The 576716-nt window shown below is 40.4% G+C and overlaps 1 protein-coding gene and 1 long non-coding RNA gene across 3 annotated transcripts; one reads left to right on the top strand and one right to left on the bottom strand.

The window, feature by feature from the left end:
* Nucleotides 1-112639: 112639 nt before the first annotated feature.
* LOC122558420 (uncharacterized) lies at nucleotides 112640-548629 on the bottom strand. Of its 2 annotated transcripts, XR_006314126.2 has the most exons (4): nucleotides 547543-548629; nucleotides 381340-381562; nucleotides 138759-138828; nucleotides 112640-113262 (listed from the first exon to the last, which is right to left on the bottom strand). It is a non-coding gene; the product is annotated as an uncharacterized LOC122558420 (long non-coding RNA). The 2 variants fall into 2 exon arrangements; XR_015759948.1 differs by lacking the exon at nucleotides 138759-138828.
* sall1a (spalt-like transcription factor 1a) lies at nucleotides 547032-562075 on the top strand. The gene is made up of 3 exons (XM_043706968.2): nucleotides 547032-547263; nucleotides 555540-558958; nucleotides 560524-562075. Exons 1-3 carry the CDS (start codon nucleotides 547101-547103, stop codon nucleotides 560962-560964), a joined length of 4023 nt encoding a protein of 1340 aa, XP_043562903.1. The 5' UTR covers nucleotides 547032-547100; the 3' UTR covers nucleotides 560965-562075.
* The last annotated feature ends 14641 nt before the right edge of the window (nucleotides 562076-576716 follow it).

The following is a 576716-nucleotide window of genomic DNA, read 5'->3' as shown; positions in this document are numbered from 1 at the left end:
CTTCCCACCCTATCTCCTGCAAAAATACCATCCCGTATTCCCAATTCCTCTGCCTCTGCCATATCTGCTCCCTGGAGGACCAGCTCCACCACAGAACACACCAGATGGCCTCCTTCTTTAGAGACTGCAATTTCCCTCCACACATGGTTAAAGATGCCCTCCAACACATCTCGTCCACATCCAGCCCCTCCGCCCTCAGAACCCACCCCTCTAACCGTAACAAGGACAGAACCCCCTTGGTGCTCACCTTCCACCCTACCAACCTGCGCATAAACCAAATCATCCGATGACATTTCTGCCACCTCCAAACGGACCCCACCCCTTTCTGCCTTCCACAAAGACCATTCCCTTCGTGACTACCTGGTCAGGTCCACACCCCCCTACAACCCACCCTCCCATCCTGGCACCTTCCCCTGCCACTGCAGGAATTGCAAAACCTGCACGCACACCTCCTCCCTCATCTCCATCCAAGGCTCCAAAGGAGCCTTCCACATCCATCAATGTTTTACCTGCACATCCACCAATATCATTTATTGTATCCGTTGCTCCCGATGCGGTCTCCTCTACATTGGGGAGACTGGGCGCCTCCTAGCAGAGTGCTTTAGGGAACATCTCTGAGACACCCACACCAATCAACCCCATCGCCCCGTGGCCCAACATTTCAATTCTCCCCTCCCACTCTGCCGAGGACATGGAGGTCCTGGGCATCCTTCACCGCTGCTCCCTCATCACCCGACACCTGGAGGAAGAACGCCTCATTTTCCGCCTCGGAACATTTCAACCCCAGGCCATCAATGTGGACTTCACCAGTTTCCACATTTCCCCTTTCCCAACCTCACCCTAGTTCCAAACTTCCAGCTCAGCACTGTCCCCATGACTTGTCCTACCTGCCTATCTTCCTTTCCACCTATCCACTCCACCCTCCTCCCTGACCTATCACCTTCATCCCCTCCCCCACTCACCTATTGTACTCTCTGCTACTTTCTCCCCACCCCCACCCTCCTCTCATTTATCTCTCCATCCTGCAGGCACTCTGCCTCTATTCCTGATGAAGGGCTTTTGCCCGAAACATCGATTTTCCTGCTCCTCGGATGCTGCCTGAACTGCTGTGCTTTTCCAGCACCACTCTAATCTAGAATCTGGTTTCCAGCATCTGCAGTCCTTGTTTTTACCTGGTATAACCCCTCCATCAGACTTACTTAGGTTAGAAATGGAAAAGGTGATAGGATTTCTACCTGCTGCCCCACTGCCCAGTTAGTGACACCCCAGTCACCACATTAGCCCTGGGCAATTGGCTTCAGTGTCCACTGTTTTCTTCTATCTGTTCTTTGCGCAAACTATTGTTTTTTTTATTCTCCAGTTTCTTAGAGTATTGGGTGGCATGGTGGCTCAGTGGTTAGCACTGCTGCCTCACAGCACCAGGGTCCCAGGTTAGATTCCTGTGACTGCCTGTGTGGAGTTTGCACATTCTCCCCGTGTCTGTGTGGGTTTGCTCCGGTTTCCTCCCACAGTCCAACGATGTGCAGTTCAGGTGAATTGGCCATGCTAAATTGCCCATAGTGTTAGGTGCATTAGTCAGAGGGAAATGGATTTGGGTGGGTTACTCTTTGGAGGGTTGGTGTGGAGTTGTTGGGCCGAAGGGCCTGTTTCCACACTGTAGGGAATCTAATCTAATCTAGTCACTTTTCTCCACATCTTGTGTGGCTGGGAATTCCACATTCCCTTTTATTAGTTCAGCCCTTGTGTGTATGTCTTGCTGTCTTGGCCTAACATCTACAATGGTTGGGGTTACAACTTCACGACTTATTATACACGGTAGGTGTGACATGTTACCATCAGCATCTCTAAGGTAAGCTAGGTAGATAAGGGGCCAACCGAAGTGAGCAGGGATAAGTATAATTTCATTAGAGATCATTTGATGCTACTGTTTTCTGGATTCAGTTCTGTAGCAGATTAGTTAACTCGAAATGGGTTAATGTTGCCAAGATAAAATGCATTTGTTGTCACACCCACTGATTCACTTGATGCTGTTCCCGAAAGTTAGAGAATCCAGAGGTACGACAGAATGTCTTTGATTAAGTCTGTGTTTTGCATTAGTGTAAACACCTACGTGTTTTCTTGCTTTATCTAACTTATCCTGATTAAGTCTCTGCCAAGAATTAAATGTGCGACTGTCAGAGCTCGGACGAATCTGGATTTGTGTTGTTTCCTACCAATAGTAACTTCAGAACCATTAATCTATCCAGAGATACAACTTAAAAAGGAACTCAACCACTCACTGTGACAGTTTCAGGCTAATGAATGAATACATGCCTGAGCATGGTGTACACCAGTGACAGAACACTTGTAAGGTGTTAAACATTGTGAGTTGTCGGCATTATTCCATGAGTGAATATTACATTGAATAAAAGCTGTGCAGAAACTGATACAAAGATACAATATATGGAATAGAACATAGAACATAGATAATTTGAGTATGCACAGCATCAAATAGCTATGTGGACAACAGATAAGTGATTGGTCATCTTATTTTCCAGCTGGAACATTGGATTTCTTAATGGGACACTGTCTGGAATTGAACTGGCTCATCAGCAATATCTCATGCTGCACAAATTCTTACTACAAATCAGATGCCGACAACTTTTCAAAGCTCTCAAAGATGTTTTGTCATTTTGTATTTGTAAGTCTGCAATGACCATGTATACACCTGTGTAAAAGTCAACTTTCTAAGAACAAATATTCAGTCAAATAGGAGCAGCGTGGCTTCTACAGGAATAAGATTTTTTGGAGAGGTTGGAAGTCCTCCACATGCCCACTGCGTCACTGTTCCAGCTGTCACATTAATGCAAACATGCCAAAAATGATGTTGTAAACGTGGATATTAGTTTCTGTACACTGAAATCCCGAAATTTATTAAAACCAACAAGAACAAAAACCATGTTGGAAAGTGATGGGGTGGGGATCGTGTTGGTGGGTGTGAGGGAAGGGGGGTAGTGGTGATGTTGGTGGAGTGGCAGGATGCTCATACCAACTGGGATAAAACATCACTGACCAGCCAACTGACCGATTAGAGCAGTTTAAATGTAATGTGGATATGCTGAACAATCTTCTAGTGGGATCCTTGCCTCCACACTGGGAGGACATTCTAGGCTCAGGAATCCTTGGACTGGTCAATCTGATTATCTGCAGCTCCAACAGTCCCACCAGTGCCAGAGCCCTGCAGTGGGAGCTAGGTTAGATTCCCTTTAGTATGGAAACAGGCCCATCAGCCCAACAAGTCCACACTAACCCTCCAAACAGCAAGTCACCCAGACCCACTGCCCCACCCTACATTTACCCCCTGACTAATGCACCTAACACTATGGGCAGTTTAACATGGCCAATTCACCTGACTTGCACATCTTTGGGTTGTGGGAGGAAACCGGAGCACCCGGAGGAAACCCACGCAGACACGGGGAGAATGTGCAAACTCTGCACAGACAGTCGCCCGAGGTGGGAATTGAACCAAGGTCCCTGGTGCTGTGCTAACCACTGAGCCACCGTGCCACCCTGAGCTGCCAGAACTGCAAGCCCGATGGACTTCGGGACCAAGTAAGTTGGTGGTGGAGAGTGTGCTTTGTGTCGGGAGGGTTTGGCAACTCAGGGAGTGGGTGGGTTTTAAAGAACTTGTGAGCTGAAATTGAGGTGTGGTGGTATCTCCTCAGTGGGTAACCCTGATGGGCATGGGCCATCATAGTTATATCACCCTCTGCCTTCCCAAAATTTTAAACAAAATCATAAATCCCACCCAATTGTTCAGACCAACCATGTGACAACATGGGTATCTTAATATTGTTCACTTGATTCCCCCGCCCCCACCTAATTGTTTATTTACATCTGGTAAGTGAACTGCTGCTTTAACATCTGCTCGCCCTCTATAACATGTGATGAGCTGGAAGTTGGGTGGAAAGGTGGTTGGCCATAATTTGCATGCCTGCCCCATCAAAAATACATCTCGCAGATGCCTGGTCCTTATTTGACAAAATTAGCCTTTCCACTGTTTTGACATGGAAGACAGCATGAGGTCATATGTGCAAAGGAGTGAAGGCCATGCCAGTTCTGTGCCATAAGTATTGTAGCCTTGTGGCTACTGTGCCTTACATGTTGATGAAGGGCAACATCAGTTTGCCACACACCTGTCCAGGTGCACAGCACTCTGTCAAAGATAGCACTGGTGCAGGGGATACCAGCCTTTCGGCAGATATCTGCTCAGTGACAAATGTGTGGCTACAGCATGTGGTAAAATGGGGCAGAAATCAAATGTCGAAGATGCCATTGTTACAGGTAGGTAAATACTGTAGTGTGCTGGATAAAATAGAATGAGAATACTCGCTAGGCTTTGTGGAGAAAATAACTCAACATTAACTTAGCCAAAATAAACTAATATTCACAAACAAATAAAAACAGAAATTGCTGGAGAAACTCACCAAGTTTGGCAGCATCTGTGGAGAGTGGGTCTGTGCTGTAAGACCCCATGGAGTTTCTCCAGTAATTTCTGTGTTTGTTTGTTTCACATCTCCAGTATTCATGGTTCTTTCATAGAATCCCTACAATGTGGAAACAGGCCCTTTGGCCCAACAAGTCCACACTAATCCTCTGAACAGAATCCCATCCAAACCCATTCCTCTACTCTATTACTCTACATTTGCACCTAACTAATGCACCTAACCTACACATCCCTGAGCACTATGAGCAATTTAGCATAGCCAATTCAACTGACCTACACATCTTTGCATTGTGGGCGGAAACCACACAGACATGGGGAGAATGTGCAAACTCCACACAGAGGCTAGAATCAAACCCAGCTCCCTGGTGCTGTGAGGCAACAGTGCTAACCACTGAGCCATCGTGCTGCCCCTTCTTTGTTTTATCTTATTTAAAAAGATTCAGCCCTGTGTTTTATTCACAATACTGCCAGCTCTTAGGCAGCCTGAGAAGTAGCCAAATGTAGTACCAGCAAAAGTTCCCAATCCCATGTGATTGTACAATGCAAATTAATTCATGACGAATCCTTCTCTTAAAGTAGACAGCTGAACATCTCACCAATGACGAATAGTTAGTTGGTTGAGAAAGCGTGACCTGGCTTAAATGGTTAAGTGATATGGAAAATTGTTTTCCTTTAAGATTTGAAGGTTGATTGGTGAGCTTGTCAAACTACTTACAGTAATAAAGGACCAAAGATGCAGTATATGTCTGGTAGTCGATTCTGGCAACATGAGCAGGTCAGAGACTAGGAATACAGTGGTGAAGAACTCACCTCCTGCTTCCTCCAAACCTGACCATCACCTACAAGGTACAAGTCAGGAGTGTGATGGAATACCCCGCACTTGCCTGGATGGTTGCAGCCCCAACAACACTCAAGACACTGTCCAGGACAAAGCAGCTCGCTTGATTGGCACCACATCCACAAGCACCCACTCCCTTCACCGCCAACGCTCAGTAGCAGCAATGTTTACTATCTGCAAGCTGCACTGCAGAGATTTACCAAAGATCCTGAGACAGCTCCTTTCAAACCCACGACCATTTCCATCCAGAATGGCAAGGGCAGCAGATCTTTTGAGTCAACTTGCCTGTCCTGGGGATGTTACTGGCTGTCTTATGCAGCACATTAGTGTGGAACTTGGATTATCAACATGCTGTAAATTTTAAAAACTTTAAGCTCTCCCCCACACCTCCACAACCACCACCACCCACTCATACACTCCAACCCCATCAGCTCCTGCTGGTTAAAATTCTGCTTCATGGGACTACTTCCTCTGACTAATAGAACAGTGGACAAGATTTAAATTAGGATCAGACCACAAAGGAGTGATATCAGGAAGCACTTTTTCACCCAAAGTATCATGGAATTTATTTCATCCAGACTTTCAAGATCAAGCAATGTGGAACAATTATATACAAGAAATCATAACATTGCTCCGAATTTCCTTTTGTGAGGTAGTGGCAAAGTGAATCTTACAAATCGAAATTGTAATTGCAAAAATGTTGCTCAGTCATTTCAGAGCAACTATGGGTTTGAGACGATTGGTGAACTGTGGTAATTTTAGAGAAGGTAACTGATTGTGACACAGATTATGGTACTTGTGGTGTGTATGCGTGTTATAGACATTTTAAATCATGCTTGAATAATCTTGTGCCTGGTCAAAGATCAGAAGATAATGCAAACTTCCATTCAATTTTATTAAACTTAAATTTCCATTCATAAGAATTGGGTATGCGAAAGGCAGAAAAGGGTATTGCTGAAAGTAAATTTCCAAATCTTAAAACAATTCTCTGCGGTAGCTAAAAGAATGCAGCAGTTAATGGAGTAATGATGCCTGATGTACATTTTCTAAGAAATAATTTCATAATTCAACACAGTTTTGGTTTAGAAATATGTTGTTATCTATTCCCAAATTCTGAGCATTAGTAATCACCACATTATATACTCCTTCAACTACACATATATGCGTGGTATGGAGCAGTTTAAATGACTGATCTATAGCTATGTTGTGCATGTTGGTCATTTCATTTCCTGCTCCCTAAAGTTTTTGGCCAATGATTCTTTAAAGTTGAAGCCATTGATGGTCAACATTCTCCTGGTATGACGACCTCCAGCATATCTGGCCCGTGCAGATACAAGGGTTGGGTCTGGTTGACCAGGATCAGTTGATCTATCCTTATGGACCAAAAGGCTCCATTAGTGGGCAGGTACCCTCTACCTTAGGTGAAGAACTAAGGAGTCCATTAAGACATATTGGGAAAGAGAGGAGGAGAGAAACAATATATGGAGGGCATTATGGTGGCACAGGGGACATGATTTTTCCCCTTTTTCATAAATGTATGGATTTCACATAGCATTGAGCTGTTCATCTCACTGTGCAGTCCTGAATGTCACTGTTACACAAATAATGTCCCATGGATGGAGGTCTGTGCTGACGGCTTGCTGCATCATTTGGAAGTAAGCAGAATGCAGTGTTTATAAGACCATAGGTACTGCTGACAACCAAGACCCAGCTTTATATAATATCTCTCTTCTTTCTCAGCCTCGTGTTCAAAGGTGTGGGTGTAAGTGAGTTGTTTACAAATGTCTATGCCAGCAAGATGCAACTCAAAGCAGAGTTTGGGGAGTAATACATTCAGATGACCAGGGAATACAGAACCCACAAGGCTGTGTCCAGTACAGTGCAACATACACAATATTGAGTGTGCAATGTTCTTTCCCTTTAATAGGGATCAGGCAAGCCCTTCCATCACAGGTTGAACCACTCATTCAAACCACTCCAAGTGTGATTGCTGCCATTTCCTCCCCCAGTGTCCACATTTGATTTCCAGGGTGATGAAAGACCTATGTGAGCTCTCCCTGACCAGTAGCTTGCACCTTCTGCCTCAGTATGTTGTTAGATTCCCAGGTAGCCTTTCCCATAAATCCCACAGGCTTCACACCTAGTTCAGGTCCCTAACCAAGCGGAGTACATGCTCCTGTCCAAATTCTCCAATTCATGTCCCCCCGCCCCAGTGACACCGGGCCTTGGCACATGAGGTACTACTTGGCCTTGGAAGCTGGGATCTCCTGAAGGTGGATGAACACACCACCCACATGATTCTCTTCCCAGCAATGCTTTATAAAACCCCATCTTGTGGATGTTGTTGCACCTCCAGAACTGTCATTTCCCCCCAAAACACCTGCTGTGGGCTCACCCACAATGGCCTTCGGGAGGGGCAGTCCAAGTGTATTACTTATGTCCCAAAAATTACAACTCAATTCAACGTTAAAAATCACAGACCACCAGGTTATAGTCCAACAGGTTTAATTGGAAGCACACTAGCTTTCGGAGCGACGTCGAGTGTGCTTCCAATTAAACCTGTTGGACTATAACCTGGTGTTGTGTGATTTTTTAACTTTGTACACCCCAGTCCAACACTGGCATCTCCGAATCAGAACTCAATTCAAGGAAGTCTGCAGGTTCTGTAAGTCGACTCCACTCTTGCAACTGCTGGACCCCTCCATGTTGGCTTATTCTGGGCATCTCCACCTGGTTCATTTAGAAATCTTCCCTTTCTTCAGTGTTCAGTCATGGACTTCTCTTTCCTTCACTTTGCAGCTAGGGAGGGAGTTGACCCCACTCACGAGTAAACCAGTTCCCAGTCCTTTTCCTGCATCCGTTCCTGCTTATGTTTATTCCTGTTCTGTGACTCAATAATGATGCTGGTTGCTGTTATGTGTTTAAACCTTTTTGGGGTGGATGTGTCTGAGCTGATGTGTCAGTGGAGTAAGCACAGTACAATGTGATACAACTGCTCCCTGGGTGACTGTTAAGTATCTCAGAAACCCTACATGTGGGACGATATCCAAGTAAACTGACATGCTACCTCATGTAAGCAATCAATTATATATTTAATGCAAAATAATAATGAACAAAAGTAAAATGAGCTCGAGAGAACTAATGTAAAATGCGATAGTTAATGACCATGTTTTAAAAAATAAACATTTTTTTGATGGATTTCAAAAGCATTTTACTGAAAAGATATATTATTGTGTCACTGGTCTCTGAGTTAATGATGATTCAGGTCATCAGGGAAAAGCAGTTGCTGAACACTAATTTTCAGAAATGCAAAACCAAATGAAGTATTCTACAATGTTCTGAAGTTATATCCTCAATGGGATTCACACTAAAATCTTATTGATTATTTCCTCACTATATGTTAAATGGCAAGTGACTAATGTGAATGTCATGGTAATAATGTAGATGATTTTTAAAGAGCTACAATTAAAGCTAGCAAATTGACTTGAAATGTTATATAACAGTTAATATTCAACATTATGGTTCAATGACTTTTCACCCTTTAATTGCTGGCCATTTAATATTTGGCTTGGAAATTAATAATCTGAAACATTTTAAACTGGTTGATAATGCTCAGCAGTTCATTATTTAGCTGGATATCAGCTGCTGAAAATTGAGTCTTCCTGTCAATGGTTACTGTCTGATGCTTGCTGACTCAAGTTTTCCTTAACAGCAGTTTTATTTTAGAACATTGAGTCCATAAGTGTACTGTAAATATAATTGTTAATAAATAAAATCCATACATTGCAAGTTTAAGTAATAGATGTAGCATTTATTATGTTTTGATCTCTTAGCTTTTCCATTGCAGTGTTGGAGTACTAAACAAATGGCCACAGATTTAACTTAAGGCTTCTTTGGTAATGTAGTGTGCATCCTCTGACCGGACAAATTTGCGCTCTTCAATTGGAATGAGTCACAGGACCCCACTGCTAGTGAAGGTTGAGGAAACAAATCAGACCAATTCTACTCAGCACTAGCAAACCTCCTGCTTTTGAACACTGTTTTGTGAACTCTTTACTCTGCTTCTAGAACTGTGGATCTATGTTTTTATTCACCCATGGGAAGTGGGTGTTGTTGGCTGGCCAGCATTTATTGCCCATCCCGAGGTGGTGGTGAACTGCCTTCTTGAACTGCTGCAGTCCATGTGCTGTAGGTAGACCCATAAAGTTGTTAGGGAGGGAATTCAAGGATTTTGACTCAATGACACTGATGGAATGGTGATATATTTCCAAGTCAGGATAGCAAATGGCTTGGAGGGGAATTTGCAGTTGATTGCTCTGGAGCTGATTTATGCATATAACAAGTGATGGCAAATTCAGAAATTAACAATTTGTTTCAGTCAATGTAGCTCTGTTGAATAATTCTTCATATATACCACAATCAGGTTTTTGGAGATGGTTGCACTGTAGGAGACAGTTCTACTTTAGTCACCAGTGGTTGGGATACTTAATCTATTAATCTTAAGAAGATTTCATGACCTGCACATTCAGGACATTCAATCAAATGAAACCAAACTCAACTGAATTAACAACTAATACTGAGTGTTCCAATGTAAAGATACTTACCTGAGAAGTTGGAAGCAGGAGGTAAGTTGGTTGGGGGAATGTAATTGGATGAGAAGTTAAAATCTGGACAGTGAGATGAACATTTGTAATTCAATTCTCTGAACATTAAAAGCAATCTAATCAGTGGGAAGCCTTTTGCCCTCATGAATGCTCTTTAAAAGACCAGCTCACCAGAATGAAATACCCAATCTCTATTGAGTTCTACAGGTTCACAACTTTATCTCAGAGGTGTGTACCAGACATGGCAGCCAACTGCCTGGACATTAGAGTCAACAGGCATTGATTTTTCCTCTTCAGAAGTGTTCATCTGTGCCAAGCAATCAATGAAAGTGTGTTTCAATCATCTAAGTTGTATGGGGAGAGTGCATGGAGGATGACAGAGACAGGGAGATTGGGGATAATAGGCAGGGGATAAGGAAGTCAGTCATGGGTAGACATCTGTCTGACCAAATGTAGAAGTGTCCTTGGGTAGGATAGAAATGTTGTGAATGCAGTGGTGCTTTTTAAAATGGATGGTAATGAGTAGTTTGCTTAAAGGGAATGTTTAGTGGTGTCAAAAATATGGTTCTCGGAATTAAAATTGAGAGTATGAGAAAGAAGCTAGAATAGTGCCCTTGATGAAGGGGAGCGGAACATAGATGAGTGAAAGTTCCAGGGTCATATGAGAAATGGATGGTCGCATACCAGGAGATTGGGGGGGTAGGGGTGCGGTGGGGGTTGGTGGTGGGGATAACATCGGCCAAACTGTTAATTATACATGGAAAATGAAGCCACCAGGTTTCAAAGACATTGTTAGTCATTTGCTAACCACACTGTGCTGTTGAATCTAATGTGAATAGTTTTGTTTAAATTGCCTGTAGTGCCTCCAGTCTATATTATATTAAATCAATTAATCTATGTTGTGTACCATACATACCTTTGTTCAAAATCCTTCTACAATATGCCTTGCAACCCTCAGAACAGTATATTCTATTAATAATCTATGCATTTGAGAAATCTGAGCTTTGACTATTCATAGATCGTGCCAGCCAATTCTCATTTGTAAAATTGTCATCCCATCCAATAGAAAATTACTGAAAAACAATTCCCTAGTGAAAGTATTGTTAGGATGTTATGTTGTGATTTCCATAATCAACTGATAGCTTCTCTGAAAAGAAAACAAAGTTTGCATTTGATAGAAAGGCACACCTGATTTCATGTTTTAAATCGTTTACTCTGATGAATCATTAGAATCCCTACAGTATGGAAGCAGGCTATTCAGCCCATCAAGTCCACACCAACCCTCTGAAGAGCAATCATTCCAATCTCATCCTCCTACCCTGCATTTCTCATGGCCAGTCCATTTAGTCTGCACATTCTTGGACACTATGGGCAATTTCCTGTGGCCAATCTACCTAACTTGCGCATCTTTGAACTGTGTGAAGAAACCGGAGCACCTGAACGAAACTCACATAGGCATGGGAAAAATGCGCAAACTCCACACAAACAATCGCCTGAAGCTGGAATCAAATCCGGGTCCTTGGCACTGTGAGGCAGCAGGCAAACCACTGAGCCACCAATGACTCAAAGTGCTATTAACAGAACAATTTTTATAGCATAACATATACTTTAAACAGACTGAAAAGTATATATTTTTTAAAAATCTCCAACAGTAATTAAAATCTGGGGAAATGAGACACCTCAGTTTTAAAGTTTGCTTTTGTTGTCAGAGAGATCATTTGTCTATAATTGAGTACACTGTAAAAAAAATTTCTTTCATTGGAATGGACAAGATTTTTTTGGTCACGTTTGGTTTCTATCAAATAAGTACAACAAATTCATGCCATTTCAATACGGAGTCATAGTGACACTAATAACATCAGAAAAATGTTGAGGAACACAGTGACAGAGAGAAATGAAAAGAACTCAAAATTACTAAGGAACTGGTATTGGGAAAATTGGTGGGGTTAAAGGCCAACAAGTTCCACCAGCCTTTATAATCTACATCTCAGAGTGGATCACTTAAGGAAGTGACTCAAGAAATAGTGGATGCATTCGAGATCATCTTTCAAGTTTCTTCAGACTCTGGAACAGTTCCTGTGGATTGGAGGGTTGCAAAAGCATCACTCCTACTTAAATTAAGAAAGGTAGTGAGAAAGAAACAAGGAATTATAGACCAGTCAGCCTGACATCACTAGGAGGGAAAATGTTAGAACCCATTATAAAATATTTAATAGCAGAGCACTGGGAAAACAGTGACAAGAATGGATAGAATCAATGTACATTTATGAAGGAAAAATCATGCTTGGCAAGCTTACTGGAATTTTTTGGGGCTGTTACTAGTGGAGAGTTGATAAGGGGCAACATGTAGATGTAGTTTACTTGCACTTTCAGAAGGAATTCAGTAAAATCTCACGTAAGAGATTAGCCCGCAAAATTAAAGCATGGGCATTGGGGGAAATGTGCTGACATGGATGGAGAAATGGTTGGCAGAGAGGAAACAAGGAATAAACAGATCTTTTTCCAAGAAGCGAACAGTGACTGGTGGAGTGCCACAGGGTATAGTACTTGGATGCCAGCTTATCATAATATATATTAACGATTTAAATGAGGGAACTAAATATAAAATCTCCAAGTTTGCAGATGACACAAAGCTGGGTGGGAGGGAGAATTGTGCGAAGGACAGAGAGATGCTTCAGTGTGATTGGACAAGTTGATTGGAAAAATGCGTGACTGATGAAGCAAAACGTGGATAAATGTGAGAGCATCCACTTTGGTAGCAAAAACAGGAAGACATTTTATTACCTGAATAATGATAGATTGGGAAAGGGGGAATTGCACTAAGACCAGGAAAAACATCTGTTTATTCCTACATCTTGTTTCCTCTCTGCCAAACAGTTCTCCATCCATGTCAGCACATTACCCCCAATGCCATGGCTTTAATTTTTCATGCTATTCTCTTACATGAGGAGTGTGTAGAGGACTGCATACTGAGATAGACTGCATACTGAGGAACTCAATCCAGGTGTTTCCCAACAGGACCCCCTGGATGAATCAGGACCTGCTAAAAACCAGGTGTGAGGCCTTCAGATCAGGAGACCCACTCAAATATAAGGAATCGAAGTATGACCTTCGTAGAGCCAATAGGACAGCCAAGGACCAGAACTGATCCAAACTAGTTACCCAGACAGACACCCGGCAACTATGGCAAGGACTGAATACATCACAGGTTCTAAAAAGACACAGTGCAAGATAGCAGACGATGACATATCCCTCCCAGATTGTCTCAATGCCTTCTATGCTCACTTTGAGCAGAATTTTGGCAGACAGGTAACGCCTATTCTGACAAGTCCTGACAAACGTATCCCAACAGACACTGCATCAGAGGTCAGATCAGTTTTCCTTCGTGTGAATCCAAGGAAAGCGATGGGACCAGATGGAGTACACGACCATGCACTCAGAGCATGCGCAGATCAACTGGCAGAGGAATTCTCAACCTCTTCCTGCAGCAGGCCACTGTCCCTGCCTGTTTCAAGAGGGCCAACATCATCCCTGTGCCAAAGAAGGCTCACGCAGCATGTCTCAATGACTACTGCCCAGTGGCCCTACCTTGGTTGGACATAAGTGCTTTGAAAGGCATTAATCAACTCCAGCCTCCCCACTACTCTTGACTCACTCCAATTTGCCTATCGGACCAACCAATCCACATCAAATGCCATATCACTTGCCTTTCACTCCTCCCTAGAATGTCTTGACACCAAGAACAGCTACGTAAGAATCCTACTCATTGACTACAGTTCAGCCTTCAGCACTATTATCCCCTCGAGACTGATTACTAAACTTAGTGATCTCGGACTAAGCCCCACTCTCTGCAACGGGATCCTCACTTTCCTGATCCACAGGCCACAATTAATGAAGACTGGGGACAATATTTCATCCTCACTAACACTCAACACTGGAGCCTCCCAGAGTTGCATACTCAGCCCCCTACTGTACTCACTCTATACCCATGTCTGCGTCACCAAATACCAGACTAATGTGATTTACAAGTTTGCTGATGACACCCATGATAGCTGGTTGAACTTCAGATGGTGACAAAACAGACTACAGATGGGAGGTGGAAGACCTGGAAAAATGGTGCACTGAGAACAACCTAGCTCTCAATGCCAGCAAAACCAAGGAACTCATTATTGACTTTCAGCAGGATGTTACTCATGCCCCCCTACACATTAACAGCACAGAGGTGGAAAGAGTGGAGAATGTCAAACTCCTGGAACTGGTCATCCACAACAAGCTTTCTTGGACTCTTCATGTGGACGCACTAGTTACAAAGGCCCAACAGCATCTCTTCTTCCTCAGGCAGCTGAGAAAATTTGGCATGACGGCGAATATCCTTGCCAAGTTTTATAGGTTCGCCATCGAGAGCATTCTGTCTAGATGTAATCACTACATGGTATGGCAACTGAACCATTCAAGATTGGAGACAGTTATAGAGCCTGGTGAACTCGGCCCGGACAATCACAAAGGCCAACCTCTCATCTGTAGAATCTATCTACCAGGCCCGCTGTCGAGGAAAGTCCGCCAGCATTCTCAAAGATCCATCCCACCTTGGCAATGTTTTTCTACAGACTCTACTGTTGGGGAGAAGGTACAGAAGCCTGAACACACGCACTAGCCGGTTTCAAAACAGTTTCTACACTACTGTTGTTAGAAATACTGAATGGACTGACAAACTCTTAACATTTGCCTGTACCTGTTTTTTTGTTTTTGTCACTGTTTACCTAATATTTACTATCTCTGGTACTTAACTCTGTGATCTGCCTGTATTGCTCGCAAGACAAAGGTTTTCACTGTGCCTCGGTACACATGACATAAAATTCAATTCAATTCAATTCAATGTCCTTGTAAATCAAGCATTGAATGTAAGCATGCAAGTTCAAGAGGCAGTGAAGAAGGCAAATGGTCTATTGGCCTTCACAGCCTGAGGACTTGAGTACAGGAGTAGGCATGCCTTGCTGCAGTTGTACAGGGCATTGACAAGACTGTGTCTGGACTATTGTGTGAAATTTGATCTCCTTATCTAAGGAAGGATATTCTGGTTATGGAGAGAATGCAATAAGGTTTTGCCAGTCTGATTCCTAGGATGGCTGGACTGATGTTTAAAGAGAGATTGGATTGATCAGGAACAAATTTGCTGGAGTTTAGATGAATGGAGGGGGTTCTCATTGAAACCTGTAAAATTCTAACAGGACTACAGAGCTTAAACACAGAAAGGATGTTCCCAATGACCGATGAGTCCAGTTCCTGAAGTGGCAGTATAAAGGTACGGGGTAGACAGCTTAGGACTGAGATGACAAGAAATTTCTTCACCCCAAGAATGGTGAGCCTGTGGAATTTCCTACCACAGGAAGTTGTTGAAGTCAAAACATTGAATGTTTTCAAGAACAAGATAGATTTGGTCCGAATGGCTAAATGGTCCTGAGCCCTGGTAATGAATGAATACAGAAGCAGAGATACCATTTAGATAAGACTGCTTTCGCCCAGGTGGGAATCTCAGACCAGACTGACCTGGTCTGTTGACCCTGGCCTCCACTGCTCACCTGGTTGAAGATGGCATTCCACCTTTGCATCACCTCATACAGTAAGAGCTCCAAATCTCTACCTGCACAGCAGGGGGTCGGTTTGCCCCCGTTGAACCAATGTCAGGACCACCAGTGTTAGACCTGGTGCATATCAGCCTGCAAAAGGTAGTGCTGCTGACAGGGATGCTGGTGAATTCTAGGATAGCCCCGCAGTCGCAAGGTGATCTGGGAATAACATGTGGTTAAATGGAGCAAGGGTTGGTCGGTATATAGTGAAGCAAGTTTAGTAAGGTGAGAGAAAACACACTACATGTCATGCCAAAATCCCCTCCAAACCTCTCTACCAAACTCACATTTATCCAAATAAATGTAAGATTCAGGCAGTACAGTTTCCTGTGTGGTGTAAATCCTTAAGAGTTTGTTCTGACTAATGTGTTTCTGCACTTATGCCAAGACCCATGCAAGTCTGCTGTGGACTCAATGTGAATAGATGACGTATCATTGCCTTCTGTTATGCCTTAGTGAAGGCTGAGAAACATAAAACATTTAGTTTTCTATTACAATGCTAAAGAAATCATGATAAATATGTACTAAATGTCAATTGATCATAATTGGAATCCTGTTTCAGAATGTTTATACTGTTGCAAATATAATTATGGTCACCTTTACCACCCTGTACAATTTCTTCCACTGTGCGTCCACTTTTACTGCTATTCCTGTAAGCATATCAACTTTTATTGCAGCTTGTGTAGTTGTTTTTATTGCTACCTGTGTGGTCAGGACCATACTTAAGGCTTTTTTTTAGGCTTGTGTGACCATGTTGCAAGCTACTCTCAGAACTGTTCAGACTCCCCATTGCTGTCAGACCCCAGAGCATAGAAGGAAAGCTTCCAATATTTATGTGTTGTAACTCTTTTCAGATGACGGTTAGCTGGAAAGTTTAATTAACTTTGGTTTATGTTAGCTGTATCTTTGGCAAGTTTGTTTTAGCTTAGTGACCAAGGGTATGCTCTGTATAACATTCCAGTGTACAGCCACGAATTATAAGAGAAACAAGCTTCGCGACTGTAGATATCTAAGTCATCCACAATACAACAGTTTTATTATAATGGTTATTTAATATCAGTCAGCATCTACTGAAAAGGTTTGCTGAGCTCTCGGATTTTATTGATAGGCATTGTTTTCCTTATGCACAGTAGGGAAGTATTGCTGAGCTGTTGCTGCGTTTTTGCACTCCTATGTTATTAGCTTCCATTCTATTGAATCCTAACCTAAGAATTGCAAGGAAAATGAGAGGCATGAGGTCAAAGTGAGGGCACAGGGTTCAGGGCAAGTTGGGGTGAATGTTAACAGTGAGAAAAACAGGACAGGAGAATGAAAAGTGAGAAGTAGAAAGAATATGGTCGAAGTGAAGGAGGAACCAGTGCTATTTTCTCTTTGGGAGAGCATAAGGTTTTCAGTGTTACTTAAGCAAATAATGTGAAAGTAAACTAAAAACATAAAAGCAAAGTATTTCCTCCAAAACTTAATGATCTTGCTACAAAAATAATATTTCTCTCTCCCCAAAAAATGTGCATCAAACTTGGTGTTCAGTCTCCTGCGACACCTAAGGCCCATGACAGGATCATAACAATCTAGATATATAAAAAACATCCTTTTTTTCCAGCACGGACTTCTCTGTGTCATCTCTCTCACTCATCACTGTCATTGATGCAAATGTACCATGACCTCAGCCTGAGCTGGTAATTCCACATCACGAAACAATCGTCCAGCCAATTGAGGAAACTGAGACATGGTGACCCTCAAGTTTAAACTCCACAAGTCATTTCTCACTATTAAGAGATCAGCCTTGTGAACCTCTGGTACTATGGCGACCATATTGCACCATTATGTTTCAAAGTCAGCTACTCTTGGGTGTACACTATTGCTAAACATTTAAAATAAATATTTCAATCTGAACCTGTGCCCTGGTTTGCTTCTAATCTCTATTTCTGCCAGTATTGCTAAGTCCAAATAAAATCTTCTAGTCTCCATCTGCATTCTCAGTGTTCTCATAAGCCAATCCCCTCTTCAAGGTATCTCATAGAACTATAGACAAGTATGGTAGAGACAGAAGCTATTTGGCCCCTTCAGTCAGTGTTGGCTCTTTTGAAGAATAATCCAGTTAGTTCAACTCCTCTGCTTTTATATTGTACATGCATTTTTGAAATTCACATGTTCATCTAATTTCCTTTCAGTGCTTACTATTAAGTTTGTGTCCCCCACTTTATCTGACATTGCATTTCAAATCCAAAACACTCATTGCATTCAACGTTTTACCTCAAGGTTTGCCAATCACTTTAAGTGACCCAAACTTTTCAGGGGTATATTGCATATACGTTGGGAAGTGATTTGGGGCTGACATTTACATAAGAAGCACAAATCCTAGGCTGAATTGACAAGTTTGGATTTTGTTTGGAAAGGGAAGACTCCAGAAGCAGTTACAGTCCCAGGGAAGAACCAACAGCTGTCATGAGGGACATGGTTAGAATATGACCCCCAGCTCTAGGTAAGGACAGTTCTAGAGACTTGAGGACTTTATGGTGACGTCTGATTGTAGAGGGGTCCCAATCCCAGGAAAGGAGACCAACATGCTGGTGGACAGGAGTTGGTGATGAAAGCAACTGTTCCCATTGATTCACTATTGCTCTATCTTTCAGAGGTTGTGAGCATTGCTGGCTAGGCCAATGTTTGTTGCTCATCCTGATTTGTCCTTGAAAATGTGGTGGTGAGCTGCCTTTTTGAACCATTGTAGTGTCAATGTTCCCATGATGTGATAGGGGAGGGAGTTCCAGGATTTTGACACAGAAACAGTGAATGAATGACAATATATTTTCGAGTGAGGATGGGATGTGGCTTGGAAACACACCTGCTGGTGGGGATGTGCCCATGTATCTGCTGGTGGTGATGTATGCATGTATCTGCTTGTATTGATGCGCCCATGTATCCTCTGGTGGTGTTGCGCCCATATACCTGCTGGTGGTGATGAGTCCAAGTATCTGCTAGTGGTGATGTGCCTATGTACCTGCTGGTGATGATGTATCCATGTACCTGCTGGAGTTGATGTATCCATGTATCTGCTGGTGGTGATGTGCCCATGTATCTGCTGGTGATGATATGTCCATGTATCCGCTGATAGTAATGTGTCCATGTACCTGCTGGTGGGGATATACCCATGTATCTGCTGGTGGTGATGTGCCCATGAACCTGCTAGTAGTGATGTGCCCATGTACGTGCTGGTGGTGACGTGCCCATGAACCTGCTAGTAGTGATGTGCCCATGTGTCTGCTGGTGGAGGTGTGCCCATGTATCTGCTGGTGGTGATATGCCCATATACCTGCTGGTGGTGATATGCCCATGTACATGGTGGTGGTGATGTGCCCATGTACCTGCTAGTAGTGATGTGCCCATGTGTCTGCTGGTGGTGATGTATCCATGTATCTGCTGGTTGTGATGTGCCCATGTACCTGCTGGTGGTGATGTGCCTATGTACCTGCTGGTGGTGATGTGTCCATATATCTGCTGGTGGTGATGTGTATATGTATTTGCAGGTTGTAATGTACCCATGTACCTGCTGGAGTTGATGTATCCATGTATCTGCTGGTGGGGATGTGCCCATGTATCTGCTGGTGGTGATGTATCCATGTACCTGCTGGAGTTGATGCATCCATGTATCTGCTGGTGGTGATGTGTCCATATATCTGCTGGTGGTGATGCGTACATGTATTTGCTGGTCGTGATGTGCCCATGTACCTGCTGGTGGTGATGTATCCATATATCTGCTGGTGGTGATGTGCCCATGTACCGAACCTGCTAGTAGTGATGTGCCCATGTGTTTGCTGGTGGTGATGTGCCCATGTATCCATTGGTGGTGATGTATCCATGTACCTGCTGGACGTGATGTGCCCATGTACCTGGTGGTGGTGATGCGCCAATGTATCTGCTGGTGGTGATGTGTCCATGTTTCTGCTGGTGGTGCTGTGCCTATGTATCTGCTGGTGGTGATGTGTCCATGTACCTGCTAGTGGTGATGTGCCCATGTATCTGCTGGTGGTGATGTGCCCATGTATCTGCTACCCTTCTCTTTCTGAGTGGTAGAGCTGCCCAAGGAATATTCTTTTAACTAAAGTTATAGCCTCACACTTCCCCACATTGTATTCCATTCTCCTCACCTGTCCAAGTCCTTCTGCAGCCTCCCCCTTCCTCAGCACACCTGTCCTTCAACCTATCTTTGTGTCATCAGTAAACTTAGCAACAGTGCCCTCCATTCCTTTGTCCAGATCATTAATATATAATGTAAATAATTGTGTTCCCAACACAGAACCCTGCGGAACTCCACTAGTCATTGGCTGGCATCCTGAAAAAAGACACTCTCTGCCTTCTGGCAGTCAGCCAAACCTCTATCCATGTCACTACCTTGGCCCCAACAAAAAGTTGGAGGAAAGGGCATTTTTTCTGTCTCATCAGGATCAGAAACAGGGTCCCAATGTTGATCAGAAGATTTGGTTCAGTATAACACCCATAGCTGCATACAAACAAAACTGAGCCCAGTAATTTTCGGCTTATACTGCAAATATTATTTTTGCCAGATTCAGTGATTTGTAATTGTTTTCTGCTTTTCATAAAGTTAGTTTGGTGTTTGAGATGCTGCAGATTTTCAGCTGGGAGTGACTTCAGATGAGTTTTTGTTTTGTTCTTTCATGTGGTATGAGCATTATGGGTAAGGTCAGAAGTTATTGCTCATCCTTTATTCCTGTACATTTTAATACATACAAACATACAAATTAAGAGCAAGATTATTCCACTCGGACCATCATGCCTGCTTCACCATTCAATAAGATTGTGGTTGATCTGATTACTCTACATTCCTGCCTATGTCTGATAACCTTTCACTCTTTGTTATCAAGAATCTAATCACCTTTCTCTTCAAATATTCAATGAGACTGCTTTCCCTCCCTTTTGAGTAAAAGGGTTCTAAAGACTCTCAACATACTATGAGAAAAAATTCTCCCTGCTGCTGCTCCTTATTTTTAAGCAGTAATTCCAAGTTTTCATTCTCTCCTAAGACCAAGAGTCCTTTCCAAGTCCATCCTTTCAGGATCCCTCAGTCAAGTTGCCTCTTAGCCTTCTAAATTCCAATGGATGCAAAACTAAACTTTTCTCATAAGATAACCTGTCCAGATATATTAGTCTAGTAAATCTTCTCTGAATTGCTTCCAACACATTTAAATTCTCCCTTAAAAAAGAAACCAATATTGTACACAGTACTCCAGATGCGGTTTCACCAATGCCCAACATAACTGAAGCATGGCTTCTTTACCTGTTTATTAACTTCCCCTTCTAATAAATGAGAATGTTCCATTAGCTTTCCTGATTGTTTGTTACACTTGCATGTTAACCTTTGCAATTTATGTGGTAGGACACTCAAATCCCTCTATATCTCAGATCACTGAAACCTCTTATCACTTAAATATGTGGTCCCTTTTTATATTTCCTTCCAAAATGGTCAGTTTCAAATTGTCCCAAATTTTTGAGAAGATTTATAACTCAGGTTGAGATTCTGGGTATAGGTTAGCTTGCTTTCAATGAAAATGAACCTTCCAGTTCAGTGAGCAAACCTACATCTTGTCCCACATTATATTCCATTTTCTAGATCTTTACCCACTCACTTATTTTGTCCAAATACTTTCAGAGCTTCCTTATGTCATATTCATAACCTACTTTTCTACCCATTGTTATGCTGGCAGCAAATTTAGCCACCATGTTTTTAATCCCTTTGTCCAAATAATTTATATAAATGTAAATAAATTGAGGTCCCAGCACCAATCCCTGTGGCACACTGCTCGTTATAATTTGCCAACAGAAAGTAATCTATTGATGCTAAAGGAGGCTTGCAAATTTGTGGAATGAAATACTTTGTGTATTGATGCACCTTATCAAATATTTCAAGGCAGTTTAATACCAAATACTGTTAGTTGTTTATTTTGGCTTTTTTATAATTGTGCCCCAAGTTGAAAATAAATTACTTTGCAAGAATGTTGAAATTATAAACTAAGCAGAAGAGTCCACAGAATCCCATAAATTACTCAACATATTTGCATATTGTGTTTATGTCAGATCTTCTTTAGACCATGACTCATTATTGTAAATAAGATAATGAAGATTGTAACATCAGACAACCTGAAAAAGAGAGAACCATTGAGTAAATCTATCCAAACCAACTGTTGATACTGGTGAGATAGGTCATAAAATGACTTAAATTCATGTGGTTTGTATTAAGTGCAGCATCAGAGGCAGTGGCAATGGTATTGATTTCATAATTGGGGATCATTTATGTGATTTAGGGGATAGGAGAAATAAAATATAAGCATGTGTCTGCAACACAGACAGCTGAGGAACTGAGTAATAAATAATAAATTAAATTGCTTAAAAGAAAAATCACCAGTCCATTTTGTTTAATGGTAGATGTTTATAGTGTATCTAAGGTTAAATTTTGCAAGTCTTCATTCTCAGTGAATCATTTTATAAAACATGCCCTTTATACGTTGTGCCAGCAACCTATAATAATTGCTTGAAATTTAAATCTTGTGTGGAAATTTTGTTTACTTTTTTGATAATTTTTCCATACATTAAGTGTTTTTTTAATTTTGATAGTCAACATAAAAACCTTGTTTCATTAAAGAGTTAAATAGCTGTAATAGGCTCACATTTTTGGAACCAAAAAAGTGCACCATCAGGAAGTAGCCATTGTAACCCATTTTAGCATTGACTTGATTCTTTTTAGTGGTTGATATCTTTTCCACATTATATCTACATCATTGTGAAGTAAGTGCACCTGGATTTTGAGTCTGTATTGTAAAGTGATTTGATATTTGTGTCCCACTCAAAATATCTATGTTTTAATTGTTTTCTCATATTTTAGTCCAAACACATCTCAGAATTAGAATTATCTGCAATTTTATTGGTCTGACAGTAATTGTCCATAATTTACCTATACTGCTCTCCTCAACCTTATTAGATAAGTGCAACATTTCCATTGCTGTCTTACATTACTGACAGTTTCAGTTGCAAGATCAAAGGGATACTGTATCGGACTTAAAGAGTAGATTCAAAGCATTTACATAGTGCTGAGAAACTAAATCAATATAAAAATACACTGTTTACTTTTAAAAGCAGGTAATTCCGATTCTAATAGGAAGTTATTTGTTTGCACTAACATGGAATGAATTAAGTAAAATATTGTGTCTTCAGTGACTATGCTGATTAAGTGATTATATGACGTGATTAATGTGATCTTCCTTGAAGCCTCATATTACGTAACTGAATTGATTTGATTACCCAGACACATGCTTGCATAGGTTTTGCATCATTGCTGTATCATAACATTTTCTTCAGCTTTCTTTCACAAAACCTCCCTTCTCCACTTATTTCCTGGAGTACTTTCAATTCCATAGTGAATTTCCCATTTGTTTTTGGTTTGAATGGTTGTTGAGAGCCATTCAATAAACTGACATGTGTTTAATGTAAAACAAAAACAGAAATAGCTGGAAAAATTGAGCAAGTCTGGCAGCATGTGTGGAGAGAAAACAGAGTTAACATTTTGGGGCCTTTTTTTGTTAAGTCTTTTCCAAACTTGTCTCAAAGCTGTTAGTTGTATTGTTAAGGGTAATACCATTGGCATACTAGTAGTACTTTTCTCACAACTAAACAACTTGCTGAGTTTTTAACACTACCTGCATTAACACTTGTGAAATTGATGCATCTGTGATCCAGTTGTTAATGCAAATAATGTATTTGGGACATTTCAGATGAACAGAATAATGTACTCAAAGTTTGTGAGAAGATTTGTAGCTCGGGTGCTCATTGCTATGGTTCTGTTCGCCGAGCTGGAAGTTTTTGTTGCAAACGTTTCGTCCCCTGTCTAGGTGACATCCTCAGTGCTTGGGAGCCTCCCGTGGAGCGCTTCTGTGGTGTTTCCTCCGGCATTTATAGTGGCCTGTCCCTGCCGCTTCCGGTTGTCAGTTTCAGCTGTCCGCTGTAGTGGCCAGTATATTGGGTCCAGGTCGATGTGTTTGTTGATGGAGTTTGTGGATGAGTGCCATGCTTCTAGGAATTCCCTGGCTGTTCTTTGTTTCGCTTGCCCTATAATGGTAGTGTTGTCCCAGTCAAATTCATGTTGCTTGTCGTCTGCGTGTGTGGCTACTAAGGATAGCTGGTCGTGTCGTTTCGTGGCTAGTTGATGTTCGTGGATGCGGATCGTTAGCTGTCTTCCTGTTTGTCCTATATAGTGTTTTGTGCAGTCCTTGCATGGGATTTTGTACACTACATTAGTTTTGCTCATGCTGGGTATCGGGTCCTTCGTTTTGGTGAGTTGTTGTCTGAGAGTGGCCACTCTCAGACAACAACTCACCAAAACGAAGGACCCGATACCCAGCATGAGCAAAACTAATGTAGTGTACAAAATCCCATGCAAGGACTGCACAAAACACTATATAGGACAAACAGGAAGACAGCTAACAATCCGCATCCACGAACATCAACTAGCCACGAAACGACACGACCAACTATCCTTAGTAGCCACACACGTAGACGACAAGCAACATGAATTTGACTGGGACAACACTACCATTATAGGGCAAGCGAAACAAAGAACAGCCAGGGAATTCCTAGAAGCATGGCACTCATCCACAAACTCCATCAACAAACACATCGACCTGGACCCAATATACCGGCCACTACAGCGGACAGCTGAAACTGACAACCGGAAGCGGCAGGGACAGGCCACTATAAATGCCGGAGGAAACACCACAGAAGCGCTTCACAGGAGGCTCCCAAGCACAGAGGATGTCACCTAGACAGGGGACGAAGCGTTTGCAACAAAAACTTCCAGCTCGGCGAACAGAACCACAGCAGAATAATGTACTGTATGGAATAAATGATTCTTCACGCAGTTTGAGGAAAAAAACATGATTTAGAAAGGTAGTTTTTGTTTTAGAAATATTCCAACTTAATAGTGTTCATCGATGAACCAATAATCAGTGTGCACCAAAAGTAATTAATTGTGGAAGTGCTTTGAGATATTTCAGCATGATCAAGCATGATATGGATGTGTTATTCATAATAGCGTAAATTAATTGCACAATTGAGACTGAACATATCTTTAAGCCATTGCCTCAAATTACTGAAAGTAGTTTAAATGGGGTATTTGATTTTACAAATAATACCTTTTGCTGTTCACGTTAGGGCATCAATGTATAAAAGATTCATTGTGGACCAAGGGTGTCTCTTTGCCAGCAGAGAAACCAGAAATTGCTACAAATTCCAGCATTAATTATATAAACATTTGAGAAAACAGGTATGTTATCAGGGAGGCCAAAATAAGGTTATGCACATTGATGTAAGTCATGAGTTCTATTAAAACCAATGTTTGAAAATAATTTTTGTCAGAAAAGAAATTTGTGGACAGAGGACACAATGTGACTTATAGTTCTGTTTCAATAGGATCAATCACTATTTCTCTTGGTAATAGTCCAGGAGACAATGAGGAAGTAACGAAATTGATTGAAATAAGGGCTGTTGCAGATTTACTGTTGAAAAGATACAATACTAATGTAGTTTTTGTATTTTTGTTCTTGATCAAATACACCTGGTAGAATTTCACAGTTTCCATCTTTTGGTAAATGTGAGGCATTTGAGAGAGTACTAGAGTACATTGATATCATTATGGTAAAAACATGCCTACCTTGAAGGAGTTTTCCTCCTCTCTCTACAAGAATCTCAGGGAGTCCCCCTCCCACTGCAACTCCCAGGTCACCTTCATCCCCTCCCCCACTCACCTATTGTACTCCATGCTACTTTTTCCCCACCCCCACCCTCCTCTCACTTATCTCTCCACCCTTCAGGCTCTCTGCCTGTATTCCTGATGAAGGACTTTTGCCCGAAACGTCGATTTTATTGCTTCTCGGATGCTGCCCGAACTGCTGTGCTTTTCCAGCACCACTCTAATCTACTATCACCTGATGAAGGAGCGTCGCTCCGAAAGCTAGTGTGCTTCCAATTAAACCTGTTGGACTATAACCTGGTGTTGTGTGATTTTTAACTTTGTACACCCCAGTCCAACATCGACATCTCCAAAGCATCACTCTAATCTAGACATTGATATCATTATGCTTATTCCAGCAGGGGCTATTTTAGCCTCACCCATCCAATGGAAAAGTGAAGTGATCAGTTGGAATACTGGTTTTATATCTCATCTAATATTACTCACGCATTGTCTTCAAACCTTGTAGCAATAAAAATGTCTTGAAGTCTAATATTGCTCAAGATAGTCCATCTCCCAGGACTTGGTTATCTTTACAATTAGTTTGATTACCAGCAATACATAATGAGATTCGCCTTCTTATATGGTGTGGTAGAGTTCAATCATAGACTCCAAATTACTATGTCAGTTTGACATGTATATGACAACTGGATGTATAGAGTCCCTCCTGCCCTTACTGCCTGCCATTGACAATATATGTGAAGGATTTACAGGTTGATTCTCAATCTGTGTGGCTCTGTTTTGAGCACACCTCCTTGGTCATTAAGTCCAGGGTGTATCTCAAGCACAGACCTTCAGGCTCAGAATCTCAGACATTATTTACTTTGACAGAAAACCTCTATTTAAAGTTATTGTTACTAGCTTCAGATTTGGTTGTTTTTGAGACAATATCATTTTCAATGTAATCTCCTCTTCAATATTCTGTAATATATCTCCTGGTAATCTCATTATAACCCATCTGCAAACTTGATGCTGAGAGTTGGTTTTCCCCTTTTACAGCTGAGCTTGGGAAAATCTAGAGCCTGAGCTCTCAACTGGATATATTTGACCCAATTCACTGCTCTATACAGTGAATCGATTGCCATTCAAATGGGTTGTTTTTTCAGTTTCTCATTATAATTTTCAATGACATTATTAATGATCTAAGCTGCATTGTACTGAAAAAAGGAATTTCTTTCAGTTTTTTTTTCTAATTTGAATAAGACTTTAGTTTCATTGTTTCTGTGGAGCACCAGACTGCTCTTTATAGCCTGAGTGTAAAAGCACAACTCCTATATTAGCACTTCAAAGAGACTGTGAGGCAGAGTGATTCTTATTACGTGTTAGGCAGTTGTGGTCCTTGAATGATTTGGACTAAATTACTCAATAAAGAAAACTCTTCAGTCATATGTGACCCAGATGGTCGTGGTGAATTTATATAATCTGCTGCTCTCATTTATTATTTGTACTTAATATTTTGAGACGTGTCTTAAGTGAATATGAAACATAAATGTTCAAGATTCCCTCTGATAAAAGCTTTGCAGAAAGGCTTATTTTATCCTTCATCAGCAGTTGAATAGATTTAGTCAGTGTTCTAAAGTATTTCATTGATTTTAATTGGATATAGCCCATGTGTCTAAACAAATTAAAGCTATGAAAAGCACTGAAGTTATTTGTGTAACAGTGAAATCATTCTGATGCATTCTTCTCTAGACACAGTGTTATTTCCTTCAGTTAATTCAGTTATGTTCACCATATTTTTTAAAGTGCTGTTTAATATTGCCCACTGACTCCTACAGCTACCTGGACTACACCTCCTCCCAGCCCCAGCTCCAGTAGCAACGCTATCCCTTACTCCCAATGCCTCCGCCGCATCTGCTCCCTAGAGAGCCAATTCCACTCCAGAACATCCCAGACTTCAAGGACCACAATTTCCCCTCCCATGTGGTCAACAATGCCCTCTAGCACATCTCATCCACTTCCTGCACCTTGAACCCCATCCCTCCAACTGCAACAAGGATAGAACCCCTCTGGTCTTCAACTTACACCCCACTAATCTCTGGATACAACGCATCATCCTCCGCCATTTCCACCACCTACAATCAGACTCCACCACCAGCGATTATATTTCCCTCTCCACCCCTATCTGCGTTCCACAGAGACCATTCACTCTACGACTCCATCGTTAGGTCCATGCCCCCCAACCAACCTATCTTCCACTTCCGGCGTCTTCTCTTGCCACCGCAAGAGATGTAAAACCTGTGCCCACACTTCCCACCTCCTCCCCCACCCCCCCCCACCTCCATCCAAGGCCCCAAAGGATCCTGCACCTCTAAACACCTCATCTACTGTGTCCGTTGTTCTTGATGTTGGGGAGACAGCACACCAATTTGCAGAACATTTCACAGAACATTTCCGGGACACACGCACCAATCAACCCCAGTACCCTGTGGCCAAACACTTCAACTCTCCCTCCTACTCTGCCAAGGACATGCACGTCCCCGGCCTCCTCCACCACCAAATTCTAGCCACCCAATACCTGGAGGAAGAACATCTCATCTCCCATCTTGGGACCCTCGGGATCAGTGTCGATTTCACCAGTTTCCAGCTCTCCCCACCCCCCAGCCTTATCCCAGATTCCAACAACTCCCCCCCCCCCCCCCACCCCATTCCTGATGAAGAGCTTTTGCTCGAAACATTGACTCTCCTGCTCCTCGGATTCTACCTGACCAGCTGTGCTTTTCCAGCACCACACATTTTGACTCTGCTTAATGTTACTGTTAACCAACAAACCCTTACTGTGTAGTTATACTGAAAATGAAAGAGGAGCAGAGAAAGTGAGAGCTGTTCAATTTCTTACGATTAATCTACCTTTCTTCCAAAATTTAAACTCCTTACCATTTGCACAATGACAACATAGTAAGCTGATTTTACTCCCTGGACTTCATCCACTAACTCAGTATTGAAGATAAGGCAGCAACAATGAATAGCTTTCAGACTAAACAAAGGTTGTTTTCATAAAAAGGTCAGCACTGAGATCTTATCATTGTAATAACAGGAAGAGGAAATGACATATTAACTGCATATCCATCTTGGTGGTCTTTGCCACTGAAGTTGGCAAGTTCTAATCTATCAGTTAATGTTACAGTAAACAAAAAATTCAATAGATTTATTCAAATCAATAAAAGAACAATGAAATAATTATAACTGCAAAAATTAACTTATTTGATATTTCTAACCAAAAGTCTGATTTGGAAAACTACACTTTTCTTTTAGATTTTAACATAATTGAAATGACAGTCTATTTTACTGCATTCCAGCATATTTCATGACCTTAATCCAACATAGAGCTATTCTGCAATCCAGGGATGCTGCAGAAATAAAATATGATTGGACATTCTTTGTCAGATGTTGAACATATAGTAATATGCTCACTGAATACAGTTGTCTCAAGATTTCTCTCTTGCATAGCTCTCCGTACTGGTTAAATTACCACACCAGATGCATTCTGCTAGTATGCTTCTGAAAAATATCTTCTCCAATGATAATAATGTTTCTGTTTGGATGATTTAAAGACCAGTGTATGACACTGTCTGGTAATGGTTCACCTGCAAAATGTCTGGAAGAAACTGATCTCACTGACAATCCAAAACATGGTTATGATTATTTGCATTAATTATACTTCAATGCTTGTTTATTTAATTTGTTTTTAATCATTTACTAACAAAGGTGGTTTATGCTTATCTTCGATCTACCTGATATTTGACAATGTAAATAAACTAAATCTGAAGGAAAGCTTTAAAGCAATTACAATCAAGCCTTCTGTTGTGATTTTTTTTAGAATTCTTCCTTTTATTTTCATTCTCTGTCTCTTCTAGGCTATTTCCTGCCTCTAGTTTCTCAGATCAGGTGCTGAATAGTGAGGCCCAGAATTTATCACAACTGGTACCTGTTAAAACTGAAAATGGTCAAGAGAAGAGGCCTCTAAAAGTAAATATTTGTTTTCTGCACCTGAATAGCTGGAACATTTCTTATTTATTGTAGCATGAAATGTAATTACACAGAAAGACCATGCAGCAGGAACAGTTTTATTTCATTGGATCAGATCATGACAAATATGAAGGAAAATTAAGGTTGGAGATAGAAGACAACAGTATTTATATGGAAGCTACCCTGTGGTTTGCATCTAGTTCATGAAATCCTTTGTCCATTTCACCCTTCTCTCCATCAGGTATCCTTCCCCCAAAGAGAAACGTGTTCTCCAGGGAGGGTCCATTTGACAGTCGTAGATGCTCTCCTCAATGACCTCCTTCAACATTGCCACCTGCTGCTGAATGTTCCATTACATTGAACAATGTTGAATCTTGTTACCTGGTCCCAACCTCTCAAATTACAGGTTTGTACATTTTGAGAAAATTGACGAGATTAGTAGCTGGGAGTCAGGTACTTCGAATACAAAATCAGATTAGGCAAACATCTTTATACCTCTCCATAAATATATTGCAAAGCTCTGTTTAAAATATTTACTTTTATAGAGGCTGGGAAAAGGGAGGTTTTGTAATTTCTTTTAGCCATCACAATTAGTGGATTATGGGTGGCATTGAATGAACGTGAGATTCCAATATCCTGTGAGCATGAAGAACTCCATTGGCTGAAATTTGAATCAGAAGCTAGTAGCATTATAGTTCAAATTGTTTAGCAACAATTCTGACAATTAACCTGTAGTTAGTGGAGTGATGGCTCAAGAAATGGGCTGACTTGCTTTTCAGTTCTACAATGGATATGGAGTAAATGTGAGAAACTAGAAGATTAACTATTTTTTTCCTGTAAGCAGTATTTACAAATCCTATCTTGTTTTGAGAAATAAATAGCTGAAACTTGTCCTTAAAAGGACAATGTCAACTTGTCCAAAAATCCATTCAAATTATGCATTTCAAAAAAGTTTCAAAAGAACTCAAATTTGTTCCAAACATTTTAGAAAAACCAACTCAGTACAATTGCTTAGTGCTTGCAAACTAATAAAAATGACTGTGTGTTGCTTTATTTGTACCTCTAGTTCATCATTTATGATCTGGTAGCTGGAGTTAAAGATTATTTGATAGCCAAGTGTATTGTTCTTTTTTCTGAAGTACACTTTAAATTGAACTTTCACTTTAAATATATAGATTCAGTACTCACTGAAGAGAAGTGGACTAAATGAGAAAAACCTGAGTTTTATAAGAGGCTTCTAATGCAAGTTTTGTAGATTGGCAGTTGCTTATAAATCTGCATTTGATGTGAGGCCTGGTTTCAAGATCATAAAAAAAATTGGGCATTGATCAGTCTTTCTGTCATATTTAAGATAACCTGATCTATAATTATCATGTTAAACACCAGAATTATATATTATTTGAGAGTATTCTTTTAAAAACTGTTGATTTTTAAGCAATCAAAATTAAACTCCTATACTTGCTTGGCTGCATTCCTATCTGTTTATGTAACTGAGTTACGGGAAAAAACAAATTGCTGAATGCAAAATGTTGACAAATATTAACAGATGTACAATTTTATTTACTTCTGGGAACATAGTAAATAAAAGTTTCTGTGGTTCATTTCATTTGAGTAAATGCTTTATGCGCTGCAATGCTTTAGAAATATGGAAGGTGTTCAGATTAGAAAATGTACTCTCTGAAAAGGGTGCATAAATACAGTTCATGAGACTTCAAAAGACAGCTGTAACTTTTCATTTTTATTAAATTATCTTTTAAAATAGGTTTCTTCACTAATTAAAGTGAATCTTGTCAGACAGAAAGTGTAGTACATTTGATTGAGACTCTTTGGCAAAGAAATTATCACATGGTGTAACTCAATAAAAAGCAGTGTGAGACCTGGAAATAAACAGGATGTTGTTTTTGAAAAGTTTAATATTTTCATATCTCAGGGGATGAATGAAATTGAAATGTTGCATTGACTATTTGAGCCCATCAAAATATTTAAGCTTAATGGCTACTGTGCAGTTTTAATAGGGATTTGAAAATAGGACTTTATTAATGAAAATCAAGAAGTATAAGGGATCTACTGGAAGTTTAGAGAAGACCTTAGAGGGCAAACACTATAAACTTATTTCTACTAGTTGTTAGTCAATAACAGGACAGATAAATTCAGAATTAAAAACTAAAAATGTTAAAAAATACTCTGGCAGCATTTGCCAAGAGAATAATAGAGCTACCATTTCTGTTCACCAGATGCTCAATGGAATAAATTTGGGAATTCTACTGGATTTAAGGTACATCTATAAAGTTAGAACATAGAATGCATTATTGAAAGCATCTGTCAAAGCCAGTTCAACCACAACATTTAAGTGGCTGAATAGACACAGATTCAAAAAGGGAAAAAATAGTTGAAGTTGTTCAGGAAGAACAGTGATTGAATTGTAGTAAGCTTGATATGCATTCAGCATCGGCACAAATATGAATGACTCTATGGGTTCCTCTGACACTGGATTTTTATGGAATTCAAGACATTGAACAAAAAACAACCTTTGTAGTTAACAACTGAAGATACTTGACTGTTTTGATTACTAATAATGTCCATTGAAGTTCGTGAATTAAGTGGTCTCCTTTTGAAAATATGCCACTGCTTTTTAACAGAAAAAATGAACTCATGTTACAATTCCAATATCAGAAAAAAGGTGAGAGTTCAGGTTCTATGACATAATTGATAATGAATCATTGAAGTATTACCATATATGGTTGTAATTCAATAATTAACATGTTATCCAATTAGTTGGAGGCATTAATTACGCATTGTATTAATACAAAATTATAAATGGCAAACTTTTTGTAATTTCGAAATTAATTTTCTTCAATGCCATATGTGCTTATATTTTTGCACATTTCAAATTATGAAAACAATATAAACCAAAATCTGTAAGGCCCCAATATTGTTCTTGCTTTTGAATTTTTTCTTTGCTGTGTAACCCTCTTTAAGGACTACCAACACTGTTTTTATTGTGATAGAAATAAGAGCTGCTTCGAAATTGTGTTGAATGGCAGACTAATCAAAAATCAATAATTCCACTTGAAAAGACCCAATATGCTATGTTGCGGATTATGTAATTTGATAATATCAATCATAATTGAGTTACATGCAATCCATCTGACTTTCAGTGCATTGAGGTCAGCGGGGGCCACAATGCCTCACTTCCCATCAATTACCACATATTAGGAGAGCTCTGGTTTCACTGAGCATTTCTACTGAATATTATTTATAGAGGCAGACTTTAAGAGGCACAGCAGAGGCAATCAATAGAGTACAGTTCTACTGTCACTGCTTTAATGGCAGCTGTTATGCTTCACAGTTTGATCAATACTCAGTCTCCTCAGACACAGACTGAAACCACAACATCCAGAGGCTGAGTAAATGACACCTTTGTTATGATTCAGGTATGACAGGGCATTTCAGACATCATGCCAGCTACTTATGACAGAAGATATTAAGGTGTATATAAAAAAAACACAAGATCTTGTGGCAATATTGCATGCAAGACAACTTCCACGTACAGTACCATCAAGCAAATATCTTGCTGGAACCTGTTTGAACTGTAGCAGATTGATCCATGAGGACATCGAATTGGGCTGAGAATCAAGTGTAGAAGCTAAAATCAATACTGTATTAGAATTACCAATAAGCCATATCAGTAGTGATTATCCTTTTTTTACTAAAAGGCACTGGTACAGTTTGAAATGAGAAGCATTGCAAATTGTATTGGACACCGCGTTTAAAAAAAATGTAAATGTATCATACACAACAGCACGTGGTTATTTTCATTTTTATAGACCTGGGCAATCTCCTTTTTGAGAAAGATCAATGTACATTGATTCTAAATCGCACAAACTTGGATTCCAAAAATTGCTGCATTCAGAAAAGATTTGGTTTATAACCCAGATAATCATTTTTCAAAAAATACCAATCATCTCAGTGATCTTAAATGAGATTTATCTGTTTTTCACATTTTATTTCACACAATGCTCACATGGTCATCGCTGGCTACGCCAGTATTTATTGCCCATCTCTAGTTGCCCTCGAGAGAATGATGATGAACTGCCTCCTTGAACTATTGCAGTATTTGGGCTGTAGGGTCACCTTTAGGACTGTTAGGGAAGCTGATCGAGGATCTTGACCCAACGACCGTGAAGGAATGGTGTAATTGTTCCAACTCAGGATGGTGTATGACTCAGGGGAATGTGCAGGTGCTGGTGTTCCCATTCATCTGCTATCTTTGTCCTTCTCAGTGATAGAGACCGTGAATTTGGAAGGTCCTGTCGAAGGAGCCTTTGAGAGCCGTTGTAACAACTTGTAGATGGAACACACTGTTCATTGGTGGTAGAGGGAATAATTGTTGAAGGTGTTAGGTAGAGTGCCAATCAAATGCATTGTTTTTTTCTGGATGGTGTCAAGTTCCATGAATGTTATTGGAGTTACACCCAGCCAGGCAGATAGACAGTATTCCACCACATTCCTGGCTCGTGCTTTAGTGATGAAAGACAGGCTTTGGGGAGTAAGAAGATGAGTTTCTCACTACAGAGCTGTGAACCTGCTCTTGGAGCCAGATTTCAGGATGTTTAAATGGCTAGTCCATCAGCTTCTGGTTAATGATACCATCCAGGATGTTGATAATGGGGACTTCAGTGATGGTAATGCCATTGAATGTCAGGGAGAGTTTGATGGATTCTCTTTTTTGGAGGTGGTCTTTGTCTAGCACTTGTGTGGCACAAGTTTTGCTTGTCGCATGTCAGTACAAACCAGGACATTTGCAAGCCTTGCTGCATGTTGAATATTGTGTGAGCATTCCTATTTCAGACCTTCTCATAGAGGAAAGGTCATTGATGAAGCAGCTGAGGTATGCTACCGTGAGGAGCACCTGCACCTGAAGCTGAGAAATTGACATCAAGATTAGATTGGTGCTGGAAAAGTACAGCAAGTCAGGCAGCATCCAAGGAGCAGGAAAATCGATGTTTCTGGCAAAAGCCCCAATTCATCATTCCTGATGAAGGGCTTTTTGCCCGAAACGTCGATTTTCCTGCTCCTCAGATACTGCCTGATTTGTTGTGCTCTTCCAGCACTACTCTAATCTTGACTCTGATCTCCAGCATCTGCAGTAGTCACTTTTGCCTTCGCTGAGAAATTGACCTCTAACAATCATTACCATTTTCCATTTGTTCGGAATGGCTCCAACCAGTGGTGATTTTCTTTTCCTTGATTTCCATCGGCTCCTGTTTTGCTCAGGCTCTGTGATGTCTGGTGAAAGCCAAACTGAATGTCAGTGAGTAGCTTATTGTTGCTGCTTAAAAGCACTGTCAATAACCCATTCCATCATTTTGTTGATGATAAAGAATAGACTGACAAAACAGATTTGGCTGGGTTAGATGTGTCTGCCTTTTGTGCCCAGGACATATCTGAGCAATTTTCCACATTTCCAGATAGATGTCAGGTTCATAGTAGTACTGGAACAACACAGCTCATTCTGGAGCAAAAATGTTCAATACTGCTGCCAGAATGTTGTTCATGCTCTTTCCTTTTGAATATCTCCAGTGTCCTCAGCCTTTTCTCACTATAAAGCGGAGTGAATAAAATTGATCGAAGACTACCATCCCTGATGCTGTGAACTTCTGCAGAAGGCTGAGATGGATCACCAAATCAACACTGCTGGCTGATGATTGCTCAAACGCTTCTGTCTTGCCTTTTGTACGAATGTGCTGATTCCCCCATAATTGAGCATGGAAAGATATGTAGAGTCTCCTCCTCCAGTGAGTTGTTTAATTGTCTACCACTATTCATAGCTGGATGTGGCAGGACTGAAGGGCCAGGTGAATTGGCCATGCTAAATTGCCCATGGTTTTAGGTACGTTAGTCAGAGGGAAATGGGACTGTGTGGGTTACTCTTTAGAGGGTCGGGATGGACTTGTTGGGCTGAAGTGCCTGTTTCCACACTGTAGGGAATCTAATCTAATCTAAAAAAAATCTGATTCATTTCATGCATGTATGCTTCGCTGTGTCTATTGCCCATTGCTTTTTTCTGTTTTGCCTATATGTAGTCCTGTGCTGTAGCATGACCAGGTTTACACTTCCCATTAGTGCATTAAGCCTTTCTATATCCAGTAATTATTTGAAGAACTTCCAATTTGAGAATGTATTATAAGTTTTTCCAACTTTATTATAACTTACCCCTATTAAGTATCAATCAAAACTTTGTCAATACTCAACTGTGTTGTTTGCTTACAATGTTGAGCAGCTACCTCTTAGAGATGAAGCCAGGAATCAATGAAATGTTACAAATTGAAAGCAGTCAGAGTTGCAAATATCTTCAAAAGTTATCACTTAATGAAATGATTTGTAACTTATTGTTTGAATAGAAATTGTGCTTTATCATCTAATATACAATATGTAAGTTTATATTTGAGAATCTACATTATAATGTATACTTTGAGTAAATGCCAACAGAAAGTTTAGTTTATGCTTTAATTCTTTGCATTTTTTTCTTTGGAAGTTCCGTTTCGGGTGTGGTAACTGAACACACATACTGCCTCAAATAAGCTGTAGGTATTATGATCCTTTAATGCTGCCAGATGTTAATGATCCCATTTAGTTTTAAATTTTCTTTATGTATTTTTAGATAACTCCATAATGTTTATGGTCCTCTCAGTTTCGCAAACAGCTACAGCAGCAACAAATGTTAGTTGGATTAATCCCTGTTGAATGCAGTAAACAATGCAATGCTTCTGAATAATTCCCAAATCTTGATTGATTATTTTAAAAGAGCTACTTGTGTAAGGATCAAAAAGATCATACTTCCCACAAGTTTATGCCAGTCTTAATAATTTTAAACACACAGCAAGTCAGATTCAGTTAACTGTCTTTCAAACTAATAATTCAGATAAAGATCAAGGCCAAATATGGCATATGTTCAAAATTTTGTGGATTGAATATTCAATATCTGAAGCTCACTTTATGACTCTTTTTTCATTCTTGAGAGTTGGGTATTCCTGGCAAGACCGTAATTCTGTACCTATCCTTAATTGCCCTTGTGCCACTACTTGACCTACTGAATGGATGTGGTGTGTATACACCCACAGCATGTGAGGGAGTTAATTTCAGGATTTTGACCCTGAAATGATGAAGGAACTGCAATATATTTCCAAGGTTCTTCAAGATAGTAGAGGTCAGAGGTTTGAAAGATGCTGTCAAAGAAACCTTGGCAAGTTCTGTAGAGCTTTTTGTAGATGGTCTGCACTACTGCTTTTACCAATGGTGGTGAAGGAAGTGAATGTTCAAGGTTTAAGACAATGTGCTGATTAAGATAGCTTTGGTCTGTATGGTGTCAGTTTTCTTGAGTAATGCTGGAACTGCACTCATCTAGACAAGTGGAGAGTATTCCACCATACTTCTGTCTTGATGGACAGGCTTTGGAGAGCAGGGAAATGAATTACCCACTACTTTTCAACCAGGCCATTCTCACTATTTTTTAATTTGGTACTTCTGCCATTCCCTTTGATTTGGTGAGCAGTTCACCCTGCTTGTGCCTTATGCATCCCATTCTACCTTTCACTAATCTTTTGCTATTAATACATTTGAAGAACATTTTGCTATTTGTTTTAATGCAGCTTGCCATTCTCGTGTTTCCTTTAACCTTAGTGTCTCTCCTGCATTTCAGAGTTTATTTCTGATTTCTATTACTGTGGTTCTGTTCGTCGAGCTGGAAGTTTTTGTTGCAAACGTTTCGTCCCCTGTCTAGGTGACATCCTCAGTGCTTGGGAGCCTCCTGTGAAGCGCTTCTGTGGTGTTTCCTCCGGCATTTATAGTGGCCTGTCCCTGCCGCTTCCGGTTGTCAGTTTCAGCTGTCCACTGTAGTGGCCGGTATATTGGGTCCAGGTCGATGTGTTTGTTGATGGAGTTTGTGGATGAGTGCCATGCTTCTAGGAATTCCCTGGCTGTTCTTTGTTTCGCTTGCCCTATAATGGTAGTGTTGTCCCAGTCAAATTCATGTTGCTTGTCGTCTACGCGTGTGGCTACTAGGGATAGCTGGTCGTGTCGTTTCGTGGCTAGTTGATGTTCGTGGATGCGGATCGTTAGCTGTCTTCCTGTTTGTCCTTTATAGTGTTTTGTGCAGTCCTTGTATAGGATTTTGTACACTACATTAGTTTTGCTCATGCTGGGTATCGGGTCCTTCGTTCTGGTGAGTTGTTGTCTGAGTGTGGCTGTTGGTTTGTGTGCTGTTATAAGTCCTAGTGGTCGCAGTAGTCTGGCTGTCATTTCAGAGATGTTCTTGATGTATGGTAGTGTGGCTAGTCCTTTGGGTTGCGGCATGTCCTCGTTCCGTTGTCAACAAAGACGGCATACTTAAACTACTGGACTTGTGCCTCACAACACACTTCACATTCAACAACCAGATATACGAACAAATCAACGGAACACCCATGGGCTCACCGATCTCGGGACTCATAGCAGAAGCAGTAATGCAAAGGTTAGAACAAACAGTCTTACCACAAATTCAACCCAAACTCTGGGTCAGATACGTTGATGACACCTTTGTGATCATTAAAAACACGGAAATAGAGAAAACACACCGGATCATCAACTCCACAATCACAGGAATCCAATTCACGAGAGAGGAAGAAAAGGACAACCAACTCCCATTCCTAGACGTGAGGGTACAGAGAACACCAAACGGAGAATTCACCACCAAGGTACACAGGAAAGCCACACACACAGTCCAAGTCCTGAACTATGAAAGCAACCACCCCAATACACACAAACGAAGTTGCATCAAGACACTATTCAAAAGGACCACAACACACTGCAGCACACCAGAACTGCAAAAAGAGGAAGAGGAACACCTATACAAGGTATTCGCCAAAAACGGATATCCTCGCAATTTCATCAACAGATGCCTAAGGGAAAGACAACGGAACGAGGACATGCCGCAACCCAAAGAACTAGCCACACTACCATACATCAAGAACATCTCTGAAATGACAGCCAGACTACTGCGACCACTAGGACTTATAACAGCACACAAACCAACAGCCACACTCACATAACAACTCACCAGAATGAAGGACCCGATACCCAGCATGAGCAAAACTAATGTAGTGTACAAAATCCCATGCAAGGACTGCACAAAACACTATATAGGACAAGCAGGAAGACAGCTAACGATCCGCATCCACGAACATCAACTAGCCACGAAACGACACGACCAGCTATCCCTAGTAGCCACACGCGTAGACGACAAGCAACATGAATTTGACTGGGACAACACTACCATTATAGGGCAAGTGAAACAAAGAACAGCCAGGGAATTCCTAGAAGCATGGCACTCATCCACAAACTCCATCAACAAACACATCAACCTGGACCCAATATACCGGCCACTACAGCGGACAGCTGAAACTGACAACCGGAAGCGGCAGGGACAGGCCACTATAAATGCCGGAGGAAACACCACAGAAGCGCTTCACGGGAGGCTCCCAAGCACTGAGGATGTCACCTAGACAGGGGACGAAACGTTTGCAACAAAAACTTCCAGCTTGGCGAACAGAACCACAGCAACGAGCACCCGAGCTACAAATCTTCTCACAAACTTTGATTTCTATTACTACTATTCTGTTATGCATCATATACCTCCTTTCTCTACCTTATTTTCATTGTAATATCCTTAGCCATCTAGAGTATTTTAGTTTTGGATATCCTGTATGTATTTCTCATGACTAACTTATGCCCTATTCATATTTCTTTTGAAATTTTCCTATCTTTCATTCAATGTTTTATCCATTAAATGAATCCCAATCAACTTGCTCCAGTTCAACTTTTAGACCCTTATAATTAGCCCATTTCCAGTCTGGAATCTTAATAATTGGCTGATTTTTATCCTTTTCTAACTTAATATTGAACTTTATGATATTATGATTACTATTTCCCAACTGGTCCTCTAATTTGATATTCTCTACTTGGGCGGCATCATTTCCGCAGACCAGGAATACAACTCCTTCCTTGGCAGGACTGAAAATGTACTGTTCCAAAAGGTTCTCCTGCACACACTCCCTTTCCATGCCCTACACTCTACCTTTTTCTCAATCTACCCTTGGGTAACTAAAATCACCAACCACTACCTGTCCTGCAGATTTCCATAATCAAGATAAGTAGGGCTATGGTGGTTGATTATTTCAGTTACCCTAGGGTAGGTCTCACAAATGCTGTCTTCTACTCCCCACTATTTGAGGGTCTACAATAAATACACAACAAGGTCCTTCTTGTTTCTCACCTCCAACCATGTAGATTCTAATTCAGGAACTGCATCCCATTCAAGTGTAATGATACTATCTTTGGCCAAAATTGCTACACCTTCTTTATTCACCCTGTTTATGGATAATTTCTATTTCCCCGACAGGTAAAACGTTGTAACCCAGGATGTTAAATATCCAATCTTGTTCTGGTGTGAGCCATGTTTCTGTCAATGTTACTGTGTCATATCTCCCGAAAGCAATTTCTGCTACCAGTTCTCTAATTGTGTTCACAAACTTCCATCTATTTACATGCATGCAATTTAACCCTGCTTTTATCTTTCTCTTGCCCATTGAAAAGCCACCATTTCTTTGATCACTATCCATATTGAAGCTTTCTCTCTTTTTTTTCTTTTGTTACCCACCTTCGCCATTTTTATTCTCTCTGGTACTTCCAAAACTAGGCACATTGTGCAATTATTAGTGAACATCTCCACTGTCATTGATATGATGTAGGACCGAAACCAGCCAATTTGGATGCATTAAGGCTCCACAAGCAGTGATGAAACGGATGACCAGATAACTTACTCCAAAGATATTAGTCAAGGAGTAAACATTGAAGAGGACACCAGGACAGTTTCACTGCTCTTCTTCCAAAATATATGGTGAGATCTCTTAAAGATCAGAAAAAGAGATCTGGGTTTAATGTTTGAACGAAAGGGCATTACCTCAACAAAGTAGGCCTCTGTCTGTACTGTGCTGAATTCATCGAGGAGAAAGTGAGGTCTGCAGATGCTGGAGATCAAAGTTGAAACTTTATTGCTGGAACAGCACAGCAGGTCAGGCAGCATCCAGGGAACAGGAGATTCGACGTTTCGGGCACAGGCCCTTCTTCAGGAATGAGCAGAGAGTGTTCAGCAGGAGAAGATAAAAGGTAGGGAGGAGGGACTTGGAGGAGGGGCGTTGGAAATGTGATAGGTGGAAAGAGGTCAAGGTGAGGGTGATAGGTCGGAGTAGGATGGAGGCGGAGAGGTCAAGAAGAAGACTGCAGGTCAGGAAGGCGGTGCCGGGCTGGAGGGATCCGGCTGAGACAAGGTGGGGGGAGGGGGGATGAAGAAACTGGTGAAGTCCAAGTTCATCCCCTGCGGTTGGAGGGTTCCCAGTCGGAAGATAAGACGCTCCTCCTCCGACCGTCGGGTTGTTGTGGTTTGGCGGTGGATGAGTCCAATGACCTGCATATCCTCGGTGGAGTGGGAGGGGGAGTTGAAATGCTGTGCTACAGGTTGGTTGGGTTGGTTCGTCCGGGTGGCCCAGAGGTGCTCTCTGAATCGCTCCGCAAGTAGGCGGCCTATCTCCCCAATATAGTGGAGGCCACACCGGCTGCAGCGGATGCAGTAGATGATGTGGGTGGAGGTGCAGGTGAATCTGTGGCGGATATGGAAGTTTCCTTTGGGGCCTTGGAGAGAAGTGAGGGGGGAGGTGTGGGCGCAAGTGTTGCACCTCCTGCGGTTGCAAGGGAAGGTGCCGGGAGTGGAGGTTGGGTTGGTGGGGGGTGTGGATCTGACAAGGGAGTCGCGGAGGGAGTGGTCTCTACGGAAAGCTGATAGGGGAGGGGAGGGAAATATATCCTTGGTGGTGGGGTCTGTTTGGAGGTGGCGGAAGTGACGGCGGATGATGCGCTGTACATGGAGATTGGTGGGGTGGTAGGTGAGGACCAGTGGGGTTCTGTCCTGGTGGCGGTTGGAGGGGCGGGGCTCAAGGGCGGAGGAGCGGGAAGTGTAGGAGATGCGGTGGAGAGCACCGTCGACCACGTCGGGGGGGAAATTGCGGTCCTTGAAGAAGGAGGCCATCTGTGTTGTACGTATTTTGAACTGGTCCTCCTGGGAGCAGATGCGGCGGAGACAAAGGAATTGGGAGAATGGGATGGCGTTTTTACAGGGGGCAGGATGGGAGGAGGTGTAGTCCAGGTAGCTGTGGGAGTCGGTTGGTTTGTAGTAGATGTCCGTGTTGATTCGGTCACCTGAGATAGAAACAGAAAGGTCTAGGAAGGGGAGGGAGGAGTCCGAGACTGTCCAGGTGAATTTGAGGTTGGGGTGGAAGGTGTTAGTGTAGTGGATGAACTGTTCAACCTCCTCGTGGGAGCACGAGGTAGCGCCAATACAGTCATCAATGTAGCGAAGGAAAAGATGGGGGGTGGGGCCAGTGTAGTTGCGGAAGATGGATTGTTCCACATACCCTACGAAGAGGCAGGCATAGCTGGGGCCCATGCGGGTGCCCATGGCTACTCCTTTTGTTTGGAGAAAGTGGGAGGATTGGAAAGAAAAGTTGTTCAGGGTGAGGACCAGTTCGGTCAGTCGAAGGAGGGTGTCGGTGGAAGGGTACTGTGTGGTACGGCGGGAAAGGAAGAAGCGGAGTGCTTTGAGTCCTTCGTGATGGGGGATGGAGGTGTACAGGGACTGGATGTCCATGGTGAAGATGAGGCGTTGGGGACCGGGGAAGCGGAAATCCTGGAGGAGGTGGAGGGCGTGGGTGGTGTCACGAACGTAGGTGGGGAGTTCTTGGACTAATGGGGACAGGACCGTGTCGAGGTATGCCGAGATGAGTTCGGTTGGGCAGGTGCAGGCTGAGACGATGGGTCGTCCGGGGCAGTCAGGTTTGTGGATTTTGGGCAGGAGGTAGAAACGGGCGGTGCGGGGTTGTGGTGAATTCAGCCTAGATTATGACCACACATCTCTAGGTGTGAATTGAAGCCTTGATATTCCAGCTTAGTGATAGAAGTGCTGTCTGAACCACAGTTGACAGCTTGTTTACTGTTCTGATTAAATGAACTAAAATCGACTGAGTCACCTAGGTCTGTTCAAGAATTCCACATGTGTCATGTCGAGGCAAATCAGTGATTGAGAAAGGAGGATTTTATTTTCTCTTTATACAATAGGGTATCATGTTGGTTTTATGACTGAGACTTTCCCACTGTTCTTAAGTGCATCTTTAGTTACTTTTATATATTTGGACCCTTCGAAAAGTGACTCCCATTAGTTTGAGCCTTCAAAATTTGGCATTCAGGCAGAAAAGTAAGCATATTTGGCAAGCATCCTAAGACTTTAGACATTTTGTTTGTTCACCTCTGAGGCATACATACAATCTCCCACCAATGTGAATAATGTGATATTTTTAAAAGATCTTTCATTCTATTTCTTTGTATACTTTCACTGTGATAATGACAGTTGGACAAAGTGCATACTTCAATGTTCTTAGAGATGTATTGATTTATGATGCAAGTTACAAAGCGGAGAAAGGATCATGGAGTTAAAATGAAGATAATGTTTCTGATATAGCCAGCTAAATTTGAATTCATTAAACCCTGAGAAGAACAAGCCCATCAAACACCTTTCTAATGGTATGCACCAAACATACTTTCATGACACCGAAAATGTAAAAGTGGCACATCTTCAAATTAACAAAGATTAAGTAAAATGAAAGGTGAAAGACAGATTTGGTAACCATCTTAGTTACAGATGGACAAAGCGTGTCTTGTACTGGATTTTTTTGCAAAGTGTACAAAAATAGAAAAGATGGCAATAAATAAACTATTTGAGATTGGAAACTGGTCAAATCATTGGGCGTTTGAGATTGGGTTTTCTTCAGATCCTGCCACAGATAGAATAAATTATACTAAAGATTAGTGGATTTTGGTTTAAGAACCTAAGTAAGTATTAGTTTTTCTTCTGGACTAATCTAATGGTTAAAATAAATAATGGAAAGAAAACAAAACTGGAAATAGCCCTTAAAGGGGTGGACATGATGAATACTGAGAGGCTGCTGCTCCTGACTGAATCAACGAGAACAAAGAACTCACAATAAGGAGTCAATTATTCAGGACTGATGAGAAGCATTTTCTTCAACGTTTTGTTAATCTTTGGAATTCTCTGCAACAGTAAGTTGGGAATACCCAGTTGGTTTGTATATTCAAATCTAGGACCTTTGGGCACTAAAGGAATGAAAAGATGATGAGATTGGATGGGAAAGTGCAAGTGACATAGCAATCAATCCTGAATTTAGTGAATGGTTGGGTAGTCTAGAGGAGCCCTACGATTCACTCCATGCTCTGTTTCTTATATTCTTCATATCAAAAATGCTGGAAACACATTGTCAAATTTGGCACCTATGAACAGGCGAGACGAGTTCATGCTTTGAACTGGGCTATTTTAATTAGAACTGGAAGGCACACACCTTTTTTTAACAGTCAAAAGAGAAAGGATTTAGAGGGGAGTAAATAAGCATGGAAAGGAAGCACCTATGGAGTGTGGTTATGCATGGATATATCTGACTATCTCAGTCAGCAAATGGAAAGAACCAGCACATGAGAAAAAAGAATTAGTCAATATTTAAGTTTGTATGAGGCACATTCTTGTAAAAGGTGACATGATGTGACTAATGGAAAACAGATCATACACATCAGATCTGCATTTGCCACTGAAAATGCTGGCAAAGAGTATGCTGTGATTATCCACCACAATACATTTAGTGTGCATTAGCAATTACAACAGGAAGGTAGAACTCCATGACTGTTATTAGCTTGAAGACCATCCTCTGCAAACATCATAAAGATATACATTTATTAAATAATGAGAAGTACATGAATGGAAAAAAGAACTTCCAATGATTACAAAGTACACTAAAATAGGCATATTTAGCCTCCAATTTGTTTTGTAGTCCATTGTACATGCTTGCCAATTTGGGCCATGAAGTGAAATTGATTTTATTGAGTCATACAGCACGGCAACAGACTCCTTGGTCCAACTTGTCTATGCTGACCAAGGTTCACCACACTAAACTAATCCCACTTGCCTGCATTTGGCTCATATCCTTCTAAACCTTTTCTGTTCAAGTACCTATTCCAAATGTCTTTTAAATGTAACTGTTCCAACATTTACCACTTCCTCTGGCAGTTTATTCCACATATGAACCACCCTCTATGAAAAAGTTGTCCCTCAGACCTTTTTAAATCTTTTTCCTCTCATCTTAAAAACATTCCCTCTAGTTTTGAACTCACCCACCCGAGGGAAGGTTTTTCACCTTCCCTTTGCCTCTTATAATGTTATAAACCATAATAAGGTCATCCCTCAACCTCCTACACTTCAGTGCAAAATGTCCTAGCTGATCCAGCCTATCATTATTAACTCAACCCCTCCAGTCCCAGCGATACCCTGGTGAATCTTTTCTTAGCCCTCTCCAACTTAATAATATCCATATTCCTATAACAGGGCAACCAGAACTGTATGCAGTATTCCAAAAGTGGCCTCACCAACTTCCAATTCAACCTCAGCATGATATCCCAACTTCTCGACGCAATAGTCTGAGTAACGAAGGCTAAACAACTTCTTAACCACTCTGTCAACTGTGATGCATCCTTCAAAGAACTATGTACCTGAACCCCCAGGTCTCTCAGTTCAACAACACTTCTGAGGGTCCTAACATTAACTGTATAAGATTTGGCCTTGCTTGTTTGTTTTACCAAAATGTTATTTGGATTCATTTTAAATGAATGAGCTGTTGAAGTATCATACACTATCCATTGCATCTCTACCTTTATCTTTGCCTACCTTTGCCTTTCTTTGCATAACCTTATAATAAACACTATTATAATAATCCATTTAAACGTATGTTTGTCTAAGCTAGCTAACCATGTGATCCTGAAGTTAGACATTGGGGAATTTGGCCAATCCTGCCCAAGAGTCACCCAATATATTTTCCACCTTGAGAACATTTTTGTACATGCAGATGTTATTACAAATTTGCTAGGTGGTCTTATTTGATGTTTCAGCAACCTTTGTCCCCTTGTTTACAGGAAGCAATGTTTATGCAGAAGTGGTAATACCAGTTGACTAGTACTCCTGAGGACCAGGCTAATGCTTTGGCAGCATGAGTTCATGTTCTACCGTAGCAGCTAGCAGAATTTGAATTGAATTAACAAATCTGGAATTGAAAGCTGGTCTCAGTGAGGGTAACTGTGAAGTCATCGTAAAAATCCATCTGATTCACGAACGTCATTCAGGGAGGGAAATCTGTCATTCTTTCCTGGTCTGGCCTACGAGTGACACCAGACCAAAGCAATGTGATTGACTTTTTATCTGCCCTCTGAAATAGCATAATATCCATTCAGTTCAAAGGTAATTAGGGGTGACCAAAGAAATGTTGGCCTAGGCAGTGACACCCAGATCCCTGAAAGAATAAAGAAAATATTACGCTAAAATAGGCACATCCATTGGCAATTTATTCAGCATCACAGCTAATTTGGCGATGTGACTTTATCAGAAATGTGTTGGCACTGAACTCTCGTACTTAAAGGTGCTTAAAACACAAGTGATCACTATTCAAGGTTTTCCAAAGCGCTACCCAAGGTGGACAATCAATGGAACATATAAATCAAAAGATTTGCTTCTGGTCTGTGTTAGCAATTATTTACAGCACAAAAGATTACGAGCCTTAAATTTAGAGTGTTTATAATATTGGCAGATAAAGTTCAAGATGCCTTGGTGCTTGGTAACACTGAACTGCTTGAATGAATAATGATGGTTTTGATCAATTGAATGAAGATAGAGGCGAGCCGATGCACATCACTGATCCTGCAGATCAACTATGCTTGACCTTTTGGTATCTGTTGGCTTAATCATATACCAAGAGTACAAGCAATAAACTTCTGGGATATAGTGCTACTCAGTTACTTTGCATCTTTACTGATCACAGTAAGTTACAAATTGTATAATATCTATTAACAAAATTGATTATTGGAATGATTAGAAGAGACATGGCAATGTATGGCTTTGCCCTGCATAATTTTTGTTGTATCGTTAGTGTCTTAATCAATACATGTTTGTACCTGCACCCTTTAATTTTTAGTTTTGGATACATTTCAAAGCCATACATAGGCCTAAAACTATATTCTTTTAGGGATAAACATCTGTTCAGTTCTACAATGTGTTTAGATTTGTTTGTGGATTCTGCTAATTGTTGAAGTAATACATAAACATTTAAATCTCATTTTGTTTAATGTCACTGTGGCAAGATAGTCACTGTGTTTTTAGCAGTGAGAGTTACTCTTGCCTGTTGTTTGAACATCTTACAAGGAGTTTAGTTAGGTTTGGCATAGAATGCTTTCTTGGTTTCTTCACTGGCATCTAGAATTGGGGTGTATACACTGTTCATGGTAACATCTTGTCTCCCTGTCAGCTTGATGTGAAGGATCAGAGAAATTCATTGATTCTGAGAGGATGCTCTTGAAGCTGGTTAACAAGTTCATTCTTGATGGCAAATCCATTCTCAATACAACTATACAGTCAGCAGAAATGAGGCCGCCTATGTTGAGGATACCTCTTCTAGCTCTTTCCTTGTAGTGTCTAAGAGGAGTACTTGAAACACCAGTGCGTACAAGGTGATGGGACAATTGCTGAAAAATAGAACTAGACAGGTAGAACATATGGATGCTTGATGACTGGCATTGGATCAAAGGGCCTTTAGCAATGCTGTAAAAGCTCTGACGTTATAAGTGGTGAGTGGATCCTAAATGGTGTAGCTCAGGCACAATTACAGCTGCGGAAGGCACACCTGCCTCATTCATCTTGCAGTGTACCAGATCATGACTAGAAGTTTCCACACACCAGAGTTCTGCTCTTTACACTGTTTGCTGATAGTCACACAGAGTCATGGAGTCACAGAGATGTACAGTGCAGAAACAGACACTTGAGTCCAACTCATACATGCTGACCAGACATCCGAAATAAATCTAGTCCCATATTCCAGCACATGGCCCATATCCCTCTAAGCCTTGCCTATTAATATATCCATCCAGGTGTCTTTTAAATGTTTTAATGTACCAGCCTCCACCACTTCTACTAGCAACTCATTCCATACAGGCACCACCCTCTGTATGAAACATTTGCCCCTTAGCTCCCTTTTAAATCATTCTCCTCTCACCCTAAACCTATGCCCTCTAGCTATTGACTCCCCACCCCAGGGAAAAGACCTTGTTCTTTTTTAACTATCCATGCCCCTTATGATTTTATAAATCTCTATAAGGTCACCACTCAGCCTCCGACACACCAGGGAAAACAGCCCTGCTTATCCAGCCTCAAATCCACCAACTCTGGCAGCATCTTTGTAAATCTTTTCTGAATCCTTTCATGGACTGGAGGAATTGCTTGGAAAGAAAAACACTTACCCGTGTGACCTGTAGCTTGGAGAAACTGTAACATATCAGCTTCCATTAATGTCTCATTGGAACAAAATCTAGATTCAAAGACAAAGGAGTCAAGATGATTGGACCATTTTATTCTGCTGTAGTCCTCATCTACCAGAGCTACCATTGAGATGTTTGTGGTTGTACATCTTCTGGCTGTTCTGTTAAAGACATGCTTGCCCCATCTGTTGAGTATTTCTCAAACTGTTAATGCATCTTTACAACTTGCAACGGGTCAGGATGTAAGAGGTCCAAGTATTATTCATTCTGTCTTCATCAAATGTTTCTGACTAATTGCCCATGTCTCATGGTTCCAAAGGTTTCCAAAATTGGCCCCCTTATTCTTCAGTTATTAACAAGTATTCAGGCAACCACTTTAAGCTAATTGACTGATTACTGCCGCGACCAGAGCGTTTCTGTTAAACTAGGCATCTTAACCAGCTTGCTGTTTTCAAGTTCTAAAGTCAGAGCCTGGTATTTTTTCCCATCTGTAATTAATCAGAGAAATCACACCTCTACCAAATCCCCAATTCAGTATGCTCTGCCTCCACTCTGTGTTTGCGCATCCCGACCTCTTTCTACCACTCATCAATGACCGGGGCATTCAAACATCTCCATTTTCAGGCCAATGAAGTTAATTGGAATGCCTCCATTGTTGCCCTGATTCAAGAAAACAATACTGAAATTTAACAGTCCGTTGGCCATAGGGGCTGGTAGTGGGGAGGCTGTAAATTGGTTGTGGGTAAATATAAGGAGAAAAAGTGGAAGGTTAATTACCTGTTGAGAGGCTACTTGAGCCGCTCAAATGGCCATTTGACATAAAGTTCCTGAATTTACATCATGAAGATGCCACCAGCCAGCGACAGTTTCCAACTAGATTCTGTTACTGCACTTCATTGCTCATGGAGAGAATTCCCTGATGGGAAGGAACCGCATACACAGCAATGGCAGTCCACTGGAACATAATGCCAGGAGCCTGCCCTGTGTTCCTAACCCCATAACCCCTCTTCAAATGTACCTTGCCATTGAATCCCCTTCTCCCTACAGCAATGGTTTTCTGGCCATTGCTGAGCTTTTAGTCCACTGATTGGGTTGGTAGATCCTGAAGTGGTCACCATCGTTTATTGGATGGTATTGCTAGTGGTGCTCATTTATTTGGCTGTTGCCTGAAAAATGCCACTAGACTGCTGGTGGAAGCTAAGTTGCCTCTCACATATAGCTTCCACCAGCATATGTCTGCCATTCCAGTAATTTTCAGTGTAAATTATTGCAGACCGGGGGTAGAATGAGGGATCTTCCTAATTCTGTTCTTACAGTGCCACCTTATGTCACGTATTTAGCAATAAGTCTTTGGAGGAGTTCCCACATAATGACATACATTTATAAAATGATCTCATTTAAGTATCATACTATGCACTCAATTCAATATAAATGTCGTATTATCCGATTATAGAAAATAGGGTAATGAGTATTGAGATATAACATAATGACACTAAAATGATAGATTGATATATCAATTTTATCAGATGGTATGAACCCTGTGTAAGGTTTTCGATTGTTCATTTAGGAAGTGGTTTCGCCAAATAGAATAATTTGCAATGGTTTTCTGGTTTTGGTCTTTTACATTTTTCCAAACTTCATGGGTAATTGGACTGCTGTGATGTTGGACTTTAGCAGGTAACACGAGTGAATAGTGTAAAATGTAAAATCAAGTTAATCTGACCTTTATAAATGCAGAAACAATGACTGATAGATCAACTACTTTATTAGTGGCATTGTTATACTGCAGACTCTAGTTAAACTGTAATCTCCAAAGACTCATTTCAGTTTATTATGTGAGAACTGTATTTCACTTGTAGTCTGACTGTGTATGCTACGCAAGTGATAGAGAGACAACGAAAATAGATTATAATGCAACAGGAAATCCTGAAGTAATAATATTCTTTAAATTTGGGCTACTGCTTCAACGTCAGTCTTTCAGCATCCTCTTTCCCATTGAATGGTTGCTAGAAGATATTCTGTGCACATGGACTAGAAAGTGCTTTGCTCAGTTATCTGATCTCGGTCTGGAGTTCTGCCATTTGATTTTAAAGTGACTCCCTGCTGAAGCATAAGTATCAAGTGAGAGAGAGAAGCTGTTATGTGTTGTCTTCAGAAACTGTCCCTGATGTAGAACTAATATTAAGAAATATTGGACAACCATTATTTTGTGGAAACATTAAAAGAAAGGAAAACGTATTTGTAAAGTTCCTTTTGCAACTTCAGGATGACCCAGAGTCCAGTCAGTGCTTTTGAATAATAGTCTCTGCTGTGATAAAGAAAACTTGTGCACAGCAAGATTTCACAAACAGCAATGTGATAAGTGACCAAATTATCTGATGTTTAGAGGTGTTCATTGAAAGGTAAATGTTGCCAGGGTCCCCCTGCTCTTCTTAGAAATACAGTTAAGAGAGAAGATAAGACCTCAGATTACTCTGCCTTCTGAAAGACAGCATTTCAAACACATTAGTGATTTCTAAGAATGCACCTTTTGAGATTTCAGGCCGGAGTCTCGGAAACACAATCATCTGACTCAAAGGTAAGAGTGCTACAAAGTGAAGACACTTTATGATCACAGTTCATGACTGTTGGAAGAAATGTTATAAAGAAATATGCAGGACCAATTTGAGGAAATAAAATAGCATGGTGCAAGCCCTTCATGGAGAATAGTGTCCTCTATCAAAATATTTAGAGCTTGAGAACTTCAATATCTTGAGTTTTACTTTCATTGCTGAAATGTTAGTAGTCCCTGATTTTGAAAGAATTGTTTCACTAAATAAGTTACAAATCGTAATGATAATACTAGGAGTGTTAAGTAGTAGTAAAACCATAATATTCTCGGTGAGTAGCTGAAAGTCCAGTAGAGAACAGAAATTGATCAGAGATTTTAAAAATACAAATTTAATAACAATTCTACAGCTAACCAGAACCAAAAATGGTTGTTACTAATAGCTCAGGTCAGGGGTTTACGTTAATGTGCTTTTGTCTAAGCCCTAAACTATGGAGCAATTTGCTGACAAATAATGTAGGCATTAATAAATCAGGGCAAGAATAGTTGCACAAAAGGAGACCTTTACAGTACATTTAATAGGAAATTTCACCATTACTCATTCAACACATTATAAATTTTAAATTTGTCTAAGTTCCAAGTAATTACTTATTCATTGCATTCTGCCCAAGTAACGTAGTCTGTGACTGGAACAAATAGGAAAGAATAACTGAAGAAGTTGAGTTTATGAATCGGTTTTAGAAATGGAACATTGCTGAGAACATTTCAGGTCACAAGAAGGTGTAATTGAATGTTATATTCCTTTTATTATTTGGAACCATTATATGTAAAATAGTGGATGGATAGGAGAAAATGTAATATAATCAGGGTTTACGATGACCCCATAAACAGCTGGCAAAATTCAAGTCCTTCATCTGAACTCTTGATTATATTACCACATTTAAGACAGCCCTACAGACCTATTATTTTTTAATAATTTATATAGCTTTGACTTTTATGAATGGAAGTTGTAAAAACCCAGCATGATATTCAGAGATGTCACAGATTATGGTGCCACACTCATTCATTGGTGAGCCATCAATGGATGTAAAATTCAGACCTATGTGACCCAAACAAATGCATGCTGTTATAAAATTGATGAAAGGGTAATAAACGGTTAATTTTATCTCTAAGGTACTAGGTGATTCATTTTCTGGTATATATTTTAACAATATGTGCTGTAAAACAATCTGAACTAATGAGATACATTTTTATTAGGAGATCAACAAATAAAACATTTCTGGAGAATAATGATATTTTCTCATTTTGCGAAAATACCTAGTTTAAAATGATATTAGGGTTCCAGAGCCATAGAGACATGAATGTGAAGATATGTTACAATCATGTAACACCTAATCAAGATATGTATTCATTTTCTCTCAGTATATTGTATATCATTTGAGGGATAGTTAAGTAAAGTTAGAGTTAAAATTGTTAGAATGGATTAGTGCAAGGCCCACCAAGTCCACGCAGATATAGAGGGCTGTGTAAAGCTTATCTTAATGAAGAAAAGAAAGAGAATATGTACTATTAGATCTGTACTGATGCTTGCCTTTGGAGGAGATGCAGAATGTGCTTGGTGCGTGCAACTCCAAGGCTGCTTGAGCTGGCTCCAATCAGTACATCAGGAAGATTACACAATGGTAAAGAGAGTGGGCCTGTTGTATTCTTGACATGCATGGCATTATAGAACTAAGTATCATTTTATGGCAAGAATGTCTGTTGAGAAACGTATTCATATTTGGCTATGTGTGAAGCGTTAGTTTGATAAATGATGGCATGCTGTTATTGTTTTGTACACCATACAGCTCAACTATCATTGAGGTCATTTTTCTGATTGCATATACATCGATTTTAACCAGCAGACCAATGTCAAAAGATAAAACTTTTTATTAGATGGTTACGATTAAAGATATTAATGTCTGTATTCCATGTGAGTAATATGGCTCCTGTTGACTTTGTAGATGGTGCATTATAGTATTCTGTTTGTCACCTCTTGCTTTAGTTCTCATCACTATTGCAAAAGGTGAGCCAATACATTGCCTCTTCAACAGCAAACCCCGTGTAATGCTTCCTCGTGGCAATTTAAGTGAGTTCAGTATCCTCCGAAACCAGGCTAAGCTCAGAGGAGGTAAGGGTACCAGGTGAATGGCAGACAGATTCGCCAGCATGTGCTTCTACCCTGGTGCTCACAAACCAGATACCAATCCATCCATTAAAATCCACACTGTTTTGTTGGTGTTTTGGGAGAGACAAAATCGAAAGGAGTAAGCCCTGACTGAAATCCCAGAGCAGCTTTCTGGCAACCTCCGAGGCAGAGCTGATATTGAACAAGACTGCTTTTACCCTTTCTTTATGCCAAGAAGTGTACCCTTCAAGTGAGAATGCGCTTAAAGAGGTCAATTCACTTATCTTCAAAAATCATTTTTTTCTAGTTCTTCTGTACTTTGTTTCCATGGTGGTGGTTTCTGCATAGAATTGAAATCTGTAATACCGTTATCATTTGTATGACTGTGATTGCCATTGCTGATATTTGCTACCACTGCCAGTATGGACCATGAGAGGTTGAGGTATTTTTTGCTATCAATCCTCCTTTTATCCAGGACCTATCCCATTGTCAAGGGGAAAGGAGAGATCACTAGTGAGTCTAAACAGAAGAGGTTCTTGTCTGAGATAACGAAATAGCTTATTGCATTATTGCAATAAGTATAGCTTACATTACTTGTCAGGCATAATTAATAAAGATGCTGGAAGTTTGTACAGAATGCATTTGCTCCCTCTGAAGGCTTGTGTATAACTCAACTGCCTCACCCAAAGACTGTGTCCATTATCGTCGGATTGGTTGGAGCTAATGGAACTTCACCATTAACTCCTCCTTCTGAACCATCACATTATACAATACTGTACTGCAACAGCCTGCCGCCTCTATGGGGCCTGGAGCTAGATAATCATCTCTCAACACATCTATGCATGAAGCAAGACACATCCAACCAAGAAGAAACCAGTTTCTTCTGTCCTGATCCTTATTAACAACCTTCTGTAGAAATTTTCTAATTAACCTGTTCAGAGAAGTTTTGATGCAATGTTGGAGCATGTGAGACTTGAACCCAGGCCTCCTGGGCCAGATCTAGGGAAACCACGACTATGCAACAACAGCCCCATTTTAACAACCACCTGCAAGGGTGATGATGCACACAAGCCAGCTGTGACTGGTAAATAATATACAAAGCTCAGTGTGAACTTTGCAGTTCTAGGGGAATCTTATTCAAAATGGCTCCCTTGAACAGAAGCATGACACATGCAGCTGAGCTAAAGCTGGTTTTACAGTTCAGTAAAATCCTATAAACAATCATTCTGCTCTACCCTCACTCCAAACCCACTGAAGACTCGGTGAGCTTTCTTATTTTTCATTTGTCGTCAGGTTCAAACTGAGCTGACCTCATGTATCAATGCCCCAGCTCTCACTTCTGCCATATAAGTTAATGGTTCTGAAGGAGTTAACGTGAAAATTGCATGAAGCTGTAACCAATCTGGTGATGTCACAAAGAATCAAGCAGTTTAAAATGAGTTTCCAATGGAAACAGACATGTCATCACTTTGGGAACAAGTTACTGTAGATGCTAGAATCTGAACTGAAAACAAAGATGTTCCCTCCAATGTAGAAAAACTAAACACAGACTGGGTGACCGCTATGCAGAACACTTCTGGACCGTGCACATGCATGAACCCCAACCTTCCTGGTTGTTGTAACAGAATTTTGGTCACACGCCCACTTGTCTATCCTTGACACGCTGTAATATTCCAGTGAATCACAGTGCAAATTAGAGGAGTCACATTTCATCTTCAAGCTAGGCAATTTACAACCTTCTGTGCTCAGTATTGAGTTCAACTCGTTCACACTGTGAACCCATTCCTTCCCTTTCATTTAGCTTTGCTTATTACATTCCCTGTCACCCTCTCTCTTCTCCCTCCCCATTATAGCATAAATGCTGCCTCAGGCACACCTTATGTCAGCTCTGATGAAGACTCATCTCATTAGCTTTCTCCCTCTCCATGGATGCTGCTTGACCCTTTGTGATCTCCAGCATTTTTCGTCATCACTGTCTCCTGATAAATATTTTTTAATTGATCTGCTCAGAGATGGTCTTACACATCTCTGGAGCCTGTGGGATTTGAATCTGGGTCACATGACAAAGATATAGAGACACTACCACTATGCCACAAGCATCCTCCTCTGGCTTCTGATAGTCTTGTAGTTTTGCCGAACTGATCGCACAGTAAACTAAATTATGATATGTAAGACAAGGACTATTTTTATTAAGAATTCCCTGTATTCCATCTCCTACCACTGACTATTAGACAGGCTGTTGGATTCAGCATGGAAACGATGATGGGGCTCATGTGGCACAGTGGCAGTGCTTGTACCTCTGAGCCTGGAGGCCTGGGTTCAAGTCCCCCCTGCTCCAGAAGTGTGTAATAACATATTTGAACAGGATGTTTAGAGAAGATATAGAAAGAGAGGTCAGTGGCAGCTGCCAGTTGTTAGTAACTCAGAACCCAATACGACAACTGCAGATATCAAGGATAAGTTACGTGGGCATGTAGTGTTGGCATTGGGTGAACTCCCAGTATGGAGAGATTGGATGTTCTTGAGGATTTCAACTCAAAGGGTGGACATGACCACCTAGTTTGGCCACCTTACGTAGTGTATCAGGGAATCTGCTGAATGAATAAAATTGTATAAAGGCTGTTTAGCTTTCCTGTTATTCTGACCTCTGACTGACAAACTGCTACTTCTAAACCAAGTCATGTCCCTGGTGACGTCTGAGATAATACCCGTTAGAACCTGCTAGATCTCATTATTATCAGACATAGCACCCTCACAATGTCCTCAACTCTCGCCGTTGTCCCAGTGTTGATTGTCACACTGAACACTTCCAGACGTCAGGAAACTATATATTACTCCATGAAGAAAGTTCAGTTTCAAATCAATACTTGCCACACAATGAAGCATGCAGAATTTCTTGATCTCCAATCGGGGCTTTTACAGACAAAAACACAAAGGCCAAAATGTGGTCGCAAAGTGGGCAACACCATCTGTAACTGTGCATTGACTGCATATGATGAAAAGAGATCAGAGGAATGTTGACTATTTATAAGTTATTGAACTGAAATGGAGCCAGTTACTACATCCAAGATGATAGCCCCTATAAACAACAATCTGGTTCCCCACCTCGCTGCCGGAAGAAGTGGTGGAGGTTGGTACAATTGCAACATTTAAAAGGCATCTGGATGGGTAATGAATAGGTAGGGTTTGGAGGGATATGGGCCGGGTGCTGGAATGAGCTGCCAGAGGATGTGGTGGAGGCTGGTACAATTGCAACATTTAAAAGGCATCTGGATGGGTGTATGAAGAGGAAGAGTTTGGAGGGATATGGGCCGGGTGCTGGCAGGTGGGACTAGATTGGGTTGGGATATCTGGATGGGTTGGACCGAAGGGTCTGTTTCCATGCTGTACATCTCTATGACTATGACTCTATAACTTACACAGGAACAGCTGAACAGCTTCCACCTCGACTGTCTCAGACAATTATTGAATATCTCCTGGGAGGACAGAGTGTCGAATATGGAAGCACACCAGTATCAGGGATCCCCAGTACGTTTGCTGTCTTGAGTCAGTAACAACTCTACCGTTGTGTTATATAAAGCCAAATGGAGAATAGCTGCCTCCCAGAAAACATGTGGTGCAATTGACAGAAGACGAACAGGTCGCTAATGTCTGCCAACCTAAACAAGGAAGCATGTGGGAATAAAGGAAGAGGGCAAAAAAAATTACCACATGGCAGAAAAGACAGTCCAACAGAAGGAGAAGAAATTGGTCAATCTCAAGCCAAACAGAAGGGTTTGCCACTTACGTTTGTTCTCTACAGCGGTCACAACAGATAACATTCAACCTAGAAGTGACATTCATCTTGGTGCAGTCAACAGACATGAATGGATGTTGATTATTAAGGTTATCACTGTGAATGTATAGGCTTAACCAAATAAATAGGTGAGTTTTGAAGTACTTGTATTACTTACGAGACTATCGACCAGCACCTGTAATTATCCTCCAGTGAGGAGATAAAATAGAAACAATTTTTTTAAAAGTACTGTTCAATCCAGTAGTGCAAGATGTCACATTAAACGGATTATAGATTACCTACACACATTATGTTAAATATCCTAAAATCAAAAGGAAAACACACCGGTTTCTCCATCTAAAAACGGCCCTGCAAAATTCTGGAACTATTCAATGAATCTGGCAGCTTCTTGGTGGAGCAAAACAGAGTTAGCATTTCAGATCTCTGACCTGATTACATTTTATTTGGTTTTTAAGCAGTGATGTTGCTTTTGGGTTTCGAAATATGAAGTCGAGAATAAATGTATGCATGCGATCTATTTGAATTGAAGAGCAATTGTTTTGTAATTTCACTTTTGTGGAAGAAATGGGATGATAGGAATGAAAAGAATGAATTGTGTTTACATAGTGTATTTCACAATCACAAAATATCCCAAAACTCTTTACAGCCAAATAAATTTTTTTGCACGTGATCATTGTTTTGTTAGAGCAAACTTGAGAACAGCAAGCTCCCTCTAATGAGATCTTTAATGACTGTGTAATCTTTTCATGTGATCTTTGCTGGGGGATAATTATTGACCAGGATACTAGGGATAACTCTTCCGCTTGTCGTTAAAATATTATCATGGGCTCTTTTTGATCTGCATCACAAGTGAGGTGCCGGAAGACTGGAGATTGGCTAAAGTAGTGGCACTGTTTACGAAGGGTGGTAAGGACAAGCCAGGGACCTATAGACCATTTACATTATTACATTACATTACAGTGTAGAAACAGGCCCTTTGGCCCAACAAGTCCACACCGACCCACCGAAGCGTAACCCACCCAATACCCTTACATTCACCCCTTACCTAATACTACGGGCAATTTAGCATGGCCAATTCACCTGACCTGCACATCTTTGGACTGTGGGAGGAAACCGGAGCACCCGGAGGAAACCCACGCAGACACGGGGAGAACGTGCAAACTCCACACAGTTAGTTGCCTGAGGCGGGAATTGAACCCGGGTCTCTGGCGCTGTGAGGCAGCAGTGCTAACCACTGTGCCACCATGCCGCCCAGTGCCACCGTGCCACCAGTGAGCCTGAACTTGGTGGTGGGCAAGTTGTTGGAGGGAATCCTGAGGGACAGGATGTGCATGTATTTGGAAAGGCAAGGACTGACTAGGGATAGTCAACATGGCTTTGTGCGTGGAAAATCATGTCTCACAAACTTGATTGCATTTTTTTGAAGATGTAACAAAGAAGATTGATGAGGGCAGAGCAGTAGATGTGATCCATATGGACTTCAATAAGGCATTCGACAAGGTTCCCCATGGGAGACTGGTTAGCAAGGTTAGATCTCATGGAATACAGGGAGAACTAGCCATTTGGATACAGAACTGGCTCAAAAGTAGAAGACAGAGGGTGGTGATGGAGGGTTTTTTCACACTGGAGGCCTGTGACCAGTAGAGAGCCACAAGGATTGGTGCTGGGTCCTCTACTTTTTGTCATTTGTATAAATGATTTGGATGTGAGCATAAGAGGTACAGTTAGTAAGTTTGCAGATGACACCAAAATTGAAGGTGTAGTGGACAGTGAAGAAGGTTACCTCAGATTACAACAGGATCTTGATCAGATGGGTCAATGGGCTGAGAAGTGGCAGATGGAGTTTAATTCAGATAAATGCGAGGTGCTGCATTTTAGGAAAGCAAATCTTAGCAGGACTTATACACTTAATGGTAAGGTCCTAGGGAGTGTTGCTGAACAAAGAGACTTTGGAGTGCAGGTTCATAGCTCCTTGAAAGTGGAGTCGCAGGTAGATAGGATAGTGAAGAAGGTGTTTGATATGCTTTCCGTTATTGGTCAGAGTATTGAGTACAGGAGTTGGGAGGTCATGTTGCGGCTGTACAGGACATTGGTTAGGCCACTGTTGAAATATTGTGTGCAATTCTGGTCTCCTTCCTATTGGAAAGATTTTGTGAAACTTGAAAGGGTTCAGAAAAGATTTACAAGGATATTGCCAGGGTTGGAGGATTTGAGCTACAGGGAGAGGCTGAACAGGCTTGGGCTGTTTTCCTTGGAGCGTCGGAGGCTGAGGGGTGACCCTCTAGAGGTTTACAAAATTATGAGGGGCATGGATAGGATAAATAGACAAAGTCTTTTCCCTGGGATGGCAGAGTCCAGGGTGTAGGGTTAGGGTGAGAGGAGAAAGATATAAAAGGGACCTAAGGGGCAACTTTTTCATGCAAAGGTGGTAGGTGTATGGAATGAGTTTCCAGAGGAACTGGTGAATGCTGGTACAATTGCAACATTTAAAAGACATTTGGATGGGTATATGAATGGGAAGGGTTTGGAGGGATATGGGCCAAGTGCTGGCAGGTGGGACTAGATTGGGTTGGAATAACTGGTCGGCATGGACGAGTTGGACCGAAGGGTCTGTATCCGTGCTGTACATTTCTATGACTATGAGGGGGCAGATTGGCCAATTGGCATACTTTTCATTTATAAAAAAGTGCAACATTTCTTCAGTACTGCATTGGAGTGGCAGCTTTTATTTCTGTGCTCAGTCCCTGAGTGGGACATAAAGCCACAATCCTCTGACTCAGGAGTGGGACGTTCTACCATCTGACCAACAGCTTGATTGAAAACTATTTTAATGTAATCAAAAATATTTCCCTGCCAAATTTAGATCAAACATTAGACATTTATGAATGCATCATATATTGTGTATTGATGAAGATTCTTGCTAAGAGCTTATAGTGTTGTCAAGTTTTCTAGTATTGCTGTTATGTCAAAAAAGCTGATCAAGAACTTCTTTTCACGGTAAGATTAGAATGCAACCAAGAGATATTTAATGACATTGACCCGAGTGAAGCAGGAGAACACTGTTTTAATGATGGGATGGTAGGCATCTCCTGTAAGAGAATTTTAAAAGTATTTGAAAATGAACTTCTCAGAGTCAGCTAAATAAATCATGTTTGATTCTGTAGCATTGGAGGATGAGGAGTGACCTTATAGAGGTTTATAAAATCACAATGGGCATGGATAGAGTACATAGACAAGGTCTTTTCCCCAAGTTGGGGAGTCCAGAACTAGAGGGCATAGGTTGGGTGAAAGACGAAAGATTTAAAAGGGACCTAAGGGGCAATTTTATCACACAAAGGGTGCTATGTGTATGGAATAAGCTGCCAGAGGAAGTGGTGGTAGCATCTGAATAGATACAGGGTTAAGAATGATACGGGTCTCATGCTGGCAAATGAGGGGCATGGATAGGATAAAGAGACTAATTCTTTTCCCTGGGGTTGCGGAGTCCAGAACTAGAGGGCATAGGTTTAGGGTGAGAGGGGAAAGATATGAAAGAAACCTAAGGGACAACTTTTTCACGTAGACGGTGGTATGTGTGTGGAATGAGCTGCCAGAGGATGTGGTGGAGGCTGGTACAATTGCAACATTTAAGAGGCATTTGGATGGGTGAACAGGAAGAGTTTGGAGGGATATGGGCCAGGTGCTGGCAGGTGGGATAGATTGGGTTGGGATATCTGGTCAGCATGGACAGGTTGGACTGAAGGGTCTGTTTTCATGCTGTACATCTCTATGACTCTATATAACAGCACTTTCTGAAATATGTGATGTTCTACTCTGCCATTTGCTTTCTTTATCTGTCTCACATTTCACACACCCAAATACAATGTAACTTTACCCACAAACCAGCAGCACAATTACCCATTAGCTTTTCTTCAAATTACTTTGAAGAAAGCCATGCACATTATGAACACTGATTTATGTGAGTAACACAATCAGGGGTGGATGTGTCCTTGTGCGGCTTTGCAAATGTCAGTGGTGCCTGCTCATGGTTCATTTGCTGATCTGAAACTGCTGGAAGTGCTTCATGGAACTGTCCATTTAATTGGCTGCTTCTCCTAGAATTGCTCATTGGTTCCCATTCATGGCATTTTCCAGGCTTCCAATCCACATTTATTGCAGATGGTGGCACCAGCACCAAGTAACAAAAATTTTGACTCCCTGTCCTGATTCCTTCTGAGCTTTCCCTATGCCTAACTCTCCCTCTAACTCTCTCCTATCACCTACCTCTTCCTCATCCTGCCCTTTTTCTCCTATTCTCTCCAACTATCCATGCTATTATTTCACTTTTGCCCAACCCCCACCTACCACAAAGATATCTCTCTGATATCCTCCACTGCGTAGTATGCCTTGAACATCCCCAACAATCTCTTTCCAGTCCCCACACCCCAATCTCTCTTGGCTCTCTGCTCACCTCCAATCCATTTTTTCTCCCTCATCTGTCCTCTCTCAAGCTGTACTAATGAAGCTTAAACTTACCTATTGCTGGCATAGGTCTGTTCCCCACCAAACAACAAATCAACTCTTTCAATCAAAATAATTGAAAGTATATGTTCACCGCAGTGTTAACACTCCACGTTTCCCCACCCAAAATCATACACCAGGAAATGTCACAATAAAATTAAAGGAAATATAAAATGTGTGTTGTAAGCTCTCTAATTAATTTGTTGAATGGGTTGTAAATGCAGAAGATGAGGGTTTATCTTCCTGTAAACATTGAATTGGTACTTACTATAACATTACCTTACTAACTACTAGAATGCTGCTGAAATTCTAAGAATCAGTGTGGATATTTGGTTGCTGATGACAGTAACAAGGGAACTCTAAACTAATGATTAATTTGGAATGCATTAATGAGTTGTAACAATACAATCAAAAGGATTTTCATGGGATTGCGTGATAAATTTGCCAGACCCCACTGGAAAATGAGAAACCTCACAAATTGAGTAAACTGACCTTTGTACTTTGTCAAACAGCTAGTATTTCCATTTTTTTTGCAGGATTTCAAACACATTGACTGATCATTCTCAGCAATCTTATTCATTATGTTCTGTATGGTATGCTAATTGGCGATCAGAGTATTAGCGTATGAACAGGCGTCATGTGTAGCAGTGAATTAAGTTCTATCCTTTTACTCCCTGGAGTTTGGCAACCAACAGTTCCTTAATGCATTTCTTTCCCAGTTTTATGATACTGTTAGGGAATGAAAATTAATTAGATGGACTACTGTGTGCTGTTGAAAATCCTTGCAGTTTAGTGGCTGTGTTGCAGTAGGGTGCAATTCTCTGCTCACAGTTCTGCACAAAACGAAAAGCATGACATTAGTGATTCTGTTAGGAAAGACATGGGGAAAGAACCTCACGGTAGGAATGAGAAAATTAACAAGGGGTAATATCTGATCTGCTCTTGGGCAATTTCTCATAACATTCCCTAAGTACAGGAGGTGTTGTAACAGGTTACCTGCAGTCCTCAATTTGAAATTGCATCCAATAGAGAGTCAAAATTCATGAAGAGAGGAATATACTCAACTGGACATGTTCACATCTTCAACTGAAGTCAGCACATTCTCCCCGTGTCTGTGTGGGTTTCTTGCCGGGTACTCTGGTTTCCTCCCACAGTCCAAAGATATCCAGGTTAGGTGGATTGGCTGTGCGACAAAGTCCTGTAGGGTCCAAGGCTGCACTGTTAAGGGGATTAGCCATAGGAAATGCTGGACTACAGGGATAGGGTGGGGACCTAGATCTGGTGGGATGCTCTTCGCAGGGTCTTGCAGACTTGATGGGCTGAATGGTCTCTTTCCGCTCTTTAGGGATTCTCTTCTATTCAATAATGTTGTTCTAATGGCCAAAACTGATATGTTCATCAGTTAACAACAGTAACAACATTTTTGGATTTTGAAGTTTATTTACAGGCTGTGGACACCATGGACTAGGCCAATGTTTATTGTTCAACCCTAATTACCCTTAAGATGCAGATAATTAATCTGCAGTGCAGATCATAATCACATTAGTCTTTGCCATTCGATGGCTAGAATAAGTCACAGGGCCTTTGAAGCCAATTAAATTGGTTCCTTTCGAATATTACTTGCACCTTCACAATGGACAGGATGCTGATCAAGAAACAATGTGTTCTGGCATTCCATTTGGACTCCTGATGATTCCTTCAATTTGACATCACTGATTAATTTTTGAAGTACTTCATGACTTACATAAAAAAGGGTGTGCTGAATAACAGAGCAGTCCTGTTGTTGCTATTCTGACTGGCTGCAAAATATAGCTCACATTCCTTAGAAATCAGACAGGAACAATAGGCATTACAACTGAGTTCCTGGTCAGTGTCTTTGGTAGTCAGATATTCACACGTCACCTTTAACATTACCAAATAAATTTGAAAATGTAATTTGAAAAAGATTAATAGAACAATTCAAAAATTCAAGGCTATATGTGCTATCGTAAGGACAGACTGACTGGCAGAGGGGGTGGAGTGGCCCTGTTGGTAAGGAATGATATTCAGTCCCTTGCGCAGGGGGACCTAGAATCAGGGGATGTAGAGTCAGTATGGATAGAGCTGAGAAATTCTCAGGGTAGAAAGACCCTAATGGAAGTTATCTACAGGCCCCCAAACAGTAGCCTGGATGTAGTGTGTAAGTTGAATAAGGAGCTGAAATTGGCATGTCGCAGAGATATTACTGCAGTTGTTATGGGGGATTTCAACATGCAGGTAGACTGGGAGAATCAGGATGGTACTGGACCCCAAGAAAGGGAGTTTGTGGAGTGCCTCCGAGATGGATTCTTAGAACAGCTTGTGCTGGAGCCTACCAGGGAGAAAGCAATTCTGGATCTGGTGTTGTGCACTGAACCGGATTTGATCAGGGAGCTCGAAGTAGAGGAGGTAGTGACCACAATACAATAAGCTTTAATCAGCAGTTTGAAAGGGAGAGGGTAGAATCGGAAGTGACAATATTTCAGTTGAATAAGGGGAACTATGGAGCTATGAGGGAGGAGCTGGCCAAAGTTCAATGGTGCAATACACTAGCAGGGATGGCAGTGGAGCAACAATGGCAGGAATTTCTGGGTATAATGCAGAAGATGCAGGATCAGTTCATTCCAAAAAGGAAGAACGATCCTAAGGGGAGGCAGGGGTAGCCGTGGCCGATGAGGGAAGTTAAGGACCATGTAAAGATAAAAGGGAAAAAGTATAACATAGCAAAGATGAGTGGGAAATCGGAGGACTGGGAAGCTTTTAAAGAACAACAGAGGATTACTAAAAAAGAAATACGCAAAGAAAAAATAAGGTATGCAGGTAAACTGGCCAAAAACATAAAGGATAGTAAAGGCTATTTTAGGTATGTGAAAAGAAAAAAAATGGTTAAGACTAAAATTGGGCCCTTGAAGACAGAAATGGGTGAATTTATTAGAGGGAACAAAGAAATGGCAGAAGAGTTAAATTGGTACTTTAGATCTGTCTTCACTGGGGAAGAGACGAGCAATCTCCCAGATGTAATAGTGGCTGAAGGACCTGAACTGAAGGGAATTTATATTAGGCAGGATATGGTGTTGGAGAGACTGTTAGGTCTGAAGGCTGATAAGGCCCCGGGACCTGATGGTTTGCATCCCAGGGTACTGAAGGAGATGGCTCTAAAAATCGTGGATGCATTGGTGATCATTTTCCAATGTTCTATAGATTCAGGATCAGTTCCTGTGGATTGGAGGGTGGCTAATGTTATCCCACTTTTTAAGAAAGGAGGGAGAGAGAAAACAGAGAATTATAGACCAGTTAGTCTGACCTCAGTCGTGGGAAAAATGCTGGAGTCAATTATAAAGGACGAAATTACGACACATTTGGATAGCAGTAACAGGATAGGTCAGAGTCAGCATGGATTTATGAAGGGGAAATCATGCTTGACTAATCTTCTGGAATTTTTTGAGGATGTAACTCTGAAGATGGACAAGGGAGATCCAGTGGATGTAGTATACCTGGACTTTCAGAAAGCCTTTGATAAAGTCCCACATAGGAGGTTAGTGAGCAAATTTAGGGCACATGATATTAGGGGCAAAATACTGACATGGATTGAATATTGGTTGGCTGACAGGAAACAAAGAGTAGTGATAAACGGCTCCCTTTTGGAATGGCAGGCGGTGACCAGTGGTGTGCCGCAGGGATCAGTGCTGGGGTCGCAGCTTTTTACAATGTACATTAATGATATAGATGAAGGTATTAAAAGTAATATTAGCAAATTTGCTGATGACACAAAGCTGGGTGGCAGGGTGAAATGTGAGGAGGATGTTAGGAGAATACAGGGTGACCTGGACAGGCTAGGTGAGTGGACAGATGCATGGCAGATGTAGTTTAATGTGAATAAATGTGTGGTTATCCACTTTGGTGGCAAGAACAGGAAGGCAGATTACTACCTAAATGGAGTCAAGTTAGGTAAAAGGGCAGTACAACGAAATCTAGGTGTTCTTGTACATCAGTTAATGAAGGTAAGCATGCAGGTACAGCAGGCAGTGAAGAAAGCTAATAGCATGCTGGCCTTCATAACAAGAGGAATTGAGTATAGGAGCAAAGAGGTCCTTCTGCAGCTGTACAGGGCCCTGGTGAGACTGCACCTGAAATGTTGTGCGCAGTTTTGGTCTCCAAATTTGAGGAAAGACATTCTGGCTATTGAGGCAGTGCAGCGTAGGTTCACGAGGTCAATTCCCGGAATGGCAGGACTATCTTACGCTGAAAGATTGGAGCAACTGGGCTTGTATACGCTTGAGTTTAGAAGGCTGAGAGGGGATCTGATTGAGACTTATAAAATTATTAAAGGATTGGACACTCTGGAGGCAGGAAGCATGTTTCCGTTGATGGGTGAGTCCCGAACCAGAAGACACAGTTTAAAAATAAGCAGTAGGCCACTTAGAACAGAGTTGAGGAGAAACTCCTTCACCCAGAGAGTGGTGGGTGTATGGAATGCTCTGCTCCAGAAGGCTGTGGAGGCCAAGTCTCTGGATACTTTCAAGAAAGAGTTGGATAGAGCTTGTAAGGATAGGGGAATCAAGGGTTATGGGGATAAGGCAGGAATAGGATATTGATTCTGGATGATCAGCCATGATCATAATGAATGGTGGTGCTGGCTCAAAGGGCAGAATGGCCTCCTCCTGCACCTATTGTCTATTGTCTACTGTCTATGTCATTCATTAGCATGTGGACCATCAGCAGTGGCATAGCTATATTCAACCACGATCTGTAACCTCATAGTCCAATATATCTCCATTCTACCATTGCCATCAAGCTGAGAAATCAACCCTGATTCAAGGATAAGTGCAGGAGGGCATGCCAGGAGCAGCACCAAGCATTCCCAAAATTGGAATGCTGGTGAAGCTGCAAGACAGGTATCTTGCATGCCAGATTGCAAAAACAGCATGCAATAGACAGGTCTAGTCAATCCCACAACTAACAGATCCGGTCTGCATTCCTGACACATTCAGTTGTGAATGTTGGTGGACAAGTAAACAACCAACAGAAGAAGGACACTGCCCAAGTATCCCCATCCTCAACAATGGGGAGTCAAGCACATCACTGCACAACAGAAGGCTGACGTATTTGCATTAATCTTCAGCCAGAAATGCAGAATAGGTAATAAACCCGGACTCGTCCAGACATCCCTAGCATCACAGATGCCTGTCTTCATGCTGTCAACATTCCAGCAACTTAAGACTTGTGCTCTAAACTAGCCACCTTCCTAGTCAAGCTGTTCCAGTATAACTAGAGCACTGGCACTACCTGGTGATGCAGAAGCTTGCCCGAGTATGTCCTATATGCATGAAGCAGGATAAATCCAACCTGACCAATTACTGCCCTATCTGTCTAATGTCCATTATCATCAAAGAGGAAGAAGGAATAATTTGCTCAGTGTCATTCAGTTTGGTTCTGCTAGGCGCTGAACTCCTGACCTCTTTGCAGCACTGCTCCAAGCATGGAAAAAAGATGATCTCCAGAGGTGAGGTGAGAGTCACAAATCTTGACATCAAGGTTGTATTTGACCTTGTTTTGCATTAAGGAGCCTAGCAAAATTGCAGTCCATAGGAATCAGGGCAATCTCACCAGTGGTTGGAGTCATACCTGACACAAAGGTTGTTGGAGGTAATTCATCTCAGCTCCAGGATGTCTCTGCAGGAGCTTTTCAGAGTGATGTCTGAGGCCCAAATATCTTCAGCTGGTTCATCAACAACTATCTGTCCATCATAAGGCCAGAAGTGAGGGATGATTGCTGGTGACTGCACGTTATTCAGCAGCATTCACAAAACCTTAGATCCTGAAGCAGTCCATGTCCACATGAAGCAAGACTTGGAAAACATCCAGGCTTGGGCTGATGTTGCAAGTAAAATTTTGCCCCCCAAAGTGCCAAGTAATGATTACCTCCAACATGACAGAATCTAATCATTGCCCCTTGATATTCACTGGCATTATCATCTATAACTCGACGCCTTCTCTGCAGCTGTAACACTGTATTCTGCACTCTGTTCTGCTACCCTGATGCACTTTGTATGGTACGATCTGTCTGTATAGCATGCAAACCAACACTTTGCACTGTACGTCAATACATGTGACAACAATAAATCAAACTCAATACTGGAGGTTACAACTAATCAGAAACTGAACTGGGACAACCATATAAGTACTGAGCAGGTCAGAGTAACTCACTTCCTATCTCCACAATACCTATTCACCATCTGCAACTCAAGTCAGCACTGTGGTAGGATACCAGGAGAAAGTGAGGACTGCAGATGCTGGAGATCAGAGTTGAGAGTGTGGTGCTGGAAAAGCACAGCAGGTCAGGCAGCATCTAAGGAGCAGGAGAATTAATGTTTCAGGCATAAGCCCTTCATCAGGAATGAGGGCTTGTGGGCTGGGGGGGGAGCTGAGAGATAAATGGGAGGGGGGTGGGGCTAGGGGGAAGGTAGCTGGGAATGCAATACATGGGTGAAGGTGGGGAAGAAGGTGATAGGTCAGAGAGGAGGGTGGGGCAGATAGATGGGAAAGATGATGGACAGGTCAAGAGTGTAGTGCTGAGTTGGAGGCTTCTGACTGGGATAAGGTGGGGGAAGGGGAAATGAGGAAACTGATGAAATCCACATTAATCCTATGGGGTTGCAGGGTCCCAAGTTGGTAAAATACTTTTCACTTATCGAGATGAGGACAGGTCAAACGGCACTCAAGAAAATAGATACCATCTGGGACAAAGCAGCCCACTTGATTAGCAATACATTTAACCCTTCAACATTGATTACTTTCAAGAAGGAGTTAGATCTAGTTCTTAAGGCTAAAAAGATCAAAGGGTTAGGGCGAAAGTGGAAACAGAGTACTGAGTTGGATGATCTGCCATGATCATTTTGAATGGTGGAGCAGGTTCAAAGGCTAAACTGCCTATTCTTGTTCCTATCTTCTATGTTTCTAACATTCACTCCCTTCATTACTAATGCACAGCGACAGCAATGTGTATTATCTATAAGTTGCAGTGCTGTGACTCACTAAGGCTCCTTCAACATTATCTTCTAAACCTCACCCTCAGCCACCTGCACAGATAAAGCCATCAGATGGATGGAAACACCACCATCTGTAACTGCCCTTCAAGAAATGTATCATTCTGACTTGGAATTATATCACCATTCTTTCACAGTTGCTAGATCAAAATCTCCCTTCTTAACAGCACTGTGAGTGTCCCTATGTCCACAAGACTGCAACGGATCATGAAGGCTGTTCAGCACCACCTTTACGAGTGTCAGGTGGATAAATGTTGGCTTGCCCTGGACACCCACTTGCCATGAACAAATAAAATAAATCTATGAACTGAACTCTTTCACCCCTTATCTGTGAAAGAAGTATGACTACACCACCTCAGCATTTTGGAAGAATCCCATCAATATCTAATAATAGCTACAGCAAGTACAATGGACCAGGCAATTATGCATCAAATTCCAATTTGCAATGTCAGATGTAGGTGTCAGAAAGACAATCGTCTTGATTAATCAAAATGAATATATTATTTTTCCTTAACTGAACCCTTGTTTTAATGATATTTGCACTGTGATCAATAAGATTCATTAAATAATTTATCCCAATTTTTTAATCGAATTACACTATATCAATTTAAATAAGAGATATGGATGTATTATGTTGGTTAAGAGTGAAAAGTAAAACTCCAGCACAAACTTGAGAGAATGAAGGATAATAAACATGTTGAGCAATTATGTTCTTAATTTTTAACTTTTTTAGTGCATTTTATTGTTAACTTTTTACTGGTGCAGAATTGTTTATTTAATTCTGTTCCACCATGCCTGACATTAGTTACAGATTTTCTTAGGTCTGCTGGCAGTTTAAGGGCTACCACAGATGCTTTCAAAAAGTTTTTTCAATAACCAATTAATATAAACACATTGTACTTATCAGGGAATTAGTGTCACAGTGGTCCATTCAAGGAGCATTTTGAATTGTTTCCTGAATAAAAATGGAAGCTTTATTCATGCCCTATTTCTGTGCATAAAACACTTACTTACTGCAGGTGGCCAATTTTATTTTTCAAAGTGCTGTATAAGAACACTTAATATAGACTATCCCTTCTTAATACAATCTCTGCACACATTGATTTTACTGCTCCCAGAATCAATTAGATTATAAAATATATCTCTAGGTAATTTGTTTACACATTACTAAATTACTGGCAGATTAAAAGTGAAATAGTGCAGTTCATATATAGCCACATAACTGCCAGAAAGGAAATTAATATGGATTCAAATGGTCCTTAGAGACACTGGAATGAAATGGCTCAAATCCATAAAGCATACTGCTTCACATTGCCAGTGCACACATTAGGAAAATCATATATTCAATATATGACTTGAAATTAGATGACTTTTTTAACTGCAGAAGAAGATGAATATAAACAGAGACATGCAGCCGGCCGTGTTTAATGGCTACATAAGATTTTGTCTAATAAATTCTTCAATTCCTATTTAGAAGGCTACATTGTCTTTTTTTTCTTTCTTCAATAGTGGTTAGTACTTATTAACTTGTATTTTATATCATTTTAGTTTCTGAAATCTGTTTGTATCATTGGCAATTATTGTGTAATTTGTGCTATTATGTTGGTATCTGTTACCTCACTCCCTGGACTTGGTGCAAGTTAGCAGCAGAGTTTTAGATCAGGCTGGAAAATATGAGGCCAACCAGAAGGGCACTAGAATAAAGCAAAGAACTGCAGATGCATGGAGATCTGAAACTGGAACAGAAATTGCCAAAGGAACTCACCAGGTCCAGCATGATCTATGGGGAGAAAACAGAGTTAATGTTTCGAGTTCGCTGACTCTGCTGAATAGTCACTGGATTCCAAACACTAACTCTGCTCTCTCGCCACAGATGCTGACAGGCCTGCTGAGTTTCCCCAGTAATTTCTGTTTTCATATTAGGGCACTGGAATAGTTTAATCAAGGCAGAACAAAAACAGGAATGAGGGATTTGCAGCAGATGAGCTGAGAAAGGTTTGGAGAAGGGATTAATCAGATACATGTGGATAGAAACTCATCTCAGAGTTAAAGAGGATTGAAAAGACTGATTCAGCCTGAGGCAGCCAATTAAAGGGTGAAGTTGATGGCTGAAGGACAGAATTTATGGCGGAGTCCATGACCAATATTTAATTGGAGGAAATTTCAACTCACCAGTATTGATATCAAGGAAGCAAACTGGAGATAATAGAATGGATGTGGTAAGGATTATGTCAGGCTGGATTTTGTTGGTGGACGTGAGCAAACTGATGTCATGTTTTGAGGATTCTGTCAATGTTCAAGAATGCAGATAAGAAGTAGGAGGAGCCAAATGACTACATTTTGGGAAGAACAATTTCACAAGAGTAGTACAAAGTGCTCTTTGTGTTTCATCCATTGTTAATCATCTGACATTCTATGTTATCTGTAATGTTATTATTCATTTAAAAGCTTTACAAATGGTCTGTTGTGTTTATTACCTGTTTATATGTGTATGTCGATGGTATTGCTCTACATGAAAACACAGGTTAGATTTTAAGCAAGAACCTTGTTAAATCAACTATGATGCGGAGTATGATGTGTAGCAAATGTTTGATAATTACCACCAAGTCTGGTTAACTTGTCTGAAAATTTACTGATAGAGATATGGTAATAATAAATGGTGGAGCGGAAGAACAAATATTAAATGAGCAGTTTTCATGAGTTGGCCTATGATACATGAGTGAGTACATCAACTTGGTGCTTATGTTTTCACCGCCACGCCTCCCACCTTACCCCCCACACACCCACCTGCCTTACTTTTCCTTGCAATCTGCAAGGTCATGCATGATTTTCTAACTGACTAAACTAGAATCTATCATCGCCATATCCAACTGGTTTGGACCCCTGTAAAAGACAGTCTAACAGTTTAACAAAAATATGTGAAGGCCATTTGTCACCAGCTACTCATCCACAGCCAATTGAACTATCACCTATGAGCACGTACCATGCATGTTCCCTTATTCATGTTTCAAAATTATAATTACAAATCCTGCTAGTAGCTCAACATGCCATTTTCCATATTTGGACAATATCCTACTCAAAATAAGCAGTTGTCCTGGCCCCTTATTCATGGACCACCTGAACATTGTGCTCAGTCATGAGCATACCAGGACTACCAAAGTTAATTTTCATCCATCCCGTTGCAATTTTCAATTTTTGAGTATTGATTCAGAGGATTGTTAGAATATTTACAGCCCAGATGACTGAAATCCTTGTCTGGATGTGCTCATTGAAGAACATGTGCAAGTGAACTGAGGATTTTGTGCACTAGTCTGGCTTCAAGTCTAGTGTGCTGTGAAGACCACAGTCAATGAACCCACCCTCCATTGACCCCTGCATTGCAGACAAATGTGCCTATGTTGCTTTGACGACTGGAAGTCAACTAACCAGCAAAGAGTCAGAGGACTCATATTCTGAGTGCTGCCAACTAACCACCATCAAAAGGAAACAAAAAAAATGGATTCCCACTAAGCTGCAGAAGCCAAGAATCCCAAAAACAATTGTTCAACTGTCAATATTCAACTATGTAATCTTCATGAAGGGCCCAGAGACATTGATCTGTGTATCTTTTAACTTTTATCTTGTTTTGGACTTGCTTCTTATATCTAATCTGTGTTCCTTTATTATTTCTTTTCATGTTTAGTAACTAATAAGCTCATTCTTTTGCTAAATCAAGAACGCCTAATTAACTTGGATCTTTTTAAAACATAAATTTTCAAACATAAGAAAATGGAGTGGAGTAGCTTTTTGTTATTTCTACCAAATACAACTGATACAGTAAAAATGAGATAATGCTCCTCCAGGACTGAGGGTGCTACATGGACAGCACAAACTACACAGTCATACGTGGCATAAAGTGCATAAGAAGGGCAAAACACACAAGTTACGCTGTAATAGAAGAATGATAAATAATAGCCATTTTTCGCGCAGCAATTCGAAGTCGTGCAAAGAATTTCAGATGGGAAAGATTCTGATTATACTGTGTTAAGGAGCCTGATGGCTTGGGGGAAGAAACTGTTGCACAGTCTGGCCGTGAGAGACTGAATGCTCTGGTATCTTCTGCCAGATGGCAGGAGGGAGAAGAGTTTGAATGAGGAGTGTGTGGAGTCTTCCACAATGCTCTTAGCCTTTTTGATGCAGCACGTGGTGTAACTGTCTGTAATGGAGGGAAGACAGACCCCAATGATCTTCTCAGCTGTCCCCACTACCCGTTGTAGGGTGTTACGGTCCGAGACGGTGCAATTCCCAAACCAGGCAGTGATGCAGCAGCTCAGGGTGCTCTCAATGAACCCTCTGTAGAATGTGGTGAGGATGGGGGCTGGGAGGTGGGCTTTCCTCAGAGACGCTGCTGAGCTTTTTCGGCTATGGAGCTGGTGTTGAGAGACCAGGTGAGATTCTCCGCCAGGTAGAGACCAAGAAATTTCGTGCTCTTCACGATCTCTGCAGAGGAGCTGTCAATGTCCAGAAGACTGGTCGCTCCATGCCCTCCTGAAGTCAACAACCATCTCTTTCTTTTGTCTTGTCCATGTTCAGAGACAGGTTGTTGGCTCTGCACCAGTACTTTAGCTGCTGCACCTCCTCTCTGTATGCTGGCTAGTCGTTCGTGCTGATGAGACCCACTACAATCGTATCATCAGCGAACTTAATGATGTGATTCGAGCATCGCTGCACAGTTGTGAATCAGCAGGGTAAACAGCAGTGGACTGAGCACACAGCCCTGGGGGCCCCCCGTGCTCAGTGTGATGGTGTTGGAGATGCTGTTCCCAATCCGGACTGACTGAGGTCTCCCAGTCAGGAAGTCCAGGATCCATTTGCAAAGGGAGGTATTTCGGCCCAGCAGACTCAGTGTTTCAACCCATATTGTTGTTAAACTTTTGTACTGTGTTTTACAGGGATCCAAACCAGTTGGATACGCAAATGATAGAGACTGGTTTATTCAGTTAGAAAGTCATGCATGACATTGCAAAATGCAAGGAAAAGTAAGGTCGGTGGTGTGGAGTGGGGGAGTAGGGTGAAAATTTATGGTTGGAAAGAAAGGCATCCATAAGGAAGGAATCCTTGATGAAGTAACAAGGACATAGAAGAATAAAGAAGGGGAAACAGTTCCTTCCTCCTTATCCAGGAGATTAATTATTTGATATATCTGAAACTAAAATAACTGAGGGAAATCCCCCAAAGTCTCGTCGTAACTCTGTGTAACTTCCTCCCTTTCGTCCCTCAGTATCTGTGGATACAGCTGGTCTGGTCCTGGTGTTTTATCAACTTTAAGCACAGACTGGCTTTCTACCATTTCCTCTTCAGCAGATCTTAGCCCATCCATTGTCTTGATTATCTCCTTTTTTCCCTATGACTTTTGCTCCATGGCAAAAAATAACCAGATGACAGTTGAAAATCATCATCTCTGGACTGTATTTTTGCAGCATCTGAATTAGTCATTGCAAGTCATTCAGGAGTGGGAACCCTGACTGTATTCATTTCAAAGCCTAACAACAATGAAAACAATTGTAACATTACAGCTAATAGCTTCCCAGGAAGTGAAGCAAGTGCTTTCAGAACTATGTGGAATTGTTTGTGAATGGTCTTTACCTACTCAGATATTGAGAAAGTCAATGCAACCACTAGTTTCTAGATTCCAATCAAAAAAGAGAGGGTCAAACCAATTTTATGTTTGTGCTGAGTTCAAAAAGCATTTATGCACAAGTGTGGAGAGGTAGATTTGGCACACAATGATTGATGCTTGCTGTGGTTCAGCAAGCAGTTAATTGAATTGTAGAAGCTTTCATACATCCCTGTCACAACATGCTTTATACTTAGCACAAATGTAACTGATCTTACAAATTTGAAAAGCAAGCCATCGTGGCAGAACTAGCCAAAGATCACTTCCTAACCTAGTAATGCTGCAATAATGCAAAGTTCTTCATCTTCTTACACCGACTGTGGAAATCTGCATAGTGTAATATTATTTATAGGTGATTAAACAATCCTCTACTACCGATAAAGGTTTTAAATCTCTTATGTTCTGCTTTAACTCATTGACAGGATATCATGAATTCCAGCTCACGCATTCATTGTTTGATATTAATGCTGCAGATATTACAACTCGTTCTGTCTGCTGGATGTTTTGAAGATAAAATGATAAATGTAATGAGATTTCTTGTTTATTTTTCACTTTGTAATTAACTGTGACCCAGGAGGCAATTGAATCCCAAGCAACTGTTGAAACCCTTCTGGAAGTGAATATGAAAAAGTATACAAGAGAAGATCAGGTTGACACCTCACTCTGCCATTCCAGATGATATTGAGAATGAAGTGTGGGCCTAAGCCCCGTATTCATGTGGCCTGCCTATGTTTACTTACCTCAATAAGAACTGCATTGTGCAACACTCTCCCTCAAGTGGTTCGTTTCAGAACTGCCAATCAGAACAATGTGAATTTGAATCTCAAGGGAAGCCTTTCAGTCTGAATAACCTGCCGGTTTGAAATTTTGGTGTTTTCAGCCAGCTGGCTAGAGGTAACACAGCCTGTTAATGAACAGAGGCAGGGATAATCTCCGTTTCACCTTGCTTGAATCTCATAGCATTTTGCTCATGAGTTAGCATAACAGTTGTAAAGGAGATTAGTGCTAATCTGTGAAGGAAACCACCATCTGAAAGGAACAAAAACAAGGAGAAACAGATTAATTAAAATGCAGTTTGTTACAAGAAATTCAATTGTTTTTTAACATTGCTATACTGATTTGTTTCCTTTACCTTTTCTGAAATAACTCCATGAAGGCCAGTATCCCGTCACCAAGTCACACTTTATTTGAATGTGTACAGTGCAAAACACTGACCCAGATAGCTCAGAGTCATCTCCTAGAATGAACAGAAGCCTTGACACTCCTGTTTGACACCCCTATCTATATCTCTGAGCCAGGATTCCCTGATTGAATGAGGTTAACAGCCCCAAATAGGGAACTTATATGCTGTGAGAGATTCATGGCTGACCTCTTTACAATCACTACATTTTCATTCCCTCACTGTAACTGCCTTTTATAGAAACTATGCAAATTGCTGGTTCTGGAGCCACACCTCTTGTGTCAGTCTTGACTCCATTGATAGCCTCTCACATGAGGCATGGTTTAACCTCAGGTTAGAGTCACCACCACTCCTCTCTGTCAAAGGAGAGATCACCCTATCATCCTCTGGATTATGCCATCTTTATTATTATTTTATTATTAGCAGAACTAGCATATGTAAATCTTACATACAGATTACTTCAGTGATGAAAATGTCATCTTCTTTTGTTAGAAGGGGCGAAGAGATTCAAAAACTATCAGATCAGTTGTGAATGCTGGTGGGCAATTAAGCAAAAAGTAGGAGTTGGAGGTTCCACAAGTATCCCTATCCTAAATGATGGGTGAGCCCAACATGTCAATGCAAAGCACATGGTTGAAGCCATAATATCCATCTTAAACCAGAAGTGTTGAGTGGATGATCCATCGCAGACTCCTCCTGAGGTCCTCAGCATCACAGATGCCAGTCTTCAACTGATTTGATTCACTCCACATGGTGTGAAGGAAAGTCTGAAGGCACAGGATTCTGCAAAGGCTACAAGTCAAGACAACATTCCAGTAATATCGCAGGACTAAAGACTTGTGTTCGCCGTAGTTGCACCCGTAACCAAGCTGTTCCAGTATAGCTACAATGCCGGCATCTGCTTGACAATGTGGAAAATTCCACAGGCATGCGATGTCCACAAATAGCAGGGCAAGTCCAACCCAAACAATTATCGACCCATTAGTCCACTCCCCTTGACAGTGTTATCAAGCTACATTTTAAAAGAAATAACCTGCTTAATGAGACTTAGTTTGTGTTTTGCTAGGGAACTCAGCTGACTCCATTACAACTTTACTCTATGGTAAAAAGACAGAAACTCTAGAGCTGAGGGAAGAGTGACTGTCCTTGATGTCACTGCAGCAATCTAGGAAGTATGGCATCAAGGAGTCAATAGAAAGCAAGGGGAAAACTCTCTTCTGATTGAACCACAGAGAAATATGGTTGTGGTTATTCGTAAAAGCAATCAAGCTGAAGCACACTACTTCAAGAATTCCTCAGGATAATGTCTTCAGCCCAACCACATTCAATTGTTTCATTTATGATGTCCCTTCCTTCTTAAGGTCAGAAGTAAGAACCTTCATAAATAGTTACACAATGTTCATCACTATTTGTGACACCCTAGATACAAATGCAGCAAACCTGAAAACCTTCTAAATTATTGCTGTTAAGTGGCAATAACTTACAGACAATGACCATCTCAAATAAAAGAGTATCGAACCATTGCCCCTTGGCATTCAATGGTGTTATCACCTCTAAATCTCACACTATCAGCATCTGGGGGTGTTACCATCAACCAGAAACTCAACCAGATTAACAACGTAAATACAATGGCTACATGTGCAGGACAGAGCCGAGAATTTTGTAGTGAGTAATTCACCTCTGATTCCACAATCCCTATCCATCAAGTCACATGGCACATTGGGAATATGATGTAAACTCTTTACTTGTCTGGATGTATGCAGCTGTAACAGCTCTCAAGAAGTTTGATACTATCCCCAGCACAAAGCAATCCATTTGATTAGCACCACAACCACCACCTTCAATGTTCACTTTGTTCACCATCAAAGCACAGTGGCAGCAATGCATGCCATCTACAAGTTGCAGTGCCTTTGATAACACCTTCGAAACTTGTGACATTTTCCATTAAAAGGATAAGGGCATCAAATGCAGAGGAGCGCAACCACCTGCAAGTTTCCCACTAAGCCACACCAATCTTCCCTGGAAACTATATTACCTTGGCTTCACTGTTACTGGATCAAAATCCCAAAATACCAGGATGTTTTCAGCCCTTAATTCCAAATTGTGTCTTTTTCTTAAGATAACTGTCATAGAGGCAAGATAGCTACATTGTAAATCTTTGTGTGGGACTGATAAGATATAACACCTAAGGACATCAAAGAAATGTCAAACAGGTTGGGCTGTGATCTCTTGTGACCACAAAGACAATGAGGAGCTGATGAACCTCTGCTCAGCAGTAACTTCCCCTTGCAGATTATGTTCCAAACTGCAGACACATTTTGTTTTTAGCCTTTGAAAAATACACAAGGATAGGGGTTAAAGGCCAATTTCAACTCAATAGGTGTTGACTTGTGGGACAGAAGACTCTTGTTTGACCCTGGCTGAGTTTGAGAATTAACATGAACGTGAAGGGCACATTTGAAGTTCTGTGTTGCAGGGAAAACTTCTCTCTCACTCTGAGTGCTACAAATCAGTTTTACAAAAAAGAATTGGGATAAAGGAATTTAAAAGGAACAAAACTGAATGTCTCCAAAATTGACCGTTTAACTATCAGTATTGGACCGAAGGGTCTGTTACCATGCTGTACATCTCTATAACTCTAAGTAGTAACCTCCACAACAATGGCTGTAAAGTTCAACTATCTACTCTTCATGCACAATTCCGAGACTGATCTGCATATCTGTTTCTTACCAAAAAATATTTTCTGATTCACCGCTTATTCTTAAATTGTGTGTCTGTGTATTACTAATTCTTTTTGCATTTAGTTGTTAATCAACTTATTCCGCTTATTAATTTAAGAAAGCCTTCTAAATTGCCTCCTTTTAAAACACAAGTACATCCAAGGTCTGAGAGCAATGTATCCACAATGGAAGAAATCCTTTCTAAATTAACCTTATTGCAAACAGCCGCGGAGTTGGGTGAATAAGGAAAGGGGACCAGGTTGTTCTTGCTCAAATGGGGGATTAACAGTTCCTATCAGGAACTGTAACAATTTGGGAACCTCACCAGGAATTTTGTTCTAATTAGGTAAAGTAATGTAATGCAGAAAACTGCTTTCATTATCTTGTAAATAGTTTTGTGGAAACAGTTCATTGAAGGATTCTTTCTATCCCAATCTCTGCTCATCTCTAGGCAACAGCAGAGGTACTTATTTCAATTTAAGTTTACCATCTCTTTGAAACCTCACATATATATATATATATATATATATATATAGGCTGAAATTTATGCTGTGTATTATTGTTATACAAAACTGAATTGTTTTCATATCAAATTGCTTTGCTCTTTTGATGGAGGTATACATTCAACTAAAATATGCACGTTCATGCAACTATTAAAATAGTGAGCAGTGAAATTTACTGCGAATATGTCAACCATTCATCTGATGATCTTGCACAGTATAATTTTCAGCTCAAGCATTGAATAATAAGCCCCTCAGTTTGAGGGTCGAGTTCAATAAATTAAATATATGGAAGTAGCAGAATGCCTGGATTGCATAATTTCAATAGAATTGTACTGACACAGCCCATTTCATATTTGCCAACATATTAAATATCCAGGAATGTGACCCACATAAGAATAATAAATTTGAACAAGAATTTGACTTTACTGAAGATTACAATATGCTTATATATTTAAATAAAGTTTCCATATGCTGGCATTACATTTCACACTGCATGAAATCTGATGAATTGTGGTCTACAGTTATGCTGTATGAATTCAAAAATTATCTTTGACTTTTAGGATTGTTTTCTTTCTTTATTAAAAGCTTTAATGGATTTTCATTTTACCGCCAGGTTTTTCACTCTCTTTAAACTTTAAAATCAATATAGATTTAACACAAATGTAAATGCATTGACTACAGATCGTGAGCATCCATGAGATCTAATCTAAGATAACTAATTGAATTCTAATCCTAAAGATCATTTTGACGTTGGTGCAAAAAAATTCAAATCTTTCCAAGATGACAACAAAACAAAAACTCAAACAACCTGGAACACAATAAATTAATATTTAAAAATCACATTCTGTCTCTAACCTTTCTTTACCTACTTGACTATGCCGTAAAAAGGTTCCTCTAGGAGTTAGTCACCTGCAACTCCCTTTTGAAAAGCACTGGTTCATGTATTTTCTGCAATTAAATCACTTCAGAGTTGTGTCTAGGGAATATTAAGAGCTTCCAAAAAGATAACAACAGCTCCCTGTGTGTCAGGCAGCCTTTCTGGATTGCCATCTCTGAGCAGCATCATACAATAGAGCTGCAAATGAATTGTCGTGAAACTGGTCATGATAGTGTGGGAACTATCTCCCAGAACTTTAATAAACCCTTCAAGTTGATCCCATTCAGCTGAAGCTTTAAGCTTTATAATAAATGGACAGCATTCAGAAATATGTGTGTGGGCACAAATACCCTATTCAACTTCACTGTGTTTATTTGCTTTTGAATGTAAGGATTTACTTTGCCATCTACAGGTTGAGCACTGTTTACACATATCTGCATTTTGATGCAGACCTTAAGGTGTGAACAAGTCTGCTTTCATTTTGGGCTGTTGATATTTTTGGCATTCCTGCACCTTCCAACAATTTGCTGCTGTTGTGTTTTGGTTGATTCAGCTCTGAAGGTACTGATTAGCCGTGTATTTCTGCCATTAACCTGGAGCCAGCAGATGGTGCTGCAGCAGTACCCCACCAACACCATCATTTTCACTCCACAGAATGATATTGCTTAAAACCTTTTTTTATATTTTTAAGTGTGAAACCAGGCAGAGGAGGAAAAATGTTTGTTTTGTTTGAAACTATCCTGGTATGACACAAAAATTCTGTCATCTTATGCAAAACAAGTGATAACAGATGTCTTTCAAGGTATCAGACGCTCAATTTATAACTGTTAAGTGAGTTATTCAGTAAGGACCTCATTGTGCCAAGGTTAGTGTACTTCCAGTAATGCATTACTCGTGGTGTCACTAAGTTTACTGTGAAAGATTTACATAGTGAAATAAATTCAAGACAGGGACGAAAGTAAAGCAGCATTTATGTAAAGTAACACACATGCACTCCTGCTTCATGTGTATGTATTACCTGGTGGCAAAATAATCTATTATTGTTGAAGTTACAGTGTCTCCATATGCACTCTGTTGTTTGCAAGAACTTCTCATGTGCATATTTGCCTTCAAAAAAATAAGGTTTATCTATTTCTAACACAATGCCAACTCCTAGGATACATTTGGACATTTGATGGTCGTTGTGGAGGAGACATCAGCCAGTATCCCTGATGTTGCTAGCCCTGATGTCATGTTGCTATTGATTCTAGTGGGAACCAAACTTAGTTTGACCAAAGTAATAGTTATTTATCAAACAACAGAATCAACAGAATTTTTTATGATAAATAGTGGACTGCATGCTTGTACCTTTGGATGCAGAATGCCTGTTTTTAGGAGTACATTTTGTTTTTCTTCCATCTGTTAAGCTTAATATTTTATTTAAGGTGGTATAACATGACAGTAATTGTATAGTATTTGTTTCCCAAATTATTGCGGTGTCCTTCAGGCTTTCAAAATCTTAAGGTGTTGTTTAAAATATTGTAGAGTACTAAACTATTTCAATGTGTGACATTGCCAATTTCTGTTTTTTAACATTTACCTTGATTTGATACATAAAGGTTTCAATGGAAAATCTACGTACACCATTGTTAGCAAGATTGAAGTGTACAATTGAACGGAGAATGCATGGTTTGATATCAGATTGTAATTGAGAATTAAGATTGAATATATCAACATCTGTATCACAAATCTGATTGAGTTTGCATGATTTATTAATGTGTACTACAGTTACTGATTAAGAGATGAGAAAATAATGAATATATACTGGCTTTATTAGAGTTTATGGAGTTATGGTGATGTGTCACTTTTTTTTCAAGACAGCTGTATTGTCTAGAAGTTATCTGATTGAGCATGTAAAATCTATGAAGCACCCCTCATATATGTAAACCAGGAGGAAGTGTACTTTTAATAAACTGTTGTAAACTGGTAGAAAGCAAACCAAATTGTCCTTGAACATGGTACATTAGTTAGATTTCTCACACTTCATCATTTAATTTGTATGGTTTCCAAATCATGGTGATTATCGCCTATTAGTACTCTTGGTGACAGAGGGCAGGGCAATGTTGAAGCAGAGTTAATAAAGCAGAAACAGAAGCCTAATTACTCCATTAGATAAGTCTGACTGGTGAAAAATACTGCACCACATACATAAAATAACATAAATGAACCTGAGTACTTATTCCAACATTGCAAATTAATATTCAACAGTGAAAAGTTGTGTCTTTTTTTTTATTTTGTTGATTATTTAATCTGCTATCATCATAAGCAATACCAGTTCTAAAAATAATAACTGAAGCCCACCCTTTTCACAGGCTACTTAATACCATACTGCCCTATCGTTTGAGTTGCAAGGTAGGATCATCTGACAATGCAACCATTATAACTGCCCCTCTGAGACGACTGACTTAAGGTGAAATGAACAAATAATGGGTCATATGTCTGGCACAAATAAGGTAAAATTATTATTGTTTCATACTCTGAACTCAACCACTTGAGGGTAGCTTGTTTAAGAAGGAGACAGGGGTAGGAATGATATATCCTGTTTGGTAGAAGAAGATATTAAGTGATGTAATTTGTTTCACATAGTAAGGATCTCGAGTATTGATCTAAAAGGGAAGGTGAGGCCTCAGTTTAGCATATCTGAGTAGATGCATCACTGATGGGGTAATATTCAAGTCTCTGGAACATGGCAATCTTTTGATTCAGAAGCAAGTGCTATGTGTGAGCCATCTTGGAAGAAATCTGGATTTCAAAACATTAGTGTGTGAATTATTGGACTGAAAATTAGAATTCTTACAGTTAAACCGGAAATACAACAATATGGACAACAGATACCCATGCCATAATCATATTTTATAATTAGTGAATTAAATCTGTCAAAATAAAAGTACACAATATGAAATATAAAATAATGTGTCTGAAACCCTCTAGGTGTCCACACTATTAGTTTCTAAATAGTGGTGCACAATTATAAACATTATATTATTATGGTCACTTTTTATCCTACTTTTTAAAAGAATGTAATCTAGGAATTTATATAGTCTGAATTTAAAATAGATTTCAATTCTTGTTTAAAAGATTTTAACTTCCCTTCAATTATTTCAATGACATTCAAATAATTTAGCAAGTTATCCTCAATTCCAGACATAGGCACGAAAGGAGCAGGATTAGTCCGTAATCTCTGACCAATCTCTGTTTATATGGAAATCAAATAGTTTTGATTGACTGAAAAGTTGAGTTCTGAATTCAGTATTACCATATCAGTAGCCGATCTTGATCTAACTTTCAATGTTAAATATAATCCAATAAAGTCATGTGGTAAAATTCTATGGCAGTTAAATGATTTACAGGCTCCAAAGCTCATGCAGTAATCATTGTCTTTTTAACAATACACTCAATTTGCTGTATTTTGAAAAACAATTTATTTTATTTTCAAAATTAATTTTTGCATGCTGTGATTTCTCTAATGAAGGCAGGTTTATACATGTAGTTTTGTTTCAAAGAATTAGAAATTCAATCTATTTGGCTTTTACTTCCATTCTAATCTGGAAATATCTGCAGATGTGCTCTACAGATACTGCTTATTGAGATTTTACTGTTTTCAGTGGATAGAAAAATGTGGGTTTTAGGTAATCCACAAGCAGTAAATCAGCCAATAGAATGAAATAGCTCTTATCCACCCTCCACTCCTCCCCCCCCCCCACCATTATCAGTTGTGAATTACAATTAGAAGATATCAAACAGCTGGAATAGTACTGGGAAGCACATGGCAGCTGTGAACAGAATAAAATTGCTGAAGAATGGGACTATACCAGCTTGGAAAGGCAATTTTAATGACTGGGGCTGTAAGGAGCTATGGAGAGAAAGCAAAGATGACATGGTACTGAAAACCACCACTCTCAGGAGCACCTGGTATATGAGACAGAAGTAAGTCACTCAAGTTAGCCATTAGCTTTGCTGATGTGGTTGACTCAGATGAGGGACCTTGAAGTGCATAGTTCAAGAATGATGGGACCAGTGGAATCCATTAATAATGCTATTAACAAAGGCTTATAATCCCCTGGTAATTCAATTTCCTAGCCCAATGAAAAACCTAATGTATATGACATCAAGTGTTTGAAATAAAGCAGAGGGAAGGAACCTGCTGCCCTCACATGTAAAACTTACATGTGACTCCTGTCCCACAGCAATATGGTTCACTCTTAACTGCCTTTAACTGGCCTAGCAAGCCCCTCAGTTTCAACTAAAAATTCTCAAAAAGAAATGAAATTGGACAGACAACCTACCATTGCCTAAAACACTGGAAACGCCAATGGCAACAAGGCCTTGATGAACCTGCAAAGTCTTCCTACTGTTATCTGGGGGTTAGTATCAAAATTGTGAGAGCTATCTCAGTCTAGTCAAATAATATCCTGCCATTGTCTAAAAGGTACAATGCCCTGAATATGTGTATATACCATGCATCACCATCATAATACCTGGGCATGTCCTGTCTCACCAGCTGGACAGACCCAGTAGCACAGTGGTACAGTAGTTTACAGTCAGAAAGCTGTCAACTGGGAAATCCTCAATATTGTCTCTGGGCTCTATGAAGTCTCAAGTCATCAAGTCAAATATGGGCAAGGAAATCTCCTGCTGATCACTATGTACTGTCTTCCCTGAGCTATTGAATCAGTGCTCCTCCATGTTGATCACCAGTTGGAGGAAGGATTGATGGTGGCAGAGAATCTACTCTGGGCAGGCACTTCAATGTCCACCACCAAGAATGGTCTAGCAGCACCATTCCTGACTGAGCTGCCAGGGTCCAAAAGCTCATTGCTGCTAGACTAGGTCTGTGGCAGGTGTGGAGAATCAGCAAGAAGGAAAAACGTACTTGACCTCATTCTCACCAACCTGCCTGCCACATATGCAGGCATGATAGTATGGGGAAGAGGGACCACGACACTGTCCTTGAGGAAATGAAGTCCCATCTTCACCTTGAGAATACCTGCTATTGTGTGTATGGTACAACCATCTACTTAACTGAAGACTGGACATTGATGAGCACTGTGGGCCATCAGCAACAGCAGAGTTGTACCCCAGCACAATCTGCAACTTCACAGCTTGGCATATTGCTACTCTCCTATTACAGTTAAATCAGGGAATCAACCCTGGTTCAATGAAGACAGCAGTAAGGCATGCCAAGAACAGCACCAGGCATATCTGCAAATGAAATTTCAACTTGGTGAAGCCACAAAACAAGATCACTTGTATGCCAAACGTTGTAAACAGCAAGTGACAGAGGGAACTAAATGATTCCCCTGGTAATGGCTTAGGTCTAAAGTCTGCAGTCCTGCCATATACAGTTATGAATGGTGGTGGACAGCTAAACAATTCACTCAAGAAGGAGGCTCTGTAAATATTCCCATTCTCAATAATGGGAGATTTCAGCATATCAGTGCAAAAGATAAGGCTGAAGAATTTGCAACAAATCTCAGTCAGAAGTATCAAGTGGATGAGCCATCTCCCCCAGATGTCCCCAGCATCATAGATGCAAGTCTTTAGTCAATTTAATTCACTCCATATGATGTCAAGTAACAACAAGTAGCATTGGATATTGCAAAGGCTATGAGTCTTGATAACATTTCAGAAATTGAAGACTGATGCTCGACAACTTGCCTTACCTCTAGCCAAACTGTTCTGGTAAAGCTACAACACTGGCACCTACCCAACAAGAGAAAAAATTAGCCAGGTACATCTTGTACACAGCAGCAATACAGATCCAAATACCACCCTATCAGTTTACTCTCAATCATCAGTAAACCTATGGAAGAGGTAATCTACAATGCTATCAAACAGCACTTGCTTAGCTACAATGTGTTCACTCATGCTCAGTCTGGGTTCTGCCAGGGTCACTCAGCAACTGACCTCATCACAGCCATTGTTCAAACATGAGGTAAGAGTCACTGGATTTGACAAACAAGCTGCATTTCACTAAATATGACTAAATGTGGCATCATGGAACACTTGTAAAACTGGAGTCAGTGGGAATCAGAGGTCAAACTCTTTGTTGGTTGGTGGCATATTTTGTATAAATGAGGATTTTGTTGGAGGCCAGTCACCTTAGCTCCAGGATAAGAGAGAATCAAACCATCATCCCTTTATATCCAATACTAATAACCCACTAACAACATCCTGGGTGTTATCATTGACCAGAAACTGAACTGGATGAGCCATATTAAGTACTGTGGCTACAAGATCAAATCAGAGGGTAGGAATTCTGCAGTAAGTAACTCACCTCTTGACTCCCAAAGATCATCCATCATCTACAAGGCACAAATCAGCAGACAGACAGAATACTCTTCATTTGCCTGATGAATGCAGCTCTAACTACAGTGAAGAAGCTTGACTCCATTCGGGAGAAAGGCAATTTGCTGAAATGGAACCCCATCCACAAACATTTGTCCCATTCGTCACCAATGCGCTCTGTATCATCTGCAAGCCATGCTGCAGAAATTCACCAAAGATCCTTAGATAGCACCTTCCAAACCCACAAACACTACCATCTAGAAAGACAAGGAGAGTGGATATATGGGCAAGCCCCCCCCTCTAAACCACTCACCGCCATGACTTGGAAAGAAATCACTATTCTGTCAGTGTTGCCAGATCAAAAGTCTGGTAATGCCTCCTCAGTGGCATCATTGATTTGTCTGCACTAGATGGACTGTAGCAATTCAAAGAGGCAGCCCTCCATTACCTCCTCAAGGTCAACAATGGATGGGCAAAAAAAAACTAACCCAGCCAGTGATGCTCGCATCCCATGAATGAATAAGAAAAGGAGGCTAAACTATGTCAGCTGATACTGACCACTTTCATATAATGCACAATGGCTCTGTACATTATTTCAGCTTTATGCTGAGTATTTATTTGTCAATGACAATAGTATTAACAGGAACCTCGCGTCAGATGATAAAAGATGGTATTTGAAACACGTGAGCATTAAAGAAAGATTAATTTGTTCACAGTTATTTTATGGAATAATTTGCTACATGCTCATTGCTACATACATCTTAAATCAGAACTGAGCAGCAACCCATTTCTTTGGCGCATTGCAGATTTACCAGTGAGTTCCTCATCATCATTGCCCTTTTGCTCTACAATGACTTCACTATCCATGTATTTGATCTCCAAGAAAACTTGATCTTGTGAGGTCAAGTTATGGAGCAAGCTATTATTCTTGAAATCTGAGGGGTTAAGAGGGTGTGAGTTAGCCATTAATTGAGTTTTCTGGAGTTGCTTCCCAGTCTGTATCAGGCTGTAAAATCTTGTCACCACATAAACTTGGTCATACATGCACTCTACTTATGGTTCGCACAAAGATCTCATGATTCATGCAAAGAGTAGCCTCAATCTTCTATACTTAGTCATAGAGTCATAGATACGTACAGCACAGAAACGGACCCTTCGATCCAACTCATCCATGCTGACCAGATATCACAACTCAATCTCGTCCCACCTGCTAGCACCTGGCCCATATCCCTCCAAACCCTTCCTATACATATACCTATTGAGATGCCTTTTAAATGTTGCAATTGTACTTGCCTCCACCACTTCCTCTGGCAGCTCATTCCATAAACGTGCACCCTCTGCATGAAAAGGTTGCCCCCAGGTCTCTTTTATATCTTTCCCCTCTCATCCTAAACCTATACCCTCTAGTTCTGGACTCCCCCACCCCAAGGAAAAGACTTTGTCTATTTACCCTATCCATGTCCCTCATGATTTTATAAACCTCTGTAAAGTCACCCCTCAGCCTCTGACGCTCCACGGAATTCAGTCTTAGCCTATTAAACCTCTCCCTATAGCTCAAATCCTCCAACCCTGGCAACAATCCTTGTAAATCTTTTCTTAACCCTTTCAAGTTTGTGGGCGGCACGGTGGCACAGTGGTTAGCACTGCTGCCTCACAGCGCCTGAGACCTGGGTTCAATTCCTGCCTCAGGCGACTGACTGTGTGGAGTTTGCACGTTCTCCCCGTGTCTGCGTGGGTTTCCTCCGGGTGCTCCGGTTTCCTCCCACAGTCCAAAGATGTGCAGGGTCAGGTGAATTGGCCATACTAAATTGCCCGTAGTGTTAGGTAAGGGGTAAATGTAGGGGTATGGGTGGGTTTCTCTTCGGCGGGTCGGTGTGGACTTGTTGGGCCGAAGGGCCTGTTTCCACACTGTAATCTAATCTAATCTAATCTAAAATCTAAAGTTTCACAACATCCTTCCAATAGGAAGGAGTCCAGAATTGCATACAATATTACAAAAGTGGTCTAACCAATGTCCTATACAGCTGCAACATGACCTCCCAAGCCCTGCACTCCATACTCTGACCAATAAGGGAAAGCATACCAAATGTCTTCTTCACTATCCTATCTACCTGTGATGCCACTTTCAAGGAGTTATGAACATGCACTCCAAGGCCTCTTTGTTCAGCAACACTCCCTAGGACCTTACCATTAAGTGTGTAAATCCTTCTAAGATTTGCTTTCCCAAAATGCAGCACCTACCATTTATCTAAATTAAACTCCATCTGCCATTCCTCAGCCCATTGGCTGATCTAATCAAGATCCCATTGGCTGATCTAATCAAGATCACAAACCTTGCAAAAATCCCATTGTAATCTGAGGTAATCTTCATTGCTGTCCACTACACCTCCAGTTTTGGTATCATTCTGCAAACTTACTAACTATGCTTCTTAAGCTTCATTCCTCTTCAGATGGGGATGGTACAGTTAAACGTAAGGAACTACAGAAGGTTTCAGGCTGGAAGATATTGGCCAGCATGGCAACACTAATGGTCTTGTATGGTTAGACATCGAGGTTTGAGCATTCTGTTTGAATCATGGAGGCAGTGGGACCTGAACAGTAACAAGGTGGAATCAACCATCGTTTCAAGTTTGGGGTAGTCACATTGCTTCAGTTGATCAATGACAAAAGAGATGCAAATGTGACCTTTAAAGTTTTTATACACATAATATGGGCATCACTGGCTAGCTAACTGAATTTTACTGACTCGTCTAGTATTAATTACCCTTGAGAAAGCAGTGGTGAGCTTGTTTCTTGAACCATGGAAAGGGCATTCCAGGATTTTGACCCAGCAATAGTGAAAGAGCACCGATAGAGTCACAAGTCAGGATGGTGTGTGGCTTATAGGAGAACTTGCAAATGCTGCTGTTCCCATGCTTCAGCTTCCCTTGTCCTTCGAGCTGATAGGTGTCATTGCTTTGGAAGGTGCTGCAGGATCCTTGGTGAGTTACTATAGTGTGTTTTCTAGATAATGCACACTGTTGCCACTGTGCAGTATTGATAGAGGAGGTGAATCTTTAATCAAGCAGGTTGCCTTGTCCTGGATAATACCGAGCTTCTTAAGCAACATGAGAGCTGCAGTCATTCAGGCAAATGGAGAGTACTTCATCACATTCCTGATTTTTGTGCTTTAAGGGTTAGGAGATGAGTTACTACCATAGAATTACCAACCTCTGAGCTGTTCCTGGCACCATAATGTTTTATATGGTTGGTCCAATCCAATTTCTGATCACTGGTAATTCCCAGAATATTGTAAGTGGGAGGTTCACCTTTTGAGTGTTGAGTACAGATGGTTAAATTTTCTCTTATTTGAGATGGTTAGTGCCTGGCACTTGAATGGCACAAAATTACTTGTTTCTTATCAGTCCTGAAATGGATGTTGCCGTGGCCATGCTGCAATTGGTCATAGGTTCCGCTCTGTATCCAAGAAATCTCATTTTGCTTCATGATGTTCAATCATCAGTGAACATCGCCATTTTTCATTATTTACTGGAAGAAAGCTTATTGGCAAACCAAGTAAATGTGATTGGACAGCCTGATGAGCTCATAGCTCAAGAATTGATGCAGGTGGAAGAGTTTTAGTTTCCTGGATCACTGAACATTTCTGGGGAAAGTGGGATTTTTACAAAATGCGATCACCTGCACCTGAACCAGAACGGGACCAACATCCTTGCCGATAGGTTTGCTAAGTACTGTTGTGAGGAATTTAAACTATGGGAGGGGACAAAGGACATTATACAAAAGGAACACAGTGTATTTTATGAGAGGAACCAAGGCAGGGGGAGTTCAGCCATATGGAGGTGTAAGAGAATAAGTCAAGCCTGAATGCCTCTATTTTACTGCTAGGAGTCTTCTACCTAACATAGATGAGTTAAATGGCATGGATTGACACAAGGAACTGACACGTTGTTGCCATCACAGAAACATGGTGGAGAGATGGGCGGGACAAGCAACTCAACATTCTGGACTTTAGGATCTTTAGACAGATCAGAGGAGGATATATCAGGGGAGGTGGTGTTGCATTATTAATTAAGGAGCCAGTTAGTGCAGTAGGGAGGGACAATATCATGGAGGTGCCTTCAAATGAAGCTTTGTAGATAGAATAAAATGGCGCAGTACACATTATTATATTTTATTAATACATGTTAAAGTGTATTTTTGACTCCCAAACAGTCAGCAGGTAATGGGGGAGCAAATTTTTAAACAATTCACTGAGGCATGTAAAAAGTAATGATGATGTAATAATAACAAAAATAAAAATAAAACTAATATTAGGGATTTCAACTTCCCCAACATTAACTGGGATGATCTAAGTTTAAAGGCATTGGGGATTGTGGGGAACATATTTCATGACATATATTCAGGAAAGCTTTCTATATCAACATGTAGAAGATCCAAGCAGGGAAGGACTTAATTACAAGGAACAAAGCCAGACAAGTGCTTGACATGGCAGTGGGAGAGCATTTTAACGATAGTGATCACAACGTCATTTGTTTTAAACACCTTGTTATGGGAAAGGAAAAAAAAAGGCCTGCAACAAAAGGGTTTTGGATTGGGGAAAGAGAGAATTTATTAAAATGAGAAAGGTTCTGGGTAAATCAGAATGGGAACAGTTACATACAGCAAACAGTGAAGGGCATTCGAAATGGAATTGGCAAGATTACAGGCCCAACTGGTTCCCATTAGGGTGAGATGCAGCAAGCCCTATGAACTCTGACATATAATAATATTCAAGATTGGATAAGAAGGAAAAGAGAACTTTTTAACAGAATTAAAGGGAACAAATCCATAGAGGCCTAGTGGAGTACAAGAAGTGCAAGGAAGAACTTAAAGCAATTAGGAAAGTAACAAGGGAGCATGAAAAACACTGGTGGTTAAGATTAGGGAGAATCTTATGATATTTTATAAGCATATAAAGGGGAAGAGGGTAACCAGGGAAAGAGTAAGGTCCATTCGGGACCAAGTGGGCAATCTGTATGTGGAGACAGAGGACACTGTTAGGATATTGAATGAATACTTCACAATTGTCTTTACTTGAGAGAAGGAGGATGTCGGTATAGATTTCAGGAAGACTGATTGTGAAGTTCTTGAGCAGCTTGATATATGGAGTAAGGCAGAATTGGAGATTTTGCCATGTTTAAAATTTGACAAATCCCCAGGACCAAGATGAGTTATATCCCAGGCTGCTGTGAGCGATGAAAGTGAAAATTATAGGTGGAGTTTAACTTAGATAGATGTGAGATGCTACATATTGGAAAGGCAAATCCAGGCAGGACTAATAAGTTAACAAAAAGACCTTTGAGTGCAAGTTTGTAATTCCTTGAAAGTGGAGTCGCAGGTAGATAGGATAGTGAAGAAGGCGTTGGTACACTTTCCTTTATTGGTCAGAGTATTGAGTATCGGAATTGGGAGTTCATGCTGCAGCTGTACAGGACATTGATAAGGCCACTTTTGGAATATTGCGTGCAATTCTGGTCTCCTTCCTATTGGAAGGATGTTGTGAAATGTTAAAGGGTTCAGAAAAGATTTACAAGGGTGTTGCCAGGGTTGGAGGGTTTGAAGGAGAGGCTTAACCGGTTTGGGCCATTTTCCCTGGAGCATTGGAGGCTGAGGAGTGACCTCATAGAGGTTATAAAATCATGAGGGGCATGAATAGGATAAATAGACAAGGTCTTTTCTTGAGGTGGGGGAGTCCAAAGCTAGCGGGCATAATTTCAGGATGACGGAAGAAAGGTATAAAAGGAACCTAAGGGTCAACCATTTTACACAGAAGGTGGTGCATGTGTGGAATGAGCTGCCAGAAGAAGTGGTGGAGGCTGGTACAATTGCAACATTTAAAAGGATTTTGGATGGGTAGATGAATAGGAAGGGGTTAAAAGGATATGGGTGAAATGCTGGTAAATGAGACTAGATTTTTTTTAGGATATCTGGTTGGCATGGATGAGTTGGACTGAAAAGTCTGTTTCTGTGCTGTTTATCTCTCTGACTCTATGGCTCCATGGCTCTGACCCAAAGTTTTAATTCCTCTCTGACTACAGTTGAGGTCCCAAAGGACAGGTGGACAACTAATGTGGTTTCAAGAAGGGAGAGATAAACTAGGGAATTACAGAGCATTGATACTCCCATCACTGTTAGGGAAACTCATGGAGAAAGTCAAGTCCTGAAGGAGAGAAATAATCTCCACTTGAAGAAGTAAGGTTTGATCCAGATAGCCAGCATGGCTTTGGCAGAGGAAGGTTATGCCTAATAAATTTGATTGAATGTTTTGAGGATATGACTTAGTGGTATAGCTCAGGGTATTGCAATTGATATAATTTATATGGCTTCCAGAAAAAGCATTTGACATGTGAGATGGATAAAGAAGATGGGATCCAGGGTAACTTAGTAAGTTAGATCCAAAATTGGTCTCATGGTAGAAGACAGAGGTCTTTAGTAGAAGGCTATTTATTTCACTGGAGACTGGTGTACAGTGGCGTACCACAGGGATCAGTGATGGGTCCCTTAATGTTTCTGATATTCGTAAATGATATAGATAAGAATGTAGGGGTTATGTTAAGTACATTTGAAGATAACATGAAGATTGGCTGGGTAGTTGTTAGTGAGGAGGAAGTGTTTAGGTTGCAGGAGGATATGGATGGATTGGTCAGATAAGCAGATCAATATCTGATGGAAGTTGACCCTGGTAAGTATGAGGTGACGCACTTTTGAAGAGGAAATAAAACAAGGATTACTCAATGAATGGCAGGACACAAGGAAGTTCATAGAAATCTTGGGCTGTTTGTCCACGGGTCCCTAAAGGCAGCAAGATAGGTTAATAGGTAAAAACAATGACTGCAGATGCTGGAAACCAGATTCTGGATTCGTGGAGCTGGAAGAGCACAGCAGTTCAGGCAGCATGACATTTTAATAGGAGAGTTAAAGAAGCATATGGGCACCCTGCCTTTATAAGTCATAAAATCATAGAATGCCTACCCAGACTCATTCCCCTACTTTATTACTCTACATTTATGCCTGACTAATGCACCTGCCCTACACCTCCCTGAACACAGTGGGCAATTTAGCATGACCAATTCACCTAACCTGCACATTTTTGTATTGTGGGAGGAAACAGGAGGACCCAGACAAAACCCACGCAGGCACGGGAGAATGTACAAACTCCACATAGACAGTTGTCCAAGGCTGGAAACGAAATGACATAAAATATAAGAGCAGAGTGGCTATGTTGTAGCTGTGCAAAACTTTGATTCCGTCACAGTTAGAGTACCTTGTACAGTTCTGATCTCACTGTAGGAAGGATGTGATTGCAGTGGAAGGGATGCAAAGGAGATTGACCAGGATGTTTCCTAGGAGGGAGCAGTTTAGCTGTGAAGAGAGGCTGGATAAACACAGGTTGTTTGGTTGAGACAGAAACGGCTGAGCGGGGACCTGATTGAGGTGTATAAAATAAAATTCACCTTGCATGGACAAAGTGAATAGAAACCAGCAGTTTCCTCCAGTCGAAGGGTCAAGAACAAAGGCACATAATTTTAAGGTGAAACTCAGGAGGTTTAGAGGGGATTTAAGGAAACTTCTGTTCACCCATAAGGTGGTGGGGGTGTGGATGGTACTGAGATGGGAAACCTCGCAACTTTTAAGAGGTACTTCGATGAGCACTTGAAATGGCAAGGAACGGGGCCAAGTGCTGGAAAGTGATATGAGCACAGATTTAGAGTAGATTCTGTCGGTTCAGACTTGATGGGCCATATGGCCTCTTCTGTACTGTATGATTCTATGTCAGTTTTAAATAGGTCTCATCACGCAACTCCATAAAGATCCAGGCTGTGCTCTCAATGTAGAACAGCAACTTTGTCACTTTGCATGAAATGTATGTACATTGTAATTTTATTATCAATGTCAAATTAATAGTCTGGCACAAACAAAACTATCACAAAACAAAAAAAAACGATATCAGTGGGCATCATGGGGCCAATGAAATGCATGTATTGAAGATTGTCAAACTGTTGAATCATTATTCAATGATGCAATGTCACATGTTATCATGTGACATGTATTGTGGGGTGAATCATCTATACTCTGAGAGCTGTTTTACACTGAGCACAGGATAACTGGCTTGGCGTCTAATGAATACATCCGCGTGCATTTACCAACATTTAGCACCATTTTCACTGGTGGCATTAGGCAAGTGGGTCTTTTTGAGTAGTGTCGCATTGTCTCATCTTCTGATAAGCAGCTTTAAATAAATGATTTGCTTTTTCAGGCCACAGGTATTTTGCATAAAGAGGATTTCATTGCAATTGAAAAAATGTAAATCTGTTCAATAATTGAATACGATTAGCCAAAATTGAAATTTTCAGCTTGAATTTTAAAATGCTGAGGAATAAAGTTCCAATTGTACAGCTTTGATATATATGCTGTAAAGACCTGTTTATTGTATTGACTTTGATGCACATTATTATTAGGTAGCATGGGTTCAGCTCAGAGGTCCTCTGTAAATCTGTTAATACGTAAGACTACAAGAAGCTTCTTATGTTGGAACCAGGTTAGACAGAAGACATCAGATTAATATTTGATCATGAAGAAGGACCCTTAATCAGATTAGTTATTTCACAGTTGAGTGTTTCTGCAATTATGATAATTGTTCTAAATATGTTGTTTATCTTTATCTGTGGCTCTGAGCATAATCTTGCCTCTCAGAGGCTTCTCAGTGACAAGAGTGCAAATACATGGGACTGGAGATTCAAACATAAACCCAATTAATATAAAGATTACTGTCTCTGATGAGTTTATGAGCAGATAGCAGCTGAATGTGCATCATACATAAATGGCAAACCACTTGAATTATCCAGATCAACTAAAGAAGGCACTAAATTCAATAAATTCCCCTCTCAAGAAAATCATGAGTCCTGTGAGATGAAGTTGAAATCAAAGTAATACATCACAAAGTGGATGTCAATTACTGGCTGCTTCTATCCTGTCTTAAAAAGCATTAGATATAGATTTGGATTTTTCTGGAAACCCTTTTCTGTTCTTGTTTTCTCTTGACTTTCTTGTGGTTTATTCATTTCCCTTTGATATGATTTGATCTTTTAAAGGAAAGGGTTTTGTCTTTACTGTCACTAATCATCAGACCTCTCTTTTAATCTTGATTGCTGTCATAAAAGCTCATCAGTCTTTAGCCAATTGGACTATAACGCTGTCTCTTTCCTGGTGGGGAGAAATTGAGTGTTCACCGAACACATTTTAATTATGTAGTTTGAAAGAGAGGATGATTGCATTTTGTCTTCACATTTATAAAATCAATAATAGTTTGTATCAAGCTTGTGAAAAATGTTAAGACAGGGAAAATTAGTAAAATACATTATTAGACAAAAAACAAGAGAAATACCAAGAAGCAATTGCAAAAATTAATTAGTTGATTTAATTGGAAGTTCTGCTGGCGATTGATTATGATTTTGCATTATAAGGTTGAATGCAGAGCCAAAGTGACCATTCTATCAATGAGTCAGCATTTGAAATACAGACAATGTTTGCATTCAGTCTGATAGCCATCAATTCCATGTCTTCCCTCATACACAGTCTATTAAATTTATCTGGAAAATAACAGAACACACTATTACCTTTATAGTACTTTGCTCCTGGATACACCTAATCACTCTCAAGAGTGGGTATAGGAGCTACATTCTCTGTGGCTTCATTTGTATTGTAGATCCAACCATTTTCACTCTTTTTGCCACAATGTATGTATCTGGTACACTATCAGCCTCCTAGCAGCACTCTCAAATTTGGGCCTCAGTTGAAGAACAAGACTAGTTAGCATTAATGTGGATGATGAAGTACACTTGCGCACACATTTAAGATATAGTTTGAATTCTATTATGTCAAAACATAGATTGACACAGACAGGTTCCACTTCTCTAATGTATGGTCCTCAAAGCGGCACTTAATCTGAGTGTGAGGATCTAAACATTTAATTTGTCAATTACCTTATTTAAATAATTGAGCAATGCTTACTGAAGCAGTCATTATTTTAAAATAAAAAATTGGTTAATAACTACAGACAATAACTCTGAGAGACAATGGAGATTTCACAACTGTTACTCAATTTTCAATATCTTAAGAAAGCTTTTTAAAACAGCATTGACAAATAAGCAGCAGATTGTTAATAAATATCCTTCCTTGATAGAATAGTTTGCCTTTCCATCACTTTTTGAAGCTTCTGCTAACTGACACTTTCTTAAATCTTTGGAGATTTATTATGTCCATTGTATACAGCTGAGTTATAAAGAAGCAAATTGTTTTGACGAATGACTTTGACAAAGTATCCTAAGGAAAGTGTCATTCAACAAAAATGGTTTTATTCAGGTATGTAATAACAGGGTTTTGGATGCTGGATGTGAAGCAAAGATAATATATCTTGTCCTGCTTGAACACTCTTCACGAGCATTTAAGGTGAACTTCAGTATCCTTTACGAAACATTTGTGTTTAAAGTTGAACTGGATGAGCTCCATTGACATGGTATGAACTTCCCTTCTATGACTAGCATAGCAATAACAAGATTGCAAAGATATTTATGCTGTCTGCGGCTTAGCGAGATAATTAAAGGATATAAATTAATCAAGTGCAATTAATTAGAAACTTTATGTTCACAGCAGTCTTTCTTTGCATGTATAATTTATATTTATTGATTTGTTGGCTTGCATTAGCCTATGAGATAACAGTGGAAATGCATTAGAGGGGAAAGTGTACAATTAGTGCAAGAATGAACCCCCGAGATAATTGATAGATCACTGTATGTTCGTGGCAAATATAAAGCTTTGTAAAGTGTCATAAGCAGATAGAATTGATGAGTGGTATTTTAGTCCATATGTTTGAACTGATTAATGAGGTTTTTAAACCAGTGCCCTTAATGAGAAGCTGATAGGTTTTCTTGAATTTACATTTTAATTTAAAAGGGTTATGATGGAGACAGTAAATTGAGAGTATTTGAGTGAGTAGTACACTTGTCATTCCACAGTAAAATAGTGTGCTTAAAAATGCACTGTTTGACTACAATTGGACACATCCTTATGAATTCCAATAAATGAATAATTGAGTTAATTATCTTCAATGAAGCAGTTTGACCGGGGAGCAGCTCCTACATGACCTTTTCCATTCTAAGTGGTGGCATTATCTTTTCTTTATTTTTAAAGTCTTTTGTTACATGTTAATTAGAGAATCTTTCTTCTAAGGTTCCACTGTAATAAGGATATTTTCTGTGTAGAGTGCATGGTAATGTATATGCAAACTGAAGTCCACAAGCTAAAAACAGTATTGCTTCATGGGTGATTAAACAGATGCAAATAGGGAAATACAGTATCCACCTATTTAATTACCTGCCATAGGACCAAACAGTATTAATGAGTTTCAGTCCACTTTTTCCTTTACACAAACACTCACTGCCAAACATTGCAGTAGTATTTGTTTTCCAGGTCCTTGGTTACATTTCTCTGTTGGAAGAATAATAAAATAATTAATTAATACACATCTTATCTCAAAGTCTGGTGCCCCTTACTGTAATGTTATCCTCAGACATGGAATAAACATTTCAGCAAAGTTGACTTCTACATGATTCTTATATATAAGGTTTCCAAAAGGAATATAAGTTGTATCAAACTTTCTCGGATTCCTGGATGAAACTTTGAGGAGAAAACTACTGCAGAGGCAAAATGAAATTAATATTGAAATTGGGCTGGATCTTTGCTTTTTTTTGACTAGTATGAATTGCATTGAGTTTGCCGGAAGGTGCTGAGTAGGATTTCTCACCATGCGTTGCCAAATGCACCTTATTAAGTACCTTCCCCACTCCTACAGCCTCCCTCATATCCAATTATTGCCCCATCTTACTCAACGATACACAGGACAACTTGTCACTCACCAATATCCAGCTAAAGTCCATTATCCTGCACCAATATGTTGTGCATCAGAAAAGCCCTGTCAGTGTTGAACTGCTCTTCACAGTTCCTGACATTTGTCGCAGACATGACAGAAAGGGGAAATTGGTATCCTGTTTTGCAGACAGTTTCCTGGAGGTCTTATTAGTTAAGCTGGTGTGGATGGAGCATCCTCTTTCACAGGACCAGTAGTGGAGGCCACAAAATGCCAACCTGGTCTGAGGTGACACCAACATTAGTGTAGTCTCAGATGTCTACAGAAAGGCCCATAAATGTAGGAGGAGGGTCAATAGCCTTCTCCACTCTGTCAGTGTAAGTGCCACCATCTTCACTTCAAGGGCAGCACGGTGGCTCAGGGGTTATCACTGCTGCCTCACAGAGCCAGGGTCCTGGGTTCGATTCCAGCCTCGGACGACTGTGTGGAGTTTGCACATTCTCCCTGTGTCTATGTGGATTTCCTCTGGTTGCTCTGGTTTCCTCCCACAATCCAAAGGTGTGTAGGCAAGGTGGATTGGCCATACTAAATTGCCTATAGTGTTCAGGGATGTGTAGGTTAGGTGCATTAGTTAGGGGAAAATGTAGAGTAATAGGGTAGGGGAATGGGTCAGTGTGGACTTGTAGGGCTGAATGGTCTGTTTCCGCACTGTAGGGATTCTATGATTTTATATCACACTCACTCTATTTCTATTACCGTTCCCATCTGTCACCAAGGCTCATGCTCCTACTACTCACTATTACCTGCAACAGCTTCCCCACTCGCTCTCATACCCCAAACCCTAACATCACTTGCATGTCCTCCACACTGCCTACTCCAAAGTTAATAGCCGTGCCGCCCACTTTCTTCCTCCTAATACCTACTTCACTTTCATTCCATAGGAAAACCAGTCCAAAATAGGGTGGAAAGAATCAAGATGGCTGTCCAACATTCGGCTTTTCATTGATTATAAGGATCACACAGACCTGAGAGAATGGCTGACTGTGTCCAAGTCTGTGAACCAGTATTGAGGTCTGTCTTTGATTTACTCAAGGTCTCCTTGAGTTGTTTGAGAACTACAAACAGCCATGATTCCTGGCTTAGTGTCTGTGCTAACAGCAGGGCAAGACAGAAGTAATATGAGTTGGTATCTCTGGCTGAAACACCTTAACTCCCCCTCCCACTCCGCCAAGGACATGCAGGTCCTTGGTCTCCTCCATCGCCAGACCCTGACCACACGACGCCTGGAGGAAGAGCGCCTCATCTTCCGCCTAGGAAACCTCCAACCACACGGGATGAATGTAGATTTCTCCAGCTTCCTCATTTCCCCTCCCCCCACCTTATCTCAGTCCCAACCTCCGGATTCAGCACCACTGTCTTGACCTGCAATCTTCTTCCCGACCTCTTCCCCCCACCCCCTCTCCGGCCTATCACCCTCACCCTCACCTCCTTCCATCTATTGTATTCCCAGCGCTCCTCCCCCAAATTCCCTCCCCCCTACCTTTTATCTCAGCCCGCTTGGCACACCAGCCTCATTCCTGAAGAAGGGCTTATGCCCGAAACATTGATTCTCCTGCTCCTCGGATGCTGCCTGACCTGCTGTGTTTTTCCAGCACATTTTTCAACCCTGGTCTCCAGCATCTGCAATCCTCACTTTCTCCTCTCTGGCTGAGGGGCAAAGTGTAAAAAAAACAAGGCATTGCAAGTCAGCAATGCTGTGTGCATCAAGGTGGAGATGAGAGACAGTGACTGCTGTGACAGCAAGCAAAGAATCCAAGATGCAGCCTGGTTTAATCTGTATGCTGGTTGTGCGTCTCCTTCCTGAAGCATTACAATGACTTGACGGTACAACCCAAGGTGCAGTATTCAACTGCAGAAGCTTTGTCTAAGTGGACTGGAGAGGGGATTCGAAGGTTCTTAGAAGAGGGAGGCATGGTGGTACAGTGGTTAGCACTGCTGCCTCTCAGCGCCAGAGACCCGGGTTCAATTCCCACCTCAGGCAGCTGTCTGTGTGGAGTTTGCACATTTTCCCCGTGTCTGCATGGGTTTCCTCCAGGTGCTCTGGTTTTCTCCCACAGTCCAAAAATATGCAGGTTAGTTGAATTGGTCATGCTAAATTGCCCGTAGTGTTAGGTAAAGGGACAAATGTAGGAGGGTGGGTTACTCTTCGGAGGGTTGGTGTGGACTTGTTGGGCTGAAGGGCCTGTTTCCACACTGTAAGTAATCTAAGCTGTCACATGGTAGATACAATGTCAATGGACGTGCGGCTGGCATGCAGGAGATGTGCCTAAAGGTATTGCTGCTTGGTGCCCAATGCGGAGGCCATTTGAAGCAAGCAGCGAGTTAACATTGCCACATTTCCCTCTGATTTCAATGTGGAGAATTCTAGCCTGTTTTTCATATTTGGTAAGATTGGAAGCTGAATATTAATGAGGTGAGTTACCGTGATAATAACTTGGTTAATAGTTTATAATCCCCCTACAATGACAACTCACCTTTGCCTATGAGAAACTCACCATAACACTTAGCAAAAGATGCAATGTGATGCTCATGACATTGAGATAGACCTCAATGGTCTTCTCATCCAGCTTTGGCCACATACCTCCTCATAGACCACATCAGTGAGACCCTTACAAGATTCTAGGTAAAAACAATGACTGCAGATGCTGGAAACCCGATACTGGATTAGTGGTGCTGGAAGAGCACAGCAGTTCAGGCAGCATCCAAGGAGCTTCGAAATCGACGTTTCGGGCAAAAGCCCTTCATCAGGAATCTGATGAAGGGCTTTTGCCCGAAACATCGATTTCGAAGCTACTTGGATGCTGCCTGAACTGCTGTGCTCTTCCAACACCACTAATCCAGAACCTTACAAGATTCTGTCCATTGCAATGATATCAGCAGCATGTAGTCTCACTAAGAGAGGTCAAGAGCATGTCAGTTTAGTCTCATTTATGGATCTAAAAGGTCCTCTAATGGGAGAATAATTGTAGTAACATGAGACATTCTTAAATTTTATTTTAAGAATGTGTGCAATTGTGTATTAACAGCTTTCCTTCAGAAAACCTGTAACTACTTTTTGAGCGTGGGAAATGTTCATGTCATCATTTAAATTGACTTCAAAGAAAGAAGTATCCCTGTCCCAAGGGATTTGGATTAGGCAGGGGGGAGGGGGTTGTTTTGAAGAAAGGAAGGATCAGAAGTTTATCTCCCATTACTGTAATAACAAAAGGCGTGAGTTACTGGCTGACTAACTTTTTCATGTCTCCAGTTTCTCAGTTCACTATCAGTGTTTCATTGTGACTTTTATTTGAAAGTCCTAGTCACCTATCTCCTGAGCAGTTCAGCAAAAGGCAACTTTAGAAATATCTATTGAACAGAAACTCTTATGCGCACAGAATCAACAAGTTGTTAAATTTCTATTCTATTAGCAAGCAATTATTTACAAACACCCTCTTGGATTTTTTTACAAATTAATCTTGTGTGTTTGTATTCAGGGCATAAAAAATATACTTGAAATAGGATTATGTGCCAGGTTATTATGACTAAAAATCTTAACTTGTCATTATGTTTGTGATATTTCTATCTTCTCAGGATATGCCAACTAAGTGTGATCTCCTTAATGTATATGACACAGGATATGCCTGTGTGACAGCAGATAAACCATTTTATCACCTTAATGCAAAATCTAATACAAAGTAATTCAGCAGTATTATATATCTGTATTATAGGCAGCAGTTTGGCCTGGCTTAATAAACGATATTTGTTTCCTTGTTTAACTTGTTATCTTGTGAATTCTTTCTTGGCAGTGATAGGTTTGCTTAAGTTAGAATTCTGAGAATGCTAAATTACAGAAACATATGACAGAATATTTAGTTAATATAAAACTGAGACTCTGTCGAACACATTGATTTTTTTGTGGTCTTATGTTACATCAAATTAACTTGTCTTTTGATTATCACCTGGTGCAGAACACTGCCTTGTGTCATATTGCACTGTTACATTTGAAGAAAAATGCATTTTTTAAGACACCAGATTGTTACCACTGCTGATTGGTTGTGCACCTGTTGAAGTCTATCATTATCTCACCTCCTCAGTGGTACGGAGTTGATTCTGAACCTGTTCACGTTAATGATTTTGGAATGTCGCATGACACATGACGTACTTTCACCATTTAAGCTGCCCTGCACCTGGCTTCTGTGAAACATTGATTTTATGTAAAGAAATGATGACACCCTCTTAAAAGCTCTCAACTTAGACACCAGATTTGCTTTTGTTCTTGTTCATGCATTCACGTCGATGCTTTGCAATATGTTGAGTCACCTTGTCAATCCAGTATTAAGTTGACTTAAACCTTAATACTTAAAACCTACTGGCATTTCTTAAATCTGATTTGAAGTAAGTTTCTGGAAATACCCATGACTAAAGCTTCTATACAGTAAGACAAGCTATTATTAGTTTATATTCTCATTATATTCATGGTCATCAAAGGGAATCTAATGGTTAATGTTGACAGGTGAAGTTTTTTTGATTAGTTAGTTGAAATATCAGAGAAACACCGGGCACTAAGTTGTTTTTAAATATTAAGTTACTTTACTTGATAACTAACTAAAATGAATCTGAACAGTTATGTCAAATAGTTGAAAATCACACAACACCAGGTTATAGTCCAACCGGTTTAATTGGAAGCACACTAGCTTTCAGAGCGATGCTCACCACCTGATGAAGGAGTGTCGCTCTGAAAGCGAGTGTGCTTCCAATTAAACCGGTTGGACTATAACCTGGTGTTGTGTGATTTTTAACTTTGTACACCCAGTCCAATACCAGCATCTCCAAATCATGTCAAATATTTGAGTTGTGTTTTGCATTCACAGCTCATAATGGGTATAATTTTGCTTTGGAGTGAAATAAGAGGTGCCAAAATTGATTACAGGGTACCAAAGAGACAGCAGACACAATGCAACCAAAATCTATAGCCACATTGCCTTTCATCAAAGACATATCAAAAATGACTTCCAGTCTACTCGGATCCCTTGGCATCATGGTAGCCCACAAACCTACCAACACACCTAAACAGCAACTAATGAACCTAAATGATCCATTAGATACCACCAGCAAAACTAACGTCATTCACAAGATACCATGCAAGAACTGTAAAAAACACTACATTGGACAAACTAGCAGGAAACGTGCCACCAGGATACATGAACATCAACCGACCACCATAACACACTATCACTAATTTCTATACATACAGACAAAGAAGGACACCACTTTGACTATGACAACACACACATCCTCGGACAGACGAAACAAAGACATTGACGAGAATTCTTAGAGGCATGGCAATCTAACCAGAACTCCATTAATAAACACATCGATTTAGACCCTATCAAAATTCCCTTGAAAAGAAAGACCGGAAACGACATCACCCACCTTAAGAAACCAAGACCTATAAATAAAGAGGCAGGACATACCACCAGTGCTTCACCAGAGACTCTCACTGATCATGTTAGCTAGTATGGTGACGGAATGTCTGAAAACAAATATTTAAGCTCAGCGAACTAACTTACAGGCTTATCAACCTGAGCTACAAATCTTCTCGAAAATCACTAAGACAGGATGTCTGGAAGAGTCAAGATCAGAATTAATTTGGATTACATTAAGAAAGAAAAGAGGCTATTTTGCACTATTGTGTGTAAGCTATAGACAATTACTAGGACAGATAAAAAAAAACAGTGAACTGCAAAGTTATAGAGTGGTGAAAATGGGAGACTTATACATCCCAATAGAGATTGGGACAGCAAGGACACAAACAGGAGGGAGGATGAAGTCATTTGGAAGTGAGTTCATGAGAATTCTATTGATCAGTATGTTTCCAGTCCAGTCTAAGGGAATGAATTGGAGCAAGTGTCAGTAAAGAAAGTTTTAGAAAATTGAAATTATGGTACCATTAGCTAGAAAGAAAAATGAGCAATCTACAGGAAAAATATCTGATTGGAAGTGGACAATTTGTAAACAAATAAGAATCAAAGATTGGCAGGCAAAGCTGTAATAGAACATAGCCTGCTTTCAAAGAAGCAATAATTTGAATATATTTGGAAGAAAAGTAGCAGAGCTCCATGATAATGAAAGAGAGGAAGATGATGCAGAAAATAGAGACTAATGACAGGTATCAGGACAATAGCAGAAGTCAGAACCAGCTGCATATAGAAGGTTTAGCACGGAGGTGTAAAGGTAACAAGAAAAGCAAAGAATTTTAGAGAAGAGACTTACAGTTTAAAAATAATGTGAAAGTCTACTGACTTCTCCACTGACACTTGATCCAATTTATTCTCATAGACAATGCTCAGCATCAAAATAGCAAACGACAAATCAGAGGATGATGGGACAGGTTGGGGACCAAAATGGAAGTCCATATCTGGAGGCAGAGGGCATGATCGAGTTACTGATGGCATGATAAGTAATTTACCAAGTCATAGTGAAAAAGAAAGTAAGCCATGAATGTTGGATGAGCATAATTGATAAAGGGGAGATGATAAAAAGGCATTTCACTTAAAAATTAATCAGTTATCCTCAGACTAGATGGATGCACGAGAGGATGCTACAGGAGGTAAGGATAAAAATTTTAGAGGCACACAAGCAATTTTTTGTTTTCAGAACCTCTTTGGAATCAAGGACTGGAGACTTGCAAATGTTATGCTCTTGTTTAACATCCTAGAAACTAGAGACTGGTCAGTTCACTGTCACTGGAGGCCCCAGTTAGCATTTCTAACAGTCATTTGGATAAGTGTGGATTACTTATGGAAATCCAGCATCAATATGTTAAAGGTAAGTCATGATTAATTGCCTTGTTTGAGTTTTTTGTTAAGGTAATAGAGAAGGTTGATGAAGGTAATGTGGCTGACATAATGTATGTGGGTTTCCAAAAGTAATTCAGTTTAATTCCTTAAAAAGGCTTGTCAGCAAAGTTAAATTTTATGAAGTGAAATGGACAGTGGCAACCTAGATGCAAATTTGATTGAATGTCAAGAAATAGAGTGTAGAAAGGTCCTTTCTTCAGCCTGGAGAAAGGTAAGTGAGCTTCATCAAGCATTGATATGAAAACCATTGCATTCTTATCTGAAACAGTGATGTGGATACGGTGGAACAGTACACCACTTCCAGATTTGCAGATAACACAAAGCATTCTGTATTTTGAAATGCGAAGAGGACAGAGATACATTTCCACAGAACACAATCTGACTGCTGGAATATTGAACAGTCCCTTTTCAGCACCTACACAGGTACTGTTCCCCAACTCTTTGGATGTTACATCGATGACTGCATCGGTGCAGCGTCCTACACCCAGGCTGGACTGGAGCAGTTCATCGACTTCACCCACAACTTCCACCCCAACCTCAAATTCACTTGGTCCATTTCAGACACCTCTCTCCCCTTTCTTGACCTCTCCATTTCCATCTCTGGCGACAGTCTCCAGACAGATGTTTACTACAAACCCACAAACTCCCATAACTACCTGGACTACACTGCCTCCACCCAGTATCCTACAAGAATTCCATCCCATTCTCCCAATTCCTCCACCTCCGCTGCATCTGCTCAGATGAGGGAACATTCCACTCGTGAGCCTCACAGACGTCCACCTATTTTGAACAACCTGCTTTTCCTCCCTCTGTCATTCACACAGCCCTCCACCACACCAGCTCCATTCCCCATTCCACTGCTCTAAACCCCCGCTCCCAATGCAATAAAGAAAGAGACCCCTTGTCCTCATCTACCACCCCACCACATCCAACACATCATCCTTCAACACTTCCGTCAACTCCAACTGGACACCAACACCAAGAACATCTTCCCCTTCCCACTCCTCTCTGACTTCCGCAAGGACTGTTCCCTTCAACAGAGTTGGTTTGCACCACTCTTCATATCAGAAATCCCCGGTACCTTCCCCTGCAACCAGAAAAGATGCAAAACCTGCCAGTGCACCACCCCCCTCACCTGCATCCAGGGCCCCAAACAGTCCTTCCAGGTGAGACAGAGGTTCAACCTGCCTCTCTACTCTGGTGAAAGTGAGTACTGCAGATGTTGGAGATTAGAGTCAAGAGTGTGGTGCTAGAAAAGCCCAGCAGGTCAGGCAGCATCCGGGGAGCAGGAAAATCAACGTTTCTGGCAAAAGCTCTTCATTAGGAATGGGGCTGGGAGCCTCGGGGGTGGAAAGATAAATTTGGGAGGAATGTGGGGCTGGGGGGTAGATAGCTGAGAGTACAATAGGTGGATTGAGGTGAGGGTAAAAGTTATAGGTTGGAGGGGAGTATGGTGCAGCTAGGTGGGAAGGAAGATGGACAGATAGGACAGATCATGAGGACAGTGCTGAGCTGGAAGGTTGGAACTGAGGTAAGGTGGGGGGAGGGGAATTGAGGAAACTCATGGAATCCGTTGATGCCATGGGGTTGGAGGGCAGAAGATGAGATGTTCTTCCTCCAGGTTTCGGATGGTAAGGGAGTGGCGATGGAGGAGGCCCAGTACCGGCATGTCCTCAGCAGAGTGGAAGGGGGAGTTGAAGTGTTCAGCCATGGGGCGGTGGGGTTGGTTGGTGCGGGTGTCCTGGAGATGTTCTCTGAAGTGCTCTGCGAGTAAGCGTTCTGTCTCCCCAATGTAGAGGAGACCGCATTGGGAGCAATGGATACAGTAATTGATGTGTGGAAGTGCAGGTGAAACTTTGATGGATATGGAAGGCTCCTTTGGTGCCTTGTTTGGAGAAGGTGGGGGGGGGGGGGATGTGTGGGTGCAGGTTTTGCAATTCCTACAGTAGCAAATGAAGCTGTCAGGAGGGGAGAGTGGGTTGTTTGGGGGGCATGCCTCTCTTCCAACTTAGTTTACTGCATCAGATGCTCCTAATGTGCTATTCCCTCCATCGAGGAGACAGAGTGTAAACTTAGGGAACGGTTCACTGAGCATCACAGCCGGGCCCGCAGGATCTGATCAGACCTCCCAATCACTGTCCATTTCAATTCCCTTAACCATTCCCTCTCTGACATGACCATCCTTGGCCTCCTCGTATGTCAAAACGAAACACAGCGCAAATTGGAGGAACAACACCTCATCTTCTGCCTGGGCAGCCTACTGCCCGGAGGAGTCAACAGTGAGTTCTCCAATTTCAAATAACCTCCCTCCCCATCCCCCAACTCCCTTCCAGCCCCTCCCCCTCCCTTCCACTGCTCCCTGCCACCAACCAGGTTCATTCCTCCCATTGACCAACCAGGTCCTACTCTCTACTTAGCTTCACCTTTCCCCACTTCCCCACCCTACCCCCACCAGCCCCTTTAGAGCAGATGCCCCACACCCACCCCCAATCCTGAAAAAGGGTTATACCCGAAACGTCGCCATCTCCACCCCCTGATGCTGCCTGGCTTGTTGTATTCTTCAAACCTCCTGCCTGTCTATGCTGAGTGGGTGAGCTGGTGTCAGTTGAAATTTACCCCAGAAAGGTTTTAATGATGATAGGAAGAGTGAGGACAGGCAATATAATATGAAATGTAAAATTCTAAAGGGGACGTAGAGACAAAAATATCTGGAGATATCTGTATACAAATCATTGAAGATGGCAGGACATGTTCAGTAAATAGTATATGGGATTCTAAACTTTGTAAATAGCAGCACAGAGCACAAAGAAAAGGGCATGCCATGAACTTTTATAAAATATTTGTTCAGCCTCAGTTAGAGTATTGTGCCCAATTCTGTGCACTACACATTAGTACGAATGTAAAAGTTTTAGAGAGGGTGTAAAAAAATGAATGGTTCTCGGGCCAGGAGACAGCGAATAGTTTGTAAATCTGGGGGAAAAGAGGCAGAGTCAAAATTAGTTGGAGGTGTTCAAACTCATGAGGGGTCTAGACAAACAGAGAAACCACTTCTATTGATGGGAGCATTGAAAACAAGCAGGTGACAATTTCAGCCGATATCAAAAAACCACCAACAATAGAAGTAAAAACCTTCATAAAGCCATGAAAGATTGGAAATGAGAATGTGCCGGAGACAAATATAAGGAGGTTCTTAGGAAGGGTCACCAGAGCCTGAAATGTTAACTCTAATTTCTCTCCACAGATGCTGCCAGACTTGCTGAGCTTTTCCAGCAATTTCTGTTTGTTTCTGATTTACAGCATCCGCAGTTCTTTGGGTTTTTACATATATAATCATGCTCTCCGAAAAAGAATTGGAGAAGCACTGGCAGAGAGGGTGCTTGCACAACTGTGAAGAAAGACAGGCAGTGTTGAGACAAGCTGAGCTGTTCTTACAGGAAGCTAACAGGGACACAATAGGTTGAATGGCCCCCTTCTGTGTTGAAATGTATAATTCTATGAAAACAAAAAATACAAGTCAAAATACCAACGTTTATAATAATTATACCTGCAATTCATTGTAATTCGTTCAGCACAAATCTCAACCTGATATTCCACTTCCATTTTATGTTTATGTCTAAACTTTTAAATATTTTTATCCCAATATTAGATTCTAAGCTACAGACACCTCATTGACAAGAGAATCTGTAGGCATCTGGTCCTCTTGCACTTATCAGTATTGCCAATGCTGACCACAAAGAAGCGCTATTGCGCAATCCTGACCTGACAGTACTTACTTGGTTTCTTCTTCCCTGGTAGAAAGCATCCAGCTGCCATGAAGATGGAGAGTTGGAAAAAACTTAGTGGGCTGAATGGACTAATCTTTCATTCAAAATATGGGATTGTAGCCCTGCATTACACTGTACTGATAGCACACTTGAATACACACAACTCTGTTTAGTACCCTCATAAATAAATGCTGCACACTGAATGTTGTGTCTAATAAAGGATCTGCAAATTGAAGTGAGTATTAATCACAGCTCAGCTGCAGGCATTCATGCCTCTGCATCAAGAAGTTGTGTCAGTTATTTCAAATCATGCTGAAGAGAATTGAACGAAAATCCATGTTGCTATTCCAGTCCAATACTGAGGGAATACTGCACTGTCAAAGATCCGTATTGGAATCAGACAGCATACCTAGGCTCTGTCTGCTTTCCCAAGTGGATGTAAAAGATCCCATGACAGTATTGCAAAGACAAGCAGGAATTATCCAGCATCTTGTCCAGTATCTAGCCCTGAACCAACATCACAAACCAGGTTTTCTAGCTATCACCACAGCGGTATCTGTGGGAGCTTAATGTGTACAATTTTGCTGGATGATTTCTCCATCACAACCATAACTAGGGTTTTAAAGGCACTTGATTGGCTATAAATCAATTTGAAATGTCCTGAGATATGAAAGGTGCTCTATAGATACAATTTATTTAAAGCAAGGAAGGAGAATTCCCATTGAATTGCTTTCAACCCTTTACTCAACTCTCCATGGAAGATCAGAAGAAATCTGATTACAGCCACTTAAACCACTTCTGCAGGAATTTCACCCACATTGTTGTGGGTGATTGGGAGAATTCCTATCACAGTTACTGGCATGCATGTATCAGCTATCAGAACAGATGAATGGTAATAAATACCAAGATCATAAAAGAAAGTCCTTCTTGTACAAAATAAAATTACATATTTAGTTATTTTCAGTTGAGTTTTTGCTTAACTCAGGTATGATATTAAAAATTATAAAATGTATTTAATTTCAAGCCAAGTTACTAGGAGCACAACGGTTCTATTTTTGCCCGCAACTTGAAAGCCATTGGAAATATGTCATTAGATCTGGGTGGAAGGAATACCTGTTGACAATGTTAAAAATGTGATACGCACACAGTTCCAATATGTTCTCTATAGTTCATTGTCACTGTGACAATTCTGATAATAGAAATACATTTTGGCAATGCATCTCATCACCAAGTGGTGACAATTCCAATTTCAATTCCCAATTCAGCAGATTGAAGAATGTCCATCCATTAACACAAGGCCTGTAAGATCATACTACTGCAAATATATTGAATATTGATGGATAATTATAACCCAATTATGGTGTACATTAGAATATTAAACTAACTACAGCTATTTTTTTCAGAAATGTTTTGATACTGCAAATTGATTAAAGGGAACCAAGAGACAGGAGAACGCAGGATACAGGAGAAACTGTTTAAACTTCTGATCAAATTATAAAAATGAAAGGCTGAAGAATAAGAAATCAATAATCATTACTCTTCATTAAGTAATATAAATATTAATTCAATTCTGTTTCATATTCTGAATCTAACATATTCATTCACAGCTGGATCACTGATCTCTGCAACCAACAATTTTTTTCACATTATTTCAACACAATTCTTCCTCCTGAAGTAATTTATATTTTAAGGAATTATCAGAGAATTATCTTGAGGAAATCAAATTTGAAACTGAAGCAACATGAATGTGAAGAAGGCCAAAATTGAACTTGTAGGTTAAAAAAGATGAATGAAGCTAGATTTTTGAGTAGCTATTGACTGTTTTAAACTTTGGCATGTTACCCAATCGGAAAATTGTTTTTGCTGAACTGATCAAAGGATCTGAATGTTCTTTACTTTCTGGTTACTGGGGTGGTAGACTGCAGAGCACCTGGGAGACCAAATCAATTTTTGCTATTTATTCCTTTGAAACCTGGCACTCCATTTCAAATGTCTTGGTCCCTTATGATTTCCTTCAGTAATGTGTTACACTTAAAGTAGTCCTCTGCTGTCCCAGCTTTGTTCTCTCTCTTTGAGATTGATGTAGTAGCATAATGAGGAATTCTTGATTTGACCAGCATTTGCTCTATTAGAAATGTGAACTAAATAGAATGATAATCACAGCATGATGAGTTGCAGAATATCACCTTATCTTACCTCAGCTGCATCTTGATCTTGGCTTTATTTGTTTTTCTTTGCTTTTTCTCCACAAGGATCTGATTTGTATTGAGGGTCATATAGGCATCAATCATTCCTCAATATGTTTATTTGATGATAGTTGGAATCACTATCAAGTCTAATGTTATGCTCAGCTGAGATCCAAATGTGAGTTGTCAGTACAGATATTGATTAGTAGAAACCCTTGCTGATTATCAGTTAACACAAACTGGTGTTCAATCTTAGCAACATCAGACAGTGCATGGTTCAGCATCACAGCACAGACCTAGCTGCACTTTGAAATATAGATTATTCCAAATGATTTCATTTTGTGTCAGATTTAACAATATATACTTGTTTACTATCATAATATCATCTCTGGATTTGGATTTCTATCTAATTTCCCAAGCTAAATTTCAAAAGCACTACAGAAAATCTCTTTTTGAGCCTTAGTCCACATTGCAAAAAGCATGAATAGCCTTCCAAATGAATGGGATCCTCTTTGAATATGCAGATCAGACTTCCATATTGTCAATGATGCCCAGCCTACAATTGTATCATGAGATCTGGAAGGGCCTGTATGGCATAGTGGCAATGCCTATATCTCTGAGACAGACCAGGGTTGAAGTCCAACCTGCTCCAGAAGAATGTTATAACATATCTGACAAGATCGATTTGAAAATGTTTATCTTAAGATCTGAGCAGAGGTGCAATATCTATCTGGCAAAGACTTATTTGAGACAGCGACTAGATCCAGAAGGTACCCCCTTAAAGTCCTCCTGGATCACAGTGAGACCTTGAAGCTCATCCTGTCTTGCACTTTCCCTAATTGTGACTCTGACCAGAAATCCCCTCCTGGAGCAGACATCGCTTGCGGGCCAGCATCTATTGCCCATTGCTAGGTGTCCTTGAGAAGCTGATAGTGAACTGCCTTCTCGCACTGCTGCTGTCCATATGCTATATGTTGACCCAAAATGCCATTTGGGAGGGAATTTCAGGATTTTGAGCCAGCAACACTGAAAGAACGGTGATATAGTTTCAAGTCGGGATGGTGAGTGGCTTGGAGGGGTATTTATAGGTCGTGGCGTTCCCATGTATCTGATGCACGTGCCCTTCTAGATGGGAATGGTCATGGGTTTGGAGCTTTGGCGCATTTCTGCAGTGCATCTTGGATATGATACACACTGTTGCAACTGAGTATTGATGGAAGGAGTGGATGCTTATGAACAATTAAGTGGGCAACTTTGTTCTGGATGGTGTCAAGCTTCTTGAATGTTGTTGGAACTACACCCATTTAGGCAAATGTATTCCATCACATGACTGACTTGTGTATTATATATGATGGACAGGGTTGGAAAACTCAGAGAGTGATTTACTCACTGCAGTATTCCTATCCACTGACCTGCTCTTTTAGCCACAGTGTTTATATAGCTATTCCAATTCAGTTTCTGGTAAACCCCAGGTTATTGATATTGAGCATTTGGTGATGCTAAAGACATTGAATATGGCGACTAGATTGTGTCTTACTGGACATGGTCATTGCCTGGTATTTATGTGGCACAAATGTTACTTGCCATTTTCCAGCCCAAGTCTGGATATGTCTAGTCCTTGCAGTATTTGGACATAGATAGTTTTAGTATCTGAGGAGTCATAAGTGATGTTGAAAAATGTAAAATTATCAATGAACATCCCCATTTCTGACATTATGATGGAGGGTCACATAACCTTGTGCTGAGGCCCTTTAACTCAGGTTGCTAGCAATAGTCTACACCCATCTGATCTTAATGATCATGCAGTTGCTTCCACTGACTTCCTGGCCATTTTTTGTCAACATTTTGACAGATTCGTGAGGCCTTGTCAATAAAAGTCAGCCAATCCTGCACAATGTCACTTCCAGACAGGCATGAAGTTCACTTCCCAATCCAACCGAATTTGCAGTGGGGTTAAGAGTAAGTCACAAGTACTCTTTTGACGTAATTAGTTTTCCAGCCATGGGGTAGTACTAAAATTGGAGTGCTCTGATTTTTAGGTGAATAAATTTCACTTTTTAAAAAGTAGCTTATTATCTGATAATTTGGATCCCTTTTCTCTTTCGTGGATTCACATAGTCCACTGATGAAACTAAACTGACTACTTTTTAATAAGTATTGTGCTCAGCAAACAATTAAAAGTGATGATTTGAAATGCTGTTTTGAAATATATTCAAACAAAACTTTATCAATTACCTTTAACCCATTTTTAAGATTACATTTAATATGTAGAATAGTTTTCAAGTTTACCTGATTCAAATCTGCATGGCCGCGATGAATTGATTTAATCTGCAATCTTAGTTATCCCCTTTTTTTGTTTGGTTGGGAACATAAGTGTCATACAGTGTACTGGTTAAGAACTTTACTGGGGTCACTGCTTTTATTATAAGCCCAAACATCTATCTGGGCTTTATTTTAATACCAAAGTCGAAACCTGGGATAATTGGCTGTGCAGGAACATAATTTCAAAGGGACCTACATTTAGAGCAACATTTCTGGTATCTTTCTGACAAAGTTTATTAATGTGCATCATCATTTCATTGAGCCATGTATAAAAGACAATTCTAGAGTTTCTGATGGTTTCTTTGATTAAAATTGCCATTTATACTTGCTATCTTATTCTTCATTACCATATTTTTACTTTTGAGTTGCCACTTTAGTAACATTATCCATGATCTTTTTATACTTGCAACCTTACATGGAATTAAAAATAACATTGAAAGCATGATAAGTGCTGAAAATGGGAATGCTTTTAAAATTACTTCAGACTTGCATTAAGATTTTAATGATGGGAATGATATAACCAGAGGTTGATTTGAAACCAGTGTGTTCTTCCCAGCTGCCTTTGCAGTATGCAGCTGTAGCTCCTATTTTTATAGCTCTCAATGTTTTCATTCAGCATGACAGGCTGAGTCCTGTTTAGCCAGAAGTACAAATGTGATAATCAAATTTTATTGTTACAGTAGTGAAAACAATTATGTAGAGTGATGAAGAAGTCCATTGTCAGCAGTTGCAGAAGGGTTAAGAGTAACAAAGAAGAAGCCATGACAAATATTACTGAGGTTAATTTTGATCAGCCCCAAAAATGGGCTTGGAGATTGGGCTGAGCGATTATCCAGTGCTCGTTGACTGCAGTCAGGCAACATGCCAACTTCATGCTGCCGGTTGTTTTAAGTGATTTCGGCTTCTGTTCAGAATTAACAGTGCTTTCGCTGGTGGGACGCTGATGGGGCCTCTATCACGGCATTAAAAGTTTGCTTGCAATTCTTGAAGAGAAGGAGCAGGAATCGAATCTGTTCCCAGAGACCTGGAAAAATGGAAGCATGTGAGGCCTACTAGAGACTTACAGGAAACTTAATACCTACTCACTAGACAGTATGGAAAATATGGAAAAAGCTTCATATTTGAGTTCAGGGGCAGGAGCCGAAGCTGCAGATATTAAACTATATCAGGAAAGGGGTGAAGATGCCTGGACCGTTTGGTCCTCTCTTTCTCCCTACACTCTTTGATCTCTTTAGCTTTAAGAGCCATATCTATCTCTTTCTTGAAAACATTCAATGTTTTGGTCTCAACTGCTGTCTGTGGCAGAGTTCCAAAAGTGCAACACTCTCTGGGTGAAGACAGTTCTCCTCATCTCAGTCTTAAAAGGCCAACCCTTTGTCTGTGTCCTTTAGTTCTGTCCTCATCCCTCACCTGCTCTGGTTATCAGGAATATCCTTCCTGCATTTATCTTGTCCGTCCTGTTAGAATTTTGTTTGTTTCTATGAGATCCCCAACACCCTCACCCCACCTCATTCTTTTGAACTCCAGTAAATATAATCCAAAGCAACCCAAGTTCTCTTCATACATCAGTCCTGACATTCCAGCAATTAGTCTGCTAAATTTTTGCTGCAGGTCTCCATCTCCTTTCCTGGATAAGGAGACCGAAACTACACATAATACCCAGGTGCAGTCTCATCAAGGCCTTGTACATTTGCAGTAAGATATCCCTGCTCCTGTACTTGAATCCTCTCTATGAAGGCCAACATACCACTTGTCTCCTTCTGGAGAATCAGTTAGCAAAAATTCTAACAAGGATGCAGGAAATGGCGAAGGAGTGTATTAAATATTTTGCTTCATTTTTTGAGGCAGATGACCCAGTAGAATTGTTTAATAGAATTCCGATAATATTAAATAATCAGGAAGCTAGAGGAGGAAATAAACACAATAACAATCAAAAGAGAAAAAGAACTAGGGAAATTAATGGGGCTAATAATTTGGTTTGATCTAGTGGGTTGCATCATATGATTTTAAAGGATGTAGCTACAAAGATAGCTAATTCATGGTTAGTAATCTTCTAGGAATCCTTATAATCTTTTCCAGAATCTGTGAAAATAGATTGACACCCTAATTCAAGGAGCAGCGCTCTGAAAGCACAAATAAACCTGTTGGTGTTGTGTTACTTTTCACTTTATATATCCTAATTCAGAAAGGGAAGGAGACAAAAAAAAGTTAACAGTTAACAATCTTCAGTCAGAAGTACTGATGGAATGATCCATCTCAACCTTGTCCAGGGGTCCCCAACATCTCAGAAGCCAGCGTTCAGACAATTCTCCTCACTCCATGTGATATCAAGAAATGGTTGAAGGCATAGGATACTGCAAAGGCTATGGACCCCGAAAACATTCTGGCAATAGTACTGAAGACTTGTGTCCCTGAATGTGCCTCACCAGTAGCCAAGCTCTTTCAGCACAACTACTACACTGACAACTACCCACCAACGTGGAAAATTGCCCAGATTTGTCCTATACACAAAAGTAAGACAAGTCCAACCCAGCGAATTACAACCTCATCAGTCTACCCTTAATCAGTAAAGTGATGGTAGGTGTCATCAAAAGTGCTATCAAGTAGCACCTGCTCAGCAATAACCTGCTCAGTGATGCCCAGTTTGTGTTTCGCCAGAGCCACTTAATTCCTGACCTCATTACAACCTTGGTTCAAACGTGGAAAAAAAGAACTGAATTCAGCGAAAGTATTGTTCAAGGCATGATGCTGATGCTAGGCCGATTCAAATGTAATTGAAACATAGGTGTAATTGCTGAGGCTGCAGATACATAAGGCTCCTTGTCAAGGTAATTAATATTTCCATTTGAATGAAAATGAAATGAGGATACCTGGAATATAGAATTCTGTTCGTCTCAAGCCATTACTCTTATGGGAGGCACTTAGTCTTAAACCTTGGTGTAAGAATGTGGCTTTTGTGCATGTTGAAGCTCAGGTACAATCACACACAGTGGATGTGTCTGGCAGTAGATCTTTCTTCATGAATAAGATGCAGAATGTAAGTTTGAATACAGAGCAATTTATGATAAAGACCTGAAATTCAGATAGGAGTAACACTCACTATGCATCTTGTCCTAATTTTCTCAATAGTGTAGCACTGTCATGAAATTGTGATGATTGAGAGATCTGATGAACTGCATAGAAAGAAGTGTCAGACCAAATGCATCACATAATCTATTATTTATTTCCTGATAATGCACTGTTGGAAAAAGCCTTGAAATAATATCAAACCAGTCAGCTAATGACATATACCTTGTAGAGTCTTTCTCAGTTCACCTGCACTGCCCTTTTCCATCTTGATCATCATACTTGATACATGACAGAAAAATTCAACAAATGCAAATTAAGCAAAATAACAGTGTAGTTGTTCATTGTGTATATCATAGACAGTAACAAGTCACTGACAGTATAACGTTAGGTTTCTGCTGAAATTCTAAAACCTATGTAAATTGCTCCCACTGTTTTTGATGTAATTGTAATTGATCCAATAACTTCTTGCCTTATGACTCCAGAATGCATACATTTTTGAGTGTAGTCGAGGACAATCTTAAGTGTTTTTGAATGTTACAAAATACTTGGGTTTCAGAATCTATGTTAAAAGGATTGTCTAAATATGTGAATTCTCAATTTGTAGTTCAGACTACTTTTGATATAGTCTCTTATTTCTAAGTCATATTTATTATTCATTTATCTATATGTGAAACACTTGGCTCTCAACTGCTTCAAACCAGAAAACTAAACATGATTTTCATGTTCATTTGCATTGTCATTCATAAAAAAACTAACATGGTGCCAGATACATTGTGACTTCAGAAATGTATGACTGAGTGATTGGAAGTGACAAAGTTATATAGCAATAAGACATGAGCATCGCCGAACTGTTGATGAGGGTCAACAAATGCACTTTTGCCAGCCCAGTACCAGAATTCAGAAAAACTGTATCTATTTGTTATTTAATCATCTACAAAACGTCTGATGATTCACCAAGGATTGACAAACTTAAGTTGATATTATGAGAAAAGGCAAATCGATAATGTAAAATCACATTAGAAATTTAAAAGTTTATAGTTGATAAGAATCCGTTATGTAGAAAACCATTTTATAAAACTAGGATTGTAACAGGTAATTGAAAGGTTTATAATTTGTCATTTACAATGACTCACTGGTCTCTTGCTGAGCTAATCCCTATGGGGAGCAGTAATTATTGGTCACCATTATGTTTGCAAGCATCTGAAGCGATTAAATTTCCACCACACATATTTTGGTGAATCCTTTCAGATCAGCTCTGCATTCTTTTCAAGTTGGTTGCCATAAGTGAGGAGTCATGATTCTGGTCGCACAGCAGTTATCATAATGCTGAAATAGTGTTCTTAATAATTTTCTGTTTTACTTCTTAAGTGGCATGCTGCATAATTAGACAACATAGCCCAGCAGGAGTCAAACAAACCATGAATATATTCTACATGAGTCACCTAATATTTTCATAAAGGCAGTGTCGTTATTGGCAGCAGTTTTAATGGATTTTTGTCCAAATTTCAAAGCCAGACAAAGCCTTGTTTGTTATAATATCAGCTTAAGATGTTTAAAGTACAAACAACTGCTGCCTTGAAGCCTCTGAGAGGTCAAAATTTGGTGCCAAAATTAAATTATTTTCCTGACCTGCGTCTTTTTATTGGAAAAGTCTGTAATGAAAACAAGTTCTCCAAATTTAATCTGTATTCAGTGTCAGCAAGTTGCTTTGGATGTTTTTTTGGGGCTTTTTTTGTGACAGTTCAGTGAGTAGTATGCAAACAATCCTAGCTAACCTTTATTCTGGGCCTCCTTAAATCAAAGACACAACCTAATTTCAGTAGCCATAAAATGTTTAATCCTATTTGTGTAACCAAAGTTCAAATATGAATCTGTTATGATCCCAGATCAGGGGATAGTGACAACTGCAGATGCTGGACAGTCAAAGTTGATAAAGTTTGGCACTGGAAAAAGCTCAGTAGGTCAGGCAGCATCCGAGGAGCAGAAGGGTTGCTGTTTTGGGCAGCATCTTTCATCAAGATTGATAAAGTGTCCTGCCTGAAACGTCGACTCTCCTGTTCCTCAGACTCAGTCTGACCTGCTGTGTTTTTTTTCCAGAGCCACACCAGATCAAATTTATATTGCAATCTACCCAAAGACTGTAAACCCTTTTCTTAAAAGATGGCAAAGTGTGTGAGAACCCAGGTATTTCCTGTGAGTATAAAGAACAATATTTCATGGTATTGATCAAGCAATAATAAACTTCACTTTACAAAGTTAGAAAAGTAAAATCTATAAAATTATATTCTAACATCCAGAATTAATGTGAAGGTGGGTATGTCGCTTGGAGAGGAACTTCCAGGTAGTGAAGTTCGCATTACATCTGATGACCTTGTCTTTCTCAACAGTACAGGTTGAAAAACATTGTCAAAGGAACCTTGATGAAATGCTACACCACATCTTGTAGATGGTACACACTGCATCAATGGTACACAGTATGAATATTTAATATAGTGAATGGGATACTGATCAACCTTGCTGCTTTGTCCTAGGTGGTGTTGAGGTTCACAAATGTATTTGGAACCACATTTATCTAGGCAAGTAGAGGGTATTCTATCATTCCTGACATGTGTGTTATCGATGGTGAACAAGTTTTAGGATGCAAGTTACTCACTTCTAATCTGCTGTTGTAGCCACAGTACTGCGATGTGTAGTCCAGTTTATTTTCTAGTCAATTGTACTTATGTGGCATGAATATTGCTTGCTACTCATCAGCCCATGGTTGAATTTTGTCCAGGTCAAGCTCCTTCTGGACACAGACTATTTCAGTATCTGAACAATAGTGATTGTTACTGAATAATGTGCAATCAGCAACAAACCTCCTCACCTCTGATGTTATGAAGAGTTGATGAAGCATCAGAAGATGGTGGTGTACCTAACACACTATGTTTAAAATTTCCTACAGTAAGTACTCCTCTACTGAGGTAGGATGGGCTGAGATTAGAAACACAAAAGGAGAGGTTACCCCATTGGGAGTTTTCTATAGGCCTCTAAATAGTTCCAGAAATGTAATAGACAATAGACAATAGATGCAGGAGTAGGTCATTCTGCCCTTTGGGCCTGCACCACCATTCAATATGATCATGGCTGATCATCCTTAATCAGTATCCTGTTCCTGCCTTATCTCCATAAGCCTTGACTCCACTATCCTTGAGAGCTCTATCCAACTCTTTCTTAAATGAATCCAGAGACTGGGCCTCCACTGCCCTCTGGGGCAGAGCATTCCACACAGCCACCACTCTCTGGGTGAAGAAGTTTCTCCTCATCTCTGTCCTAAATGGTCTACCCCGTATTTTTAAGCTGTGTCCTCTGGTTCGGCACTCACCCATCAGCAGAAACATGTTTCCTGCCTCCAGAGTGTCCAATCCTTTAATAATCTTAAATGTCTCAATCAGATCCCCTCTCAGTCTTCTAAACTCAAGGGTACACAAGCCCAGTCGCGTAAGGTAGTCCCGCCATTCCAGGAATTGACCTCGTGAACCTACGCTGCAGTCCCTCAATAGCCAGAATGTCTTTCCTCAAATTTGGAGACCAGAACTGCACGCACTACTCCAGGTGTGGTCTCACCAGGGCCCTGTACAGCTGCAGAAGAACCTCTTTGCTTCTATACTCAATCCTTCTTGTTATGAAAGCCAGCATACTATTAGCCTTCTTCACTACCTGCTGTACCTGCATGCTTACCTTCATTGACTGGTGTACAAGAACACCCAGATCTCTTTGTACTGCCCCTTTACCTAAATTGATTCCATTTAGGTAGTAATCTGCCTTCCTGTTCTTGCCACCAAAGTAGATAACCATACATTTATCCACATTAAACTGCATCTGCCATGCATCTGACCACTCACCTAACCTGTCCAGGTCACCCTGTAATCTCCTAACATCCTCCTCACATTTCACCCTGCCACCCAGCTTAGTATCATCAGCAAATTTGCTAATGTTATTACTAATACCATCTTCTATATCATTAACATATATTGTAAAAAGCTGCGGTCTCAGCACTGAACCCTGCGGTACCCCACTGGTCACTGTCTGCCATTCCGAAATGGAGCCGTATATCACTACTCTTTGTTTCCTATCAGCCAACCAACTTTCAATCCAAGTTAGTACTTTGCCCCCAATACCATGTGCCCTAATTTTGCTCACTAACCTCCTATGTGGGACTTTATCAAAAGCTTTCTGAAAGTCCAGGTACACTACATCTATTGGATCTCCCTCGTCCATCTTCAGAGTTACATTCTCAAATAATTCCAGAAGATTAGTCAAGCATGATTTCCCCTTCATAAATCCATGCTGACTCTGACCTATCCTGTTACTACTATCCAGATGTGTCGTAATTTCATCCTTTATAATAGACTCCAGCATCTTTCCCACCACTGAGGTCAGACTAACTGGTCTATAATTTCCTGCTTTCTCTCTCCCACCTTTCTTAAAAAGTGGTACAACATTAGCCACCTTCCAATCCGCAGGAACTGATCCCAAATCTATCGAACTCTGGAAAATAATCACCAACACATCCACGATTTCTCGAGCCACCTCCTTCAGTACCCTGGGATGTAGACCATCAGGCCCCAGGGACTTATCAACCTTCAGACCTAACAGTCTCTCCAACACCAATTCCTGGCAAATATAAATTCCCTTAAGTTCAGGTCCTTCAGCCACTGTTATCTCAGGGAGATTGCTTGTGTCTTCCCCAGTGAACACAGATCTGAAGTAACAATTCAATTCTTCTGTCATTTCTTTGTTCCCCATAATATATTCCCCTGTTTCTGTCTTCAAGGGCCCAGTTTTAGTCTTCATTTTTTTGCCTTTCACATACCTAAAAAAGCTTTTACTATCCTCCTTTATATTTTTGGCCAGTTTATCTTCGTACCTCATTTTTTCTCTGCGTATTTCCTTCTTAGTAATCCTCTGTTGTTCTTTAAAAGTTTCCCAGTCCTCCGTTTTCCCACTTATCTTTGCTATATTATACTTTTTCTTTTTAACTTTATATTTTTCTTAACTTCCCTCATCAGCCATAGCATCCCATGCCTCCTCCTAGGATCTTTCTTCCTTTTTGGAATGAACTGATCCTGCATCTTCTGCATTGTACACAGAAATATCCGCCATTGTTCCTCCACTGTCATCCCTGCTAAGGTATTGCACCATTGAACTTTGGCCGCTCCTCCCTCATAGCTCCATAGTTCCCTTTATTCAACAGAAATATTGTCACTTCCGTTTGTACCCTCTCCCTCTCAAATTGCAGATTGAAGCTTATTGTATTATGGTCACTACTTCCCAATGGCTCCTTCACTTCGAGGTCCCTGATCAATTCTGGTTCGTTGCACAATACCAGATCCAGAATCGTCTTCTCCCTGGTAGGCTCCAGCATCTGCTGTTCTAAGAATCCATCTCGGAGGCACTCCACAAAGTCTCTTTCTTAAGGATAGGATAGCAAAGATGATCCTCAATTGGAGCGAGAGTGGCAGAGTAGTTGTTATGGTGGACTTTAACTTTACAAATATTGACTGAGAATACTATAGTTCAAGTACTAGAGTTGCAGGTTAGCCAGGAAAGACCTAAAGAGAGAGCTAAGAAAAGCAGGAGGGGACATGAGACATCATGGTGGATAGTTGAAAATGTGTTGCTGGAAAAGCGCAGCAGGTCAGGCAGCATCCAGGGAACAGGAGAATCGACGTTTCGGGCATAAGCCCTTCTTCAGGAAGCCCTTCCTGAAGAAGGGCTTATGCCCGAAACGTCGATTCTCCTGTTCCCTGGATGCTGCCTGACCTGCTGCGCTTTTCCAGCAACACGTTTTCAGCTCTGATCTCCAGCATCTGCAGACCTCACTTTCTCATCATGGTGGATAGCATCAAGGAAAACCCTAAGGGTTTCTATAGTTATATCAGGAATAAAAGAATGACTAGAGTTAGATTAGGGCCAAACAAGCATAGTAGTGGGAAGTTGTGCGTGGAGTGAGAGCAGGGAGGGGAAGCACTAAATGAATACTTCTTGTCAATATTCACACTAGAAAAAGACAATGTGGTCAAGGAGAATACTGAGATACAGGCTATTAGATTAGATGGCGACATCAATTTCACCAGGGCTTCTTAATGTCATGCAGGTTAACTGTTACATTGATGTCAAGAACAGTCATTCTCACTTTCCCTCTGGAGTTCAGCTCTTTGGTATTTGTGTCAAGACTGTAATGACATCAGGATTCAAGTGACTCTGCCAGAACCCAAACTGAGCGTGAGTGAGCAGATTATTGTTGTGTAAATGCCATTTGATAACTCAATTAACAACATTCTTCATTGCTTTGCTGAAGATCAAGAGTCGGCTGAGGGGCATTAATTGGCCAGATGAATTTGTCTTTCTTTTTATGGGAAGGATATTTCTAAGCAACTTTCCCGTTGAGCAGATTTCAGTATGTGGCTGCATGGACACTTGGCTGGGTGTGTGGCTAGTGCTGAAGCTCAAGCGTTCAGTATTATTGCTCAAATATTGTCAGGGCTCATAACCTTTGCAGAGATGTGATGATTGATAACTGAGTAAAAAAAGGTGTGATGCATTAAGCCAAAAATAATGCTTCAGCTTGAGGAATATAGTATTTGAAAATGCATTCACTGATCTTGACCATTTGTGTGAGACTATTAAACTTCTTGAAGCACTGCATCGACATCTTCAATGCTGTTATGTTCTATCTAATGGTCAGGATGTAAGGATACCTTAATGAGTTCTCTGCATGCTGTCATCATTGTATCACAGTATGTGACCTGAGGGTATAAGGATCTCAATATCCATCTTACTCCAGGATTACTTAAAGCATACCACATTACTGGAAGCATGTTACTCAATGTTTGCTCTCTAATATTCTAATATTTGTGTTTAATAGTTAGCTGTAATAAATGTCTGTGGGATTCTTCTATATTATGATAGCCACGTTTAGTTTCTAATGCAACAGGAGATAACAGCAGCATTGCCACATCAGGTAAAATATGTAGCCGGAGGCAAAATCACATTACGGACTAAAGTGCTGGCATTGACCATGATGGTTATCTGGTTCCTCTGTCTTTGCAATGTCTGTATGGAGAGTGTCTTCCTGCAACAGCACTACAGCCCTACATTAGAGAACAATACAGTATGCTATCTCTCTTCAGGCTTAGAGGGCAGAAGGGCCTGTTCCAGGGCTGTAAACTTTCTTTATTCTTTGTTCTTTGTTCAGTTGCACTATTATTCAGTGCTCTTCCTGTATACAATCTCCTTTAACCATTTCTCTTTCATCATGTGGTTTGATGCACACAGAGAGTTTGGTCTTTAGATTAGATTAGATTCCCTACAGTGTGGAAACAGGCCCTTCAGCCCAACAAATCCACACCGACCCTCCGAAGAGCTACCCACCCAGACCCATTCCCCTACACCTAACACTATGGGCAATTTAGCATGGCCAATTCACCATGGATGTGGGAGGAAACTGGAGCACCTGGAGGAAACCCATGCAGACACAACGTGCAAACTCCACACAGACAGTTGCCCGAGGTGGGAAGAGGCAGATTGGCCGAGGAGAAGTTAAGTCAAGCACTGCATTCAGGTTTAAACTTCAAATTTATCACATATTAACATTAAATACTGCAATACATAATCGTAATGTATATGCCAGGCTCTAATTTTTGAGTTACATTAGGTGTATATAACCTATCTTCTTTGTGTGTGGAACTGAATCTTCCAGTTTCGAGTATCTAGTTAGGTTTTATTCTTCTTTGAGAATTTTCCAACTCCACCCACGCTGTGGCATGTGTACTCAGTGATATGCAGATCTGTGACCCCATTGCAAGGTTGGTCCAGGATCCTGTAGCACTTATAGAACAGCTTCAGCAGTGGTTGCATTGAGAATGTACCTTTGCTTTTTAAGGAGAGCGGCCTAGCGAGCCTCTCATAATTTTGCACCCCATACTCAAGCCTGTAGCCACTTAACAAAGCACTTAGCACTGGCTCACACTGAAATCACACAACTGAGCCAGCAGCATAAAGTTTGCCTGCTTCTTCATTGGGCAAGCTTAACCAAACCTTACTTAACGTCATGGCCAAACATTAAACTGCCACCTTACAGACATAGATATTCTACATGTTTGTTTAAAAAGGAAATATATTTGTTATCCTAAGAGCAATTACATAATTCAAAATTGGCAGTATCAAAGGCAAATTCAATGCTAATAAAAAAAAGTAGAATACTGTGAATGCTGGAAATCTGACAGAAAAACAAAATGCTGGTGAAACCCAGCAGGTCTGGCAGCATCTGTGGAAAAAGAAATTGATATAACACTTTAGGGTGGCAAATTTGCATTGCAAAATAAAAAAAGCCAAAAGAACTGCAGATACTGAAAATCAGAAAGAGAAACAGAAACTGCTGGTAAAACTCAGCAGGTCTGGCAGCATCTGTGGAGAGAAATCAGAGTCAATGTTTTGGGTCACGTGACCCTTCCTCAGAACTCATGGTAGCTTGGAAAAAGTTTTTTTTATATGCAGTTGATAGGGTGGGGTAAGAAGTCAATAATGGGTGGATATAAAGCCTAAAGAGAGAGAAGAATGGTTGAACATACAAAGGAGTGGATAACAGTCAGTGTAGGAGAATGAATAGCTGCTAATAGGGACTTAGCGGCTAACAATGGGTTGTGTGTAATAGCTGACCATGTGATAACAAGGCCTGGTGCATGGGGGTGCAGGAAAGCATCGGGAAGGTGCTTCAGTCCAAAACTGAATTCAATATTGAGTCCAGATAGCTGTAGAGTTCCCAAGGGAAAAATGAGGTGCTGTTCTTCCAGCTTGCACTGAGTTTTGCTGGAGCAATGCAGCAAGCCTAAAACAGAAATATTGGCCAGGGAACAGGGTGGTGTGTTAAAATGGCAGACAATTGGAAGCTCAGGGTCTTTTCTGTGGGCAGAACATAGATGTTCTATGAAGTGGTCACCCAGTCTATGCTTCATTTCCCCAATGTACTGGAGACCACATTCTGCGCAATGAAAGCAAGAGACGGGATTGAGTGAAGTGCAGGTAATGTGCTGCTTCGCCTGGAAGGTGTGTTTTGGACCTTTGGATATGGAGGAGGGAAACGGGCAGGAGTTACACTTTCTGCTGTTGCAGGGGAAGGTGCGAGGGGCTGTAGGGACTTGTTGGGAGTGAAGAAGCAGTGGACCAGGGTGTCCAAGAGAACGGTCCTTGCGGAATGCTGACAAGGGAGGGGAGGGGGATATGTGTCTGATGGTGGCATCCCGCTGGAGGTGTCAGAATGGCAGCTAATGATCCTTTGTATGTTGCTGTTGGTGGGATGATAGGTGAGGATAAGGAGGAATGGTATCACTGTTGTGGGAGGGGAGACAGTGGGTGAGAGTTGAAGTGCGGGAGATGGGTCAGACTGGGCGAAGGGCTCTGTCAACCACAGTGCTGGCAAATCCTTGGTTACGGCAGAAGGTTGACCTCTCGGAGTCTCCCTTGTCAAAGTTGTCAGAACAGACGCAATGGAGACAGAGAAACTGTGAGAATGGAACAGAGTCTTTCATTAGTTATTCAAATTCTCATTAAAACTGGGAATAGTTATTCATGTAAAAGACTTGAGTGAGAGTTGGATGGAACAAGGCCAAAACGCCTGTGAGATTCAGAAGACTGGAGAGATTGATTGACAAAAGTTACTCCTCCACAGCCAAGTGGAATGGTGATGGGACATGAAAGGAAACAACAAAGCAAAAGATATACCCAGAGTTGATGTGCTGCTGTTTGTGAGAAATAAACTGAAACAAAGAAAAGAAAACAAAGTGCTTACATTGAATTCAACAATTTCAAAATATAAACAATGTTGCAAATTGCTTAATTGAAAGATGAGATGATGTTTGTGAAGTTGATCTCATTGATGGTTCTGGTTTAATTGAGATGGTAGTGCTGATATTTTGAATGGCCATTTTTATTCCTTGCTTCTGGACTGATTGGATGGAAATTAAGGTTGGGTTCAATGGCTGGTTGATTGACAAGGGAGTCACAGGATAGGGGGCCAAGCAATAAAGTAAGGAGCACAATCAGATCAGCTATGATTTTAAATTTTGGAGCATGCTCAAAGTGGCCTAATTTATGTGTTCATATGGTCACCCAGAACCGACCATAAAGCATAGCATCTAGTAAGATACTAGAGGGCACTTTGCATTCTTAGCACCGCAAATCACTGCCTTCTGGGCAAAAGAAATAATAGTCAGAATGGGAGGAAATTAAATTGGTCAACATTAAATTATTACTGATTGTAATAAAGGTGAACTTGGATTATGAAATAGATAATTGAACAGCGAAATGTTTCCAGCGCTGTTGGGACTGTTACCTCTTGAACACAGCTGGTCAAAGCTAGATTGATGTCCTGTAACTTTAATTCTGTTCGACTGCAGAGAGTTTAGAAGGCTGAAAGGGGATCTGATTGAGACGTATAAGATTATTAAAGGATTGGACACTCTGGAGGCAGGAAGCATGCTTCCGGTGATGGGTGGGTCCCGAACCAGAGGACACAGTTTAAAAATAAGGGGTAGGCCACTTAGAACAGAGTTGAGGAGAAACTTCTTCACCCAGAAGGCTGTGGAGGCCAAGTCTCTGGATACTTTGAAGAAAGAGTTGGATAGAGCTCTAAAGGATAGTGGAATCATGGGTTATGGGGATAAGGCAGGAACAGGATACTGATTGTGGATGATCAGCCATGATCATAATGAATGGTGTGCTGGCTCAAAGGGCAGAATGGCCTACTCCTGCACCTATTGTCTATTGGTGTCAGTTAGTTGCCTCCACTTGGTTGAGTGGGCTGTACAGTGTGGGTTTCTTTATTCCTGTACTTGAGACTACTCAATACTTGGAAGTAGGATAGAGAGAAGTGCACACCCATAGCGAAATCCATCTGATATTCTCTAATTACCATAAATAAGTAGATAATTGAGTGGTCAGCCTTACAGCCATGCAGACTGCTTCAGCAAACCCTTCCCTTGCACATCTCCAACCCCACCTTGCTGCTTGTAATATTCTGTTGTTTTTCTCCATGCAATACATTTTGGCCATTGGATTGTCATTTTGGGTTACTTCTACCCCTTGTCTCTCTCTTTCCTAACCTCACCAAAGTTGTAGTTCAGAAATTTACGTTGTCTGCACATTTATTTTATTCTACAATATAGATGTGATGCCTTTTCAAAGTAACAGATTGTCACATAATTTGACTTAGGACATTCCTTTTAATCCATAAATATTGCAAGCAGAAATTTATTGGGGATGCTGAATGATGTGAGCTATGGTAAGATGTGATTTGAGTTGATTTATTGTAGTTGCATGTTTCTACGTACAGTAAAAAGCCTTGTTTTGCAAGCTGTGCAGGTAGATCATAACAAGCAAGGACAAACAAACCATAGGGTACTTCGACAGAGTGAGACGTATAGCTTAGGCTGCACACAAGGTGCACAAAGCAGGATCAACATTATTTGAAGTTAGAGAGGTCCATTCAGCAGTCTAATCAACAGGGAAGAAGTGGTTCTTGAACTTGGTGCATGTCTTCAAGCTTTTTATAGTCTGCCTGACAGGATAGGTTGGAAGAAAAGGAGAGGGGCTTTGATGATGTTGGCAGCCTTTCTGCAGCAACAAGAAATGTAAATGGAGTCCATGGATGAAAGGTTGGCTTCCGTGATGCTCTGGGCTGTGCATACAACTTTCTATTTGTTTCTTACTGTCCTGGACGGAACAATTGTCATACAGGTTGTTATGCACCCAAATAGAATGCTTTCCACGGTGCATCTGTAAAAGTTGGTGAGGGGCCTTATGGACGTGCTGAATTTCCAGAGCCGCCCGAGAAAAAAGAGGTGTTGTTGTGTCTTATTGACAGTCGTATCTACATGGGAGGTCCATGACAGATTCTCAGTTATTGTCACTCCTGGGAACTTGACACTCTCGACCATCTCTACCTCAGCTTTGTTAGTGTAGATGAGGACGGGTTCTCCTCCTTTCTTCCTGAAGTCAATGATCAGTCCTTTTGTTTAGCCAACATTAAGAGAGAGATTGTGATCATTGCACCAAACACTGGTTTCCTTCCTGCATTCTGAATCATCATTGTTTGATATCCATCCTGCCATGCGGTGTTGTCAGCAAACTTATAGATCATGTTCATTTGGAATTTCACCACACTGCCGTGGGTGTACAGGGAATACAGTAGGGGCTGTATGCATCTTTATGGGGCGCCAGTGTTGAGGGCTATCATGGAGGAGGTGCAGTTGTTGATCTTCACTGATTGCAGGACAATCCTATGAGAACGCAAATGAGGCCTGCCTTAATGTCGAGAGCAACTTGTTGCATTTTCTAACTCAGTTTTAGGTGCTGAGATGTGATTCTCACTAGGTAGCAGTGAGTTGTCTATTAACAGCAAGTACTGTTTGTTAACGGCCTCATGAACATGAAATCTCATCTCAGATATTTGCAACTTTCTATCCTGTGAGGAAACTAGATGATGACAATTCCCAACATTCAAGTCCAAGTGGGTATCTGGTCACTCCAGCTTGCTTCTGTGGACTGCCATCTTGTACACCTGGCAACAGAGTCTCTGGGCATGAAGCATGAGTACCAGCCACATGCACTCCTCAGTTTTGAACGCTGCAATCATGGCACCTCTTTGATCCACTTGAAGGACACTTCAGCACTTTGAAGCTACACTTGGAGCACACCAACAGTGAGCACTGGGATGAAGCGATCAGGACATTTGTGCACAGGAAGAGGCAGCCAGCTTATAGACTGGGCCAGGCTGCATCGCAGGACATTTTACTTGCTTTCTTGCCACTCACTCAGTCAGTGCCTATCTGCATGCTTACAACATCCTAGCCTTTCTTTGCTTGTCTTGCCTTGCTGTACTATGCCATTTAGAACATTAGCCTAAGGACTCTCAGTACTGCTGTATTGTTCGATGTTTATCACATACCAAGAGCCAGGCTGCTTGTGCTCTGTCCAACTGTATGCTTTATCAGGATAAAAGCAAGTTACAGCAGATGCTGGAATCTGAAACCAGAAGAGAAAATGCTGGAAAATCTCAGCAGGTCTGGCAGCATCTGTAAGGAGAGAAAAGAGCTGACGTTTCGAGTCTACCTGACCCTTTGTCAAAGCTAAGAAAAGGGAGAAATAGGGAGGTATTTATACTAGGCTGAGAGAAGGTGAGTCATGGCTCCAGAAGCAAAGGTAGCAATAAGGAGGTGATGATGACAGTGTATGTCTGTCCTTGGCCTGCTGTAATGTTCCAGTGAAGCTCAACGCAAACTGGAGGAACACCATCTCACCTTCCGACTAGGCACGTTACAGCCTGCCGGTCTCAACACTGAATTCAACAACTTCAGATGATTATCCCATCTCGACCCCTCTGTTTTCATTCTGCTCCGTAATTTTATTTCATTTATTTTTTTTTCACTGTTCTGTACTTCTTATTTCTTGATTGTCTCTCTTTCTCTCACTCCCCACTCTCCCCACTCTCTCATCACCTTTTTCCTCTCCTCTTCCCCCTTTGCTACCCTTCTCCCTTGTTTTCCATTTTGCCTCTGCTTCACCCATCCCCACATATTTTGTGGAAATAAGCAATGGAGATGTGGAGGTGGGTGGTGTTCTGTGGAAATTGGGGATAGGACTATTCCAGACTGGGGGCAAAGGTGGAGACACATCTTGAAGAGCAAACGGGGCATTGACAATGGGAAGATCGAGTTATTAGGAGGGTAAGCAGTTCAGAATGGAGGGCTTCGAAGGCAATGGGAAGGGTGGCTATTGACCACCAGACCTCTCTAGGGCAGTGTATATAACACAGCAGGCATTATTAAAGTGCGATGTTGTGGTTCAGGGGACAAGGTGAAAAGTTGGAGATGGAGCTCTGTCTGTTGTCTATCAACATGGCAGGGATTGGTAGAAATGGGCTGTCTGGGTACAGCAGAATCAAAGGGTCCATGAAAACCCGGGGGGTGGGGAGGGGACGCGGAACCATGTCCCTGGTGATCGGTCCAAGCCTGGTGCTAAGGGTGTACACTGTTTGCTGCCATCACTTGCTGTTCACTGGAGGAGATGCACAACTAGAAATCTAAAATAAAAATGGAAATAGCTGGAGAAACTCAGCAGGTCTGGCAGCATCAGAGGAGGGAAAACAGAGTAAATATTAATCAAGTGCCATTGCACCTGAACCATCAACTCTGCTTTCTCTCCACTGTTGCTGCAGACCTGCAGAGTTTCTTCAGCTATTTCCATTTTTGTTTTAGATTTCCAGGATCCACAGATTTTCTTTTCTGTTTGCTTTTTGTTTCATTTGTAATTGGATGATGCTTGGTGCAGCATTAGGGACAAGTAGGGACAAGTCAATGTCAGTTTGATAGGCAAAAGCATGGGCTCCACTTCTGCTGGACAATAGGATGCTGAAAGGGCAAGTCAGGCAATTGAAAAGTGCAGCTACATTTTCAGTGAGCAAATGAAATGTACACAGTGTGAAAGTGTTCTGGTCACAGGTAATATCCATCATTTCATTGGCCCTTACAAATTTCACATAGAGATCTCAGTGAGGGAGAGGCTATCATTTCTGCATGATCAGTGCAATTTAGAGGTTAATAGAATAATCCCAAAATACTGCTCTGTGTTAGGAAATTAGCTGGTGAAGCACCTCTACCAAGTAGTGGTTATGCCAAAGAACCATGAGTATTCTATACATGGCTGTCATTGATGGGCAGTGCCTGTCTCATTCTATGGAGGAGTGTTTGCAGTTGTTATCTGCAAGCTATGCCGGTCCTGTCTCTTCTCTGAGCTACGAATCCGTTCTGTTCCTTATATTCCCAAAATAGGACCCTGCTGGCAGCAGTCATGTATCAGCCACAGGTAGGATGCTGATCAAAGTAGTTGCCTTGTTCAGAAGGTGAAGGCAGATGCAAGAGGAACAGGGTTGACAGCAAACCCAGGAGCAGCACAAAGGCTGAAAGATACTCTGCTCAGGCAGATGTCTCAGCTGCAAGGCTCCTCACAATGCACTGGGGCTACAGGACTGCCGCCCTCAAATCCATTTCTTGTGAATGAGCAAGGTACAATATTAATGCAGGCTCCGTATGTCCTGAGACATCATAACAGAACTGTGCCGGAACTGGATGGGGAGTGAGATCTGCAGGAATTGGGAGTGGAGGGTAGCTGTGAAGGTGACAGCTATGTTAAAACACAGTCTACGTGACTGGTTCCTTTCCAGGAATGATGGGTGAAGTGTGTGGGATCTCTCTGCCATGTACTCACAAATACAGCAGGACAGTGACCAATGCTATCAGTGCAAGGTCACACCAGCTCATTTTGTTTTCCCATGACAAGTGCTACAGCCTGGGCAGTGAGATTCAGGAACATAGCTGGGCTCCCCCAGACACAAGGGACCATTGACTGCACACATATGGCGCTGAGAGGGCAGTATCCCTACACTGCGGAATTCATCAACAGGAAGGTGTTCCATTCCATAATGTTTAGTTGATCTATCATCGCCGTTCCCACTTCCTGGAGGTGTGCCCACTACCATGACATTGCCATGACTTCTACATTCTGGAGCACAGGCAAGAAGCTGTTGCGTTTGAGGGTCATGGTGCCTCATAAAGCTGGTTATAGGAAAACAAGGATACCCAGTGCACCCATGGTGGATGACACCATTACACAACTCCCTATCTGATGCAGACTGCAGATACAGTGCTGACCTAATTCAGCAGGGCCACGGTATAATACAGCAACTGAAGATGTGGCCTAACTGTTTGGACCGGAGTGGGGGGAGAAAGGGGGGCCTCCAGTATAGCCTCGATAGCATATGTCACATTGTCATCATGTGCTGTACTCTGCACAATTAAGTCAGGCAACAAGGCGATGAGCTAGATGCTGAGGAACTGAGAGCAGTCGCCCAATAAGGAAGAAGAGGAGGAGCATGACAGAGCTGAGTTGTATTAGCTACAAACTAGACATAACCTGAGTGATGTCAGCTCCAACAAATGAGAACTGGGTTCAACAGCCATCATAAAGTGTTAAATAGTCATCTGTAGCATCAGATAGGGAGTTTAAACCAGCAGAGTTCGGACGGACTACCTTTAAACCAGAGAGTTCAGACGGACCACCTTTAAACCAGCAGAGTTCAGACGGACCACCTTTAAACCAGCAGAGTTCGGACCCGAACAGGACAAACAGTACAGACTACAGATTCAAAAACACCAGCAACAGTTCTCCTTCAAGATCCTCCGCTCCACGCTTGCAACAATGCGCCAGCACCTAACCTCTCGACAGTCATCCCTGCCTCAGCTGAGAGCCACACTCTCTCAGAATTGCAAAGGACCCACTCTGTACCACATCCTCAGGAGAATTCATACTCTCAACAAACAGTATTTCAATTCCATCTCAAACATCAAAAACTGTAAGTACACCAAACTTTTATCTACCCAACTCCATAACCAGCACTCCTCAAACATTCCAGAAGATTCCCCTGGCCTCGGAAACTACTGAGACGCCATTAGCCATGCTGCTGATGCAGCTGCCACCCCCACGCTGATTGATTATGTCACTTCCTCTCCCATCACAGCCACTCCCACAACCACTTCCGCCCCTCACAATTCCTCATGCATCACACGTGACATCACTTCCCCCTCACCCACACCAGATCCCAGCTCCCAGCCCTGCCGAGTTTTTACCATCCCTCCAGACCTTCCCCTCATTGAGGACGAATGATCAGTCCTCAGCAAAGGACTCACCTTCATCCCCCTCTGTCCACATCAATGAATTTAATACATGCCGTGACGTCGAACAATTCTTCCGCCGCCTCCTCCTCAGAGCTTACTTTCACAATCAGGATTTCCGCCCACCTTCCGAGGACCCCTTCGCCCACCTCCAACACACTGCATCCACCTGGACACCCCGCGCTGGCCTATTACCTGCCCTCGACCTCTTCATTTCCAACTGCCGCCAGGACATTAACTTCCTCAACCTGTCTACCCCCTCCCCCACTCCAACCTCTCACCCTCAGAACGCGCAGCTCTCCAATCCCTCTGCTCCAATCCCAACCTCACCATCAAGCTAGCGGATAAAGGGGGTGCAGTGGTAGTCTGGCGCACTGACCTCTACACTGCTGAAGCCAAATGCCAACTTGAGGACACCTCTTCCTACCGCCCCCTCTGACCATGACCCCACCCCCCATCACCAAACCATCATCTCCCAGACCACACAGAACCTCATCACCTTAGGAGATCTCTCACCTACAGCTTCCAACCTCATAGTCGGGGAACCCCACACTGCCTGGTTCTACCTCCTTCCCAAGATCCACAAGCCTGACCACCCTGGCCGACCCATTGTCTCAGCATGCTCCTGCCCCACTGAACTCATCTCGACCTACTTCGACACTGTCCTATCCCCCCGAGTCCAGGAACTCCCCACATACATTCGAGACACCACCCGTGCCCTCCACCTCCTCCAAGACTTCCGTTTCCCTGGCCCCCAACACCTCATCTTCACCATGGATATCCAATCCCTCTACACCTCCATCCACATTGACCAGGACCTCCAAGCCCTCTGTGTTTTCCTCTCCAGACGTCCCCAACAGTACCCTTCCACCGACACTCTCATTTGTTTGGCCGAACTGGTCTTCACCCTTAACAATTTCTCCTTCGAATCCTCCCACTTCCTCCAGACCAAAGGGGTAGCCATGGGCACACATATGGGCCACAGCTATGCCTGTCTCTTTGTTGGCTACGTAGAACAGTCGATCTTCCGTAATTACACCGGCACCACTCCCCACCTATTCCTCCACTACATTGATGACTGCATTGGCACCACCTCATGCTCCCGCGAGGAGGTTGAGCAATTCATCAACTTCACCAACACATTCCACCCTGACCTTAAATTTACCTGGACCATCTCTGACACCTCCCTCCCCTTCCTGGACCTCTCCATCTCCATTAACGACGACCGATTTGACAGACATTTTTTACAAACCCACCGATTCCCACAGCTACCTGGATTACACCTCTTCCCACCCTACCTCTTGTAAAAATGCCATTCCATATTCCCAATTCCTCCGCCTCCACCGTATCTGCTCCCAGGAGGACCAGTTCCACCACAGAACACATCAGATGGCCTCCTCCTTTGGAGACCACAATTTCCCTTCCCACATGGTTAAAGATGCCCTCCAACGCATCTCATCCACATCCTGCACCTCCGCCCTCAGACCCCACCACTCCAACCGTAACAAGGACAGAACGTCCCTGGTGCTGACCTTCCACCCTACCTTCACATAAACCAAATCATCCACCGACATTTCTGCCACCTCCAAAAAGACCCCACCACCAGGGATATATTTCCCTCCCCACCCCTTTCCGCCTTCCACAAAGACCGTTCCCTCCGTGACTACCTGGTCAGGTCCACGCCCCCCTACAACCCACCCTCCCATCCTGGCACCTTCCTCTGCCACCGCAGGAACTGTAAAACCTGCGCCCACACCTCCTCCCTCACCTCTATCCAAGGCCCTAAAGGAGCCTTACAAATCCATCAAAGTTTTACCTGCACATCCACTAATATCATTTATTGTATCCGTTGCTCCCGATGCGGTCTCCTCTACATTGGGGAGACTGGGCACCTCCTAGCAGAGCGCTTTAGGGAACATCTCCGGGACACCCGCACCAATCAACCACACCGCCCCGTGGCTCAACATTTCAACTCCCCCTCCCACTCTGCCAAGGACATGGAGGTCCTGGGCCTCCTTCACCGCCGCTCCCTCACCACCAGACGCCTGGAGGAAGAACGCCTCATCTTCCGCCTCGGAACACTTCAACCCCAGGGCATCAATGTGGACTTCAACAGTTTCCACATTTCCCCTTCCCCCACCTCACCCTAGTTCCAAACCTCCAGCTCAACACTGTCCCCATGACTTGTCCAGACTTGTCCTACCTGCCTATCTCCTTTTCCACCTATCCACTCCACCCTTTCCTCCCTGACCTATCACCTTCATCCCCTCCCCCACTCACCTATTGTACTCTATGCCACTTTCTCCCCACCCCCACCCCCCCTCTAGCTTATCTCTCCACGCTTCAGGCTCTCTGCCTTTATTCCTGATGAAGGGCTTTTGCCCGAAACATCGATTTCGCTGCTCCTTAGATGCTGCCTGAACTGCTGTGCTCTTCCAGCACCACTAATCCAGTTGTGTAATGGTGTCATCCACCATGGGTGCACTGGGTATCCTTGTTCCCTAAAACCAGCTTTGTGAGGCACCATGACTCTCAAACACAACAGCTTCTTGCCTGTGCTCCAGAATGCATTTTATTTGCATTTTGGGGTGAACTATAGCCTCTACTCATTTGTTTGTGTTCATTTTTGATTACTGTAAATAAAAGCTCATCTTTTGAATTGTCCTCTAGCTTGCCTCTCTGTGACAGACCCCATTGGACAATAATAAGATACAGGTCTGCAGTTAGCATTGGGGACAGAGTAGCAGTGACTTAGTGAACAATAATTTATGACTAAGGGCAGGTAAACTGTGTGGCCCAGTGGATAGAGAGCAACTGGGACAATGAAGTGGAATTGTACGCGTGAGGCAGTGAAGCCATGCCAGCTATATGCTGTGAACTGCATGTGTTTGCAGTGGCTGCACCATGACATTACCATGAAGAACAATGCCAAAGGGCTGATGCTTGGATGATTATTCAGTCAGGGATTAAAGATGGTGAGGGCACCATGGATCCAGTGTTTTCCCAGATATCTGGTTATTGGTGAGTACCTCTAGTTTTAGTGAGTAGGATGATCGGGCTAGCACTGGATGAGATGCACACTGTAGAGGAGTAGGTAGTTAATGAGGTGGATTTGAGATGATACAGCACAAAATCTCATTGGGACTCACAGAGAGAAATCCTCCATAAAATTGATGAAATTGATACTTGGTCAATATATCAGAAGATTCGTCCCTATGACCTAATCAAATGTTTCCTTAATCAAAGTTGCTTTAGCCCTTCATCATTTTCAAGGTTTCTGTCCAGTCCTGTAGAACATGCAGCTTGTTTCAAGATGAATCATGAATAATGACCACTCCTGCATAGTTATATTGGTTACATTATTGATTGGGCTGGATAGTCATGTACATGCATTTTGATTGAGCAGGAAGGGAATAAGTCCTATTTTATAAAGAAGATATTGCAGAATTGCTAAAGAAGAAAAAATCAATGATAAAGTAAAAGCTATTAAAGGAATCCTTCATATTTAACCATTCAGATACTACCTAAGCATCTCAGCATGTAACAAACTTTTTCTTACAGGTCAGGTGTTAATATCTTCAAATGTATCTTTATGAACTGAGGTTTAAATAGTGTATGCAAATCTGAGTGGAAAATATAATCAAATTCTTGAAACAGTTCATCAACTGACTTTATTACACAAATTTTGGACTACTGAACCCCCATGGTTTCTTAATTTCTGCGGTCATACAAATTTTCTTGTATCAATATGGATTTCCTTGCAAACTCATCAGAAAAGGACTTGCCTGGACTTTGCAGCAATAATGACAGCAAAACTGTCAGGTTTCCCCTTCATTTCTCCTTTGAAACTGACAACAACTTCTGAAGACCACACATATGCTGTTAAATACAGAAAGCCAGAAGACGCTATCACTGATTCTGTGTTTCCCTCGAGGATGCTCTTGGTTGAAATCCCCCAGAGCTCAATCAAACTGAACTCTAATGAGAACTTGTACCCTTTCTTGAAAACCTTTAAAACGTTACACATTATTGAAAGAGTTAGAACTGGATTTTTAATAAAAATTACAACTAAACAGCTTCACTGGCCATCATAGTAATTTTGTACTTGTTGAAGCCAAATTTTGACATTCTAATAAGTATTATTTTTCTATTGTGCCTTAATGGCATGTGTATATCACATTTATTTTAATGGCCGAACTAATCAAAAATGAAATGTAAAGGGATTCAATGATTTTAGTTTCTGGTGTGCTATCCTGAGGATTCATCTGATTTGTTGATGACCATGTTTGATGTTGTCGTTTGATGTTACTGGATGCCTGGAGAAACCCTTGAGTTGGCACCAGATTCAAGGTGACCTTAATGAAGGAGAGGTTGGTTGCACACATTCTGTTAGGAGTTTACGGATAATTTTCTTTCAGGTCAATGGCAAATGCCATTCCTTTGTTGGTCACCACAAAATCCAGTCAATATTCTAAAGGATGTCCTTGACAACTGGCTTGTAGATTGTCGAAGTGACTGGAGCTCGCGGGTTATGAAAAACTAAAACCTTCAACTTTTGAGAAGATGATAATCATATGAGAAAGAGGAAGCATTCAGATAAAAAGAAGTTAGGATAAGAAAATGTTATGAGTCCTGTCAGGGATTTCCGAGCACAGTCGGTGGATATAGAGTCACAGAGTGCAGAAAAGGCCCTTTGGCCCATCGAGTCTGCACCAGCAATAGCTACCACTCGAGATGCGCTAATCCCAACTTTCTGCACTTGTCCCAAATCCTTTAATGTTATGTTATTTCAAGTGCTCATTCAAATATTTTTAAAGGTTATAAGGTTTTCAGCCCCCACTACCTCCATTGGAACTGCATTCCAGATTTCCACCACCCATTGAGTGAAGGCATTTTTTTAAAACCCCCTCTGAATCTCCTGCCTCTTATCTTAAAACTATGCCCTCTCATGACTGACCCCTCAACAAAGGGACATAGCTGCTCCCTGTTTCATACCCTGTGCACACCCCTCATAATCTTATTCACCTCAATCATGTCAACCCTCAGCCATCTCTGCTCGAAAGAAAATATACTGGTCTCTCCTTATAGCTCAATTTCTCCATTCCAGGCAACATCCTTGTGAGTCCCTATCTTTCCTGCAGTAAGGCACCAGAACTGCACACAGTACTCCAATTGTGGCCTAACCAATGCTCTGTGCAACTCCAATATTCTCCTTACTCTTATACTCTGCCACAACTGATGAAAGCAAGTGTCCCATATGCCTTCTTAACTATCCTATTCATGTGCTCTGAATAATTACCCCAAGATCCCTCTGTTCCTCTGAGCTACCGAGTGTCTGCCATTCATTAAATACTCCCTTGTTTCATCTTTCAAAGTGCAAAAACTCGTACTTATCAGGGTTAAATACCATCTGCCTCTGTTCTGCCAATCTGACCAACCCATCTATATCTTCCTGTAGCCTACAAGTATCTTCTTCACTATTAACCACCCTATCAATCTTGGTGTCATCTGCAAACATGCTTAACATTGCTCCCCACATTTTCACTGATATTTTTATGTATATATATATAAAACAAGCAATAAGGGTCCCAGTACTGATCCTTGTGGTACACCGGTGGACACCAGCCTCCAGTCACTCAAACAGGCTTCTTTGAGTCCTATTACTAAGTCAGTTTCTAATCCATCTTGCCAAGTTTCTCTGAATTCCAAGTGCTTTAACCTTCTCAATCAGTTTCCCATGTCAAAAGCTTATCAAAAGCTTTGTAAAATCCATATAAACTACATCAACTGAACTTCTCTCGTCCATACAGTTGATCACATTTTTCAAAAAGGTTAATAAATTTGTTAGGCTTGACCTCCCTCTGAGAAAGCCATGCTGACTATCCCTAATTTAGCCATGTTTTCCAAGTGGATATTAATTCTCTCCTTCAGAATTTTCTCCAATAGCTTCCCTACTGCCAACATGAGAGTCATTGGTCTGTAATTTCCTGGTTCATTTCTACCACATTCTGATGAAGTTGTTAGGTACTAAAGTATTACAGAAAGCTTTTTTTTGGAGTAATTTGGAGAATTCTCATGAATTTAATGAATCATTACTGTTACATTTATAAACCCGGAAAGTAATGAGTTAATCATTAATTGTTGCCAGGGATAGATCTCCAACAATACAAACTTGATCTTTTGTTTATATTCACCAACATTTATATTAAAGTTGTCTAAATTAGATATGATAGCTATTTATATTTACAATTGAATACATTATGTAGTCAGTCCTAAACTACTAAGTCATGAACCCAGTTTACACTAGTTAATTAGCTATTGATTTGGATTTCATCCATTCACAAAGACGCTGGATAACTTGGCAAAACACATTTCAATTTGGAAAACATCCAATATAAAATTCAATTCCAATTCAGATGAAGTGCAAGAAGCCCTGGGTTTCAATTGACTGACTTGAAGGATTTTCTACTTTGCAATCATTCTAAATCCAGATCATTCTAAGTTTAACAGAGAAGTTTTTTTTTTATTTCTTGACACCTCTCAATCATCCCATGTCCACAGCTGATTCCAAACTGTGCTTGAAAGCACATTGAGAACAGATAATTTTGTATAGAATTCCTCCCTCGGTGATATCATAAAATGCCTCTCCAGATGATTGAAATTGCAGCTTACGGTACTTTACCTTTGCACGTTGCTGGAGACATTTCCACTTCAACATCCACTCTCAGGCTCATTTTGAAAAAAAAAGCCACCTACAAAATTGAACGCATAAAACAAAACTAATAGTGAATTGAGAATATAAATTTTCAATAGTTGAAAAAACATGGCAATTTAATAGAAATCATTTGCCTTTAAACATAAGATATAGCACTCATGACATACATCACTGTGAATAAAGAAATGTTTATCCAAAGTTTGAATTTTCAGCCTAGAATTGTACTTTGTGTATTTTGGGAATAGAAAGAGGGCTTCTTAATTCAGGGAGTAATTTATTTTGCTTCAAGTTGACTCATTGAGCAGAAACGTGTAACAGAAATGGTCGCTGCATAAGTGCAGTTTTGTTTTAGCCAAACTACTTCAGTCTGCTCTACTAATTAAATCTGATCCTCATTTTTGTAAGCATATTCTAATTTTATTTGAATTCATATATCTTTGAAATTCTCAATAGTATATCTTGAAAATGATAAATTGCCCTCCATCATATTTCATCTGCCAGCTGTTATCAGCATGACGTATTCAACTTCAGGAAGAAAATGCCTGTTTCTGCAGCTGCTGTGGTGCCATAAAGAACAGACCAAATTTGTTACCAAAAAATTACATTTTAACTTCTCTTGGCTTCTTTAGAACTACTTCAGCATAATCCTTTAGTTTTATTTCTTTCAATTGCCTTTGAGATGTTATTAGTCTTCGAAGCTTTTGGCTATATTTCTATTCTCTGATTGAATTCAATCTGGCATTTCATTTCGGATATCTTGCTGCAGTGTCTTCTTGGTTTAAGCAAAAACAAAACTTGTTTCTCTGGTACTATACTCTACTCCTGATGCCAAATCATTTAATTTATTCCAATCCATCAGGAGCCCTTGTCTAATCCAATCCTCACAATTTGAAAATCTCATGGCAGGGTTCAGAACTCAACTTGTTCTCTTCCTCTTTTTAATGTTTCGGTTGGTTCTAAGTGCTGCTGGTTTGAAAAGAGGTTTGTTGCTTTACTCGAACTGAGTCAATAGCCTACCTTCAATTTTAGAAAAGATGCTGACTAATCTATTAAAAAAAAATTTAACATATAAATAAGAAATTACTTCTTTAGTTATGTATTGATCATCTCTCAATACATAATTTGTAAATTGCTGTGCATTCCAAATTGAGAAAGGATCCTTTTACTAAAAAAAAAATCAGCTGAAGAAGTAAACATTTCATCAAGGCAAAGGCTTTTCATCTGAAGTGTCAAAAAATGAAATAGAGCCATGTGAATGGATTCAATTGTAGTCATAGGTGAATGTCTCAATCTTGGCAGAGTCTGAACCAACATTTGTAAACCAGTTTCTGTAGATCATCACCAACCTGATGAAGGGCTTGCCAGCTCATATAAAATTGTGTTTTGCACAGAAGAAGCAGATAGGACAACAGTAGAAGCCCTATACACTATTTATTGGCCCAGTCACAATTATTTTTTCATGAAGTGTTTCATTGCAGAATTCAACAGCTTGTGCTATGTTTGTAAAGTCTCTGGTGATGATGAGAATGTTTCAAATGGTGGCCTCATGCAGCTTCATGTCATTATTTCCTAATTAGCATAATAATCAGGTACACACTTGTGCACCATCCCAAACCAGTGTGAATTGGCAGAGATTCCTAGTTTTGAAAAAAAAACCTGTGGAGTAGGCAGTGCACCAATCTTTGACAATCATGAATAAAGCCTTTTTTATGAAGTGTCCTTAGTAACAATTTCTCTCCTTCTCTGCTGTTAATCTGTTCCAAAATGGCACTTTTCCTTTCTCAATAGTTTTCTTCAATTTTTCCTGTGTCTGTTTTGAATATATCGATCCTGACATTTTGTAATGATTCTGTTGCTCTCTAACAAGACCTCTGGTGATGATCGTTAGAGCACTCGGCAAAATAGTTGAAAGCAGCTGTTTATGCCATGTCCAAATTTGTAGCAGGCAAGCAGTAGAAGTATCAATTAAGTTCAGTGCCATTGACTCTTTGCATGTTTATAGTTCTGTGCCATCTTGTCCAAGCTGCCATTCTCTACATGCATGTACAGTCAGACTAAGACTGTCGATCAGATGGAGTGGAAATGTGTAACTGTGGCTCTTTCCTTCTGTCCTCACTCCAACACCTCCCCTCCACACCTGCTCACAGACACAAGCACATGCGTGTGCATGAGCACATGGGCGCACACAAACACATACATACATTCAGAAGAGGTGCGAGTCAATGAACATTGTTACCAGCTACCAATTTTAAATTTCATCATCTGATTGATAACTAATACGATTCATGGACTGAAATAATTATGAAAAATGGACAAATGCTAACCCAGAGTGGCTGATGTGACTGTCTTTTTGTGGATTGTGGTGGGTCTAAGATACCCATTTGGACTGACTGTCTGGATAGAGTTTGCAAATTCTCCCAGTGTATGTATGGGCTTCCTCCAGGTGCTCCGGATTCCTCCCACAGTCTAAAGAGTGCTAGTTGGGTGGATTGGCCATGCTAACGTGTCCTGTAGGTTCCATGGATGTGCAGGCTAGATGGATTAACCAGGGTAAATACAGAGTTCCAGGGATAGGATGGGGAGTTGAGTCTTGGTGGGATGTTGTTCAGAGAGTCAGAGCAAACTCAATGGGCCCAGTGGTCTCTTTTCGCACTGTTGGATTCTTATGATTATATGATTGATTCTATGAATGGGGCTGACACACTGAAATTACCATTTCACCTGGGTACTTTGAGGCCATGCAGCTGGATCCGCTTCAGGAGACATGTGTACCCTGCTTTGGTTCCGACTTGCATGATGGTTTTGCATGTTGGGAAATGGATGGCTAGTCCACAGGTTTTTGAACTTTGAGGGACAGTGAGCCTGGACTCAGGAAACACAGAAAGCTCCATTTTGACAGCTGCTTTTGGGAAACAGAGCAGACAGAAAAAGCATGACTTCTTAACAGAAAAGACTGAAAGATCTTTTCTTCCTATTTAGAGTCATAGAGATGTACAGCATGGAAACAGACCCTTCGGTCCAACCTGTCCATGCTGACCAGATATCCCAACCCAATCTAGTCCCATCTGCCAGCACCCGGCTCATATCTCTCCAAACCCTTCCTATTCATATACCCATCCAAATTCCTCTGAAATGTTGCAATTGCACCAGCCTCCACCACATCCTCTGGCAGCTCATTCCATAAACGTACCACCCTCTGCGTGAAAACGTTGTCCCTTAGGTCTCTTTTATATCTTTCCCCTCTCACCCTAAACCTATGCCCTCTAGTTCTGGACTCCCCGATCCCAGGGAAAAGACTTTGTCTATTTATCCTATCCATGCCCCTCATAATTTTGTAAACCTCTATAAGGTCACCCCCAGCCTGCGACACTCCAGGGAAAACCGCCCCAGCCTGTTCAGCCTCTCCCTGTAGCTCAGATCCTGGCAACATCCTTGTAAATCTTTTCTGAACCCTTTCAAGTTTCACAACATCTTTCCGATAGGAAGGAGACCAGAATTGCACGCAATATTCCAACAGTGGCCTAACTAATGTCCTGTACAGCCACAACATGACCTCCCAACTCCTGTACTCAATACTCTGACCAATAAAGGAAAGCATACCAAATGCCTTCTTCACTATCCTATCTACCTACGACTCCACATTCAAGGAGCTATGAACCTGCACTCCAAGGTCTCTTTGTTCAGCAACACTCCCTAGGACCTTACCATTAAGTGTATAAGTTCTGTTAAGATTTGCTTTCCCAAAATGCAGCACCTCGATTTGTCTGAATTAAACTCCATCTGCCACTTCTCAGCCCATTGGCCCATCTGGTCCAGATCCTATTGTAATCTGAGGTACCCCTCTTCGCTGTCCACTACACCTCCAATTTTGGTGTCATCTGCAAACTTACTAACTGTATCTCTTATGCTCGCATCAAATCATGTGTGTAAATGACAAAAAGTAGAGGACCCAGCACTGATCCTTGTGGCACTCCACTGGTCACAGGTCTCCAGTCAGAAAAACAACCCTCCACCACCACTCTCTGTCTTTTACCTTTGAGCCAGTTCTATATCCAAATGGCTAGTTCTCCCTGTATTCCATGAGATCTAACCTTGCTAATCAGTCTCCCATGGGGAACCTTGTTGAACACCTTACTGAAGTCCATATAGATCACATTTACTGCTCTGCCCTCATCAATCTTCTTTGTTACTTCTTCAAAGAACTCAATCAAGTTTGTGAGACATGATTTCCCACGCACAAAGCCATGTTGACTATCCTGAATCAGGCCTTGCCTTTCCAAATACATGCACATCCTGTCCCTCAGGATTCCCTCCAACAACTTGCCCACCACCAACGTCAGGCTCACTGGTCCATAGTTCTCTGGCTTGTCTTTATTGCCCTTCTTAAGCAATGACACCAACCTCCAGTCTTCCGGCACCTCACCTCTGACTATCGATGATACAAATATCTCAGCAAGAGGCCCAGCAATCACTTCTCTAGCTTCCCACAAAGTTCTCAGGTCCTGGGGATTTATCCACTTTTAACTGTTTCAAGACATCCAGCACTTCCTCCTCTGTAATCTGGACATTTTGCAAGATGTCACCATCTATTCCCCTACAATCTATATCTTCCATATCCTTTTCCACAGTAAATACTGATGCAAACCATTCATTGGATTATCCAAAAACAACACCTGATGAACAAGTGAATTGGAAAAACTATTCACTGAGAACTCAAAGAAATCTGCAAATTTCACCATGGCTGGGGGTAAAAGTCAATGAGAAAGCAATGGTCGCAGGTTAAAAATCTAACACCTTATGGACTCTATCGACTTTGAACCTTGATTCTTTCCATCTATATCAGACACTTACTCTCATTTGAATTTATCACCTCTGTTTATATGTATGTTCGACATCATGTTCTTATTTTGTTTCAGAGTTAGTAGGTAATAAAATATCTCATTATTTCACTCAAGAAAATCTTGCAATTGGCTCTTTTATTTGATCTGGTTAACTGCATTTTTAATTGCTGTGACAGCTGCTTGTTAAAAAGAAATAACAAGATTTGTTATTTGTCTACTAACAGGTGGTTAAATAGAGAGGAGTCAAATCACCTTCCTTGGTCTAGTCCTACCTTTGTGCCTAGTGCTGGTGAGGTTGACTGCAGCTCAGTGAACATGTAACATACATAAGTTGTGCCACTTTCTAGATATGCTTGTTGTAGGTACTCATGGGTAAACTTTTGAACCATTGCATGAGTCAGAATGTGGTGCTAGAAAAGCACAGCCGGTCAGGTAGCAAGTGAGGAACAGGAGAGTCGACGTTTCAGTCATGAGCCTATCATCAGAATGTTGACTCTCCTGCTCTTCAGATGCTGCCTGACCGCGGCTGTATTTTTCCAGCATCACACTCTTCGACTCTGATCTCCAGCATCTTCAGTCCTCCCTTTCTCCTGAACCATTGCATGAGCCTCAAATGAACTACCCACAATATCACAGATACTTCCTTGTAGCTATTTTATTGGTTATTATTGTAATGGTTATTTTAATTAACCTATTCAGATGTTATGGTGCTTCCCTGGAGCAGATAGGATTACAATTGGGGTCTTCTGGCCTAGAGGTAGGGTCACAGTCACTGTGCCACAAAACCCCTTCGATTCCCTTGTAGGATGTTTGACCTCGATTAAAAAACATAGTATTCACGTGAGGTAATGGTCGAGCAGTATTATCGCTGGACTGTTAATCCAAAAACCTAGGTAATGTTCTGAGGACCTGGGTTTGAATCCCACCACAGCAAATGGTGGAATTTGAATTCAATTTTTAAAAAAACTGGAATTAAGAGTTTAATGATTACCATTTTCAATTGTTGAAAAAACCCAAACCGGTTCCCTAATGTGACTCCAACACACAGCAATTTCAACAATTCGGGATGGGCAATAAATGCTGACCTCACCAACAACACCCTCATCCTCTGAAAGAAAGTAACATAAATGGGCAGGTGAGGTCCAAGTTGTCTTTTCATTAGTTCATTGCAAGAGGACTCACCGCTCTGGACTCAGAGTCTAATACTAGAAATAAGTTAAAAGCAAAGAACCACAGATACTAAAGATCTAAAACAAAAACAGAAAGTGCTGGAGCAGTTCTGGCAGCATCTGCAGACGACTCCTCCATTTCTCCAGCACCTTGCTTTTATAAGAAAAACCAATAATCAGATTAGGAAAGTTCCTTCATGGGGAGCCCTTCCACTATACAGCTGGCAGAATCTTGCCAACTGTGACCAAACATCTGGACTTCAACCATCAGAATCCTGAATTACTTTAATGACTTCAACTGGAAACAATCTTTCAAAACATTACCTCTACCATCTGGAGATAACGCTCCAGATTGTGTCCCGTGCTGATTCTGGGATTGTTTACCAATGTAGGGCCTGAGAAGAAAAACTGACCAGCCTTCAATGGAGGAGTGATGAGAGGACGGACCTTTCAATATATCATCATTATGCACGATGCACAGGACATCTATCTGACCCAATGGCTGGACTCTTACTTCAGAATCAAAATGGAAAATGCAATCTTAAACCAGAGAAGAAGGAATACTACAGCCTGAATTTTCACAAAGGTGGAAAGCTTCTCCATCATTGCAAAAATGGTTCCAGAGATCTGATTCTGGAAGGCACATCCCTGAACATAGCACCTCCCATGTTCACAAGGAGGAGCAATAGAGGCAGATTCCAAATTGAACCATTCATGGTTCACAGACGCAGCTGCACGAGTTAAAATGCTTTATCTCAATCAGATTTGACTTTCACAAGTACAGTGCCCAAACCATTACTTGTGCCTCTCTGTTTATAAAGCCAAGAATCCTGTATGTTTTCAAACAGTCATTAATTTGACTTTATCAATATTCAGTTTGTTTTGGTAATCTGTTCCTTGACTTACTTTGTAGGCATGATGAAAGCTAAATCTATTATTTCTGTTCAATTCATAAAATGTTACAAAAGTTAGAAAATGCTGTTCAAGTGTATAAGAAGGAATCTACAACAGATTGAACCATAATGCAACTATAACCACGAAGCAGTCTGTTCAAGCTAACGCATAGGTTTATGCCAGTTTAAGTGTCTTTTGAGAGTGCTACTACTTGTACTGCTACGAGCAATCACTAAATGGCTTATTTTTATGTGATGAGAATAGCACAGTCTAACAATAGATTACATACTGGGAGCTCAAAGACTCATTCACATCATACTTCCACGGTTCTAATTTGTTCAGCTGCAGGGAGCCAAACGATACCCAGACTTATACATGAAACGCTACTTAGAAACTGTGAATGAATCAAGAAAATACAAAACCTCCCATCAGATTAATTGTAGTCTTTGAATCAAATAATTTTCGGAACATGATAAATGTTGTAGCTTTAGAATCCCCATTCGTGCTTAAATAGTCACCAGGCTTTAAGAAGGACAATTCCTGTCTCCAAGAAAGTACTCAATTGGCCCAATGTCTAATTAAACTGATTAAATGAGAATAGGTTCAAGGCTTCCCATGGATAATATTTCTCTATAAATGCACATCATTATGCAATTATAAAGAATGGACAATATTTTAAATCTTTGTATTAGGTGGCTTAATCTTCACTGAAAATACATAATGTGCAATGATCCCCTCTCAGCAGGTTTTGTCCTGTGTGCAGTGCACAGTTATATAAAGTGGTAAGCCCTAGACGAAAGTAATGAACAGCATGAAAATATTTCATTGAAATTAAGTTTAAGTTATGATTGCTATGCAGTGTGATGGTGAACTGTTACTGTTCACTTTCACCAGCCCCCTGAAAGTGAAGATAACTTCACTATCTAGCACAAGTACAGGTTTATGTGGAAATTTGGTGTTACAGACTTTTTGTAGTCCTACACGATCACAATAGTTCTAATTTTTAATAAAAGCCTCCTATGAAGCTAAATTGCTGTTTGTGCCTTAATGCCATCCTTGCTGTTTTATGTTATGAATACAATACAACTTTGGTGACAGAGATTTTGAAATGAAATGCGTGTAATGCGGGTCTCAAAAAATCTCAACAAAATGCTTAAGGATCATTTTTAAGCCATCAAATGTCAGTAGATTTCAAAATAAAACTAAACAGACGGGATATAATGCTATAGTGAGACCTTGTAAGTTACGTTATAATTGTTGGAGGAATTAAATGCGAAACAATCAAAGAGAGTAACTTTATCATGACTGCTCCAGGAGTAAGTTTCTATATTGGGGAGACAGGCCGCCTACTTGCGGAGCGTTTCAGAGAACACCTCTGGGACACCCAGACCAACCAACCCAACCACACTGTGGCTCAACACTTTAACTCCCCCTCCCACTCCACTAAGGATATGCAGGTCTTTGGACTCCTCCATCGCCAGACCACAACAACACGACGGTTGGAGGAAGAGCGCCTCATCTTCCGCCTAGGAACCCTCCAACCACAAGGGATGAACTCGGATTTCACCAGTTTCCTCATTTCCCCTCCCCCCACCTTGTCTCAGTCAAATCCATCGAATTCAGCACCGCCTTCCTAACCTGCAATCTTCTTTCTGACCTCTCCGCCCCCACCCCAGTCTGACCTATCACCCTCACCTTGACCTCTTTCCACCTATCACATTTCCGACACCCCTCCCCCAAGTCCCTCCTCCCTACCTTTTATCTTAGCCTGCTGGACAAACTTTTCTCATTCCTGAAGAAGGGCTTGTGCCCGAAACGTCGATTCTCCTGTTCCCTGGATGCTGCCTGACCTGCTGCGCTTTTCCAGCAACACATTTTCGGCCCAGGAGTAAGTTTATCAATGTAAGACTGTGTCAAGTTTGATAGCTTCAAAAGTTGCCCATTTCACTTCCCTTCATTTAGCTTTGTTAATAAACAGGGTGACATTCAGAAATACTGTATATACTCGGGTGTAGGTTGAATTTTGAAGATGTCATTTTAAGCTGAAATTAGGGGGTCGGCTAATGCATGAGGTTTTGTTTTCAAGGGGATGAAATTCAAGGGGATAGTATGATTTTTAAAAAATGGACAAACAAGAGCCAGATCTCTTCATAAAACAATAAACAATAAAAGGAAAAAGAGTTATGGCCATTATTGAATATTTATCTACAAAGTAACATGTCTCCATTTGGACTGCTATGGTAGATTGGTACAGTAGTACCACCCCCGTATTCACGGGGGATACGTTCCAAGACCCACCGTGGAAGCCCAAAAACGTGGATAGGTGCAAACCCATTGATTGAAATGGGAGATTTACTTTCCCAACAGCCCCTGGTCCCTGGTTCTGGAACATTCCCCGTAATATATTCAGGCTGCAGTAAATCACAGGTAACTGAAACCGCAGAAACGGACTCAACGGATACGGCAGTCGCCCTGTACTGTCATACCATTGCAGTAATTCTGAAAACCTGCAGTGGAACATAATGACTGATGGACTGGAAGACCCAGAACGGAACAGAGTAATATGACTGGAAAGCCAGAGCGGAGCACAACAGGCAGGCACACTGACTCATAAATGTTGATCTGCAACTGTGAAGAACTAGGGTCGATTTGTATATGAGACATATGGAAAATGCAAGATTGTTTGGCCAAAACTAAGGGGTTGACCGAGGCATAAGACTGACCTAGACATGAGTATATACGGTAAAATATTTCATTTGGGAAAGGTGGGTGAGAGAGTTGGCTACCTTTTCTCAAGTCTGTTTGCATTGTGCTTGCTGGTTTAAAAAGTACATTCTAGATTTTGTCATTCCTGGTTCTAACTGGATCCTTCCAAAGGTAAATGAGTGAGGAGAAAATACCGAAGAAGTGGAAAAATATGTTGGGGGCATTTTATGGTTCCCTTTCCAGCATATTAGAAGGCAGGAGTGAATGGTAAATAAAGTGGGTCGCAAGCCAACTACTTCCTCTTGCACCCACTCCTCCCCCTGAACTATCTCCCATACTATTCAGCCTGCCCACACATATGCCAACTATGCCAATCAATAGCCACTAAGAGTCTATTTCTGCCTGAGCCACTACAATATACTGGCAGATGAAATTTGGCTAGTTTTCTACTTTCCAACTCCGGGTAAGAAGAAGGAAAGAAGTGAGGAGCCTCCTGTGTAGGCCTCATTGGAGTGAAACCTATCTCAAACTGCCCCTTGTGCCTCCCCTCTCCTCACCAGTCTCTTAAACCCAAATCCACACACATCCTTCCCACCTCTTGAGTAGCCTATCAATATCCCAGCATCCATAAGTCATCTTCTCGGTACTCACCTGAAGTACCAGGAGTGATGACTACTATGTCTCAGTCCTGACATGATGGGCCGAATTACTTCCTTCGACATCATAACAGTTCTGACTCTGTGAGTCAGCCATTGCTGCGGCCTGGAGAGAGTGAGCACTGCAGCTACTGGCAATCAGAGTCAAAATGTCTGGCGCTGGAAAAGCGCAGCAGGTCCGGCAGCATCTGAGGAGCAGGAGGGTCGACATTTCGGGCATAAGCCCTTCATCAGGAATGTGAGTGGGGGGGAAGTGACCAAAGGGGCTGAGAGATAAATAGGATTGGGGTGGAGCTGGGAGGGAAGGTAGCTTGGAAGGCAATAGGTGGATGCAAGTGGGGGTCATAGTGATGGGTTGGAGTGGAGGGTGGAGTGGATAGGTGGGAAGGAAGATGGATAGGTGGGAGAAATTTAAGAGGGTGGAGCTGAGTTGGAGGGTTGGATCTGGGATGAGGTGGGGCAGGGGAGATACAGAAACTGGTGAAATTGACACTGATGCCACCATCAATCAGATTGGCTTGCAGTCAGTTTTCTGCAAAGAGAAGGGTGGTGATAATGCATGATTTGGTTACTGTTGGTATAGTGCTGAGCATTAATGCTGCTAATGGTGGAGAAGCACAAGTACTGTCAGGCAAGCTGGAAAGATTCATCTTAGTTGCAAAGGTCACACTCAACTTCCAAGGTTCTATACCCTGCACAATGTTACAGTCATAGAAATGTACAGCACGGAAACAGACCCTTCAATCCAACTCATCCATGCCGACCAGTTATCCCAACCTAATCTAGTTCCACCTGCCAGCAACTAGCCCATTTCCCTCCAAACCCTTCCTATTCATATACTGATCCAGGTGCCTTTCTAATGTTGCAATTGTACTGGCCTCCACCACTTCCCCTGGCAGTTCAGTCCACACACGTGCCATCTTCTGCATGAAAAGGTTGCCCCTTAGGGCTCTTTTATATCTTTCCCCTCTCACCCTAAACTTATGACCTCTAGTTCTGGACTTCCCCACCCCAGGGAAAAGACCTTGTCTATTTACCCTCTCCATGCCCCTCATGATTTTATAAACCTCTATAAAGTCATCCCTCAGCCTCCAATGCTCCAGGGAAAACAGACTTAGCCTACTCAACCTCTCCCTATAACTCAAATCCTCCAACCCTGGCAAAATCCTCGTAAATCTTTTCTGAACCCTTTCAAGTTTCACAACATCCTTCTGATAGGAATGAGAACAGAATTGCATGCAATATTCCAAAAGTGGCCTAACCAATGTCCTATACAGCCATAACAGGACCTCCCAACTCCTGTACTCAATGCTTTGACCAATAAAGGTAAGCATACCAAACACATTCTTCACTATCCTATCTACCTGTGACTCTACTTTAAAGGAGTTATGAACCTGCACTCCAAGGTCTCTTTGTTCTGCAACACTCCCTAGGACCTTACCATTAAGTGTACAAGTGTACAAGTTACAAGTCCTGCTAAGATTTGCTTTCCCAAAATGCAGCACCTCGCATTTATCTAAATTAAATCTGCCACTTCCCAGCCCATTGGCCCATCTGATCAAGACCCCATTGTAATCTTCGCTGTCCACTTCACCTCCAATTTTGGTGTCTTCTGCAAACTTTCTAACTATACCTCTTATGCTCACATCCAAATCATTTATATAAATGGTGAAAATTAGTGGATCCAGCACCGATCATTGTGGCACTCCACTGGTCACAGGCCTCCAATCGGAAAAACAACCCTCCTCCACCACAACCCTCTGTCTTCTACCTTTGAGCCAGTTCTGTATCCAAATGGACCTGTATTCCATGAGATCCAACCTTGCTAACCTGTGTCTCATGGGGAACCTTGTCGAATGCCTTACTGAAGTCCATATAGATCATTTCTACCGTTCTGCCTTCATCAATCATCTTTTTTACTTCTTCAAAAAAACTCAATCAAGTTTGTGAGACAATGCTTCCCATGTACAAAGCCATGTTGACTATCCCTAATCAGTCCTTGCCTTTACAAATACATGTACATCCTGTCCCTCACTGACACCTCGGACTCCTGCCCTGCCTTATTTCCCAAGAGTACGTCAAGCTTTGCACCTTCTCTGGTAGGTACATCCACATACTGAATCAGAAATTTGTCTTGTACATACTTAACAAATTCCTCTCCATCTAAACCCTTAACACTATGGCAGTCCCAGTCTATGTTTGGAAAGTTAAAATCCCCTACCATAATCACCCTATTATTCTTACAGATAACTGAGATCTCCTTACAAATTTGTTTCTCAATTTCCCACGATTAGGGGGTTTATAATACAATCCTAATAAGGTGATCATCTCTTCCTTATTTCTCAGTTTCACCCAAATAATTTCCCTGGATGCATTTCTGGGAATATCCTCCCTCGGTACAGCAGTAATGCTATCCCTTATCAAAAACGCCACTCCCCCTTCTCTCTTGCCTCCCATTCTGTCCTTCCTGTCGCATTTGCATCCTAGAACATTAAGCAGCCAATCCTCTCTATCCCTGAGCCATGTTTCTGTAAGTGCTATGATATCCCATGTTCCTAACCATGTCCTGAGTTCATCTGCCTTCCTTGTTTGGCCTGTTGCATTTAAGTAAATGCCGTTTAATTTATCAGTGCTATCTTGTTCTCTGCTTTTATCCCTACCTGCCCTGACTGTTTGACTCACTTCTTTTCGCAACTGTACCAGTCTCAAATTGATCTCTTTCCTCACTATCTCCCCGGGTCCCACACCCCCACCTTACTAGTTTACATCCTCCCAAGCAGCTCTAGCAAATCACCCTGCCAGTATACTAGTTGCCTTCCAATTCAGGTGCAATCCATCCTTCTTGTACAGGTCACTTCTACCCTAGAAGAGATTCCAATGATCCAAAAATGTGAATCCTTCTCCCATACACCAGCTCCTCAGCCGTGCATTCATCTGCTCAATCCTCCTATTCCTACCCTCGCTAGCACGTAGCACTGGGAGTAATCCAGATATTACTACCCTTAAGGACCTCCATTTTATAATCCTGCCTTGCTCTCTCTATTCTCTCTTCAGAATCTCATCCTTTTTCCTTCTTGTGTCATTGGTTCCAATGTGTACAATGACCTCCTGCTGGTCCCTCTCCCCTTTAAGAACATTCTGCACCCTCTCTGAGACATCCTTGATCCTGGCACCAGAGAGGCAACACAACATTCTGAATTTTCGCTGCTGGCCACAGAAACATCTGTCTGTGCCTTGAACTAGAGAGTACCCTAACACAATCGATCTCTTGGAACTCAACGTTCCCCTCATTTCAGTTGAGCCAGTCTCAATACCAGAAAGTTTGCTGTTTGTGCTACATTCCCCTTAGAATCCATTACCCACTACATTTTCCAGAACAGCACACTTGTTTGAAATGGGGATAGCCACAGAAGATTCTTGCACTACCTCCTCATCTCTCTTACCTTTCCTGGAGTAACCCATCTCTGTGATTGTACCTGTGACTTTTCTCCCTTCCTATAACTGTCATCCATCACACCCCCTTGCTATTGTAAATTCCTCATTGTCTCTAACTGTCACTCCAATTGATCCATTCGATCTGATGGATTCGCAACCAGCAGCATTTATTGCAGATATAATCCTCAGTAACATGTAAACTCTCCCTAAACTCCCACATCCGACAAGAAGAGTGTATCACTCTATTAAGGGCCATTTTTGGTTCTTCCAATCTGCTGACCCAGAAAATAGCACACTTTTATTCCTCTACAAAAACACTGCTCAAGGCAAATTAACACTTATGGCTTATATTTTTAAGTTAAATCAAGAGACTTATCTCAATAAAACATATAATCAAGAAAGAACCCCCTCTACTCATTACTGCAGACTTACAGCAAGGCCATATTTAAAACTATTCACTTATTGTTTCTGTGCTGTAACATCTCCTAAACACATTACTCCAAGATTAGTTGTGAATTTCACTGTTTGTTAATTTTCCCAGATGCACTCTGATGTCCAGTGATACATGAATTCAACAGTAAAGGCAGTAACTGTGCATATTCACTGCTGTGTGAGTTAGCAGTGTGGGTTTCTTTCTCTCTCCCCTGCACTGACCTCACCATGTGCTTCCTTTGTCTTTTCCTCTCCCTTTTAAAAGTTTTGACATTTTTTTCTCCAAAGTTCCAAAACAATGCAATAGCATGTAAAACAGTATTTGCTGCTCCTTGAATTCAAGGAAATCACCTGCAACACCTAAAATACTTCAAAAAAGGAGTAGTCTGTTACAGCCAGAAATTTCTCTATCTTGGATTACCAAAAAAATGATGCAACTTCTCACTTCACACTTTGGACTGTAAAATATTCACACCATTAGCCTGTATCCAATGCTGCCTTTCTTGGACAATATACAGACTGAGAGTGGGTGAGAAGTTTTTGTTATTGTTGCCACATGTATAATGACTTGTAAATGTCCCAAAATGCTTGAACAGATTATATCTGGAACAAGTCAACATGTGTAAGGTGAATGTAGAGGCACCGCATTGGTCTCCATGTCCCAACCTTTAAAGGCACTGCTTCAATGTTATTTCTGCATGTTGGATATGCTAAATTGTTACGTTATTGTGAAGCTGCTCTGTTTCAGATATTGCCCATATAGACTCATTGGAACCATTCCCAATGAATCCAATAGATTCACACATAAAACATATAGTCACCTTAGTGGCCATTGCACTAACAGCATCCATGTGAATGATGGGAAGGGCATCCTACTGGAAGCTCAGAATCAGAATCCCAACTTTCAGTGGATGTGGAGTCATCATCTGATTTGGAACTTCCAGCCATAGGTGGCCTCATGATATGGCAAAAATGCAAGATACACACAGTCGTTTGTCTTCCATGTAACACCATGCAAATGAGAAAAGAGCAGTGGCACTGCACTCTATTTACAGATGGCAGTCAGATCACAATGTCTTTGTGTCCAGTGTATATGCAATGCAACACCTGGAACTGCACTTTAAGTATCCTAGAGTGCAGCAACATTGGCCAAAGAATGGCCAGCTTCTCTCCATTCATTCTTATAACTGCAGCTAAAATCAGATATGTTCAATTAGATGCTGCCTCTGAGGGGTTTGTGGCTTCTTCCTTAGGGGTGGAGAATAAAATGCTGTCCTGAGAGGCCAGTCTCACCCTGGCAATGGTCATGCAGCTACAGGAAACAATGAGTTCCAAGATGGGGGTAGAAGTTTGGACACATTAAGAATACATTGCAAGTGCTGGCAATGGGAGTGCAACATAACAATTGACAACAAATTGAACTTGGTTGCTAGGGGGTGGAGGTCTTGGCATAACCACATAAGCAGTCATGGTCTTCTGCCACTATTCTCTCCTCGCAGTGTGGAAGGTACAAATATTGAGCACACCGCCACCCCTCTTGGCTCTCTCTCTCTATCCTATTGTAGGCTGTTTTCTCCTGTGTTGAGAGAAAGGGAGGGATGACTGAGATGAAAGTGGCTGGCACAGCTGTTAATACTGGTACAGATGGGGCGCAATGTGGCGAGGTGCCCCATGATCACAAGTAGGAAGTGAAGAGGGCATGTAGGGGTTGGGGTGGGTGACCGCAAATGAGCAGATACTAGTGAGAGTGGGAGGTTCAGTAGCAGATTTAGAGTAAGTGTGAGGTAGCAGAGAGAAGATCCTTGAGGAGAGCAAAAGGTTTCTTCCTGGGTGTTCCTCTGGATCATGGGAACTACACTGACCTGAATGGCAACCTCACACCAATCTGGAAGGGAATAATGGTGCAATCTTCTCTGGTGGTGCTGAGGAAACAGGCTAGCCCTCCTCTCCACCACCCTGTCCACCAGGACCTCCAGATCCCAGCCAGCAAGTCAGCATGCCTACTGGTTTCTCTCAGCCGTCTCCATGACAATTCCTGGTTCACAGCTGGGGTTTTAATATATCCTTCCAGGTCTCAACAGCAGCATGTACATCTGCCACTAGTGAATGTAAGACAGTGTGAGTGGGTGCCTCAGAGGTCAGGTAAACATATAATGAGGTGAACAACATAAAATTAGATATGATAACCTACTGGAGGTAATATAGAAAAACCTGAATTTGACACTTAGTTGATTTTTAATAAAGCTTAGTCCACAGATCCTCTTTGTTGATAATGATCCAGAAGAACATTTCTGATTAATTTTCTATTTCAACTGATTTTTGTTTACTATGAATAATGTTCAGGGCTTAAGTTGGAAATTATTCTTGTGTTTTGAAGTTTATATCATGCATTCAAAAGTAAATACATCAAAGAACTATATGGTACAGCCTATTGTATGTCACTTTTCAAGCTTTAATATTAATAATGTTGAAACTCAAGGTCTGAATGAAGAAACAGAGTTGATCATGTTTACGGGGTTTGCTTTTGTTTGAACTCAGTGTTGATGTGCAGCACTGAAAATCATTGATGTGTCTTGCACTGGAAGTCACTTCTGTGCTAATTTTATTCTGGTAGTCACAAGAAGATGGAATCTTGTAACCCTGTGATGACTTCCACGATTAGGTGAAAGAGAGCCTCGGAGTTTTAGAGAGGTTCTGCTGTAAAGAAGGCAGAAAACAATAGCTAGCTGTCTCAGGTCACTGATATAAACCTTTGATCAGACAAATGAATCTTGCAGGCATTTCTTATAGAGAGGAGATTGCTTATCGATCTATATCAAAATATTCATGCTAATCCTGAGCAGTGGAGAGTATTTTCAAGCAGAGTTAATAATCTGATTGCTGTCCTGTCTAGTGCAATTCACTGAACTCGGAGCTCTAATCAGTCTGGGGTCTTGCAGTCAAATGTATTTTGCTGTTTAAATTTGGACTGGCGACAGTGATTGAAGATGCCTTGTAAAGGTGTTGACAAATCAAATTGTTTGTTCCAGCAGTGTTTTTCTAGAGATCAAGTCTAAAGTAATATGCAGTGAATTTGTTCATTACAAGTGGGGTAAAAGGAGTGATAAAATTCACCTGAATCATTATTGAAGACATGGTACTGATCAAAGATATGTTGTGCCCTTAGAAAATGGTATTTGCTGTTTACGTCCTTTTGACTAGTTTAATTTATATATGAACATTTGTATGTATGTGTATTTTCTAATACCGTTCTTCCTTAAAAAATTTTTAAAGTGTTTTGTATGTCACACAAAAATGACGTGTTTTTTCTTACTGCATTTGTAACTCAGCCACATTTATCAAACATCTACATGTTTATATCACTGGACTACAGCACTGATATGTAGTTATTATCTTGACAGGAACTTACAAAAATGTATGAAGATATTATAGAACATAAACAGTCATGACTTAATAGGTCTCCATCATTTACTAAAGCAATTCAGACAGAAAAGTCTGTGCCAAACAAAACAGAAAGATTACGTTTTATTGGATGTTTCACTGATGTTGTAAAATGTCAGCATTTTCCATGCTAATACTCAACCATCGGTTGCAAGCCTGTTTAGACTGCTATCATTGCTCAGTGAAATGGTGGGTGGGGGCAGGGGGGGTGCAGAAAATATTCTGTTTTGTGAAGAGAATAATTCTATTTACTCTACTAATAAATCCTGAGGATTCTTGGGATCGCTGATTTGAATGCAACATGCCAAATAATTGTCAAAATGAAGCTCCAGGGTGTGAATACTTGGCTATATATATCATGATTACTCATTGTCCACAACTGCAATAAAATAAATTGAATCTTAGTTCACTGTTCCTGTTCCTCGAAATGAAAGGAGATCGAACTTATCCAAATGGTCCAACCATTTGACTGTTTCCTTGTCAATAAGATTGAACAAATGTTAACAAACAGTAAACTGAGTACATATCCAGATATACTTTATGTGCCTATATATCTTATACAAGCTTTCTAGAGGCAGTCTTTACAGAATTAGGCAGGATTGCTATTTGAAAAATGTAATTGGACAATTACAATGTCGCTGGGGGAGGTGGTGGTCAATTAAATAGACTGGTGAGCAAAATACATCCGATAACGTGATTCTCAGCTACTCATGGAAACTTGGAGTAAATAGATATTGGCTAAATACTCCTAAATTCTTGTTAATGAAATAATTTTTGGTGTTTAATCTGAGATATAATAAAACATAGGTACCAGAAGTATTCCTTCTGATTTCATGGTAAAACCATTGAAAACAATTTCTCACTGTTATAAGTCAGATAGATATTATACCACACCACACCTGGATCACTGGATTTATTTTATAAATGTGAAAGCTGTAATTCAAACGTGTCATAAGCATTGATGAATGCTCACTTGAATAACCATAAACTTGAGCTGTTTATCCTTCTTCCTCTAAAGTAGGTGATGCTTGTTGTGTAGATTGGGTGTGCTGCTGGCCTGGTTTGCACTGTTGGTATTGATCTCCTTTCTCTTAAAGGCTGTTAGATACTGCTCCATTTTATCTTTTTTTTGTATCCCTTTCCACGCCCATTGCCCACACCTCTCACAACAGCCTCCAACCCTCTCCATTTTAATTCAGCTATTTAATACAACTGTTCTGCACAGACTCTGCCTTATCAATTGAGAGCTGTTTGCTTGATGAATATTGAGGTCTGCATAACAAATTCTATACAATATTCCATACATCCCACATTTCAAGAAATCTGTTTAAAATATCATGTTTTTAGTACCATGTATGGTGAAAATCTACTCCCAAACTACTAATCAGGGTGTGTAATGGAATTTGAGGAGCTCACATCTAGCTACCTGTTTAATAACCTCAATTTCTTTCATCTAAGAGGATAGAAGAAAATCTAAATAATTTCTCTTAAAATTCTAGTACTTATTAGCTATTGTGTTTATTCTTTTATGTTAGGCTTTGCTAACTTATATCACTAAATTTCTTAAAATTTCAATTTTCTTCCCTATTTACAAAGAAAGCTGGTATTGTCACAATTGTGCTGGCAATATTCAGTAACTAGTGTTGATGTCCCCATCTTCATTTTCAGGGCTGTGGAGGTTAATTTTACATTCCTGTAAGGCACCCTAGATAAGAAGAGTTAAGAACCAAGTAGTGAATCTTTATAGCTCAGTATCATTTAACAGGGTTTTTATTATTCAGAAAACTACAGAGAAAGGTAATCCTTTCTTTTTCTGTAAGAAGTCTATGTTCTATGAACAAACCATAATTAATATTTTACCTGATACATGCCAAATCTCAAGGACATTACACACAGGGAACGAGGAGGAGACCAAACCAATTATAATTCAATCTCCTGCAACTTGTTCGTATTTTTACCATATATTTTGGTTTTAAAATAATTTCTATTTTACTAGCAGAGCACATAACCATTTCAAAGCAGAGTTGGCCAGCTGTAGCCTGATCAATACATTTTTCTTTCTATTAATAAAACTAAAATCACATATGACTTTCTAGTATTTCAACTGATTCGCCAAGGTATGATAAAAATATGATAACACAGTCCCATCAACCCTGCAAAGTCTTCCTTTACCAACATCTAGCAATTTGTGCCAAAACTGGGAAAGAGCTATCTCAGATCCTGGTCAAGTAACAGCTTGACAGCATGAAATCAGTACCTGACAGATAATGTTCCAGACACCACCCTTAGCTTCTTTTGGTATATCTTGTCCCACCAGAATAACAGACGCACAAGAGGTGGCAACACACTGGTAAAGAGTCAGGAGGGAGTTGCCTTGGGAATCCTAAACATCGACTTTGACCCCATGAAGTCGCAGGCATCAGGTCGAACATGGGAAAGAAAGCCTCGGGCTGATTACCACGTGACCCACACTCTCAGTTGATGAATCAGCACTCCTCCATATTGAGCATCATCTGTGGAACAGACTGAGGGCTGCAAAGGCACATAATGTAGTCTGAATGAATGACTTCATCACCAAGACTGCCTCTGTAGCACCTTTATTGACCAAACAAGCCAAATCTGGAAGGACATATTGCTTGATATTGTGTGCAACAGTTGGTGAGGAAACAAGGAACAAATCTGGCCTGATGTCATCCTCACCAACCTACCTGTTGCTGGTGTATCCATCCATGACAGTAATGGTAGGAGTGACTATCTTGTGGCGATCAAGTATCACCTGCACATCGATGGTACATTCCATCATATTGTGTGATACTATGAACCTGCTAAATGAGACAGAGTTTGAACAAATGTAGCAACTCAAAACTAGGCATCTATTAGGTCTTCAGGGTTATCAGCAGCAGAATTATATACAATTGCAATACCTCATTCTATTACCTTCAAATCTGGAGATCAACTCTGGTTCAATGAGGATTGCAGAAGGCTATGCCAGGAGCAGCTCCAGGCATACTTGAAAATGACATATCAACTCGCTGAAACTAAAGACAGACTAAACTACATAAGCATCATGTGATAGAGTTAAGTGATTCTGCAACCAATGGATCAGATCTAAGTTCTGCAGTTCTATCATACGCAGTCGTGAACGGTGGTGGGCAACTAAACAACAGACAGGAGGTGGAGGCTTCATAAATATCGCTACTCTCAGCAAAGGAGGACTTTATGATATCAGTGCAAATAACAAGACTGGGGTATGTGCGTCAATCCTCGGCCAGAAGTCTCAAGTAGATAATCCTCCTCCTGAGGTCGTCAGCATTAAAGATGGTAGTCTTCATTTCACTCCATGTCATATCAATAAACAGTTTAAAGCATTGGACACGTCAAAGGTTATGGGACCTGACAACATTCCAGCATTTTCCGCTATCATCACTGAGCAGTTCTAGAACAGTTAAAAAAAAATTAGCATCTAAATGACAATGTAGAAAATTGCCCAGGCCTACCCTGTATATGAAAACAAGATAAATCCGACTCTCCCAATTACTGGTCTATCAGTCAACTCTCAATCATCAGCAATGTGGTCAAAGAGGTTGTCAATGATGCTGCTCAGTAGCACTTGCAAAAGAATAACCTGTATACTGAAGCTCGATTGGGTTCTGTCAGGGTCATTCAGCTCTTGACTTTACTACAGCTTTAGGCTGAATTCCAGATGTGACGTGAGGTAAGAATGACTGTTCTTGACATCAAGGCAACATTTGACAGAGGATGCGGTCAAGAGGCTCCAGCAAAACTGAAGACCATGTGAATTTGGGTGAAAACTCTGCACTGGCTTATGTCGTACCAAACACAAAGGAAAATAGTTCAGGTTGTTAGATGTCAGTCATCTCCGTTCAAGCACCTCTCTGTCAGAATTCCTCAGAGTTCCTCAGAGTCGATTCCTAGGTTCAACCATCTTCAGCTCCTTCATGAATGATCTTCCCTCCATCGTAAAGTCTGAAGTGGGAATGTTCACCATTGATTGCACAATATTCAGCACCATTCATGACTCAGATACTTTAATTTGATTTGATTTATTATTATTCATATATACTTAGGTACAGTGAAAAATTTTGCTTTGTGTGCAGTACAGACAGATCATACCATACAAAGATCATAGGGTGATTGAACAGAGTGCGAAATACAAAGCTACAGCTGCAAAGAAGGTGCACATAAAGCAAGATTAACATTAGATTTGAAATTTAAGAGATCTATTCAGAAGTCTAATAACAGCAGGGAAGAAGCTGTTCTTGAACCTGTCGGTATGTATGTTTAAACTTTTGTATCTTCTGCCCAATGGAAGAAGTTGGATGAGATTATAACAGGGAGGGGTTTTGATGATGTTGGCTGCCTTTCCAAGGCATCAAGAAGTATAGATGGTGTCAAGAAATGAAAAGTTGGCTTGCAAGATGGACTGCATTCACAATTCTCTGTAATTTCTCACAGTCCTAGGCAGAGCAGTTGCCATACCAAACCATGATGCATCCTGATATAATGTTTTCTTTGGTGCATCTATAAAACTTGATGAGAGTCCAAATGGACATGCTGAATTTCCTTAGCCTCCTGAGAAAGAAGAGGCATAGTTATGCCTTCTTGACTGTTGCATCAACGTGCAAATTCCAGGACAGATTTTTGGTGATTGTCACTCCGAGGAACTTGATGCTCTCAACTCTCTCCCCCTCAGCTCCATTGATGTAGAATTAGTCTGTCTTACAATGCAACAAGACACGGGCCAAATATAGGCTTGGGCTGATAAATGCCAAGTAACATTTGTGCCACACAAGTAGCAGACAAGGACCACTGCCAACAAGAGAGATTCTGACCATTCCCCCTTTATGTTCAATGGCTTCCTATTACAGAAATCCCACACGGTCAACATCCTGGAAGCTGCCATTGAGCAGAAACTAAACTGGACCAGTCAATGGTATGGCTCTAACAGTAAGCCAGGGTCAGGATATCTGCATCAAGTAACTCACATTCCATCTCCCAGTGCTTGCCCACCATCTACAAGGAATAGATCAACTTGTAGATCTATTCCTTGTAGAATGCTCCTTACTTGGCTGAATGTGTGTAACTCCAAAAAGCTTGATACAATCTACAATAAATTAATCCCACTTGATTAGCACACCTTCCACAACCTTCAATATTCACTCCATTCGCCAGTCACATGTGGTGACAGCAGTGTATGCCATCCACAACATGTATCTCATTAACCCATCAAGGTTCCTCGAACAGCACCTTCCAAATCCACAACCTCTACCACCTAGAAGGACAAAGGCAATAGATGCCAGGGAGCATCACCACCTGCAAGTTCCTTTCCAAGTAATACTGACTTGAAACTATATCACTGTTCCTTCACTATTGCTGGGTCAACATTCTAATAACATTGGAGGCATCCATACACACCAATGACTAAAGTGACTCACGAAACCAATTTACCATCACCATCACCTTCAGGTTGGTTAAAGATGAGAAATACATGCTGCCTAGCCATTGATGTCATATCCCATGAAGAAATAAAACAATACAAATACAATATACATTAAGTCATGAACATACTAATAATGTGCGTCTCAGCATGAAACGGTCCATAGCTTTGCCTGATTCTCTCAAACAGGCTTTGGCCTCTAACTTCATCTTATTTTAGTTTTCCATATACAACATCACATATCCATGTTGAATCACTCATTTGGAAACATTAGTAAGAATATAAAACCTCTTAAATGTACTAACTACAGATTGCCTGTTAAATCATGTCCTATGCTAAAAGGTCAAGAAAAATCTCATTGAATGTTATTTTCTTCTCCACCTCACATTTGCTTTTGTCTTTGATCATGTTATGAGAGTACGTATTTTCTATTTGCCAGTCTGGATTGGTTAGCTTAGTTGGCTGGACTAAGCCAGCGACGATGGGTTAAATTCCCATGTCAGCTGCAGTTGCCATGAAGGACTGTCCTTCTTGACCTCCCCACTCACCTGACACCTGATGATGCTCAGGCTAAACACCACAAATCATCTCTCTCGAATGAGGAAGCTGGTAGGACTGTGGTGATTTCTCTCTGCTCTGTCCTGCTGTCCAGGTTTGCAAGTATTAACTTATGACCAAACTCTGGGCGAAGTTGCCCAAGTTATTATAGTTCCAGATGGAATACACCTAAATCATAGAATCTCTACAGTGTGCATATCGGCCCTTCAGCTCAACAAGTCCACACCTACCCTCCAAAGAGTAACCCAACCAGACCCATTCCCCTACATTTAACCCCTGACTAATTCACCCAATCTACACATCCCTGAACACTGTGAACAATTTAGCACAGTCAATTCACCTAACCTGCACATATTTAGATTGTGGGATGAAACTGGAGCACCCGGAGGAGACCCACACAGACACGGGGAGAATATGCAAACTCCACACAGTCAGTCACTCGCGGCTGGAATCGAACCCAGGTCCCTGGTGCTGTGAGGCAGCAGTGCTGGCCACTGAGCCACTGTGCTGGCCCCTGAGGTAATAGTGTGATATTAAAGTTTTCTCAGCTCTGGTAAGGAGGGATGATTTGGCTTCACTTCCTTATTCACCTCTCAATTTCAGGATTCTTGACTTTAGGTAAGATAAAGTCACCATAGTCCCAGAGGCCGGCTCTCTCATTAGACAGAGACAACTGGTGGTGAGTTTAACCCAAGGGTCGCCCCACCTCAGGTGTGGGGCAAGGTTGAGAAGACAGGATCTTCATGGTAACCTCAGCCAATGTAGGAATTGAACCTATGCTATTGACATCATTCTGCATCACAAACCAGCCGACCAACTAACTAAGCTAGCCAACCCCTTTCTTTGTAGGTTTGTTGAAATGCTTTGCTCCTGTTTCCTTTCAATGTTAGTGGCTGGCAGCACTGAGAACATGAGAGTTTTCTGTTCCTATTTCCTTCTAACTGGCTTGTTATCAAGCTGGCTTTTAGTATTCAAAGCAAGAGAGTGCAATGCATGGTTACTCGTGGGTCATTCTGCATAGTACATGCACTTGAACCCAAAGTAGTACACATGAGTACTTCAGCCCATTGACCCAACCATGAACATCTTAGCTCAGTAGCACACCTTCTTTCATGAAAAAACATAGATCAGGATTGAACTGGTTTTTAACTTCTGTCCTTGTGTATTCTTGAAAGGAAACACTCAAAACATGTTTGAATTCCATACTGCTGTGTTTTCACCCATTATATACATAGTTTAAGATCATTCTTGAAGGGACTCCGCAGAGGCCGGTATCCCATCACCAAGTTATGCTTTGTTTACATGTGGCGAGTCCTTGACACTGACACAGCTCCCTCAGAGCCATGTCTCAGAGTATACAGAGCCTTTGACATTCCTGCTTTTTTTTTTCATGGTGAACACTATTTTAATTTTGTGCAAAGCACAACCAAAGTCATCCACTAGAGTGAAGTCACCATGTCCAACAAATGGAGTTCTTGAATCCCACTCAGCTCAGGGTGAGCCTGTCAAACAGGTACTCTCCCAGGCCATTCTCAGGGGTTCCCAGTCTGGTTGGTGATGTGATCTCCCAGCTTCTTGATCATCTTCACTTGCTCATCCAAGTAGTGCCTCTCCAGGAAGTCACACAGATGAGGGTCCGTGTGGTCAGAGGAGAGTTTGTGCAGATCCAGCAGACTCTGGTTCACATCCTTCTCAAACATTCCTGCTTCTATCTGTAAACCAGGGCTCCCTGATTGGACTGGATTAACAGCCCCAATCAGGAAACTCATATTCTATGATGTCCACCTGGCTGACCTCATTAAAATCATTACAACTCTCAAGGGATTACAGTTCAGCTTGTCATGCATTTCTCCCTTTTAAGTTCATACCTTTAAAACTTTTTGACACCTCCTCAGGTGTGACTTTCAAGGGCCTCATCACCCAGACAACCACTGAATTTACATCCAAGATCATTTTGAGTTGTATGCCCTTTGTTTAAGAAAGCACATTATAACTAAAAGTATAATATGCTCATAACTACATCAGAGTTTCTCTGCCATCATGACATAACTATATTCTTTTTCACAGATATAGGAAATAAAAAGGTCTTTGATAAGGCACAACGGTATAGATACCTCACTCACTTTACAGCATTTGCTGTCAAGAGGTGAGTAGCAGAATAGAGGGAGAAATGGCTATAAATCAGGAAACAAAGTTACTCTTAAGAGATTCAGATTGATTCAAGTAGGAAGTGATATTCCATAGGAATTGGTGCTGAGAGCATTTTATTCCCAGTGTACATGAAAGATTTGTAGTAAAAAAATCTTAAATACAATTTCAAAATTAGAAAAGAGTGCTGCTCGAATTTACCTTGTATGAATTTGACATTGAGGATCAAATCTCTGCCCTACACGTTGAATTAATTTCTCCTGTCAAGCACCTGGCAACAGGGAAACACAACCCACTGTAATATAAGTAAATGTGGTTACTCATGTATTGATCTTAGCAGAAATCAAGCATTTACCAAAAGAATGAGCCACAGGCTTTAAACAAAACAATCTGACCGTGCAACAATTGCAAGACAAACTATAATTGCTACACTCAATCTTAAATTGTCAGTTATGCTAAAGTTAACAAAATAACAATTAACAGAATTACTGACAGTCAAAATTCAATGTCTTAATGCCACTTTCCTTCTACATCATTTGATTTACATCCCAAAATGTATCAAAAATTGAAAGATTAAACACTTTTCCCGAGTTTTAATTATCAACGTATGATCTTTCCATCAAGCTTGCCCTTTCAAATTTCCTCCAGCTCTCCTAATTCCTGGCCAACGCAGGCAGCTTTGACATCTGAGGCATAGCTACCTCAGGACAGAATTCTTCAGGTTCTAATATTCTTTAATGTCTTTAGTTTACTTTCAAAGTTTATGTTCTCCCTTGTTTGCTTTGGTTGTTATTTGCTCATTTTAAAATATTCCCAATCCTCTGGCTTTCCATTATTCTTTGCTGTAAAATTGTATGTTTTCTTTTCATTTTGAGACTATCTTTAACTTCCTTGGTTAACTATGCTTGATTTGTCTCCATCCTAGCATGCTCCTCCTTCAATGACATATGTCTCTGTTGTGAGTCATGAACTGTTATCTTAAATGTTAGCCATTGTTCATCAATTGTCTCTTACGCTATTCATTTCCCAGCCCTTGCCAGCAAACTCTGTCGTGATTCCTTTGTAATAATGCTTATTTAAGTTTAGCATTGTTGTTTCCAACACAAACTGAATGCTAAATTCTACCCCATTATGGACACTGTTTCCTGGGGACCTCTTGCACTGAGATCAATTATTAAATCTATCTCATTACACATCACTAGATCCAAAATAGCCTGATCCCTGGTTAGATCCACAACATACGGTCTAGAAATGAGACAAGAAAATGCTAGAGAAACTCAACTGATCTGACAGTATCTGTGGAAACAGAAGCAGAGTTAACATTTCAAATCTGATATGACTTCTTCAGGACTGAAGATCTGTGCTTTCAGAGTGCCCTATCAGTCTATTGGAAAGGTGCCATGATGGTGATTTGATTTGATTTATTGTAGTCACGTGTACCTCAGTACAGTGAAAAGCTTTGTTTGCGAGCAGTACAGGCAGATCATCGCAAGCATAGAGATCATAGGATGCTTAGACAGAGTGAGGCATACAGATCACACTGCACAGGAAGTGCATGAAGCAGAATCAACATTAACAAGATCAGCATTATTTGAAGTTAGAGAGTCCATTCAGCAGTCTAATCATGGCAGGGAAGAAGCTATCCTTAAACCTCTTGGTACACGTGTTCAAGCTTCTGCATCTTCTGCCTGATGAAACAGGTTGTAAGAGATCATTATCGGAGTGAGAGGAGTCTTTGGTTTTGGCAGCCTTTTCGCGTCAATGAGAAAGGGATCCATTGGTGAAAGGTTGGCTTCTATGATGGTATGGGCTGTGCACACAACCTTCTGTAGTTTCTTACAGTCCTGGGCACAGCAGTTGCTGTACCAGGCCATTATGCACCCAGATATAATGCTTTCAATGGTGCACCTGTAAAAGTTGGGAAGGGTCCTCTTGGACATGCTGAATTTCCTGAGCCAGCTGAGGAAGAAGAGGTATTGTTGTGCCTTATTGACCATCGCATCTATGTGGCTAGTCCAGAACACGCTGTCGGTTATCATTATTCATAGAAACTTGACGCTCTCAACCCCCATTCCATTGATGTAGATGGGGACAGGTCCTCCTCATTTCTTCCTAAAGTTAATGATCAGTTCTTTTGTTTTGCCAACATTGAGAGAGAGATTGTTATCATTGTACCACAATACCAAGCCCTCTATCTCCTTTCTATATTCTGACTCATTTTTGTTTGTTATCTGTCCTACCATGGTGGTGTCATCAACAAACTTGTAGATGGTGTTCATTCAGAATTTGGCTACACAGTGTACAGGGAGTACGGTACAGGGCTGAGAATGCATACTTGGAAGGCTCCAATACTGAGGGTTATAGTGGAGGAGGTGCAGTCATATATCTTCACTGATTGCGGTCTGTGGGCCAGGAAGCTGAGGATTCAGATGCAGAGGGTAGAGCTGAAACCAAGATCTCAGAGTTTTGAGATCGGTTTGGAGGGCATAATGGTGTTGAAGATGGAGCTGTAGTTGATGAGTAGGAGCCTGACATAGGTGTCCTTGTTGTCTAGACGTTCCTGGAATAAGTGCAGAGCTAGGGAAATGGCGCATGCTGCGGACCTGTTACATCTGTAGGCGAATTGCAGGGGATTGAGCAGGCTGGGAGGCTGGAGTTAATGTGTACCATGACCAGTCTCTCGCAACACTTCATGATTATGGAGGTCAGAGCCACAGGACAATAGTCATTAAGGCATGATGCACATGCTTTCTTAAATACGAGGATGATGCGGGTCTTCTTGAAGCAGGGAAAGGACTTTGGCTTGTAGGAAAAAGAGTTGAAAATGTCAGTGAATACCCCTGCCAGCTGGTCCACACAGGATCTAAGTCTCGGCCAGGGACTTCATCTGGGTCCCTTGCTTTCCTTAGGGTGACTCCCAGAAAGACCAATCTGACATCTGCAGTGGTGACCAAGGGAACAGGTGTGTCCGGGACTGTCATGGCAAGTGGCATTCTGCTCAAATTGAGCGCAGAAAGCATTGAGTGCATCTGGCAGGGTTGTGTTCTTTGTCCACTATCTTGCTTTGCTTCATTTTGTACCCTGTTATATTGTTTAGGCCTTACCACAGCCAGCGGATGTCCAAATGGTTGATTTGGACCTCTGACATGTGCTGGTACTGCCTCTTGGCATTCCTGATTCTTGATCCTACATTCCCGATGAAGGGCCTATACCCGAAACATTGATTCTCCTGCTCCTCGGATACTGCCTGACCTGCTATGCTCTTCCAGCGCCACTCTTTTCATTCCTAATTGCTCTGCGGAAGCCATATCTGGATTTTCTCTTCTGAAGGGTTGTCAAATGCCAGATGCCAATATCCCTGGATGAGAGGCACAGTGCAGCTGATGTGGGTGGACCATGGTCTAAGATGCTGTTTGGTTGTATGCAGCATCAAAGTCCTCCTTGACAAGTGCTACTGTACCCATTTTGGTTTCCATGTTGAGTTTCTCGATGTCGAGCTTGTTTGGTGCATTGGTAAAATACAAAGCTAAAAACTGTGTTACTGCAGTGAATTGAGCCCTCAGCGAAGCTTTAAAGGAGCAGTGATCACGCATAATTAACAACGCACCAGTGCCTTGTGTGAAACTCACTACACTACTTATCAAAAGCATAAAAAGCTGGAGCAAGGTACTCCTGGAGTCAAGATTACACTCAATTTGGAGATGCCGGTGTTGGACTGGGGTGTGCAAAGTTAAAAATCACATAACACCAGGTTATAATCCAACAAGTTTATTTGGAGGCACTAACTTTCGGAGCGCTGCTCGATTCGTTAGACTGCGTCAGACTCTGTCACAAACCATACTATAGCCCAAGTTGCTCAGGCTTCTGTAGGATTCTGCCCTTAACTTTTTAACAGGGCCATGAAAAAGTTGAATAACCAATTTCTGCATCATCAAACATGAGGTGAAAGTACAAGATTTTTAGTATCAGGCCAATCGAAATCTGGTTTGTTGTTTGCATCATAAAATCATGAGATTCTGTTGCAAATGCACAGTTTTGTTGGCCATAAAAACTGTGATTTCTTCAAAAAACCAAGCCTTATCATTTTGCATTACCTCTGCCCTCCTTGACATTGAGATTAATATCTGATCTATAGGGTCTGAGACATTGCAGTGGTCCCTTGTATCTGCAGTCATATCTGCAGCATATGTAAATATCTTAATGCATCTCTGATTGCTGCAATCCTTTAGAAGAAGGCAAAGAATAACCACTTGAAATGATCTCCCACTACCAAATGATGAAAAGAACCTAAGTAGCTAATGACCTTGGTCCTGCGAGAGTAAATTTGCAAGGCAATGTGTTTTGCTCACATGTTTATAATTGAAATTTGTAAGAATTACAGTGAGATATTTATTCAACTTTTTGAATGATTTAAAAGTTATTCTGATTTTCCACATTTTGTGACCTTTTAGCACACATTGATGCCTTTTTATTGTATCTGAATTTTTTTTGACTGTGGCAGTATTGTTTGCCAGCTTTTGGAACAGGAAATGAAATGTTGACCTTCTTGTGTTTCAATTTACACTTTTAGAATATTTAATGTCATTGATTCTCTCTTGACAGCTATAGGTGTTTTTGCCAGACTTCAGGAGTGATAATTCACTCAAGAATGGCAGTCCTTACCTTCAGAGAGTCATATGATATGGACAGCAAGGCTTTGCTGCCTAATAAAGATTGTTCTCTTTTTTCATACTCGACAAATGTGTTAAATTTAACTTAATTGAGTTGTGACATCTTGTGTTTCTTGTCTGCCATTTTATAAAGCATTTCTATGCTGATCTTTATGCATAACTTAAGGTGATAAAAGTATTTTTGTTCTCATTTATGCAATTCCTATACACTTTTCAATTTTTGTCCAAACTTCATTGGCACAAGAATTGATTTTTTTTCATGTAGAGTTAGAATATCCCTGTTTCCCCACAAGACCCCTTGTGTATATACCACAAATCAGATTTTTCTTTTTTTTTGGTTCTTGTAATCTTCTGGCGTTCGACTTATTAAAATTTCAGAGCTAGGCCCTACATTATTTTAAATGAGCTTCAGAAATGCAACTCTCAGTTCTGTTAAGAGTTTGGTTATTTCTTTTGTTTATCTACATTATCTGTTCCTCTTCAATTTCCTCATGTAGAGCTTAGCAGGAGTGACTCTTTGCTCTAACTCCAAGACAATAAACCTTTCAAATTGTCTGATGAGATTCACTATTGCCAAGGTATTTGTTCAAACACTAAATTCTCATGGATTAGTATGCCTTTGTATAGCAAGAAATCAATTGTTACATTAACAACTGTATCCTATACACTGTGAGAAACAATAATTTATATTCATCTCAGGTTGTTGGTGAATGTATAAAATCATTCACCTAATCACAGTACAGATACCAGGCGAATGACACAGTAAAATAAAGCTTACAGTCCATTTTCTGTTGCAGACTATGACAAAAATTATTCAAAATATGTCTCATGATGGCGGCACCATGGCTCAGTGGTTAGTACTGCTGCCTCACAGCCCCAGGGACCCAGATTCGATTCCCGCCTTGGGCGACTGTCTGTGTGAGTTTGCCCAATCTCCCCGTGTATGCGTGGGTTTCCTCTGGGTGCTCCGGTTTCCTCCCACAATCCAAAGATATACAGGTTAGGTGGATTGACCATGCTAAATTGCCCATAGTGTTACGTGTATTCATCAGCGGTAAATATAAGGTAGGGAAATGGGCCTGGTGTGGCTTTCGCTTCGGAGGGTCAGTGTGGACCTGTTGGACCAAAGGGCCTGTTTCTGTACTGTAGGGAATCTAATCTAATCATATCTGTCTCTTTGCCAAATCTACATTGGACTCCCTAGTCAGATCTGATGGCTTACATTAAGAAAATGGTAGACCCAAGGCAACTTCAAAGGTTGAAGAACAATTGTCTGCCCAGTCACATTGCATCAAGTCAAGACCATCCTACTCTATTCAAAGCGGGGAGATGAGGTCTTACAGATCATTGTAAATATAGAACTATGACCCATCATTGGGTTATTCCCTCCTGAACAATTCCATGTCGAAGCACAAGCATTCATGTTCAGGAGCTAATAGTTTCTGATTACTCCTCATTACGACATGTTTTAATTGTCATAGGTCCTGCAAGTTCAAGTAAGATTCCCCTTATGGAAGTAGCTGAACAGGTTTCAGCCTCAAATTTTTCTTTTGTTATTTATTCAGGTGATGAGGGCTTCGCTTGCTGGGGCAGTTTTAATTGCAAATCCCTCATCGTCCTTTAGAAAGAGATGGGAAACTGAATGTTTGAACTGCAGTCTCTTTGATGTAGGAACACCTACAATACTGTTAGGGAGGGAGTTCCAGGATTTTGACCCAGCGATCCAGTGAAGGAACAGAAATATATTGCCAAGTCAGGACAGGCTGTGACTTGGAGGGAAACTTGCAGGTTGTGGTGTTCCCATGAGTTGACTGGCCTTGTCCTTCTGGATGGTAATCGTCATTGATTTACGGACCTGATCTTGTCACCACAATGTGGATTTGATCAATCCAGCTCAGTTTCCGGTCAATGGTAACCCAGGGTGTTGATCATGGATGATTCAGCAATGGTAATGTCATTGAATGTTAGGGAGCAATGTTAAATTCTGGCTTATTGGAAATGATCATTGCTTAGCATTTGTGTGCCTCGAAAGTAATTTTCCATCTATCAGCCCAAACCTGGTTATTTCTCAAGTCTTGGTGCATTTGGGCATGGACTGCTTCAGTATTTTTTGTGGAAACAGGAACCTAAGAATGCAAATCAGACCATTTATATTGCAGCCTCCAGAATGATCATGTTTAAGGCTATTTGTGATTTCTACAGCGCCAGTAGGAGTCCTATGATATGCAGGTGGTTAGTGATGTACGGAGTGTGTGGGGATTTGATAAACAGGGGGATGAAGAATGCCAGCTCCATTGTATAATGAAACAAATTAGAACAAGGTCTAATTTTTAGCTTCAATTACAAATGTCATTTTTTGAAATTGATTTGATAAACCCATAACTTATATGTTCCTGAAAGCTGACTTGCTTGTGATCACAATAAATGGTTAAGGTCAACATAGTAGAAGGAGTTGAAATTCATGATTCCATGCCTCGGGTCATACCAATATTGATCTGCTTCATTAATTCAGGAACACAAATAAGGTATAACACAGCTTCTGAGGTCTGTTTTATGAACATATTTCTAATTACGTTTTCCAGGAAACTGGACCAGCAACAGAAAGATCAGAGTGTGAATTGGTAGGTCATGCCCTTTCAGAAAACTCTGATTTCATTTTGGATTTAAATTAAGAGCACAGATTTTTTTTTTAAGATCCTTTGCTCTTTAAAACTCACTGTACTCATTGTTTGAAGCATGTTGTTGACTGTGGGTTCATTGAGCTGCAGAGTTTGTTTGTAAAAGCACTCCAATTGTTTAGGCAGAGATAGGCCAGTTCTTTGATTCATGCAGGCTTTCTCCCTAAGGGTTTGTATTTCAGACGCTGTAGTACCCAATTTTTATTTAGTGTTTTGTCTCTTAAATGTGGGTTTTACTTTTGACTGTGTAAACATGCAGAACACACATTGTTTTATGTGCATTGTATTCATGATCGTAAAAAGTGCACTTCAGAAATGAAACAAAATAGATAATAGACAATAGATAATAGGTGCAGGAGTAGGCCATTCTGCCCTTCGAGCCTGCACCACCATTCAATATGATCATGGCTGATCATCCTTAATCAGTATCCTGTTTCCTTGATTCCACTATCCTTGAGAGCTCTATCCAACTCTTTCTTCAATGAATCCAGAGACTGGGCCTCCACTGCCCTTTGGGGCAGAGCATTCCACACAGCCACCACTCTCTTGGTGAAGAAATTTCTCCTCATCTCTGTCCTAAATGGTCTACCCCGTATTTTTAAGCTGTGTCCTCTGGTTCGGCACTCACCCATCAACGGAAACATGTTTCCTGCCTCCAGAGTGTCCAATACTTCAATAATCTTAAATGTCTCAATCAGATCCCCTCTCAGTCTTCTAAACTCAAGGGTATACAAGCTCAGTCGCTCCAGCGTAAGGTAGTCAAGCCATTCCAGGAATTGACCTCGTGAACCTACGCTGCACTCCCTCAATAGCCAGAATGTCTTTCCTCAAATTTGGAGACCAGAACTGCACACAGTACTCCAGGTGTGGTCTCACCAGGGCCCTGTACAGCTGCAGAAGAACCTCTTCGCTTCTATACTCAATCCTTCTTGTTATGAAGGCTAGCATGCTATTAGCCTTCTTCACTACCTGCTGTACCTACATGCTTACCTTCATTGACTGGTGCACAAGAACACCCAGATCTCTTTGTACTGCCCCTTTACCTAAATTGATTCCATTGAGGTAGTAATCTGCCTTTCTGCTCTTGCCACCAAAGTGGATAACCATACGTTTATCCACATTAAACTGCATCTGCCATGGAATGTAGTTCCCACTAAATATCCCAGATGTTCAATTTACAACCATTCTCATCATTCTATGTCTACTTCTTAGTCAGGTTGTCATTAGCAGTCTGCATAATGCAATCGTGAAATATCCCCTTCATATTTTTCAGATATAACTTTTTAAGTTTGACAATACTGGGACAAAGTTTTCAGCAAGTCTCTTTTGTCAACAAGGTTTGGGAAGCAAATCAAGTTGCTGTCTCTCATTTCGGAACTGCTACTTTTATTATTATTGTGAGTGTGGTGAGTGCCAATTGTCAACTTTGTGTGCTTTGTAAGATCAATTCTTCACAATATATTAGGCCAGATTTTCCGAGGAATGGCAACTCTTTTTCTACAAAAGAAGGGTGCTCCACATTTCCGAGGAAAGATTCCACTCGGTTCTCCATAGAAATGCAAAGCCATTCTTCCATTCTATGGTTGTGTGGAAATGTTGGGAGAAGGCAAGCTATGCCCCCTTTTTCACATTAATCAGCTTCTGTATTATGAAATGTAATGGTCCTGACAGCCATTTTGACAGCCGCTGTCAAGCTTTAAGTACATAAATTAACCATGGGGCTCCTGTGGTGTAACAGTAGTATCCCTACCTCTGAGGAGATAGGATACCAGGGTGCCAGCTGGGAAAGCGAGGGGGTTGGGTGCCAGCTATGAAAGAATTCTGGTGACAGTAGGGTAGGGTGCAAGGTGGCAAAGGGGTTAGATGATGTATAAGGTAGCCAGGGTGTGCTGGAGAAATCATGGGGCCTGGGAAGGATAAGTGTTGGGCCTGATGGAAGTTGAAGCCCAGCAGCAAGCCAGGAATGGAATGGGTGGTTATGTTCAGCAGTAGGGAGGTTTGATTCAAGGGAACATGATCTGATGGCGATTGCATGATAGCGAAATCAAGGATCAGTTTTGATGGCTGGGGAGGCTGTGTTGGATCCTGTGTTGCAGAGGGGTTAATTGCGGTGTTGAGAATGTCCATTCTCGGGTTGCAGGGGGGTTTTGGGTCTTGTGTCAGGAGATTTTGCATCTCTGGGGGACAGTGAGGGATTTGAGGCCCCATAGGAGTGTTGGGTCCTGAGGGGTTTGGTCAGGGTCTGATGGGTTCAAAACATCTGGGGTTGTGTCGTTTGTAATGTCTCAGCTAAATGCAGGATCTACTGAAATGAAGTAAAATAATTATTCAGGAAAGGGTAGACTATTAGATACATCTCCTAATTCTTGATTAACCATTTCATTTCATTTCATCTGAACCATTTCATTCCTACTTTTTATAGAGGCTTTTAGAGGGTTCCTGGTGTAAGGATTGCCCAGAGAAAAATCTCCAACCAGTGGAAATAGTTTAGCTTCATCCACCCAGTCTCTTCCTTTTAATATCTTAGAGATTTTGATCAGATCACACCTTAACCTATGTTTTTTCCAGCATTCTCTGTGTTTATTTCAGATTTCCAACATCCGCAGTCTTTTGCTTTTAGTTCATTCGTAAAGGAAAATTAATTTTAGTTATTTTAAGTCCAACAAAACATGAACTGTCAATTCAATACTGGATCTTTGAACAATGTCCTCCAGAACCGAAGTTGATAAAGCTATTAAAACATGAGGTAGGCCTGCCACTTCCTTGACATTTCTCCTGAATCCTAAATTCTGCATTGTAATTTTAGTTTTCAGTTTAATTCTAAACATATTATCTTATGAATGTCCCATTAACATTGCATACAAATTACATTCCTTCCCCCTATTTTTATTATATCTAAAATTTTGAAAAGAAGCATTAACGTGTATTCGCCTACTAATACGGATCTGTACTCCACTCAATAAATTAGGGGAGAAATTGGGCAACACAAAAATATAAGCACTATTATTTTGATTCAGTATGCAAAAACTTAACAAAACAATCTGATTTTATGCTTGAAGAATTTTATGCTTGCAGTGGGGACACCATAAGTAAATGTATGTAGGAAAAGAGGAAATGGTAACAATAGTCTGTTAGGTGCTGTAATATCAATGGTCAAAGAGAAATAGACAGCTATTCTACAAATTGCAGCAAAATGAGAGTTGCTTTCCTGTACCCCCTCCCACCGTCCTTATGCCATATAGCTAACACTCAACTTGCAAGAGTCAGCGCTGCAATAATACCAGAAGTGTGAATGTTAAACAATCCACTTAATAAGCGATCATTCTGATGAAGACTCTGCAGGCAAATAAAAGCCAATTCAGTTCCAAAGAAAAGTCTCTGGACTCAAAGCATAAACTTTGCATTTTTTAAATTTTTCTTAAAATAATATATCTGTTCAGAGATATTATTACACACCTCTGGTGCAGGTGGGACTACTCCTGTCTAGGGAGAAAGTGAGGTCTGCAGATGCTGGAGATCAGAGCTGGAAATGTGTTGCTGGAAAAGCGCAGCAGGTCAGGCAGCATCCAGGGAACAGGAGAATCGACGTTTCGGGCATAAGCCCTTCTTCAGGATTCCTGAAGAAGGGCTTATGCCCGAAACGTCGATTCTCCTGTTCCCTGGATGCTGCCTGACCTGCTGCGCTTTTCCAGCAACACATTTCCTACTCCTGTCTAGGGGTAAGGACTCGACTATAGATGGTGCTGGACCTGCTAAATTTCTCCAACATTTTCTGTTTTTACTCAAGACTGTGCAGGCAATTGATTCAGTCTCAAGTGTAATCAACAGGCAGACATTGTCAGACTCTCTAGTTTAATAATTTACCAGTGTTTGAACATCTCAAACTGCTGATGCCCAGCTGAGGAGAATAACATCACTCACAGCACAGACTCCCCAGCAGCAAACCTATGACTTTCTATCTCCACTGATAGCTTGACTCAATGCTAATATTTCTCACAACAGAATCAAACGTTGTTCTACAACCTGACAGCACATGTTCCAGGCTGACACATTAGTACTGTACTCGTGTAGGACTACATTGTCAGAGGTAATATCCTTCAGTGAAAACTAAACCACGACATTGGCTGTGGACTCAAGTGAACATATCTAATTGCATGAATCATTTGAAAAACCAACCGGGAATTCTCACTGTCTTCTGGTCATCACTCTTCTCTCAACTCTACCAAGTCAGATTAACTGATGATCAAATGAAGTGCTTGTCTGGGATCTTGCTGTACACAAATTGATCATTTTGTTTGCGCCACACAACAATGCTTCCATTTGAAAAGTAATACTGTTTTTTTTAAGGTTTTGAGAAATTGCTTTCATGTGAAAGTTATAACATAAATATGTATTTTTAGTGTTTTGTTTTATATTTCATTTTATCAAAATACTGTAAAAGTCTATATGGTTTATGGTGTAATATGGTATCCCATTATGAGAATGTCCTTGAACACAGAGATTGGTTTAAGTCGCAATCAGTTCAAATTAACTAGTAGCTTCACTAATATTATTAAACTAAGCTTGTCCATATATTATCAGTGTTTGCATCTCTCATGTGAAAAATTCCCCCTGCTAATGCTAAGGTAGGGAGACAATATCTTAAAGGTTTGACTCTGACTTTTGAGTGATGTCAACCGTGAGAAAAAATGTTGATTTTTTTTTCTTATTCATTCATGGGACTTGAGAGTCACAGGCAAAACCAATATTTATTGCTCATTCTAGTGGCCCTTGAGAAGTTTGTGCTGGGACAACTTGAGTTGGAGATGTGTATGATGAAGGTACTCCCAGAATACTATCAGTTAGGAAGTTCTCTATTTTAACCAAACAATGACAAAGGACAGGAGATATATTTCCAAGTCGAGATGGTTTATGGCTTCAAGAGGGGGCGTACAAATGATGGTGTTCCCATAGACCTGCTGAATGTGCTCCTAGAGGTCAGAGGTCATGACTTTGGAAGCTGCTGTAGAAGGGGCCTTGGTAAATTGCTGCAATACATCTTACTTATAGAATACACTGCAGCTATGTTGCACCAATGTTGGAGAGTGTAAATGTTTCTTGTGATGGATGGGGTGCTAATCAAGGGGTGTGATTTGTAGAAATGTTCAGCCCAGAAGAAGATTATTCATGCCACCATTGTTCTGCTAGCAGATTTTCACAATTTACAAAAGCATTTTACAGGAGCATTTACAAAAGTTATTTTCTTCAATTACATGATTTGGGCATTGTTGGCTAAACCAGCATTTATTGCCATCTATAATTACCCTTGACAAGGAGCTGTCATCTTGAAAGTGGTGATATTCCCATCCATTTTCTGCATTTGTGGAAGAGGTCATAGATTTGGAAGGTGCTGTTAAAGGATGCTTGGTGAATTGTTGTACTGCATCTTGTATGTGGTACACATTGCTGTCAGTACCCATCAGTGGAGCAGGGAAAGAATGTTGAAGGTGTTTGAAATGGAGCCAATCAAGTAGGCTGCTTTGTCTTGAATGCTGTCAAGCTTCTTGAATGTTGTTGGAGCTGTACTCATCCAAGCAAGTGGGCAACATTCCATCACATCATTGACTTCTGTCTTGTAGTTGGTGGACAGGCTTTGAGGAGTCAGGAGGTGAGTTACTTACTAAACATTTCCCAACTTCTGACCTGCTCTTGTAGTCACTGTATTTCTATGGCTGGTTCTAGTTAATAGTAATCTATAGGATGTTGATAGTGAGGGATTCAGTGATAGTAATGTCATTGAATGTCAAACGGAAATATTAGATTCTCTCGTGTTGGGGACTATCATTGGCTGGCATTTGCATGCCTGAAATGTTACATGCGATGTTTAAGTCTGACTTGTCTGAGTGTTTTCTTGCTGCATTTTAATATTGATTTCTTCCATATCTGAGGAGTTATGAATAATGCTGACTGTTGCGCATTCATCACTGAACATTCCACCCATCACGATCATATGTGGAGGGGAGGTCATTGTTGAAGCAGCTGGAAATTGTTGGGCCGTGGACACTATCCTGATGAACTCCTGCAGAGATGCCCTGTGGCTGAGTTTTTTTTATAATTGCTAAGAGATACTTTATCCACGGTGGCACGGTGCTGCTTCACCATGCCAGAGACCCGGGTTCAATTCCCAGCTCAGGCGACTGACTGTGTGGAGTTTGCACATTCTCCCCGTGTCTGCGTGGGTTTCCTCTGGGTGCTCTGGTTTCCTCCCACAATCCAAAAATGTGCAGGTCAGGTGAATTGACCATGCTAAATTGCCAGTAGTGTTAGGTGAAGGGATAAATGTAGGGGAATGGGTCTGGGTGTGTTGCGCTTCGGCGGGTCGGTGTGGACTTGTTGGGCCGAAGGGCCTGTTTCCACACTGTAAGTAATCTAATATGTACACAGTTCCTGAAGCATTTTTGTCAGTCTTTGCACATGAATAACAAACAAACATTAGAATTTGGGATTCCCTGCAGTTCTTAAAAAAAGTACCTAAGGCATTGCTTACTTACTATATTTACATATATTTGATGCACCAAGCGGCTCTGATAACTGAACGGACCCCCATTGTACTTTGGCAGAAAGACCTTAAATGGTCCTCTTTCCCCACTGCGTCTTCGTGGCAGCTGTCCCAAGCTTTAGTGTATCCTTCAGCACCTAGTCTTGAGCCTTGGAATGTGCCTGTCTACAGCGCTTGGTTGAGGTCAACTCTTTACACTGAAAGACAAACAAGTTTTGGGGAGACCAAAGAGCATCTTTTACTGAGTCGATGGTCCTCCAGGCGCAGTTGATGTTTGTCTCCATGTGCATCCCAGCAACAGACCGCAGAGCACAGAGTCCTTTGTCACGGATCTGATCTGTGTGAACCTTGACAAAAACTATGGCATCTCTCTCCAGACCTTCCTTACAAAGGCACATTCCAGAAGGAGACATGTGATAGACTCTTCACTAGCGCAAATGCTTCGAGGGTAGTGTGCAGTGGCACACAGAGTCTGGGTATGCATGAAGGAGCTCACGGGAAGTACCCTTCTCACCACATCCAAGTAATGTCTTGGTGCTTGTTGGAAAGTTCTGGTGATGAAGCACTCTGCCAAATGACTTTGACAGTCTGCTCAGGGAACCATGTGACAGAATCCAACCTCTCCTTTCCCCACTGGGTCTCAAGGATGCTACATGCTGACCTCTCGCTGACGGACTGATGGTCAAAAGTGTTTTCCTTTCCAGATTTTTCAATGAAAGACAGGTGAAATTGAATGTTCTAAACTACTTGGAATGTTCCGTGCACCGAGGCCAGGCCCATTCTTCCCAATACCGGGGACAGGTAGAACCTCAATACATAAGGACACTTGGTGTTTGCAGCTTGATGTAGCCACACGCAAAGGTGGCCTTCTGGATGAGGGTGGTGTTGTGTGCATTATTCCCTCACCTTATCGAGAACTTTGCACATGGTATCCCTTTGGAGCTGGTCCATCTTTCACCTCTAGATGAAGTAGAAGATAGCTTGGATGACTGAGTGGTGCAGGCTTGGGAGATAGGCCACACCTGCACCACGTGCAGCGACACTGACAGTACATCACACTTGCTGACCAGGTTTTTACCCACAATGGAGAGTGAGCAATGCTTCCATCTGACCAGTTTCTTCTTCACCTTGATGATACACTCCTCCCAGGTTTTAGCGCATGTCCCAGCCCCTCCGAACCATATTCCAGAACCTTTAGCTAACCTGACCTGACACAGAAGGTTATAAAAGATCAGTCAGCCTATTTCCCAAAGAACTAAGGTAGGGTACAGAGGCATTCCATTGGATGTTGGTTATAAGGACCTAATGAAGGCATTTGATGAAGTCCCACATAAGAGATGGTTAACTAAGGTAGAAGCCCATGGAATTGAGGGCAAATTAGTGACATGAATGGGAAATTGGTTGATTGGCAGAGAGTAGGCATAATGAATAGGTACTCAAATTGGCAAGATGTGAGTAGTGGTGTCCCACAAGGGTCTGTGTTAGGGCCCTAATTATTCACATTATTCATTAACGACTTTGATTATGGCATCAAGAGTCAGATATCCAGAATTGCTGACTACACAAATTTGGAAGGCATTGTAGATAATGTAGATGCTCGCATAAAATTACAAAGGGATATTGAAAGATTAGGAAATGGGCAAAACTGTAGTGGACGGAGTTCAATGTAAGCAAATGTGTGGTTTTCCATTTTGGACCAAGAAAGGAGAGATCGGGAACTTTCTAGATGGTATGAAGTTAACTACAGTGGACATCCTACAAGACTTGGGGTGCAGTTGCAGCGATCTTGAGAAAGTCACAAATAATCAAGAAAGATAATAGAATGGTAGCCTTAATGTCTAGAAGACTGGAGTACAAGGATGCAAAAGGTATGGCATAGTTATACAAAACCATGGTTAAACCCCACTTGGAGTGCTGTGAGCAAATCTCAGCACACAACTAAGGAAGGGCATATTGGCCTCAGAGGGAGTATAATCTAAGTTAGAATGATACCTGGACTTCAGAGCTTAAATTAGGATGTGAGATTATACAAATTAGACTTGTTTTATCTAGAATTTAGAAGATTAAGGATGATCTTAACAAAGTCTTCAAAGTATTAAGAGGGAAAGATAGGATTGATAAAAGTAAACTATTTCCAATGGTTGGGAGTTCTTGAACGGGGTGGGGGTGGGGGATGCATACTCTGAGAATTCAGGCCAGATCATTCAGGAGAGATATTAGGAAGCACTTCTGCGTACAAAAGGTGGCAGATGTTTGGACCCCCCCTTTGCCAAACGGCAGTGAATGCTCGAGCAGTTGTTAATTTTAAATCCAAGATAGCTAATATTTTTTATTAAGCAAAGATACCAAGGAATATAGGCCAAAGACAGGTATGTGGAGTAAGGCCATAGATCATCCATGATCCCATTGAATACCCTACCCCTGTCCGTGTATTCCAAATATATTATCAAGTGCTTTTTCTGCACCAATGGTACCAACTGAGGCTGGGTACTGGTTTCAACTCTATTTGCCATAAACCTCTCAGCCATACTCTAGTACACATTCAGAGATCTTGACACAGCAGTACACAGTGAATTCAACTGAGATGGCAGCCTTTTGTTGTGAATTCTTGTTCACAAACAGCTGCAGTCTGATAGCACATACTTCAGAGAATGTTCAGCTGTGTCTCAAATAAAAGCTTACAAATAGCACACACTGGTCCAAACCATCATGTATACTTCAAAATGGAGGCTTTTCTCTCTGGTGGTAGCTTTGCCCTAATCTCAGAACACTTTGGCTTGACAATAAATTTGAAGAAGACAGAGATCCTGTCTCAAGCTGCCTGGCCATGTTCTCTCAGCCCCACAGACACTATCAACACCACACTGTTCTGTTCAGTACAGACGTTTTGCTAAACTGGGAGCATTCTCTCCAGTAACACTATGCTAGATGACAATATCACCAGCACCTGGCAAAAGCAAGCTCAGCATTTGGCAGGCTCATTTACAGAATTTGGAAAGAGCAGAATAATGATCAAAATTTACCAGGCAGTTGTTCTTACATCACTTCTACCCGTATGCAAGACTTGAACAATCTTCCAGCATCACATAAAGCAATTAGAAACATTCCACCTTTGCTGACTGTGATCTATTTGCATACCTGGCATCAAGACTATGCTCATCAGAGCTTAGTTTTACTGAATATGGACAAGTAATTCTGTATATGTTCTTCTCCAGCCAACCACACAGAATAAATTCCATTATTTTGCTTACTACTTCAGGCCAATGCCTCTATAATTGGCTCAATTGTAATAATGAAGTGTAACAATGATACATCAGAGATAGAATATTGGAATCCTGTCTTACATTAGAGGAGAACAATTACTTGCACAAGTTGTGCACCACAACCTAAATATACGTAAAAGTGAAGAAAGTACTGTTCAAAGATTAGTTAAAATTGATTATTTTAAATGCAGTTTGATAGATCTTATTCAGAAGTAATGTTTAAAAAGGAATGTTGTTGCAGTCCTTATTAATAAGATTTCAATGTCTTGGCAGGATATTCAATATTAAATCATTATTGAAAAAATTGTTTAAAAAAGATAGGGTAAAGTGCCTGATGGTGAATAGATTAGTAAATTACCAAGCATTCTGTTTGAATTTCGTTGTCATCACACCATAAGTATTATTTTCAGTTCAGCTCAGTTGGCTGGATAGCTGGTTTGCAATGTAGAGTGATCCTAATAACATGGGTTCAATTCCTGCACCATCTGATGTTACCTCAAAGGACTTTCCTTTTCAAGCTCTCCCGTTGCCTGAGGCGTGGTGACCCTCAGGTTAAACCATCAGCAGTAATCTTTCTCTGCTGAGAGAGAAGTCGTATGGTCTGGTAAGACTATGGTGATTTTACCTTTACCTTTTTGTTACTTTGTTAATATCAAACTATGGAAGAAAACCTACATTTGTGACCACTAGTATTTGCTTCCTTTATCACGTATTATTAACCCAACAACTACATAGAAAATTCCTGTTGATCAAACTTGAGTTTTCCTCTTTTATCTATGTAATACATTTATTGATTGTGAGCTCATAAGACAAAAGAAAGACAAAGCATACTCAGAATGTAGAAGCTCCGTGTTACATTGAAATGGAAAAGACAAAGGATTATAATGTTGGAGAAATGTATTTTTCACATTCCATTTGTGCCTCTTCTCCATCATATGAAAATGGTGCATCAGTACTTGTCCTCTCCTTCAAGGTACTCTGCATCTCATTAAAAATGAGCTTTCTCACAATAGAGAAAAATGGTCTCTGGTATCTTGATGTGAAGAAGGCACTTTAGTCAGACAGTGCTACTTTGGGGCTTTGCAAGGTGAGTGGAAAATTGAGACAACCGTTGTAATCTTTTTAAAAAATCATCTTGTAAACTGTCACCAAAAAACAATGGTGAGTTATGCAGTACTGTAAAGCTAATATTGAGACAATTATGCATTATCCAGTTGCATAAGCAATCTTAGCAGAAAATTAATGCACCAAGTCAAGTCTAGAGTCTAACACTGACCTGTAGCCTTAGAGTTTTGTTTCTGGTCTCTTTCACCCACAGTTTTGATGATTTACATTGCAGTTAACTGGTGAGACTGTGCATTTACTGCTTTTAACTAATATAGCACTAGTCATCTAAAATGTTTATATGATGCAGTTGCTGTGGAATTTTGAAACAAACGGGACAGACATCTCACGCTCAATCACAATTAAGTAGGCCAAATGTAACCTCTTAGAATGCACTTCTCATTTCAGTAAATAAACATAAATTCAGACAGCCAGAACTAAATGAGGATTTGACTCCTATCTTTTGTCTTTCAGTTTTATGTCACTACATGAGCTCAATTGCTGTGGGACAGCTAAATAAAATATTTATTTTTTCTTCTTGCTCAGAATATGCAGGTAGTATTAGTCCATATATATTCGTAAACAACCTAAACATTCACTGACATCACAAAATAACAATATTTTAAGTCTAACCATTAATTTTATCTCGACAACAACAACACTATATTTACCAATAATTGTGTGCTTTAGATGCAAAGTACAAAATGATAATATTCTAGCAGAGATGATTTTGCAAACATGTTGCTTAAAAGGACTATCTGTCCTTCATATCCATGCAGTTAAGTTGCTAAGTTATAGATGTTGGATGTGCAAATCATCAGTCATTTGACTCAGGTTCCAGATTGTAAGAAAGCAAGTTGTTTTGCTGTGAAAAATGGGCTTGCCCGTTATGGGACAGTTGTACCTGCCAGATGGATGTGGATTTCTTGTATATGTAAATAATCACAGTACGCTATTACCAGACTCAGTACAGATGGTAAACTATCATAAAATATGCTAGATTAAACCGAAGACTGCAATATAATTTGAGAGCATAAGAAAGCTTTTGCACTGCATTTAGGTTACTCAGAACCAAGCAGTCACTTAACTAAGCATCCTTAGTAGACAAATCTAACTCGGGTATCTATGGGTGCTCAGTGGGGTTAGGGAGGATGATTAATAGATAAATGGGTCAAGTCATCACAGTGATGTAGTAGGGCTGGTCCGGCCTTTTTAACTTTAAGGCCAGGAAGTGCCTGGATTCATTAATAAGTATGTTGGCAAAATAATAATTTTCCTCTTTGGTCAAATCAGACATCTCTGATCAGTTTTAACTGAGTTTTTTTTTAATTATAAGAGTACTCGATCATGAAGCAGCTAAAAAGAAATATTTTATCAAAAAAAAAGAATATTAAGATTTGTCTGGTACAGCTGCAGATTGTATATTTCCCTGAAACTATAATTGAATAACTCATTCCAGAGAAAAGTTTCAACCCAATTTCAGGTAGGTACTGACATTGCAGAAATTTATAGTGAAACCAAAAAATGCTGGAAATCACAACAGATCAGGCAGTATTGTTGGAGAGAAAACGTTCTAATGTTTAGAGTCTGGATAGCTCTTCATCAGAACTGGACATAAATATATATTAGTAACAGTATAATATCGTTTCCAGCAAAGAATGGCTATAATATAGAAAGAAGCCATTCAGCTTGTCATGTTTATGCTGTTACTCTGTAGTACGAGTTCACCTCATGCCATTCCCACATCGAATAATTATCCAATTCCTTTTTGAGAGTCGTAATTGACCCTGCCTCCAAAACATTATTTGGCAGCCCATTCTAATTGTTGACTAGTTACCGAATAAACTAGGTAAAAACAATGACTGCAGATGCTGGAAACCAGATTCTGGATTAGTGGTGCTGGAAGAGCACAGCAGTTCAGGCAGCATCCGAGGAGCAGTAAAATCGATGTTTCAGGCAAAAGCCCTTCATCAGGAGTACAGGAATATACCTGAAGAAGGGCTTTTGCTCGAAATGTCTATTTTCCTGCTCCTCGGATGCTGAGGAGCTGAACTGCTGAGCTCTTCCAGCACCACTAATCCAGAATCTAGTTACTGAATAAAGACAAGTTCTCCTTATGTGGCATTTCTTGTTTTGAAAATTAGATTAAAGCTTGATTCTTGATCTCCCTCGTGATTTAGATTACATCTATCAAAACTCTCTTGAGCTACTCTTCTGGACAGAAAATGAGCCCTTCTTCTCCCATCTATCTTCGGAACCGAGATTCCTCATCCCTGAAACCATGAATCTTATCTGTATTCTCTCTGTTACCTTCTATTCTTCCCAAAGTGTATTGCCCGGAACTGTGTGCAATGCTCCAGTTAAGGCTGAATCGGTGTTTCACATAGGTTTAACATAACTTCCTTGGTTGTTGCTCTATACTCCAATTGTTAATGATCAGGATGCCGTATGCTTTATTAATAGCACATTGTGCCACCTTCAATGATTTATGCAAATGTACATCTAGGTTCTCTCTGCTCCAGCACCCACTTTAGAATTGTCCTCTTTAGTTTACAACAGGTAGAATCTTTCATGCCCACCTGAAGCTTTTAGAAAAATGGATAGGTCAACTTAATTGAGTGAGAGGCAAAAAAAAATGTTATTCATCAGGGAGTTAATATTTTGGTCATAGTTCTCAGAACCTTTCTGTTAGATTAGTGGTCAGGAATCTCAATTCCCTTTGTTGGCATGCCATCAGCACTCATAAGGAGAGTATAGGTGCTCTGCAAAGTGGTCACCCAGTCTGAGTTTCATCACCACAGCATTGAGGAGGCCACAAGGAAAAAATGGAGTCTGACAGAGATGCTAGGAAGACAACTCTAATGGTGAGGATGTTGATGAAGCCAGGTCAGTAGTGTGGTGAAGCGGACAGTTCTGAAAGAAGCTGCTAGCAGCTAGATTTGAAGGCAAAATACTCTGCATTAACATACGCAGACAATGTGAACTATGAGCCAAATATGGCGCAGAGGCATTCCTGTCCTCAATGGAATGCTGCAGAGTTTCAAAACTTTAAGGTACCTCTGAATCAATTGCAATTTAAATTGTTACCTTGGATGGGCCAATGGGCTGAGATGTGGCAGATGGAGTTTAATTCAGATAAATGCGAGGTGCTGCATTTTGGGAAAGCAAATCTTAGCAGGACTTATACACTTAATGGAGAAAGTGAGGACTGCAGATGCTGGAGATCAGAGCAGAAAATGTGTTGCTGGAAAAGCGCAGCAGGTCAGGCAGCATCCAAGGATCAGGAGAATCGAGGTTTCGGGCATGAGCCCTTCTTCAGGAATGAGCCCTGGAATGAGCCATTCCTGAAGAAGGACTCATGCCCGAAATGTCGATTCTCCTGCTCCTTGGATGCTGCCTGACCTGCTGTGCTTTTCCAGAAACACATTTTCAGCTTATACACTTAATGGTTAGGTCCTAGGGAGCGTTACTGAACAAAGAGACCTTGGAGTGCAGGTTCATAGCTCCTTGAAAGTGGAGTCACAGGTAGATAGGATAGTGAAGAAGGAATTTGGTATGCTTTCCTTTATTGGTCAGAGTATTGAGTACAGGAGTTGGGAGGTCATGTTGCAGCTGGACAGGACATTGATTAGGCCACTGTTGGAATATTGCGTGCAATTCTGGTCTCCTTCCTATCGGAAAGATGTTGTGAAACTTGAAAGGGCTCAGAAAAGATTTACAAGAATGTTGCCACGGTTGGAGGATTTGAGCTACAGGGAGAGGCTGAACAGGCTGGGGCTGATTTCCCTGGAGCGTCGGAGACTGAGGGGTGACCTTATAGAGGTTTACAAAATTATGAGGGGCATGGATAGGATAAATAGACAAAGTCTATTCCCTGAGATCAGGGAGTCCAGAACTAGAGGGCATGGGTTTAAGGTGAGAGGGGAAAGATATAAAAGTGACCTAAGGAGCAACGGTTCCACGCAGAGGGTGGTACGTGTATGGAATGAGCTGCCAGAGGACGTGGCGGAGGCTGGTACAATTGCAACATTTAAGAGGCATTTGGATGGGTATATGAATAGGAAGGGTTTGGAGGGATACGGGCCAGGTGCTGGCAGGTGGGATTAGATTGGGTTGGGATATCTGGTCAGCATGGCCGGATTGGACCGAAGGGTCTGTTTTCATGCTGTACATCTCTATGACTCTATGTCCAGAGCATCATTGTGGAGTTGTTGACAATTATATGGGAACTTCACTTAATTGACTCAAACCTCAAGTTTGCAAGGGAAATTCTTCTGTCATAGAGATGTAGATGGTCTAAATGATGACCTCCAAAACCCAAACACCTGGCTCAGGTTTTCACGTTCCCTTTCACCGAGAAGCTGTGTTCCAGAATACTAGGTTAATGTTCTGGAGACAGTGGTATTTGGTGAAATTTGAACTCATTAAACATCCTAGCCTAGTGACAATTTTCAATTATTGTAAATATCCATCGGTTCACAAATGTCCTTTATGGAAGGAAATCTACCAACCTTACCTAGTCTGGTCCAGATCTGACTCCAAACCACAGTAATGTGGTTGAATCTTAACTATCCTCTGGGCAAATAGCTAAGAGCAGTAAATGTTAGCCTGGTCAGCAATGCCACAATCCACAAACAAATAAGTTATTAAAAACACTCATTGGGACTGAAAGCATTGAGTAGACAGTGATGCGGACCTTGGCTGAGTACAGCAGATCATTCATCTTTTTTCAGCAATTGAAGCAGGTTGACTTGTTCCACCCACCAGCACGGACATCTACAAAAACCTCTGTCCAGTCTGCTTTGTCAGGCAGGAAGGCATCCTGTTTCTATCCCAATAAAAAAGGATTTTCCCTCTTCTCCTGGACAGCCATCAGGAGAACTCTTTGTGCGGCAATGCTAAGATACGGTACTACTATTTGCGAGTCTCTGATATTTCCAGAGAAGATGAGCAGAGATTGAGTAATGCTCCAGGGTCACAGGGTGCCCAGAGTGCCCATTTGGGAGAACATACTTCTTACCCATAAAATATAGTGTTTTATTCTTGTCAGCATACGTAGTGATTTGAGAAGAATATAATCATGCAGGGAAACTCAACTTGTGTCCAAGTGCTTATTTTAGGCCCTCTTCCACACACAGCCTCAGATATGACTACCCATTATCTGTGAATTCTTGCTACCAAAATCAATCATTTCACACTACTCTGTATTAAACTTAATCTGCTACCTGTCCACCCATTCCACCAACCTATTTGTGTCTGCGTCCTTTAGGAGTTCCACACTATCCTCATCGTTCTCAATACTCCCAAGTTGTATCTCATCCATAAATTTTGAAATTGCATCAAGGCCTAGGTCTTGGAGGAATTCTAACACAAAGTGCTGGAAAACTCTACTCTTTGTTACCCAATTTCATATCCATGTGCTTGTATCCTTTTTGTCACATTGCAAACCTGTTTCGTAGTACTTTACCAAAGTCTTCTGGAAGAGTTAAAGCACCTCAGCATCATTCCTCATATCAACCCTGTCTGTTACCTCATCAAAAAACTCAAGCAGGTTAGTTATAGGCATTTGTTCTGAGAAATATCCATGCTGTATAACTTCCCTTAATTAATCCACATTTGCCTAAGTGGCTACCAATTTTATCCCAAATTATCATTTCAAAAATATTCCCCACCACTGAGATTAGACTGGCTGATCTCTAGGGGTTGGGCCTTATCTTTAAATCCTTACTTGAACAAGAGTGGAACATTTTCAGTTGTCCAGTCTTCTGTTATAATATCACACTAAGTCTCACGAGGATGGGAAATATATGGCTAGTGTCTTTGCGATTTCTACTTTCTTTTTTTTAAGTACACATACAGAGGAACCTTGATTATCCGAATATCAATTATCCAAATTTCGGATTATCCGAAGAAAATTTCAAGGTCCTGATAGAAACGTTATATCAAAGAGGTGTTACAACACTGATCACGTCTTTTGTTTACAATGATTAAAAATGAACCCGGCTAACTAAAATGCTGCTGAGAACAGTCCTGCATCGATGGAAGCCCAGGACTGACCGCCCACCCTCTCTCTGTCTCTCTCTCTCTCTCTCGGTCTCTCTCTCTCTCTCTCTCTCTTTAGCCCCCTCACACTTTCCCTGGAGTTCTACACAGGGCTGTACCCTGAACCCCCCCCCCCCACCCTTCCCCAGATAATCTCTCCAACGTTGTCTTGTACAGGGCAAAGATAGAACTTATCAAAAAGGTGCAGTAAAAGGTTACATGTGTGTCTGTGTCTGTGTGCGCTTGCATTTCAGACTTACCCCCTAAAGGCAGCAACAGTCTTACTGTTGGTGTCCAGTCCGGCTGTCACGGAGGTTGGGAAATGTGGGGTGGAGGGGGAAGGTGTGGTGGTGCTGGGGACAGGGTTAGAGGGGCAGACAGCAGATGGGGTTGAGGGGGTGCAGAAGAGAAGTTGGTGGGGATGGACGGGGCCTCATCGGGGGTAGGCACGTGGTGGGTGCAGGGTGGCCGGGGGAAGGGTGGCAGGGGCAGACGGGGGTGGTGTGGTGTTGGACGGGGTTTGGGGAGGGGGGGGGCGGACGGTGGATGGGGGCAGACAGGGTTGGGGGCGCAGATGGTGGGAGGGGTGTACAGAGGGGCAATGTTGGACAGGGTTGGGGGCGGATGGGGATTGGGGTGGACGGTGTTGGGGGGGTGAGCGGGGTGGCGTGGATGGGGTTTGGGGGGTTGGACGGGGGAGCGGTGTTGGATGGGATTGGGGGCGGATGGTGAGAGGGGTGGATGGGGAGCTGGGTTGGACGAGTTTGGGGCAGACAGGAGCGGGGGCGTGGATGGTGGGGTGGGATGGGTGTGGGGGTGGGATGGGTGTGGGGGTGGACGGGGGGAGCGGGTGTTTGCGCACAGTGTGCTGCTGCCTAGTCTCCTGAATGGGGAGCAGACCTAGCAAGTGTTCACTGTGCCAATCCCATTGAACTGATGAAGGGGCAGGGGTGGGCTTCAGCAATGCTGCAGGTCCCTTACAGACAAGTGTGTGTCTGCTCAGAAACAAATCCTGAGAAAGAGAGAGGGAGCAAGGCAGGCAGAATGAGGAAAAAGGAAACTTCAAAAAACTCTGAGCCCCAGAGGAGAGGCATTGAATCAATTAACTGAATAATCAATTATCCGAATGAAATAGTGCCTGCCCATCTCATTCGGATAATCGAGGTTCCTCTGTAGTCTCTTGTTATGGACAAAAAAATGTCGAAAAGTTTCCCTGTTTTCTTACCTCTCAGCTGATCACAAGACTTACTTATGAGAAGGTCAGGCAGAATCCAAGGAGCAGGAGAATTGACCATTCATCAGGAATGAGGCTGGTGGGCTGGGGAGCTGTGAGATAAATGGAAGGGGAGTGGGTTTGGGGGGAAAGTAGCTGAGAATGCGATAGGTAGATGAAGGTGGGGGAGAAGGTGATAGGTCGGAGAGGATGGTGGAGCGGATAGATGGGAAAGGTGATGGCCAGGTCAGAAGGGCAGTGCTGAGTTGGAGGCTGAGGACTAGGATAATGTGGGGGGAGGGGAAATGAGGAAACTGTTGAAATCCACATTGATCCTGTGTGGTTGCAGGGTCCCAAGGCTGAAGATGAGGCGTTCTTCCTCCAGGTCTCTGGTGGTTAGGGTTTGGAGATGGAGGAGGCCCAGGACCTGCATGCCCTTGGCGGAGTGGGAGGGGGAGTTGAAGTGTTCAGCCACGGGGCAATGGGGTTGGTTGATGCAGGTATCCCAGAGATGTTCTCTGAAATGATCCACAAGTTGGCGTCCAGTCTCCATGATGTAGAGGAGACCATATCGGGTGCAACAAATGCAGTAGTGGAGGTACAGGTAAATATCTGTCAGGTATGGAAGGACCCTTTGGGGTCTTGGATGAAGGTGATGGGGGAGGTGTGGGTGCAGGTTTTGCACTTCCTGCAGTGGCAGGGGAAGGTGCCAGGCATGAGCTGGCGTGGGGGCATAGCTTTGACGAGGGAGTCGTGAAGGGAATTGTCTCTCCGGAACGCTCTGGAACCACCTGACACCTGGAGGGAGAATGCCTCATCTTCCACCTTGATCCCCTTTGGTTGAAGGGTCCCACTGTGGTTTTCGCCAGTTTCCTCATTTCCCCTCCCCCAACATTATCTCAGTCCTAAGTCTCATTTCTGATGAAGGGCTTATGCCCGAAACATCGATTGTCCTGTTCCTCGGATGCTGCCAGCACCACGCTCTCGACTCTGATCTCCAGCATCTGCACTCCTCACTTTCTCCTACTTTTGAGAAGACGTGTTTTAAAACCTTGATTGCTGTGACTTTAAAGAACCAACAAGAAACCGGTATTCTTGCAAATTTAAACCAAAATAAAGGACAAACTTTTACTTCTCACGACACTCAAAGTGTAATCACAACAAACACTTACTCCTCATACATAATAGATACACAAGAAAGCACACATAAAAACATGATTTCCAAAGATGAAGCCTATACATAAATTACTTATCAGGTAAAGGAAGCAGTCACATCTTTAAACAGACCTGAAGATGATGGTTGAAATATTGAAAGCTTGAAAGATTCTCTTTTTGATTCCCTGAAGGCAACAGAGATTGAATTTCCTGTGTATTTTTCAGTCAAAATTGTAATCGAGCTCCTGCAGTGCCGATTTGTTATTCTGAAGGCAAAATAAATTTTCCAAGGAAAACAGCCCAAACCTATCCAATTCTTCTTCAAAACTAAATTTCCCTTTGAAATACTGAATGTCCCTTTTTAAAATGTAACTCTTTAATGGGATATGGACGTCACTGGCTAGGCCAGCATTTATTGTGCATCCCTAATTGCCCAAAGGGTGATTAAAAGTCGACCAAACTGCTGAGGGTCTGGAGTCGCATGTAGGCCAGATCATGTAAAGATGATAGATTTTCTTCACTAAAGGATATTAATGAGCCAGGTTGATTTTTTTTAATGATAATCAACATAGTCAGCAGTACGTTGGTTTTTCATTGAATTCAGATTTCGTCATCAACTATGATTTGAAGCTTAGCCTGGACTCCAGTGACATTACCACTATGCCATCGCCTTCCCACAAGTGTACATATGCAATACCATATGTTCCAATTATGTATGAAATTAAAACCACACAGGATTGTGACGTGATGTATTTCTTGAAGAGAAATAACTAATGTAGAAGTGCAGAACATTTTCTCTCTGCTATTGTTTCAAGGAACAGATTGAGATTTTAATGTGGAAATCACATTCCAAGAGCACAACAGGTTGTCACTCAAGTGTAAAGCTAATATGTCGATGCTTTTGTTAACAAGGTAACAAGACGGAAAGTATAAAAGCAAGGCAATTAAATACCCACTGATTTTTAGCCATTAAGGAGCATTGGTTATTAATATTAACTATTAATCTGCCATTTTCCTAGTTATGGAAATATTAATTTTGCTACTTCAGATTTCTTGATCTGTATTCTGTTCTCAAGCTGGATAAAGTATGAAAGAAGAACAGAAGCCCTTAGTTTTGATGTAATTTACCATAAAACTGTCCATAGTATAATTATTAGTTGTAGTTTTAGATTGTGAAGCACATAGTTTATTAACCTCATTAATTAATGCCAAGCTAGAAGGCCGTCATGATCTACCTGAACACCTTAAAAACAATTCCAATTAATCATCCTGGTTAAACACATACGCAAAAAGGAATACCAGCAACGACAGAACTGGAAGTGAACATCTAAGACTCTTACCACCAAATACTAAAACAATAGCATATAGGACCAGTTTCTCACTCACAAATTGTACTATTCAACATGTCTATAAATGCACACTTCAGTTGTATTCCAATTGGTTCAATCACAAAATGGTCACCCATATGACTCTTAAAAGTCAAACCCCTTCTCAGATGAATACTCTGTATAACTGAGTCACTATACCAAATTGAAATGTATGTACCAAGTATTTGTATATACACTTGTCGCTTGGGTTCTGGCTTCATTGTGTCTACTATCAGAGAGGTCCTGATGGTGTTTATAAGCATAGGTTATCTTTGTACATGTTTACCCAATCAAGTTCCAGTAAGCTGTGTTGTTAGTTTATCGTTTAAAACAAGTCTTGGGGTATAATGATTCTTGGTCATTTTCCTTGCTCTTTTATGTTGCTTCCTTGTGAGTTAGTTCAATCCTGTTCATGGCATTGCAACTTAATCTTAGAAATCAAAATCTTCAGGCTACCAGTACTGACAACATGAAAGAAGTCCAATAACATATCTGATTTCTTCAAATTTGGTATTGGAATTTCTCTTAAAACACAAGATGCCTCTAAACATCTATTGCATTTTCAGGGAGGATAACAATTAGAAAATTGAAATGTATATAAAGTTTTTCATGAGTAGTATCAAGCTAGCTAACAAACTATTAAAAACTGAGTAAGACCTATTAATTTTGACATTTAAAACTAACTTCAATCATTACCGGTTTATAAGGCCATAAATTCTGTCATAATCCATTTAAGAACTGATTCACATTAAATTGTCTAATCATTTGAATCAGAAAGATGCTTATCCTTTTAACTTGAAAGAGTAAAATGATTTTCAGACAGTTGTGAGTCAGCAGAATGTTCAGAATGTGCCCATTATTAGACTTCATAGGATTGAATGTACAGAGATATTTTATAATAGTAGCAATTAAAGTGACAGTGCACAATATTGATAAATGATCTTGTTTCCATTTCTTAGGTTACAGATGTCAGAAATATTATAGTGTATAGAAAATTGTCATATTGTAAGATGGAATAGTTTTGCACACGTCTCTCTACTCTTCTCACTGATCAAAGAAACCTTGTTGCTGTCTTCATAATGAGGCCTGGTTGACACAAAATATTCACAAAGCATTGTAATATTGTAACATGATGATGTCTCAGTGCTCAAAGAACAGATGGGCCTCCCTGCAGGAACATACGGTTACTTTGGTAATAACTTAGGCTGTTACAAGCTCTTGAATTAATGTTGCTCCTCTCTGCTAAGACTATGGAGACAACTGGACATATTTGAACCCTACTCTAATAATGTTTATTTTTAGGTTTTGTTTAAATGCATATTTAGGTTTCAAATGTTATAACATAACATGGACATTCTTTTCATATAGGTCTTGTATATTTTTATATCATAACATCTCATTAGTTCCCCACTTAATATGATTCCAGGCATATATTATGTGTCTTCCTCATTCAAAACACACCCAGCAGAAACATGTAATATCCAGGCCTCTGTCTCAGAAAATCTTACAACTGAATCTACACATTAAGAGACAGACTTGACCAATCAGTTTTGACTGAGTGACCCCAGGTGTCCTTGTGACTACAGGAGCCAGACATTCTGCATGTATCTAGCCCAGAGACAGGTACAGTTTTACTGTGCATTTGTGGACCTGTAATACCATCTTGGACAGCCAAGTCCAGCAATTCACTGTATGCTGGGGGCACATGTACACCTCACTCCATCACTCTGGCCAATGGTGCTGAATGCCAGTGGCCAAGCGACAGGAGGTCGAGGGCCCTGCCTCACAAGAAGTCACAGAGGTGTCAGTAGGCATCCAGATGTAGGAGGAATCACCAACATGTCCCTCAGAGGTCTCGTCTCAGCAAACTCCAGGGATGGCCAGACTTTCCACTTCTGCGTTGTCAGTGACATTCTGCCCTCTTCAAGCCAAGGAGACTGTACCTGCCTCTGGGCTAGACACACGCAGAATGTCTGGCCCCTGTAGTCACAAGGGCTCCTGAGGTCACCCAATCAAAGCTCCAAGATCAACAGGTTCCACTGCAAGCTCCCTGCAACCCGGCTTCAGACCCTTGGTCTACAAAAAAACATGGTGTCAAATTATAGAATTGAACCCGGATCCCAGGTGCTGTGAGGCAGCAGTACGAACTACTGAGGCATCATGTCACTCCAGTGGTAGGCGGGAAAGACAGAAGAAGACCTTCTGAAAGCATTTAGATGATACTTCATTGTAAACTCACTATCACATAACTAAATATACATTCTTTTTTCTTCATCAACTGTGTGAGCGCATGTCTATCCAGCAGCAAGTACAAGACTGCAGGTTTGGAGCTTAGCCCACTGGACCAATGTGGACTGTCTAGAAACCTGACCTGTGTTTGTGTAACTCTTTGCAACTCCCTGGACTGGTTACAAGTGGGTCAGAGATGTGCCATCGCTGTGTGTTGAGGCTGGTGTGCAACAGATACTCATCACAATGCATGGGGTAAACACGTGGTCACTGTACAAGGAGCATGTCCTGAGCTGTTGGTGACTGGTGTTCAGAGGAGCAAATGGTAAGCTGGAGTCACCAGATACTCATATAATCATTCCTGTCAGAAATTGTCATGATCTATCTGATGGGTGGGAGAATGGAAAACTACATATAAATGAAGTAAGATTAAATATTAATGAGATGTTAATACATACAAATAAACGTCTAGCCACTCAATTATGGGAATCTTGTCTCACCTTTTAACACCTGGTTGGAAAATGGGACCGCTTTCTCTGAACATCCTTGCTAGCTATCTCACGCAATTTGCCGACCTTATCGCCAATGCACATGTTATTCAGGAAAAGGGAAGATTCTGTATGCAGAGTTTGAAAGTGATGTTCCCTGAAACAAGTTAGGGAATAATACAATAGTTCTCAGGTAATGTGTGGCTTACCAAATGCCAGGTACATTTTAACTGTGTTTGATGTGCAATCTGATCACGATATAAAATAAGTTCATGCCACAAAATTGATGAAGGAAACCATTAAACAACAAGTTAAAACTGGTTGAAAATACATTGCTATTAATACAAGATCCAGTTTTTAGATCGGATACAAAAGATCATTGAATTTCCAAAATTTAAAACTGACGATAGTGAAAATTGCAAATTTACTTTGTACTTCATTCAGAACTGAACAATGGATCCTATTTCTTTTGATTTTTCTGGTGGCTTATGTGAGTCAGGCCTTGAGGGCACATCTGTGCAAAGATAGAGATCAAATGCAATATTTTCACAAGCTGTCACTATTCACCCACAAATAGACAGCAAAAAAATAAAATTTGAATTCCCATCAATTGCTCTGATATCCTATTCACTTATTAATTACACACTTTACTTTCATCAGATCTTAAACATTTGTTAGAATAATGGATCACAGAGAGTGAGTTACAAGGCTATAATTTAATTAAAGGGTTCAAATGATGTCATACGTCACAAGAGGGAAGCTTGAAGACTTTAGGAAATAACATTTGAATCCAGGGATGTGATTATGTTCCTAAAATTATTCACTATCTGTTGTAAATAACATATTGTACATTTTTTTTGTTAATGACAGGTCCATTGTACTTTGCCAAGATCTATGTGAAAAGATGCACCATGTAATATTGTGAGGCTCAACCAAGAAGGTAAAGTATCCCTTTCTTCATTGATAGTAGTTGATCTGACCAGACCACATGAAGCATGACTGGGCCTTCGTCCCCTCACCAAAAACTGCACACTATTCCAGGACCATCTGAGTAGTAAACATAATCCATGATTTCTCTCCTTAAACCATTCTACCTTGTTTCCTCCAACAAAGTTGGTGGAATGCAAGACAGGTAGCAGATGAAATTTAATGCAGAGGATTGTGAAGTGATTAATTTTGATAAATACAAGGAGAGGTAATAGAACATAAAAGATACAATTCAATATGGGTGGAAGAGCTGAGGCACTTGGGATACAGGTTGAAGGTATCAGGGCAGGTTGAGAGACTGTTGATAAAACATACAGGATCCTGGATTTATATGAATAGCTTTGAGTACAAACGTGAGTACATTATGAGAAGTGAAACTTTCTCAAATGAAGCTGCAGTATCCTGTCCAATTCTGGGAACTGCACTTCAGGAGGGATGGGAAGGTTTAGGGCAGGTGCAGAATGTTTCCAGGGATGAGGAACTTCAGTTACTATGGATAGGTTGGAGAAGCTGAGCTTGTTCTGCAGAGTGGAGTGGTTCAAAATCATAAGGGGTCTTAACAAAGTATAAAGAGAGAAATAATTTCCATTGGTGTAGGAGGGCCAAGAACCAGAAGACACTGATAGAAGGCAAAAGAACCAGAAGTGACATGAATCTCCTCAACCATGTCTTTGTGCCTCAATTTTTAAATTCTCACTTTATTTCACAATAGCACATAGTCTCTCAGCTCACTCCCTATGTAATCTTTACAATGTTGCAACCTTTTGCAATCTCTGCACTCTTCCACTACTGGCCTCTTGTGCATTTTATATGATCCACTATTGGTGGTGATGCCATCTCTTGCCAGGACCCTAAGCTCTAGAATTCCCTCCCCAAATGTTTTTAACAATCTACCTTGCTCTCCATTGTATGCTACTCCATAAATCCTACTCTTTTTAAATCTTTATTCCTCTGTCCAAGCTATTGATCATCAGTTCTGATATCTCATATCTAACATCATAAGACATAGGAGCCATTCAGCCCATCGAGTCTGCTCCACCATTCAATCACACCTAGTAAGTTTCTCAACTCCATTCTCCTATTTTCTCCCCTTGATCCCCTTTACAATCTCTGTCTTAAATATACTCAGTGACTGGGCCTTCACAGCCTTCTGTGGCAGTGAATTCCGTCAACTCACCACTCTTTGACTGAAGACGTTTCACCTTATCTCCGTTCTAAAAGGTATTCCCCTTACTCTAAGGCTATGCCCACAGGTCCTAGTCTCTCCTATCAATGGAAACATCTTCCCAACATCCACTCTGTCCAGGCCATTCAGTAGTTTGTATGTATCAATTAGATTCTCCCTCATCCTTCTCAACTCCATTGATTATAGACCCAGAGTCCTCAAACGTTCCTCATATGTTAAGCCTTTCATTCTCGTGAATCTCCTCTGAACATGCTCCAGAGTCGGTACATCCTTCCTGAGATTTGGGGCCCAAAGTTGTGCACTATACTCCAATTGTGATCTGACCAGAGCCTTAAAGAGCATCAGAAGTACATCCCTGCTTTTATATTCAAGTCCTCTCAAAATAAATGCCAACATTGCATTTGCCTTCCTCACTACCAACTCAACCTGCAAGTTTACCTTGAGAGAATCCTGGACTAGAACTCCCAAGTCTCTTTGCACCTCAAACTTCTGAATTATATCCCTATTTAGAAAATAGTTCATGTTTGTATTCTTCTTACCAAACTGCATGACCTCACACTTTCCCACGTTGTACTCCATCTGTCAGGTCTTTGCCTATTCTCCTGACCTGTCTAAATCCTCTGCAACCTCTCCACCTCCTCCATGCTACCTGTCCTTCTACCAATCTTTGTATCATCCGCAAACTTAGCCAGAATGCCTTCAGTTCATTTATCTAGATCATTAATATATAAATTGAAAAGTTATGGTCCCAGCACTGAGCCTTGCGGAACAACATTTGTTACCTGCTGCCATCCTGAGAAAGGCCGTTTTGTGCCCACTCTCTGCTTTCTGCCAGACAGCCAAGCTTCTATCCATGCTAGCACCTTGCCTCTAACACCATACATCCTTATCTTACCCAGCAGCCTCCTGTGTGGCACCTTGTCAAAGGCCTTCTTGAAGTCCAAGTAGATAACATCCATTAGCTCTCCTTGGTCTAACCTGCTCATTACTTCCTCAAAGAATTCCAGTAGATTTGCCAGACATGACTTCTCCTTGATTAAACCATGCTGACTTTGCCCTATTTTACCATACTTTTCCAAGTGTTCAGAAATCCCATCCTTCACAATAGATTCCAAAATCTTACCCAAGACTGAGCTTAGGCTAATCAGCTTGTAATTTTCTATTTTTTGCTTTCTTCCCTTTTTAAACAGGGGTGTCACATGAGCAATTTTCCAGTCCTCTGGGCACCTCCCTGATTCTAACGATTCCTGAAAGATCACCACTAACACCACCACTATCTCTTCAGCTATCTCCTTTAGAACTCTGGAGTGTAGTCCATCTGGGAGGTGGTTTATCCACCTCCAGGCCATTCAGCTTTTCTACCACCTTCTCCTTCCAGATAGAAACCATACTCAGCTTTGCCTCCTCATTCTCTTGACATTTTGGGATATTATTCGTGTTTTCCACCATGAAGACAGACGTGAGGTAATTATTTAGTGCCTCTTTCATTTCCTTTTTCCCTACTACTATCACTCCAGTGTCATTTTCCAGTGGTCCAATGTCCACTTTTGCCTCTCTTTTGCCCTTTATCTCTCAAGAAACACTTACAGTCTTCCTTTATATTACTGGCGAGCTTACCCTCACATTTAATCTTCTCCCTCCTTATTTCTTTTTTGTTACCCTCTGTTGGTCTTTGTAAGCTTCCCAATCATCTGGTTTCTTACTACCCTTCCCCACATGATATGCCTTCTCTTTTGCTTTTATGCTATCCCAGACTTCCCCAGTTAGCCATGGTTGCCTCACCCTCCCTGCTTCTTTTTCCAAGGGATGAATTTTTGCTGTGTGTCATGAATTACTCCCAGAAGCCCCTGCTATTGCTGTTCCACTGTCTTTCCTGCTAGGCTCCTCTCCCAGTCAATTCTACCCAGCTCCTCCCTCATGCCTCTGTAGTTGCCTTTATTCAGCTGTAATACTATTACCTCTGATATGGCTTGGTATGAAATCTTTGGTTGATGATCATTCCTGTGAAGTCCGTTAGGGCTTCAAGGTCAAAGTTTTACAATATCATAGTTGCCATATCAATGAAAATTATTGTTGATATGTTAAGGGTTAAAGAGCCCAAAGTATAAATAAAAACAATTGAATTTGATAAACATAATGTTAATCACAGTCTCAGATATCCCAAAGCATTTCTCTCTAGAAGTGGAGTCTGACTTTAACCTATTCAAAACCCATTTACTTAACAAAGGCAACAAATTGAGTTCTTAGTGTCACCATTATTCAATTCATTGGCATTGTCCCAACCGGTATGAAGAAACACTAACAATCATGAGCTAGATGATCAGATTTTCATTTTTGATGGTCTTGAAGGAGGATTGTTGGGCATGAGTTGAAAGAACTTTTTGAAAAAGTGACATTACTGTCTTTTACATCCACCTGAACCTCCATACAGAGACAGAGTTTGATGTCATATTTGAAAGGAAGCACATCTCACACAACCGCATATCCTCACGGCTAAACAGAAGGGTTAATTTCAATAATGGGCCCTTGACTGGGAGTTGGGTTGGAATTATTGACCACTTGGTTCACTGAGAAGAGCCCAACTAAATGTTGATTTGAAAATTGTTTTAAACGAGCGATACTGACTGTTAAAGTTTCTCAATTCATTCATGGAATGTGGACGTCACTGGCTGATCAGCATTTATTGCCCATCCTTATCCTTGTGAAGGTGATAGTGAGCTGCTTTCTTGAACCACTGCTGCCCATATACTGCAGGTAATCCCATAGTGTAGTCAGAGATAAAATTCCAGGATTTTTACCCATTCCACTGAAGGAATGGCAATATATTTCCTGGGTAGTGTGAGGCTTGAAAGGCGATTGCAGATTTTGGTGTTCCCATACATCTGCTACCCTTGTCCATCTGAATGGAAGTGGTCAATGCAATGTTCTGAAATAGATGAACTTATATCTATATGCTCAATGGGTATAGAAAAATCGTTAAGACGTTTGTGACATTATTGCAAAATCTACTTTCCAGAACAATAGCGTCAATGTTGTACTGCCTGCAATGGCATTCAGGTAAGACCTAGGAGTGGGGATTGGTGTGAACTGTAGGAGGAGGATATGGTATTGTGCAAGATGAGTCATGTTTCTTGTGGAGTTCAAATAGTGCTCCTGCTCTCCCTGGATCCACAGAGAGGATTTATTTTAAAAGTTAAGTTATCTCTCAAGTAGGTGGCACTTGTAGAAGGTTTTGAAGAATCCTGAGCCTGATGTCTACCCTACTTTTAGTTATTCAGATTTGAGTAGGAGTTTCTCAACGGGCTTTTGACCCTTATTTTACATATTTTGCTGCGAGAAATAAAAAAGGACCGAACAAATACTGTAGTGAAACTGATGTTTACAGATCTTGGGATGATCTGCCCCACTGCTAGACTATTATTTTTTGTGCCCATTTTAGGCAAAAAGACTGTTTTCAATTCCTGTATGATTTCAGGTTTTGTTTGGATGCTACAACTATTCTGCATATTAGACAGTATGTAAGTATGTAAGTTACATACTTATCATCAACCTGAGCCACAAATCTTCTCAAAAATCATTAGATTGTAATACAGTTATACTGCAATGATGCCAGAAACACATGGAAATTTTACCCTAGATTTAATTGAAATGTTGAACTGGTGATGTTGCTGGATTAGTAGTACTGCATTTGAACTTGATATAAAGAAAACTTTGTTGTTCTTTATCACTTCAAAATGTCAGTATTCTGTGTCATTTAACTTTTCTTGCTGTTCATTCTGAATGTTGTTTGCAGTATTCAGCTGAAAATATTTGTAATAGAGTACTACGTCTTATAATTCGAGCAATGATCCACTGTTTGTTATAATTGGTTTGTTGGTCCATGTATTTCAAATACTGATGTGGTACAATATTGCTTGGACTCTCAACCCTTGTTTAATCTGAGCATGGAGCTGCACTGTAAAATCATACCGCTTTTCGAGAAAATGCTGTTGCATTACCTCCCAAAACTCCTCTAACTTTTCTTCCTTTGAGCAAAATTTCATTTTACCTGATGCACACAAAAATTCAGAGGAGATAAAAATTGAAATAAAAAAGTTATAATAAAAGAAACCATGGCATGAATTCACCTGAGATTATATTTCTAACTGATATTGTTTATTTTGAAGCATGGCGTTTGACAAGGGAAGAGGAATACTGTTTTATTTAACGGTAGGCAGCCTTGAGAAGTACTGAAGAAAATTTTGTTATTTTACAAAACTGTTTTAGAAAATCTCAGTGTCTGTTCTATTACATGACTAAAGAATAACCATTTCTGTCACCTACAGTAATTTAATGACAAAAGAAGAATATTACAAATGTGAGCTGAGCACAACGTTGAATTGTTCTTTACTTTAAAAAAAAATCACAGTACCAATTAGTGCTATTTAAAGTGCAATATCTCAGGGTGATAGACTAGTGGTATTCCATTTCTATAATTTTCTTAGGTTTAGAAGTAGATCTGGAAAATGTCTATACTTTGAAGGCAAAATCAAGGAAAGCTGTTGTCAAACAATGCAAGAACATTATGTTCAGATCAGCAAAGCGTTTTTAGGCCCAACAAGGGGGGTCTTTTTTACCAGATGAATGTCAATTAGGTTCACTGATATTCTGGGTGATATGAACTCCCTCTGTCTCAAAATTTATTTACATGATTCCAATTTATGTCATGTACAATGTACATCTCACAAAGTTGGTCTAAGGAATGATGCAAAGAAGTTTTCACAGGCTACTGTTAGAATTAAAATGACAGATTATGTATAGTAGCATCAAATGTTCAGCAGGAATAGGTCATGCAGTCCCTTGCATCTGCTCTAGCATTCACTAAGATCATTGTTGATTTGATGATTTTTCATTCCTGCCAATCTCTAATAGCCTTTCATGTCCTAGCTTTCATGTCATCATCGCTGCCCTAAAAATATTCAAAGACTGTACGTCCACTGCTTTTTAAGGAAGAGAAAGAAGTCCTGATTATCTCTGTCTATATTACATGTAAAGATGCTAGACATCAAAAATAGCCCTTTGGAGAATCAATATAATGGGAAAACCGAAAATGATTTTTGCATTCTTTCTGAATAAGGCTATAACACTTTCATAGCTAATGCACGTTCCTCCCGTGTCAGCATGGGTTTCCTCCGGGCGCTCCAGTTCCTCTCACATTCTGAAGATGTGCAGGTTAGGTGGATCGGCCATGCTAAATTGTCTGTAGTGTCGAGGGTTGGGTGGATTAGCAACGATTGTGGGGTTATGAGGATAGGATGGGAGGGGGCTGGTTCTGGGTGGGATGCTTTTCAGATGGTCAGTGCAAACTTGATGAGCTGAATGGCCTCTTTCCACACATATAGGGATTCTATGATTATTTTGTTTTTTTTTCACTGTCCTTTCAGGCTAAGAAAGAAATTAGGCTTTTTACTCAAAAAAAATCTGTTCATACTCCAATGACCTTGGAAGATTTAGGGAGATGGATCAAGGTGAAAGGTAGTGCAATCTACTAATGTATTAACCTTCTTAATTTCAGTATACTTCTGCCACAGTTAAGAAGGACTATAGCAGATTGCAGAAGTATTATGGATCAAGGCAGCAACATATTGTCATTACATTAATTTTCGAACTTGCACACTTTATTGACAAATTATTCAGAGAATGGATACAAAATGCTCTAAGTAATTGTGTAATTATGACATCTGCTTGCCTCTCAGTACCTTCCCAGAATATTGACTAAAGGACTAACAGGTTTAAAGATGTGTTAACATTTTGAGAGCAACTATAATTGAAATATGACTGGAGTATAATGAAGATTAAATTAAGCCCCTGGATAATCATCTGACACAAAAATAATTGAGCTACAATCCACTTTAGTGCAGTGAACTACTGCTGATTGGCAAACTGTTCAATGGAATTTGTAGTTTATTATGAGCATACAGAATTGCAGATTAAAAACTGTGCCTATAAAATATAGGGTAATATAAGTCAATATACATTCAGTGGTTTTAATGGACCTCATTTGTTAAGTAATTCCTGTGACAAATCAGAATTGGATCATCTACTTGTACTTATTTAATTTGTTAATTAAATAATCCAAATACTTTTTATGGTTTTAGATTAGCACTTCTGAGATGCAGACTTCAATTTTAAATGAAGGAAAATCAGTACATTTGTAGGGTCTGAGAAAATGACAAACCTACATGACAAGCAACAGAGATGTTGACTCCCAGGACTTCATTAAAACTCAGGCTTAGATTCCCTATTTAGGTCTCAATTGTGAATCACAGGCCAATGGAGCCAAGCATGTATATTTAAAGAGAGCCTTCCTGGTTTGAGGCGCTTGTCACTGACATCCAGATTTGAAAATTGTCAACCCTCAGATTGGGATGGGAAGGAACGGATAAATCTCCTGCATCATTTTTAACTACTTCATGCCAGGAATAAAGGGTTAAAATCAAGAATATCCTTTTCCTAAAGGATTTGAGCTTTTATGCCTTATATAGCCATGTAAGCCAATTTATTTTATTTAGAGGTGTTCAGCAGTGTGAAAATGAACAAAATCAACATAGAAATATAGAAACTAAGAACAGGAGTAGGCCACTCAACTCTTTGAGCTTGTTCTGCAATTTAATGTGGTCATAGCAGAGCCTCTATCTCAATGCCATATTTCTGCCTTCTCCCCATATCCTTTGATGCCTTTAGAATATTTTAAAAAATCAGTTTCTTGAATATGTTCAGTGATGTCGCCTCCACATTCTTCTGTGGTAGGGAATTCCATAGGTTCACTACCCTTTGGGAGAAGAAACAGTTCCTCATCTCAGTCCTAAATATCTATCCCATGTGTTGAGAATGTGTGCCTTGATTCTAGACTCCCCAACATCCACCCTGAATCCGGTCAGTCCAGCCCTATTAGAATTTTACAAATTTCATCACATTACACAGATCCTATCTCACCCTTCTAAACTCCAGTGAACACAATCCCAGTCAAAATATTCTCTCTTCACAGGACAGACCTGCAATCACTGGTATCAACCAAGTGAACCTCCATTGCACTCCACCATGGGAGATATAGCCTTCTAAATTGAAATGAAACAATTCCAACCAGAACAAGTCAAGCATGACAGTAGTTCCTAAAGGATAACCCAACTGCCTTGGAAATCTTAGTACAAGCATTCCCTGGGTTGCAAACAGTTTTCATTCTTGAGTCTGTTCGCAAGTCATAGAGATGTACAGCACAGAAACAGACCCTTTGCTCCAACTCGTCCATGCTGACCAGATATGCCAATCCAATCTAGTGCCATCTGCCAGCACCCAGCCCATATCCCTCCAAATCCTTCCTATTCATATACCCATCTAGATGCCTTTTAAATGTTGCAATTGTGCTAGCCTCCTCCACTTCTTCTGGCAGCTCATTCCATACATGTACCACCCTCTGCATGAAAAAGTTGCCCCTTAGGTCTCTTTTATATCTTTCCCCTCTCACCCGAAACCTATGCCCTCTAGTTCTGGACTCCCCCACCCCAGGGAGAAGACCTTGGTCTATTTATCCAATTCATGCCCCTCATAATTTTGTCAACCTTTATAAGGTCACCCTTCAGCCTCTCAAGCTCCAGGGAAGACAGCCACAGCCTGTTCAGCCTCTCCCTATAGTTCAAATCCTCCAACCCTGGCAACATCCTTGTAAATCTTTTCTGAACCATTTCAAGTTTCACAACATCCTTCCGATAGGAAGGAGACCAGTATTGCACACAATATTCCAAATGTGGCTTCACTAATGTCCAGTACAGCTGCAAAATGACCTCCCAACTCCTATATTCAATACTCTGACCAATAAAGGAAAGCATACCAAATGTCGACTTCACTATCCTATCTATCTGTGACTCCACTTTGAAGGAGCTATGAACCTGCACTCCAAGGTCTCTTTGTTCAGCAATACTCTCCAGCACCTTACCATTGAGTGTATAAGTCCTGCTAAGGTTTTCTTTCCCAAGATGTAGCACCACACATTTATCTAAATAAAACTCCATCTGCAACTCCTCAGCCCATTGGCAAGATGCTGTTCTAATCCAAGGTAAACTTCTTCGCTATCACTACACCTACAACTTTGGTGTCATCTGCAAACTTACTAACTATACCTCTTAAGCTCACATCCAAATCGTTTATATAAATGATGAAAAGTAGTGGACACAGCACCGATCCTTGTAGCACTCCACTAGTCACAGGCCTCCAGTCTGAAAGACAACCCTCCATCACCACCCTCTGTCTTCTACCTTTGAGCCAGTTCTGTATCCAAATGGCTAGTTCTCCCTGTATTCCATGAGATCTAACCTTGGTAACCAGTCTCCTAAGGGGAACCTTGTCGAACGCCTTACTGAAGTCCATATGGATCACATCTACCATTCTGCCCTCATCAATCCTCTTTGTTACTTCTTCAAAAAACTCAATCAAGTTTGTGAGACATGATTTCCCATGCACAAAGCCATGTTGACTATCCATAATCAGTCCTTGCCTTTCCAAATACATGCACATCCTGTCCCTCAGAATTTCCTCCAACAACTTACTCACCACTGATATTAGGATCACTGATCTATAGTTCCCTGGCTTGTCGTTACCATCTTTCTTAAACAGTGGCACCATGTTAGACAACCTCCAGTCTTCCCGGCACCACACTTGTGACTATTGATGATACAAATATCTCAGCATGGGGCCCAACAATCACTTCCCTAGCTTCCCACAGAGTTCTAGGGTGCACCTGATCAGGTCCTGGGGATTTATCCACTTTCATGCATTTCAAGACATCCAGCAATTCCTCCTCTGTAATATGGACATTTTTAAGGTGTCACCATCTATTTCCCTACATTCTATATCTTCCATGTCCTTTTCCACAGTAAATACTGATGCAAAATACTCATTTAGTATCTCCCCTATTTTCTGTGGCTCCACACAAAGACCGTCTTGCTGGTCTTTGAGGGGCCCTATTCTCTCCCTAGTTACCCTTTTGCCCTTAATGTATTTATAAAAACCCTTTGGATTCTCCTTAACTCTATTTGCCAAAGCTATCTCATGTCCCCTTTTTGTTCTCCTGATTTCCCTCTTAAGTATACTCCTACTGCCTTTATACTCTTCTAAGGATTCACTCGATCTATCCTGTCTATATCTGGCATATGCTTCTTTCTTTTTCTGAACCAAGTTCTCAATTTCTTTAATCATCCAGCATTCTCTATGCCTACCAGCCTTTCCTTTCACCCTAACAGGAATATACTGTCTCTGGACTTCTGTTATCTCATTTCTGAAGGCTTCCCTTTTTCCAGCTGTCCCTTTACCTGCGAACATCTGCCCCCAATCAGGTTTTGAAAGTTCTTGCCTAATTCCGTCAAAATTGACCTTTTTCCAATTTAGAAATTCAACTTTTAGATCTGGTCTATCTTTTTCTATCACAATTTTAAAACTAATAGAATTATGGTCACTGGCTCCAAAGTGCTTCCCTACTCAGTCACCTGCCCTGCCTTATTTCCCAAGAGGAGGTCAAGTTTTGCACCTTCTCTAGTAGGTACATCCACATACTGAATCAGAAATTTTTCTTGTACACACTCAACAAATTCCTTTCCATCTAAACCTTTAATTCTATGGCAGACGCAGTCTATGTTTGAAAAGTTAAAATCCCCAACCATTACCACCCTATTATTCTGACAAGTGAGTGAAATCTCCTTACAAATTTGTTTCTCCATTTCCCTTTGAATATTAGGGGTTTATAATACAATCCTAATAAAGTGATCATCCCTTTCTTATTTCTCATTTCCACCCAAATACTTTTCCTGGATGTATTTCCAGGAACATCTTCCCTCAGTACAGCTGTAATGCAATCCCTATCAAAAACATCACTGCCTCTCCTCTCTTGCCTCCCTTTCTGCCTTCCTGTCACAATTATATACTGGGATATTAAGCTGCCAGCCCTGTCCATCCCTGAGTCATGTTTCTGTAATTGCTATGATATCCCAGTCCCATGTTCCTAACCATGCCCTGAATTCATCTGCCTTCCCTGTTAGACCCTTTGCATTGAAATAAATCCAATTTAATTTATCAGCCCTACCTTGTTCTGTGCTTTGTCCCTGCCTGCCCTGACTGTTTGACTCACGTCTGTTCTCAACTGTGCCAGTCTCAGATTGATCTCTTTCCTCACTATCTCCCTGGGTCCTACACCCCCACCTTACTCATTTAAATTCTCCTGAGCAGCTGTAGCAAATCTCCATGCCAGTATATTAATCCCCTTCCAATTTCGGTGCAATCCATTGTACAAGTCACTTCTACCCCAAAAGACATTCCAATGATCCAAAAATGTGAATCCTTTTCCCATATACCAACTCCTCGGCCATGCATTCATCTGCTCTATCCTCCTACTCCTACCTTCACTAGCTCTTAGCACTGGGAGTAATCCAGATATTACTACTCTTGAGGGCCTCCTTTTTAAATTCCTCCTGAACTCTCTGTAATCTCCCTTTAGAATCTCAACCATTTCCCTTCCTATGTCATTCGTTCCAATGTGTACAATGACCTCCTGCTGAGCCCTATCCCCCTTGAGAACGTTCTGCACCCTTTCTGAGACACTCTTGATCCTGGCACCAGGCAAGCAACAGACTCTTCTGATTTTTCACTGCTGGCCACAGAAACGTCTGTCTGCGCCTCAGACTAGAGAGTCCCCTAACACAATCGATCTGTTGGAACCTGACATGCATCTCATTGCATTAGAGCCAGTCTCAATACCAGAAGCTTGGCTGTTTGTGCTATATTCCCCTAAGAATCCAGTCAATTTGTAGGCAGATCAGAGCACAATGCAGGATGATATAAAACAGCCATTTGTAAGCACAGGAAACATCATATGTCAGACATTTAAAATTACATCACAGAATGGGATCAAGTACACATGTGCGTAAGTCAGATGCTCATAATTAGTGGCCTTGTATAATGCAACATCCAAAAATTCATATTAACTTGAATGAAATATCGAGTTGGGCTTGGACTGTGGCTGTGACATAAAATGCAACAAGCCTTGATCGGTTCCCATGAACCATTTGAAAAATTTGTTCTCTACATTAAACTTGCAATATGTTTATAGTGTGTTTGATTCAAAGATATATTCAACAACACCTCTGAGGGTTTCAGGTACATAGTTGTTTGAACATTGAGCCACAGGTAGACAGCATGGTAAGGAAGGCATTCGTCACGCTTGGCTTCTTTGTTCAAATCATTCAGTATAGGAGTTGGAACGTTCTGATGCGAATGTACAGGACATTGGTGAGGCCACATTTGGAACACTGTGTACAGTGGCACTGGTCGCACTGCTATAGGAAAGATGCTCCTAAATTGGAGAGGGTGCAGAAAAGACTAATTGGGACTAGAGGGTTTGAGTTATAAGGAGAGGCCAAATATGTGGGACGTTTTGCACCGGAGCATAGGAGGTTGAGGGGTGACCTTATGGAGATTTACGAAATCACGAGGAGCATAGATAAGGTGAATAGCAAATGTCTTTTCCATAAGGTAGGGAGTTCAAAACTAGGTGCATATATTTAAGGTGAGAGAAGAACGATTTCAACGGGACCTGAGGGGCAACATTTTCACAGAGGGTAGTGTGTATATGAAATGAGCTGCCAGAAGAAGAGGTAGACGTAGGTACTGTTACAACATTGAAGAAACATTTGGTCAGGTATCTGATTAGGAAATGTTTAGTTGGATATGGGCCAAATGCATGCAAATGGGATGAGTTTAGTTTTGGAAATTTGGTCGACATGGATGAGCTGGACCAAAGGGTCTGTTTCCATGATATATGACTCTATAAATCTATAAAAAGGATAGGAGCAGCGGAAATAGAGGAACACAATTAACCCTGAAAGCTCCCTTTCAAATTACACACCATCCTGACTTGGAATATATTGTTTTTTCTTCATCATTAATGGGCCAAACTTCTGAAAATTCCCTCCCTAAACCACTGTGGGTCTATTTCAGTGAACCTCCGGTGAAACACTAGTGGTATGGCCCGCTTTCAATTAGTATGTTTATATTTCCTTGGTTTGGTGACACCATTTCCTGTGGTGATGTCATTTCCTATTCTTTTTCTCAGGGGGTGGTAAATGAGATCTAAGTTAATGTGTTTGTTGATAGAGTTCCAGTTGGAAGGCTCAGACCCCTTGGCATCATGGTAGCCCACAAACCCACCAACACACTAAAACAGCAGCTAACGAACTTGACAGACAACAAGCAAAACTAATGTCATTTACAAAATACCCTTGCAAGAACTGTAACAAATACTACATTGGACAACCAGGCAATAAACTAGCCACCAGGATACATGAACATCATTTAGTCACAAAAACACATGACCCACTCTCACTAGTATCTTTGCATATAAATGAGGAAGGACACCACTTTGACTGGGACAACACATCCATCCTAGAACAAGCCAAACAAAGACACTCAGAACAATTCCTAGAAGCATGGCATTCCAACTGGACCATACCAAGTGGTATGGCCCGCTTTCAATTAGTATGTTTATATTTCCTTGGTTTGGTGACACCATTTCCTGTGGTGATGTCATTTCCTATTCTTTTTCTCAGGGGGTGGTAAATGAGATCTAAGTTAATGTGTTTGTTGATAGAGTTCCAGTTGGAAGGCTCAGACCCCTTGGCATCATGGTAGCCCACAAACCCACCAACACACTAAAACAGCAGCTAACGAACTTGACAGACAACAAGCAAAACTAATGTCATTTACAAAATACCCTTGCAAGAACTGTAACAAATACTACATTGGACAACCAGGCAATAAACTAGCCACCAGGATACATGAACATCATTTAGTCACAAAAACACATGACCCACTCTCACTAGTATCTTTGCATATAAATGAGGAAGGACACCACTTTGACTGGGACAACACATCCATCCTAGAACAAGCCAAACAAAGACACTCAGAACAATTCCTAGAAGCATGGCATTCCAACTGGACCTCAACAAACACATTGACTTGGATCCCATTTACCACCCCCTGAGAACAAGAAATTATATCATCATAGGAAATGATGTCACCAATCCAAGGAAACCGAAACACATAAATAAAAATTGGGTCATACCATCAGTGCTTCACCAGAGGCTCACTGATGATGTTACCTATTATGGTGACGAAACATCTGAAAACAAACTTTGCAGCTCAGCAAAACAAACTTACATTCAGAACCTCAACAGCTACAAATCTTCTCAAAATCCGCTAATGTAACCATACACCAAATCCTCGAGGAGAGTTCGTGAATATAATAAATGCTGGCTTTGCATTGGGATGCATTTGCATCCCACGAATGAATAAATATTACAAGTTTAAACTTATCCTTTAATATATCTTCCAGTAATAATCAGCACAGGTTCTTATTTTTAAATTCTTGTTCAAGAAAGCTCAGATTTATTTTCTTTTTCATCATCTTACAACCTTATTATGAACCTTGATCCATTCTAGGCTCAGGTAATTTATGTGTTACAGTGATGCATACAATTTCATCAAATGCAAAGCACTGAAGGAAGCCATTTGTCGCAACTGATTCCAACATTCTTTCTGCTCCACATGAGTTTCTGCCTACCATCCTTCGACTCACGCTAAGAGCATTAAGTTCTTAACAAAATCTCTTAAAATGATTAAAATGCACAATCCCATATTTCTTTATTTAAATAAATTGTCTGCATCTGAACTCCAAAAATATTCCAATAATTTTCATGTTGTGCTTGTGTTTATTTACAAGTTTAATAAATCAAGTTTGATAAATTCCTTTGTATAGCTTGCCCTGGGGATTCCATCTTGATTGTCCAGCAGCACTAAGCAAACAAACATTTCCCCACCAACTAATGCATTTGGAAAGTGAGATCAGTAAATCTGGGTTAACATGTTACTGTTAACCAAAGTTTAGTTCCATGAATGACATGTTGTATTTTCTCAAAGCCAAAAGTTTTCACATGAAATGATGCTGTTAATCTAACATGTCAATCAACAGGATATAAATGCATCAATTTTAATCAAGTACTGCAGACCTGAATAAAATGGAAACTAAATTTGCTTCAATTCACCAGACATCCTGATGGTGGTTGGTCCAACAATTATATTCATTTTAAATCAGATAGGCAGTTTGATTTTCCCTAGAAAAATATATCTGAGAATTAGAAACAAACTGGCTTACAGATTTTGACTTGACGAACTGCTGCAATAGGAATGGTCAAAAGAGTTTACTTACACTCCAACAATGCAACAACAGATGCTCTAAATCAAAATGAATACCAATAGAAGAAAGCAGTTCTAAAAGTGTACTTGCATTTTCCAGTGTAACATTGTAAACTCAAAGAAACTAACACACTCAGTGACCTGCTATATAAATGATATTGAGTGCTTAAAATAAAATCAAACTTGTCTTTCTTACAGATGAAACCAAGTACTGAATTTCCTGGCATGCACTGGGATGGGCTGTGCCTACATTGCCCAGTGTTACAGCTTCTTTGTCTTAAGGCAGTTGTAGCCGAGAATGTGCCTGCAAGATGGTCATGTGGAAACCAACCACAGGACCTGTGGATGATTATAAAAAGATAAGGCCAGATAGTTGGCAGTGTTCTATATTTGGGGAAGAAGATTCTTATTGAAAAGATGCTGCTGTGGAAGGCCGTTAAAGCTTAGAAAAAGCACTGGGGAGTCAGGATGCACAGATTATTAGTTGGGGTTAGGGGTCAAAAAAGTCCTTGGAACGATGCAGAACAGTTAGGACTCAGAAACAGCCCACAGAACCATTGATGGTTCAGGGTAGCTGAGAGCAGGTGTGAAGAAAGCTGTGCTTGCTTGGTGCAGCTGGGAGATATTAGAGCTGAGAGGCCAGGGATACCCGCCTGTAAAAGAGCTACAGTTCCATCCATGAATAAATGTTGGGTGTAGTCTCAGGAATCCATAGAAGACAAGGTTGGAGAAAGAGAACTACCAGTTGAGCAGACATTGAGCGAGTCCATGATGGCCTTTGAAGGAGTTTCAAAGTAAGGTCTTTGAAAGTGAAGAATTGGAATCCCTTGTAAAAGAGACAAGTCTTCATGATATTTGGTGGCTATCTGGGTGGGTTTGTGAGAAATCCATGAGGTCCATTTTAATGGCATCTATTTGATGTACTTTCCAGTTGTTCAATCATAGTTTATCTGTTAACCTCTAATTATCTGAATCAATTATGAATTCTAGAGTATTAAGTGTCTATATGTTATAAATTGTTTCAATTTTCTAACCTTGTGTAATAAAATTATGTTTGTTCAAAATTGTGGAAACCTGTGGTTTTATCCTCTTTGTTAGTACCTGGGATCTCAAATTCAGTTTCCTTTGAACAAGAAATCATTATTAATTCTTGATCAATTCATCATACAATCCAGTGGTTTCATCGAGGATTGTATTAATTTCCACAAAGAGATGAAATCAAAAGGAATCAGAAATGGAAAGGCAGAACAGCTCTGTGTCTTGAGGAATACAAACTTCTAGGTCTCCTCAGTCATTATAACAAAACATAGTTTCCTAATATAACTTGTGCCCGAAACGTCAATTTTCCTGCTCCTCGGATGCTGCCTGACCTGCTGTGCTTTTCCAGCACCACTCTGATCTAAACTCTGGTTTCCAGCATCTGCAGTCCTTACTTTTGCCTACTTTGTGATTTTCCTCTTTAGGCCAAGCAGTTCCTGTAAACTCAGTATGGACATGAGGATGGTTGCAGCTATCTATCCAACCACACATTGGAAATGGTTGGCATCACATATAATATCCACTTCTTTATTTTAAGCTGTTACTTTTCTTCAGGAACAGTAATGGGAGATGCAAAAATTATTTGGTTACCGTATTGCCTGGTAAACTCAGTATACCCTCAATTCATTGCTTCTTATCAAGCTCCAATAATAATAAAAATAATCAATTTAGCAGAGCATTAGTGAGCTTGCAGATCCAGCAGAGGTTATGTAAATCAATTACAAGTCTATGTAACTCTGCTAAATTGCCCTAAAAATGTTTTGATTAGCTGAACTAAATCCGTCATTGTTTGGAAAATTTAATTCCATTACAGCATGAGTTATGGAATTAAATAGCTGACTGTAGGACTCCGTACCCTAGATATTTTGATGAGGAGATGACCTCCAGCCTTTACAACTTGGTATGTTTTCACTGATTTCATAAAGAGTCAAATATTTGACAATTATTCTTACCTGTTTCCACATGTCAAATTTACAGGCAACTTTCATTTACATGGAAGATGGGGATTGCATTACCAAAAATATAATAGTCAAGTATGATTGCTATAGAACCCGAAATTCTTCCATTTGTTCTAGTGCTCTAAGTATGGAAAGGCACCTCTGCAGTTCAAATAAAAGGCATATTCGAACATAAAGCTTCGTTACATAAGTCTTTTGTTACTTCAGACACTATCTTAGTAACAGAGAAACATAGCAATTCATGCACTAAACCATAATTAACGATGCATGTTTTGAATTTATTAAATGCCTGATTGCTAAATAATAAAAAAAAGTTTAACAGAGCTTTGTACTCTATTATATAAGGTATGAATAATGGATATTGTTTGTTAGCTGGGTTTTCAGAAATATTACCTCATATGCAATTGTTGATATAAAATTGATTGACAGATTCCTTCCCCTTGAACTTAGAAAATTGTACGATCAATACTTCTATATGATAGTATAAGATGATGAGCTGGACTAAGTAAAAGGACAAACTGGGACAATAAACAAAAATAATTTATCTAGTAAAATAAATGAAAACAGATTCCCTAGTTTGTGCCAACAAGGTGAAGGACAGTGCTTGTAGCAGAAGCCCTCTTTCTTCCAGGGATAAATTAGTGCCACTAATGTTGTCAAGATTGAATATCCAGGAGAGAATTACTGTCCAGAAACACATAAATCATTTAATTGTAAGTACCATAGCAAAGCTGGGTTAGGTCACCACCATTCTGCTACACACTTTGCACATGCACATTTATTGGCCAAAACTAAATGCAATATCAGAATGAAATAAATAATTCTGTCTGTCACTTGCACTAAAAATATTACTGTCAGACAGCTTTAAGCTAAATTCAAATTTACAGCTGTCAGTGCACTTGTACTGCAGCTTCCACTGATAAAAGTACAATACAAATACAAGTGGTAAACTCCTGACTGTAATTTTCCAAAGCCAGCCCAAAAAACCGAAGTTGAATGTACTACAAAAAGACTAACAATGTCATTTGTACCTTGAGAGCTTAAGAGACTTTTTTTTGAAAAAAATCCAATCAGATCTGATGTCAAGTAATCCACTTAGACAGTAAAGTATTTATTGATCTGACATTCAGTTAAATGATAGCAGATTTTCATATTAGTTGTGTATTATGGTTAATTTTATTTTTTAAAAATGTACATGTCATACAGCATTAGAATAGAAAGTATTCATTTACAATCAAACTATTAATTAACAATAGTTAATTTTATGGATGATTTTTCAGGGATACATTGCAATTACATTATATGAAAACAGTACTCCTGTAAGAAGTATGAAGTAGATAGGTGAAGATGTTGATTGGTGTTCAGAAAAGTGACTGATACATATATGAATTTAAAATTTTAGTCTTCAGGCTCTATTTCATTCCAACAGTGCATCCACTCAGTACTGATAGATTTAATTCCCAGTGCCCAAGTCTTGCTCTCTGTTGGATTGTTTCTGCTGACTTTAAACCAGTTAATTTTATGTTTTTATTTGATAATGGTTCTTAGAATTCATTTTAACTATGCTGAGATGTCAAATAATCAATTCTTCCAATTTTTAGTTATGATCTAAAATAACTGCTTTGGTAGTTTCTTTTACATGAAAGAGTGGTCCCATTGGTTACATCAAAACACTTCAAACAATCTTTCAATGCATTCTCATTATTGGAGGAATACTGACAAGCCTAGCATTGATTGTCCATCTCTAAATGTCCTTTAGAAGTGAGTGGCTTCCTGCGTCACTTCAAATGGTGCTTAATAGCAGACCACATGGTTACAGAGGAAGTTACATATAGGCAAGCCTACTGATTTTCCTGAAGAATATTTGGGTTTTCATGATCCATTCAGTTCATGGTTACCTGGTGGTGACAGCACTTTTTTTTTTTGCAGATTTTTGAAACTGAGTTGAAAATTCCCAAAGTCATATTGGATCTTAAATTCATGTTCTTTAGGCAAGATCATCTCTTTCTAAACCATGCTTGTTCAATGTATTTCAAATGGCATGATAGATTGTACTGCTGAGAGATTTCCACAATTCCCGTGTTCAAATGTTACCTGCTCTGTATATTGACAATGTATGTCTGGAGGGCATGCAACATGAACACTGCAACTTAAAGATAATAGTCAACATTTAAAGGGGTTGAACACTGTTGCTGAAAGAAGTGGTGGGAGTAGTGTGAAAACTGAATCTGATATTGATGAATGGCATGACTTAAGTGAGTTGCAAGTTCAAAGTAAGATTTCCTATCATGGGCACTATTTTCCTCATGCACCGCTCAATTCACAACCTTCTCATCAACCTTCTCATCACCAACTATCTCCATCAATCAGTACTGAATCCTTCAATATTCATGGCTTACCTCATCCTTGCACACATATCATTGTTTCAAGCCTCATACGGACTACTCTCAGCTCACACACACTGGTAGCCAGTTGACCATGACAGGGGCATCATGCAGAGAAATTGCAGAGGACTCACTTCCTTCTTCCTCGCAGGCGAAGATAATGCAAAACAAGGAACAGCAGGAAAGAACTGGAGGAGGATGTGGGAACCTGCACCTTTTGACCACAATGGAGAAGACAGTGCCGATTATCATGGGAAGGAGTATCACAACTGCTATGGTCACTGGCAGTTGGAAGAGTCAATGAGGGGGTGTCTATTGTCATTTTTCTCCATCTCTCATCTCACTTTCATCTCATCCCATAATCTTGTTGTATATTTTGCTTTTTCATTCTCTCAGCCTCACATCCCATTTTCATTTCAAACTGCCATGAACTGGAACTTTCCCAAGTAAAGGAAGAAGCTGAAAAAGACAGTAATGATGAACACACACTATCAGTCATCTTACACTTACAGCCACAAACTCGGAGACTGGCATTCTGCGTGCTTTAGGGACTAGGATAGGAAAGGGATCTACACACAGTGAGATGTAAGGCAGAAGTGTGCAGGACAAATTGGGTGGGGAGAGGGGAGAGAAGGTTACTCACAGTGTCAGGCTGCTAGAGGGACATGCAATTTGATATCTAATTAAATTGCTATGCTTCTGCCCCCACTCTTGTGGAAATTTTTAATTCGTGATTTCCAAATGCCACAATTCAGTTCTATATTATAATTTTACTGTCTGGTTTTGCTATGCTTACAGCTATAATTTACATTACTAACGCACTATCTAATGTTCAGGAATGAGTACAGTAGCTAATTACAGATTTATGTTATACGTGCAATAAAAAGTACCAAAATCTGCATAATCTGTGAATGTTTTACAGGTTAATTTTAGTAAATTTTGAATATGGTATAATATGCTGCATATCTTGTTTTCTACAATTGTTTACATTGCAATTTTCATAATCTCATGAACCTTCAATGCAGTCCAATTAAAATAAACTGTCCTATAGGAATTTGTTTCTAATGCTTTCGACATCCTACCATACACAATATGAAACATTGTATTTTCACTGAAGTATTATATAGTGAATGGAAGGCATAAAACTCACCTGTTTAATTGGCTTACCATGTTTTAATTTGTGTGATTGAGAATGAGATCATTTCTTTGAATTGAGTATTCTTTGAATTAACTAAAAAATAACTATAAATCTAAATGCACGTTACCATTACTTTTATGTTCAATGCAATGAAGTCCATTGAAATGCAAGGTAGAAAATTTTAATTTCAAAACTGTATTATAAATACATTTCTGACCAACATAGCTTCTCTTGAAGAAATTAGCTCGTAGTATCTATTACTTCGCACTGCATTTTTTCTGGTACAATTTACCCAAACATTTGCAAAAGGACAAGGAAATCCATGTGTAAATTACATTCATCATAAGTCCATTTTCTGCTGCCGTTGCCTTAATTTAAAATATTGGAAGCCTGCGACATCTACAAAACTGTCCATATTTCTGATCAAATTAATAACCACTGGGAGGTTCCACTAACTGCAGCAGTTTGGAGGTCTTTGAGGAGGCCCTAAAATTTAAATTTTCTATTGTTCTAAGAAAGGGTCACCAGACCCAAAGTGTTAACTCTGCTTTCTCTCCACAAATGTTAACAGATCTGTTGAGTTCTTACAGCAAATTGAATTTGTTTCTGATTTCCAGTGTCCACAGTTCTTTAGGTGGTTTTTTTTGTCCATTATAGGTGCAAGGACACTAATAGGCATGTTTCAAAAGCTTCTAATTGCTACACTTTATCAATTTTAGTAAGATACAAATAAAACCCATTGAAAGTAGTAAATGATTCTGTGCAATTTTAAGTAATTTTCAGTTTTTTTTAAACTCAAATTACTTGCAAGCATTGGACTAAACATTCTGATGAAATATGTACTGATAAACCCGCATTGTACTTTCCCTTTCCCACTGACCTAATTCCATTGGTCCATCCCATTGGAAAATTACCAGGGCTCCTTCACAAAGAACTTACTTCCCACTCAGAAGTACAAATTCTGCAGGATTGAAGACAGAAGATGGGTGTTGCAGAGAAAAACACAAAACCAAAGTAATCAGAATGGGAAGGTATAAGGGGAGAGAAGAGGGAAAAAAAACAGAACTGAAGTAAAAAGAGTGTTAGCAACGAAGAGAGAGTTAAAGGGAAGCCATACAGATGGAGAGAGTGAGTGATCAAAGTGAAGTAAGAAAGAGAAACAGCCATTAAAGGAAGTAATGGATGTGCAGGACGTGCTGATGTGAGTCCTGAAATCCATTATGCACAAACTTCATAGGAAACTCAGCACTAAACACTAGCTTGTCGAATTTGGTGACCATTTTTGAGCTCTGCCCTGTGCAGAATATTCTCCCATTTATCAGAAAAAGATGTGAACCCAGTTTTCAGATGTGTGAACACCTTGTGGGCCGAAGGGCCTGTTCTGTGCTGTATTGTTCTATGTTCTATAACAATAAAGCTTTCCACAACTCTGTAACTGAAGCCTAATCATGTAGGTTAAATCTTTAAATGCAGTATGTTCCATTCTTTCCCTGTTCTGTCAGAAATTTGATGGAAGTTTTCAAAGCATCAAGGGGCATAACAGTGAAAATAGACAGAAACTGTTGACTCTTATGAAAAGATCAAGAACAAATGGGCACAGACATAAATTAATTTGCAAAAAAGGCAAATAGGATGAGTTTTATTTTACACAGTACGTAGCAAGGGTTTAGAATGCACAATCTGGAAGCATGGTGCAAGCAGGTTAGAGTAAAATTTGCTGATTATTTAAGTAGAAACAATATTCATGGTTAGGGGATAAAGGCACTAAGTCATAATGCTCTTTAGCGAGCTGGTGCAGACATAATATGCCTAACACCGCTGTTCTGCACTGTAATAATTCTGTGATTGTCAGCCTTCACTCTGCTGAACAAGTGGGAATTCTATCTATTTAATTCAGTAAATATAATGACTCGGACATTAAGGGGTAAGAAAGTCATCAGATGAGTTAAAATGGCAACAATCCAGATGGAGCTTCTAATCTATATCTTTAGTAGATTGTTCTCAGTCTCATTAATTGGAAAAATCAGCCCAATGAGTAATACATGAGTTCCAGCTCTATTTCTGCACCCAGTCACTTGAATAATAGATCAGACAGGGTGTGTTACCTGTTTTCAACAGGAGCAAGTCACATTCATAATGCAGTACAGGTGTTCAGCTGGTGACTCGAGGTGCATGAGCACCTATCCACTGTAAAAACATGAGTATGTTTCCTTACTCAAAATGCATTCACTTATGGTTTCTTGTGTTTCAGCAAAGAGTGATTCAGCTTCTGATCTATCTGATAGCACTCATTTGATCTTCAGATACTGTGTACAATTGAAATCAAAACTATCAACAGCTGCATTAATCTTTAAATAAAAGCAACAACATGAAAATGACTCTGTCAGAGTAGTAACACTATCGTAGTCACAAAACACCTCCAGATTGTGTTGGTGATCAGCTTTATTTCTCCCCCAGCTTAGTGGTTCCAGCTAATTTAAATCAACCTGTTCAGTGATGTTATGACACACTTCTGGAGGAGGTAAGACTTTAACCCTGGGCTTTTGGCCCACAGGTAGGAACACTGTTGCCCAAGCTGGCAGTCTATTGAGTAAAACTTTATTTAATTTACAACATTGTTGGCTTCCACATTTCAAATTGATCAATCCAGTTCAGCAATTAATCTCTTCAGGAAATAGTACTGAGAGTCCAGTGTTACAAAATTGAATGAGACCCTAGAGTCAGACAAGGAGATTGTGAAACTGATTAGCCCATGACCCTGTTCCTTCAAACACATGGAAATGTGCTGTTTGTTCATTACTATGACTCTGGTCAACAGCTAAATGCACTGTCCAGTGCCTGCATCCCTGAACATATAGCACAAAATTGTAAAAGACCAACACCATGAAAATGTGCTGTTTTAAAATCAGTCTTCACCATTAAAGACAAGTGTAGTTGATGAGTGCAGGTATTGGAAGTGGCTGGTGAAGGGTGTCTCAACAGGATGAGCACTAAACTCTGACGTAACAGGATTCAGAGTATAAGTCAAGCTTCTTCAATAGCTTAGAGACCTTGGAGCAGGACGTCACCAGAAGTTGACAGGTGTGCTATTCACACGGTGGCTCAGTGGTTAGCACTGCTGCACCACAGCACCAGGGTCCCAGGTTCGATTCCAGCCTCAGGCGACTGTCTGTGTGGAGTTTGCACATTCTCCCTGTGTCTGCGTGGGATTCCTCTGGGTGCTCCAGTTTCCTCCCACTGTCCAAAGATGTGCAGGTCAGGTGAATTGGCCATGCTAAATTGCCCATAGGTTAGTCAGAGGGAAATAGGTCTAGGTGGGTTACTCTTTGGAGGGTTGGTATGGACTTGTGGGGCCAAAGGGCCTGTTTCCATACTGTAGGGAATCTAAACAAATATCCATAAGAACTCAAGAAGGACCTTGAGATAAGGCAGTGGCAGTGGCAGTGGGAACAGATATCTCCAACCCATGAAGGTGATGGGGCTCTATGACTGAGTAATGGTATGGGTTGAAACCATGGGGTTGGATGATGATATAGTCTTAGCTAAACTACCTGTCACTCCTACTTACCTCACATTCAACTGTCTTCTCTGGTTTACAAGCTGCCAATTGTGTCAGTATACTCTAGCTGCCCCCTCTCCCTTCACCACAATCTTTCTTTGTACATTTCTCCTGTCTCTGATCCAAGAACTGTAACCTGGCCAGGCAGTAGTGGGGCAGCAAATAGTGAAAGAGAAAGAAGATATGTTGATGATTAAACACTATAATTCCATACTCACACAATAGCCACCTACTCAAATACCAAAATTTGGGTGGGGTAGCTCAAAAACAACCTGCATGTGATCAGACATTGGTCTTGAGTGGTCTGTTGCCAGGCCGAGAAAAAGGAGAATGCCAACTCCTCAGAAGATGAAGTCACACATGAGTTCTTCTGCAGAGGACCCTGGTGAAGACTTTGTAATATCAGTTACAAGGAAAGGATAATGGGTGGGGCGGGGGGGGTGGGGGAGGTGGGGTGCATTTGCGGTCCTGCTCGAATGTTTGTGGTCATGGAGCAAAAAAAGGACCCAGCACCAGTTTGGCCTACAACTGTGGACAGAGTTTGGAGTACATCCTTCCCAGAATGGAAGTGGTGGCTAACTTCAATAGCACATTGTGGATGCAGCCATCCTTCAGCTCACGATGATGTCTCAGTTTTCATCACAGCACAGGCAGTAGCCTCCCAATATCTGGAGGGAAGCTCAGCCTGAAGTCAGGCAAGGTCAGCCTTGTATCACACTCACTCAGACTCTACCATCGGAACTGCTGAGACCAGTGCACAATGAAATTCACAGAGGATCACAACGGCCCATAATTCTTTCTAAGAGTGTAATGAATGTCCCAAGGGAATGCCAATAGCTCTGTGGAGCACAAAACTCCAGTCCTATGTCGAGGACAGTAAATAGAACAACATTTATCCTCCTCCCATTGTCATTCAGCCAGTGCCCTTGCTGTTGCATGGATGGAGCCACAGTTATATTTACATGGACTAGCGATGCTATCCTTGGTTCGCCTGAAATATCTCGCAGATCTTTGTGAACACCTGAGTGAGACAGGAATGTAGCACGTTCTGTCCCCCCTCCCAAGTTGAGGTGGGAGTTTTGCTGCCACTGGGACATCAGATAGATTCCACCTCCTGCTGGGAGCCTTTCTCCCCATCCTCTTCCTCTATGTTCTCCTCTGTTGCTGCTGCACATTCTCTGTGTCGTACTGCAGGCCAGGGAGAGGGAAAGCACAACACCCATGAATGGGGATCAGGGTGATCTGAACAGAAGCCGTGAGTTGAGAAGCAAGGCATTCAGTAAGGTTCCCTGTAGCTTTCAGCAATTTAAATAGCAGTACAAAGCTCCAAATATGTTCACTTGCTCAGAAGAATTAATTCACTCAGCAACTAGCCTGACTGAAGTTGCTGGTTTCTTAAGCAGTGCGAAAGGGTATGTCCTTTCTTCCGAAGAATATATGTCCGGCTGTGTGACATTCAGTCAGAGGATGTGAGCTGGAGCTTTGAAACTGAAAACAGTACCACTCGAGTCAAATGAACATGACACACTGACTGCAGTGTTCTGTCTTCTCTGAACCCTCCTGGCACATGGTCCCACCTCTTGTACTAATGCGACACCCAAAATGGTGCCTGGCACAGCCTGCATCAGAGGTTTGAGCTGCTTTCATGTAGTTCTGAAAAGGCGGATGCAAAACAACCAAGGTTTGAGGCCCAGCTTCATTGTTTACAAGGCTTAATTATAGTTAATCTGATTAACCGTATAGTTTCACCCATAAGTTCAGTTCAGGTGAATGCACCTGAGGCTAGATTTTCTATCCAAGGATAAGTAAAAGAAGTCAGGATTGCTTCTGAGTCTCAAACAGGACCTTCGCGAAGCAGTCATGGACATGGAGTTTTCATATAGGTGGCCCTTTAATGTCCAGATATAGACAGCATCTTGAAGCTGGAGGCCAGTCAGAGGCCTTGTAGCTGGAGAGGAGCGGCAGGCAATGGTAAAGGTGGGAACCAAGAGGATACTTCAACATGGAGGCTTCTTCTCACCAATGTTCTTAAATAGAAATAGATTCAGAAGCTAGGCTAGCAGCCGACTGGCAGAACCTTATGTCAAAACAATTAAACTGTTGCTCCATAATGTTGGAAAACTGGAGACCAAGTGGGAAATTCCAGTCAGCCCGGCTAACAAGGCTGTTAATGAATATAGTGGGGATAGATAGCTCGGTTGGCTCCAGCCCATCAAAACTGGTTGGGCACGCCAGTTGGTTCAGTATTTCCGAACCCCAACCTTCCTGCTATCCCATCTTTGGTGGGACCCAAATATTCAGCATTGTGTATCTGTCCTGTGTAATTTATTTCACCACATATTTGTTCAAATTTGGCAGCATGGTGGATTACATCCTTTTTTTTATGTTAAGCTGTAGCAGGTTAATAACAGTGTGGGAGTGTATGTTTGAGAAAATCCCCATTACAATTAAAAGCAAGAAATCATGCAAGTAAAAATTATTTTGAATACTTCACTTGATCTTTTGTAAATGATTATTCAGAGTATGTCAACAAAACATAGAGATGAACTTGTTCACAGGGAAGAAACATAGCATTCATAAGCTGTAATTATTTAAAAATAAAACCCAAAGTTGTTTAGTTTTTGCAAATCTGTAGTTTATCTCAAAATGATCAGCAATAACCTGCAAAAATGTAAAAGAAGCTACATTTTGGAAATGTTAACATAATATGTTTATTTAATGTGTTTGTGTTTGATGCATTAGATCAAGTTAAAAAGGAAATACCAAAGTCTAACTCATCCTGTGGTGCATTTGGTACTGGTAATATATTTACTTCACATGTCAGAGCAGAATCCAGTTGCAGCTTGTTTGATATCTCTTCTCCATGATACAGATACTTCCAACCATGATGCAGAAATTCTTTTAAGCCAATTTTTAATCCTGAAGTGGGTAATGTAAACAGAGCATTATTTGGGTGAGGACTTCAGTCTGTCAGTTCTCCACAGGCGACACTGTTTTACGTAGAGTGGCAGCTAAATGGGATGGGCACCTTGGAGTATTGGGCAAACACCTTGTGTTCATCTGGGCATTTTGAGTTGCCTGAAGATTCATGAGCAAAGCAATTCCAAAGTTTGTTCCACTTGCTCTATTTAATTTTTGGTAAAACAGACATCAAGATCCAGATTTTCCTGTTCAATGCTAAAATACGGCGTTGTGCATTTTAGCCGGGGTCAAATCCACCAATGCTCGAACTTCCATTGTCACATGCTTCTCAGCTCACTATGTTTGCAAACAAGATATTTCAAATGTACTACTTGGCGAATTTCACAGTTAGCAAACTAGATCAGCCCTCTGCTGGTGGGACCATCTGGGGTCAAAGGTTCTTCTGCCATATCCAAACTAGCAGCTGGCCACCATTTCAGACTCTCCAAGAGAACCCCTAGTGATGCCTCCAAGGAGGACCAGGCTGGCTCATCAATGCTGCCCCTCTAGAAGATTGGGAATTACCAACTGTAGGGGCATGTCTTTTAGGGTGACTGCAAAAGGAGGCCATCTCCTCCAATCCATCCAGCCTGAACCAACATGGCAGTGTGGGTCAGTGCCATTGGTCTACACTACAAGAATGCAAAGCCAGTGCAGGAAAAGGGCATAAGATCATTGGTACTTCTATCTGCAACTTCACACTCAATAGGGCATCACTCAGTCTAACTCAGCCACTGCCCAGACATTTCACAGAGCTTTGTAGCGTGCAAACCACAGCATTCCATTGTGTACTCAAGTGCTCAGACCAACCTTGTACTCACCAGCTGCTAAGTTGGATAGTTCCTGTGCTGCCTGGGAAACACCAATGAACCAGAAATCCACGAAGCGACATTGTGGTCTGTGCTTCTCAGATGTGTTAGAAGGCAAACACGCTGCTCTGTACATGTTTCTCTCCACTTTTACCAACTCACGCTTTCTCTTCGCTCCGCGGTCACTAGCATGTCCTCAGGATTCTGCACTGCACAAGACACTTCGGTCTGAGCTTCTCTGGGCCAGCACTATCCCTGACGGGAAGGACTGTGGCTCTCAAAGAATATACCAGCAAGATATTCACCCGTACCCTCCACAAACACAGAGACTCTCACCTTGATGGGTATATTAGCCAGAGCATACATTGGGGGACAATATCTGGAGAGGACATCACTGACTCGTAGCACAACTGGTGGGGAAGAAAAAAATCAACTGAGGTTTGCCAATGACCAGGCACCTGTTCAGCCCTATGCTTCTGAATTTGGCCAGGATTGATGTGCAGAGAGAGGCAGAAAGACATAGGCAATTGTGCTGTTGGCCTTTGATAGCATAGAACAAAAGATGGAGAGGTCCCTTCCCATTCTCACTGTACAGGTGAATATCTTGCTATGATGGCTGCAGCAGACAAGTGCCTGGCATCCTCAATAGAAAGGATGGCAGCTGCCTTGGAGACCCATGGCCAGCAGGATGCTCAGTGACTGTTGGATATGGACTCAAACCTGCATTCCATCGCTTCATTCAAGAGTGTTCACCAAACGAACAGAATGTTTTTCAATGCCCATCGCCAAGAATGGCTTGGCAGAACAACTACTGACTGAATCCTAAAAGACAAAGCTGCTAGATTGGCTTTCTGACAGGTAGTGAGTAAACTAACGAAAAGTGTACTTGACATTATCAATATCAAACTACCAGTGGCTGGTGCATTTGTGCATGACAGTATTCAGAGGAGTGACCACCACACTCTTCTTGTACAGATGTTGTCCTGTCTCATTGAAGGTGCCTTCCATCGTATTCTTTGGTATTACCCCACCATGCTAAATAGGATGGACTTCAAACAGTAATGCAAAACCTGAGCATCCAAGATGTACTGTGGGCCATCAGCAGCTGCAGAATTTTATTCAGCAACTTCAGAGCTTGACATTTCCCTTACTCTACTCCTGCTTTCTAGCCAGAAGATCAATCCTGGTTGAATGTAGAATGCACTTATGTTGCAGTTAGAGGTTGATGCCTATGAAATGTCTCAGAGGCCTCCAGCAGCAGCTCTCTGAAACAAGCCACCAGCAATAAAATTTAAAGCAGTTGTTACGTTCCAGGCTACCTGGATGGGAGTGCTACCCAGTCCATGGGGCAACATGTCCTAAACCATCCTGGCTGGCACTGGCATGACACAATGGCTTGGGATATCTTTAGTTGTCTTCTTCATTGGGTCTCAGTCATAGCTGCAAGCCTGTAGATCCAGTTCCAGGCCAGAGCTCTCATCCTCTGTAATAACTCTTGCCCCGCTGCTTCACCCTCTGGAGACTGTATGACAGTCAATGGCGGCTATTACTGTTGATGCAGACAGAGTTGTCTCTTCTGTCTTTGGTTCCTTTGCAGTAATAGGAGTGCAGCAGCTTGCATTCCATATAATTTGGCATTGCTGTGTTTGTTGGGAGGACAGCTCCTTACCAACAACCTTACAGGAACTTGGAGGCATTTACTGTCAGAGGATTTCCTCCAAATCTGACAATTGCCCTTCCCGTGCGTATTGAACAGCATGAGCTTCAGTAAAGGGGTCCAAGAAAGTCTCCATGTGGCCTTAGAATGAAACAGGAGTTCTCCAAACCTCCAGCGCCAACACAAACACTGCTCCCCTACTCCCAACCACCCACCACCAACACATATTCCCCCAATCTCTGGATCTCTGACCCAGCAGCCTGAGGAAAAGGCAGCTGCAATGTCACGGCTGGCAGGCTGAGGGACTGTGTGCCTCACATATTGGGAAGTTGAGCTATTGAGTGATGGGCCTTGCTCCATTGACTCTTTGTTGGCATCCATGGTCACAAGATGGCAAACATCAGTCAGTTGTTCAGGAGATGAATTCAGAATGACATGGTATGAGAAATGTTGAGATTCTGTTTAAATATGCACTGAAGTTATAACATTATGTAATCACCGGACTTCTGATCACTGAAGTAACCCTTGAGGAGGTCCCAAGTTCAGATCTGAACTCTACCCCCTTTCAGATAACAATTATTTACTCCACTCACTTTGAGTTTTGTTTAGTCAATAAAGAGAAATTATTGTGTGGTTTATTTTCAGGCTTTGTGATGAGGTTTAAACATTGTGTTCACTGCAATTACTTGCAAACTCTGCTTGTGAACCATAAGATGCTCCCTGTTTATCATGTCCCTCTTATGTAATGCTTCCTGTGCTTATGATGCCTCTTCACACTACCTCAGTTTCAGTTGACCTACTTTAATTGTTCCTTTAATTGGACTCCACGTAATTAACAATGGTCTTTTTTTACTCCTAAAGCCCCTACTATGGAGGTGCCAATGCCCTTGGTTGTTCTGCACCCTTCCCATATTGAGGCTAGTGTGACCATGACTTGCAAAGGCAGCTCACCCCCAGTTTCTAGGCAAAGCATTCACATCCCATGTTGTATAAGATCCCATTCTATCATCAGGAGTTGCCCACTGTGAAGGTGACCATTCCCTCACCTCCGTCCAATGAGGTAATGGTCCGAGGACAACATCACGTTAGTTAACATGAAGATGCCTGCAACAATTCCCGCAAATGTGAAGATTGTGAAGGGATCATTAGAGGCAACAAAAGCTGTGTGCTCACCTGAACTGGAGGAAGAAGATTAAAATCATTAGGCACATGCCAGATTTATGCAGTTGAGTTTCTGAAATGTCGAATACATCAGTTGGGCAAAACTTAATTGGGAAGGCAAGGTTAATTCTGCTGAGTAGGAGGCTTCACTGCATGTAAGTAGAGCTCTTGCCTCCGAGTGTCAACAAAGTGATCTCATCACCTCAGAAACCTTAACAGCAAAGGTAAGAATCTGATTTTTGAATGCTTATCCGATTAAGTCATGGTGCTCACAATTATTCCTGATACTCCGGGGAGGGGAGAATTCTGCCCCAAAATCTCATATGTAATTGGCAGTTTGTCCATTTTTGCTAACTACCAGGTACATCTTAAAAATGGTTTGACCCAATTTGAGGTCAAATGTCTTTCAGGCAAATTTTTGTTATTGAAAATTGGCCTTGTTGTAGCTATTTTATGTCCATAAATCAGGTATAACATGGAACTATGTTCCCCCCAATGATTGAGGTCAGAGTAAGGAGCATTTCAGAATGAATGTCAACATATGATGAGGCCCATTGGATGGATGTGCAATGGATGAAGGACATTTCAATTCAAAGAGGAAGGGAACAGTGTGGAAGTTATTGTTGATGTTGGGATTGGACCACAGAATTTTGCTTATTCTATTTCACACTAGGTCAACCCTGTATTCCTGATGAAGGGCTTTTGCCCAAAACGTCGATTTTACTGCTCCTCGGATGCTGCCTGAACTGCTGTGCTCTTCCAGCACCACTTATCCAGAATCTGGTTTACCAACCTTCTCAATATTTAAGTATTGCCGGTGTTTCAGGTAGTATTGTGAGTGCTTAGGCTAGTGATGAGTGTCTCATCTTCCTCCTCCCTCATTCTCCTTCACCTGCTGACCTCTCTGCTGTACACCTTACTGCTTTAGCTAATAATGGACTTTTTCTTCTGGATATGCTGTGAAGTGTATCCAAGGCACTTCACATCCCCTACTCCCATCGATCTGGAAACTTTCAACATTCAAAAAAAGTCATGTTCATGTAAGCATTTCCTGCTGGACATTTACCAGAAGGAACTGAGACAGTAATTGTAAAGAAGTGAAGTTTTATTCATATGGGACGATGATCAATTGAAATAACCATCACAAGGACTATTCAAAGTCGACTCTGTTTTGTTGGTTAGGCTCCCGAAGCCTGGGAAAAACATCATGCTGAGTAAAACTTGAAGTCAAGTTAGAAACAATTTAAAGATGCTTCAGTCACATTTTTTTTAAGCACATTAAATGCATCATTATTTACCTGCCCAGATCACATTAGGAAAAACCTGTCTTTGTTTAGTAGATGATTTCACTGGCATCCAAACAGTTTCTGTCAAATCTAGAAATGGGCATGTTGCAACCAGATTACACTCCCTCTCTAAGTCCTTTCTTGCCCACATAAACCCAACCCATCTATTCTTAAGGAGTAGGGTTCTCCCCGTTCTGTGGTAACAGCCAGGACGTCTGATTTCTCAGATTCCAGGTTGTGACCATGCTGAGCCAAAGTCAAGTTGCCTATAATGCAGGAATTCAAGTCCAAGTGTCCATTCCTCAAGTTTATTCCCCATTGCAAAATTGATGGTATGTAGGCTTCCCATCGTAATCCCTAGCCTGAGTTTGATGCTTTGGCCGAGGTTGTGCGATGTGCACTGAAAATAAGTAATAAAAGTGATTCTTTTAAAATTATTTTTATCACACCAAGGACTTATTGTATTTCCACTGTCTGCATTTTATAATGATGCTCTAAACTCCACATTGAGAAGGAAGAGTGATTAAATCCAGAGGTTTTGGTTGTTTGTGACACCCTGATTACTGACATTCTGACAGGTTGCCCTAACATCTGATGGTTGGCATTTCAAGCTTGTCAGGTTATCGGATAAAAAAATCATTAACTAATTGTAATAATAAAAAGGAAAATGTACAGATGACAGATTATCGGTGCATGATGGAGAATTTCTCCATTGAATATCATGTACAAGGAAGAAAATCTTAGGAAGCTGAATTCCAATCTGTTGCATACACTAATCAAACATTGCAAACCAATTTTACCAGTTCAACCATTCAACATTCTATGCAAAGGTTAACTAATCACCCTGTCTATTTTCTTACTTCCATATACCTTTGCCTACTCATCAGCAGTGATAACTTTGGGGCTGAAGTGTGGCTGGAGGAAGGCCGCTGAGATTTGGTGGGGAGGGTGGAAATGCCTTTGTAGGATGACCTCGGGCAAGCCTGACTCCAGTAGGTTTGGTTATAAACTGCATCACCTTGGCATGTGGGACAGCAGCCTGGCCTGGCTTTCAATAGTGAAGACACTGACTGGAGTGACTGGAGGATAAATGCCATCATTGTATCCTATGGAGTCACCATCAGTATGACCATGATTGAGGGCAGATTGAAGCTTTCTGCTATGACACCCTACCAGCACTTTTGGGCACTGATACTTAAGAAAGTCAGAGAGCACAGGTGAGTGTAGTTGCCATCACTAAGGAGAAGGTACTGGGAAGCTGAAAAATCTGAAGGTGGATAAATCACCCAGATCAGACGGACTACACCCCAGAGATCTAAAGACGACAGCCATAGTGATTGTGGAGGCATTGGTGGTGATTGTCAGGAATCACTGGAGTTAGGGACAGTCCGACAGGACTGGAAAATGGCTAGTGTAACACCCCTGTTTAAGAAGGGAGGGAGGCAGAAGACAGAGAACTATAGGTTGGTTTGCTTGGCATTAGACTTTGAAAAGATTTTAGAGTCCATTATGAAGGAGTATTGGAAGTGCATAGTAAAATAGGACTGAATAATCATGACTTCATCAAGGCAGGTCATGTCCAACAAATCTGTCAAAAGGACAGGTACATAGCTAGCAAAGATTTAGAGGGATATGGACTAAATGCGGGTAATGGGACCAGTTCAGTTTAGGAAACTGGTCAACACAGTCGAGTTGGGCCAAAGGGCATGTTCATATGCTGTATGACTCTGATTCTTTGGGAAGGTAATGAGCAAAATTAGACAAAGGAGAGCCAGTGAATGTGATCTATTTGGATTTCCAGTAGGCCTTTGATAAGGTGCCACATGAGAGGCTGCTAAATAAGAGAAGAGCCCATGGTATTAGGACAAATTACTGATAAGGATAGGGGATTGGCTGACTGGCAGAAGGCAGAGAGTGGAAGTAAAACAATGTTTTTCAGGATGGTAGCCAGTGACTAGTGGATTTCTGCAGAGGTCAGTGTTGGGATCACAACTATTCATATTACACATTAATGATCTGCATGAAGGAACTGATGTTTGAGTTTTGCAGATGGCAGAAAGATAGGGGGAGGGATGTGTAGTGTTGAGGAAGTGGGAAGGCTGCAGAAGAACTTGTACAGTCTAGGAGAGTTGGCAAAGCAGTGGAATACAATGTTGGAAAATGAAGTTATGCACTTTGGTAGGAAGATTAGAGGTGTAGACAATGGGACTTAGCTGTTCTACTGTCTTAAGAGTAACATGCGGGTTCAGTTGGCAAGTGGAAGGCAAATGTAATGTTAGACAGACCTAAATATGTTCTTGATCAGCAAGGTGATCATAAGTTGTGGGGAGAAGATAGGAGAATGGGGTTGAGAAACATATCAGCCATGATTGAATGGCAGAGCAGATCCAATGGGCTGAATGGCCTAAATCCGCTCCAAACTCTTCAGATCTTTCATCTTAATGCAAATGAGATTGAGGAGTGGCTTAATAGAGGTGCACAAGATTATGAGAGGTTTGGACAAGATAGGTAAGCAAAGTTTTTTCCATCAGCATATAAGGACTAAGGGACAGATACACAGTTTTGGGTGAGTAATGAGGGGAATTGTGAGGGAGTACATTTTGCAACAAGCAGCAATGACCTGGAGCTCACTACCTTTGAGGGTGGAGAAAGCAGAGACAAATAATAATTTCCAAAAGAATTTGGAATGGTGCTTAAAAGAAATAAGGATTGCAGGATTAGACAGGAATGGGAGTGGTTGATTTACCCTTCAGAGAATGACCAGTTCAACAGGCCAATGGCCTTTTGTACTGTAAATGCCCTATATCACTGTATCATTCTATGATTGGACGTCAGATTCTTGCCTGGCTTGGTTATAGTTCTTAGGTAAATGAAAGAAGGAAGACACAAAGGTACAATTGAGGTAAAAGATAGGGGAAGCTAGAGGTATATACCATCTGCAGTGTGTGGATCAGAAACAATTGTATGTTGGAGGATAAGTAGAATATGAGAAGGTGGATCTTCATCAGTCCCACAGAGTAGGGACATATAGCCTTGCCAGTCACCTTCTGATTAGCTGCCACTGCCTGCAGTTGAGTGGCACCATGTTCTACAAGAGAGAAGGAAGTGTCAGTAATCATGTTATTCTGTGTCTCAATGATATGACTGTCATGGGTAAATAGTTGGCAGTGTGTGCATGCTGTGCTTTGTGGGTGTGAGGCTTGCAGCAGTGCTGAATGCATGAGGGTGAGGTGAAGCTGCGAATGTGAAGTTTGAATTGTGGTTGATAAATATTGTAAGGAGATGAGTCATGGGAATGTGGTGAATCGTGCTTTGCCCGAGCAGTTGGTGGAATAAGTCATTTGGAAATGCATTAACCTTGACCATTTATTTGAGGTCGTTGAATTTGTGACAGCGCTGCACCCAGGATGTCAGAGTTACACTGTTGGCATTCACTCTGGTGCTTTATTGCCTTTTGCCTTTTGCTCCCATTGCCTCTTCCGACTGTGTCTGGAGGGTCTTAGGTCTCTCTATGGATAGACAACCTCTCTCCTCCTGTGCATCTCCAGTTTGGAAAGCCTTGAAAGTAACCATGTTGTGCCATTCCTGTGCCTTTCTCAGGTCATTTCTACAATGACTTCCTGTACCTACTTCAATTGAAATACAGCTCCCTGGGAAAGACAACAACAAGAACAACATATGCTAATATAATGATGTAAGCAAGGTGCTTTATAGGACTATCACACAAGAATGACACCAAGCTATTTAAAGAGCTATTAAGTCAGAAAACCAAAAGCAAGTCATTGAACTGGCTTTTAAGCTGAGTAGCAAAAGAACCAATAAACAAAGTCTATGTCTACAGGGTCTTTACCATAATGAAGAATAATGAAAAATTTAGCATTAATGAAACCAAAGTGGTTCACAAGAGCAGTATAAAACAACGGATGACATTGTAAGTGACTGAAGTACATAAGGAGATATTAGATAAGATGATCACAGGCTTCATCAAAGAGGTAGATTTTAAGGAGTGTCTTAAAGGAATCGAGTGAGGTAGACAGACTGAGAGTTGTCGGGAGACTATTCCAGAGCTTGGGGCCCAGATGAGTGAAGGCAGTCACCAACAGTAAACACCTATGATTGGGAATCACAATAGATGAGAAGTAGAGGAGCTCAGATGCCTCACAGATTTGTAACGGTGGAAAAAGTTACAGAAATGAGGAAGGGCAATATGCGGAAAGGATGTAAAATCAAGGTTGAGAATTTTGAAATGAAGTGATTGCTTGGCCAGTAGCCAATGTAGTTTAGTGAGAACAGTGGTGAGGGAAATGGGACTTGCTAATTATTGAATGATAACAAATTTATGGGGGTGTAGGGAGGGAGGGAAGTAGAATGTGAGACACCAGTCAGGAGTGTGTTAAGCTGCAGCATAACTTGAGTTTGTCCCTCTCACAATTCTGCAACCTCAGATGTGTAGCCACTCAGCAACACTCTGACAGCTAACAGCTATCATTGAAATAAAGTAATGTACTTGCTGCCTGTGTCATAAGTAGCCATTGTGGTTTAATTGCGCATTACAATTGAAATACCTGTTTTTAGGCATGAACTCTTTTAATCCCACAGTTCCCATTGGTCAAAAGTGGAGTAACATTATCCAAATTGCATATTATTTGATTAATTTTGCAAATTGATACCACCTTACTTATGATACCTCAAAACAGAAAATCGCTACATAACCCTGAGTGAAACATTCTTACTCCAGCTGAAAATGCAGCTTAGTAAAGATTAGATTCCCTACAGTATGGAAACAGGCCCTTCGGCCCAACAAGTCCACACCGACCCTCCGAAGAGTAACCCATCCAGACCCATTCCCCTACCCTGTATTTACCCCCTGACTAATTCACCTAACGCTACAGGCAATTTAGCATGGCCAATTCACCTGACCTGCTCATCTTTGGACTGTGGGAGGAAACTGGAGCTCCTGGAGGAAACCCACACAGACACTGGAGAATGTGCAAACTCCACACAGACAATCACCTGAGGTGGGAATCGAACCTGGGCCCCTGGTGTTGTGAGGCAGCAGTGCTAACCATTGAGCCACCATGCCGCCCCGCGCCCCCCAACCCCCTCCAAGTACCATCTCATCTTGCATTTTAATTTTTATTATTTCAATGTAGAAATATAACATTCAGCAATATTTCCTAAACACATGATAAGTTGATCGTCACCTTCTCTTTGATATTTGCTGCAACAGGGACCATGGAGCGCTGTAAATAATCCCTGAGTAGAAAGGCAACAGTTGATCTATCTTGCAATTACCTGACACAAAGTTATTGAGGCTTGTCCAGTTTCCGCCTCCCAAAATGAAATTCTCACGTTCTCTGTGTCATCATACCTAATAGCCCTATCAAGCCTCCTCTGCACCTGACAGTTGATTTTCATGACTTGTACCCTAATAATTTAAAAATACAACAAAACGATTTAGAGGTTAGCATTGACGTTTGATTTTGATTGCACTTCCGTTTGTCTATGATTGCTTTGTTTCCACAAAGTCTTGGGTAAAAAAATTAGTAAATACTTTTACGTACTGGTACAAAAGTTTTTAATTGACAAAAAAATGGTCAGTGATTTAATCCACTGTGTTCTCATTTAAACAAACATCCTGGCAACATTGTTTGTACAGATGCAATTCACTCAAAGGCCTTTTCGTTTGTGACTGCGCAAACATAAATAACACTGGACTCTTCCCTTCAGTCACCCTGCCAAATGAAAGCTAGGTTCACACAGTTTGTTTTCTCTTGTACTGTTTTGTACACACCACTGAAAAGATAGTTACACTTGCAGAGTTCCATTGTTTGAAAGGGTAGAATTTTGTGCTTTCTGATTGATTACTTCAAATTGCCAGGAAGTTGGCTTTACCCTTTATATCCCATGGCATTTCCTAAAACAAGGCTTTACTGCTGTCAGGTCAGCAAACTGTTTGCATTGGATGTCAGATCACTGTAATAACAATCAAAGTAGGGACACAGCTTCATGCAAACATAAATACTTTGGTTTCCAGACATCTCCTTACTAAGACAGCCTATTAGCTGTCCTCCTCAAAACACACCGTCGCAATTCTGTAGATAGATACAGATCATTCAAGTTGGAATTTAAAGGATTACCTTATATCCTTGTTGGTGACCAAAAAATTAAACAATGTCATTAGAGAGTTAAAAGTCTATGAAACGTTTGTGTGGAGCTCACACAACTTTTTAAAGCCTCAGCAATCTTGATTTCACAGTTCATTGTTAGAAAAGTGCTTTTGAATATTTTGGCTTTTTTTGTGCCACAATTTCTAGGGAGATTTAATTGTCATTAAGATATATATTTCTAACTGCCAGCACCAAAAGTGCACAATAAGTATGTCTTTTTCAACAGACAGGAAAGTACTATCCAATTTAACGTGAATTTGGACAGTGAACTAAGAATAATGAGTTACAAATTGATTCCATCTATTCAGCTAACGATATGCTGTAATAAACATCAAAAAGAAAGAATTTTCTTCCTGATGTTGATAGCAGGAGATTTCTTTTTGAAACCTGGCAGGGATATTCAACAGCAAAGCTGTCAAATGATTAGTGTCTCAAAATTCTTCACCTGAGAACAATTATATTGAGACAAAACTAACTGATTAAGAAGAATGCTATTTGTGAGCCTGTCTTCCATGTTAAAAAAGTTATCCACTGCAGTTAAGCTAAATGAGTTCTGTGCAACACAACAACTATAAAAGTGATGCCATCTTTAGTACTCCATGCATGTACTTTCAGTGTCATAATTTGTTGGACTGTGACGTTTATGTTGGCTCTAGAAAATGACTAACAATAAATATATGGAGCATTATGCTAACAGTCAGTGAACAATGCCTTGTCAGTTACAGTCTGATAGTGATACATTTTAATTTGGTCTTTCATAAAAATCTTGGCATGTATACACCATTTGAACACAGGCTTGGAAGACAAGTGTGTCATCGAGGCATGCAGTTTATCACCCCTCTATATTTTTTGTCCTTTTCATTTAATGTCATCACCGTGGCAACAGGCATTGCCCTGGAAATCATTTCAAAACAGCTTATTTGTTGGCAGAGACCAGGCAAGGTTGAAATATGTGTTTGGCTTACAAAATGTCAGTGTGTGAATATGGCTTGGTTAAATTAATAATCCTCTTGGACACTTTGCCTTGTAACCAGACACTGAAGTTAAACTCGGCGCTGTGTGGTTTTCATTGCAACAATGACTTGGCGTATTTTCATATTTCTTTATTTCAAAATAATTATTTATTTTGACAAGTATAGAAAATTGCAAGAAAGATGTGATATTCAGATTTTTCATATTTAATTTTGGAACATCATTAATAATCCAAAAAAAATTAATCTAAACACAATATAGTAGCAATTCCGCATACTATAGCTAAACACTTCTGAGTTACTTTTATTCAAAGTCAACTTTTAGTCTCTAAATCTGTATGATTCTACTTTGTACATCTTTAAAACTAACTATAATTATGTTTGACTTTTCTTACTCACGCACTTGTGATTCTGGATAATTTCAAAGAACTTATGATGTTTGTGAATGAAATACTTTTTAACACTGTTGGAAGGGAATCAATTCTTTTATTCTGTATCAGTCTGAAAATTGCTTCTGTGGCAGATAACCTGAGGGCAGATTTGAAGGCAAGTTGTTAAAAAGTTGCTGTACTTAAAGATAAAGACTGGCAATGGTGTAAAAGTTTGGCTGACAGCACATGTACTGTAATAGAACTATGCCAATGCCATGTAGATAATATAGATAATTGTTTCATTTCACTTTACGAGTCACAACATCATGGAATGGCTATAACACTGAAATATGCTACTCAGCATGTTATAACCATGCTGATTCTCTCCAAGAGTAATTCAACTAGTCCACTTTCCAACAGATGCCTCCTCACTTTCCCAATAACCCTGCAACTCTTTTATCTTCAGATGCTTATCAAATCCCTTTTGAAAACAACAACTTGTATCTGCCTCCAACACATTTTTGAACAGTATATTCTCGATCTGAACCACTCCCTGTCTAACATATTCTCCATGTCACCAATTCTCCAATGCTTGTGCCTTTCGAGAGTTTCTTTACTATCTCCCCTTATACCCTCCTTCAGCTCACCTTTTGCATTTGTGCCCCTAATCCCACTAAACTGCTGGTCACCTAACTTCTATTGCTGGCCCTTATGTTAGAGGATATTGTCAATATTTTATTCTCTTCAGGCACTGTTTTCTTTCCCTTTGCATTTGCAATCGCCACTGTCTCCTAAAAAAAAACACACTTAAGTGATTTGTCTTTGCAAGCTGCCATCCAATCTTGATCTCTTGTTCTTCTCCAAAGCCTTAGAAAATGTTGTCACCTCCCAAGCCTTGGGCCAGCTTTCGCACAATCATGAAGGTCATATATTGTTACGTTTTAGGAATAGTATCTTCAAGTTTAGGTTAAATGAAGGTGATCATGTGACACATTCTGAAGTCACCTGAAAGTAAACTTGGATAATTTGATTGTTAAAGATCAATGTAAAGTTTAGATAGTCTTATTGTTACAGAAAGCATTTGCTGTAACACACCAAGCTTTCCCTGATTAGGGTTCTGTTACCTTGATGCTTACAACTTAAAGGTCAGCTATCCATGCCAATTCAGAATTGAAGATTGGCAGATATGCCATCAGCTTAGATGTGTTTTACAAAGCTGTGTACAAGCTTTTCCTTTACTAACCCAAACAAGATACATGTTTCAACACTTTAGAGATCTGAATACACAAAGTTTCAAAATAAGGTGAATTAGCCAGCTACAAGAATATTGAAAAAGAAGTTGTTGAATTAGTCGCCATTACTGAGACATGGTTACAAGGTGACCAAAGTTGGAAAATAAATATTAAAGACAAAATGACATTTCAAAGAGAGAGACATTAGGAAGAGGAGAGAAGCAGCTTTGATAGTGAAGTATGTTATGGGATAGTAGTTTGAAAAGGTACTGGTTTAGAAAATCAGGAACTACAACTGATGTATGTGGATGCTAAGAATACTAAAGTCATAAAACATTGAAGTACTTTATACAACCCCTAATAATATTAGTATAATTGAAAAGAGCATTAAGCAAGAAATAATTGGAGCTTACAAATTAAAAATAATAATTTTGAGGATTTTGATCTTCATATCGATTGGCGCAATCAAATTTGCATATATGGTCCAGATGGTGGATTTGGAATTACTTATGGGACAATTTCCTGGAGAATAAATGACGGAACCAATAGGTGAAAGCTATATCATTTCTAGAATTTAATTAATAATCTTATAAGGAAAGGTCTCTTTGTTTGAACCCAGTTTCAAACAAGAACCTTCAATAAACCTGATTAGAGAGGTCTGAGAGGAGATTTCGCTCAGAATGATTGAGGAAATACAATAAAAATTCTGGTCATAAATAAAGTGAAAAATATTTGAAGAAATGATTTAGAATGCTCAACAAAAATGTATTCAATTAGAAACACACAAACTCAGTGAAAGGATCCATCCTTGGCCTTTTGAAAATGTCAAGAGTAGTATTAGATTAAAAGAGAAACCTTATAATTGGCAAAGAACAGTAGTAAGTTTGAAGATTGGGAATGATATGGAAACCAGCAAAGGCCTTTACAAAGTTGATTAAAAGAGCATTCAGGAGCATATCAAAACAAGAGTATGAGGATTAGAAAGCCTTTCTACATGTATTTAGGCCTTTGGTCACTGTGCTGCTGAGTGTCAGTGGTAGATGAACTGAATGTTTGTAGATGTGATGTCAATCAAGTGACTGCTTTCTCCTGAATGGTGTCAAGCTTCTTGAATATTGTTGGAGCTGCATTCATCCAGGCAAGTTGGGGAGTATTCCATTACACATCTGACTGTGCCTGTGGATCATATGCAGGCTTTGGGGAGTTGGAAGATGACTTGCTTGCTGCAGGATATTCTTATCCACTGACCTGCTCTTGCAGCCACAGTAATTATATAGTTTTTTTTAAATGCTAACACCTAGGATGTTGATAGGAGATTCAGCAATGGTAATTCTATTGCATGTCAAGGGCCATGGTTATATTATCTCTTGTCACCATCAGTCTTTGACATTCAATACAATTACCATTGCTAAATCCCTCACTATCAACATCCTGTGGGTTACCATTGACCATAAACTGAACTGGACTAACCATGTAAATATTGTGGCTGCAACAGTAAGCCAATCTTATCTAATGTTTATAAAAGGCAAGTTGTGGATTATCTAGAGTTTAGAAGAATAGGATATGATTTACAAGTTTCTGAAAGAACTAGACACAGAGAAGTTGTTTCCCCTGAATAGGGACTTAAAATGAAGGGTACAGTCACAGGATAAGGGTCAATCTTTTCATACTTTGATGTGGAGAAATTTCTTCACACAAAGAGTTGTGATTCTTAGCCACCCTGTGCTCCAGAGGATTATAGATGCTCTTCAGTGGACAATCTTAAAACTGAGCTGGATAAACTGAGGAGATTAAGAAACACGGTGAGTGGGAAGGAAATGAAGGTGAAATTGTCCTTCAGCCAAGATGGTATTGAAGCTGGAGCAGGCTCAAGGGACTGTATGGTATATTACCTCTCCTGTTTCTTATGTTCTTAAGAGTGTCATCCACTGACCCAGTGTACAGTTCTCCATGTGGGAAGGAAAAACAAACAGTGTGAAATAATTTTGGGTAACTTAGTAGCACAAGTTATTATTGTTTCTCATGTCAGAAATGATTGTCACATGAGCCAGCCAAAGTTCTAGCGAAAGTGTGATGCATTTGGAAGTTTAGTTCAGAAAGGTATGTGCCTGTTCTTTCAATGTTTGGTTGTAGAGAGTGGGTTAACAGTGTTAGCACCAAACATACTATGGAGTATCTTAAACTTAGGCATCAACTGTGTAAGACTCACCTTGTCAGTCTTCTACATCTGCTACCATAGCTACTAATGTATAAAGGAGCCACCTCTTGCATGTCTATTTCATGACACAGTGCAGACGATGTTTCCTTTCAACACTAAACATGATTAACTTCCTCTGCATCTCTCCCAGGAGAATACATTAGCTATTAATAAAGAAAGAAGCTGTTCAACTCTCACATTTTTCCTTACATTTCATTAACTTTTCTTCAATGTGGCAAAAGTATCTAGTTCAATGAAAATGGAGAAGCAACCCTTTATAAGTAACTGTTCCTTGAATTCCTGAACCAGTGAGTGGAGTTAAATGCCATCATGCTCTGAATCCAGTTACATAACAAATTGTGGGAACACAATAATCCTGCTTATAGATTTGCTCAGAATCATTTATTCCACTTTGCCTCCAGATTTGCCTGGTCCAACGCCCCCAGGCCAACCACTGATCTTCTACATTCCATATGTTTTAGTCAAGTCAAAACACTGGTCCCATATCCCACCCAATGCTATATTGCTTACATATCATCCCTGGTCTTTTCAAGCTAAGTCTTCAGACTCTGTGTCCTTAATTTTCATCCTGATGGGCTTATACCTCTGCAGCTCTATTTGTTTCAAGATCTCCTTAAAATCACCATTTGTCCAAACTGTTGGCACCACTCCTAATATCGTCTTTTGGTTTTTACATCCATCACTTCTGTCTGGATAATAAAATTGTGCAGAGCTGTAATCATGAATTTATGAAGGGTTACTGATGGCCTCTTTTATTGCAGATGGAAAGTCAGTGAAGTGGCAACTGCACTCAGCCAAGTTTCCTACTCTCAATTGCTACTCAGTGATCCCTGTTACAAACGATCCACAGGTTAGACATCAGTTGAGGACAGAATCAAGCAGTGCTCCTTATGCTAGAATAATTCACATAGTGAGAACAAAACCATTTTGGCAAGGTGCCAGCTGTCCACTAATGCTGATGAAGGCCACACTCCTGTTGCCTCTGAAGAGAATTGGGAAATGGAAAGAATTCGGAGAGGGTTTTTAAAAAAACAGCTGTAAACATTTGCTAAAATAGAGTTGTCCGTGATAGTCTCTCATCTTGAAAGATGCCTCCTTCCCTAAAGGGAGACATTTGCTTTTGATTGCGACAAGACAGCAAAACTATGAAAATGCAATTGTACTTTTGCAACATTTATATGAAAACAGTTTGATTTTTCCAGAGTTATAAAGAGCTTATAAAGAGTGGTTGGATAAGTTTCTGACTCATGCCATCTATATTATCAGCTTGGTGAGCTGGATTAACAACTGGCAAATGTCCTTTGTTTCTCGAAATATTTCAACTCGAGAAACAATATAAGATCAGTAGTGAAAGGAGCTTATGTCACAAAATGTTGCAGCTCTTCTACACGAACAGTAATAATGCTTCTGTCATTTTAGTGTGTGAAATCATTGCACACAATTGAAATGTTATATTGTGACCAACTATGATGATGTTTTCAAATAAAGCAAGCAAGGTAAAATATCATCCACGTATGATTCTTAGCTTCAAAAATATTGGAGGGTGTTTTGCCTTCCTGGATGCTGTTGATATACATCTGCCCCATTCTCTACCGATCTCTGTATTGTCACACTGCTAATGTTTGCAATGTTCAAAATGGTCTGATGGTGCAGTGATGTAGAACTGAGCGATATAGATCAGGAATGTTCCATTTTTGAACACTGATCTGATTTTGGAGATGATTTTTGTTATGCTAATAATGGGACACTACAGTTAACCACAATATCCCAGAGTTAAAGTGATTAAGAATAAGCCAAGACTTTTACCAGTTGCCAATGACTTGAGTCACGGTATGTGCAGTCGATGTAGACAATCTCAACTTGACCGTGATATCTCTGCAATTGGCTGCTCTGTCAATTATAATCTGGCTTGGACATGTGCCATCGAACTGCAACTTGCTTTATATAATGTCTTTATTATCTTAAAACATCCCAGGGTGCTTCACAAGAACATATAAATAATTGACAATAAGCCGCATAAAGAACAAGTAACATGTGCTTGGTCAAAAGCATAGGTTTAAAAGAGTTCTTTTTAATTAAAAATAGGTAGGCAGAGGGGTTTAGGAGTCAATTCCAGACTTCAGCTTAGCTAGCTGAAGGCACCAATGGTAGAGCAAGGAAAATCAGGGTTACTGAGAAGGCCAGAATTGTAGAAGTGCAGATATCTTTGAGGGTTGATGAGAGATATGGGGGGAAAGGTCATATCATATAATGAGCCACCATATTTTACAGAGAGGAATGGAGAAAACTTTAAAACCCTCACCCCTTTTCAAGTAGAATCCCTGTAGTGCAGAAAGAGACCATTATAGCAATCGAATTTTTACTGACCCCCCCAAACAGTATCCCACTCAGATCTAGCCCTCCAACCTATCCCTGTGACTCTGCACTTCCCCATGGCTAATCCAGCTACACTGTACAACTTTGGACCATGAGAGGAAACCGGAGCACCCGGCAGAAATCCACACAGACACAGGGAGAACTTGCAAGCTCCAGACAGACATTCACCCAAGGTTCCAGGCGCTGTGAGGCAGCAGTGCTAACCACTGCCCCACCCTGCCACCCTACTTTAACTAATGAACTAATTTGAAGGATGGTGAGGAACAGGTTTAGTTTCAAATACTATGGAAATATCTAGAGTGTTTTTTAAAGAGGTTATTAAAAGTTCACTGGACATTGGAGCTTTGTTTTAATGATGGCTTCTGGTGGCTCAGTGGTTAGCACTGCAGCCTCATAGCACCAGAGACCAGGTTTGATTCCCACATTAGGCTACTGGGTATATGAATAGGAAGGGTTTGGATGGATATGGGCCGTGTGCTGGCAGGTGGGACTAGATTGGGTTGGGATATCTGGTCGGCATGGATGGGTTGGACCGAAGGGTCTGTTTCCATGCTGTACATCTCTATGACTCTACTTGCCCAAATATTGTTAACCTAAATCAAATATTATACTCTTCTGCAGTTCTGGAGAAGAGTCATATCAGATCAAATCTTTAATTCTGTTTCTCTGTCCACAACGATTACCAGACTAGTGTTCCCTCGAGTGTTCTTTCCGGCTGCAGGAGCCTCCAAGATCTGCGTGTGGCAGTGACCTTTGGAACCAGAAGTCAATGCTACAATGACATTGCAGATGCCAATCGCATGTGAGAAGGAATGTTGTGCCAGACTAGCTGAGTTTCTCCCGTGTTTTCTGTCTTTATTTTAGTGTTTACTTAATTGCTGTTGTGAGTAAGAGTGGTCAACCTCACAATCCATTCATAAACTAAGTATATTCTTAATCTGTTTTTAAAACAATTATTTCTCCATGTGATGTTAGCTGGAGCCCATACTGTCTGTCAGACCATAAAACCATAGCTCACTGACTCTTCATTCGGTCATATTTCAGAAACTCATCCATTCCTATTCCAAAGACATTTTTCTTCCTTAACCTGATTGTTCATGCATTTAATCCTGGAAGCAGAAGTCATTCAAATCTCAAAACTATCAGGATAGCGTAACTTTGGATTCACATTTTTTTATGCATTACACTGAAAGAATGTTGAATTACTGTTGTCATGACAATCTCTTGTGTACTTTATGGTGGGTCCTAATTATGATATTTGGAACAGGTCATTTCAAACTTCAATCAATTTGCAATAAGTCACAGTTGTAACCATTCTATCTCCCAACTGCTCAATTAGAAAAGCTATGCATGAATAACAAATCAGAGAAAACAGGGGCAACCTAGAGAAAATATAGGACCTTTCTTTTGCAATTAGCTGCAAACCTAACTGACTTTGCTCAGAACAGCACGTTACCTTGTTCTTACTCCTTGATTCAGACTCCCATTGTCACCTTCACATTGCACTGTTGTTCCAATCCACATCCCATACCCAATTTGATCACACATTCCACATTTCTTAGTCTCACTCAATGATTTCCGCCATCGTCAGATTGGCACAAAATGAAGAGACATGGAAGGGTCGTGGTCAGGGCAGAGAGCAGAGGATGGTAAATGCAAAGTGAAGAAGTGGTGGAGAAATCATGAAGAAGAAAGAAATCAGAAAAAAGAGAGAGCAGAAGGTAGAAGAGAAAGATAAAAGAAAAGTTAAGGATTTTTATAAAAGATTTCCCCTGTGCTACGCAACATGAAGCAGAACTTTTGCTTTTGGCTCCATTCCTGGTCCCTCTGTGCCTGACCTTCCTATTGTTGCATTGTTACTCTCACCTCTGTCACTTTAGACCTTGAAGTCTTTTCAAGATTTTCATCTGTGAGGAACACCATAGGAGATTTTCCAGTGTATATTTTTAAAACTGAGCCTAATGCCTATGTTAAAAAAGACACAAAGCCATTTAATTTCTTATTGAAAGAAAACCTTTGGTTTAACAAGCTGGAGAATAAATATAATTAAGTTCAACTCCACAGATTTTCCTTTTGTAAAATGTTATCAGACTGTTAATTATTCTTCTAAGCTTTCACAAGCAAAAATATGTAGCTCACTTCCTGCCTTAACTTTAACACTATCAAATAACTGATCAGTGATGAGACGATGACATATTACTTCGTAAAGTAATCCTAGACTGTTTATCTGTTAAACAACGATTGTTATCAAGATTTAACTGCTGACAGTTTGAATTTTAAATGAATTTGGTTCACACTGGATTTTGTTTTTGAAGTGTTGTGGGGGGAGGGGAGTTTAGAAATACTGGTGAGGAGTTAATAATTTAAAAAATATGTTTTCCAAATGACTCATGGATTCCACCTTCCCACCTTCAGTTTCTTTTGCAGGCACAAGTGACATTAAAATGAGTCAACGTAGACTGAGGCTGCAGATAGAAGTTTGAGTCATTTCATTTCAGATAGTAACTGTCCCCATTCTGTATTAGACTTCTCCTGTAGCTGGTCGGCTTAACATCTCTGATCCTTTTTTGAAATGTTGTAAAATGTACCAGTGATTTCTTGCAGTTTGCAGACAGAGGTCTGGGATTTTTTAGCGGATGTATTAATTTTCAGAAAAATAAAATGAGTCAGCATGCTCAGCTGACTCATACACTGCAATAGCATAAAAATTGTGCCAACAGAAAAATAACATATCCAATTAAAATTCGGTTGCAATCATCGACAATTACCAGCTTTGCAACTGGAAGTAAGCCACTTGATCTTTGTAAATGACTAATTCCTACAGGCAGTAAACAGATGAAAATCACACAGGGCAGAAACCTATATTCTCCACAATAGTGATACAAAACAATTTCGAAATGGTGAAGTGCCTTCCTCAGCACAACGAAAGGTCACTATTAAGAGTCGTTTTTATGACTGGAATATTACGACAATAAAACAACAAGGATTTCCAACATAGCTCCAACACTGAGAACTTGAAAAATGGCATCAAAACATTATAGGCTGGAATTTCCTCCACGTTTCTAACATTCTGCTGCTATGACTTAGGCAGGAGGGAGTACATGATGTATGGTAAGGCTCTGGGTAGCACCAAAGATCAGGAGATCTTGGTAAATATGTCCACCGGTCCCTTATGGTAGGGGGGCAGATAGGTAAAGTGGTTAAGAGAGCATATGTGATACTTGCCTTTATTAGCTGAGGCAATTTCAACAGCTTCCTCATTTCCCCTTCCCCCACCTCATCCTAGTTTCTAACCTCCAGCAACACGATCCCCTTGACTTGTCCGGACTTGTCCGACCTGCCCAGCTCCTTTTCCACCTATCCACTCCACCCTCTCCTCCCTGACCTATCACCTTCATCTCCTCCCCCACTGACCTATTGTACTCTATGCTACTCTATCCCCACCCCCACCCTCCTCTAGCTTATCTCTCCACGCTTCAGGCTCTCTGCCTTTATTCCTGATGAAGGGCTTTTGCCCGAAACGTCGATTTCGAAGCTTTTCGGATGCTGCCTGAATTGCTGTGCTCTTCCAGCACCACTGATCCAGATAGAGTTTAAGAGTTGTGCTGAATCTGTATACAACTACTACAACTAGAGCATTGTGTGCAGTACTGGAATTCAAATTCAGGGAGAGATGTGATTGCACTGGAGAGGATGCAAAAGAGATGTACTGGAATTTGCCTGGGTTGGAGAGTTTTATTTATGAAGAGAGATTGGATAGCAAGGGGCTGTCTTCTTGAGAGCAGATGAGACTGAGAGGGAAAATAATTGAGATGGAGAAAATTATGTAGGGCATAGATAGGGTGGACAGGAAGGAACATTTCCCCTTAGTTGAAGGATCAATGTTTGCGGCATGGATTTGAATAAGGGACAGGAGCTTTAAAGGGGGTATGCGGAAATTTCTTTTCAGCCAGAAGTTGGTGGGAATCTCAAATTCATTGCCTGTAAGAGTGGTACAGAAACCTTTATAACATTTAAGAAGTATTTAGATGTGCTCTTGCGATGCCAAGGAATAAAAGGTTATGGGCCAAGTGCTGGAAGATGTGATTAGAATTAGGTGATTGTTATTGACCAGTGCAGACTTGATGGACCAAAAGGCCTTTTTCTGAGCTGTGGATCTCTATGACTCTAAGTTTATAAAATTAAAATGCCATTTGTACTCAGGCAAGTAGATAGTTTGAGAAAGGGTCTTTCATGGTAATCTCAGCCATTGGCATCACTCTTTATCATGAACCAGCCATGCAGCCAACAGGGCTAGTCAACCGCTGGGTGAATCATAGACAGGGGAGGTTATGGCCTAGTGGTATTATTGCTGGGCTATTAACCTAAAAACTTAGGTAATGTTCTAGGCAGATGGTGGAATTTGAATTCAATAAAAATCTGGAATTAATAGTCTAATGATGACCATGAGTCCATTGCTGATTGCTGGAAAACCCTATCTGGGTCACTAATGCCCAAGGGGGGAAGGAAACTGCCATCTTTACCTAGTCTGGCCTAGTCTTGTGGCCAAGTCCTAACTGCCCTCTGCACAATTAAGAATAAGCATTAAATGCCTAGCCAGCAACATCCTCATCATGTGAATGAACAGAAGTAAAATCACTTCTTCATCTCAAAAAGTGAAATTAGCTTCACAGTAGTAATATGCTCCATATAGTACCCAAGAATAATAATTGCTGAGAAGTTTCTGGAATCATTCCACCTCACCTCCATCACGTGTCAACCCAAATATGACTTTATGGGTCCCGTCATAAACAACAAATGAAAGATTTTGCCATATCCATTGAATTTTTGATCCAAATATCATTGCAACCTGTAATGAATCACACATATCTTCCTATGAGTACATAGTTTGGCCTAACAGAATTTAGCTAAATCACATTAGAACTAAACATTGCCCAGCAATTGGTTCTTAGATGCTGCCTCATTTGTGGAGTAATTTGACATTTTCTATTTCTATTCCTAATACCTGTCCTCTTAATCTTCAGGTTATCCAAAACTCTGCTGCTTGATCCCAAATTGTACAAAGTCTGATTCATCCGCCATCTTGGTGCTTGCTGAAATACATGGGTTCCTGATTAAGCAATGTGTAAAATTTTACATTTCTCATTCTTATTTATTGATACTTGCTTCCTAAACTTTTCTACCAGTCTACCACTCTGTCTTTTTTTAAGATACTCCTTAGAGAACACTTCTTTGATGAAAATTTGAGCATCTTTCCTAATTTTCGACAGGGTTAGGATGGTATTGTTTTGTTTTCATTTGTAGCCTTTTTTAATTTTCAATTCACTTCTTGTAAAGTTCGAAATATGATTCAGAACTTACTCCTTGATTATCTTTATTTTGTTTTTCCTTCCACTCTGTAATAGACATATGATATTCTGAAGTTAAAAGAGTTAAATAAGTTGAAGTTGAAAAATATGTGATTTAGCTAAATTCTGTTAGGCCAAACTATGTACTCATAGGAAGATATCAGTGCTTCATTACAGATTGCAATGATATTTGTATCAAAATTTCAATGAATATGTCAAAATCTTTCATTGTTGTTTATGACGTGACCCGTAAAGTCATATATATATAATAAATTATATACCAAACTGTGCTCACTGGCCACATTGACTCTTGGTTTAGGGAAACTTCAAATTTAAAATTCTTGGTTTTGAATACCTCTGTGGCATTATCCTCTCACTAATCCTGTAAACTCCTCCAACCCCACTTTCTCTAAAATATCTGCACTCATTTACTTCTCTTAGGGGATGCTTGAACATTCTCTATTCCAGTTATTCCACCAGTGGTGGCTGTGCCTTCAGATGCCTAAGTTCTCAAGTCAAGTTCTTTCCCTAAATCTCTTTGGCTGTCTATCCATCTGCCCTCCTTTAAGATGATCTTTAAGACCTGCCTTTTTGACAAACCTTATGGACATCTACCCTAATTCCTCCTTGCATGGTTCAGGGTCAAAAACTGTTTTGCAACTTTCCCGGAAAACACCACGATACATGTTAAGTTAAGGGTGCTACATAAATTTAAGTCGCTGTTTTGTGATGATAAATATTTGTCATGTGTTATGTTGGAAAACTGGTGGGAGCCCTCTATTGCTTCAATGTAGGCTGCCTGATGCTATCTAAATGCCTTGAGGCGCTAGCCAACACAAGCTTCCCATGGGCTTAAGGCCACCCACATTGACAGAAATTCTACCCCAACCCTCACCAAGTGCAGATGGCTCATCAGAGGATGGCAGTATTCCGTTGCTGGTAGCGCCAGACAGTAATGACCCCTACTGATAATTTTGCAAGATGTATCCAGGGGAATAATACTCAATCCCTGGAGACAGATGAATGGAGCAGGATGAGGATGTTGAAGAGTGGGTTATTTGGGAGCATAGTCAGATGCAAGATATAGTTTTCAAAGGTCCACTTTCCTGAAGCTAGGGCCTCAGACCTGCCAGGGGGATTCTCCCCTAAGAGACAGATGACCTTCGGGAACCATGACAGACTGGTGCAAATCCCAGGCAATCCCTGAGTCACCAATAAATTCTATTGCACTCCATCATAATTGACTTTATGGCTCATTAATAGGTGTCACTGGCTCCCTCTACCTTTGGATAACATTCTTGCATCAAGCCTTTTCTGCTTCCAACTAAATTGGAGACAGTTTTCCCAGCACTGGGATTGGGATGTAAACACTCCTGTGTAACTCTCTTGGCCCATCCACCTTATGCCTGTTTGGTTCACTCTAAATTCACCTCAATGATTCAGGTTAATGATCTGTCATCAACTGGACTGAAATATTAACGCTGTTTCTCTCTTCACAGGTGTATTTCTGCTTTTATTTTAAGATTCTTAGCATCTGCAGTGGTTTGATATTGTAAGGAAGAGAGTTTAAGTCAGGAATTTGCAGCAAGCAGCAGAAGACTTGACCATTAAAGATGGAATTGTGATGATACTATGACTTTGACAGGTGTATTTTGTCTTTTTTTTGTGAAGATTGAGACACATGTATTGAGTGGTCTTCTCAAAGTCAAAAGACTAGACAACTTGTGAAACTTTGGGTTTTTTAAAAATTGGAACAATAGAAGCAGCCTGAATGGGTGTGGTCAAGCTCCCACCGAACCAGGATTTTCGATTTTAGCTTTCTGCAGTTTCTGGTATCTTGAAGCTAAATTTGGAAGCTTTTATTCCTCTCTTACTCAAAGCTAAAAGCTCGAATTCTCTTCATGCTATTGAACTGTATGTGAGACAATCTGTTTTATTGAGTTTGCCTTTGCCAAGTGAGTGTTTATGGGATGTTACTATACTGGAACTGTTAAGTAGTAATAGTTAATATATTATTTTATTAAGCGTTTTGATAAAGTTACAGTTAAGCCAATTTTTTATTTTTTCTGTCAGCATTTTAACTGTATTATAAAAATAAAAGTGTGTTTTCCTCAAAGTTGAAGCGTTTGGCCAATTAAGTTATATTTGGAATGCAACGTCTCACATTTACCTTTAAAATCAAAACAAGTTTGGGTCTTGGCTATCTTCTTAATATGTTTTGGGGGTGGTTGATCTGGTCCATAACAGAATGAGCAGAAAAGAGATTGAAAAAGCCAGGAGGATCCAACAGAAACAAAATTATAAGAATGCGACAGAAAGGTGTAATGTATTGGAGAGATTTGGAGATGAAAATATCAGTAAAGAGGAGAGGAAGCCCAGAAGTGATAATGCAGGGCTGAAAATAAGCAAACTATTACTGCAAACATGCTGCTTTTGTCTTGACTCATCAGGCAGTAAAATATAATTGTAAAGAGAGGTGAATACTAAGGATGACTGTATCAAATACAACAGAGATGTTGGGCAAAGCAATGAGAGTTAACACACCACAAGCAGTCACAGAGGGTGCAATGTAGTATTTTGAGTACAAAGTCTTTGGGATTCTGAAGCCAGACAGAAGAGATTCCAATAAAGCATTCTGGAAGATTTGCAATATGGTCTAGAGGAAAAGGCACATTCCAGGACCTTCAAGCAGGGCAGAAGATTAGATATAGATCATGAAGGAGGAGCTGAATTTTAACAGAGGTTTCATAAGTAAGATGCACCATGGCACAAGACAGCAATCTGCGATATTGTAACATAGTGTAGGGAATTGGAGAGCTAGTTGAGTGACCAAGAGTTGAATTTGGAGAAGTTGAAGCAGCAGGAGATGATAGAAGAGAAATTGAAGCATAAGGAGCTTTAAGGATAGGTTTGCTGGGAGAGTAATTGTATCAAGAACAGGCAGGTGAGATGGGAAAGATGCAACAGAAGCAACTACATATTGCTTTCTGGCATACGCATCGAGAGGAATCAGACCTTTGTCATTGGTGCTGGAAATAAGGTTGGAAGATTGAGCAAAAAGCTTAAAAGACCATTTTATCAGTTAAAGACCATCAATTGTCCTAGGTCTCTGAACTATTTCTGTAGTAAGAAGAGGATTTAGGTGAGGACAATCAAATATTAATATGGATCATGGAATGAATGATGAGGCAGTTGTTCACCTTGTGCATCTGAATTCGCAATTCTTGGACATAAAGAACGGAAATCAGGACCATACTGCAGTGTGGCAGACAATGAGGGGAACAAGAGCATCAAGGGAACAGCTGAACAGATCAACAGTGGAAGACAAAATTGGACAAATACTTTACAATTGGAATATTCTTCCTGCTTCTGTCTGCAGAATTTACAGAAAAGTGTTATATTTATGATTTGGTTGCAAATACATGATGTTGCCAACATGAAAGCGACAATGGTTCTTCTAACCTATCTGCATTCTGGATTAAACTTTAGTTGACAAAAGCTTTTTATATAGTAAGTTCTTAAACGATGTAAGTTGGATCCCCTGTAATTTTATCAACAAAATAATCAGACCATTGTCCCAAATTAAAGTAAATCCTGGCAATGACTAAAGTATTTTTACAAATTCTGTCTAGTCTTAAATGCTGTAGTCATTTAATGAATAAGCTGACTTATGGAAGATTGACTTAAACTAAGTGTGGTTTCACCTCTAACTATATACACTTACCTAGCTCACTGTCTGACTGGATTAGGAAACTGAGTTCAAGCATAAATGGAAGTTTGAGATGTGCCTGTTGTTATTGAGATATTTTTGTGACAGACGGGATGTGGAATAAACTTTATAATCCCTATAGCAGTCAACAAAGTAGATAAATTGTATTCAGAGAATATGATGAATCAAACAGCTGAGATAATTTAAACTTTAGTTCAGGTTATTAATGACATACAAAATACATATTTCTTAATGCAAGCCTACTGTTAAATTCAAAAATGGAATATAGTTATAATTAGCTGATTTCCTCACATTTATATTTAGATTTATTCTATCCTATTAGATTCTACTAGATTTAACAGTGATGGAAAAGGATTGACCAGATCTAAAAGTTGAAGTTCTCACTTGGAGAAAGGCCAATTTAGGCAAGAACTTTCAAAAACTGACTGGGGGAAGATGTTCGCAGGTAAAGGGACGGCTGGAAAATGGGAAGTCTTCAGAAATGAGATAATGAGAATCCAGAGAAAGTATATTCCTGTTAGGGTGAAAGGAAAGGCTGGTAGGTATAGGGAATGCTTGATGATTAAAGAAATTAAGGTTTGGTTAAGAAAAAGAAGGAAGCATATGTAAGGTATATATGTAAGATCGAGAGAATCCTCAGAAGAATATAAAGGCAGTAGGAGTATACTTAAGAGGGAAATCAGGAGGGCAAAAAGGGGACATGAGATAGCTTTGGCAAATAGGGTTAAGGAGAATCCAAAGGGTTTTTATAAATACATTAAGGACAAAAGGGTAACTAGGGAGAGAATAGAGCCCCTCAAGGATCAGCAAGGCGGCCTTTCTGTAGAGCTGCAGAAAATGGGGGAGATGCTAAATGAATATTTTGCATCAGTATTTTACTGTGGGAAAGGATATGAAAGATATAGACTGTAGTGAAATAGATGGTGACACCTTGCAAAATATCCAGATTACAGAGGAGGAATTGCTGGATGTCTTGAAACGCATAAAGGTGAATAAATCCGCAGGACTGATCAGGTGTACCCTAGAACTCTGTGGGAAGATAGAGAAGTGATTGCTGGGCCTCTAGCTGTGATATTTGTATCATCAATAGACAGGTGAGGAAGACTGGAGGTTGGCTAATGTGATGCCACTGTTTAAGAAAGGTGGTAAGGACAAGCCAGGGAACTATAGACCGGTGAGCCTTACGTCGGTGGTGGGCAAGTTGTTGTAGGGAATCCTGAGGGACAGGATGTACATGTATTTGGAAAGGCAAGGACTGATTCAATATTATTTTGTGCGTGGGAAATCATGTCTCACAAACTTGACTAAGTTTTTTGAAGAAGTAACAAAGAGGATTGATGAGGGCAGAACAATAGATGTGATCTATATGGACTTCAGTAAGGCATTCAACAAGGTTCCCCATGGGAGACTGGTTAGCAAGGTTAGATCTCATGGAATACAGGAAGAACTAGCCATTTGGATACAGAACTGGCTCAAAGGTAGAAAACAGAGGGTGGTGGTGGAGGGTTGTTTTTCAGACTGGAGGCCTGTGACCAGTGGAATGACACACGGATTGGTGCTGGGACCTCTACTTTTTGTCATTTACATAAATGATTTGGATGCGAGCATAAGACGTACAATCAATAAGTTTGCAGATGACACCAAAATTGGAGGTGTAGTGAACAGTAAAGAAGGTTACCTCAGATGACAACAGATTTTGACCAGATGGGCAAATGGACTGAGAAGTGGCAAATAGAGTTTAATTCAGATAAATACGAAGTGCTGCATTTTGGGAAAGCAAATCTTAGCAGGACTTATACAATTAATGGTAAGGTCCTAGGGAGTGTTGCTGAACAAAGAGACCTTGGAGAGCAGGTTCATAACTCCTTGAAAGTGGGGTCACAGGTAGATAGGATAGTGAAGAAGGCGTTTGGTATGCTTTCCTTTATTGGTCAGAGTATTGAGTACAGGAGTTGGGATGTCATGTTGCGGCTGTACAGGACATTGGTTAGGCCACTGTTGGAATATTGCGTGCAATTCTGATCTACTTCATCCGAAAGATGTTGTGAAACTAAAAAGGATTCAGAAAAGATTTACAAGGATGTCGCCAGGGTTGGAGGATTTGAGCTATAGAGAGAGGCTGAACAGACTGGGGCTGTTTTCCCTGGAGCGTCGGAGGCTGAGGGGTAACCTTATAGAGGTTTACAAAATCATGAGGGACATGGATAGGATAAATAGACAAAGTATTTTCCCTGGGTTTGGGAAGTCCAGAACAAGAGGGCAGAGGTTTAGGGTGAGAGGGGAAGATATAAAAGAGACCTAAAGGGCAACTTTTTCACACAGAGGGTGGTACGTGTATGGAATGAGCTGCCAGAGGAAGTGGTGGAGGCTGGTACAATTGCAACAATTAAAATGCATTTTGGACGAGTATATGAATAGGAAGGAATTGGAGGGATATGGGCCGGGTGCTGGCAGGTGGTACTAGATTGGGTTGGGATATCTGGCCGGCATGGACGGGTTGGACCGAAGGATCTGTTTCTATGCTGTACGTTTCTATGACTCTATGACTCTAAAGGGACGGATTTTGTTTTATGAGCATGAGACATAATGGTTGCATCTGCATTGTTGATCTGTGGGGAAAAAAGTTCTATTTGGATAATAAGTAGCAAGGCGATTGATTACATTATTCCATTTAAACCAATGGGATTGATGATGCCTAGGCTTATGTTTAATGCAAGTAAATACTTAATATTGTTGGACATTAATATATCATCTCATTAGAAATACAGTTCAGTATTGATCTTATAAGGTTCTTCAGGAAAGGAAAATGAATTTTGTTAAAAGCACCAATCAAAATTCTCCTGCAAAAATTTGATAAAATTATATTTCATTGACTTTAAATTTCTTCAACAAAACTCATCCTGTTAGATTTCCTTGCGCTAACAGGAACTCTTGTGATGGCGTTGTGATCCAGTTTGGAGCCATAACTTCTGGAAAATGCGATATAAATTCAAGTTCTAACTTCTTCCTTTGTCTCTCAATGATATAAACCACATTAATTTTCTTCCTTTCCCTGACTTTAGTAATTGCCTATTTAGAAGATACTAAGGGATTGATCTATTTAATAGAAGTGTATTTCTAAGCATTGATCAAAGCTGAACTACATATTTCACAAATGCACCTCTTTATAATCTCCTCTAAAGAAAATCATAAGCTTCATCAGTGTGCTTCGGGCTTGGTCAGCAATTGAGAATGAAATGTTGAAGAATATGTCTGTGAGGAGATTTTTCTTAACTCGTTCATAATATACACAAGTGACTGGCTCGACTAGCATTTATTGACCATCCTTAATTGACCTGGAGAAGTTGTTCGTGATCTGTTTTCTTGAAATAGTGCAGTCCTTGGGGTGTAGTTGCATTCCATGGTGGTGAGTTCCAGGATTTTGATCCAGTAGCAGTGAAATCCCAGGGGATGGTGTCCTCATCTCTAACTGGCAGAGCTGCAGGTTTAGAATTTGCTAACAAAGGAGCCTTGATGAGTTGCTGTAATGCATTTCAGAGCTGATACACAATGCTATTACTCTACGTCAATGGTAAAGGGAGTGAATTCTGAAGGTGCAGAATGAGGTTGCAATTGAGCAGGCTGTCTAGTTCTGGATGTAATATTGAATTCATCCTCAATCTGTGTAAAAACAAATCAGACCTCCCAAAAATATGAGTCTGAATTATAAGCAATTCCCTGTAGATTCTAATTGTCGTCTATTGGTTGGTCTATGTTGCTAACAGACAATATGAAGAGAAGTTAACAGCTGAAGGTCTGGATTTCAGGTTCTAATGTCTGACAATGTCAAAATGACAATAGTTTTTAGATTTGTTGCTTACACCAGCATTTCTATGAATGAGTCTTTGTCTTTTACTGTTAATTTTTTTTTAAGATCCATTACCCACTCACATGTGCCACTATAAAGAGGCCAGTGAACTGATTGGAGGCAGTCCTTCTATGACAGGATGCAACAAGTGTCCAGAAAGCCAATGCATTTTTCAGCACCTCCCTCGAAGAAATGGCAGCCTCCATCCAAGCTCCCAGATTGAGTCTAGACCATTTGGTTGTCAACTGTCAACTTGTTTTCAATATTCGAGGGAAAATGTTTTTTAAGAAAAGCATTTTGTTACTGCCACCTGCGAGAAAGAAGATAATGTATTGGCTAGCATGAACCAATATGATGGACTAAGTTGCAGTGAAATAGGAAGTGGATCCATAACGGTGTGGACAGCCTTGTTTTTAACTGTATATGCCAGCCAGCTGGGGCATTCTTTCCTCATCTGATCATCTCAATTCCGCAAGCATTACTTTTAACTATCATGGGTCCATTAGTAGACTTTTTTGAAGTGATTTTGACAGTATTACACATCTGTTCATATGTATCTGAAAGGCAGGTGGGTGTTTCCATTATGACTTTCACAGCGGCAGGATATCCCTAAGTGCTTCAGTCATGAAGCACTTTTGAAGAGTTAGCATGTAGGACATTTACAGAAAATTCCTTTACATACTTTACAGAAAAGTAATGCAATGTGATGGCGCCCTGCTCTTCTTCAAAAATAGTACCAATGAAACCTGCTGCACCCATCTGAAGAGACAGTGAGGACCTTGTTTTAACATCTCACATGGAAGGCAGCCACAAAGGTGCACCACTTCTTCAGTAGTGCCCGGGGCTGTCAACCTTGATTATTTTTGTGTTGAAGTGCTGGAGAGGGGCTTTAACATGATTCAAAGGTGAGAGTGCTCCTGATTTAGCCATAGCCGACAACTACTGTAGCCTTGCTGATAATTTCTTCTTCAAGAATATATTTCTGTCTGATCAGTCATTAATGCAGGGAACATGTCCTTTCCATGGTTTGCGTTTCATTTTGAAATAAAGCCATATGCCATTTTACGGAAAACTAAGCAAACCAAGTTTTAAAAAGGTATTAAGTAAGCAGATTTTCCATAGATTTTGCTGTCATATCTTTCACATCATCTTAGTTGAGATAGTTGTGTGACAGGCAACAACACAGTTCAACAATGTCACAGCACAGAAGAACATCAGCTGGCTTTCGATATTACACGGTTGACTATGCTGTGTTAGGAAGGTACATAGAGGAGACGAAGTGAGGATGCAGTAGCCATAGGGCGACTGATTACGGACTTTCTGTGCACCTCCTGAAAATTAGCTGCAAAGTGATGCTGGTGAGTGTTTGAGAGCATGGCCCCCTGTTCAATAGAGGTAATGGCTTCCCCTCTTCGTGTAAGCAGATTCTGCACATATCCTCTCCTTTTGAGATGCTGTCTAAATTTTCAACTTGCCACTCGGATATGAATCTGACAGTGGGTCATTTTTGTACTGTCCAATTTAGAGACTGTAGGCTCCAAATGCAGCCGTGCAGCTGCTAAAGCTGTTGCTATGCAAGCTGGGAGATCCTGAAAATAACTTACATGGCACTATCAGCAAAGTAGGCCTGACTCACATGGCACCATATGCTGGGAATGATGCTAGTGTAGGAATGGCTTGTCATGTGTATTCTGAAAGTATCTCAGTCAGCCAGACCTCTAACATTTGTTCAGCTGTTCCAGCTACTCAATCATAAAAGAAAAGACATTCAGCTACAAGAGAGACCTCTAACTAACACAATTTAAAGGGCATCTAACTTGCAGATAAGCTGACTTAGTGCAACTTTGGCCATTGCAAGGTGTTTTCAGAGGTATTGTGGAAGGTGATTCACAGGATTTGGGAGGAATATTGCAGATTCAGTACACACAGCAGAGGATTTAATGACTTGCCCACTCAGAGGCTGCAACTGGTCTTCGAGTTACCACTGGGTTTATAGTGGTAGCAGAAGAGCTTCATAAGGGATTTTGTGAGTGCCTGCTTCAGACTTTAGTTCCCATAGGATGGCATAAATTATCACCATTGCTCTACTACATCCCATCCATCTGTGATGGCCAAATCCCTCATTAAAAGGCTGAAACAAAAATCAAAATATAACGTCTGCATTGAACAACATATTGAATTACACAAGCCAAAAAATGAGCAATTCACTTTCTTGCATTCCCTTGTGCCTCCCTTTGGTTTGCCTTTGCCTGGCTTATTGTTCCCATACTGTGCTAGTCCAGTGGTTGGCACATAACTGGACCAGCACAGCAAGGTGAAAGGCTGCTGATTTTAAGTTGCAGTGACTGCAAATAATCTTGCAGGATGACTTTGAACAGTCTTGGGCCTTGAGACTCTACTTTTAGACTTCTTCATTGTTGCATGGGTGACAGATACTCCAAAGCCACTCTGACATTGTCTCACTCAATAACTGCTCCTGCTTTGGTTGATCGCCCTTCTTTCCTGGTTCCATGTTCCTCTGGACTCAGAAACTGTATTCTAGTACTTGTTTACAAGAATAACTCCAGTTCTTCACCGGCAGCCAGCTTCATCATGCTAAAAGTGCCTTTGAGTTTTTCCTTGAGCTCTACTCTTGCTCAGTTATATCCAGGAAATATAGCTGGGGCTTTTTAAACTGCATTCTCAGCCGTACTGAACTATTGGTGGCTCAAGATTTTCTCTGATACCCCCACAGCTTCTCAGATTTTTCCTGAACCCTGACTCCAACACTTGGCTGTTTACAAATTCTTCAAACTTCTTCTTGAGTTCCAATAGCATGGAGCCATCCAATTAGTCTTGACTTCTTTCTGAATTGCCGACATGGAATCCATGTAGTTCAGTTGCACTCCTAGCAGACAGTTAATAGCAGCACTGAGTAACATGGAGTCTGCATCTCTCTCTGTCTCTCTCTCTCTCTCTCTCTCACTCACTAACTTTCTCATCTGCCTGGATCCTTTGAACTCCTACTCACTCACCTTTGAACTGGCCTGAGTGCTCTATTAAAACCTTGACCTAAGTGCCACCCCCATTGCCAGCAGAACTGAATGTAGACCCCTAGCAATTCTTGGGTTCAGATGCTCTGAATGTTGTAATTCATGGACTGATGGCTTGCCAAGTGCAATCACACACAACAGGAAATGGATTTCGCCACAGTTCAGTTGCAGATGGTCACATGATGTACAGCACTGCCGCCTCCATTAAACTCAGTGGATTAAAGTGTGTCTGTTCCAGCTACTTCAGCTTTTCATCTTTTCCTGCAAAGAGCAAAGGGAGGATGACAGTGGTTGTGTTGTTCCTTCCGTATCTGAATAGTTGGAGTTCATGGAATCAATGGAAATTGAGGTTGCCGTAATTGAGCGTGAGGTGAACTATCTGGATGTTAGACCTGAATCCTGAGTGCCAATGTCTGTTCATGAATGAATGATGGATATGTGGTGCATGGGTAGGAGATGGCGTGTGAAGAGGCATTCACTGGTCTGGACCAGCCTTATGACATCATTGAACTTCACATGCCTGTCAAGTCTTTGAAGCCAGACTTCAAACACTGATTTCCCAGGAGAGTTGCTTTCAAGATCTTTGGAAAGTAATCTTTGAGGTTCTGCTAACCCATGCAAAAAGGATTATCTCTTTCTCCCCCTGACCATTTCCATCACTGAGACCTCCAGTGCCAGTGACTGTGAACTTAGGAACCTTTTTCTTCTCTGGTGCTCTAAGTGCAGCCAGTGTCAGTACGAATAGTCAGCAATAGCTTCCCTCCAATAAGCCCAGATCACCCCACAAGAGAAGTAGGCCATCTTTAAGCAGAGCAGGCTAAATGCACTATGTGCTATCAGTGCAAAGTGATGCGTCTTCTGCTGTGTACTCAGCCAGCCTGCAGCACAGACTCTTTTAGAGCAGCACTTCAATTATTTAACTTAAGATACAACTAGCTGTCTACCTCAATGGGAATGGAAATAGGCAGTCAGGCGACTGGAAGAACACGGCAAGCCAGGCAGCATCAGGTGGTGGAAACGTCGACGTTTCAGGTGTAACCCTCCTTCAGGACACAGGCAGATTGACCCCATCCCAAAAAGGGCATTAACCAATTTTAAGCTTTATCCCTTTTTCATCTTATGAGTTTTGTTGGAGAAAATGTGTTTGATTTCTATTATAGATGAATGATCTACAGGGTCAGTTTTTTTTTTGCCTGCAGTTTCTCAATGATTGTTACAAATGTTTCATTCTCTCTGGTTGCTTGCAATGATCTTATTTCTGCTACTCATCCCCCTCCTTGGTCAAACCGTCATTTATTCAGGCGTTGTATTTTTGGTTGGAATATAGGCAAGGGTTTTTTTAGATGGAAGCAGTAGAACAAAAAACTTATTAACTTTGTACAGAGTCTTAAATTACACCTTAGAGTATCTGAATGTTACTATATTAAACATTGCCATTTTCCTTTTCATTTAGACAAGAGGGGACAATGAATATTTTTAAATTTTAAAAATTACCATTGCTTACATGAAGTCAGCCAACATTGAATGGAATAGTATCTTCAAGTCTTCATGTTGTTAAAATCTAGTTTGTTGAAGATGGTGTAATCAGAAGAATTTGTAAACATTGTACAACTGAGGCTATGATCTAACTTTAATGCATTACTTTATTTTTATCAAAACAGATTTCCTTCTGGCCAAACTTCTTTCACTACTTTATTGGAACACATTGCCTTATGTTGCCTTTCTATCGCAGTAAGGTGCTTTTTAAAATTACACTGTATCCCACAAGATACAGTATTCTGCATCTGCTTTATTTAGCTGCCATGAAATTCTGATGAGGTGACTCAGGGCATTCTGAAAAGTCTTTTATCAGAATAGCTCTTTTTGACATTGGTTTGCATTCTATTTGTGCTAAGCAGGCTTGTCCAGAAATGGATGAGGGGTCCTGTATGACCTAGGGGTCCTGTATGACCTGCCAAGCCATTGATCAAAATCCAGGTGCATGCAACTGGAAGATATTGCAATGAGCTGCCTTACCGATTAGAGTAATGCAAGAGTGTGATCATTGGTGATCAGAGGAGAAGTGGAGAAGGCAGTGTGAGCAGTTTCACTCAGCATGCAATCAGGAGCTGCTGTGGTGAGTTTACAAGATGAGATCTATACGTAAGATCATACGATATAGGAGCAGAATTAGGCCATTCGGCCTATTGAGTCTGCTCCACTATTCAATCAAGGCTGATATGTTTCTCAACCCCATTCTTCTGCCTTCTGCCCATACCCCTTGATCCCCTTACTGTTCAAGACCTTATCTACCTCTGTCTTAAACAGCCTTCTGTGACAATGAGTTCCACAGATTCACCACCATCTGGCTGAAAAAATTCTTCCTCTTCTCAGTTTTAAAGGGTCATCCCTTCACTTTGAGGCTACGCTACTACGAGTGGATACATCTTCTCCATCTCCACTCTATCCAGGTGTCTCAGTATTCTCTACGTTTCAATGAGATTTCCACCACCACACCCATCCTTCTAAACTCCATTAAGTACAGACCCAGAATCCTCCACCATTCATCATATGACAAGCCCTTCATCCCCAAGATCATTCCTGTAAACCTCCTCTGGATGCCCTCCAATGACAGTCCATCCTTCCTTGGATATGGGGCCAAACACTGCTCACAATATTCCAAATGAGGTCTGATCAGAGCCTTATTCAGCCTCAGTAGTACATTCTTGTGTTCTCGCCCTCTTGAAATGAATGCTAACATTGCATTTCCTTACCTAACTGCCAAGTGAACCTGCATGTTAGCCTTAAGAGAATCCTGAACTAGGTCTCCTAAGTCTTTTTGTGCATCTAAACCTCTAGTCTTCTTGTCAAATGTGTAACCTGACACTTTCTCACATTGTATTCCATCTGCCACTTCTTTGCCAACTCTCCAAGCTTGTCCAAATCTGTCTGCAACCTCCTCCCCCTGCCCACACCTCAACACTACCTCTCCTTCCACTTATTTTTGTGTTATATTTATTTCAGTGAGACACTGACCTGCAGAGTTAGGGAATGTGACTCAGGAACACTGGGAAGGGGGAATGGATGTCAGGCTGAATATTGGTGATTTGAGGTAGAGGATAGATGATAATCAGGTTGGTTGCAGGGGTGGGCAACATGGGTGAGAGTTGGCAAGTTCATGGCGGGGGGGAGGTGGATGAGGAGAAGGAGGTAGAGTTGGCAGGCCATTCGGTAGAGTGGGGTAAAAGTTGAGTAGGAATAGACAAAAACTTTTTTTTCCTTCTCCAATCACCTTTAGTATTGAATAATTTTTGTAGCCTGATTGATAAGCCTTACAGCACACCTGATTGGTCATTCTGTCTGGATGCTCCAATTGACTAATTGGGAATTCCAGGTATGGACTCTGCAGGATATGAGTGGAAGGACAGGGAGTGACTGGGTCAGAATTCCTAGGGGGGGAGTGACTGAGGGGAATAACTTGAACTGAGTGACTTTGGGGAGTGAGAGGGTAGAATGGAATACTGTTGGAGTGACCAGGGACTTAGGTTAGTGCCTGGCAGTGTGTAGGTAATTAAATTAGTTAGTAAGTAACTCACTAACAACTGGATGGTGTTTAGTGAGTGAGTGATTGGAAGGATGTGGTGCGTTATTCGGTGACTGGGGGCATGGATGAATGAGATAGTGACTGGGTCAATGGATGACGGGGTGCTGTGTGAGTTACTGGAGTGGTGGGTAGATGACTCAGTAACAGTTTGTGGAGGGGTAAGTGAGCGAGTGACTTGGGAAATCCTTTCCCAATAACAATAGTTGCTTATTTCCAGATTTTTATTAAACTCAAATTTCACCATGGCAGGTAGGGACTGGGTTAGTGATTAAATGGGATTGACCTGGACACATATCCAATCTTCCCCTCCAGCCTTCACCCCTTTCCCCTCACCCTTTCTTTGTTCTTTCTCCAACTTCTGCCCTAGCCCCAACCACACAAAAACCCATCCAGAAACTAGTTTTAAGGAAGCCTATGTCTGACCCCCAGTGCCATATAAATTGTGCCAAGGCTATCTCAGAATATGTGCCACCAGAAGTGAATGAAGATCAGTGTTAACTAAATGCAGTTCCTTAGCTCAGCGTGCATCCTCACCCTTTTCCCTGGTGATCTGGACTTGGGGCCCAGTCCGACTCTCAGCTTGGGGCTCAGCTTCTTAACAGAAATGGAAAAGAAATGGTTTTACAGGTTTAAACAACATGGCACTTTTGAATACTTATTTATGTAAATTACTCACTTAAATGACTGAGCTTTGGAGTTGTTTTTTCTCTCTGTCTGAATTTCACACAAATCTTATCTTTCAGGAGGTTAGTCTCTAGCCATCTGAGTAACAGAAGCATTGATAAGTGCTTGCCCCAATTTTGATTCGAGTTGATTTAATATTGTCACAAGTACTGAGATACAGTGAAAGGTTTTGTTTTGCATGCTAACCAAACAAATCGTACCTTATGTAAATACATCAGGGTAATAGGACTGAATGCAGAATACGGTGCTATAGCTACGGAGAAGGTGCAGAGAAAGATCATTTTAATGCATGAGAGATCCATTCCTAAGACTGATAACAGCGGGGAAGAAGCTGTTCTTAAATCTGCTGGTGCCTATTTTCAAACTTTTGTATCTTCTGCCCAATGGGGGCAAGTATAATCGGGGTGAAAGGGGTGTCTTTGATAATGTTGGCTGTTTTCCCGAGGCAGAGGGAAGTGCAGGCAGAGTCAATGGGAGGAAGACTTCCAATTCCAAAAGAGCAGACCACACTGTTCTAAAGTATAATTATGTTTTTCTAGTAGCATTGCTTGGTGTGGTACTGAGGCATGTGGACCAGGTGAGTGCCAAACAGCTGAGTTTGCTGCTCCCTGCAGGCCATTGGTGGCCATGTGACATTTCAGCTCATAAGAACGTAAGTAATAGGAGTAGGAACACAGGCCAAGAAGTATACTTTTGGATTCCTAAAAACCAGGTAGTGGAATAGCCCAGTACAAAATTGATCTTAGCAGCTGCCAGCCTTTGCAAAGTTTACATTGCAAGTGGCACCTGTTGTATGTATCTGGACTTACCCAAGGTGGAGATGCTAATAACAGTCCTCTAAATCAGCTCTGCTAGATACAGCTTGATGTCCATATGCCCAACAGTTCTGAGGAAGGGTTACCAGATCTGAAATGTTAACTCTGATTTCTCTCCACAGATGCTGCCAGACCTGCTGAGCTTTCCCAGCAACTTCGGTTTTTTGTTTGTGATTTATAGCATCTTTTGGTTTTTAACTAAAACAGCTGTTCTTTTCAGAACTCAATCACAGCTGAAATCAACCTGGAGGACAATGGAAACGCATCCTTGAAAAAATCAAACATCCCCATAGAAGTTTCTGGCTTATGGCCAACCAAATAGAGAAGATATGTTTGGATAGGTATCAACAGACAAGTTACTCACCCTTCCTGAAGAAGGGCTTATGCCCAAAACGTCGATTCTCCTGTTCCCTGGATGCTGCCTGACCTGCTGCGCTTTTCCAGCAACACATTTCCAGCTCTGATCTCCAGCATCTGCAGACCTCACTTTCTCCTCAAAGTTACTCATCCACCCAACTTGTTAGTCAGCACCTCTCCAATGCATGTGATAGTTTGCTGACTGTGCATTGAATTTGTCAGCCATCTCAAAACTCATTGAACAGAAGTGGAAACAAGAACTGGATCATCTTTAATCCAGAAGGAGTGGTTTGGTGAAAACACTATTGTTGGACTTCACCTATCCAAATATAGTGAAGCCTCCTGTAATTGTTTAACCTTCAACAATCACAGTCTAGCCTCACACATAAAGAATCATCATTCAGGTAAAAGACTAAAGGAACAGTGGTGACTCTATCCCAGAAAGTTGTGATATAATCTTTAATTCCTACTTGTTACTACGGTGAATTAATGTCATTGAATTTACTGTTGATGGTACATTACCTTACAGGAACACAGAAAACATTAAACCCACAGGTCAACACGAAATGCAGAAAACTCACAAACACAGCAAGTCTGGCAGCCTCCATTGGGGAACAAAAATGAGTTAACGTTTTGAGTCCCGTGACCCCTCTTCAGACCTTCCTCATCCCCTTGCTAAAGATATAGCAGGATATTCAAACTGTCTTTTGCAGCTGATGACTAGTGTGATTTTCATGCATCGAACTGACTGCTATCAGTTCTGAAGGACACTCGATTCAAAACTTTCATTCTGTTTCTCTCTCTACAGATGCTGCCAGACTTGCTGAATTTCTCTAGCAATTTCTGTTTTTTTTGTGTCTCAGCTCTCCAGCATCCATAGTTCTTTGTCTTGCTTTAGTAAACACATGAAGTCTGTGAGTATTTGCCACCAAGCATGCCAAGATTCCTATCCTGTATACATCACACAGAAATAATTATCTTACCACAATCTCTTTTTTTTAAAAGTCCATGGAATACAAATGCCAGCAAAAGCATCTTTTAAAAAAAAGCTGGTTTGTTTCCATCTCAAATCAACAAATACATTTTTGTGTACTTAAATCCATAATCACTCTGATACCACTTGTCTAATGTCTTGAGTGTAAATGAAATACATTTGTAACGTACAGAGACAACATAGAGGCAGTGAGGGCAATGCCTGTGAATATTCCCCAAGCAGTATCCCCATTAATTGTTTTATTTTAAAAGAATTATACTTCACCCTTTCTGAGATGCTGCGATGATAGTGTTTATTTGACAACATCAATTGAATAACATGGCTGAGTGTCTTATACATTATCCTTTACTGAGTTGCTGATGGCTATCTGAGACTTGGTTACAATGGGGCTTTCTTTTTCTTTTGATGGATACTGCAATAACATTCTGCTGTTTCCTGCTCACCAGAGAGAAAATCTGCAAGTGTCTGCTCAGCGAAGCTTGCGCACTGAACCAAAGGTGCTGTGTACTCTGGCTACCACTAGAGTGTAGTGCCTCTTTTATCCGCCCACTGTAAGTGATGCCTTAAAAAAACATATTGGTTGTTCCATTTAATTGTTCCAGATTTGTAGTGGCCTAGCAGGAGCCTCTGGTCCCTGTAAGGAATGGTTTCCATTTGCCATGCTGAGAGATGAAGACTACCAAAGTACTGACCGCAGGCTCGATGGGAGGAAGGGATTTGTGTGTAACTCATCTTGCTGCTGTTGCTGGGCTGTCTGCTCAAAGAACAGGGGAAAAATAATGAAGTGATGTCAATGCCAGTTTTCACCTGCAGTTGCAACCACCTTTCCCAAGCTGCAGCAGCAAGTCCTTACCACTGACAATAGTGGGAGGGAGGGAGGAAACATATGTCGATGGTTAATGCCAGGTGTAAAATGAAGAAATCTCTGGTTACTGTCCATGGAAACAGAAGTGAGGTTTTAAGTACAACCAGGTGTCACTCAATGACAGCAACTGGTTTCTGGAAGGACAGGGGGAGGGCGTGGAATAGAAAGCGTAGTAAAACTGAGCATGCTTTTGACTTAAAATAGTTGTTGAAAGCTGGAAATTTAAAATGATCTCTTAACGTATATCAAAAAAAAATTAAAAGGGATCAATCCAGTTTAAGGATCTGTTTTTTTCCTGGGCTGGTGAATAGCAGTGAGAAGTATAAAACCAAGTACATATGAAAGGTGTTCATAAATGTGAAAGGATGGCTAAATATAGTCATGCTTGGCCTTATGCCAACACATTTAGTTTTGGGATGCTTTGAATTTTCAGATATGGTTTTCCTATTTTGTGGAATTGTGTACAGTCGTTATTACAGCTCTGCATGGAAATCCCAGTCAATCTGCACATTTGCTGTATTTGCATAGAATTTCAGCCCACATACTACTGAGAAAAGGAAGAGAAATCAATATAGCCATCAGATTTCACCTTCTTTAGGATTCCTGTAGGGATATTGACTTTGAACAAAATTACTAGGCGATGAGTAGCTAAGGCGGCATGTTGTTCTGTTGAGCTGTGAAAAATTCAGCTCTTGCAGAATGAGATTTTCAGTCCCCTGCATGAAGTTTTACACAGACATTCAGCTACTATTCAGCAAAATATAGTTCCTCAGTTCTGCTGAATAGTAGCTGCATGTCTATCAGTAATATGATGATTAGAAATCATAATTGCACAGCTATTACAAATATACACCACAAATGTTATTGCTGTTGTATATGTTTTAATAAAATAACAAACATTCTAATTGCTTATGAAATGAGAAGCCTAGAAGCAAAGATGTCTTTCAGATTCAAACTCTTTGATCCTCTATAATTCCTACCTGCAGGGGAAAATGCAAGACATCATTACATGTTGTTCGAAGTCTTTGTAAATACATTTTTTGCAGCTGATGTCTAGTGTGGTTTTCATGCATTGTTTAAGGCCAGTAGTTAGGTCTAATCGCTCTTTGACTAAGAAGATTACTGAACAATTGCTCCCAGCCACTTTGTGAAACATCACGCAAAGCCTCAGGTATCTAAGAACAGTCCACAAACTACACAACCCCAAAGCAGCTGGAAAGAGTTTAGAAACCACATGATTAAAGCTGCCTTCTTTTCTGTTCATTAATAAGAACCATACAATCGCATGTCTAACATCAAATTTCACAGGTTTCACATGCTTCTTTGCTGGCTGTATCCTGGATATAGATAGGAAAAAAGCCAATCATTAAGTAATAAGAGTTGACAGTAGGCAAAAAGAGATAAATTTGTGCTACCCTTTAGTGAAAATGAGAAGTTCAAGAATTGGATGTATTTCAGATTTCAAAATCATACTCAAGCAAATTATATGCTTCCATTTCCCGTTAAATGGGAGGGAACAGTCCAGCATTTTTTGATCCCTCTCTAATTAGTCCACAGGAGTAGAAATTTATTTACATCCATTAGTTAATTCTAATCAAAACAATCACTGGTTGGTCACATGAAGTGCATTGCATTGTTTATCTTGCTCTGATTCCCCGATTCTGTCAGTGGAGTGGCACAAATCAGACAGGACATCATGTGGCTTTAGACAGACCCACCACTGCTATCACCATAATTAAAGTCTCATTTATGTTTCAGCTGCAAATTCAAATTTGTTATCATTTTGCAGCTGAATCGTTCTAAATGGTGCCTAATAAATGGTGTGGAGTTATTTACTGTGATGACAAATTGAAGTCAAAACCCCAGATCATGTTTGTGTAGGTGGCCTGGTCGTGTAGGATGACATTAACAACAGTCAAAGAGTAAAACATGATACTACTTTTGATTTTTTTCATATTCTGAAATGATGTAATAACCTACATAAATAGTTATCAAGTTTGCATATTGAATCCATGTTCCCTGAATGCTTAATGGGCTCAGATTAAACAAATTTTTTATTGGGACAATAATTGATCAGGTAAGGAAGAAGTACTGTCTTTATCGACTTTAGTGCAGCTTTGAATGTGAATTCTAGATTATTAGCATCAGATTTGTATTTGAGCACAGATAATATAATTCATTATCAATGGTGGCACTGATGTTTGATATAAATGTAGCTTATGTCGACTGAAGGTGAAGTCTAATTAACAAAGCAGGTTGCCATGATTATCATGAAGCTATGTCTGTAAACTTATGGATAATAACAATGGAATTGAATTTTCTGGGAAAAAGATAATGGTGTGAATGATGAACATCATTATTAACATACAAATCAGCTTGGCAATAAATAGCTAAATATGGAAAGATTGGGTGGTGTAAGAGCTGTTTGGGGGTGGGGGAATGTGGTAGGGGGTGGTGCTGGTCAGCAACGTATCTGACAGGCTCACTTATTGCAAAAGTGCAATGTGAACCCTGCAGAGTCTCACAGGCTAACCAGGGTGTTAAGATGCTTTTGGGAACATTAAAGATTTCTGACTTGCATCTATTACTAAGACTTCCAACTGTGCCAACGTAACTCAGTGACCCAAAACAAAGGGTTTGCTTCAGGTAGAGGCAAGTGAGAGTGGGACTTGAATGGTTACAAATTCATCTTGATTAATTTCAGTAATATCTCTCCAAACTTGTCTTCAGACTTCTCTCAATAATATTCCAAGAGATATTCTAGGATTGCACTGTAAGCCAGCTGTCCATTTCTGTGCCGAATGTCACTGATGTATTGGGATCAATTCCATAAGTGAAACTAGGCAATCATACTATAATGATAGCTGTCCAATTTTAAACAAACCATTTCAATTCACACTTGAAATACAAATGTAAACGTGTGTTTCTTCCAGCTATTCCTAAGCAAAGTTCAACAATCCCCAAATAGTACGGATTTCGTTTTTTTCCCTAACCTCAGTTTTCTCCATCCCTTTTTCTGACCTGGAGGTTCCAGTGTTGGACTAGGGTGGACAATGTTAAAAATCACACCAATACCAGGTTATGGTCCAACAGGTTTATTTTGAAGTAATAGCTTTTGGACCACTGTTCCTTCATCAGGTGGTTGTCAGACCAGGATCGTAGGACAATGGCACGTGCTTGGTATGGTTCAGTAGGGAATTGTAACCTTCTGATATTTCAGTCAAATACATTTTTTATGCCAACATAAGCATCGGTGGCTATTCCATTGATTCTACTTTATTCTGTCATTGACAGAAGTTCAAAATATCTGCATTTTCCTGCAGCAGGCATTGTAAAGTGATGGGTCACTGTAGTTCCAGCCTGATTTCCTATTCAGCCTCCAACCACCCAGCTTTGCTGGGGCATTCTGGGCCATTGTAAAGTTGCCACTGCTGCCTGGTTGAGATCTGTTATCACGACACAATGAAGTAAGAAAGCTGCAGTGTTCTTTTCACTGGTTTGGAAGAAAAAAAACCTGCAAAGGCTGGAAACCTGAAAAGGAATGTTGGAAAGCAGTCAGCAGGTCAGTATGCCTTGAGTGAGAACAGTAATGTTTCAGAAGGATATCTTTATCAGTATCAATGCAATTTTCATAGCTTCATTATTACAATGCGCAGCACCCTTACCCGGCAGTCAGTGAAAGTGCCTGGAGTTCATTGTGAATTTGGAATTAAAATGGATTTGGGCAGCCCCCCTGCAAGGAGATGATGTCCTGTGGGGTAGGTACCTTTAATTATAAAGCCTTGCGTACATGAAATTAAAAAAAAAAGAAATGTTCAATTTTTTTCACCTTTTAACAGTATGACAGTAATGAAATGACTTGCCAAAATATTGCACTTTTTAAATTTGCTGTGCAACGGACAACAAAAATAACATGCATTTTATACTTGTATTTAAATTATCCTGTTAAATGAAAGAATGTATCCAGAAAGATTCTCAATCTTCTTGCTTCCTGTCATTGTGCATATGTCAGAAATTTTATCTATGATTTTGACAATAACATGTTATTGACCCAGTCCGAATCCATTGTATAAACGCGTTAAGAACAGAAGTGGAACAAGTGATGCACTGTTTACACCAGGGACCTAAACTCACCCTGGTTCCTTGGGTTCCGGTGTGATTCTGATAGGATATGGTACTGCCCTGTTTACACAACACCTTCACAGGGTGGCAGCTGTCAGGATGTTAGATGTGTGCATGCTCGCACAATTGAAAGCATGGGGTTTTCATCATTATGCATGTATGTCTGATGAAAAATTCACATTCTGTAGGCACATGATGGGAACAAAAGCTGCCATCTCACTAACACTGGTCTCATACAGCCTAAACACTGACTTTTGCTGAACATCAGTCTGACAATAACATAAAATCCAGAATGGGTGACAACCTTACACCTCATAAGAGGATGGTTTTCACCATCATGGCCATCTCTGTGCTAAGCATGACCTGTTAAGGTCCTGCATCCTTACTTGACATTGGCAGTTCAGTGACAGAGGATGGTAACAGGCTGAGAAGGTGCAAGATTTACTAGCTACTGTTTTCTTTGGACCCTCTTCTTGGCTAGCTGAACTTTTTGTTTCTGCTTGTCTTTTTCCAAAACCTTTCCAAACAGTCAGTCTCCAGAGGTGATGGCCATCAGTGACTGTCTGTCAGTGTCAATGTCTGCCATCTTCAGCTCTCGCCGGCAAGTATTGTTGTGGCAGAGATATCAGTTCCCAGGAAGTCATGATTCTTGCAGCTGTTGTTGATCTGATTAAGTGGCCAATCCTGCATAAATATCATTTACTGAGCAATGAATGTATGCTGATGGAATCAATACACTGAAAGATATCTGTGTTGGTGACTCAAAGGTACTCCAAATATATCAGAGACAGTAAAGATAAAAGGTGCTCAGCCTTTTCGCCTGCAAAGCATTTGTCCAGGTCTCACCATTGTACAAGATTGTGCCAATTTGGTGGACTTCTCAGTTTGATGTTCTCAGTCAGGTTGCTGACTCTCTTATTCAACTTGGATGGAACTGTAGCTTTTGTGGTGAGTGCATTGATTTCAGCATCAATTGAGAGATTGCTGGTGATTGTGAAGCCTGGATGATATCAATGAGCTCCAGCGTCAGATTATGAAAGCTGATAATTGGTGGTTTGACAACATTCTGGACCACAATATTGTCTTCTTGATGCTTATGGTCAAACCAAGCATCAACAGGGGTAAAACAGGCTACCTACTTGCCTCAGAATGGAATGTGAATGTGGCGTTATCGCCATGGAGCAACTCTCAGTTAAGGGGTTGCTGCTCCTTAGTCTTGCATCTCACATCTCACAAGTATCAATAGATTTCCGTCAGTTCCGGTAGATAATCGCCACCATGTGTAGATAACCTGAAGGCTAATGATGGCAGCAAAGAACATGATTTACCGGGGATTGGCGATCCCAGAACACAAACCTGTTCAACGGCACTGGAGATCACAAAAGATTCTGATGTCAGCTGACATTAATGTATGCATCATATTGTCATGGAAAGGGCTCACTTTGAACAGCTTAGGCAGGTGGGAAATTTTCTCCAATATTGTAAACAGACCACCTCTGCTTCCGTGGTCAAGTTCCCTGGTGAGATCAACGGAGGTAGTATATAGTGGTCTTCTTTATTCATGGCGTCATGGCACAATTCATTTGTTTGAGGGCTCTTCTTGATTTTCTTAAGGGCTAATTTTTGATTTTTTGATTTTTAAAAAGTTTTCAGGGCTTTCGTTCTCACTAAACCATTTATTAGGTAATACAGTCACATGGTAACAATACTATCTGTGTTTGCATTGATGTATGTGCTAATGGGACTTGCACAGAAGCTCTTCAGAGGATTGGTGTGGACTCCATAGGCTGAATAGCCTGCTTTCACACTGTAGGCATTCTATAATTCAATGTTTAGAAGATTTCAATAGTCCCTCAGCCACAGGTCACGCCCACCCTCAGTTTCAGTGCATCTACCCAGCCCTGATGGCAGCTCAACCTTCCTTCCGACACTTTTCTTATTTACCATGCTCCCTGCTCTTCCAATCACAAACTGTATCTTAGTAATTATTACTGCTGATAGGTTCACTATAAGCTATCAGCAACAAACACAGGAGTCGAACAGGTTTTGATTGGAGGAACAGCTCCTCAGAGATTCTGTCCATTCTACTTACAATGGAGACCTTTCTCTGATTGATCTCCTCAGTGATTGAATGTTCCTGGATGTTTAGCAGGTCCAAGGGTGAATTTTTCTGCTACACCCTGTGTATTTTTGAGCACTGCACTGCATTTCTCTAGCAGCTGCCAGACTGAGAAGATCTCGTAAATTGTAGGCTGTCCAGCTCTAAACCACACTGGGATTCAAGGTAGATGTGTACAGTCAAGATTTTCACTCTTACAACATCAGTTTAAGAAATACATTTTGCACGATGAATCCTGAATCAAAGATTGAGCAGATACGTTTTCATAACCTTTCTGCACAACGATGGTTTCTTTTAAAGTTTAGACAGAAAATAAGAATAGGAGTAGACCATTTGGCCATTCAAGCCTGCACCATCATTCAATATGATCATAGTGGACCATGCAACTCAATGCCCTGTTTCCTCTTTCTCCTCACACCCCTTGATCCCTTTAGCACTAAGAATTATAACAAGCTCCTTCTTGAAAATGTTCAAAATTTTGGCCTCAACTGCTTTCAGTGGTGGAGAACTGTACAAGCTCAGCACTCTTTGGATGAAGAAATTTCTCCTCATTTCAGTCTTAAATGGCCTTCCCCATATCCTTAAACTGTCACCCCTAGTTTACTGGGCATAGTACTGCAAGGTTCAGTTTTTGCTGAATTCTATCATGTGGGGATTCTTGTAATGCCCTGAGATGATCCAACTATATTTTGCATCTGTTATCAAATCGTGTTTTCATAGCGATGTTGGGGTGGTAGGCCACAGTGAGTCGTGAACCATAACAGGATGTTCTGCTATGCTGGGCATTATGGAAACAGTAGTACTCCCTTAAGCAGGATTCTAACTTGGTAATCAGTGCAGCTTCATTTTTGTAGCTGCAATTGTAAAGACAGTCAATCAGCCAAGTTTCAATGCGAAGTAGCAGTACATTTGCCAGCGTGAGCTTCTATTTCCAATGATGCATCACCCGTGCCATCTATCTGCTCTCAGCTGCTTTTCTTTCTTCTTTCCCTCCCAATGCATGTGCTATACACAATGATTGACCTGGTGCACACTGAGCTTTAAATATGGCACTGGTTATAGGAATCCCGGAGAGTCCCAGCAGAAGTGAGCACATCCGCTATTGGCAAATGCAAAATTGTGAAAGAGAAGTACCATAGAGGCGCGAGTGGTGAGCAGTGGGGAATTGTGTGAGATCATTCACTAGAAGTAAAGGAGAGGAAAATCCACAAAATTGGCACACATTGTTGGTAACATTCAGCCTTTGTCTCCCATTTTCTTCAACAGGACCATGGTGTTTACCATTGGACCTGGTAATGCAAGAAGTTGAGACTAACCTTTTATGGTTAAAATCTGATTTCAATTCACCACAGACTGATGTGTGAGCACAGGTATCTCCAGCCTAATAACAGTAGCTAGGCCTAAATCTGTCTTAGTTCAGTTCAGAGTGTTATCTTGGCTCAACAGTAACAACACTTAGGGTTCTAGTTTAGGCAATGGTTTTAGCTCCTCTCCAGAGAGTTAGACAGCTAAGGTAGAAGGATGCTCCAGTGTAGTATTGAAGGAATGCTGCACTATCAAGCTGTCTCCTGAATGAAAAGTTAATCATTTGTCAGCTCAAGCAGTTGTAAAGGATCCCATTAAGGTAGGGGAAGCCTTCCAATGCCTGGACAAAAATTATTCTCAATTAACTCCACTAAAAAGATAATCTGGCCTTTAATCTTATTTGCCTCCATGAAATTTTGCTGAGCACAAATTAGGTACTATTTTGCCTAAATAATACAACATGACAACATTTTTAAATATTCTATCACATTTTGGCTCATTTTCGGAGTGTCAATGGTTCAACATGTTCTTTCGCGGTCATAGCTCACAGCACAAAGCTGCTCATTCAAAGCTAACATACTCATCTGACAGTCTTGGTAAACAAGGCTTTTATGAGTCTGGTGTTAGTGCCCAGTGCTTCTGAGAGCTTCTGTTAGGGAGCTTTGCTTGGAGCCTAACAATTATATAACTACATCTAAAAATATTAATACTGAGGCCTAAGTTTTAGTGAGGATGAAGAAGGTTGTGAGGGCCATGGTAGTGGGAGGAAAATGAGATGTGACACAGTGAGTACGATGGTCCATAGGGTAGATAGAGGGGCATGAGGTGTTGTGAGTTGGCATGGCTAGGGCTTGGTGATTTTGTGAGTGTAAGATGAGTGTGAGCTGGAGAACCCTCTTTTTTTGTTTCAGTCAATGTTTAAATAACTTCAACTTCGTTCTGGTGCACTGCAGCAAGCCTTCCTTCCAGCCTGCTTTACACCTACCATCCTCCATTCTTGTTCTGGGGTGTCTCAGCTGAACACTGAGGGAAGCCATGCAAGGCTGCAACAAAAATCCAACTTTCCATACCACTTTCTCCAACTCAGATTTGCAGAGCTGGGAAATACACTGACTCATTTCCCCTGATCCAGGAGGGGATATTCAGACCTACGTCCACATATTCAAAACAAAAATTATTCCATTCCCAACTACAAAATTCCTTGATGAGCACAAAATCAAAAGAAGTTTAAGAACCCTTCTAACTTTAATTGCCATCCTTTACTGTTCACTACACCACATCCCCACTGAGTATGTTCATTCCTCCAGCCATAGAAAAATACTTCTGATCAAGCAGCTATCTCCTTGCATTAGACTGGCAGGAATTAACACTCATATTGCTCCCATCACAATGACTAGTGATTGGGTACATACCACCACCATATCATCAATAGTTGGATATATTCCCCCAGCTATATTATCTTACCAAGATGCTGCATACTCACACATTGATGAATTTCCAGAGAGAATTGATGCATTTTATTAAAACAATAGTTGGAAATCATTGTTATAAATATACGCTATTTAGAAAAAAATAACCTCGTGTTATCTGGCTAATGAAACATGACTGGGTCTAAACAATGTCAATACTAGCAATGCAACTTTTGTCCCTTCACACACATAAGTTATTGTCATGCTTCTAAGCGTACAAACTACCTGAACCGCATTACAAATACATTTACGTTCGTTAAATTAGACTCTTCCAAAGTAACTCAAATCTGCCAGTTCAATTAATGCTGAGAATTCAGCAATTGGTATTCCAGCTTCACTAACAAAACAGCAGATCCCTACATGTACCACTAATGGACTGGAACTTTGAATTTATGCTCAGGAACAGCTTAAGATGTGATTGTTGATTCTAATGCGATAGGGTTTAGCAAATGTCAGTTAAAATACAAAATTGAAGTTGGAATGTTTCCTTTGGCTCTTCTTAGCCTATGTGCATGCACGTTGGACCTGAAGGCTTTAGAAATGTCTACATTATTGTAAATGCACAATGTCTGGTGATAATATTCTGAAGCAACATTAGTTTGAAATGTTTTATTGAACTTACAGATTGTTGTATCTGAATCAGTCTCATTCGATCTGCAGTTAGTGGTGAGGCTTGATGAGATAACTGTTGGAGCCACTGGTTATTAAAAAGGAGACTGTCACTGTGGAATAATCTAGTAAGCCAATTCAGGACAAAAAAAAGGTAATGTAATTACTAAGCCTAATGTAGTTTGTAATGTGACCTGCACTTCCTGGGCCTGTTTGTGTGGGGCACTGGCAAGGGTCACAGCCTACAAAAATAAACCCAAAACAGGTGATTAAATTGTTACACCCCCCACCCATACAGTAAAATTATCATAGTTTTATCTATGCGCAGGTAAGAGTGTGGGAGTGGAGCTGTGATCTGAAAAACTGAACAGTCTTAACATCATGCTAAAACATCTGAGTGCACTTGTAATGAATTATAATGGAATGGTTTCTGTTGCTAAATGATATATAGTTTTACATATTTAATGTTTATTGGACATTACGTTTGGGAAGCCATCTGCAACCATTTTCATGTTTATGAGATTCTACCATCGCTTGCACAGATGTTTCTTTTGTTATCAGTGCAAATGATATAAGTAGTTAAAATATTTACCAAGACATTTCTCTGTTGAGATCTGCATTTTTATTATTTATACCTTTTCAAGGGACAAAAATGGAAATGTCTACTAAATGTGATGGATTAGGCTTATAAACAGCCATTATTGTCATCAAACTCCACATGGCAGCTCCCTTTTGTGTTTGTGTGATTCTAAGCTAACCAGCAGTCCATGGATAAGACAGAAGGTTAAGAATGCACAAAAAACAGACTGACTTTTCTTTGCATTTCAGCTGATTAGAAATACAGCTCCAAGAAAAGTGGCTGTGTGACACTCCTCACATTTCTTCACAGCTTAAATCAGATCCACAAATCACTGGGCAGTTTTTGCTGTTTTAAGACACCGATGCAGCTGCTTTTTGTTTTCTCAAGATAAAAATCAGGAAATGCAAAAAACAAACAAGAGAGAGAGGAGGAGGAGGGGGTTGGGGAATGGTGGGTGGAGGAAGATGAATGTAAAGAAGGGCTAGTGCTGCTTGAGCAATTGTTAAAGCACTTGGTGATTGAGGAGAGATCCAATTTGGGCTACCTTTATGACATCAGATGACCTATAGATTTGAGCTATGTTATTGTGTCAATGTAAAACATATCATTCTTCTGCATTAACTAAATTATAATGTACAGCTTAAAAAAAAACTATCCATATGAAAAAGAGCATCTATCAGTTTATAAATGATGGACTTGGCAGGGGAGGAGAAATAGCAGTAGTTACTGTGGCTGGAATGCCACGTTCTTCGCAAGTCTTATTTGATTTCCTCGCTTTACTACTCTTGGGTCATTATCTTAATCCTGTTTTCTGTACTTCAGTTTGCTATGCACTGTGGTGCAGATAAGTTTGTGCTGATGAAAGTTGATTCCCCATGTGGCCCTTTAGCTTTGTTCTCAGGAAGCAGATTTACTAGAAAGCTTTTACTATTAAAATTCCTCAGGGAGTAAAATAGTTTTAAGTCACAGCTATTTACTTCTGAAGTGACCTCCAGTTCGACCAGCCTTGTTAAAAAAAATTACTTGGGTTACCATTAATTTTATATATTTTCACGTGACCCCTGACCCTCAAACACCCAAGGCTCTCTGGGGATTGCCATAACATTTCTCCACCAAAGCTGTGGGTGAAGCAGTCAAACCAAAGAACATGGGTTTGTTTCAGATTACAGCAGATTTGAGTGCTGGGGCAGATGTAAGTTGTTTTGCCTGGTGTTAATGGAGCATAAATGGTTTTAAAATGAAGTCAACAGCCTTGAAGGTCTGATGACACAGTTGATGCCATTTTTAAAGTGGGTCTACCACTGGCTTGCCAAAGTGCCTATCTGTTTTATAAGGCGTCTCTTTTCATATGCAAATAACATCCTGAGATCTCAAATGGTATTTTCAGTTGGATTTGGACAGAATGAACTCTCTCCATTTAATTCTAAAGCTGCTGCTTGAAAGAGCCCAGCAAAGGTAAGCTTCAAATTATGTTTGAAGGGCCCAAAGTAATTGGAAAATAATCTGGGTGACCAGTGTCACAGAGCCACCCATAGGACAGTGCCTTCACATTCACCCCATGCCGACTCAGCAGCTCAATAGCTATTGCACAATTGGTGCTGGAAATGTATAGCAGGACAGGCAGCATCCGAACAGCAGGAAAATCGACATTTCAGGCAAAAGCCCTTCATCAGAGCTTTTGCCCAAAACATTAATTTTCTTGCTCCTCGGATGCTGCCTGACCTGCTGCGTTTATCCAGCACCACTCTAATCTTGACTTTAATCTCCAGCATCTGCAGTACCCACTTCTGCCTATTGCACAATTATTTGCACTCTAGGCTCTGATTTGCAGGTTCACATCCCACTCCACGTCTTGAGCACAAAATTCAAGGCTCCTGTTCCAGTTCTGTACTGAGGGAGTACTGCCATTTTTCAGAGGTGCCATCTTTCAGATTGAAACGTTAAACCCTTTTCCCTGTTTGGCTGGATATAAATGATACTATGGCACTGCTTTGAAAGGAAAAAGGTTTAAACCTAGTGTATTATGACCAGGAGACAAGGGGTGAATCATCATTCATTTACCCCCAAAAATGATTTTAATTGTTCTTATTGTGCAGCTGTACCACACTGACAATAAAACATAGTTCACTAGTTCAACATTCAGGAGCCAAATTATAAATTTTCTTGAATGAAATGAAGAGGAATTTCATGTTTTGCTAACTAATAAATACATGCATCATAAACACACATGCAAACACAAGTATGAAGTTTAAAAGATTGCCTAGTACAAAAAGATCAAGACTATGCAGATTAAAAGTCCGTAGACCATTATTATTTACTTGATGTCTTGTATTCTTAGCAGCTTGTAGATATGTTTGAGTTTAATAAAAATGTTTGATTTTTTAAAATGTCTTTATCATCAGATGTTGTTTTCTGAGAGCAAACAGGATTGGTGTAAATGGCAGAATAGTGGATGTGAGGAAAGTCAGATCATCCATGATCACACTGAATAGCGGAGCAAGCTTGAGGGGCCAAATGGCCTACTCCTGTACCTATTCCTTATGATCTTATCATCTTAAAGGAATTTAGACAGTCTTCAAGTTCTGTTGCTAGAAGTTTGTTTTTCTCTTCCTGCTTCTCTGCTAAAGTAGTTGCTTGAAATACATTTGATTTATGTATTCATTTGCCAGGCTTCTTTGTTTTATAAACTGGATAATTCACAGGGCATCTCTCTCTCTCTCCAATATATGAAACATGTCCAAGATGTAAATCCTACAGGAGATACCTCCCTGACCTCCCAGTCACCGCCCATTTTAATTCCCCTTCCCACTCCCTTTCCGACATAACCTCCTTGGCCTCCTCCATTGCCACAGTGAATCAGGCTGCAAATTGGAAGAATAATACCGCATCTTCCACGTGGGCAGCCTACAGCACGGAGGACTCAATATTGAGTTCTCCAGAATCAAATAACCTCCCGTCTCATCCCCTAACTCCCTTCCTAGCCCCTCTCCCTCCCTTCCATTCCTTTGCTCGACCATTCTTTCCAGCTGAAAAGTATGGTGCTGGAAAAGTGCAGCAGGCCAGTCCAAGGAGCAGGAAAATTGACGTTTCGGGCATAAGGCCTTCTTCAGGACTTATGCCCGAAATGTCGATTCTCCTGCTCCTTGGATGCTGCCTGGCCTGCTGCGCTTTTCCAGCACCACACTTTTTAACTCTGGTCTCCAGCATCTGCAGTCCTCACTTTCTCCTCCTTCTTTCCAGCTACCAATCGAATTCATTCCTCCCATCGACCAACCAGGTCATAATCTCTACTTCTATTCATCCATCCCTACCTCACTACCTGCCCCGCCCCCTTTATCTGCAGCTCCCCTTACACCCACCCCCAGTCCTGAAGAAGGGTTACACCTGAAATGTTGATTTCTCCACTCCCAATGCTGCCTGGCTTGCTGTGTTCTGCCAGCCTCCTGCTTGTCTATCTTGGATTCCAGCATATGTAGTTTTTCTTTTGTCTCTATTCTAACCACAGTGGGCACAAATACTTCATGAATGCTTCTTTCCTTTGATTCCTGAGTGCCCTCCGCTTAAAGCACCTTCCTGACGAGACCTTCTCCTTTTGCTTCTTTTAAGTCAGTGTCAGGCAAAAGGATCATAACCTCAAATTACTTAGAGATATGTTGAACTTTTAAACACCGCATGTGTGTTTTTTCTTAAATGAAAGGCATACAAACCAAAATATAGCAGTAAATTCAGTGGCTGTCTAAAATCCTTTTGTGGATTACACAGCATCATGGGAATGTCACACCTGCGGGGTGTCAAGTAAATCTCAGGCGGCAATACTTTAAAGAGAGAGATGCCATTCAAAAAAATTGAACTGTGATCTCCTGTGTGTTGTGACCCAGACTTTAGACATGATGAGTTCAAAGAAAGGCAAAAAACTAGGGAGAAAGGCATGCTTGAGTTTTACCTTTCCAGAAATACACTGACTAGTTACACTACTTCCTAGGGTGCTAGTTTGCAATCTGAATTCCACTGTGCTCTAGTGTGCTGTGAAGAATCACAGCTGAGAACATCCAGTGGACTCCTCTGCACATGCAGGCAGGAAAGAAATATAATGCAAAATCCTGAATAATTGGTAATGGGGAGAAATCTGAATTGTATGAGAAGTCGAATGAGGTCTTTCTCAATGTTGGCAGCAACCTGTCGCATTTTCAAACAGTGTTCTGAGAGTCGAGACAAGATTCTCACTCGGCAACAGCCTAGGCATCCTGTCAATGGATTATTGCTTGTTGCCAGCCTCATTACTGCACATCTCACCTCATTACCAGGCAGCCCTCCCACTCCTACCATCTGTTCTGAGTAAACTAGATGTCAGGACACCTGGTAACAACATCACAAGGAATTCTCCAGGACACCTGATGCTCTTACAGCTGCCCCCGCAGCACCCGTACCCCATCTATTGGCATTTGACATGTGTCATCCTCTCAGGACCCTCATGGCATTTGACATGTGTCATCCTCTCAGGAACCTCTTTGATCCACTTACAGGATGCTTCTGCCATTTAAAGCTGCACTTTGGGCATGGATACTTGCCCAATATCAGGCCAGAGGCTTGGGCATGATCAGTTCACCACTCTGGATGATCAGAGTCAGGCTTGTCTCCTCATTAGGGGTGAGCATCCCTTCCCCATCTGGCTCCTTCTACCCTATAATGGGCCTATTAGGAGTAAGGGAAAGGAGAATGTAAATGAATGATACAGCCGTTAATGCTTGTACTGGTGGGGGACAAGTGGTGAGGTTTCCTAAGTGAGAGAGTAGGTAGCATAGGAACCATATGAAGATGCAGGGGGTTGGGATGGGCTGAGCATGAATGAGGGAAGTTGATGAATGCAACAGTGAGAGGGGGAGAGCGTGAACCTCAATGGCAGTTAGATGCAATACTAGAGATGGAGTGAGTGTAAAATATCAGTGAGAAAATGGTGGCACATACCCTGGCAGAGTAAAGATGGTCATCGACTTTCTTTCACTGTTGGGCATTTTGCCAAGCAACTGAGATTCTATCACCAGGTGGCATCTTCAGACCAGGCTGGCAGAGCCTGATGGCATAGTGTCTTTTGCTAGTCCTGAGAAAAGAGGGCATTCCTGCACTACACCACTCCTTCCACCAGGATTTCCAGTTCACTATCTGCAAAGCAGAGGACTTGTTTCCCCTTATTTGCCATGTCTAAAGCAAATCGTGCAAAGTAACTCCAGGTTGCCGGTGCTTGCCCTTTATATATAGCAGGATCAGACAGAGCCAGCGTGAATTTACAGTACAGAAATCATGCTTCATAAATCTACTGAAATTCTTCAAGGACGTAACTCATAGAGCTGATGGGAGACAGCTTGCGGATGCAGTTTATGTGGACTTTCAGAAGGCTTTCAACAAAATCCACAAAAGAGATTGGCATGTAAAATGGAAATACTTTGGATTGTAGGTAATGTATTGATATGGATAGAGTACTAGTTGGCAGACAGAAAACAAAGTGTAGGAAGAAATTATTCCTTTTCTGTGTGGCAGGCAGCGAATAGTGGGGGTACTGTAGAGATCAATACTAGGACTGCAGCTATTCACAATGTATGTTAATGATTTAGTTGAGAGAATTAAATGAAATATATCCAAATTTGCAGATGGCTCGAAGTTGGGTGGAATGGCGAGCTCTAAGGAGGATGGAAGGATGCCTCAGTTTGATTTAGATGAGTGAGTGGGCAAATGTATTATGGATTCAATATAATGTGAAGTCATCCACTTTGGGAGCAAAGATAGGAAAGCAGATAGTTATCTGAATGGTGATAGATTGGGAAAGGTGGAGGTGAAATGAGACTTGGGTGTCTTTGTACACCAGTCACTGAAAGCAAGCAAACAGGTGCAACAGGCAGTAGACAACCAGGTCGTCTTCATAGACAAGATACGAATACAGAAACAGGGATGTCTTACTGCAATTATACAGGGCTTTAGTGAGTCCACACCTGGGATATTGTGTGCAATTTAGGTCTCCTTACCTGAGGAAGGATGTTCTTGCTAAAGAGGAAGTTCAGCAAAGACTTACCAAACTGATTGCTGCGATAGCAAGAGAGTTTGAATTGATTAGGATTAATTCACAGTTTAAAAGAATGAGGGCAATCTCATTGAAACCCATAAAATTCTAACAGGAATTAAAACAGGATAGATGCAGGAAGGATGTTCCTGAGGATGGGGGAGTCCTGAAAAGGATACGGGTCAATAATTTTGGATTGTGATCGGGAAGAATTTCTTCACCCAGTCAGAGGTGAGACTGTGGAGTTCATAGCACAGAAAGTAGTTGAGGCCAAAATATTGTATGATTTCAAGATGGAATTAGAATTAGCACTTGGGGTTAAATAGATCAAGGTAATGGTGGAAAAGCAGGGGGAACATGTTATTGAGTTGGATAATCAGCCATGGTCATACTGAATGGCGCAGCAGGCTCGAAGGATCAAATAGCCTATTCCTGTTCCTACTTTCAATGATTCTAGGTTACTATGTCATGTTAGGAGCAAATGGCATGAACTATGTGGGCAGCTCCAGAGTGACAGTGCTAGTCCAGGTGCATAATGGTCTTTCAAAGATAATATGAGTGTGTGAGGAATGTCCTAAAGAAGGGTTATACCTGAAAACATTGACTTCTCCACCTCTCATGCTGCCTGGCTTGCTGTGTTCTTCCAGCTTCCTGTTTGTCTACTTTCAAAGATAATATCAGCATTGGAGATGTCTGTCCATTTTGGGTTATCCCAGAAACAGTCAGTACCTCAGGATCCAGCAAGTGGTAGAAGCAGGATAGCAGCAGACAAATAGGGCATCAAAGGAGCATGAAAGGTTGTTAATGAGGCAAGTTTGGGACAAAACAAAATCATGCAGAGAACCCCTCAACAAAACTGACAATGAGCCAAAAATCATAGGATTCAGTCCAAAGTTTCTCTCTGCTGATAATAATCAGCCACAGCTGATGGAAATCAGACAAACTCTTTTAGCTAACTTCAGAACTGTCAATATTCAAACAACTATTCAACTGCCAAAGCCACTGAAATCAAACACCTTAAAGGGCGTAATGTTTCAGAATGTGTTCATCGCAGACAAGCCATTGCCTTATTCCCATATTCCTTCTATTACTTCTATATTGAACATTTTTTGGACTCAAATCTATTTCCAATCTGTGTGCTTGTGTGTCATGTTTTATTGCCTTTTCTAACATTTTTGTAGTTTCTTTCACTGCAGAAATCCTGGTTAAATTGGCTCCTTTTGCAACGTAAATATATTTGGACTGAGAAAGTATCCGCAAGGGAATGGATGCTTTTTAAATAACCTTGTTGAGACCAACCAAGAGAATGTTGAGCAGAGTGGCGGGTGGGGGGGGTTGGGGGTTGGTGGGGGGGTGTGGGGTTGCTAGTTCATCTCTCTCCCAGAAACGTAACAAAACCGTAGTTACCTTTAGCCATAAAGGTAAATTCCAATATTGATTTAAAACGTGTTTTAATGGCAAATTTCTTACTCTGTGACTGGATTTCTTCTGTCATATTCTTTCATCTATTGCCCATCAGTTGGTCATGACTCTGGTCAATCCTGACCACTCATTCTTGACCTTTTCTCCTGGCAAGAGCCCATTTAAGCAAGTATCCTCTTGCCAACTGTTCATTCCTGATTTTTCTCCTCTTTTTGTGCTGGTACCCCTTGCAGCGTTCAGCCCAGGTTAGACATCTGTGTCAATACAGAGGAGAAAGTGAGGACTGCAGATGCTGGAGATCAGTGTTGAGAGTGTGGTGCTGGAAAAGCACAGCAGGTCAGGCAGCATCCGAGGAGCAGGAGAATCGATGTTTCGGGCATAAACCCTTCATCAGGAAAGTATCATCCTGATGTAGGACTTTTGCCCGAAACGTCGATTGTCTTGCTCCTTGGATGCTGCCTGACCTGTGTCAGTACAACTAATAACATTTCTTCAAATATTTGTCACTCTTGACCAATGGGAAACAAGCTTCCCTATAGCAATATAACCAATCAGGGAAGTACTTATGGCTTCCTAAACAACTGACCCTTAATCGACAGCCTTTTGTATGAAATTCTTGCCCTCAGGCCATTCTTCGAGCTAATCAGTATCCCAGACATGGCTTCTGTTTACTGCTAATACCAAACTTACCAGAACCCAAATGTCACAAAACATTCCAACCATAACCCCAGTTTCTATCTGCTTTTCTTCCTCCTTAAAGCTGTATTATTGTTGGTGACTCTTAAAGAAATGCAATATGAAAAGCTTCTTAATAGCAGACAATAAATTAAAGCCTTTCATCACTAAATTAATGAGCAATGCAATTTGTGACATAAGCCTTATTCATTATGTAGAAATTGAGGACTGCAGATGCTGGAGATCAGAGTCGAGAGTGTGGCGCTGGGAAAGCGCAGCAGGTCAGGAGTAGGAGAATCAACGTTTCAGGCATAAGCCCTTCATTAGGAATGAGGCTTGTCGGCCGGGGGTCTGAGAGATACATCAAGGACATGCAGATCCTGGGCCTCGTCCATCTCCAAACCCTTACCACCCGATATTTGGAGGAAGAACGCCTCATATTCTGCCTTGGGACCCTGCAACCACAGGGGATCAATGTGGATTTCAACAGTTTCCTCATTTCCCCTGTCCCCACATTATCCCAATCCCAAGCCTCTAACTCAGCACCACCCACCTGACCTGTCCATCACCTTTCCCATCTATCCGCTGCATCCTCCTCTCTGACCTACCACCTTCTCCCCACCTTCATCTACCTATTGCATTCTCAGCTGCCTTTCCTCTAGCCCCACCACCCCTCCCATTTATCTCTCAACCCCGGCCCATAGCCTCATTCTTGATGAAGGGCTTATGCCCGAAACGTCAATTCTCCTGCTCCTTGGATGCTGCTTGACCTGCTGTGCTTTTCCAGCACCACACTCTCAACTCATTATATAGATATGCCAAAGTGGTGAAAACTAGCACACCTTCCTACATTACAATAGTGATTCCCCTTCAAAATGTACTTTGTTGACTGAAAAGATATTTGAGATGTCCAATGGTAATGAAAGCACTGTATAAAAACAAATCAGGCATACCTTTTAATCCAGCAAACTGTGCTGTGGTTCACATTCATTGGACTACCAGCTTCATTCATATATGGTGAGTCCCTCAAAATCATGTTGCCTCTTCAGCATGGATCCAGTCCCTCAATGGTCAGGTATCCAAGTCAAAAGGAGAAAGTTTCAAATTTTGTGTCTTCTTCAATGAAAGACATGAGAAACAATTTGTAGGAAAAGCTTCTATACAAATACAATATACAGCAAGATGACAACTATGTAACGCAATTTGCAGGCTCCTCAGCCTAGGAGCTCAGAGCTTATCTACTCCGTCTGTTTTTCATTTCTTTCTCTGCTTTTTCATAATGTTTCCATTTATTATATTACCTTTCTTAACCTCTCTGGTGAAAGGCATCTTCTCCCAGCTCAGGCCAAGCGAAGAGGAGGTTTCCAGCCCAGAGTGGGGGTCTCTACCTGGCATGGTGTTCTCCCATTGTGGCAGTCTCATCCCAGAGGGGTGGTCTTGTCCCGGCGTGAAGGTCTCGTTGGTGTGGAAGTCTTCTTCAGCAGCGGCTCCTGGGTTTTCCAGTGTTCGTTGTCTTAATCAACTTTCCCCAAACAGAAATTGATCTGAGATGAACTCTGTCTTAATTTTTACTCTTTTTCTTCTTATCTCTAACCTCTGTCATTAAGACAGGTTCTGCAGTATTGTGACTTGTAAAACTTTTCAGTGCAAATTTTATTTTGTAAAGATACATGTAAGAATAAATTGCTATTCTATTCTATTTACTGGTGGCATTCAGAGATGGTTTATTTGATAGGTGGGTTGTCTTATGAGGATAGGACAGGCTAGGTGTGTGTGTGTGTGTGTGTGTGTATCTTGATTGTAAAATATAAAATCTGGGGAGGGGAGGGTTAGAAAATCAGAGGTTGCCCATTGAAAACAGAGTTTAGGCATTTTGATTTCTTTCTCAGAGGCGTGATTCAATGGACCGCTTCCTGATAAAGTCATGGAAGCAGAGTCCTTCAATATTTTTGAAGGTAGAGGAAGATAGATTCCTATTAAATAAGGGGTTTAAAAGTTGTCCAGGATAGGCAGGAACATAGATTTGAGGTTGGAATTAGTTCAGTCGTGTTTTCTGTGCATGGTGGAGAGGCTCAAGGGGCTGAATGGCGTATTCCTGCACCTGATAGTTATCTCTGTAAATACATTTCAAGCTTGTGCATGACTATACCAGAATGTGATGGCATAAATGGACTAAAATACATACTTCGTTTTAAATTTAATTATCAAGTAAACTCCTTTATAAAAATATCAATCTGTAGGTTAGAGGTGGGCAGTCCTTTTGTCCAATATTCAAACTGACATCAAAAAAAGGGACACCTGGCAGGGTATGTCAAACCAGCTGCCGAGAGGAGAATAACCTTGTTGGAAATTAAGCTTTTATTGTCATCTTTCTTTGAGTTAGCTTCCCAACATATTCTCTAATAAAGGCCAACACATCGCAGTTTTCTAACTCCAATTCCAGTACCAACTGGCACCTTGGCTGTGTTCCTACTACACTGGCACATGGGATTTGTTTCAAATTACTTTCCCTGGATCAGATACATTAAACTTCTCAGCAGAGGGGAAGTCTGGCTTCACCACTGATGGAGTAGATCAGCAACATTTCGGATTACAATCCACATTGGAATCACAATCTTTCAACCTGTCAAGGACATTCCACCCATAGAATAGTTATAATCTACCCCTTTTCCTGACTCCATCTTTTTACTTTGTTTTTCAGGGATTGTTCTTTGCAAATACTCACTGATCACACCCAAATCCATAACCAGTCGCACATAGCTGCTATTTAACCCTGACTCAATGACCAATGAAGACAATCTGTTTATATAATCAACACAAGAACTACCATGAGCTCTGTGGAATATTTGATCATCTTGTTCCATGCCTCTACTTATTAGAAATTTTTAATCACAACAGTAATCTGCAAGAAATCAGCTTTTAATATGTAACTGTGCACAAGCATCATCTGGCAAAATTTACCTCCCTTATGCTATTTAAACCGGACCCTTTATAAAAGGTATTTAACATTTTGATCGAGTAAGATTTCAGAGGGAGCATTATAGCATAATCCATTCCACACAATTGAAAACTAGTCCAATACTGAGCTCCTCAATATTATCTTTTGGCAGTAAAGGAGCAGTAGCTCAAACAGCATTAAATGAATTTCCAAAGAAAAATCCAGAACTGGTCAGAGTAAACATTTGAAATTCCTGGTAAATTGAGGTATTCAATTGAAAAGTGCTTCACATTCCTAGTGAGGCAATGCAGCAATGTTTACATTGCTGAGTTTGTGTCTAAGTATTTTCAGGGTGCGCCTTTCCTTCAGAGTTAACTTTGTAGTAGAAGCCTGTCCTTGTCATAAAGAAAAAATCCCCTCTGGCCATAACTTTCAGGTTGGTGCTGATTGTTGGTATGATAATAACTCTTGTGTCGCCAAAGTCATCTGTGATCAGTCCCACTCAAATCAATAGTAGCATGTGTCACAACTGCACAGCAATGAGTTAAAAAGATTCACATGGAAAGCACCTTGAATAAGCTGCAGCACAATCATTCCTTATCTAGATGTGGATTTGAAGAAACAAGGCACGACCAAATCTGTGAAGACTGGGAGAGAATTTAGATATTTTCTCCTCAGATCCAGCTCGTTCTAATGAAATTGTGTATTAAAGAAATTCTGTAATACCATCACAGAGCCACAACCACCTGATAAAGGAGCAGTACTCCGAAAGCTAGTGCTTCCAAATAAATCTGTTGGACTATAACCTGGTGTGCGATTTTTAAAATTGGACACCCCAGTCCACATCATCATAATGATGTAACTCTCTTATTGGACAATTAATTATATCCACAGTAATCTTAAAATCAGAGTTATGAATTATAATAATTTTCATATTAAGTTAGTTGTGGACTCTTGACATTCTGTTCTGAGAACAGCTAGGCAGTTTACATTAAGTTCTTAGTCCCTGTTTTCCTTGAGCTCCATAGAAGCAATACTCCATAGAATCATACAGCATGGAACAGTTTCTTCAGTCCAACTTGTCCTGCCGACCAGATATCCCAATCTGACCTACATCTACATGTCAGTATTTGGTCTCTATCCCTCCAAACCCTGGATAGGAATTCATATAGGCATCCAGGTGCTTTTTAGATGTTGTCATTGCACCAGCCTTCACCACTTCCTCTAGCAGCTTGTTCCAGGCACACACCACTGTCTACGTGAAAAAGGTAACCTCAGGTCCTTTTTTAAATCTTTCCCCTCTCACTTTAAACCAATGGCCTCTAGGTTTGGACATCCCCTCCCTAGGAAAAAGACCTTGTCTATTCACCCTAACCATGCCCCTCATGATTTTACAAATCTCTATAAGTCACTCTTAGCCTCTGATGCTCCAGGGAAAAAAAGCCTCAGCCTATTCAACCTCTCCCTAGAGTTCAAATACACCAATTCTGGCAATATCCTTGAAAAGCCTTTTCTGCACCTTCTCAAGTTTTAAGTAGCTGGTAAATAAATGTGCAAGTGTAGCTGGAGCAGTTTCCTGCCCTGTCCACAGTTTTGAGGAGTGGTGGGTGAGCCTAACCGCAGTTGAGAGCTTTAATTAGCCACTTCCTACCCAGGGAGGCTGGCGGGTAGAGCTCAGAGGTAGGAGAGAGATCCAGCAGGTCACTCGACTTGAACATTGAGAAGATAAGGTGGTTATCAATTTTTAACACCTCCACCTCCTCAAGGTCAGTGTCCTCCCTCATGTGCCCCCCTCCCCCCCAACAATCCCAACATTTCCATTTCCATCAAGAAGCAAACCCTTCCCACTCTCCAGCCTAAGCCTTCACTCCACTCCCACTGCAAGATTTGCAGTCATAGAGTCATAGAGATGTACAGCACAGAAACAAACTCTTCACTCCAACTTGTCCATTCCTACCAGATATCCCAACCTAATCTAATCCCATTTGCCAGCACTTGGCCCATATCCCTCTAAACCTTTCCTATTCATATACCCATCTAGATGCCTTTTAAATGTTGTAATTGTACAAGCCTCCACCACTTCCTCTGGCAGCTCATTCCATACACACACCACCCTCTGCGTGAAAAAGTTGCCCTTTAGGTCTCTTTTAAATTTTCCCCCTCTAGCCCTAAACCTATGCCCTCTAGTTCTGGACTCCCTCAACCCATGGAAAAGACCTTGTCTATTTACCTTATCCATGCTTCTCATGATTTTATAAACCTCTATAAGGTCATCCCCCTCAGCCTCCGATGCTCCAGGAAAAACAGCCCCAGCCTACTCAGCCTCTCCCTGTAGCTCAAGTCCTTCTTAAACGAACCTGGTCCTTGCCTCCAGGACATAATCTGGGAATTGTTTGCTGTCTCGTTGCTAGCCATTGTTGCCAGTAGTGCTGCTTAGGCCAAAGACTGGCCAACAGTTCTCTGAGGCGGGACCTCTGCCTAATTAAGGGGTCGAATGTCCAATCACCAGGTGAGTAAGAGTAATATATGGATAGGATAGTAAACCCAGCATCAGAAAATTCCTAAATAAAAATCAAAATAACTGGGAATGCTGTATATCAGAAACAAAAACAAAAATTGCTGGAAAAGTTCAGCAGGTCTGACCGCATCTGTGGGAGAAATCAGAGTTAATGTTTCAGGTCGAGTGACCCTTCATCAGAAAATTCCTGCAAGCAGAACATATTGTAATATTTGGAATGTCCTCTGCTTCTGCTCTGTGCCGAATAGTTTGTCACAAGGAGGTTACCAACCTGTCCTTTATCTCTTCAGAAGACTAATACACTGCACCAATAGCAAATGGACTTTAACCACACTTCAGACTTTCAAATGCTGTTTCCAATGTGTTCATTTATTGCTTCAGACTATCAACATTACCCTTACAGATTTGGTTTAGACTATCAACATTAACCTTAAAGATTGTGTTGCAACTTGTGGTGGGAAGTAACCCTTGATGTGATTTATTTAAAATCTAATTGTTACTTGAAATGACAAATTGGTAACTATCCAATCTAATATGATGTTTCCTTTTTATTGGGGATTTCTCAATGGCATGAGACGGAGACAAATGCTAAGCCTCAAAATGTTATCTAACTCCTCAAACTCTCCTAGGACTTAATAACCTTTAAAGTTTTCTGTGGACTCCCTCTGGTACATGTGACTAATGAGGTGATGCAGTAAAGTGACCACTTTAAAATATGGAACACATTAATCAGATGATCAGCTCTTCTTTGACCCCTGAGGCCATGGGTCAGTTTCTAACAAAACAATGATACTCAGTATTATCTTTCATACTTTACTCTTACCAGGGCATTTGACTTCAAAACACAGATTTGAACATATTCCTTTTATGCTCCGACATTTGTTAGACTAATTTAGAAGGTTTTGTAAGAATGAGTCATCTATCTCCTACATGATGTCAGGGCACTTAAGTACTTGCTGATGTAAGATATGTCATTCAGGTCTTCTGATACCAAATAATTAGCCATAGATGAACAAATGATTATTATATAGATGTTCTAACATGAATATAATTAATGAAAGATTAAATTTACACAGGGTCACTGAAAGAACTCTGACCCCTTCTTTTCACTTTGGCCAGATATTAGATGCAATTGAAGAATTTGCTCTCCTTTCAAATTGTATTATGAAAGGACTCTTTATTCTGTCTTCTTGCAGTAATCAGCCTGACAGAAATAGCAGAGTGCATTAATTATGATTGATTTAGCAAACCTAGAAGATGATTGCGCTTAGAATTCCACACCCCAGTATCGACCTACTGACCTGTCTCAAGCCACAGAGTAGATAAAATCCATCATAAGATTTGGGAAAAGAATGCCTAGTTTCTATTTTTTTTGTTCCAATTTATAGACCATGCATTATGTGTTTGATGTGTCCACTGTTAATAAGTATAACCACAGCAAAGTCAGCAAATTTTGTCGCAGTTTACTTTCACATCAGGAAGCTGGAAATACCATTTCCTAAATTAAGAATGAAGGAATTATTTCTGGTATGACTCTTATCATCTAGATTTATTCAGTTTTCGACATTTGTTGCCTTTTCTTCCCTTTCTTTCTGGAATGCATTACCTGCTTTTGAGAACCATCTCCAGTAATATGAATGCTGTTCAGTACCTTTTCCAAATGGTCATTATTCTCACATAAATGAGACTTTGCAGAGGCAGTAGGCAATTCTCCCTGGTGGGCTTCATTTTTGTACCCAATACCATCCATGCCCATTTGCCCATTCATCCATATCCACAAGGACAGCTTGAGAGCATTGAGGAGTAGAGATTCTTGAGGAGTTTTCTATTCTCAAATCCAGGGGCAGCTGCTATACCAGCTGAGCTTGATTAGCTCAAAACAAATTAAAGATCCCCAAAGTTCTTAGCTTTTCTAAACTCCTCTCCTGAAGGTTCAGTTTGTGCAGGGACAGTCCTATAAGTACGCGAGAACCTCTAATACTTCACGTTATGAAGACTTGATGTTTAACAAGTAGATGGTGAATTTCCTGGGACATCACAGCTGAGTTTGACTCTTCATTCACTAGCTTCATATGATTATATTCTGGCATTTATCACTGGCTAAGGATTATGAGTATGGAGCTGAGTCTTCTTCCTCCTTGACTGACTAATGTTGATGATATTTGTAATATCTTACTGATATCTCAGAGCAGCAAATCCACTTCAGACTTCAATAGGACAGAACGGCACCACCACATGATCGTCATTCACTGAGCCATCACAGGTTCTGACTTGCACTTGTTTCATTGTGGGGATCTATTCACTGATGATCAACTACAGAAGTTGAAAAATGGCAAAGTTTAACTTATTTCAAATTATATTGTGATGATTGGAAATATATTATTGTGTTGTAACATTGAACTCAATATCTTTAATCATTTTAGTTAAGGTCAACAGTCAGCTCCATTTGGTGAACATAACTTTAAGAAGTGAGTATTCAACTCCTTGGTGCTGCTGGTTTTGGAAGCGCAGGGGCTGGCTGTCAGGAGTTGCTCATTCCATCTCCCACTGCTGCCTAACTGAGCCAATCACAATGTTTTGATGATCAATAGCATGGACATCCCATGGATGGGTTGAAAGAGTGCAGAGTGGACACAGCCTGCCATCTGCCAGTGCCTGAAGTTGATTTGGTTACAGGCCTATCATGATGGGCCCCACATGATCCTGTTACTGCCCTCCTGGTCCCTACCAGAGTTTCTCATCCAACGTTCTAGTGAGGTGGTTTGACTAGCTGCTTGCTCTAGTGAGTCGGTGGAAGTACTATGATGAGATGACAGACATTCCTTCTGTCAGAAAAGAATGATGCTGAACCATTGGAAGGAGTGTGACAAGTTTGAAAGGCCTCAGAGTTCACTACCTGTTCATAGTCATGGTGTCACAGTCAGCTACACTAACTCCTGAGCTGCGGCATGAAGATTCAGTGCAGGTAGCAGAGGGAAGGAATTGTTCAGAAGGAGCAGGAGCGCTGTTAGCTGGATGTCTTACCTATTCAGGGTCTCCAATCTGCACCTCAGCTAGCTGCAGTGTCTGGGATGTCTGCACTTCACTGTGGTCAGTGCTTTGTGCCAACCCATCCAAATGCCCAGAAGGTGGTTGGTACTGCCAAAGGCCATTGAGATCAAAGTGACACTCAATTTCCATGCCATTGCATTCTTCCTGACGAGAAAAGGTGGCATCACCAACATATATCTGTTTGCCATCATCACTGCATTCAAGAGGTCACCAAGAGTCAGTGCATAAAGAAAGGCATCATCACTGACTTCTGTCTAAGCAGAGAGAAGCAAGTAGAGGAAGCATGTGGCTTGCTCAGGATAGTGAGTTTTGCAATGGCTCAAGAAATCATTGAGTACACATGGCCTTCCAAGGATCATGATTCATTCGAGAAATGTCTGCACCCTCTCTGAGTATGCAGCCAATATGCAACCACACCCAAACCATCATGTTGCAGATTTTCCCTATCCTGGCAGCAGTCATGATGATGTCATGACTGCATTGGTCCGCCATCTACAAGTCATCATGCTGAACTAGAGAGTTGCTATGATCTGCTCAAAACATGGCTAATGATTCTCCTTTGCCACCAGATCAGACATAAATGGCACTGTTGTAATAACAGAAGTGCTGTGGAGCAGACCTGAAACAATGGCCCCATGTTGATCTGTTCAACACATGTCCATCTATCGTCATGGAAACGTCTCTAAATTAGTCATAATTCTCTGCATCCACCATAACCTATCAACCATGAGGATCTGCCAAGTCCCGTAACCACTTCAGAAGAAAGTGGAGCAGGAGGAAAGGGGGAGACATTCAATAGTCTGTCCCCAAAATCTCACCTGACTCTGATTTCCCTGAGAGAAAACCTCAGATTACCATTGCTCCACACTCCCCCTTGCCTCAACACACCCCTTAAAATCCCTCAGTTAATATCCCATCACTATTCTTTCCATGAAACCCAAACCAAAATAACACCATAAACTGATCATTTCATTCCACCATATCCAGTAACACTTCTAATAACACATGCAAGGCACCTCTTTGTGCTCTCCATTACTGCCTGCCTTTTGCTGGTCATTTGCTCCCATGCAATGTTTTCCTGATGATTTCAGCATGTTTGGTGGAAAGCTGCTGATTTTCACAAAGAAAGATCACAGATGGTCTTGCAGGGTCTCTCAAGGGCTGTGCTTCAGTCAGCATAACATTGGCATGGGCTGCAGCAGTCTACACTGGTGGACTTACAGCCAGTAGCTGGGAACCGTTAGAATGGCTGTGGTGAGAGCATAAATGTTGCTTTTCCTAAGATGGGGGTGTGTGGGCAGAAGTAGATTCACGCAGCATAGAGCCATTGTCACAGTCCTCAGACAACACCTTGGCAATCCAATTGCTGGATTGCTGAGATACCATGCAAGCCCATCTGAGCACTGATATCTACAGCCGGGTTTGAAAGTTGCTGAGTAAGGAGCCTTACTGAATTTCTGCAGTGCATCTTGTAGATGCCGTATAATACTGCTAAAGTGTGTCAGTGATCAAGCAACAGAATGCTGATGGATGGGTGCCAATCATGTGGGCTGCTTATTCCTGGATTGCGCCAAGCTTCTTAAGTGTTATTGGAGCTGTACTTATTCAGGCAAGTAGGGAGTATTCCATCACATTCCTGACTTGTGCCTTGTAGATGGTGGATATGGTTTTGGGAATCAGGAGGTGAGTTACTTGCAGAAAAATTCTTGACCTCTCACTTATTCTTGTAGCCACTGCATTTCCATGGCTAGTCTAGTTCAGTTTCTGGTCAAAGGAAACCCCCCCCCCCCCCCGGAATTTGATAGTGGGAGATTCAATGATGGCAATGCACTTGAATGTCAAGAGGAGATGGTTAGATTCCATTTTGTTGGAATGGTCATTGCCTGATACTTGGGCGATGCGAATGTTACATTCCACTTGCCAATTCAAGCCAGTACATTAAACAAATCTTGTTGTATTTGGACAAGGCCTTGGTTACATAGCTGAGGAATCATGTACGGTGTTGGACGTTGTGTAGCCATCAAGCATACACCTCCATTTCTGATAAAAGGATAGAGGCAAGATCATTGATGAAGCAGCTAAAGATGGTTAGATGTAAGACACTAATAGGACTCTTGCAGCGATGTCCTGGGGCTGAGATGACTGACTTTCAACAATCACAATCATTTTCCTTTGTGCCAAGCAATGAATCCAGCCGTGGAGTTTCCTCCCATTCATATTGACTCTGGTTTTGTGCAGGCTCCAACATCAGTGGCCAAATATGTCCTTGATGTCAAGAGCACTCACTCTCACCCCAGCCCCCACCCTGATATCCAGCTCTTTTATCCATGTTTGAACCAACTCTGGAATGAGGTCAGGAGCTGTGATTGGCCCTGGCAGAACCCAAATTGAGTGTCAGTGGGCAAGCTATTAATAAACAAGTACTGATGGAATTTATTGTTGATGATCCCTTTATCACTTTACTAATGATCAAGCGTAGATTGATGGGATGTATTCAGCCAGGTTAGATGAGTCCTGATTTTTGATTACAGGATATACCTGGGCAATTTCCATAGTGTCAGATGGATGCCAGTATTGTAGCTATAATGGAACAATTTGGTTGGGAGCATGGTAAGTTCTGGAGTATAAGTCTTCAATATTATTGTCAAAATGTTGTCAGGCCCTGTAACTTTAATGGTACCTAGTCTTTGTCGCCATTTCTTGATATCACATGAAATGTATTGAATAAGCTTAAGAATTGCATCTGTGATGTTTGTGACCTCTGGAGGAGGTCAACGTGGATCAGCTAAGCTGCACTTCAGGTTGAACATTGTTGAGAATACTCCTATCTTGTATTTTCCAATGAGCTTTCGTGGCATCAAGCTGGATTTGTGTGTAATGAACGTAGATCTCTTGGCTCTGTCTGAGTTTTCATTGCAGCACACAACTGTTGTTGTTATCTGTCATCTGTCTGTTTTGTCATGAAAGTTGAGACATCGGCTGTTAGATGTTGTCTGATGAATGGGATCATTATTATTCTCATGGAATTGACCACCGTGCTGAAAAGAATGGGATCCGAGATCTTTGTACTGCCTTGTACCATGTCAGCGTCAGAACTCTCCAATGCCTTTGACAATGTCCCTTTGAACCAACCAGTTCATGCTGAACATAATCCCAAATTAAGTTAGTTCCACCTGCCTGCTTCTGTTCCATATCCCTCCACATCTGTCCTATTCATGTACTTATCCAAATGTCTTTTAAACGTTGTAGTTGTACCCACATCTACCACGTCCTCAGGAAGTTCATTCCACGTGCAAACCATTCTCTGTGTAAAACATTTGCCCTCAATTTTTAAATCTTTATCCTCTGGCCTTAAAAATGTGTCCCCGGTCTTGAAATCGCCCATCCTCAGGAAAAGACAACTACCATGAATTCTATCTATTCCCCCATTATTTTATAAACTTCTATAAGATCACTTCTCAACCACCTACGCTCCAGTGGAAAAAGTCCCATCCTATCCAGCCTTTGTCTATTACTCAAACATTCTATAACCGGCAACATCCTGGTAAATATCTTCTGAACCCTCTCCAGCTTAATAATATCTTTCCTATATCAAGGCAACCCGGACTGGACATAGTACTCCAGAAGAGGCCTCACCAATGTCCTGTACAACCTCAACATGACTTCCCAACTCGTATACTCAAATCTATTTATTTTAACAAAAGGCAAGTAAAAATCTGTTCACCTTACAAACTGTACACTAAAATTGGACACAACTGTATAAAGTTGGCTCCATTTTGTGCCAAGGCATTTGGGTTTGTTTCAGTGCCACGGAATTCAAAGGTAAGTTGTGAATGCCTGTGGTATCTGTAGCGACAACGACCAGCAATGAGCTTGCATACTGTTGACCAGCACAGGTTTTCTCACTCTCTGCCAACAGCTTGGATAGTCTCAGCCAGAATAATTGGTGCAAATGTGACTTTGTAATAACAGTCTGTTAACTTTTAAAAACAAAATGCAAACTGATCCAGCAGAGAAGAGGAAAAGTACAGGTTTGTTGTCAACAAGGCAGGAGGGAGAAAAAGTTTAAGTAGGTTTTGGATGTGAGAAACAGCAAGGTTTCTTGGATCATTCTCATTCCCTTCATCCAATTCCGAACTTTGCCAATTTGTATTGTCTGTATTACAACAATTGCTCAACTTACATACTTACTTCGGGTATTAGAAAGATTACCAGAATAATTAGAGTGAATCCTGTGAAAAATGGAGCCTAACTATTTATTTTAAATTGATGAACATTTACATTTTTAATTTGCTGCTGCACAGTGGCTTTGAAGTCCAACACAAATGTGTTAGCATCCGAGACATAGCTCAGAGTGGAAACAATGGATCAATATCTACATCAAGATTATAACAATTTTACCTAATGGGAGAACCATATTTAGTAAGTGATGTTTTCTGTCAAACCAAAATGAAAATTCTGTTGTAATAATTTCAGATTCTGTCAACCGAGAAACACATAATTTAAATCCGATCAAAGCACTGATAAATTTGTTTTTTACCATCTGATTTTCTATATGTGAGGCATGCACATGTAAATAAGGAGTCATTAGTTGGGTCTTATCAACAAGCAACTCCGTGGTCCACAAAATTTGAGATTTCAGTTGAATTGAAGGTGGAGAGTTATTAAACAGTAAGATTTATAGTTAACCATTGTTCCAGCTAGTTAATATTAACTAATCAGATTAGTTTTACATACCCTCTCTGAGTTCCTGTGAAGAAGGGAAGAAGCAGGAATATTCTCACACATTATTCAGTGTCACAGTATGTTAGATTTTCCACTGACTTCACATCAATGTGTTAAAACGAATGACAAAACGTAGCCCTGCTGCTGTGATTGAATGAAGGTTCTTGGAATGATTTTAAATTAAATATTTTACAGGTTGCATGATGATAATAAGTTTGCAACTGTTAAATATAAAACTTAAATATCCCGTACATCAAAACAGTTTAGAAAAGAAATTGCTAAACGGAAGCTGGGATGATACCATTCATATCTTGTCCACCTGCTAATCATCATGAATGGTGAAAGTATACATATGCAGGCTCATATCTGCGAGTTTAAAGACCCTATATGTGTAATAGTTACAGGAAGGCAGCTGGACAGCTCTGGTATAAGAATATTCTCACATGTTCACGAAGATTATTGTTGCTATAACTAAAACCAACCAGCTTATTTGATGGGAATAGTTACATTGGAAACCATCAATCCTCTTATTAAACTACCTCCTGTGAGGTAGAGAATTGCAGCCTCTTGTTACATGTTGCACTAAATCATAGTGGAGACCCCCAGTCTGAGGGCTGCAGCAGCTTGGTGCGATTCTTATTCAGCAGCTGGAAGGTACCAGTGAGGTGAATGATTGTTTTGACAGGCATGTTAATCTTTTCATCTATTTTCCTAGGGAATACGAGTTGCTGTGAAAGGGGAAAAAAAAAGTAAAGGCCTCACCTTAGGAAGCATAAATTGTCATAAATCTCAAGAATGTTCTGCACCTATTGATTCATTTTTATGTAAGTTAATACTTCTCATTTGACACTGCTATCTTAATTGCCCTCTATCAGTTCCTGTCTGTCCACGCAAATATTTGTTTGAATCATTGTGCTGACTTTCCAGAAAACATTTTTTGGTGCTCTTGCATTACCCATACGATAGTAGTATAATATGGAACAGAATATAAATATAGAATAATATTATCAATGACAGGATATAAACATGAGATTTGTGAAGAAAAAGATTCTGAAACATTTCACTTTTGACTGGAGTATTTCACTCAGAGCTAAACAGCTAATAAAGTATATTTTCTCAGTAAGGGCTGATTTATGTCACAGAGACAAGGATCTGTAACTGTTGTTTCTGAGCAATATAGCTTTACATTTGAAAAAAATACAAAGTAATGTTTGGCATAAAAACAAAGGAAAAACTGGAGGATAAATTTCAGAGGGCTGGCCTTATGCACCTCTCTGTGACTGGAGTTTATAGAACTGTGATGATCTCTGCCTTGTTTATCGAGAGCTCTGGCATAACCAGCGATGCCCACATCTGACGATTGGATAAAATGAAAGTTGGACAATTGTCAGTTCTGTTCCCGCACTAAAAACATTCCAGGTTGACTCTTCATTGTCACTAAGGGAATGCTGCACCATCAGAGGTGCTTTCTTACGTTTGAACCAAAGTCCAATCATGCCTCATCAATGGAAATGGAGGATACTCTGATACTGTTCAATGTTTTCTGGTATCCTAGTTGTTGATTTACGAGATCCTTGATTGGGGTTGTTAACTTGGGCCAATCAGGAAGCCCAGGCTGACCAATTTAACCAGGCGAGGTTGCCTGCCCATCTTCCACAGTTACGTTAGAGCCCGGGTGTCCTTGGAGAAGGAGCACATGGTGTCGACCAACACCCTGGAGTTGTTCAGGGAGAGGTGGGCGCCGCAGGGAGTGGAGTGCATCATTTCTCCCTCCAACTCTATTTTGATTTAGTCCCTACCCACCCCTTCACTGTTTTGATCACACAGCACTGCCCTTTGATGTGAAGGGCAGTGCTTGTCACTGGCCACCCGGGTGTTTTCCTATCTTCCTGGTGGTGGAAATTGAATAAAGATTGGTGCACTTTGTGTCTTTCACTGTGTCTCACACCTGCACACACACACCATGGGTGCTGGGGAAAAAATAAGCAAGAAAAAAAAAGAAAAGAAAAAAAAAAAATTAACCAGGCGAGGTTGCCTGCCCATCTTCCACAGTTACGTTAGAGCCCGGGTGTCCTTGGAGAAGGAGCACATGGTGTCGACCAACACCCTGGAGTTGTTCAGGGAGAGGTGGGCGCCGCAGGGAGTGGAGTGCATCATTTCTTCCTCCAACTCTATTTTGATTTAGTCCCTACCCTCCCCTTCACTGTTTTTGATCACACAGCACTGCCCTTTGATGTGAAGGGCAGTGTTTGTCACTGGCCATCCGGGTGTTTTCCTATCTTCCTGGTGGTGGGAAAAAAGAAAATATTAAAAAAAGAAAAAAAAACAAAGAGGAGTTGGAAATTGAATAAATATTTGTGCTCTTTGTGTCTTTCACTGTGTCTCACACCTACACACACACACCATGGGTGCTGGGGAAAAAATAAGCACTACCGCACTTAGGTGGTAGTGTGGGAAAAAGAAAAAAAAATAAACAGGAGTGCACTACCGCAGTTAGGCGGTAGTGTGGGGGTTAAATTTATAAAGAAAAAAAAAGTTAACCAGGCGAGGTAGCCGGACGGTGTGTCAGGACGGACTGAGAGCCAGAAGAGGTGGGAGGCGGGAGGCGGGAGGCGGGGGGGAGGGGGTGCAGGCTGCCTTCAAGTGGTCAGAAGGTAGGAGGGACTGGTGGCTTGCTAGGTTGCTGGGGGGGGGTCTGTATTCTATGCACTATTTTTTTATCTAATTGGACTGTCTTATATGTATTTGTTACTGTTTTGTGATGACTGAAAATGGGATTTGAGGTTTTGTCCTCTTTTTCCTTGAAAACTGGTTGAACGGTAGGGTTTGGGCCTGGCTTTGCTGCATCTCTCCCTTGTAAATTGCTGTTTCTCTGTATACAACTATTAATGTTCATTGTTTTGTAAACTGTATTGTTTAATAAAATAAAAAATATATATTTCACCATCACCATTCCTGATGAAAGGGCTTTTGCCTGAAACGTCGATTTTCCTGCACCTCGCATGCAGCCTGACCTGCTGTGCTTTTCCAGCACCACTCTAATCTAAACTCGGGTTTCCAGCATCTGCAGTCCTCACTTCTGCCTAATATAGTTCACCAGGCAATTTTAGAATCTCCTCAGTCGAGGGGACTGACTCTGTGCTGACTGGACCACAGCCAGTGTGTACTGCTGCTGCTGGTTTCTGTTCTTTGGGGGGAAACCTAATTCCTAAACTGGCTGATCTATGCAGTCAGTTTTGTTAACAGGTATTCCTTTTTTTTGTGAGGACTGATTTCTAAACTGGCTGATCTTCACAGTCAATGTGCTACAAGATGTATTTCAGTTCTCATTCAGGAACTGTTGTTTCACTGGCTGGTTACAGCCTATGTGTTATTCTTTTCTGTGGGCGGCACGGTGGCACAGTGGTTAGTACTGCTGCCTCACAGCACCAGAGACCCGGGTTCAATTCCCGACTCAGGCGACTGACTGTGTGGAGTTTGCACAATCTCCCTGTGTTTGTGTGGGTTTCCTCCGGGTGCTCCGGTTTCCTCCCACAGTCCAAAGATGTGCAGGTCAGGTGAATTGGCCATGCTAAATTGCCCGTAGTGTTAGGTAAAAAGGGGTACATGTAGGGGTATGGGTGGGTTGCGCTTCGGCGGGTCGGTGTGGACTTGTTGGGCCGAAGGGCCTGTTTCCACACTGTAAGTAATCTAATCTAATCTTTTCTCTTTCACTTTGAGAAAAGGACTATGCTGATTTTTTGCCACTTTTTGGTGTTTGAACTGAGGCCCTGTGAGATAATGTGCCTTTTGAGATGAACTGTTCCTCTGTGGTTAGGCCTGGCCCTTTGTGGATAGACTAGGCCTCTGTACAGACTGAACAGATGTGTTTGTGTGTGTGCGTGTGCCAAGAGGTGAGCATTTGCTGCATCTGCCTCTGCCTGTTGGAGCGGACTATCTCTGTGAGTGAACTGCACATTCCACAATGAACTGTATTCCTGTGAGTAGGCCTGGTTCTCTGTGGATAGACCAGGTCTCTGTGGAGACTGAACATGTGTGTGTGAGCTGTGGGTTGTGTATATGCTGCCTTTGGTTGTGGACTCTATCTCTGACAAAACACTCTTCATACTGGAGTGGACTCTGTTCTTGGGAATGGATTCTGCATTCTGAAGAGAACTGTTTCTGGTAATGGACTCTGTTCGTTGATAATTGACTCTGTCTTGTTGCTTGTTGGGTTTAATCACCTGCATATCTTGTATGTCCCTGGGTCTGGCAGGCCTCACTGAGCTGGGAGGCTCATAGGTCAGCCCGTGCTTCAGGGAGGGAAAGGAAGTCTTTACAACAGATTTATTGGGCATATAGTAGAACTGATGAGAGGAATCCTTGGGTGATTTAAAATATAACATCTCCAAAGCACCGGTATGGAGGAATAGGTGTGGCAGGAACAGAGAAACTGGGAGAATGGTATCCTTAATGAAATATAGGGCAAGAAGAAGTATAGCTGTGCAAATCACTGGACTTATAGTTGGCAGTTTATAGCCAGAAATGGAGATGGAAAAGTAAAGGAGGGAAAGGAAAAGTCAAAACTAACAGATGTTGGAAATTTGAAACTAAGTTGATTCAGTTTTCCAATTCAGCAGCAGGATTTGGCACTAATGCAGTCATCAATGGACAGAAAAAATGTTCAAAGAGGGTGTCCCGGAAGAAATGAAACAAGGAAAATACCCCGTAAAGAACAGGCATAGAGTCATAGAGATGTATAGCACGGAAACAGACCCTTCGGTCCAATCCGGCCATGCCGACCAGATATCCCAATCCAATCTAGTCCCACCTGCCAACACCCGGCCCATATCCCTCCAAACCCTTCCTATTCATATACCCATCCAAACGCCTCTTAAATGTTGCAATTGTATCAGCCTCCACCACTTCCTCTGGCAGCTAATTCCATACACGTACCACCCTCTCCGTAAAAAAGTTGCCCCTTAGGTCTCTTTTATATCTTTCCCCTCTCACCTTAAACCTATGCCCTCTAGTTCTGGACTCCCCGACCCTAGGGAAAAGACCATGTCCCTCATAATTTTGTAAACTTCTATCAAGTCACCCCTCAGCCTCTGACGCTCCAGGGAAAACAGCACCAGCCTGTTCAGCCTCTTCCTATAACTCAAATCCTCCAACCCTGGCAACATCCTTGTAAATCTTTTCTGAACCCTTTCAAGTTTCGCAACATCTTTCTGATAGGGAAGGAGACCAGAATTGCACACAATATTCCAACAGTGAACTAACCAATGTCCTGTACAGCTGCAACATGACCTCCCAACTCCTGTATTCAATACTCTGACCAATAAAGGAAAGTATACCAAACACCTTCTTCACTATCCTATCTACCTGCGACTCCACTTTCAAGGAGCTATGAACCTGCAGTCCAAGGTCTCGTTGTTCAGCAACACTCCCTAGGATCTTACCATTAAGTGTACAAATCCTGCTAAGATTTGCTTTCCCAAAATGCAGCACCTCGCATTTATCTGAATTAAACTGCATCTGCCACTTCTCAGCCCGTTGGCCCATCTGGTCAAGATCCTGTTGTAATCTGAGGTACCCCTCTTTGCTGTCCACTACACCTCGAATTTTGGTGTCATCTGCAAACTTACTAACTGTACCTCTTATGCTTGCATCCAAATCATTTATGTAAATGACAAAAAGTAGAGGACCGAGCACTGATCCTTGTGGCACTCCACTGGTCACAGGCCTCCACCACCACCCTCTGTGGCAAATTTAATTTCGGATTAATTTAGGATATCTGGTCGGCATGGATGCATTGGCCCGAAGGGTCTGTTTCTATGCTGTACATCTCTATGCCTCTATGACTGCAAACTAAAATCAGATTTTTGGAAAAACTCAACAGAGCTTGAGCATCTGTACAGAGATAAAAAACAGAGTTAATGTTTTTGCTCATAAGGGACCATTCTAGTGGGGGATAGAAATTTGGAGTATTTGGACATCCATGGCTTAGAGGAAGTGACGAGGACAAGGAGAGGAATAAAGAGTCAAGATAGGTAGAAATCAGCAAAGTGGGAACAAGCTGAAACACTGGGTCTATAGGACCGTCCAGTGTGTGGATTTTAGGACAATTTGTTTCACTGCTTGGAAACAAATTATTACCGTTGTGTGATTTTTAATTTTGAATTGCTTAATGTACTTTTAAAATGATCTATCTGTTTTCTGTCGTATAGCAGGTGCTCCCGAATGTCAATGGGTTTACTTATATGCAGCTGAAGCATTTTACTGTAATTTACACTGCTTTTACATTACTCAAGCAGTAATTATGCCAGGTACCATTGGTGCCAAATTATCTCATTGGTAATGTGGGATGGACTCAGCAACTACAGAGATACTGAACACTCACAGTATCATACCTGACAAATTATACCCCAAATCTCTCACATTTACTGTAAGTGCAAAGCAATATTAGTGACTATTTAGGTCTACCCCTGACTCCTTCCAATGAGCCTGTGGTTCAGCACTGATGAATAATACCAGCCATTGTTATTTAATTCTGCTTGGAACTTCACATTAGGTTAAAGGCAGGGAGAATGCAAGCCCCATTCCTGGCTCAGGCATCCAAAATATTGGGGTCATTTCTACCAGAGATTCCCCAAATAGCACTTTAAAAAGAATTCTATGTTCTCGAAAGCCTCAGCACATCACACCTGCTGTTAAGTGTCTGTTAGAGAACAGTCTGAGTTAATGCAGCTACAAGGGCAAAGCAATAGTAGAGGATGTCACCACATTTACAACCTTTAGGATTGGATTTGGTGTGAACATTTGCATTGGCACAGTTCTGTACTCTGCTGGGGTCAAAAGTGCAGTTTCATTCTGTGGTATGGCAACACATCCAACTTGCAGCTCCTGGAAGAATTTACGTTACTGATACACACAGCTCTGTTAATGGGCTTTTGCCTTGCTAATTGCCGGCACTATCAAAATACAAAGCAACAAGGCAGGCGTAGCATAGGAGAACGAGCACCTAAGAAAGAAGAAACTTATGGATGGATGGATTAAATGTTATCTCCGATGGTCTGCCAAAATAATATTAAATTGCTTGTGTTAAATATGGCATTTTAAAAATCTCTTTTGCTACAAGAGAGGGCAGAGTATTCACACAAAGGAAACAATACAAGCATGTGTCACAATGTTCCAGCTGGTTGAGTATATTATAAACAACTCCTTGTGATAATCGGTCAACAGAAGCTGACCTCAGTCTAAAATTCTAAACGAATGCTACTTAACAAATTGTATGGATCAGTATGATTCATATTTCAATTGTGTTGCACTTTGAAGAGCTTCCACTGATAATCATAAATCCGCTCATCTAAAATATCACCTTTAGAAGTGAGAAGTAAGTGTATAAAAGCCAAACAAGATGATATCAATAGGTGGCAGGACTGGTAACAGAACTATATGGAATTTGGTCTCCTCTTCAGTAAACAAGGAAATGTATGTGATGTGTATGGTACTTATCTCCAAACTGACTCACAATAGGACAGAGTTGCTTGAGGTATACTCTTAGGCATTGCTGCCATCTCCATTGTTACACAAGGCTGACCTGAGAAGAACTAAGAGAATAAGCTTTGAATATTTAGTTGCAAGAGGTATCAACCATCAATATATGGTGCAACAACCTTCTTTGAAAATCTCACCCAGATACATCTATTTAAAAAATCTAAACCCACAGCAATAAGACATGACTGACTAATGAATAAGCATGAAGCAACCAAAGCCGCGTGCTTATTTTGCCTATTCTCTTTCTGTGCATTTGTCAGCCATTTTGAATGCTCAGATGGCTGTTGCTATCCTGTGTTGTTGTTGATGACATTAACAGTACTTCTGATCACAATTGGCCCCTTAGTTATTTTGAATTGATTAACAAAATTCTAGAAGAGGTGAAAACATATCACAGACCTTCATCTGCAATGATGATATTGAGCGACACAAAGCAATTATACCATTGCCAGGAGCAAGTGTTAATGTACAGCTCAGCACAAACAATGGCAGAAAACACATTGTGCCACACAAAAGTGCGAAACCAAATTAGCAAAGATCCAACTTGGAATAAAACTCATCTCCTACTTGGAAGAAACAAAATTGGACGAGCAACAAGAACAACAACAATAATTTATTTAGGGATCTTAACATATAAAATCCAAATGTTTTTCACATTTAGAAGTACACAAGACTGGACACTGAGCTGTGAAGTGTTACTGAAAGTCTCCAACAAAAAGATTAGTTTTAAGATTATTTGAAAAACATTTTCAGTAACAGAAGACCTGAAGTGGGGCCAGAGACGATCAATGATTATGATCCTACAAATTGCAGGAAAGGCTTAACTCTGGGTCAAACAAACATCCAGATTTTACACAGTCTGCTTCAACCTTTACAACCCCAGCAATATGAAGCATCTAGTTAGAATATATCAGGATTCTGATGATAATTGTGGACAGTGGATCAACATTGCAATGCAGTTTTTATTTGTGTGCCTGTATAACACATCATCTTTTTGTTGAAGCTTTTCATTCTGCAGTCATTAGAACAATTTGCAAGAAATGCCTAAGTAAAGGGAAATCAATATTCATACAGCATGAAAGGAAAGCGATGATTGGTTTGCAAGCAGACTAATTGATTAACTCTAATGAGTGCAAGATGTAACATTTTGATAAATGCAATGCTCACATTCTCCAGAACGAAACAAGTATCTATTTATGATTTTTCAGAATTGGATCTCGTGGCCTTCTCAGCCAAGAATGGGCCAATGGAGATCATTGGAGCAAGGGAAGGACAACAATTGGAAATTGTATGTGTCAGTTCAAAAGCATATTCTGAAATCTAAGTTGAAGCATTATGTGCGGTGTATGCACGTATGTGGTCTAATAAAGTGTTTTGTGCTTGCAAATGCTCTACCTGAAATAAAACTGATTTTTCAATGTTCCATTGGGTAAAACAGGCTGCCACCAACTGATAACTGTCAAAAGAAATGTCAAGGAAAGTATTATGATGGAGAAACAGAGCAGCACAGCATCCAGATCAAAAGGTTCACAAAACGGAGGTGTCAGAAGAGGGTGGCCTATTTGCATGTTGCAGGGCACCAAAGGGTGCACACACATAAGTGCAGCTTGCCTGATGGACATGTAGACTCAATGCCATGTACACTATCCACGAAAAGTAAGATAGTTTGTGACACTGTGGGCAAGAATTGAGTTGGGATGTTTAGCAAGGCCTGACATGAGTTGAGTTCATCCCAACATATTTTGTATGCTTTTCCCAAGCAGCATGGTGATATTCACATGAGAAAATGGCACAGTCCCAATTAATAATCATTACCACTTGATAAACACCTCATCAGCAGTTCAATTCACCATGGGTTATGATCTCATCAAACTGACCAAATAAACCAGCCATTGAGAAAACTTGATCTGGAAACCAGAGCAGGTTCTTGGTGGATTCAACTTGCCTCTTGCTACAAAAGACTTCCATATAGGCGATTGGGCAGCAACACTTCAGGAATAATCTATGAGCACCATTCATACATACCCCACATCCACAGATATTGGCATCTGAAATGTGCCAGCCTGTGCTAATCGCCATGGCACATCTTCAATCCACTTACTGGAAGCTTCTGCACCTCAGGCTACATCGACAGCTATCATTGTAATGCTGCAGTAAGGACATTGTGTGCTCAAGTACACAATTCCTGTATTCGTGGGTGGCACGGTGGCACAGTGGTTAGCACTGCTGCCTCACAGCACCAGAGACCCGGGTTCAATTCCCGCCTCAGGCGACTGACTTTGTGGAGTTTGCACATTCTCCCCGTGTCTGCGTGGGTTTCCTCTGGGTGCTCCAGTTTCCTCCCACAGTCCAAAGATGTGCAGGTCAGGTGAATTGGCCATGCTAAATTGTCCGTAGTGTTAGGTAAGGGGTAAATTTAGGGGTATGGGCGGTTTGTGTTTCGGCGGGTCGGTGTGAACTTGTTGGGCCGAAGGGCCTGTTTCCACACTGTAAAGTAATCTAATCTAATCTACATAGCCAGCTCATGAACTGGACCAAGTTCCTCTCTGGGCTCTTCACTTGCTATCATAGCCCTCATTCTCTCTGAGCCTATAAGAATGCATGCAGCATCCCTTCGTTGCATTGCCTTGCATTTTTGATCATTGTCCTTTCAGCCAGAGCTGGGTCATATTGCTGTGCCATTTAGCACATGCACAATGACAGGAAGTTTGCCACGATTGTCAGTAGCTATAGTTTGCTCAGGGGATTCTGGCACAGCAAGTTAAGGGAAGCCTCAATATCAGTCCAGGCATTCAGAGTCAGAGTCAGGATCCTTTGTTTGTAATGAGTAATGACCCAATGGATTTGCAGCAGATGACCTGTATTGTCTCTCACTGCTCTATTGTGGTGTGTTATCCTCATGCAATCAGAGACAGACAGGTATTACAAGAGATAAAAGTGGACGTTCTATCTACTACTATTGCTGCAGGTGGAAAGGATTTCCCAAGCCAGTCAGTAGGCAGCGCAGATGGTGTGCAGAGTTAGTGGTGCCAGTTTTTATGAGTGAGTGGGGAAGACATTGCTTACATTAGTGAAAGTGATAAAGCATGAGTCTTGATGAGATGCAGAAGCAGAGATAGAGTGAGTGAGATGTATTGGAGAGAACTGAAACTGCTGGTGGTGTGGAGGAGGACATTGACCTTCTTCCTACAGCTCTGGATATTCTTCCAGATGCCGAGACTGTTTCAACATGAGTGGCATCCTCAGAACAAGTTGGCATGGCCTCCACTGCTGCACCTGGGGGAAGAGGAAGACCTACCCGTGCACCACCCAGGAGCAGTAGGACCTCTAGGCTGATGTCCATTGAGCACTATGTAAATTTTCCCCTGTCCACCTTGTCCAGGGCAATAAGCAGGAGCCACGCAGCATAGTTCTGAAAAGTCAGTTAAAGCAGAGGGTTCAGAAAGATACAGTGAGAAAACTCAGCCTCTCAGTGAGAATCACCACTAAAATTCACATGATGCACACTTAGCCAGAAACCCTAAAGGTGCAGCCCTGTTTACAGATATTATCCAATTCAGATTATAAATATTTGAAATTTGAATAGCTAAATACATCAGGGTATTTTTAAGTCTGGAAAGTTTCAAGTTAGAATGTTCAGTTCAATTTCTAAATTAAAACGACAATCTTGTGATATCAGGGCTTATGCCCGAAACGTCAGTTCTCCTGCTCCTCAGAAGCTGTCTGACCAGCTGTGCTTTTCCAGCACCACACTCTCAACTCTGATCTCCAGCATCGGCAGTCCTCACTTTCTCCTATTTCTGTAATCTGCCTCTTGATAGCCACCAAAAATTACCCCAGTTATTTAATTTTCACAAAAAATTGCGTACGGTTAGAAGATCACCAAAGTTGCTTATCAGTCGAATTGCATTGCATGGAACTCTTGAGAAGTAAATCTGTTGAGCACACAGAATGTTAGCAGCTCTACCAGAAACGGAACTTTTCATTGAAATTGGCAATGATTGAATAAAGATGTGATTTCTCTTTATAACATAGCGTAACAAACATAAATCAATGAAAAGTCCAAAGTGAAACAGCTAGAGGTTATTAGGGAGTGGCTCTTTGGGCAACAATAGCACGCTGCAGTCCAAATTAGTGTCAACAAAGTGACACTTTAGTGACTACCTGTCAGTTCTGGCATTTAATTTCTGGGGTGAAAAATTGGTCCGATACTATTTATTTATCAGCTCGTATATGAGTGGATATTACAATTGAAATCATTTGTATCTATTCCACCCAGGTGAAGCCTGGGCAATCCAATCATTCCTCTGCAGATTCCATTAAATCACTTGGTCTCTTGCCCTGCTACCACCCACCACAGCCCCCAGAACTGTGCTACCTCTCTGTGTATGGCCCTCTGCTTGCAGGCAGTGAATTAACAGTTTGGAGCTAAAGTAGAATTCTGAACTTACTCTTAAGTTGAGCCCAGTGTTCCAAAAGAGACAAACATGAATGTTAGATGTAATGTAACTAGCTGCTAAATAATATGTAATAAACCTATTTATTACTAATCAAGATTGAGCCTTTCCTTTGAGCAAGGGGTTGAGTTGGTTCCCTACATGGTATCAGTAAGCTTTATAAATACCAACAGGGAGAATTGGTAGGAGGAAATCTCCCCAAGCAATCCAGATCATATTTGCCATTAAAAGATGGGAGCAGTTGGAGAAATTAGCTGAAATAATGCGTGGAGCCCAGATGAGCACTTAAATAATACAAGAGGTGACAAGAAATGATAGACCTGGTAAGCAATTGAACAGCAAGAGCTTGAAAGTGGGGAGAGACCTTATGAGTAATTAAAATGCCACTGTCACAGTGGACTAACTACCTTTAGAGAAAATAAACGTGATGTCACAGGGAACTGGTGTTAGTAAAGTGATACACATTCAGGAGAGTGTGCCTCAACAATCTACTGACTGAGTGAGTAATGAATTATGTTCATGCAGGAATTTGAAAGGAAGAGATGCCACAAATAAGGTTTATTGCACTAGTAAAGTGCCTTAAGCATTAGCCAGATTTATCAGAACTGGTTAATGTTATCAATAGAAGTTTAGTTGGGCTAATCATTAATTACAGCATGACGATGGCCTAATGGTATTTTTGCTAGACTATCAATCCAGAGCCTCAGGTAATAATCTGTAGACCTGGGTTTGAATCCTGCTATGGCAGATGGGTAAATTTGGATTCAATAAAAATGAAGTCTGCAATTAAGAGTCTAACGATGATCATTGAAACCATTGCCATCATTCAGAAAAGCCCTTCTGGCTCATTAATGTCTTTTAGGGATGGAAACTGCCACCCTTACCGAGTCTGACCTACATGTCACTTCAGACCCACTGCAATATAATTGATTCTTAATTGCCCCCTGGGCAATTAGAAATGGGCAATGAACGCTGGCCAAGCCAGCGACATCCACATCCCATGAATGAATTAAAAAATTAATTAAGGCCAAGGAAAATAAAGTCATAGAATTCCCACAGTGTGGAAACTGGCCATTTGGCCCAACAAGTCCACCCTGACTCTCTGAACAGCACCCTCCTAGACTCACACCCCTACCCTGTAACTATAACCCTGCATTTCCCAAGCATGGGCCACCTCACTTACACATCTCTTGTCACTATGGGCAATTTATTATGGCCAGTCCATGTAACCTGCACATCTTTGGATGGTGGGAGGAAACCAGTGCACCCAGAGGAAACCCATGCAGATACAGGAAGAACATGCAAACTCCACACAAACAGTCGCCCGAGGCTGAAATTGAACCCAGGTCCCTGACGCTGTGAGGCAGCAGTGCTAACCACTGAGCCACCGTGTCGATAAAATGAAGTAAATGTAAGTGAAGCAAAGTTAAGTCAAGGCAAGGCAGCTTGGTGGAGTGGATAGCATGTCTTGTTATATGTGAGAAGTCTTAGATTGAGGGATAAAAATGTGGAATCAGTTTGGATGGAGCTAAGAAACAGGAAGAAGCAGCAAACGTTTTTAAAATTATTTTTAGGCCACCTAACTGTAGTAGCAATATTAGGCAGGGTCTTAATCAAGAAATTAGCAATGCATGTAATGTTGGTAATTGAGTGAAAATAGGTAACTTTAATTCACACATAGTCTAGGTTTACCACATCAAGACTAATCCTGAAGAGGATACATTCCAGAAATGTGTGTCAGTTTTCTTGAACAATGTGTAGAAGAAGGGCTCATGCCCGAAACATCGATTCTCCTGCTCCTTTGATGCTGCCTGACTTGCTGTGCTTTTCCAGCAACACATTTTTAAGCTCCGATCTCCAGCATTTGCAGTCCTCACTTTCTCCCTGATGTGTAGAAGGGCCAACTAGTAATGAGGCTGGTTTGGATTTAGTGTTTGTTTTGTGAGAAAGGATTATTTAATAACCTTGCTGTAAATGAACATTAAGAAAATAATGACCATGATATGATAGATTATTGCATTATGTTTCAATATAATATGGTTAATTCTGAAACTAGAGTCTTAACTCTATAGAAAGGGGATTATGAATGTATGAGGGCAAATTGTTTTTAGTAGATTAGAAAAATACACTAAAATATTTGACAGTAGACTGGGAATAGTTAGTTTTTAAAGAAATACCATGCAGTCGACAACAGGTATCTATTCATCATAGGTATAAACTTCCAAATGAAAGGTAAATCATCCATTGTTAACAAGAGAAGTTAAAGTTTGCATTAAATCAAATGGAATGCCTTATAAGGATGCCTGGAAAAGTGGTAAACCTGTGGATTGGGAGTAATTTATGTCCCAGCAAAAGAGGACCAAGAAAATGATTATGAAAAAGAAACGAGAATACGCATTTAATTTATTGAGGTGCATAAAGATGGACTATACAAGCTTCTTTTGGAAAGAGTAAAGAAAAGATTGGCTAGGATAAATGTGAGCTCGATACAATTATATACAAGAGAATTTAAAATGGAGAAAGGGGGAATTGTGGAGAAGATAAACAATTATTTTATATCTGGCCTCATGGGAGAAGACATAGAAAATCTACCAGAAACACAAGATGGCCAAGGGGCTCTTAAAGCTGAGGACCTGAAAGATTATAATTAAGAGTGTGGTGCTGGAAAAAGCACAGCAGGTCAGGCAGCGTCCGAGGAGCAAGAGAATCAATGTTTTGGGCATAAGCCCTTCCTCCATTCCTGATGAAGGGACTATGCCCAAAACGTTAATTCCCCTGCTCCTCGGATGCTGCCTGACCTGCTGTGCTTTTTCCAGCATAGAGTCATAGAGTCATAGAGATGTACAGCATGGAAACAGACCTTCGGTCCAACCCGTCCATGCCGACCAGATATCCGAACCCAATCTAGCCCCATCTGCTAGCACCCGGCCCATATCCCTCCAAACCCTTCCTAATCATATACCCATCCAAATGTCTCTTAAATGTTGCAATTGTACCAGCCTCCACCACATCCTCTGGCAGCTCATTCCATACATGTACCACCCTCTGCGTGAAAAAGTTGCCCCTTAGGTCTCTTTTATATCTTTCCCCTCTCACCCTAAACCTATGCCCTCTAGCTCTGGACTCCCCGACCCCAGGGAAAAGACTTTGCCTATTCATCCTATCCATGCCCCTCATAATTTTGTAAACCTCTATAAGGTCACCCCTCAGCCTCCGACGCTCCAGGGAAAACAGCCCCAGCCTGTTCAGCCTCTCCCTGTAGCTCAGATCCTCCAACCCTGGCATTATCCTTGTAAATCTTTTCTGAACCCTTTCAAGTTTCACAACATCTTTCCGATAGGACTCTGATCTTCAGCATCTGCAATCGTCACTTTCTCCGAACTGAAAGAATAGTACTAGTAAAAAATGCCTAAAAGGTTAACTGGATTGATAGTGGTATTCCCATGCCAATGGAATGGATGTAGTGTCAATCAAATTGGATGTTTTGTCCTGAATGATCTTAAGCTTCTTGATTATTGCTAGAGCTGTACTCATTGAGAGATTTGGAGACTATTTCATCACACATCTGATTTGTATCATGCGAATTGTGGACAGAATTTTGAGAGATGATACATGAGTTAACAGCTGGATTCCTAGCCTCCGACCCACTCAGGTAATCAAAGTCGGGTCAATCGTAGTCCCCAGGATGCTGATAGTATGGTTTCAGCTATGCTACTGCCAATGAATGTCAAGGTGTAATGTGAAAGTTTTTACAAGACAATTTAAATACAGGAATAAAGAAATCAAGATGCAGTTGTGTAAAAACCTTGTTTTGACCTCACCTGGAATATTGAATCACAGATTTGTTACCGTGCATAAAGTGGCCATTCAGCATATCATGTCTGCACCAGTTTTCTAAGCATTTTGACTTGGTGCCATTTCCCCAATACCTTGCACATTGTTTTTATTTAAATAATCATTCAATGCTCTTTTGAATGCCTCAATTAAAACTACCTCCACTGCATTTCCAGGCAGTGGACTCCAAACCCAGATCACTCACTGTGTGAAAAAGTTCTTTTCTTAATGTAATTTTGCTCTTATTATTGTACCGTTTGCAAATTGACTCTATCCTTGAACAATTTGAAGCATCCTCTTTCTCCAATGATGCAATGTTCTCCTTAACAAAAAGCACCACCCCTTCCATTTTTCCCTATATCCTTCTAAGCACCTTTTATCCAAGGAATATTTATCACCCAAATCTTCCTTCCTTGAACCAAACATCCATTATAGCCACAGCAATGTAATCCCACATGTCAATCTTGTCTCCAACTCCCCAGTGTTATTAACTATCCTCTGTGCATTCACATAAATGCAAGCTCGTACTTGCTTCTTGAGATGCTGGTGATGGTCTCCAGGTTCTCCTCTCACTGTCATTGTTTACGGTTTTGGTCCTTTTATCTATGTAAAGGTATATTTTCCACAGAATATTCACCCAACTAATTCCTGGATTGTTTGAGGGAAGTGATTTGTGAGGCTAGGTCTGTGTTCCCTAGAGTTTTGAAGAATGATGGGTGATCTCACTGAAACCTACAAAGTTCTTACAGAGCTTAAGGTTTCTCCCTGGCTGGTGAGTGTAAAGTCAATCTTAGGAGAAGGAGTGGATCTTTAAGACAGAGGAGGAGGAAATTTTTCCCTCAGAGGATAGTGAATCTTTGGAATTCTCTACCCCTGAGGACTTTGGATGCTCAATCAATGAGCAGATTCAAGACAGAACTCGATCGATTTCACAAAACTAATGGCATCAAGTGATATGGAGAAGGTGCAGGAAAGTGACATTGAAGTAAATGATCAGCCATGTTAAACTGAAGGCAGACAAGGCTTGATGGGCTGAATGGCCTCTTACCATGTTCCTATTAACATCAACAGATGATGAACAAATGACTCTACATTCCAATCAGGTAACTGAACTGACACACATATAATGGGCCCTCTTTTGACACAGTAGTAGTCTCCCTAGCCCGAGTTCAAGTCCCACCTGCTCCAGAGGTGTATAATAACATCTCTGAACAGGTTGATTAGAAAAATAGGTGAAATCTTTAAAAATCACATGAAGGAAACAATGTGGCTTGTCTGCAAGACTCAGCTGGCCTGACTCCCATTTTAAAAAAACACATACAGCCAAGTCAAGAAACATAAGTACTTCCAGAATCAGAATACTGGGCTCTACATCATCCAAGCAATTTCACCCTAATATGGATGTTTTTGTGACATTTATTTATCCTAACTGTCGAATGAAAGTGTGTGTAAGGAAGGTGGACAGCAAAGCTTTTCACAGCAGGGACTTTCCTCTTTACTTGACACAATAAGTCTTTTAAAAAACTGTTCTGATGTTTGGTCACCGACCTGAAACATTGTTTTATTCATTGATTTTTGATTTATTTATTGTCACATGTACTGAGGTACAGTGAAAAATATCATATTGCATACTAACCAGACAAACCATACCTTACATAAGTACATCAGGGTAATAGAACAGAATGCAGAATACAGTGTTACAGCTAGAGAGTAAGTGCAGAGAAAGATTACCTCTAATATATGAGAGATTCATTCATAAGTCTGATAACAGCAGGAAAGAAGCTGTTCTTAAATCTGTTGGTACGTGTTTTCAATCTTTTGTATTTTTTACCTGACGGAAGAGGGTGGAAGAGACTATAACCAGGGTGGGAGCAGTCTTTGATTATGTTGGCTGTTTTCCTGAGGAAGTGAGAAGTGTAGATTGACTCAATGGAAGTAAGGCTGGTTTGCATGTGGGGGCTGGCATCTTTAACATTAATTAACCCCATCTAGGCCAGCAAGAAACTCTACCAGACCAAGCATCAATCTGGCACTTCAGTGCTGACTGACAAACCTCTTGCCCTTTCAAATGCTGTGGATAAGAACTCCTGCACCACTTGAAACTGTGAGCCAATCAGAAGCCACAATCCATGGGAAGCTGTGTAGGCCCCTCATTAGGTCAAGCTTACTGGCTGAAGGACCAAGCCTGGTGAGAAGTTGAGTGTTCCTTTGGGTAGGCTTGGTCATAGGTTGGAGGAAATAGGGAGAGACTTGGGGGGTGGGGATAGGCAATAGAATAAGAATGGATTGCAGTGGTCATTCCCTGACCCCCATTTATGGACACAATTTCCCATAGTTTGAGGCAAATGCAGACCCTCTCCTTCAATCGTTAACCAGAACATTGAGGATCCCTGTCAGAAAGACAGCCACATTATTTGCCTCAACAACCTCAGGAACAAAACTAGTGCAAAAGGTACCAGTAGGTGTTTTGTTTACTCTGCAGAGACAAGGAGCTCAACAGTTGAGTAGAACAAGGTGAGTTTGACTTCAGCGACAAGTGGGTGGCAACTAGAAAAACAGAGTTTGGATGTTTTGGCTTGACTTATACATGAGACATAGCATGAATTAAGGACTTTGAAGATGAAAAAGATCAGAGTTGACTGTTACACAAGATCAAGCATTGCTTGAGTGTTTCTGGTGTACAGTATGTAACTGAAGGATAATAATTTTTAAATATTAGTTGTAATGCTGTAATATTGGATTCAAATAGATTTAGGTTTGTTTTGCCAGTTCCTGTATATTGTAATTATATGGAAAAGATTCATACAGTTTTAGATGGCCATAAAAAATTGTGACAAACCAGTTATGACTCTGGTGTGGAACTAGAATAACAAATTAATATAAGTGACCACTGTAAATACAATCACTCCACAATTTTAAACCATGAACTCTTTTATTTCTGAATTCAACATTATCTGAAGAAGAGTTGAAATGAACTAACAATGAAATGGGAAGTGTTTAGGGAAGAAAGCCAGATATATTGGAAAATAAGTTTAAAAACAGGAGGCCCATTCAACATGCTCTGTCATTTCTTTCTGGTAGTGATTTCTTTGATCATAATTTTATGTCTTTACTCCATTTTCAACAATATGTACATTTCTCGAGTAAGTAGCTTTTCTTAAAAAAATCTCAATTAACTTTACAACTCCTTCTACATTTTCAGAGCACATTCATTGGGAATGTTCTTGGCTTTTAATTAATTCAAATGGTAAAATTATGTTTCCTTGTCCTGCTTTCCCCTTCTCAGTCTCAGTTTTTCTCAGTCCTACTATCGATCAAATTATTTCTGGGCTTCCTCCAAGGCCGATATATTTGGCTGAATGTGTATCCTAAACTGCACACAATGGAGCCAACTCTCATCTTGTTACTACTTCATTTTTCGGTAGAAATGGGGTGTAGTGAGACAGAGATCTCTAAAATTAAAAATCTGCCATTCTTTTGTGACCATTGCAGTTCTGGAAGGGGCATTGAAGTGTTGAATTGGAGTTCCAGTTGGAAATATGTGGGAACCTTATTTGCATACTCAAGTCAGACTCCTACGATATACAAAGTACCTTTACCAAACACACTCTGCTCATTAGTGTACTATTCTCAAAATGTTCAAGCTTTGGAAGATTATATGAAATATATTTCTAATTTTCTTGCCTTTTTTAACATCCTTAACTGGAAATTGTTTTGACCTGGAGATTTCTCCTGCTTCAATCACATTACTTCATTAATTACAGCTTTTCTGTTTATAACAAGCACTTCTTCCCTTCACCAATCATCAATCTGTCCTGTAATTCTGGTATTGTGTTGTTATAAAACCAACGCACAATACGATTTTAGCAATTCTGCCATGCCCTAATTTCTCATATCTAATTTGATCTCTCATGGACATGCTCACTTCTGTTTTCACTCGCTTTCTTGATTTATTTATAAAAGTCTTTGTCATTGTTCTTGATAGCAGCCTCCAATTATTTTTTTCATACTTTATCTTTTCCTTCACTTTCTTGATTGCCTTTTGCTACTTGCTTATTATAATATTCCCAGTCCTTATTTTAACTACCTATCACACTTGTGTTTTTCTTTCATGCTGGTTTCAGCCATTTTCACTGGTCATGGTTACATCATCCCAGAAATATCTCCTTTGTCTGTTGTATGCTGTACTTGTATTAAAATCCATTTGTGACCTTCTTAAATAGATTTCATTGCTGCTCTATTGTTGTGTCAACAAATAATCTTTTCATCCAAATCCAGACAGGCCCTTAGAAATCTTTTCCAAAATTGATGTTTTTGAATCCAAATCTTTGGTTTGTGGCACACTTTTCTCTTTTTTCAGATCTGGCAATGAATTTAATCATGTTAAAGGCACAATTAAGTTGTTTTTTTTTGCAGCAAGAATAAGAAGATACTTATTATCTAAATGGAAAGAGATGGCAAAGCTCTGAGGTGCAGGAGTACCTAGGTGCCTAGTGCATGACTCACAATGATTTTTCTTCACAGATACTGCCAGATCTGCTGAGTTTTTCCAGCAACTTCTATTTTTCGTACAAAGGTAGGGAGGTTGTGTATCATTTATATAAGGCATTGGTGAGGACACATCTGATTTGTTTTCATTATAGAGTCATAGAGTCATACAGCATGGAAACAGACTCTTCGGTCCAACCAGTCCATGCTGAACATTATACCAAAATAAGCTAGTCCAACCTGCTTGCTCCAGGCCTAAACCTTTCCTATTCATGTACTTAGCTGAAAATGTGTTGCTGGAAAAGCGCAGCAGGTCAGGCAGCATCCAGGGAACAGGAGAATCGACGTTTCGGGCATAAGCCCTTCTTCAGGAACCGTATTCATGTACTTATCCAAGTATCTTTTAAATGTTGTAATTGTGCCCACGTACACCATTTCCTCAGGAAGTTCATTCCACACGCAAACTACCCTCTGTGTAAAATATTTCCCTTCATGTCTAGTTAAGAAAGGATGCAAATGTGTTACGTTCAGAGAAAGTTTACCAGAATAATGTCTGGAATGGGCAGGTTGTGTTATGAAGAAATGTAGGCTTGTATCACTAAAGTTTACAAAAGTAAGGCAATTTGATTGAAGAATGTAAAGATCTTGACAGGGTAGATGTGGAAAAGATGTTTCCCCTTATGGGAGAATCTAGAACTAGGGGTCACTGTTTAAAAATCAGAGGTCATTTATTTAAAGCAGAGATTAGGTTCTTTTTCTCTCAGAGGGTCATGAGTCTTTGGAAGCACAGTCCTTGAATATTATTAAAGTAGAAGTGGATAAATTCTTGTTAAGTTAGAGGATGAAAGGTTATCGAGGTAGGTGGGGATGTAGATTAATGATTATAATCTGATCAGCTGAATGGACTAGTCCTGTTCCTTGCTCACATATTCATATACGTCATAGAACCATACAGCACAGAAACAGACCCTTTAGTCCAACCATTCTACGCTGACAGTAATCCTAAACTAAACTAGTCCCATCTTCCTGCACTTGGTCCATTTCTTATCCAAATGTATTTTAAATGTTGTAACTGGATCCATATTCATCACTTCTTCTGAAAGTTTATTTCACACAAGAACCATAAAATTGCCCTTCATGACTTCTAAAATCGTTCTCCTCTCACCTTAAAAACTCCCCCTAGTCTTAAGATCCCCCACTCAAGAGAAAGGTTGCCTATCATTCACCTTATCAAGACCCCTCATGATTTTATACACCTCTATAGAGCCACCCCTCAACCTCCTACACTCCAGTGAAAAAAGTCACAGCTTATCTAGCTTCTCCTTCTAACTCAAATCCTCAATTCCCAGCAACATCTTGGTAAAACTCTTCTGAACCCTCTCCAGCTTAATAATATCCTTCCGATAACAGGATGACCAGAACTGCACACAGTACTCCAGAACAGGCCTCACCAATATCCTGTATACCCTCAACATGACGTCCCAACTTCTATATTCCAAGGTCTGAGCAATGAAGGCAAGCATACTATTCTCATGATACTTACTGCTAAATTGCTGTTTCTAATTGGTTGCTTAGAATCAGTACCACTACACCAAGGTAATACAAAATTGTGGATAATATAGACAGCAACTTCATTGAAATAAACGAAGTGAACCCCTTGCAATAAGAAATAAATGCACAGGTAATGATAAATAACTCTACCAATAATTGTGTTGGATGAATTTGATAAGCAGTTTCACAATCATTTGGATTCTGTTCATACATCACATCTTGACTCAATGACATAGTGAAGAAGGAGACACAGTCCAATCAGTGAGTATTTATTATAATTCTGTTTAGCGACTGGTATAAAAAAGGATTGCACCAAAATGTGTACAAGGCGCAACAGGTAAATCAAACTTCTCCCTGCCAAACGTCACAATTAATTAGGAAGTTGTATCCAATATCAATATACCCAAATTCAAAACTGCACCAAACTGGTACTTTGTACCTATTCTGGACTGTGTTTGCTGGCGGTAAGTTGTTGTAAGACATTAGAAATCATTACACAAGCAAGTCCAGCCAGTAAGATACTGAGAGATGAATGATACAATGGACAACCTACTTTTGAGAAAGTGAGCAGCTCATTTTCAGCAGCTGCTCTATGAGTTATATTATTTTTAACACATATATTGCTTCATGTACTTTTGTTTCAAATTAGTTCAATGCACAAAAACATTGAACTTTATAAATTTACAGTAACTAACGTACAGCTTAAATATTCTTTTTTAAGTTTCAAGTAAGTTCTGGGAATGCAAATGGCTTGGTGTATAATATTTATGTTTGCCGTTGACCCAGAGGCATACTAAAACTAATTTCATCTGTATGTTCTTGTGCCTATCTGTCACTACACAACACAATGCAGCTTTCTAAAGCGCTGCCACTAAGTAACTAATTTTCATCAAACTTTACAGAATTAATAGGCTGGCACCTGAGTTTTGAAAGCTCAATTTTATTGTCCATCCATCCACAGACATGGGGGTGGGGGAGTAAGGCATTGGCACTCATTGGTGATATGTTCAGAATTGCAAAGGATGCATTATTCTAGAGCCTACTGAAATTTTAAAAGAAGCTTCACATAACACAAATTGTAAACTTAGTCTTAAAGAAAGATGTGCACTGAAATCAGTCATTCAACTCCCCCATATTTTACAAAGTGTCATGTGTTCCAGGGACCTCCACAGGGACTCACAGATTCAATTCATGTGAATGGGGAGCTCCTTTTTATTAAAACTCAAAAACCTGTAAACAGCTCTTTAAATAACAGTCATAAAAGACTCATGATGTCATTGCTGGGATAAAAATATCCAACAATTTAGTACGTCTCTGCAGTATTTTTAGGAGCTAAAGTTGGTTGGTTCAGTGTTATAGTGTAATTTACACACTGATTTGGAGAAAGTAAATGAAGGAATGTTTGTATTTATATACCATATCCCATTGAAATGTCTCTTGCAATACTTTTGCAGTGCATCGACAATTATCACATAGCTATTCAGAAATTAAAATTTCTGATAATAAATCAAGATGTTTAATAGACAATATTGTGTTTGTAATAACCATCCGGTTTCTGCCTTATGCTTAATACTACTTGGGTTGAAATTATTAGAAAGTTTTTTTTGCAAAATACAGTTTTTGCTAAGTCTTTGCTTCCAAATACTGAAGATGACACTGTACAGAATTGTCATGACATCACATTTCACAATTTCAATGAAAACAATCCTGTGCTTTTCTGGCTGTCAGCTTTCAAAAACAATTTCTCATGAAACAAGCATGTAACAAAGTTTTACAACTACTATAATGAAGTTCCCTTGCTCCAGATATTTTCATGTCACAAGTCTACCAATCAGCTTATCCTAACTCATACGCGTATTTATCACTGTCCTTAATCTGTGGCTGAAAATGGTGGTGAATATTCCCAGGTCCAATGCTCACTACTATTTCTATAACTCCCACAAATTCATAATTGATTCTCATCATTTCCACATCAAAGTTGCAGAGACAGAGCTCAATGTGTAGTTAAGTTTTAATTATTGCAAAATAACACTGATGGGAGCCCCTTCTGAGAATTGTTTTTTTTTTCAAAAAAGTGACTGGCTTCAAACTTTTGATAACAGAGACAATTATTTGGTCTTAGAATGGTATATTCTGGAAATATATTTAAACTTTCTACAAAATAAAAAGAAAAGAATCACTTTTAATTGCAAAAGACCTGGAGGCACCATAAACATAGACTTTCTTTTTACTGTCCAAATTTCTTAACCATTGAGGGTAATTTGCCGAAAAGCAGAATTTCTGAGCTTTGATCTTGCTAGGCTTTAAGGTATTTCCCAATTTGTTCTGTATTTTATAGTGCGGCGCCGTGTTGGTGGGTGAGTTTGTGCAATCACTGTTGGATTCCTGTGATTACTCATCTGGGTTTCAGCATTCTTCGGACACATTACAACTTCCAAAAGTAATGCTGTGGTTTAATAAAATGTGGAAGAAAATCAGAATTAAGAGATTGATTAAATGAATAGGTTAGTGTTTCAATGTAGATTGTCTAGTCATGCTTCATGGAGTATGTTTATTGTCGATTTACAAGCTGGGCTGGAGTAACTCCAGTACAGTTAGCAGGTCGGCATTTTATATCTGAATTTTAAAACAATGTATGATAAGTAATATGCCCAAGAATCATGCACAGTGCACCACACTTATTTCCACCGTTTTGCTTTCTACGTTCACCGGCAATGTTAAAATGTTAAAAACGTATTCTTGGTCCTGGAATTGCACCAATTATTCACATATCTAAATTAGTTACAGGGCAAGCCTGCAGCATAGTTCTTCTATTTTAGAATCCTAATGGGTACACTCTTTAAGTATGCAAAAGGAAAATAATTCTTCACATATGTTACTATCTGCCCTCTCGGCATGTGCTAAATTTGCTTGCTGCAGTGGGGCAATGAATGCTGGGTTAAGTTTACAATGCTGATTTGCGTCTATCCCAGTGTCCAATTGCATTTCAAATCAATTTCTAAAGTGTGGGAAGGGATGTGCTGGGACACTATGGAGAGATTTGTGCTCTAATTGTCTGGCCGTGCAAGTGTTCCCATGCAAAAATGTTCTCTGTACAAGTGAATTTCAGACTAATTTGTACATTAAAACCTTTTTATTTGTCTCAGTGACAGTACAGTTCCAATCCTGGCATTCTACCAGTCAGAATGAAAACAGAAAATACTATTTCATATGCATTTTTTGTCTGTATAAATTCTGTACCATCCAATGAAAATAATGTGTGCATTTCCTATTGTCAATTGCACTCTGTCACACTCTGCTTCCAATCTATCATTATCTTCAGTCAATTTTCCTTTTGTATATGTTTGAATCAGAAAACAAACATCTTTTCAAAACACTTATTTACTTTTTTTCAACAATAAAATGATTACAACGGAGGGAAAAACCTGACAAATGAGAATGGAACAGGTCATGGTGCACTCCCAATGGCTGCAGCAGCTGCTTCATATTTTATACTGATAACTAACAATAATAATTATTTATGTTTACACTCGCATGTTTGGAAAGACTGTCGTTTATTCAAGCTCGGGGCAAGATTCTGAATTTAAAAATCCTAGTTTAATAGTTGGTACTATTATATAGATATTTGGCAAGAAGAAAAGATGCAAATTAGTTTTACATATTTAATTCGAATTAGTTATTCATTTGCAACATCCAGTTGAAAGGAACAAAACATAATGGTACGTCACATCAGTAGGTATGGCAGAATTAGTTGAGCCAGAAATTTTTTATCAAATTTACTGCTTATCCCTCAATAGTAACTTCAAATCATGAACTATTGAAAATGAAGAGAAAGTTCCAGGCTCAAACCTGGCCTGTGCTGAGTTATATCTTTCCAGTCAGTAAGATCTTTGGGGCATTAACGGTTTAGGAAGAAGAAAATGGCCTTTCCCTGCTATAAATGCATGTTTGTGTAGTCCACATGAAAGAGCATCAAGTTCAGATGTATGCCCACCCCAGCAAAATGTCTTCTCAATACTTACTGTTAACACTCATTTATGAGTAGGTGTCATTTGAGGCAAGTACTAAAAAGTTATCAGCTTCATCAACTAGCTTGTGTTGTACCCCAATTTTAGAGCCTTAAATGTAAAACTTCGTATCACTTTCAACTAAATCTTCAGGCTTGGCAGCCCTTTGTTTCATCAGTGAGTTACCTCTTAGAAGAGATGATATTTTAATATTTTCTGGTAGAATGTGTATTTACAGCTGCATACAGAACTCTAGAGAGATTATCTTCACCCAATCTAAGATTCCATGCAGCAATCAATGTGTGATGCTAATGGAAGAGAAAGTGAGGGTGACAGATGCTGGAGCTTCATCAGGCCTGATGAAGGGTTTATGCCTGAAACATTGATTCTCCGGCTCCTCGGATGCTGCCTGACCTGCTGTGCTTTTCCAGCACCACACTCTCGATTGTTGATGGATCAAACTATGGGATATAATGGAGGCTGATTCTTAATGTTTCCTTTCATTTAAAAACAGTCTCTGCTTCTATCACTAGACAATTTAAATCAAAAGTATTATTGAATATACTGTTCAAATACTGGACTCGCTGTCAGACTTGTTTTAAAGGAATAAGCTGCAAGCTGTTAACAACTATTCACATGAAAAAGAAGGTTGACTGCCAATTTAGGAATAACTAAAGCAGCATTTCTTAAAATTATATTAACAAACATTGATGGCATGGGTAAGATTTAAACCACAAATTAATCACATACTAGAGAGGGCAGACTTGATTACTAGCATGCAACCATAAGTGTTACAGTTGAATGTTAGTTATCTTATAAACTGTGCACCATTCTAAGCCTGACTGTTACCAGCCACACAGAATACAGGAGGACAATCTAATATAATTTACATTAGAGAAAAACATAATTTTGAAAAAGTAGAAGACAACCCTTGAAGCTTAAAGCCACAAAGATTACTTATTGATTTATTTTGGGTTTTTTTGGCTAAGTTTTAAGTATCAGTAAAATCTTGAAGGTAAAATAGATGCTGTAAATTTCATGTAGATACATATCTGACAGGTTGCAAGTAATATTTGACTTATCATCTGTCAGATACATATCTGAGTGAAATTTACAGCATCTATTTTACCCTCTGTCGATTTTAAAATTGGCCAAAGACTAAACAGAGCAGTCACAAATCCAAATCTAAATAGAACCCTTCATTATGGTTATTTCTGGGGACACATAAAGTGTTTTTTTTTTAAATAATATGTAAAGTGAAGACACCAAGACAACAAATTGCCTGTTCATAGTGAATTCTGCCTTAGTGGCATCTTTAATCTCTGTCTACCTTCAAATTTTAATTGATGCAGTTTTTGAAATCGTTGCTAACTAAATTTTATGCCCTATGGCCACAAATTTGGTGCCAGCACAAAGGAAGCCTTGAAGGCACGCAATGGAGCAGGCAGTACTGGGAATCATTTCCAGCGTGACTCTCACAGTGCTCAGGTTGGGAAGAATGTTAATGCGGGTGTACTGTGCATGCACCAGAAACATCATCAGAAGTCTGAAAGTGACGTCAACAATACTTCGGAATGATTTAATACATATTTTCATAACTTCGAGCGTGCAGATCCAGTGAATGCCAATCCTAATCACTCCCAGCTGAACATGCATTCAGTTGCGCAAGAGTGCTGTTTAAAGGGCCAGCCATCCTATTTACAGCTGAGATGCTTTGCCTTCTCTGTCAAAGTTTGTGGAAGTGCTGCAGTTTATTTATGGAGGTGAGCTAATTCATTTATAAAGGGGACTTGGTCATATGTACTCACCAAGTCTGCAACAGATATATGCAAGCTAGATCATTTCAGTGCCACTGGCTGGGAAATAGAACAAAGACTAAAGAGAGAGGAGAAGCTTTGTGAAGAGGAAAGAGGGCTCGCCACAGCCTACAGTGGGGTTGTCAGAGAGTATTTCTCATTCCTGCTTCACACCTGGATGCAATACTTGAGCTGACTCAGATTCCTATGGAAAATGATCACAGAAGTGTGCCTCCTTGTTCAAGATGATCAACAGGCTTACAGCATAATGGGAACTGCAAGAATGGTGTCAATAACAATAACAGCATCTTCTACGTACTCGGGCTATTTTATGGAGAAGCAGTTGATGTCATGAAGGTCTCTCCACCACACGAGCCATTGATACATCCTTAAGTTGACAGAGCTACTATATTTGAGGAGAAATGATTGCAATCTGTACTCTCTCAGCGAACAAACAGGAATAGAGGGCTTTGCCAAAATTGAAGGAGATCTAATAGTGCAGGGAATAGTGAAATCCCAACTGGTACTCTTTCTTGGTGTTAAAGGTTAGCAGTCCAACACAGAGAGGCAGAAGATCATATTGAATGGCAGAGCAGACTGGAAAGGCTGAATAGCTTACTCCTGCTTCTAGTTTCTATTTTTGTATTTACTGTGAAGGAATCGGTTCCTGGTGGGAGATGAGAAAATGCTTCACCATTACAACCTCTCTCATCCCTTGGGATTTCTGAAGGAATGGCTGGTCTCTTGAGCTGCAACAACTTCACCAGATCCAACAAAGGCAAAGATGCTACAGCTGACATTTTAAGAATGCAAGTGCATATGTTTTTATAAAAGTGTAAGATTTTTTGCAATGAAGTGTCTCCCATGCCACCCATGTGCTGTCAGTAAGTTTTCTTCATCCTTTCCGTTCGACTGTGGTCTACATGCAGCCCTGATTTCTGCAGCTGGTATAGAGGGAGCCTACTTCGTCTTGGTTCTGTTGGTTTGGAAAACGTGGCGAGTCATCCCTGGGGGTGTTTGAACCTAGAGGAGTCAGGGCCATTGCAATTCTCCTGCCCGTAAGCAGACTAACCATCCTTAGCTGGAACTTCAGCAAGCTTTGGAATTATAGCCAGAGGAATGGCACAGGAGCTGGGAACCAGGAGATTGTTCTCAAAGGAACCTTCAGGGGTCGTGTGTGTAGCTGTTTCTCTCTGTGGGTGCCCGTTGGCACCACTCTTTCTCCCTGAGCTGAAAGGGCATCCAGAGTGAGGACCAGATCCCTTAGCCACCTCTTGCCTCCACTTTGATTCTGACCATCTGCGGCTAGAGCAATGGAGTACAGACCTCCGTACATATCATGAGGATACTGGACCTGGGTCTCTATGGTGGAAGAAAGCTATCCATACAGATAGCCGGTTGCTCGCATGCTGGAACTAGCACAGAACTGATTCCAATAGTAGACTCTTCCATTATTTTCCTGCATTGAGACAGGGATTGTACAAAGTGGAAGGGAATAAGTGTGTGGTCACGCTGCATGCAATAGACGGAGTTGTAAGCGTTGGTGAGATGAGTGAGCAGTAACTGAATTAGAGTGGTGAGTAGAAGAGAAGATGGTGGCACTTACTCTTGTGGAATGCAGAAAATCAATGGACCTTCTCCCTGCACAGTGGAGTATTGCATTTCACCCACATATTGCACTGACCCAGGTCACTATCTCAGTCCTGGTTGGCTGAGGATGGTGACATGGTCTCCTCTGCTAGTCACCTGGGAAATCAACTACTCTCCTTTCCAAGTCTCTGACCAGCAGCTCCCTGTCAGTGAACTGAGAACTCACTTCCCCTTTGAGACCATTTTCTTTGAGATAGCAAGGGTAAGTCACGGTGGAAAGCAGCTTCCAGCTTGTCAGCCATTTTCGAGGTGGAATTTAAACACGGTGCTAATGGTGTGAACGTTACAAAGTGCCAGCAGCAATTAGTGCTTCCACCTCATCTCCCATTCAATTCCATGAGCCAGTCGGCGGGATAATTAATGAAACAAAGAGCAGACAGGTTTGTGGGAAAAGTTGACATGAACCATGGCAGAAAACCCACTGCGAATCTCATCCTAAAAAATGCTTTACTAAAGCAAAGGGGGAAATCCAGCCCATTGTAACCCAGGCTGACAACCTGGAATACGGTACTGACGTCAGTGAGCATGTGCAAAGGAAGTAATACAAGATAGATTAAAATTAGCACCAAAGAAAGTGCAAAGTCAGTGTGTGAGCCCCAAGAAAGCAAGCTAAGAACCTAAAGATACAACCTGTACAAATGGATACGATGTATGTGTGCACCCCTGTGTGTACAGCATATTGGCAAAAGCAAGGAAGTTCGCAGGGTCCCTCAGCTCCAAAATGTTCATGAACTGAAGTAGTATGTGAGCTGGTCCAAGGGCTGGCATGATGACAAGGTGAGATTAGTGTTGCTGATACTGACTTGTGTGGATGAAGCATCAAGGAATATGGTTACCATGGAATGTGCAGGGACATTATGGTGAAGGTATAGTTGGACGACACCAAAGCAGGCAATCAGTGAGCTGCCTACCAGGTACCTGCTCTGACTTATGTGTTGGAATTTGCACAGTTGAGTTTTTCACAGAAGGACAGGAGAATCATAAGTGGTATACAGTATGACTAAGATGAAAGTATGTGGAGATAAAGTTACAGAGGCGTACAGCATGGAAACAGACCCTTTGGTCCCACTTGTCCTTGCCAACCAAGTTTCTCAAACTAAACTAGTGTCGCTTGCTTGCATTTGGGTCATATCCCTCCAAACCTTTCCCATTCATGTACCTACCCAAATGTCCTTCAAATATTGTAACAGTACCTGGACCTACCACTTCCTCTAATAGCTTGTTCCACACCAACCACCCTCTGTGTGAAAAGGTTGCCCCTCAGGTCGCTTTCAAATCTTTCTCCTCTCACCTTAAAAATATGCTCTCTGGTTTTGAACGCCCCACCTTAGTCAAAAGACCTTTCTAGTTACCTTATCTATGCCCCTCATGATTTTATAGACCTCTATAAGGTCCTCAACCTCCTAACTCCAGACCCAGCCTATCCAACTTCTCCCTATCACTCAAACCCTCCATTCCCAGCAACATCCTGGTGACAAGACATCATTTAAGACTTAAGGAGAAATTGCAAAACTTTTTACAATTATCAATATTTTGATTTTCTCATTCTCACAGTATTTTCCCAACTTTCTCAACATTACTGACACACGCCACAGGATACAATGACAAACACTTATGGAAACAAGAGCAATTTTAACTAAAAAGACAATAAGTCATTGCCAACCTTTATGTATTAAACAACTAATTTTTTAAAAAACTATCTTAGTTTTCTAGCTGTCAAAAAGTCATTAAAATTATATTGGTACAATTGCACCAAAGTATCATTTCCAGTTGTACATCCAAAAAAAAAATCAGTATTTCTATTTTGTTATATATTACAATTATGAAAGCATTTTGTTTGAATTGTGTTCCAAATACTGAACATTAAAATGTGTTTTTATGGGTGTTAATTTTAACAAACAAAATGGTAAGCACATTTGTTTCTTGAAGACAAAATGTCCTTCAGCCCATAAAGAGTCAAAGAGCCTTTTCATCGTTTTTGTTTGAAACCTACAATAAAATTTTAAAGACAATCCTCTTCCCAATAGAGAACAAAGAAAATGTGAAAGTAGACTAGGATGAAATGGGAGTTAGAGTAGCGAGTGTCTGGAGTGAAGCATATTAAAGCAAAATTGTTGGTACGGTTACTACTTTCACATTTTCATTCAAACTGCTAGCCAGGGCTGACCGGCCAATTGACTTTTCTGCAGATTTGTCCAACAGAAGGCAGTCTTTGCACACAGGGTAGGTGGGGTGTGGGGATGGGGACAGGGAGAAGGGTGGGGGGAAAAATTGGTAAAGTTTTCTATGATCTTATCAGACTTGAGTTGTGCAACCGTTCTACTCAGTCGTTTCAACTCCAGGCTTGCTGAAACATAGCAAACTCAGTTGTGGAGGTTAGTTGCATATGAATGAGAATCAAGCTCCAGCCCTTGGAATAGGAGAAGTGAATGATGATGGTTCGCAAAACATAAATTTAAGAACAATTTTAGCTGGTTGTAATGCTAAAATAAATTTTAGATTAATGACAAGCTAGATACCACAATCAGTTATATATATGACCACTAACATTTTTCCTAAAGTTCTTGTGTATAATGTACCTTTGTCTGCAGCACATTAATTAGTTTAAGAGTTCATAAGTACTTTTGCCAGGCAGTTGCTTAATTTCTTCTTCTATGTAAAGCCGCAAGGCAACTTTGATTTATTTAAAACAATAATGTTCTAAGGACTTTGTGGGACTCGTTTTTGGGGCCTATGTTGGATATCACATAATAGTAAAATCCACAATAGAGGAAAAAAACAGGCTTGTTTTGTTGATAGGCACAGACAAAACTGCTATTGTGTTTTTGAGTTTATCCCAGCATTTAAGTTGTTTCTACTTGTATTTGTGCAACAAAAAAAATTGGCTAAAGTTTTTTAAGTAAAAGAGATGAGCTTAATTGAAAAGCATTGCACAATTGAAGATTTAAAAAAAGCTTAAGTTGAACAGGCAGTGTTCTGGGAATTCATTTTTACAGAACAAGTACTTTGGTGAAGGTATTTTACCCCAATTAAATTTCAGGAGGGTTAGTTGGTAATAATGGATGCTGATTGCTTGCTTGCAGCAAAAAGGGGAATTGGGGCAACACTACGGAATAGAAGTTTTGCCTGATTAATGCACTGGAAAGGCTTTTCCTCATGTGTAGTTTTCTCAAACTCATAAGCTCTTGAGTATCTTTAGTGCAAATTTAATTATGTCCTTAATAAGCAGTATCAGCTCCTGAAGAAATCTCTGTGCCTGCAAAAGATGATGATGTAATGCACTAATAAGAAGCAGCAAAACCACTTCACGTCGATGCCAGATGATGACCTTGTCTCCCAAAGTTTTACATTTCAGTTCATGTTCTGAAAGCTGATATGGATGATCAGGTCTGGCTCTGGTTCAAAAGCAGTTCAGAGTGGGGGTGTGTGTGGGGGGGGGGGGGGGGGGGGGGGTGGTGGTGGGGAGGGGGGTGCGAAGAGAGAAAAAAAACAGTCAACAGAGCAGTTTCTATGGATTTTCTGTTTCTTGCTGATTTTCCATAGTTTTTTATTCTGACATCATTACCCAGAACGAACAGGCTCCAACTCATACAGTAAATGCTCACAGAATGACAAATTTCAGATGCAATGGGAACAATGAAACGTATAAGCAAAGCAATGAAAATTCATTTGTATAAGCCTGCTCCCCTACTGCGGAATTTTCAATTATATATATCTAATTATGCCTGTCAGTTGGTGAATTGAAAAAAGAAATTCTTTGTCCCTCCTTTTTGTCTCTTCGTCATCTCTTCTGTTAGAACGATTACAGCACACTTATACAACTAATTGCCTTACGGCTTATTAGTACTACAATTATGCAGCCTGGGATTCTTGTGTGAACAGCCATCTGCATAAAGTGACACTATTCAAAACTATCCATAATTTAACTAGCGTTATTCCAAAGCAGTGAGTCCAGACAATTGGTCGGCCTCCATATTTCATACCCACTCTGGCAAGGGAGTATTTTTTGTCCAGCATTTCACCTCTTTAAACCCACTGTGAATCTGAAAGAAAGAAAGTGCCCAGAATGCTAGTAAAAGGGATGAACTGAAGCATGGATAATGCTCATTCCTCCTTTGGTAATTTTTCTTCAAATTTTATACCACTGGGCAATTTTTGTTTCTTTTCAAACTGCTGAGAAAGTGCAGATGGTTTGGACCACACAGAAATCTGTTTCTTATGTTCTTCTTGGGCATAATGGAGGACATTGTGAAAATCGATACATTACTAGTGATTGTTAGTGATATTCATAGCTGCTCTTACTGAGAGAAAAAAAATGTGAGGCAGATCACTCAGGCATTCAGCTCGTGAAAGCAAGGAGTCACTTCTTTGTAGTTCATATTCATTTACTTATGCTTTCTGTGAACCACAACTGAAACCGGGTAAAAAGAATAATAGCAGAAGAAAAAAAAATAGAAGAATATAAGTAGATTTATTGAGCACTTGCTCAAAAAAAGCAACCAACAGCACTGGCTGATATATTACCAAAACCCCATCTGCCATGTTTGTAACAGAATGAAGAATGAAACCTTTGACAGAAACAGCTAAATTTGTCATGTGATCACAATAAAAGAATAACTGCTTTGAATAGCACTGAAGCCTAGAAAAAATGTTTACTGACCATATAATAACTACCTCACCAATGTTTTCAAAAAATCAACATGAAGCAAAAACTTCACAATGAAAAAAAACTGCATATTAAATGTATTGTCAAATGTTAATTTAGGTCCAACTCACCTGAGTGCCAAACTAATTGTTAAGATCTAAACAGCATTGCAAATGTGCTTTGCTTTGTGCAATAATCAATTTTAAAGTGACAAAAGCTGGCTGGAAATAACTTTGGTGATAATCTTTTAATTTCAGCATTGTCTTATGTTCTTTAATATCACCATGGTTTTAAAAGCAAGTAATTTGAAAAAAGCCTATGTTACCAGGACTTCAGGGTTGAAATGCTTGTAGCTGGTAATAAATTAACACACGATTTCACTTCCTTTCTCCAACAAAGCAGCCGTTTGTCCACCTAACTTACATTCAATTGTGAGTTATATTTCCCGGATTGCAAGTACATTCAATTGCAAATTATTCAGCAGTATTAATTCTGCCGTTTTAACTACCTTGAGAACTAATAAAGAATGCAAAGTACAGCAAACATCTGGCTTCCGGACTAAGAAGTGCTCAGATTCTCAAAGAGGTTTAACTGACAAAATAGTTGGTTATTAACATTAGAATTGCTTTACCAGCCTTTGGAATAGGAACAAGGGATCCATTATAGTGCAGAAGTGTATTAAATTTAAATTGTTGCTTATTTCCTAATTTTTCTGAGTATTCACAAACATGCAGCCTCTGATGGCACATTGACAGTGCACTGACGTGCACGCTCCATGGTTTGACAAGATGTGTGGGTCACTCCCTCGCTCCCCAACTCCCAAATCCCACAATATGTTTTTTTCCATCATTCCCCACACGATGAGCTCCCAAACCTAACTCAGCTGTCTGGGACAAGAAGAGTGCAGATGAGATGTCTCCTTGAAGGAAGTCAGAAGAAATGGAGAGATCACTCACCTCGCAATTGTAGTTTTGCTTTCAATTAAGAGTAAATATGGTATGATTACAATTAGGAAAATATAACTGCTTAATAGTCTTGAAAACAGAAATAGCTGTCTTCAAAAATTCAGTGCTTTCTTTAAATTGTAGAATGTAAAAATAGTTTTAGTCATTCTTCATGAACTTCTGTCAGGTGTGAGGTTGTTTCTTTTTGAGGTTTGTGCAGTTGATGATCTGCTGAGGTAGAGCTGAAAGGAAACTCGATACTGTTACTCCCATCTGGCCACCTAGACAAGCACAAAGTGGTTTAGCCAAAATGCAGGAGCCTTACATGAATGAGTGAGTTGAGAACACCAAAGTATAGCTAATTTGCATCAGTTTTATTATCCAGATCATTCTGGTATAACACACGTTTCGTTAACACAAATTGGCTATAATGTAAGTGACGAATTGTGGATGCTATTTGGATAACGCGAACTTTCTGCTGAACAGATATAGCAATTTTCTATAGCGATCTTCTGCAACACGATTTTGTGTAGCAGTTTTCCATTGCGCGATTTTCTGTAGTGCAAGGTTGCAGAGAAACGCATCTGTCTCATGATACCAGAATGCACTGTCCATCAGAACTGTATCTTGGTCTTTCTCATGTATTTTAAACGTAACAATAGAGTTTTACTGTACATCGCATCACATAAGTCAACGTGACATATAAGATTATCCAATGTTTTCAGCCTCCAAATCATGTTTATTCCCTTGTATTTGATGTATAATTTGACACCCTTTTCAAACACTCTAAACAATACTTACATCAGAATTAGCCTTAATTTATCACCCCATAAGTGTTGGCTTACTTACATGCAGGTAGATGTAAGGGTTCAAGCAGGAGATGTAAGCGGTGACATAACAAATCCTGCATGGAGACAATAAAGATAGTGACCACCCATGTCTATGCTGGTGGTTCACTTTTACAGTTGTACAAGTTTACCTCTGTTTTCGGAGAAATGTTTCAAAGCTTAAGACGTTGAGTTACATGCTGCCATCAATGGCAGTTAATAATTCACTGAGTACAAATAATCTTTTAATTTTTTCTATGACTCTAATGGTTACTCAGCTCAACCAGGGTAGTCTACATTCAAATAAAACATAGAGAAAACATGATACTAAATCAAGCAAAGAGACTTGTTTTAAACATATGAGAGCTATTTTCATACAATGAGTATATTTATCTCCATTTCTAAATAGCATTCCAAGAATTTAGATTAGCTTGGATAGCATTAATGTTAAGTTGAAAAATTCAGCAGCAGTAAATATTTTATGCTTAAACTAATATTAGGAAGCAAATCACATAAACATAAATCATACTACATATTGCAATGAATTTCATGATACATTCTACTGAGTTCCAAAGTTATGCTGAGTTAAAGTAATCGCAACAACAACAACCGTCGGGCGGCACGGTGGCACAGTGGTTAGCACTGCTGCCTCACAGCGCCAGAGACCCGGGTTCAATTCCTGACTCAGGTGACTGACTGTGTGGAGTTTGCACATTCTCCCCGTGTCTGCGTGGGTTTCCTCCGGGTGCTCCGGTTTCCTCCCACAGTCCAAAGATGTGCAGGCCAGGTGAATTGGCCATGCTAAATTGCCCGTAGTGTTAGGTAAAAGGGGTAAATGTAGGGGAATGGGTGGGTTACGCTTCGGCGGGTTGGTGTGGACTTGTTGGGCCGAAGGGCCTGTTTCCACACTGTAAGTAATCTAATCTAATCTAAACTTGCATTTAAATTGTGCTTATTCACATAATCAGAAGGTCAAAGGTGCTTTTGGGCAAAGTTTCATGCTGATCTATATCAGAAGATATTCAGACAAGTGACGTGGTTAAAGATGTAGGCTTGAAAGAGGGTGTATAAGAAGGAGAGTATTCGGGAGTGAGCTACAGAGCTTAAGGTATTGGCAGCTGTAGGCACAGGCACTGATAGGAAACTGGAGTTTTGTTGTAGAGGTCAGAATTGGGGGAATGGAACTATCTCAAAAAACTGTAGGAAGCAAATAATGCCAAAAGATTTCAAGTTATGTTTAATAAATAAGAGAATTCCCAAAATAAATCCATAGATATTTAATTATTTGGAAGTATTCTGTCTCTTGTAGCTGCCACATCTGTATACAGTACTATACAATTTGCAAAACCTGATGTCAAATACAGGATTTTTCAGGAACATATTATCACAACGTAGATTCTGTCTCCAGATTTCTGATGAATTTGCTGGTATCCTTTGTATCTTATTGTTGTCTTTGAAGGTAGCAGCTACCTGAGTATTGCAGAATTACATACTGGTGACACACCTATAAAACATGAACACTGGTCATAGTTTTGAATGTGCTGACCACTGGATTGCTGCAGACACTATCAAAGTATAACATTGTTCAAATTAATATTTAAAAGGTAAAATTGCTGGGACTATACAGTGCAACTGTAAAGACTAAAAGCAAATTAAACAACTTCAGGAGTATGCTCTTCATTTGAACTGGGAATTGATCCAAAATTTCAATGCCTCTTTAAAGATGTTGACTGATCCACAGGCTTATTTATAAAATTATCTTTAATCATTCTGTTTAGACATATTATGACACACCTCTGGGGCAGGTGGCCTTGAACCCAAGCCTTCTCGTCGAGAGGTAGAGACACTATCACTGTATAGTTTTTAAACATAATTAATATCTTTACAAAGATTTAAGAATGTATTAATGCACTGAGCTTCCAATAGCACTTTCAAGCTTGAAACAATTGTTGGAAAAGGTATGCTGCATTTAAACCATACTACACATACACATATTCCTACTGGTCCCCGTTATCCAAAAGTTTCAAATGTTTATTGCTTTGAGAATAAGGTATTAGTTGTTTAGATGCTTCATGGATACTTTATTATTTGTTCCTTGCAATTAGTTTCTATTTCTTTATAGTCTATTTGATGTAATTGGAGGTCATTTTGACTTTTTGCCACTAATGTAAAACAGATGAGATCAATTCATTCACCCATAAAACACCTTTACATTGTGCCTAGCTGAAATAGCTCAGTTGGGAATACATTCAACTGAAGATCTAGGCCCTCTTGTGGTGTAGGCACAATGTCTCCACCCCTGGACTAGGAGGCCCTGGTTCAAGTCCCTTCTGCTCCAGAAGTGTGTAATAACATCTCTGAACAGGTTGTTTAGAAAATATGTCAACTGAAGATCTAAAGATCCTGGGTATCAGCAGTAACATCTCTACACTGACCTCAGCAGAAGCACAAATTAGGAGAGGGATTTAACATCCAGCCCAACTGATATCATCCACACCACTCAACAGTCAACAATCCTACTAACTGTGTAGGGTTTTAAAAATTTGGCTGACACAATGAGCTAACTTGATCTTCAAAGAATAGACATTTTACACAAAAGATCTATATTTATATTTGGGAATTGATCAAAGCCAAATAACTAATTTAATGTTGTCAGCTTTGTATTTTGTCCTTAGTCGCTACTTTTGTGCCTTCCACTCACACAATTCATTGCACCGTATTAAGCAACTAATTGCACAGAGTTCAGTAATATGGACTGAAGCAAATATACATTCAAAAACAAACTAGAGTTGATAGTTAAGAGAGGAAGCCTCAGTGACATGACTGTACAGATTTATTACTGCTTCCCATCCAACTGTAATCATGTCAGTGAAGTTCACTATGAACATAGTACTCAGGTTCAGCACAGAACAATGACAGGATACCTTGTAAAACAATAACATGTTGCATTTATATTGGGCCTTTAACATAGCAAAGCAGCTCAAGGTGTGTTAGAGAAATGACATTATATAATTTCAATCCATTTATCAATAAATATCCCAATGGTAAATTTTAACTGTTGAAAATGCTTAAGTAATAGGAAAAGCAGCAGAAAGTGTTCAGGAAGGTCCTAAAGTTACTGGAGGACAATCATTCAAATACAGTCCTAAATCAGATACTGTGTCAGCTGCCAGCCATCAGGCTACAGCCTGACAAAGAACAATGTGTAAGTAGACTATTAGCTATCAATTAACTGAGCCTTCTCAGGAACCGAGCCTGCAACCAAGGAATAACTACACTGTTAGTACTGGTAAAACTGTGAACAGCAAGCAATTGTTTTCTAGTCATGATTTGGAGATGCCGGTGTTGGACTGGGGTGTACAAAGTTAAAAATCACACAACACCAGGTTATAGTCCAACAGGTTAAGTTGGAAGCACACTAGCTTTCGGAGCGACGCTCCTTCATCAGGTGATAGTGGAGGGCTTGATCGTAACACAGACTTTATAGCAAAAATTTACAGTGTGACGTAACTGAAATTATACTGAAATTGTCTGTTAAGCCTTTCATCTGTTAGAATACAGTGATAGTTTCACTTCTTTCATGTGTAAATCACAAAACCTTTTTTTAAAAGTTGCATTCTCGGGTTAGCTGTTAACAATGGCGATAGCTAGACAATATGTTGAAGGTGTTGGCCCCCTGTGTTCTCAGTCTATCCCATGCTGTTTAGATTGATTCTAATCTAAAAAGTGAGATAACAGAGTTTTACATAAATTCATGCAGTTTTTGAGCTCAGAGTTCTACATGAATGCATGCAGTTTTTGAGCAAAGTACAATGTAACTCTGCAAGTACAAATATATGTGTGCATGTGGGTCTTTGTCTGTCTCTGTGTGTGTGTCTGTCTGGGGTGGGGGTTGTGAGTGTGAGAAAGTGTGTGTGTGTGTGTGTGTGTAGTAAGTGCAGAGTGTCTTAAGTCTGTGAGGGGGTGCATGTGTGAGTGTGGGAGTGTATGTGTCTATAAGGGTGTGTGTGGGTGTCTATGTGCGTGTCTGTGTGTACCTGTTTCCGTGTGTATGTGAGAGTGTGTGTGTGTAGGAATATCTGTGTGTGTGTGTAGTGCAATGGTGATCACCTGTAATGTGACATGAACCCAAGGTCCCGGTTGAGGCCCTCTCTCTGGGTACCGAACTTAGCTATCAGCCTCTGCTCGGCCACTTTTCTCTGCTGCCTGTCCCGAAGTCCACCTTGGAGAACGGTCACCCAAAGGTCAGAGGCTGAATGTCCTGGACCACTGAAGTGTTCCCCAACTGGGAGGGAACCCTCCTGTCTGTTGATTGTTGTGCAGTGCCCATTCATCCGTTGTCATAGCCTTTGCTCGGTTTCCCCAATGTACCATGCCTCCAGGCATCCTTGTCTGCAATGTATAAGATAGACAGTGTTGGCTGAGTCACATGAGTACCTGCCATGTACAAGGTGGGAGGTGTTCCCACGTGTAATAGTGGTATCTATGTCCACACTCTGACATGTCTTGCAGCATCCACCATGACAAGGTTGTATGACGTGTCAGAGTGTGGACATAGATACCACTATTACGCGTGGGAACACCTCCCACCTTGTACATGGCAGGTACTCATGTGACTCAGCCAACACTTCGGGTGACCATCGGGTGACCATCCTCCAAGGTGGACTTCGGGACAGGCAGCAGAGAAAAGTGGCCGGGCAGAGGCTGATAGCTAAGTTCAGTACCCATAGGGAAGGCCTCAACCGGGACCTTGGGTTCATGTCACATTACAGGTGATCACCATTGCACTACATACACACACAGATATTCCTACATACACACACTCTCACACACACATGGACACAGGTACACACAGACGCGCACACAGACACCCACACACACCCTTATAGACACACACACTACCACACTCACACATGCACCCCCTCACAGACTTAAGACACTCTGCACTCACTACACACACACACACACTTTCTCACACTCACAACCCCCATCCCAGACAGACACACATATAGAGACAGTCAAAGACCCACATGCACACATATATTTTGTGGGGTGAATTTGTACTTGCAGAGTTACATTGTACTTTACTCAAAAACTGCATGCATTCATGTAGAACTCTGAGTTCAAAAACTGCATGAATTTATGTAAAACTCTGTTATCTCACTTTTTAGATTAAAATCAATCTAAACATCAGGTCATAGACAGAGAACACAGGGGGCTAACACCTTCAACATATTGTCTAGCTATCACCATTGTTAACAGCTAACCCGAGGATGCAACTTTAAAAAAAAGGTTTTGTGATTTACACATGAAAGAAGTGAAACTATCACTGTATTCTAACAGATGAAAGGCTTAACAGACAATCAATTTTTCAACGTATAATTTCAGTTACGTCACACTGTAAATTTTTGCTATAAATTCTGTGTTACGATCGAGCCCTCCACAATCACCTGATGAAGGAGCGTCGCTCCGAAAGCTAGTGTGCTTCCAATTAAACCTGTTGGACTATAACCTGGCTTTGTGTGATTTTTAACATTGTTTTCTCAGAGTTCCATCCACACAGCAGCAGGAAACTTGACAAGGATCAGTCAGTTAATGGTTCAGTAATATAGTATCCAAGTCACAGATGCCCTATCTTAACTTGCTGATGAACACATTACTGTTGATCTGTGGTGTCTTTAATGTGAGAGGCATTGGTCTTTTCAAAGATTTGGCCTTTTCAAGACAACTTGATTTGTATCCAGTTGTCATTGAAACCCTTGTACAAATGTTCCACAATGTTGATCAACATGAAAGCTTACATCTTCAAAATAACCCTGAATAAAAATGAATGAACAGTTTTCAAGGAATGCTTAAAGCCTTCTTATATTATGGGGTGAAAGTAATACAAGAGCAATACAAGTTACTCACTCAAACATTGTGGCTTTTTACCACATTACCCCCATATCTGATCCCTCTTCCACATACATCAAGCAAAACAATGTAAACAATGAAGCATAATTGAGTGGCAGGAATATAATTAAGATACTGGCGCGCTTAAGTAGTTATAATGGTAAAAATACCTGTGTGTCAGTTTTCATTCATATTTGAAAAATGTGATGAAGTTGGTGAGTATTAGATGTAAACCTTCTAATTATATAGATTGATCTTAGAAAAGTAGTTTCCAAAATAGAATTAAGTTGTACTGAAAACATTTCAGCTCCATAAAGCTCCTATATTTTACAAATGTTTTCTGTGCCTTTTTTTAAGATGGATGAAAACAAGATGAGAAAAGCATTTTGATGCCTATTTGTACTGTACGCACAATCTGTAACTTTGATTTGATTTATTATTGTCACATGTACCTAGGTACAATGAAAAGTTTTGTTTTGTGTGCAGTACAGGCAGATTATGCCATAAAAAGTACATACGGGTAATAGAACAGAGCAAGGAATACCATGTTATTGCTGCAGAGAAGGTGCACAAAGAGCGAGGTCAACATTAAATTTGAAATTTGGGAGGTCCATTCAGAAATCTAATAACAGTGGGGAAAAAGCTGTTCTTGAATCTGTTGGTGTGTGTGTTTAAGGTTTTGTAACCTCTGCCTGATGGAAGAGCTTGGAAGAGATTATAACTAGGCTGGGAGGAGTCATTGATTATGTTGGGTGCTTTTCTGGGGCAGTGAGAAGTATAGATGTGGTCAATGGATGGAAGGTGATGACTGGGCTGTAGTTTCTTATGGTCTTGGGCAGAGAAGTTGTCATACCAAGCTGTGATGCATCCAAATAGAATGCTCTCTATGGTGCATCTGTAAAAGTTCATGAGTATCACTATGGGTGAGATGGTGGCTCAGTGGTTAACACTGTTGCCTCCTAGGCAAAAGTGAGGACTGCAGATGCTGGAAACCAAAGTTTAGATTAGAGTGGTGCTGGAAAAGGACAGCAGGTCAGGCAGCATCCAAGGAGCAGGAAAATCCTGACAAAGGGCTTTTGCTCCAAATGTTGATTTTCCTGCTCTTCGGATGCTGCCTGACCTGCTATGCTTTTCCAGCACCACTCTTATCTAAAAACTGTTGCCTCCTAGCCCCAGGAACCTGTGTTCGATTCCTCGAGTGACTGTTTGTGTGGAGTTAGCATGTTCTCCCTGTGCCTGTGTGGGTTTCCTCCCACATTCCAAGGATGTGCAGGTTAGGTGAATTAGCCATGCTACATTTCCTAAAGTGTCCAGGGATGTATAGATTAGATGGATTATCCATAGGAAAGGCAAGGTTAAATGGATAGAGTGGGTCTGTGGGGGACGCTGTCCAGAGGGATTTTGCAGGCTTTGATGGGCCAAATGGCCTGCTTCCACACTATAGGGTTGTATGATTCTATCAATTGTATGATGTCTCTATACTATTGCTCATCTATAAAACAGATTCACTGCACTATCTATTGTCAAGTTAGGAATCAAGGGCCTGCTTGGTGGAAAATCAGATAGTAGTCTAATAGGAAGAGGCTCATTTCTGAGATAAGATGACATTCATTGCACGATAATCTGTAGGCACATGTTATATTGATGTGATAGACATTGCTACAGAGACTATGAGAATGTCACAGATGGTGAGTCTTACTCCTTTAAAACGCTGAGCTGTTCCCCCATCAAGTCCATATAAAATCAGCATAATAGGGGATGCTTAAGGTTCGCCTCAGGATTGAGTGCATTCACCCCGTTGCACACTTACACATTGCTCCAAGCGCCAGAGGGTGCTAGGCCTGGCACTCCCTGGCAGCTGCCAACCTGTCCATGGAGGCAGCCAGACAGTCACACGACTCACTGCACCACTGCAGCTTCAGATCTATGAGGGCCATTGCCTCTCACATCCCTATCTGCTGCTCCTGTTCCTCCCTGTCACTGATTTTCACAAATTTCAAACGTATGAATATAAGGATAATGGTCACAAAATCTCTCAGATCTGGAGTTTCTTTAGTAAGCCTCATCTTATCCATGTAATGAGAATGCTCCTGGATTCTTTAATTCAGACTGTTTATGTGAAGGCATTTGAAATTCCCTGTAATAAGAGCATTCTCTCTTGCTTTGTTTTGTTTAGTTTCTGTTCCCACTCAGGTGACCAGGACCTTTTTACAAAAGTGTTCTGCCACTACCATATCTTGTTACATTCATGATACGGCAACAATGTAGACTGTTTTATTAATAGGAGATTAAAACTTATTTGTGAAGTGCTCTTAATCAACCTGTTCAGACTGGTTAGGACACACCTCCAGTGCATGAAGATTAAACTCAGATTTTCTGGGTCAGGTTAGATTATTTTAAAATCAACCTGTTTAGACATGTTATGACACATTTCTGAAGCAGGCAGGACTTGAACCCACACTTTCTGGCCTAGAATTAGCGACACTAATGCGACCACAAGAGCCCTTAGCTCAGATTGGAAATTAGGTCTTATTTGTATCCAGGAGGAGAACGTTAATTGGAAATTTAACTGGCAGCTAACAAGGCATTGAGTATCAGAGTTGGGAGGTCATGTTGCGACTGTACAGGACATTGGTTTGGCCACTTTTAGAATATTGCATGCAATTCTGGTCTCTTCTATTGAAAGGATGTTGTGGAATTTGAAAGGGTTCAGAAAAGATTTACAAGGATGTTACCAGAGCGAGAGGCTGAATAGGCTAGGGCTGTTTTCCTTGGTGCTTTGGAGGCTGAGGGGTGACTTTATAGAGGTTTATAAAATCATGAGGGGAATGGATAGGGTAAATAGACAACGTCTTTTCCCTGGGATTGGGGAGTCCAGGACGAGAGGGCATTGGTTTAGGGTGAGAGGGGAAAGACATAAAAGGGATTTAAGGGGCAACTTTTTCATACAGAGGGTGGTATATGTATGGAATGCGCTGCCAGAGAAAGTGGTGGAGGCTGGTACAAATACAGTATTTAAAAGGCATCTGGATGGGTATATGAACAGGAAGGGTTTTGAGGGATATGGGCCAAGTGCTGGCAAATGGGATTAAATTAGGTTGGGATATCTGGTCAACATAAACAAGTTGAACCGAAGGGTCTGTTTCTGTGCTTTACATCTCTATGTTTCTATGACTCTATAAGGCATTGGCTGATGTGAGCTAAGCCTTTTGAGGATCACATTGTGCAATTTGTAGCTTTGCAATAATATCTTGTCAGTGTATAAAACTTGATCATAGTATTCCATCTTTTACCACCTGGTGTCTAAGGTTAAAAAAAGAGCACTGTAAAGTTTGCAGGAGTGCAAAGCTGGCCTGTGTAAGCATTATGTGTTTTCACTTCTGTGCTTTTTTAAGGTTGTGATCTGAAATGGGGAACAACTGTTTTAAACCCAGTATTTTAAAGAATTGTTGTGTGTTTTAAAAATCAAATAACCTGATACTCATGGCAATCATCATTTAAACAAGCACTTATTGAAGATTCGGTTGCAGACAAACTGAACCAAGGGTGTCCGTACTCAGATGAACTTTTGCTGGCAACAAAAATTTTGATTAGTCTATGGACTAGTAACCAGTTAGCAATGATAAAGGCCTTTTGCCTGCTAACAATCATGTGATTAGTTCTCAGGTAACTGAATAGCTTGGGACTAGGAGCAAGAAACAGAGAGAAGTGATCAGATTTCCACTAACTCAGGAGTCATCTCTCTGTTCTTTGCAGTAAAATGTTACTTTAAGCCTGGAGAAAACTAGTTTACCTTTCCTTTGGCAGTTGCTCTAAGTTGTAACTTTTTCTTGATAAGTCAGAGACTTTTAATAAGTGAACTATTCACATGCATGCCTCTTGAAAGCCAAGAAGAAATCTTCTGATCAGCAAGAACAAACTCGACCAAGCACGTGAACAAAGACTACTGAACTATTTTCCCAGTTTTTTCCCCTGCCCACATATATATCTATCTATCTATCTGTGTGTGTGTGTGTGTGTGTGTAATATGGTAATTTGGAGTATTATATGCCATCAGTTTATTCCTGTTTATCTGTGGCCAGAGTCTAGTTACTTATAATAAGTTGCCATTCATGTTAAATACATAAACCTAATCCATGCTTCCTGTCAACCTGGATCTTAAAATCATATAAATTGGAGTAACCCGTGTACTTACTTGAAAATCTTTAACTTTGTGGAGACTCCTGGAATAATGGGGCCTGATTTCCAGCACACCATCCCAGTGAGTCATGAGTTGGGCCATCAGGTATATCTTTAAAAACAGGACAAATCTCATCTAGCTATGTGCCAGCCATGGCTCGGTTAAGAATACTCTTGCTTTTGAATCAATGGTGAGTTCATGTCCCACCCCATGCCCTGAGTGCAAAAGCCAAAGCTGATATTGTTCCATTATTGCACTGAGGACATGTCTAAGGTGATGTCTGTTAGATGAGATTTTAAGCTAAGTTCCTATCTGCTGTCTAAATTGGATGTAAAAGATTCCATGGCATTAAGTTGAAGAAGTACTGAGGAATTATCCAGGGATCCTTAGCCAAACTTTATCTCTCAGCAATATATTATCTGGCCATTATCACATTGTTTATGGGAGCTTGTTCTTCACAAATTGGCCACCGCATTTTCTACACTACTATTGTCACCATACTTCGAAAATAGTTAATTACCTGTAAAACACTTTGGAACATTTGGGGTTTGTCATTAACAGAACTATACAAATTCACGTCTTTTTTTTAATTTTCCATTAATAAAATACATTCAACAATTAAAGCTCATCAGTGCTGTTTGGGTATTCCCATAACCAATATCAATTGTGATCTTTCAAAATAATGAAGCAGGCTAGAAGGATCCTTTTTTTTATTATTCACTTATGGGATATGGGCAGTTGAGAGTTCATCTGCAGTACCTACTTCCACCTCAATATGCTAGCCTTCCCACCTAGATAGTATGCCTTGGTACAGGGTGTATGATCTATAGGAGGCAAAATAACAACTCTCAAAGTCACATGTTAGTCTAGCCAGGTAAGTATGGCTTATTTCCTTCCCCAAAGGAAATTAATGAACTACACAGGATTTTTTCTGACAATTGACAATGGTTTCATGGTCATCATTAGACTCTTAATTCCAGATTCTTTGTTTAATTCAAATATTATATCTGCTATGGTGGGATTTCCCAAAACATGAATTGAGTTTCTAGATTGAGAATCTAGTAATAATACCAATAGACCATTGCACCTCCACAATGGCCCTCTTCTGCTGCTATGTTTTATGTTCCTACAACCAGTTGGCTCCAGATCTCATTGCAGCTGTAAACCAGATGTGGATTCAAGAGCTAAATGCCAATGGTAAGATTAGATTAGATGTCTTGAACATGAAGGCAACATTCAACTGTGTGTGACACCAAGTAGGCCAAACAACACTAAAAATCAATAGGTAGCCGCAGTTATATCTATCATGTGGACAAATTGCTATAGCTAACGCATGCCAATTGCTGTAACGCTGGATTTTGCTTCCACAGTTTATCAACTATCAGTTTTTCATCTGTTATAAAGACAGCAGCACACAGCTGATCATTAGTAATCTTATAGATTACCCATTAGTCCAAGAACTCCCCACCTACGTTCGTGACACCACCCACGCCCTCCACCTCCTCCAGGATTTCCGCTTCCCCGGTCCCCAACGCCTCATCTTCACCATGGACATCCAGTCCCTGTACACCTCCATCCCCCATCACGAAGGACTCAAAGCACTCCGCTTCTTCCTTTCCCGCCGTACCACCCAGTACCCTTCCACCGACACCCTCCTTCGACTGACCGAACTGGTCCTCACCCTGAACAACTTTTCTTTCCAATCCTCCCACTTTCTCCAAACAAAAGGAGTAGCCATGGGCACCCGCATGGGCCCCAGCTATGCCTGCCTCTTCGTAGGGTATGTGGAACAATCCATCTTCCGCAACTACACTGGCCCCACCCCCCATCTTTTTCTTCGCTACATTGATGACTGTATCGGCGCTACCTCGTGCTCCCACGAGGAGGTTGAACAGTTCATCCACTACACCAACACCTTCCACCCCGACCTCAAATTCACCTGGACAGTCTCGGACTCCTCCCTCCCCTTCCTAGACCTTTCTGTTTCTATCTCAGGCGACCGAATCAACACGGACATCTACTACAAACCTACCGACTCACACAGCTACCTGGACTACACCTCCTCCCATCCTGCCCCCTGTAAAAACGCCATCCCATTCTCCCAATTCCTTCGTCTCCGCCGCATCTGCTCCCAGGAGGACCAGTTCAAATTACGTACAACACAGATGGCCTCCTTCTTCAAGGACCGCAATTTCCCCCCCGACGTGGTCGACGGTGCCCTCCACCGCATCTCCTCCACTTCCCGCTCCTCCGCCCTTGAGCCCCGCCCCTCCAACCGCCACCAGGATAGAACCCCACTGGTCCTCACCTACCACCCCACCAATCTCCATGTACAGCGCATCATCCGCCGTCACTTCCGCCACCTCCAAACAGACCCCAGCACCAAGGATATATTTCCCTCCCCTCCCCTATCAGCTTTCCGTAGAGACCACTCCCTCCGCGACTCCCTTGTCAGATCCACACCCCCCACCGACCCAACCACCACTCCCGGCACCTTCCCTTGCAACCGCAGGAGGTGCAACACTTGCGCCCACACCTCCCCCCTCACTTCTCTCCAAGGCCCCAAGGGAAACTTCCATATCCGCCACAGATTCACCTGCACCTCCACCCACATCATCTACTGCATCCGCTGCAGCCGGTGTGGCCTCCTCTATATTGGGGAGACAGGCCGCCTACTTGCGGAGCGATTCAGGGAGCACCTCTGGGCCACCCGGACGAACCAACCCAACCAACCTGTGGCACAGCATTTCAACTCCCCCTCCCACTCCACCGAGGATATGCAGGTCATTGGACTCATCCACCGCCAAACCACAACAACCCGACGGTCGGAGGAGGAGCGTCTTATCTTCCGACTGGGAACCCTCCAACCGCAGGGGATGAACTTGGACTTCACCAGTTTCTTCATCCCCCCTCCCCCCACCTTGTCTCAGCCGGATCCTTCCAGCCCGGCACCGCCTTCCTGACCTGCAGTCTTCTTCTTGACCTCTCCGCCTCCACCCTACTCCGACCTATCACCCTCACCTTGACCTCTTTCCACCTATCACATTTCCAACTCCCCTCCTCCAAGTCCCTCCTCCCTACCTTTTATCTTCTCCTGCTGAACACTCTCTGCTCATTCCTGAAGAAGGGCCTGTGCCCGAAACGTCGAATCTCCTGTTCCCTGGATGCTGCCTGACCTGCTGTGCTGTTCCAGCAATAAAGTTTCAACTTTGATCTCCAGCATCTGCAGACCTCACTTTCTCCTAGTAATCTTATAGAGTTCTTTCTCATATTGAACTCTTCCAAAGTGGTCTAGTTTGTACCAGCCTACAGCAGGATCTAGATTACATTCAGTCTCAGCAGATAACATTGCATAATATAAATACTGGATAATAACCATCTCAACAAGAAAAAGTCCAAAACATCTGACCTCTGAAGTCACCACCATCTTTGAATCTTCCTTATCATCAAAATGCCAAGGGTCACCATTGACCAGAAACACAAAAGTCATCATTCACCAGAAAGCCAAGGCTCACCACTGACCAGATTCCTGAGGGTCACCATTGACCAGAGGTTCCCCATTGACAAGAAGCTCAACTGAAGCAGCTATACCATAGAGATGGAGTACTCTTTGACAAATGGTTAACGTTGTCACTTTTCGAAGTACCCCAGCCACCTACTTGCTTTTTCCAGGGATATGATGACATACTTAACAGTTACATAGATGAGGGCAAAACAATACAACATTCAACAAGCTTGACACCAACTAGAGCAAAGTAGCCCATGGTATAAGTTCCTGACTTTGTTGACATCTTAATATGTTAGATTAAAATGGTGCTGGAAAAGCACAGCAGGTCAGGCAGCATCCAAAGAGCAGGAAGATTGATGTTTTGGAATTCCTGATGAAGGGCTTTTGCCCGAAATGTCGATTTTCCTGCTCCTCGGATGTTGCCTGACCTGCTGTGCTTTTCCAGCACCATTTAATCTTGACTCTAATCTCCAGCATCTGCAGTACCCACTTCCACCTCAATCTGCTAGCCTCCCCACTCAGATATTAATGCCTTGGTACAGGGTGTATGATCTACAGGAGACAAAACAACAACTCTCAAAGTTTACTTTAGCAGCATCTTCTGGATATATGTTCTTTATTAACAATAGCTGCGTCGCTATTATTTGAACATCATTATATTCAAGCTCCCCTTCAAGAGATACACTATCCTAACCCAAATTTTTACCACCATTCCTTCATCATTCCTTACTGAACACTGTTGTGGAAGCTGCCTTGCAAAAGGTGATGGTAAGCCAACTCTCTCCAATAATTCAAAAAGGAAACTCAGCACAATGGATGGACACTGGAAAACACATGTACGTGTATTTTGCACACTAGATTCAGTATGCCTTCAGAGTACACTCTAGAGTGTTACATTGATTTGTCACCCATCCAAAATAAACTGCATTGATTCTTATTGTGCTTTGCTCTCACCATAATGACTGATCTAGGTTTTTGGATTTAAGGTTATTAGTGGTTTTTCTGTTCCCAAAACTAACTTATGCATTCCCTATTGCAGAAACTTCCTTTTAAATGGGCACATGCTGTTACCCATCATTCCTTTTAAACCAGTCTTCAAGAAGTTCTGATATACAACTCCTTGCCTCCGAGTGAATGTACAATGTAAAACCCAACATGGACTGGACGTTTAGCTGGTTCCCATGTATAAAGACAGGTGTTGAGATATACTCAGGATCTGTCATTATCACGCTGAGATATTTATGTTAGCTCCTGTTACCTAAGGACAAGATGGGTGTCACACAGTATAGGAGAATGCAATGACCTTATATTACATCACCCGTTATCTATGTACATACACTACAATCACGGCAATTATGTGGCTGGATTTAAGCTAAACAACTCAGATGTACTAGAACACATTTCCCTCAGTGTGTCCTGCTGCAAGAGAACAAAGCTCAGGAAGATGAGGACAGAGAGATTTATGTAATAAGGTCATATACGATAATACGACGGTGACATTAAAAGCATGTCCCTTAAAGGGATATCTGTAACACAACAAAGCACAACAGGTTCAGCATGCTAAAGGTCAGGGTTGTCCTCATGTTGAGATGTTGAGATTTGGTTCAAAATTATTCATTTCTCAAGTACCTGGTGTCCTTGCATAAATCATTGCAAGGACTACAGGTATATAGTTTGAATTGCAACTAAATGTTCTCCTGTTCTTATTTGACATGTGTGCACACACATCCTATAACGCTTCGAGAGCCAATCTTTCTGTAATCTACTTGTTTGGCCATAGGTATGGTGGAATACTCACCATTCAACTGAATAGTTGCAGTAACAAAATGCCCACAAAGTTTGACACCATCCAGTATAGTGTTGATCATTGCTCCGGTCTAAAAACAACATCCTCCACATTCTGCACCCCATTCACTATTTCTGATTATAACTGACCAATTTCCACATATTTGTGGACAATAATGTAGTCCCTCATCACTTCTCTTTTGCAACAAGGTCTGAATAGTAAGATTGAAGTTTTCTACATACTTTTCACTCAGCATTATACCACACAGTGCATTTGACAGCTGCACCATTAGGACAAATCATTTTGCTTCAGCATTTAAAAACTCATACTAGAATCTGGATTGCATCCAGTTTTTTAGAGGGTTACTCGCCACAAAGCCATAGTGAGCTTTCTCATAACAAACTTGCCTATCACATCCCTATGGTATCTCTCATATTCAATTCCCACACCATCTTACCATGCACCTTTCCCACAGCAACTCACCTGTCAGTGGATATCCGTCAAAATCACTTTGTATCTACTCTGTTTTTAAAAGCCGTACTACATTTGTCCTTCCAGAGCTGCCCTGCATGGCTGCTGACATTTACCCCAGAGATGGCTGACAGGGAAAATGTGGCCCTGCTTTGAGGGCAGGGTCATGGAGATCCGCCTGGATGGGTGGTGCACAGCCAGGACTTGCCCTTGCCCCAGGCCTAGCAATGACAAACATGACTCGACCCAGCCATCCTGGTCTGAGGTGACCACCTGGATTAAAGCAGCACCAGGAAGATAGTCAACACCTTTCCTACTTCACCAGTGTAAGTATCACCAACTTCTCTCCAGTACCTCACTCACTCTAGCTCTTCTACCCTATCCATCACTCAATAAGGAACAAGTTCTACCACTCTCACTAAAATTTCATCCCTCACTCGCTGTCTCACATCCCAAAGTGCAACGCTACTAACCCTGCATGTTCCCTGTGCTGCCTACTTATTCACTTGGGACACCTCCCTATCTGCACCACAGCAATAGCCATGCTACCCACTTTCATCTTTGAGGAAAACATCCCTCAATAGGATGGAATGAGTTGTCAAGTGGTGTTCTGCCTATCATTCTGCTTCTCACCCTATGAGGAGAGGTTCCTGACTCTGACTGTCCAATGCAGGGCCTGCTCTTGGACGCTGCTTTTGACACTGTGTACTGTGAACCCCTGAGAGAAGGCTATCCCCCTGGACTGGATTGAAGCCTGCCAGGGTTTGGCTCATGCTAGAGAGCCCAGCAATACAGCAGCAACATGAGCTTGGTATTTCAAAGTGCAAAAAGGCAATGGTAAGGATGCTGTGAACACCTTGGCAGAGTCAGAATGAGTAAGTGCAATGACATTGAGAGAAGGGCTCCGAGATACAGTCTGGTCTAGTCCATGAGCTGGGTGTGTGTCCCTGAGCATACTGTCATTGCTGAAGCACTGCAATGAGAGTTGCCAGTGCAACATTGCAGCACCGAAGCAATATGTAAGTAGATTGAACATATGCCTTGAAGGTTCATAGAGGATGGCAGATCACATGCCCATGTCTGTTGATGTTGGCTGCATGTAGCGAGTGCCCATGGAGCATGCCCTGACATGTTGGTGCCTGATTTACAACATGAAGGTCATCTGGCACCAGCAGCAAGTTGGATTCACTCACTTTGGTTTCCTTGTTGCATTTTCCCTCGGTTGAGTATGTTTGGTAAGGTGCAGTGCTGAATATGAATGAGGTGAGTGGTGTTGTTAACAAGGTATTTAACAATCATAAATGCCCATCAGTTGGTATCTCGCCACTGCCAAACTTAAATCTTTCCTTGCCTCTTGTGAGAAGATTCAAAGATGATGCAAGATGCATTGGACATTGACTTGGGCTCATTGTATACCCCACCATAGCCCACATCGTTCAGACCCCTATAATGTTTCATTCATAACATTTAAGAACAATTTTTGGATATTCCAATTAACATTGATGGACAGCAACAAAAATGTAACCTGATTTTTAATGTATCGCTTTTGGGCACTAGTGAAAATGTACAGAGATACATTATTGAAATCAGTGGCAGAAGTTACAAGTAAAAGATTGTGATTGAAAATTGAGAGTTTTTGAAAGGAGAAAAATTCCTCGATATTTCTTCTCCAGTCACACAATTCCTCCTGATAAATCGATCTCTTGTAATTCCTCATAATCACCTGTTTAGATTTAGAGATTAGTTGCTGTGTGGTATCATTTATTTATTTATCATCTGTCAGCTCTCTGATTGTGATTTGGTACTTTAGCCCAAGCAGTAATTACTTTGTAATAAACCACCCATATGGTGTTAATACTGAGCCAGTGCAAATCCCTTTGCTTATCTGTGTATATTCTAATAAATGGACTATGTGTAAATGCTGAGTTTAGCATATGCTCTCCCCATCCCCCTACTCGCCTTCTCTACTTGATCTTTATCATCTCTAAATCCCAATACATAGGTCAGCCAATGTGGCGAATGAAACTGTACCATGTGCAATCGACGAGATTTTTTTTTAGTTTGAGTTTATCTGTAACTCTGCTGTACAGGACAAGAACTGATAGTTGTTTACACCTTCTGCAGATTGTACAAATGCCTGCCCATTTGTACAAAAACTGAACCAATAGCTATATAGCCTGTTGAATTTCTGTGTCTGATTGCTACGTATAGTCTGCTGGGGCTAGCTGAATAGCCATAAAACTTATATTGGGGCTGTAGCCTCCAGCAGGAAAATTCCAGGCATCATTATTAAGTCTGTTCACTGATTCAGCGATTGGCTGTTTCTTTTTCAAAAAAGAAGCCAGCAGACTAGTCCGATTTACAGCTTCCTGTTAAGCTTCATATAAACGTTATCTTTTCGAAAATGCCATTCAATATTTATTTTTGAAGCCCTTAATAAAATCCTTCGGCCGACCAAGTTACATTGACACTTGAGTCTGACATGGTCTGATTTTAGACCAGCTGAAACCAGGTTCATTAGATTGTCTATCCTACCTTCAGCAATTGGATCCAACCTGGGTTTGTCTCTAAATTCAATTCAGCGGACTTGATTTTGCATTTGTTCCTTCTTTCTCTTTAATGTCCCGACTGCTGCCACCTTCCTTTGCAATCTGCTGCTAGGAGGGTGGAGTTGTCTGGGTTGGGTATTCCTCCATTGTCCCTGGCAAAGCCACTCTACCATTGGCTACCAGAAGTGGAGGTCATATTGCAAGACGAAAGAGATTTTCTTCCTCTCCCCTCCCTTCATGCAACCTCTCCCCACAGTCCAGCTGACAGCTAATTAGATTGGCTGACAAGGTTCAGCAAATCCGAACATCAGCCAAAGTCAGATTCAAAATTAGTTCATTCAGTTGGTATAGGTCTTCACTGTGAGAATGATGACTTAGCAAATGTAATGGCCACAGATCATATTAGATGCTTTTACAGACAGTCACAACAAGCCATATACAAAAAAGCTCTGACACTTTCCTTACACTTCAGTGCTGAGGACTAGATTTAAATGGATACGCAATGTGCTAGGTTTGGTTTTTCTTCAAATTATGCCTATAAGATATAATCAGGGAATAGCATTCAGTTTGAAAGAAAGAACAAACATGAAGAGACTGGAGAATTATCCGTCAAGCCAGAGAAATTAACATAGCGGTGCATTCAAACCCAATGTCATGTTCGGTGCTAACATCCTCGATGCTAGATCTGGCTTTCTCAACCACTTAAGAATCTGGCAATTAAAATAACTTCCATTTATGAAACACCTTTTGTGTAAAAGCAATTCCTCAATATTCTTTACAAGAGGAAGCATTAAACACAGAAGAGAAGAGCTTTTAAGAACAGTAACCAAAGACACAGTTGAAGAGTTTGGTTTTGCAAAGGATTTTGAAGGAGGGAAGAGATATGTCAAGAGAAGAAATAAAGGGTGAGTCTCGGATGGCATGGTTGAATGCACAATTTACTGTACAGTTTCATTCATGTAGTATAACTACTAATATGTTGCAAAACTTTGTTAGACTGTTAGATTGGCCATGACAGAGACAGTAAAAAGATCATTTGGAAAAATGAGCTATACTTATATTTGAATCTGACATGGCCTGGTCTCTAATTTTGGATTATGGTTCAGTGAATTGCATATTCTCATTTCCACAGTGGGAACAACTAAACTGGCTCTTTCTAGACTATTTCAGGCCAATTTATGTTCACAGTTTTGCTCATTCTTCCACTTTAAGGTCCCAAATGTTGGACCTTCCTCTACAATCTCCTCCTGAAAAGCTGGAATTTTTTGGGTTAAGTATTCCTCCACAAAATCTAGAAAAGCTGCTCTCTAATTGACTGACAGGAGGTTGGCTTCTGCATTGCAAGATGAGGGTGAATCCTTTCCTCAGCCACAACAACCATCACACCCACTGTCATTAACAAGCACAACATCACAAGGCACTACATCACAACCAGGTCATGCAAAATTTCACACAGAGTCACAAAGGTTAGTATACAGCAGATCACCAAAAGCTTATTCAAAGAGGTATGTTTCACGAAGCTTAAATGAAGGAATAGAAGTAGCAAGTCAGAAAGGTTCAGGGAGATAATCCCATGTCTTAAGGATTTGATAACTAAAAATGTTTTCACAAACGGCGGATGGTTAAATTTGGAAGTTCTGAAGAAACCAGAGTTACAGCAGTATAGAGGAGGAGTTTATAGAGGTAGGGAAAACATGAGACCATCGAAGAATTTTACAACATGGATGAAAATTTTTAAAATCAAAGTTTTGCCTGACTGGAAGTCAATACAGACCAGTGGGTACAAAGCACAAGTAAATTTTGATGACTTCATGTTTCCCATTCTTCATGCACATGTTGCCAGCAGTTCATCTGAAAACTCATTTAAAAGAATAATTAAATTTGAACATAAAAGCCAGTCTGGGCTTCAAAATTAGTTCATTAGTTCATTAGAATGGTGATCGAGTGAGTGTAATGACCATAGACTTCCATAGAAAGTCACAATCAACTATGTGTAGTAAAAATCTTCAGATTTCTTTGCACTGTCAGTACTGTGGGTTAAACTTAAATGGGTTATGAATGTGTAACAGTTAGCTTATCGCAACTAGTGCCAATAAGCTATAATCATTGGATAGTGTTTAGTTAGAAAGAAGAAATGCAACATTAAGAGACAGGAGATATAGTTGACAAGTAGAAAAAAGCAACACTGCAGCATATTTAGATCCACTTTCATGATAGCACTACAATCCTCAATGCTTCATCAGGCTGTATTGACATCACAAGCATCCAAACAACATAAACTTACACTTATATAGCATGATTTATGCAAAATAATCTCTTTTAAAGTTGTTCAAGAACATGAGAAATAGGAGCAGGAGGAAAACAGGTGACCCTTCAAGTTTGCGACCCCATTCAGTTCTAATTTCTGCTTCATTTCCACTTTCTTTCCCATCTTTTCTTTTGCATAGCCCTTGATTTCCCAGAAGTCTAAAAACCTGCCTGTTTCAGCCTTAAGTATATTCAACAATTGAGCCTCCACGACCCTTGGAAGTAGAGAATTCCAAAAATTCATAACTCTTAATGAATGCTGAGATTTTTCCTCATCTTGGTTCTAAATGATCAATATCTTACCCTGTTGCCATGTTCCAGATTCTCGAGCAAGTGTTCTCAGCTTCTCAGTGTCGGTCCTGTCAAGCCCATTCAGAAACTTTTAAATTTGAAAGTGATACACTCCAGAGAGAATAGCCAAATTTTCACAGCTTAGAATTAGCATCAGAGATAGAATTAGATTTTATTGTCAAATACAGGAATTCAGAAGGAAAGTGTACAAAGTCACCATTCCTGGCGCCAACTTAAGTGCAAAATCTTAAGTACAAAGTAGAAAATTTTTTTAAAATGTTAAAAGTTCAGCACCACATGTCCTCCTTAAATGCTTAGCCATGCTGGGCTTGTAATCCCCACAAGGGCTCAATTTGTTCCATGTCAGGCTTGCTCTCCTTGCACTAGCTGAGTCTCTATAGAACATAGAACATTATAGCACAGTACAGGCCCTTCGGCTCTTGATTTCTTGCCAACCTGTGAAACCAATCTGAAGCCCATCTAACCTACACTATTCCATTACCATCTATATATTTATCCAATGACCATTTAAATGCCCTAAAGTTGTCTAGTCTACAACTAGTCTACAACTATTGTACAAAGTTAAAAATCACACAACACCAGGTTATAGTCCAACAGGTTTAATTGGAAGCATACTAGCTTTCAGAGCGATGCTCCTTCATCAGACGAAGGAGCGTCGGTCCGAAAGCTAGTGTGCTTCCAATTAAACTTGTTGGACTATAACCTGGTGTTGTGTGATTTTTAACTTTGTACACCCCAGTCCAACACCAGCATCTCCAAATCACAATTATTGTAGGCAGGGCATTCCATGCCTTTACTACTCTTTGAGTAAAGAACCCACCTCTGACATCTCCATCTAATTCTCATCTACTGGAAACAAATGTCACTTCAGTCCTGTCTGGCTTCTTGCACCCAATGTTGAATCATGTCGATGGTGATGTTCCTGCTGCTCAATGTCCTCACCTTCCTCCTCAGAAGACGACTGCTTCTCTCCCAGCTCGTCAGTGCGCATCACATCCCCTCTTAGCCAGCTCCGGTTGTGTAGGGCACAGCAAGCGAAGATGATGTGACACAATCAAGACGCAACGTTCAATGCCACTGCTACAAATGCTGAGAGACCTCGGGCTACCTGCTGGTGCTGCTGTAGGTACTTTTCTCACCGCCATGCTGGGCTCGATCTCCCCATGCTGACTGGAAAAAACCTTGCCTTAAACGCATTGGACACCTTGGAGCCGCTGAGGCAGTTTCAAACCATTGGATAAACCTGTCATTCCAGAATGCAATCTAGCATCTTATATGTACTGTCTGCAATGAAACTACATCATTCCATAAATATGGAAACAAAACAATACACAATATTCCAGGTGTCGACTCACCAAATCCCTGCACGGTCATAATAAAATATCCACATTCTTGTAATCAAATCCCCTTCTAATAAAGGCCAAAAGGCAGTTTGCCTTCCCAATTGTTTCATGATCTGGAGGTGCCTGATGGATTATAACCTGGTGTTGCGTGATTTTTAACAATCGTTTCATAAACTAATTTTTACATTCCTTATATTATTTCATTGAGTTTCTCTGAACATCAACATTTAGAAGATCAATGCCTTTAAAAATTTTTGTGCTTTTTCATTTTTACTAGCAACATGAAAAATAATCACGCCTTATGAGAAGCTGAGAAACCGTTTAATACTGAGCAGGAGAAATGTTAAGGGAGGTAACCAAAAGCACAGTTGAAGTTGTTAGTTTTATAAAGACTTTTGAGGAAACGCAGAGAGGTATCAAGGTACAAATTGTTACATGTCAGCATCATAAAACCGCGGAGATCAAGCCTCTTCAACAAACAAAAATATGCGACACATATTTGGGATAAAATTCATCTATATGATACAATGCCAATCACACCACCGCACCAATCGGCAAATAGCAAGCAGAATTGAGAGTGATGTAACAATAATCAAACAAAAGTGTGCATTTGATAATAGCCAATAGTAGAGAATATGTGAATGAATGAAATTATTTAAAAGTATTTTTAGAAAGCTGTTTTGGAACTTTTACCAGAGAAAAATTCAAAAGTACTGAGAATAAAATTTATGACATAATGAATAAAAGTAAATCACGAGATAAAACATTTAACAGACCATCACACCATTTTCTCTGTCTGATAATGTTTGCCATTGGATCCCAGCATGTCACACTGTCTGAGGAATGCAGACATACTCAGTTGCAAATTGGCAAAATGTTTCTTTACAAGCAATCAGTACGGCACTTAAAGCATGAAACCAGACTGGGTATGATAATAATTATGTATTTGCTTTTCCCAAAGACTTCCAAACAAATCTGGAATTTTTTGAGTTAGGTTTCAATAAGAAAATTATTGCGAGATAGCTATTTTGTAGAAAAGAAGAAAGGCAGAGAGTCACGGCAGGGGAAACGAGATAAACATAGAGGAATAGAAACAGACACACAGGGTAATTTTCACATGCAATGCTTGGGCAGTGAACTTGTGGAGACAATTGTGCATCTATTAGAAAACTATGAAAATCAAACAAAGCAAATGATGGGGAAAATGTTTCACTGGCACACAGAGTGAATGAGGTTTATCACAAATGAACAAATATAATTGTGAAGAGAAGTAAAGGCTTGATTTTTTTTAACCCCAGTTGGAACTTTTGAATGTGGGGAGTGTGTGATAAAGTCAGGCCTATTAACCCCAAAAGCAATTGAGTTCTGAAGTGAATTGATTAGAAGACCTACTTCTCTTTAAAACTTTGTCCCAATTGTTTTAAAAGCTGTTAGGTCCTCTGTCATGGTCTTTTCCTGGCAACTCATACCCCCACAATACGGGGTGGCACGGTTGCTCAGTGGTTAGCACTACTACCTCACAGCACCAGGGTCCCAGGTTCGATTCCAGCCTCGGGGGATTGCCTGCGTGGAGTTTGTACATTCTCCCCGTGTCAGCGTGCGTTTCCACCGGGTGCTCCGGTTTCCTCCCACAATCCAAAGATGTGCAGCTTAGGTGAATGGGCCAAGCTAAATTGCCCGTACTGTTAGGTGCATTAGTCAGAGGGAAATGGGCCTGGGAGAAGTGGCAGATGGAGTTTAATGCGAGGTGCTGCATTTTGGGAAAGCAAATCTTAGCAGGACTTATACACTTAATGATAAGATCCAAGGGAGTGTTGCTGAACAAAGAGACCTTGGAGTGCAGGTTCATAGCTCCTTGAAAGTGGAGTCACAGGTAGATAGGATAGCAAAGAAGGGGTTTGGTATGCTTTGCTTTATTGGTCATAGTACTGAGTACGAGTTGGGAGGTCATGTTGCGGCTGTACAGGACACTGGTTAGTCCACATTTGGAATATTGTGTGCAATTCTGGTCTCCTTCCTATCGGAAATATGTTGTGAAACTTGAAAGGGTTCAGAAAAGACTTTCAAGGATGTTGCCAGGGTTGGAGGATTTGAGCTATAGGAAGAGGCTGAACAGGCTGGGGCTGTTTTCCCTGGAGCATTGGAGGCTGAGGGGTGACCTGATAGAGGTTTACAAAATTATGAGGGACATGGATCGGGACAATAGGCAAAGTCTTTTCCCTGGGGTTTGGAAGCCCAGAACTAGAGGGCATAGGTTTAGGGTGATAGGGGAAAGATATAAAAGAGACCTAAGGGGCAACGTTTTCATGCAGACGGTGGTACGTGTATGGAATTAGCTGCCAGAGGAAGTGGTGGAGGCTGATACAATTGCAACATTTAAGAGGCATTTGGATGAGTATATGAATAGGAAGGGTTTGGAGAGATATGGGCCGGGTGCTGGCAGGTGGGACTAGATTGGGTTGGGATATCTGGTTGGCATGGCTGGGTTGGACCGAAGGGTTTGTTTCCATGCTGTACATCTCTATGACTCTATGACTCTTCCCTCTAGTTCTGGACTCCCCCACCCCAGGAAAAAGACTTTGTCCATTTATCCTATCCAAGCCCCTCATAACGTTTTAAACCTCTGTAAGGTCACACCTCAGCCTCCAAAGCTTCAGAGAAAACAGCCTCTCCCTAGCAGTAAGAGCTGCTCCTTTTTTTGAGGTATTTTAGGTGTTGGAAGTAATTTCCTCGAATTCCAGGAGCAGCAATTACTGTTTTATATGCTGTTGCATTGTTTTGAATCTTTGGGAAAAAAATGTCAAAACAACAGCAGTTTTAAAAGGGAGAAGAGCAGACAAAGGAAGCACATGGTGAGGACAGTGCAGGAGAGAGAGAGAGAGAGAATCTGCACAGTTACTGCCTTTGCTGTTTGATTTTGTGTATCGCTGGACATCGGAGTGCATCTGGGAAAATTAACAAACAGTGAAATTCACAACTAATCTTGGAGGAACGATTGGGCGAAGTTCACAGCACAGAATCAGATAAATTAATTGTTGTTTTAAGTCTGTCCAAGAGAAAGGCTGTATTAGTGAGTACAGTGGGTTCTTTCTTGATTTTCTGTTTTTGGAGATACGTCTCTTGATTAAACTTAAAATATAAGCCATAGCTATTAATTTAACCTGGGACAGTGTTTGTAGAGGAATAAGACGGTGTTACTTTCTGGGTCTGTAAATTGTGAAGGAGCAAAAATGGCCTTTGCAGTGATATGTACTTCTTGTCAGATGTGGGAGTTTAAAGAGAGTTTAAGGGTTACTGCGGATTATATCTGCCATAAATGCTGTTGGATGCGAATCTTATCAGATCGAGTGGATTGGTTGGAGAGACAGATAGAAGCAATGAGGAATTTGCAACAGCAACAGTATGTGATGGATGGCAGTTATAGGAAGGGGGGAAAGTCTCAGATACAGTCACATAGATGGGTTAATTCCAGGAAGGATAAGAGAGGAAGTAGTTTCCCCATAAACATGTGAATGTCCATCAAGGAAGACCAATGCTCCATACTTTATCTTTTTTAAAGTGTCCTGGATTTGTGAGCAAGATACTTTCTACTTAACCACGTCCTGAACTATGGACATTTGTCTGGCTTTCATTGAGTCCTATGCCACTCAGCTTCATTTGTGCAAACAAATCTTCATTTTTAATCTCCTGATACATCTTTGTCGAAGTATGTAAGCTTTTTAACATGTTGTGTAGGCTGGACATCTCATTCATCCACTGTAGATACCTTCCAGTTGAATATGACATTTTCACATCATCAGACTTGTTAGTGGAGGTTTGCTGCCTACTTAATATTATCTCTGTCACTGGCATGATAATTCTTCTGAAGAAGATAAAGGATTGAAAAATTCCTCTTATACTTCTGTTGTCCAGTCATCTGACGTCAACCTCAAATCTGCTGTATCAGTTTGTTCACAAGTTTATTTTGCTGTTTGAACAACTTCAGGTAAAGATTCCTCAATGAGCTCAAATGGGTTGTACCAAATATTCTTTTTCATCCCTCATCTGCATATTCTCAAAAACATTGCTGGTTTCCCTCACCTAAATTTTCTTCAGTGTTGATAAGAATGTATTCCAGGTGAAAATCCTGTACAGGCACAGAATTCATAATGATACATGAGATATTAAAATTCTCTTGAGATGCTGCCACCACAGACTGAGCTCTGGCTGTACATCTGGTAATACATAAGTGGCCTCAGGGTGTCCTTTCCAGAACGATTTATAGAGTCTTAGAATCATAGAGATGTACAGCACAGAAACAGACCCTTTGGTCCAACCTGCCCAAGCCAACCAGATATCCTGACCCAATCTAGTCCCACCTGCCAGCACCCGGCCCATATCCCTCCAAACCCTTCCTATTCATATACCCATCCAAATGCCATTTAAATGTTGCAATTGTACTAACCTCCACCACTTCCTCTGGCAGCTCAGTCCACACACATACACCGTCTGCGTGAGAAAGTTGCCCTTTAGGTCTCTTTTATATCTTTCCCCTCTCACCCTAAACCTCTACCTACTAGAGAAGGTGCAAAACTAGACCTACTCTTGTGAAAAAGGCAGGGCAGGTGACTGAGGTGTCAGTGGGGGAGCACTTTGGGGTCAGTGACCATAATTCTATTCGTTTTAAAATTGGAGGTGTAGTGGACAGCAAGGAGGGTTACCTTAGATTACAACAGGATCTGGACCAAATGGGCTGAGAAGTGGCACTTATAATTCCCTTCTTTCCCTATCATTCCTTGATTTTTGTGATTGTTGCACTGCCCATTCATTTATTTGTCTAATTGTTTAATTGGGTGATTTGGTAGCAGATCGACAAAACAATAAAAGAGCTGACTTCTCTGACCAGTACTAACTTTGAGGCCTATGCAGAGAGGTGGGCACCACGTAGGCTGAATGCATTCTTTCCTACACCAGCTCGATTCTGATTTCAGCCCCTCTGACTCTTCCTACCCTTTCCTGACTTTTGCCCTTGAGATGCTGCCTTGGTGGGTAATGCTTGAAATTGGTTACTTCTTAATTTGTTAATTGGGTGGTTTGGTGGTGACTTGTTCAAAATAAGAAAAAGAGCTGAGCTTGCCCCTAATTGAGGTTGGGGTGGGAGGGGATTTGGCTTCTGGACGGAGAAGAGGCCCAAAAGGGAAAGCTGGAAACTGAGGTTTCTGCTATTCTATAGATTTACATTAAAACTTATAAGTCTCTGAAAATCTTTTGCAGCCCAATTCAAAATGTGGTAATTGATTTGTGTAACAAAAAGGTCAGTTGCTTTAATGACATATGGTCATTTGATATGGATATGTAGGAAATACAGAACAACCTCGATTAGCTAAATGAGACAGGTGGGAAGTATTTTGTTCAATTGAGAGTTCAGATAACCGATTGTTCAGATTATGGAAGCATTTTTACAGGACATTGAGATTAGATTAGATTCCCTACAGTTTCAAAACAGGCCCTTTGGCCCAACAAGTCCACATCAACCCTCCAAAGGGTAATCCACCCAGATCCATTCCAGTACCCTATATTTACCCCCAACTAATGCACCTAACACTATGGATAACTTAGCATAGCCAATTCACCTGACCTGCACATCTTTGGATTGTGGGAGGAAACCCATGCAGATACAGGGAGAATGTGCAAACTCCACACAGACAGTCACCCAAGGCTGGAATCAAACCCAGGTCCATGGTGTTTTGAGGCTGCAGTGCTAACCACTGAGCCACCGTGCCTCTCAAATCTTGTTCAGATAATTCCAAATTCGGATAATTGATGTTCAGTTAATCAAGGTTGTACTATAATGTCTTCTCAGTGACCGTGGTGGTAAAGATGGGGTGTCTAGGAAGCAGAACTGTTATGTCACGTAAATGTCCTAAAAGGTTTAATGTTGAAGACTGTATTAAGCTCCACTCAATCTGATGATGTTATCCAGTCCGGGTAGGAAACAGATCAAGCTCCTAGTGGAGACAGCTGTGCCATCATTGTCTTCTGATAGCTTTAGTTATTATGTCTAACTAGCCAATGTAACTTGAACCTATTGCTATCATGTAATAAACAATATCTTGTTAAGACTTACTAATAGTTCATCCTTTGTCATAGTTAATCAAATAGTTCCTTAGACAGATTATAAAAAGGATTCTACCTCAACCTTTAACTGGTAGTGGTAAGTTCCACCGCAAATCCAATGTGATGACCAGTAGTTGACATTATTGATTAAATGCCACATGGTGACAACGGTGGAAAAATCTATTGGACATAGTAAAAATAAATTTCCGAGTACAAGTAAATTTACCCACTGTAAATAGCTGGCCATTTTAAGAATACTCATCCATCAACAGCAGCAAGCATCTGAACAAACAGGTAGTCAGCAGAAATCGTGGAAGGAACAATCAGACAAAATCAGCATTCCAGGCAAAAACCTTCATGACAACTTGGTAAGAGTGCTAGAGAAATAGTGTGAGCTGGTAAGAGCTAAAAAAAGCTTGTGATATTTGTCAGTTACAGGATCCTTAAGGAATAAGAATCAGCAGTACTAATTCAAAGTTCAAAATCCATTTGCACAGTCTGACGTTTTCACTTCTTCTCATTAAGAAACTATTTTTTCTTATTTGGGTATATATCCAACTTGCTAGCGTCCACATAGTTTACAGGCTGGAAACATTCTGATCTAAGCATCAGTGTCCATGTTGTGGACCAAAAAGGCACATGCAGTCCACAACTATAACAAAAGAATACTACATCTGTAAAACTATACGTAACTTTTAGAAGATTTGCTGAAGGAAATCAAGTTTCAGAATAGCCAAGGTGATTGAAAGATGTTAATGCAATAGAACTACTATGTTAAGAACAAATTGTTCTTCAAAATTTACATCACAGGTAGACAAGATGGTTATGAAGGTGGTGCCTTGCTTGCCTTCATTGCTCAGACCTTTGAGTCTAAGAGTTGGGACATCATGATGAGGTTATACAAAACATTGGTGAGGCTTCTTCTGGAGTACTGTGTACAGTTCTGGTCACCCTGTTATAGGAAGGATATTATTAAATTGGAGAGGGTTCAGAAAACGTTTACCAGGATGTTGCCAGGAATGGAGGCCAGAGTTATAAAAATAGGCTGGATAGACCGGGACTTTTCACTGGAGCATACGAGGTTGAGGCGTGACCTCACAGAGGTTTATAAAATCATGAGGGGCACAAGATAAGGTGAATAGCAAAGGTTTTTTTTTTCCCAAAGGTGAGGAGTTCAAAACTAGGGGCATATTTTTAAGGTGAATGAAGGAAGATTTAAAATGGCCATGAGGGACAAATGTTTACACAGAGCGGTTAGTGTGTGGAATCATAGAATCCCTACAATGTGGGTGCAGGCCTTTCTGCCCATTAAGTCCACACAGACACTCCAAAAAGCCTCCCACCCAGATCCATCCCCCTACTCCATCCCTGTAAATCTGTATTTCTCATGTCTAATTGAAAATATGTAAGTAATCCACAATCAATCATTCTTGGCTTTGAGAGTGCACACGTCTTGACTTCCAACAAAAGGTGTTCAATTGGTTTCTCAAAAACAAGCAATCCAGGAATAAGCCATTGCTGATCAACCAGCTATACATCAACCATTAAGAGATTGAACTGGGCTTTCTGGACTCAGAGAGGAAGCAAAAAGAAGAAAGAATCTATTGAGACCCCCTTTGATTGCTTAAAATAAATTATTCATATAGCAAAACGAACCAGCAGCTAGCAAGAGGCTGAAGCAAACTCAGCAAGAACTAAAGTGCGATTAAGATTGTGCTACCATTCACTGGCCTTTTGTTGAAGGATGGCCAGACCAAATATCCACTGAGTTAGCAGGGAACATATAGTTTGAGCATTGACATCATCTTAAAATCATTGGCGATTTAGTAGCATATGATAGAAGATTAGTTAAAAGATGATCATTAATATAAATGATTTGGATGCGAGCATAAGAGATATAGTTAGTAAGTTTGCAGATGACACCAAAATTGGAGGTATAGTGGACAGCGAAGAGGGTTACCTCAGATTACAACAGGATCTGGACCAGATGAGCCAATGGACTGAGAAGTGGCAGATGGAGTTTAATTCAGATAAATGCGAGGTGCTGCATTTTGGGAAAGCAAACCTTAGCAGGACTTACACAGTTAATGGTAAGGTCCCAGGGAGTGTTGCTGAACAACGAGACCTTGGAGTGCAGGTTCATAGCTCTTTGAAAGTAGAGTGGAAGGTAGATAGGATAGTGAAGAAGACATTTGGTATGCTTTCCTTTATCAGTCAGAGTATTGAATACAGGAGTTGGAAGGTCATGTTGCGGCTGTACAGAACATTGATTAGGACAGTGTTGGAATATTGCGTGCAATTCTGGTCTCCTTCCTATCGGAAAGATGTTGTGAAACTTGAAATGGTTCAGAAAAGATTTACAAGGATGTTGCCAGGGTTGGAGGATTTGAGCTACAGGGAGAGGCTGAACAGGCTGGGGCTGTTTTCCCTGGAGCATCGGAGGCTGAGGGGTGACCTTATAGAGGTTTACAAAATTATGAGGGATATGGATCGGGTAAATAGACAAAGTCTTTTCATTGGGATCGGGGAGTCCAGAACTAGAGGGCATAGGTTTAGGGTGATAGGGGAAAGATATAAAAGAGACCTAAGGGGCAACGTTTTCATGCAGAGAGTGGTACGTGTATGAAATGAGCTGTCAGAGGATGTGGTGGAGGCTGGTACAATTGCAACATTTAAGAGGCATTTGGATGGGTATATGAATAGGAAGGGTTAGGAGGGATATGGGCCAGGTGCTGGCAGCTGGGACTAGATTGGGTTGGGATATCTGGTCGGCATGGATGGATTAGACCGAAGGGTCTGTTTCCATGCTGTATATCTCTATGACTCTAACTGTGTTAGCTGGGAAATATTCTCTGCAAAGAAAATTCAGACGTTTATGGGTCCTACAGATAAACTAATTGACTATTTACTGAGTTCAGAAGGAGCAACAACCTACACAAAAGATATTCACGTGATGAATGATCTGCCTGCAGATAAATTATTTACAGACAAATCCAAGTTAAGACAGTCCTCAAGCTAAAGATCTCACAATCTCCCTCGTCCGAAGACAATACATTCTGAAAGAATTGTGAAACTCCTAGACCACCCAAATGTGTGAATTTAGAGACTTGAGGAGAGATGGGATTGTGGCAAATGTAAATGTAGTTATATATCCAAATGTATAAATGTTGACATGGGGAGGTGGTGATGTAATGGTAAGCAGACGAGTAATCCAGAACCCCAGATTAATGTTTGAGGAAAATGGTTTTGAACTGGAACTGCAATCAATTTTTTTTTTAAATGTCTGGATTGAAAAGCTAGCCTGATGGTGACCATGTAACCACTGTCGATTGTCATAGAAACCCATCTGCTTCATTCATGTCCTTTCAGGAAGGAAATCTGCTGTCCTTATCTGGTCTAGTGTACATGTGGCTCCAGACCCACAGCAATGTTGTTGATTCTTAACTGCCCTATGGGTAATCAGGAATGGGCAGCAAATGCTGGCCTAGCTAATGATGTCCACATCCCATGAATGAATTAAAAGAAAATCTTGTGGGGAGATGTTGTATAAGTTAACAGTTCTGAAAGATATAATGTTGAAGACTGCATTAAACTCTACCATTTTGATTATGTCTCACAGTTTTGTGCCCTCTAGAACCCGAGGAGGAGGCTTTGATATAGATATTCAAAGTCCCTGAGTTTTATTGCCACCAGTTCTCTCCCATTCCAAAGGATTCACAGCTATCCTGAAGGAGAGCACACAGGTCAGTAACTACCTCCCCAGATATCCTCAGATATCAGTGGTAATGTATGTCTGATTACTACAGGTTACTCAGGCAGTAGACTTTACGGTATGCCATTTCTCATCAGCAGACTGAATCCTAGTTGCCTCCAGTCTGACTGACCTCAGTATCTGGTGCTGTCCCTTGCTGACCTCCTGGCAGCTGTTGTGCAAGATCGAGTACCCGCCTTCCTTTTTGCCATTCCTCCTCCATCTGAGGTCCCAAGAACACAATTGGGTGGACAAGATCCAACAGAGATTCCCAGAAATTTAAACAAGGGCAGAACATAGAGGTTTACCAACTGTAATGAAATATATTCCTAGAGGTTTCAGCACATGACTTACCCCTATCCATACTGAGACATAGCCAGACTATCTTTGTCAATTGGAAATTAAAAATATTCATTATCCAATGGGCTGTCAACTGAATAATCTTTGTCTACAGACTAACCCAAGTCAAGACCAGATGCAAGGGCCACCCAAGTCTGAAGTTTCATTTTTTATTTAAATCTAGTAAAGGTAAATATTCAAACAAAACAAAAATATTTACTGTCTAGACGATTGTCCTCCAAGGTTGTACAAAGCAATGTCCCGAAGATTGATATTTAATTCCTGAAGAATCCAAGTAAATCCTGGAAGGCTAGAAACCCAATTCACTGATGACCTAGTCTTCAACTAAAACATTATGCTAAGAGCCAATGGAGTTTATCCGAGTCTTTTAGGTGAAAGTGAGTACTGTGGATGCTGGAGATTAGAGTCAAGATTAGAATAGTGCTAGAAAAGCACAGCAGGTCAGGCAGCATCTGAAGAGCAGGAAAATAAATGTTTCAGGGAAAAGCCCTACATCGGGAATTTATCCTAGTCTTTCTCTAGCTGGTCTTGCTCTCAGTGATTCTAGACCTCCACTCAATGTCCCAGACCTTCTTTAATCAACTATAAACTGCCTTCAAACCTTCTCGCAGTCACACTCACCCCTCCCTCGGTTCCCATCCCTTGGTCACCATCAACCTGCTCCATGATGGTTTTCAAACTCCTTTCTCTTCTTCTAGTAAACACTTAATAACGGCAGATTGCTCCAATTGTTATACTTTCCATCATGAAGACTGCCTCAATTGTTCCCCAACAGCTCTAAATCGTTCACAAAAGCGAAGCTCCACATTTCCTGTGTGTCTCTGATATCATCATTTGTATTTCATTTCATCGCATAATCTTCTGTTCCATGCAAATCTGTTCTATTAGCTTCCTGCCATGTGCTGCTGGCATTATGTTCCCCTTTGCAACACAATGCTAGGAGGACTCAGAACCTTTGTCTCCATGAAGGAAACTTGAAACCTTGCTCTTGCCCAATTCAATTACTCCATCCGCCTTTCACCTGTCCCAAAGCCAGCATTGAGGTTCTCTCTAAGTGTACTCAAATTTAGATGGAGGCTGGTGAAGTAAATGGGCTAACATACATTATGAATTTTCATTTAAAGTCATGTACACTCCTCTTTTTTGATTTAATACTTTGGTTTTATGTCATTTATAATCAATTAGCAAAATGTATTTAGGAAGGAGAAAGTAGAATTTGTCAAAGCAGAGCAATTTTCTTACTGCACAAGCTCAAGAGCTTAATGGATGTGACACCAACAGAGTATCCTGCCATCTGATATTAAAGGGTGTAATTGGAAAAGGACAAAGTTCAGGAATCACCCAGCTTCCTTTATAAATGTGAACATTTGGATTTGTAAAGGAAACATTTGAAAAGAAATGCCAGCGAAGTACATTTTTTAATATGTTGCTAGCCAATTTTCTATTGTTCTATGAGTGGCACAGTGGCTCAGTGGTTAGCACTGCTGCCTCACAGCACCAGGAACCCTGGTTCAGTTCTAGCCTCGGACAACTGTCCATGTGGAGTTTGCACATTCTTTCCTCTGTCTGCGTGGGTTTCCTTCCACAGTCCAAACGTGCAGGTTAGGTGAATTGTCCATGCTAAATTGCCTATAGTGTTCAGGGATGTGTAGGTGAGGTGCATTAGTCAGGGTAAATGTAGAGTATTAGGGTAGGGGAATGGGTCTGGGTCGATTACTCTTCAGAGGGTTGGTTTGGACTTGTTGGGCTGAAGGGCCTGTTTCCACACTGTAGGGATCCTATGGAGAGTCAATGCTGAGTGTTATTTCTTAAAGCAAGGGTTAGAAGATGGGAAATACTTTGTCAAGAGCATGAATATAGATCAATTCCGATATCAAAGATATATGTGCTGTTCTTTTCTTTATGTCATATGTCACCTTTTGCATTATATATTCCTGCATGTGTATATACAATAGAATCTGAAGTGCAGATTCAAAACAATAGTATGATTCCATTAACAGTAAGGATGCATTCATTGTAGCTAGGGATTAAAGATTTACATTTAAAGATTAAAGATTTAAAGATTAAAGTAGTGTGTTTTTCAATACGGTTATCTTTGACATAAATTTATACATACTTAATATTGGATTTTTTGCATCAGCTGAAAACAGTGGAGATCAATGGGGTATGGGTGTTACAGCACAAAGGTCAGTGAAACCAGCTAAGATGCACAATAAAGCATTCTAAATTATATGTTTGACTTAAAAGCTAAACTGAAATGTAAACCATTTGAAGACTAACCAGATGGCTAAAGCGAATTCAAAAACAATTAAGATGGTAACCAAACTGACACAGACAACTCAGAAAATTGCTGGACAATCATCTATGATTGCATAATCACTGAAAGGTTTACACGGGAACTTTTCATTTAAAAATGCATAGGAATTTGCAATGGAGAACTTGATAACATGAAATATGGCAACAGGCGTCAAGTTTTACATTAATATGGTATGTGTTGTTTCTCTGTACTTTTAAACTAGCCAAAAGTTGTGTTTAATTTGATTCACAGGACTTGTAACTATAAGCAATATTCTGTTCAGCTAGACTGATTTTCTTTGGTACTAATGAAAAGTTGGAGGCAAGGTATAAGTGAACACACAATACAGTTTGTTTTTGAGTGAGGTAGCAAATTCTATCTAATAAGTATTTCAGTTGTATTTAGCAACAACGAAAGAACAGAAATAGCAAGGACAAGTTTAACATTTATTAACATCCACCAAACCTCAAACAGATCATTGTTCGTAGCAAACTGCCCAGCTTTCAGGACAACTCCATACAACCCTGTCACAGTGGGCACTGCAAGACATGTCAGAGTGTGGACATGGATACCACCATTACACATAGGGACACCTCCCACCATGTACGTGGCAGGTACTCATGCAACTCAGCCAACATTGTCTAACTCATATGCTGCAGGCAAGGATGCCCTGAGGCATGGTACATTGGGGAAACTGACCAGAGGCTACGGCAACAGATGAATGGGCACCACATAACGATCAACAGACAGGACTGTTTCCTCCCAGTTGGAGAACACTTCTGCGGTCCGGGACATTCGACCTCGGTCCTTTGGGTGACCATCCTCCAAGACGGACTTCGGGACAGGCAACAGTGAAAAGTAGCCGAGCAGAGGCTGATAGCTAAGTTCGGTACACATACGGATGGCCTCAACCGGGACCTCGGGTTCAGGTCACACTACAGGTGACCACTATTGCACTATACATATATACACACACACTCCTACAAACACACACACATACGCCTATACATACATACACATATATACACACACACACAAAAACACAAAGGCATTCCTATACACACACTCTCACAGACACACACACACACTCTTAGAGACACACACACTCCCATTCTCACACATACACCCTCTCACAGGCCTAGACCCCTTTACACTCACACACACACATACACTGTCTCACAGACACTCACCCACCCACCCCCACACATACACATATAAGTTTGTGGGGTGAATTTGTACTAGCAGAGTTACATTGTACATTGCACAAAAACTTAATGAATCCATGTAAGATTCTGTAAATTCATTTTTTAGATGAGAATCAGTCTAAACATTATGGCACAGACAGCAGCACACAGAGGTGCTAATAGCCAATACATTATCTGGGCTGACACCAACTGTTAAAGTTCACTTGCGAATGTAACTTCTTAAAAATAGTTTTGCGATTTACATTTGAAAGAAGAGAAACTAACGTGGTCATTCTAACAGATGAGAGACTTAACAAACAATCAAGGTCTGAGCGAGTTTTAAGAAGATTTGTAGCTCAAGTTGAGGTTCTGGATGTAGGTTTGCTCGCTGAGCTGGAAGGTTCATTTCCAGACGTTTTGTTGCCATACCAGGTAACATCTTCAGTGGGCCTCCAGGCGGAGGTATTTTTCAATGTATAATTTCAGTTACATCACACTGTAAACTTTTGCTGTACATTAGGTGTCTTATAATTGTGCACTCCACAACCACCTGATGAAGGAGCGGCGCTCCGAAAGCTAGTGTGCTTCCAATTAAACTTGTGGACTATAACCTGGTGTTGTGTGATTTTTAACTCAGTAATTAGAAGCAGTCTTGTCTTGATAAAACGTCGATGATTGCAATTGTTTTTATCACCTGAATATAATCAGTCTGATATTGGCAGCATGCAGTATTTGCTGCTGAATTTTTTGACTGCCAAGTTTGCTGATTTTCAGCAGATTGATGTCAGGTGAATTCTCTTCTGAAACCCTGTAAAGTGTATTGCAGCAAGGACCTGCTCCAGAAGTGTGCCATAACACGTCTGATTAAGTTGATTACATATTAGAGTCATAGAGATATACAGCACAGAAACAGACCCTTCAGTCCAACTCGTTCATGCCGACCAGATATTCTAACCTAATCTAATTCCACTTTCCAGCATTTGGCCATATCCCTCTAAACCCTCCCTATTCATATACCCATCCAGATGTTCTTTAGATACTGTAAATGTACCAGCCTCCACCACTTCATCTGGCAGCTCATTCCATACACGCACCAGTTGCCCCTTAGGTCTCTTTTATACCTTTCCCCTCTCACCCTAAACTTATGCACTCTAGGTCTGGACTCCCCCACCCCAGGGAAAAGATCTTGTCTATTTATCCTATCCATGCCCCTCACAATTTTATTAACCTCTATAAGGTCACCCCTTCAGCCTGCAGTGCTCCAGGGAAAACAGGCCCAGCCTATTCAGCCTCTCCCGAAAGCTTGAACCCTCCAACTCTGGCAATATCCTTGTAAATCTTTTCTGAACCCTTTCAAGTTTCACAGCTTATATTTCGTGTTGCATAGCAGGGGCTTCTATGGTGCAGTGATAGTGTCCCACCTGCATTTCCCACTGGTGTGTCATAACATATCCAAACACACTGATTAAAAATAATTAATGTTGTACAGTAGAAGAAAGAAGGTGAAGTACAAACTGCAGAACCTGCTGGTACCATAGGTGTGGAGTTATGTAGTGTGAATATGTCGTGAAGGTTTTGTCTGTGTCTTTAGCTGTGGGTGACATGGTCATAATCAATAAATTCCCTTTGAGCAAGCTCCTACATTGACGTGATGCGTGATGCACTCCTGAAAAACTAGGGAAATGTTAGAAAATGTAAAAATCTGGAAGTTAATAGCCAGCCTAATGGCCATGTACCTATTGTCAATTGTTGTGAAGTCCCATCTGGGTCACTAGTGTCCATTAGGGAAGGAAGCGTGTTCATTTTCTTCCTGGTATGGCACATGACTCCAGAACTACAGCAATGTGCTTGGCTCTTAATCGTCCCGTTAAAATGGCCGTAGCAAGCCATTCAGTTTGAGTGGAAATTAGGAATGGGCATTAAATGCCAGTCCAGCCAGTGATGCCACATCTCATGCACAAACCAAAAAATTCCCTCAAACCTTTCTACCATTCAATGGCTGCTTTGAGAAAATACTATCGTGCGTCTTCAGCTGTGGCTTAGCTGGTAGCACTGTTATATCTGTGTCATTATGTTCCGGGTCAAAGTTCTGCTCCCAGGTTCAAGCACAAACATTGAATTTGGTCCAGTACTGTACTGAAGGAATGCTGCACCAAGGAAATGCTGCAATAATGTGTCATCTTTCAGATTAAACTGGTGCCTTCTCAGGTAGTGTAAAGGATCCCATGGCACTATTGCAAAGAAGAGCTAGGCAATTATTCCAATTCCGAGCCCATATTTGTCCTTCAATCATCATCCAAACAAAAAACAGATGAACTTTGTCATCATCACAATACTATTAGTGGGAGCTTGCCTTTTTTGTAAAAATGACATCTTACATTACAACAGCATGTACATTTCAAAAAGTCATTCATTGCCTATAAAGTACTTTGAGACATCTGGTGGTGGTGAAAAGTACTATATAAATGCATAACTTTCTTTTTGCATTTTTTGGGATTTGAAGCCATAAGCTCACTTGTTCCCAGTGCCTGAACAGTATGGGCAACATTGAGCCAGCTGGGAAAATATGGCAAAATTAGAAAAAATGAGATTCTCGACATTGAGAATGAAAATATCCGATTCTGCATGCAAGGTTTGAACAGCGAGATGAGAATCTCATTAGGGAGTAAGGAGAGGCCAATTTGCATGCATTAACGTCTCATTACCTATTCCCACCTCATTTTTATGCTGTTTGCTATTCTCCCACGGGTTGGAGAGAAACGAGACATCAGCAATTCCCAACATGAAGGTCAGACTGGGTGGCTGTCAACTCCAGCTCACTGCTTGCTCCAACAGGACTTTCACCTTGGATGGCAACATTTCACCTTGGATGGGTATATAAATAGGAAGGGTTTGGAGGGATATGGGTCGGGCACTGGCTAGGTGGGACTAGATTGGGTTGGGATATCTGGTCGGCATGGATGGGTTGGACCAAAGGGTCTGTTTCCATGCTGTATATCCCTATGACTAAGACTCTATGGCATTTCCTAACACCTCAGGATTGGCTTCATGGCCAGTGACCAGCTGGACATGAGCATCAGACACACACCACCTCAGAGTTCAACTCTTCAATACAACAATTTGACAATATGGCCATTAATGCCTTTCATTGTAATGCTGCTCTTAGGCCGCTTTGCATGCAGGGACAGACACTCATTTCTGCGTCAGCGTAGGAAGAATTTACAACTGAAGGTCACCTCAGGATGGTACAGGAGGTCCACAGTCCATCATCCTCCATGCCATTCCCTTGAGATTTGTGAGATGCATTGCCATTGCATACTGAGGACATCCTAGAACAAGGTCACAGAATAGAATCGTATGCTGGAGCAGGACTTGCAACCCGAGGGGTAGGTGGCCATTTAATGCAATTGGCTGTTTCAAAGATTCACTGGAGATCTGTCTAGGATTACTCAATCCTCAACCCACAAAAGTATCAAAGCTGTTACTGATGCAAGATCACAGTATTTCACCAGAAGCAAGTAAGGCTCTTTCTGTTTGTTTTTCTTGTTCTTTCATAAAAGTTAACAATCTGACCTGTTTGAAGGCTTTCCAACACTGGATACTCCCACACGAGATGTCATGGTACTCTGGCTTTTTGGGAAAGAGTGGCACTCTCTTAAGTAGGATTCTATCGTGATGTGAGGTGAATGACGGATAACCTGTGTAGCTTAATTCTTGTAACAGTACATACAATGACAGTTGACAAGACAGGTGATGATGCAAAAAGCAATACATATGTGAATATGAGATTGCAATGAAGTGTCACCCATGCCACCTCTGTGCCCTCAAAAACTATTATTTTCCACCTCCCTCCCTCTACATGTAAGAACATAAGACCATTAGACATAGGAGCAGAAATTAGGCCATTCAGCCCATCGAGTCTGCTCTGCCATTCAATCACAGCTGATAGGTTTCTCAATCCCATTATCCTGCTTTCTCCCCGTAACCCTTGATCTCCTTGACAATCAAGAACTTATCTATCCCCGTCTTAAATACACTCAATGACCTAGTCTCCACAGTTTTCTGTGGCAATGAATTCCATCAACTCACCACTCTCTGGCTGAAGACATTTATCCTTATCTCGGTTTTAAAAGGCTTTCCCTTTACTCTAAGGCTGTGCCCTCGGTTCCCCAACTCTCCTACCAATGGAAACATCTTCCCAACATCCACTCTGTCCAGGCCATTCAGTATTCTGTGTGATTCAATTAGATTTCCCCCTCATCTTTCTAAACTCCATCAAGTGTAGACCCAGAGAACTCAAATGTTCCTCTTTTGTTAAGCTTTTCATTCTAGGGGCCATTCTCATGAACCTCCTCTGAACACACTCCAGGGCCTGCACATCCTTCCTGAGATATGGTTCCCAAAACTGCACACAATACTCCAAATGAGGTCTGATCAGAGCTTTATAGAGACTCAGGAGTACATCCATGCTTTTATATTCAAGTTCTCTCAAAATAAATGCCAACATTGCATTTACCTTCCGAATTACTGACTCAACCTGCAAGTTTACCCTGAGAGAATCCTGGACTAGAACTCCCAAGTCTCTTTGTACTTCAGACTTCTGTATTTTCTACCCATTTAAAAAATAGTCCATGCCTCTATGCTTCCTATGAAGATGCATGCTGTACTCCATCTGCCACTTCTTTGCTCACACTCCAAACCTGTCCAAATCTTTCTGCAGCCTTCCCACGTCCTCAAAGATGCCTGTCCATCCAGTTATCTTTGTATCATCTGCAAACTTAGCCAGAATGCCCTCAGTTCCTTCATCTAGAGCATTAGTGTATAAAGTGAAAAGTTGTGGTCCCAACACTGAGCCTTGCGGAACACCACTTGTCACCGGCTGCCATCCTGAGAAGGACCTTTCTATCCCCACTCTCTGCTTTCTGCCAGACAGCCAAGCTCGTATCCATGCTAGCACCTTGCCCCGGACACCTGGGCCCTTATCTTACTCCTGTGTGGCACCTTGTCAAAGGCCTTCTTGAAGTCCAGCTAGATAACATCCATTGGCTCTCCTTGATCTAACATGCTCATTAATTCCTCAAAGAATTCTACCAGATTTGTCAGACATGACCTCCCCTTGATGAAACCATGGTAACTTTGCCATATTTTACCATAAAATTCCAAGTATTCAGAAAACTCATCCTTCACAATGGATTCCAGAATCTTATCCACAACCAACATTAGGCTAATTGGTCTGTAATTTTCCATCTTTTGCCTTACTCCCTTTTTAAACAGGGGTGTCACATGAGTAATTTTCCAGTCCTCTGGGTCTCTCCCTGATTCTAGCAATTCCTGAAAGATCACCACTAACCCTACCACTATCTCTTCAGCTATCTCCCCTAAAAGTCTGGAGTGTAATCCATCTGTCCAGGTGATTTATCCACTTTCAGGACATTCAGTTTTTCTAGCACCTTTTCTTTGGTGATGGCCACCATATTTAACTCTCCCCTCACTCTCTTGAATTTGTGGGATATTACTCGTGTCTTCCACAATGAAGACTGATGTGAAGTAATTGTTCAGTCCCTCAGCCATTCCCTTGTTCCCCACTGCTATCTCTTCAGATCATTTTCCAGCAACCCAATGTCAACTTTTGCATCTCTTTTGTCATTTATAGATCTAAAGAAACTCTTACAGTCTTCCTTTATATTACTGGCTAGCTTATCCTCATATTTAATCTCTCCCTCCTTATTCCTTTTCTTGTTGGCCTCTGTTGGTCTTTGTAAGCTTCCCAATCCTCTGGTTTTGCACCACCCTTTGCAACATTATAAGCTTTCTCTTTTGCTTTTTGCTATCCCTGACTTGCCTAGTCAGCCATGATTGCCTCATCTTCCCTGTACCATGCTTCTTGCTCCTCAGGATGAATCTCTGCTGTGTCTCCTGAATTATTAGCAGAAACTCCTGCCATTGCTGTTCCACTGACAATTCTACCCAGTTCCTCCCTCATGCCTCTGTAGTTGCCTTTATTCAGCTGTAATGCTGTTACCTCTGATTCTATCTTCTCTCTCTTCAAATTGCAGAGTGTTTCCACACTGTAAGTAATCTAATCTAATCATCTAATCTAAATTCAATCATATTATGATCACTACCTCCTAAGGGTTCCTTCACTTAAACTCCTTGATCAAGTCTGCCTCTTGCACAGCACTAAATCCAGTATTGCTTGTTCCTTAGTGGGCCACATCACTAGATGCTTCAAAAATGCATCTTGTAGACATTCCACAAATTGCTTTACTTGCGATCCACTACCAACCTGATTTTCCCAATCCACCTCTATATTGAAATCTCCCATGAACACTGTAGCTTTGCTATACATCTTTTCTACCTCCTAGTGTATCTTGTGCCCAAGCTCCTGACTAGGATTAATTAGGGCAGAGCAGTAGATGTGATCGATATGGACTTCAGTAAGGCGTTCGACAAGGTTCCCCATGGGAGACTGATGAGCAAGGTTAGATCTCACGGAATACAGACAGAACTAGCCACTTGGTTACAGAACTGGCTCAAAGGTAGAAGAGAGAGTGGTGGTGGAGGGTTGTTTTTCAGACTGGAGGCCTGTGACCAGTGGAGTGCCACAAGGATCAGTGCTGGGACCTCTACTTTTTGTCATTTACATAAATGATTTGGATGCGAGCATAAGAGGTACAGTTAGTAAGTTTGCAGATGACACCAAAATTGGAGGTGTAGTGGACAGCGAAGAGGGTTACCTCAGATTACAACAGGATCTGGACCAGATGGGCCAATGGGCTGAGAAGTGGCAGATGGAGTTTAATTCAGATAAATGCAAGGTGCTGCATTTTGGGAAAGCAAATCTTAGCAGGACTTATACACTTAATGGTAAGGTCCTAGGGAGTGTTGCTGAACAAAGAGACCTTGGAGTGCAGGTTCATAGCTCCTTGAAAGTAGAATCGCAGGTAGATAGGATAGTGAAGAAGGTGTTTGACATGCTTTCCCTTATTGGTCAGAGTATTGAATGCAGGAGTTGGGAGGTCATGTTGCGGCTGTACAGAACATTGATTAGGCTGCTGTTGGAATATTGCGTGCAATTCTGATCTCCTTCCTATCGGAAAGATGTTGTGAAATTTGAAAGGGTTCAGAAAAGATTTACAAGGATGTTGCCAGGGTTGGAGGATTTGAGCTATAAGGAGAGGCTGAACAGGCTGGGGCTGTTTTCCCTGGAGCATCGGAGGCTGAGGGGTGACCTTGTAGAGGTTTACAAAATTATGAGGGGCATGGATAGGATAAATAGACAAAGTCTTTTCACTGGGGTCGGGGAGTCCAGAACTAGAGGGCATAGGTTTAGAGTGATAGGGGAAAGATATAAACGAGACCTATGGGGCAACTTTTTCACACTCAGAGTGGTACGTGTATAGAATGAGCTGCCAGAAGAAGTGGTGGAGGCTGGTACAATTGCAACATTTAAGAAGCATTTGGATGGATATATGAATTGGAAGGGTTTGGAGGGTTATGGGCCGGGTGCTGGCAGGTGGGACTAGATTGGGTTGGGATATCTGGTTGGCATGGCTGGGTTGGAACGAAGGGTCTGTTTCCATGCTGTACATCTCTATGACTCTACTACTTGGAGGATTGTACATAACACCAACTATGTCTTTTTTTACCTTTGTGATTCCTCAATTCTACCCACACAGATTCTACATCATCTGACCTCACTTCACTTCTTACTATTAATTTAGTTTCATTTCTTACTAATAAGGCAACCCCACCAGCTATGCCCACCTGCCCATCTTTTTGGTAGGATATATATCCTTGAATATTCAGCTCCCAATCCTGATCTCCTTGCAGCCACATCTCCGTGATGCCCACCATGTCATACCTACCCATTTCAATCTGCGTCGCAAGTATATTTATCTTATTCCTTATACTTATGCATCCAGATATGACAACTGCAGACATGTATTAATCGTCCCTCTTCTCATTGTCACTCATTTGTCCGGTGTGCTTGAAGTTTGATTGCTAATCCTTTCTATATGCTCTGTCCTTTTATGTTTGCGCTAGAGACTTTAATAACCTCTCCTGAGTCCTGCACACCGACCTCACCCTTTAATCGGGTTTTCTAATAATGTACTATAAAAGGCTACTCGTGGCTGGCAGTGTTTAACCTGATGCTCAGCTGGACTTTAAATATGAGGCTGGCGATCCAAGTCCAAGAACGTCCCAGCAGTAGCGAGCATTTCCACTACTGTTGAGCATACGAGAGTGTGAATTAGTGCTGCAGAGGTGTAGTGCACACATAAAGAGGCAAACTGGAAAGAATTACAGAAGGCAATTTACTAGAGCTGACAGAGAGAAACCTTCCATGAAACTCCCCGAAATTGACCCTTAGCAGATTTTTGGTAACATTCAGCCCTGTATCACCTATGTTGTAAGTAAAAATCCTACCACTGTCACAAAAAAGCAAGCTATTCAGTCAATTGCATCCCCATGCTCAAAACCACCAACCTTTCAGCTAATAGCGAAATGTACTGCCCCGTTGCTATAGATAGAGTGTGAAACAATCTGTTTGACTGCAGCCAGGCATCTCGGACTCTGAGATATAGTCTAAAATTAGGACCGGACTTTCATCTAAACATAGTGCCTGGAATTTGCTACCTGGTTTAGTGGTGAAGGTAGAGACCCTAAACTTTGTTTGTTGGGTTTGTCTACTGTATTCATGGAGAATTTAATGGAAGTTGTGCACAATATGTGGTTTGTTTTGTTTGTAAATTAATACAGTCAAAAGTCGCCACTGTTTGGAGCTTTTAAATATAAGGTATTAAAAGGAGCTGAGAGGCTAAAAAGAGACGGTTCGAGAAGGAAGCATGTGCCAAAACATAAAAGAAAAGCTGAATTTGTAATATGGTAAGATAAACTCTGTCAATTTAAAAAAGAGGTTTGAACTAAATCAGAACATGTGAGGGCATCTGGTGTCTTTGGGATTGACAAGATGGACTGATACCCTTCTTCAGCATTGTATCATTTCTACAGTTCTATGGTACAAGGAATGACAGAAGTCTCAAATTCGCAACTGCAAATAACAGACAATGCTAAATCATTTGTTAATTTTAACTCTAAAGTTGATTATTCTTTCTTAATCAAAGCCATTATGGGATTTGGAGTGAAGGTGGTTATGTGAACGAGACCACAGATAAACCATATTCTCACTGGTAGGTGGGACAGACTCAAGCATGTGCATGGTCTACATTTGTTCCAACTTATCCCTTCCCATGGAGCATTCATATCATTCTCATCAATTTGTGGTTTTCCTCAAAGAATTGATGGATTTGTAGATTAATTCTTAGAAATAAAACTGAAATTCACGGATTCTGTTGTCCATTTGATATTACTCCTGTGCTGAATTCAAAATTCACCAGAATGTTAAGCATCACACAAACCTTTACTAGGCTGTTATCAAACATTTCCTGATTAAATAGGGCACTGAAAAACAATGACCTTAAACAGATATAATCACAGAGTACAGTTTTTAAAACAATTGGTGAAAATACCAGAATTCTATGGAATGAAAACAAAAAATGAATTATTTACTTGTAAATCAGTGACCTTAATCATATGAAAGCTTTCAACCATGAGAGCAGAATGAGCTTCCAATCAAGTTCACTGAGAAGCACTTTCACTGTTTTGTTTAACCTTATGATGAAAGAGACCAGTTGGGCTTGCAAGGCGCTGTGAATTTCTGGAAATGATTCAGTCATATAAACCACCATCAAATATTCCATATCTATTTGGCACCAGGTGCACAACTGCTCACTACAGACCTTCCTTTGGAAATGAGCCTGAACTTTATTGTTTGTGTTGACATCACAGGATCATATTCAAACAAACAATGAGTTCATAAATTCAGAAAATACAGATTTGTTGATTCTTCCCAATTTTTTTCTGTATTTTATGAAAGAATAAACCTCACAACTTGACTCCCCTTCTTTGTTGCATTGCAAGTTCAGAATGTGGATTCATAATCATTCCTACTGCAAAGCATAAATTTCTTGCACTTTTATTTCACAAAGTTACTTTTTATCAAAACTCTAGGAGCAACATTGAAATTGTGCATCATTGCATCAAGAGATTTTTCCATTTATGTTAATTCTCTCAACAAGTTCACATGGCAGACTGTATAGGGCCACATTTGGTAGCTCATTTAAAAACAATGAGCCAATTCCATCAGATTTATCAGAGAAGTTCAATGTTCAGCTTTATTTCTATAATATAAACAGAGTGAACAACAAATCACTTCATTTTCACCAGTTTTGAGTATGAAGTGTGTCAGTAAGTATTCTTAAAAATGAGAGATTTGTTGACATATGCGTCTGAGGTTTTTTGCTTCATGTCACATATCCACTGTTCCTTCTTTCAACTGAATGTTGTCCTTGCTACCAATTTCATCCCTATCAGTTCTCAACCAGGGAAACTACATGCTTTATAAAGAAGCAGATTCTTGCTGTGCACGTAACTTGCAAATTTGCAGCATTGACATCGTTAGCACCCAAAATGCCATCATCTTTGACCTCTTTTTTTTAAATGATGGTATTACACCTCCTTGCTTTGACTGATCCTCAGATAATTATTGACTTGCTTTTTACTTACTTTGAGAATCTTAATTGGAACTAGCAAAGTCCAGTTTGTTTTAAGAAGTCACAGATTTATCCATTAGCAATCTAAACAATGCTTAGACTGTAAACAAATTATTTTTATAAAATACAACTTGCTAGAAAACAAAGCAATATATATATATGCATGGAATAACTGAGATCTTCATATCTTATGAAACAGAAGAGTGCTTGGTGTGAAAAAATCTAAATTTAATGTCTCCTTGACTCTCATGTACAAATGATCTCATTAATTTCATTTCCAGGTGCTTTCAATGACAAAGAGAACTGGTTTATTGATTTGTGAAAACATTGAATTAAATATATCAGTTTGATCTTCACATGCAGCATTTGCTTTTCCTCTCATATAGACTTCACCATTTGTGTTTTGTTGGGTTTGTCTACTGTATTGATGAAGAATTTGATGGAAATTGTGCACAACATGTGGTCTGCTTTGTTTGCAAATGAATATAATCAAAAGGCCCCACAGCTTGGAGCTTTTACATATAAGGGGTTTAAAGGAGATGAGAGACTAACAGGTTCTGTAAGGAAGCCTCTGCCAAAATGTAAAGGAAAGCTGAATTCATAATATGGGAAGATAAACTCTTATCAATAAAAGAGTTAAAACAGACCATTTTCGCTAAGGGTGAATGAAAACAGAATTTTAAAAGTAAGCTTTCAGTTGTTTCAACTGTTTGTGCCACTTGATATTATCTAATATTTTGTATTCTGTAGCATGGTGGGACATAACATTTGAACTAAGAAATATTTAGTTGCTTGTGAGAGAATTATTAGCTCCTCAGCAGCACACCTCTCCAAGGAGATAGTTTAGATAAAGGGTGACTTACCCTGGACACATACTTCCGTTGAATAATCATTGTTTGGTGATTGATAGAGAAAAGACAGTACCAAAAAAATCCCCAAACTTAATACTGTGGCAAGAAAATAAAACATTTAATGTAAAAGGTAACCTGTCAATTATGACTATACAATAAATGAAAGTAAAATAGGCTTAATTATTGGCTGGCATTCAAAAGTATCATAAGTTCCTGAATAGTATGTGATATATAACTGAAAATAAAGTTATGAATGCTGGCTTGTTAACTTTAGTATATCTTTTACATTTTAATGTGTGACAGAAAGAATGCAGTTTAAATGTTTGTTAGACAGCCAAAGCATCTGAAATATGTTTCAAGGTTTATTTGTAAATTAAAAATTTATGTTCAAAATTTCAGAACTTTTGATGCATGTGTTAAAGTTGTTGTAACTTATTGTTTTAAGCTTTCCTTCGGTTGGTCTTTTAATTTGCATTTCCTAACCTTAGCTTTGATAAGTCTACTGTTGGTGTTTATGCATTTTCTGCAGCTTTGTGGCAGACACACAGATTGAGTTATACCACAAGTAGATTTCACAGCAGAAACATGCATGGATGCCAGTCTCCCAGAATGGAAAATGCAACCTTAGAAGCAATGCCTTGTCAAGGTCTCCAAAAACATAAAACAAGTCCAGAAATCCATTTTTGTTTCTGCATTTACCACCATCTTCTCCCAAAATCAATGTTTCCCATGAGGAATAGTTCTGAAATTATAAGCACCTCTTAGCACCCAAGATCCAAAAGTTGATATCCATGTGTAATGTTGAACAATTGATTGGGCGTTTTGCAGAGATATCAGGATGAATTTTGCCCTATCCTCAAATGAAAGCCACCCAACAATTTTTAGCAGGAAACACTGGATAGTAATAGCAGCAGAATGTGGCTGATTCTTTTCCTCTTCTCTGGCTTTGGCATTTTAATGCCAACTGCAATACCCCACACCGTCTCAACATCAAGCAACCAATCACACAGGATTGGAGTCAAGCCTGAAACTTTCTTTGTCTGTCAGACTTGTTGGTCTGGGAGATATTGGAAAAGGGGAAATGCAACTTTAGACTCTGTCTTACTGGCAGCTTTAGCACTGTTTATCCCTTGTGTCCTGGACTGCAAGAGACAGTGCGAGAACTTTGATGGGCAGATTTGGCAGGAAGGAATTGATCTAAAATGGTATACAATCATTAAAATTCAACAATTGTTTTGGAGCTTACCTTTGCCTGACTGCTGGTCAGAAACAGTCAATAGCATTCCTAGAGAGTTGATCCATTTTTGAATATCCAGGCATCAGCTGTTCAGATCCATCCGATTAAGTATTTCAAAAGATACATGCGGATATGTGTGCACCTTCAGCTCCAGCTCACCTGAAGGCTTTATAGATTTTGACTTTGCCAATTCTCTCATATTCCATTATAGGTTGATCTGATTCCTTCCCTTCTGAAGATTTAAGAAGAAGAAATTATCAAAGACTTGTTTACATCTCTCATAGATTGATTTTTTTCATAATCTTATATGTGAAAACAAAGAAATAAAGGCTATGGAAAATAAAAACACAATTAAGCAAAACATAATTATGTGATTCAGGTCACAGTGACACATGTGCAGCCACTAGATAACACTGTTTTAATGTGTTGTAGTTTAATAAGGCAGGAAAGGTATAAAGATCTCTGTGTGTAAAAGGTGAACAAGTCTTTTAATTAGCTGTTATTGTATCATTCTTTGATAATCTTTCCCCTTTCCTTTATATTGATTAATTATGAAAATCCACAACACAAAAGAAATTCCACAAAAGTCTTGTCAGTGTCTTATTTAATAGGCTGGGAGAGCAATATAATCTGTCAGATCCAGAAAGAAGCTTCAAATATGCTAATGAACAATGATTAATGATGGGTTTCTATATTCTATAAATATGAGGACTCAATCTGCACCTGCAATTGGGCCCATGGTAAAAAAAAATCTTTACAAAGCAATATTTAGCAAATCTCAATTATAAAGATTGTCATTCTCTTTAAAATACTAGTGGGTGTGTTTTAAAGATCCATGGGCTCATCACGTTTAATTTATACCAGGCTGCTGAAACAGATCAACAATGAATCTGTTTAAATACAGAAGTTTTTTGTTAAAAACATGTTGTTGGATTGATTTTGAGATAACCATTTGATTGTTCCTTTGCAGATCATCCTTTTGACTCCACACGTTTTTGCAGTAATCTGTAAAAATGTTTAATAAATTTCGAATCATTTGCAGTCAGGATCAAAATTTGTACAGGATAACTCCAATATATTCACAAACTTCAGAATAAACAATAACAAAATAATCTATAAATCAAATACTTAAGAATAGTGATGTTTTATTTAAGTGATGAATATTATTGTCATCTTTGATAGATGAACAGACACTTATACAACATTGATAGATGTTGTTAACTGTGTAGCATACATGTGAACCTATATCTGCTGTTTAAGTGAATTCGCATAAGTTCAACCATTTCTAGTGTTATTGATAAACTAGGTACATATGAAACGTGAACCAAAACTATATTAAGAAAAATAATTAAACAAACTGTATATTCAAGACAACTGCTGATTAAGTAAGGAAAAAGCAAAATAGAACTTAATAATGCTGAAGAAAAAAAAGTTACCTTTACCTTACAATGCATTAGGAAGTCTTAATTTAAAACCATTTTCTTGTGGTTAATGAATCACTGACTGTAAATGTTTGTGTAATAATATCATACCTCATTATATATTTACAGTTTTTATGTTGCCCTAAAGTGAGATAACTTCCGTGTTTTACTGAAAGTTGGAACAGAATTTCTGTAGAATTGGATTAAGTCTTTATATCACAGTTGGGGGTTGCTGCTTTTTGACATGGCTCCAGAGGTTCATAAACAACACATATAATTATGTCACTGCACATGTTTGTGTTAAATTAATCTTTCTTCCTTTCATTTCCAATTGATTGGGCTCTGACTCACCTCAGACAATGTGTATTAAAAAGGCAATATGTGAGCTGATTGTTGAAATTCCTGACAATAGTTAAAATTAACAATGCTTTGGCATGGATTGACATTTTTAAGGTCAAACCTGTTATGCAGGGATTTAAATATATTCCCAACAGCCTGTTGTTTTGATAGCAAAATGACTGACACAACATGGCTCTCTTTCTCTCTCTCTCTAATGACATGAATTCCACGCTGCGTATTATCAAGTGTTTTTTTTTCTTCTGTTAAACAAGTTTCTTTCAAAGAGAAAGTATATTGTTTGACAATTTTTCACAAAATTTTAATCAAGTTGGATTTCTGACTAGATAGATCTTTTTCTGCTCTGATATAAAACAATACTTCCCTACCACTTCTCAGAAAACATATATCTCGTATCTTCTGGCAGAGAACAATTAACTGAAATTATAGTATTAATTTATTAAAATGCTGACTTTACCAACAACAGCAGTGTGAGACCTTTGACCCTTTGCTCTCTTGAAATGTAATGGAATTTTTTTTTGTTAGATTTGTTTAGGACTAGTTGTACCTTGGATTTTAATATATAACTAAACATTCTTCACTATGTTCAACAGAGAGAATGAATTGGAACAAAACCAGGCCTGTTTGCTTTTCAGATCTTTGAGCCCTGATTTATCTAAAGTTTGAGCCTGGTTGGGTTCATTTTGAACCCCATGTAAGACAAAAGCAATGTGTTTTGTATTTAACTGCTGCACTATATTTATGTTACTGTCTGTATCCTTCTTTGTCATTTTTCTGAACACACTTTAAGTATTTTATCACAAAATAAAATTTTCTTTGATTTTCACGTGTGCCATTCACAAATGCTTAAAACTTTACATTTTTAGAAAGATCATTCTTTTGTCGCTTTTTTTGTCTTACATGCTGTTTTGGAAACTGATTTTTTTATGGTTTGTTCTCTGGTTCTTTTTTGCCCCTTTTCTTACTTATTTTGTTTGTATTCCTTTTGAAAATGACAAATTCATGCCTCCAAAGCTGAACACTTTAAAAACATTAAATATCGAACATATGGGTAAAAGTCCTTGAATTTTATTTGCAGCCAGTTTCTCTGAAATGTTTGTAAGAGTTCACAGTAGTTTGCTAAACAAGCATTGATACTACATTCTGTAATTACTGCTGTGCCTATATTTCCCACACAGCTTGAATAAACAGATATTCCTTTATAACTTTACGTTTTGAAATCTCCAGTTCCCATTGAATTGAGCACAATGTGCTTGTTAAGTAAATGATTATTATAAGTCATTGGAGACATATTCAATTGAATTAACCCCTTTGTGTGTGAAAAATGGGTTCCTTCATTTGCCTAAATTCTGCTTCTTTTGAGAATTTTTTCAAGCTTCAGCATTGACGATCCCCACATTAGCAAACTGTAACCTGAGAGCGGGGTCTTAGGAACAGCAGGACCCCTCTGGCCCCCATTGTTTTGCTAATCAAGATTATTGCCAGCATTGAAATGTGGAAGTATAGACTAGCTGACAAAATTTGTCAGCTTCCCATGAAACAATTATGGCTGGTTAGTGAGGGGTGCTGGCAAATATTAACATATAAATGAACTTTTTTAAAGATGTAGAGAAAACATAAACAAAAAACTCCAGGCTATATTCAGATGAGATAGTTCTTGGCTCTGCGTCTTGCCCTTTTAATCATGTGAGTGCTGCTGTTAAAATGGAATTTGTTCAAAACTACTTTTAAGCAATAAAGCAAAGAAGATTCACTCCCCTGCTGATAACAACAGGAGATTGATTACGCCTGCAAAGAGGGAATGATTTCATGAATGCAACTGCCAGACCTCCACAGCAGTGTGTTCTACAAGCTAGTTACACTTTATAGCATGGGTTTCTGATATAAAGTAGCAGAGTGGGACAGGAGCTGAAAGCTCAATAAATGCAGTCAGGTCAAAAGTGTCATTATTGTATCTCCCTCGTTCCAATGTGGGCCCCAGTAGGTACACCTCCTGTATTTAAAAGGAAGATTTACTAAATACGTAATGAATAAAACAGATCTTAGTATAAAAGATCATCTGTAAAATCCATTCTTATTCTTCGTGGTGAGGACAATAGACTCGCATATCTGAGAAATCTCCTTGTGCATTCTCAACAGATAATGATGCTAATGGCTTGGCCCCATTAAGTATTGGTGTTGTATAGATTAGTTCACAATGCTTTGTGAGCTCATACAATATTCTAGTGTCAATTGTCCTTTTTTTATTGAGTTTGCTAAAGATAGCCCACTCTTTGCAAACCAACTCTCTGAGGTTAAATTTTATGAAGTTGGCTTGATTAGCATATCAAAGTGTTGATTTTTTTTGTGAATGACTATAAAAGGAGAGGGAGAGCAGCAGCAATACTTCTTTTCATCTTTGGAGGCCAGGAAGGTCATTCTTGGTGAAAATGATCAGGACCCATCACTGCTCGTTGTTTGCCCAATACTACTTCAAAGGGATGAGCCAGGCCTGACAGCTTACTGTTTAAACACCACTGAATAGATTACTTGGATGAGTGATGAAAATCTTCTGACACATTAATAATCTGACTGAGATTCTTCCTGATGTAGTTAACGTAAACAAACAGAAACCCTAACAACATTCAAGTTTCGTTTCAAGGATAAATCTTTTCAATGGTGGATGAATGCTTTTTTAAACTGCAGATATTAGCACATTTTCAGAACAAAAGCTATTAGCTAGGACAGTCTTATTGATTACTTGAAGGGTTACTTTTGGGCTTACCCTTTGAATAAAGAACATGAAAGAATTCAAAGATGGTCAGGTATTACTGCAATTATACATGTGACACGATTTGCTGAACCACTTTTGTTCTGGGAATGTTTTGCTGCACTTCATCATCTTAGTCAATATCTAATCTATCTTATCTTGTACAGTCACTGAATGATCAAAATAAAGGTCACATCGCAATAATATGCTTGAATCAAGGAAACACCTTACATAACACAGCAAACCAATTACAATCAAGACCTACTCCTGTAGTTATGTATAATTGTCTAACCCCCACCAGAAATCATATTTCACTCCACCTGTTTTCTTCCATAGACATGTCAAAAAGTGTGTTGCAGAATTCAAAGGTGACTGTTATTTATGATCCTGCATTAAATTTATTAATAAAACCAATGTCAGTCAAGTGGCTCACTTTTTATGTTCAGTAGGTGTGTGAGTATGTATGAATCTAACATTGGTCACGGAGTCATAGAGTTGTACAGCACAGAAACAGAGCCTTCAGTTGAACCAGTCCAATACAAAACATAATCTGAAACTAAACTAGTGCTACCTGCTTCCTGGCCCATATCCCTCCAAAACTTTCTATTCAAGTATCCATCCAAATGTCTTTTAATCATTGCAATTGTACCCGCATCCACCACAGCCTCGGGAAGTTCATTCCACACGCCAACCACCCTCTGTGTTAAAAAATTTATATTCAACTAAGACGCTGTTCTAAGATATAATGTTAGAGATACAGGTCTGAACTGTTCCAGTTTTACTAGTTGACTATTCTTTTCTGAAAATTAGTTGTAGTACTTTTTTAAAGTTAAAAATCACACAACGCCAGGTTATAGTCCAACAGGTTTAATTGGAAGCACACTAGCTTTCAGAGCGACGCTCCTTCATCAGGTGATTGTGGAGGGCTCGATCGTAACACAGAATTTATAGCAAAAATTTGCAGTGTGATGTAACTGAAATTATACATTGAAGAATTGATTGTCTGTTAAGCCTTTCATCTGTTAGAATACACTGTATTCTAACAGATGAAAGGCTTAACAGACAATCAATTTTCAAAGTATAATTTCAGTTACATCACACTGCAAATTTTTGCTATAAATTCTGTGTTACGATCGAGCCCTCCACAATTACCTGATGAAGGAGCGTCGGTCCGAAAGCTAGTGTGCTTCCAATTAGACCTGTTGGACTATAACCTGGTGTTGTGTGATTTTTAACTTTGTACACCCCAGTCCAACACCGGCATCTTTGAATCATGACTACTTTTTTAAAGACCTTATGAACCATTCCAGTATGATATCAATATGTCTACAGTTGTATAAGCACATAAGGAAAATAATTATCACAGACCACTTGGTCCCATTGATTCATATTGATTTCTCCCACCCACTGTCATTTTACTACTGAGCCTAAAATAGACTAGTTTTGTGGAATAATTCTTATTTTTCACTATATTCAGGGTAGGGTTAGAGGAAGCACTTGTCATGACAAGGTGCTTAACATATCATGCATGCCCAGTTCAGTCTGGGGTCATAACATTACTACTAAAAAAAGTGAACAATGAAGCATTTATTGTCTCCTATAAATGTGTCCTTCATGTAAAAGCAGTCACTATAGTGACCTCTGAAATGATGGTTTAGCTTTTGGAATTATTTGTGCACAAGATGATTTACAGCCCTAAACTGGACCCATTAAGATGTTCATGAATATTCTGTCTGCATGCTTTTTGTGGATGGGTTCATTTAAACGATGGACAATTTGATTTCCTGTGTTAATGACCACGATTGATAATTTGATTGAAACTCTGATTAGCAACATTTCAAATTATGCAGACACTAAAAACATGTACTGGCATGTAGTGCTAAATCAGGGATAATATTAGTTTAGCTGTCAAAGTGGAAGTGCAAGAACACCTTACTTTTATCCCAAAGGCTAAGGCTGTCAAAAGAAATGCTAAAACTGGAAGGAATTTAGTCAAGGGGCAACATAATAGTGTGGAATATCATGATTTCATATCTACAAAAAGTTGACATTTCATAGTATCAAATTATGTGGAGGAGTGAACTGATGCAGTTAAGAAACAGACAGAGACTTGTGTAATCAGCCTTCATGTATTGCCAGTTTTGAATAATAACATTTATATGCCTCAACTTACCTCATCTGCCTGGCACAGCCAGGGCATAAATAACTGAGAACAATGGAATTACTATTACTCACTGGCTGAGCAAGAGCTACATCACTGTATTCTTTATAATTGGTGGCAAGAAGATTAATGTTTTGTTAAATATCAGAGTAAGGTCATGAGGGGACTTATAGGTCTGTCTAAACACCCAGTCTTCTGGTTCTTTACGGAAATGAAGTTGTAGCATTCCCTCTAATTATCATGTGCTTTTTTCAGATGGGCTCCATCCTGTCTGCTTTCATTCTAATGCTACAGGCAGACAGATATTTACAAGAACAGCCTGACAATAATAAGGAAACCTGTAATGAGGCTAAGCTAATCTTATGCTAAAAACAGTCTCCTTGGGAAAATCATAAAGGATATTTTCTCTTATGTTGTAATAACAGAGTAACAATGCCTTAAATATGTATTTTTGGTTTTGTAGAAGTTTGACATGTATGGAAAAATTATAGTCCTCAGACAGAAATGAGGAGATCAAAATCCCTTGACACCCTGTATTGCTATTAACTGGGTCAGTTATTACAGTTAAATCAGAAGTGATACCTGGAAGTTTGACTGAACCTATTACCACTCTTAAAAATTATAGATCTTATGCAAAGATAATCCTTTCTATCTACCTGTTCTATTTTTTTTTCAGTGAGATGCTACAATTTTAACTGGCATGGATATTGTCTAACACTGACTGCAACAAGATATGTAGAGTGTGAGGTTTCTCAATGCAAGCCAAGAAAATCCTATTTTACAGCTAACACTGGAATTTTGAACCCTGCCAATCTGGAACAGGAGGACTTAAGCATGAAAATAATTTTCAATGTGTTTAACGCTCTCAGTACAATTATAAGGAGAAAGTGAGGACTGCAGATGCTGGAGATCGGAGCTGAAAATGTGTTGCTGGAAAAGCGCAGCAGGTCAGGCAGCACCCTGAAGAAGGGATCATGCCCGAAACGTCGATTCTCCTGTTCCTTGGATGCTGCCTGACCTGCTGAGCTTTTCCAGCAACACATTTTCAGCTCAGTACAATTATAGTCAAACGTGTAGTTGCTTCATCTTTTAGTTAAGAACGTACACTGATTTAAGGGGAAAGTAAAGTGTTGCAGTAAAGATCTGACGTTCAGAAAAATACCCACATCATTTTTCTTTAAAATTCCATTGTGGAATTGTGCCACTGATAATGTGGGGAACTACATTTCATGTTGACTCCTGAACCATGTATACCATACTGGAAGTCCATGGATTCGATCCACAGTTTGTGTTGAGAAAACAGATCTCAGTTTTGCCCCAGTGAGGTGAAAAATCAGTTCAGTTTCCATTTATAACTAGGGAAGCCTCATGGAAGGTGACTGTGTGCTTGGGATGATGGGGGTGAGAGGGGTGGTATGTGCATGTGTTTGTGTCTTCATGAGAATGACAGAGCCACAGTGAAAAATGAAAACATCTTGATTGATACCAAATTTAGATAGCCTGATATTGCCAATTAAAGATCTAGAGGATCTCAGGTCTGCATTTGGGTCAGTGCTTTCAAATGTAGAACACATAACAAATAGAAAATACTGTGGAAAGAGCAGTGGAGTCGGACTTGCTTTCAAAGAGCTAGCACAGGCATGAAGGGCTGGATGAGCACCATTGTTTACTGAATAATTCCATACTGTGGGGTAAAAAGTAACATCAAAAAGTGATCAATGGAAAATACTAGTTGGAAGGCTGATAATTACCAGCAGAATGGCTATTTCTGCCAGAACTGTGTGATCCAGCTACAAACATGGCGGATGTAACTCTGCACATTTTAATTGGCATTTAAGTCAAACGAGGGTGTTCAGTCACAATTTATATCAACAGAAAGACTATTTTAATGCAAAGTACACTCCATTGTTATTAATTTTGTTAAAAGCAAATATAAGGTTTTACATTAACCCTTAAAGTGCAACGCTCCAGTTGCCACTTTCAAAGTGTACTGTTTGATATTTAAAAATATTTTTAAATATTTAATAAGCATAGAGCTCATTGTGAATTTTGAATACTTAAAAAATACAAAAAAAATGGTTGGGACTGGAGGAGGTTTCCAGCATTTCCTCTCTGCTTGAATCAAAACTTATCATAAAACTAGCTTCCAGTTATTTTAAGCTATTTGGATAAATATTTTGTTGAATTATAACTAGTGCCAGGTAATCTTTCAGCTTTGAAAAGGTTAAAGCATTCCCCTGCAGCTATGTACAATATAAATGCATATCTTAAATACTTCCCATTGTATTTTGCTCTTCTATTAAAGTGGCTTTTGTCCAAAGCAGACAATTTGTATCCATCATATCATCTAAAGGTGTGAAAAAAGAAAGGCATTAGTTATTAGAATTATGTGAACAGATTTTCTTCCCACAACCTAATACACAAACACCTACTTAAATTACGGGCTTCTGGTAAGTCTCAGAGAACTTATTTATTATGGCAGTTGGCGACAGTAGATCACAAAAACTAATTAGCAGTTTCCTATCTCCACCCATTAGGTGAAATTTGAATCTGTTTCGAAAAAAATAAAGGTATTACATTTGCAAATCATGACTGTGTTATTATATCTATGAAGGAATTATGATTTCCCACTACAAATTGTCAAAATTGTTTCATGTTTTTAAATACTTAAGAATCAACCAGCACAACTACTAGTCAAGCAGGTCTCATCACCATCCAAAATTGTCTGGCAACACAAGACCCTGGGTAATGGCACAGCTACAAAAGAAATAGAAACAGCAGGCATGGTTACACAACTTTGCATCGAAGCATTTGCCCATTATTGCCCTGTATGAAATAAAATTAGGCTAAGAGAACCTGCCAACCAAAATCCAGTGCACTCAACTGTCACAGATCAATTGGTCATGAATAATTTATATTGTTAGAAGAAATGTTTCCTTGGCACAGTTGCTAATACTCTTGATGCGTCAGAGGTTGTGGATATGAACTCTCACATTGGGGCTTCACCCAAGGATTTGGGCTAACACTTCAGCACAATATTGAGGGAATGTTGATTTCTATAGATATTCGTCAGGTGAATCAAGACCAAAGTGTTCGATATTCCTGTTCGGCTGAACTATACACAACCATTAAATCCGTTCAACGAAAATGAGGGAGTTTGCCGAATCCCCTGTCCAACATTTCTCCATTGGTTAATATTGCTAACCTAAAGGTCTTTGACTGTGGCAATTTGTGGAATTTGCAGAAGCAGAAGGCACTGACTCCAAATAAGTAATTTGTTGTGTAAAGTCCATAGAGGCAATTAAGCAATGAGAAAAAATGATATTTGACTGAAACATTTCTGCTTCTTAACAGAAAGTGTCCTCCAGCTTTTGTGCCCATTTGGTCAGTCACCTCATAGGACATAGAACATAGAACATAGAAGAATACAGCGCAGTACAGGCCCTTTGGCCCTCGATGTTGTGCCGATCCAAGCCCACCTAACCTACACTAGCCCACTATCCTGAATATGCATTGTATAGAACAACCTCGTTGTTCTATACAATGCAATTAATTACAGAGAGCATCAACAAGTATAATTTTATGAAATTCTTAAATACAAATTTCACTACCTGTAAATGTAATACTTCTTATGTAGAGTTTCCTTTGACCACCATAAGAGTAGATCCTAAATTCAAACACTCCTCAGAACTTTGCTTTGGTATGTGTCAGCCATTTTTCATGCAGATCCAGCCAAATTAAGATGTCTGACATGGCAGTCCAGTGGGGCACCTCACTGTCTGGTATTTTGTCCTCTGTTTGATATTTTTGAAAGCAACAAATCTTGCACCTGGAATGGTCTTTTAAGGCAGAATAAACTCTGCAAGGACATTCTGAAGAATGCACTTAGGAGCTTTGACATCAACGACAAGACCTGGGAGAAGCTCTAGGAGAAAGTGTGGACTGCAGATGCTGCAGTACCAGAGTTGAAAAATGTGATGCTGGAAAAACACAGCAGGCCAGCCAGCATCCGAGGAGCAGGAGAATCGACGTTTCGGGCATAAGCCCTTCTTCAGGAATGAGGCTGGTGTGCCAAACGGGCTGAGATAAAAGGTAGGGGGGAGGGAATTTGGGGGAGGGGCGCTGGGAATATGATAGGTGGAAGGAGGTGAGGGTGAGGGTGATAGGCCAGAGAGGGGGTGGGGGCGGAGAGGTCGGGAAGAAGATTGCAGGTCAAGAGGGCAGTGCTGAATCTGAGGGTTGGGACTGAGATAAGGTGGGGGGGGAGGGGAATGAGGAAGCTGGAAAAATCTACATTCATCCCGTGTGGTTGGATGGTTCCTAGGCGGAAGATGAGGCGCTCTTCCTCCAGGCGTCGTGTGGTCTGGGTCTGGCAATGGAGGAGGCCAAGAACCTGCATGTCATTGGCGGATTGGGAGGAGGAGCTAAAGTGTTCAGCCACGGGGCAGTTGGGTTGGTTGGTGCGGGTGTCCCAGAGGTGTTCCCTGAAACGTTCCGCAAGTAGGCGGCCTGTCTCCCCAATGTAGAGGAGACCACATCAGATGCAGCGGATACAGTAAATGATGTGTGTGGAGGTGCAGGTGAATTTGTGACAGATATATTGGCAGTATCGCGTGCTCCCACGAGGAGGTTGAACAGTTCATCCACTTTACTAACACCTTCCAACCCGACCTCAAATTTACCTGGACCGCCTCAGACTCCTCCCTCCCCTTCCTAGAACTTGGAGGGAGGTGAGGGGAGAGATGTGGGCGAAAGTTTTGCACTTCTTGCAGTTGCAGGGGAAGTTGCCGGGAGTGGAGGTTGGTTCGTGGGGAGTGTGGATCTGACCAGGGAGTCGTGGAGGGAGTGGTCTCTCCTGAATGCTGATAGGGGTGAAGAGTGGGTGGTGGGGTCTGTCTGCAGGTGGCGGAAATGACGGAGGATGATACAATGTATCTGGAGGTTGGTGGGGTGGAAGGTGAGGACCAATGGGGTTCTGTCCTGGTGGCGATTGGAGGGGCGGGGTTCAAGGGCGGAGGTGCAGGAAGTGGAGGAGATGCGGTAGAGAGCATCGTCGACCATGTCGGAAGGGAAATTGCGGTCTTTGAAGAAGGAGGCCATTTGAGTTGTTCGGTAGTGGATTTGGTCCTCCTGGGAGCAGATGCGGCGAGGCAGAAGAATTGGGAATATGGGATGGCGTTTTTACAGGGGGCAGGGTGGGAGGAGGTGTAATCTAGGTAGCTGTGGGAGTTGGTCGGTTTGTAGTAAATGTCTGTGTTGAGTCGGTCGCCCAAGATAGAAATGGAGAGGTCTAGGAAGGGGAGGGAAGAGTCTGAGACGGTCCAGGTAAATTTGAAGTCGGGGTGGAAGGTGTTAGTAAAGTGGATGAACTATTCAACCTCCTCGTGGGAGTACGCGGTAGTGCCAATACAATCATCGATGTAACAGAGGAAAAGGTGGGGGGGTGGTGCCAGTGTAGCTGCGGAAGATGGACTGTTCCACATATCCGACGAAGAGGCAGGCATAGCTGGGGCCCATGCGGGTGCCCATGGCTGCTCCTTTTGTTTGGAGGAAGTGGGAGGATTGGAAAGAGAAGTTGTTCAGAGTGAGGACCAGTTCAGTCAGTCGAAGGAGGGTGTCAATGGAAGGGTACTGGCTGGGTCGGCGGGAGAGGATGAAGCGGAGGGCTTGGAGGCTTTCGTGATGGGGGATGGAAGTGTCTAAGGACTGGATGTCCATCGTGAAGATAAGGCGTTGGGGGCCGGGGAAGCGAACATCATGGAGGAGGTGGAGGGCATGGGTGGTGTCCCGAACGTAGGTGGGGAGTTCTTGGACTAAGGGGGACAGGACCGTGTCGAGGTATGCAGAGATGAGATTGGTGAGGCAGGAGCAGGCTGAGACAATGGGTCAGCCGGGGCAGTCGGGTTTGTGGATTTTGGGCAGGAGGTAGAAACGGGCGGTGCAGGGACCGCCTGGGAACCATCCAACCACACAGGCTGAATGTAGATTTCTCCAGCTTCCTCATTTCCCTTCCCCCCACCTTATCTCAGTCCCAACCCTCGGATTCAGCACCGCCCTCTTGACCTGCAATCTTCTTCCCAACCTCTCCGCCCCCACCCCCTCTCCGGCCTATCACCCTCACCCTTACCCCCTTCCACCTATCGTATTCCCAGCGCCCCTCCCCCAAATTCCCTCCCCCCTATCTTTTATCTCTGCCCGCTTGGCACAACAGCCTCATTCCTGGGAGAAGCTCTGCCAGGATTGTAAGAGCTGCCAATCCTGATTGGACATATTTCTGGAGTTTCATCACATGTCTTCACATCTTCAACTCTTCTACATAGTAAAACACACTATTTTTTATAACAAGTAAATGAAAGTATGATAAGCAATTGAAAAGGAAACTCAATATTTTAATATCCCATGATTTTTCTGCTGTAGTTTTCGATCTTGCCTTTGTCCTGAAGATTAGTGTACAATTCTTTAAGGCATGGTGGCTCAGTGGTTAGCACTGCTGTGTCACAGTGCCAGGGACCGGGGCTCGATTCCAATCTGGGGCGACTGTTTGTATGCAGTTTGTACATTCTCCCCATGTCTGTGTGGGTTTCTTTCGGGTGCTCCAGTTTCCTCCCACAGTCCAAAGATGTGCAGGCTAGGTGGATTGGCCATTCTAAATTGCCCACAGTGTTCAGTGTTGTGTAGGTTGGGTGCATTAGTCAGGGGTAAATCTAGAGTAATGGGGAATGGGTTTGGGTGGGATACAATTCCAAGGGTCGGTGTGGACTTGTTCGGCTGAAGGGCCTGTTTCCACACTGTAGGGATTCTAAGGCTTCAAGGCATCCCTACTGCTGTATCTGGAATAATCAATTAAAAAGGGTGCAGGATCTATTGAAACAAAGTGTACATTAGAGACAGAAAATGTGAGGAAAGGAAATGCTGAGCCAGTAACTTGTCCAAGCCTTAATCATTTGCGATATCCTGTGTTAGTTGCAACAGTACATTCTGAGCGAAATTGGCCTTAGCAGTCCTCCACTGTACTTACTCGAGTAAATGCTACAGATAATGAATGTGGTCTGCCTTGAAAAATGGGTACCATAACACCTCCCTGTGTGTGTTTTTTTAGTCAGTTTTCTTTCTGTCAGACTTTCACAGAATAAGCAAGAGCCCCCAACTAGAGAAGATGCAAAACTTGACCAACTCTTGGGAAATAAGGCAGGGCAGGTAACTGAGGTGTTAGTGGGGGAGCATTTTGGGGCCAGCGGCCATAATTCTATTAGTTTTAAAACAGTGATGGAAAAGGATAGACCGGATCTAAAAGCTGAAGTTCTAAATTGGAGGAAGGCTAACTTTGATGGTCGTAGGCAAGAACTTTGAAAAGCTGATTGGGGGCAGATGTTCGCAGGTAAAGGGATGGCTGGAAAATGGGAAGCCTTCAGAAATCAGAGTCCAGAGAATGTATATTCCCGTTAGGGTGAAAGGAAAGACTGGTAGGTAGGGAATGTTGGATGTCTAGAGAATTTAAGGTTTTGGTTAAGCAAATGAAGGAAGCATATGTCAGGTATAGACAGGAGAGATCAAGTGAATCCTTAGAAGAGTATAAAGGCAGTAGGATTATAAAAACAAAATCAGGAGGGCAAAAAAGGAGACATAAGATAGCTTTGGCAAATACGGTTAAGGAGAGTTTAAAGGGTTTTTATAAATACATTAAGGACAAAAGGGTAACTAGGGAGAGAATAGGACCCCTCAAAAGATCAGCAAGGCGGCCTTTGTGTGGAGCCACAGGAGATGGGGAGATACTAAACGAGTACCTTGCATCAGTGTTTACTGTGGAGAAGGACATGGACAATACAGAATGTGAAGAAATAGCTGGTGACATCTTGACAAATGTCCATATTACAGAGGAGGAAGTGCTGGATGTCTTGAAATGCATAAAAGTGATGAAATCCCCAGGATCCGATCAGGTATACCCTAGAAGACTGTGGGAAGCTAGGGAAGTGATTGCTAGGCTCCTTGCTGAGGTGAGGTGTCAGAAGACTGGAGGTTGGCTAACGTGCTGTCACTATTTAGGAAGGTGGTGAAGCCAGGGAACTATAGACTGGTGAGCCTGCCATCAGTGGTGGGCAAGTTGATGGAAGGAATCCTGAGCGACAGGATTTACATGTATTTGGAAAGACAATTACTGATTAGGGATAGTCAGCATGGCTTTGTGCGTGGGAAATCATGTCTCACGAACTTGATTGAGTTTTTTGAAGAAGTAACAAAGAGAATTGATGAGGGCAAAGCAGTGGACATGATCTATATGGACTTCAGGAAGGCGTTCGACAAGGTTCCCCATGGGGGACTAGTTAGTAAGGTTAGATCTCATGGAATACAGGGAGAACTAGCCATTTTGATGCAGAACTGGTTCAAAGGTAGAAGTTATAGAGCAGTGGTAAAGGGTTACTTTTCAGACTGGAGGCCTGTGACCAGTGGAGTGCCACAAGGATCAGTGCTGGGTCCACTACATTTCGTCATTTATAGAAATGATTTGGATGTGAACATAGCAGGTATAGTTGTTAAGTTTGCAGATGACACCAAAACTGGAGGTGTAGTGGACAGCAAAGAAGGTTACCTCAGATTACAACAGGATCTTGATCAGATGGGCCAATGAGCTGAGGAGTGGCAGATGGAGTTTAATTTAGGTAAATGTGACGTGTTGCATGTTGGAAAAGCAAATCTTAGCAGTACTTATACACTTAATGGTAAGGGCCTACTGAATGTTGCTGAACAAAGAGACCTTGGAGTGCAGGTTCATAATCCTTGAATGTAGAGTTGTAAGTAGATAGGACAGTGAAGAAGGTGTTTGATATGCTTTCCTTTATTGGACAGAGTATTGAGTACAGGCATTGGGAAGTCATGTTGTGGTTGTAGAGGAATTGGTTAGACCACTTTTGGAAGACTGTGTGCATTTCTTGTCTCCTTCCTATCAGAAGGATGTTGTTAAACTTGAAAGGGTTCAGAAAAGATTTTAAAGGATGTTGTCAGGGTTGGAGGATTTGAGAATAGGGAGAGGCTGAATAGGCTGGGGCTGTTTTCCCTGGAGCATCGAAGGCTGAGGGGTGACCATATAGAGGTTTATAAAATCATGAGGAACATGGATAGAATAAATAGAGAAAGTATTTTCCCCTGGGATGGGAGAGTCCACAACTAGAGGCCATATTGTCGGGTGAGAAGGGAAAGATATAAAAGAAACCTGAGGGGCAACTTTTTCACGCAGTGGGTTGTGCATGTATGGAATCAGCTGCCAGAGGAAGTAGTGGTACAACTGCAACATTTAAAAGGCATCTGGATGGTATATGAATAGGAAGGGCTTAGAGGGATATGGGCCAAGTGCTGGCAAATGGAACTAGATTCAGTTAGAATATCTGGTCGGCATGAGGGAGTTGGACCGAAGGATCTGTTTCCGTGCTGTATAGCTCTGTGATTCTATGACTCTCTGAAACTCTGTTCGATAACACTACATAGGGCCCTTGCCATTTGTCACAGCCAAGTGATGGCATTCCTCTTTACTCACACCTCTTCCAACATGCTTTACACAATTCTCTCAGAAAAGAGAGTGTTTCATTCAATACTCTGGGAAATACGAGATTTTTATTCATTTACTCGCTCATCATCACAGTTGCCATGCAAACCATCCTTTTATACCTTGCAGGAATGTATAAAACTTTAAAAGTTATACCAGCATATATAAAATGCTTAGCCTAGAAGTTGAGTGCTGTTTGTGAGCTAAGCAAGGGCTCATGTATGGATAGCTCAAAAGTGGGAGGATCTCTTTTAGGATAATTTTGGCCTTAGGTGTCCAGTGCTGGCAGTACCATGGGAGCACAACTTCAGGCCCAAGGAACCATTATAAACTAGAACATTTTTCATCAAAGGATATAATGAGTGAGAATTTACTTAAACATATATTTGGTGACCACTGATCCTCGTAGAAACTTGGATGTCAGATCCCAACCTCTATTATGTTGCATTTTTCCCCCTAACTGTGGTAAACCTTATATGCAGAGGGTAATCATTTTGTCTGAAGTTACCACTGCTACCTATTTAAAAATAAAACTTCAAAAAAATCTCCATGTAACCTCATTTTGAGTTGCTGCCAGTAGTGAAATTCAGATGTTCAAATGCTTTATTTATTAACCTAATGGATGTCTGCATTCTCGGTAGTGTACTTGAGGCAGTGACCATGAAAGATGCCAGCAGCCCGCAAGCATTTCATGGGGCAGGTATTTATATATTTGAATATATTGGCTCCAGTTTTCCAGAATTAGGTTCTGATTTATCAAGGCAACACATTATTTTTTCTGTATTTTCTTGGTAGTTTTCCTCTTACTTTTCTGTTTACCCAAAAAAAATTAAAAGCACACCAGGAAAGGTATTTAAACAACGATACTGTTATGATATTTTGCTAAATAGTGTAGAAATGCAACAATTGAACATAGTCAAGACTTGTGTACTTCATTAGCCCACATGTGCCACTTCCACAATGGGCCCCATGGATTGAAAATTGCTAGTTTGGTGATTGCTGGTTACATCCCTATGGATGAGACACACATCCTGCCTGTGTTGTTTCATACACCCTATAATGTCCCTGTTTTTAAAATCACTGCAACCTGTTCATATGCTATTAAAAAATTGCACCTTTTCCTTTAAATTATAAACTTTACTTTTATTTTCTTATGTATTTGTAAATAGTGACATTATAGTGTTTTATCAGGAGGAGGCCATTGAACGACTTGGCGATCCCTTCCTGTAAAATACAGGAATTCTGAGAACTCGCAGAAATAAACTGATTACAGTATGAAGTAGAAAACTACCTTAACTGGAAGAAATGGTGTTACTACTAACAGCATCCTCCTACTGTCAGCCAGAACAAATTCAAGGGCAGCATGAAAATCACAGAGACACACTTAAGTGAGTGGGCAAAAAAACGGCAGATGGATTTCATTGTGCGCAAGTGTTTGGATCTGAGAAAGACTAGCAACTACAGAGGAGCAAAGGAATCTAATTGTCTAGTAACACATATTACTACAAAGTCACTTAAAAAATTAATGGAATGCTGGCCTCTATCTCAAGGAGATTGACCACAAATTGAAGGAAGTAGCTATAAAAAGCCTTGCTCAGACCTCATCTAAAGCACTGTGTTCAGTTTTTGGCATTTCATTTCAGCATAAATATTTAGACATGGAAGAGGAACAGAGCAAATTCATCTGAATAACATCAGGGCTTAAAGAGTTAAACTATCAAAACAAGTTGTATAATCATGCTTTACATCCTCTTGAGCTTGGAAGGTTGCAGGACAATTAATTGGGATATTTATGGTGTTTAAAATTGCAAATGGATTTTTAAGATGGAAAAGAATAAGCTATTTCCTTTAGTAAAAATTTCCTTGAAAAGATTTAAAAGGATGATGCCAGAGTTTGAGGGTTTGAGTTATAGGGAAAGGCTGGGCTGTTTTCCTGGAACATCGGAGGCTGAGGGGTGACCTTATAGGAGTTTGTAAAGTCATGAGGGGGCATGGATAGGGTGAATAGTCAAGATCTTTTTTCCCCTGGATAGAGAAATGCAAAACTAGAGGGCAAAGGTTTATGGTGAGAGGGGAAATATTTAAAAGGCATCTAAGGGGCAAGTTTTCATGAAGAGAGTGGTGCATGTATGGAATGAGATACCAGAGGAGATGGTAGAGACTGGTAAAATTACATTTAAAAGCCAAGTGAATGGGTACATGAAATGGAAGGGTTTAGAGGGATATGGGCCAAGTGGGACTAGATTCAGAACATCTAATTGGCATGATGAGTTGGACTGCAGGGTTGGTTTCCATGGTGTGCATCTCTATGATTCTAAGAGATCAAGAACAAGAGTGCACAGTCTTACAGACACCCTTCAAGAGTGATATTTAGAGGCATTTCCCACAAAAAAGGTGGTGGAAATCTGGAATTTTTTCTCCCAAATGTTCATAGATACTCAGTCAATTGGAATTTTCAAGCCTATGAATGGCAATTATTTTAATTAGTCAAGAATATCAAGGAATAATATTCAAAGGTAAGTAAATGGATTTATGATACAGATCAACCAGGATCTCATTGAATGGCAGAATTGAACTGAATAACTGAAAGTCCAATTTCTCTTGCTGTGATTTAGCGTGAACTAGGTCCAAGCTGTAACAGTTATTAACATTTTTAGACCTGGAGTAACAGCATTTTATTGGACAAGGAATGGAAACTTGAGTATAAACTATGGCATTTAGAAGGAGGCAATAAAACAACCTCCAAATGCAGTTATTAGGTACAGATTCCTCACTACTCCACCACAACCAAGAAATCAGGAAGTGCAGTGACTCAACTTGTAAGATAAATAAGCTGATTTTTTTTTTCAGATCACTCTCCATGTCATATTTCAAGGTCACCAATCACAGAGTAGCATTGACATTAGGTCCATATAAATTTGAGGCAATTAGAACTTTACCCTGCACTACTGACAATAAGAAAATGCAAAGCTACAACAATCTTAACAGGGAAGACGTGAGAAGGAAATAAAGAACAAAACTGTACATGTCAAAAGAAAGACTTCATAATGGTGAAGCACTCTTGCAAATTAGAATAATCCCATTCTATTGCCTATATTATACATTATCATCTAAATTATGTAGTAAAACAAGACATTTTCGATCAAATTGCTGAATTGCACTTAGAAGCATACAATTTACCTAGTTTTTCTTTCAGGATTGGACTTAGAATTTGTAAACAACCACATTAAATTAGTCCACTAGTTGCTTAACTATTGTGGTTGAAACCAAAGTATTTTTATATCAAGAGCTTTCAACTGTAAGTCTGGAGCAGTCATCATCTTGAAAAGGACCTGCAATTTATATAAATGTGCACTGTATGAAATGTAGGTGTGGGATGAGTGTAGGCATAAAGGAATGCTAAATTATAGAGTTGGTAAAATGTTTAGAAGATTCCAGAGCACTTTATGTCATGGGGGTGGTGTGTGTAGTGCTTATGTTCTTAAAAATAAAGTTTTAACAAAGCAGAAGTGTTCAAACGGTTCAAACAGATGAAGCAAGAAGCGAAAAAAATTGCATTGATAGAGCACGCTTCACAACCTCAGGGTGTCCCAAAGCACATCACAACCAGCACATAGCTTTTGCAGTACAGTAATTGTTCTAATGTAGGAGGCTAATGTGCGTACAGAATGCAAGTGGCAATAGCCAGATTATCTGTTTTCGTTGCGGGATGAGGGATAGGTATTGCCTAACAATTTTCCCTGAATAATTGTGGAGCTGGCTTGATGAAGCACAAAAGTATTTGGTCAATGGTCCTCCCATTTAACATGAACATTGTCGAAGGACTCTCTGCAGTGCACTTACTTCTATGCTGCTGATACACAGTCATGGTCTTACTGCAGAATCTCAGAATTATTATGGTGCGAAAAGAGGCCATTCAGCCCATTCTGCTTGCACCAGCTCTTCAAAAAGACATAATTACCTAGTACCAATCTCCTGCCTTTCTCCGTACCTTTGCACTTATTATTACCAAATAACCATCCAATGCCCTCTTCAGTGTCTCAATTGAACCTGTCTCCACCACATTTCCAGGCAGTGCACTCCATACTCTATATGAAAAAGATAATTTTCTCCTATCACCTTTGCTTCATTTGCACGTCACTTTAAATCTATGACTTCTTGTCCTTTTTCCTTTTACAAGTGAGAACTGCTTCTCCTCCTCTACTCTATACCAAGTGATATGGAACGCAATGACAATTGTCCCATATGCAAGAACTTCTGTTGACTTGCCATGTTTTCCTTGTCTAACATTCACTACTGTAGTTTGAAGTTGGTGCAGCTGATCCCAGTGTCTCCTTATCAATGGGGGGGGAAGCAGTTTGAGAGAGATGCCTGCCAAGGTATTGGAATGCTACACACATTCTGGATACTTCCTTTAATTTATATGGTGGGTAGAAGTTGATTATTTGGCTTACCAGGTGTGGAAAACATCTTTCCACATGTGCTCAAAGATCTCTTGAATGAAAATTGATCAGTTTAGCCACAGTCATCATTCTCCACTCATGAGACAGCCAATGATGAAAACAAAGTACTTCCCAGGATATGAGGAAGAATCCCCTGTTTGCTATTGGGAATCTTGCCCTGCGTTCTTTAACATTTACCTGGGCATCAGTTTATTACCTCACCTCTGAGAGCTCAGCATTCACTCAGTAATGCTCTAGAATGTTAGAGTGGGCTTAAACACAAAAACTTCTGGCATAGCATAAAGTGTGCAATCCACTGAACTACGGTTGACACTAAATGAGCTGTAGTTCTGCCTAATGGACAGCAATCAGGACCATTTCCAAGTCCCAAATCCACCCTTAGAGAGAAATGGGCACTGAGACGAATTTTAATGTGCACCCTTTAAATGTTATCAAGTCAGATTCCCTGTTCAGTTAAGGGTGGGGGCATGCCCTTGAAGCTCATGGCCCATAAGACTATTCGACCATAAATATAGAAGCAGAATTAGGCCATTTGGCCCACTGAGTTTTCTCCGCCATTCAATCATCATTGATACTTTTCTCAATTCCATTCTCCTGCATTCTGCCCTTGATCCCCTGGCCAATCATGAATCTATCTAGCTCTGTCTTTAATACACCCAGCGACTAGGCCTCCACAGCCCTCCAAGGTGATGACTTCCACAGATTCTAGCTGAAGAATTTCCTCATCTCAGTTCTAAAGGGCTGTCCTTTCACTCTGAGTGATTCCTTGGGTCCTAGTCTCGCCTACTAGTGGAAACATCTTTTCTACGTCCACTCTCTCCAGGCTTCTCAGTTTTCGGTAAGTTTCAATGAAATTCCTTCCCCATCCTACTTCATTCCATCAAGTACATACCCAGAGTCCTCAACTGCTCTTCATATGACAATCCTGGGGCATTCTTGTAAACGTCCTCTGGACTCCTTCCAATACCAGCATGTGCTTCCTTAGATATAGGGCCCAAAACTGCTCACAATATTCCAAATACAGTCTGACTGGAGGTTGATACAGCTTTAGCAATACACCTCTGCTCTTATATCCAGCCCTCTTGAAATGAATGCTAACGTTGCATTTCCCATCCCAACTGCTAACTGAACGTGCATTTTAACCTTACAGAATCCTGAACTAGGGCTCCCAAATCCCTTCATACTTCAGATTTCTGAAGACTTACCCATTTAGAAAATAGTCCATGCCCTTATTCTTCCTACCAAAGCTCATTTGGTAACCTCACACTTACCCACACTGTATTCCACCTGCCACTTTGCCTATTTTCCTTGCCTCTCTGCTTCTTCAACACTATAGGGTTAATTTGAGGATATAGCCAGCTGTAAAATAAGGTACTTTACCAAAATGCTGCTTCATCAAGAAGGTGCCCTCCCTTAGGCACTTTTAATGAACTTTAATTGAAAGGTACAAAAAGTACCCAGGCCACTGCAAAGATGGAATTTCAGTATGTGACTGATTGGGGTTCTAGGGTTGGTGAGCCCAACTATAAGGGCCAAACTCCATAAGACCATATGACCATAAGACGCAGAAGCAGAAGTTAGCCCATTGAGTCTACTCCACCGTTCAAACATGGTTGATAAGTTTCTCAATTCGATTCTCCTGTTTTCTCCCCATAACCCTTGATCTCCCTGGCAATCACAAACCTATCTATCTCAGTCTTAAATATACTGAATGGCCTAGCCTCCACAGCCTTCAGTGGTAATGAATCCCATAGATTCACCACTCTCTGGCTGAAGATATTTCTCCTTATCTCTGTTCTAAAAGGTCTTCCCTTTACTCTAAGGCTGAGCCCTCAGGTCCTAGTCTCTCCTACCAATGGAAACATCTTCCCAACATCCACTCTGTCCAGGCCATTCAGTATTCTGTACATTTCAATTAGGTCTCCTCTCATCCTGCTAAGCTCCATCAAGTATAGACATAGAGTCTTCAAACATTCCTCATATGTTAAGCTTTTCATTCCTGTGGCCATTCTCGTGAACTGCCACTGAACACGGTACAGGGCCAGTACATTTTTCCTGAGATATGGGGCCCAAAACTGCACACAATACTGCAAATATGGTCTGACCAGAGCCTTATAGAGTCCCAGGAATACATCCCTGTTTTTATATTCAAGTCCTCTCAAAATAAATGCCATCATTGCACTTGCCTTCCTAACATCTGGCTCAATCTGCAAGTTTAACTTTATAGAATCCTGGACTAGAACTCCCAAGTCTCTTTGCACTTCAGACTTCTGAATATTCTCCCCCATCCCTCTATTCTTCCTACCAAGGTGCATGACTTCACACTTTTCCATGTTGCACCCCATCTGTGACTTCTTTGCCCACTCTCCTAATCTGTCCAAATGCTTCTGCAGCCTGCCCACCTCTTCAATGCTACCTGTCCCTCTACCTATCTTTGTATCATCTGCAAACTTACCCAGAATGCCCTTAGTCCCTTCATCTAGATCGTTAATGTGTAAAGTGAAAAGTTGTGGTCCCAACATTGAGCCTTGTGGAACTACACTCATCACTGGCTGCCACCCTGAGAAAGATCCCTTTATTGAGGTTGAAACTTTATTGCTGGAACAGCACAGCAGGTCAGGCAGCATCCAGGGAACAGGAGATTCGACGTTTCGGGCACAGGCCCTTCTTCGGGCCTGTGCCCGAAACGTCAAATCTCCTGTTCCCTGGATGCTGCCTGACCTGCTGTGCTGTTCCAGCAATAAAGTTTCAACTTTGATCTCCAGCATCTGCAGACCTCACTTTCTCCTCAAAGATCCCTTTATCCCCACTCTCTGCTTTCTGCCAAACAATCATGCTTATATCCATGCTAGCACCTTGCCACTGACACCATGGGTCCTTACCTTACCCAGCAGCCTCCTGTGTGGCACCTTGTCAAAGGTCTTCTCAAAGTCCAGGTTGATAAGCTCTCTTTGGTCTAACATTCTTCCTGAAAGAATTCTAGAAGATTTGTCAGGCATAACGTCCCCTTGATGAAACCATGCTGACTTTTCCCTATTTTACCATACACTTTCAAGTTATCAAGATCTTATCCATGACCAACATTAGACTAATCGGTCTGTGATTTTCTTCTTTGGCCTTACTCCTTTTGTAAAAAGGGGTGTTACATTAATGATTTTCCAGTCCTCTGAGACTTTCCTTGATTCTAGCGATTCCTGAATGATCACCACTAATCCCATCACTATCTCGTCAGCTATCTCCCCTAGAACTCTGGGGTGTAGTCCATCTGTCCAGGTGATTTATACATCTTTAGGACGTTCAGTTTTTCTAGCACCTTTTCCTTGGTGATGGCCACCATACTCAGCTCGGGCCCTTGAGTCTTTTGTATCTTTGGGATATCAATCATGTTCTCTTCTGTAAAGACTGAAGCAAAGTAATTATTCAGTTCCTCAGCTATTTCCTAGTTCCCTACTGCTATCTCTCCAGTATCATTTTCCAACAGTCCATGTCCACTTTTGCCCTTTGCATATCTAAAGAAACTCTTTCAGCTTTCCTTTATATTACTGGCAAGCTTACCCTCATACTTAATCTTCTACCTCCTTTTTTTTTGTTGCCCTCTGTTGGCCTTTGTAAGCTTCCCAATCCTCTGGCTTCCCTGTGCCTCTCACCACATTATATGCTATCTTTTTTGCTTTTATGCTATCCCAGACTTCCCCAGTCAGCCATGGTTGCCTCACCCTCCCTGCTTCTTTTTCCTCAGCATGAGTCTCTGCTGTGTCTCCTGAATTACTCCCAGAAACTCCTGCCATCGCTGTTCCACTGTCTTTCCTGCTAGGCTCCTCTCCCAGTCAATTCTACCCAGCTCCTCCCTCCTGCCTCTATAGTTGCCTTTATCCAGTTGCAATATCATTACCTCTGATTCTATCTTCTCCCTCTCAAATTGCAAAGTAAGCTCAATCATATTATGATCACTGCTTCCTAAGGGTTCCTGATAGGACCTGCAAGTAGTTGATCTGCTCTCTGATGGATTGAAGTTGATTAGAAAATCCTTACCTCTTTGATCCCTGCTTAGAAAGGCTCAACGTGAACCTAATTGCCTGCCTGCGTCATCAGATCAGGCAGCCTTCCCAGGACCCAAGACCTGTTATGACCAAGGTTGGAGAAATGCACCTTCTGTTTAGTTTCTCTACTCCACTGGGCGCAACATAAACGTAAATGCTTTATCCAATTACCAATATGGTGATTATATACTTAATCTACAATGTGGAATACACTGAGGGCTCAATATGGCAGAGTTCCTGGAGCAGTCTAAAAAGTACAGAGGGAACTGTAACAGGAAATTAGAAAAGCTAAGAGAATGTATGAGACAGTATTGCCATATAGTATAAAACACACACACACACAAACTCCCACACACACTCCTACACATACACGCACTCCTACACACACCCACACATGTGCACACTTTCCTACAGACACACACACTCATGCAGACCCTTTCTCGTATGCTCACACATACACTCCCACACTCACACACACCCTCTCACAGACATATACCTCTTTACACTCACATTTATACACATACACACAAACTCTCTCACTGACATCAATAACATCTCCCCCCACCCACCCCCAACACACACACACACACACACATAAATTTATGGTGCAAAGCTGTACTTGCAGAATTACATTTTATGGATGTAGGTTTTATAATGAGCTGGGAGGTTCATTTTCAGATGTTTCGTCACCATACTAGGTAAAATCTTCAGTCCGGAAACTCACTGAAGATGTTACCTAGTATGGTGATGAAATGTCTGAAAATGAATTTTCCAGCTCATTGAACAAACCTACATCCAGATCCTCAACCTAAGCTAAAATCTGCTCAAAACTCACTAATTACATTTTATTTTGCTCAAAATCTGCATTAATCCATGTAAGATTCTGTAAATCTGTTCCTTTAGATTAGAACCAGTCTGACCATTGTGGCACAGACAGTCTCACACAGGGAAGCTCACGCCTTCAATACATTATCTGGGCCAACATGACGCCAATTGTTAAAGTTCACTTGAGAATGTAATTTTTTAAAAAGTTTTGCGATTTAATATGAAAGTATTCCAGCCTCGGGCGACTGTCTGTGTGGAGTTTGCACGTTCTCCCCGTATCTGTGTGGGTTTCCTCTGGGTGCTCTGGTTTCCTCCCACAGTCCAAAGATGTGCAGGTTAGGTGAATTGGCCATCCTAAATTATCCATAGTGCTAGGTGCATTAGTCAGAGGGAAACGTGCCTGGGTGGGTTACTCTTTGGAGGGTTGGTGTGAACTTGTTGGGCCAAAGGGCCTGTTTCCACACTGTAGGGAATCTAGTCTAATCTAATCTAAAACTGAAACCAACATGGTCATTCTAACAGATGAGAGACTTAACAAACACTCCAGGTCTTTTTCAATATATAATTTCAGTTACATCACACTGTAAACATTTGCTATAAATTCTGTGTCCTACAAATCTTATACTCCACAACCACCTAATGAAGGAGCAGCGCTCCAAAAGCTAGTGCTTCCAATTAAACCTGTTGGACAATAACCTGGTGTTGTATGATTTTTAACTTTGTACACCCCAGTCCAACTGCGACATCTCCAAATCATGAGTTTTTAAAAAATATATACAGAGCAAGAGAATAATAGGGAAACAGCCGGGCCTATTAGGGTATAAAGAAGGACTCTGTGCATGGACCTGGTGGAGATGGGCACCATCCTCAATTAATACTTTACTTCAGAGTTCATAATGAGAAAATAACACCACAGGTTTGGACACGAGGGAGAGGACTGTGAAATATTAGAAGAAATTAGCATACAGAAAGGGGGTTTTAGAAGGTTTAACAGCTTTACAAGTGGAAAAGTTACAGGCCAGGATGAGATGTCTTCCAGGCTGTTCAGCAAGTCAAGGGAAGAGATATGATGGTGTCTGGCAGTAATTTTCAAACCTTCTATGGCCACAGGTGAGATGCAGAAGGAATGGAGAGTTGCTAACATTGTCTCATTATTTAAAAAAAAGGAAAGGATACTCAAATAAATTAAAGGCAAGTCAGACTAACGTCAGTAGTGAGGATGTTATGAAAAAGTATTCTGAGAGACACAATATATCTGGAAAGACACATTGCTCAAGGATAGTCAGCATTGATTACTAAAGGAACAGTCATGTTTGACAAATTTGATCAAATGTTTTGAGGAACTAACCAAGAGTGTTGATGAAGGAAAGGCATTTGATGTGGTTGACATGGACAATAGCAAGATCCCTCAGGGCAGACTGGTCAAAAAAAAGTGAGTTTGGGATCTAAGGCAAAGTGGCACACGAGATCCAATATTGGCTAAGAGTAAGGAAACTGAGGGCAATAGTGGAGGTATACTTCCAATGGGGTTCCATTGTGCTTGGTACTGAGGCCCTTGCTGATTGTGGTATGCATCAATGACTGAACGTAAATATAAGGGGTATGACAAAGACCTGTGTGGAAGACACAAAAATTGGGTGTGTAATAAATAGAGAGAAGGATCCTGCAAACATCAGAAGGGTATCAATGGATTAGAATGGGACATTCCAAGACTCGGGGACATATTTTTAAGGTGAGATGAGAGAGATTTTAAAAAGACATGAGGAGCAACTTTTCTTTTACACAGAGGGTGGTTCATGTGTGGAATAAACATCCTGACAAAATGGTGATGTAGGCACAGTTACAATGTTTAAAAGATACTTAGCTAAGTACATTAATGAGAAAGGTTTGGAGGGCCACAAACAGGCATTGGGACTAGTTAAGTTTAGGATTATGTTCGTCGTGGACTGGTTGGACTGAAGGTTCGGCTTCCATGCTATATGACTCTATGATTGGTTAGGTAAGCAAAGCAATGGCAAATATAATTCAACCCAGAAAGGTGCAAGGGATAACAAAGCAAGGAATTACATTATCACAGGCAGGACACTGGAATGTGCTGAAAATCATTGGTAGATCATAGAACATAGAACATAGAACAACATAGCTCAGAGCAGGCCCTTCGGGCCTCAATGCTGCGCTGACCTGTGAACTATTCTCAGCTCGTCCCCCTACACTATCCCATCATCATCCATGTGATTATCCAAGGATTGTTTAAATCTCCCTAATGTGGCTGAGTTAACTACATTGGCAGGTAGGGCATTCCATTCCCTTACCACTCTCTGAGTAAAGAACCTGCCTCTGACATCTGTCTTAAATCTATCACCCCTCAATTTGTAGTTTTGCCCCCTCATACAAGCTGACGTCATCATCCTAGGAAAAAGACTTTCACTGTCTCCCCTATCTAATCCTCTGATCACCTTTAGATTAGATTAGATTACATTACAGTGTGGAAGCAGGCCCTTCAGCCCAACAAGTCCACACCGACCTGCAACCCACCCATACCCCTACATTTACCCCTTACCTAACACTATGGGCAATTTAGCATGGCCAATTCACCTGACCTGCACATCTTTGGACTGTGGGAGGAAACCGGAGCACCCGGAGGAAACCCACGCAGACACGGGGAGAACGTGCAAACTCCACACAGTCAGTCGCCTGAGGCAGGAATTGAACCCGGGTCTCTGGTGCTGTGTGGCAGCAGTGCTAACCACTGTGCCACCGTGCCGCTCACTTTTTTTATTTTTGTTTTACGAACAGATCATATGATACCAGTTCAAACATAGAAATCTAAACTCAAAATTAAGCACATTTTGTTATAAAAACCAGGCATCTTGAGCCTCGAAGCACAGTGCGTGGAAACAAAACCAGAGAATAGGATTTTAAGGAAAGTTAATTTATGAATTTAGACAAAAATACGAGGATCTGTAGCTATAGCAATTGCGGGAGGGGGAGAGTTACCTGGACTCTTTGTTTCAGGAGGCAGTCACACCTGGGAGATTAAGTAATTCATATTCAGTTAGTGATCAGGGACATCAGAGTGTGACTGTAAGTGAGGCAGGTAGGGGGAACCGGAGTTCAGGAGTGCAGGAGCCTCAGCCCTTGAACTTGTCCAACAGGTATGAGATTCTTGCTCCCTGTACGGATGAGGAAAGGGGCTCTGGACAGGATGAGCCAGCTGACCACGGCACCATGCTGCAGAAGGCCATTCAAGAGGGGGGAGCAAAAAGACAAGTAGTTGTTATAGGGGATTCTATAATTAGGGGGACAGATCGTATCCTTTGCAAGCCGGATCGGGAGTCTCGCATGATGTGTTGCCTACCCGGTGCCAGGGTGTGGGACATCTCTGACCGCTTGAAAGGATATTGGCGCGGGAGGGGGAGGATCCAGTTGTTGTGGTCCACGTTGGGACTAACAACATAGGCAAAGCTAGGGTGGAGGACCTGTTTGGGGATTATCGAGCACTAGTAAGGAAATTGAAGTACAGGTCCTCAAGGGTCATAATCTCCGGATTACGGCCCGAGCCACGTGCCAATTGGCATAGGGATAAGAAAATTAGGGAAGTAAACACGTGGCTAAGGGATTGGTGTGGGAAAGAGGGATTCCACTTCATGGGACATTGGCATCAGTTTTGGAATCGGGGGGGTCTGTACTGTTGGGACGGTCTCCACCTGAACCAATCAGGTACCAATGTTCTAGCGAAGAGGATAAATAGGGTGGTCAGTAGGACTTTAAACTTCTGAGTTGGGGGGAAGGGAAAGTGAAAGCGACAGGGAGTATGGAGTTAAATGGAAAGATAAGCGGCAGGATAGCAAATGTGCAGGCAGATTTAAACTTGAGACAGACTGGGAATGCAGCAAAAAGGAAGGATAACTTAGGACATCTTATGACTTCCAATATCTCTAATGATAAGAAAGTTAGCATTAAGGCACTTTACCTGAATGCTCGTAGCATTCATAACAAAGCAGATGAATTAATGGCACAGATCATCGTGAATGATTATGATGTGGTAGGCATCACAGAGACGTGGTTACAGGGGGGTCAGGATTGGCAGTTAAACATCCAAGGGTTTTCAACTTATCGAAAAGACAGGGAGATGGGCAGAGGGGGCGGGGTTGCCTTGTTAGTTAAGAACAAAATTAAATCTATGGCACTGAATGACATAGCGTCGGATGATGTGGAGTCTGTGTGGGTGGAATTGAGGAACCACAAAGGCAAAAAAAAACATAGTGGGAGTTATGTCCCAGTATGTCTCTATCAAATCCCCTCTTAGCCTTCTTCTTTCCAATGAGAGCAGACCCAAATCTCTCAGCCTTTCCTCATAAGACCTCCCCTCCAGATAAAGCAACATCCTGATAAATCTCCTCTGCACCTTTTCCAATGCTTCCACATCCTTCCTGAAATATGGTGACCAGAACTGTACACAATATTCCAAGTGTGGCCACACCAGTGTTTTGTATAGTTGCAGCATGTTTTTGCGGCTCCGGAACTCGATCCCTCTACCAATGAAACCTAACACACCGTATGCCTTCTTAACAGCACTATCTACCTGGGTGGCAACTTTCAGGGATCTATGTACATGGACTCCAAGATCCCTCTGCACATCCACACTACTAAGAATCTTTCCATTGACCCAGTACTCTGCTATCCTGCTATTCTTCCCAAAGTGCATCACCTCACATTTAGCCACATTGAACTCCATTTGCCACCTCTCAGCCCAATTCTGCAGTTTATTCAAGTCTCCCTGCAACCTGTAACATTCTTCCAAACTGTCCACTACTCTACTGACTTTAGTGTCATCTACAAATTTACTAATCCATCACCTATGCCTTCTTCTAAGTCATTTATAAAAATGACAAACAGCAGTGGTCCCAAAACAGATCCTTGTGGCACACCACTAGTAACCAGACTCCAGGCTGAATAGTTTCCATCAACCACCACTCCCTGCCTTCTTTCAGAAAGCCAGTTTCTAATCCAAACTGCTAAACCACCCTCAAACCCATGCCCCAGCATTTTCTCCATCAGCCTACCATGTGGAACCTTATCAAAGGCTTTACTGAAGTCCATGTATACCACATCAACTGCCCTACCCTCATCTACATGTTTGGTCACCTTCTCAAAAAACTCAATGAGGTTTGTAAGACATGACCTGACCTCAACAAAACCATGTTGACTATCTCCAATCAAATTGTTGCTTGCTAGGTGATTATAAATCTTATCTCTTATAATCCTTTCCAAAACCTTTCCTACAACAGAAGTAAGGCTCACTGGTCTATCATTACCTGGGTCATCTCTACTGCCCTTCTTGAACATGGGCACAACATTTGCAATCCTCCAGTCCTCTGGTACTAAACCTGCAGACAATGACGACTCAAACATCAAAGCCAAAAGCTCTGCTCTCTCCTCCCTAGCTTTGAATCCTCAGATAAATCCCATCTGGCCCAGGGGACTTGTCTACTTTCACTCCTTCTCGAATTGATAACACCTGTTCGTAACTAACCTCGATCCTTTCTAGTCTAATATCCCGTACCGCATTTTTCTCCTCAACAATATTTTCCTTTTCCTGAGTGAAAACTGATGAGAAATGTTCATTTAGCACCTCTCCGATCTCCACAGGGTCCATACTCAACATCCCACTTCTGTCTTTGATTGGCCCTATTCCTACCCTAGTCATCCTTTTATTCCTCACAGACCTATAGAAAGCTTTAGTGTTCTCCTTTATTCTATTTGTTAAAGACTGCTTGTGTCCTCTCTTTGCTCTTCTTAACTCTCTCTTTAAGTCCTTCCTACCTTATCTGTAACTCTCCATCGCCTCATCTGAACCATCTTACCTCATCAACACATAAGCCTCCTTCTTCCACTTAACAAGAGATGCAATTTCTGTAGTAAACCACGGTTCCCTTACCTTATCACTTCCTCCCTGTCTGACAGGGACATACCTATCAAGGACACGCAATATCTGTTCCTTAAACCAGCTCCACATTTCCATTGTCTGCATCTGCTGCATTTTGCTACCCCATTCCATGCATCCTAATTCTTGCCTAATCTCATTATAATTGCCCTTGCCCCATCGATAACTCTTGACCTGTGGCATCTACCTATCCCTTTCCATTGCTAAACTAAATGTAACTGAATTATGGTCACTCTCTCCAAAGTGCTCAACTGCAACTAAATCAAACACATGGCCTGGTTCATTACCAAGCACCAGATCCAGTGTGGCCTCCCCTCTCGTCAGCCCTTCGACATACTGTGTCAGGAAACCCTCCTGTACACATTGGACAAACACTGATCCATCCGAGGTACTAGAGTCCACAGATCCCTGAAGATAACAGGGCAGGTAAAGAAGGTAGCTAAATAGCCGGATAGGACACTTCTTTAAAAATCTGGGTTTCTCGAATAAACAACTATGTAATTAATTCATTATAAAAGATTGATTAAAAAAATGCAAAGCTGATTGACATAGTCTTAATTTTCCCTTTTAAATAACAACCCTCCATAAACATATGCACACACAATGAAAGAAAGAAAAGAACTCTCTCTCTCTGCAGAGATTAATTTTAAAACCACTTTGGCCAATAATTTCTAGTCCTTGAAGGAAGAACAAAAGTGTAAATTTTCAAAATGACTTCTATTTGGAGTTTTATTACATGTAAATGGGTGCCATTAAACACAGGAAGTTCTCACTGGCACCTTTGCAGACACAGTTCATTTGCAAATTTTTAAGAATAACTTTCTCAAGTAGAGCAACTAAATCAGTTAGCAGACTGCAACCTCAAAAGGTTTCTCCCATAGAGGCAAAGGATGCACTCTCTCAGCTGTCTGTATATCAACTGAACTCCAACAGCATCCAGAACAAAAGCTACCTCCTGACAATCATAAACTCAGGAATGTAATTTCCAGTAAATATATCCAAACAATTATCTTAAGGACTGGGGCTTCCAAGAAATGTCTTCATTAGAAATGTCCCAATATGTCCCTTCAGTGACTCATTTTAACCAAGTGACTCTTCAGTTTTTTTTTCAAATAATCCACTGTCCATAATACTTTACATATGAAGTCCTAAAACAAACTAATAATGAAGCACCTTCATAACAAGCCACATGAATCAAAAGGGCCAATGCAGTCCGTCGCCAGCCCTGTCATATTTAGACCCATGCATTTCGTTTCCTGGCTTTTGCAAAGTCTGAAGTTTCAGCTCAATGCAGCTTCAGGCTCCCAGCGTGTGTTACAGAATATGACAGTGCATTCGAAGATATGGCTAGACCTATATTCGGTTGTTTATGTCAAAGGTCTTCCTGAATAAATGAATCTAAACAATTATTGCCAACTCTTCACGTCAAATATCTCAGTTTTATTAATAGAAAGAAATGCTATTGGTTGGATATGCAAATTGTTATGACTAGTTTCAGGTTAATACCGTATATTCTCAAACTTGACATGGTGTTATCATTGTTAGGATTTCTGCCCTCTTTGGTATATTCATAAGCTAGTCAAGCATGGTTAACATGGCTTCATGAAAAAGAAATTGTGTCTGATGAATTTATTAGAATTTTTTGAGGAAGTCTCAACTTGAGTAGGTAGAAACGAACCAATAAGTGTGTTGTATTTGGACTAGCAGAGGACATTCAACAAGGTACTTCATAAAAGAATACATCATAAGATAATAGGCCATTGTGTTGGAGTTGTATCTTGGCATGAAGAGAGAGTTGGTTAATGGCCAGGAAACAGCAAGTGGTGATAAGGGGCTCTTTTTCACGTAGGTGAGCTGTGACCAGTGGGGTTCCACAAAGATCAGTACTGGGACTACAACTATTTACAATATATATTAATGACTTGTAGGAAAGAAGTGAATGTACTGTAGCCAAATTTGCAGGTGACACAAAAATAAATAAAAAGGCAAATGTGAGAGAGTATAAAATATTTGCTTAGAGACATTGATAGGTTAAGTAAGTAGCCAAAATTTTGGCAAATGGAATATAATATGGGAAAATATGAAGTTGTTCATTTGGGAAGCATGAACAAAAGAAGAGAATATTATTTAAAAGGAGAAAAACTGCAGAGAGCTACAATACCAAGGGACTTGGGGGTACTTGTAGACAAAACACAGAAAGCCATTATTTGGTTGCAGCAGGCAATCAGGAAGGTTAATAGAATATTGGCCCATATTCTAAGGGGGTTGGAGTACAAGAGTAAGGAGCTACAGGGAGAGGCTGAACAGGCTGGGGCTGTTTTCCCTGGAGCGTCAGTGGCTGAGGGGTGACGGTGACCTTATAGAGGTTTACAAAATTATGAGGGGCATGGATAGGATAAATAGGCAAAGTCTTTTCCCTGGGGTCGGGGAGTCCAGAACTAGAGGGCATAGGTTTAGGGTGAGAGGGGAAAGATATAAAGAGACCTAAGGGGCAACTTTTTCACTCAGAGGGTGGTACGTGTATGGAATTAGCTGCCAGAGGATGTGGTGGAGGCTGGTACAATTGCAACATTTAAGAGGCATTTGGATGGGTATATGAATAGGAAGGGTTTGGAGGAATATGGGCCGGGTGCTGGCAGGTGGGACTAGATTGGGTTGGGATATCTGGTCAGCATGGACTGGTTGAACCGAAGGGTCTGTTTCCATGCTGTACATCTCTATGACTTTGTGCACAAAGTGCTGATGAGACCGCATCTGGAGTACTGTGTGCAACCTTGGTCCCCTTATTCAAGGAAATATATCATTCCATTGGAGGCAATTCAGAAACAGTGCACGAGCATGATCCCCAGTATTTAAGAGCAAAGGTTGAACAGGTTGGGAGTGTACTCATTGGAATTTCGAAGAACGAGAGGTGATCTCATTGAAACACACAGGATTCTTAAGGCGATTAACAGTGTAAATGTTGAGAGGATGTTTCCTCTACTGGAAGGATCCAAAAGCAGAGAGCACAGTTTTTTGATCAGTAGAGGTAATGTATTACAGGGGAAATGCAGAAAAGTGACTATGAGGAATATCAGGTCAACCATGATCCTAGTGAATTGTAGAACTGACTCAAGGGTCTGAACAGCCTACTCCTGTTCCTGTTTCTTATGTTGACATGATCTTATGTCTTCAAAGAGGTTGGTGAAGTGAAGGAATGGATTGTGGATAACAAATATATCTCTTTCCACCTTGAGTAATGATCTTTCTGCAAATAGCAAGAACAGCATATTGTGAGTTCTGTATTGAGGAATATGATTTAGATTAGATTAGATTTCTTACAGTGTGAAAACAGGCCCTTCGGCCCAACAAGTCCACACCGACCCGGCGAAGCGCAACCCAACCAGACCCATTCCCCTACAATTACCCCTTCACCTAACACTACAGGCAATTTAGCATGGCCAATTCACCTAACCTGCACATTTTTTTTGGAATGTGGGAGGAAACCAGAGCACCTGGAGGTAACCCACGCAGACACGGGGAGAATGTGCAAACTCCACACAGTCAGTCACCTGAGGCAGGAAATGAACCCGGGTCTCTGGCGCTGTGAGGCAGCAGTGCTAACCACTGTGCCATTGTGCCGCCCAAATATGACATGTATATGACTTGTAACAGCAAAGAATGATTCTTAAAAGGGCAATTTTGTTTACTTCGTAGGGCAGTAGATCTTCCATAATATGCTTCCAAAGTGTGCTTCCAAATGGATGTAGTTTGTTGCAACATTTCATCCAAATTCATCCAGGAGGGGATTTTTTTTTTACACAGAGGGTGGTTCATGTGTGGAATGAACTTCCTGAGGAAGTGGTGGATTTGGACATAATCACAATCCTTAAAAGATATTTGGATAGGTCCATTAATAGGAACAGTTTGGAGGGATATGGGCCAGGAGCAGGCAGCTGGGGCTAGTTTAGTTTGGAATTATGTTCGGCATGGACTGGTTGGACCGAAGGGCCAGTTTCTGTGCTGTATGATTCTATGACTCTATATAGTGATTTCTGAGGAAGTGATCCCAGATTCTCTGGAGACAAAAAAGTTTGAAATGGATCATAATTAGGACCATCACTTGAAAGACTCAACAATTATAATTGCAAGAGACATTCAAAATTAATTTATTCATGGAGTATTATCAATTTTCAAAAATGTATTTACTGTCATTCTTATGCTTTCGGGAAAAAGAACAGTTTCATCAATGTATCTTTGAATATCCAAGGATGTGAAATAATTTTTCCCTGCATGACCCTACAAATGTTTGAAATCCATAAACAGCAATACAAGGAAAATATCCCTTTTCTTGTAAGTTGACACCTCCATTAATGTATGAGATCAATGCACATTCTCCTTTACTCTAAACAAGTGATCATTGACCATTCTGTCCTTTTCTCACACCGTATTTGCCCAAGTATTTAAATGGGCCTTCCTTTTTCCAACTCTGGTGCTTATCCAAACTACAACCTGTAATACAGTTGAAAAGAGTTTGTGGACTTTGAGGATGATTTCCTCTGCTGACAGGAGAAAGTAAGGACTGCAGGTGCTGGAGATCGGAGTTGAAAAGTGTGGTGCTGGAAAAGCAGGAGTGAAGGGCTTACACCTGTAACGTCGGCTCTCCTGCTCCTCGGATGCTGCCTGACCTGCTATGCTTTTCCAGCACAACACTTTTCAACCCCTTCTTTCGCTGACGCACAATTGGCACATTTGATTGTGGAGAAGAATCACTGCACTCTTGGCCTATGGGTATGTGTTGATGGCTGGCTTTTCTGCCTTTGTGCCAGTTGTTTGCTGTTTACAAAAGGAGTAGATGCTCAGTAAATACCAGGGAGTTGAGAATGTCACATTTACACATGTGCATTATAACTGTTACCATTCTACTGGACTCTAAGTTTGCAACCCTGATTGACCAATAGAATGGTTTGTGTAATGGGTTCTGTTGAACTAAGAAAGCCATAAAAGTTTAATCCACTGTTCTGTATAATCCACCCCATACTTCCACCAACATTACAGAGTATGCATTTCTAATTAAGGAAGCACCAACAGGATTTACCTGGACTACTTATAAAGTAAGAAGCTATCACAAATTTCAAGTAAGGTTCCAAATCTTCTACTGCTGTCTCATGATGCTATCACAAACTAAACCTGTAAGCTGCAGAATGGAGTCAGTTGCTGCACGTCCTTACCAACTGATTTCAAAAATTCACAAATTTCTGATATTCTGTCAGCATCTTTATTTTTAGACAGAAGACATGAGATTCATCTCTCACAATTCAAGGCTTGGACAACCTTATGTGAGGTCTGCTCTGCAAGGATGGCACATTTTCACCAGTTGCTTCCCGGTTGCTTGTCAATTATCCTCACCATTTACCTCTCCCTGGGTGAAACTATCGGAACTGGTGCAAGAAAGCGAGAAACCAAGGTGGTTGGAGAATTGGAAAACAGTGTCTGGAGCAAGACATGGCGCTATCATGCAGCCAATTCCTCAACATGTTCCTCCACATCATTATCCTCCCATAGTCATCTTCATGGTAAAATTATCTTTCCTTCTCCTCCTTATCGATATCTTTCTCTTCTTCATCATTATCATCGTCTGGGTCCTGACGCTATAATACATTTACAGGAAAGGAAGGCTTAAGCTAAAAATGTATGAATATAATCTCTTTTGATTGAGGAGTCAGTGATAGGTAAAGACACTTCACAGCATTGACAAAGTAATCATCTGGCCTATAATTGTCTTTATTGTGTGGAAGATGTCCTCTACTAAAGCTGAAGTATGTGGTTAAAATTGTGTAATCACAGCCATTCCTGTGGTTAGTCAGTAATTTCCATCAAAAGAAGCTACTTTAAAAATATAAAAGAATCTCGCCAGAGATCCCAATTACAGCTACCTGACTCAGTCTTGAAAACAACCCAATGACACTTGCCACTCCCCTAACCTGATACTAAAATCTTCAAAGACTGCACATTAAATTTGCTCCTTTCTCTCCCACATTGCACATGGTATTCATGACATGCATCTCAAGCAATTTGAGCAAGCATGTAAGTGAGCTAACCACATGATTTATGGCCAGCTCATTACTTGATTGTCATAGTCATAGAGTCATAGAATTGTACAGCACAGAAACAGACACTTCGGTCCAACCCATCCAGACCAACCAAGGGGCGGGTACGTTAACACATTTAAAAGGCATTTGGACAAATACATAGATAGGAAAGGATTACAAGGATATGGGCCAAATGGGGAAATGGGCTTTGCGTGGATTGACATTTGGTTGGCATGGACCAGTTTGGGCCAAAGGGCCTGTCTCCATGCTGACTCTATGACTCTATATGCTAAATTAATCTAGCCCCATTTGCCAGCATGTGGCCCATATCCCTCTAAACCCTTACTATTCATATACCCATCCAGGTGCCTTTTAAATATTACAATTGTACTAGCCTCCACCACTTCCTCTAGCAGCCCTCTGTGTGAAACAATAGCCCCTTATATCCCTTTTAAATCTTTCTCCTTTAAACTTAAACCTATGCCTTCTAGGTTTGATATCTCTACCCTGGGATAATCACCTTATCCATGTCCCTCATAATTTTATGAACTTCTATAAAGTCATCCCTTAGTCTCTGATGCTCCAGGCAAAATAGCCCCAGCCTATTCAGCTTTTCCCTATAGCTCAAACCCTCCAATCCTGGTAACATCCTTGTAAATCTTTTCTGAACTCTTTAATGTTTAACATAATCTGTTCTATAGCAGAGATACCAGAACTGAACACGATATTCCAAAAGTGGCCTCACCAATATCCTGTACGGCTGTAACAATGACATCTCGACTCCTAAGCTCAATGCACTGACCAATAAAGGAAAGCATACCCAATCCTTTCTTCACTACCCTGTCTACCTGTGACTCCTCGGTTTCTTTGTTCACCAGCACTCCCCAGGATTCTACCATTAAGTGTATAATTCTTGCCTTGATTTGCCTTAACTGTGTATTTATCTAATTAAACTCCATCTGCCACTCCTCAGCCCATCAGCCCATCTGATCAAAATCCTGTTGTACTCTGAGATAGCCTTCTTCACTGTCCACTCTCCACCAATGTTGATGAAATATGCAAATTTACTAACCATACCTCCTATGTTCACATCCAAATAATTCATATAAATGACAAAAAGCAGTGAATTGGCAAAAAGAACAGATATGCTAATTTTCTAATGCCCATTTTAAATTACTGGCACAGGCTGCTTTCACTCCCAACCTGTTTTCCAATCCTGGTTTATCTAAACTGAGCTAATTTTAGATATTTGAGAAGTCTGAATTTGGGCAGAATATCTAGTTGAATGGTCTGCAAATTGTAAAAAGAAATGGTGCAATCTATTTCTCTCTTTTCAAGTTTTCCTTTCTTAAAATGCCGAAAATATTTGTTTGCTGTAAAATGAGAAGAAGGAAGATATGCCAAGAAGACCAAGACCATAACTTTTGACCAGTTGCCAATGAGCAAGAATGACTGCCTCATCTGCTCTGGGTCACCAGGGCAGACAATTGGCAACAGCAGTAAGGAAGGCGGTAGACAACTTTAAACCTAGAGGTGGCACTGCTAATCACTGGAAAAATCTATTCTGTCTATGGCACACTCCCCACTAGAACTCTAACTGGTGTTATGGTGAACATGGCCTCGACTTCCATTGTGTTTTCCACTGAGCAACCTGAGATTGCTTCTTGCTATTACCACAATCCTGCAATTTCGAAACAGAGCCTGGATTTCTCTATTCTTTCCCATTGAATAACACCGCTCTTGTCCACTTTGCAATGGGTCACAACATAAAATAAAAATATATTATCTATATTAGGTTTTAAACGACAATGACTATCAACCAGATTTCTTAATGAACGCAACTTTGGGTCTATTATCAAAACAAAATGTATTCATTAAAGATACAATAATTGGTTAACAAACAAAATCACTAATATAAAAAATCATAAATGCTTATCCCTCAAAATATCCCCAAACTACGCACAAAAATACATATACACATTCTTCAGGAAGAGAAAAAAAAATCAGATTTCTCTTCGTTGGCTTTCAGAAACAATGAACATATTGATCAATGTGTTATTCTTGACAGCAAAAGGATAAAGTATAGAATCTACTGGAGTTTGTTGTCCTGATATCCTAACAATGTGCTTAAGTTGTATCAAAATTATTTTTTTTAAACTCCAATGTCTACAGTGAACATTTAGTAACCTATTTTAACGAAACCACTCAACGTATTTCCACAAAACATGAAATAAATCATTTTTCATATCCTTCAAAATTTAAGTACTTCAAAAATAATAAATATGAAGTACCTTTGTAAATACCTGACATTGCTTCACAATATTGCCAAACATTGTCAGTCAGATAGACTTTTGCCTGAAACATCGATTTGCCTGCTCCTCAGATGCTGCCTGACCGGCTTTGCTTTTCCAGCACCACTCTAATCTAGTCAGATACAACTGCCGTGCACCCAAACTACCATTCCTGGATGTCAGTAAAGTGACGGTGCTTTAATTATCCATTGTACCTATGTGAGTTTGACAAGTGATAGCTTTTAATCCTCTGAACAGGGGGGAGACAATGGTGCAATGAGAAATGCTGGAGATCACAACAGATCGGGCAGCATCCATGTAGAGATAGTGAGCTAATGTTTCAAGTCTAGATGACTCTTCATCAGAGCTGACATGAAGTGTGGAGGAGGCAGCATTTCTGCTATAATTAGGGATGTGGGTGGGGATGTGGAGTGTAGAGTGCTGGGGGGAGAAAGGATGTTGATAGTTCAGTTTAAGTGAGCGGAATGTGAGAATGGCAGAACAATGCTATGCCTAACGAGCAGACTGGAAAGTACAGACAATCCCACTGGGGTGGGGGGAGGGAGAGAGGACAGACAATAGTGACAGAGAAAGTCACTAGTAAAGTTAAAAGAAAGGGAAGGACGGGGAGTTGGTTCACAATTTGAAGGTGTTGAACTCAATATTGAACACAATTTGAAGGTGTTGAAGTCCAGAAGGTTGTAATATACCATCAGCTCTGATGAAGAGTTATCTAGATTCAAAAGGTTAGCTTCCTCTCTCTCCATGGCCAAAGTTAAAAATCACATAACACCAGGTTAGAGTCCAACAGGTTTATTTGGAAGTACAAGCTTTTGGAGCACTGCTTCTTCATCAGGTAACTAGTGGGGCAGAATCACAAGACACAGAATTTATAGCACAAGATTATAGTGTCATGCAACTGAAATGATATATTGAGTAAACCAAGAGTGCTGTTAAGTCTTTCATCTTTTAGAATGGGTTGCAGATTTTGGTACATTAATACATAAATCCCAGAACTTTCTTCAAGTCACATTCCTGAGATAACTTAAGTTTTTACAAAAAAAAAGTGACATCTCAACTCAGACACTGTATTAAAGGTGTGAGATTACAGTCTGTCTGTATTCCAATCTTGAGCTACACTGGTTCTAGGTCCAAAGTAGGAATTTATAAAATGTCACATGGATTGATTGCCTGCAGATTGTGTGCTTTTTGACCAAAATATAATGTGTCTGCCATTATAATTCTGCAAATGCAAGTTCACCCCATAGATGTATATATGTGTATGTGTGCAAGTAAGGGAGAGAGAGTGTGTGTGTGTGTGTGGGAGAGAGTGCGAATGTGAGTGTGTGCATGTGTGTGTGTGCACTTGAGTGTCTGTGTACATGTGTGCATGTTTGGTAGAGTGCATGAGCATGACCGAGTATAGGCCTGTGAGAGGGTGTGAGTGTGGTGGGTATATATGTGTGTATCTGAGAGAGTGTGTGTATGAGAGAGGGTCTGCATGAGTGTGTGAGTATGTAAGGGTGTATGTGTGTGTCTGCTTGTATGTGTGTGGGAGAGAATGCGTGTGTGATTCTGTGCATGCATGTGTGTGTGTGTGCATGCTTGATAGAATATGTGCATGAACATGACGGTATATAAGCCTGTGAGAGGGGGTGCATGTGGGTATGAATATGGGCAGTGTGGTGTGTTTGAGAGGCAGTCTGTATGAGTATGAGTGAGTGTGAGTATGTAAGAGTGTGTGTGAGTCTATGTCTGTATGTGTATTTGTGTGAGAGAGTGTATAGTGTAATGGTGTCGCTGTCGTGTCTCAGGAATATGATTTGAAAGAAGTTCTTGGATTTACATGTTAATGAGTTGAAACCTGAAACCCATTCCAAATGATGAAAGATTTAACAGCAATCTTGGTTTGTTCAATATATCATAATAGTTGCATGCCACTGATAAATCTGCTATAAATTCTGTGTCTTATGATCCTGCCCCACTAGCTACCTGACAAAGGAGCAGTGCTCCGAAAGTTTGTACTTTCAGATAAACCTGTTGGACTATAATCTTGTGTTGTGTGATTTTTAACTTTGTCCACCTCCTCATCATCTCTCCATGGATGCTGCCTGATCTACTGTGATCTGCAGCATTTGTTGTTTTCAATTTAGATTCCAGCATTGCAGGGATTTGCTCCTACGCTGTGGTATTGTTGTTGACCTAACAATGCAGAGACATAGATAATCTTTTTGGGTTCCAAACTCAAATCTCACCACTGCATATGATAGAAATTAATTTTTTAAAAATCTGGAAACAAAAGTACAATGATGACAATGAATCAACACCCTTTTCCTGTCACAAAATACAAAAATTAAGTGTTGTCACTACTGGGCATAGATGCAAAGGGACCAGTTGAAAGTCCAAGTTGAGTTTCCCTTGTCCCACTTGGATTCGTCTTCCATAGTTTAGAGCCCTCTCAAATTTCCAGCCTTTACAACATCACCGTTTATTGGTGTGCTTGTCAGTGTAAGATCATCAATTTTGGCCTCACCAAACCTACACACTTTACTGTTGGAGTTAGTCGACAACAAAAGTAACCTTAACTGATTTCCCAAACCCATTTCCTCTATCGGCCTTAGGACACCAGAATCAATGGTGCCACCTTGACTACAATTTTTTTCTCAGTGGATTGAATGCAGGAACCAGTGTTGATGTGTTTTTGGAGTGAGTTCTGACACAAATAATCAGGAAGATGACATGGCAAAGGAAAGGGATTAAATACAAATCCAAATTCCAAATTAATCCAAATAATCAGTGAGAACAGTTTGCCATTAAAATCTCAGGGACAGAATGCAAATTTTTGTTTCAGTGTGCCCACGGCATTCTTGTCATGGTTAATCTGTTTGCCAGACGGATAAAAATAATTTAAAATGTTCAAGTTGTCACATTTCAAGTGCTATTAAAACTTGAATTCCATTTCTTCGATCACTAACATTCATAACCTTCTGTGGAAAATAAACCAATCTTGCATATTGCAGAACATATCACAAGCCAGATGAAGTGAAACTAAACACAGATCTCAACAACTCCAGACAGTCTGGCTCCAATCAATCATTTGGTGGTCCCAGGTGCTACTATAAGAGTTACAATATAATTAGTTACCTTGTGAATATACTGCACTATGTAGCAATAATATTTTAAAAAGAAGCAATTAATATTTATTTATAATAGATGATTAATTGTTTGGAAAAGTCACATAATAAAGTACTAGCAGCAGCAATCTCATCTCAGCTTTCCCACTTTCCTTTAATAAAAGTCATACTGGTTATCTTGGTGCCGAATGGAAAATTGGTCAATTCACAATTTAATCGTGTGGCTTGTAAAAAAAAGTCCTGTACTTTTTCATCTCTGAAGCACACCTAACAACACCTCATCAAGGTATAAAGTTATTACATTATAAAATGCATTTGTCATTCAGGTGCACTGGTAGGCCAGACACCATTGATCAAGGAACAAGCCTGAAGAATTGGGCAAAAAGCCTGCCTCTTGGCTGATTTGTGAGGTGCGTGGTTTCAGGCGAGATAAAACAAACAAGGACAAAGTGCAAAATACTTCTTTAAAGTCTCAAATTTATTGACGACTTATGGCAATAACCGTCCACCACAATTTCCTATGCTGATTACCAGGCATGTAATGACAGCTTTGTATGACTGCCTAAAATGAACTACAACATTTTGCATTTACATAGCACTTTATATTGCAGGGAAAGTTTCCCAAGGTGCTTCAAAATTGTGACATGAGACAAACTTTGACTCTTTGGCTAAAAGATAAATCAGTGAGGTAGATTGATGTGAAGCCTTAAACATTGGTTTCTTGAAGATGGATTCTGTTGTTGGTTGAGATTTGTATCCTAATGCCTTTTGAATTTCTTTTACTGCATTTTTTCCTGTGGGATTTATATTTTTGTTCTTCGAGCTATTGCTTCACTCAAGGTTTTCCCACTACTACTACTAACAGATGATATTTCAGCGTCTACAGCCTAAGTCTGAGAATATGAACCTTTTAAATTGTAGGAGGAAGTATTTGAGGTGGGACCAGAGGCAGGTGTAATTGCATCAGAAAAAATCTACCTCAGGATCAATGTCCACTGTTTAAGACTACCTCTCTATCTCAAAGAAGGACTACTTCCATATGAGAACAAAATGGCACTGGAAACATGAAATAAACAAAATATAGTTGACAATACATTCCATAAAAAGAAAACAAGAGATTAACTCTTCGGGTAAACTGAGTTCAATCTTTGCCACTGATGTTTCACTATTGAGGCAAAATGTTCATGCCAGACTATCACAGATTATTTGCTATAGTGATGGTGTCACCAAAGTGATAATTGTTGTCTAAGCTAATAGTTCTGATTAGGGTTCACCCAATTTGATTAATCATCTTGGGTAGATGATTGAGGTGTCAAAAAGTGTGGCACTGAAAAAGCATAGCAGGTCAGGCAGCATCCGAGGAGCAGGAGTATCGACGATTCTGGCATAAATCCTTCATTAGGAATGTTGGGGGTGGGGGGAAATGAGGGCTGAGGGATAATTAGGAGGGTAGTGCTGGGGGAAAGTAGCTGGGAATGCGATAGGTAGATGAATGTGGGCGAGGCGATGATCATAGGTCAGAGAGGAGGGTGTAGCGGATAGGTGGGAAGGAAGTTGGACAGTTCAAGAGGGTGGCGCAGTGTTGGAAGGTTGAATCTGGGATGAGGTGAGAGGAGAGGAGATGAGGAAACTGGTGAAATCGATGTTGATGCTGTTGGTTGGAGGATCCAAAGGTGGAGGATGCAGCGTTCCTCCTCTAGGCGTCTGGGCTTGGAATTGGTGTTAGAGGCAGCCCAGGACTTGCATGTCCTTGGCAGAGTGGGAGGGGAATTTGAAGTGGTTGGCCACAGGGCAGTGGGATTGTTTGGTGTGTGTGTCCCGCCATCTCGTGTTCCCACAAGGAGACTGAACAATTCATCAACTCCATGAGTACTTTCCACCCTGACCTCAAGTTCACCTTGAGGTCAGGGTGGAACTCTTTTGCACATTTGGCCTATATATTTGATAACACACTAACATTGAAGTATCCATACCACATTAGTCATTTATGTTATATGAAGAATAACTTGTTAACTTGACAGCAGCATCCTGTAGTGGCGAATACCACTTATTTTGTGACTGTATAGTAGCAGTATGAAATAGTTTCACCTGTCGTTTAAACATTTGAAATACCTTACCCTTACAGCGTAACCTGAGGTAGAGAGGCATCCTCCAGAACCAATAGTGACCACCTTAGGGTGTTCCATGAGATTGTGAGACATTCAGTGAAACATAAACTAATCAGCATGGATTGGATCCAACAGGATAGCTTTAAACTGCCCAACCTCAGCATTGGGTGTGCATGGTGAACAAGGAATTCAAGTCCTATTTATGAGGTTGCTAGTAAGGTTAATCCTGCAGTGTGTGGAACTATAGGAATTCCAATGTGTATACTGACTAGTGAAGGTGGGTTTGTGAGCAACAGTAGTAACGAAAGGCCTGGCCAATTTCAGTAGCAATTGAGCAAAGGGAGCTCTTTTGACTGTTCACTTCAAATATAATTTGAGCACAGGATGGAGTCAATCAAAGCAGGTAAGGAAATTCTTACATGCCACTGCAGTAATGTAGCAAACGTATTGCTGTGATTGTAACAAAGTCAGCCATGTAGATCTGAAAGAATATGAGTTCCCTAATTGGGGCTGTTAATCTAGTCCAATCATGGAGCCATGGCTGACAGATAAGAACAGGAGTATCAGTCATCTTACTGACTCTGACAGCTGGCTCTGAGAGAGCTGGATCAGTGTCAAGGGTTCTCTACTTGTAAATAAAGGGCAACTTGATGATGAGATAACAGTCTCTGTGGAGGTATTTCATGTATCATTAAAATTTCTGAAATATACAAGGTATAGGAGATTAGGTGTCATTCCATTGAAGATGTGTTCCGATAGAACCCAACAAAAATATGTGTGACTACTCGGCTGGTGAGTATCATATGGCCACACCATCTATTTTGGGCATAGAGTCATTTAAACTGAACTCAGCTGCACAAATTACACGGTTCGTAGTTTAACAAGATTAATTCATGCAATAGAGGCAGGTCTAGATTGCCATGATATTGTGCTGCAGGGTAGCACAATGGTATATGAATTTCAGTGCAAATGTGATACCAAGTGTGTAGAGCTTATGTCACAAATATTGGTGGATCACATCAACTAGGATATCCCTTCAGCTGCTTGCCACAAGAAAATTACAGACCATACCCAACCAGTTCTCATTTGCTAAACTCACAACACATTATGTGTCCAATAATGTGTGTGGTTCTGCAATTAGACAACATTTGCTTGACAATTCTGAATACGCAACAAATTATGCTGACAATCAATTTCGGTTTATCAGTCAGACTGACAATGTGCTACACCTGTGTGTACTGAAAGCTGCATTTATTAACATACAGATTAATATTCTTTGTAGCTATAATGAACACACTGTACCTGTTTCAACTCAGCAAAATAGATGGCAGTCATTCACTGGTTAATGTCTCAGAGCAATGTGCTGACCAATCACAGTCAACCTGCCTGAAATTGTTTAAAATTTATACAAAACTTGGCAGTTATCTGTCAATCCTCATTAAGTAGTTCATTCTTCATGACAATGTCTTCACAAATCAGAGTTCACTTGCCAACTAATCAACACTCTCGTCTCTTGCAGTAAAATTATTAGTTTTCCCCATGTGTTGGCATTCTTAAAAAGTTAAAATGCTTGAATAAAATGTGACTTTTCTCAGCAATACTCAGGTTGTGTACCACAAATTGATTATTTGGATATCCATTACCAAGATGATATGTTCAGTTGGACTACATCTTGAGTTGCCATGTTCTTAAGTTTCAACATATCACTATCACAACCAGAGAAAATTGGCTTTTACTAGAAAGCACTAAGTTAAGACATTCACTCTTACAGATGCACCGTCATTTAAAATTGGAAAAGGCTTCCTTTAGGGTGCAGTAGATTTACACCATAACAGGCAAGATACAGATCTAAAAGATCTCAGTTTGATCACTGGATTAAGCTGAGATTAAATTTTCCGAACTGGGGGAATGTTTGAAGCTAAGTAACTGTAGCAGCAGCAGGAATCAATGAGGGCTGGAGAGAAGTGAGAACATTAGCAGAAAAATATCCAGACGTTTCATTACCTGGCTAGGTAACATCATCAGTGGCGACCTCCAAGTGAAGCAAAGCTGTTGTCTCCTGCGTTCTATTTATATCTTTCTCCTGGATGGGGCTCCTGGGGTTTGTGGTGATGTCATTTCCTGTTCTTTTTCTGAGGGGTTGATAGATGGCATTTAGATCTATGTGTTTGTTTATGGCGTTGTGGTTGGAGTGCCAGGCCTCTAGGAATTCTCTGGCATGTCTTTCCTTAGCCTGTCCCAGGATAGATGTGTTGTCCCAGTCGAAATGGTGTTTTTTTTAAATCCGTGTGTAGGGCTACGAGGGAGAGAGGGTCGCATCTTTTTGTGGCTAGCTGGTGTTCGTGTATCCTGGTGGCTAACTTTCTTCCTGTTTGTCCAACGTAGTGTTTGTGGCAGTCCTTGCATGGAATTTTGTAGATGACGTTGGTTTGTCCATGGGTGTCATTTCTGAAACTTCTGAAATACATAGATCTCGATGCCATCTATCAACCCCTCAGAAAACGAACAGGAAATAAAACTGATGATGTTACCTAGCCAGGTAATGAAACGTCTGGATATCAAACCTACAGCTCAGCGAGCAAACCTACACCCTAAACCTCAACCAGAGCTACAAACCTTCACAAACCTTGCAAAAGAAAAATATCTTTGCGAACTAAAACCAAAATCCTTTTTACAAAATAATAAATATGCCAGACGAATTGCTCAAAATGCTAAGCCCTGTTATCAAACCTTTGGTAAGATAAAGATCCAGACACACAGCTTCTTTGATAATCTCCCAGCGAACCTATTCGAAAGATCTGGTGGACGGCACGGTGGCACAGTGGCATAATGATTAGCACTGCTGCCTCACAGCGCCAGAGACCCGGGTTCAATTCCCGCCTCAGGCGACCGACTGTGTGGAGTTTGCACGTTCTCCCCATGTCTGTGTGGGTTTCCTCCGTGTGCTCTGGTTTCCTCCCACAGTCCAAAGATGTGCAGGTCAGGTGAATTGACCATGCTAAATTGCCCGTAGGGTTAGGTTAGGTTAGGGGTATGGGTGGGTTGCGGGTCGGTGAGGACTTGTTGGGCCGAATGGCCTGTTTCCACACTGTAATGTAATCTAATCTAATTTTCATTTTCACCTTGTCTGCTCCTGTTTTCCGCATAGCACAATGGTGGTAGAACTGATATCAAAGACAATCTGTTATGCCACATTAGATTTGACAATCATTGAAAATGTTATTCAACATAAGCAAATAATGATCTTTTTTCAAAAGATCAACATGTTATATGTTGGCTGTTGTATTTAAGTCTTTTTTTTGCTATTTCTGAATGTGCCGTGATGCTGACAGTGTTGAGCATATCTTAACTTTTCTGCTTAGCAGTAATTAGGACATTAAATTACTACCTTATCAAAACAACATCCTTATTATGTTTTCTTTGGTTAAATTGTGGCTTAGTGGCCATAGGAATGTGTCGGTGAAAACATCAAAGACTAAACTGTTGTTAAGGTTGGAATGAGGAAATAAATATATTCAAAACTACAAAATTATATGCTTATTGTTTCCTAAGAAATATTGTCAGCTTTATTGGGTAATCTTCTCCACCACCACCCCTCTACATCCAGCCCTGTCTCATCCTCCTATTGTTTACAGCAGTTGGCCCAAAAGGGTTAACTCAAAAACCTTGGAATAGTTCTGCCCACTGATATATAAGTAGCTGTCTCTGGGAGAAGTTGGTCAGTTGCTTAGTTTGTTGTTAATTGTTCATCAATTCTAAAGTCTATAATACATTGCATACATTTAGTTACTATCTCTTTGGGAGATAGTAACATCTCTTAACTAGTGTTAAAATAGTCAACCAGTCTTAAGCTAATGTAACCTGTTATTTTATGTTGTATACTAAACTATTTCCTGTTATGCAAGTTGTTTCTCTGCTGAATCCTTAGTTGTGGCTAATCCTTCATCATTTGATACTAGTAAGCTTGTAAACTAATAGTACAAGAAGGATTGGTGGCAACAAATCTATCCAAAGAAGATTGTAGCAGAAACAGACACCAGCAGTTGGCATAGTGGTTTACAACGTAGAGAAAAATGATTAGGTTTTTTTTAAAGTGAAGAGATCAAAGAATCCACAGCCATTTGAAGAGAGGAAAGAAGGACAAAATCTTTCTGCAGACAAGTGAATTTTTCACTTTAAGGAGTTGCCACTTTAAGTTAAAAATGGCAAGCCAGTTAGCAGCTGCAGCAACAGCAGAGACAGCAGTCTGTCAGGGCTCAAAGAACTGTGGCAGCTCAGCAACCCTTCTTCAGAAGCTTAAATCAGCCAGACCATGGATACAAGTTTTAAAAAGCTTGAGAGAACCAGAAAAATTATCACTGAAGCTTCAAGGAGAAAATTGAGCCACAATCCATGACAAATGGTCAATGTCGAGCTCCAGAATTATGTTCAGTCCCGGAGAGGAAAGGTGAATGATTTTTTTTTGACAAAGTTCTGAGTTTGGAAGCTGATTAAATGGCTAAATACTTCTGTCCAATAAACAAGCATTCTTGTCATCGTCAAAAGGTATCATTATAGGCTACAAAGACATTCTCTAAAGTGAGCTAAAACTTCAAGAAATTTATCAGTGCAGCAATATAATTCATCTTAGTACAATGTAGCATTTGAATGCAGAAGAGAATTTTATCTAAAATAATCCTGTTTAAGTTTATACACATCCATGTTGTATAATTAAAAATCTTTAATGTGCAAAATACCATGATGTCATTTCTTCCATTTAAAGGTTTGTCCAGGAGAAGCAGAAATAGGGGAGTCACCCAACATGATGAAAAGGATAGGAAACCCACCAAGAATTAGGGCAAAATGTGCAATACCACATCTTCATTTTTTTTATCTGGAAGGTAAAGTTCTTTTAAAATATTTAGGCAGATTTATAAAACTTAAAATACTTCAACATTAAATTTGAAAGTTTTATCGAAGTAATTATTCTGCAATCGAGATTTTATTTTAAAAAAACTTTTACAATTTAAAACAGGGAACAAAGAATCTAAGATTTAAAGATAGAAGCTTTACGACAGTACAAACAGCCAATTGCAAATTAAAGCTTTATTAGAAGATCTCATTTTGCTTTATCAGTAATTACAACTGACTTCTATTTTTAAAAATTCTTAAAGCTGGTAACTTTCTGACAAGCATTAACAGACAAAATATTACAGAAGATACTGATACATTTGATCATGTGTTAGAAGTATTTTCAACTATTTTATTTATAGAATGGATCATATTATGAAACAAGCAAAATTCAATTAAATAATATAGTTCCATGAGCACCTGTTGTCAATTTTTTTTAATATTCATTCATGGCTTGTGGATATCACTCGTTAGATCAGCACTGTTGGTCTGGAGTCAGATGTAAGCCAGATCAGGTAAGGCTTACAGATATCCTTCCCTCAAGGACATTCGTGAACTAAATGGTTGTTTCCCTTGACAATTGATTCACGGTCATCATTAAACTCTTTTTTCCAGATTAATATTGAAATCAAAGTCTACCATCTGTCAAGACGAGATTTGAACCTATGTGCCTAGAATATTACATAGGTTCTTTGGATTAATAATCTAGCGATAACAATGTCTACCCCTTTTATGATTAGGAATGCATGTAATTATGGATTATGACAACTGGAAAATGGTCATTTAGAAATTAGTAGGTTGCAAATGATTTATTATGTGATTACTTTGTACTGGTAAATCAAAAGGCTAATGGAAGCGATGATGTATTTGCCGTTTACAAAAAAAAGGACTTTGGAAAGCAGGGTCTAGCAAAGATTTAAAGATAAAGGTGGAGTTTTATTGCTTTAATTGTTGAACAAAGAGACCTAAGAACCCCTAATCAAACTGCAATTGCCTAGCCACAGTCTTTGGATTGATTGGTGTTTCTTCAGGGCACACCTACAAACTATGAGCAGTTGCTAAAGAAGTTGGAAAGGATGCAGTACTGTCACTTTCAGTCTGTAAGAGATAAGAAGGCTAGAGCTGAAAGCAGCATGCTCTACATCTCACTGAAGTAGTTTTAAAAACTGATAAAATTTCGCAAATCAAGGCCTTCCACCATTTCTCAGGCTGCATCTGAAAGCTGGGCTGAAGATTTCCCACCACTCAATGACCGAGAGCATCATGACCTTATTGATAAGAATCTTCTATCCTTTAAATTTGGATTCTTGATACATGAGGTTTTTCCCAATTATAATGTCAATGTTTATTACATCCTATCATTTTATGAATATGTGTGTGTGTTTGCAATTAAGGCAGATATTACTTAATTCACAGAGCAGCTTAGCTGATCACCAGATTGCCACTTACATGACAAAAAAGTTTGCTGTAATAAGCATGTTATTATTGAGCTTATTGAGGAGCCTACTGAAAATTTCTCTTCTTCTAGTTATCCATAATAAAGAGAAAAATGATTGACATTTTTGGTGATTGAATAAGGCATTTTCACTTTGGCTATGACCTATAGGGTAGTGGGGTGGTATTTAAACACACTACCATCAGAATTCACAACAATAACTTAATCAATGATCTCAGTATATTGTCTGCATATGAAACTTTACAATTAATTAGAAATAGAATTGTCATGAGAATTTCTGATTCATCTCTATCAATTTTTTTACAATTAAAGGAAGATATCACACTGGGCAAGGCTATGCAAAGTTTGTGTTAGAAGCTGACATTCAGAAAAACGCAGAAGAATCTGGGGAACAGAAGGAAAGATTTACTCCGGAGGACCATATAGCACATAAACTGCAATCACATGCCAAACCAAATTAAAAATAGTATTCAAATCTTTCTATTCTAGCCTCACTGTCCGAGCGGTGGAGCAAACAAGCCACACAAAGAAATGCAATGTCTAGCTCCATCACAAGGATGTCACTTTTGGAGGAAAGTGGAATATTTGACAAAAATGTAAAACTAGAAGCAATCTTTAAATAACCGAAGCAACGCTGGTTGCGTCTGAAATTAAGTCAACATTTTATATTAAGCCCCAAGAAAATATTTTTGGCTCCCAAAATATACTTCCATCAGAACATATATCCTTAGATGATTATATTCTTTCTTTGGAAGAAATTTCACAGCAGTTCCTTCTGGAAATAAGCAACTCATCTGAACCAGACATGGTGGTGGTCATCAATGTCAATGGACATCCAACTCGATTCAAGCTTGATGTAGGAACAAACAAGACTCCTAATAAAACTCCTTGGTTACAAAATGTAAAGTTACAACCCACTGATCTGATGGTACAATGGGCATGTAGAACAACCTCTAAGATTAAAGGAATGTAAAAGATTTCTTTGAGACATAAAGATCATCAGTTCACAAAATGTGTTTATGGCATCCAGAACAAGAAGACTTCTCCTCTGAGTAGTAGGCACATATTGCTCCGACAATCTTGAAATTTGGGGAAGATTTAGCCATCCAAGAAGGCAGCCACCATTGACTAAATTGACATATATCAGTAATAAGAAGGCTTTACTGTGCTTAAAAAGGTACAGGTTGAACCCATAAAGAAGCACACATTAAGTGAGATCAGTTATATTGGTATTAAACTATTGTTTTACATTACCAATAAAGCAGAAACTGCTGATTTCACAAGGCTGAAAAGTTATTTATTTGTTCGTCACCAATGGAAGAACTTTCAAGATTGGTTTAAATCTTAGCACAATCAGTCCAGGGGCCACAACTGATCAAGAAAAAGGTTCTAATACTGCACAGCCAGTGCCACTGACAACAACAAAATGCTGACTGGGCTCAAAGAATAGGTCTCATAATGGAAGATCTTCTCTTAAATTTATCTCATGACAAAGTCAGAAGAAAATTACTTCATTCACTAACTCAGATGTTTTGCATTACACACTTAGAGGACATTCAAAATCCTCCAGGAGACAAATTGTTCAGTACCAGCGCCAAACAAATGTGTTCAGTAAAAAATGTTCAATAAATAAAGGTCTCAACATGGTATTGAAAGGCAAAGAGCGATATATATGGAGAACATTCTCAAACAAAAAAAACACCTATGTATCCAAATTGAGCAGAATTTGAAAAGTCTGAGTCTTGGGGCAGAAGGGATGGTGGTAAACTTGATAGACTTGCTTTGTATAACAAATTAAACAAGGGGAAAAAACTTCAGGGAAACATTTAGTAAGGCAGTTGCTCAAAAAGGCTAACTCAAAGCTTTGGAATAGTTCCATTCACTGATATATAAATGTCTTTGGGGGAAGCTAGTCAATTGTTCAATTTTTTTTTATTAGCCAGTAGAAACTTCTCCAGTATATTGCCACATAACATTCATCTTGTTACTATTTGTTTGGAGTTAACAATATATCTCATGTATCCCAAATTCTCGCCCAATTGCACTCTGTGTGACCAGTGGGCTCATCAAACAGAGAAACTCAAGATTGTCTCAAATTAGAATTAGTCATTTATAGGAATTGATTAGATTATATTACCTACAGTGTGGAAATAGGCCCTTCGGCCCAACAAGTCCACACCAACCCTCCGAAGAGCAACCCACTCAGACCCATTCCCCTACATTTAACCCTGACTAATGCACCTAACACTACGGAAGATTTAGCATGGCCAAATCACCTGACCTGCACACCTTTGGACTGTGGGAGGAAACCGGAGCACCCGGAGGAAACCCACGCAGACATGGGGAGAATGTGCAAACTCCACACAGACAGTTGCCTGGGAATTGAACCCGGGTCCCTGGTGCTGTGGCGCAGCAGTGCTGCCACCATGCCGCCCACTATTGCTAGCCCACCAGAATTGCTAGCATCCAGCAAGCTCTCTTGGCTGTTCAATCCATGGAATAGATGAATTGAAGTTAGTTCGAGATTAGTTACTGTGGGGGTAACCATTAGGACTATAGAATTAGGAAGTTTAAATGAAAATAAAATGCATCTAACACTTGATTTTCTATTGGCAGTTTTGGGGGTCACTGAAGAATCCTAATGAGGCAAGCCTAAGAAAGTTTTAAAGGGGATCCTTTTAAATAAATACTGGCCTAGCCAGAGATGTCCACATCCTGTGAGTGAATTAAAAATTTGAGTTAGAGCTTCATTTTAAATTGGTTCAATCCTGGAAGTTTTTAGAAGTCAGCACACAATTTTGAGAACTAGAAGAGTACTGTTTTTATTCATACTATCATACACTTTGCAAATTAAATGTGTTCTGTCAAAATTCATACATGTACCACTATAAATAGATACTCATATTGGTTTCTGTACCGTTCAAGGGTCGATTATTATCATAGTTACATATTTAATTCTTTATGGGAATTCAAACCACCAGTTTTTAACTTACAGGTTATCATTTTCTTCAATTCAAATCCCATGTTAATAGAATCGGTGCTGCTCCATTTCAGCACTATAGTTTCAGTAGGGGTAGTTATCTGCAGTTAAAAATGCACTCAAGTGAATGAAGAATACCAAAGGCTGTCAGGCTACTAGTAATGGTCTCATACTGCTTCAGCAGTCATACCTTGGTTAGCGTACAAAAAGGGTGCTGAGTTTACATACATTTGCTTCTATTCAAATGTGACATCTAGTTTATGAGCTTAAACCAACCAAATTTGAACATTTGAATAAACCTTTACAACAGAAACAGCATATATTTATATAGTGACTTCAGCAGCATTAAAATGCCCCAAAATATTTCTCAAGAGAATAATCAAACAAAATTTGGCAATTGTCCAAAGAAGAAGACATTAGAGTAGGTGATCAAAGAAATCATTTGAGAAGTTAGAGATGGAAAGGATTATGGAGGAGATTCCAGAGATTACAGGCTGAATGCCTGAACACAGAGGTTGCTAATATTGGGTCAAAGAAACTAACACTGTGCAAGGAACCCGAGTTGGAGGAACACTGGAGAGAAATTCCTTTGTGCACTGTTGCTTCTGTGTACTGTGATTTGCCATAGCTAAGTGAACACTGAAGTCATCTTGGGTGAAGTAAAGGCATTGTATCGAAGCCATTATCATCCAGCAGATAAAACATAGTGGCTAACATGTGGAGCTGAATTTCAGTGGATTTTGAAAGCTATGGGAGATCTAGATATGTCTATCTGCAACTTTGAGCAGGGCATTGACCACTGAATACATCGATGCAGTTTTGAGTGTTCCAAAGAACATTGGTTAGGCCACTTTTGGAATATTGTGTGCAATTTGGGTCTTTCTCCTAGAGAAAGGATGTTGTGAAACTTGAAAGGATGTTGCCAGGGTTGGAGGGTTTGAGTTATAGGCAGAGGCTGAATAGGCTGGCACTGTTTTCCCTCGAACATGGGAGGCTGCACAGTGACCTTATAGAGGTTTATGAAATCATGAGGTGCTTTGATAGGGTAAATAGACAAGGTATTTTCCCTGGGTTTGGGCAGGCCAGAACTAGAGGGCATATGTTTAGGGTGAGAGGGGTAAGATTTAAAAGGCACAGAAGGGGCAACTTTTTCATGCAAAGGGTGGTGTGTGTATGGAATGAGCTGCCAGAGGAAGTGGTGGAGGCTGGTATAATTTCAACATTTAAAAGTTATTTGGATTGGTATATGTATCGGAAGGGGTTAGCGGGATATGGGCCAAGTGCTGCCAAATGGGACTAGATTAATTTAGGATATCCGGTCGTCATTGACGAGTTGGACCGAAGGGTCTGTTTCCATGCTGTACATCTCTAATAGCTGCTTCTCTGGTGATAAAGACAGATTTGTAAATTAATTGGAAACTCTTCCAACCTCAATGACAGAACTATAAAACTGATGGAGACTTAAATGGGAAGCTTGAACGAATCAGAGTAGGGACTCTGTTGCCAGTTCTGGTAAAAGACCACAAGTTGTATTATATATTAGATCACTATAGCAGCACGGTGGCTCGTGGTGACAGGGACTTGGGTTCAATTCCACCCTCAGGTAACTTTTTTTTTGGAGTTTTTACTTTCTCCCCCTGACTGTGTGGGTTTGCTCTGGTTTCTTCCTACAGTCCAAAGATGTGTAGCTTAGGTGATCAGGATGTATGTGTTAGGTGCATTAGTCAGGGGTAAATGTAGGGGAATGGGTCTGGGTGGGTTTGTTGGGTCAAATGGCCTGTTTCCACACTGCAGAGTTTCTATGATCTCATTTAGGAGTGGAGAAGCCAAACTCATTAAATTTTGTTGACCTTGAAGTTTCACTTTGAGCACTTAAACAATGCACAACACCAGAGCTCAGAAAGCAGGAGGGAATATTGATCAACATATGAGATGCCTAGTTGAACCTTATGAGTTTGAGTAACTGAAGGTACAATTATGTTAGCAACAATACATTCTATCACGAGAGCTTGATTGCAGACAGAAGACAAGCCAACTCTAAAGAAAGCTCTTGACTTATACAGAAGCTCTGAAATTGCCAATCACCAGCTGAAGAATACCTTGCACAATACTAAGAGGCAGTTCAGGCCTTCTAAGCACAAATCAATGGGGAAAAAAGAAGGAAAAGAGCCAGCAGAAAGTTCAAGACCAGAGTCCTGGATGCAAATGTGTACAGATACCACACAAACTAAGAGGAAACATGTCCAGCGTGGAAACACAGCACTCTAACTGCAAGAAGATAAGTGACCTTGCAAGAAAATGTAATTGAATTGAATTGAATTGAATCTATTGTCACATGCGCTGAGGCACAGTGAAAAGCTTTGCCTGGCAAGCAATACAGGCAGATCACATAGTTAAATAGCATAGATAAGCAAATAATAGGTAAACAGCATCAAAAACCAAAAAAACGGGTACAGGTGAATGCTAAAAGTTTGTGAGTCCATTCAGTATTCAAACAACAGAGAATGGAAACTGTTTCAAAACCAGCTGGTGCGTGTGTTCAGGCTTCTGTACCTTCTCCCCAATGGTAGAGGTTGTAGAAAAGCATTGCCAGGGTGGAATGGATCTTTGAGAATGCTGGCAGCCTTTCCTTGTCAGCGGGCCTGATAGATGGATTCTATAGATGGGAGCTTGGCCTTTATGATTGTCCGGGCCGAGTTCACCACTCTCTGTAACCGTCTCCAATTTTGAATGGTACAGTTGCCATGCCAGGTTGTGATACATCCAGACAGAATGCTCTCGATGGTGGACCTATAAAAGTTGGCAAGGGTATTCGCCAATATGCCAAATTTTCTCAGCTGCCTGAGGAAGAAGAGACATTGCTGAGTTGGAGAGAAGAAAAGCAAGCAATAAAGATGCTTGCAGGACAAATTTTGGACAATGTTTCTGAAGAATTGCTGTGTATCCTGGAACAGATTTGCGCTGTCAAGATCTATTATAAAACATTGTTTGTAACTGTTGAAATAATGACCAGAGAAGGACAACTTCAGGTGAATATGGAGTATCAGATAGATGCTGGTGCTATGTATAAACCATGGGATGCACAGATCTATCTGATGTTATGCTTTGTGGGGTCCAAAAATTAAGTCAACAAAGGAAACATTGAGACTCTAAGATGGACCAATATTCATCCCAAGTGGACAAACTGAACTGAGAGGACAATACAATGGGAAGAATGAAGATCCGCAGTTCCAGCTTATAAAGGCAAAGCAAAATCCCCCAGTCTCAGTTAAAACAAGTTAAAAGCTTGGACTGGTAACTCTCTGCATGTTTGAAACATTGTAGTGTTTCAGATGGCACCAAGCAACTAGCTGCAAAGAGATTATGACAAAGTACTTAGATGTTTGCACAGGTCTTGGGTTGTCTTCCTGGTAAATATCACCCGGAAGTACATGAAAAGTACATCAGTCCTCTGATGTTGGTGAGAGCAACTCAACATTGTCTGAGAAAAGTTCATTGCACCCTCAAATCCAGCCTGAAAGATGAGATAGTATAGCTTGAAATAATGGAAGTAAGTGATAACTCCTCCAGACCGGATTAGATTATGTAGCAATGAATAAAATCTGGAGAACTGAGAGTCCCTATGAATCCAAAATACCTCAACACAATGTTTGAAGAGATCTGACAATCCATGCAAAAACCATTGATGACATTTTGCACAGATCTTTACCACCCAAAATGAGAAAGTTGGATATTGACAAATGAAGGTGAAAGAAAGCAGCAGGTCAATTCTGGACATCATTTGGGAGGCACCAATGGTTGAACATGCTGATTTACATTTCCACTGATTCAGAAGTATATTAACACTAACAGCATGAAACCATTAGTGAATTTCTTGGAGTGGAATTGATTGTGGATGATATACTAGCCAATGGATATGAATGATGATGGAAGAAGCCATAATAGACCATGGTCAAAATTAACTGTGAGTGCTTAGAGAAAGCTCTTCAGATGAACACAATGCTGAACAATATAGAACTAAAACTGAAGATTACTAAAGTCAAGTATATATGTCATGTACTCTCAGGTAAAAGAATGTTGCCTTAATGCTGCTAAAGTGCAATCCGTGGCAGAGATGCAACAGTCAGCAGATATGAAGATGGCGCAATGATTTATTTGGAAACAATGTAGCTTAGTTCTTGGCCACTTTGTCATTAGAGTGTGAACCTCCATGCAAGCTCACTGCAAATGATGTTCAGTGATAGCGGGGCACAGAACAAGGAGCAGCCTTCACTCACATGAAACAACTGGTGATGGTAACACTGGTGCTGAAGTCCTGCAGCGAGATGTCGGTCAATCTGGACTTGGAACAATTGTCCTCCAGCAAGACGATCAATTTAGTTGCATCCAGAAAGTCAATGAAAACTGAATGACACTAGATACAGATTGAGAAAGTGTATCTCCCTATTGTCTTTTCTTGTGAACGTTTAAATCAGTATCTGTTTAGGAGAGACCTATATGATAAATCTGACCACAAGCCACTTCAAAGCATCTTTCTCAAATCATTCCCATGTGCTCCAAAGTGTCTGCAAAAGATGTTATTTCATTTTCAATGATACCATTTGAAGGGAAGCAGGCATATGTTGCCAACATGTTGCAAGCCATTGCTTTCACTTAGCAAGTGGTTGATGGCTCTAGTACAAAATGTGAAATCTTTCAGATCAATAAGAAGCAATGGCATGATTTTCTCTGGAAATCATCGATCCAGAAGAGACATTGAATCCAACACACAAGTATCTTGTTCAGATAAAACAGATTACTCAATGGAATGCAATTCTCGAAGTGCTGCAGGAAGTAGTGATGAAAGGGTGCCTGAAACCACCAAGAACCCAACTGATGCCAAAGGAGAATGTTGGACTCACAGAAATGACGCCATTGCCCAAGAGATCATCTTGTACAAACGGACAAAAGCCCCATCCCTCAGCGGATGAGAAAAGAGATGCTGAAGCATAGCTATGCGAGCCATCGAGAAACTTAAGTTTTGTCAGAGGAAGGCAAGAGAAGTGCCCTGCTAGCCAAACGTGAGCAATGTGATCAAAGACCACATTAGCCAGTGCAGTGTTTGTACTGGATATCTAACTAAACAGCTACTCCTGCAACATGATATCTGAAGATAGACTAGAAAGAACAAATACATTTTTTGTTCATGCATGATGTTTTTATTTATACAGCAGATAAATAACTTGCAATTACAAATGACAGTGCATGCATTCTTTTACTCTTTTTATAAAAATAGGGATGTTGGGAGAACTGCCTTTATGCACTGTTACCTAATTTCTGCTGTGGCTTCCCATCATCATATGAGCACCAAGGTTATCTTGGCTGAAACAAAGGCTTTGTACAGAACCCACTTTTACTCACTACATAAAAAAAACCCACACAGTTCTTAGGAAGTTACTCTGGTGGAGAATGTTACAGAGGTACAGAGTGCCAGTATAATGGAAGCAATTATATTTGAGCAATAGGATAAGAATCTTAAAATCAAGGCAAGTTTAGACTGCGCATTATGTTGATGGATGTCCAATATTTGGTATGTGTTACAATATTTTTGGATGATTGCAAGTTTTGCAGAGAATGGAAATTGAGAGCCAGCCAGCAATGTTAAGGCTCGTAAAGTCCAAGAAATGGAATTAGAGTCTCAATTGCAGGGTCTGATTTGATGAGTTTACAGAGGTGTCAGCAAACAGTCTTTGTGATGGTGAAGTTATAGGGTTATAGGTTTAGCTATCACTGTCAAATAATATGGCAAGGCTGTGAACAATCTTTCTCAACCTGAGATGGTGACCAGGGAGGGAACTGAGTTCAGGAACAAGGGAAGAGAGTTACGGAAAGTGGTGAGGACAATGCGTTTGGCTTCTCCAATGTTTAATTGGCTGCAACTGTTGATTTCTTGAGGCTAAATATTACTGAATAAAAGTAAGAGAAAGTTTGTGGCAAGACAGAGCTGGGTATTGTATGTATACACGTGCGGTCTGACATTGTCTTCAAACAATATTGTCAAGGAACAGTAGGTAGATGAGAAATAGTAGACATGTGCTGAGAAACACCAGAGTAATGTTAGGGTAGATGAAAATCCAATCTCAGAGATCCTCTGGCCGTGATTGGATTGATAAAGAGAGAAAGGTGTGAACTGCTCGACTCAGCTGGACAACAGAGGAAATGTTTTGAAAAAAAGTGGGACAGTCAACCATGTGAAATCATTTCATTTGAATCTGAAACCAATTAATCCCTCACAGATTGCATTTCCAAGATTCATACAATTCAACAAGCCATCTGTCCTGATAACTTCCTTCCCCTCATCACACTTTCTGACTCAATCTTTCAAACAGTCCTGGCCTGACCCCTATTAATCTGTAATTTCTCTCCTCTCTTTAAGGCCCCACTAGCCACAAGATCATTCTTACAGAAGCCTACATTCTTACCCTCGCTCCTTAAATCCCCTCCCCAATGAACTCCTTACCACCCAAGTATTTCTACTTATGCTCAGATTATTAGTGGCCCTCTTTCCTTAGACACCCTCCCCTCACCTGGCTCAGTGACAGTCCTCCCATCTCTGAGACCAAAAATCAAGATTAAAGTGCCACCCCAAGGCAGTCCCTTTAATTCAGTTGCATTGTTAGCAATGTGCCTTTCAGCTATGGTTCTGGCTGTTCAGGTAAATGTGAGAAACTCTGCAATACTGTTCAAAGAACAGAGGCTGGAGGGGGACACGCAAAGTGGGGGGTAAGTGGAGTGGTGGTTGGTGAGGGGGGGGGGAGCAGATGGATAGAGTGGGTGCTTTCAGTTATTTAGGCACCATTTATCCCCAAATTAACAGCAGCAAAATAGATTCAATCAGAAATTGCTTCAAATATGGGTTTGGGGGGCAACAATGTTGGTTGAATTATATGTGCACCACAAATTTCTGGAATATTGATCTGATAATGATGCAGAGATATTAATGTGACAAATGCAACCTCAGAAACAGTGCTTCTTAGCCCAGATGCCACCATCACCATCCCTGACAATGTCTGGATTATTGTATATAAAGTATAACAATGCCAGGTTGTTGTTTGAATAATCCATTGGACAGTTCTCCCAATTTTGCCACAACTCACCAAATGATGGAAAAGAGGATGGTGACTCTTTGTCAGAACTGCAATTTCTAGAACTTTCTATTTTTGTTTCAGATCTCCAGTAACTGCAGTTTTTTGTTTTATGATAATGACATAGAGGATTTTGTAGGGTCAACAAGGCTCAGTTTGCCATCGCTATTTCTGGTGCCTAGGACAGTATTGGGTGCCCCTCTCATTCATTTCTTTGTTTCAACTTTGTAGCATTTTGATACAACTAAGTGGTTCACTCGGTTATTTCAGAGGGCAGTTGATATCATTTATATTGCTGTGGGTCAGGAGTCCCATGTGGATAAGTACAGCATAGTCACCTTTAGGTTAGCTTGTAATTTACACATTTCTTTCAAAAGTTAAATTTCACCATCTGCCGTGGTGGCACTCAAACCCATGTCCCCCGAATACTAGTCTAGTGACCTTCCTTAATATTTTGAAAAAAAAACAAGTAGGTGACGTGAACATTGCAATCCAGTTATGTCTGCAAATTGTGACAATGATCCTTAAGAGATCAATAATAAACAGGAAGGTAAGTGCTCAAACATAACTATAGAACCAGGAGCCCCATCCATTAATCCTAATAGACTCATAGAGTCATAGAGATGTACAGCACGGAAACAGACCCTTCGGTCCAACCAGTCCATGCAGACCAGATATCCCAACCCAATCTAGGCCCATCTGCCAGCACCCGGCCCATATCCCTCAAACCTTCCTATTCATATACCCATCGAGATGCCTTTTAAATGTTGCAATTGTACTTGCCTCCACCACTTCCTCTGGCAGCTCAATCCACACATGTACCACTCTCTGCATGAATGACAAAAAAGATATCATGAATGATATCTGGTGTTGTAATGGTAGTGACCCTTGCGCTGGGCCAGAAATTCTGACTTCAAGTCCCACCTGACGGCCATGGGAGTGTTTCATAATACTGATAAACAAGTTGCTTATCAATCTGTAAATCTTTCTGATATGCTAATGGCAGAAAGTCAGAATGGGAGCATTTCATGGTCTGTCGTAGCTATTTGTAGCACAACAGCCTCTACACATTAAATGGCTCTGCGCAGACATTGATTACCTGGTGCATATTATATGCCCTCTATCCATTCTAATATTGATATGGAGGTGCTGGAGTTGGACTGGGATGCAGTCATTCTAATATTGGAATTGTAGACTAATCTTTTCATCATTCAGTCTAAAATCATTCCAGAAATGACATTGGGAGAACCATCTGGGTAGAATACAGATGTACAACACAGAAACAGGCCCTTCGGTCCAACTCACTCATGCCAACCAGATATCACAACCCAATCTAGTCCCACCTGCCAGCACCCGGCCCATATCCCTCCAAACCCTTCTTATTCAGAAACCCATCCAGATGCCTTTTAAATATTGCAATTGTACTAACCTCCACCACTTCCTCTGGCAGCTCATTCCGTACACTTACCACCCTCTGAGTGAGAAAGTTGCCACTTAGGTCTCTTTTATATCTTTCCCTTCTCACCCTAAACTAGAGTTGCCCTCTAGTTCTGACTCCCCCACCTCAAGGAAAAGACTTTGACTATTTATCCTATCCATGCCCCTCATGATTTATAAGCCTCTATAAGGTCACCCTTCAGCCTCCGATGCTTCAGGCAAAACAGCCACAGCCTATTCAACCTCTCCCTAAAGCTCAAATCCTCCAACCCTGGCAATATCCTTGTAAATCTTTTCTGAACCCTTTCAAGTTTCACAACATCTTTCCGATGGGAAGGAGACCAGAATTGCATGCAATATTCCAAAAGTTGCCTAACTAATGTCCTGTACAATCGAAACATGACCTTCTGACTTCTGTACTAAATACTCCGACCAATAAATGAAAGCATACCAAATGCCTTCTTCACTATCCTATCTACCTGTGACTCCACTTTCAAGAATCTATGAACCTGCACTCTTAAGGTCTCTTTGTTCTGCAACACTGCCTAGGACCTTACCATTAAGTGTATAAATCAAGCTAAGATTTGCTTTCCTAAAATGCAGCACCTCACGTTTATCTAAATTAAATTTCATCTGCTACTTCTCAGCCCATTGACCCATCTGATCAAGATCCTGTTGTAATCTGAGGTAACCTTCATCACTGTCCATTACACCTCCAATTTTGGTGTCATCAGCAAACTTACTAACTATACCTCTTATGCTCCCATCAAAATCATTTATATAAATGATGAAAAGTAGTGGACCCAGCACCAATCCTTGTGCTGGTCACAGGACTCCAGTCTGAAAAGCAATCCTTCATCACCACTCTCTGAGCCAGTTCTGTATTCAAATGGTGAGCTCCCCCTGCATTCCATGAGATCTAACCTTGCTCACTAGTCTCCCATGGGAAGCCTTATCGAATGCCTTACTGAAGTCCATATAGATCACGTCTACCACCCTGCCCTCATCAATCCTCTTTGTTAATTCTTCAAAACACTCTATCAAGTTTGTGAGACATGATTTCCCACGCATAAAGCCATGTTGACTGCTAATCAGTCCTTGCCTTTCCAAATACATGTACATCCTGTCCCTCAGGATTCCCTCTATCAACTTGCCCACCACCGATGTCAGGCTCACTGGTCCATAGTTCCCTGGCTTGTCCTTACCACCTTTCGTAAACAGTGGCACCATGTTAGCCAACCTCCAGTCTTCCAGCACCTCACCTGTGACTATCGATGATACAAATATCTCAGTAAGAGCCCCAGCAATCACTTCCCTAGCTTCCCACAGTCTTCTAGGGGACACCTGATCAGGTCCTGGGGATTTATCCACTTTTATTGTTTCAAGACATCCAGCACTTCCTCCTCTGTAACATGGAGATTTTTCAAAATGTCACCATCTATTTCCTTACATTCTATGTCTTCCATGTCCCTTTCCACAATAAATACAGATACAAAATACTCATTTAGTATCTCCCCCATCTCCTGCGGCTCCACATAAAGGACGCTTTGCTGATCTTTGAGGGGCACTATTCTCTCCCTAATTACCCTTTTGTCCTTAATGTATTTGTAAAAACCCTTTGGATTTTCCTTAGCTGTTTTTGCCAAAGCATCTCATGTACCCTTTTTGCCCTTCTGATTTCCCTCTTAAGTATACTCCCCTATTGCCTTTATACTCTTCTAAGGTACCTTCAGTCCATGGTCAACTTTCTCCTTCCAAGTATGCCACAAAATCATATCTTAAACTGTTCATACACTGAACTACGACATTTTGATTTGTGAAATAAATCAATGTATTTACTTTTTTAAATATTGAAATGGCTTTCCATCCTGGAAATTATTGCATTCCAACAGGAATATAGATGGTAGGACTGGTTCAAAAGATTGCCAATACCGATGAAAAGGACTTTTAAAAAAACCCTCTAGGAACAATTCACTGCCTTCTGGAGACTCCTGGGTTTCCTTGATGTTTCTCTGTGCATCAATGATTGGTATCAGGATCATAAATTACATTCTGGATCAGTGGTGCTGGAAGAGCACAGCAATTCAGGCAGCATCCGACAAGCAGCAAAATCGACGTTTCGGGCAAAAGCCCTTCATCAGGAATAAAGGCAGAGAGCCTGAAGCGTGGAGAGATAAGCTAGAGGAGGGTGGGGGTGGGGAGAAAGTAGCATAGAGTACAATAGGTGAGTGGGGGAGGAGATGAAGGTGATAGGTCAGGGAGGAGAGGGTGGAGTGGATAGGTGGAAAAGGAGCTAGGCAGGTCGGACAAGTCCGGACAGGTCAAGGGGACAGTGCGGAGCTGGAAGTTTGAAACTAGGATGAGGTGGGGGAAGGGGAAATGAGGAAGCTGTTGAAGTCCACATTGATGCCCTGGGGTTGAAGTGTTCCGAGGCGGAAGAAGAGGCGTTCTTCCTCCAGGCTTCTGGTGGTGAGGGAGCGGCGGTGAAGGAGGCCCAGGACCTCCATGTCCTTGGCAGAGTGGGAGGGGGAGTTGAAATGTTGGGCCACGGGGCGGTTTGGTTAATTGGTGCGGGTGTCTCGGAGATGTTCCCTAAAGCGCTCTGCTAGGAGGCGCCCAGTCTCTCCAGTGTACAGGAGACCGCATCGGGAGCAACGGATACAATAAATGATATTAGTGGATGTGCAGGTAAAACTTTGATGGATGTGGAAGGCTCCTTTAGGGCCTTGGATAGAGGTGAGGGAGGAGGTGTGGCCACAGGGTTTACAGTTCCTGCGGTGGCAGGGGAAAGTGCCAGGATGGGAGGGTGGGTCGTAGGGGGGCGTGGACCTGACCAGGTAGTCACGGAGGGAACGGTCTTTGCGGAAGGTGGAAAGGGGTGGGGAGGGAAATATATCCCTGGTGGAGGGGTCTTTTTGGAGGTGGCGGAAATGTCGGCGGATGATTTGGTTTATGCGGAGGTTTGTCGGGTGGAAGGTGAGCACCAGGGGCGTTCTGTCCTTGTTACGGTTGGAGGGGTGGGGTCTGAGGGCGGAGGTGCGGGATGTGGACGAGATGCATTGGAGGGCATCTTTAACCATGTGGGAAGGGAAATTGCGGTCTCTAAAGAAGGAGGCCATCTGGTGTGTTCTATGGTGGAACTGGTCCTCCTGGGAGCAGATACTGCGGAGGCGGAGGAATTGGGAATATGGGATGGCGTTTATGCAAGAGATAGTGTGGAAAGAGGAGTAATCCAGGTAGCTGTGGGAGTCGGTGGGTTTGTAAAAAACGTCAGTGTCAAGTCGGTCGTCACTAATGGAGATGGAGAGGTCCAGGAAGGGGAGGGAGGTGTCAGAGATGGTCCAGGTAAATTTAAGGTCAGGGTGGAGTGACTTTAAATTTACCTGGACCATCTCTAACACCTCCCTCCCCTTCCTGGACCTCTCCATCTCCATTAGTGACGACCGAATTGACACTGACATTTTTACAAACCCACCGACTCCCACAGCTACCTGGATTACACCTCTTCCCACCCTATCTCTTGCAAAAATGCCATCCCGTATTCCCAATTCCTCCGCCTCCGCTGTATCTGCTCCCAGGAGGACCAGTTCCACCACAGAACACACTAGATGGCCTCCTTCTTTTGAGACCGCAATTTCCCTTCCCACGTGGTTAAAGATGCCCTCCAACGAATCTTGTCCACATCCCGCACCTCCACACTCAGACCCCACCCCTCCAACCGTAACAAGGACAGAACGCCCCTGGTGCTCACCTTCCACCCGACAAACCTCTGCATAAACCAAATCATCCACCGACATTTCCGCCACCTCCAAAAAGACCCCTCCACCAGGGATATATTTCCCTCCCCACCCCTTTCCGCCTTCCGCAAAGACCGTTCCCTCCGTGACTACCTGGTCAGGTCCACGCCCCCCTACAACCCACTCTCCCATCCTGGCACTTTCCCCTGCCACCGCAGGAACTGTAAAACCTGTGCCCACACCTCCTCCCTCACCTCTATCCAAGGCCCTAAAGGAGCCTTCCACATCCATCAAAGTTTTACCTACACATCCACTAATATCATTTATTGTATCCGTTGCTCCCGATGCGGTCTCCTCTACATTGGGGAGACGGGCACCTCCTAGCAGAGTGCTTTAGGGAACATCTCCGAGACACCCGCACCAATCAACCAAACCGCCCCATGGCCCAACATTTCAACTCCCCCTCCCACTCTGCCAAGGACATGGAGGTCCTGGGCCTCCTTCACCGCCGCTCCCTCACCACCAGATGCCTGGAGGAAGAACGCCTCTTCTTCTGCCTCGGAACACTTCAACCCCAGGGCATCAATGTGGACTTCAACAGCTTCCTCATTTCCCCTTCCCCCACCTCATCCTAGTTTCAAACTTCCAGCTCCGCACTGTCCCCTTGACCTGTCCGGACTTGTCCGACCTGCCTAGCTCCTTTTCCACCTATCCACTCCACCCTCTCCTCCCTGACCTATCACCTTCATCCCCTCCCCCACTCACCTATTGTACTCTATGCTACTCTGTCCCCACCCCCACCCTCCTCTAGCTTATCTCTCCACGCTTCAGGCTCTCTGCCTTTATTCCTGATGAAGGGCTTTTGCCCGAAACATCGATTTTACTGCTCGTCGGATGCTGCCTGAATTGCTGTGCTCTTCCAGCACCACTGCTGTTTTCCAGCACCTGCAGTCATTGTTTTTACCTCATAAAGTACATTGTTTACACAGTTGTCCACCAGCTCTAAACAGCTATGACAGGAGAAATTTGTATTAACATCATAAAACCAGGAATTTATGATCACCATTAACTTTAATAGTGATCCTCAAGTAGACCATTAATCCTTATTAGCTTTACTAATGGAGAAACTACATAACTCCCAATAATTTAGAGAAGGCTGAATACATTGCACCCTTCATCCTAATTTAAATTGTTAGATTTTTAAAACAAATTATAAATGGGGATTGTCATCAAGGTAATCTAACTCTAGCAATGTCTGTCCAAGTCTATTAAATAATTAATAAGAGAACAGGGATACTCAACGTACTTATGACTACTGAACCAGAATTAGTTAATAATCTGATGATAAGGGAGCATCTTGTAAATAGTGAGCATAAGTGTTTGGTATTAGATTTTAATTGCAAATCACAAACCAGGCTGTAATTGTAAATAAGGTAATCTTTAAAGGAATAGGAAATAAATTGATCACCATAAATTGAGCTGAGCTAGAAATGCACAGACTTACAAACAGCGGAAAGCATTTTCAATATTATTCGGTATGACACAAAATCAATTTGCATGTGAAAAGCAACAATAGTTGACAAATGAAGTAAGATGATTTCCAGTTAAATAAACTGACTTATAATTGCAAGGACACATGGAAATGCAACAGACTGATATTACTTTGTTGTATACTATGCTTGCTTTTTTGGTTATATAAGGTACAAATAGTAAAACATGATAAAAATTTCATAAAGCATTTGAAAGCTGATAACAAAATGTGTCTAAATATATTTTAAAGGTAGAGATTGTCAAGAATATCATGGACAAAAAGAAAATGACAGACTCAAAAAATGAGGAAATTAATACACTGGAGGTTGAGGATAAAATACCAACAAAACAGCAGAACCTAAAAATAACTAAGGAGAACAAACTTAGTGATGTAATGATAAAATAGTCTCCATCCCAACATATTAAGAAAAGTTATTGCAGAGTTGCATATCCTATGAACAATTTAAATCAAAACTCTAAATTAGAATGCAAAGAATACACACATAGTGTAATTGTGCTTCATGTCTTACTTATATCTCAGCTGATTTAAGACTGTCCCAAGAAGTTGAACATGACAAGAGAGATTCAAAACTGAGTTCTGGGCAAGATGTGGACAGATATCACATCTGTGGACATCTGTGTGAAAAGGAAGGTTGACAAAGAGATAAATATTTGTAAGGCTGACAGCGTGAGGGTAGAATTTATAAGAGAAGGTGAAGACAGTAGTTTTGACATGGAGAAGAACAATAGCCAAAAAAAGGAAAGTATTTGCAATGTTAGCTAGTATTGGGGCCAGAAAAGGAACTTGGGAAATCACTGGCTTAATGACTGTATGATTAAAAAGATATGCCTCATGCAAAAGGTAAGTTTTAAAAGGTTCTCAGAAGCAAAAATGATCAGTCATTGCCTAGTATGGGCCACTTATGAGAATAATATCAATTCGCGAAGAGTTAAAATTTACGAATAGATTTGTTGATTTAGTTTATAACTTCTTGAGTACTCAAGAGTTACAGTATTTAAAGTGATAAAACGAAACAATTTTCTTTGTAAATCAATCCTGAACAAGACAGCACAATCTTAGAATAAGGCCTATGAAATTTTGTAATTTAAGAAGCATTTTTCACACAATGGGTATTTAAACCTCGAATTCACTCTCCTAAAGATGCTTCAGCCAATTGAAATTTTCAAGATGGACATCAATAGATTTTTTTTGTTATCAAAACATTCAGGGATATCGATCAAGGCAGCAGAATGGATTTGATGCTCAGATAAGCACAGTCTAGTTGAACAATGAAAGAGATCCAAGATGCTGAATATCTCCTTTTCCTATGTTCTTATGCTTCTGTCTAACTGTATTTACAAGATCTTATAAGCAGTTTAGCATCCCTAGAGCTAACTAAAAAAAATTAACATCATAGCAACAAAAACATATTGCTTTCAGTATATTTCTGCTGTGCATTAGTATTTTGCAACCCTGGAAATCAGTTTTACATATTTCAATCAAACTGTTCAGACCACACAGACTGGGGAGACTTGAATACAGGTATTCAGGACCAAAAGCAGGGGCACTACCATTTTACCACAAGATCTTGATTTGGCAGCAGTGAAGAATAAAGTAGTCAGCAGGATACAAACTTACATGGGAGGACCTCAAAAGTATTCTATTGTAGTGCCTTAATCACTCAGCCATGACTATAGATCACTGGATGTCAGATTTATGTTACTTTTCTTAAGCAGAAATGAGACCAAAAAAAGGCAAAATGGGGTAAAATACATCACCATTTCCTGTCCACTTAATTTACACCAATTACTAACTCAAAGTCAACAGAATGCAATAAAAATCTTCATTGGTCTCTGTGAGTATTCAAATGGATTCAGTGAAAAACTGAAAACAACTACACACTAGTTGTGTTCTGTAGCATTGTCTGTGGCAGTTTGCTTTTGTATCAGAGCTCTGAGTATATTCTATAAACTGGAATGTGGCAGTTCTGTATTTGCTTTTTGCTTTTATTAATAAACATTTTGACTATGTTCTGCCTGTTTGATCAAATCCTGATTATTCACTGGTGTTCACTCTTCAACAATCACATATGACTGCTGTGAAACATTAAACTGCTTTATCTAAGTAATGGCATCTCTTGTGATTAAATCGCTAGGATTTTTTTAATTGAGCTATTAAAATACTTTGTTGTAATTATTGATGGAATATTGTCACACCACTCAAAGTATTTAATTGTAGGAAATGAAGAGAAGCCTGGCAGCTGCTGGCTAAGATGAAGAACCACAAGGCTAATCATTGAAAACACTGCAATGCCAATTGTGTGCTCAGGTTGGTATAAGATTGTGCTCCTACTTTAGTTCAATGAAGTTTTATTGTCTGGGCTTCCAAAGTGCCATATGGTGCTTTTATTGTTGTAACTTCCTGCTAACATAAATATGTTGAATCTCGGCACAAACCAGAGTTTCGTCACTTAACAAAGCTGACAATATAGTAACATGACTTCCCCAAAAGAAAAGAAAATTTTGTAACTTGATGCTTTGCAGACAAAATGCAGTGAAATTAGGTTTCTTTCCAAGCTTCTTTTAAATGCTGCGGCTTCGTGAAATTATGTTTCTTTGCCCAAGGGTATGTGTCAGCAGACACTGTAAAATTGCAGGATACATAATGGGCCTCAGATGATTAGCACAGGAAAATAGAATTAAGGCTTGGATTTTCCTTTAGTTATGTTAATGACCCAAAGAGTTGTCATCCATTGGGAAACTAATATATGCTTTAAAGTATCAATTGAGATACTTCCACACCCATTTCAATGACTACAATTTACTTGATACAATAGAATATATTTTGCTTGAGTGTCATTTAGAAAAGGAGAATTGTAGTTTGTAATAAAATGCTTTGAAAGTTATATACTTTCCTTTTAAAACTATTTAAAATAGAAAAGGCATAGGAAGAGGTAAAATTACCGTGAAATAATTAAGCTAGCACATAGTAAGTGTGTTAATGTAGTCAGTTGTACCTTAGCCTTAATGCAGCATTAGCACGTTTTACCCAAATCCAAAATCCCTGAATCAAGTTAACACACAATTACATATGATCTGCCGTTAATTATCTTCACTTTTTAAAAGCTAGTATAGCACCAAATAAAGGCTAATACAATGGCCTTGCACCATGGAATATTACTTTATACAAAGGTAGTGTTAAGGGAAGGGGTTCATTGTGGTATATAAAGTGATGTTGTAAATATCACTGTTTCTTCAACGCAGCAAATCCATCATATCTCTGGAGGACAGGGAGTAGAATGACAAGGGAGAGATATTGTATAAACCTACAGCAATATACCAACTGTATCTTGCTTGCATCAAGGAATAGTGTATAAGAAGGTTATGTTTCACAATGTAAACAATAGATAAACTGCACCATTTCCTTGAAATAAACTGTCAGTCAAGAAGCATCAGTAACAGTTCACTGATGATAGTGGGAACAGTGAGAACATAACTCATCTGTTTTGCCACTAGCTCTTTCCAGTGAACAGGAAACCTAAAAAGATTGGTCAGTTAGCAGTTCACTGCTGGAAGGGTTTGAGATAGTGGATGACAGAAAGCCCAGTTATGAATTTGGCTTGATTCAATTCATGCATCAACATGTAGCAAGACCAGATAAAGAGTCAGAAGATTTATGGAATAGGAGAGGGACAAACTTGGAATCTTCAAAACAATTCAAAATTTATTTCTTCACCCTACTGTCCCTAAACAGTTCTGCATTTTCTAAAGAGTCACATGTTACCTACATCTTCTTTAAAAGATACAAAGTCACCACTTCCAATGTTAAGCAATGTCTTCATAAGTTTCTCTTCTCCTATCTCCTTAATTCTAAATGATAATTTAAAATTAACTGTTTTTCAGCATTGCCATCCCAAACAGAGGAAATATTCTGTCTTTATTTACCCTATTAATTTAATTTTTGTAATTTTAAAAAAACTTAATCTCTTTGAGTCTTTCTTGTTTTCAAGTGTAAATAATGCTCGTGCACAGTTCCACACTTGTCACAACAACGTGAATAGTGGAAAGCTGCTGACTTTGACTTGCAGTTAAGACTTTTTTTAATCAACCTGTTATTATATTATTATAATACACCTCAAGAGCAGCAGGGCTTAAACCCAGGCTTCATGGCTCAAAGGCAGTGACACTGCCAGGAACCCTTCATTTGCAGTTACTGTCAGCCTGGGAGCCTGTCCTTTACAGAGGGACATTGTTCATGTTCAACACTTTCAAGATCATCAAAATGGATGAGGAAACCTTGATTTCATAATTTTAAATTTCTGGTATTTAAGGGATTTATGCAATTGTGCACTTCCTCCCCAGCCCTATCCCATATTGACACAACATTTGTGGCTGAACCTTCAGCCATGCTGGCCCCAGACTGAATTTCCTTCCAGAAATCCCTCTACACTCTACCTTCCCTAAACCTCTTTGAACCAAGCTTCTGACAATTTCTTCTGCTTTTTTGACTCAGCATCCACTTTTCTCTGACTGCGTCATTATGAAATGCCTTTGGAATTTCTTTATTAGCTTGTTAAAGGTATGATATAAATGCAGTTTCTTTTTGATGAAATTTAAAAATGAAACCAATGATGTATCACAGGAGAGAAAAGGTTTACTTCAATGGACAGACTAGGTTTTACAACGGTCTCCTCCTGCTTGAACTGTGTTGTTAATAGCTATGTTCCATAAAACAGCATTTATATTGCACTCTAATCCTTTTATAACTCTGTCTCTTTATAATTTCCACATAACAAAATAGACAATAGTCAAGAAACTGATATAATGATATTGTTCAAAGCTGACATAATCAGGCTAGGTTGTAACCTTATAACATTTTGCAGTGCCATAAATAACAATGTAAAAAAATCAATATGGAAACCAACCACGTTTAAAAAAGACAAAACATCACAAGTTTGACTGACTTTGGGTAAGTATGAAATTATTTTCAAAAATTAGATACAATTTTCTATGATGTAACTCCCTCCAAGTCTCAACTAAATCCCTCCAATTCAGCATTATAATCCCTCCCATCTTGGGCAAGACATTGGGGCACTGGAAGATATCAGTGATAAATTAACTTTATCAGCAAACTTTGTTTAAACTTAAAAATCATACAACACCAGGCTATTGTCCAACAGATTTATTGGAAGTATAGCTTTCAGAGTTAGCTACCTGATGAAGGAGCAGCACTCCGAAAGCTAGTACTTCCAAATAAACCTGTTGGACTATAACCTGATGTTGTGTGATCTTTAACTTTGTCTACCCCAGTCCAACACCGGCACCTCCACATCATGGCTTTGTTTAAGCTGACACCTTATGAAACAGCACTCTCAATAAACTGACAAAATTGATATATCTGAAATGCCAGAAGTTTACTGTTGGATCTCCATGATGTCCAAGTAGTCAGTTGAGGGTAAGAGTGAGAAGGCTTTTAGTTGGTAAGTTTTATTTAAAGCAAAGTTACATATTATTTCAGTAATTTATTCTGTAAATAGAATATAACAGTGATGTGTATACTCCCTGCATTATTGTTTCTTTACTTAAGTGGATTTCCATTGGTCATGTGGACATCTTGATCAGCTGGGATATTTGATCAACTGGCACACCTCTGGTCCCGTAGGTGCCAGTTAATAAAAAGTTTACTGAACCGACATAAGCAACATGAAGTGGTAGCACTGTCCTCTGAATCTTCCAGGTTATTGTTTCAGAACAGGGTTTGAGCACAAAAAAATCAGTGCAGTTCTGTGGGGGTGCTGCACTCTTAGTGGTGCTGTCTTTTGGATGTGAGGTTAAACTACTGCCTGTTCACATGGATGTAAAAGATCCCACTGCATTATTTTGAAAAACAAGGGAGCTATCCCCAATGCCTTGCCCAACATTTATCCCTCAAGGAAAATCTTAATAAGCATATTATCTGGTCACCACTTCATTGCTGTTGTAGGAGTTTGCTGCATCCAAATTGCTTGTTGCGTTTCCTACAGTGACTACATCTCACAATGTGATTCATTGGCTGTTAAGCACTTTGAAACATTCAGTGATCATGAAAGTGCAATGCATAAATGCAATTTTCGTTCTTTATATTTAAAAACTACTGAAACTCAAATCTAGGCAAAAGTGAGGACTGCAGATGCTAGAAATCAGAGTCTAGATTCAAGTGGTATTGGAAAAGCATAGCAGGTCAGGCAGCATCCGAGGAGTACGAAAATCGACATTTCAAGCAAAAGCCCTTCATCAGGCTTTTGCCCGAAACGTCGATTTTCCTACTCTTTGGATGCTGCCTAACCTGCTGTGCTTTTCCAGCACCACTCAAACCTGAAACTCAAATCTGTCAACCCAAAGAGGAGTATAGGTATATATTTCATGATAGAAGGGAGAGGATTATGTCATAAACAAATATAACACATCTCAAGCGTTTTGCACCAAATTACTTCTGAAGAGCAGGCGCTATTGCCATCAGAGAGAAAAAAATACAGGAGTAGCCAACAAATTTCCAAAAGCAGAAACTGAGATGTATGGCCAGTTCATTTGTTTTTAAAGGGTGATAGTGGAGAGAAAAATATTGGGCAGGACAATGAAAGAACACCTTCACTCAAAGACTCAGAATAGTGTAATTACAAGTTTGGTATTGGATTTTAGTTCCAAACATACGATTTGAGTATATAGAACACCAAGATGGCTAGTATGACACAGACTGCCTTGTGTAAGACCTCTCAATTAAGGCCCATTATATGAGGAAACTTTTGGGATTTGGAACAATGACTGGTAAAAGAAAATGTGCAGGTTGAGTGTAAGAACAGGCATCTGGCATCCTGGAGTCTCTTATTATGAGAGGCAGCAGAACTTCAAATTCATTGTTCAAGCTTTATTGTTCAAAACATTGTTTTGATATGGTAGAGGTAGTTGTGTTCCTGTGTGACCCCGTGCTATATAAAAATTGTGCAATACAAATACACATAAAGTGTTGGTGATGTAATCCTGTTATAACCAACACACATTTTAAAAGTTTGTTTTATGAAAAAGCATTCCCTATTCACCCCATCGCGTTACAGCTAATTCACATGAATGAAAGACGCGTTATAGCAGAACTACCCTTACAGTGTATCTCTATCTTGTTATTAGGATAGTGACAGTACAGTCACAGAATTTATGATGAGTTTTGCTACTCATTTTACAATACGTGAGATGCTCTTGATACCTATCAAACCTTGTAAAGTGTCCAAAGACTTGTTAGTGACAATCCTCCTTGAGCGCTAGGTAAACAAGTCACACAGAGTCAACAAGATCATGTGGTTGATGAGAATTTTTTTTAGCCAAATCTCTGCAGCAGACTTGGTCTCTTTCCAGTATCTGAGTCAGGCAGGTTTACAGACTCCAGAGTTAATGACTGACCAATGAATCTGCCTGCGACCTGGAGAAGGGACGTATCAGTGGCGAAAGCAAAGGTTGTCCTGATTGTAGAATAATGGGACATTTGCCAATGCTGAGAAGGTTGCCTTCTGTCACCGCAATGAACTCCATTCCTGAAACACTGACTCCAACTTTATTCCTGCCAACTGGTTAACACTGAACCAGACTGGTTGCAACCTTGGCATTGTATTTGACCCAGAGGTGAGTCACACATCCACGCAACAATACGAATGCCTTTTCCTACTTCTGCAACATAGAGTCAGAGAGTCATAGAAATGTACAGCACGGAAACAGACCCTTCGGTCCAACTTGTCCATGCCAACCAGATATCCCAACCCAATCTAGTCCCACCTGCCAGCACCCAGCCCATATTTCTCCAAACCCTTCCTATTCGTATACCCATCCAGATACCTTTTAAATATTGCAATTGTACGAGCTTCCACCACTTCCTCTGGCAGATCATTCCACAGATGCACCACCCTCTGCATAAAAAACTTGCCCCTTAAGTCTCTTTTATATCTTTCCCCTCTCACCCTAAACCTATGCCCTCTAGTTCTGGACTCTCCCACCCCAGGGAAGAGACTTTGTCTATTTATCCTATCCATGCCCCTCATAATTTTGTAAACCTCTATAAGGTCACCCCTCAGCCTCCGACGCTCCAGGGAAAACAGCCCCAACCTGTTCAGCCTCTCCCTGTGGCTCAGATCCTCCAAACCTGGTAACATTCTTGTAAATCTTTTCTGAACCCTTTCAAGTTTCACAACATCTTTTCGATAGGAAGGAGACCAGAATTGCACGCAATATTCCAACAGTGGCCTAACCAATGTCCTGTACAGCTGCAACATGACCTCCCAACTCCTGTACTCAATACTCTGACCAATAAAGGAAAGCATGTCAAACGCCTTCTTCACTATCCTATCTACCTGCGACTCCACTTTCAAGGAGCAATGAACCTGCACTCCAAGGTCTCTTTGTTCAGCAACACTCCCTAGGACCTTACTATTAAGTGTATAAGTCCTGCTAAGATTTGCTTTCCCAAAATGCAGCACCTCACATTTATCGGAATTAAACTCCATCTGCCACTTCTCAGCCCATTGACCCAAATGGTCCAGATCCTGTTGTAATGTGAGGTAACCCTCTTTGCTGTCCACTACACCTCCAATTTTGGTGTCATCTGCAAACTTACTAACTGTACCTCTTATGCTCACATCCAAATCATTTATGTAAATGACAAAAAGTAGAGGGCCCAGCACTGATCCTTGTGGCACTCCACTGGTCACAGGCCTCCAGTCTGAAAAACAACCCTCCACCACCACCCTCTGTCTTCTACCTTTGAGCCAGTTTTGTATCCAAATGGCTAGTTCTCCCTGTATTCCATGAGATCTAACCTTGCTAATCAGTCTCCCATGGGGAACCTTGTCGAACGCCTTACTGAAGTCCATATAGATCACATCTACTGCTCTGCCCTCATCAATCTTCTTTGTTACTTCATCAAAAAACTCAATCAAGATTGTGAGACATGATTTCCCTCGCACAAAGCCATGTTGACTATCCATAATTGGTCCTTGCCGTTCCAAATACATGTACATCCTGTCCCTCAGGATTCCCTCCAACAACTTGCCCACCGCCGAGATCAGGCTCACCGGTCTATAGTTCCCTGGCTTGTCTTTACCGCCCTTCTTAAACAGTGGCAGCATGTTTGCCAACCTCCAATCTTCCAGCACCTCACCTGTGACTATCGATGATACAAATATCTCAGCAAGAGGCCAGCAATCACTTCTCTAGCTTCCCGCAGAGTTCTCGGGTACACCTGATCAGGTCCTGGGGATTTATCCACCTTTAACCGTTTCAAGACATCCAGCACTTCCTCCTCTGTAATCTGGACATTTTGCAAGATGTCACCATCTATTTCCCTACAGTCTATATCTTCCATATCCTTTTCCACTGTAAATACTGTTGCAAAATATTCATTTAGTATCTCCTCCATTTTCTGTGGCTCCACACAAAGCTCAGCTCATTGGCCCATCTGATCAAGATCCCGTTGTAATCTGAGGTAACCTTCTTCGCATGTCCTGAACTCATGTTTGCCTCAGTTGATTTACTGCTTAAACCCTCACACTTGCCTTTATTACACAAAACCTGACTATTCTCATACAGTTGTACTCCATCACTTCATACTCCATCCTTCAGAACAGAAGCTTGTCCAAAAATCTGCTGTTTGTCCTTACTCAGACCGAATTCCAATGAAAGATATCACTTACATAAACTGGCAACAAGATTCCTGTGATGCGCCTGTTAACTCGTAATTTGTAACAATGCAAAGAAAGCACTGCCTTTTTCCTCAGTTACAGGTGCAAGGCCAGTTCCAACTCTTACTAGGCATTTCATTCTGAATAAAAAGTCAGTTAAAAATGTATTCATTTACGATTATAATGTTACCTGGCAGACCTTCGTATCAGTTAACAGAGGAAAATACCAGACCATGGAAAATGAGTATCACAGATCATATTTACTAATTTGCCTACTATAATTATTTTAATAAATTGAGTATTAAAATCTGTAATTGTTAGCCACCCACAGAGCAGTCTACTTGTTTACAAGGATACATTTTCAGCAACAGGGCAACAATGTAGAAGAGAACTTAAGGTTTTGTCTGTCAGTGTGGTCTGATTGCATCATAGATAGGCAGTGATAAATTCAGAAGCTTGCTTTCTCAGCTGTTCAATATGATTTTTTCTGTGTGCCTTTGTCCAGATGGTTTATTTTTATAAACAATAAATAGCCCTGCATTCCAGCAGTACTTTCCCTTGGCCTGAAAGGCTTGCAACCATTTGCCAGGGCGATGCTTGGTGAGTTTGTGGGTTTGCACAGATGGCGGCCATCATTTTGGAAATCTCGTAAACGCTGGGTGCGTATTTTTCACACACACTTGTGAAAGATCATCAGGACCTACAAATGACTTCCAGATGATATTACAGTGTTTGGATAATGTTGTTGATTCCAAATGGAGCATTATTTTTCATTATTAGATAAACTGGTGTAAACACAAAGAATCATCTCACTGCACAACATTTATAAATTGCAGTCTCTAAACTAATTGTCAGTGTGGAGCATGCCTACAGGCTGGGCCAGTAATAATAATTATATCTATTTTCATGATTAAAGGCAGAAAGGAAGTAGATGTGGGGAAAAAAAATGCTTAATGCAGTTTGTGATTTGGACAGGAAGCCAGATTTACTGTGGATGTTTTTTAACACACAGAAAGAAAAGGATCTGATGGCCATCATAAATGTCTTCTACCAGTGCAGCAGATCAACTTTAATTCCAACCCAATGCATCACTACCACAGCATTTCCACAGAACCTTCCCAAAGCAGTCCATGGATCAGATGGTGAGATCTAATTACTGTTTCACACATCCACTGTGTGTGTGGTGTAGGGTTGAGGTAGAAGGAAGCACAAAAGCAGGAAACTTCAAATTATCCTTGTATGAACCCGTTTCAAATACTTTGCGTGGCTGCTGGCTCAAAACTAGCAGCATGAAATGTGCAATGTCGCAGGCTGAATTTCAGTTATCATCAGTACTCTTGATTTTTTTGCCAAGCCACCATACCTTGAGGCACTGTTTTTCCCAAATCTGTTTTGCACTGCTCAGTATAAATCTAGTAATCACCAAATAAATCTACTATATATTAAGTCGCCCATTTCCATTTACTTCACCCAACTTCAAAAGCATTTTGAAGTTATAAATTGGTTGGACATCTCATAATGCCTCAACATTCTGGCAGCTATGTTCCATATATCACTGCAGAAGGGTACCATGAGTTAACTCTCATATTTCATTAAAAAAAACATGACTGTCAGATGATTCTCATGGAAAATGAAATACTGAGCAAAGGCATTCAAATGAAAGATTAACCCAATGGCCTTCTCCTGTTCCTATCATCTCTTATATACTTAGCTTCAATATGATACATAATTAACTAAGGCAGCTTTCCACATGCTGTGTGCCATAGACAGGAGAGAGAATAGAATTAAAGCATGAACCGTCTTAAACAGTTCTCCTTCACATCCTTCTAACCACTCAGGAGCTACAAACTGGTGGACCGCCCCTTCATTTCAAGGTGCTACAGTGTGGTTAAAATCAAATTACAAGAAGCTCATTTACCCATGGCCCTACCTTCAGAACTTAACAACTTTCCATCATTTAAAGCTGATAAAATTCATGCTTGCCCTTCCACCCCCTTTACCACAGAACCAAGAAAAATTGTTTCCGAAATATGAATCTGCGTGTTCCTTTTAAATCACTTTTTAAAAAAATATGGATGCAATCAGGACTTTTGCTGCACAAAGTGATTAATCTCTGTTTGCCCCATAAAAACATTATTCTAGAGATTCTTGAAAAAACATGCCTTTTTGAAGAAGTTGAGTATTCCTTAATAACAGCAGATTAGGCAACAAGTCTAATACCAGTGAAAAGTGGTGTTTGTCATATGACAAGTAAGGCGAAGCATGAGAATTATTCGCTTTTCTGGCTAGCTCCAGAATAAGTTTATGCTCCAGTGTATATGGCTCAAGAAATTTCTGTCGTCTCAGAAGCTAATATCTTGTGGTAGAATTGTGATATTTTTCTGCACCAAAGGGATAAGCAAATTTAAGTTGATGGTATTATCACCTGGACAAGAAGGAAATCATACTTAATGTTTTGTATAGCAGTTTCCATACAGAAAAAAAATCATGAAGTGCTTCACAGAGGTAAAAGGAAAATAAATGGACAATAAGTTTCAGAAGAAGAGATTAAAAGCTTGTTCAAACAAATGGAATATGAAAAAGAACTCAAAACAGGAGAAGAAGGTACAGAAAGGAGTGAAAAAGTTTTCAACGAAAGTGACAGAAATAGAAGCTCAGGAGCTGATGCACATCTGCCAATGTTGGAACAAAAAGAGAATTCTGAGACAGAAAATACAACAGGAGAGAGTCAGAGGAACAAATAATGTGGTGGAAGGTTGTAGAGAGAGAATAGATTACATAGTTAGGAGCAAGGAAGGTATTGACTGATTAAAAGCCAAGAATGTGAGCTGTAAAGATATGTTTCAAGTTCCATGTAAATGGTCAAGGTAGTCAGTGAGGTCGGATATAGTGGGAAAGGTGTGATTTGGGGCTGAACAGAATACAGGCAGTTATATGATTGCAGAGTGGCCAATGTTGTGCCTTTATTGAAGAAAAGTTTTAAGGAGAAGCTTGGGAAATATAGATCAGTGAGTCTGACATCAGTCGTGGGTAGGTTGTTGGAGGGGATTCTGAGAGTTAGTATTTACATGCATTTGAAGAGACTCGGACTGATTAGGGATAGTCAGCATGGCTGTGTGCAAGGAAAATCATATCTCACAAACTGGATCAAGATTTTTGAGGATGTGACCAAAAGGATGGATGAGGGCAGAGCAGGAGGTGTTGTCTACATGGACTCTAGTAAAGCCTTTGACAAGGTTCCGCATGGTAGACTGGTTAGTAAAATTTGATCACATGGGATTCAGGGAGAGCTTGCCAATTGGATACAAAATTGGCTTGATTGTATGAGTCAGACGGTGGTGATAGAGGGTTGTTTTTCAGACTGGAGGCCAGTGTTCCGCAGGGATCGGTGCTCGGTCCACTGTTATTTGTAATTTATATAAATGATTTGGTTGAGAATTAAGGAGGCATGGTTAATAAGTTTGAGGACAACACCAAACTTAGTGGTATAGTGGACAGTGAAGAACGTTATCTAAGATTACACAGGGATCTTGATCAATAGGGCCAATGGGCTGAGAGTGGCAGACTGAGTTTAATTTGGATAAATGTGAGGCATTGCATTTTAGTAAAACAAACAAGGGCAGGACTTATGCAGTTAATGATAGGGTGCTGGGTAGTGTTATCGGCCAGAGTGACTTAAGGGTTCAGGTACATAGTTCTTTGAAAGTTGCATCACCCTAGACAGGGTGGATAAGAAAATGTTTAGATGCTTGCCTTCATTGCTCAGACCATTGAGAATAGAGTTGTGTTTTTATGTCTAACTCCAACCTGGGCTTCTGTGAACTGAACACAAAAGCTTTACAAACTATGGTTTACTTTCTACAGCAAAGAAATTCCTGTTTCTCCTTACTGAAAGCATACTGATGTTATTGAATGTTTACTCTGTCTACTCGTAAAATAATATGAACAAATTCCCATAATCACGCCAGTGGCTCTCATTTGATCCCCATCCTGCAGAAAACCGCCTCCCACAACAAAGTCACTGGCATCAGCACATGGTTTGAAAGTCTTGTCATAATTCAGATTTGCTAAAAAGCTGCAGTTTCCAGCATAGCTTTCAATTTTTCAAAGTTGAGTTTGATATTGTTGCATCTTTTCAAATTTTTCTTCCTGTTTTGAAATAATTAATCAAAGGTGCAAAGGCAGTGCTGAAGTTTGGGACACACTTGTAAATAAATTCACTCATGCCAACATAATACAACAGTTCACCTTTTGTACTCAGCTTGGGAAAATCCAGATTACTAATATATATTGTAAATAATTGTGGCCTTAGTACTGATCCCTGTGGTACTCCACTAGTTACAGGCTGTCATTCTGAAAATGCCCCTTTATCCCAAATCTCTATCTTCTGTTAGTTAGCTAACCCTGTATCCTTGCTAATATCTTAATTCCAACACCAGGGAATCGTATTAAATAATCTTATGCATTGTATCTTATTGAAAGTCTTTTGGACATCCACATATATTACATTAACTGGTTATCTCCCCTGCTTGCCACCTTCTCAAACAACTCTAGTAAATTTGTGAGGCATGATTTCCCCTTTGAGGAGAAAGTGAGGTCTGCAAATGCTGGAGATCAGAGCTGAAAATGTGTTGCTGGAAAAGCGCAGCAGGTCAGGCAGCATCCAGGGAACAGGAGAATCGACGTTTCGGGCATAAGCCCTTCTTCAGGAATGAGGAAAGTTTGTCCAGCAGGCTAAGATAAAAGGTAGGGAGGAGGGACTTGGGGGAGGGGCGTCGGAAATGCGATAGATTTCCCCTTTGTTAAGCCATGTCAATGTTGGTTGGTTATATTGTGTATTTCTAAATGCTCTGCTATTACATCCTTTACATTAGATCCTTAACTCATTGCCAATGAAACAGCAAGGAGCAAGTGCAGTAAGCTCGCTGGAGATGTTTGCACATGTGCTATTGAATGACCACTGTCCGCATGCACGTCTTCAGCACTGAGTTAAAAATCACACAATACCAGGTTATAGTCCAACAGGTTTAATTGGAAGCACACTAGCTTTCGGAGCAACGCTCCTTCATCAGGTGATTGCGACAATCACCTGATGAAGGAGCGGCGCTCCGAAAGCTAGTGTGCTTCCAATTAAACCTGTTGGACTATAACCTGGTGTTGTGTGATTTTTAACTTTGTAAACCCCAGTCCAACACCGGCATCTCCAAATCACTTCAGCACTGAGGGCATTGTTGTGAACACCTGATTACACTGAGCCAAACAAAGTGATTCTGACTCCAAATCAATTTGGAATTATTCCAAGCCCCAGAATCAAAATGTAATAATTTCAGGTACTGTCATGGCAATTAAATAAGATATGAAGCTAAACACACACCCACACAGAGAAATACAACCACTTGCACTGCATAGGGAAGCAGAGAGACAGAGAGAGAGCAGGGCCAGAGTCCAGTTTTAAAGCTAAGTGTCTGCTTTTAGCTGAAGTTTGGAAAAGCATCATGATGTGAAAAGCACAAGACCCAAAGAAGGTATTGACACACTAAAACTGCATGTCAGCTGTAAAATGTGGAAGAGCATGGCTGACCAAGTTGGAGGGCAAGAGACAAGGAGGGAGCTATGAAGGGAATGGGGCATGACTGACTGAAGGAAGCAAGAGGGTGGCTGCCTTGCAAAGCTCATGGGGCATAGAGGGACGATGTTCAAGGGAAGGTCAATTTCTACAGATGATAAGGCAGGGATGAATATGTAAGATCAAGGATTATTGCAGGGAAGATCTACAGTGAGGTCCCGAGAGTGGATAGTAATAGAGGGAGGGTCAAGGATGACAGATGATGTATGCCAGGGGTCTGACCAATGATGATGGGATGAACCTCTATAGTCAATGAAAGTTGATCAAACATGAAGGAGTAGCTGACTGCAGGAAGGACAAGGATGATGGAATCCCATGCCAAATAGGCCCAAAAAATACTGTCATCGCATTCAGATCAGAGCCAGTAAAATCTTTAGATCTCCTTGCACAACCTCTTTTTGCAAGAAAGTGCCAATTCTAAGCCCATCTCTCGTTCTCTCTCTTTCTCTCTCTCTGTCTCTGAGTAGCCTTTGCCCCAGCTTACCCCCAGGGTTGATAGTTATGAGGGGTGAAGTGGCTGCCTGGGGTACAACCAGCTGTTGGGATCCAACAGCCAGTTTCAGTCAGGATTTATCTGTGGTTGATACATTCATTCACAAACCATTCTCAGCACTGTTCAACTGTGTTTCAATTATATGCCTATTTTTCTTGCATGCACAGTGGCCAGAAATGATGCACAAATTATTTGTTACATTCAACTGCACATACGTGACCCCTCAGATTTGCACTTGCACAGTCAATCAGGGCATGTGGCTTCACCTGTGCATGCGCATTAGCAAAAAATTGCAATCGCACGGTTCAATCGACCATGCATGCACGGACACTTGAGGCTCACTTATGCACAATTATTTGAGCTGTCTGTTGTGGACAAGAACCACCTAGTTAAATGGCCATTGGTTACCTTTTTTTTGTTTACCTTCTCTGAACAACTTTGAATTATGATTCTGTTACTGTCTTTGTAAGTCACTTTGATAGTTTTCTGAAGATAAAATACAATGCTAGCTAACATTTTAAGCACCACTGTATTATTCAATCTGATATTTGGAGGGTCAACTTTTGAAGTTTGAATTTCTGATTCACACTCCAATTGATCTGATATTGATATTTCATTTCTGATTTCCTTCGTGATCATAAATACACATTTTCCCCATCTAGTTTACATTGTTTGATAAACTCTCTTCAAAATATATTTAGCCAACTCACATGCTTTGGTCAGTTTTCTATTTGAAATTTGAAACATTGGTTGGAATTATAGTCTCTGAGCTTTGGTTTATTAACATAACTTTAATCAATAGATGGGTTTCTGTTGCTGCTTGTCTATATATTAGTTCAAAGGACTAAATCCTGTGGACTCAATGTGAGCATTTATAATGACCCACAGAAACAATTCCTTTCTCCCAATCATTAGGACATTCCTCACAATAAATTCTAATCATGGTCTTCAAATTTTAATGGCACTTTTCGAATGCACCTTTAGCCATAGTGGCTCAGTGGTTAGCACTGCTGCCTCACAGCGCCAGGGTCCCAGATTCAATTCCAGCCTCGGGTGATTGTGCAAATTCCACACAGACATTCTCCTTGTGTCTGCATGGGTTTCCTCCCACAGTCCAAAGGTATGCAGGTCAGGTGAATTGGCCATGCTAAATTGCTCCATAGTGTTAGGTCAATTAGTCAGAGGGAAATGAGTCTGGGTGGGTTACTCTTCAGAGGGTCGGTGTGGACTGGTTGGGCTGAAGGGCCTGCTTCCACACTGTAGGGAATCTAATAAGCAGAAGATGTCATGTAAATTGTTTTATTCCCATTTAATCAGAATTTCTTTGAATATTTACAACATAAAATTTAAACCTTGACCTGATTGTGTTTCTTTGGGCATATCAGTGCCTCAGAAAGGCAGCCAACATCATCAAAGACCCCTCACACTCTGGTTATAATCGCTTCCAACCTCTTCCATCAAGCAGAAGATACAAAAGCTAAATACACGTACCAACATGATCAAAAACAGTTTCTTTCCAATTGTTCATTAGATTTCTGAATGGATCTCTCAAATTTCAAATCTAATGTGGATGCTTTTTTGTGCACCTTCCTTGCAGCTGCAACTTTGTATTTTTTGCTCTGTTCAATCACCCTCTGATCCTTGTATGTTATGATCTCTCTGTACAGTACACAAAATGTAAATCTTTCACTGTACTTAGATGAACCTAAAAAAACAAATCAATTCAAATATCTTATTAAAAAATTGAACTAACTTTTGCACTAAAATTTTTGCATTATTGTTTCCTAAAGGTATGTCTTCAGAAAATGTTGTGGAAGTATTCTTTTTTTTTAATAGATATTTTTATTAGAAATTTAACATTTTTTTACAAGTTTACAAAAATAAACAAAACTCTCAAGTACAAACATTGATATACAATTAAATCTTAAATATATAATAACCAAAATTTAACAAAAGAAAAATACCGAGAAAGAAAAAAAACTAAACTCAACTAACTACTAATCTAACCTACAACTAACCAGAGTGTATATTTAAGTCTCTTTCTCTTATTTGAATAATGTAAGAGAAAAAAAAACACAAAAAAAAAATGGATAACACAGAAATTGGGTAGTGAGATACACGCTCGGAATGTGTTAACATCAAATGTAACAAAACCTGTATTTGTGCGGGATTCCTCTCCCAAAGGGCCCTGGACCAGCCAGGTTCGTAATCTCAATTAAATAAAAGCCCTTGTTAGAATAGCTGAAATATCTGTATTCATATAATTCAAGAAGGGCTGCCATATTTCATAAAATAATTTGGTCTTTCGGTGCACCATATTTGTAAGGAAGTCAAGGGGAATACATTCCATAATTAATCTGTGCCAATTTGAAAGTCCAAGGGGGCCCTCAGCCACCCAGTTTACCAAAATATTTTTCCTTGCACAGAAAGAGAGAATAGAAAATAGTCTCTTCCCATGCATGTCCAGGGAGGATAAGTTCGAAAAGCCCAAAAGGAGAGATACGGGGTCCACTTTAATTTCCGTTCCTAAAATTTCTGTCAGGGCACTTGCTACTTTAGTCCAGTATCTACGGATCTTATGACAGGTCCATAGGCAATGTACAAGAGTGCCCACCTCTATTTTACATTTGGGACACATTGGAGATGCTCCTGCCTTAAATTTTGCCAATCGATCCGGTGCTATATGGGCACTATGAAGTATCTTCAGCTGGATAGCCTGAGTTCTGTTACAGATGGTGATTCTTCTGGCGTTTTCCCAAATGTCATTCCATGTTTCTTTAGAGATTTCTAGTCCCAATTCCTGATCCCATGTTTTAAGCAGATTGTCCATATCTCCCGATACTTCATCATGTAGTAAATGATAAATAGTACTGATGGAGGATATCCCCATTGGTCGTAGTACTCTACATTCTCTATCTGATTTATAAAGACTATCTAATAACGTAGTCTTCTTCTGTATATAATCTCGAATTTGGAAGTATTGATAAGAGGTCTCCATTAGGTAATCCGAATTTCTGACGCAGCTGTTTAAAAGACATCAGGACCCCATCTTTAAATAGGTCCCCTAGACATGAGATACCCCTGGATCTCCAGAGTTTAAAAGTGGCATCTGTAAACTCCGGTTGGAATCCCCATGCTCCCACTATCGGCACATAGGGGGATGTTTTATGTGAGTTGCCCTCATTTTGCCGCATTATATTCCAAGCTTAAATTGTGTTTAGTATTATAGGGTTTTTACAGTGATCCGTAATGATTTTCCTCTTGTCTGAAAATAAAAGGTTAATAAGTGGGCATTTTACTTGAGAAGCCTCGACGTCCAGCCAGATTGATTGTGGATCAGACAAGTCCCAAGCAGGTATGTAACTTAATAGGGAACTTAACTGATATTTCCTAAAATCTGGGAAGTCCAATCCTCCCCTTGCCTGTGGCAGCTGTAGCTTCTTCAGCTCAATGAGGGGCCGACTATGATTCCAGATAAAGGAACCCAACCAGCCATATGATTTACGTAGTGCCAGCCTCGGCAGCATCACCGGAAGCATTCTCATAGGGTATAGGAGACGGGGCAGGACATTCCTTTTAATTAGTGCTATTCTACCCAGCCAGGAAATTGGAAGGTCTCCCCATCGCTGGAGGTCCTGCCTTATCCTCTTCAGTAAATGCACAAAGTTAGCCTTGTATAACTGACCAAATACTGAGGTAATAAAAATGCCTAAATATAAGAAACCCTCCAGGGACCAACAAAAAGGAAAATGGGATCCGTCCACTAAGTGGGGTATCATAACAAGGCCACCCATTGGCATAGCCTCCGATTTTGAGAAGTTAATTTTATAGCCTGAGAATGCGCTAAATGTATTAATAACTTGGATTAAGCGAGGTACGGACATCAGAGGATTACTGAGGAATAGAAGAACATCATCTGCATAAAGGGTAATTTTATGTTTACCTGTACCAATCCTTGGGGCTGTTATATTAGGATCAGCCCATATAGCTTCTGCTAGTGGTTCAATTATTAGCGTAAATAACAACGGCGAGAGAGGACATCCCTGACGGCAGCTCCTACCCACACTGGAGCTATCCGAACCCAATCCATTGGTAACCACAACTGCTTTGGGATCACTATACAATGTTGAGACCCATTTGGTAAACATCTTTCCAACGCCAAACCTTTCCAATGTGTAAAACAAATATGACCATTCTACCCTATTGAATGCCTTTTCCGCATCTAATGAAACTACTACTCCTGGTATCTTTCCCTAATGGCAGGCTTGAATCATATTCAAAACCCTTCTAATATTATTGGATGATCTACGGCCCTTAATAAACCCCGTCTGATACTCCTTTATGATATGTGGCAGTACCCTTTCTAGTTTCAATGCTAACGTTTTAGAAAGGATTTTAAAATCTACATTTAGTAAGGATATTAGTTCTGGATCCAGCACAATGTTCTGGATCCTTTCCTTTTTTTAAGGATAAGAGAGATATTTGCCGCTTTCAGCGAAGGTGGGAGACAGACCTGACTATATGGATAGTTATACATGTCCATAAGTGGATCAGCCAATATTTCTGAAAATTCTTTATAGAATTCAGCTTGAAAACCATCTGGGCCAGGTGCCTTACCGCTCTGAAGTTGCCTGATTGCGTCAGGTATTTCTTGGACTGTTAGGGGAGCATTTAAGACCCATACCTGTTCCGGAGTTAAGCCTGGAAAGGTCAAATTTTAAAAAAATTATTGCATCCTCCTAGTCCTGTCTTCACAATCCTGTGATTTATATAAGTCAGAATTAAATTTTCTAAAGATTGCATTAATCCTTTTATTATCATGAGTCAAAATACTCGTACTTTCCTTGATAGATGTGATAGTTTGAGGGACCTTTTTTTTCTTTGCAAGAAATGCTAAGTATCTACCCGGTTTGTCACCAAATTCATATAACCTTTGTTTTGCAAATAATATTTCCCTCTTAGCCGTTTGGGTAAACATAGTGTTTAGAGCTGTCCTAAGGGCCGTAATCCTTTGCAATTTGATGATAGAAGGTCTATCAGCGTATGCTGTTTCAACTGCTTTTAAGCAAGCTTCGAGCAGACGCTGTTGTTCTCCCTTAAATTTTTCTGGGTCGCTGAGTAGGAGATGATCAAACCTCGTGTGTAAGCTTTGATGGTCTCCCACATCATTGATGGGTTGCTAAATTAATTTCTAAAAAAGTTTTAAATACTTGAGAGAAGTACTTTACATATTTACTATCTTTCATTAGGAAGGGGTCCATACACCAATGCCGAGGGGATGTCCCATTGTTCCTCGCCTTGATTTCCATATATACAACAGCGTGGTCAGAAATTGCTATACTACCTATTTTACAGGATGATATGGAATTTAAAAAATTTGAGGGGGCAAAAAACATATCAATTCTGGTATGACATTTATGTGGTTTGGAGTAAAAAGAAAAATCTCTGCCCTGTGGATGAAGACATCTCCATCCATCTACTAATCCTAATTCTTTGTTCAAATCCACCAGTTGTCTAGATCTGGGAGATACTCCTGCAGTACTCTTGGGAATCCTATCCATTTCCGGATCCATAATACAATTAAAGTCTCCCCCTATAATTGTATGACGGGCACCAAGAGCCATCAATTTTGAGAAGGCTTCCGTTATAAATTTAAAGGGGTGTGCCGGGGAGCAGTACAAATTTAAAATCCCATATTCCTCTCCATTTATAAGGGCTTTAATCAGAATATATCATCCAGATTTGTCTTTTATCTGATTTAGGATTTTGAAAGGGAAATTCTTCCGAATAAGAATAACAACTCCCCTACTTTTTGAGCTAAAAGAAGAAAAAAAGGCCTGATCAAGTCCACCCTGTCGTAATTTCAAGTGTTCTTTATCCAACAGGTGTGTCTCCTGTAGGAGAGCTATATCAACTCTTTCTTTCTTGAGATTTGATAATATTTTCTTCCTTTTGACTGGCAAATTACTCCCCTTGACATTCCAGGTGCACCACTTAACCGACTGATCAACCATAATCGTCCGGGCAAACCCGAGACCCCTCGGGAGGGGAAACCCTATCCAGAACATCCCGAGCATAGAGCATATAAAATTCACAAAAATAAAGGCTCTCTAATACACTCACAACAGTATAATAAAAAACTATTTCTAAATAATAAAAAAAAACGTATTTAAATGGAGATTTTCCCCCTTGTTTCCAGGGGGTGTCACTTCCTTTCCAAAGGTCCATCGTATCCTCTCCCAACCAATGCCCCACCCTTGACCCAGGCGCTCCTCAATAGGATGAGGAGAATTCAGATATAATACAAAGCTAGAGTTAACAGTGAGCACCCGACCCCCACCCCCACCCCCCCACCCACACTAATACCATGTATAAACATATATAACTATAAAATTACAACCTCAACAAATAATAATTAAATATAATAATACAAAATAACAAGGGAAAACAACCCCACTCCTAGAGACAGAGGTAAAATAGAATAAGGTAACCACCTCCCCCCACCAACATTAACTAAACCGCCCCCGGCTTATATATATATATATATATATATACATACACATACATATATATACACATACACACATACATACATAGAAAAATAAAAAAAACCCCAAGGGGGGGAGAAAATCGTTAAATAGAGAACAAATAAATAAATCCCTCTCCCCACCCCCCCAAGATAATATTAAACAGTAAGGTAAGAAAAAAGAAAAGGGGGGGATATAAACCGGAGTGGGGGGGAAGGCAAACCAACATCCATTATATCTTACAATTAATCTAAGAGAGTCCAAAAATTCCTTAGCCTTTTCTGGCGATCCAAAGTTATACACGGATCCTTCATGGTTAAAGCGTAGCGTCACTGGGTAGCGTAAGGAGTACTGAATATTTAAGTCTCTTAAACACTTCTTCGCCTCATCGAATGCCTTCCTCTTTCGGACCAGAGCTGGGGAAAAGTCCTGGAATAACATGATCTTGGATCCTTTATAGATCATGACATGGGAATCTTTTCCAAGATTTCTAGAGGCTTCTAGGAGTATCTGCCTCTCCTTATAGCTCTGCAGCCGGAACAGGACCGAGCGGGGGTGCTGGTTCGAGCCGGGCCCGCGTATTGCAACCCGGTAGGCCCATTCCACCCTTACCTGGCCTGATCCAGCCTCCAAATTTAAAAGCTGTGGCAGCCACTGCTCAAGAAAGCTGGCCTTCCTCTTCCCGTTCGGGAAAGCCTAGCAAACGTATAGTTTTTCGATGACCTCGATTATCGAGGTCATCAATATGATTCTCTAAGGTCCGGACTCGCTGTTCAAGAGTCCGGACCCGATCCACGGCCGATTGCGCTGTAGTTTTGGAGGTCGCGGCCTTTAGCTCCGCCCCTCCGAATCGGCGCTCGATTTCTTTAATGTCTCGGTCGTGCTTTTGCAGCGTGGCCGAGAGTGAGTCCCATCGGCTTCGGGATTCTTCAATAAAAGCATCGATCTTCGCATCCAGTTTGGAGATGATTTCCACAAGGCTCACAACTGTAGGTAAATCCCTGGGGCAGCTGCGGAAGCCTCTGCTGCAGCTGGAGAGGGTGGGGGAGGGGTTCCTGCTCCCTTTGGTCGTTTTTACTAAAAAGATTAGATTGTTTAAATTTAATACTAAACAGCTAATTAAATTAAACAGCAATTTTAAATGATTTGGTGAGTGTGGTGGGGGTGGGTGGCCCACTTTTCGCAAGTCTTGGGAGGAACACTAAGACTCAGACTTGCTGGGTCTCCGCCATCTTGGATCCCTGTGGAAGTATTCTTAATCATAAAACATCCCGATTTCCATTCTTGGTTTTAGGCATGGGTTCCTAGACAATCTAGTAAGATCCTGCTAAGTGGTTCTTCAAAAGCTGTATTAGAATTAAAGATGTAAGATTCAATGATGATTGATGTTTCTACATTATGACATGTATGCCATATCTGACAAAAATTTGATTACATTTTTATGTATTCAGGGCCAATAAGAATGTTTTAATATATGAGCCTGTGTTTTCCTAAGACCTAAGTGACATGTATTGGATTTCCTGAGATACTCTTCCAACTTTATTATAATACTCAGATGAACAACCATAGTCTACAGTGAATCTTTATCAGCTAGTATATGAGGAGGTCTTCATTTCCAAGTTAACACCATGTCTTTCAAGTAGCAACACTCAAAATTTCAATTCCAAATCTATTCTCTTTATCTCATCCTTTTTAAAATCATTTTTTTGAAAATTACATCTGATAACCAAATTTCCAATTCATCTCCCCATTTGTTGGACTCACCTTCTTCCTGTCTAATTCTTTCAGCCTGCGTTCTAGTCAAAGGAAATGGTTCGGCCAACAGTTTTAATCCTGCCAGATCTTTTTCAAAAAGAAAATCAATTCCTTCTACATGCATTTCTTTCACTGCTTCCACCACAATTTCCCAATACACTAAGTCATGACTTAATCCAATTCTGTATGAATGAAGTTGGTTTGTAACAATAATGTATGACTCTAATTAATATTTTCTTTTTCATTAACCCCTCTGTAAGATAAATAGTATCATCATCCAGCATCAGTGACTACCTTGCTCCAGTGTCTTTCAATATCTATAAGTATAACTCCTTGATTTCAAGTACAGTTAGTTCTGCTATAATGCGGCAGTTCCATTCTTGTGCATCCCTGTGTTATAAGGAAATCGCGTAATAGCAGCACCATTTAAACTCATGGAACCAGAATCACATTATAATCGATATTTGTTTTAAAACTTTGCACTTTAGAAACAGTGTCTCCAATTCGTCAGTATTATTACAGCAAATTTGCATTAACGAAATGTGTGTTATTGGAGAATAACCTGTATCGAGAAGGATCTTCACTTTTGTGATAAAATACTCATAACTTCCAGAGGCTTGATTCTCTTTGACAATATTCAAAAGTGAATCTTCGGGACTGTCCTGAATCACCTCTTACTTCTTAGTATATTCTAAGGAAATATGTTCTATTTGCTATGTTGAGGGGTGGCATGGTAGCTCAGTGGTTATCATTGCTGCCTCACAGCACCAGGGACTCAGGTTCGATTCCAGTTTTGGGCAACTGTCTGTATAGAGTTTGCATATACCCCCTGCATAGGTTCCCACTGGGTACTCTGGTTTCCTCCCATAGTCCAAAGATGTGCAGATTAGGTGAACTGGCCAACCTAAATTGCCCATAGTGTTCAGCGATGTGTAGGTTAGGTGCATTAGTCTGGGTAAAAGTAGAGGAATGAGACTGGGTGGTTTACTCTTCGGCGGGTCAGTGTGGATTTGTTGGTCCAAAGGGCCTATTTCTACACAGTAGGGATTCTATGACCTTTAAGACCTGTTTTGTTTCCTGATGCTTACTTCTCTGAAGGTTCATAAGAGATGGCTATTACTGTAAACATTCTTCCATGGAACATCAAACAATTGGTGTTCATTCTTGTTGCTTTGTAAGCATGTTAAGTTCTTTATGTTAGTTCATGATTCTAGTCTTTTTCTTTATTACTTTGATGCCTTCTGTCTGTTCTCTAAAACTATTGCCTCTTCTATCTGCAGGTTTTCAGTTTTCTTTTTGAATTCCAATGTCACCATCTCATGACATGTCATTGCCTGTGCAAGGTATTGCAAATATCTATAGAACTGCTGCTTCTATGATTCTTAATATGTAATGGTTTTACATTTGCAGGGATATTATTTCTGAATTCTTCCATTATCCTAACATCCTCAATCTGTCCTCCACCTTTAATGATCAGAACCACTGATTCCACAGCATTCCTTTCTCTTGAAAATTCCACAAATTTCTGATTAGCTATTTTTCTGGTAATCCTACAGCTTATAAAAATTGGCATGTCATGTTGCCGCTGTAGAGACTTTAGTTAGGCCACATTTGGAATATTGCATAGAGTAGCAGAAGGACATGGAGGCTTTGGAGAGGGTACAGGAAAGCTTTACCAGGATGTTGACTTGTTTGGATGATTTTACCTATGAGTAGAGATTGGACAAACTTGGTTTATTTTAACTTGAACGTCAGAGGCTGAGGAGCGACCTGATAGAAGTTTAAAGAATTATGAGAGGCATGCACAGAATGGATAGTCAGATTTTTTTTCCCAGGGTAGAAACGCCAATTACTAGGGGACATAGGTTTAAAGTAAATGGGTAAAGTTTAAAGGAGATGTGAAAGTCAGGACTTTTACACAGAGGGTGCTAAGTGCCTGGAATGCGCTGCCAGAGGAGATAGTAGAATCAGATATAGTACCAACCTATAAGAGGCATCTTGATAGAGAATGAGCAGAGAATAGAAGGATACAGACCAAATAGAGGCAAAAGGCGTTTTGTTTAGAAAGGTAACATGTGTCGGCACAGTCTTGATGAGCCAAAAAAAACCCTGCTCCTCTGCTGTACTGTTCTTTGTTTAATTGATAAGTTTCAGGAATAAGCTCATTGCATATTGCCTCTTTGCCAGTTTCATACACAGCAGATTGTTCTTCTGAAAAATTAGCACACACGGTCATAGCTGTATCTGTCAAGATACTCTGTGGCATGAAGATCCAAACATTATTTGGCCACTTCATCTGTCCAACTACTTTCTCAAATCGGTGAAAATACCTTTCAACACCATCCTTAGTAAGTGTAGGCACTAAGCGCAGATTCTTAAATCAAAACACAAACTGGAATCAGAATCATACTCCAAGCTCTTACCTTCCTCTTCCTACATTAAGCTTTGTTTTGGCCAACTCATGTTCTCTAAGTTCTCTACCCTTTGGAATTCACATTATTAGAAGTTCTATCTCCCTGTTGTCCTTTACCCTCACCTGCCACCTTCCTCTGTTTTCCTTTTTCCTCCCTTTCCATTTAACGTTATCTTAATTCTGTGTCTCTTTCCATTAAGCTCATCATTTCTTTTTGCTCACTTTCCTTTACTCTCTGCTTTTCTTCTAACTCATATCTTTCCATTTCTAACTGTATCTTAGCCATTTTTAGCTGTGATATCGCAACTTCACGTTTCCGATCTTGCAATTCTAAATGTTGGATAATCACTTTAAGCATTTAATTTTTATAATGTTCTGCTTTTGTTTCCAATTTTTATTTATCTGTTAAATCTTTCAATTTAGTTTTAGTGAAAGATTGCAAATAATCTACTGTTCTACTTTACAATTCTAATACAAAACTCTTAGCAATATTCAAAGCCATTTTCAAACTCTGTGCAACAATCTTCATTACAATGTAATCATTTCATATCCAGAACTACCATGTGTTGTAACTTGAAAGACACCAAAAACTCTTAAATCCAGTGAATTCAAATTCCACAGAAGCCCCAAATCGTTATAATCCCATTGGATGCTATTATTGGACAAGTCAGACTCAGATTGAAATGTACCTTTTTTTAAGTTAATTGGGTGATCTTTCAAAGAAAAATGAGCATGCAGATTTTTGTTAAACAAAAGGAAATAAGCTAAACTCCAATAAACCAAGCTATTTACATATAACACAATTTGAAAGATTTTGAAATACCTCACAGTATTTTTCTGTTTTTTTCAGTTCCCAGTCTTGAGAGTTTGATAGCATCATCCTTGATTATTCACATGACTGAGCTTAGATTTTCTCAGCTTTAAATACCCCTCTGAGTTCTAACCAAACACCTGTGGTTTGGAACTTTCAAGATCCAAACTGATAAAACTGATTTCCTTACTATTCTGAATTATCTCCTTTCTTCAGAAGGAGCTGTGTTTTTACATCTAACTCCACCAGGACTTTCATGAACTGTAAATGAAAGTTTTACACATTATGAGATTTTCCCTTCAGAAAAGAAATCCTGATTCTTCTGGCTAAAAGCAAGCTATTGCTCTTAAATGTTTACTCAGTTCACTTGTAAAACTCTCCCAAAGCAAAAGGAAATCCTATTATCACTCTAGCAATACTCTCATTTATAGTGTTTATTTTTAAAAGATATCATGGCTCCAGAAATACTAGCAAGTTAATCATTGAAATCTCACATACACACAAACCAAAATCCACATGCCACTAGTTCAAAGTCAAACTTTAAAATAAATTATCACACAACCTAAAATACCAACTTGCACCACATGGGCAATACCCCGTTTTCCTTCAGTCACTTCATTAGTTTCACTATTTTCTCAAATGACATAATGAATGAGTGTACCTCTTTTCCTTCAAATTTTGATAGGGCCATAAAATTTTAAACATTTTCTTAAAGGACTTTATATTATGACTATGACTTTACTAGTTCAACAATCTTCTTAGCAACTAATGATTTTTTTCTTTAACCTGTACCCTCCCAACCTAATATTCTTTTCTCAATTTCCTTGCCTTATCCTTTTTTCTGTCCTAAATCTTTAGCTCCAGCCTCCTAAGCACCCTCTCTTTGTCTTTCTCCGATCTCTGATGTTCAGGTTCAAGTCTTTTAAATTCCATTTTCCCTTTCATTTCAAGCTGCTTTTGTTCTTTCTCATGTTCCAGCTATTTTAATAGTAATTCAATTGTCATTAACTCTTGTGGTCCACCTGTTGGTGTACCTTGTCACCCCTGTGTTTCCACAAGTCTCAGATACATCACCAACATTTCAATGATCTCCACCTTTTTAGCTCTGGGAGATAATTCCACATTTAAATTATTTGCCAATTTCATTTGTTTGGCCTTTGTTAAATCTTGTAAGTTCATCAAGGAAATTTCTTTCAATTACAGGCTGGTTTTTGCTGGTACCAGTGACATCATGATCTGTAGTCTATGAGACCTGGTATCTGTTCTTTAGCGCTGACAAATTATCCTTCCTTCACTTCCAATCTTACGCTCTCTTTCCTTTAAGACAAAGTTTGTTTTGTATCAGTACACTGACGGCTCATATTTTCTTATCCGAGGGCTGGTATGCCTCATTAACATAACCAACCTCCACAATGTCTTTGGTCCTGACTGAACCATTGCAGGAAGAAACCCGGTTTCTTCTCTCCGCTGCAATTCTACATCCTCTTTTAACACTTGTCCTTTAAGGGGAAGGCATAAGATACTTTGCTTACAAGGCAAGTTGGAAACACATACCAAAGACTTGACGTAACTGGGATACTGGAGAAACCTCAAAGAATATTGATGGCATCATGTGAAAAGTGTTTAAGTAAATTTATGAAGACCATAAGTATCTTCTACTTAGTAACTATTTTTGATAAAACATGACACAAAATAAGAGAGTCTTAAAGTTCATATTATTATCACATATCTTTTAAATTTCTCCTTTTGGGGAGATTTCTTTTTTTATTGTACAAAAATAACCTCTCATGGGTAACCTAGAAAATGCCACACCACTGACTGAGTTTGCCAGACTTAAAGGCTTAAAATTAATCTCTCCAAGGACTGTAAAACTTCTGCAGATGAAAACAATAGCAACATAAAGCTTTTAACAAATAAGAAAGAAATTGATTTAGTATCTGATTGTGGACCAGAAATACATTTAAGAAACATAATAGAGGAGCCTTCTGCAAATTTCTATGCCTTAACAACAGAATTATGGCAATTACAATAGCCTGTGGGATACTAGTGTGATACAATCATTATGCAACACAAAAGCTGAAACAGATAATGCAAAAGAGATGCATTCTATTATGTGACTTGCTTTGGTATAAATAACAATCTGCATTTGAAGGTACTGAAAAGTATCAGAATATTCATTCTCAACAAACAAGTAGAATATTTTTAAAACTCCTAAATAAAATTGTTCAAAGAGACGTGGGTCTACTTTTATAAAGAACACAGAAAGTTAGCAATGGAAACAGAAATTGCTGGAGAAACTCAGAAGATCTGGAAGCATCTGTGGAGAGAAAGCAGAGTTAATATTTCGGGTCCATTGTGATTTTCTTTAGAACTAGACCTGGTTAAGGAAACATTAACACTACTTTGTCTCCACAGATGTTGCTAGAACAGTTGAGTTTCTCGAGCTACTTCTGTTTTTGTTTCAGATTTCTAGCATCAGCAGTTTTTTTTATTTTATATTATTACAGAAAGTTTGTATGCTGGTCCAACAAGCAATGGGGAAGGCAAATGACTTGTTGGCCTTAATTGCAAGGCAACTGAAGTACAATAGTAAAGAAATCATGCTGTAGTTGTACAGGGCTTCAGTGAGACCATACAGGGCTGCATGGAGTTTTGGTCTCAGGTTTAAGGAAGAGTATGCAGGTTTGGAGGTAGGAACGCAAACAGTCATTTGATTGGTTCCTGCATTGGGAAGCTATGATGGTAGTCTGAGTCAACTGCAATTATATTCTTTAGAGTTTAGAAGAATAAGTGGTGATCTGTTGAATCACACAAGATTCTGAAAGGTTCTGACAGGGTAGACATTGAGAGTCACACACGAGAATTTAGCATGCAAAATTAAAGAACATGAGTTTGGAGGTCATATACTGAAGTGGATTCAGAACTGGTTTGCAGACAGCAAAATAAGACTGAATAAACAGGTCATTTTTTTCAACAGAAGGTAGTTACTATTGGAATACCTCAGGGATCAGGATTAGGACTGTAGCTATTCACAACATATAATAATGACTTAAATGAGGAAACTATATGTCATATCTCCAAGTCTGTAGATGACACAAAGCTGGGTGGGAGAGTTTGCTGTGAGGAAGATGCAGCAAAGCTTCATTATGATTTTGAAAAATTATGAGTGCAAATACATGGCGGAAACTGTTTCAGATGGGTAAATGTGGATTCACTTTGGTAGTGAACACAGGCAGGCGGATTATGAATTGAATGGCGACAAACTGAGAAAGCGGGAGGTAAAGTAAGCATGCAAGTACAACAGGTGATGAAGTAGGCAAATGGTATGTTGGCCTTCAGAACGAGTGCATTTGTGTGCAGTCAAATGGATGGCTTGCTGCAACTGTACCAGACATTGGTAAAGTGAGACCTGGAGTATTATGTGCAGTTTGGCCTCCTTACCTTAGGAATGACATTCTGACTGTTGATGAAGTATATAATAGGTTTATCAGACTAAATTTTGGGATGGCATGACTGACATACAGTGAGAGACTCGATCAGTTAGGACTATGTTCATTGGAGATTAGAAGAACAAATTTATTAAGAAATTCATAGAAACCATAAAATTCTAACAGGATTTGAAAGGATAGATGTAGGAAAGATGTCCTCAATAATAGGAGAGTCCAAAACTAGGGGTCAGAGTCTAAAGATAAGGGGTAAGCCTTTTAGGACAGAGATGAGGAGGAATTTCATCACCCAGAGAGTAATGAACCTGTAGAATTGTCTGCCACAAGAAAATGTTGAAGTCAAAACAGTGAAGATGTTCAAGAAAAATGTAGAGATAGTTCTGATGACTAAAGAGTTCAAAGGATATGGGGAGAAAATGGGAACACATTGATGACTAGGATGATCAGCCACAGTCATATTGAATGGCAGAGGAGGCTCAAACAGCTGACTGGCCTATTCCTGCAGCTATATTCTGTTTCTATGCTTCCAAACCTCTTGCCTGTGGTTACAAAATCTAAAATACAGGGAGCAGCCTCAGGGTTAGGGATGATCATTTCGAACTTTGGATGGCACGGTGGCTCAGTGGTTAGCACTGCTGCCTCACAGCACTTGGGTCCCAGGTTCGATTCTGGCCTCGGGCGACTGTCAATGTGGAGTTTGCACATTCTCCCCGTGTTTGCGTGGGTTTCCTCTGGGTGCTCTGGTTTCCTCCCACAGTCCAAAGATGTGCAGGTCTGGTGAATTGGCCATGCTAAATTGCCTGAAGTGTTAGGTGCATTAGTCAGAGAGAAATGGATCTGGGTGGGTTACTCTTCAGAGGGTTGGTGTGGACTTGTTGGGCCGAAGGGCCTGTTTCCACACTGTAGGGAAACTAATCTTAGACAAACTTAGATGAAGAGAAATGTCTTTACTCAGAGATTTGCAAATCTTTGAAACTGCCCTATCCAAAAGGATGGGATTGCTGCAACATTGGCTATATTGGAGCATGGGCCACATAGAACTTTGGTGTTCTTTGCAAATTAAGGAATATAGGGAATGGTTGGAAAAGAGCAGAGCGTGCAGATGATCGGTCATGATCATACGGAACGTCAGAAATGGGGTTACACAGTCTACCCTTGTTTCCATTTCATATGTTTTTATCCTTACACTGACTTTGAGAGTACCTAGCCTCACTCAATAAGACAGTAAACTCATCCAATAAATAACTGTTTACTTTCGAACTCCCTTTTTTCCAGAGCTCTTTCTAAGATTCATTTCTTTGATTATTTAAAAAAACAATGCTAATATTTCCTTTGTTGGCTTAGAAGATGTACCAGGGATGGGCTCTTAAAACACTCATAACAATATTAATCATCTCAGTACAGTAATTGGAGGCATTCTAAGCTTATTCCCTTCCCTATCACAGGAAAGTGGCAGAGACCAGAAATGGAGGTGGGAGTCATGACCACATTCCTCACTGGCTCCTTGGACTCTGTAGCAAAGAGCTCCTCAGCAAGACATTGCTATCAAATAAGAAGACCGAAGAAAAGGAAATTTGCCAAAAAAGCATTTATCCCCAACAACCATAAACAAAGAGAAAAAATATAGCTTAATATTTATTTTTGTAAGTTGTGAGACTGGGAGTGTGAGCTGAAATTCTCCTTGCTTATTTTCTTCATGGCTAGACAAATAGAGTTTCAATCAAAGAACAACTTTCATTGTTTAAATAAACTGTTGATAAGACTTAGGCTAATAACTATCACATAGCTATGAGGAAGCACTATTTATAGTCATTGCTCAGTCATACAAAGCTCATGTCCTTATAATCATCAGTTTCTTTAGTGCCTACTCTGTGGTAATTGTTTTGTAAGGCCCTGGACAAACAATCAAAGAATGTAAAAGTTGAATTTCAAGCTCCACAAGTAAATCGGTCTGGGGAGGGCACAGAAAATAAAGATTTCATGTAAACTGAGCTTGTTGCACATGTTGCAGCTCTTCCCATTGGAAATTAGCACGATCATTTCTTGCAGGCAAGTCATTTTTAAAAGTTGGCAGATACTATCACTTCATCTCTGTCACCTGTGTAATGAAGTAAACAATGTAGGAACACAGATTAGATCATCCATTATCAAACACCCCACGAAAAAAGGAGAAACCACCTGCAGTTTAACAGATGTTTAATCAATTACTGTAGCTCTCATAAATGTCCTCCTCATTCTCTGCAACACAGGCTATCTTTTGAGTGGGAGGATGAAATTATGCCAGGACAAAAGATAGGCAGAAGTGAGGATTTACTGTTCACTCTTTTCCCAATCAAAATATTAAAATTGAAGATATTATAAGCTGCCAAGTTTACATAAATACAAAATGTAACTCAACAACTTCTGGTTTTACAATATTTCTAGTTTTCTTTCGATCATGGATAAGTTTGTTCCTTGTTCGTAAAATAGTAATTTTGCTTACGTGCCAATCTGCTTCTAAGTGCCTTTCTGTTGTCCATCTTGATCTATTCCATCAAACAAACAGCAGTTGTGTTTTGGGGCTGGCATCAAAACAAGGATCCAAGCATTTTGCAGTGTGAGTGGACACAGTGAGTTTAAGGAAACGACTTGCGGAAATGAACCACCAGACAAACCCAGCACCGATCTTACAGCTGTGCATATATTTAAGGAAATAATGGAGGAGTGGAAGTGCTGCATATTTCATTGCTGATGCATCACACGAGCACTGAGCAATGGGGGTTGCTTTGTAAACTTGGCCAAGTGTTTTAAAGCATGGTACTGTAAGCAAAACAGATGAACTGGACAAGATTTTTAGCGTGTTGTAGCAGTGTCTGTATGTACTTAATAACAGATGTTTGGTCTCTCTGGGAAGATAATGGTGCTGCTGTAAGGTTGGATTGACCTGTATGAAAAATACTGAACAGTACTAAAGAAGTAACAAATGATCATGACTCTTCTTGTTTTACTGGGAGAATGCTTAGCCACGCTTCCTTTTAAGCACATAATTACTCCAAAGCAACTGAAGCCCATACATTTTCCTCGCTAATAGCTCAGAAGCCATTTTGCCATAATTTATGAGGACAAGGTTCAAAGTTTTAATAATATTTGGATAATATCTTTGCCTTGATGTCTTTGTGCTTTGATGAATAGAATATAAGTGGGCACATTTCGATTCAGAGCATGACAATGTAAGCGTTAACAACTAAATACTTTACTCAACCTTTATGGAATGCTTACAAAACAGTTTGCTCATAAATTATAGATATCGCCATGAAGAATAATAAACAGCATCTGAGAGTACACAGGCTGCATGTTCATACAGGCCATAAGCAACTGTCCATTTAGTGGCTTTATTTTATTCAGATGAATGAATTCCAAAGAATAGAATTATGGTTTAAATAAACCCTTCACAGATACTGTATTAATGTGTCAATATGAAAAAGGAACTGCCTATAGGAAGTATAGACCGCTTCGTCGCATTCAGCATTCTGTGTTCAGGTGTTTCACAGTGTCTCCAATCCTTTATCTCCAAGTTGCTGGATTTGATTTGCATAGCTGAGTTATTTGCAAATCTGTTTTCTGCCAAAGTGTTCCCTGATTGAACTTGATTCAGAAACTGAGCATGATAATGTTTTATTTTATGTTGATTCTCTTCTTTCATGTTTGCCATTTTACTCATAGAATGATAACCTCCAAAAAGCAAAGAAAGTAAATGAAGGCCCAAAAAAAACTAACTGCAACTGATTCAGCATATAAAAGATAATACGAGATCTTAATTGGGCTACCAGGTGGGAATCTATGAAGATAAATCATAAACCACTAGTGAGAAACTTGAATGGTTTATCAATGTCATCTCAACCCCAAGATATATTCCAGCTTGGAAACATGGTCCAGGGTCTATGATTCTTTAAACATACTCAAATTAATGATTACTTAGTATTATGTGAACACCAATGGCTGGTTAACAAGATTAAAATTTGTACTTATGCAATGCAGCGAACAGGAAAATCATCTAAAGATGCTTCAAGGTCAGATTCCTTAGGGGAAAAAAGCCACACACATTGACTAACAGTGGCATTGAGATTTATTGGATAGATTGATGCAGAGAATATCAGAGCTTGATATCACAATCTTTTCAATGGAATGAAATAATCAATTCCCTGGCAGAAGAAATAACAATTGACTAATCAAAACAATGGGAATAATTGAACACTGTGTTCTAGTATAATGGACTTTATTTGGCCCTCTGATTTAGAAAAGTCAGAAAATGAGTGCCACACATACTTGCTGCTCCAGAAATTCAGTCCAGGTTATTGTAACTCCTGAAGTCTTCTTAAATTCTGCCAAACGACATCCGACACATAGGTAGGGAGTGGTGTGATTAGCCAACTCAAGATAAATGGCAGGATAGAATTCTGGTGACATATTTCATTCAGGAAGGGGGTAGGAATCACCAAGAAGGGAAGCCTAGGATTTCCTTGTGCAAACGAGGGAGGAGTACTATCCCTTTTTCCCAGCAAGTCCTGACTGGCCTTTAATCAAACCAAAGCCAAAATTATTAAAAGAAAGGAAGGAAGACTTATATTCATGTTGTTCATATCACAACCACGAGGCATCTCAAAGGACTTTGCAGCTAATGAAGTACTTCTGAAGTAACATAGGAGATCAGTAGACAATTTGCTCTCAGCAAAATCCCAAAAACAACCATGTGACAATGAACAAATAATCTGTTTTCTGTGATGATAATTGAGACAGTAAATACTTAGGTCTCAACAGTGTCATGGGGGTCCAACATGCAAATGTAAGGAAGGACTTTGTCAGAATTATGCATGTGTCAATGCAGATCAACTCTGCATATCAGAGGTGACAAAATCTGTGGCTAAGAACGCTGGCCATTTTCCACTGCCTGCCCATCTGATTTGTTTTTCCCCTGAAGCTACTCATGCTGCTGCAAGTTACAGTTTCTTCACAGAATCTCTCTATCTCACAATTTCCTTTTATAATGGCATGGAACATTTTTTGGGCCATACCTCAGTGGTTCCTAACACACAGGCTACAAAACCTATAGGATGTAGACAGCACATTGAAATAGAGATGATGTTTAAGATAATACTTTTCATGGCTACGGGACATTTCTGAACAATTTACAGGGTAAAGTACTTTTGAAGTGTAGCCATTATTATAATACAATAGATTGTATTCTAGTCTATTTAATATTTTTAATTGTAACATGATTGTTTTCATTAAATATTTCTATCTTAAATGGAAATGTCAATCATACTCACAATCCTCATTCTAAATGAACGCTTAATCTGACTGAATTGTAAAATTGCGTGTGACATCAAAGCTATTACTTCAAAGTGCAGATAATGTAGAGTTAGAGTTTGTTAGGACTGACCTGGGAATGTGAAGTCAGCAGTAATTATAGATGTTTACCCAATTAAACAGTACTATTTACACAATTAATGCTAGTAACAGCTGTTTGAATGCTGGGGGAAGACAGATACAATGCATTACAGTCTTCATTAATGTTTGAAATCAACATCCAAAAGCACTTTACAACTATAGTAGTACTATCCCACTTGTAGTCATGGGGCTCATGGAGTCAATTGACATACACCAAGATCCTACCAACAGATGATGAAATTACTTATGATTTGGAGGTGCCAGTGTTGGACCGGCATGGACAAAGTTAAAAATCACACAACACCAGGTTATATTCCAACACGTTCATTTGGAAGCACTATCTTTCGAGGTACTGCCTCTTCATCAGGTAGTTGGGAAAGTATTGAAATTATTTGGTTTTGTAGTGTTAATAGAGAAATATATACTGGCCAGAAGACAATAAAGAGCTCCTCTGTTCTTTTTCAGATGGTGCCTTGGGACCTTTCACACCCACCTGAGAGAATAGTTGAATACTCAGTTTGATGTCTGATGCAAAAGATGCACCTTTCTCAGTGTTCAATCAATAGTGCTCTACCTGCAACTATTTTTTTTTTACACAAAAGCTCTTTGAAAATTAAATGATTCTGTTTATTGAGTCATAGAGTCATAAAGATGTATAGCACGGAAACAGACCCTTTAGTCCAACTTGTCTATACCGACCAGATATCCCAACCCAATCTAGTCCCATTTGACTGCACTTAGCTCTATCCCTCTAAACCCTTCCTTTTCATATACCCATCCAGATGCCTTTCAAATGTTGCAATTGTACCAGCCTCCACCACATCCTCTGGCAGCTCATTCCATACACGTAACACCCTCTGTGTGAAAAAGTTGCCCCTTAGGTCTCTTTTATATCTTTCCCCTCTCACCCTAAACCTATGTCCACTAGTTCTGGACTCCCCCACACCAGGGAAAAGACTTCGTCTATTTATCCTATGCATTGCTGAACAAAGAGACGTTGGAGTGCAGGTTCATAGTTCCTTGAAAGTAGAGTCGCAGGTAGATAGGATTGTGAAGAAGGTATTTGGTATGCTTTCCTTTATTGGTCAGAGCATTGAGTATAGGGATTGGGAGGTCATGTTAGGGCTGTTCAGGGCATTGTTGCATGCAATTCTGGTCTCCTTCCTATCGGAAGGATGTTGTGAAACTTGAAAGAGTTCAGAAAAGATTCACAAGGATGTTGCCTGGGTTGGAGGATTTGAGTAATATGGAGAGGCTGAATAGGCTGGGATTGTTTTCCTTGGAAAGTTGGAGGCTGAAGGGTGACGTTATAGAGGTTTATAAAATTATGAAGGGCATGGATAGGGTAAATAGACAAAGTCTCTTTCCTGGGGAGGGGGAGTCCAGGGCTAGAGGGTATAGGTTTATGGTGAGAGGGGAAAGACATAAAAGAGACTTTGGGGCAATTTTTTCATGCAGAGAGTGGTCCGTGTATGGAATGAGCTGCCAGAGGAAGTGGTGGAGGCTGGTACAATTGCAACATTTAAAAGGCATCTGGATGGGTATATGAATAGGAAGGGTTTAGAGGGATATGGGCCGGGTGCTGGCAAGCGGGCCTAGATTAGGCTAGGATATCTGGTTGTCATGGACAAGTTGGACTGAAGGGTCTGTTTCCATGCTGTACATCTTTTCGACTGTAGTTCTGATCTTGGCCACAAGTGAAAACATCATCTCGATGTCTATACTATCAAACTCCTTTTTAACCTTGAAGATCTCTATCAGGTCACGCTGTAAATTTTACTAAGAACATTATTATGTTTCCTCCAACCCATCTGTTTAATGCTAGACACATTATTGGTCAATTATCATGATAATTGCCATGCAGGTAATGAATAAACATTTTCTCAGGATTATTTTAAGGTGGTTGAAGACAAATTGTTCCATTGCGTAATACATATATCTTTCATGTAGACCTTGATATTGCAATTTAACCATGTTCACAGAAAATCAGGTTTTCTATCTCCCCTCCTCAGACATGTGCACATCACCTGTACGCAAAAGCCACTCTATAAATATTTTGAGAATTGAGCTTCAGGAATTAGGAGATAACCACCTCATTGGAGAAATAGCATGAAGGTGAATGAAAGTTGTCATTCTGCTAGAAAATATTATCTCATTGATAAGGCATATGACCAAAGGACATTTTCAAGGGAGTTGATGGAATTTCCAAGTTTTCAATTTTTAATTATTTATGTGATTTTCTTTTTAACTTCTAGTGAAAAGTAGATTAAAGAATTTCCTACTTTGGCATGTCTGTTATTTGCATACTTCCCTATTTGCTAATGTTCTGTCAGTCGAATAAGTTTTATATAAATCTTAACTATTATTTTCCTTCATGTCTATATTTTGTGTTATTACATTGAGTAATGTTCATGAATAAACTTTGTGTCCTTCTTTAAATAACATAACATCTTTCATAATCCAGCAAGGTCCTCTGTATAATTAAGCTAGAATTCTCTGTCAGAGGCATTTTGTTTGATTCGTTTTTGTCATACACCTTGCATATTTGATAATGGTCTTTCCTCACTATACTGTATTTGGTATACTCAAAATCTTGAATTGTAGGTTTTAGATTCTCATTCAACCATTTTCAGCAGTGTTGTGCACTTTGGAGTTTAATAACACTTTTGTGCAGAATTTGCATTGGTCAAATAGTTTGCTAGAAAAATATTAAAGAACCATTACTACAGGTGCAATTGATTAGTTGGTTGGTGTCCTGAGGATGTTATCTTGTTTATTTTCACCTAAGGCATCACATTCATGAGAATCAGACATTTCAAATTCAGACATTTCTCCAGTCCTCACACAAACAGACATTGCTCCTTTTTTTGGTTAATGGATGTAAATGGTGTCAGAATTGAATCTTCTCTGGAGCAAATTCCCTCAGCATCAGGCACAGCTATACTCTGTGTAAATGACACCTGCATGCCAGGGGTATTGGAGGGTTCCTGAGTGAGATTTTTATTGCCAACAAGGTCCAGTAGTTAAAACGGGAGGAAGATTTTTTTGTTTTGTTTTGGTGCTCATGTCTGCGTACAGTTTGTTATGTTCATAATTCAAAGTTCTCAGTTTCAGTCTGGGTGGGGTGGGGAGGTTAAAACAGATTGCCTATGTAAAAGGAAATCAGAGGGGGGTCAGCACATCTGGACCTCCATACGTCATAGTGACTCATTACAGAGCAATCATGGTTTGCTTCTTTTGGAAACCCCTGTTGTGAGTGAGGAGAATCACAGAGTAAAGTGATCTTTTCTGTAGGAGTAGGTGAGATATAGTCTTACATTCTTCCACTATGACTAGGTTTTCCTGTATATTGTTCAGATTTTCTATTTTGAAAGACAGATAATGTGTTTACAACTGAGGCAGCTGACTGGGATTATCAATGGTTGCTGTGGTAATGTGACCACGACTGTGATCTTTACAAGGATGCTTTTGGAAACTTTCCAAGATAAAGTCTATGCAGAAAAGTTTTTATCTTAAAATTACATATTGAACCTCCTCAAAAATATTTTTATTGTAGAGGTCACGACTGACTCACTTTCACCACCATGTTGGATTGCACTGAGCTGACCTCATCATTGCAGTAATACTTTAGATTGTTCTTAACTCTTAATGTAAGCTTATGCCCACATTCATAGCCTCACATTAGTGTGACATGTGGTCTTCAAAGTTCATCTTTCCTCATCTTAACTCAGTTCTGGCTTGATGCCATTTAGGTATGTTGGTGAGCAATTGCAATGTCCCCTGAAGTCAATGAGTCTGTCAGTACGTGGCACCAACTCCAGCTTTCATACAAATGAAGAGCACATAGATACAGTGGTTTGAGAGTGACTGGTGCCCTGAAATATTATTGCAGTTTTAAAAAAAGGGTAATTTCAATTTAGCTACCCACTTCCCATCAGGAAATCAACTGATTCAGATCTTCTGACCATTTTACACCTGCCTCATTTTATCATCTGCTGACTTTGGGAAAGAAATTCCAATAATGGGTTTGAGAAACAAGAATTGAACAGGTTTACAAACTCACCAGGGAAGAAACAGTTTCCCTGAAAGAATGAAAAGCTCCTGATTTGGGTTGGCTCGGTGTCTTTTCCCTGGAATGTGTGAAGGAAGCTGGTACTAATACTCTTGGCAATTGTATCTCTTCTAACGTGAGAATTTAAAAGCATACCATTCAGTGCACCATTTTTTTTTCAATATAAGATTCTATTAAAATCAGTGAATCTTTCATCATGGAAGAAGGCATTTTGATACACCGCCCTAGCCTGAGCTTTCTGAGGGCGGAAGAGTGTCAGCCACATGGAGGTGGCTTTGGAGCCTGGGTAACAAGGTAACCTTAGAAAGTCTTCCTTGGAGGCATCTCCCTGAAATGTTTTCACTCCCTATCTATCTTATGGTAGGCAGGTGAGACCTCCTTCCCACCAATGATGGACAATAGAACATAGAACATAGAAAAATAAGTGCAGTACAGGCCCTTTGGCCCTCGATGTTGCGCCAATCCAAGCCCACCTCACCTACACTAGCCCACTATTCTCCATATGCCTATCCAATGCCCGTTTAAATGCCCATAAAGAGGGAGAGTCCACCACTGCTACTGGCAGGGCATTCCATGAACTCACGACTCGCTGAGTAAAGAATCTATCCCTAACATCTGTCCTATACCTACCCCCCCTTAATTTAAAGCTATGCCCGCTCGTAATAGCTGACTCCATACGTGGAAAAAGGTTCTCATGATCAACCCTATCTAAACCCCTAATCATCTTGTACACCTCTATCAAGTCACCCCTAAACCTTCTTTTCTCCAATGAAAACAGCCCCAAGTGCCTCAGCCTTTCCTCATACGATCTTCCTACCATACCAGGCAACATCCTGGTAAAACTCCTCTGCACCCGTTCCAGTGCCTCCACATCCTTCCTATAGTATGGCGACAAAACTGCACACAATACTCCAGATGCGGCCGCACCAGAGTCTTATACAACTGCAACATGACCTCAGGACTCTGGAACTCAATTCCTCTACCAATAAAAGCCAGTACGCCATATGCCTTCTTCACCGCACTATTTACCTGGGTGGCAACTTTCAGAGATCTGTGTACATGGACACCAAGATCTCTCTGCTCATCCACACTACCAAGTATCCGACCATTAGCCCAGTACCCCATCTTTTTGTTACTCTTACCAAAATGAATCATCTCACACTTAGCTACATTGAACTCCATTTGCCACCTTTCTGCCCAGCTCTGCAGCTTATCTATATCCCGCTGTAACCTGACACATCCTTCCTCACTGTCAACAACTCCACCGACTTCCATATCATCCGCAAACTTGCTCACCCAACCTTCTAGCCCCTCCTCCAGGTCATTTATAAAAATGACAAACAGCAATGGTCCCAAAACAGATCCTTGTGGAACACCGCTAGGAACTGCACTCCAAGATAAACCTTTACCATCAACTACTACCCTCTGTCTTCTTCCAGCCAGCCAATTCCTAATCCAAACCTCCAACTCACCCTCAATGCCATACCTCCATATTTTTTGCAGTAGCCTACCATGGGGAACCTTATCAAATGCCTTACTAAAATCCATATACACCACATCTACCGCTTTACCCTCGTCCACCTCCTTAGTCACCTTCTCAAAGAATTCAATAAGGTTTGTGAGGCACGACCTGCCCTTCACAAAACCATGCTGACTATCCTTGATTACATTATTCCTATCCGTGCAGTGGGCGGCACAGTGGTTAGCACTGCTGCCTCACAGCGCCAGAGACCCGGGTTCAATTCCCGCCTCAGGCGACTGACTGTGTGGAGTTTGCACATTCTCCCTGTGTCTGCGTGGGTTTCCTCCCACAGTCCAAAGATGTGCAGGTCAGTTGAATTGGCCATGCTAAATTGCCCGTCGTGTTAGGTAAGGGGTAGATGTAGGAGTATGGGTGGGTTGCGCTTCGGCAGGGCGGTGTGGACTTGTTGGGCCGAAGGGCCTGTTTCCATACTGTAAGTAATCTAATCTAATCTAATCAGATGTTCATAAATCCTATCCCTTACAATTCTCTCTAAGACTTTGCCCACAACAGAAGTGAGACTCACCGGCCTATAGTTACTAGGGTTATCCCTACTCCCCTTCTTGAACAAGGGAACCACATTTGCTATCCTCCAGTCTTCTGGCACTATTCCTGTAAACGAGGACATAAAAATCAAGGCCAATGGCTCTGCAATCTCCTCCCTTGCTTCCCAGAGAATCCTAGGATAAATGCCATTAGGCCCAGGGGACATATCTATTTTCACCCTTTCCAGAATTTCCAACACCTTTTCCCTACATACCTCAAAACCGTCCATTCTAATTAATTGTGACTCAGTATTCATATCGGCAACAATGTTCTGTTCCTGAGTGAATACTGACGAAAAGTATTCATTCAGTGTCTCCCTAATCTCTTCAGCCTCCACACGCAACTTCCCACTACTATCCTTGACTGGACCTATTCCTACCCTAGTCATTCTTTTATTCCTGACATACCTATAGAAAGCCTTTGGGTTTTCCCTAATCCTACCAACCAAGGACTTTTCATGTCCCCTCCTTGCTGCTCTTAGCTCTCTCTTCAGATCCTTCCTGGCTACCTTATAACTCTCAATCGCCCCAATTGAACCTTCACACCTCATCTTTACATAGGCCGCCCTCTTCCCTTTAACAAGTGATTCCAATTCCTTATTAAACCACGGCTCCCTCACACGACCCTTTCCTCCCTGCCTGACAGTTAAATACTTATCAAGGACACTCAATAGGTGCTCCTTGAACAAGCTCCATATATCAATTGCACCCTTCCCTTGAAGCCTACTTTTCCAAGCCACGCATCCTAAGTCGTGCCTCACCGCATCATAATTTCCCTGCCCCCAGCTATAACTCTTGCCCCGCAGTGCACACTTATCCCTCTCCATTACTAGAGTAAAAGTCACCGAATTGTGGTCACTGTCCCCAAAGTGCTCACCTACCTCCAATTCTAACACCTGGCCTGGTTTGTTACCCAGAACCAAATCCAGTATGGCCTCACCTCTTGTTGGCCTGTCTACATATTGTGTCAGGAAGCCCTCCTGCACACATTGGACAAACACCGACCCATCTAACAAACTCGAGCTATAGCTTTCCCAGTCAATATCTGGAAAGTTAAAGGCCCCCATAACAACCACTCTATTACTTTCACTCTTCTCCTGAATCATCCTCGCAATCCTTTCTTCTACGTCTCTAGGACTATTAGGAGGCCTGTAGAAAACTCCTAACAGGGTGACCTCACCTTTCCTATTCCTAACCTCAGCCCAAACTATCTCCGATGGCAAGTCTTCATCCATCGTCCTTTCCACCGCTGTAATACTACCTTTGACAAGCAATGTCACACCTCCCCCTCTTTTACCCCCACCTCTGACCCTACTAAAACACTTAAACCCTGGAACCTGCAACAGCCAATCCTGTCCCTGTTCTACCCATGTCTCCGTAATAGCCACAACATCGAAATCCCAGGTACCAACCCACGCTGCAAGTTCACCTACCTTATTTCGTATACTTCTTGCATTGAAGTATACACACTTCAAGCCACTTTCCTGTTTACAGACACCCTCCTTTGAGATTGATGCCATGTTCCTAACCTCCCTACACTCCAGGTCCAGTATCTCTAAAGCTACAGTCTTGGTTCCCATGCCCCTGCAGAGTTAGTTTAAACCCCCCTCAAGAGCACTAGCAAACCTCCCCCCAAGGATAATCCATCCATAGCAGTTGGATGTCCAAATGGGGGCAACCTTTGAGACTGTAGCAGAGGCTCACTAAGACCAAGGTCTCAAGGCCTGTCAGGTAACAGTCTTCCAGCAGCAAGCTGGGGTAGGAAAGGCAGGCTGTGTGAGCAAGGCCTTCTCTAATTCCATCCAGCCACCCGGAAATCACACTTGCAGGACAGTGGAGAAGTTTTCACCTGGCAGTTGTGGCCACAGATCATTTGAGGCATTTTTGCAGTCTTCAGTGGGTGCCTCTACCTTGAGGTGTCCCCACAGTCACCCACTTCTCTTGGCAAGTAAGCAACAAAATGACAGGAAAGAACCCATATGACCTCACCCTGCAATTATCATAACTCATACTCAAGTGGAAATATAGGGCTTGAAATGAAATACTGTAGCGTCCTTTCTATGGGTCATTGCAAGGTCCATTAGAGACCCAAATGACATCTGCCACATATGCGCATTTTGTTTTATTCATTCATGAGATGTGAGTGTCGTAGTTGGGCCAGCATTTATTGCCTTTCCCCAGAGGACAATTAAGAGTCAACCACTTTGCTCTGGCTGTGGAGTCATATTAGGGCCAGACCAGTTGAGGTAGTTTCCTTCCCTAAAGCACATAAATGAACCAGATGGATTTTAGCAATAGCCAACAATGGATTCATGGCCATCATTAGACTCGTTATCCCAATTTTTTTTAATTAGAATCAATTTCCACCATCTACTATGGCAGGATTCAAAGCCGGGTCCCCAGAAAATTACATTGTGTCTTTGAATTAACAGTCTAGTGATAATATTACCAGTGACTTACAACAGAGAGTACTGGAAATGCATTTGCAAAGGAATGAGTGCGTGTGGAATTAACATCCTGTACAAGTATACAAAGCAGGCAGATTATTTAATTAATCAACATGCAATGCTGATTGGACAACAGCACCACCATTTTGGATGTCAGCACGCAAGGTGACGCCCTCCCTTAACCTTGTGATTTCCAATAAGTGGTACTGGAATATTTTGTCATTGACTTACAGGTTAGTTGCTTGTTTAATTCTTCTGGCTGTTGCAGCTTCTATAGTTATCCAAGTTATTCCAAAAACTAATGGCAGGTTCTCAGGTACTTTCTGCTGATTTCAAAGCTTGTGAACACCACAGTTGTTTCCAGACATGGATGCATAATTTGGCACTCCTCTTGGAATCAAGCATGACTGGGAGAATGAACAGAGGCTTTGTGGAGTGGAAAAAGCTGCTGGAAAAGGAAGAAGGGGGAAGAAGGACTTTGCATCATCAAAATCTATTATATTCATAACTCCAGCATCAGAGCAAAGAACAGATCACATTGCCAATGGTTGCAAAGGTGTTATCTGTTTAGTTCTATCTAATTTAACACTGAGAATATGTCCTATGTTACTTCTTCAAATGGAAAATACCAGAAGTGTCATCTCATTGCTCCAACAGAACAGCTCCCCTCTTCCTACACTGCATCTCAGGCAGTTACCTCGAAGACTTTTTAATGAAACATATATTGTTAATTCAGTGTATTTGTTTATGAAATAAAACTTTCAAGGAAAGTTCTGTAAAGTCACATGATTCCACTGTATATTACAGTTTGATGTTGATGATTATTGTTAGCTTATTGATCTCATTTTCTCAGTGTGTTGCATAGTCAGAGGTCAGACATAGGTCTGCCACACTCTGGTATCATTGCATTCAACCTATAGTATATTGGGATTGATAAAGGGCATAGAAACATAGTAAACAGGAGCAGCAGCACATCATTTGACCCTGAGCCTGTTCTGCCAATCAGTATGATCATAGCCTATTGTCCAACTCAGTACACTGTTCCTGCTTTCTTCCCATACTCTTCAGCCCTAAGAAGTATATAAATTGCCTTCATGAAAACATACAATATTTCGGCCTCAACTATTTTCTGTAGCCAAGAATTCCACAGGTTCACCACTTCTGGCTGAAGACATTGCCCCCATCATTTCAGTCCTAAAGGACCTATGCTATTTCCTGAGACTATGACCCCAGTCATCAGGAATGCCGTTTTTGCATTTATCCTGTCTAGTCCTATTAGAATTATGTACATTTCTATGAGATCCTCCCCATGTTCTTCTAAACTCTAGTGTATATAATCCTCACCAATACAGGACAGTGCATGCAGCTTTTGTGTGATGCCATGAAATGTATAATGAAGGCATAAAAATTGAATGTTGGCAACTATACAACACACTCTTAATGGAGGATATTAGCATCAGGTGGCAGACAGCAACAAAGCACCTGTGCCATGTGTCTAAAGATTGCTACTTGAATGAGGAACTGTAGCAATGTAGTATGGTAGTTGATGAATCAGGAAATGACATAGAACATCATATTGTGACTATGGACCTGTATATAGGAAAGCATCAAAGAATGGCAAGAGGCAGATAAAGTCAGAAGTCACACAACACCAGGCCATAGTCCAACAGGTTATTTGAAATTACAAGCTTGTTGGATGATAACCTGGTGTTGTGTGACTTCTGACTTTGTCCATCCCAGTCCAATACCAGCACTTCCACAAGAGGCAGAGAGTTATTGAAGTGGTTCTTGATTAATAAGAGATTCAAAAGATATTACAGATAGACTGGAAAGCGGCAATGAGGCCATAATCAGATCAGCCATGACTTAATAAATGGTGGAACAAATTCAAAGGGCTGAATGGTCTCCTCCTACACCATTTTTCCATCTTTATGTGCTCAAATATCTGTATGTTCAATCAGAGGAGAAAGTCTAATGTTGCTCTCTTTGACAACCAGCTGAAGAAACCAAAAAATTGTCTACGTTTGCAATTAGGCATTTTCATTTCTAATTATCAAATGATATGGTAATTATTGTTTCTGCATTGGCTCTAATCATTTTCAAACATGCCTGTTAAACACTCATTACATTGTAAAAATATTGAAATACAGCTATTCTGAAAATTCTCTCAATTTCCTCAGGAAAGGAAGTATCATTCCCAATTGGCCTGGATTCGTGCAGCTCCACCAACACTCAATAAGCTTGACAGCATCCAGAACCAACCAACTCCCTTTATTGGCACCACAACCGCAAGCATCCACTCCCTCCATCTACAAGATGCACTATAGAAATTCACCAAGGCTCCTTAAATATTACCTTCCAAACCCACAACGACTCCTATCTCAAAGAACAAGGCAGCAGATATATGGAAACGCCAGCACCTGCGAGTTCTCCTCCAAGTCACTCACAATTCTGACTTGCTGTTTCTTCACTGTCGCTGGGTCAAAATCCTGGAATTCCTCCCTAATGGCATTGGTGGTCTCCATACAGCACATGGTCTGCACCAGTTCAAGAACGCAGCTCAGCATCACCTTCTCTAGAGCAACCACAGATAATGAATACTGGACCAGCTAGCGATGCCCACATCCCATGAATGAATTAAAAAACAATCTGAATGCTCGGGGTGTCATGAGAATGAATGCCCTTCACATCAAGGCTGCATTTGGCTGAATATGGCATTCAGAAACGCTAGCAAAACTGAAGTAAATTAGAATCGGGGGAAGCTCTCTGCTGCTTGGAGTCATGTCTGGCACATGGAAAGGTGGTTGTGTTTGTTGGAGGTCAGTCATGTCAGCTCCAGGACATCTCTGCAGGGGTTCCCTAATGTAGTGTCCTCGGCCGAACTATTTCAAATCCATCATCAATGAGCTTCTCTCTATTATAATGTCAGAAGTGGAGCTGTTCACTGATAACAACACAATGTTAAATGCCATTCACGACTCCTTAGAGAAAGACTTGGATATATCGCCCATCATCAATATCCTGGAGGTTACCATTGACCAGAAACTGAACTGGACTGACCATATATAGGGGTTACAAAAGCAGGTCCTACAGTGAGTAACTCATCTTCTTACTCTCAAAGCCTGTCCATTGTCTACAAGGCACAAGTCAGGAGTATGATGGAATACATGGCTTGTCCAACACTATTCATAAAGACTAATATCCTGGGTGGGAAATTTGCTGGTGCTATTCAGGTGGGTTTAAACGAGCTCAGCAGGGGAATAGGAACCGGAGGTGTAGTTACAGTACACAGGAGGATGAGAGTAGGAAGGAAAGGGATAGGATTTCAGGGTCACAGGAATATGCTGACAGAAAGCGAAGTGGTTTGAAGTGTGTCTACTTCAACGCCAGAAGTATCCGAAATAAGGTAGGTGAGCTTGCAGGATGGATAGGTACCTGGGACTTTAATGTTGTGGCCATTTCAGAGACATGGATAGAGCAGGGTGAGGAATGGATGTTGCAGGTTCCAGGGTTTAGATCTTTCATTGAAAACAGGCAAGGCAGTAAAAGATGGGGAGGCGTGGCCTTGTTAGTGAAAGATAGTATAACGGTGGCTGACAGAACCTTTGATGAGGACTCGTCTACTGAGGTAGTGTGGGCTAAGGTTAGAAACAGGAGAGGAGAGGTCACACTTCTTGGAGTTTTTTATAAGTCTCCGCAGGGTTCCAGGGAGGTGGAAGAGAGGATTAGCAACATTATCCTAGGTAGGAGTGAAAGGAACAGGGTGGTCATTATGGGGGACTTTAACTTTCCCAACATTGATTGGAAATGTTATAACTCTAGTACGTCGGATGGATCAGTTTTTGTCCAATGTGTACAGGAGAGTTTCCTGACACAGTATGTCGAAGGGCCGACAAGAGGGGAGGCCACACTGGATCTGGTGCTTGATAATGAACCAGGCCAGGTGTTTGATTTAGTTGTAGGTGAGCACTTTGGTGAGAGTGACCATAATTCAGTTACGTTTAGTTTAGCAATGGAAAGGGATCGGTACATGCCACAGGTCAAGAGTTATCGATGGGGCAAGGGCAATTATAATGCGATTAGGCAAGAATTAGGATGCATAGAATGGGGTAGCAAAATGCAGGGGATGCAGATAATGGAAATGTGTAGCTGGTTTAAGGAACAGATATTGCGTGTCCTTGATAGGTATGTCCCTGTCGGGCAGGGAGGGTGTGATTAGGTAAGGAACCGTGGTTTACTACAGAAATTGCATCTCTTGTTAAGAAGAAGAAAGAGGCTTATGTGTTGATGAGGCAAGATGGTACAGATGAGGCGATGGAGAGTTACTCATCAGCTGGGAAGGATTTAAAGAGAGAGTTAAGAAGAGCAAAGAGAGGACATGAGCAGTCTTTAGCAAATAGAATAAAGGAGAACCTTAAAGCTTTCTATAGGTCTGTGAGGAATAAAAGAATGACTAGGGTAGGAATAGGGCCAATCAAAGACAGAAGTGGGAAGTTGAATGTGGACCCTGTGGAGATCAGAGAGGTGCTAAATGAACATTTTTCATTGGTGTTTACTCAGGAAAAGGAGAATATTGTAGAGGAGAAAAATGAGGTACGAGATATTAGACTAGAAAGGATTGACGTTAGTGACGCACAGGTGTTATCAATTCTAGAAGGAGTAAAAGTAGACAAGTCCTCTGGGCCAGATGGGATTTATCCAAGGATTCTCTGGGAAGCTAGGGAGGAGATAGCAGAGCCTTTGGCTTTGATATTTGAGTCGGTCATTGTCTACGGGTTTAGTACCTGAGGACTGGAGGATTGCAAATGTTGTGCCCTTGTTCAAGAAGGGCAGTAGAGATGACCCAGGTAATGATAGACCAGTGAGCCTTACTTCTGTTATAGGAAAGGTTTTGGAAAATATTATAAGAGATAAGATTTATAATCATCTTGAAAGCAACAATTTGATTGGAGATAGTCAACATGGTTTCGTCAAGGGCAGGTCATGTCTCACAAACCTCATTGAGTTTTTTGAGAAGGTGACCAAGCATGTAGATGAGGGTAGGGCAGTTGACGTGGTATACATGGACTTCAGTAAAGCCTTTGATAAGGTTCCTCATGGTAGGCTGATGAAGAAAATGCAGAGGCATGGAATTAAGGGTGATTTAGCACTTTGGATTAGAAACTGGCTTTCTGGAAGAAGGCAGCGAGTGGTGGTTAATGGAAAATATTCAGTCTGGAGTCCAGTTACTAGTGTTGTTCCACAAGGATCTGTTTTGGGACCACTGCTGTTTGTCATTTTTATAAAATGACTTAGATGCAGGCAAATGTGGATGGATTAGTAAATTTGCAGACGACACTAAAGTCAGTAGAGTAGTGGACAGTTTGGAAGAATGTTACAGGTTGCAGGGGGATTTGGATAAACTGCATAATTGGGCTGAGAGGTGGCAAATGGAGTTCAATGCAGCTAAATGGGAGGTGATGCACTTTGGGAAGAATAACAGGATGGCAGAGTACTTGGTCAATGGAAAGATTCTTGGTTATATGGATGTGCAGAGGGATCTTGAAGTCCATGTACATAGATCCCTGAAAGTTGCCACCCAGGTGGCTAGTGCTGTTAAGAAGGTATACGGTGTGTTAGGTTTCATTGGTAGAGGGATTGAGTTCCGGAACCGCAATATCATGCTGCAACTATCCAAAACGCTGGTGCGGCCGCACTTGGAATATTGTGTACAGTTCTGGTCGCTTTCTTACAAAAAGGATGTGGAAGCATTGGAAAGGGTGCAGAGGAGATTTACCAGGATGTTACCTGGTCTGGTGGGAAGGTCTTATGAGGAAAGGCTGAGAGACTTGGGTCTTTTCTCATTGGAAAGAAGAAGGCTAAGGGGGGATTTGATAGAGAACTACAAGATAATCAGAGGATTGTTTGCCATTTTTATAAATGACCTGGATGAGGGCATGGAAGAGTGGGTTAGTAAATTTGCGGACGACACTAAAGTCGGTGGAATTGTGGATAATGACGAAGGATGTAGTAGGTTGCAGACAATAGATAGGATGCAGAGCTGGGCTGAGAGGTGGTAAATGGAGTTTAATGTGGACAAGTGTGAGGTGATACACTTTGGATGGAGTAATCGGAATGCAAAGTACTGGGCTAATGGTAAGATTCTTGGGAGTGTAGATGAGCAGAGAGATCTCGATGTCCATGTACACAGATCCCTGAAAGTTGCCACCCAGATTGAAAGGGTTGTTAAGAAGGCAGACAGTATTTTGGTCTTTATTAATAGAGGGATTAAGTTCTGGAACCAGGAGGTTATGCTGCAGCTGTACAAAGCTCTGGTACGGCCACACTTGGAGTATTGTGTACAGTTCTGGTCACCGCATTATAAGAAGGATGTGGAATCTTTGGAAAGGGTGCAGAGGAGATTTACTAGGATGTTGCCTGGTATGGAAGGAATGTCTTACGAGGAAAGACTGAGGGCCTTGAGGCTGTTCTCGTTAGAGAGAAGAAGGTTGAGAGATGACTTAATAGAGACATACAAGATAATCAGAGGGTTAGATAGGGTGGACAGGGAGAGCCTTTTTCCAAGAATGGGGACGGCAAACACAAGGGGACACAACTTTAAAGTGAGGGGAGATAGGTATAAGACAGATGTCAGAGGTAGTTTCTTTACTCAGAGAGTAGTAAAAGGTATGGAATGCTTTGCCTGCAATGGTAGTAGATTCGCCAACTTTAAGTGCATTTAAGTTGTCATTGGACAGGCATATGGACGTACATGGAATAATGTAGGTGGGATGGGCTTCAGATTAGTATGACAGAGCAGCGCAACATCGAGGGCTGAAGGGCCTGTACTGTGCTGTAATGTTCTATGATTAGATAGGGTAGACAGTGAAAGTATTTTTCCTAGGATGGTGACGTCAGCTTGTACGAGAGGGCATAATTACAAATTGAGGGGTGATAGATTTAAGACTGATGTCAGAGGCAAGTTCTTTACACAGAGAGTGGTAAAGGCGTGGAATGCCCTACCTGCTAAGGTATTCAACTCAGCCACATTAGGGAGATTTAAACAATCCTTAGATAAGCGCATGGATGATTTTGGGATAGTGTAGGGGGACGAGCTGAGAAAAGTCTACAGGTCGGCCCAACATCGAGGGCCGAAGGGCCTGTTCTGCGCTGTATTGTTCTATGTTCTATGTTCCAAGATGCATTCTATTGGGTTATTATTCTATACAATTCTCTTGGACTGTGGATGTGCACCCACAGATGATGTGTTAATATGTCACCTTGATATTTCAAATAATAAGTACTGAAATAAGGTTAGCAATTTTGAGAGTTTTACCTGCATTAGATTTGTGGATGAGAACACACTTGAAGTCACCAAAAAGAGCAGAGATTCCTATAAAATAATGGGAGTAAATCATTTCATCAGCACTGACGACAAGTGAAATACCCTTACTGTACAGCAGGCCATCTGTGAAAAATGATTTTCAAACTTAAATGAAACTGGACAAGGGACAAGGAACACAAGGCAATTGTTTTTGGGAAGTCTGGGTTTGGCTTTTACATAATCTGGATGATATTAAATTCCTTTAAGAAGTCCTAATTTCTCTATCAAAATATTAATCAGACACTGTTAGCATCAGGCAATAGGAGTTTAATGAAAATAAAGACTAATTATCCTAAAACTACACCAGCAGTTTGCCCATCCGTCTTCTCAGAGGTTAAGAAACTTACTAAAGGATGTCGAATAAGGGGACATGTGTATACTTGTGGAAGAGATTAGTGATAAAGGAGACCGATGTAAAAAATATACATGAGGACAGCCTAACAGCCCAAAGTGAGTCTCCACATGAGCAAGGGACATTAACAAAGTCTTTAACAAAACTAACTCTGCCTACACTGTGCTACATAAGGAAACAGCTCTGTGACAGCTTTGTATTGCTGCTCCAGATTCCTAAAACCCTGACACAACATCGTCCACAAGTATTCCTCCCCTCCCTGCCACCATAAACATGGATTAATATTTACACACTTTCTCAAATCTAAAGTTCCGCCTTCAACACCATAATTCAAAACAAACTCATCTCCAAACTCTGAGACCTAGGTCTCGGCTCCCCCCTCTGTAACCGGATCTTTGACTTCCCAACCCACAGACCACAATCAGTAAGAAGAGACAACAACACCTCCTCCACCATAATCCTTAAGACCAATGCGACACAAGGCTGCTTACTCAGCCCCCTACTACATTCCTTATGCACTCATGACCGTGTTGCCAAATTCCACCCCAACTCCCATTTACAAGTTTGCTGACGACACCACCGACATTTCAGAATACAGGAAAGAGACTGAATGCTGAGGGGCATGGTGTAAAGCCAACAATCTTTCTACCGATGTCAGCAACATAAAGGAGCTGGCCATCAACTTCAGGAAGCAAAGGGCACACTGCTGTCTGCATCAATAGTGCTGAGGTAGAGATGGCCGAGAACGTCAAGTTCCTGAGAGTGATGGTCACCAACAATCAGTGCTGGTCTACCCATGCCAACACAATAGTCAAGAAAGCTTGATAATGTCTCTACTTTCTCAGGAGGCTAAGGAAATTCAGCATGTCCTCAAGTCTTCTTGCTAATATCCATTCTGGATGCATCATAGCGTTGTTTAGCAACTACTTTTGCCAAAGTTAAAAATCGAACAACACCAGGTTATAGTCCAACAGGTTTAATTGGAAGCACTAGCTTTCGGAGTGCCGCCCCTTCATCAGGTCGCTCCGAAAGCCAGTGCTTCCAATTAAACCTGTTGGACTATAACCTGGTGTTGTGTGATTTTTAACTTTGTACACCCCAGTCCAACACCGGCATCTCCAAATCATGACTACTCTTCCCAAGATCACAATAAACTACAGAGAGTTGCGAGTACAGCTCAGTCCATCATGGAAACTAGCAGTTCATCCATCGAATCCATCCATACTTCCTGGTGCCTTGGGAAAGCAACCAACAAAATCAAAGACGCCTCCCACACTGATTATATTCACTTCCACTGGACAGAAGACATTAAAAATTTGTGTACACATATGAATAGATTCAAGTACAGCTTCTTCCCTGCTGTTGTTAGACTTCCAAATGAACCTCTCAAATTTACATTTAATCGTGATCGCATTCTCTATGCAACTTCTCTCTGCAGCTGTAACATTGTATCCTTTGCTCTGTTCTATTACCCTAATGCACTTTGTATGGTATGATCTGCCCATACTGCACACAAAACATAACACTATCCACAGGTATATATGACAATAATAAATCAAATCAAACCAAATCAAATCATGTACTTAAATTATTTATTTTACAACATTTACTGTATGTTTTGTTCTTATATCTCCCATCATCCCAAGTCTTTAACTTCATCTGTGTCAATAGGTATGTCAGGAAATGCTATTCCAGTTTGTGAAAGGACTACAATTAGCTCCACTTTTTCACGGCACTTAATGCCCTGTATTCATGGAGAAGAGTATTCATTAGGGCTGAGCCTTCAGTTAAAATATGGTGAGCTTTTCAAGAATGCATTAGATAATCAAAAATCAATTTTAATTTGGGGACACTACAAAAACGAATGACAGAAAGGCTGGAAAGATCTGGATAATGTTATAAGTAGTGATGGAAAAACAATAATTTTACAGCATGGAAACCAAACTATTACTCTTAATTGGCACTGATTATGCACTGACAGAACAGAACAAGTCATTGAAACTGCGGAGGCACCATGCACCTCACATACACATAAGGTGTACAATTACAAGATCAAGATTATGGCAGATGAATGGCTCATTGAACATGGGAGAGATGAAGAGCCACAGGAAAATACCCCAGAAATCACAACCAAACATTAGCACCAAAGTAATATCTGTGCCAGGAGGGGGCAGTGAATGGAGGAATGCCACCATTAAACAATGATTGTTTATAAGTCTTCAAAAGTTTTTTGAAAAGAGGGGAAAAGAGGGGAATATTTTCATGAAGCAGGTAGTGAAGCAAAAGATTGAAGTTAATTGATTGGTTGATTAGGTTGATACAAAGATGGGACACTGGTGTGTGGAAGGAGCTGTAAGGCTAAGTTAATAAACTCTCTCCACAAAGGAAGGTGTCTCGGTTTCTCTTGTAGTCACTGACTTCGATCTGAATTGACAATCGTTACTGTACTCTTTGACCGACATTGATTCTATATTGTATGGGACTAATTTAGTTTGGGTAACTTAGTCAGCATGGACAAGTTGGATTGAAGGGTCTGTTTCTGTGCTGTATGACTCCATCACTCTACTTTAATTCTTTTATTTTTGGAATGTGGACTAAAAATTAAATTGTTTCAAACCAATTGGTTTAAGTGGTTGATCAAAGAGAGGGATGCAGTTTCAAAAATAATATTTCTGGAGCATATTATGAATTATATACATAGTGACCTTGTTTTTGTTTTGTACAATGAGATCAAAAGCAAAATGGGGCTGATGGATTCTGAACTAAGGGACGACTGCTTGATGACAATGTTTGAAGTGCCCCTGATCAGATGACCATGGCCTGGTGGTGCCTTGGAAGCAGACAGCCCCTAGTTATAGAGATGAACAGCACAGAAACAGACCCTTCGGTCCATTCGTCCATACTGACCACATATCCTAAACTAATCTAGTACTATTTGCCAGCATGGGCCTATAGCTCTCCAAACCCTTCCTATTCATACACCCATCCAGATACCTTTTAAATGTTGCAATTGTACCAGCCTCCAATACCTCCTTTGGCAGCTCATTCCATAAACGCAGCACCCTCAGTGTGAAAACGTTGACCCTTAGATCCCTTCTAAATTTTTCCCCTCTCACCTTAAACTTATGCTCTCTAGTTCTGGAATCCTGCACACCAGGGAAAAGACCTTGCCTATTTACCCTGTTCATGCCCCTCATGATTTTATAAACCTCTAGAATGTCATCCCTCAGCCCCAGGTGTTCCAGGGAAAACAGCCCCAGCTTATTCAACCTTTCCCTCTCGCTCAAACCCTCCAACCCTGGCAACATCCTTGTAAATCTTTTCTAAACCCTTTCAAGTTTAACAACATCCTTCCGATAGGAAGACCGCAATTGCATGCAATATTCCAAAAGTGGCCTAACCAATGTCCTGTACAGCTGCAACATGACCTCCCAACTCATATACTCAATGCTCTGACCAATAAAGGAAAGCATACCAAATGCCTTCTTCACTATCCTATCTACCTGTGACTCCACTTTCAAGGAACTATGAACTTGCACTCCAAAGTCTCTTTCTTTAGCAACACTCCCCAGGACCTTCCCATTAAGTGTATAAGTCCTGCTCTGATTTACTTTTCCAAAATGCAGCATCTGACATTTATCTAAATTAAACTCCATCTGCCACGCCCCAGCTCATTTGATCAAGATCCCATTGTACTCTGAGGTAACCTTCTTCGCTGACCACAACAACTCCAATTTTGGTGTCATCTGCAAATGTAACAACTATACCTGCAATGTTCACATCCAAATCATTTATATAAATGATGAAACGTAGTGGACCCAGCACCAATCCTTGTGGCACTCCACTGGTCACAGGCCTCCAGTCTGAAAAGCAACCCTCCACCACCACCCACTGTCTTCTATCTTCGAGCCAGTTCTGTATCCAAATGGCTAATTTTCCCTGTATTCCATGAAATCTAACTTTACTAACCAGTCTCCCAGGTGGAACCTTGTTGGATGACTTACTGAAGTCCCTATAGATCACATCTACCGCTCTGCCCTCATCATTCCTCTTTGTTACTTCTCAAAAAACTCAATCAAGTTTATGAGACATGATTTCCCACACACAATACCATGCTGACTATCCCCAATCAGTCTTTGCCTTTTCAAATACAACTGAATCCTGTCCCTCAGAATTCCTCCAACAACTTGCCCACCACCGACGTCAGGCTCACTGATCTATAGTTCCCTGGCTTTTCCTTACTACCTTTCTTAAACAGTGGCACCACGTTAGCCAACCTCCAGTCTTCCTGCACCTCACCTGTGACTATCAATGATACAACTATCTCAGCAAGGGGCCCAGCAATCACTTCCTTAGCTTCCCACAGAGTTCAAGGGGACACCTAATCAGGTCCTGGGGATTTATCCACTTCTATGCATTTCAAGACATCCAGCACCTCCTCCTCTGTAATATGGACATTTTACAAGATGTCACCATCTATTTATCCACATTCTATATCTTGCATGTCCTTTTCTACAGTAAACATTGATACAAAATACTCTTTTGGTATCTCCCCCATCTCCTGCGCTTCCACACAAAGGCTGCCTTGCTGATCTTTGAGGGGCTCTATTCTCTCTCTGGTTTCCCTTTTGAACTTAATGTATTTATAAATCCCTTTGGATTCTCCTTAACCCTACTTGCCAAAGCTATCTCATGTCCCCTTTTTGTCTTTCTGATTTCCCCCTAGGTATGCTCCTACTGCCTTTATACTCTAAGGATTCACTCGATCTCTGTTGTCTATACCTGATATATGCTTCGTTTTCTTAACCAAAACTTCAAGTTCTCTAGTCATCCAGCATTCCCTATACCTACCAGCTTTTCCTTTCACCCTGACAGGAATATACTGTCTCTGGACTCTCGTTATCTCATTTTTGAAGCCTTCCCATTTTCTAGCCATCCCTTTACCAGCGAACATATCCCCCCAATCAGCTTTTGAAATTTGTTGCTTAATACTGTCAAAATTGACCTTCGTCCAATTTAGAATTTCAACTGTTAGATCTGGTCTATATTTTTCCATCAGAAGTTTAAAACTAATAGAATTATGGTTGCTGGTCCCATACAGCTCCCCCACTGACACCTCAGTCACCTACCCTGCCTTATTTTGCAAGAGTAGGTCAAGTTTTGCATCTTCTCTAGTGTGTGCATTCACACATTCACATATTGAATCAGAAAATTTTCTTGTACGCACTTAAGAAATTCCTCTTCATCTAAACCCTTAACACTATGGCAGTCCCGATCTATGTTTGGAAAGTTAAAATCCCCTACCATTACTATCCTATTGTTCTTACAGATAATTGAAACCTCTTTACAAATTTGTTCCCCAATTTCCCGCTGACTATTGGGTGGTTTATAATACAATCCCAATAAGGTGATCGTCCCTTTCTTATTTCCCAGTTCCACCCAAATAACTTTTCTAGATGTATTCCCAGGAATATCCTCCCTCAGTACATCTATAATGTTATCCCTTATCAGAAACACCATTGCTCCTCCTCTCTTGCCTCTCTTTCTATCCTTTCTATAGCATTTGTATCCTGGAACATTAAGCTGTCAGTCCTGTCCATCCCTGAGCCATATCTCTGTCATTGCTGTGATATCCCAGTTCCATGTTCCTAACCATGCCATGAGTTCATCTGCCTTCCCTGTCAGGCCTCTTGTATTGGAATAAATTAAGTTACAATTTATCAGTCCTATCTTGTTCTCTGCTCTGTTCCTTCATGCCTTGACTATTTGACTCACTCCCTTTCCTATCTCTACCAGTCTCAGATTGATCTCTTTCCTCACCATTTCCCTGGGTCCCAACTCCACTCCAAGTAATATCCAGATATTACTCCCCTTGAGGACTTCCTTTTTAAATTCCTGCGTAACTTTCTACATTCTCCCTTCAGAATCTCATCCTTTCCCTTCCTATATTGTTGGCTCCAATGTGTACAACGACCTCTTGCTGTGCCCTCTCCCCTTGAGAACACTCTGTACTCTCTCTGACACATCCTTGATCATGGCATCAGAGAAGCAACACACCATTCTGATTTTTCACTGCTGGCTGCAGAAACGTCTGTCTGTGCCTCTGACTAGAGAGTCCCCTATCACAATCAATTGCTTGGAACCCGATGTATATCTCATGACATTAGAGCCTGTCTTGATACCAGAAACTTGGCTGTTTGTGCACTGAAAGTCCATCACCTCCTACTTTTTACAAAACAGCATACTTGTTTGAGATAGGGATAGCCACAGGAGACTTCTGCACTACCTACCTACCCCTCCTATCTTTCCTGAAGTTAACCCATTTACCTGACTGTATCTGTAGCTTTTCTCCCTTCCTATAACTGCCATCCAACACACCTCCCAGCTCCTGTAAATTCCTTATTGCTTCTAACAGTTGCTCCAACCAATCCATGTGATCTGATAGGGTTCGCAATCTAGTCTGCTAAGCAAAAGCAATAAATATCCCAGTGGGTGTATCTGTTCTGTGAGGAGGTCCCAGAAAGTCTCTCGTAATAGCTAGCTGTTTTCCATTCATTTTTCTCTGAAATTTCCCAGTTGAAGGAGAAATAAAGTGCTCTTAAAGATAGTGAAGGAGGAAGTCTCAACCTGTGAATGAAAGAGAGAATCAGCGTGCAGACAACCTTGTGTCAACAGCAAAGAATAAGCAAGAGTTGGAAGAAACCAAAAGAAACAACTTAATAACGCTTGTAGTCTGGATTGGTGCTACTTAACTGTGTTTCACTGGCTTAAAAAGCACACAACGCCAGGTGATAGTCCAACAGCTTTATTTGGAAGCCATAGCTTTTGGAGCGTTGCTCCTTCATCAGGTGGTTGTGGAGTATAACCACCTGACAAAGGAGTAGCGCTCCGAAAGCTGGTGCTTCCAAATAAACCTGTTGGACTATAACCTGGCGTTGTGTGCTTTTTAACTCTGTACACACCAGTTCAACACCTGCATCTCCAAATCATGTTTCACTGATTTATTTTCCTTTTCCACCCTTAATATCATAGAACATAGAACACAGAACATAGAAAAGTACAGCACACAACAGGCCCTTCGGCTGATGATGTTGTGCCAAGGATTAATCCTAATGTAAAATAAAACAACTTTACCTACACACCACTCAATTCACTGCTGTCCATGTGCAGGTGCTTAAATGTCCCTAATGACTCTGGTTCCACAACCACAGCTGGCAACGCATTCCATGCATTCACAACTCTCCGCGTAAAGAACCTTCCTCTGATGTCTCCTCTATACCTTCCTTCTAATATCTTAAAACTATGACCCCTCATGCCAGTCAGTCCTGCCATGGGGAAAAGTCTCTGGCTAATGATTCTATCCATGCCTCTCATTACCTTGTATATCTCGATCAGTTCACCTCTCTTCCTCCTTCTTTCCAGAGAGAAAAATCCAAGCTTAATTAACCTCTCTTCATAAGGCAAGCCCTCCAGTCCAGGCAGCATCCTGGTAATCCTTCTTTGCACCGTCTCCAAAGCCTCTGTATCTTTCCTTTTATAGGGCGACATAACTGGACACAATATTCCAAGTGTGGTCTCACCAGGGTCTTGTAGAGCTGCAGCAAAACCTGGCGGCTCTTAAATTCGATCCCCTTGTTAATGAATGCCAAAACAGCATATGCTTTCTTAATAATCCTATCCCCTTGGGTGGCATCTTTGAGGGATCTATGTACTTGAACACCCAGATCCCTCTGTTCCTCCACACTGCCAAGAATCCTGTCTTTAATCCTATATTCAGCATTCAAGTTTGACCTTCCAAAATGCATCACTTCGCATTGATCCAGGTTGAGCTCCATCTGCCATTTCTCAGCCCAGCTCTGCATCCTGTCTATGTCATGCTGCAGCCTGCAATAGCCCTCAATACTATCAATGGCACCTCCAACCTTTGTGTCGTCTACAAATTTACTAACACACTCCTCAGTCTCCTCATCCAAGTCATTTATAGAAACTACAAAGAGCAGAGGCCCAAGAACAGAGCCTGTAGGACACCCTCACCACTGACTTCCAGTAGAATACTTTCCATCTACAACCACTCTCTGCTTTCTGTCAGCCAACCAATTTTGAATCCAGACATCCAAATCTCCCTGTATCCCATATCTCCTGACTTTATGAATGAGCCTACCATGGGGAACCTTTTCAAATGCCTTGCTGAAGTCCATATACACCACATCTACTGCTCAACCTTCGTCAACCTGTCTTGCCACCTCCTTGAATAACTCAATAAGACTAGTTAGGCATGACCTGCCCCTCACAAAAGCCATGCTGACTGCCTTTAATCACGCAATGCTTTTCCAAATAGTCATAAATCCTACCCCTCAGAATTCTTTCCAAAACCTTGCTGACCACAAATGTAAGACTGAGTGGTCTGTAGTTGTCAGAGAATTCCCTATTACCTTTCTTGAAAAGAGGAACAACATTGTCCTCCTTCCAATCCTCTGGTATGACTCCAGTGGAGAGTGAGGAACCAAAGATCTTCACCAGCAGCTTAGCAACTTCCTTTCTCGCTTCCCGGAGCAACCTTGGATAAATTTGGTCTGGCCCTGGGGACTTATCAATCTTAATGTTCGCTGAAATTTTCAACACATCAACTTCATTAATCTTCATCTGTTCAAGCCAATATCTCAGCCTATCCTTAGTGAAAACTGAGGCAAAAAACTCATTTAGGGCTTCCCTATCTGCTCAGACTCCATGCACAAGTTCCCTACGCTATCCCTGATCGGCCCTACCTTCTCCCTGATCATTCTCTTATTCTTCACGTATGAGGAAAATGCCTTTGGGTTCTCCCTAATCCTTCCTGCCAAGCCTTTCTCGTGCCCCCTCCTGGCTCTACTCAGTCCATTTCTGAGCTCCTTTCTAGCAAGCCTGCAATCCTCTAAAGCTGTGCTAGATCCTTGCTACCTCCACCTTACATAAGCTGCCTTCTTCCTTTGACGAGAAGCTCCTCTGTTCTCATCATCCAAGGGTCCTTAATCTTACCCCTTCTTACCGGTCTCAAGGGAACAAATTTGTGCATCACTCGCAATAACTGCTCCTTAAACAGTCTCCACATGTCTGCTGTGCCCTTTCTGTGGAACAATTGTTCCCAGTCTATACTTCCCAACTCCTGTCTGATAGTGTCATAATTTCCTTTTCCTCAATTACATATCTTCCATTGGTGACTGCTCCTTTCCCTCTCCAAGGCTATGATAAATATGAGGCAGTTGTGGTCACTGTCACCAAAGTGTTCTCCCACCATGAGATCTGACACCTGTCCTGGCTCATTGCCGAGCACCAAATCCAAAATGGCCTCTCCCCTCATCGACAAGTCTACATACTGAGTAAGGGAACCCTCCTGAACACACCTAACAAAAATGTCTCCATCCAAACCATCTGCACTAAGGAGGTTCCAGTCGATATATGGAAATATCATGCCTTGTCCGTCTATGCGTGGCTGTCTATATTTGAGAGGAGGAAGGGATAGAGTTTAAATGTGGGGAGTTATAAGTTATCAATTCACATGTCTTAATCACCATTAGTTAAAGACAAACTGTTTGTAATAACAGTCATTTCCTTATGACACACAGAAATCAAGTTAGCATTTACCCCTAACCTGAGTTTGTCAGTCAGGTCCATGTTTTGCTGATTCTGAGACTAGTGGGGCTTGCCTTCCATTGCATTACCTCAGTGAATCATGAAATAATTGAGCAACACTAAGGTTTTAAAATTCTCATCCTTATTTTCCCCCTTCCTACTGCTGTAATTTTCTTCAGCCCACAGCACTCAGAGATATTTGTCCTCCTCTAATTCTGTCCTCTTGAGCATTCCCGGTTTTAATTGTTCTACCATTGCTGACCATACCTTCAATTGCTCAGGTTCTCAGCTCAGGAATTCCACACTCTATACCTCTTCACCTTCATATAATTCCTACAGTGGAGAAACAGACCATTCGGCCCAACGAGTCTACTCTGACTCTCCAAAGAATATCCCACCCAGACTCACCACCCCAACCGTATCCTTGTAACCCTGCATTTCCCATGGCTAACTCATCCAGAGTGCACATCCCTGCACACCATGGGCAATTCAGCATGGCCAAACCACTTAATCTGCACATCTTTTGACTGTGGGAGGAAACCAGAGTACCCGGAGGAAACTCACACAGACACCGGGAGAAGGTGCAAACTCAACACAGAAAGTCGCCTGAGGGTAGAATTAAACCTGGGTCCCTGGTGCTGTGAGGCAGCAGTGCTAACCACTCTCTTTCCACCTTTAGGACTCTCCTTAAAACAATTTGTTTTACCAAGCTTTTTACTCTGAGGAATCTTAACATCTTCTGGAGTGAGGGGGAATAGAATGGGAGGCAATAGCCATTCACCCCTGAAACTTAATTTTCTGAAAAAAAAAGGAACCATTTTCAGGATCATCATATAGTACTCATTATGGCACTACCTCCCTGAAGTGGCACTCTTTTGGATTTTTGTAATTTTTTAATAGGATGTGAGTGACACCAGCAGGGTAGGCAATGGCATAGTGGTAATGTCATGGGCTAGCAATCTAGAACCCCTGGCCAATGTTCTGGGGATTCAAATTCCACAGCGTAAGGAGGTGAAATTTGAATACAACAAAATTTTGAATAGATAACTGGCCCAATAATAACCATGTAACCACTGTCAATCATTGTAAAAACCCATTTGGTTCACTAATGTCCTTTAGGGAAGGAAATCTGCTGTCCTTACCTGGTCCAGCTTACATGTGACTCCAGACCCATAGCACTGTGGTTAACTCTTAACTGCCCTCTGAGGCAATTAGGAATGGGCAGTCCATTCTGACCTAGCCGGAGATGCCCTCATCCCATGAATGAATAATAAATAAAAAGCTTATTGTCCAACCCTTGATTGCACATAAGCCATTTGCAAGTTAAAACATAATGGCTTGCTCGGACACTTCTGACAGCAACTATGAGTCAGATATATATTTGGGGATGTGAAGTCATTTAACAGTTAGACTGGATTAGGAAGCCAGACTTCTTTCCCGGAAGGACATCGGAGAACTGGACAGGTTTCAATGACAATTCTGTAGTTGTATGGTCACCACTAATCATATTAGCTTTTTATTCCACAGCTGCATTCAGTAATTGAATTTAAATTTCCTTGCTGTTATAGTTAGGTTTAAGCTCATGTGTCCAGTTTAATTGTCTAGGCCATGAGATTTTTGGCATCAATAATATAAATACGATGGTGCAAGTGTTAACCATATGTGATAAATTGTTTGATAATTCAAACAACACACACAAACTGGATTCTATCCTCCAGTGAATCCAAAGGATTCCATCTACACCAGGTATACAGCTATACTTCCAGTAGAAGTGGTGATCAAGGGTGGAAATTCTTGCAGATTATTTATTGTCTCACTCAGGTGATTTGAAACCCACTATAATGCACGGTGGCACAGTGGTTAGCACTGCTGCCTCTCAGCACCTGAGACCCAGGTTCAATTCCCGCCTCAGGCGACTGACTGTGTGGAGTTTGCACGTTCTCCCCGTGTCTGCGTGGGTTTCCTCCGGGTGCTCCGGTTTCCTCCCACAGTCCAAAGATGTGCAGGTCAGGTGAATTGGCCATGCTAAATTGCCCATAGTGTTAGGTAAGGGGTAAATGTAGGGGTATGGGTGGGTTGCGCTTCGGCAGGTCGGTGTGGACTTGTTGGGCCGAAGGGCCTGTTTCCACACTGTAATGTAATCTAATTAAATCTAATCTAATAATGCACTTGCTACCATCCAACAGGATAAATTAACTCAAAGCAGAGGATTCCTTCTTCATTTGTGTTGCTCTAAGCTTGCTAACCCATTGGGAGAGCTGAATTACAATTTGGTGATATTAACTCAAAACATGTTTGATCCACCACTCTAGCACCTTTGGAAAGTGGAATTTTCAGTTGAGTGCTGGCTTTTTTTCTGAGATTTTCAAAAAATGTATGCATTTACCCTGTTCTCAGTAACATGGCAGCCATCACTTCCAGATATTGTGGCCTCCACAATCCAGTGCAAACCATTCCTCCTGCAGTACACGCTGCTTCCTTCATCACGAAAGCCATCAATATCTCAATCTGAGCATGTGTCAAATAATGCTGAGTGTATAATCAGAGGTGAAAATGTGTTGCTGGAAAAGCGCAGCAGGTCAGGCAGCATCCAAGGAGCAGGAGAATCGACGTTTCGGGCAAGAGCCCTTCTTCAGGAATTCCTGAAGGGCTCATGCCCGAAACGTCGATTCTCCTGCTCCTTGGATGCTGCCTGACCTGCTGCGCTTTTCCAACAACACATTTTCAGCTCTGATCTCCAGCATCTGCAGTCCTCACTTTCTCCTGTATAATCAGAGGAACAGAATTGCTGTCTGCAAAGTTGCTCAATCAAAGCATTTTCTCTTTGACAAGGGGTGCTGGTGTGATATGGTTCACTCAATGTGAGTTCAAGCTGCTGCAACAACATGCTCTCTTACAAATAGAGTTGGTTGAAGCTATAACGTTCTTTTCATCACTTGGCTGACCAGGTAGCTCCAACTTCTCCCACCTGCAATTCGCATATGTTAGAAGGATTTCAGATTGATACTCTCCCTGTTTTACCACGTTATAGAAATATTTGGCACAGAAAATAGGAGCAGGAGTGGCACAGTTAGCCTTTCAGCCTGCTCCAACATTCAATATGATCATGGCTGATCACCCAACTCAGTACCTGGCCCCACCTTCTCCCCATATTCTTTGATGCCTTTAACCCTGGGAATTGCATTTGGCTTTTTCTTGAAAACATTGAAGCTTTTGGCCTCAACTGCTTTCAGTGACAGAGAATTCCAGATGCTCACCACTCTCTAGAAGACATTTCTCTCAAGCAGGTTCCAAATGGCCTACCCCATATGCATACACTGTGAGCCCTGGTTCTGGAGTCCCTGGTCACAGGAACATCCTTCCTGTGATTAACCTGTCTATCCTATTGAAATTTTATAGGTTATGTGAGATCCTCACTCATTCTTCTAAACTCCTATAATCCTAACCAGTATTGCTTATGAATGTATCTTCCGTGGTCAGCAAAACCTGGAGTAGTTATCAAACTTGAAATCTGGCTCAGAGGTAGGGATGCTTCATGCCTTTTTGCCATTGGGGTAGCTATATGGCTCAGTGCACCAGGCACCCGGGTTTGATTCCAGTCTAGGGTGACAGTCTGTGTGCAGTTTGTTTGTTCTCCCCGTGTCTGCATGGGTTCCTTCCAGGTGCTCCAGTTTTCTCCCTCAGTCCAAAGATGTGCAGGTTAGGTCAACTGGCCATGTTAAATCGCCCATATTGTCCAGGGATGTGTAGATTAGGTGGATTAGCCATGGGAAATGCAGGGCTATGAGGATAGGATAGTGGAGGGTCAGTGTGGACTAATGGGCTAAATGGCCTGTTTCCACAAAGTAGGATTCTCTGATTCTATGATGTTGCACCACAAGAGCCCTTCTTGACTAGTAGATGCTTTCATATGATTCTTGCTCTTTCATGTTCTTTTTGTTATGCCACACAACAACCACCTAAAGCAAATGTTAATTGACTGGAAAATGTCTGATTTCAAGTACCTCACAAAAGTGATTAAGTTTTACATACTATTGCAGACTAGTTTAATTGTAGCAGTATATTGAACATCCATCATTTAAATTTGGTGAGTGCACTAAACACAACTCTCACTTTTTAAAAATCAGATTTATCCCCTAACCATTATTATCTACTCAACGTCTGGCTTTCAAAACAACTTGTTAAAGTCTTTCATGAAATGCAGCATATTTAGGTTTTGCAATATCATAACATAGATTTTGGAATATCCTTTAGATTCCCTACAGTGTGGAAACAGGGCCTTCGGCCCAACCAGTCCACACCGACCCTCCGAACAGCAACCCACCCAGACCTATTTCCCTCTGACTAATGCACCTAACACTATGGGCAATTTAGCATGGCCAATTCACCTGACCTGCACATCTTTGGACTGTGGGAAGAAACCGGAGCACCCGGAGGAAACCCACGCAGACACTGGGCAAACTCCACACAGACAGTCACCCAAGGCTGGCATCGAAACTGGGACCCTGGTGCTGTGAGGCTGCAGTGCTAACCACTGAGCCACCGTGCTGCCCATCCTTAAGGGGTAATAGCAAACAAAGGTACATTTGTCAAGAAAGACACTACCTTGTGCAAGCGATCCAGACAGTGTGATCAACCTGAGCCCAAACAAGTGGATATTTGGATTGAGAAAGGTTAATAATGTCTGCACATTCAGGATAGTCAAAGTTGGGTGTTGGCACTTTTGCTTTTGAAAATACAGTATTCAATTTACAAACTATTTCAGCTCATTCTGGTGCATATTTTTTCTCTCCATAAAAGCATGGCCTTCTGGTAAAATTATTTTTATTAGGTTGTAAACAGAGGATTAGATGATGAAGTAATGGTGCAGAACTGATCAGATTACCACTATGTACTTTTTAAACTTTTGAATAAAAGCAAAGTAGAAAATCCTTTACCAAAACACCGGCTTGGAGCCAGCAGATAACACAGCAACATTGGAATTGAGTTCTCACAGCAGACTGTTCCAAGTCTGAGAATTTCCTAAAACAGCAACACCCTTTAAATGTGTTCTATTTCCAAGCAAAATTTCAGATTTGCGATACTTACAGGCGAATGACGCAATTGTCATGTTGACCTCTTACTTCACTAACTGAGACAGTTCAAATGTACGTGAATAGGACGTAAAGCATTAATTTTATGTTCTGCTGCTCAGAATTACTGTACACTATGAAGGTCATCACAGTGAGTTTGTTTGAGATTCATTCCTGCTTTGCTGATTTTGCACAAATCTTTTAATGTACACAATTCACAGGGATGAAAGGGAGTGTCAAAACTTATGCGCTCTCTATTTCCTACCATTAATTAAACCACAAATATTGGAAAAAATGAATCCAGCAATTTATAGAGAAAGAGATTGTGTAACGTGTAGTTTCTGTTAATGGTTTATGGCATTTTTAAAGTTGTATCATGGATAATGTATGAACTTTATTGATAGTGTTAGAAGGGAATCTAGCTGACATGTTCCTAATGTAATTTTTAAAATCTATTCTCTAGACCTTTACATGACAGTTCATTGAGAATGTTTGTTGGTGGCTCAGCTCTACTTTTCCATTACCTCTCTGCATACTTTCACAATCTCTGTTCTGTCTGACTGCTTACTCAACATTCAGTCTTAAATGAATTTTGTCTCAAAAACATTGCAAGTTCCAAAACCATCACCATACATTTATAACCTTGCCACTGATTCCATCCAGCTCCACCCACTGTTGACAAGATTGTTTGTAACTTTGATATTTCATTTGACACAAATTGAACTTCTCAATTTGTTTCATTGCCATCACAGTTCCATAACGTAATTTACCTACTCTCCTGCCTCAGCCCTCATCCTCAACTTTCTCATCTCTAGACTCATTCCAATGCTCCCTTGGCCATGCTTCCATCTATTACCCTCCATAAAGATTAGCTCTCCTGCCCACATACTCTAAATCCCATTCAACCATCACTCCTGTCTTTGTTGACCTATGCTGGGCCTCAGTCCCAATAGAACATTAACATCCTTGTGTTTAAATCTCTTCGTAGCATCACAGTTCCAGTAAGGCCACTCCTGCAATACCAGATTCAAGACTGTCCATTTCGCTGGCTCTGTGGTCTCCTAAAAATTCTTTTCACCTTCTGTCCTATCATTGAGCTATGCCTTTAGGTGGCTTGACACCATTTCTCTGACTTTCAAATTTCGTACCCATTTTTCACTCTTGAAAGCCTACCTCTGAACAAGATTTTTGTCACCCCTAATTTTTCTTACTATGTTCAGCATCCATTTTTCTTGATAACTCTTCTGTGAAGTTTTCTGGGGCATTTTACCATACTGCTACACCATATAAATGCAACTTGTTGTTTCTGTTGCAAGTTATAATTTCTTAGTACTTAATAGTAATAAAGTGCCTAATGGATGCAAGCTAATTTCATCCTCTGTTTATTTTTACAGCTCTATAGAGATTGTAATCAGTTTGCGTCAGCTTGACCTATACTAAATATGCCAGAAAAGGGTTTATGGTTGAAGTATCACCGGTTCATTTGTGAAATGGGAGTTATTAAATGACCTCTTTAACACTTATGCCAACTTCTTCAGAAAAGAAAATGGCTGTTGGCCAAACTAATATGAGTTTCTTAGTCCAAAAAGTCCCAAAACAATTGTCTGATCAAGTTTGTATTTCAAGTGATCATCTGAATCTATGTTTTTGTCTATGCTCAAGTCATTTAACTACAAATTTGCAATAAAAACTATATGAGTAATTCCAAAGAAATATTGGTAACGTAAGCTAAACCGTACAAGCCTATTTTATTAATAAACTCAGATTATATTAAAACAAACTTTAAAATAATGATTTGGAACATCTCTTTATCTTTGGTTGTTGACCACCTTCTCTTGAAGAAGAAAATTGACATTTTGCATATGGTCATATAGAATGCAGTCTAGGTTTTAGAAAGCATTCCTTAATGGGAATGAGAACAGGTACTGGCAAGAACACACCTCTCAAGTGAGTTTTTCACTCCTTCATTATATGATCAGCTGTGAGCAAAGGCAAACTTGCAGGAGAATAAAGGGGTGTGAAAGTTATTATGGTGCTGATGAATTGCAGATGGTGTTCAACTGTGTAAAGATAATATGGCTACAATGTTTGCAAGATTACATAGAATGTACAGAATAGAACACCACCAAAGAGCCCATCAGGCCAATGCAGGGTTTATACTCCAACAATTTTCCTCTGATCAATCTAATCTAATCCCGTTTAAAGACCCTTCTATTCCATTTTCTATTAAGTATCTATCCAGCTTCCTCAAATATGCCAGTATTTGCCACACTTTTCCTTACATTACTGAGCCATCAACAGTTCTCATTACCTAGACTGTACACGAGAGCTTCATTTTCCAGTTTTTGTGTGATACTCATTACAAAGGCTAGCTTCTTCCACTTGGCCATGTTTGTCTGTAACTGTGGCTCTGCCACAGCAATACAAAGTTAAACATCACGCAACACCAGGTTATAGTCCAACAGGTTTATGTGGAAGCAATAGTTTTCAGAGTGCCGCTCCTTCGTCAGGTTGCTGTGGAATGGCATCATAAGACACAGAATTTATAGCAAAAGATTACAGCGTCATGCAACTGAAATGATATATTGAACTAACGATGTATCTTAAGGCAGGATTTTTTCACAGTTTTGCCACCTGAAGAGTTGACAGCCAATACTATGGCAACTCTACACACATTTAACACCAGATGAGGCGTGGGATGAACATGCCAGGCCTGTTCTTTGTCTTGGAATTTGACACATCTGCCTCAGAATTGAGGCCAAATAGGAAGAAGCACTCAACTGGCCAAATACTGTCCTCAATTGGGGCAATGGTGAGAGAGCCACCTTGCCTGTGCCCCATAAGATTGCAGACAGATTGGAAGCAGGCAGGAAGATGGTAGGAAGGCCACAGTTTATTTTATTGACCCTTCCTGCTGCTGGTAGGGGACGCCAAAATTCTGCCCTTGATATTGGTAAGGCCATATTTGGAGTGCTGCGTAAAATTCCAGTTGCCCTGCCGTAAGAAGGATGTTATTAAACTGGAAAGGGTGCAAGTCCGGAGAGTTTGAGTTATAAGCAGAGGCTGGATCCTTTTTTACCTGAAGCATGGGAGGCTGAGGGGTGGCTTATAGAGGTTTATAAGATCATGAATGGCATGAATAGGATGAATAGCCAAGATCTTTTTCCTAGGGTAAGGGAGTCCAAAACTAGACAGCATAAATCTGAGATGAGAGGGGAATGATTTAAAAGGGACCTGAGGGGCAACATTTGCACACAAAGGATGGTGCATATATGGAATGAGCCACCAAAAGAAGTGGTAGAAGCGAGTACAATTACAATATTTAAAAGACAGGTCATGGATAGGAAAGATTTAGAGGGATTTGGGCCAAATGCAGGAAAATGGGACTAGTTCAGTTTAGGAAACCTGGCTGGCATGGAGGGGTTTGGCTGAAGGGTCTGTTTCCGTGCTTATTGACCCTATGACTCGACATAAACGTAATATTTTCCGCAGGGCACTCAGTGAAACTAAGGACCTAGAATTCAGTGGCTGAGCTTCGACATAGCTGCCATCTAACCTCTACTTTCGTGCTACCAGCATGTAGCCACATTGATATTTTGAAAATCTCAGTCAAATGCTACATGTCTGATTCAATTGTCACCAATTGCTTAATCTGGGTCAGAATGTGTGAGCAGTTATGAGAAAAATTGCGAAACTTCACACCAAATTCATACCAATTAAGCTTTGTTTGTCTCTTGTTGGTCTAGTTTCTGCACAGTTTTTTAAAGACACAGTTCGAAGCCCAGCTAACAGTCATATATAATTGCTGAGAAAGGTCAATACAAAAGGAATGATGTGAAAATTGCCAAACTGGCCCTCGCGTTTGGTTTGAGACAACAAAACTGCAGATGCTGGAATCCAAAACAGACAAACAGGAGGCTGGAAGAACACAACAAGCCAGGCAGCGCCAGGAGGAGGAGAAGTCAACATTTTGGTTATAACCCTTCTTCAGGATTGCCCAGTGTCCACAGTTGTTTAAGAGTCTGCAGGAATCGAAAGACTAATTATCTGGACAATTTTGCAAGGAACCAAAAAGAAATATAGTTTTTAAAAAATGCATTTAAAATGAACACTTTTCTTCAGTAATGATAAAAATATTGGGCATGTGATTAAAGGTTGTGGTGTCAAGTATTATCCATCTGAGTAAGCAGTTGTTTTCGGAAGATAGTGTGTTGCCAAACAAACAGGGGGAATGCTGAGAAAGCTCAGCATGTCTCACAGCATCCGTGGAGAGAGAAACAGAGTTAATGTTTTGGGTCCAGTATGACTCTTCCACCAAAATAATTTGCTTTTTTGGTGAGTCACCAAGATGGACATGTAAGGCAATCAAAGGCAGGAACCTGATAGCAGGCATTTGGAGGTTTGAAGTGAAATGATGAAATCTTGAAGGACACATCCAACCACAGACAGCAACCTACTCAGTTTACGAAATAAAAACTGAAAGAACTGCAGAAGCTGTAACTCAGAACCAAAAACGGAAATTGCTGGCAAAGGCTGTTCTGAGGAAGGGTCACTTGACCCGAAACATTAATTCTGATATCTCTCCACTGATGCTGCCATACCTGCTGAGTTTTTCCAGCAACTTGTGTTTTGCCACTTAGTTTGCTGACTGTCAGAAAGCACATGTCTGCCTCCAATAAAAAATTGCAAATTTGTGTACTGCTGCTGCAGGGAGTAATGTTGTCACTGGAGGGTAACATGAAATTACTTTACTCTGTGGTGAACAAGGCATGGGGTGCAAGTAGTAGCTGCCTTGTTTACATAGCTGATTTCTGAGAGATGGCAAAGCAAATTTAATGTTAGTGGCACAACACATCGAATACACTATGCTGGGATTTAAATGCCACGTTAAAGAAATTAAGAAAAGTTTGAAAGCAGCATGAAGTCCTATTCAGTATAATGAGAATTAGAGTTCTCAGCATTGTATATTTGAATACTGCTCTTGAAAATCTCTTAGCCTGAATTCCAGTGATTAACTGAGACTTAAACAATTAAGTGAAGTCACACTAAATGATATGACTCAAAATGAAAAAGCACTCTGCAAACTCAATTAATGTTACAGCCTTTGATGTGTTTTACCCACTATCCAGAAACACAGAGAATCCCACTGGGGAATAACACCTAGGAATTGTTAATATGCAAGGTGATAAAAGAACAATGGGATGTTAAAATTGTGTAAATGGTCTCAGTTCATTTGGTGCAGGACTTAATAGCTGAGATAGATAAGTGAATTAAAGAATGGATAACTGTTGTTAGTAATGCAGAACATGGTAATTTAATCATTTCATTGAGGCAGAAAGCCATTTATGAAATCATATCAATTACATGGTGAATGTTAAATGCTTAGCTGAGGAATACCATTTTATTCTGCGAATAAGAGGGTATAAAACATAGGTCACTTGCAGAATCCCAAAGGGGATATAGCTATCTTGCTTATGAATGTAATTTAATAACTATTGACAGAATATTTGTACTTTAAGTCTCAAAATATAAAAAAAAGCTCCATTTTCCTCTTCAGAGTTGCCAAAGACTGCACCATCACTGGCACAATATTATTTTATACCTAGACAATTGTAATAAATTTGTATTGCTAGCTGGGTAAGATTTATTTCTATCTTAAGAGTCCCAATGGAAAACAGCTACTTGAATGGTGTTCAAATGGCTCAGAATAGACAATGAAAGAAACTGAGGAGATTTAGCAAACCCAATGCTCAAGATAGCCAATGACTGCAATCAAGAAAATCAAAAGATTCTTGAAATACGTAGTTATTCAAATACACTTTAGAGACTCCTACTTGTTTCAAATTGGGCATACTGCAGTGACTTCATCAAGAAATGTTCACGATTTTATGCATAATAATAAAAGTACTATTATAACATGTCCTGTAAATTTTGAATAATTTGTTCATTTAAAATAATGCCAACAGAAAATACATCCCCCTGTCTATCACCACCAGAGCATAGCTACAGTATATAAAATTTGTAAGATTCACTCAGCAACTTGCCAAGACCTTTTTGACAATACTTCCCAAGCTGACTGCAGATATCACCTAGAAGGAAAAGGGCAGTCAGAATGTCAGAACACCACCATATGCAAACAATAACCTGATCAGTGATGCTCAGTTTTAATTCTACCAGGACCACTTACCTTGTTACAGTTTGATCCAAACAAGGAGAAAACAGCTGACCTCTAATGATGAAGATAGAGTGAGATCAAGGCAATATTTGGCATCAATGAGCCCTAGTTAATTTGGAATCAACAGAAATTGGGGGAAACTGCCTGCTGATTGGAGTTATACCTAACACCAGATAAGATAGTCGTAGTTTTTGAGATTAATCAATTCAGTCCCAGGATATCACTGCAAGAGTTCCTGAGGTGATTGTCCTAGACCAATCATCTTCAGCTGCTTCATAATGGCTTTCCCTCCATCACATGATTAGAAGTGACACAGTCAAAGATGGTTTCAAATGTTCAGTACCATTTGTGACTCCTCAAATACTGAAGCAGTCTGTGTCCATATTCAACAAGACATGGGACAACACCTAGGCTTGGGTTAATAAATTCAAATTAAAATTGCCACCATTTGCCAATCTGCGTTGGAAATATTTTGGTGTTCGTTCAGTCGTACATGCCAGGTTAAGAACCTGGAACTCCCTCTCCAACAGCATTTTGTGTGTACTTACACCAAACATACTGCAGCAGTTCAACAAGGTAGCTCACCACAATCCTCACAAGAGCAATTTGGGACAAGCAATAAATGCTGATTCAACCAATGAAACTCACTAAATGATTTCTTTTAAAAAAATATATAAATGCCAAGTTATGATATCTCAAACGAAAGAGAACATAACCATCTCTACTTGACGTTCAATGGTTAAATCCCACATCACTGAATCCCATACTGTCAATAGCCTGGGAAATAACATTAATCTGAAACAGAACTGAACCAGTCATATACATATTATGGCTATGGGAGTAGGTCAGAGGCTAGAAACTTTAATGCATGTAACTCATCTCATATCACCCTGGTGTCTGACCAACAACTTATAAGGCATATGTTGGGACTATAATGGAATGTCTTCCACTGGCCTGGGGTAGCACGGTGGCTCAGTGGTTAGCACTGCTGCCTCAGAGCATCAGGGACCTGGGTTCAACTCCAACATTGGGCGATAGTCTGTGTGGAGTTTGCACTTTCTCCCTGTGTCTGTGTGGGTTTCCTCAGGGTGCTCCAGTTTCCTCTCACAATCCAAAGATGTGAAAGTTAGGTAAATTGACCATGCTAAATTGTCCATAGTGTTCAGGGCTGTGTAGGTTAGGTGCATTAGTCAGGGTAAATGTAGGGGAATGGGTCTGAGTGGGATACTCTTTGGAGGGTCAGTGTAGACTTGTTGCACCGAAGGGCCTGTTTCCACATTGGAGGAATTCTAATCCAACACTATTCAAGAAGCTTAACCCCACCTGGGACACCCAGCTCAAGGCAACTAATAGCCTTCAGAGTGACTTCTGCAATGATGGGGCAGAGAACCCCATCTCTATAAAATCCCATCCATGGTAGTTGCCAGGGAATGTCAATTGATAAGGAATGTTCTGAACCTAGTAAAAAATGGGGATTGGCTCCTCCCAGAGTTGGGAATAATTGATTATGAAATTAAATCTTCCCTTGGTGTGAGCAGTTTCCAGAATGCTGGTGACTTTATTTGGTGCAAAGTAAGATGCAAAGCATAAACAATGAGAGGACCTGCACCCCAATCGTGTGACTGATAACACCACCAACAAAGTGTTTAGGGTTCAAAACTCTATCCATTACCCTGCCGTTAATCTTTATGTTTATTCAGTTTTCCAGATTTGCCAAAAGGCATTCAATTTGCAGCCACTCTCAAGCTCAAGTCTGGAGTACTGACCATTGCATGATAAGGTTTTAACTACAACTGCGGGAATTTTTGGACTTTAAAAATACCAACTGAAATGCAATCCTGAATTATTTGATGGAGCAATATACCAACTGCTCTCCAGAGGAAATAAAGGAAAACACTATTTACTACAGCATGTAAGGTTCATAAAATTCACACTTATATCATTTGCTCAAGCATTGGCACTTTCATGAAAGCTGCTAACTTCAGGTAATAGTATTATTCCTGGCATCACAACCATCACCTGAGAAAAATCCTGCCCCATTTGTTTAAAACTATGATCTGTTAAATGTTCCTGGGGTGTATTTTAAGTACAGAGGGTATTATAATGCTCTCCAAAGACCTGTGAAGTAACTTTCATTACTTATCACAAAGTATGTGATTGCCATATTGAAAGACTTAAGTGAAAAACTCATCAAGAAAGGGCAGATTTGTTGGACCTAGTGGATAGCCACCAAGTATTCATCGGGGGTGGCTAATTCTCGGTGGCTGATGATAATTTTGATGACTGAAAAAACATTTGGTTTTTCACTTATGCTTGAAAAAAGTTGTGGTTGTGTGTGGGCAGTTGGGACATGCACTCTCCCACATAATCAGATACATATCAGGTTTGGGTTCATTTTTGTGTAACAAGAATAATGTAGTCATGATTTGGAGGCGCCAGTGTTGGACTGGGGTGTACAAAGTTAAAATTCACACAACACCAGGTTATAGTCCAACAGGTTTATTTGGAAGCACTAGCTTTTCGAGTGCTGCATCTTCATCAGGTGGTTATGGAGAATAAGATCATGAGACACAGAATTTTGCTATAAATTCTATGTCTTACGATTTCATACTCCACCACAACCTGATGAAGGAGCAGCGCTCTGAAAGCTAGTGCTTCCAAATAAACCTGTTGAATAATAATGTACACATTTGTACTGCGTTCAACATAGCAATATGTTCCAAGATGCTTCATATTATAGGGAGGTTTTCAGGAGATTTTTAGAGATGGGGAACGATAAAGCAAAATTGCTGTATTTTAGAAAAAGTCTGTTATGGCTGAACATCCTCCTGCAGATAGAACAGAATAGCAAATGCAACAACACAGGTGGCACAGTGGCTCAGTGGTTAATACTGCCTCACAGCAGCAGGGTCTTGGGTTTGATTCCAGCCTCGGGTGACTGTTATGGATGAACACCTTCCTGCAGATAGAGCAGTGTGGCAAATGAGAAGACACCAAATCCAGATGTCGGATTAGAAGCTATTGGTTGCTGATGACTTGTCACCATTTTGAATTGGGCAGAAGCTCTCAAACGCACTATCTTTATTTTCATTGTACACCCTAATGATACTGTTACTCCAAATATTACTCACTTTTGATGAATAGTAATATTTGGAGGTGCTGTTCATTTATTTGCATCCATCGCCAAAGCATGCTTTTAACTGTCTCTGGGAATTTCAGGCAATTTCTAACAACTTCATACACACTTCCATCCAGGATGTCTCATTACAACTACTATCAAATCCCAGAACTGATTTAGTTTTAATCAGTTTGAAAATGATTTGTGTTTGGAGTTGAAACACCCCATGACAGTAAGTATACTTCTTGAATTAAATATATGATCTTGAAATTCAGTGAAGTCTCTCACTTTTGGGCTGTAATGTCAGCAGAAAACAGGTAGAATCCACAGGGAATTAGTGTCAGTCACTGTGTCTACTCTGTTTCTCTGAGAGATACACTGTTTCCCATCAGAGTTATGTGAACATTACAGAGAATTTCTGCACCCTTAATTTTTCATAATAAAGTTTTGTATTTTTACACTTAGAATCATAGAATCCCTACAGTGTGGAAAGAGGCCATTTGCTCCATCAAGTCTGCATCAACCCTCCAAAGAGCATCACACTCAGCCCCAGGCCCCATCCTATACCTGTAACCCCATATTAGCCATGGCTAACCCACCCAGCCTGCACATTCTTGGACACTATAGGGCAGTTTAGCATGGCGAATCCACCTAACCATCTTTAGACTGTGGGAAGAAATCAGAGCACCCAGAGGAAACCAATGCAGACACAGGGAGAACATAAAAATGCCACATGGACAATCAGTCAAAACTGGAATCAAACATGGTTCCCTGATGCCGTGAGGCAGTTGTGCGAGCCACTGAACCACTGTGCTGCCCACTTGCTGCCCAGAATCTGTGATTTGAAAAACACTTTGGTATTTTAACTCTGCTGTGTGATAACTTTCGTACAGCAGCTACATAGATTTTCCATTTGCTACCTGTTAAATTTTAATAAAAAGGGACAATCAGCATTCATCTTTCATCATTTGACTTTAATTACTCAACATACATGGACTAAAACTTATTTTTAAAAATTACTGAATTAAATTGACTGATTTGATTACGTCAGAAGCCTAAGCAATCCACAGGGAATGGATGAAACTAACTGTACCAGAATTATAATTTCTGTCAAGAGGCACCGAAATTCAATGAAGGGCCATGATATTTGTATCTCTTGTCTTACTCACACTTGCATGAAACTTTATACATTAGAGATGAAAGGTTATCTGCAGTGTTCAGTTTGATAAAAAAAATCAATAGAGTTACAATTACAACATAAATGAACGATACGTCAAAACCTCGTTTTGAATAACAAGGGAGAAAAAAGCAACATGGACTTATACCAGCAAGTACACTGAAAGTTCTCTCCCTTAATTTTTCTTGAATTCAGAAACTAGCTGATGAAAATCAACTTGGAACAACAGCAGCCATTCACTGAAAACACCAGCGTTATAGAGGAAACAAGACAGCAATTAAATAGTTAGGGTTCAGGTTTCATTGTCTCAACTCAAGGATGCTAAAAAAAATGTAAATAGCAATTGTTTTTACCTTCTTATTGGCAGTTGACCATGATCCACCCTTTTCAAAACTTTATTACCTGTGTTCCAATGAATGTGGTTGATGTTAATATTTCTAATTTTTCTCAATTTCCATGGATAATAGAACTCCATTCTCTTTAACTCAAGAAAGCCTAGGAATTGGTTCTCCATTTAATTTCTGGTACACCAAGTTTCATTGAAGTATGATAGCTATGTGTTAGAAAGAAATTAAAATAACCTTTTGTTGCAACTAACTGAGAAGTTGTTAGAAAGAGAAGAGCAGATTATCTCTGGTAGAAATATGGAAATGTGCTCTCTGAGAGGTTGGTGGAAACAATGTACTCTCACAACATTTAAGAAGCATTTGGATGAACTCTTAAAATTCCAGGGCACAGTAGGCTATGGGCCAAGTCCAGGTAAATAGAATTAATGTAGTTTGGTGTCTGTTGGTCAGCACAGACATGATAGGCTGAAGGGTCTGTTTCTATGTTGCATGACTCTATGACAGTGAGAATACTCATAACTAAGTCATTTTCTGGTTGGAACGATGTAACAAGTGGAGTGCCACAGAGATTAATGCTGAACCTGAACTGTTTACAATTTATATAAATGACTTAGATAAAAGAATATAAGGTATAACTGCTAAATTTGTTGACTAGACAAATTTAGGAAGGAAAGTAAATGTGAAGAAGACGAAAGGAAACTACAAGTTGATCTGAATAGTCAAAAAAATGGACAAAGATCTTGCAAATGAAGTGTAACATGGGAAAATATGAAGTTTCTATTTTGGAGGATTAATAATAGTTATTGACAAAAGGCATTATTATCTAAATAGTGAAAGATTGCAGAGCTCTGAGATTCAGAGGAATCTGTTTGTCTTCATGCATCACAAAAGGCTAGTTTGCAAGTAATAAGAGAAACTAATGGAAAGTTTTCATTTATTATAAGGGGAATTGAATGCAAAAATATGGAGGTTATGTGTCAGCTTTACAGGGCACTTTTGAGACTGCATCTTCAGTATTGTACACAATATTAGTCTCCATATTTAAGGAAGGATATCAATGCATTGAAAGCAGTTCAGAGCAGGTGACGAGACTAATGCCTGGAATGGGTGGTTTGTCTTATTGGTTGAACAGACAAGGTCTATATCCAATCAAGTTTTGAAGAGTAAGAGATGACTTAATTGGAACATGTAAGATCCTGAAGGGTCTTGACAGGGTGAATGGGGTGAAGGCATTTCTTCTTCTGGGAGAATCTAGAACGAGAGGCTGCTATGCAAAAATAAGGGTTTGCTCGTTTAAGATAAAAATGAGGGCGAAGTATTTTCACATAAAGAATAGTGAGTCTTTGGAACACTGAAAGACAATGGAAGCATAGCCTTTGAAAATTTTAAGGCAAAGGTAGATAGATTTTTGCTAAGCAAAGGGATGAAATGTTCTCAGGATTAGGTGGGAATGCAGAGTAGTGAGATCAGCTGTGATCTTATTGAATGATGAAGAAGTCTTGAGGGCTGAATGGTCTTCACTGCTCCTAATTTGTATGTTTGTATGTTAGTAGAGGATCATGGATATCCTGGATGAGTAGGGAGATTGAGACTGCATTGTTAGGGCAGATTAAGGCCATAGAGGACTTGAAGGAAGAGAACTTTAAAATCAAGTGTGACTAATTGGATCCAATAATGGGAAGCATGTTATTAAACTGGAAAGGGTGCAGAAAATATTTACAAGGATGTTACCGCGACTGAAAGGTTTGAGTTATAAGGAGAGGTTGGATAGGCTGGAACTTTATTCCCTAGTGTTTAGGAGGCTGCGGGGTGACCTTATAAAGATTTATAAAATCATGATGAGGTGAATAGCCATGGTGTATTCCCGAGGGTAGAGCAGTCCAAGACTAGGTTTAAGGTGAGAGGGGAAAGCTTTAAAAGGGACCTGCGGGGCAACCTTTTCATGCAGAGGGTGGGGAGAATATGGAATGAGCTGCCAGAAGATGTAGTAGAGACTGGTACAATTACTACATTTAAAAGACATTTGCTCATGGATAATAAAAGGTATAGAGGGATATGGACCAAATGCAGGCAGAGGGGAATGGTTCAGTTTTGGAAACCGAGTTGACATGGATGAGATTGGCTGAAGGGCCTGTTTCTGTGCTATAGTGTTCTATAATTCTATGACTTTAAGAACCAGTGATGATAGCTGAGTGAGACATTTTCAATTAAGAGGCTAGTATCAGAATTTTGAAATGACTTCAAATTTACATAAGGTAGAAAATTAAGGGCCAGGCCACTCCAATAGATTTGAAATGATCAAAGTTTGCAGCATATGTTTATGTAGCTAAATGTCACTTTTGTCAAGTTTCATGGACAGTTCTCTCCATGAGGATGAGTGTTTTTTTTGATCTCATTAACTAACTGCCCGGACTCTGTGGCCAGCATTCCCTCCACTTTTTTTTTTCACTGCCAGGACGTCTGAGGTTGCACAACTTAGAGGAAGCATTGCTTTTGATGTCCCTCACATATCATGCCGGCATAGCTCTACCATTTGCCACAGCCAGGAGACCTCACCACCCCCCCCCCCCCCCCCCCCCTCCCCTCTAGAGTCACAGAGTCATAGAGATGTACAGCATGGAAACAGACCCTTCGGTCCAACCGACCAGATATCCCAACCCAATCTAGTCCCACGTGCCAGCACCCAGCCCATGTCCCTCCAAACCCTTCCTATTCATATACCCATCCAAATGCTTCTTAAATGTTGCAATTGTACCAGCTTCCACCACTTCCTCTGGCAGCTCATTCCATACACGTACCACCCTCTGTGTGAAAAAGTTGCCCTTTAGGTCTCTTTTATATCTTTCCCCTCTCACCCTGGTGACTGGGGCCTGCAGCATAACCTTAAATATTGTTGCTGGTTATCCAAGATAAAAATCTACAGGAGGAAGCAGTGAGATAGAGTCACCAAATACCTGCTCAGACTTTCTTGTTGAGGATTCCTGATGTGTAGTTTCCTTGTGGCAGGTGGTAGGGTAGGAGGCTGTATATGAGTGAGGTGAGGTGTGCAGTTTAGAGGCCAACAACAAGCAATAATCCTTATTAACAGACATCTCACTGCTGTCTATTGAGAATCTCATCTCAAAGCCTGGAACTCTTCAAAAATTCAACTAGTCGTTCGTGACATTAAGGCAGATTTCTCATGCGATTCTCCCAGAGTTTTTGCCACAGCCTATGTCCTCAGGGTGCTAGATGATTCCAACCCCAAGTCTAGATACAACAAAAGAATGGGAGGGTTCCAGCAGCTAGTGAACTTCAGGAAAGCAGATTGGGAAAATGAAAGGGTGCTGTCTTTGTGTTGGCATAAATATGCAGTCAGAACTGCATCTCAGTAAGACATTTGAAAAGAAGGTAGCAAATAGTTCAGCCTCAATTAGTTGCTATGAAAAGGGATGGAATCGGTGGCTCAGAAATGGAGGGAAAGGCAGGATACAAAGACAATGGCTTAGTTTCCCAAGTATTCAGTTTGAAGATGTTTCTATGTAACCTACACAAGAAATTTAGATCCAAGCAAAGTAGAAACATCATGATGTATAAAACATTCTGTAAGGAATTATTTCCTTGGAATCCTGAAACACCTACTTCAACCCACCAATATGCCTGATAAATTTTTGATTAACAAGCCCTCTCTACACTCTGGAGTATGAACAAAAGGAAAATGTGGATGGAAGCCACTCTTTATTTGTACGAACCTTTCTGGCTGAAAGGTTGCTGAGAGAAGTGCAAAATGTTTTTAATTTCTGGAAGTAATTTCACATCTGACAACTCTTCCTCATGACAAACCAGAAATAAGTATTAATTCAGTCCATTATATGTCCTTTTGTTTAATACAATAAATGTAATTAGTGTGGTGTAATTAATAATTTTATCAATGCATGCACTTGCATGTATATCTTACACGTGTGTATGAATGTGTGTGTGTTTGCACCTATATCTGTAACTGCGAGTGTACGTGCACAAGTTTATATGTAATGCTAGCATTTGGTTTCTTCCAGAACATCCATCATTTGTATCAATAGAACGCTAACGACCCCTCACGCTGAGCACCATCTCCAGGTTTGAATACCTATGCATTATCCAACTCATTACATTTCCTGCTTTTTTTTTCTAATTACCATAAATGTTAGCATATAAATCAACTATTGAAGTATTGCAAATCTATCCAAAAAAAAGGGTCAACTTAAACACCGAGTAGAAAACTGAACTGCCGGAGTAAACGGTCGCCATTGTAAAATACAAAAAGTGGGCACCTATTAAACTTCCACACATTTTTGGAGTGCTGCCTGTATCACTCATTTGATCACGTGCTCCCTGATGTTGTTCAATAGAAAATACAATTGTGGGGTGCAAAATTGAGAGTAACAACCAACGCGTATCACGGCTAAAAAGACAAGGAAGTCAATTTATATTCTGAGTAAATGAAACTTTTGGGGCTCGGAACGTGGGGCTGTCTTATATACTGGGTCGACTTACATGCTATGATTTACAGTATACTGTAATCTGCTGTAACCAGATTTTATTAAAAGAAACAAGGTTCCAAAGATTGTATTTATATTGTATCGCAGCTTTTGTCACATCGCATGCTCATGAAATTTGAAAGGGCAGGATGATCAATTGGCGGTCAAATCAAAGAGTAATAGATAGCCAGCAACTTGTATGCATTTGATATAAAAGGTGCTTTATTCCAAATCACTATTTTGTCACTGAAAGAATGCTTTCTGACCATGGATTAATTAAAGTGTAAACATTAAATATTGATTGATGCATTATCAGCCCAGAGCAGTTGCCTACACTCAGATTGATTTCTACAGTGATTTATTGTCATATTTGTTGAGTCATTTCACTTGATAACAAAGAGAAATTGCCTTCTATTGGTGTCTTCTCTGTCTTGCTGCTCTCTTTGCCTTTGAATTCGAAACTAATATGCAGCAAAAAAGTGCCTGTCTTTCTAACAAATTCTTCTTCCCTTCCTTATTCCAATTTAATCCTGTACTGGTGTTTTCTTTTCGCAGTAAACCTATTTCTGACGTACAGTAGTAACTGCATGCTGTTTAATAAAACAGATGGTCAAAACTCTTAAAAGAAAGCAGACTCTTGACACAATGCATTCCATTCTCTTCTTTTGTGTACATGTTCGTCAGAGGCTATCTTTTTTATTGCTTAATTCATTTCAGTGACTTCACTTCCTACATGTCGTCCGAACAGCATCAGCATTATGACAGTATTTTTCCAGTTTTAAAATCTCAGGGGTCACCATTTAGTCTTTTGTTGCAACAAGCAATTGTAGTTTGCACCATTAAAGCAGCATTTTCTAACTGTCCCTTGATAATTGTTTTGAGGACTCAAACAAGTAATACTATCCAAAGTCATCTGTGAGGTCAAATTGTTGCAGAAACTAGCCTAGATTAATCCTTGAGATTGAGACACTTATCTTGTGCATTTTCAAATGTACTGGCAGTGTTATGAAAAGAACCGTAGATCAGAGATAACATTTTAGATAAAGCTACAAATGCTGTAATATGATTCTCATTTCATTTGCTCATTGAAGACATTTTTATTTGCAAATACTTAGTGCTTGTCTAAAGAAATTTTGTGCATTAATTTCATTGCAATGTATTTGTTCCTTGTCAAAACGTTATATTTTATAGTATCCCTCCAGAATATTTTTAAAATCAGGTCAAAGTTGAAAACATGAATTACATTTACCCTGAAATAAACAATCTAGTTCCCATTCACAACTCATTCCAGGGTCTCCATCAATGAAAGTGACTGCAGTTTGAATGATTAAGAATCTCATTGTATTTGGGGCACTTGCACAGAAGGATGAGCAGAGCTACTCAACTACGTTAAACTACGTTGACTACCATTGTTCATTAAACCTCATCCAGATGTTCTTTTGTTTAATGCATCCAAAAACACTATTAGGATAAAACACCCACTTTGCAAATTATCCTTCCCAAACAGAGCTATTTCTAAAAGTTCTGAACCTAAAGTTCTGCCTGATACCAATTCATTGTAATCATTTACAAACCACCTAAAGACGCATTGCTTTAAGTGGTATTCAGTCGGCTGTTTGCTTCACTGCTTAGTTATCCTGCATAGAATGCAGGACCTGCTATTGAAAAGCAATTGAGAAAAAAATACCAAACTTTCCTTAAAAAGAAGTTTTGGGTTTATGGTTTATTAGAAAAAATATGAAAATCTGTAGTATTACAAATAAGGGCTTTTTTTCCATGGTGAAACAAAACCTTTTTGACATTAAACTGATCATTCTTCAATTTATTCCTTTTAACTTGAAATGTTTGTTGCTTTAGAAAAAAAAGTGCTTTTTATTGCTAATTTACTTCAAAGTTGAAAACAGGAAGCAATAAAGCATTCCATTAGTATATATCTTCAGAAACAATGTTCAGTTGGATTTTATTGCTTGTTGTCTGGCATTTTGATTCTCTGTAGCCTTTTATCATTGCTGTTTACACATACCAACCAAATGAGTTATCCACTGATCAAAGGGTTAAGATGTGTATAGAGAACAACTAGGCTGGATATAAGCAATGCTAAAAGTAACTGCAGAGTATAGAAAGCAGATATGCTCAAGGACTAGTTAATGCAAAACATCAGTATTGTGTTCTTCCACAGAGCTCCTGATTTTTGCAGCATCAATTTGTTTTGTGACAATGGGATATCTGCACACACTACACATTCTGATTATCAATCTACTTTTCAACTGAAGGACCATTATGAGAAACTACTTTCAGAGAATTAAGAAATATATTTTAATATAACTTAAGAAATTCTCAGCTTTGAGCACATTTTGTTTTCTTTCACTATTTCTGTCTTCCCCTTACGACTCATGCTCTATATTTATTGTGAGCTAGATATTGACACATATTGAGATCTGGGTACCTTACTCAGGTCGCTATTACTTCTTGTGTGTTCCTATGTGGTGAATACTAACAGTCTGCTAACATTACAGTTAAGCGTTTTCTTATATCTATGCATGAACATTTTACTCTTGAGTACTTTCCAACACAGATCATGCAAAGAAACTTGCACAGGTATTTCCCTTCCCAAAACTGTGGACATTGAAGCCACTTGTTGGATTATTTTTCTTTGGGTCAATGTCAAGAACTATTTCCATCAATGAATTTGCACTCACCACAAAATGTTTTGTCTTACGATTGTACCTTAGCCTCAGACTCAGGAAGCTGTACGCTTGAACCCACTCCGGAGTACTGGAATATATATCAGGCTGCTAGTACAGTGCAGTCAGGGGATTAATAAATGTTGCATTACTACAGTTTTTGATTTCAGATGAGACATTAAACCAAAGCTCCAACTGTATATTCAGGTGCATGTATTTAAAGAAGACTTCAAGAGTTTTTATGGTGTGCTAATCAACATTTATCCCTCAACCAACACCATCAAGACAAATTAACATAATTTTGTTTTTGTGCCTTTTCTATACACCAAATAGGTGCTTCAATTATGCACGAGAGTCAAAATGAAAACCAGTGCATTTCAAAAGTAATTTATGGATTGTAATGCACTTTGAAATATTCTGTCGACCTTGAATATGCTAGGTAAGAATATTATGTTAGTCTTCCCTTTCAAAGGTTGGCCAAAAACATAGTTTATAATTGTGTAGCATTGCTTAGATGTTACAGAGAGTATCCATGTTATGGAAAATTGGTGAATCCATCCATATTCCCCAATCTTTGTACAATGGAAGAATGATGACCAAAAGATCAGGTAAGTTGGGCTACAAACTAAGAATCAAGTTTATTTAAAGCAAAAGAAAAACAATAGCAGAAAAAGATGGGACTTTTACCTTGGATACAAAAATCATGAAAGACCTCACAATTCACTTGTTCTGCAAATCTGGCCCAGTTTCTATAATAGAATAACTTTTATATGATGTTTAATCCACTCCTAAGGAATGTTCATGCTTTTTCATTGACAGCATAGAGTTAGAAAAAGGGTTGAACTGGGGAAGGTTTCGAACCAAATCCTTCTGCTTAAGCAAGGTGCCATTGATAAATCCTATCCCTTGAGATAATTCATGGTGCAATCTTCCCTCCATTATGAGAGCCAGGTAACTTGACACCTGTTCCAAGTGCCTGTGTCAAGCACTAAACATGATGCAAAGTGGAATCTGGCCTGTTTTTATAAAGAACAATTCAAGCCAACTGCAATAGCCCAACCACTAGGACTGACTGTATACATATGTAGTCTCCATGACAAATGTTTCAAATTGGACTTGATTTAAGTGAATAAGCAAAATAATTGAAGTGATTGCTTACCCAGCCAAGCAAGAGGGAGATTGAACCACCATAGTGTCTCCATTTATACATGAGGACTATGAAATCCCCCTTAACCCAGATAAACCAAATGTGCAGTAAACAAAGTAAAAGTGGCTTCCAAAGTCGTTTACATGAAGAGACATTTCAATTATTTTATAGATTTTTTGAAATTTAAAATACGATGGAACTCTTTATCTGTCACAGTGTAATTGATGTTGTGGCTGAAATCAATTTATCAGAGACCAGGTATCCAGATTATGAGCTTCCTGATTTGCATGATAAAGTATAAAGACAAACAACGACAACAATAACTTGTATTTATTTTACGTCTTATTATAATGAAATGCCCGAAGATGCTTTACAAGAGCATTATAAAACAAAGTATGACTTGGGTTCACAAAAGGATGCATGAGAACAGGAGACCAAAAGCTTGGTCAAGGTAATAATTTAAGGAATATCTTAAAAGAAGAGACAAGGTTAAAGAGTTGGAGAAGCAATTGGATTGTATTTCAGAGCTTGGGTCTGGACAACTGAAGGCATGGCCACTAATAGTAGAGCAATTCAAATTGGGGATCCACAAAAGACCAGAATTGAATGAACAGATATCTGTTATTGCTGTGGAGCTGGTGGACATTTCAGAGATGGGAATGGACAAGGCCATAGAAATAAGGGTGAGAGCTTTAAAGCCAAGATATTGGTCAACCAGAAACCAATGTGGCATTGTGGGTCTACCTACGGCACAGGGATTGCAGTAGTTCAAGAATGCAGCTCTGCTCCACCTTCTCAAGAGCAACTAGGGATGGGCAATAAATGCTGGCCCAGACATAGATGCTTACATCATACAGGTGAATAAAAAAAAAAGATATGGAAATAGATCTTGCTGTGCAGTAAGACAAAGATAGCAGAGTTTGGATTACCTCAAATGTATAGAATGCAAAATGTGGAAATCAGCCTGAAGAGCATTTGAATAGTTGAGTTTTGAGGTTAAAGAAAGGTCTGACTGAGTGTTTCAGCAATAGATGAGGTGAGATAGAGGCAAAGTTGAGTGGTATTACAGAGGTGGAAATAAGCAGTCTCACTGATGTAGAACTTAAATCTATTTAATTTCTAAGTATGCCACAGTTGCAAACACATTCCAAGTGTTTGTATTTATAATATGACTTATTTTTCCACTCCCAAGCTTTCTCATTCAAGTTCTTCTTTTAAAGCATGAAGTTGTTTGTCTCTGCTGTGTGGTGTTATATAGTTGACCCAAAACTGGAAAAGGGAACCGATAATCAGAGTTTTTGCTCCTGATTGCGGTGGAGGTTTTCCTACTGAAAAGTGCATACACATAATCATTGGGTGAATTCAGGACTCGGCTTGACTGTGATACAAAGTTGATTACCACTCTGACTGACTGCTCAGACTCACACATAAAAAAAGTCAATTGGGCACACAAATCGAGGGTACCACCCACATCAAACTATACTAATGACAGTTCAGGAATAGAGGAATCAAAGGTTAACATTCAAGGGCAAATTATTGAACAAATTTTGAAAATAAGTTTCGCTCATCTGTTCCAGCCTCTATGTTTGTGACCACTATTGATTTTGATTAATTTTGATTGTTGTCACCTGAAGGAAAGAGGGTTGTTAAATACTGTATTGTTAGATGAATATTACAATGGGAACTGCTGAAAGATTAAAGAAGGTTATCATTGAAAAATAATGCACATTCTTTTACTAAAGTATTAATTATCATGTCAAATTTCTTCACTCTCTCCTCTTCCAAAGGTATTGCACCCGTATATAGTAGCAACAATTTGCATTCATATAGCACCTGTGACATGATAAAATATTCCAAGGCACTTCACAGTCGTGTAAAGAGATAAAAATTGTCACCAAGCCAAAAAAGGAGGATTTAGGACATGAATCCAAGAGCTTGATCAAATACACAGATTTTAAGCATTCTTTTGAAGCAGAGGAGAATGATAGCAAGCTTGAAGGGGACATACCATAGCTTGTGCCAAGACAGTTGAAGACATAAATGCCAGAAATACAGTAAAGGGATTAAGAAGCAAAATACAACAAAATTTGAGATAATAGTGGGTGAGGATCTAAACTAGGTCAGAAAACACAAGGTAACGGTTGAAGGGAACTTAGTGCGAGTTAGCATGAGCTTAACTTGATGAAATGTGGAGGACATAAGTAGATCATTAGAATAGTATCATGTCTGTAAGTAACAAAACCATCAATGAGCATTTCAACAGCAGATGGGCTGAGTCAGGGGCAAATATAGATAAAACAAAAACAGGAATTGCTGGCAAAACTCAACAGGTCTGGTGAGAAAACAAGAGTTAACATTTCGAAACCTTTTTCTAGTTCGGATGAAGAGTCACTGGACTCGAAACCTTAACTTTGTTTTCTCCCAACAGATGCAGCCAGATTAGCCAAATTTCTCCAGCAATTTCTGTTTTTGTTTCTTATCTCCAGCATCCATGGTCCTTTGTTTTCTTTTAGGAGATATAGATGATATTACAAAAGCAGTGGTCTATTACAAATGGAGATGATAGAGGGATGGAGGTTTATTCAACAGTAAAATAGGTCATCCAGGTTGCCATCAGCCTGGTTCAGTCTGAGATATTGACCAGGAAGGAGGATGGAATTGGGAACTGCGCAGAGGCAAAGGCAATAGTTTTGATCTTCTTAATGTTTAGTTAGAAGAAACAATGAATTGCTATATTCTCACATTAAAAATGCTACAGGAAAATTTGGAGGTGACTAGACGGATTAAAAATACAAAACTGTCACTGTTGAAGATAACGAATATGAATGAAGCAAAGCTGCCCTGTTCAACAGACTGTCACACAAATGAAAGTACCGTAGACAAAGAATTGAACTCAAAATGTTAACTCTGTTTCTCTCTCCACAGATGCTGCCAGACCTGCTGAGTTTTACCAGCATTTTATGTTTTTATTTGAGACTGTCACTGTTTTGTTGGTTTTGTTCTATGTTCTGTTAAACAATTTCCAAGCTGTTTAGGATCTAATTTTAATTCACTTATTTAATATCGCCACATTATTCTGTGATTTGCACATGTCTGTTTGTGAATCTAAGCGTACGTACTATAATCTATATTCTATCATCCATCTCTCCCCGTACCCCCACCGATTCCTCTCCATACACATGCATACTATATGTATCCTTTCTTAAAGGTCATTATTCAGTGTAATATATGGTGATTCAGTAATTTAACACTCTGAGTGGATGGGTAGCACCCCTAGGGTGTGCAGCTTTGAGAATAATGGGTCTGTAGTATGCAATTTCCTGCAATGCGCTTCCTACAAACACCACTCCCTGCTGGGAGTGCCAGATCATGGAATCAGCCCCTTAGTTTTGTAGGTGCCAGCAACTTCTAATACCTCATCTAAACAGTTGTGTATGAGCCTCAATGCCACCAATGTGGGAAGAATTACCCCATGCCCTGTTCACACGTAGGTACTTTGAAATAGTATCTCTGAATGATGACTGTGAGGAAGCTCTGTGGATTTATTTCCTTTTAAATCTTAGCTTGCAAAATGTATCACCTCTACTGTTACCTTGACAAAGATAATGATAACCCATCAGAGTTCAAGACTTAAATCTGGAATCGTCCTAGGTTGTATCCTCAATACGACCATGATGAGTTGCTTTAATCCCATGAGCTGTGAAGGATCACTCCCAAAAAAGGACACTCCCAAAAAAAGGACACTGTATTTAAATTAATATTTAATAAACATGAACTTCTTCACCCTGTCATTTCACACAACATTTAATATTTCCAACTTGCTTTTCAGGTTTAAAGACATACATTCCCCAAAGGTCTATTCACACTGCCAACAAGGGATGCAAGATTATATCTGGAGGAAAGAGAATGGATTAACTGGTAAATTTGGGATACATACACAGAAATCAATGTGGGACTCCCTTAAACGAGATAAGGCAAGCAAACTTGATACTCAGAATAGTGTCAACAAGCTGGGTAGAGCCTCAGAAGTGAAACTTCAATTGCACAGTGCTTTGAATGAATGACGTTTGGAGCTCCTATGCATTTGTTGAAGCTATAACTGTAAGGAAGTTTGCTTAAACGATTGATATATGATATTAAGATAAGTCTTAAGAATGAAACATATGATTACTAAGTATTGCTATTTCATTCCCTCCCCATCACAAAGTTCAAGGGAATACACTATAAGGCAGTCAGAACTCAAAATATTCAAATTTCAAATCCAGAAATTATTTCTGTATAACTATATTGTTTTCCTTGTGCTCTGAGAAAATGATGTCAAAAGTCAAGATTATCTGGTTTCCTTTTTTTTATCTCTTCTCACTTTTCAATATTCAGGACAAAAAAAACTCATTTTTTTTAGCCGCTTTTGCAAAACTACAAAGAAAATTCTAAAGATAAAATAATCACTCTTTGTTGTCCTTAATATCTTAATTATTTATGGCTGATCTTTGTTATTATTTCAAGCATATGATAGATTTTGATCTCTTTTGTGTCATTCCACATTTAACTCAAAAGCATTAGTCACTGCTCCTCTGGTTTTATTTTCTAAATCCATAACTACTAGCTGTCCCAATGACAGGGATGATTTAATTAGTCTCAATTCCCTCCCAGCATTATGCCCAGCCTCCTGCCCCCAACCTCCAAATCCTTGTTTGCTCAAAGATCCCTGACATGTGTTCTTAGAAGTAGCAGAAAATGAGGGTGCCTTATTTATGGATTTAAACCTTTGCCAAATTCACAAAAATATAACGTTGGTTTTTTTTTATTATCAGATAAATCTGGAATTAAAGTGCAACATATGAATGCAAGAATTTGCAAACATATATTAAAAGTATGCTGTTTTTCCAATGACTCTGTTAAGTACCAAAACTATGACCATTAAATAAATTCTGCAAAGTAACTACAAACTTAAAAAAGAAAGTAAATGTCTATTTATAGAGCTGCAGTTACACAAAGGGAAATATATACTTGAAAGAATCTTCTCATATCTTCACTGTGTATTTCAGGCAGTTACAAAAATAAATTTGACAGAAGATTGTGTGCAAAATTCCAAAGTTCACATCATAGAAGCTAAATTCAGATAAGCATTGATGAAGATTGAGCAACTTCTATCACGGAATGGAATCTTCTTGGGTAGATATGCCTTTGTATTTGGATATTTGAAGTACAATCATCATTTGTGTTTTTAAGGCTCATAGAAATCATTACAACATCCAAATTTCTTCTTTCCCAAAATCAACAGATTGCCTGTTTATGTGTGTTTTTTTTGCTTATGGAAAGTCTTTGTGGTTTCAGATGAATGATACAATTAACCCATTAACACAACTAGTATGGTTTAGAATTACAGGGTCTCTATGATGACGTGTCAGTGAACAATAATAGTTTCCTGCGTATTTAATTTTAAATCATTAATTGTATCTTTTAAAAAAGCTCAGGGTAAGGTCTCTTTTATACTCTAGTTCTCTTTATCATTTTGCATGGGGGTTACTGTACCTAGGTGCTGATAAGTCTGAGAGGAAGATCGCATGTATAACGATTCTCTCAGGATGTTTGTGCTTCTGTGCAGTATGTAGTAGTGAAGTGTTAGACATTTCAGTTCAGTATCTAAATTATTCTCATTACATATTTACAGTGACTTTTGGTCCGGAAATTGTAAGTGACTTATGTACATTTAGATCATTTTTGCAATGTTTTTTAAGTGGTACTGATACTACTTAGGAAATTGGATGAGGCATGAGGGAGCAAATTAAATGAGTTCAAGTGGCAGTATTTTTTGTCTGCTGGAGATTCTGGTTTGAACTTTCTCGTGTTGCTTTATTTCAGTTATTAATTTTAACTTAATTAATATAAATTAAATACTGGATTTTTCTTTTCATGATTATGTGTGGCTGACTATTGTATTTTATCAAAAACAAATTTGACAATGGATTAGTTTCACATCATAAAAATCACAGACAGTTTAAATTTCACTGCTGGAAGAAGATGATCTTTGAGTTTAGTTATAGCTAGTTGTAACTTGTAACGAAATGTACTCAGCATCATGTTTCATATTTGCATTGGCATTAAACGATGTTAGGAAATAAGCAGTACCTGCATGTTGTCCCTTAGTCAAAATGTTGACCTTGCCTTACTGTGACACAGTCAAAAAATATTTTTGATTCATGACAGCTTAATACACCTCCTTATTTTTTGAATAGTTATGGTATGATGCCTGTGCTTAGATGTGTGTTTTATGGTTTTATATCTTATTGTTACAATCTAAGACGTGACAACTTTTTTAAATGTCCCCATGTGGTAAAACACTTAACCAGAACTAGTATTTATGCTGACAGGAGAAGGCAGTCGTTATGAATGTGTTCACACTGAAATGGCAAAGGCCTAGAAAACAAATATTTTCTTTCATTATACAAAATACTCATATTAGCCAGAATGTAATTCTAAAGGCACTTACAAGCTAAATTGCTGAATCGAAGCTGAAAGGCCTTTGAACTGAGCTACAGTCATTGTGATCAGCTTGTGGAGGGGAAATAAAAACGTAGAAAATTGCTGTGCAAATTTGGATAAGTTTGTCAGAGTTAGCGATTAGATCTATAATGTGAAATAGACAACTCTGAAATTCACTTCTCTTTGTGGTTGTATTTAAGTTTAGGTAAGCCAATCAAACAATGCTTACAGTTCAGAGACAGATTTGGCTGGGGATTCGATAGCAGCGGAGTTAGGTATGTGCTGCCTGATTCATTCTTTATTCCCCCTGCGTGGGTCTTCATTGACAAGGGAATGTGTTCGTCGGCAATCCCACTGCACTTTAATGTGCCATTTGTCTTTATACACGATATGATTTCCCCCTGCCTCAGCCTGGTGTATAAAGGTGCTGAATAGCCAGGAATCGCCTTCTGTCATTGTCAATATGCTCCCAAACTGATACTAGTTGGTATAGAAACTGAATAAAACGCGTGAGAGGGCAAGTTTGTCCTGTTCTTTCCATCTCGCTTCAGGGAGGTAAGAGAACCAGTAGATCAATACCATGTCTTGCATGAAGTTCCCTGCAGCGGCTCCATTTCTCACCCTGGACGTTGATGCTAACTATCAATAACAATAACAGCCTGTCTCAGACAGAATTAAGGTCCCCTGTCCTGGATGGGTGTCTGGTGGCTGTAGATAAACATCTTGTCTTCAAGACTGCAACAAATAAAACGTTTGAAATGCTCTGACCTCTGTTTATTGTTTCGCGTGTACGATTTCGCTGTCATTTCCACACAAAGAAAATATGAAACATATTTATATCTTATTTAACCAAAAGACCAAAAGCTCCAAATACAGGCAGACATTTGGATGTTCGGTGACGGAAAATACCCAAGTGCGTGGAATGCTTGCGTTTTGGGGGTCCGTCTGCAGTTAACATATGTATGTGTGAATACTGACAAGCTGTCATCTGAAATATAACGAAAGGCTCCCATAAAGGTGAATGCGTTTATCTCTTCCACAGGTGGGCTGTCAACTGTAAATCTGTAGTTAATCATCTTAAAGTATGTCTATCAATAAGTGTTAAAAGGACAGCACTAGTGGTTTGCTGACAAACAGGTCAAACAAAAGCTATCAGATGTGTTAAGAAGCAAATCGAGTTAAAATGTTTCACCTCATCTAGTTACAAGGTTAGCAGCTTTCACTGGATTCGCCCCTTAGACCCTCTGGACATTCTGAGAAGCGAGCATCATTTTTTGGCTGTTGCTGCATTAAGTTGGCGCCCTTGGCTGACCCATATTGCTGATGATTCAATTATGTGGTGAGAACCTCTGTTCATGAACAATGATCAATTATACTATGTCAGCAATAATCGGGGGTGATTCAATTGTGTTTCCCTCCTTGTATCGATTATTAGTAAATAAATCAGTATTTGGAGGTGATGGCTGATGCTTCACGTTGTAGTGGTCGCGTCAGACCACACCGGACACACTGGCTCTTAAAGCCTCAGAAATCGGAGAGCTGGCCATCGATCAGACCTAGAACAGTCCCAGTTTTTTTTTCATCACTGACATCAATGCAGAGAATATCAGTCTGGTCTTAAGTAACTTGCATGTGTTTTCTTTTACAGGAGAACACTACTGGATTTACTGTTACTTAACAATTCTCTAACCCCTTCGAAATCTGCGCATTTCCTTAAACAACGGTTCAAACTGCAAGTTTGAGGTTGTTGGTTGAGTGCAGTGCTAAAATGTCCCTGAGTAATCTCGTTTGTTCGCTATTATGATTGGCAAAGTCAGCAAAACTCCAAGGCGAAACAAAAATATTTTCTTTCTAGACTAAGCTTATAACACACAAAAAGTCGATTAGTTTAAACTACCTTTCGGAATAAATCTGTAAATTGATATTTTAAAAACATAGTACGTTTTCGTGTGACATTGTAAATTTCAGTGAGTACTGTGAATTTCACTTGAATGCTTTAATATACTAGGCTAAAAGAATGTAATTTAGATCGCCTTTCACATGATTGGGCTGCAGATACATACCCTGTTTCCAGTCGCAACCACACATTTAGATCCATTTACTCGAAATTGATTTTGCTAACTCGGGAGCCTTAAAACATTGGAATCAGTAGTTTATCATGGGTGTATTACAAGTCACAGTATAGAGCAAGTTTGTCCTCGAATATATAAATATTGATATGGTTTATTAACGTATCTAATTTTAAAACGTATGGAGAAATATTAAACAAATATTTTATCGTATGGCTTGGAGGATGATGCGTTTAAAAATGGAAGCAGGAACTCTTGTGTATCCATCACTGCCCAAGTGCCTAGTTAAATATTCCGTGAAAAATAATAGCAACTCAAGAAGCACCTAACCACATTATTATCTTCATTCTTCAAAATCATCTCCAGATGATAGCTTCGTTTGTCTTTCCACTAAAATGAACTCCGCAAACGTTACAGAAAAATCGTCTTATTAAGGAAGAAATAACCGCGGCTGAAACATTTGTTTAAAAAATGACGTTATTTTAAACAAGTTAAGAAACATAATTAATTATTCAAAATGATCTTTTTTTTTAAATCGCGCTCTGGCCTGTCCTTATTTTGTTGGCATTTTCCCTGGTGAAGCGATATGTTACTAAACAAGATTTATCCACCGTCAAACAATTCATTTCGGTAATCAATGAAGATTCAATACCAGAAAAATAGTTTCGTTTCGAATCGTAATCTATGATCTCAAGGTTTTCAGGGGTTGTATACATTTTAGTAATTTGTTTAGTTAATCAAACTTACATCCTAACAAGCTGCATTTGGATTTTTTTTGCTAAAAGAAATACTATTATCAGTCTATTTTGAGTTGAAAACGATGCATCAGCACGAAGAGGCGAGGGCTGTTAAAAGTTCGCGGACTACTGAATGTTGTTGACTCTGTTTACGATGATCCCCCAATATCGCTGTTACTTTGCGCATTTCATCAAATATCAAAAGTGGAAGAACAATGAACAGAATATCGAAGACCTGAAGGCGTGTGCTGCCAAGTTCGTTCGATGCCATTTATTACTACAGAACTTATTTTAAACAAACGAGTGAAAAACAAATGCCAAGGGAAACAAATGTGATCCTATGGTTGTGATCTGTGAGCGTTATTACAACAATATTGATCTCTGTCATAGGAATATTCCACGGACAATGCATCCTTAGCACTAATTGGGTATAAATTACTGTGTAAGAAATTCCAAAAAGGCCCATTGATATGTCTCACACTAATCAATAATTTACTTTGTTGCAGCCTAACACATCTTCACTTCTGTTAATGTATCAATTCGTTCATGCGATCGCACACTTTGTGTTTGATATTCCAGACGTACAAAATGTTTGTCAATCCAACCCCCACCCCTCCACCCTCAAACTCCGTTATAGTTACAGGTAGAATAGACGTTTCGTTAAAAAAAAGTAATCGTCAGCAGCTGAACTCCCACAGCCAGTAAGTTTTAGCCATGGCGACGCCGTCTCCACTGCAAACATAACAGAATTGATAGTAATCGCGGGCGCAGGACTGAAAGCTCAAGTAACCAACGATTAGTTAAGCGACCTCTGACTGACAGCTGGGAATGCCAATAACTGGCGCATCTTGTGGCGATCGTCACCGGCTGCAAATAGCCAATGCGGAAAGCGTAGGACATAGTGGCCCCGGTGCACAGGCGGAACTTCGGGCAGGAGTAAGCTTCTCAGAATTGTTAACTTCAAAAGTTTCCGTGGAAGTTGCAAAAAAAAATGCTTTTATTTTTGCCTCTACGTGAGAAACTTTGATTGATAAAGTTTTGCACAAAAGCAGGAGAGAGAATGCCAATCAGTACTTGAAAAGCCAAGTAAAGCACATCCCAAACACGGTATCAGGAGAGAGCCCATGCACGATCCCCTGGTAGCGTGCAGCCCGTGCCAGTTCGCCTGTCTCTGAATCTGGCTCGGAACCTTTGATTCACGGTATGTTGTGAAATTACAAAACAAACGCCACATCCTTCCGCAGACGCGCACATGTCTCGCTCGCTTTGGCAGGGCGAGCAGCGACTGAGTCCCGATGCTGCCGACTCTCTCTCTCTCTCTCTCTCTCACTCGAGTCAAGTCACACTTAATGGAAAGTAACAAACCAGCTCGGTAACTGAGACTTGTGTCAATTGCAATTTCAGAGAGAGAGAGAAAGGAAACAAAAGCATCTACCTCCCCCCCCCCCCCCCCCCAACACACACACACATTTTAAAGGCAACGATAGAGGAGGGGAAGCGAATGAGTGGAAGCGATGGGTACTAAATGCATTTGAACACGACTGCCGTTGTAAATAAAGGAAACGGAGAGCACTGCTGCAGTTTCAAAGTAGCCCTAGCAACCAGGCGCGTGTTAAAGGCAGCCTGGCCGTCCCGGGGTTGCTAAGGAGTGCAGTATCCAGGAGCTGGGGCCCCCGCGCTCACTCACTCCCTCAGTCACTCACACGGAGCCCTGGATTGGGTGAGAGCCCGGAGAACAGGACCCGGAGCCAGAGCGCGCCAGCAAATCACAAGCTAATTGATTTAGTCGAGTAATTTGAATAGTCTTTAAGCCGCGCCTGGAAACGTGCCAATCGGCTTTCAAGAAGCGGATGATTAATCGCAATGCATTATTGATAATCATAATTATACCCCACACATGCGCACTGAAGGCGACAGGGTCAATTTCCGTAATTTTGCAACTCCAGAATTTGTAATTTTTTATTCGCTTGCTGATGTATCAACCACCATGTCGCGTCGGAAGCAGGCGAAGCCGCAACACATCAAGTCGGACCAGGATATAGCATTATCCGCAGAGAACGGTGAGTCTGATTGGGAGTGAAATGGTCCAAAGTTTGAGAGGGGGAGATTTCTGGAGTTAGAAACCTTGAAATTAACACGATTTAGCAATTAACACGTTGCCTCTTGTTTGGAGGCTTCACTCCTAATTGTACAGAAGTCCCGATGTGCAAAAAGATGAGCAGGGGTGCACAACAAATCAATACTTAGGGTGACGGTGCCTCCCGTTACGTTTTATTTTCTCTTTTCAACCTCACACACCCTTTAACAACAAAAAAAGGAGGAAAAGTTTAATTTCGTACCTTTTGCGAGAGCGTGCAGTCAAGCTGGTCCAGAGCAGCACATGTGGAATCCAAGTATCACGTCTTCCAAAGTCACCCTGTAGGCTCGCTGGTGGATTTAAAAGGCAGCATTCAGCTGAAATAACGCTGAATGTTTTGATGGAAAGGAGCCCGCAACCGTAGGCTAGGTTTAAAAATAACTTGACTGTAATGATGGCAGCGCTGTGTGTGTCCCAACATGACTTCAGTCACTGGGAGCCGAACACCTTGTTGTAGGCGAAAAAAAAGTTCACCTCGGTTACTGTGGGTATGCGAGGCAGAGCCACAACAGAATCTGCGTGACTTTATGGATTGGAAAGTGCAGGCACCCCAGCAGAAAGTGGTTAGGAAAGGAGAGAGAACAAAAAGAAATAAGATTTCCGTGGACGTGACCCCGTTGTTTATTTGCTGTTTACCAGAAGCAGCGAGTAGTTTACTGCATTTTTTTTCACAGAAACGTCGTAGTCTGTGCGAGAAAGTTGTACACATTCATGCTTAGCCTGTCAACATTTGGTTTCAAAGCCACAGCGGTTGTGTTTTCTTAAGTGCAGAATCTCAGTACGAACCTTCGTGAGCTTTCCGACGATCTTGCAAATAGTTATTTGACGCAGTTACTGAAACCCTCGTTTCCGTATTCATTTGAAAGGATCTTGTAGAAGAGAAATGTAAAGCTTCAGTCGGTTTGTTTGAAATTCGAGAATTGACTTACTGTGTTTTTTTTTGTTTTTGTACATAGTTGAGTTGCTAAATGTTTATTATCTGGTTTTTCACTAGAGAGAAAAGGCCGGACTGTAAAAATCAGATAAGTAGAAAATGATTTTGTTCGCTTTTGCCATTCCCGACGTTTCGGAGGAGACTGGTTGTATTTCGTAGCCCCGGGGTTAGGAAGCACCATTGACTTGGTATCCAGATACGTTAGGACGATTTTTGGACGATAACTCACGTCCGCTATGCAAACTCCACGATCGCTCACCCAGTTACAAAAAGCAACAAATTGCACTATTAGGGAATTTGCAGGAGCTGACGTGCTAGTTCGGATGTGTGTGTGACTCATCCTGATCTGTGAATAGAGCACACAGCGCACTCAGTCTCTTGGATCAGCCAGAGATTTACTATTAAACCAGCCCAACACCACTCAACCAGGGTTATTCATTAAACACTGCTATCACAACAAAACTGCTCGAACATAGGTATGTATCTTCACTTTTCCACCAAATTATCATTGCTTAAAGTCAGTTAGCATTGCAGAGGCTGTAAATACACCCCCAGCCCGTCTTTCAAAATAATGGAACATTGCAGTTTGTCAAATATTGAGGAGTTAGCGAAGATGTACCCTTTCTAAACTTATTGTTGAGATGCTGCAAAGTCATTTAGAGGTTTTGGGCTTGTGGAATATAGGTTGTATTAAAGCCAGATTTGCTCCAGTCAATTCAGACATTTTTACAGGTGTAAGCAAAATATAGTTTGAGATCTTGCATTAGTGTGTTTTGGAACTAATTGTGCATTTCAGATTCTTTTGAAGTGGTAAGTGCTGTAATTTATTGATGTCAAACATGAAGAAGTTTTATGGATAATTTAGCATTAGGACTGTTTGTAAAACATTTGCAAATGTGAAGTGTGGTCCATGTGCAGGAACTCATTATTGTTCTGATTGCTTTATTGCTGAAAGCAGATCAAAATCATTCGAGCAAATATTGATTGGAAATTGGAAATAAGATGTTTTACTTGGGAAAAAAGTAACTTTAATTGTTTTGTTTGTTTATGGTACCTCAGCCATTAAATCAGAAAGGGGTACACACTAGAATTATTTGATTGTTGGATCTGAGACCAAAGTAGCCCTATAGTTTACTTCACATTAGAGTTGCACAGCAGAAAGGCAAGTTTGCTAGAATTTCACTCCCAAGCATTACAGAAGCAACAATAATTTGGTTTCAGTGTGTTTTGAAGAAAGAAACCCATCTTCCTGAAGAGCAGATTTATGATTATTGTTTCAACAAGTTACCTGAATGATTGATAATTTTTAATTTTATTTTGAACTTTATTGATTAACTCTGGAGTAAACCAAAATGATTTAGTTGACATTTCATTGCTTGCTGCCTTATAATATAAACTAACAAATACCTCATAGATGCAAAATAGTTTTGTCAAAGCTTTTTTTTGCACATGTTTCCAGTGTGGACTGACCTCGTGTTGTTTTTCGAATGCAGTAAGCTATTATAAATGAATATTGATGCGCGTTTTTTATGCTATGTCATGTGGCAGCTCAGTGGGTTTGCAGTAAAAGTATACATTGTATTAAGTAATATGATAAAATTAAAGATTGAAAAAATATTTATAATGGGATTGGTTGAGTTTTATTTTTTATAAATTTGCAGTTGGCAATGTGTGTTCTTGGCATTATTTCTGGTTGGAATGCCCCTGTTTATCGCTGCATAGTAGTAAGCTGAAAGGATATTCTATGCATTCTTGGATAAACAGCTTAGTGAGAAACATGAAGAGCTGGATAAATGATGTGACTGTCCCTTTGTTGTAAAGGTACTTTTGGCATTTTCTGTTCTTGCCCTAGCAATGTAGTAAATTGCTGTCCTGTGTGATTCTTGATGTTGGGAGCTACAAAGTACTTTACTGTTATGCTGTTTTAACCTTTGCCTGCCTCCTTCCATCTGAAGGTGACAAGAGTTCACAACACAAGATGTACTTCAGTACATTCAAATTGACCTCTGAAGTCAGTCCCACAGCCAGCCTAGCAGGATATCAGTAGTTTATTTCAGCTTTAACCTTATCAGTACTAGAAGAACCACTAACACTTTTCCCCTTTCCCCTTAAATGCCAGACCCCTGATGAGGTGATTGACAGGTAGTTCCCACGTTTTACCTTACCTACACCAAGGATTTGGTTTCTTGTCACAGTGCCAATGTTTATGCAGCTAAAGCTTGTATGTAGCCTAAAGCAAAAATGCTTTATGTGTGAGTAGGACAGTAGTACAGAAGTTTATTTTCTCTCAGCTGTTGCAACTGGTACCCCATCTAGTGTTCATTCTGATGCACCCAGATTTTCAGCTGAATGTTGGTATTATTTTATAAATGAACTTAGCTCATCAATCGGCACACCACAACAGTTTGGCATACTTCGAAACTGTAGTTTCAAAGATATAATTGAATACTATCAGTTTGGTGATTTTTTTGATGTTTACAGAAAGAGGAGAAGGCACTAATTTGTTGAAAGTGATATCAGAAAGGAATAACTAGATGAACCATCCTTTTAAATTAACTGTTTGCATTTCATTAGAACAGTTCTTCACTTCTAATATATATTAAACTCTAATATTGTTTTGTTTAATTATTTTTTACAAAATTGTATAATTCAGGTAGTCATATAAACACTTGATAATTCTTTTCAAGTGGAATGAAAACTAGCTTGATTCCATGTCCTATATGGAATCCATAGTTGTGTATTTTCAATATTAATTGTGAAGTGTTTATTTCTTTCAAGATAATTATTTTTTCATGAAATACTTAACATTCCAATTATCCAAAAGAAGTAAATATTTATTAAACATTTTCACACATCATAACAATTCATAAAGAACAAATGCATGGATGTATCTTTGCTTGGTATCGATATTGAAAGAAGTATTTAAAGTAAACTGTGCCACATTTTCTCAATGTTTTATACAAATACGTTTAAATTGAAAATGTTAATTCAGTTGGAGTTCCCATTTTTCTTCAGTGTATAAAAATTCAAAAGCCAAAGGTAAACTGATGAGAGGCTTTATTATGTTGAACAAGATAGTAAACTACGATCTGACATTGTGAATTTAGTAACAGGTATAGTTCATTGGCTTTTATTTAAACTTATGCATGCATTTTAAACAATGCAATTAGATGTGTTTCCATTAAAATTAACATTCCAGAATTGACTAGCATTCATTCTAATATATTCAGACCCCAATAAGCTTGTGGGTCTGTGCTTCAGACATTTTTCCTGCTGAGTTACAAAACTGATGAAGTGGGTCTTGTGATTTCCTACATTAGTTATTTAGTTTGTATTGGCAATTATTTGTTTAAGTACAGCTGACCAAGCAGCATGAGTTTGTAAAGTGCCTTTGTGTTTTGATAAATGTGATCAAGTTGAAAAATATTTTGCTGTACATGGGGAGCCTTACTAACATGTCAGCAAAGGAGCACAACTTTTTAAATATTGGCAGTAAATTAGAATTGTTGCTAAACCTTCAGGTTTTGTCGTAATAACTTTGAAAAATTAAACTTATTATGAATCTGTTAGATGTTGTGTGTGTGTTCCAAATAAATGTGTTTGAGAAATTTCATTACTTCACAAATATTTATTGGGAAAACTATAGCATGAACATCCATGTTTAATTTATTCAACAGATGAACCAAGTAATTTAGAAAAATCCATCATATCTCAAATGTTATTTCCTTAAGTGCAGATGGCTCTGTGTGTTTAAAAACTTCAAAAATGAGCCAGATGCCAGATAAATCATTTTCTTGCTACTTTCATGTTCCTTGGAGTCTTCACATTTTGATTTCTTTCCTACAGTTTTCAGCTTCCATCTCCTTTTTAAACTTGACATGAATAATAATTAACTTAACATTTAAAAAAAATTGGTTGCAGAAATATCATAGAGGAATAATCTTGGACATTTCTTATTATCTGTGGCAAACTAAATGGACATGGAATGCATAGAATTCTGATCATTTTAGATTTGACTGTGTGCAGCAATATGCAAATAACTTCTAAAACTGCATTTAGAAGTAGAGCTCAGCAGGTCACAGAATTACAACTTTGTAGGTATTAAACTGAATGTACGGCAGGAGATGACATTAGCGACCATTGTTCCGAATGTAGCCCAGGAACACTTGAGCAGTGTGGCAATTGAACCACATTATTTCAGATGATCTCCCCAATATCTGGAATTAATTGTCCCTTTGCTTTGCTATGGACTTGGATTCTGATGTCATGGCAACTTTCTATTATCTAATTCTGTAGTAAAGGGAAACATGCAGAGAGATAATCCCTGAATTAAACAAGATCAGCTTTCTGGGCCTTCCCTGATGACCACACACCATTGTGAGACAGAAGTTGCTGTCCTCATGCTGAGCAAACAATAGGGAGCCATCCTGTCCTTGAAAAGGATGAAGTGGGCTAGAGGGCTGAAATTTTTTGTTTGATTTGCAAATTAATCCTCAGTGTGACTAGAAATGCAAGTAACAGTGCGAACGAAAAAGGAAGTAAAAAGATCGTTCAGTGAAAGGTCTGAATGGGGACTATAAATCAGACTTTGCATTAAATGTTTCAAAATAACACAAGTATTCCCAACTGCGCAGCCTACATTTTGTTTTGAGAAAAATCATTCCAGAATCAGGCACTGGGAAGTACTGTATAGCCCATTAACCTCCAAAGCTTCTTTGAACTAGTTTAAGCAATTTAATACTCAAGATTAGGTCAGTCACTGCATAGAACAATCTTTTCTATTATCTTTGCTTCAGCAGTCATCTTTAAGGATATTCATTTTGTATATTGCCTAATTTATATGCTGTGATCATTTGTGTACAGTCTGTGTCATCTAGAACATTTTTCTATGGTTTGAAGTTTTTTTTTAATAATTGAAGCATATACATTATTATATTGATATAATATTAAACAACTGCAAAACAAAACTTCAAGTTTAAAATTGCATGTAATTAAAAATGTACATTTCTTTGTGGTATGTTTTGTGTGTATGTGTCTTTGTGTGTGACTTTGTATGTGTCTATATATTCCATATTATCCGTAACTCAGTAAATTCTTAAGGTTCTGATAGCCAAATACCATTAATCAGAAGACAATCCATTTAATATTAACATTATATCTTGCCCATACAATACTTGGAGCTAGGTTGAATTTTTCTATGTTGCTATTTTTCATAGCCATAGCTTAGTAGCCAGGAACCTCTCACCTACATATTGTTATTAAGAAATGGTAAAGATTTTTAACATTGGGCAGTAGAAATCTCACATTAAGGATATTTTCTAAATTTGGGATGGTCAAACACAATGGAGGAAGATTTTTCCTCAGCTGGGCCTGTTGAATCATAAAATAATTCTTTAAGTGCGGGAAATTTTGTTATAACGAGCACTCAGAGGTACTTATCATTCAGTGTGAAGAAAAATTAGATTTACTTTAAATCTGAGTGCACAGTGTCTAAATCTGTTATAAGTTATACCATTCTACATCTCTCATCCTTTTGGGTACAATACTGTTGAGGGTTGGAGAATGCTTTCCTCATGGTTTTGTTTTCCTCTAGTACCTTCTAGTCATGTAACGAAGGAAGTGAGCAACTTGTTGTTGTTACCTTAGTATTACACTGAACTGTTTCAGTGGGTAGGTTTCTTGATTTCAGTTTAGCATTTACTTTGTGATACTTAGCTATAATTTCTTCCATGCATTTAAAAATATTTTGTAAGTTACCTTGAAATTGTTAGTAATTTATTCTTCAAATGCTTATTGAAATCTACTTTAAAACAGTTTTGTAGTATCAAAATATCACAAGAGTGATTATGTTTCCAAAGTACTCCATTTGCTTTAAAGCATTTTGGGTTATCCTGAGTTCACAACAGGAAATGTATAAATGGAAGTACTTCCTCTTCTTTTTATTAAATTGTAAAAAGTTAAGTTTATTACACTAAACTCTCTGTGAGTAATTACCCTCAAAGAAAAAAATATCATTTATGACATACCTACCAAAATTTTTAATTTGGTCATAATACATATGAAAGTAGATGCTTTTTATAGCATGAATATTAACTTGCAATATAGATTGCTTTGGAGTAAGCCCAGAAATTCGCACTCCATATTAATATAGGAACCATTTCTCAAGTATGAGTGTTGTACCAGTTTTACTATTGTTCTATGAGAAATATGGACGCAGTCTTTGATGTCCTTTCATGTCGCCAAACAGTAAAGGCAGGAGTGTGGTGAATTAGTCGCAATGCTGATGTCCTTTTTCTGCACCTGTGTTGTTGGACTTAAAAGGTCAGAGGTCCACAGTAATGTAAATACTGTAGATTTTTAAATGGGTACCCAGTGTGTCCACAAAACGTTCAGCTCCCAAAGCAAATGCAGAAATAGATATATAAGATCTATTAGCCTTCCAAAATTTCTTTACTATATGCTGTCATACTCAACAATAATTTGTAAAGTTAAATAATAAAGTATCAATTTTGAAATTTTAGAGGTCCTGCAAATTAAGTCAATTCTGGAATTATGATAAAATGCTTTAAAATGTGTTATTTACAGCATTCAAACAATCTCTTCAGATTTTTTAAAGGGGTTGATTGCAGGCATATTTTGTCACACATTGAAAATACAAATTTGAACATGTTTTCTGCATTATTTTGTACTTAACCATCTGCTGAAATAATTTTAGAGTATGTATAGAATCCATGGAACATTTAGGTATTACACCTCAATATCACTTCTCTGCAGGCAGGTGACATTGTCTTTGTTTCTCCTGTCAAATGGTGATTGGAATCTGAATGGTTTACAAATTGGTTTTGTGGCAGGGAGTGAACTGTCAAAAAGCTCTCTTATTCTGCTAGAAATGAAAAAAGTTGACAGTTACTTGAGAATCTAACAAGTCCTCAAATGTTTGATTTGTACCCGGTGGACAAGGAGATGATGTGTATGAAATATTGGAAATCAATATTTTCTATGGAATTTCATTAAGCTCCAATGTATTTAATTTGGAGAAATTTATGTTTTGATGGATTGTCTGAACTACTTGATTCACTGAGATTTACTGAATGATGGAATCCAGTTGCAAGCTTTGCAGATTTTCATTCTAAGTAATAACTGTAATGTTCAAACATTGATTTTTTTTCCACCTTGCTTATTCCTTTCATGTAGTTCATGTTCTGATTTGGTGAGGGATCTTCTGTCTCATTGTTGACTAATCTCATGTCCCTTTGATTTTCTAGGAATTCCACAAGAAGGGCATGAAGAACGAATCATTAAGAATGGGGATGCTCATGTCTGTGGCCGATGTTGTGCTGAGTTCTTTGAACTGCCTGATTTCCTCCGTCACAAGAAAAATTGCACTAAGAAACAATTGGTTCTGATTGTAAATGAGAATTCAACAGCTCCTTCAGAAGCCTCCTCTCCAAGATCGCCTGAAAATCCTGTTGAAGAAGCAAATGACAAAATTAATAGTATAAGTCAAGCAGACTGCAATGACCTTGTAGAGCATAAAAAAGTTGACCAGGAAGAATCCATGGAGGTGGACACTTCCAGCATCACTAGCAACAACAACATTAGCAGTGCTAACAGTAATAACAATAGTAATACAAGCAGTAATTATCCCATAATGGGTACCTCAGCTGTCACAACACCTCTACCTCATATAGGTGATCTAACAGCTCTGGGAAATTTCTCAATGTTAAACAGTAATGTGATCATTGAAAATCTTCAAAGTACTAAAGTGGCTGTAGCCCAGTTCTCCCAGGAAACAAGATCTAATAGTGCATCAAACAGTAAAGTTGCTGTTCCAGCGCTTATGGAACAACTACTGGCTTTGCAACAACAACAGATCCATCAGTTACAGCTTATTGAACAAATCCGTCACCAGATAATCCTATTGGCTTCCCAAAATGCAGATATTCCACCACCAGTCAACTCTTCCCAAGGTACTATAGGAACTGCTGTTAATCCATTAACTACGCTTAGTTCACATCTATCTCAGCAGCTTGCTGCTGCAGCTGGGCTAGCACAGAGCCTTGCCAGCCAATCTGCCAGCATCAATGGTGGAAAGCAACTTCATCTACCTCAGAGCAGCCTTGGAAGCACTGTAGCTCAGCCTGGCAGTAGTTCTCCAAAAGTAAACACATCCTCATTGCCTAGTACCATACAGCCCTCTGAAAGTGTATCTACAAATACCATTAGTGGTTCTCAGTTAATCAGTCCTTCAGTATCGACAGTGTCCACACCAGCTCTTGGAATTAGCAGTTTACTAAGTCCTGCATCCAGTTTGTCCAGCTCACTGCTACCTCAAACCTCCACGTCCACTTCTGTGTTTTCCACTCCTCTCTCAAGCATCGAAACGACTTCAGGAAACCTTGGCTCAATGTCAGCTCTGGTAAATCAAAGGAAAGGCAAACCACCAAATGTGGTAGTATTTGAGACTAAAAGCAGCTCTGATGAGGCTTTCTTTAAACATAAGTGCAGGTTCTGTGCTAAAGTGTTTGGAAGTGACAGTGCCTTGCAGATTCATTTGCGCTCCCATACCGGTGAGAGACCATATAAATGCAACATTTGTGGTAACAGATTCTCCACAAAAGGAAATTTGAAGGTCCACTTTCAGAGGCACAGAGAAAAATATCCCCATATCCATATGAACCCCTATCCAGTTCCAGAACATTTAGACAATGTTCCAACTAATACAGGTATTCCATATGGAATGTCTATACCACCTGAAAAACCCATAACAAGTTGGCTGGATAGTAAACCTGTATTACCTACATTGACCACATCTGTGGGTCTACCACTCCCATCAACCATATCAGGTTTGTCTGCTATTATCAAATCAGAGGAGTGTCAGTCTATCTCAGTTAATCAGTCTTCTTGTAGCCCTCCAGGCTCAGTCAAGAGTGACTTGGGAGCAACAGAACCCTCTGTGAAAAATGCTAATGATTTGGATGAAGTGGAAGAAAGTGCTTCACCTACCTCAAATGGTAAACTAGATGAAAACACACAATCTATTAATTCTGTCACCAGCTTGGCTGTCCCTGTCAGTTCAAGTGCATCTGATTCAGGTCTAAGTACTACTTCTGCTTTTACAAGCCCACTTATACCACTTATGTCAGAACAGTTTAAGTCAAAGTTTCCATTTGGAGGTCTCTTAGATACTTTACAGGCGTCAGAAACTTCAAAGTTGCAACAGTTAGTGGAAAATATTGACAGGAAGATGACGGACCCCAACCAATGTGTCATTTGCCATCGTGTTCTTAGTTGCCATAGTGCACTGAAGATGCATTATCGTACACATACTGGTGAAAGGCCCTTCAAATGCAAAGTCTGTGGTCGCGCATTCACTACTAAGGGAAACCTGAAGACCCATTATGGTGTTCATCGTGCCATGCCACCATTGAGAGTTCAACATTCTTGTCCGATCTGCCAGAAGAAATTCACAAATGCTGTTGTATTGCAGCAGCATATTAGAATGCATATGGGAGGCCAGATTCCAAATACTCCAGTTGCTGACAACTATCCTGAATCTATGGAATCTGACACAGCTTCATTTGAAGACAAAAATTTTGATGATATAGATGAGTATTCAGATGAGAATATGGACGATTGTCCTGATAGCAGTGTACCAGATACACCCAAATCTGCAGAGGCATCTCAAGGCAGTTTATCTCCATCTCCATTGCCATCAGAAATGTCCAGTATTGTAGCTCTTGAGAATCAAATGAAAATGATCAATGCTGGTCTTGTTGAGCAACTCCAAGCAAGCCTCAGGTCAGGTGAGAATGGATCAGCTGATGGAGACCAAATGACTAGTGACTCTTTTTCAATGCTAGGGGATATGGAGAGCCAAAGTGCTGGAAGTCCTGCCATTTCAGAATCTACCTCTTCCATGCAGGCTCCATCCCCAACCAACAGCAACACAGATAGTCGTAGGTCAAAATCACCAAGCTGTGAAGAGAGACACCACAGAACTCTACTATCAGATTTATCTAATTCAGTGTCTCCAGCAACCACCAATGGTGGTGCCTTAGACCTGACTTCCAGTAATGCAGAAAGAATAATTAAAGATGATGCTTTAAACATGCTATTTCCCACTCGAGATCGGGGTAAGTTAAGGAATACATCTTGTGATATCTGTGGCAAAGCATTTGCTTGTCAGAGTGCCTTGGACATTCATTACAGAAGCCATACCAAAGAGCGTCCATATATTTGCACAGTATGCAATCGTGGCTTTTCCACTAAGGGTAATTTGAAGCAGCATATGTTGACACATCAGATGCGGGACCTTCCATCTCAACTGTTTGAACCCAACAATACTAATGTAGGTCCTAATCAGAGTTCTTCAAATGTGGCTGCTAACAGTTTGACATCCCTAATCAAAACTGAGGTTAATGGTTTCATGCATGGGTGTTCCCAGGACTGTAAAGATCCACCTGCTAGCCTTATTTCATCAGGGCCGCTCTCTGCATCTGCTATCTCACCTGTCCTTCCAGCACCGCAAAGAAGAACTCCGAAGCAGCATTACTGCACAGCATGTGGTAAAACGTTCTCCTCCTCCAGCGCTCTGCAGATACATGAGAGAACACATACAGGAGAAAAACCATTTGCCTGTACTATATGTGGAAGAGCTTTTACCACCAAAGGCAACCTGAAGGTATTTTCCAAATTATCTTCCTAAGTATGTTAAACTTGTGCAGGCACTTTTAGAAATAAGCTTAAATAGAAACAAAACAGTAGTTAGTGATATTGTCCAACTTTAAATGCATGAGAAGGTGAGAGCAAATTAGCTGTGTGCACCATTCAACCTGATGTAAAATACATCACATAGTTTTGCTTTGTTAAACAAAATTCAATTCTACTGTTTTTAAATCATACACTGCATACATTTAACTGAAACAATTGTTTATAAATAAGAATCCCCTTAATTCACTATAAAGGCTTTGAAATCTAAATCATGTATTCCCACATTTACTTCAGAACAGTAATTTTCTTATTAGTCGTATTAGGGTCAGTAATACTTAAGTGTTTTATGTTTTATATGAATTACATGGAAGAGGGGTATGGATATAAAGGATAATAGATGCTTGACCATGCATATTAAAATGCTTGTGACCCCAAGTCCATTGTGGTTTGTTTCTATGCAAAGATCCAAAGAAACCCCAAACCATTAAATGAATCCTACATACGTTCATACTTTATGCAGTGACTATCTTTTTTAAAAAACACTTGTGTGACTACTTAGGCAAATTGTTTTCAAAGTGATCATTTAACAAGTTTATAAGTACAGGCAGAATCACTGGCATCTCCTAATACAAAATTCTGGTTTTGATTAATATCCTGAGCTTGATACCAACTTGTCCAGCGTAGCACTTGGCCTCTGGCTCAGGTTGGTTTTATCAGTACTGTCTATGTATTTATGGGTTGACCAAGAACCTGCTGATGTTCAGCAATATTGCAAAAACCTGCACAGTAAAGAGATGGTAGAGATGTCCAGAGATAGTACTGTGTTTCCTGTGAGAGGTAAGGTTTTGATTGGGCAAGGGAAGAGTCAGGGAATGAGGTGATATATTATATAATTGTAATTAATGGTTAATGTTAGAGAGACAAAATGTGGAAATTGACAGTATACCAGAATTAGAAAAGTCCTGTTCATTTTCATTGCCATGTGCTTAATTTGTGTGCATGTGATTTGTGAAACAATGAATTCTTGCACAGAGTAAATAAAATTTGAGGTATCTTGATGATCAACTGATCACTTGTAGAAAATGGACTTTTGGAAAGTTAAAAAAAAAGGACTCTTAAAATATTAAATGTATCTTTGTTCAGTATTTACTTTAAGGAGCCATCGATAGCCACATTCTTGTGCCAATTTCTTCTGACAACTAATACTCTTGGGATTGCCTGTGTAATATGAGAGGAATACTAACCTTCATTGGCTTGTCTCTGATGAGCAATCAAGACTGTCAGGTTAAACATATTTTATCCATGTCTAATAAAGATGTTTATACACAAATTTAGTGATGTCAGATATAATATGAGTTCTCACAAGGAAATTGGATTCAGCAGCCTTAGCTATGTGCAGACCAGTTACTGACCAGGGCCCAAAGTGCACATATTTTTCTTTCCAGCTTCAATAGATTGAACATGGCAGTGTTTTTGGTACCCAATTCATGTGTAGTTGTAATTCTAACTTTATTTCTTCTGATTTTGACATTATAGGTTCATATGGGGACACACATGTGGAACAGTGCCCCTGCGAGGCGAGGACGGCGTCTTTCAGTAGATGGTCCCATGGCATTCCTAAGCGGAAATCCCATTAAATTCACAGAAATGCTTCAGAAAGATTTGGCTGTTCGGGCTCGTGATGGAGACCCTTCTTCATTTTGGAACCAGTACGCAGCAGCACTAACAAATGGCTTAGCGATGAAGACCAATGAGATATCAGTGATTCAGAATGGTGGACTTCCTCCAAACCCCGCTAGTCTGGGAAATGGTGGCAGCTCACCAATCAGTGGTTTAACAGGGAGCATGGAGAAGCTTCACAATACTGAACTTAGTGCACCTCTAGCTGGTCTGGAGAAAATGTCAGCCACTGAAAATGGAACGAACCATAAATTCACCCAGTTGGTAGAAGACAATAAAGAAATTGTATCAAACTGAAGTGACAGTCAACATTCCAACAATGGAAGTAATCTGGGACGTCTTTCAGGCCAATGGACCAAAGTGTTGTGAGAACACCTTTTGTACAATGCCTAACTTTTAGTGTTGTATGAAAAACTTATTTATTAGTGATAACTTTGCTTTGCAAACAAGTTGCAAATGTAAACTACTGGTCTTCAGCATCTTGGCCTATATACTAATGGACTAGAGTGCTTTAAACATGTAAGTTTCCTAGCATTTGCAGATTCTGTTAGGTGATTTTTGCCCTTGCATTAACTTATTTTATGATTTGTGAGTAATCTAGTTTTGACATGACTGGCATTTTGACATGCCTCAAAAGACCATTCCTCACTAAGAAAGATCTGTATATATAATGTAAAGTTTTGGTAGTCTGCTACAGTATTCACAATCAGTTAACTGTTCAGTCATACCTTCCATTAACAAAATAACTGTAAAGTGCAGACTTCGAATTGAATGTCGATGCTGTTGCTCTGTAAGCAGTTTACCCTTTACTGTTTTTAACACCAAGTGAAATTGCAAGTTTTTTTTGTAGGTTAAACCATTTCTGTTCTAAATGGTTCTTTGTATTGTGCTTTTCACTTACGTCATCTTAAATGTTGATGAGTTTCAGTGAAGTAATAGGCACGATGGTCATAGAAGGAAACTCCTGTTATTGTACCTTTAAATACAATAAAGATTTCTGCCCCATAGGTATATTTAGTATAGAAGAAAAAATGTGCTGGACTTTCACATTGCTGCTACGTAAATGCATCTTTTGAACAATTTTGAAGGGAGTAATATGAAGCTATTGTAGATTATGTCTTGTGTGTGTATATATATATCATAATGACATATGTCTAGGGGAAATCATTAATGTATATACTGTACCGGTAAGTTGCTTAAGACAAAGCTTCATCTTCACTGACCGACGAGAGATAGTGTTTTATTGTGTAATAATTTTGTATTAGGTATGAAAAACCCTTGTGACTGATATATGCACTTTCTTGGAAAGCTGGAAGAAACAATCCAGTTTCACTCAAATTTAATACCTACTAACAGCTGAGGTACTGTAATTCTTACTCATTTAATCAAATACATGAGTTTTGCAACAGCCACCCTTGATGAGTGTGTATTTTTGCTTTCTTTCTTGAAAAATCCATTATCATCAAGTCAATTGACCAATTTTATAAGCTCGGTAAGTGCCCATTTCTAAAGACAAGTATGTTCAATTCGCCAGGTTTTTCGGCATCTACTGATCTGAGTAGCTTGTGAAACATTACGGGAGTTAAAACAACAGTGTATAATTATGTCATTCTAATAGATGATTCTATTTAAAAAGTGGCACGGCATTGGTTAAAGACGTTTGATTCTGGCGTAGTCTGACTTATATAAAGTCTACTTACCACTAAGCAGCTCTGGACTAAGCTCAGCAATGATAAATCGAGTAAATACATCTGTTAAAAAATACCACAGCATCAGATGAAATCAATATAAAAAATAAGTTATCTTGATAGTTATGACCAAGTGCTGTCAATTTAAGGTTTTAGATTACGAACTTGATGTACAGAACATCCTGATACCGATTGCCCATCTGTGCATTTCGAAAGCAAAGACTGCTTGAGCAACATCGTGCACCAAAGTCAAGGCTCCCTGCACTTGCATGTTATAGATGATTGTAGGACGAGTATTTGAGACTGAAATGTTAGCCTCCTGGTTAAAGAGATTCTTCCCCAAGAGTTGTAACTAGTAGATTGCGCAGGATGTTTGGCAACTTAATCAAACTGCGTTTTAATATTGACCCAATTGATTGAGGTATTTTCGCTGCCGTGTGCTCGCAGGGGTCGTGGGGGAATTGGTCAAATGCCTTTCGCCCAAACGCCCCCTTTCCTTTGGAAATAATTCCTTGATGCTGTTTCTATGAAAGAAAAAGCAAGCAGCTCTTATTGACAGTCTTTTCGAGCTGTCTCCTGCATGCTGTTCGCGCAGTATTGACATCGAAGGAGACAGTGGGAGCTTTTCCCAATGATTTTCCTTCATAAAGTGCTCACAGGGACAGGATTATAAATTCTTTGCGTGCTCCTCACTCTCTGGTCGCTTCATAGGATCTTTAATTACAGTATCGATTAGATCAGGCTCCTTCCGTCCTTCAGTCACTATTGATGGGAGGAGCTGGGCTTTAGCCCTGATAATTGCTTTTGTGCTGCATATTTGTTTTTTTCTTATGTGTGAAATTAGTTATCACGCCGAAGCCACTACCTGCGTGCGTGGACTGTGTGTATTTTATATAAAATGCATTCACAACCAAGTGAATAAGACCTGGCACAGGCTGCATCATGTTGTAGCAGTAAGACCTGCTAGAACCAGGATAATAATTGTGTAAGTTGAGTGCTACTTATGGAATTAGAAGATTTGCTGAAACAAAAGACTTATGAGGTTGATTGATTGCTGTTGTTGCGACATCGCTGGTGGCAATGATTTCCCATGAAGTGGTTCTGACTTACCATTTTCTTTCAAATTTAGAATCTTTTCTATTGCACTGCAAGTTATACTGTAGTGACTGCCACCAATCGGTCCACGTTTACTAAACCGGGGAGTGGATTATCACGAGGACATCTTGCGGGTTTATCGTTAGGGGCAACAAAAGCGGTGCTCATGGTAATGACCACACAAGAGTTCAAGAACTATGGCACCGCATTGGAAAGTAGTCCGCGATTTACAGGGTGCGTGCAATTGGGGAAGATGGTTGTAGGTCCAACTAAAAAAAAGGTGCACTGTCATTACTGGAGTCCGGCCAAACTGCATAGTGTTTTATCGGCGCTGTCGGACAATAGTGGGCTCTGTCATTTTCCAGTGTTAATGGTTGGTGAAAGTGGGGAAATCGTTTAACTTTTTAAAAACCCGACCAATTTAGATACCTGGAGATCTTTAAAGGGATCGCACATTTTAAGGACAGTGACATATCAGGTCTTGTGTCGTTTGCTATCCCCTAGATAACGACCATAAGCCTATTGTGGATGAGGTCGTTTCCCCCCCCCCCACCCCAAGAACGCATTAGAGAAATGTTGCCTGTTTAAATTTGGTGCAAATGTAGCGGCTGAACACTCCCAACCAGCCACAGGTTACAACACATTTGGTTGGTATGCTAATCTCAAACGGAACTACCTTGGTGATCGGTGGAATACTACATTAAGCTATAAGAAACGTACGAGCAAAATGTTTGATTTTATTGAAACCTAATCATTTGTTCTGTCTTACAACGAGTATGGTTAAGACAGTCGCTTTAAAAATGGGAACACTTCAGAACCTTCTGCCAGCTCGATTCACTTTGCAGAACAACTTTGCTGCTAAAATGCAAAGTTGATTTTAAAAGATTTCTCTGCCAATAGAATGCGTACCGCAGACGGATCTCCTCATTTCCCAATATCACTGGCCTAGTGTTTTTATAATAATGCCGTGTGTCTTTACTCTTGATTATAATTGATTGACTGACGCTAAATGGTGAGCGCTTCCTTAATGAGGCTAAAAATCTATACCACATTTTCATGTTTGCTTTGCTATTACCAGGCCAATCAGTTGCAGGGATGTTGGGTGAAATAAACACTAAAGTCCTGTTCCAATAATGCTTTTCACTTTACTGCATTCCTATGGAACACTGTCTCGGTCCCTTTCGGAACTAAAGATCTATGAGTCCCCATAAAGGTCGCATAGCCTTTCTAGTCATGAAACCGCAGGTATTTGCCTTCAACAGTGCATTTCTTTTATTGGAGTGATCTTTTTTCCCCTTTTCGACAGCTGCCTTTAATTTTACACATCGTTGCACTTCCTGCAATGCAGGAACTGTTAATTCGAGCACGGCATCCTCTTTGGGTTTTACAACAAGCCAAGTTACCCAATATTTACAGGACTGGATGCTAAATGATCCTTGCAAATGCTCCGGGTATTCGGCTCGTCCTTTTGTCTTCCTGGCACTCAAACGGGATTAAATTGAGCACTTTGTTTGTCTATGCAGCTTCAGCTTCCGGCATGTTTATCTTGAGATAAACTGTCAGGGGAGCAGCTTATTTATGCATTATTAAAACATAAATTTAGAGCTGCATCTTCTTTCATCACGAGGCGATTAATTTTCTACGTCAAAACGTGTAGCGTAACGTTGAAGAGAATTTATTTTCAAAGTGAAGCGAAGTCACGAATCATTCTGAAGTTTGTATGGCCTGAGCTCAGTGCTGGTTGTAGATGGTCCGTTCGTATCACGCAAGATATCGAACCGATTTCTGGTTAACTATCTAGTAACATGCAGTTGGGTAGAGAAACAGCCGAGCTTCATTGCTAGTGGAAAAGGATGAATTAAAATACATCAGAATAAATCAGACACAAAGGAAACCACCACATCGAAGGAAACTTTGGAGTTGTCCCTCAGAAAGTTTTTTTTCGACATCATTTCGAATTCATTTTGTAGGCAGCTATATACATCGGTTAAAAATGACATTCTCCACAAAGCGATTTTTAAATCAAACGCGCGAGGTAGTTAAACATCGGTAAATATATTTTAGAATGGTCGAAGCATCACTGAAACAAAATCTAGTGAAGACGACGTCTTTGCCAACTATTTCTCATGACTTTGCAACGAAATCAAATATCATGGAAAATCAGTTTGTCATGAACGGCGCCGTACAAAACACTAGACTTCAATTTTTGTTTTATATTTAAAGGGTACGACGAGTGTTTCCATTGATATGCCCGCAACAAAACTCATAAAGCATTGAACTAATTGATTCCATATAGGGAATTCTTACTGTTAATAATATCATTCGATTCTAAATAGATATTAAATGCACATATTCGATAACATCCATCATAAATAAAAATTTGAACATTAGAAATGCATTTCGATTTAGTTTACCTAACATTACAACATTTCAGTTCACCTGAAATTTGAACTAGATTGGAATTTAAATACGAATTTTCTCATCGCATGCTGTATTTGCTCAAAAGGAAACTACACGGTCAAAGTGTAAATTGTTCCGAGATACTCTTCCGTTTGACACTTATTTGCACAGCCAAATCCCAATGGCTATCCATGCAGTGACCTTTAAATTTTTACATCATTTAATTATAGTGTTTAAGTCCTCTGTAATTGAGTGAATTGCATTTGATGCTGGGAAATCAAATGTGTGTTGGGGCTGGGCTCTGCAAGGAGGCTTTCGAAAGTGACGATCACAGAGGACAGTTGCAGAATTTAATTACTGCAGTTGTCGAAAGGGACAGCCGGTTGCGAGAGCCGAACAAAAATCTTTATTTCAAGGTGTAAGTTTCGCCATATACGAGTGTATTACCAACCAAGACGAATTTAGTTAAATGAAATACTTGTTGACACTCAAACGAGGAAGTATTGTCAATTCGGTTATTTACAAGTAAAACTGTCCTTCCCGCAGGCAAGATTCACGTAGCAGAATTGCGTGAATTTTGTTTGAAATTTCTTCAAATTTTATTCTGGTTCGTCTGACGTAATCGTTTGAAATGCAAATCCATGTTTCTATTATGTTCCATATTTGCAACTTAAAATAAACAAGTGTAAAAGAAAATTAACACCTTCTGACATTGAAGTTACTCTGCCACTAACATATATAGAAAATTATTTTCTTTACAATGATTTAATTATAAAGATGAAAATGTCACATATGTTGTGTCCTCATCATATTTTCACACTAAACCTGTCAAAACTTTAAAAAGGTGGAAAACACAACTCCAAAATGTAATGTGATCAGTGCTGGATCCCAGCAAACATTGTACAAACACACTATAAAATCCTTCTGGTCCTCTAGCTTCCCATAAAAAGGCACTCTGAATATTGTAGAACAATTACTTTATATTGTGGCATCCGTCAGTGAAGCATTCAAAGAATAAACGAAAGCTTTTTTAGGGGAGTAAAGCAGAGCGAGAATAAATCTTAGATTTGTCCCTATAAAGTACGAGCTTTAGGTCAGGCGACAACTAAAACTTGCTCATTCAGTGTTCACAGGTTTGGATTCCTCAGTAATCCTCTTGATTGGAATTGATACTTATCTGACCCTAAGACAAATCCTTGAGGATTACCAAACTCGAAGATCACAACTACAGTACAACGCACAATCCTCAAAACAAAGCACAACAAAAGCTGGCGAAGAGTTGTCAAATAATTACACAAAGTGAGATGTTGCGAAATGTATCAATATTTCTCTTTTCATTCATCTTCTTTCTTTTGAGTTTGTACTCCCAATACGACAGTCGCTAGTGCCATCTGAAGCAATATAAATAAGTAAGAACCAACAATCTAGCCTAACGGTTAATGTCTAATTCCAGGAGATACCTGGATGAAACGTTGAGGGGGGAATAGTCTTGGTGAGCACTAATTTGCTTTCCGATCACATTTTTGCAAGAAAAACCTGATTCTCTGCACCTTAAATGTTTTGATTTGAAGCGCCACTGACAGAATACACAAGCCTGGCTCCTCTCACTCTAGAGGAAAGAGGATGATGCGCTGAAGCTAAATATCTTCAGGGAATTAATAAGGGTCCCCTGGAGGAAGTGCACTTGCTCTCCCAGAGATGAGCAGAGTGACTGTCCCTGTGGAGCTCAGCTTTGCAGGGTCGACGTGCCTTTGGAAATTTCTGGGCGTTTGATGCAATTTTACAGGTGGCTGGATTTTAAGATTTAAAGAACATTTTGCTCAAAATAGTCTTTATGCCTGAGCTTTTATTTGCACGCTACTGTTTGTGTGGAGAGAGTTTGTGATGGTTGCATGCTACAGACTGAATGGAACTGGACTGTCTTTGAGGGCGCCCATCCCTGGGCCCATGACGTCACCGCCAAAATGGCGCTCGTGAGGAGTTTAGTTAGTTATCGAGTGACTTTTGGGCCAAGTTTCATGCTTGCTAAAATTGAATACATTAATGGATTAAAGTATGTGCTTAAGGTATTTGGTTACATATCTTATTGGAAGCATAGGGGTTTCTGCACTGTTCGAAGTTTAAAACAACAATAGACCATCTTTTGAAAAATAAATGAAATTAAATAGGCAAAGATAAAATTTCTCAAATTATTTCGTAGTGGATCCTGAAATTCTGTTGTTGGGCATTGTAACCTTTTGGGTGTTTATTGTCAGTAAATTTGAGTCAGTAGCTATGAGGTCTATTTGCAAGTGATAGCATCTTGCCAGGAGACCACTGCTTCCCCTTTTAGCAGCAATTTAAATGGAGAGTGCACCCACACTCTCAAAATGCTTAAATAAGCTCTGCTTATGTTTACATAATACCCTGGTGATCCAGTGACTGCCCTAAGCACTTCTTAATCTTGACAAAACATTGTGCTGGAGTTATACTACATGTGATGCCAAAACCAAAGCAATGTGAAATTGCCTCCTCTGAGAGGCTCAGTTTTAGAGTTAGAATGGAGCCAGAGTCAGACTGTTGTTTTTGAATTGTTCTGGTATAGAAACCACAAAATTGGGTATAATGACACTCTTAAAAGTTATTTGCCAACATGCTAAAAAAGATCTTTTCATATGTTTCTGACTATTTCCTTACTTCAGTGTAACGTTTCTCATTAAAGGGGATTGTGGCTGTTTCAGAGAAAGAAATAACCATATCTTGGTAGTGACGCCACATTTGATGCTACTTTGAATGTTGACTTTTTAACATTTAGAATCCGGATGTAAGTGCTGCCAAGACTAGCTGAATGGATTTTCCACTCATCTGGTAGCTGTAAAAGCATTGGATGAAATCATTTTGGATATCTTAACCCAGTTCACAGAGATGTCAATGAGGTTACAGTACAAACGTCTGCAATATTAAATTGACACAACCACTCAAACCTTAAGGATTACCGATGTGGGAAACTGATCAGCTGGAATATATTCTTTTGAAGTTCAGATAGATTATAGGACACTCGGATGTTTACATTGTTTGTCCAAAATGGAAACTATTTGTGTTTCTCAGCCCCAATTTCTCTCATTGGATGAGCACAAAAATGTATAATTTTTAAAAAAAGGTTCAAGTTAAAAGACTAGGAGAAAGTAAGGACTGGAGATTAGAGTCAAAGTGTGGCGCTAGAAAAGCACAGCAGGTCAGGCAGCATCTGAGAGCAGGAGAGTCGACATTTTGGGCATAAGTCCTTCTTCAGGAGCGAAGGGCTGATGCCCGAAACATCGACTGTCCTGTTCCTCGGATGCTGCCTGACCTTCTGTACTTTTCCAGTGCCACATTTAAAGTTACAAGATACTAACAGAGTTATACATTAAAGTTACTATTCATGTGTGATTCATTGTCAGTGGAATGTAGTCAACTGATGAATTCTTCATACAAGAATATCTCAAAAGTAACGACACAACAAAAAAGGATGGAATTTTGAAATGAGGGAGGACTTCAATTCAGCCTCAGAGTTGCCTGGTTGCTATTTGCAGGATGGTTTCCTATGACAAAAGCAGAAATTACTGGAAAAACTCAACACGTCTGGCAGCAGCTGTGGAGAGAAATCAGAGTCAACGTTTCGAGTGACCCTTTCTCAGAACTGAGTTTCCGGTGACCTATGATCTCAGAAAGATCATTTTGACAGCATCTTTTTCCTTACAGTGCAAGTATCTGCTGTGTTTCATATAACTAGTATAACTAGAATGGTCTAGAAAGAAAAGAGGTTTTATATGCAGACCTCTATCCGAGCAGCAATGTTTCAGTTTTTCAAAATTATTTGAATGATAGATTTTCTTCGATTAACAGTGATAATAGACTGATTAAAAAGCTGCGTTCCCATAGACATTCCTTTTATTAAGATTATATATCACTGCAATCACAAAAAAAGGAAAGAAAGACTGGTTTGATAGTATGAATTATAGAATGAGTGTTAATAATTGCTCAGGGGAGCTTAAAACTTAAAGGATATGTAAATAAATCATAGGAAGTATGTCTATTGAACCAAGACACATTTCAGACATAGTACAGTCGTGTGGTGAAACCTGAAAAATGTGTTGCTGGAAAAGCGCAGCAGGTCAGTCAGCATCCAAGGAGCAGGAGAATCGACGTTTCGGGCATAAGCCCTTCTTCATTCCTGAAACAGGGATTGTGGATGTAGTGGTGATTCAACCCAAACACCTGCACAGATAAAAAGGAATCCAGTAACAATCCATCAGTCATCATGATCTTCAGGCTTCAACACAAAATGCACTCTGAATATTTAAAAGTATGATATCAGGCTGTGAGTCATATTTTAATATGTAAAAGGGCTATATGAAAGCTGTCTAACTTTGAAAGTGTCCATATTTATAGGTCTCACCACACTAGAAGAAAGTGAGGACTGCAGATGCAGAAGATCAGAGCTGAAAAATGTGTTGCTGGAAAAGTGCATTCCTGAAGAAGGGCTTATGCCCGAAACGTCAATTCTCCTGCTCCTTGGATGCTGCCTGACCTGCTGCGCTTTTCCAGCAACACATTTTTCAGCTCTGATCTCCTGCATCTGCAGTCCTCACTTTCTTCTAGTGTGGTGAGACCTATAAATATGGACACTTTCAAAGTTAGACAGCTTTCATATAGCCCTTTTACATATTAAAATATGACTCACAGCCTGATATCACACTTTTAAGTATTCAGAGTGCATTTTGTGTTGAAGCCTGAAGATTATGATGACTGATGGATTGTTACTGGATTCCTTTTTATCTGTGCAGGTGTTTGGGTTGAATCACCACTACATCCATAATCCCTGTTTCCCAAAGCAACCCCAGAAAAACCCACAAGATGTACAGACCCCCAACCTGTGGGAATTCAGAATATACACCCAGCCCTCCACGTAGTCGGAGAAAACTTACATATGTGTAACTTATTTCGACCCAAAGTTGGGTACACTTCTGGTTCACAAGCAACCCAAAAAAATGGGCATAACATAAATATATGCTTGACCCTATTTTTGTGTAAGTGAAGTGTCATTAGGAACAGACTCCAATGCAGAAATACTGTACCTGCAGCATTAATTCTGTTATATCTTCATCCAAATTTAAGTTACTAGCAGTTGAAGCTGATTAGGTTCTGATCATAATCTTAGCTGGTCTTTCAAGATTGTTGGGAACATTTTTTGAGTGCCTACATTTTAAGGAAAAAGAAGGATGGCCAGGGCCAATCCCTTGGGATTCGGCAAATTAGACACTTTACAGCCCTTAAAAACAGGAAGGATAGAATGTTAATTTCTTACTGATTTCATTTGATCGGAGTAATGAAGTCACAAACTACTTTCAATCTGCAAACATCCCATACTTACATCAGAACTCTTTCAATAATTCAAAATATGCTGCTTTTCTGAAATTAGACATCACGACCTGAAAAGTAATGAAATTTAATTTGAATAGTTGCTGCCTTTGTGGAATAAGAATAAAAGACAAAGTGCTGGGAAAATGCTGCAGGTCTGGCAGTGTCTATAGAGAGAGAGAGACACAGAATCAAAGAAAGCATTAACTTCAGTTACTAACAGTTGAAGCTGATTAGGTTCTGATCATAATCTTAGTTGGTGTTTCAACATTGCTGGGAACATTTTTCCAATACTTACATTTTCAGAAAGCATTAACTCTCTCTCTCCACAGACATTGTTGAAGTGGGTGAGATTTTCCAGCATATTCTATCGTTTTATCAGATTTCCAGCAACCAAGTTATCTTGTCTTTATTTCTTTTATGAACTCACCTAATTTTTATTTCATGCAATGAAAATGAGGCTTACTCTGCAAATAATATACAATCTGCTCTCACCCCTGATGTCAACTATTGTGTACACAGCTTGGTGGTTAAGGCAAAATTCCTAAACTCATTTAACGTGAACTTGGATCTGCAAGTGAAGTGCAGCAGCCTTTAAGACTATGGACAAGGTGCTGAAACATGGGATCAGAACGCGGGCTGAGATTATTCAGCTGGTGAGCCCCAGTCCCTGAATTGCCTCCTTCTGTGCTTTAACGTTTTCTGTTATTCTTCATGGTATCATGCTTTTGTCCTTAAGGAACAGCACATCATCTGACTTACAGTGAACAACACAGTATACTGGTAGTATTTTAAATAAGCTGTGATTGAGCTAAGTGTTAGTATATGGAAAATTAAGTCATGCATTACAGTTTCTTTTTAACTTAATTCAAGAATAATGACAGATAAGCCAAGGCAAACATGTCATCAAGTTACTGTGAGATGAGTTACACTGAAGCTACAATTCCAGACTGATACCTGTAAAGTGGATTGCTCAATGGACCTGCCTGAAACTACTTACTCTTATTGTATATAGTCAACCATAAGGTGGTAAGCACATTCATAAGTGAAATATGCATGTTGCCAGCAAATGTTATTTATTACTTCCAATCAGTGTGTTTGGCAAGATATACTTTGCAATTAGATTTTGCATTAATAGTTACTGTACATTAGTGTGAATTCAAAGTTAAGAGAATGTCTCACCCCAGAGAAGTTTTGATTTGACCTGGAGCTGATATGACTTCATTATTATGTCATTTTATTTTGATACCTGCCATTGGTTTACTTTGATGTGACACTGGCAGTGAAGCTGCATCCGACGGAGATGGCATATAGATGTCACTTTCATGCAACTGTTAAAATGTTCTGGGACTTGGAACTGATGAACTAAAATGCTTGAAAATCTTTTGGGAGTGATTTTTAAATTCATAATTAGCACCTCCAAGCCCAATTTGGTGTTAATTATCAAAAGAAACCTATTTGAATCATGTTCATTATGTGTAATTTGTCTTTGCTTAACGGTGGCTCAATCACTTGAGTCAAATGAACAAACGTTCAAGCTTTATATCAAGACCTGTGTACGTAATCCAAGGTTAATGTTTTGTACAGTACCAAGGGAGAACTTCAGATGAGAGGTAAACCAGAGTATCCATCTGCCCTCTTGGTTATGTGGAAAAGATCCCATAGGACTATTTGAAGAAAAGTAAGGGAGATATCTGCTTGTTATTCTGGTTAACATTGACATTCAACCAGTGACTGAAATAAATGCTCTAGTTATTTATCTCATTGCTGTTTAGGATTTTTGGTTTGAAGAGCAGTGTGATGCCAACAGCGTGGCTTCAATTCCCATCACCGGTTTGAGGTTACCATGAAGGACTTTCCTTCTCAACTTCGCCCCTCCCCTGAGGTCTGCGTGGCTCTCAGGTTAAATCACAACCAATCAATTTTCTCTAAGACCTGTGGTCTGGCAAGGATATGGCGATACAGCAACAACAGTTTAGGATTTTTGCTGAGTATACAAATTTGCTATCCCACTTCCTAAATTCATACGGGAGCTAACCTTTAAAATACTTTTATTGCCTGTGAACTGTTTTGGGCATTCTGAGATAATGGAAGGTATAGTATAAATGCACATTCATTTGTTCTTTGAAGGTTTGACTCTTCCTATGAATTTCACCAAATAAATTAGTACTGGGACAGAGTGAACGTTCTGTTTTCTACTTGTCTTATCCAGAGGGATTTCAGCTTATTTTTAAAAAAAACCTTAGTCTTCCATTGGTGCTTTCTACGCTTGTTTTCAAATAATCTAATCCTACTATTTATGCAGGTGTTGTTGCCATGGTTTCAGCTAATGGGAACTCCAGAATCTACTCAGAGAAGTTTTTAAATTTCTCCAGGTGGATGATTGATTGAAATAACAAGACAAGGTAGAAAAGGTTTATATTAAATTTGAAATGGCTGAATTACTCATGTTGCTAATTTGAGAGAATGATTCAACCAGAATCCACACTGAATTTCCTATTTGTCAACAGGAAGAAATAAATTTAATGTATTACTGTAAAGGGGATGTACTACTCATTACAACTGAAGTGTTTTGTAATTGTTTTATATGTAGAATTATACAATTGTTGCTAAAATTCCCTAAGGCCGTCTGAAACTGTTATTTATCTGGAGGGCTTCTAGCATATTTTAGAGAAAAGTGATTATATCTTTGGGCAGTAAATACTTGCTGGATGGGAATTATTCAGAGATCTTGAACTATTTTTACATACCTAGACATTGATAAGATCTTAGGAACAGGAATAGGTCATTGAGCTCCTTTAATCAGTTAACAGTTAGTTCGATTATATTAGATCCATTTCCGACCTTGGCTCCATAACCCTTCATACCCTTGTCTAATAAAACAAAATCTAGCTATTTAAATTTGGAAATTTTCAGTAGATCTGGAGTTAATAGCTTTTTGAGTGGAGGTTACAGATTTCGAAAAGAAAGAGACTTACATTTCTTGAGTATCTTCAATGTTCCAAAGCACATAATGGTCAATTAAGTACTTCTAAGTGTGCTTTCTCATCTTCCTGAAACTACCCCTAATCAACTTAGCTCTAACATTAAAGTTATGCCCTCTTGTCTGGACCCCACGCTGGAGGAAGTAGCTTTTACCCTATTAAATCTATTAATTGAGGTGTTGAAAATCATTAAAAGTCTTCTGTACTTGAAATTAACAGTCTGTGCAACCTTTCTTCAAATATTAACTCGTTAAGTCTCAGAATCATTCTGATGAGTCTCTGCTGCACTCTGCCCATAGCTAGTATGTTCTGCTTGAGATGCAGTGTCAAGAACTGGACAAAGTAAACTAACTTATTTTATGATCAGGTGAATGACCACTGTCAAATTGTAAATAGTACGGGGACTATCACACAGTCTTGCTTTACAGTTATCTGGATTTAAAACCATCTGTTCTCAATCTCTTAATTGAAATAGTTGCAGTCCTATCACCATGAAGCAGTTGCAGGATTTTGATAAAGTTTCTTAGATGTTCAAATCTCTGGAGAACATTCCACAGAACTTTGCGATTGACTGAACCAAATGCTTTGGTCAGGTCGATGAATGCAGAATGAAGAGTTCCTGGTATTCTCAATATTTTTCTTGGATTTGCCTGGCAACAAAGCCCATGTCAAAGCGTCTTCTGGAACGTCTGAAGTCACATGGTATCTCTGGAAGGATTTCCTTTGGCACAGGATGCAGGTGATTCAAGAGAATACTTTGGGATTTTGCTGCTATACACCAACTTGATAGTTTCTGCAGCATGATTGCTCTCCCTTCTTGAGGATAGTTGCAATTGTACTTTCCTGAAGAGTGTGTCTGTGTAGTCTCACAAACACAGGAGGAATGCATGGAGCATTGATATAAGGCCCACCAACATTGATGACTTCAGCTGCAGTATCATCAGGTCCACAGGCTTCATTATTTTTCTTCTGTTTGTAGTCCTTCTGTGTGAGTATTAAATATCACTATATGGAAAACTCTTTACCCTCAGTTGCTTCAAAGCCAAAACTAAACTGACCATCCTAGATGTAAATTATCTCCAGTTTCATGAATGGCTGCACTGTTGTTGGACACTGTGCTAGATTTGCAAACCAATTTCGAGTCTTTCAATTCTACATCGAGGAGACTTGACCTGTCCTTTGAATATTGTCAAACCAAAACTCAAACATCAACCTAGCCCTGGTCAGTCAAATATTTTGTGAACATATGTTGGAAGTAAGATTGTGGAAAATGTTGAGCATCTCTCATATTTTGGTAGCCATCTTTCTCAAAAGGACACCATTGATGAGGAAATCCAATACCAAATGCAGGGATAATTCAGTCTTCTACCAGCTGCTCCAGTGATTGTTTGACAACAAAGATCTCTGGAAGTCAAGAGGCATCCTAACATACATGCCAGCTGTCAGCACCACATTCCTGTCCTGCAGTGAGACCTGGACAATGTATCTATGAGACATAAAAGCATGAGAGAAATTCCATTGGCAAAATCCACCAGACTCTCTGGATACAGTCAGGAGGACTGTCCAACAATGTTAGCAACCAATTCTACAAGGGTTGAGACAAAATCTCTGCAAAGCCAACTATAATAGACAGCATACTGCATCTGGATGGCTGAAAGATTTTCCCTGCCAGGTTCAATTTTCTCAACTCTAAAATGGTCAGTATTGCAGAAGAGGACAAAGGAAATGCTAAAAAGACACTTTGAAGTTTAGAACATAGAACATAGAACATAGAAGAATACAGCGCAGTACAGGCCCTTTGGCCCTCGATGTTGCGCCGATCCAAGCCCACCTAACCTATACTAACCCACTATCCTCCATATACCTATCCAATGCTCGCTTAAATGCCCATAAAGAGGGAGAGTCCACCACTGCTGCTGGCAGGGCATTCCATGAACTTACGACTCGCTGAGTGAAGAACCTACCCCTAACTTCAGTCCTATATCTACCCCCCCTTAATTTAAAGCTATGCCCCCTTGTAATACCCGACTCCATACGCGGGAAAAGGTTCACACTGTCAACCCTATCTAACCCCCTAATCATCTTGTACACCTCAATCAAGTCACCCCTAAACCTTCTTTTCTCTAATGAAAACAGTCCCCAGTGTCTCAGTCTATCCTCATACGATCTTCCTTCCATACCAGGCAACATCCTGGTAAACCTCCTCTGCACCCGTTCCAGTGCCTCCACATCCTTCCTATAGTATGGCGACCAAAACTGCACACAATATTCCAGATGCGGCCGCACCAGAGTTTTATACAACTGCATCATGACCTCAGGACTCCGGAACTCAATTCCTCTACCAATAAAAGCCAGTACGCCATATGCCTTCCTCACCGCACTATTTACCTGGGTGGCAACTTTCAGAGATCTGTGTACATGGACACCAAGATCCCTCTGCTCATCCACACTACCAAGTATCCGACCATTAGCCCAGTACCCCATCTTTTTGTTATTCTTCCCA

The sequence above is a fragment of the Chiloscyllium plagiosum genome, unplaced genomic scaffold, assembly GCF_037043375.1.
Source record: "Chiloscyllium plagiosum isolate Xiang-an unplaced genomic scaffold, Cpla_swu_hap1 HiC_scaffold_17, whole genome shotgun sequence".
Taxonomy (NCBI): Eukaryota; Metazoa; Chordata; class Chondrichthyes; order Orectolobiformes; family Hemiscylliidae; genus Chiloscyllium; species Chiloscyllium plagiosum.
This window is presented reverse-complemented; position numbering and strand designations above follow the sequence as displayed.

Excerpts from the sequence above, each read along its gene's own strand:
- sall1a (XM_043706968.2), top strand. The coding sequence starts at position 547,101 with ATGCGCACTGAAGGCGACAGGGTCAATTTCCGTAATTTTGCAACTCCA. Across the intron at positions 547,264-555,539 it reads AGCATTATCCGCAGAGAACG|GAATTCCACAAGAAGGGCAT; the intron begins GTGAGTCTGATT and ends TTGATTTTCTAG. Across the intron at positions 558,959-560,523 it reads CCACCAAAGGCAACCTGAAG|GTTCATATGGGGACACACAT; the intron begins GTATTTTCCAAA and ends TTGACATTATAG.